The sequence below is a fragment of the Scyliorhinus canicula genome, chromosome 16, assembly GCF_902713615.1.
Source record: "Scyliorhinus canicula chromosome 16, sScyCan1.1, whole genome shotgun sequence".
NCBI classification, from domain to species: domain Eukaryota; kingdom Metazoa; phylum Chordata; class Chondrichthyes; order Carcharhiniformes; family Scyliorhinidae; genus Scyliorhinus; species Scyliorhinus canicula.
The window spans coordinates 135,024,347-135,601,062 of NC_052161.1; the positions used below are offsets into that span (position 1 = coordinate 135,024,347).

Genomic DNA, 576,716 nt, shown 5'->3' on the forward strand with positions numbered 1-576,716 from the left:
CTCCCCTCACCGTTCCGGGGGCCCACCCCTCCCCCTCCCGTGCCGCACCCCCTCCCCCTCCCGTGCCGCACCCCCTCCCCCTCCCGTTGCCGCACCCCCTCCCCTCCCGTGCCGCACCCCCATCCCCCCTCCCGTGCCCGCACCCCCTCCCCCTCCAGTGCCGCACCCCCCTCCCCCTCCCGTGCCGCACCCCCTCCCCTCCCGTGCCGCACCCCCTCCCCCTCCCGTGCCGCACCCCCTCCCCCTCCCGTGCCGCACCCCCTCCCCCTCCCGTGCCGCACCCCCTCCCCCTCCCGTGCCGCCCCCCCTCCCCCTCCCGTGCCGCACCCCCTCCCCCTCCCGTGCCGCACCCCCTCCCCTCCCGTGCCGCACCCCCCCCCCTCCCGTGCCGCACCCCCTCCCCCTCCCGTGCCGCACCCCCTCCCCCTCCCGTGCCGCACCCACCTCCCCCTCCCGTGCGCACCCCCTCTCCCCCTCACCGTGCCGCACCCCCTCCCCTCCCGTGCCGCACCCCATCCCCCTCCCGTGCCGCACCCCCTCCCCCTCCCGTGCCGCACCCCCTCCCTCCCCTCGCCGTGCCGCACCCCCTCCCCCTCCCGTGCCGCACCCCCTCCCGTGCCGCACACCCCTCCCGGGCCGCACCCCCTCCCCCTCGCCGTGCCGCACCCACTTCCCCCCCTCACCGTGCCGCACCCCCTCCCCGCCCGTGCCGCACCCCCTCCCCCTCGCCGTGCCGCACCCCCTCCCCCTCCCGTGCCATGCACCCCCTCCCCTCCCCGTGCCCGCACCCCCTCCCCTCGCCGGTGCCGCACCCCCTCCCCCTCCCGTGCCGAACCCCCTCCCCTCCGTGCCGCACCCCCTCCCCCTCCCGGGCCGCACGCCCCTCCCCCTCCCGTCCCCCTCCCCCTCCCCTCACCGTGCCGCACCCCCTCCCCCTCCCGCGCCGCACCCCCTCCCCCTACCCGCGCCGCACCCCCTCCCCCTCCCGCGCCGCACCCCCTCCCCCTCCCGCGCCGCACCCCCTCCCCCTCCCGCGCCGCACCCCCTCCCCCTCCCGCGCCGCACCCCCTCCCCCTCCCGCGCCGCACCCCCTCCCCCCCCCGCGCCGCACCCCCTCCCCCTCCCGCGCCGCACCCCCTCCCCCTCCCGCGCCGCACCCCCTCCCCCTCCCGCGCCGCACCCCCTCCCCCGCCCGCGCCGCACCCGCTCCCCCGCCCGCGCCGCACCCCCTCCCCCGCCCGCGCCGCACCCCCGCCAGTGTCAACCTTTTGATTATTGCATTCAAGGTGCTGAAGTGAGACATGAACCCACAACCTCCTGAGTAAAAGGTGAGAGTACTGCCCATATAGTCACAGCCTACGCCCAATGTGAGGGAACAAAGGGAATCGGAAAGATCAAGCCAACATATTTGGAATCGTTTTTTATTCGTTAACTGGAATGAACACTTTGAAGTAACTCTGTAGAGTTGAGCAGTTTTATTGCTATAACATCAACTTTGCTTCAGTTTCGAAGGACATGAACTGAAATCTTAAAGAATGGACAGTTAACCCGGGCCTGGCACTGCCCTGTGGCTGCTGCCAGCTTCGCTTTATGGTTCTTGCATAATTGATTTAAGACTCGACTGATGTGCAAGCAAATGTCTGGAAATCCAAGATGCTTGTGCACGAAATACTTTTAGTCCCATGTGAAACAGTTGAGCAAACGTCAAGTGTGATCTGAAATATTGATTAAATGAATCTTATCTGAAACAGGTCAAGTGCACAAAGAAGGGATTGGCTGGTTGATGCTCAAATTGACAGCCAAGTGCTTGAAAATTTAAAGTATTTGTTTCAAGTTGTTGTTTGTGTGTTCAGGAGCTCTTCAGAGGCCTGGGCCCACGAGCTAGGCCACCATTTCAGTGCAGTACTGAGGTTAAAATTGAGGCTTCGTCTGCCTTGCTAGGTTACAGTTTTAAAAGTGTTACGGGCCAGGGTTTAGAGAACCCCAAAGTGTATCGTGGAGTTCACCTGACCCACAACCTTTACTAGATTGTGGTGTGGGGCGCACACGGCCCACTCTACAGGTGTGGTACATCAGAAATGGAAAAGTATTTTTTAAAGCAAAACAATGTTTATTCTATGAACTCAAGTTAACCTTTTTAAAACATACAGTGAACATCTTAGCAACCATTAATTCAAATACAACCCCCAAAGAATACAACACTAAGTAATCCTTTAAGCTTTCCTTTTAACATCCATAAGACTTAAAACACCGTTTACCAGAAGCACATCAGGTTAAAGTCACTACTGTTATTAGTTTTAAATCACCAGGATCGATTTACAGTCTTTAGATTACAGAGAGAGATTCACACACCTTCTGGCTGTGACTGCAGCTTTCCAGCTCTGAAAACGAAACTAAAACACACCCTGCAGCAAACAGCCTAAAACGAAAGTAAAAAGCTGACAGTCCAGCTCCACCCACTCTCCGACATCACTGCAGTGGTAAACACCCATTTCTTAAAGGTACTTTCACTACAGATATTTATAATACATACCCATTTATAAACACCCATTTATTAAAGGCACTCTCACATGACAAAAATAAATCCCCTGGGTCTACTCGAGGAAGCATGGGCTAGGCCACCAATCGTCTATGATCCAATAGTTAGTAAATAGATTAAACAAGACGAAGGAAACATTGGGAAGACCAAATGCAGACTGGATGACCGCTTTGTGGAACACCTCCATTGCGTCCGCAAGCGTGGTCCGACCTTCCTGTCGCCCGTCATTTTGATTCTCCGCCTTCCTCGCACTCTGACCTTCCTGCCTGCTGTAGAGTTCCAGTGAAGCTCACACAAGCGCGGGAGACCGACAACTCCATCTTCCGATTCGACACATCGCAGCCTCCTGTGTAATGTTCTTTGATTATGCTGATGTTGAACCTTGACCTGGTAGTGTTAACAAAAGAACATTTGACTTTGTTTTACAACAAAACTATTTATTACTAACACTACTCTAAAGGATTACTATGATGTCTTAAGATTAATACAGTTGGAAATAATGGTCTAACACTAACTTACACTAAGGTACGATAGAGCTACTCCAATATGTGACTGCTATCAACTCCTTACTAACACCTCGTCCGGGAACACATGCGTCCCGGGCCATGTGCCTGCATACTTGCACCACCTGCTGGTCGGATGCTAGAGCTACAACAGTAAAACTTGTAATACACATACAGATGATGAAGATCTACTCATATTATACACAGATGATTGTCTACCTATCATCGCATCCTGAGCTCGCCATTGAGTGCAACAATTTTAGGTCAGAAGCCTCTGCCCCCATTTTTGTTTTGCTGACTTTCTTTCTCTCCCACCTTTCCTGTTTCCATTACTTTGGGATTGGATGGCATCTGTTCGGGATCCAGCCATTCGCACCTCCACGAGACACATCCTTTATTTATTTGCTCGCCGCATAACCTTTTTCACCATTTACTCTCTCCCTTGCTCTCCACCCTCCCCACAGACTTCTCCTTTTGGTCATTTTCTTCCCCCAACCCCATGGTTCACTTACAAAACCTGTCGCATTTCTAATGTTTCCCAGTTATGACGAAGGGCCGTCGACCTGAAACGTTAACTCTTGTTTCTCTCTCCGCAGATGCTGTCAGGTCTGCTGAGTATTTCCAGCATTTCCTATTTTCATTGTGGATTAAATGGTGGTTTAACGGCATCGCTGTCTGGGGCAGGCTGCTGTGTGTATTTGCTGCCCATCCTCACGACGTTCCGGCAGCGGCCAAACTTCAGGAATACTTTGCGGTCTCCTGAGATCCCGCAATGCTCGTTATTGATTTTTCTTTGAATGATAACACCACAGAACCATGAAACTTCTTTCCTACTTTCTCGAGTGGCTGGTGATGTTGTTAAGTTGCTTTGTTTAGAGTGCAAGGTAGTTGAGAATTCGCAAAACCTTCATGACAACCCAGTCGCCAGGTCTTTTATAACAAATTTCCTTGGTTTAGTCTTTGCCCTAATGAGCCTCTTTTGTTTGTGTGTGTCAGGCGTTGTGGGAGAAGGTGCTGAAGGAGGAAGGTACCCCTCTGCACAAGTACTACAGCAGCTGGAAGAAACTGAGGGAAAAGGAGCTGACGCTGGAGATCACTGGCAAGGAGAGGGTATGTTGAAGTTCTTTTTTTTTTATAAATGTTTTTATTCAGTTTTCATATTTTATATTGAACAAATTACAAATTGTTAGGAGAGAAAAAGAACAACAAAAAAAAAAAAAAAAAAAAACAAAAAAAGAAAAAAAACAACAAACAAACACGCAAAAATTAACATACATATTTACAGGTAAGCATCTTCGTAGTAGTAACTGCGCCCGCCCCCCCCCCCCCCCCCCCCCCCCCAACATGTTTATTTAGTTTGGTTTTGGGCCTTAGCTAGCCATCGAACCCCCGTACCGAACCTGTAGCCCCTCCCGCTACCTTCCCCCGACTATTCTTCCTCTTGTACATTGGCCACAAATAGGTCCCGGAACAGTTGCATGAATGGCTCCCACGTTCTGTGGAAGCCGTCGTCCGACCCTCGGATGGCAAATTTGATTTTCTCCATTTGGAGAGATTCCGAGAGGTCGGACAGCCAATCCGCAGCTCTGGGCGGTGCTGCTGACCGCCAGCCAAACAGGATTCTACGGCGGGCGATCAGGGAGGCAAAGGCAAGGGCGTCCGCCCTCCTCCCCAGGAATAGATCTGGCTGTTCTGAAACCCCGAAGACCGCCACTATCGGGCATGGCTCCACCCTCACTCCCACCACTTTGGACATAACCTCGAAGAAGGCTGTCCAGTACTCCACGAGTCTGGGGCAAGACCAGAACATGTGGGCGTGGTTGGCCGGGCCTCTTTGGCACCGTTCACATCTGTCTTCCACCTCCGGGAAGAACCTACTCATACGGGTTCTTGTTAAGTGGGCTCTATGTACCACTTTTAGTTGCGTCAGGCTGAGCCTTGCGCACGTGGAGGTGGAGTTGACCCTATGCAGTGCTTCGCTCCAGAGTCCCCACCCTATCTCCATCCCCAGGTCGTCCTCCCATTTCCTTCTTGTTGCGTCCAGTACGGTGTCGTCCCTATCTACCAGTCGGTCATACATGTCACTACAGTTCCCTTTCTCTAGGATACTTGCGTCCAGTAGGTCTTCCAGTAGTGTCTGTCGTGGCGGTTGTGGGTACGTCCTTGTCTCCTTTCGTAGGAAGTTTTTGAGCTGCAGGTACCGTAGCTCGTTCCCCCCAGCTAGCTGAAACTTCTCTGTCAGTTCGTCCAGTGTTGCGATCCTGTCGTCCGTGTATAGGTCCCTGACTGTCAGTGTCCCCCCGTCCTGCCTCCACCTTTTGAAGGTGGCGTCAGTCAGTGCTGGTGTGAACCTATGGTTGTTGCAGATGGGAGCCCTGTTCGACATTTTGGTCAGGCCAAGTTGCTGCCGCAGTTGGTTCCAGGATTGGAGGGTGGCTGTCACCACTGGGCTGCTGGAGTGTTTTTTGGGTGGGGATGGGAGTGCTGCCGTGGCGAGGGCCCGGAGGGAGGTTCCCATGCAGGAGGCCTCCTCCGCACGCACCCACTCAGCCTCTGGCTCCTGGATCCATCCCCTTACTCGCTCGGCTGTTGCTGCCCAGTGGTAGAATTGTAGATTCGGGAGGGCTAGCCCTCCCCTGGTTTTTGTTTTTTGTAAGACCTTCTTTGGGATCCTAGCATTTTTACCCCCCCATACGAACGCCATGATGAGTTTGTCCAGCGCTTTGAAAAAGGCCTTGGGGATGTAGATCGGAATGGATCTAAACAGGAAGAGGAACCTGGGCAGTACGTTCATTTTGATCGTCTGAACTCTCCCCGCGAGGGAGAGCGGGAGTGTGTTCCATCTTTGCAGGTCCTTTTTAACTTCCTCCGTCAGGCTGGTGAGGTTCCATTTGTGGATCCCTTTCCAGTCATGGGCTATTTGGATCCCCAGGTAGCGGAATTTATGTCGGGCTTGATTGAACGGCAGCCCCTTTAGTGCTGCCCCCCCCCCCCCTTGCGGGTGTACTGGGAAGATCTCACTTTTGCTCATGTTGAGTTTGTAGCCCGAGAAGGCTCCAAACTCTTTCAGGAGCGCGATGATTCCGTCCATGCTGCTTTGTGGGTCCGAGATATAGAGGAGCAGATCATCCGCATAGAGTGAGACTCTGTGCTCTCTACCTCCCCTTCGGATCCCCCTCCAATTTTTATGTTGAAGTTCTTGACAAGCTTGCATGTCATAGCCCTGTTGGAGAAACCATCAGAACTTTTAATTAATGATTTATATAAAGCATAGAACCATAGACTCCCTGCAGTGTGGTAGGAGGCCATTCAGCCCATCAGGTCTGCACCTCCAATGAAGTACAGGTCTGCACCACCCTCTGAAAGAGCACCCACCTAGGCCCGGTCCCCCACCCCGTCTCCGCAACCCCATAACCCCACCTTATCTGCACCTCTTTAGACAGTGGGAGGAACCGGAGCACCCGGAGGAAACCCACGCAGACACGGGGAGAACGTGCGGGCTCCGCACAGACAGTGAGCCAAGCCGGGAATCGAACCGTGCTGGCGCTGTGGGGGCAACAGTGCTAACCACTGTGCTACCGTACCACCCCATTAGCATTCGATAAAAAATAAAATCTGGAATTAAAAGTATCATGATGGCCATTGTCGATTGCTGTAAAAACCCATCTGGTTCATTAATCAGGGAAGGAAATCTGCCGTCCTTACCCGGTCTGGCCTACATGTGACTCCAGACCCACAGCAATGTGGTTGACTCTTAATTGCCCTCTGGGATGGGCAATAAATGTTGGCCCAGCCATGCCTACATCCCATGAACGAATAAAAAGAAAACATCCATGGCTTTCAGGAGAGTGCGAATGGAGAATAAAATATTTTTAACAAAGGCTGCATTAAATCTGAGCCGTGACAGCTTTGGCTTAACCAAATTAAAGATCCACAGTAAAGGATATTCAGTTTCTGCGCCGAATTGAATGAGAAGAGTTTAAGATACACAGCGGCCACCCATGGACCACTAGGTTTTATTGGTCAGAACATTGAATACAGGAGTTGGGACGTCTTGTTGAAGTTGTATAAGACATTGGTAAGGCCACACATGGAATACTGTGTTCAGTTCTGGTCACCCTATTATAGAAAGGATATTGTTAAACTGGAAAGAGTGCAGAGAAGATTTACTAGGATGTTACCAGGACTTGATGGTCTGAGTTCTAAGGAGAGGCTGGATAGACTGAAACCTTTTCCCCTGGAGCGTCGGAGGCTTAGGGGTGATCTTATAGAGGTCTATAAAATAATGCGGTGCATAGATAAGGCAACATCTTTTCCCAAAGGTAAAGTGTCTAAAACTAGAGGACATAGGTTTAAGGTGAGAGGGGAGAGATATAAAAGGGTCCAGAGGGGCAATATTTTCACACGCAGGGTGGTGATTGTCTGGAACGAGCTGCCAGAGGCAGTAGTAGAGGCGGGTACAATTTTGTCTTTTAAAAAGTATTTAGACAGTTATATGGGAAAGCTGGGTATAGCGAGATATGGGCCAAATGCAGGCAATTGGGACTAGTTTAGTGATAGAAACTGGGCAGCATGGACAAGCTGGGCCGAAGGGCCTGTTTGCGTGCTGTAAACATCTATCACTCTGACTCATGGGAGAAAATATTTGTGGTTGTACAACTGTCAGGTATTTACACAAATCCTACTGATCTTCAGGGAAGTTATTGTTCTTTTAAATAATTTTTATTCAAATTTTCACAAAATATCAATAACAAAATACATAAAGAAGAGAAGAAACAAACCCCCACCCCCATATATACAAAAAATAAATAAATTAATACCCATCATCAACATTGAACAAATATGCACGCCCCTTCAAAACAAAACGTCCGCCCACATCCCCTCCTCGATCTCCTCGCCCAGCTCCTCCTCCCACTTACCCTTCAGCTCCTCCACCGAGGCCTCGTCCTCCTCCTGCATCACCTGGTACGTTGCCGAGATCCTCCCCCCACCAACCCACACCCCTGAGAGCACCCTGTCCTGGACCCCACGCGGTGACAGCAGAGGGAACCCCGCCACCTGCCGCCTGACAAACGCCCTTACCTGCATATACCTGAAGGTGTTCCCCGGGGGGAGCCCGAACTTCTCCTCCAGCTCACCGAGGCTCGCGAACTTCCCATCCACAAACAGGTCCCCCATCCTCCTAACACCTGCCCTGTGCCAACTCAGGAACCCGCCGTCAATTCTCCCCTGGAACGAACCGGTGGTTCCCCCTTATCGGGGACCACATCTCCATTGTGCCGCCTCCATTGCCCCCAAATTTTGAGGGTAGCTGCCACCATCGGGCTCCTGGTATACCTCGTTGGCGGCAACGGCGCCGTCACCAGCGCCTCCAGGTTCATGCCCACACAGGACGCCATCTCCAGCCTCTTCCATGCTGCCCCCCCCCCCCCCCCCCCCTTCAGTGAAGTTATTGTTAAGCGCCCAAACAATCGAGTCGTAGATCTCAGCCACTTATAAATGTCAACTCTTGGACAATGGCTGTAATTGTGGGCCGTCCTACACCTGGCCCAGGGAGGACCCGGCATATTGAGATCAGTCTTATTTTTGTTAAATAGAACCATCGACGAGACTTTTAGAAAGCAAAATGGTAAAACGGTAGCGTCAAAGTTGGAAGTCGGTGTAGTTAGCCTCCTTACTTTGAAGACGTTTTTACGTCTCCAGTGTGCGAGCCGGTAATCCATCAAACATTAGTCTTTCCGGGGTTTGTTGGTTTCACTGTCTCATATAACTGAGCTGAGCCAATCTTTCCAAGCGTATTTAATTGACAGAATTCCGTGTTCCTTTTCATTATCTGGGCTAGATAGTTCGGAAAGGAGGTGACTGTTTTAAAGGGAGGAAAAATGTGTCCAGAAGCACCCCATATTGGGCTTCATTCCCCTCGCTAGAACGTAGCAAATTACTGATTTTGTTTTGTGTGTTCCATCTATTTTTATTTTGCATGTCTAAAGATGTGTGCAGGTTTGGTGGATCGGCTGTGCTAAATCTGCCCCTGGTGTCCAAAGAAGGTTAAGTGGGGTTACTGGATTACGGGGGTGGGGTGGAGGCGTAGGCTTGAATAGGGTGCTCTTTCCAAGTGCAGACTCGATGGGCTGAATGGCCTCCTACTTCTGCTCTGTAAATTCTATGTTTCGAGTTTGCCCCTGCCTGATTGGTGCCAGAGAGACAGAGTTTGGGATTGGTCAGGTTACTTCAGGGATCTACTCTCTTTCTCCTCTCTCTCTCTCTCTCTCTCTCTCTCTCTCTCTTTCCCCCCCCCCCCCCTCAAAAAAAGCAAATGAATCTTAAAGGAATGTCACATTGAAGAATGCCTTCGTTTATCTCCACTCACTTGTGTCTCTGCGCAGATAGGGAAAGGTGTTTGATGCGACCCTGCTCGTTCGGTGTTTTAAGTCGGTGCACGTAAAGCGGACTTTGTAGTAAATGCTTATTTCATATTTCTTACTCTCGCCTTTTCTCCTGACCAGCTGGAAGAGCTGAATTTCCCCGAGATCAAACGCAGGAAGGTGCAGGAGAGCAAAGAGAAAGACAAGAAAGAGTTCAGGGATCTCTTTGAGTCTGACAGTGGCTCTGATGATGAAAGCAGCGGGCTTAAATCTAAAGGTATGTTTTGAAAGCAGAACACAGGTGGGGGGAGGTGGGAGGGATGATGCAAGTTTTAATTTTTTAATCCCCCCCAACCCCCCAAAATCTTAACTCTAATCTCAGGGACTGAAATTGTTGGCACAGATGGTTTGTGTGTATGTGTAAATATAGACTGCCACTCTGGTGCCCCGCAGGGGTGAAGCACTCCTGGCTGGGCATCAATAGCTACCACTCTCGAGCGTATTAAAGCCCTGAGACATGAGCCGGTCCTTCGCTGGTTCAGTGACTTGGTGGCCCCCGAAACACACAACTTGGTCTAAACTTTCCAAATGCGCAAAGACCAATGACCAGGGAAGACCCATCAATGAACTGACTAGGGAAGAAGATAGAAGAAGGCTGTATTAATCAATTTAGAATAATAATGTTTATTATTGTCACACAAGTAGGCTTACTTTAACACCGCAATGAAGTTACTGTGAAAATCCCCTAGTCGCCGCACTCCGGCGCCTGTTCGGGTACACAGAGGGAGAATTCAGAATGTCCAATTCACCTAACAGCACGCTTTCAGGACTTGTGGGAGGAAACCGGAGCACCCGGAGGAAACCCACGCACACACGGGGAGAACGTGCAGATTCCGCACAGACAGTAACCCAAGCCGGGAATCGAACCCCGGACCCTGGCGCTGTGAAGCGACAGTGCTAACCACTGTGCTACCGTGCCGCCCATAGTCAAATTGTGTTTAGAGAGCGCAGCTGCTCAAGAGGATGTGCGGCTCTGACCAGGCTCAGAAACTGTGCAGCGTTCTGGTCTCCATATCATCAACAGTTTACAGAGGTGCTGAGGGAGATGCACGGAGACATTTATTAGGATGATATCAGAACTCCACTGTCCGTGTGGAGTTTGCACGTTCTCCCCGTGTCTGCATGGGCCTCACCCCCACAACCCAAAACGATGTGCAGGTTAGGTGGATTGGCCACGCTAAATTGCCCCTTAATTGGGAGAAAAAAATAATTGGGCACTCTAAATTTATTTTTTAAAGAAAGGATGATATCAGAATTCAGCAGTTATGTCTGACATGAAAGATTGGACGAGCTCGGGGCTCTTTTCTCTGGAAAAGGACAAGGTTTAGGGTGACCTGATAGAGGGGTCTTTATGATTAGGTAACGAGAGACATGGTTCCGCGTGAGGACAAGAGCAGAAATTGAGGTTTTTAAGAATTGGGTTCGGGCAGTGGCCCCGTTGGCGACTCTCTCAGCTCCTGAGCCAAGAAGTAATGGGTTCAAGTGCCCGCTGGTGAGCAGAAAAACCACAAAGCTGGAGAAGTGCAGGGCTGTATTCCCCGGTGTCCTGGCCAATATTGATCTCTCAATCAACATCACAAAGACACATTACCTGGTCGTTATCACATTGCTGTTTAGTGCAAATTGCTTGCCACGTTAGGATGGTGACTAGGCTGAAAAATATTCATTGGCTGCAAGTTCCAGTTGAGAAACTTGAGCACAAAAGTAAAGGTGGTCGCACCAGTGCCGCAGTGAAGGAGCAGTGGCGATTGTTGCCCGTTCTGGGTGAGTGTGCTTAACACTCAATTTGGCTCTGTTTCATTCCTTAGCTGTGGAGTCGCCAGGTATCGTTAAGATACCGCCACAAGTTTCAAGTTCAAATCAATAACTCCACACACCAGTTAGTAAGTTCAAACAAGACACGTTTATTATATTACAGTTATCTACTAATCATGCATATAAAACTATAAGACTAGGCTAATCCTACCACTAATAGGCCAAATACTTATCTGGATAAGGGGACTGCCGGATCAGGGAACAATGGCCTCTAGCTTTGTCCTGGGTCCGCAGGCTTCTAGTAGTTATGGGCTAAAGGGGGTCAGGAGTGTCTACTCTCGTAGCGTGCGTTGTATGACACTTACGTGATGGCGGCCACTGTCCAGACCTCTCCTCCTCACGGTTCTTCTGCTGCAACGGTGTTCTGCTGGGATGGCTGGCTGGTCAAGGAGAAGCTGGCAGAGAGAGAAAGTTGGGGTCGCAGTCTCTGTCTTATACCTCTCTCAGGGTCTCGCGCCCACCTGGGCGGACCCTCTATACACTCGCAATCGATTGATTTTAATTCCCCAATAACGGGGCAGTTCCTCGATCACTGGGCGGTTCTTGGGACTTATTGTTTTGGACTTCTTTTGGCGCCGAGAAGTCTGGCCTTCCATTCAATGTATCGATTTGAGTTAACTTGTTTCCATTGTACCTGGGAATCGCCCGGTATCGCCTCATTAGTATGCTAACTTGTTTTCTTTCACAGTGCTGTCTGGTTTCTGCAGCAGTCAGAATACGCAAGCGCTTTTGCAAGCTGCTTGTTTTTGCAACATGTCCATTTTGCAACATGTCCATTTGCCCTGCATTCCTTGTGATCTTCCATTTTGTGTTGGGCAGTGGCCACCCCAGGTGGCTACAACATGTCTTCATTTGGACATAAAAGATCCTGTGGCACTGTTTCGAAGAAGGGCCGAGGGCAATATCCCTGGTGCAATATCAACCAATATTATGAAACACAGTTTATCTAGTGGCCATCACATTGCTGTTTGTAGGAGCTTGCTGTGCACAAATTGTATACGTTACAACATTGACTACACTTCCAGAGTACCACCCTGGCCCTTCGTGACATCCTGTGGCTGTGAGCGGTGCAATATAAATGCAAACCGTGTCTCGATCGTCACTAATACATCCGATAGGGAATTCGGGAGAAACTTCTTGACCCAAAAGTAAAACCTACCACCGCAGGCAAGAGTTGAAGTGACTAGCATCGATGGAAGCTTTATAACAGGAGGGAGGGAGAAATAGAAGACAAAATGAAGTAGGATAAAAGGAGGCTCGGGTGGAGTATGAACACAGGCATGGGTGTGATGGGTTGAATGGCCTTTTTCAGCTCTTCAATACTTTTTGATAACGTTGCTAGTGGTTGACTGTCAGGAATGCCCAGAATCTGCAATACTTACATTAGCATTTTAAAAATGCTGGAAGGTTAACAATATTACATTTTTTCTGAACATTCAGTTCACATTAAATCTGTCAGGATGCAGCAGTATTTTCAATTTCTCACCTCATTAATATGAATTAAGCATGGAGGCCATTAATCCGACAGTGGGGGTATTCTGACCAACAACTTATTTTCAAACCCGTGGAAATTTATCTGCCCAGAGCATTTGAACCAACAGCGACAATAAATATCTCTGATGTTCTTCTCTTAACTCCCTGCTTGGTGTCACCGCTCCCCTTCTGGAAAGCCTTGGGTTGCTGCTAAGCAACTATTGATAACCGAGCACATCTACTGCATCTCTGCTGTTGGAGAGAATATAATCCTATTCACTCCTTCGTCAGTCTGCATGGAATAAAAAGATAACAACAAAATAGCTAGTGGCTTCGTGGAGCGACGGTGCGCTACAATGAGTGAGACAAACTGTTTCCGTCCGTGAGGATCGTGTAGAAATGAAGTTAGTTATTCTCAATCCAATTTCCTCTTGGGTGTGAACCACGGCGCAAAGCATCCCATAATTGGATGCTAAAATTGGAATGGTCGTTCACTGGAATGGTTGATGTGGGAGTTGGGATTTTTATTTTATTCATTCATGGGATGTGAGCGTCGCTGGCTGGGCCTGTATTAATGCACATCCCTAATTGCCCTTGAATTTAGTGGTTTGCATAGCATTTAAAAAGGCATTGAAAGTCAACCATATTGCTGTGCATCTGGAGTCGCTTGTAGGTCAGACCAGGTAAGGATGGCAGATTTCTTTCTCTTAAGGGACATTAGTAAAAATCGACAATGGTTTCGTGGTCATCGTGGTAGACGTTTAATCCCAGATTTTTATTGAATTCAAATTTCACCATCTGCAGTGGCGGGATTTGAACCCAGTCCCCGGACCATTACCCCAAGTCTCTGGATTACTCTTCTCGGACAAAGTCCGGTGACGATACCACTGCGCCACCCACCTCCCCACTTGAACAAGTCAGAATTTGAAAGGTTAGGATAATGCACATTGGAGCAAAGTGGAGGGAGCGTTTCTTTGCATCAAACTCGTGCCATCCTTGGATTGGGAATGTTTTATGCATCTCTCGTTCCAACATAAACCAGCATTGTAATTTAACCAGCTCCTGTGACCAAAATGGCAACACTTTGTTTCCGATTACTTTGTTGTGATTAACTTGCGGTGATGACCTTTAATTTTCATCCTTACCCGAATCTGCAACGATATTTGGGAGTAACCTTGAAGAGCGTTTTTGCTTACACGTGACCATTTAATCCCATTTAGATGCCCACAAGAACGCGCGCTTTGATTTCGAGTTATAGGCCGGGTGGGAGCTTTGCATCTCACTGCAGACACATCAAAAATAGTTGAGAAGATCATGGCAGGATTTAGTGGAGACTGGCAGGAGGTACACCGTCTCCCTCGTGTCTTGACTAGACTAGAAAATCAGATTGTTCAATCAGTGTCGTTCAGCTGCTGGATTTCCTTTTCCAAGATTGCCTGCCTGTCGTGTAGCTGTCTTACCCCCACTCTCTTCTGCAGATGGGCCTTTGCCCAAGAAGAGAATAAGTTCGTTCCTGACCCCGCTCGTCATTAATCATCTGGCTACTGTGGGTTCGGCCAGAGTTTAGCTTGAGGTTTTGAGCCTTGCTTGATTTTTAAAATGGTGAAATGTATAATGTGCGCTGGCTGAACCAAATTGTTGCAAAAGAGGACTGGGATTTCAGGAACCTTGTGTAGTGTCTAGTCTGCAAAAGGGTGAAGGAGGTTCTGCTACCAAGTACGTGCTGCACTCCAGTCAATTGCTCAAGTGCTCCACTGATTACAAGGTAGCGGAAAAAAGAGGCCTGCGCAGGTGAGCAAAGCACTCGTTGTTTGATAATGATCAGACAGGGCACTCAGCTCACTGCCTGTGCCTGCATTTACTGAATTACACACAGACACACACCATGAATTTACGTGGGCCGCAGTTGCTGCTTCTGCCTGTGGCCTCCGCAGAGATCAGTTCAGTAGCGCCAAGGGGACTGGTGAGCAGGAGTGTCTCGCCTCTTGTTGCCATGGTAAGCGAGGTGTCCTTAGCAACGGGGGTTGGAGGAGATTAAATAGCAGCACTTTGGCCTGGAGAATTTACTGGAAGTGCTTTTTATTCTTGCAGAGTCCAGATGTTTCAACCAGCGCTTGTTTATATTTTCACCAATCCATTTACTAATTCCAGTTTCTGTCCAGGGGATTAGGCCGATGGGGGGGGGGGGGATATTTATTTAGTTGTTATCAGTGCGCGATATGAGAAGTACTGCTAATCAAAGGTGGATTCTTGAGTGAATGGTTGATTCTGCGGCCAATTGAAGTCCACCCTTCCAATTAGGGTGGATGAAGGTCATATTATTTGACCCCACTCATTAGGTGTCCACCCTAACGTGACCTCCCCCGGTATCTACTTCAGATCTGTGCCATTTTAATAGTAATTGGAGTCTTTGCTGGTGGTGCTGCAGCTGAGGGAACCGTGTGATGCTTTGAGGGCTGGCCACAGTTAAAGAAGGCAGTTAAGGATTGTGACACTTTTCACTGCGGGCTCATCAAAAATTAATCTCCAATTGATTTCTGGGAATGGTGTCCTGTATAATTAATTGAAGGGGTGGGGGGGGGTCCGCTGACAGGGGGAGTTGGGGGAGGAGGGGGGGAGGGGGGGTCCACTGGTTGGGGGAGGAGGGGGGGGTGTCTGCTGGCAGGGGGGATTTTGGGGGGGGGGGGGGGGGGTGGCAGGGGGAGTTAAGTCGAGAAGGGTGCATTTTTTAAAATTTCACTAACTCTTCCTAAATGGCGAGCAGAAGGGACAATGTCAAAAATATATTATCTATGATATGGACGACAGTGTCGCAAGTAGCTGTCACTTTTTTTTAAAAAAGACTCTCCTCGTGTCGCACGAGAGTAGTTCACAGGGTCAGTCTTGGCAACAAAATTCTGGTTCACAATTTGCATGAAATCTTGTTAGAAATTTGGGAGTGGCCCCATTGCCCAGTGCTGCCAGCTGATAACGTGTGATCACCTCTGGCCACTGAATTTAATTTGAGCCTCGTGATAAATAGAGCTCAAATCATTGTGACGTTTTTATTTAGCAGGTAGAATCAATCTCGGAGCCGGATTTGGATTTTACAGCTTTATTTACACTGGGTTGAAGCATTGGGTGAGGCTGGCTTAGCTTCGAATCAGTGCTGTGCAAATCAAGTTATCATTCTGGTCCAGCAATTCCTCAGCCTTGTCGTGACCTGGCTCCCTGTCCTGATTGTTGCCATGGGAACAGAGGCAGAACTGGCTGTGCCTGCCGCAGTAGCCTGATGCCAGGCCGCCTTTGCACCATTGTGTCCCCCCCCCCTCCCTCCCCTCCAGGGACAGGAGCTCGTAGGTTCGAGTTTCCACCTGGAGAGACCCGAGCACCAAACGTGAGGCAGACGCTCCAGGGCAGTGCCGAGGGAGTGCCGCACGGCCGAAGTTGCGGCCTTGTGGATGAGGTGCGAAACTGAGGCCACCTTCTCTGGCGGCTCTGATCACGTGGCACTATTTCAAAGAAGGGCTCGGAGGGCATTCCCGGTGCCCTGGCCAATAATTAGCCCTCAACTAACATCACAAAACAAAATGTCTGGTGGGCATTCTATTGCTGTCTGTGGGAGCTTGCTGCGTATAAATTGGCTGCTGTGTTTCCAGTACAACCAAAGGCAAATAACTTCAAGAATAATTTATTGGTTGTAAAGTGCTTCAGGACAGTCATGGGCACAGTGGTTAGCACTACTGCCTCACGCCGCCAGGGACCCGGTTTCAATTCCGCCCTTGTGTGACTGTGTGGAGTCTGCACGGCTCCCCGTGTCTGCGTGGGTTTCGTCCGGGTGCTCCGGTTTCCTCCCACAGTCCAATAGGTGGTTTGGCCATGATAAACTGCCCCTTAGTGTCCAAGGATGTGTAGGTTAGGTGGGTGACAGGGGAAGTGGGTCTCGGTAGTGCTCCTTCGGAAGTCCAGTGCAGACCCGATGGACTGAATGGCCTCCTTCTGCCCTGTAGGGATTCTCTGAAGCCTTTCTAAGTGTGGCAAAGCAGCTGGGCATTATTGCTCCGCATTTAGTGTCAATACAGCCTAATTGACTTTGTACAGCAGATTGAAGGCTGCAGAAAGATGAAATAGGCAACGTACAGGGTAAAGAAAGATAAGAACGAGGCTTGTAACAATGGTAATGAGTTTTCAAAAGGAGGATTAAGAGGATTAAATCTATTTAATGGCTGTTTGCATAATAATTGATTCCTTAGGGCTAATCCTGGGTCTAGCGACAAAGGGGGAGGGCTCGGTTTGTGGGTGGAGTGGTTGCTACGCCCTTAAATCCTTTTTATCTGGTTTTCTTAAAAATAACATTGAATGGCTGTTCAGTGAAGTGAAACAGGTAACCAATTGGGTCATCAGATTTGCTAGTTAATGGGTTTGACTTTGGGACAAGCCCCCTGTTTGGTGCTGCCATCAGGGGTGAATGAGTGTTTTCTGGGAGCAGAATATTTATAAGCTTTTTCAGACTTGCGCACTTAATCGCCGGCCATATTATTGCGGTAGAGTGGGTAGCACTGCTGCCTCACAGCACCAAGGACCAGGTTCGATTCTGACCACGGCTTACTCTGTATAGAGTTTACACGTTCCCGCCGTGTCTGCATGGGTTTCCTCCAGGCGCTCCGGGTTTCTCCCACAGTCCAAAGATGCACAGGTTAGGTGGATTGGCCATGCTAAATTGCCCCTCAGTGTCCAAAAAGGTTAGATGGGGTTATGGGGCCTAGGTTGGGTCCTGACGGAGTCTCTGGTCGTGAGTGTATTCGCGGACATCTTCAACCTGTCCCTACTCCGTTCCGAGGTACCCACCTGCTTCAAGAAGACCACCATCATACCGGTGCCAAAGAAGAACCAGGCAACTTTCCCCAATGACTACCATCCGGTGGCCTTGGCATTGATTGTGATGAAGTGCTTCAAGAGATTGGTCATGAGACACATCAACGCCATACTTGCAGCCTGCCTTGATCCACTGCAATTCGCATACCACCACAGCCAGTCCACAGCAGACGCCATCTCCCTGGACCTACACTCATCCCTGGAGCATCTCAACAACAAGTGCTCCTACATCAGAATCCTATTCAACGACTACAGCTCCGTTTTCAACACCATGATCCCAGCCAAGCTCATGTCCAAACTCCAAAACCTAGGACTTGGCTCCTCCCTCCACAAATGGATCCTCGACTTCCTGACCCGTAGACCACATCAATAAGGATAAACAACAGCATCTCCTACACGATAGTCCTCAATACAAGGGCGCTGCAAGGCTGCGTACTTAGCCCCCTACGATACTCCCTATACACACACGACTGCGTGGCATAATTTGGCTCCAACTCCATCTACAAGTTTGCTGATGACATGACCGTAGTGCGGGGTGCTTTCAATCTCAGGGTCGTGGGTCGCGGGCAGGTTTCAGGGCGATCGCGGCCCTGGGTCAGCCATTCGCGATCACATCTTTGGGTTGTGGGGGTAAAACCCACACAAACACGGGGAGAATGTGCAAACTCCACACAGACAGTGACCCAGATCCGGAAGCAAACCTGGGAGGCAGCAGGGATAACCCACTGCGTCACCGTGCTGCCCCTTGCACTGTCAAATTAAAGGTTAAAACCCTGAAAGCTTCAAAGACATTTGAAGACTAAAAATGGTGAGTTTGAGGACAAACCTCTTTATTTTTAAAGGTGCAGTGAAACCGTAAATCATCAGCTGAAGTCGTTATCAGAAATGTAACTTTAAATAACAAACAAGCGTGAACCTGAGGACCAAGCAGGGCTCACCTTGCGCATTAAAGGTAGGTGAAAATGGTGGGTCGCGAAGGTCGGCCAGTTTGGATTCCGAAGGGTGGCCAGTTGGCAAAAATAGGTTCCTGGCAAGATGTTTGAAAAACACTGCTGTAGTGGGTCGGATCTCAAACGAGTCAGAGTACAGGAGGGAGATACTTAGTGGCATTGTACAGCAACAACAATTTTTACACATGCACCATAGAAAGCATCCTATCTGGCTGCATCGTAACCTGGTATATCAACTGCTCGGCCCAAGACCGTAAGAAACTTCAGAGTTGTGAACACCAGTCCATCACGCGAACCCACCTCCCATCCACTCACTCTGTCTACACCTCCCGCTGCCTGGGGAAAGTGGGCAGCATAATCAAAGACCCCTCCCACCCGGGTTATTCTCTCTTCCAACCTCTTCCATTAAGCAGCAGATACAAAAGTCTGAGTCCGTGCACTAACCGGTTCAAAAACAGCTTCTTCCCCGCTGTTACCAGACTCCTGAATGATCCTCTGATGGACAGAGCTGATCTCTCCACACATCTTCTCTACTGTTGTAGTATACGCTCCGTATGCTTCACCCGATGTCTGTGTCTAAGTATTTACATTGTGTATTTATCGTATGTCCTGTTTTTCACATATGGAGCGATCTGCCTGGACTGTACGTAGAACAATACTTTTCACTGTACCTCGGTACATTTGACAATAAATCTATTTCTAATAATCTCTCCGAGGGTTGGTGCAAACACGATGGGCCAACTGGCCTCCTCCTGCACTGTCGGGGTTCTATGATTCTATGTTATTTCTTCGTGCCAAGTTTTGAGGCCTTTGAAGTTTTACTGCGCCCATTTGTCGATTCAATCGAAAGGAAGGTAAGAAAAATCAATGCTTTGGTTTTTATACCTTCAGCAAGAGTGACAAACCAAATAGACATTGTGCTGTTATTTTCTCAGCTACGACGTACACTTTGCGGGTCTCCAACTTAGTAAAAACATTGGAAGATTTGCTCGTATTAACATTTTATGTCAGAAGATGCGGGGGGTGGGGGGAGAGAGAGAGATTGAAAGTGTAGCAGTTGTAAATTTGGTGCACAGCGGGCCATGTGGTGGTGTGGGGGGGGGGGGGGGGGTGGTATTGTGTCCTCAAAAGACTTCCGTCAGCCTTTTGGAAGCCTTTGTTGAAAGTAAGTAAAGTACGGACCACAGGCCTCGACCAGGATATGCGTCTCTCCCATCTATTATTGATTTTTGTTAAGAGCTCGCTAACACATAGATGCTCCCGTCGCCCATGCTTACTCTGCTTCAGAGATGGTTTCTACCTCATAGAAAGTCTTAGTCTTTGTAGACTGGGATCCCTGTGGACCTTATAATTTGAAGCAGTTGCCTTGGTATGATCCTCGTGCCCTGAACCCAGTTCCTGCTGCACTCTGTTTAATGAGCTTGTTTCCATGTGTCTGTGATACATAATGCTTTCAGACTCGGCATCCACTGAGCTCCTGCAGGTGGCTAGGTGATCAAATAGTTGTCATAGTTACCATAAAGAGAACTGTTTTTTCTCTCTCTCTCTCTCTCCCTCTGTTTGCCAATTACTCATCCGTCCTGTTTGAAGCTGTGTTTGGCCAGATGCAGCTAATCACCTCTGTCCAGACCCCTCGCTAATTGGGAGCAGCTCTACGCCTCTGAGCTGTTCCAGTGCAGCTCTGGAAACAATTAGATCTGCGCTCTTTAGATAGTCAGCACTGCTGTGTGTGTGTGTGTGTGTGCGTGTGTGGCGGGGCTAATAACAATGAAGAGAGCTCGGAAATTCATTAAAGTCGTGCCTGTCATTTTATTGATGTATAATTCAGGCTTTTCCAACCATAAATGGTTAAGTTCGACTCTCGCATGATTCAAGTAATCGCTTTCGTACTTTAAAGAAAAGCTCTTAATGCTCTGGCAGGAACTTTGAAAAACACTGTTAATGCCCCCCTCTCTTTTCCCTTTTTAAAAGAAAAGGGATATTGTCTCAAAGCAGTTGGTGTGTTGTTGGCCTTCAATACTAATTAGGTTGCCCAGGGTTCTGAAACACTTGTCTGTGGCTACAGGATTTTGAAGTGCTGCAGGGGCCCCGGTAGCAGACCCGATCGCCGGGGGTCAACCCACTTGGCATTTATGTTGCCGCATCTTCTGACCGTCCGGCAATTGATTAGTTGCAGTCGGGGGGGCTCCAGCCCTATGAAAGGACCAGGGGATGGTGGCCGGACTACGCCGGGTAGAGAGGGCAATATAGGAGCGTTCTGGTAAACAGAGTTTGGGGTGACCAAGGGCAGTCGGGCGAATCCCAGTGGTGGACCGAATGGCCTGCTATGCTGTAACCATTCTATGTTTACCATTTAGAATGGGAATGCCCCATGTAAACTTGTCATATTGAATTGCCCGTCCTCTTCTCGACTTTCACAGGAATGCTCAGATTTTCAGTCCTTCCTGTAATGGAGAAAGCTCCAACTAACTCCCATTCTCTGCATGTTGTACCTTTTAGCTTTCCAACGTGGAATAACAACTGCATAGCGACAGAACATGCGACTTTAAAATGAGGGCTGAATTCCATCGGACTCCTTGATCCTGTTATCACTCACATCTTTCATGGGTCTGGATCAGAACCCAATTTTGACTAAAGATCCCAGGCTTGAACCTAACTATTTGCATTTGGTAAAACTGAGACGAAATGTCACAGCCCCACAGGAGTGATAACACTGATCAGTTAGACAGCTTTTATATTAACAGACTTTAATTTGAACACAGAATTAAGCATTGGCAATAGAGAAATCACTTCACAGTTAACAGTTACAGCAACTTAACTTGCTTCCAGATACCTGCCTCTACATTCCAATTAAGCAAACCCATATATTTCAAATACCACAAACAACCAGGTTTTACTTGCATACCTTGGTGCAGAGTCCTTGGAGAGAAACCTTTTAGGACTACACTGAAAACCTTCTGCTCATCCTAAAGCCCTGTAAGCAATTCCTTGGCCCACACAGACCTGGCCCCTCCCATTAGCTACACCAGCTGCACTCCAAGCACATAGCATTCTTTTGCCTCCCATTACAAGATGTACCTTGATTTGTTTAGCCAGGCTCAAACTGTTGCACCATTTCATTAGCTCTCAATTTACAAACAGGTAAGTGGGCTTTTAATCACAGCACTAGTCGACATGCTGCCTGTAGGCATTCTAACCCAGGTTTTAATAATATTACTCCAAAAATACAAAGTATAAAATATGACCATTTATTAGATTCACCACACGCGAGTGTCTCCCGTGTCCATCGCAGACTCTGCCTCTTCAAATTTCCCTCATCCCCAAACGCTTGGCCTCTAAAACCCACTCCAGGATTTGCGCACGTGATCTGGGCTGCACGATACTGATGCAGTGCTTTTGGAGGTGCTTCACACACAACCTTGTGCCCTCTGTCTCGAAATGCTCCACAGCCAACTGTCCTGTTACTGTTCAAGTGGCAGAGATGGTCACCAGTTAGAGCAGAGCAAAGTTTTTTGAACAAGAGAATGACATGATTGAGCACCTAAACTGCCCTAGTGCTGGAGGGATGTGTGACATTGTACAAATGTACAGCATGTGAAGAGTTAATGTTATGTTAAGCCTAGCCACTAGAGGGAGCTAAGAAACAGTACTATAAATTGCACTGGCTCTTAAGCTTGGGGGAGGAGATTATTTAAAAAAAATAAATTTAGAGTACCCAATTAATTTTTTCCAATTAAGGGGCAATTTAGTCAATCCAAATACCCTGCACATCTTTGGGTTGTGGGGGCGAAACCCACGCAAACACGGGGAGAATGTGCAAACTCCACACGGACAGTGACCCAGAGCCGGGATCAAACCTCAGCGCCGTGAGGCAGCAATGCTAACCACTGCGCCTCCATGCTGCCCTGGGGAGGAGATTAGACTGGAGCTGCCAAAGATAAGATTCATAGTGTAATGCAGAGTTAGTTGAGATATAATAGTTATAATTAGTAGATAGTGGGGCAGCACGGTGGCACAGTGGTCAGCATTGTTGCCTACGGCGCTGAGGACCCGGGTTCGAATCGGTCACTGTCCGTGTGGAGTTTGCACATTCTCCCCGTGTTTGCGTGGGTTTCGCCCCCACAACCCAAAGATGTGCAGGGCAGGTGGATTGGCTAAATTGCCCCTTAATTGGAAAAATTAATTGGGTACTTTAAATCTATTTTTTTTTTAAAATAATAATTAGTAGATAGAGATAGTGTTCGTGAGTGCAGTTTAACTCTTTCATGCATGTTTGCTGTTCAGAATAAGTGTCAAACTCAAATTTAGGAGTGTTAATAAAATGAGTTCTTCAAAAGAGCTGTGTGCATCTTTGTGATCACTTCCATCCTGGAAAACCCCTCACATAGGCCAGCACAGGATGAACGTTGACCGGGATATTGGGCGATCTCGATGCTTTTCGGGAATCTTTCCCACTCATCTGAACAAGCAAAATTGACCTTTGGTTTAGGGTATGTTTAGGTGTTTGAAGATTACTAACAAAGACTATTAATAAGTGATTATAATTGGGTGACAGGTCAGCATTCCAGTTAGGCCTGTTTAAATGGGACGCGTCATTATTTTGGCAGATTTTTCAATCAATGCTGCATATAACTGAACAATGTTAGTGCAACATAGAACGTACAGCAACAAAATAACACAAACCATTCGCCCCACGTCGGCGAACGACTGGCAATATTGCCATCAAGGTAGGATTTTGGCATGGGTGCACCGGCCTGTTTTTCCTGTTTGCACAAAGAAATTCTAACATTTTGAGCTCAACCGCACAAAGGAAAAAAATATTGAGTTTGACTAAAACAACAAAGTCAGGTTATATGAAAGATGGAATCCATAACTTGATTTCTTCCCCCATTGGGAACTTAACGGATGCACCAGCAAGGGGGCCGGGGGGGGGGAGGGGGTGAATCGATGTGGATTTGAGTGAGTTTGGATGAGATTCACTAAATGGCTTTCACTTTCACTTTCTACTGTGACAGTGCTGCGCTTTTGAGAATTGTTAAACGTGGCACATGTTTTAAATGAGACGGGTCATTCTCTCCATCACCTCCCCATTACTACCTTAAACGTAATCCCAAAACATCTGGATATGACGTGCTACGGGGATAGGTTGTTCTCAAATTCTCCCTGACGATATAGGGAACCAGGAATCTGTGTAATGCGTCAATGTTCAATCCTATTAATCCCATCAATGCCACACCTTTTATGGTGAATTGAGTCACAGTTAACACTACCCAGAATCGAGGAGTTAAATACTCAGAAGGGGATTTGTAAAGTTCCTTGATGCAGCGAGGAGGGGGGGGGGGGGAAGAGAACCAGAAATCCGAGTAAGTATTCCAGCAATTTTTCAATTCTAACTGCATGTGACACCTCGATGCACTAATAAAAAAATAGAGGCTGTATTCTGCAATGGTTATTCACTGACAGAATTTGCTTCAATTTTATTCTTCCCCAATTTCATTATGAAAAATGAACTGGCGTCTCCAATATTTGATTTTACGGAGGATGATGAACGGAATCCAATTCCGATCTCTCAAGTGAACCTTTATGAACCAGAGAATCGAGGCATTTTCAATGGGAGTGACGTGGGAAAGACAATTTGAAAGCGGGCATCTTTTTCTCTCCCAATCAATGCAGAGTAGGAAAATGTATTGAGGCAATAGGACCAGCAGGTAATTAAATTGACAGAAACGGGATGGGGGGGGGGGGGGATTCTGGTGCTGGGCGGTCTGAGTGAATTAGATGCTGGTGGGTTTTTAGTTCATCAGTGTACCTTCTGCATGAGGCTTGGATTTTGAGCATCTTTTTAATCTTCTCATGGTCACGCGTCAATCTCTCCCAGGCCATCATCACAGCAAATGTTGACTCCTCAACCTTCGGAATCTGATTTACATCCCCCACATCAGCGAGGCATCTGCCCCCCCCCCCACACACACACACACAAAGACTGCAGCCGAGCCTCGGGAGCTCGGAATCTGCTTCCTGGTTCTGTGCACGAGTCCATCAATGCATTGGGTCTCCCTTCAGGGACAGCCTTTGGGAATTGGGACCATACAATTAAACATGCACAGCTTGCATCTAGCTTCTCACTGTTCTTCAATATAGTCACAATTTCCATTATGCTGTCGGGACTGCTCTGTGTCACCATGTTGCAGAGCAATCGCCCAATCCTCCCGGTGGAAGTGCTGTAGCCAGCAACATTGGTCAGGATTGGCATGACCGGCTCCTCCGGGATTGGGGCACCATTTTTAAAGGTTCCCCAGATCCCAAAATGAAGTTGAAGGTCCCCCACACACCCCTCCCAGGGACATTGCGACCCCCCCCCCCCCCCCCCCCCCCCCCCCCCCACAGACATGGGCAACACCCCGACCCCGGAAGTGCAATCTCTCCACTCCCACCACTAAAGGTCAGCATGGCCCCCCTCAGACCCTGCCCCTAGTGCAAACCTGACATGGGCACGACCCTGGCAGAGCCAACCTGACACCTGTGCAGTGCCAGGTTGGCACAGCCTTGCCCTGTCCCAGGTACCCACAGGGCTCCAATCCCCCAACCCGGTGTCGCCATCGTGTCTGGTCTCTGTTTATTGGAGACCAGTACTGATCTGTGCCAGCGTGAGGCCTGGCCTGTGCGGCCGGTGAATACCCGGAGCGAGGAAACTGGGGCCTGAAGCAGGTGACGCATATTTATATAAACCGAATGACTCATTTAAATATATGATCGCGCCGTGTGCTGCAGGTCGGGTGCATCATGCTTGGCTTGGCACCCAGCAGAAACCTGTTTTTGGCCTCTCCCACTATGCACGGGATTGGCGATGGGCACAACGCAGTGGGAAAATCTCTCCCCATATCTCCCTTTAATGCTGAAGCACATCTTGTTGCTTCAACATATTTGGTTGTGTTCAAAAGTGCAGATGAGGAAAATATTTCGTTTTCAGTGCAGAAAAATTGACCTTTTGAAGTGGGAAATTGATAATCTCTCATCTAAAAATGTACCCGGCTGGCAGTATCGGGGGTGCCGGGCTGGCAGTGTGGGGGGTGCACCCAGCTGGCATCGTGTGTGCCAGGGTACCGATCTCCCTGTCCAGAGCCCGATCTCCCTGTCCAGAGCCCGATCTCCTGGGAGACCCCTCCAGGTGCTATTACGCCTGGTCTACGTTACTTTGGACCAGTGCCATGGCGAGGTCCGAGGTGTGGGGATTCAATCCTGGGCCTTGGAGACTCCTGCACCGACATATTTAAGTGAGCACACTTAACTGCACACAAGTTTGCAAATCTAGATCCCATCCAGTGAGCGCAAGATCCAGATGTCGCGCGAGATTCACCAGCCTTGCACGTTATCAGGTCGGACGTGACGAGGCCGTACAATCGGGACCACAAAGTCTGCGAGACATAGACATTAACGAGGACTCCATCAGATGGAGAGGAAAGCTATCGTTTGTGATTTATGTCGCCTGCTGCCACTTTTAAGCTCCTGACCTCACCAACTCCACTTTGCACCTGAGAATCCAGGAGTTAAATTGCATCGTAATCTGATTTTCCCCTTGTAAGTTCAATCAAGCTCTTTGGATGATTTGAAACCTTAGTTTGCCCTGGGGATCGCAATTAGAAGCGGTTTAGTGCCTTTAGTTTAATTAAATTGCACTGAAGAAAATGTAGTGATGTGGGATCAGTTTGAGAGATGGTTACTGTAGCTTGTTCCTGAGTTTCGGCACTGGTTCTGCGGACAGGTTAACCTGGAGAATTTGATGTTTACCCAATGAAATACCCGGTGTCTTTATATTTCTCCATCCCAGGATTCCTGTATAAATGGAATTCGATCACATACCCGCTGTCTATCCAGTGTCATTATCACAGCATTACTGGTGCAATGAAAGCAATCTTATTTATCACCAAAGTGTAGGCTTTTACTTTGTGTCTCAGGAGTAGAGATGATGGATGAAAATTCTAATAACGTGAGTTGGCCGTGGCTATCGGCAGTACTTACAGTAAGTGTCAGCGGCGGATCACTTGGTAGCATTGTCAGCTCTGGATGAGAGGGTTGTGGGGCCCAGGGATTTGAGCATACAAATGGAGACGGGCGCTCCAGTGCAGTACTGAGGGAATGCTGTTTTGCTTGGATTTTGGATGCAGCATTAACCGGCTAGCCGGTTAGAGGTGGATGGAGCAGATGCAAAGGAAGTGCAGGGGGAGGTCCCTCTGTGGTCCTGGCCAATATTGACCCAGCGTCCGTAACCACAGCTGATCTGCTCATTGATCTTGTTTCTGGCTGTGAGACACCGTGCAACGGTTTGAACGTATTTCAGGGAGTGCCGGATGAACTCGGCAGGTCTGGCAGCATCTGTGGAGAGAGAGAAAACCAGGGTTAACGCTTCGAGTACGTATCAGAGTTCTGTAGAGAGGGTCAGATGGACTGGAAACGTCAACTCCGTTTTCTCTGTCCACCGATGCTGCCAGACCTGCTGCATGTTTTTCCAGCACGTCCTGTTTTCATTTCAGAGTTCTGGCATCTGCAGTATTTTGGTTTTGGTCGAAAGTATTTAAATGACTGTCCTGTGTCAATATTGGCCAGGACCACAGGGGGACCTCCCCCTGCACTTCCTTTGCATCCGCTCCATCCACCTCTAACCCCTAACCGGCTAGCCGGTTAATGCTGCATCCAAAATCCAAGCAAAACAGCATTCCCTCAGTACTGCACTGGAGCGCCCGTCTCCATTTGTATCCTCAAATCCCTGGGCCCCACAACCCTCTCACCCAGAGCTGACAATGCTACCAAGTACTGTATGTTTTGAAAAGGTTAATTTGAGTTCATAGAATAAACGTTGTTTTGCTTTTAAAAAATACTTTTCCATTTCTGCTGTACCACACCTGTAGAGTGGGCCGTGTGCTCCCCATACCACAATCTATTAAAAGTTGTGGGTCAGGTGAACTCCATGGTACACTTTGGGGTTCTCTAAACCCTGATAACACACCCTCTTCCCCTGAACCCAGTAACCCCAGCTAACTTTTCTTTTGGACACTAAGGACAATTTATCATGGCCAATCCACCTAACCTACACATCTTTGGACTGTGGGAGGAAACCGGAGCACCCGGAGGAAACCCATGCAGACACGGGGAGAACGTGCAGACTCCACACAGACAGTGACCCAAGCCAGGAATCGAACCTGGGACCCTGGAGCTGTGAAGCAACATTGTTAACTGTGCTACCGTGCTGCATTAATGTGTGAGATGCTAAAACCCAGAACCTGTCTACCCTCTCCAAGAAACATTAAAGACCCCTCAGAATTGTCAAAGATGATCGGCGGGGGGGGGGGGGGGGGGGGGGGGGGGCAGGCAGAGTTCTCTGATGCGTTGGCCAATATTTATCGTTTGACCATAACCACTAAGACAGTTATTTGCTCATTAATGCTGTTTGTGAATACACTAGGCGGCACAGTGGTTAGCGTTGCTGCCTCACAGGGCCAGGGACCCAGGTTCAATTCCGGGCTCGGGTGACGGTGCGGAGTATGTACGTTCTCCTCGTGTCTGTGCGGGTTTCCTTCGGGAGCTCCAGTTTCCTCCCACAGTTCGAAGATGTGCAGGTTAGGTGGTTTGGCCGCGCTAAATTGCCCCTTAGTGTCCAAACTTTAGGTGGGGATCACAGGGATAGGTCAGGGGAGCGGGACTGGGTAGGATTCTCTTCCAAAGAGTCGGTGCAGACTCGATGGGCCGAATGGCCTTCTGCCCTGTAGGTATTCTATGAATTCTTGTATTCTACTGCCATTTAATTGGCTGTAAAGCATTTTGGGATGTCCTGGCACTTGAAAGGCGCTACACAAAGGCAAGTGTTTCTATCTAAGCCATCCTGGTTTGTTGTCAGTGTACAGACGAAATCTGGGTGAGAAATTATACCGTAATTTCTAATACCTAACGAAGAACAGCAGGAACAGAGTGGCAGCAGTGACATCCTCTCTCCTTGCTGTTCGCGACCAGGGAATGCTCAACGTCCGCATTGGGAATCCGAAATGGGATCGAATTATGCCAACATTCCTCATGTTCAGAGTGCGAATAAAAAACAGGAAAAATGTAAATTTGGAGTTTTATTGCAGAGTATTTCAGTGAGAGCCACAGGTATGAGATAATTGGTCCAGCCAAAATGCTCTTAAATCATTAGCACCAGTTCCAAATTGATTGGAGATAATTCACTGGTTTCCTCCAAGGTGTTGGTCAAATTGATTTTCAGGATGAACGTAGAAACTGAGAATAGGACAAAAAGAAGGAATGCTGCATAGTCACCATGTGAAAATCTGCCGACTGTCTCGCTTCAGTTCCGTTATTTTTAATAGATACTGCGCTTTCTTGTGTAATAAGTTGATCACAGCGGGTGCAGGGTGTTTAACTTCAATAATCACCGTGTTGCTAATGCACAGCTCTGACCCATCACTCACCTGATGAAGGAGCTGCGCTCCGAAAGCTAGTGATTCCAAACAAACCTGTTGGACTTTAACCTGGTGCTGTAAGACTTATTACTGACATAACGGTCTGATGGGATCATAACTCTTCCCTCTCTGCCTTGAATTCCTTTGTCTCAAATTCTAGTGGAGATGTCAGAGCATTGACTTTAGATTCCAGTACAAATGTTCTCTGATGCAGATGGATGTCTCCCAGTTAGTTTCATTCTCAAAGTTGGGCCTTCAGTTGGGAACGTTATTTTCTTCAGTTTGTAATGATCTTCACTGGAGACTCATAGAGACAGCAGAGAGAGGGAGAAACACAGCTCCTCTTCCTCCAAGGGGTTAGAGGCTTCTGACAGGTTCTCTCCGGGGGAAAAAACACCTGACAGGAACCGATCGCTGACTGTTGTCGGGCAGAACACTATCCCTGGCCAACCCATTGGTTGTCAGTTAGCAAATCGAACCGACTTCCTCCAAAAAACGGTTCCTAAGATTCATTCACCGCCAGCGAGTCTGGTTTCTCCTCTCCAAAACAAAGCGGAGGAACACGCTGTCCTGTCAAGCACTCTTCTGCCTAAAGGCACATTCCGATTAAGGATCCACAGACCAAAAATAATAAAAGAAATGAAATGGGAACAAAGGAAATGAACAGGAAAGACTCTGACACGATGTATCTCCAACATGCTTTCCTGTAGGCGTCCTGCCGTTTTATCGTCACACGGGTTTGATGTCTTGATACTGCAACATGTGCACTGCCAGCCCTACTTCACGTAACTTATTTCGTAGAAGGAGAGTCTTATCACACGGAAACCCAAGTGTTCGCTGAATTGCCAGGAACGTTTGGTTGAAAATGCAGTTGATTTCAAGGATCGTCTTGTCTCTTGCGTTGGGGTTAATTCAACAATATTTGCTCCAGTTCCTAAAGCTACCAAACAATTTTCAGTTGGAGTCATAGTAGATTCTGCTTTATAGGAGCCCAGCATCGAGCATCCGTAGGTCAAGTAAAATGTAACGTTAAGCTTTCTATACTCTGCCTCAGCAAGGTGCGGCAGTCGCTACAGTAATGATCCTTTTTTTTATTTTCCATTCTCTCCAGCAGTTATCTGTCCCTCCTGCTAACTAAGGCATTTCTGTGCGGTAAAGCTTAACCTCTTTTCCAATCTTTTTATTCTCCACATCTTCATCATTTTCATCAAACAAAATAACAGTCCTAAAACACAGCTCCATCAATATGCAGTCTAATACATCCACCTGTATATTCCAAATATAAGTTCACATCAGGACAGTGAGAAAATAAACCTAATCCCCCCCCCCCCCCCCCAACCCCGCTCCCAAGTGTTCAATGGCAACAAGTTCCCGAAAGTGCATGATAAAAAATCCCTGTGAATTGTCCCTCCCCTCCCCTCCCCAGCTTGAATTTCACCTTCTCCAGGGCCAAGAATTCCAGTCGCCCCCCCCCCCCCCCCGGGCCACGACGAGGCACAGGGCAGAGAAGCTGGCCGCCGCCCCAACAAGACCCGCCTCTGTGCAATCAGCCAGGCAAAGGCTAAAACATCTGCCCTCGCACCCGCCTGCTGCTTGGGCCGGTCCAACACCCCGAAGATGGCCTCCAGAGGACCCGGTTCCAAGTCCACATGTAGTACCCCCGAGATGATGCTAAAGACCTCCCTCCAGTACCTCTCCAACTTTGGACAGGACCAAAACATACGTACATGGTTGCGGGGCGCCCCCCCGCACCGCTCAAAGAGACCCTGCACCCCCTCAAAGAGCCGGCTCATCCTCTCTTTTGTGAGGTACACCCTATTCAGCTGGATCAGCCACAACCTCGCGCATGAGGTTGAGGCATTCACTCTCGTTGCATCTCACACCACAGACCCTCTTCCATTACCTCCTCCGACTCTTCTTCCCAGTTGGTCTTAATCCCGTCCAGTTCCAGAATCTTCCCGTAAATCGTCAGCACCACCCCCTTCTCCAATCAGGCAGTACCTCTTCCAACCAGAGGGGGGGGGGCGGTGCTATTGGGAAGCTCAGAAATTCCTTCCTTGCAAAGTCTCGGAGCTGCAGGTACCTAAACTGTTCCCTTTGTGCCAGTCCGTACTTCTTCCCCCAACTCCTCCAACCTCGCAAACTTCCCCCCACCCCAGAAACAGGTATTTTATTACCTTCACGCCCCTCTCCTTCCACCTCCGAAATCTCCTGTCCAACCTCTCCGGCTCAAACCTATGATTCCCTCTAATCGACAGAGTTCTTGCCCGGCACCAACGGAAGCAGCGCCGTTGCCGGCACCCTCAACCCCGACCCCTTACACAGACCTTCCTCCAGCCTAACCCATAGAAAATCCACCCCTCCCCCCAATGATCCAACCCCTCACCTTCTCCTGTTCACGCCCAATAGTAATATAATAAGTTTGGGAGTACAGCTTAACCTACTAGGAACTGGACTGGCTCGTACTATGTTGAACCCATACAGCCTGCAGATATACAAGATGCTAATTCTGTTTATCTGGGCTGGAAGAGAAGCCAATTTCCAAAGTTGAAGGGTCCATATCGAGCCCCAGTGAAACACGGCTCCCTCGTTCTAACTTGAACAACCTTTTCTGATCCTTTTGCGCATTCCTTTTTAAAAAAATAAATAAATTTAGAGTACCTAATTCTTTTTTTCCAATTAAGGGGCAATTTGATGTGGCCAATCCACCTATCCTGCACATCTTTACGTCTTTGGGTTGCGGGGGCGAAACCCACGTAGACACGGGGAGAATGTGCAAACTCCACACGGACATAGCCGGGATCGAACTTGGGACCTTGGCAATGTGAGGCAGCAGAGCTAACCACTGCGCTGCCCTCTTTTACACGTTCCTGAGGGGAGGCAGTGGCGCAGTGGTATTGGCGCTGGACTGTTAATCCAGAGACCATGGGTAATGCTCTGGGACCCAGTTTCAAATCCCGTTAAGGCAGGTGGTGAAATTTGAATTCAACAAAACTTTGGAATTAAAAGTCTAATGATGACCATGGAACCATTGTTGTAAAAACCCATCTGGTTTGCCAATACCTTTTTAGGGAAAGAAATCTGCCGTCCTTACCTGGTCTGGCCGATATGTGACTCCAGACCCACAGCAATGTGGTTGAGTCTCAAATGTCCTCCGGGATGGACAATAAATGCCGGCCCGGCCAGCGATGCCCACATCCCAAGAATGATGTTTTGTTTTTTAATTCTCAGTCCAGGCCCTGTTCTTTGGAGGTAGGGAATATATTTTGGAATAACTGTTCCTGTTGAGTCACTTGATAAATTGACATGGTGACATCACAAGTCAATTTCAGATGTTTCCAGATATACAAAAGCCAGAATAGACTCTACCGGCAGATGTACAAAGACCAGCACTTGGATGAGTCAACCAGTCTGTGCTAGACAGTTCCCCACAACTCCTGGTTAACACTGATGATTGTAAAATGACTTTGTTTACTTGATTGAGTAGACACTACAAAGTACTTGGCTCTCTTAATTTTGACATTGACTGCAATCTCTGCTGTTACAGGAGGGTCCAAGAAGGATAATGACAATTTCCTGGACGACCTGTCTGACATGAGCGGTGCAGATGAAGAGGAGGATGACATGTTACCTTGTGAAGATGAATCAGACGGTGCGTATTCCTGGGGGTTGTGGTGTGTGTGGTGGGGAGGGGGAAGGGGTCCTTATTATGAGAGTGCAATTAGTCTTTGATGCAGTGCCTGTGTAAACAGGATAATGTATTTGTCCGAGGAATGCCATAACCTGTTCTCAAGGGCCAGCGATGTGAGGGAATGTGAACAGGTTATGGTATTTTTCAAACTTTGAGACTGTCTAATTAATCTGTAAGAACTGTATCCAACCCTGTGGACATAAGTTTGAAATGCAGCAAGATACTTTTATTGGGACAGCAGGGAGGGCAGAAGAAACATCAGCAAACTCCAAACGAGATATGAATTCTGTATTCGATTAATTTGGGGAAATGTGATTATTTAGAACCGTCGAAGTTTACACTATGGAAGGAGGCCATCCAGCACATCGTATCTGCACAGCCAGCAATTATCTACCAGCTTAATCCCACTTTCCAGCTCTTAATCCATTGCCTCGTAGGAGATGGCACTTCAAGTACCTATCCAAGTACTTCTCGAGTAATGAAGATTTCTGTCTCGATCACCCATTCAACAGCGAGTTCCAGATCCCCACCACCCTCCAAGTAAAAGAAATTCTTCTTGAATCCCCTCTAACCTTCCTACCTTATGAGTGTTGTGACGGGCAGCACGGTGGCCTAGTGGTTAGCACAACCGCCTCACGGCGCTGAGGTCCCAGGTTCGATCCCGGCTCTGGGTCACTGTCCGTGTGGAGTTTGCACATTCTCCCCGTGTTTGCGTGGGTTTCGCCCCCACAATCCAAAAATGTGCAGAGTAGGTGGATTGGCCACGCTAAATTGCCCCCTTAATTGGAAAAAATAATTGGGTAATCTAAATTTAAAAAAAAAAATGAGTGTTGTGACACCTGGTTATGGTCCCCTCAACCAAAGGAATAAGATCATTCTATGTGGATCTCTAATAATGCTATAGTCGTCAATTAGGCTTAGCCACCCCTATTCTAAAGGAAACAACCTCAACCTATCCAATCTTTACTCAGTTCTCCAGTTCAGGCAACCTCCTCATCTATACGCTCTTGAATGCAATCACATCTTCCTGATAGTGTGCGGACCAAAACTGCGCACGCTCCCCCAGCTGTGTCCTAACTGGTGTCTTGTACAGTTCCGGTGTAGCCTCCCTGCTCTTATATTCTATGCCTTGGCTAATAAATCTCATTTTATCCACGTGCCCACTCCTCTTCAGGGATCTGTGGACATGCACCCCAAGGTCCCTCTGTTCCTCTACAATCCTCACTATCCTACCATTTGCTGTGTATTTGCTCGCCGCCTTGGCCTTCCCCAAGTCCATTACCGCACACAATAGTACAGCAAAGGGAGGCAAGGGAGGAGATTGTAAGGAGGACAGCAAATGTGAATTCAAGAAGGGAAGTGGGGAAAACCAGGAAATTGCTGGCCAGTGAGTCTAACTTCAGTGGGAAACTGTTGGAAAAAATTCTGAGGGACAGAATTAATCTACCCTGGGGGAGGCAAGGATTAATCAAGGACAGTCCGCGTGGCTTCGTCAAAGGGCAGATGAGGGCAGTGCAGTTGATGTAGTCCACGTGGACTTTAGTAAGGCTTTTGACCAGAGTAATTTGGCAAATATTTTGGATCCAAATTTGGCTTAGTGGCAGGAGGCAGAGGGTGATAGTTAAAGGTTGTTTCTGTGACTGAAAGCCATGTTTAGTGGTGTACTACAGGGATCGGTGCTGGTTCCCTTGCCGTTTGTAGTCTACATTAATGATCTGGATGTGAATGTAGGAGGTATAATCAGTAAGTTTGCAGAAGATGCAAAAATGTGTGGTGTGATAAATAGTGAGGAGAAAAGCCATAGATTACAGGGCGATATAGACGGGCAGGTCAGCTGGGCAGAACAGGGGAAAATTAACCCTGAAAAGTGTGAAGTAATACTTTTTAGGTGGACGTACAAGGCAAGGGAATATTCAATGAATGGTAGAACCGTAGGAAGTACAGAGGATCAGGGGGAGCTTGGTGTGTATGTCAGTAGATCCCTGAAAACAGCAGGCCAGGTAAATAAGATGGTTAAGAAGGCATATGGGATACTTGCCTTTCTTAATCGAGGTATAGATTAAAAGATCAGGGAGGTTATGATGGAGCTAGGTAAAACACTCGTTCGGCCACAGCTGGAACATAAGAACTAGGAGCAGGAGTCGGCCATCTGGCCCCTCGCGCCTGCTCCGCCATTCAATGAGACCATGGTTGATCTTTTGTGGACTCAGTTCCACTTTCCGGCCCGAACACCATAACCCTTAATCCCTTTATTCTTCAACAAACTATCTATCTTTATTTTAAAAACTTTCAGTGAAGGAGCCTCAACTGCTTCACTGGGCAAGGAATTCCATTGATAGGGCAAGGAATTCCATAGATACTCCATGGAGTATTGTGTACAGTTCTGGCCACCACACTGTAGGAAGGGTATGATTGGACTCGAGAGGGTGCAGGGGAGATTCACCAGGATGTTGCCTGGGCTGGAGCGTTTCACCTATGAAGAAAGACTGGTTAAGCTGGGGTCATGTTTACTGGAGCAGAGAAGACTGAGGTGCGACATGATTGAGGTGTATAAAATCACGAGGGGCATAGGGTGGATAGGGAGGAACTTTTCCCCTTAGCGGAGGGGTCAATAACCAGGAGGCATAGATTTGAGGTAAGATGCAGGAGGTTTTGTAGGGGTTTCGAAGAAAAACCCTTCCACCCAGAGTATGGTGGCAAAATGGAACTCTCTGCCTGTAAGGGGGGGAGGGGGGGGGGGGGTAGATGCAGGAACCCTCACAGAAGTAATTAGATGAGAACTTGAAATGCCACAGCATACAAGGCTACGGGAAATGGGATTAAAATAACTAGGTGTTTGATGGCTGGCGCGAACACGCTGGGCCGAAGGGCCTCTTTCCATGCTATAAAACGGTGACTCTAGTAGTACCTAGTGAGCCCATGGGCAGTGTCAGCACCTCCCAAGAAAAATAATTTTGGACAGGTTCAGAAAGAAAAATGTTGTGGCAATTTGATGGGCGACGAGAGTTGAATACAGCTGCATCCTGCAGTTCTAGTGCAATTGCGCATGCGGACACATGAACAACAATCCGTCCTTTCCCGCCCCCCCACATTTCCCAAAAGATTCAGTATCGTAACGAGCGATCGTTTACACAGTGCAGTCTCTCTCTCTTCTCTTCTCCCCCCCCCCCCCCCCCCCCCCCAGCTCCCTCCCAGGAGAGACCAAAATAATAATTTCTGCCAACGTGTTAATTGCTTGATGCGTGACAGCTCGGCTCGATCCCCTGACGGCTTGGAGATTTTGTTTTTGAGTTGAAGAAGCGGTGTGAAGTTGGTCAGGTTCGCTGCTTCCTGTTTGGATGCAGCTTTGGGACTATATTTAGTAAGAGGTGTCGGTTAATCAGGTTCTGTTATCTGAGAGTTTTGAAGTCACTTGTGTATTCTTTGTACGGTGAGCGCTCATGGATGTTGCACAGATATATTTTAAAGCTTGAGATTTGACAAGTCCTCGAAGATCCAACAAGGGATGGGTGGGACGGACCTGATCACCAGTCATTGTCTTTCTCCTTTGACGCTGACCCAATCCTCCAGTCCCAGTGTGGCTTTTTGAAAATGCTTTGGTTCCTGCCAGTCACTACGCCGCACAACCCCAGTCTGGTCACGTTCAGCTCACATTCTCTGCACAGTCCCTCTGTTGCCTTTTTTATCTGCTATAAATATGGCAATCAATAAGGTTTCCCTTCTTTCTTTAGGTCTCGATATTATATTGCTCAGAGTCGCCAGGTATCAAATGATACCAGCACAAGGTTCAACCGGGTATCGATCAAAGCGCCAAACACCAGTTAGTTAGTTCAAGATCAATGGTACTTTATTTACACACAAGATTAACATGCAACATAAACATTACTAGTTAAACTACACCTAACAACTATGACAACCTGTACTTAACTTCAGGCACCCGGCTTAGGTCAGAGGAACAGTGGCCTTTGTTCGAATCTGGATCTATCAGGTCTGGAGAAGTAACTGCTGCTCAGCTGGGCTCCTCCGTCTGGTAGCGGGCGTTGAACTTGAACTTGCCTCTGGTGGTGCTGCACTTGGAGGTGGATGTTGCCGGAGCACCAAGTCCAAGAGAGATCGAACACATGGTCTCTCTCTTTATCCTTGGGGAGTTTTGTGCTCTTTTGGGCGGTTCTTCGGTTTGGACCCCATTAATTGGGTAATTTTTGACCACTGTATTCGATTTGAGCCAATAAAGGGGTGAGTGCCTTGATGGCTGGGCGTGTCCTAAGCGGTCATTGACCCTGTTGTTTAGGCTTCCTGAGTAAAGGGAGTGGCGCCGAAATGTCTGGGATTGTATCGGTCACTCAAGTCTTTTGTCTTACGGAGATGGGCCATCAAAATGCTAATCGGTTGGGGATTTTGATGCTATCTGGATTCTTCGCTCACAAATATACATTCAGGCTCTGAGTCTGCCTGAACCTTACATTGCCCATTTTGCCCGTTAGGCTTTGCGAACGTCCATGTTTCTTGTCGTAAGTGGCCGTCCCAGAGGGCTACACCTCTGAGCCAATCTCTCCCAGATCCCAACTCGCCAGGCTGTAACTTGCCTGGAACTGCTACTCCATTCTTCCTTTTGGCTAGTTACCCCGGTGCTCGCTGACCTACATTGATTCCCCCCTCCCCCCGGATGCAATGCCTGGATTTTATAATTCTCATCGCTTCGCGGTTTGGCCTCTCCCTCCTCTGTAATCTCCTCCAGCTCCACAACTTTCAAGCTATCTGCACTCATCTAATCCTGGTCCAGAAAATAATGAGGGGCATCGATGAGGTAGATAGCCAACATCGTTTCCCAAAGGTAGAGGAGTCGAGAACTAGAGGGCATAGGTTTATGGTGAGAGGGGAGAGATACAAAAGAGACCAGAGGGGAAATTTCTTCACACAGAGGGTGGTGAGCATCTGGAACGGGCTGGCAGAGACAGTGGTAGAGGTGGGCACAATTTTGTCTTTTAATATGCAGTTAGACAGTTACATGGGCAGTGTGGGTATAGAGGGACATGGGCCAAATGTGGGCAAGTGGGACTAGCTTAGTGATAGAAACTGGGCAGCATGGACAAGCTGGGCCGAAGGGCCTGTTTCTATGCTGTAAACATCTATGACTCTATGGTCTCTTCAGCACCCCGATTTTAAACACTCCATTTATGATTATGTCTTCAATCGCGAAGACCCAAAGCTCTACAATTCTCTCGCTAAACCTCACCACCTCTCTATCCCTCTTCCCTCCTTTCAGACATTTTTAACCAAGCCATCCGACCTAATATCTCCTCTTGTGGCTAATATTTTGCAATTTAATGCTCCTATAAAGTGCTTTGGGATGTTTTATTACAGTAAAGGTGCTATATAATTACAAGTTGCTGTTGTTTTTATTGCTCAGCCCTAACTCAGTGGTAGCACTATGACGACACCCTGGTCAGTTCCAGCCTCACAGACCCCGGAGACCCAACATCAATAATTGGTACATTTCCCTGAGATCTTTAAGCCTTGACTGTTCCAATGAGTTACAGGCACCAGGTTTATAAGTAAAACATTAACAAAGTGTTTGTTCATGACGAGAGTAAAAGATGACCATATAATGGAAATATTGGAACATTGGTCAAAGCCCCATCCTACCCTCCACCCAGACACACTCGAGACAAACACACGGTAGGGGGTAGGAAAAGGATAAAAAAATAACAGGGACTAAAAGGGTATGAGAAATTTGAGGATTCTCACTGCTGAGGTTGTGGTCCTTGTAGGTGGTGATCTCTTCTGAATGCGAGGTGTTACAAATACCGTTGAGTTTGGATCTTTTTATGGGCTGCCAACCATTAGAACTCCCAAACTGTGGGTCTTCTGGGATTCACCTTCACACAGGGGATTCGGGTTGGTGCAATTCTATCATGTGGCCACCAGATGGACTCTCGGTTTCCCTGAGATTTAAAAAAAAAATTAAAGAGTATCCAATTCTTTTTTTTCCAATTAAGTGGCCATTTATTGTGGCCAATCATCCTACCCTGAAGGTCGTTGGGTTTTGGGGGTGAGACCCACGCAGGCACGGGGAGAATGTGTAAATTCCGCAAGGACTGGGGCCGGGGTCGGAACCAGGTCCTCGGCGCCGTGAGGCAGCAGTGCTAACCACAGACCAGGATTTAGCAAGTTCCTTCCAGCACACACTCCTCTGAATCCAAAGGCTGTGTGTTCAAGGCCCACTCCAGGACACGAGTGCACACTCCAGTGGGGTACTGAGGGAGTCCTGCACTGTCAAGAGTTTTCATTTTCAAATGAGGGGTGAAATCACGCTCTCTCAGGTGGCCATAAAGATCCCGTGGCACTTTTGGAAAGAAGAGCAGGACTGTTATCCCTGGTGTCCTGGCTAATATTTACCCCTCAAATGACATCACAAAAGACAGACTATCTGGCTCATCATCGCTTTGCTGATTGTGGGAACGTGCTGCGTGAAAATTAGCTGTTGCGTTTCCGACATTACAGCAGTGACTCCATTTCGAAAGGGCATCACTGGCTGTAAAGCGCTTTGAGTCTTCATTTGGTCCTGAAAGACGCTCAATAAATGCAATTTTCCCCCCCTTATTTAGTGCCTCTCACTGGCTTCCCACCTGACTGCTCATTTCAAATTTAATTTGATAACATTTCTGGGGGACACTCTGGGGATGTTTTACGGCAAGAAAGGTGATATGTAAATGCAATTTGTTTTTGCTCTGGAGCCCGTTCCTGGATTGGCCGGAAGATGTGCCATGAGAGATGGACCAGGTCAAATAATCCTGGAAATTCTCCTTGTCCCATTTACTTTCTTTCCCATTCCTGGTATTTTCTATTAAAATCTAGCCAACGTTTTGATTTTTTGTTTCTTAAAATAAATACACGTCAATATCCATTTGGCCAATTTCCTCCACCTTAGCCCCACAGTTGCGAGTTGATACTAAATCCAAATGAGAGAAACTTTGGCTGAAAACTTGCCCCGACCAAAACTATAGCTCAGTTGGCTGGACGGCTGGTTAGTGATACGGAGCAAAGCCAGCAGCGAGGGTTCAATTACCGTACCGGCTGAGGTTACCCATGAAGGCCCCTCTTAACCTTGCCCCTCGCCTCGTGTGGTGAATCACCACCAGTGAGCTCTCCCGCAAGAGCAGCCTTAGGTCCTCGGGGACTATGGCGACTTTCAGTCTGCAGATGGGCTCATTGTCCTGATGTGCTGTCTGGCTCAATCGCAACGTGGACATCTGGGCTAATTCTCCATCCTTGAGAAGACTACAGAGCCTCAAGGGCGGTGCCAAATCCCAGGCACACCTGGTCTCCTGGGCAGAGCATGATCAGGAGGAGGCCATTCGGCCCTTCGAGCCTGCTCTACCATTCAATCTGATCATGGCTGATGGCTGTTCAATACCCTGATCCAGCCTCACCCACCCCATATCCCTTAACACCTTTAATCTCCAGAGCTAAATCTAACTCCTCTTTCAAATTACAAACGTGAAATGACATGGGAGAATGCCATTCTTGAAAAAAACCGATCAGTCCAATCAGCAACTTGGGAGTTCTCTGACAACTAGACGCAGCATTGCATTTTACTGTTATAGTGTCCCACTATCGAGAGAGGTGAGTGTGGATGCTCGCGAGTGTGAAACTGACAGTGGATTGGTGAGCCCACTGGAGCCATGAGATGGGGTAGGTTCCCCCAGTCACAATACCATATCTCAGGGGCTTGGGTTCACATCAACTGTGGGCGGTGTGGTGGGTTAGCCCTGCTTCCTCACGGCGCCGAAGTCCCAGGTTCGATCCCGGCTCTGGGTCACTGTCTGTATGGAATTTGCACATTCTCCCTGTGTCTGCGTGGGTTTCGCCCCCCACAACCCAAAGATGTGCAAGCTAGGTGGATTGGCCACGCTAAATTGCCCCTTAATTGGAAAAAATGAAATTTTGAAAAGAAAAACTGTGGTGGAACCGCAGCCTCAGACCGCCCAGAGCCGGGCTGGTCTCCGCACTGCCGCATCCGCAGTGCGTGGAGGGGCAGAGTTCGTTTGCAAGCACTGAGATAAGCAGCCCGGCCTGCTCGCTCGAGGCCAGGCCATGTACAAGACTGGTGCCTTCAGCCGGGAGGCCAATAAATGTGGCAAGCCACTTTAAAAGCGAAATCTAGTTTTAAGCTAAACATCAATAGAAATAATAGCTTGGGAGAAAAAATGATAGGGGAAAGTCATTAAGAGAGCTTTATCCTGAATTTATCCTTGAAACGATACAGCAGAATTGTCACTGAAGAAAGAGCACAATCATGGACCTAATAAATTATAGTTAATGCTTTGGACTTTTTTCCTCCACGTAAGCTCCGATTCCTTTAGCAGGTATGTAATTGATGGTGATAGCTTGCTCCCTAAACACCCTTATTGCCGCTATTGCAGTAGCAATGCTTTATTGATGGTATTGTCCTGGGAAAGGTGTCCTATAGCTGCTGCTTGACCGGCATGATGTACCTGGGTGTATCCTGATTAATTTAGTTCTGTGATTTACCTGCTCCTGTTTAATATTGTGGCTGATGAGCAATTAACCCGGCTGATTCATGAAGTGCTTCAGATTCAGCAATGATGCTGACGAATTATCAATTAAACGGTGTGACTCAGCTGGTCCATCAAATATATGCCAGCGCAGGTTCAATAGTTGAGACAATTACCAACGAAATGCTGTCGTGAAACTTTGCAGTTAAATGGGAGGTGGAATGTGTTTGCAGTGGCAGGGAATGCGCAAAGAAGTCATGTCGCTAGCTCCTCAATGGTCTGCTGGTAAGGGTATTAGTTCGGAGCATTGACCCATGCAGACCATCAAGTCTTGGGACTTGACTGGCCCACTATTTAGTTGGTGCGATCCGACTGGGCCAAATGGTGTAATCATCCCCATGTGCCTCGCTGTCCTCCGAGGGGGAGAGAAATCAGCCAATTTTCCAATTCCTGATCTATATCCAGTATTCCGCAGGCAGGGCAGTTCGGTGCACAGACCAAAAGCAGAATCTGGCTCGGATGTGATAGTAATCTGGGCTGACACACCTTGGGCAGAAATTGGAGCAGGTGTAAAGTGACTACATAGATACTAGCCTGCCATTTTATTCTGTAATCATCGAGGTTGGGGGGCGGCGTTGTGGCACAGTGGTTAGCACTGCTGGCTCACAGCTCCCGGGTTCAATTCCGGTGACCGTCTATGTGGAGTTTGGACTTTCTCCCCACGTGTGTGCGTGGGTTTCCTCCGGGTGCTCCGGTTTCCTTCCACAGTCCAAAGATGTGCAGGTTTGGTGGATTGGCCGTGCTAAGTTGCCCCGAATGTCCCAAAAACCGTTAGGTTGGGTTACTGGGTTACGGGGATAGGGTGGATGCCTGGGTTTAAGTAGGGTGCTCTTTCCAAGGGCCGGTGCAGACTCCATGTGCCAAATGGTCTCCTTCTGCACTGTAAATTCTATGATTCTGAGATGGATTACTATATTGAAGCTTGAGAAACTCGAAAATGTAATATTATTTTCAATGAAGCTTTTAACTGGGAAAGTGAAGGTCGTTTATAAAGTGCACATCAATATTTTAATCTTTTTAGTCTTAGTTTGTGTGATCTATGGAGCTTGTGTTCAGATCATATCGGTCTAAGTGATCTTATTACTTTTCTAATGACCTATTTTTACATTGAATCCCGAGCAGATGAAGATAGAGTCTCTCCAAAAGCCAGTCGAGCAGCTCCAAAGAAGATGTCGCAGGCTGACTTGAAGGTGCTTACAGAAGGAGATGAAGATGTAGTTGAAGATTTGGAGTTCTCTGATGAAGACTAATGGAATGGGAGTATATGAATCCTGGAGTTGATGAAAATTCTGTACTCGTTCGTATCCCAACGTGTTGTTGCTGACTGCTGTCTGGGTGACTCTGAACTGCCCAGTCCTCGAAGGGGAAAATCCCGGGAAAAATCGTTAACGGACAAAATGGTGAAACCATTAGTGGTCGCCTCCTGACATCCTCTTCGCCCATGAGTTTCCCAATTAGACACATACAGAACCAACAAACCAAAACCATTTGATGCTTTTCCATATCCACGGCAATAATAGCCCAGTGACAGAAATTAGCCAAATCTGTCGCAACAGGAATTGTGATGGAGAATTCCAGGTGGTTTCTATTGGATCAGGAATAGTTGATGCTGACCCGAACGAAGTTGTCCTTCAATGACGAGGCTGTGGCAAATCATCCAATCGGGTCAAACCTGGACAGCTCGTCCCGGTCTACAGATTTCAACCTTTCACCTGTGATTCTAATTCAGTATTGTTCTACATGACCTCTATGTTTCAGAAGTCTACACCTGCCCTGTTGTTTCCCAATAATTCTTAGTTATTTTATATCAAAATAAATAATTGGTGAGACAGTTTTGTACTGCTTTCACAGAACATGGAGTCATCATTGTGGCGTGGCTTATTGGGGCTCCTTATGAGTCTGTCGGCTGTATGTGTGTGAGACAGAGTGGGAGAGCAGTAGCTCACATGGTAAAGTTAAGGCCTGATTCGCAGAGCAGTTGTTGGTGCTACAGCTGGGATAGATGTCCCTTTGAGAGAGACAAAGGAACCAGGATTCCAGCACCTTGTTGCTATCCAGTATCCCCAGCTGGAAATTGCACGCTGCGGATTTTTGGAAAAACAGGTCTTCTCTCTGTGAGCAGGCCTTCAAAAGTCATCCAGTCTGCTGACCCTCACAGTCTAGGCTCAGGCGCAAGTATTGGCGTCATCGGGTGTGGTGGTGGGTGGGGTGCTATGACATTATCCCGACAGGGAGAGAAAGGAAATGACAAGGGTATTGGGGGGGGGGGGGGGGGGTCACCTTGTGTTTTTCTCCCAGGTGTGTTATTTGCTTTTCCCATCAGCTGGCAGTTTAGAGTCATAGATGTTTACAGCATGGAATCAGGCCCTTCGGCCCAGCTTGTCCATGCCGCCCAGTTTCTATCACTGAGCTAGTCCCACCTGCCTACATTGGCCCCGTCCCCCCCATACCCACCCTGCCCATGTAACTGTCTAACTGCTTTTGTACCCGCTTCTACCATTGCCTCTGGCAGCCCGTTCCAGATGCTCACCACCCTCTGTGTGAAGAAATTTCCTCTCTGGTATCTTTTGTACCTCTCCTCTCTCACCGCCCACTACTTCTAGACTCCTTTATCTTTGGGAAAAGATGTTGATTATCTACCTTATCTATGCCCCTCATTATTTTATAGACCTCAATAAGATCACCGCTTAGCCTCCTACACTCCAGGGAAAAAGGTCCCAGCCTATCCAGCCTCTCCTTATAACTCAGACCATCAAGTCCTGGTAGCATCCTCGTTAATCTCTTCTACACTCTTTCTAGTTTAACAATATCCTTCCTATAATAGGGTGACCAGAACTGAACACAGAATTCCATGTGTGATCTTACCAATGTCTTGTATAACTTCAACAAGACGTCCCAACTCCTGTATTTAATATTCTGACCAATGAAACCTTGCATGCTGAATGCCTTCTTCACCACCCTATCCACCTGCCGCTCCACCTTCAAGGAGCTTAACAAATAACATGTTGTGAAATCAGAAATCTGCCAATCCCAGAATGGTGGACAATATTATAAATAAAGAAAACCTGTTTCCTCTGATGTGGGAGTCTGATTGGGTGATGGTGGGGAGGCCGGGGGGGGGGGGGGGGGGGGGGCGACGAAGGTGATGTGCGCATAATCTTGAAATTAGAGGTCAGGGCATTTTATAGGTGGGGTACCGAGGCACGTGGACTAATGGCAGATAAATAACATTGAGGTACGAATCAAATCAACCTTGATCTAATTAAATAGTGGAACAGGCCCAAAGGACTGATTCACTCGCCCACTTCCCGTTGCTAGGAATCCAGAAACCATTATCAAGGCTCTGAAGATTGACTAATTATGATATTTTTAAGAAGCTGAATTAGATTTGATGCCATGTTTAGCAATGTGCGAATGTTAATTCATTCCTTCATCCTGTTGGGGCTTAGGAAGTGCTGAAAACTTTCAGTAATTTAATGAGGACTAACGGGGTAATCCCCTTGTTCCTAAGTGTGCAGAATCCTGGGAGTGGGACGCATAATCTCTAGTGGGAAACCCCAAATACCCACATTCAAAATGCAACCGGTGCACTAACCCATACTGAAATCCACTGGGAATTAATGTGTGTTTGATACTTTATTGGCTGAATTATGACTATTATACAGCCAACAGAACCAGTTAGAGATTAGAGAGGCTTAATCTTTACTATCCAGTGATAAGATAAAGGGATAATATCATATCTACAAGATGCATTGCAGGAACTCACCAAGGCTCCTCAGGCAGCACCTTTCAAACCCACGACCATAACCATCTAGAAGGACAAGAGCAGCAGATACCTGGAAACCCCACCACCTGGAGGTTCCCCTCCAAGTCACTCACCATCCTGATTTGGAAATATAACAGCACAGTGGGTGTACCTACACCTCTGGGATTGCAGCGGTTCAAGAAGGCAGCTCACCACCATCTTCTGAAGGGCAAATAGGGATGGGATATAAATGCTGGCATAGCCAGCGATGCCCACATCCTGTAAATTAATTTTTCTAAAGTATTTTTATTCAAATTGTAACATTTTACGTTTAACATATGATATTACAAAACAAAATAAACTCACCACCAACCCCTGAATCTGCTCCAACCGACCCCATCCCAGCAGTTGACAGTAAGCAGCTCCGTGAAATGTAGTGTGAACAAACCCCATCTTTTACAGAACCCCCCACTTACCCCTCTCAAAGCAAATTTTATGTTTTTCAAGTGTAAGAAGTCCATTAAATCCCCCAGCCACACTGACACACAGGGTGGAGGAGCTGACCTCCACCCCAACAGAACCTGCCTGCGTGCGATCAAAGAGGCAAAGGCTAACACATCTGCCCCCGCTCCCATCTGCAACTCTGGCACATCTGACACCCCGAATATGGCCCCTAGGGGACTGGGCTCTCAATCCACATGCAAGATGGCCGACATGGTGCTGAATAATGACCTCCAAAATGTCTTCACCTTCGGGCAGGATCAGAACATGTGTATGTGATTGGCCGGACACCTCTCACAAATATCCTCCATCCCCTCAAACAGCCAGCTCCTGCTCGACTTTGTCAGGGGCGCCCTAGGTACCACCTTTAGCTGTGTTAACCCCAGCCTCGCATGCAAAGTTGAGGCATTGATCCTCCGTAGCACCTCACACCACAATTCCTCTGCTAGTGCAATCCCCAGCTCCTCCCACTTAACTTTCACCCTCTCCAGAGACGCCTTACCTCATCTGAAATCCTCCCATAGATCGCTGAGAAGGCCCCGCCCTCCGACCCCATCACCAACAACAAGGAGGGCGTTGCCCCTGGAAAGGATGGAAAAACCTTTTTCGTAAAATTTTGTATCTGAAGCTCCCCAAGCGGAACCCCAAACTTCTCCCCCAACTCCTCCGGACTTGCAAAGCCCTTCATCTCAATTTCCTCTTATCCCCAAAACCCCCGCATCTATCCCCCACCACCCCACCCCCCCCCCCCCCCCCCCCGGCTCAAACCCATGGTTCCCTCGGATCAGCATCAACTTCGACCCCCAACCTGAAGTGCTGACGAAATTGCCTCCATGTTTTCAGCGTGGCCAGCACACAGGACTCCCTGAGAACTTCCCTGGGGCAAACTGGAGATGTGTCGTTGCCAGCACCCGCAACCCCTACCCCTTACAAGAGCCTGCTTCTATCTTCACCCACAAAGTCTTCGTTTCCCTACTCCAACCCCACGTCTTCTCCGCATTCACTGCCCAATAATAGCACAACAGGTTTGGGAGGGCCAAGCCCCCCCCCCCCCCCCCCGAGGGCTGCCCGCTCTGACGTACCGACCTCCTAATCCTTGCCACTTTACCTGCCCACACAAACGACTAAACCAACCTGCCCACCCCCATAAAAAAACGATTTTGGCAAAAAGACCAGGAAGCACTGAAATAACAATAAAAACCGCGGCGCAACGTTCATCTTAACCACCTGCGCCCGACCTGCCAATGATGGGTGAAGACAATCCCACCTCAATAGACCCACCTTGAAGCTGCCCACCGGACTCGTAAAGTTCAAGTTACGGAGACGGCCCAATCCCAAGCCGCCTGCACTCCCAAATACCTAAAGTGGGTTGTTGCCACCCGAAATGGCAATCTTCCCCCACCCACCCCAACTCCCACCCCTGGAGAAGACACCACAAAACACTCACTTTTTCCCAAATTTAACTTGTGGCCCGAAAAAGCCCCAAAGTAGTCCCATTATATCCCCCAGCAACAAATCATCAGCATACAGGGACACAGTATGCTCTACCCCGTCCCACCCTCACTATCCCTCTCCATTTACTGGAGGAACACCTCAGCGCTATGGCTAAGCGCTCTATAGCCAGCGCATTCACATTCAACAAAGATATCAGCCTATAGGACTCACACTCCACAGGGTAATTATCCTTCTTAAGCAACAATGACATTGATACATGTCCCATTGTCTCTGGCAGTGCCCCCCTTCGCCACTGCATCCTCAACTATTTCCCAACAGCAGTGCCAACTTATCCATAAACCTTTTATAAAACTTTACTGGGAAACCATCCAGCCCCAGTGCCTTATCTGTCAGCATTTTCCCTATCGTTATCTGTACGTCTTCCACCCCGACAGGCTCCTCCGACTCTGCCCTCTCCTCCTCTCCTACTTCGGGACACTCAGCTGCCCCAAAAACTCCCTCATGTCCGGAAGCTCTGACTTATACAAATTCTAATAGAACTCCTCAAATGCCTTGTTCACCTGCTCTCCAGCTGGCCCGCCAACAAGCGGCTGGCCTTCTCCCCGTACTCATACACAGCCCGCCTCAACATCGGAGCCGCCTTTCCTGTGGACACGAGGTCAAAGGTCACCTGTAGCTCCTTCACCTCATCAGAAGATCCGGAGTTGGATCCTCCGCAGACCTTCCATCCACCTTCAATATGTCCTCTACCAGCCGTTGCTGCTCCTTTCTTGCCTCTCTGTCCACTTGGGCCTTAAGCAAGATGACCTCGCCCCTCACTACTGCTTTCAACGCTTCCAATACCACTGATGGCAAAACCTCCCCATTCCTATTGAACCCTATGTAATCCTCAATCACCTTCCCCATTTTGGTACAGAAACTTGGGTTTGCCAACAACCCCTCGCAGGCCCATTCCCCAGGACGACATCCACCCAACGATGCGTGATAGAAATCGCAAAATATTCTGCCTTCCTCTCCCCGGCTAACAGCGCCTTTCCCATAACAAACAACGTCAATCCTTGAATGGCAAGTCAAATATTACATTGTTAGTGAAAAATATATTTAAAACCAATTCTTCTCCAAGAGGGCTAAATATTTGGGTCAGGCGAAGAAATAATTGTATTTGAACTAGGAGAACTCCCTTAGCCAATTTGCTTGGTTCCAAGGACTTTTCCATGGAAATATCTGGGCAGGAGAACCTGCCTTCGGTTTTAACATCTCTTTTGAAAGGTGTTATCTCCATCAGTGGCCTCAAGTCTCAAGGCGCAAGATGGTGCTGATTTCGAGACCGTGGATTCAGGATTGAGTAATAAGTTGTTCCAATTTCAATGAAGTACAGCACGATGGCGCAGTGTGTTGGCCCTGCTGCCTCACGGCGCAGGTTCGATCCCGGCTCTGGGTCGCTGTCCGTGTGGAGTTTGCACATTCTCCCCGTGATTCTGTGGGTTTCATTCCCACAACCCAAAAATGCGCAGGCTAGGTGGACTGGCCACGCTAAATTGCCCCTTAATTGGGAAAAATGAATTGGGTACTCTAAATTTAGTTTTTAAAAATGGTAATACAGTAATAATAAACTTGATTATTGTCACAAGTGGGCTTACATTACACTGCAATGAAGTTACTGTGAAAATCCCCTCGTCGCCACATTCTGGTACCCACGTTCGGGTACACAGGGAATATTCAGAATGTCCAATTCACCTACAAACACGTCCTTCGGGACTTTGTGGGAGGAATCAGAGCGCCCGGAGGAAGCCCAAGCAGCCACGGGATTACCACACAGATGGTAACCCAAGCATGAATCGAACCTGGGGCCCTGGTGCTGTGAAGCAACAGTGCTAACCACTGCACTACCGTGCCGCCCAGTCGCATTCCTCCCGGAGATGCTGCTTGACTGAAGAACGGGAGTAGTCCATGAGGAAAGGAAGACTTGAGACCCTTCAACGTCCATGGATTCTGTTGAAGTTTGCACCTTGACAAAAGGTGAATGTCGGTTTTTTTTTCCCTTTGTTGTTGGCTATTTTTAATTTGACATTATGTAAACTAGTTCGCGTGACGTTTGGTCGTTTTAATTGTGCGATATTGGGGATGAGGAGGCTTTGCTTGCTGCAATTTGACTCCACTGGTTAACTATCAGCTTTGTGGGTTTTTCCCAGCTGACAACAACGCTCCCTCGCTGCAGTCCCAATTTCAGGTGGCAGGGACGATCCACCATCAACCCTCTACCCCCATGTCAAGGCCTATCTGGGAACTCTGTCCATTACTCCTTCCCAGGGCCTCGGTGGAACGATACTCAGCTTGGTAAACCGCAAGAGGAACAAGGTATTTTGGGCCTTGCTGGTTCTGCCTGCCGACGTGCACTCGTAGGGGCAGCTGGCCTACCCTCCACCATGTCCTGGAATTCAGGACGCTGTCTGCGTTCTGCTGCTACGGGGTAGGCAGGGACATGAATTTCAAGCTCCATATGTTCGTGAGATGTCCCTGATCACTTCACATGAGTCTCTTGCTACCAGTTTGAGCATCCCTATAGTTCTGTGAAGCAAAATATCACTTCAAAGGCAACGGACTGCTCAGTTTATCCTAAAATCAATCAAACCGAAGTGAAAGTGATTGTTAGCACCAGCATTAGTGCTAAGGGTTCAGGTCTCAGTGGAGATCAGGGGGCCATCACGTTAATTTGATAAAGTTGGTTTGACGGTGGAAGACAGCATTTGTTATCCAGCCTCTGACTTCAGTGGGCACTCGGGAGGAGATTGCAGGGAACATGCTCCCAATTCATCAGTGTTTCTCATATCACTGCACTGCAGCCTGGAGGTGATAGAGGAAGCCTGTCCGTGATCGATGAAACGCCAGGAATAATCTTTCACACCGCGGGCAATTGCAGGAGGCGCGAGTCGGACATTCGGTGGAGTCCTATTTTGAGTTGGCTGGCAAGAGTTTGCGTGTTCCTGAAGGACTTCGCGCAGGGAAAGGAGGCACATCGCGGGAGTGAAACACTGAAACCAACTAAAGCTTTTTTATTAAAAAAAAGAACAGAGCTGGTGTAGTTCCATATTCCAATGAAACCACGCAACGAAACGCTAAGTCGCACTGTTGTTTTTTTTGGTGGGTTTTATTTCACTAAAAGTGAAAGACAAGAAGAAAAGCAAATTAACAAATAGGCTAAAATTATTTTACAAATCACCATATCCTCAATGTTTACAGTTGCAAAACATTAAATGATAGTTTGACGCAGTGTGGCCAAAACCAGCTAAAGGAACAACAATTGTTTTATTTTTTTTTTCATTATCCTTATGCCACCCTTTTAGGGCTGAATATTACCATATATATAGTGCTAAACATATCTGACCTACCAACAGAATTTCCATAAATAACGTAAATATTCATTATGTTGATTGCTTAAAAGCAGCAATTAAGGTTCGGATAGCAATGAAAAGGATGAGAGCGTTTCCCTAGCAGTTTTACATTTCTTTTCCCCCTCTTCCCACCCACCCCAAAATATTCAAAAACGTGCAACTACACAACAACAAAAAAACCCAAAATAAGTACCAAAAAGTCTTCGTAACTAGCTTTGCCCGTACAACTTTCTGTCCATGTATTGAATAGCTATTTTCTTGAACTGGTCGTTTTAAAACCGCCTTCTCAAATCCGGTACCTGTGCACCCGTGGTTCTGTCAGGCTTGTGTGTGTGTGTGTGTGTGTGTGTGTGTGCGTGAGCGAGTGCACGAGAGTAGTGATCAAACCTCTACAGTGAGGCACTTTCAAACTGTGTCCTTATAGGGGAAAAAAAATATTGTTGTACCATTTAGAAATGTATTGTAAACACAGACCAACAAGCCATCATCTTTGGTTTAGCACTGGATAATGCATAGACACTAGCATAACATATGAGTTCCTTGTCAAAACGAGTGCTTATGAAATCTGTATTTTTACATTAAATGTTTATTCCAGGTCTGTGATAGAAACCTTTTTGGTACAAGTGCACAGTACTGTTTTTTTCTCTCTCTCTCTCCTCTTTTTGCCTCAGTTCCTTGCAGCAGGAAAGGGGAGTTTGGGCTCAAATTTCTTTCAGCTTGAAGCAGAAACTGGGCCGTGTTTTTTTTTTTGTTGGCAAGTTGTGCCAACCTCGCCAACGTCCCACCAACATCCTGCCTCTTTGTATTTTATGTCTTCCGTCAACTTTTAGGTTCTGTTTTCAGCTGCTATTCAATTGCTTTCGAGGATAAACTGAAGTCTTGAAGATAAAGAAAAGGAATGGGTCATTTGTTGAAACGTATTTTGAAAGCCGGAGTGTGTGAGTTTTTTTTTAATAAGGAAATGCAGTCAACTAATGAAGTTGGCGTTCCTATAAATACTTTGGTTTCAAATAACAGCAACTTTACTCTCTCTCTCTCTCGAGCGAAATGTCTCGTTCAAGACTGTGGTTTGGCTAGGTCACCAATACCCATCGTCAAAGCGTTGCCATTTTCTTGTTTCGGCGAGATGCGGCTGATTTGGATGCTACCGTACGGCGAGGCAACACTGCCGGTGGAGGAGGGGCGGTTCTCGGTGGGAGGTAGGTCTCTCTCGGGTGGCCTCAGTGCGGCAGGCGGAAGCGGTAGTGCCAGTGGGAAACTGGCCATGTACAACACTCGGCCAATTCTCTTGGCAACCTGTAACAGAAATCCAAAGTGAAAAATGCGCAGTTTCGGTTTCCCAGCCATTATTACTCTCTAATTCAAAACGACCGTGACTAAAGAATCTCGCATTTCAAACTCATAAGAGCGGGAGATCGCCATTCAGCCCCTTGAGTTTGTTCCATTCACTAGATTGCGGCTGATCTAATAATAATAATAATCGCTTATTGTCACAAGTAGGCTTCAAATGAAGTTACTGTGAAAAGCCCCTAGTCGCCACATTCCGGCGCCTGTTCGGGGAGGCCGGTACGGGAATTGAACCCGCGTAGCTGGCCTTGTTCTGCATTACAAACCAGCTGTTTAGCCCACTGTGCTAAACCAGCCCCTAATCTCCATCCTAGCCCCTAATCTCCATCCCAGCTCCCTTTATCTGCCTTCGAGGTCTTAAAATTGGCTCATTGTCTTTGGATTGGGAGTGGGAAGGAGAATACAGGGGCGGGGGTAGGCCATTCGGCCCATCGAGCCTTCTCCACATTCAATTGGCTGATCATGTGGATAACCCTGGATGTCATTCGTCTCCAGAAATCAATCAATTTCGGTCATGAACATGCTGATGATTGAGCTTTCACAGGCCATCGCAAAGGTTCACCACCCTCTGAGAGAAGCAATTCCTCCTCATCTTAAATGGCCTGCCCCTTACTCTCAGACTATGTCCCCTGGTTAGACTCACCAGCCAGGAGGAACATCCTATCCGCATCAACCCGGTGTCATGTGAGAGTACCTTTAAGAAATGGGTGTTTATAAATGGGTGTGTATGTAAATATCTGTAGTGAGAGTACCTTTAAGAAATGGGTGTTTACTACTGCAGTGATGTCAGAGAGTGGGTGGAGCTGGGGTGTCTGACAGCTTTTTACTTTTGTTTTTGCGCAGGCTGCAGGGTGTGTTTTAGTTTCATTTTCAGTGTTGGAGCTGAAGCCAGACAGAGCAGGTGTACTGTTGATCTCTCTGCCATGAAAAGACTATCTTTTGATAATTTGGTGAATTCAGAATTATAACTGTTCTCAGTAGTGAATGTAAATCTAATGTCCTTCTGTTAAAAGGTGTTTCTTTTGTCTTCTGGATGTTGTTTGGGAAGTTATTAAGGATTACTTAGTGTTGTATTCTTTGGGGGTTGTATTTGAATTGATGCTTGCCAAGGTGTTCACTGTATGTTTTGAAAAGGTCAACTTGAGTTCATAGAATAAACATTGTTTTGCTTTAAAAATACTTTTCCATTTCTGCTGTACCACACCTGTAGAGTGGGCTGTGTGCTCCCCATACCACAATCTAGTAAACGTTGTGGGTCAGGTGAACTCCATGACACACTTTGGGGTTCTCTAAACCCTGGCCCATAACAAATGTCACGTGTTGCAGTTCCCCTTTGCCACCTGGTTCAGGTACTGCTGGAAAGTACAGACATGTACGCACACAGGATTGCTCTCAGGATAGTAGTTGGGGTAGAAGATCAGCATGATGGTATTGTACAGGGGAACAGTGTGGGAAGGCTGTATGGCCTACCCTGCTCTGGTTTCTTTGGTTTGACTTGTGCTTCTCCCATGGTCCGATAGCTCGGTAACACTCTCAAAGCCGGAGCTCAGGCAGGGTGAAAAACCTTCTCTGGTTATTATTTATATCTTAGCAGAATGAACATTTCCTTATTCAAGCAAAATCATAGATTTCACAGAATTTACAGTGCAGCAGGAGGCCATTCGGCCCATCGAGTCTGCACCGGCTCTTGGAAAGAGTACTCTACCTCCACCCTATCCCTAACCCAGTAACCCCACTCAACACTAAGGGCAATTTTGGATGCTAAGGGCAATTTATCATGGTCAATCCACCTAACCTGCACATCTTTAGACTGTGGGAAGAAACCGGAGCACCCGGAGGAAACCCAGGGAGACTCCACACAGACAGTGACCCAAGCTGGGAATCGAACCTGGGACCCTGGAGCTGTGAAGCAATTGTACTAGCCACTGTGCTACCGTGCTGCCCTGTATCAGAAAAGTATTCCGAAAGAACAGAAATATAATATCCCACAATGACCAGAGAAACCTTCCTCCCAAATAGAAAGCATAGGTCTTTGAATTTCCTTCCTTTATTGGAAGGGACATGGTGTACAAAAGTAGTCTTCAGGACGTTGGTAAGAACTCGAGTACTGTGTACAGATTTGGCGTGGGACACTGAATTGGAGGCAGTTTCGAGAGCGTTCACTGGGCTGATTTCTGGAATGAAGGGTTTGTCTGATGAGGAAAGGTTGAGCAGGTTGGGCTTGTATCCAGAACAATGAAAGGTGATCTTATTGGGATCTCAAAGGCACTGAGGGAGCCTGACGATGTTTCTTCTCATGGGAGAATCTAGAACTAGTCTCAAAACAAGGGGTCTCTCAAGGACAGAGTTGGGAAGGAATTCTGCTGTCCGAGAGTCATTAAACATTTGGAATTCTCTTCCTCAGAGAGCAGTGGGGGTAGGGTCATTGAATATCTTCAAGGCTGAGTCGGAATATTTCTCTACAAAGGGAGTTAAAGATTATGGGCTGGTGGGGGAGGGGGGGGGGGGGGGGGAGAGGAATGAATGTGGAATTAAGGCCACAATTAGATCAGCCGTGTCCTTATTGATCAGAGTAAGAAGTCTTACAACACCAGGTTAAAGTCCAACAGGCATCTCCACATCATGGCTTATTGATCAGAGGAGCGGGTTCACAGGATCGAATAACCTCCGCCTCCTCCTATATCTTGGGCTGGATTCTCCGTCCAGCCAGGCCAGATTTCTGGTTCAGCATGCCGGCGGGATGCTCCATTTCGCTGGCTGTTCAATGGGGTTTCCCATCGTGGGGCAGCCCCGTCGGGAAACCCCCGGGCTGCCGGAAAATCAAGAGCATCCCGATGGCGGAGAATCCAGCCCAGATGGGTGTGATTCACCCGAAAAATTTCCAAGTCGGTTTCAGGTGCGTTTGGCAAGATGTTTCTCGGCGGCTGCTGTGCCAAGGTGGGCACCACTATTTAACGGCACTTGGCCGTTTTATTTTAGCCTCGGGGAGTTTTCCCCGTCAAGGCCACACTTGGAGATTTCCTGCACTGGAGAGCTGAGCTTGCCGGAACTGCCGGTCTCTCACAGATCGGGGTTCAATTTTGAATGACTGCCCCGATGTCTACACCCCTTCCGCAATGTTTCTTTGGCCCTCTCAAGCCCCTCCTCACCCCACCCTTTCTTTTAAAAAAAAAATAAATTCAGAGTAACAAATTATTTTTTTCCAATTAAGAAGCAATTTATCACGGCCAGTCCAACTAACCTGCACAACTTTGGACTGTGGGAGGAAACCGGAGCACCTGGAGGAAACCCACGTAGACACGGGGGGGGAACATTCAGACCGGATCCGCACAGACAGTGACCCAAGCCGGGAATCAAACCCTGGAGCTGTGATGCAACTGTGCTAACCACTGTGCTACCGTGCTGCCCCAAAAATCAAAGTGGAGAATGTGGGTAACGATCCCACTACCTCTTACATGTTATGCGCTGTGGGGAGATGGCCTTTTGAAATTGGACATTGGCCAAACACATTTCAAAAATGATGCTTGCATCTACCAGAGAGTGGAGTCTTTAATTCAGAGTTGGATTGAAAAAGAGTGTAACTCACTGTCGGAAATGTCATGGGAAAACTGAAATTATTTCATGAAATATTGTCAGTGATAAAATTTAATAAAATGCTCTAACCGTGTTAACGAGCAACAGTCTATTCTTTGATTGATTACTTAAATATAAAAAGCAATAAAGCCTTGCATTCCAGGAGATTACACCTTGATTATTGTATTGGACGGAGGTGCCTTGAATGCCTTTACTGTCGGAGTTTTGAAGGTATTTAAAAATGCTAGTGTATAATTTCCTTATAGGGTTACCATCTAATAAGAATGTTTGCTCTGTTGTTATCGCTGGTTCAGCAAAATACTGTGAGACAATTCTATCAGTCACCGCAACTCCCGGGTGAATGTTGACATAAGAATTAACCTGAATGTTTTAATGGTAACAAAAATGGGAGAGAAGGATCTGTGTCAATGTAGTGACTGATGAAGGGCCATTAAGCAATAATAGTTCAAGGTGTTCAAGTAGTTGTACCAATTGCACAGGTGTAAAATCCTCACTTAAGATCCTCACACCCAGCACTCCCGAAAGGTCATACAATCCAACAAGAAGGTTGAATCCGCACCTCAATTTACGCAATTTTAGTCTGAATAAGTTGAGTTAATTTCGAATTGTCAAACAGTAAATGTCCTAATAAAAGTCAACTCAATAACATTTCTTTTTTTTAAAATAAATTTAGAGTACACAATTCAGTTTCTCCAATTAAGGGGCAATTTAGCGTGTTCAATCCACCTACCCTGCATATCTTTGGGTTGTGGGGGCGAAACCCACGCAAACACGGGGAGAATGTGCAAACTCCAAACGGACAGTGACCCAGAGCCGGGATCGAACCTGGGACCTCAGTCCCGTGAGGCAGCAGTGCTACTCACTGCGCCACCGCGCTGCCCCACTCAATAACATTTCTAACTGTGTTGTGCATCTACCCCATTGCAGAAAATAAACCAAGTGGGCGTGGTTCAGTTCTTGTGTCATAATTACCATGTGCAGTGTTGGTTGTTTTTTTTAAAAGTGTATCTTCACACAGGAATGGGATGGGGGAGAAATGGAGGGGGAGGAATGTGTGGGGACAAGTGGTGGAAAGATTCCTGAGCTGATTATCAGCCCGTTGAACCGCAGTGAACACTCCTCCTGTGGCCAACAAGTCGTGGCGTTGGAGAACGTCTGGTCCAGAGTAGGGGCTCTCCCATTGCTCCGCAAGACCTTTGCTTAATGTCAGTTGTGTGCGTCCATAACAGATAATAGAACAAAATGATTTTTTTCTTTCCCAACGTGAGTTGACATTGGATCAAACTGGCAACAGACAAGCTTTGGACAGACAGCATGATGATGTTTTCCATGCAAGGAGTTCTCACACATGGAATAGACATCTGGGATGGCCCACGGAAGTAAATACAACGGAATCATTTAAGGATTGCATCCGGTGATAACAGAACTGTACATCTTTTTGAATTGGACGGGCTGAATGGTCTCCTTTCCTTCCTAACCGTCTTGTAATCGGAGGATGGTGGGAGGGACTAGTTGTGGCACTCAATGTGAAGTGTTGTATGACTACACAAACCAATAGGAGGAACACAAGATTGGCTCCCTGAAGGTAGTAAGAATATCAAACCCGCTACCACAGGAAGTAGTTAAAGTGAGTATAGATGCATTTAGAGGGAAGTCCAGCGGGCATTTGAGAGAGGAGAGAATGGAGGGTTGTGAAGGTGGATTTAGGTGGGAAATAATGAGAGGAGGTTCAATTCCCGTACCAGCCTCCCCGAACATGCGCCGGAATGTGGCGACTAGGGGCTTTTCACAGTAACCTCATTGAAGCCTACTCGTGACAATAAGCGATTTTCATTTCATTTCATTTCAAGTGGAACAGAAAACCCAGCATGGCATGTTTGGCCGAATGGCCAAAGGTACAGTTTCTATGCTATACATCCAAAGTAATCCTATCTTAGATCAGTGTCTGTGCCATACTGGGGCCGGTGAACTCTCGAGGCTGGGACAGGCCAGGGCACCCAGCCCTACCCTTTTTAAAGAAACAAGCGACTCTGTTTTAATTGGTTGCATGTCATGTTCATTACATCATGTGAGCTAATAGAATGTGGGCTGCACATCATGTGCTCAGCTAGCTGGACCAATCCAGGCGAAATCTTACCTGTGCTCGTATTTTTAGTGCTGGTCCCAGCTTGAGGCCCATGGTGTTCAGTAAGTGCTCCTCCGTTAACAGGGGCAATGTCTCTCCATCAATAGCCTGCTCCCTGAAAACCTGCACATTGAACAGATAATAGTCATTGTCTGCTCACAGAGGACATGCACAGATAAAGGCTCCAGTCCTCAAACTGTTGGCACAGCAGCTACTGAATCAGGAAAGTGCAATACCGCAGCTACTTAACAACATGGTGAAAATGGTCAAAAGGCCTATGTGAACCATAAGTGGCCACTTGTTGTATAGAAACTCAATTAGACAAAGCTTTCTAAGCACACTTGTACATTGATAAAGTCCCAACTTCAGGTAGGAGCTGTTTCTTGCTAATGGCATTATTATTTTTATGATTATAATTGTATTATTCAATTAACACTTGAATTCTCAAAATCATGGGATTTTGGCTAATTGTTGATGTCAAAGTTTCATCAAATCAATGATTCTACCCATGTCACTGTCTTGATAGTTTAAATGTTCAGGTTTCTCTATCCCACCTTCAGGGCAGGGGTGGGTTTACAATAAATTTCATTTCAGCGGGTAATCTGTATGAGTACTGGACTCAATTAGCCAGAGGCCAGGACTATACTGGATGAGTTCAAATCCCTCCCATTGACAGTTTGTAATTTTGCATTCAGCTTGAAACAGAATTAATGAAATCAAATTGGATGTAAAGCTGGTATCGGGAAGTGACCTTGGAGCTGTGGAATTGTCGGAAATACTAACTGGATCGCCATCGCCCTACAGGGAAGGGGATGCACCGTTCTTACCATGCATTGTCCAATATGGAACTCCAATCCCACACCAACGTGGCCGACTCTTAGCTGCCCTCTGGAATGGGCCAGAGAGCCATTCAGCTGTCACCGCCACCTTGTCGAGGACAAATAGGGATGGACAATAAATGCATTTGGGGGTGTTCGGGGGTGGTGGGGGAGGGGGTGGGGGATCACCGCTCATCAATTAATGTGCTCTGAGCCATGCTTTGATAGGATGGTCTACTATCAGCTGCAGCCATTAAAGCCAACAGCTCCCACTGCGTGAGCTTCCCTGGGATGTTTGCCTCAGTAGGAGGAGGATGGACATGGCTGGATGGGCAGAGGCTAGCGGGTTAATGAGTGGAAGGGGGCAAAATGGTTCTTCGGCAGGGCTGCATGGTCGCACAGTGGTTAGCACCATTGCTTCGCAGCGGCAGCGACCCGGATTCGATTCCGGCTTCTTAGAATCACATGCCCACGATAAACGATGCCCTAATGCCCTTATCAAATAATTAAATATTTTTGAGGTGTAGTCCCTGTTGTGATACAACAGCCAATTTGAGCACAGCAATAAAATAGTGGTGTCGGGTTAAGTGAGGGATGTGATAGAATCATAGAGTTTACAGAGCAGAACGAGGCCATTCGGCCCATCGAGTCTGCACCAGCCCTTCAAAAGAGCATACTAATAAGCCTACGCCTCCACTCCATCCCTGGAACAGACAAGTCACCCGTGGCCGGAATTGAATCTGGGACCCTGGAGCTGTGAGGCCGCAGTGCTAACCACTGTGCCACCGTGCAGCCCTGTTAGTCAGGACACCTGCCCTAGTGGGTAACAAAAGGCTCATTGGCGAATTATCTTGTGTGTCTTGAGGCTGAATTGCAACATTGGACATTATAGAGAAGGTCTGGGGAGGCGGTGGTATTGTAGCAATCCAGGGACCCTAGGTAATGCCACGTGGACCCAGGTTCGAATCCCACCACGGCAGCTGATGGAATTTAAATTCAACAAAATAGCTGGAGTTAAAAGTCTAGTGATGCCCATTGAAGCCATTGTCGTAAAAATCCATCTGGTTCATTGATGAACTTTAGGGAAGGAAATCTGCCGCCCTTACCCGGTCTGGCCTACATGTGACTCCAGACCCAGAGCGATGAGGTTGACTCTTAACTGCCCTTTGAAACGGCCCAGCCAGACACTCCGATGTATCCAAGCGCTACAATGAAACTACCCCTCTTACCTGGGTATACTCCGCACAGCCAGAGAGACCGTTAATGAAGTTACAGACATCGTCAACCGTCCATTTGCTAATGTCCTCCACCGTCGCACCATCCTCTCCGTCCAGGAATAGGCTTCCAAAGCTGCCTGTTTGCGGAGAATGTAGATTGTCACTAACAGTGCTGCTAGCAATGTGTGTTAGGTTTTACATTCGTCCAAAATACTGAGCTTCAAATATCCTCACATCGTCACGGCAGCCAAGGTCAGTCCTTGAGCTGATTCCATTCAATCACTCGAGGGAAGCTAAACATTCGACCAGTGCACCTTGAGTACTCATTGCTTCAGAGGACTAATTATTCTGCAACAACAGAACCTGCAAGAGCTTTAAACGAGTTCTGGTCACCACACTTCAGGCAGGACGTGAGGGTCCTCGAGAGGGTGCAGAGCAGATTTACCACAATGGTTCCAGGGATGAGGAAATTTAGCTACAAGAGTAAGCAGCAGAGGTGCGAGGGCTGTTCTCCTTGAGGTGAAGGAAATTTGAGGGTAAATTTGACAAGAGGTATATGATTATAACAGGTTTAAACAAAGAAAAGCTGTTCCCATTAGCTGACGGTACAAGAACTGGGGGCGTGAGGGAATATGGGAAGAATGTTTTTATGCAGTGAGGGGTAATGACTTGGGTGGTTAGGGATGAAAGGAGGCCATTCAGCCCATCCATCCAGAAAGGAGGTACTTGCCGACGAGAGTGGTAGAAGCCGAGACAACGATTTTGAGAGGAAATTGTTAGGCACTTGCAGGGCTACAAGGATAGTGGGGGAATAGGACTGACGGGATTTCTCTACAGAGAACCAGAATGGACTGAATGGGTGAAATGGCCTTCTCCTGTACGGTATTGACTCATCATACATTAATAGCCAAGTTAGGATCACAATCCCTTTCACTTTTTGAATAGCTCAGCATACAATATTATCGAGCTGTAGAATAAAGTCACTTGATAGTACAGAACTTCAGTATTGATGAAAAGAAAGGCATGTTGTCGAAGCTTTTCATCCTGAACTTATCAGAACAAACACAAGAGTGCCAAAGAGGGCACCAATTCGTTGGCAAGTCAACTCTGATTGGCCGAATGTTGCCATGGAGAAAACAATGGGGTAATTACGCTCCCCAGATCCCAGGTAACTCTGTATCTCCTGTCACCACACTGGAACAGAAAGTCTGTACGGCTGACATCAACATTGGGCAACCATACTGCACTGGAACAGGAGGTTGGTGCTGCTGATATCATCATTTTGTGCCCACCTCATTCGCCACTGAGCTCATCATTTCACTCGGGGGGGGGGGGGGGGGGGGGGGGGGGGGGGGGGGCACAACATGAGGGTCAGTATTTGAGGGAGCAACGGCACAGGTTGGGAGTGGGACAGCGAGAGGATTAACAGGATCAGCGAGTAGGGCGGTGAGGGGTTGGGAGTGGGGCAGTGATCAACAGGCATCCAAAACATTGTTCTCTGATGCAGGCAGCCATCTGCAACGCACTGGTAGTGACGCCACAGGCACTGCGACTACACATGCAGCAAGTGTGCAGCCTGCAGTTAAGGTAGCAGCAAATGCAGCCAATTCAAAAAAGGTGCAAGGCTTAAACATACAGGCCAGATGTCCCAGAGGTTGGCTGCTTAATCCAAGCAGTATATTCCTTTGGTCATTTGTTACACGTGGGGTACAGACCATGCTTAAAAAACCCCAAAATAAAATGTTTTAGATGTGATTCTGCAATTGGGCAGCACTTGCTGAACAATCCCAAGTGCGCTAATAGCCACACTGACAATCAATTGAGTTTGCAATGTGACCAGTTTACGCTTGCTACAAGTGACATACACCGGATCCATTTGCTGCAAACAATATAAATGTTCTCTTGCAGACCCCTGGTGAGAGGTGGGTTGCCCTCATTTGAAGGCACTCAGTCCCTGAGCGACGGGCCCGACATTGGGAAGGGGAATTCCCTCCCCCCCAGCCAGCCCCTGCCCTTTCTGTCAATCCCCATAACCCCCTCTCCCAGCAGTCCAGCCCGCCCTCACTGAGATAGATCAAAGAACGATTCTCAATCCAACTTTTTTTTTTCAATTCGTTCTTGGGTCGTGGGCATCGCCAGCTGTGCCAGCATTTATTGCCCATCCCTAATTGCCCTGTGGGTCTAGAGTCACATGTAGGCCAGACCAGGTAAGGACGGCAGATTTCCTTCCCTGAAGGACATTAGTGAACCAGATGGGTTTTTACGACATTCGACTAGGGTTTCATGGTCATCGTTAGACTTTTAATTCCAGACTTTTATTGAATTCAAATTTCATCATCTGCCATGGCGGGATTTGAACCTGGGTCCCCAGAGCATTACTCTGTGTCTCTGGCTTATTAGTCCAGTGACAATACCACTATGTCACCGCCTCCACTCTTTTTTTTCCACAGATACAAGATACTTGCTAAGTTGTGGTTCCACGTGGCCAGCTACCCTCTAGTACCGTGCTATTTGTCTGCAGGCAAAGGTATTGAAAGTTGCCTAGCTGTTTGACCAAGCAGGGCATCACAGTCAAGCGCGGTGATATGGCTAATGAACGCCCACAGAGGCAGCAGTCACAGTACAATGATCAGCACCCAGGGTTACTGCTTCTAGTCATGATCTCACCAAATGACGGAGCAGACTTGATGGGCCAAATGGCCTCCCTCTGCTCCCAAGTGTTATGGAATACCGGGTCCAATCAAAATCACGTTCCTTCTCCAACACCAACCTCATTGATCAGCTGACAAGAAATGGGCACTCCATTTTTCTTGCCATATCAACATACCTTTCCCCTGTACGTCAGATAATAGGGATGGGCAGGTCAGGAAAACCCCTTCCCTATTTTTTTCGCCCAATCTTCGGTCGCTTTTTAGGTCAGCTTCAAACTGGAATATATTTCTCAGGACCGCCATTTGATGGGCAGCAGAACTGACCCCCATCGAGAGACTTGGCACACCTGTAAACTACACTACTCTCCAGCTAAGAGGCCCCTTTGTTCACAGCCCCCCCCCCCCCCCCCCCCCGCACTTGGCCAACAAAACCAGCCGACATACATTCAGGAGTGGATAACACAAAAAGCCCATCATCCACTTAGCCGATTTTATGCAGAGGTCATGTTTTGTTTTGTCCTTTTAAAACAAAAATGGATACCACTATCATCACCGGGGACTGGCCTGAAGGAGATAATGAAAGAATCAAAGCGCGGGAGGCAGGTCAACATGCATCATTAAAATGAATTGTTGCTGATGCTCCTTGCGCTAATGGCTCCATCACAAATTATAATAATTTCGCTTTAGCTTCCTCAAAAAAAGCTAGGCCGTGCAAACCCTTCAAGTGTGGCTGCCAATGTTGGGGGCAAAGGAAATCGGAGATGCACAAGAGCCGAGAACTGGAGGAACACAGAATTCTCGTAGGGCTGGAGGGGATGGAGAGTGGGGGGGAGCGATGGGGGCAAAGGGGTTCAAAGACGAAGCCTCTAAATGTGAAGTGTAACCAGAGCAAGATTCACCGTAAGCTAATCTAGCACGGGTTGATGGGTGCGCAGGGCCTGGTGCGAGCTAGAACGTGGGTAATAGTCACGCAGGAGGGTCAGTTTAAGGGAGATAGGAACTGGACCACGCAAGGATTGGACAGTCAGGCCTAGAGGTAACAAAAAAAACATGGATAAGGGTTCCGGCAGCTGATGGGCTGAGCCAGGGACAAAGACAGAAATGGAAGTAGAGGATTTATGGTCTGAAGCTGAGCTCATGGCCAGGGAGGGGGATAGAAACAGGGGCTAAGGAATAGAGTATGTCGCAACGGCCAAAAAGACAATGGATTTCTGTCTTGCCAATATTTAATTGAAGATTATTTCAGCTCATCCCATACACGAGCCCAGACCGGCAGTATGACTAATCAACAAGTGTTTGTAATCTTGCACAGCTGGATGTCAGGTGGAGCCTGATGTTGTTGCCAAGGGATAATGTGGAGATGGGAAACAGGAGGGTGGCCAAGGAAGATCCTTGGAGACTCCAGAGGTAACAATGCTTTAATACTCAGCTTTGCAAACAGAGACCGGTGCCTCGCTATGAGGGGAGGAAACCGAGAGGGAGTTCACTTTACAAACAATTTATAGTGTGAGGCTGATCAAGGCCTGGGATCAGGCCGGGCGACAACCTCTCAATCGCAACTGGTGTGTAGCCCAAGTTACTTTTACTACTATCCAAAAATGTAACAATGTCCACTACAAATGCCATTGTTGAGAGAGAGGGGACAGGTCAGGCATTGGGGTGGTGGTGCTGGGAGGCTGATATAATAATGATAATCTTCATTGGTGTCACTAGTGGGCTGACATTAACGCTGCAATGAAGTTACTGTGAAAAGCTCCTAGTAGTCACATTCCGGTGCCTGTTCGGGTACACTGAGGGAGGAGTCAGAATGTCCAATTCACCCAACACGCACGTCTTTCCAGCACTTGTGGGAGGAAACCGGAGCACCCGGAGGAAACCCATGCAGACATGGGGAGAACGTGCAGACTCCGCACAGTCAGTGACCCAAGCGGGAATTGAACCTGGGACCCTGGTGTTGTGAAACAACAGTGCTAACCACTGTGCTCCTGTGCCGCCCTCATCCAGAGTTCCTGCCCCTGATAACCATGAACTCACGAATCCCTGCTGGGAAGTGCATGTATGGGTGTCAGGTACAAATGGATCATGCTGCGCTGCGATTCCACTCACAGTCAAATATCTGGCCAAATCATACACCAAGAATGGCCACTGAGGGTGGTCCGGGAATATCCCCGGGCCCTGTGGAATTAATACTTCTGGTAGGAATTGGCACCTTCAAGATCCTCGGCAGGAGGGGGGGGTGAGCAAAGTTGGAGTTGAAAGCGGTGAATTCCATTCTTGGAGAAGTTCAATATCTAAATATCACCACCAAATACTAATAGGAGGATGACCCTTACTCCTCACAACCTATTAACTAGTCTGAGCTTCTCTCTGTGCACAAGCTTTACAGGAAGTCCTGCACATTGCCTCGGCTGCGGCAGCTCTAATATGGTTCAGTGAGCAGAGGAAGTAGAAGTGAAATCAATTGCTTCAGGCCAACTCGCCACACATACGAAGCTACTTAGCTGTCTGCTGCCAGCGTGTGCGATCCACAGGGATCTGACGAGGTCACCTTTGGCTTCAAAACCAGCCACTTCCTTATTCTCACTGCAGTCCAAGTATTTCCTTCCGGCTCGCTGTTTATCAGCGTTTTCAAGAAGTTTGTTCCTTGTGGTTTGGACTGATTCAGTGTCCTGATTTCAAAAAAAGGGAAAGCCACTTGGCTTCAGGATTTTTTATTTATTTTTTGGTACCAAAATGCAAACTGCAGTTTAACTCTCTGAAGGACTGACGAAGCCAGTTTAAACCCACTGGTGCCTGTTAATTAATTTATCAAGGGGCCTTTTAAAATAAACTCCTTTCCCAGTGACAAGTCGCTCCTTCAGACAGGACACCTGTGAATTAGAAAGCAAAATGTGCGTTTATGTCCTTGATAGAACACTTGATTCCAGGTATAATCTGTCTTTGGCAGACATACAAAGCTTGATTGTAGAAAAGGACACATTGGGTGGTTTCTCAATTACTATGTGAGTCGGAGACACGACACAATGTATTAGGGAAACACCCCACCAGTCAATGCGTCCAGGGCTGAGGGGAGGGGAGGGGAGGGGAGGGGGGGGAAATGGAAGGTTAGGGGGTTTACATGGAACATAGAATATACAGTGCAGAAGGAGGCCATTCGGCCCATTGGGTCTGCACCAACCCACTTAAGCCCTCACTTCCACCCTATCCCCGTTACCCAATAACCCCTCCTAACCTTTTCTTGGACACTAAGGGCAATTTATCATGGCCAATCCATCTAACCTGCACGCCTTTTGGACTGTGGGAGAAAACCGGAGCACCCGGAGGAAACCCACGCAGACATGTGCAGACTCCACACAGACAGTGACCCAAGCCGGGAATCGAACCTGGGACCCTGGTGCTGTGAGACCGCAGTGCCAACCATTGTGCTGCCGTGCTGCTCAACGTCTACAGCCAGGAAGGACAAGGGCAGCAGACATGTGGGGTCGGCCCTCCAAGCCAGGCATCATCCTGACCAGGAACCTTATTGCCGTTCCTTCAAAGTCGCTGGGTCAGAATCCTTGATCACCCGCCCTCCGATGGGTATATCGACTCTCAGATGGACTGCAGAGGTTAACGGCGGCGAGGGCAATCAGGGGTGAACAACAGACGCCGGCCTCGCCAAGCGACACTCGCGTCGCACGAGTTAATTTTTTTTTAAAAACAGATAGGAAACAGTTAACTCGCACACAGGAAAAAAAAGCTCCAGTCTCTGCAGTTTACTCCACGGCCGAGGAGGACCTCATAAAGGCGACAGCGGATTACGGTAAATCTCCTGACATTGCTTTTATTTTCTAACTTGTCCTGCTGTATGACCCGGGGCTGGTGGAAAAAGTTTTCCAGCTTGAAGCAGTGAATCACATCCTCCTCCTGAGACCGCAACACCATTCCTTCTCCATGACCTTAGCACATTTCCCATTAAGCTCCGCTCGCACTAACTTTGGTGCTGCTGCCTGCAGCGTCGCTTTCCCACTGGAAGAAATTAGCTGTGGATCCTGGAGGCAGCGGGCGCAGTTATTCTCTCCCTCCTGTCTGCCTCGACCATGGGGGGGGGGGGGGGGGACTAGATTTACACTTGTACATTCAGGGCTTCCAGCACCAACTTGATTAGGTTTTTGTTTTGTTTGCTGAACAACTGGTGCACAGCTTTTTCACAGACCTCATCTATATGTCGATGGGTTTATTCCTCTCAGCTGTTCAACGATGGCAATTGGGGGTGGGGGGGGGGGGGATGCGGTGATCAAATGGGCAACTGAACCACTCACGCCATCAATCTGTTGTCCCCACCGTAAAACGTTATTTTTTTTAAAAATTCTCCTCAGAAAAATAAATCAGACCATAAAATTAAAACATGATGGTTCAACGTGGGAGGCTGGGGTGGTATGAGTGAACGATGCTATTTAACCGTGAGGTTATTGGACTAATTTTTGGCAATCCCAAATTCAATGCATTCCAATGTGTTTGGGGGGGGGGGGGGGGGGGGGGGGGGGGGGGGGGGACAGAGTAGGTTGTTTCTGGCGAGTGTGGAGGACAATTAAAGTCGGACACCCGTTTGGAGTTATTTTTGTGTGTGTGGTGTCGTGCAGATCCAGAACAAATTCATGCATCATTTAGAAAGCAGTTACCCGAGCCCGCTGTTAAAGTAGAGGACAATTGATTTTTCGAAAGAATAGATGCCTGTACATTTGCAGCTCTCTGGCCTCTTTTGTTCTCTGCAGACGTGAGTGTAGTCTGTGAGGGAAATGTTGACAGGATGCTAATAGGCCCCCTTTACAAGGCGGCAGCTTTTCACAAGTTCAATTTTAAGGGATCCATCTCGTGATTTCAAAAATTGCCCACTCCGAGCAAAAGTTGAATATGGCGGCTGGTGGGGAAAGGGAAGGGGAAGGGGGGGGGGGGGTCAAAGGAGATTCAACAAAACAAAACGGGGGTAAAAATAGGATTGAAACCCTCTTGGTGTTTCATTGTGCCAGGGCGGGGGCAGTGTGGTATACCAGTGTATCGAAGTGATGGGTCCATCTAGCCTGCGACACACTCAATGCCAGGGGGCATTGTGGCATGACACTTTCAACTGCCCAGCTACCGAGCCTTCCCTCACCCTCATATCAGCAACACAGGCTTAATGCCTGGTTTAAGTTGAGTGTTCACAACTTGGACAATGTGTGGGCATCAGTGGCCATCAGTTCCTGATGGATGTCCAGTGACTCTAACATGGATTCCACTGTCAAGCCCCAGCTATGGGTGCGGCCGTTAGTTATCTGCGATGACTGTGAAATAAGGAGGAAATTCCCAAGTCCCAAGTGTATGGAAACAGATATGTTGGCCCGGATCTTCCAGTCCAACCGGAGGTGACAGACCCTCCCCCACCCCAGGTTGCCCGGCAACGTGGCAGGAGAGCAACACAAACGGCCACTGATTTTGGTGGGACTGGAACATCCTACCAGTGGCCAATGGCCAATTGCCTCCACCATCCAAAAGCGCGCCGCGGTGAAGGGGGTGGGGGGCACGTGGCATGAGGAAAATCCCAACCACTGGCTCGGCGCTCAATCCCATCGCATCCTTGCCAACAAAGCCCACGGAGCGAGCGACTGCAGGGGTTAACAATACTTTAATATACTGGAAACCTGAAAGCGCCCATCAAAAAGAATTGACACACTCGGGGCGCGATACGGGTCGATTTCATTGGTGAAAACTCAAATAACCTTTCATTTTCACTCCGAAGCAAAGTGCGAAACTTCCCACAAGGTGCCCTGGGAGACGCGGCGAGCCAAGCAGAAAGTCGGCCCAAAGAGAGTTTGCATTTCAAATGTTGCATTCATTCCACAAGCAGTCCCATTGATTTACATCCCCAAACAGCCAACCTAATTTTCTGAATGGAGCTGTGTTAACAGAATGGATTGACTATTGACATTTTGCTAACACTGCTACTCCTTATTTTCACCTGTCACATTGCTTTTACTGAGGAGAAATATGGTTGCATGTAGAACTTGTCAAACTAGAAACTGAATTTTTGTTATACATTTCTCGATAACACAATGTTTAGAACCTTTTACCAGTTCTAACAAAGTATTTACAAGGATTGAGTTTCGTTCTCAAACCCCAATGGTGACTGGCATTCATTTCTACTGACCAAATGCCACATCAAGTAGTTAACATTTTATTCATTATATTCCCCCCCCCCCCCCCCCCCCCCCCACAACCACACACTAATTTGGCCCCCTTCCCATCCTTGGGAATCTGAGGGGGAGGAGATTTCACAGGTGCTGACTACACCTCACTCCAGTAACTACCTTCAGAGGTACATTGAGTCAGTGCAGACAGGAATTCAGCTATCCCAGTTACACAGCAAGACTCCACTCTGCCTCCTCCCCCTCGTCTGTTTCAATCCCTCTGCTGCCTCTGTGTTGTCAAAGCTGCTAATCTGACATCAGCTCCTGAATGAGCTGCAATCTCCTTCAAAGCCACCATCGTTTGGCCCCGCCACACACGGCGTGCACTCGTCACTGTTTCCCTCTCCTCCCTGTCCACTCCCTTGGACACTGAGCGGGCCGTTCACAATACCAGAGCTCGTTTCAAACCAGAGTTCACTTTCCATCTTTAACATCTGCCGCCTACTCAGTACTTTGGCTGCTGAAACCCTTATGCTCTAACCTTTGCCACCTTCAGACGTAACTAACCCAATGCTGTCCTCACCAATAATCCACGCTCCGCACTCTCTAGACTCACCCAAAACTCTGCAGCCCCCATATCATACACTGAATCATAGAATTTACAGTGCAGAAGGAGGCCATTCAGCCCATCGAGTCTGCACCGGCTCTTGGAAAGAGCGCCCTACCCAAGGTCAACAACTCCACCCTATCCCCATAACCCAGTAACCCCACCCAACACTAAGGGCAATTTTGGACACTAAGGGCAATTTAGCATGGCCAATCCACCTAACCTGCACATCTTTGGACTGTGGGAGGAAACCGGAGCACCCGGAGGAAACCCACGCACACATGGGGAGGATGTGCAGACTCCGCGCAGACAGTGACCCAAGCCGGAATCGAACCTGGGACCCTGGAGCTGTGAAGCGATTGTGCTATCCACAATGCTACCGTGCTGCCCCACTGCACCAAGATCCACTCACCCATCGCCCCTGTCCTCTCTGATTTAGTGACTCGAGGCCTCGAAAGCTCAAACTTAAAATGCACTCTTCTTGTGTTTAAATATCGTCAAGGTTTTTGCCCCTGTACCTTTTGTACTAAGTCCTTCGATACATTTTTAAAAATAAATTTAGAGTACCCAATTTATTTTTTCCAATTAAGGGGCAATTTAGTGCGGCCAATCCACCTACCCTGCACACCTTTGCGTTGTGGGGGTGAAAGCCACCAAACAAGGGGTGAATGTGCAAACTCCACACGGACAGTGACCCAGAGTCGTGATCGAACCCGGGAACTCGACACCGTGAGACTGCAGTGCTAACCACTGAGCCACAGTGCTGCCCTATGTCCCTCTATCCATGAAGACCATTGAGACCTTTAGCATCTAACTAGCTGACACCAGCTAACTCAGGATGCAGCTTCTGTCTATCTACTGGCCGTTGTGCAGTGACAGGAGCTTTTACCCACAGATTGACCTTTTTTTAAAAATGGATTGCAAATGTATAATGTTGATATTGATGTCTAAGAAATGCATAAACCGCACAGGAAGATAATAAACAATATAAAGACAAGTGACTTCTGGGATACAATCTGTTGCTCCCATATTGAAATAGTGATAAATCTTCAGCATCTGCATGACTCATGCTACTGCATTCCCTTTGCGCCCCATTCATCACACTGTTTATTCTCACCTCAGCCATTTAATTTTGCTTCAACGTTCTTAGAAAATTAACCTTCAAAGGTGTGGACTCCTCCCTAGAACTACAGTGGCTTTTTCACGCCAAGCCCAGAGTGACCCACAAGGCAGATCCGAATGAGGAACACCCACCTCAGCCTATCCATGCAGAAACACCCTGCAGTTGCCCACTCAAACGGGGTAGGTGCACCTCTTGACTCTAACGTTTTTGTCTCCATTAATTCACCCAGGAGTCCAATCCAGAGATTGAGCACTCTTCATGCGAAGATGAATCTCCTGTCGTCAGTGTTCCCCTTACTGGTTGAATTGGGCCCATGGCCCAGTAGTTTTGTCATGTTCCAGATGTACCTCCTTTATCCTCATGTTTGACGGTCACTTCTTTCCAAAGTTGACCTCGTGAGGAAAGATTGAAGAGCCTTTGGTTTGTCAAGGTTCGTGATGTCAACGATCAACGTCATGGATCTTCTCTGATCCATGTCCAAGGTTTGAATGTTTGTCACATGTGACTGGAAGTGGGCACAGTACCCACGTACCAACAGCTTGGGAGTGGAAACTTCTAAACTTTGCTCACAGTATGAAAAATAGTAGCTGACATATTTGGAGTGATTTTTTCCCCTTGGTTTTCAGGAACAGCTATGTAGTAGGTCAAACCGCCAGTGGGAGGGTCTCAACAGAGCTATCCGCCCTCTTCCCCCCTTCCTGACCCCACACACACACACGCAGGTACTATTGACTAGCATTCGTTTGCCAATTGGGATTCCCTTTTAGCTATTCTAAATAGAAGAGGGGGAAAAGGAGAGTGCAGCAGCATTATAGAAGGATAAGAGCAATGTTATCCACCACAACGATTATCTCGGCTCCACCCATCGTATGGGGACTGAGTGAAGAACTTTGCCGTTAGCTACTCTGCTTCATGTCAGAAGCCTCAGTTGTGCTATGGTACCGTTTCCGTTGCTTCCAGCCCCAATCAAATTGGGCAAGATGGTCGAGGTAATGTCACTGGACTAGTGATGCAGAGGCTCAGACTAAAGCTCTGGGGACCCGGGTTCAAATCCCACCACGGCAGCTGGTGGAATCTGAGTTCAATTGATAAAATCGGGAACAATATAAAGCTAGACTCAGCAATGGTGACCATTTTTTTTTTTTTAAATTTAGATTACCCAATTATTTTTTCCAATTAAGGGGCAATTTAGCGTGGCCAATCCACCTACTCTGCACATTTTTGGGTTGTGGGGGCGAAACCCACGCAGACACGGGGAGAATGTGCAAACTCCACACAGACAGTGACCCAGAGCCGGGATCGAACCTGGGACCTCAGCGCCGTGAGGCGGTTATGCTAACCACTTGGCCACCGTGCTGCCCAACAATGGTGACCATGACGACTGGCGCTAATTGTTGTAACAAACCATCTGGTTCGGTAATGTCCTTTAGGGAAGGAAATCTGCCATCCTTTCTCCAGTCTGTCCTATGTGTGTGAAGCCAGGCCAATAGCCCTCTGAAGCAACTTTGCAGATCATTCTGATCAGGGGCAATTAGGGATGGGCAACAAACGCTGGCGTTGCCCACGGCACCCACATCCCAGGAAAGAATAAAGGAAAAAGAAAGAAACAGAAGTGTGTAGAGGTCGAATAGCTCAAAACTATTATCCCACATGCAGCTTTCCAGCTGATGGCTTAAGCAACACAGGCCAATCTACTCTGCAATCGTGGTCACCAACAGCATCTTGAGAAGAGGTCAGCGATTCAGTATTTTAGTGATGTACCCTCGGCAACAAGATGATAGATAGGGCTACTGAGTTCTGTCGTGATAAAAGCAAAATACAGCAGATGCTGGAGATCTGAAATAAAAAACAGAAAGTGCTGGAAAAACGATCCGGGAGCACCTGTGGAGAGAGAGAGGAAAAAAAACAGAGTTAACGTTTCGAAGCCAGTATGATTCTTCATCAGAACCTTCTTTCTCTTCAGAGTTCCAATGAAGAGTCCCACTGAGCTTGAAACTTTAACTGTTTCTCTCTCTACAGATGCTGCCAGGCCTGCAGAGTATTTCCAGAACTTTCTGCTTTACTTCTGCTTGACCATTGTGTTCATTTCTAAAGTTGAAGCACACAGGGCGGCGGGATTTTCTGCTGGAGCCGTTGAGGCAATGTTTCATTACTTTACAGGGCAGCGGTAACTGCTGCCAAATATTTTTCTTTATTCATTTATGGGATGTGGGCGTCGCTGGTTAGGCCAGCATCTATTGCCCATCCCTAATTGCCCTTGAGAAAGTGGTGGACTGCTGCCTTCTTGAACCGCTGCACTCCACGTGGCGTAGTTACATCCCCTGTGCTGTTAGGGAGGGAGTTCAAGGATTTTGACCCAGTGACAGAAGAGGAACGGTGATACATTTCCAAGGGGGCACGGTAGCACAGTGGTTAGCGCTGTTGCTTCACAGCGCCAGGGTCCCGGGTTCGATTCCCGGCTTGGGTCATTGTCTGTGCAGAGTCTGCACGTTCTCCCCGTGTCTGCGTGGGTTTCCTCCGGGTGCTCTGGTTTCCTCCCACAAGTCCTGAAAGACGTGGTGGTTAGGTGAATTGGACATTCTGAATTCTCCCTCCGTGTACCCGAACAGGCGCCGGAATGTGGCGACGAGGGGATTTTCACAGTGACGTCATTGCAGTGTTAATGAAAGCCTATTTTATTATTGTCACATAAGTAACGATTATTATTATTATTATGTTGTGTGGCTTGGAGGGTAACCTCCAGATGGTGGGAGTCTCATGTATCTGCTGCTCTTATAGAAAAGTACATATCATGGGTTTGGAAGGTGTTGTCTGAGGAACCTTGGTAAGTTCCAGCATCTTGCAGTGCATCTTGTAGATGGTACACACGGCCGCTACAAGCATTGGTGAATGTTTGGGTAGCAATGAAGTGGGTTTCTTTTTCCTGGGTGGTGTTGAGCTTCTTGAGTATTGTAGGAACTGCACTCACCCAGGCAAGTGGGAAGTATTCCATCACACTCCTGACTGGTGCCTTGAAGATGATGGCTGGCATTGGGAAGTCAGGAAGTGAATTATTCCGAATCTGATTGTTTTCCCTTCTCCTAGGGGAATCTTTAATCATACTTTCTGCCCAATGGAAGTGTTCCCTTTCCCCCTGTGCAGCAGTCCATTACAACATCTCCCAAAGTGTTGGACCGAGGTTCACGGTGATCATCAGATCTTTGCTCCTATTTTGGGTACTATGGAAATTAAGGAATATGGGGATAGCACAAGAAAGTGGAGTTGTGGTACAAAGTTCTTAATGGCTCTCGTTTAGCCTGAAGAGAGCGGAATATTAAGGCTAGATTACAGGAGACAATGATTGGAGTTCTGAGCTGTCTAAAGCCCCATTGCACCAGGAGAATCCCTATTGTTCATTGAGTAGCAGCAGGGGGACACCCCTGGCCACCTGGGGGAGGGGAGGGGAGGGGAGGGGGAGGGGAGGGGGGGTGGAGACAGGTCCTCAGCTTCATAACCCATCCAAAAGATGGCACAACCGGGAGCCTGGCATTTCCTCTTGCGCTAAAAGATAGTGTGCACACCTCCTGGGAGTGACACAGCTCGGTAGCATGGTGGTTAGCATAAATGCTTCACAGCTCCAGGGTCCCAGGTTCGATCCCCGGCTGGGTCACTGTCTGTGTGGAGTCTGCACGTCCTCCCCGTGTGTGCGTGGGTTTCCTCCAGGTGCTCCGGTTTCCTCCCACAGTCCAAAGATGTGTGGGTTAGGTGGATTGGCAATGCTAAATTGCCCGTAGTGTCCTAAAAGTAAGGTTAAGGGGGGGGTTGTTGGGTATAGGGTGGATGCGTGGGTTTGAGTAGGGTGATCATTGCTCAGCACAACATCGAGGGCCGAAGGGCCTGTTCTGTGCTGTACTGTTCTATGTTCTATGTTCCTTCTGCCACTTGCCCCATCACATGTTGATTGGCGCCAGAGGACTGAATGGCTCGAACCTTTGAAAACCTCCAAGTAACTGGAATATCCACAAGATTATATAAAATTGCGAAGTGAAACTAAATTGAAGTAAAGCACAGTCCACCCAACCCAAAAAATGGACCATCCGCAGCATTTACAATTCGTATCTTCCACCACAGTCCGCTCCCCAGAAAAAATAATTCACCAGATGTTTATTCTGACCTTTTGTCCTCACATTCAATTATACTAAATAGCGCACAGCTCCAGATCCATGCTTAACCTGGATATGCTGTATTATATCTGATAATCTATATCAGGATGCTTAGTATAACACTCCAGTTACAATGAGTACTCTGGAGTGTTAAGGAAAGATAGCTGATTAAAGCACGGGGTGTGTCCGAGTTTCCAGTACCAGCATAACATGCAATCTAATGGTCCTGACAGCTTTTAGTCATGGGGACAAAGTCATGTGGAAGTAAATGCTGCAATTTAAAGGAAAAAAGTTTACATTACTCGCCGGTGTACATTCCATCTACCCCCTTTACCAGCAATGCACAGCGGCAGAAGTGGGTACTACCTACAAGACGCACTGCGACAACTCACCAAGTCTTCATCGACGGTACCTTCAAAACCTGCCAGTCACAAGGATAACTGCAGCCAAGTCAAATTCCCATCCACATCACACATCATCGTAACTTCAACGTATATCACCATCCCTTCACCGCACTGGATCGACATGCTGGAATATCCACCCGAGAGCATTGTGGGAAGGCGGCACGGTGGCACAGTGGTTAGCACTACTGCCTCACGCGCTGAGGACCCGGGTTCAACCGTGGCCCCGGATCACTGGAGTTTGCACATTCTCCCCGGGTCTGCGTGGGTTTCACCCCCCGCAGCCCAAGAAGATGTGCAGAGTAGGTGGACTGGCCATGCTAAATTGCCCCTTAATTGGGAAAAAAAGAATTGGGTACACTAAATTTATTTAAAAAACAGTATTGTGGGAGCACAGGACTGCAGCAGCTCAAGACTGTGGCCCAGGAACAACGAAGGATCACCAATCCATGGAAGTCTTGACATTAATGGACACATCCGAAAATTGCTTTTATTTTAGTGAACAGATATATCTTTGTTAAGTTTACCCTTTCAAACAAGGTCAGATCACCTGCTCCAGGCGTGTCTACTATGTCACCAGCAATGTCATTAACATAGAACTCATTTGATCATTAATGTCAAATAGGCTTGGGATCTGATTCTCTGGTTAGAAATGACCAACCGAACAGATCTTTCCTCTCTGATCGAAACACACTGATGGGAGGAAAATGAAGAAAGTCACGCCCCATAGGTCAGACCACAATTATGAGTAGTGTGCAGCTTTAGTCACACATGACAAACATTCACATATTTGGGGATGGGTCAAAGAAGAACCTGATTGTTGGACTGGAGAACTTAAGGTAGGAACAACAATCAAAGAGCCAGTGGTTCCACAACTTTGAAAGGAAGTGAATGCCCTGGTATTGCACTGGACACAGTAATTTGGGGGGGGGGGTTAGGGTTATGGATCAGCTAGAGAGAAGATCCAATCTTGATTTGTCTGCTCCTCCTAACCCCCGTTCCCCCCTCCAATCCCCTGAGTGTGTCCACCCATCCAGTAACCCGCTTTCCCTGAGGATCGGCCAATAATTCCCAAATGGGGGTGTTCATTCAAAATGACTTACACCGCCCTCTCGGAACCCAGCTTTCTAACTGTCAACTAAATCCAACTAAACCCATAAATTAGCGTTGACTTGTTTCATGACTTTGGTGGCATTAGTAACCGGAGCCTTACAGCAAATTAACCGCACAGAAAACTGACCACTTGGATCAACAGAGATAGCAACCCACCCTTCTCATTACCTAATCATTACGTTCCAACGTCCTTTTTGTTCACTTTTCAAAGCTTGGCAATATCCTGTGCCTACACCTTTCACCCAGATCCCTCCATTAACTCAATCAGCTGGAATTGTTAGGTGGCAGCAGGTTTTCCTGGAGACAGTTTAGCGATGGAACAAGCAGCCAGCATAGGACCTGGAGATGAAGGAGCTGCCTAGGGAATTGTGTTGAGCAGTAATTGGAGGAAGCAGAGCGTCCAGCCGCCAAGCCCATTCAGCCATGTAATTGTCCCCGTCAGCCACTATGAAACGCCAGAATGATTCGACAGCCTGAAGAATCACCTGGTGCTTAGCAACATGCCATAGCAACGGTGCACACCTGACCAGTTCACGGGAGAAGTCAACTACTCCAAAGCACTCCTGACCGACCTCCCACTTGCATCCTCTGTAAACTGGAGTTCATCCAGAACTCTACTGCCTTATCTCTAACATGCACAAAGTCCTCCTCATCCATTACCCTTGTACTCACCGACCCGCAGCTGGCTCCCCAGTCCGGCAACAATTTCTTATCTCTCATTCGTGTTTCAAATCCCTCCATGACATTGCCCTTTCCTACCTCTAACTTCCTCCAGCCCTATAACCCTCGAGACATCTGCGCTTCTGAATCTCCGGCCTCTTCAGCTTCACAATTTTCATCGCCCTCCATTGGTGACTGTGTCTTACGGAGTCGAGGAACTCCCTCCTCTTTAAGACACTCATTAAAACCCAACTGTTTGTTCAAGCTTCTGGTAAATCGTTCTAACACCTCACTATGTGACTCAATGTCAAAGTTTATTTGATAACACTCCTGTGATGCATCTTGGGATATTTTATGTCATGGGCATTATACAAACTCAAGTTGTTGCAAAGATATCAGGTGCTTGGAGGTGGATTCCCAGTTGTACATATATGGAAGTTGGCCATTCAACCCCTTGAATTTGTTCTACTATTAAATTAGGTCATGACTTGTCTGTACCGCAATTCTATTACCCACGTATGATCCATATCTGAACCACTAATCAAATCAGTCAATCTCAGCATTAAGACGTTCAATATACAATTGCTCGTTACATTGATCAAGCAGACACTACTCAAAAATGGAACCTTCCACTCGGTTACTAATGGAAAGCTAATTTGTGATGCTACAAAGGAGCTGTCGTAATAATACACCAGTTAAATAAGTCACCTGTGTGAGTAGTGAGTCAGACCCATCCATCCACAGAGTATGATGAGCTAACTAATCCCAGCCAGGTTGACAGTAGAGATACTAGGATTGGTCTCAGGGTCAGCTAGTAGCCAGAGTATGAGCCGGGTGTAAAGTAAAGAAATTAGAGGAAGAGAAGTGTGGGTGATGCATTTTAGGGAGGGGACTAATAATGCAAGGGAATACACAATGAACGGTAGGAGCTCGGAAGCAGAGAAGACCAGAGGGACCTTGGGGTGCATGTCAATAGAGACCTGAAGGCAGAGGACAGGTAGTTAAGGTGGTTAAGAAGGCATATGGGATGCTTGCCTTTATTAACCGAGGATTAAATAAGAGCTGAGAGGTTAGACTGCAGCTTTATAAAACGCTTGTTAGGTCACAACTAGGGTATTGTGAGCAGTTCTGGTCATCACATTATAGGAGGGATGGAATTGCGCTAGAAAGGGTGCAGAGGAGATTCACCAGGATGTTGCCTGGGCTGCAGCGTTTCAGCTATAAAGAGAGACTGGATAGTGTTGTTTTCCTTAAAGCAGAGTAGGCTGAGGGGGGATCTGATTGAGGTGCACAAAATTATGAGGGATATAGATAGGGGAGAAAGCGCTTTTCCCCTTAGTAGATAGGTTAATAACCAGGGGACATAGATTTACGGTAATGGGCAAGAGATTTGAGGAATAACTTTTTCACCCAGTGTGTGGTTGGAATCTGGAACTCACTGCCTGAAAGGGAATCCTCAAACATGAGCACTTGACACACCACAGCATACAAGGCTACGGACCAAGTGCTGGGAAATGGGATTAGAATAGATGGGTGCTTGATGGCCGGCACAGACAGGATGGGCCAAAAGGCCTTTTACTGTGCTGTAAAACTCTCTGACTCGACAAAGCCAACGAGTGGCCGATCTGTTAAACTCTCCGTAGTTTGAAAGCTTGTTGACCCATCCTAGTTCACTGGTCAACTGAGAGGGGTACCCGAGGGCTTTATCTATATACCCCTGGAACTGTGCCCTGACACAGCACCTCCTGAGGAGAAGTGCAGCCACCAGGAAAGAAACACAGTAAACCTGTCAGGTTGCACGCTAACCCCAACGATTTATAGATGGGAGAATATTTCCAGTTTCCTTCAGCAGTTTGAAGTGCAGCCCACTGAGAACTTGGGAACCACAACATGTCTGGAATACATTGAGTTAATCAGGTGGTTCTATCCCCATGACAGCCTTACCTGTGTGGAAATAAGGATTTGCTGTGTATGGAAATCCAAACGGAAGTGGTTGAGGAAGTGGCGCTGGAGCAGGAGTGAGGTATTTCACTTTGCCTTCATTCATTCCAGAGCCCAGTAGATGGCTGGGAGAGTGAGATCCCATCGAAACACAAGGGGGGTTCTGAATGACAGCAGCCTCGTGTGTTTCCTTAATGCCCTCACAAGATTTTATTGACTCTTTGCATTCCTTGAGTTCGTGGACTGAACTGATCACCTCAGTCTTCAGGTTTTCTGGCTTATCGTCGCTCCCTTCGAGATCGCTCTCCGAGTCCTTCATCTCCTCGTCATTGCACTCAGCGTTCGCGTCCCGGGCCCGGATCTCGTGGTGGTCCTTGATCTCGCCGGCGCACTGCATTTCTGTCCTGTGGTGGGCCGCCTTCCTGGCGCCCTTCCGCCCCGGCTCCTTTGGCGGGACGCTGCCAGGCACAGCGTGGTTGAGAGAGAGCAGCGGCGCCGTGTTATGCCGTAGGACCAGCATGGCGTTCCGGCGGGAGATCTCCTCCCGCAGCGGGTGGCCTTCGGGAACGTCGTGGATGCTCCGCAGCGCAGGATGATCGGGGGGCAAACCGGAATGTAGAGACAAGGGGTCGGCTCCAAGAATCCGCTGCCTGTGCATATTCTCAAACTCTTTTTGCCGCAGGAGTTCAGCGGACATTTCGAGTCTAAAGGTGAAGAGAAAGAATAGAAACAAAAAGGGAGAGAAAAATTCTCAATACTTCTCACTATCAGAGATATGCCTTCAGAAAATGACTAGCATCTTAAAATAACTGCTGTAATTCAAATGGAAATGTTAATACCCATGGTGTTCCTTCGCAGCAGCCAATCTGATCACGGGGACATTTCTGTTGTGAAAAAATATGATTCTATTAATTAAAGACTGTCGGGGACATTGGAAATCCAGTGCCCAGAGCAGATATCATCAGGCAAATTCTCCCCGGGGTCAATTTTTGGTCCTAGGTTAGCCAACAAATTGCCCGACAAAAAGTCTCAGCACCAGAAGGAGCTGGAAAACTGTATCAACCAATCCACCTGGTTGAAGAAGGTCCTTCAGGCCACTTGATCTAATCTCTCCAGTCGACCAACCCAACCATCTCTCCACTGGAGAACCATTTTTTAAGTGAGCCCAGTGCCCTTCTGTTAATGACCCCGAGTGCCAGCCACATCTCGGTTGGGAACAATCCTGCTCCTGAGCTAAATAGCTGTGGGTTCAAGGTCCGCCCCAGGAATTTGAGCAGCTAATCTAGGCTGACACTCCAGTGTCGGCACTACAGAGAGGGCACTATAATGTCTTTCAGAAGAGATGCTAAACTGAGGCCTCATTGCCCAATTCGGATGGAAGTAAAGAAATCCCCCAGTGCTACTTAGAAGAAGAGCAGGAATGTTATGCCCAGTGTCCTGGGTGATCATTTACCCTTCAATCAGCCTCATTAAAAAAGGATTACACTTGGGCATTATCATAATGCCGCCGCCAGGAGTTTGCTGTGCGCAAATCGACTACCCAATTGCTAAACCACTCAAGTGACTACACTTTGGAAGTGTGTCAGTGTGGTGGCCGTAAAGCCTGAGGCCGTCAAAGGTTCTAGAAAAATGAAAATGTTTCTTTGTTCTTCCTGGAAGCCTTGTTCAGATGTTGCTTATCTTCTGTGGAAAGGTGGATTTGCTACGGTTATCTCTCGTTAGGCTGAGGCAGGGCAGATTCTGACTATCACATGGGTGACAGCCTCAGTGCTGTCATTTTATAATTAATTTTCTGCTCGCTTATTCACTGATACAGCTATTACAAATAACAGGCCTTCTCCAGTTACCTTAGAGAGACTGAGCTGCGTCTATTCATAATAATGGGGAGAGCACACGTGGGGTGCGGCCTTACCCAACCTCCCAACAATGTAAGAAAACGGATGGTTCTGGAACTATCGAGCCAACATCACCACCCACAACTATAAATTACAACGGTATATTCTCTTCTCTCAGACGTGCACATCCCCTGTGCTCCTACTACCCTTTATCGCTGGTGTTTGGAACTTACTCCCGGTAAAGCGACTCTCCTGGGCCCAACTTTAATCTGTGGCTTGCTGGTCTTTGCCAAGTAAACCTAGTCCTCAGCTTCTGCTGCTAAGTGTTGGTGGGTATCAGTGTGGACAGTCCCAGGCTTGGTTAGAAGGCCCAGCCTCTTCCACTACCCTGTCACCTAGGATCACACACACCAAGGGCCGGATTTCCCACCCTGCCGCCTGAGGTTTTGGCGGTGAACATATCCCCACACGTCGGCTGCCCCACATCCATTTAACACCATTTAACAGTCTTGCCTCAGGGAGCTGCCAGCCAGCCTGGCTGCATTGTCCCAGCGGTGGCCATTGCTGCGACTGCAAGCGTCCCACCAGATTCAGTGCTGAAGCCCAAAGGATAAGGCAGGTGCAGGGTCTCGTGGCGGGGGCGGGAGGGGAGAGGGGGTGGGTGGTGATGGTAAGGCCAGGGGGAAGGTGTGGTGATATGCCTATGGGCTACATCATAGATGGATGGTGTGCAACCTCCAACCAGCAGGTGGCAGTACAGACACACCATGCGATCTCTGGTCATGTGACCTGTGACTCAGCTATAAAGGGAGACAGATCCGGTCATCTACAGAAGAAGATTGAGAGGGTAATAAGACGTACATGTGAATGGTCAGTGTTAAGTGCAAGGTTCAGAGGAGTCGTTAGCAGCCTCCATGATTGCATGCTCTGTATCAGATTGCTATCTTACCCCACGAGACTCAAGAAATGATTCTGGTTTGGACAAGTCGAATTGTTTGGTGAGTTCCCTCGTGATGTACAAAGGGCCAAACACAACAGGAGGGAGCACCTGGGGGAGTGATGGGAGGCAAGAACTTGGGGGAGGGGTTGTAGGGACACCTGATCTGGAAAGTGGGCCAGTGATGGAGATGAATCCCCCTTCTTTCTCGGCTGAGATACCCTCCTGTCTTTGAACTCCTCCGGCTCACTGAAAGATTGCAGCCGGGGAGGAAGTGGCACTTCAGTGCCCAGCACACAATGGTGGCCTCAATGCGGGTTATGGTGGGCGGGCTTCCCTCAGCCTCACCGTACCCATGTGAAATTGCGAGCTGCATTGGGGGCAGACAGGAGGCTGGCGTGAAGGCTACCCAGGCAATTTTACAGGATTCTCTCTGTCTCCCGCCCTTTTTCGAAGAGGTGACCAGGTGTGTCGATGAGGACCATGCGTAGTCTGCTTGGACCTCAGCAAGGTTTTTGATGAGTTCCCACGTGGGAGACTGATAACGAAGGGAAAACCCCCTGGGATCCAAGGAAATTTGGCAAATAGAATCCAAAATTGGCTGAGTGGCAGGAAGCAGAGGGTGATGGCTGATTTTTCTGGCTGGAAGCCTGTGTCCGGTGGGGCCCCACAGGGATCAGTGTTGGGACCCTTGCTGTTTGTGGTTCATATCAATGAATTTGATATGAATGTAGGAGGGTTGATCAATAAGTTCGTAGATGATACAAAAAGTGGTGGGGTGTAAATAATGAGGAGGATAGTCTTAGATTACAAGAGGATATAGACGGGCTGGTCAGCAGGGCTGATCAGTGGCATTTGGATTTCAGTCCGGATAAGGTGTGAGCTGATGCACTTAGGCTGGACTAACAAGGCAAGGGAAATACAAGATAAACAGCAGGATCCTGGGAAGCACCTGATACTATGCTGCAAGTACAACGGGCGTAATCTACCAGCTGATTCTGGGAGATCCCTCTTCCGGGATCTCCCCGTCTCGTGGGATCGAACGGGATCTCGCAAGATGTCGCGATTGGAATGCCTCACTGCCAAGGTGGCACTGCCACCCAGCAGGGGTGGTGCCAGGCAGGCAGTGCCAAGGTGCCAGGCTGGAATTTTTTCCATCACTGGGGATTGGACCAGGCTTTGGGGGGCCTGGGGGTGGCATGGGGGGGGGGGGGGGGGGAGAGAGTATTCAGGACGCCATTTAAAAATAGTGCCCAGATCTCCTCCTGCACTGAGGAGTTGCTGCGAGCGAAGTTCCTCAGTGTAGGAAACGGGACTAAGTGCGGCCTTGGAGCGTGGTCTTTCTCGCCGCTGCGAGCACCGGGAAATACCCGGCTAAAGGCGCTCGACACGCGACCCTGTTTCAATTCGGTTAGATCGGGCCCGATGTCAACACAGACGAGGAATAGCTGGGAGTTTAGTGATTGACAGTAAATGTGTGACATCTGACAGACAACAGCCAGAAACCTTTCTGCGGAATTCCATCGGAAACCATGGTACCAGCTGTGCGCCAGTTATTCTTTCATGAGGTGTGGGCACCGCTGGCAAGCACCCCCGAACGGAGTGGCTGGCTCGGCCATTTCAGAGGGCGGTTAAGTGTCAACCACATTGCTGTGGGTCTGGAGTCACATGTAGGCCAGACCGGGTAAGGATGGCAGATTTCCTTCTCCAAAGGGGGAAGTTGAGTTTTTACAACAATCGCCGATAATTTCACAGTCACCAGCATTCAATTCCAGATTTTATTTTTTTAATTAATTGAATTTAAATTCCAGCAGTTGCCGCGGTGACCCCTATGTGCCCGCAGCGTTAGCCTGGGCCTCTGGAATGCTACATCAGAGACATGGTGCCACTGTGCCACCGTCTCCCCGTACACAGCCTGGGGGCATGCAGAGAACCAGGGATAACTACGCAATAGGTTCAGAAAGGTTAACATTGTTCACTTGACGACACCCGATTGTTACACCATAGAACATAGAACATGGAACATTACAGCGCAGTACAGGCCCTTCGGCCCTCGATGTTGCGCCATCCTGTGAAACCCCTCTATAGTTCCTCTACACTATTCCCTTTTCGTCCATACGCCTATCCAATGACCATTTGAATGCGTTTAGTGTTGGCGAGTCCACTACTGTTGCAGGCAGGGCATTCCACGCCCTTACTACTCTCTGAGTAAAGAACCTACCTCTGACATCTGTCCTATATCTATCTCCTCTCAATTTAAAGCTATGTCCCCTCGTGCTGGACATCACCATCCGAGGAAAAAGGCTCTCAATGTTCACCCTATCTAATCCTCTGATCATCTTGTATGCCTCAATTAAGTCACCTCTTAACCTTCTTCTCTCTAACGAAAACAGCCTCAAGTCCTTCAGCCTTTCCTCATATGATCTTCCCTCCATACCAGGCAACATCCTTGTAAATCTCCTCTGCACCCTTTCCAATGCTTCCACATCCTTCCTATAATGTGGTGACCAGAACTGCACACAATACTCCAAATGCGGCCGCACCAGAGTTTTGTACAGCTGCAACATGACCTCATGGCTCCGAAACTCAATTCCTCTATCAATAAAAGCTAACACACCGTACGCCTTCTTAACAACCCTCTCAACCTGGGTGGCAACTTTCAGGGACCTATGGACATGGACACAGAGATCTCTCTGCTCGTCCACACTACCAAGAATCTTACCATTAGCCCAGTACTCTGCCTTCCAGTTATTCCTTCCAAAATTAATCACCTCACACTTTTCTGCATTAAACTCCATTTGCCACCTGTCAGCCCAGCTCTGCAGCTTATCTATGTCCCTCTGTAACTTGAGTGAGGGTTGAGCGCAAGCTGGTGGAGCCAGGCTCCGGTGAGTTGTGCCGGCTGGAAAGGGCATCCAGCTATTCTTCGCGGGCGTATCTCAGCTCGTGACAAACAGGAAGCACCTGCCCGATAAACAGCTTGTATGAACACCGTGCTTACCTAGCCAGGTTCTGCTTCCGTAACATCTCTTGTTGCCGTGCAAATATTTCAGCCTGGGCAGGCTGCAAAAAGCCATAACCTGCAGGGGTGGTTCAAAGGTCAAGAATTAGCGAGAATCCTCCCGTTGGTCTGAAATACCCAGCCTGCCATCTACAAACACAAACCCGTTAAAACCACTGAACCTCTGGCGTGTTCTGGAAGTGAATGCATCGTTCGAGGAATAAGCTTTCAACACTTGCTCCGAGTCAAGTCTGCCTGTGCAGTGCGGAGGCAATGCCGCACTGTCAAAGCTACCGTCCTTCTCGTGATACTGGAGGCCTGCTCAGCGGTTAAGGTGGACTTCAGGCTTCACTGTTCGAAGGACGGAGGGGGGCTTTCTCAGGATCCTGGCTAATAGTCCCCCCTTTTCCACAAACACCATCAGAAACAGCGTCATAGGGTATTCACCTCCGAGCTGTCTTTGCGATCCTTCCTGACTGCATCGGCAGGTTTGCCAGATTAGATGTTTGGTATACGAAACATTTTATCAGGTGTTCCTGAGGGATGTTCGACATAAATAGAAGGCTTCAGCCTAATCCAGCTGAAGGTGCTGCACAGGGCTCATATGACTGGGGGCTAGGATGAGCCGGTTTTTCGGAGGGGAGGACACGTGTGGAAGGTGCTTGGGCGGTCCAGCAAACCACACCCATATGTTTTGGGCATGTCCGGCCCTGGAAGCGTTTTGGAAAGGGGTGGCGGGGATTTTGTCGGAAGTGGTCGGGTCTAGGGTCAGGCCGGGCTGGGGGCTCGCGATCTTTGGGGTAGCTTCGGAGCCGGGAGTGCAGGAGGCGAGAGAGGCCGGCATTCTGGCCTTTGCGTCTCTAGTAGCCCGGCACAGGATTCTGTTACAGTGGAGAGATGCGCGGCCCCCTAGTCCGGAGACCTGGGTCAACGACATGGCCGGGTTCATTAAGTTGGAGAAGATGAAATTTGCCCTGAGGGGGTCGGTACGGGGGTTCTTTTGGCGGTGGCAGCCCTTTCTCGAGTTCCTGGCGAAGGGGTAGAGAGAGATCAGTCTCTGCAGCAACCTGGGGGGGGGGGGGGGGGGGGGGGGATTTGGGGATGGTCGGGAGGTTCGATTTTGCAGCAGTGGGTTTGTTCTGATCTTTTCTTTTTCTGTTCTTTTTTGTATAATCATTTGCTATTTGTAACTATTTATTTGGGGGGGGGGTGAGTTCTGCTCTAGCTTCGGTGCGGAAGCACGATATGTATGTTTTCATTTGCAGGAAAAATTTGTTATTGTTATTAGAAAACTTGAATAAAAATTAATTAAAAAAATAAAAATAAAAAATAAATAAATAGAAGGCTTTCTTTTCCACAGCCTCGCAAAATAGTTGGCCAATTCATTTCTGGTTGGTGCAGAGAGAAGCGTGGGTGAATCCAAATGCTTCAGTGTAATTTTTAAAAACATTTTTTTTTAAAGAGTACCCAATTCATTTTTTCCAATTAAGGGGCAATTTAGCATGGCCAATCCACCTACTCTGCACATCTTTGGGTTGTGGGGGCGAAACCCACGCAAACACGGGGAGAATGTGAAAACTCCACACGGACAGTGACCCAGAGCCGGTATCGAACCTGGGACCCTGGCGCCGTGAGGCCGCAGTGCTAACCACTGTGCCACCGTGCAGCCCATTTGCTGTAATATTTACACAACCTCTCCCCTCTGTCATAGCCCTGACTCATTCCTGGGCAATGTTTGCGCAAGTGGCCTTCTATCTGGCCATTCCATGCACGGGCCTGGATTGGGAATGTTAATGAACTATTCAATCAAGGGCGGCATCACGATAGAGCCTGGCTCACCTGACCTGCTGACAACCATCGCGCACCAGGGAGATGAGAGTTTCCCCCCCCCCCTCACTTAAATATTAAAGACAGCTCCTTGGGCACTAGTTCCATGTTTTTTTGAACTCACCTGGAGTTTGGCAGAGCGTCGAATGCACTCCTAGGAACGGTGGCCTAAGATGTGGGCCTAAAGCAATATGTGGTGCATTCTGAGGTGAAAGCAAAGGGTTTGCATGCGACAATTCCCTGAAAAACAAAAAGATGGAGAAACGTGAGGGATTTTACAACATGTTTAAGCATCACCTCAGCACAATTCTGAAGAGGCTGTGATATTTGCACTGGTTAATTGCCCCTTCTTACTTTTCACCTTAAAATGACAGGACGAGGAGATCGACATGGGGGGGGAGCACCCAGTAATTGAAAATATGCACCCAGTATTGTTAGCAGTTTACAGTTTGACATAAACACTCAGATTCTAAAAGACCCTGATACTTTTTTGGAGGTTCTATGTCGCATGTTTAATTATTAACAACTTCTGTCTGAGCAGCAGCTGCACGCAAGGCAGTTTTCTAGCACAATCTCCGCAGGGATAAGACTCCTGCGTTATCAATATTTAAAATAGCCTGCAACCTTCTAACCAAAACCCTTAACAACTGTTAGCTCGACAACAACATGCATTGGTCAGGAGCAGAAAAATACAACCATTATTTAACGAAAGGTGCTGTTCAAACCATTTTTTTTTTTTGCAGATCCTCATATTTTCATGATTGAAAGAAATAGAAATCAGAGTACTTAAATAATGTCCTGGGCAACTTAACCATCAAGTTTAATGACTTGAAGGTCGTAACCAATGCTCCCATTTTCTGGGCTTGCAAATGTTGATAATGGAAGGATGGTTACAGAGAGTGGAGGTGGTGCGAGTTGATGGTACGACTGGATCTCCTATATATCCAGAGAGATCCTCCAAACATCCTCCGGGATTTGAGGTTTGAGTTATAAGGAGAGGCTGGATAGACTGGGACTATTTTCCCTGGAGCACAGGAAGCTTAGGGATGAACGTATAGACGTCTATAAATTAATGAGGTGCATAGATAAGATAGATAGTCAACATCTTTTCCCAAAGGTAGGGAAATCCAAAACTAGAGGGCATAGGTTTAAGGTGAGGGGGGAGAGATATAAAAGGGCCAGTTTTTTCACACAGAGGGTGGTGAGTGTCTGCAACAAGCTGCCAGAGGCAGTAGTAGAGGCGGGTACAATTTTGTCTTGCAAAACGTATTCAGGCAGATATACGGGTAAGATAGATATAGAGGGATAATGGGCCAAATGCGGGTAATTGGGACTAGTTTAGCGCTTAAAAATTGGCGGCATGGACAATTGGGACGAAGGGCCTGATTTCATGCTGTAAACCTCTATGACGCTAAATCTTTATGGTCTACCCACTTTCACACCAACCTTCCCACCTTTCCCAGGTTATAGAATTTACAGTGCAGAAGGAGGCCATTTGGCCCATCGATTCTGAACCGGCTCTTGGAAAGAGCACTCTACCCAAGCCCACACCTCCCTATCCCCGTAACCCAGTAACCCCACTCAAACAACACTAAGGGCAATTTATCATGGCCAATCCATCTAACCTGCACATCTTTGGACTGTGGGAGGAAACCGGAACACCCGGAGGAAAACCACGCAGACACGGGGAGAACGTGCAGACTCCACACAGACAGTGACCCAAGCCGGGAATCGAACCTGGGACCCTGTAGCTGTGAAGCAATTGTGCTAACCACCATGCTACCGTGCTGCCCGTGCTACCCCCCCCCCCTCCCCCCCACTGCTCCTCTGCTGAACTGTTTAGGCCACCTCCTATCCGGGCCCATCTTTTGTTTCTTTATTTGCCCCGCACTATCATCCCTTTTATCATTTGGTCACTCCCGCTCTCCATCCTCTACAGGGCCTTCCTCTGTATTGTTCCCTTCTTCACCCTATCCCGCTCCCCATTCCTTCCCACACACCCTCCCCTCCCCCAGCAAATTACTTGCTGAACAATGATTCATTTCCAACAGCTTCCAGCTCTTATGAAGGGCCATCGGCCCTAAAATGTCACCTTTGCCTCTCTCTCCCAAGTCGCCACCTAAGCTGCGGAGCTTTTTCCAGCATTTTGTTTAAATTTCCATTTTCTTCCTCCTGGAGTACTTTGCCGTTATATCTGGAAAGTGGAGAGTGAGCGGTGTGGGGTCTGGACCTGTCCCTTGAGCTCCTGCCTGCGTTGCTAGAGTCACACAGTTTTTGATCTGCCAGCTCCTTCCTATTCCTCAGTAGAGCTGCTAAAGGTTATCACTCTATATCGCCCCCAAATTCTCCCTCAGTGAGTACAGTTTTGTAGGTTATGTCCACCCCCCTGTTGAAGTACAAGGCAGCAATGGTTACTATGTCGGACACCCCGGCCCAGAAACAGGACTACTGTCTTCTTTAAAAGGATGTTCCAAAGCAAGAAGCTTTAAGGACGTGCAATAAAAGGGGGAAATGTCCAGATACCTTGATTGCTCAATGGTAAACTCTCTGCCTCGATGCCACACAAACTATTCCACAGGTCCAGCCTCCAGGATGCACCGGGCTAACTGATCCCAGCATGGGCGACTGCAAGTATTTTACGACTAACCAGAGTACCACTGGGTTAAACAATGGCCAATCAGCCACTGCTCCCATTCCCAATTCCTGTAGCAGCCTTCCATCTCGCTCGTTAATGGCTTGCGCTATGGTGGTCAACTCCGAGTTAAGTATCGCCTGGTCTGACTGGGGAGCCCGGCCCTGGCATGACCATCTCGGCCTCATTTGCGTAGGGGAAGCTGAGAAGGTGCGGGAATGTTTATAGAACGTGCAGACTCCGCACAGACAGTGACCCAGGCGCTGTGAGGTCACAGTGCTAGCCACTTGTGCTGCCCGAAGGTGGAAACTATTCCTCCCCAATAACATACCTTGTCCAGGTCTCACCAGAGGACTGCACCGAGTACGTAGGCTTGGTAAACTTGTAGCTTGGTGTTCTTGGCCAGACTGCTATTGTAAGAAAAGAGTGTGGAGCAGTAGCAATCTGGCCCTTCCTGACCATTACATAACCAAGCCCTAACGGGCGTGTGCGAGTGACAGTGGAGGACAGGATCGGATTCAGCCGTGATACCCACAGTTTACCCCTCCTCACTGTTTCAGGTCATACGCAAACAATGACCATTTGGCAAAAAGTGTCGGAGGGCGATAGCCTACCTCATGAAAAGTGCCTGGCTTCTGGAGAGGAGAATAACTATATTACCCTGAATGCAACACAGGGTTAAAACAGGAAGAGTGCAAAGCAGACATCCAGCCAGAAGAGGGAGACGTTGCACCCAGTGCTGGTAGTTGAAGATTGACTTTAGTTGCAACCAGTCAGTCATGTTAGATGAGGACCAGGGCAGCACGGTGGCCTAGTGGGTAGCACAACCGCCTCACGGCGCTGAGGTCCCAGGTTCGATCCCGGCTCTGGGTCACTGTCCGTGTGGAGTTTGCACATTCTCCCCGTGTCTGTGTGGGTTTCGCCCCCACAACCCAAAAATGTGCAGAATAGGTGGATTGGCCACGCTAAATTGCCCCTTAATTGGAAAAAATAATTGGCTAATCTAAATTTTAAAAAAAAGTTAGATGAGGACCTCATGTTGGAATGAACTATTGATATTTTTTAAAAATAAGATTCGAAGTTCAGAACAACGAAATTGACAATCAGAATTATCAGAAAAATCAGAATGAGATGATAATTTGGGATTTTAAAACGGCGATGATTGTAGGATTGAGGAAAGATTAGGGAGCGAAGCTATTTAGCGCCTCAGTGTCCATTTGAAGTGTGACTGTACATAAGGTAACTATGGAAACCACAGTGCAGAAGGAGGCCACCCGGCCCATCAAGTCTGCACTGGCCCTCTGAACACACCACCAACCTATCCCATAACCCTACCTATCCTTTTTGGATACTAACGGCAATTTATCATGGCCAATCCGCCAAACCTGCACATCTTTGGACTGTGGGAGGGAACCGGAGCACCTGGAGGAAACCCACGCAGACACTGGGAGAACGTGCAGACTCCACACTGACAGGGACCCAAGCCGGGAATCGAACCTGGTACCCGGGAGCTGTGAAGCAACTGTGCTAACCACTGTGCTACCATGCCGCCAGCTAGTGGGGGGCACATCATCAGCCCGGAACATGGACACTGCAACCAAGACCCATGGACATGGAAACGGGAAGCCACGATGAACATTTTAAAGAAAGGTGTCCCAAAGACCTTTGGAACAAGGCAACGAGCTCATTAATACGTTGGGCCACGGCGTAAAGGGGCCAAGTTTACAACGGCCATTTTACAGCTGGGAAGGCCTGGTCTGAGCCATGGGAAGATGCCAATGCAGCGAGCACAATAATCAGAGCGCTTACCCCCTTGAGAGCACAGACCCTCATCAAGAGGAGAGGACAGTTCATTAGAATCCGGCTCTGCTGTGCCCTCCCCAAAATATCAGATTCATCATTGCGACGAGGCCCCAGATATTGACTGAGACCTTTGCAACTGCCACCCAGCATTAGTCAGTGGCTCCCACCGTGGAGTGGGGAAAAATCTATAAATCCAAGAAGCGCAAACCACAGGTGGCCTGATCTCATCTCCAATTATCTGTTCGTCGAATAAAAAAAAAATTGTTACTTTGGTGCCCGTTAATAAATGGTTGAGCTGCACTGCTTTGAAAAGCAGTTCACGTGGATGCATTTCCCCCCACACCCCCCCCCCCACACCCAGCCTTTTGTGTTTGCAAGGCAGAGGAAAATCCATAATGTAAGTATTGTAACTCATTACGAATATACCAGACGTGGAAGTGAAAGCAGAATGATCAATTCGACCACTTTGCAATGCTTTCAGCTTCTATCAAACCACCTGGTGTAGCACTTCCAGTGACACGAGCCATTAGCCTTCAGATCATACAATCAGTGATATCTGTATTAGCATGGTCAACTGATGAATGGACCTGCCATTCTCACTTGCGAGATTTCTACCTTATCTCGCAGGATTGCAGGTTAAGGTGCACTTAAATTTCAAGCATGTTCTTCCCACCTTGGTCTGGTGGGCAGCACTCTCACCCGAACGTAGCCGACACTTCAGTGGGCACTGCGCTGGCAGAGGTACCATCTTTCCAAGATGGCTTGAAACCGAGGGGCCATCTCCTTCTTTTGATTGATGCATAAGGCCCCGTGGCATTTCGTTTTGCAGAACAGGGCATTTCTATCGTGATTTTCATGCACTCAGAAATTTCCAAAAGAGGGGGTCACGGTGGCGCAGCGGTTAGCACTGCTGCCTCACGCCGCCCAGGACCCGGGTTCGATCCCGACCCCGGGTCACTGTCTGTGTGGAGTTTGCACATTCTCCCTGTGTCTGTGTGGGTCTCATCCCTACAACCCAAAGGTGTGCAGGGAAGGTGAATTGGCCATGTTAAATTGCTCCTTAATTATGTATGCAAGGGCACCAGTTTGGGGGTGTTGGCAACCACGCCTCTGCTGTTCCCGCCAGCACGGTACTCCACCAATCCAGTGGTGGTGGCAGCCCTGAGAGGTTGGGCCCAATGGAGGAGACATGTGGGAGCAGAGGGAGCATCGGTCTGGGCCCCAATCTGTAATAATCACCGGTTTGCCCCGGGGAGTATGGACAGGGGGTTCCAGTTAGGGCAGAGAGCGGGGATTGAGAGGATGGGGGATATGTTCAAAGAGGGGAGCTTTCCGAGTATGAGGGTGTTGGAGGAAAAGTTTGGGTTGGCGAGGGGAAACAAATTCAGGTCTCTGCAGGTGCGAGACTTCCTACGTAAACAGGGGTCAACCTTCCCGCTTCTACCGCTAAGGGGGATTCAGGATAGGGTAGTTTCCAGAGGGTGGGTAGGAGAAAGAAGCGTCTCGGACATTTATAAAGAGCTTATGGGGTCGGAGGAGACACAGACCGAGGAGCTGAAGCGCAAGTGGGAGGAGGAGCTGGGAGGTGAGATAGAGGATGGTCTATGGGCGGACGCGTTGAGTAGATCAACACGTCTGCAACATGTGCTAGGCTCAGCCTGATACAATTTAAGGTTGTTCACCGGGCTCACATGACAGTGGCCCGGATGAGCAGATTCTTTGAGGTGGAGGACAGGTGCCCAAACTGTGTGGGAGGACCGGCGAACCATATCCAGGTTTTGGACATGTCCAAAGCTTAGGTGATTTTGGCAGGAGTTTGCAGACATCATTGCGGCAGCACAGTAGCATTGTGGTTAGCACAATTGCTTCACAGCTCCAGGGTCCCAGGTTCGATTCCGGCTTGGGTCACTGTCTGTGCGGATTCTGCACGTTCTCCCCGTTTGTGCGTGGGTTTCCTCCCACAGTCCAAAGATGTGCGGGTTAGGTGGATTGGCCATGATAAATTGCCCATAGTGTCCAAAATTGCCCTTAGTGTTGGGTGGGGTTACTGGGTTATGGGGATACAGTGGGGTTGTGGGCTTGGGTAGGGTGCTCTTTCCAAGAGCCGGTGCAGACTCGATGGGCCGAATGGCCTCCTTCTGCACTGTAAATTCTATGAAATGTCAATGGTGTTAAAAACAAGGGTGGCGCTGAGTCCAGAGGTAGCAATGTTCGGGGTCAGAAGACCTGGGAATCCAGGAGGAGAAAGAGGCAGACGTTCTGGCCTTTGCTTCCCTGGTAGCCCAGAGATGGATACTATTAGCTTGGAGGGACTCAAAGCCCTCGAAGTCGGAAACATGGCTAGCTTTCTCTGTTTGGAGAAAATCAAGTTCGCCTTGAGAGGGTCACTGTAAGGGTTCGCCCGGAGGTGGCAGCCGTTCGTCGACTTCTTTGCGGGAAATTAATCGTCAGCAGGGGCGGGGGGGGGGGGGGGGGGGGGGGGGGTGGGGAGGGAGTAGTTTAGATTAGAGTAGGGGGTTAATAAGGGTGGGACCAGTATGAAAGGTAAATGGCTTTTGCACTATGTTTATGGTTTCATGTATATTATTTATTTTGTTGTTACTATACCAAAAATACCTCAATAAAATGTTTATTAAAAAAAAAAATTGCCCCTTAATTGTATAAGAAAAATAAATTTCCAAAAGCATTTAAAAAGCTGACGAAGGAAGGCAATCACAGCAGCTAAATAATGCACAGCAAGCTCCCACAAGCAGCAATGAGATGCCTAATCAGTTATTCTGTTTTGACAGCGTTGTTTGAGAGATGAAATTTGGCCAAGGCACAGGAACGCTTCTGTTCTAAAAATAGCACCTTGGGAACTTCTGCATCCACTCGAGAGGGTCAGTGGGACCACAGTTTAATATGTCAGCTGGCAAAGCAGCATTCCCTCTGTACTGCAGTGAAGTGTCAGCCTGGATTATAATCTCAGGTCTATGGAGTGGGCGTACTATGTGACCCACTTTGATCTCCGGACTGAGACGTGCGAGTGCTACCGCTCAGCCAAGGCTAATAACTCTTTATACAAGTGTGCCACACACACTCTTCCTGGCTGCAACACAGGTTCCAAGAACAGCCATAGTAAAGGCCTGGAAAAGGACCATCTATAATCATAATAATCTTTATTACTGCCATAAGTAGGCTTAAAATAACACTGCAATGAAGTTACTGTGAGATGCCCATAGTCGCCACATTCCGGCGCCTGTTCGGGTACATAGACGGAGAATTCAGAGTGTCGAATTCACCTAACAGCACGTCTTTCGGGACTTGTGGGAGGAAACTGGAGCACCCGGAGGAAACCCACGCAGACACAGGGAGAACGTGCAGACTCCGCACAGTCAGTGATCCAAGCCGAAAATCAAACCTGGGACCCTGGCGCTGTGAAGCAACAGTGCTAACCACCGTGCTACCGTGCCGCCCATTCCCCTCGGGAGAATAGGTTTCACATCCTTGACTGACCTGAAAACGAAACGTCAAACAGTTGGGAGAACAGCCGGCTTGCTTGTGTGAATCAGATTATCTGAGAGGCAATGGGGACGGTGGTGGGGCAGGGAGAGAGAGAGAGAGAGTATGAGAGAGAAAGAGAGAGAGTGTGTGTGAGAGAGAGAGAGAGAGAGAGTGTGAGAGAGTGTGAGTGAGTGAGAGAGAGTGTGAGAGAGAGAGAGAGAAAGAGTGTGTGAGAGAGAGTGTGAGAGAGAGAGAGTGTGTGAGTGAGTGAGAGAGAGAGTGTGAGAGAGAAAGAGAGAGAGGGAGTGTGAGAGAGAAAGAGAGAGAGAGTGTGTGTGAGAGAGAGTGTGAGAAAGAGAGTGTGAGAAAGAGAGAGAGTGTGAGAGAGAGAGTAAGAGTGTGAGAGAGAGTGTGAGAAAGAGAGAGAGTGTGAGAGAGAGAATGTGAGTGAGTGAGAAAGAGAGTGTGAGAGAGAGAGAGAGAGAGAGAGAGAGGGAGAATGTGAGAGAGAGTGTGTGTGAGAGAGAGCAATGGGACTGGGAGGTGGGCCCGACCAGTTATACCTTATGAGCGAGTGCGTAGTTAGACTGGGTAACTCTCCCGATCAGGATTGGGCTCCATAAAAATTGCCCCTCATCATTCTATTCCCTGCAGGCTCATATTGTCTAACATTGTGCTTGAAGAACTAAATCCTGAAGATAAGGCTGCCGCTGGTTACGGAAACAGTAAAGTCCCGGTAAACATCATAATATTTTGGAGAGGTGGAGCAAAACGTTGTCCATGGGGGCGGGGGGGGTTAGTATGTGTGTATGTGTGGTGCGGTGAAGGTTGGAATAAAAAGATGTTCCTTAAGGCTCAAAGGAATGAGTGAGAGCCACTGACCGAGGGGGTTCAGTGACACTCAGTGTGAATGTGGAGATATATACTGAATAAAACATGCAGCCCTCCCGACACATAGACTTAGGGAGAGGTAATGAGGGAAAATATGTCAACCAAAAAAATTCTGCACTTAAAATGTGAGATCAAATGAACTGCAAGCCAATCTCAATAACTGTCATTAGCTAGGACCTTTCAACAAGCACAATGGGTTAGCTGGAACGCCAACTAACTAAGGCAGTATTCTCAACATGCACAGCTGCTGCCTTCTCATCACTTATACCTCACAATATGCCACAACTGGAGAGACAGTTATTCTGTGTGGTTAGTTAGCTATCGAGTGGAAAATGTGCTTGTCTGTGTCAACACGCAGCAAGGATCGACAGTCAAAGTGCAAAGAGACGACCTTTCGTACCATAGATTGGCAGATGACAATGTCCTGTGGAAATAGAGTCTCCGTGCGCTGAGGGCAGTGTGGAATGAATTTCTGATTCTCTTCCCTGTTAACGGAGATGGGGGAAAATGCTGGGAATTAGACTGGAGTAGATTCCTTCAGTCAAACAGCTAGCCAGGGTGAGTAGACAGATACCCAGATGCTGGTACAGAGGTTGAAAATCTTATTCAACCTGCGGTCCTCATTATGTGGGGTTTTGTCAGCCTGCGGGCCTCAATATTTAGAAAGATGGACGAGTATTTATCTAGCACACCCCCAGCAAATGAAGTATTTGTTAAAATAAATTTAGAGTACCCAATTGTTTTTTTTTCCAATTTAAGGGGCAATTTAGCGTGGCCAATCCACCTACTCTGCACATCTTTGGGTTGTGGGGGTGAAACCCACACAGACACGGGGAGAATGTGCAAATTCCACACGGACAGTGACCCAGGGCCGGGTCCACAGACCCCATGTGTCATCTATTGAAAATACATGGAAGTATTTTTTTGAGATGTAGCACTATTTACGCACAGCAAAATCCCACAAACAACACTGTGGTGCAACCATTGAATCCCTCCAGTGCAGAAGGAGGCCATTCGGCCCATCTAGTCTGCACTGACCCTCCGAAAGAGCACCCTACCTAGTGCCACTCCCCTACGCTCTCCCTGTAGCCCCACCTAACCTGCATATATTTTGACACTAAGGGGCAATATTCTATGGCAACTGCTCCGCCCAAGAAACTAGAGAGCCGTGAACACAGCGCAGTCCATCTCACAAACCCAACTCCCATCCATTGACTCTGTCTACACCTCCCGCTGCCTGGGGATAGCGGGCAGCAAAATCAAAGATCCCTCCCATCCGGGTTATTCTCTATTCCATCGGGCAGCTGATATAAAAGTCTGAGAACACGCACTAACAGATTCAAAAACAGCTTCTTCCCCGCTGTTACCAGACTCCTGAATGACCCTCTTATGGACCAAACTGATCTCTCCACACATCTTCTCTACCGAGCAGTACTACACTCCGTATGCTTCACCCGATGTCTATGGGCGGGATTCTCCCAAATCCCCCGATGGCAGCATTAAGAACGGCGCGAACCACTCCGGCGTTGAGTCAACCGGAAGTTGCGGAATTCTCCGCACTTCCGGGGGCTATGCCGGCGGCGGAGGGGTTGGCGCTGCGTCAACCGGCACCGAAGGGCCGGCGCGAGTTAACGCTTGCACAGAACCGCGCCGGCGTATTCTTGCGCATGTGAGGGGGGGGTGGGGTGTCTTCTCCGCGCCGGCCATGGCGGAGCCGTACAGAGGCCAGCGCGGAAGTAAGGAATGCCCCCACGGCACAGGCCAACCCGCAGCTGAGTGGGCCTGGATCGCGGGCCAGGCCACCGTGGGGGCCCCCCTGGGGCCGGATCGCCCTGCACCCCCCACCCCCCACGATGACCGACCGCACCAGCTGGCCTGCCAGCCAGGTCCCGCCGAGTGGGAACATGTCTATTTCACGCCGGCGGGACTGGCCAGAAACCGACGGCCGCTCAGCCCATCGGGGCCCGGAGAATTGCTGGGGGGGGGGGGGGGGGAGCACTGCCAACGGCCAGCGTGGTGGGATCTCCCCCCCCCCCCCCCCCCCCGCCTGAAAGCCGGCGCCAGAAAATACGGCAGCCGGCGTCAGAGCGGGATTCACGCCACCCCCCCCCCCCCCCCGGGGGGTTCCCCGACCTGGCCCGGGGTGGGGGGAGGGGGGGGGGGGGGGTCGGAGAATCCGGCTTTATGTATTTACAATGTGTATTTATCGTATGTCCTGTTTTTCAAGTATGGAACGATCTGCCAGGTCTGTACGCAGAACAATATTTTGAACTGTACCTCGGCATAGGTGACAGTAAACCCAAATCTGAATCCTAACTTGAACATCTTTGGACTGTGGGAGGAAACCGGAGCACCCGGGAGAAACCCACGCAGACACGGGCAGAAAGTGAAAACTCCACTCCAAGACCAACGACCAGATCATTTGATGCTGATTGAGGGATAAATATTGGCCAGTGTGTCAGGGAGAACTCCCTTGCTCTTCCTCACAATAATATTTTCCATCTTTTACAACTAACTGAGGGGGGGAAAATGGGGCCTTGCTTTGGATGCCTCATCCAAAAGACAACACGTCCGACGATGCAGCATCCCCTCAGTACTGCACTGGAATGGCAGCCTGGATTTTGGTGCTCAAGTCCTGATATTTTAAAAAAACTTTTTGTCTCGACCTCACAGTGACTGTCGAATTTGGCTAAGATGGTTTGGGACTTGGTCTTGTCTTCACCGTCGGCAAAAGTGAGCGAATTGAAGATTTGGATGGCCTGGTCCCCTGCGGTAGACAGCAGCAGCGCGATCTTTCGGGAATTGGAGGCACTTTCAAGGCCTGAGGCCTCAATGTATAGACTGAATTTCTGCTTGAAGACCCGCCAAGTTGGCGCCAAGGTTCCCGGAGCTGCGGAGGTGCCTGGATCTTTTCCATGCCTCTGGAAGGCAGTTGCTGGTCGTCAGTGAATTTTCAAAGGTAAATCACTGAGAAGCAGTAGCCACTTCTGGTATCATGTCGTGTTGTTCATCCTGGGGTAACATGGATTGCATACGATGCAGTTAACTGATCTGGTATGCACCAAACGTGGGCGTTGGTTCAATATAAGATTTATTGAACTTCAGTAACGAAGCGCACAGCTGCCTGTGGGTTGATTCTCTACTACTCGGAGTAAACTAGCATTAACTATCTAGGCCAGGCTAGCTCTGATCCACGTGTAGAAGGTGCTAACTGATATATACACCCTGACTGTCACTACAGTTGTCACCAGTGAAAAGAGGCGGAGTGCTGATGCCTCGTGTGTTTTATAGTAGGAAGCCCCCCCTCTGGTGTCCTGTCTTGTGATTGGTTGTGCTCTGTTCTGTATATTGATTGGCTCACCTGGGTGTCTGTCATGACTGGCTTTTACCTCAGGATGTGCATGGGTGCATATTATGACAAAACTAAAAATCAATATGCTCTAGAATTAGCCTCTTAGAATCATACCGCATAGAAGGAGGTCGTTTGGCATTGAAGGAGGTCATTTTGCCCATCGTGTATGTGCTAGCTCTTTGAGGGAGCCTTTCCCCCTCTTTCCCACTCGGCTGTAGATTCCAGTGCAATCTTCGCAGATAATTGCTTATTGGAAGAAAGAACGGGTGGAACCAGTTGCACAGTCATCTGCCCCAGACGATGCACTTTAAAGAATGGTCCAGGAAGGGAGTCATTGAGGTGCTGGAGCTCTCGTGTACAATGAGGAACTTCTTCACTTCTCAGCAGAAGTATCAGGTCAGTGGCATTTCAAAAAAAAAAACTGAGAGGGAGTTTCCAGTTGGCACAGATCAAGCAAAACTATTTCCTCCTGCGGCAGGGTCCAGGACAAGAGAGCTTAACCTCAAAACTACAGCTGAGCTGTCCATGGAGGGTGTCAGGAAGCAAACCTTCACCCAACAGGTAGCAGAAATGGGGAAGAACCCCCCCCCACCGCAAGGCTGGTTGAGGGGGTTAATTTAATGTTTCAAAGGGGCCTCCTCCTGTTCCTTCCGATGCTCCTATTTCAGTAGATGGCACATGGAGTAATAATTAGGAGGAAGTCAGTGGCACACTGGTAATGTCATTAGACTAGTAATCCAGAGGCCCAGGCTCATACCCTGGGGCAGGGGATCAAACCCCACTATGGCAGCTGGTGGAATTTGAAATGAATGAATAAATCTGGAACGTAATTCATTTCATTAAAAGTTAGTCTCAGTAACGGTGAGCAGGGAGCTTTCGTCAATTGTTGTAAAAATCCGTCTGGTTCAGTAATGTCCCTTTCGGGGGAAGGAAATCTGCCGTCTTTGCCGTCTGGCCGACATGTGACTCCAGACCCACGGCAATGTGGTTAAGTCTCAACATGCCCCTCTGAACTGGCGGAGCAAGCCACTCTGGTCCAAGGGTAGTTAGGGATGGGCAATGAGTGCGGGCCCAGCCAGCGGCGCCCATGTCCTGTCAAACAATTATTTTTTAAAAAGGATGAGGTTGACAGCAGTTTTGGCTCCAGATTGAAGGGAGGACAAAAAGTGAAGCACGTTCTTTCCAAGAGCATAAAGACTGTTAAACGTCAGGAACAGCTCGGGGGGAATTCTAGTTATTCTCAGCTTTAGTAACAACTCGGTGCAAAGAAAACACGGGAGGAGTGAAATGATAATAGTAATAATAATAATTTTTATTATTGTCATAAGTAGGCTTAAATTAACACTGCAATGCCTCACCTGTTCGGGTACATAGAGGGAGACTTCAGAATGTCCAATTCACCTAACAAGCACGTCTTTCGGGACTACTGGGAGGAAACCGGAGCACCCGGAGGAAACCCGCGCAGACACAGGGAGAACGTGCAGACTCCGCACAGACAGTGACCCAAGCCGGGAATCGAACCCGGGACCCTGGAGCTGTGAAGCAACTGTGCTACCCTACTGTGCGGACCGCATTTTGGACGATTCATCCTTATGGAGGGAGATCTGAGAGATTCATTGCTGCCCCATCTACTGATCTGATGGTGCAAACCTTGCTGCTTAATGATTGACTTTGTGTCCAAACTGTTTTGATGGAGAGAGATGGAACGAAGCAAAGAAAATCGACACCATTCAGCCATACCTCAGAAGCTGCCTGTTGTTCACGGATTTACACTTAAATGTTATTTACCCTAGTTGCTTGGGTTATGCTGAACTAGATCATTATTGCAGGCACCATGAATAATAAACAGTGCACTTCCAAAGCAAAGATTACATTCGCTGCTTTCTGTTGTCTCATTAAATCAGATAGAGAATGTGATGTTAAAGCATCCCCCATTTAAACTGCAGCGGGCGTTTCCAACAGGTTGCATATTGGGAAGGTGCTGCACAGAGCACAGTGTTCGACAAGTCAACTTTACCTGACATATTCTGCCCTCCAACTTGCACTTCAGTGATGTTGAGGGGCTGGAGACACCAGGGGCGAAATTCTCCCAAAGGGAGACAAAGTGCCTATGCCAGAGTGAAAACCGGAGTGTTTCACTCCGGCTTTGCCCCCCCCCCCCCCCCCCCCCCCCCCCCCCCGGGGTGGGGGGGTCTAGGAGCGGTGGCGCGTCAATCTCGCGCGCCGGGCCTTGACGCTTGCGGCAAAGCGGCGCTGCCTGAATGATGCGGCCTCCGGCGCCTGAATGACGTCACCCGCGCATGCGCAGTTGCCGTCTTCCCCTCCGCTGCCCCGTAAGACATGGAGGATTGATCTCGCGGGGCAGCGGAGGGAAAAGAGAGCGTCTTACAGAGACGCCGGCCCGACGATCGGTGGGCACCAATCGCGGGCCAGGCCCCTTCTGAGCACCCCCCTGGTGCTCGATTCTCCATCCGCCCCCCACAGGCCCCACACGAAGCGGCCGCGCGCTGTTCACGCTGGCAGCGACCAGGTGTGGTTGGCGCCGGCGTGAACCGGTCGGGTTCGGCAGGCCGCTCGGCCCATCCGGGCCGGAGAATCGCCGCTCCGCTCGAGCAGCGATTCTCCGAGCGGCCTGTCGCAAAACGCGTCACGCCGTTTTGGGGGTGGTGGGAGAATCGCGTGCGGGTGCCAGGGCGGCGTGGCGTGATTCGCCCGGCACTCCCGCGATTCTCCCACCCGGCATGGGGTCGGAGAATCGCACCCCAGGATTAATCTCTTTAGCACAGAGCAGGTTAATGGGTGATTGAAATAGAAGTGTTCAAAATTACAAGGGGTTTAATCAGGAGAAATCGGTTTCCACTGGAAGGAGGGTCCGTAGCCAGGGGAAACACAAATTTAAGGTAATTGGGAAAAGAAACAGGAGCAATTTCCCTTTTTTGTTTTACACATGGTGAGTTCTGACGACCAGGGGAATGCAATGCCTGGTGGAGGGAGTTCCAGTAATAACTCACAAAAAAATACAAGGAAATTGGATAAATACTTGGAAGGGGAAAATTTGCAAGAACGTGGGGAAAGAAGTTTGTTAGATTTATTTTTTTTTAATTTAGAGTAACCAATTCATTTTTTCCAATTAAGGGGCAATTTAGCGTGGCCAATCCACCTACCCTGCACATCTTTGGGTTGTGGGGGCGAAACCCACGCAAACATGGGGAGAATGTGCAAACTCCACACGGACAGTGACCCAGAGCCAGGATCGAACTGGGACCTCGGCGCCATGAGGCTGCAGTGCTAACCACTGCGCCACCGTGCTGGCCCTGAGGTTTGTTAGATAAGACCCGGCAGAAGCTCAATGGGCAGAATGGTCGCTTTCTGTGCTGTTTGATTCTATACATTAAGTGGCTGAGGGAGGACAGAAACCTCCCGTGAAGCAGAAGGGCAAAAGCTCGCTTGATCTTGATTTTAAGTGGAAAGAGACAGCAAAACACCCACAGACGGCCCTCAATCAAAACATAGACATGACAAACTAAATTCTTGAAAGTGGAATATATATATATTTTTTTTAAATCAGAAGATTTGTTTTTTTTCTGGAAAACGTAATGTAGCTCAAATTATAATATTACAACAATAGATATCTTCCGTTTCTGCACTCGCTCCCCCCCTCAGAGATCTGTCAATGCTAGTCAATTAAGAACATAAGAACTAGGAGCAGGTGTAGGCAAGTCAGCCCCTCCAGCCCATTCCGTCATTCATTACGATCACGGCTGATCTCACCCTGGTCCCAAACCCACTTTCCTGCCCGTTCTCCATAACCCGTTACTCATTAAAATTCTGTCCATTCCCTCCTTAAATTTACTCAACGTTGAAGACTGAGGCAGGTGAGATTTTTAGTTGGGTCAGAGATATGGAGCTGGAGGTAAATGGAGCTGAGGTACAGGGCAGTCACGGTGTAACTGAATGGAGTAGCAGGCTCGAACAGAGTTCTCCTGTTCCCAATACCTTCCCGTCATTCGGTCCCTAAAATTTATTTTGATTTTGATGCAGATTGCATTTTTATTGTAATTAAGCCAACATTTTCTGACATTCTCGGTAATTTTACAAATCCAGAATTAACCTGGCGCCTATAAAGCTAATCTGGATGAATCATGATAGAATCCCTACAGTGCAGAGGGAAGCCATTCGGCCCATCTAGTCTACACTGACCCTCTGAAAGAGCACTCCACCCATGGCCACTCCTCATCTGATCCCAATAATCCCTTAACCTAACCATAAGGGACAATTTAATGTGGCCACTCGACCTAACCTGCAGATAGAATCATAGAATCTACAGTGCAGAAGGAGGCCATTCAGCCCATCGAGTCTTCACCGGCTTTTGGAAAGAGCACCCTCCTTAAGGCCACAACTTTACCCTATGCCCGTAACCCAGTAATCCCACCTTTTTGGACTCCAAGGGGCAATTTAGCACAGCCTATCCCCCTACCTGCGCATCTTTGGACTGTGGAAGGAAACCGGAGCACCCGGAGGAAACCTACGCTGACACGGGAGAAAGTGCAAACTCCACACAGTCACCCAAGGCCGGAATTGAACCCGTGTCCCTGGTGCTGTGAGGCAGCAGTGCTAACCAATGTGCCACCATGCAGCTCCGGATGGGAATGTATATATAAAAAAAGATTGTTCAGAATGCAGGGATCACCGAGACGGGAAAGAGGTGCAATCTTCTTCGTATTGGAGTGAAACCCGCCCCCTTAACAAATGGGAAACATGTTTTTCATTTTGTTTTATTCAGAGAGTGGTTAGGATCTGGAATGTACTGCCCGGGAAGAGTGGGGTGGAGGTAGATTTAATGGTGGCTTCCAAAAGAGAGTTGGGTAATGATCCGAAGAGGAAATATTTGCAGGGTTACGCGGGAATGACAGGGGAGCTAGCGGAGTTGCTCCTGCGGACATCTGGCACAGGCTCAGGGGCCGAACGGTGGTCTTCTGTGCTGTAACCACTCTACAAATCCATCTTGCCAAAACTCCGATCACATATCGCTCGCGTTCCATCTAGATTTGGGAAAATGACGAGCCCTTCCAAAACATCAACACGTCTTCTCTGGAAAGGAGGAGCCAGCACAGAACTAAATCACCAGTCAGCAGGAACACCAGCTGATGATGTGAGGAGTGAAGAGTTCCACCTCATTTCCTTTCAATCCAGCAAAACAAATTGCCTCAACCCTGAGACACAAACTGGTCGCCGTACACAAGAACAGGAGGAGGCAGTTCAATCCCTCCAGCCTGTTCCTCATTCCATTAGATCATGACACCATTCTGTTTCTTAACTCCAACATTAGGGACCATGGAAGTGAACCAGGCTCTTTTCCCACGTCTGCTCGACAAACAATACACCCAGCGACCCCACAAAGTATAAAAAAGGTTGCAAATTTGTGCGGAAAAATAAATTCCGTGGTAGGTAGATCTCAACTCTTCCAGAAAATGTAATCATTCAAGAGTGTGCCAACACCTGTGCTAACAACCAACCTGAGAGATAGTCAGTGGAGCTCGTATCGTGAATCATTCACACATCTTAGGAGCGACATTCATATGCAGGGACACGGTGTCTGCAAACAAAAGGGACGCGTCCAAGACTTGCCCCTTTTTTCAAATTACCCGGACCTTGAGGAGCCTGTAGTACTCCACTATTTTCTCCATGACAACGGCGCAGCCAATCAGAGTCGACTTGCCAACCACTCAGCACCCTTTTCTCCTGCAGCATAAGTTGTGATGGTTTGAAATTTGGCATTCTCGCATTTGTCCTGACTCGAGTTGCGGGATCAGAAACCTCGTCAACATGTCTCCCATTTCAGCAATAAGAAAACTTAATGCTGGAATGAGACTATTGCAGCACTCGGTGTCTGCTATCTCCTGCTGTCTATCCCTTCCTAAAAATCTATTTTGATTTGAGGCTCCTGATTGTCAGTTGTTAATATTGAGGGTGTTAAAATCTGACAAGATGAAAATGATAGCACTGTAATAAAGATGCTCCTATTGCACCTCTAAACTAATTGTGCAGCACGGACTGTCTGAGAGAAGCTACTAATCGATTTGGTGCTACTGAATGTTAATGCTAATCACATAAGTGCTGTGCGAGTACCTTGCATTTGCTGGCAGCTGAGATTAATCTCAGGTAATACAGCTTGTGACCTTAGCCTTGGAGCTGGGGCAGCAGCCAACCATTGCTTATGTAATTACACTCTGAACTGTGTAATCACCTGCCCTAATCCCCAGAGGGCTCACAATTAGCCAGGTCCCCTGCACGGCCGCAGGGTCCAAGGAATCGCAGCCAGCCAATTGCTTCTGCCACAGTGGACAGCCTGCAGATGAGTAACACTCAATTAAACCGGCATGCTAACAGCAAGGAGGAGGCTTGCATTTGATAGCAATTAGCTGTTAACATAGGGAAAGGCCCCACCAGACAGGTTGTTAGTTTTACCGACTTAACCCTCGGCCCTTGCCCCACTCACCAAAGATGTGCAGGTTGGGTGGATTGGCCATGAAAAATTGCCCTTAGTGTCCAAAATTCTATGATTAACCTAGGACAAAAGTTCGGCACAACATCGTGGGCCGAAGGGCCTGTTCGGTGCTGTATTTCTCTATCTATCTATCTCTATCTCACCTTCCAGCATGGCCACTTTCCCAGTAGTCTCGAGCACAATGCCCTCATGGGGCGCCAATGTTTGGTGCAAAACAAAAATCACAGAACAAGCGGACCACAAGGTTATTCTGCCAAGGAGGCTCTCCCCACCCCCCCGTACCCAGATGTGGATTTACAATGTAACACCCCATGCCTATGCACAAGGCTCTGCCTCGACAGCGGCCTCAATGTGTTCCATTCCGCACGTACAGTAAACACAGTTGGCATATCATTAGCGGGCCTGACCCAGTATTCTCCGGGGCCTCCGCGATTCTCCGTCTCCACTGGGGCGGGTTCCCCATGCCGAGGTTCTTTCTTTTAAAATAAATTTAGAGTATCCAATTATTTTTTTCCAAGTGAGCGCCAATTTAGCGTGACCGATCCACCTAACCTGCACATCTTTGGGTTGCGGGGGTGAGACCCACGCAGAGATGGGGGAGAACGTGCAAACTCCACATGGGCAGTGACCCGGCGCCAGGATCGAACCCTGGTCCTCAGCGGTGGGAGGCAGCAGTGCTAACCACTGTGTGACCGTGCCACCCTCAATGGCAAGGTCCCCCCTGTGCTTTTAAAAATCGTGAAACAGGCCACGTGGCTGATGAGGGAGAGAAAGGGAGTACGGAAAGTGCCCAACATCACCATAGTTTGTGGCGATGGTTGGGGGGCTTAGCGGTTGGTGGCCAGGAGGTGACTGTGGAGTCAGAGTGGATGGGCATGGAACACCATTTCCACAGCCTGCAGGGCAGCCATGTACACCGCTGACTGCCCACTGTGACCTTTGGGCCAGGTCGTATAGGTGTCCCCCCAGATCACCCCCCTCGGTGCTCTCTGACCCCAGCCAACCAATCAGCTGTATGGGCGTGCTCCGCGCAACCAGTGCCATCTTGTTGGCTGGGATGAGTGTGTGTGGGGAGTGTAATGTGTGTGTGCGGCTGCGATGAGTGTGTGTGGGGAGTGTAATGTGTGTGTGCGGCTGCGATGAGTGTGTGTGGGGAGTGTAATGTGTGTGTGCGGCTGGGATGAGTGTGTGTGCGGAGTGTAATGTGTGTGTGCGGCTGGGATGAGTGTGTGTGGGGAGTGTAATGTGTGTGTGCGGCTGGGATGAGTGTGTGTGGGGAGTGTAATGTGTGTGTGCGGCTGCGATGAGTGTGTGTGGGGAGTGTAATGTGTGTGTGCGGCTGGGATGAGTGTGTGTGCGGAGTGTAATGTGTGTGTGCGGCTGGGATGAGTGTGTGTGGGGAGTGTAATGTGTGTGTGCGGCTGGGATGAGTGTGTGTGGGGAGTGTAATGTGTGTGCGTGGCTGGGATGTGTGTGTGGGGAGTGTAATGTGTGTGTGCGGCTGGGATGAGTGTGTGTGCGGAGTGTAATGTGTGTGTGCGGCTGCAATGAGTGTGTGTGGGGAGTGTAATGTGTGTGTGCGGCTGGGAGGAGTGTGTGTGGGGAGTGTAGTGTGTGTGTGGCTGGGATGAGTGTGTGTGGGGAGTGTGTGTGCGGCTGGGAGGAGTGTGTGTGGGGAGTGTAATGTGTGTGTGCGGCTGGGATGAGTGTGTGTGGGGAGTGTAATGTGTGTGTGCGGCTGCGATGAGTGTGTGTGGGGAGTGTAATATGTGTGTGGGGCTGGGATGAGTGGGTGTGGGTAGTGTAATGTGTGTGTGCGGCTGGGAGGAGTGTGTGTGGGGAGTGTAATGTGTGTGTGCGGCTGCGATGAGTGTGTGTGGGGAGTGTAATGTGTGTGTGCGGCTGGGATGAGTGTGTGTGGGGAGTGTAATGTGTGTGTGCGGCTGGGATGAGTGTGTGTGGGGAGTGTAATGTGTGTGTGCGGCTGCGATGAGTGTGTGTGGGGAGTGTAATGTGTGTGTGCGGCTGGGATGAGTGTGTGTGGGGAGTGTAATGTGTGTGTGCGGCTGGGATGAGTGTGTGTGGGGAGTGTAATGTGTGTGTGCGGCTGCAGCTTGTCAGCCTCCCGGGTGTCAATCACGGACCCGCCGAATCCCCCACCATTTCTCATTGGAATTGATTGTGTTCCACGTGGCGCTGGTGCTAGCCGCTAAACAGTCGCTGAATCGGTCCACGTGCCGCGCCAGTTTAGCTGCTGTGGAAGTCCATGAATCCTGCCCCGGCGTCAACACTTAGTCACAGGAACGGAGAATCCAGCCGCCTGTGTTTTACGTTTGTGAGAAAAGGCACAGTCGACAGGTTGCTCGAGCCAGGGCTGAGGACAGACCAGCCAGCCAGAGCGAGGCGCCGGGCAAAAGGCCACGAGGCGAGCCAGCCAGTGAGCAGCCGTCGAGCGGCGTGGGGAGCGGCCGAGGGGCAACTCGGCCCAGCCAGGGCTTAGGGGGGCAGGGCAGGCCGGTCAGCCACAGTGAAGTCAGGCTCTAGGCAAAAGCCACGAGGTGAGCTAGCCGGACGGAGTCAGCAGCCAGGGTGGTGGTGGGGGGGGGGGGGGGGGGGGGGCAGAAATGAAGGTGAGCGCAGGGCCCCACAAAGTGTGAATCTGCCTCTACTCGTACCCTCTCTTATTAGCATCATCCCTCGAATAGCCTCATTCTCCTATTAGTGCTTGTTCCTTTAGTATCCTCACTCTCTAGGTTTAGCACCTGACACTCATCTCAAATGACCCTAATGTTTTTTTCTCAGCTTTGTTTCACAGACCATTCGAAACATTGATCCCTCGGAGTAAAGTCCATCCAACCCATCTGCTTGTTTTTTAAAATAAATTTAGAGTACCCAATCCATTTTTTCCAATTAAGGGGCAATTTAGCATGTTCAATCCACCTACCCTGCACATCTTTAGGTTGTGGCACATCTTTGGGTTGTGGGGGCGAAACCCACGCAGACACGGGGAGAATGTGCAAACTCCACACGGACAGTGACCCAGAGCCGGGATCGAACCTGGGACCTCGGCGCCGTGAGGCTGCAGTGCTACCCACTGCGCCACCGTGCTGCCATACATCTGCTTTTACACTCAATGTTCACTGATGCAAATGTATGGTCACCATTCCTACCTTGTTTCGAAATGAGAATCTGTAACACCACTGTACGACCTCTCCTCAAAAAGTGACAAATTGAGAAACCATGCAATTATTTGTATCTGAGCACGGGGGGCAGGAAAGATGTCATATGAAACTACAGGGAGCGGCTGTAAGCCATCTTAAGGATTGCACAATAATGGATCATATTAACATTTTTAAACTTAACAATAAGAGTCCAGACTTTGTTGAAGATTATTTCAGACCAGTGTTCTACCTCTGAAGAGACCTGTTATGGCCATTCTGCTTCTCCCATACATAGTGATATAACATCGGTTCTATGGGTTAAAGTACTATTCACACAGCCCAAGATATTTCTCTCACACATCGCTACCTACTGCAGGTGAGAGCTACCTACTGCAGGTGAGTATGTGCGTGCGTGCATGAGTGGAGAGAAAACGAAGAGAGAGGGCAAGAAAAAAAAAGAAAGAGTCTTTATAAAGTGCTTTTTAGGACATCCTAAAATGCCTTCCAGCCAACAAAGTACTTTTTACAGTGCAGTCACTGTTGTAATGTAGGAAACAGGACAGTGAATGACAGGACAGGCCAGATCCCACACACAGTAATGTAACAATGATCTAATTTAGGAATATTGTGGGTAGGGCACTGGTGAGAACTCCCTTTCTCTTTTTTCCCCCCCGATAGTGTCCGGAATCTTTTGCTTGTACCCGAGTGGCAAAATAAAAGTAGGTCGCGGCTTTATTTAAAAAAAAAATTTAGAATACCCAATTAATTTTTCTTTTCCAATTGAGGGGCAGTTTAGCGTGGCCAATCCACCTACCCTGCATATCTTTGCGTTGTGGGGTGAGACCCACGCAGACACGGGGAGAATCGAATGTGCAAACTCCACATGGACAGTGACCCAGAGCCAGAATTGAACCTGGGACCTCGGCGCCGTGAGGCAGCAGTGCTAACCCGCTGCGCCACCGTGCTGCCCTCGGTCACGGCTTTATGTCTGAAGAGAAAAATGTCACCTCCGACTGTGCAGCATAATTCACCTGCTCAGGTCTCTGGAGTGGGACGTGACCTCACAACCTCTGGATTGACATGGTCAGAGTGCTATCAACTAAGCTACAGCCGAACCAAAACCAATGGAACGAGTGCTCCCGGCCTCTATAAAGGCTTCAAATGCATAACTGTGGTCCATTGTCTCAAACCCAATTCTTCATGGGCACACTCCCTCAGCACAAAGGTTGCTGCAGTTTGACAATCTCATTCAAAAGGTGGTAATGTTATATTGGTAAATTAGCTGGGGGAACATTTCTGAGGAGCCATAGTCATGTACAATAAAATAGGGTATAGAGATGGTTAATATTTGGTGGCAAATATGGGGCGGGATCGAAAGGAAAGGTTTACATGTGTCATTTGTGCTGGGTTTGAGCTGGGAGTTTCCCGCTCTCTCTGCGAGTCACCCCCCCCCCCCCCCCCCCCCCCCGGCTATCTAACCACTCTTAGTCACTTTTTGGGGCCCTGGCGAGTTTCACCCCGGTCAAGCTCACATTTATTTTCATCACTGAACTCGCTGGCCAGACCAAGTCCTCAGAAATAGGTCCACCATTTTGAAAGGGTACCCCGATCTCTAAGTGAGCATCAGGGTACCCCCACACCACCCACCCAAGGACAGCTACCCCCTCCCCCACACAAATGGGCATTACCCATACTCTCCCAAGTGAGGACGCCCCGCTCTGGGGTCGCAGAGGGATCCCCCCATTTCAGGCCACACGCCCTTCCAGGAGCCCCACCCATCACCCCCTCCCCAAACTTCCTGAGGCTCCTTCATACCTGCCCTTCATCCTGCTCCCCCACCCTTCATACCCCCCTCATCCCTCCTTTCATGGGCATGGCCCTTTCAAGTCCTGACATCTGGCAGTGCCACACTGGCACCACCAGCTGGCAGTGCTCCTACCAGCCTGGCAATGTCACATGGGCACCTTGGCAGTCCCCGGGTGGCAATGCCAAGGTGCTGTGGTCAGGAGGAGAGCCAGGGTGCCGTTGTGCCCTGCCCTTAACCACCCAGGCGCCTCGAATGGCCTAGGAGCCCCCCCCCCACCCTCCCCAGTACTTTTCCGCCTGATGCACATTTGTGTGGACCAATGCTAAACAGCGCCCAGCTGGGACCTCCCTGGGAAGGCCAATAGATGCCCAGAGCCGGTTAGATCCGGCGCTAACACGCTTAAGTCGGTTTAGAACCCACTTAAGCATGCACGACTGGGTCCTGTCTACTGTGGGGGAGATCCTGATCGCGATACCTCGCGAGATCCAAGTGTCACGAAGCCGGGGCGGGGGTGGGGGGGGGGCGTCTCTCGGCCGTGTCGCGCCCCGTTCGGGCAGGACGCGGCCGGTAGATCGAGCCCCTGTTCTCTTACTGACTGACTTTGCTTCCCTTACAAACAACAAAACACCGAAGAGACACAAATAATTGAGACATGAGGATAAAGGCAAGCAGTAAAAAAGCGGCAAGAGATCGAATCCATTCAAACCCGATACATTTCTGAAAGAGGACAACTGAGGTAGGGGAGGATAGAGCAACCTGCCATGTTATACGTATTACCCAGTCCTGTTCAATGGGCTAGACTGTCTTAAATAACAGAAAACAAATGTAAACATTGATGTTCAAGCCTTGACAACCGATTTAGGTCCAAGAATGGTTATAACTAGTTGAGGACCAGGCTTGACTGGGTCGATGGTGCTGATGTATTGCCCCTGTAATGCTGAGGGTTATTTTGCTGCTGTAACTAATACCAGAAATTCCTCTGTGGGCAATTATTTCTTTTTTTTTTCCAAACACAGAAACCAGGCCACCGTTCGCAACCCAGATTGCTCCCCATGGTGTACTCCCTGGGACACACAGCTGGAATTTTAAGGGAATGCCTGATTGCCCCACAGACACTCCCAATCTGGTGACTGGCGAATCAAACATTTCTCTTGAAAAATACAATCTAAAAGTGCGGGTTTATAATGCTGTCAGTATGAAAAGAAAAACACCTATTCAGGGCACTTGTTTGAAAGAACAATTTCCATTGATACACGAACGACACACTTTTTTTAAAAAAGAGACAAATTTCTTGGAATGCTTTTCTTAGTTAACCGCAGAATTACAACTGCAAACCTATCACAGCTTCCTACGTGTTTTTTGGCCTTTGTACACAGCCATCCCATAATATAATCCTGCATTTTGCATTCCTGCCCCCGGAGTTCAGGATAGAAACTGTTCCCGAGCCTCTCCGGGTTGCCAGGAATTCTGATCTTCAAACGCAGATCATGCCTTAATTTTTATTAATAAGTGTTTTGAAAAAAAACATTCAATATATGTGAAGAAATGGTCTCGAAAATACAATACAGGTAATAAATGAGGCTAAAACCAAAATAACTTAGTTTGGAATAAGCAGAAAATAAAATCAATAGCAAAAGCACCATATACATCCAAAGTATTTGATTTATTAAATCTGCATCATAGTTGTAAATCTTTAATCCGATTTCATTCTGTAATCTGATGGAAAGGTATTGCATTTAGTGGTTAATTTGATAGTCTCTGCTTTCACATTTGTTTAGTGGGAGCCATTCGTCTATTTTATTACATACCTATTCCTGACAGCTTTTAAACACCACAACACACAAGGAAAGCTCTATAATTCATCACACTTCAACTAATACCGCCCATAATGTGTGCAGTAAGCTGCTTCCTGAAGGCAGGCAGTCCTATGTTGGACTGAGTCAACATTTTTTTTGTGGGGGTGGGGGGGGGGGGGGGGGGGGGGGGGGAGCATGAGACTGGGGTGGTGCCACTCCCAGTCGACTCATTTCATGTTTTCGTTTTTTTAAAAATGTCGACTCCCTTCCCCGTCACTTCAAAAAGGGCGGGGGCTTTTTCTGACCTCACGTCACCCAGACGATGGAAAATTCCAGGTTTATCGATGAAATCTCTTTTGTCGCCTCAAGTCAAGAATGAAATTAGGCGCTTTTGCCAGCCCGCTTTTTAAAAACATTTCTTACACTTCCTCGGCAGCCTTGAAACTGTCTGCAGTTGCACTTGGCGGAGTCACGAGTGACCGGTAGAAAAGGCGGAAAATGTCACGCTGGGGCGGGAAGGGGTGGGTCTTTGGATTTGGGAGTCAGGATGCCCTGCGGGAGAGTTGTATTTTTTTTTTATAAATTTAGATTAGCCAATTATTTTTTCCAATTAAGGGGCAATTTAGCGTGGCCAATCCACCTACTCTGCACATTTTTGGGTTGTGGGGACGAAACCCACGCAGACACGGGGAGAATGTGCAAACTCCACACGGACAGTGACCCAGAGCCGGGATCGAACCTGGGACCTCAGCGCCATGAGGCGGTTGTGCTAACCACTAGGCCACCGTGCTGCCCGGGAGAGTTGTATTTTAAAAAAATAAATAAATTTAGAGTGCCCAATTTTTTCCAATTAAGGGGCAATTTAGCGTGGCCAATCCACCTATCCTGCACATCTTTTGGGTTGTGGGGGTGAAACCCACGCAAACACGGGGAGAATGTGCAAACTCCACACAGACAGTGACCCAGGGTCGGGATTCGAACCCGGGTCCTCAGCGCCGTAGGCAGCAATGCTAACCACTGTGCCACCGTGCTGCCCGCATGAGAGTTGTATTGTGTCATCAAAATCATTATAAATCCATCCTTTAAAAGTGGACGGATTATTTTGTTGCGTCAGTCAGGCAGGAAATTCCCCCCTCCCCACTTTGGAGGTCAGTGGAATGGGAATGTTTTGCCTAACTGAGCACTGGATGGCATTCCCAGCATTGATACCCTTCACCTTCGTACAAACGCTGGTGAAAACCTGGATCTCCCTCCTGGAAAACCACAACCCCAAGGATCAATTGAAAATTTGAAAACGGAGACTGACAGATTGTTGTTAGGTTTAGAGTATTGAGGGATACGGAGCTGTGATCATCCTCACGTGACCCACTGGGATGATCCGACTGATTTTCCCGTGGGACTCCTGGAATACGGGCTCCCTTGCTGAGGGGTGGAGGCCCATCAGCTGTGCTCATAGAATCAACCCTTAAAAGCCGGCCGGATTGGGACCGGCATAATCGGTTGGGATCTATGTGCTGTACGCTGCATTGTGGCCGTTTCTTTTAATTACAAATCATTCCGTTTGAACCACCTTCTTGGGTCCCCTGAGCTCTTATTGGAACCAAGCTGGGTAAACGAAGTTACAGATCTAACGGAATGGTCGAATAGGTTTGAGATCCTTTCCTCCTGTTCTTGTGATCACTGCAAAACTCAACCCAAAAAATAACTACTCATAACTATCAAGGGTAACACACCAATGCATTAATGAGGGCGGCACAGTGCACAGTGGTTAGCACTGCTGCCTCACACTCCAGGGACTCAGGTTCAATTCCAGCCTCAGGTGACCGTCTGTGTGGAGTCTGCAGTTTCTCCCCGTGTGTGCGTGGGTTTCCTCCGGGTGCTCCGGTTTCCTCCCGCAGTCCAAAGATGTGCAGGGTAGCTACATTGGACATGCTAAATTGCCCCTTAATGCCCAAAAGTTTAGGTAGGCTTACTGGGGGTAGGGTGAAGGCATGGGCTTAATGAGGGTGCTCTGCCCAAGGGAGGTTGCAGACTCGATGGGCCGAACGGCCTCCTTCTGCACTGTAGGGATTCTATTAATGGGACCGTTAGTGGTATAGGAGCCACCCTCAAGACCGTTGGCCCCATCTACCTGTTCCAGTGTGACAGGTGGATGTATAAGACCCCAAGACACTATTCAATGAACAGCAGTTTGTCTCAGACAACATTCCTCCCTCAAACAGCATCAAATCAGCATGATTGGGCATTCAGCTCAATGGCTGCGGAACATTGGTGTGGGCGGGCTGGCTGTTGTGCTTATTGCAAAACCACAGAGGACACCTTTCCAAACCGGTTCACTGGTTGTCAAGTGCCCCGGGACAGTCAGAGCACGTGAAGAGGCCTTAAACAGATGGTTCTGACGCATCAAAATGTTTGCCTGTGGAGGAACTGTTCCAACACGGCCAGTTAAAACCAGCCACGGGAAAGTAGCACAGTATTTAAAAAGCAGACCTCTTTGGGGGAAGGAAAACAAAACAGTTCTGTTTCGGACTGTCCCCCGTTAACCCGAGAACGTGCAGCTTCACCAACTCATCGTCCCAGCAACCTCACGCTACTTCCCATTTACAGATGAGTCAGAATACCACTGCCACAGCTACGCTGGCCTCCTGCACCTCTCCCCCACCCCCACCGGTATGTTGCGTTTCCCCCACCCCAGATGCGTCAAATCACTGATCGCCGGCAGGATTTTCTAGTCCGCCGTAGTCTACGGGCGTCCAGGTGGCTCGCCCCATTCTGTCACCCGTGAACTCCCCTGCCCACTGTGAGCATTGGCCATTGACGGGTGCATCTACCCCTGACCACAGTTCAAAGCGGGGAGAATAAAATAAATAGGCTAAATAAAAGAGAGAGTGGAAAGATGCTAAAGAAAACGTTCTGACTGGAATATGGTATTTTAAGAAGTTCCGAGCCCACATAGGCACACAGAGCAACCTTTGCTGTGCCAGATTGCAATAGGCTGCAATCTGCCTTTCATCTCAAGGTAGCAACTTAAAGTTCTGTTGTTGATTTGGGGAAATACAATACTGTTCCCTTTTGGTTCTTCTATTCACAGGTCATATCCTGCCGTCTGTCAGCTTTCAGCTGTCTAGGCCCTTAATCTCTGGAATTCCCTGGCTAAACCTCTGCATCTCTTTATCTCACTCCTTCTTTAAGACACCCTTAAAGCCCACCTCTTTGACCAAGCTTTTGATCACTGGTCCTAATGCCCGTCCTGTGACTTGGTGTCAAATTGTTTGTCCAATTACTCTCCTGTGTAGGGACTGTGGATATTTTACATGTTTTTTTAAATATAAATTTAGAGTACCCAATTCATTTTTTCCAATTAAGGGGCAATTTAGCGTGGTCAATCCACCTACCCTGCACATCTTTGGGACGTAGAGGCAAAACCCACGCAAACACGGGGAGAATGTGCAAACTCCACACGGACAGTGACCCAGAGCCAGGATCGAAACTGGGACTTCGGTGCCGTGAGGCTGCAGTGCTAACCCACTGAGCCACCGTGCTGCCCTATTTTACCATGTTAATGGTGATATATAAAAGTAGAGGTTATGCTGAATAACTCTTTTTCCGTCAGTCTTAGATGCCAGTTTATGCATGATCCACCTTACACCTCACTCCTAGCGCAAGGGCGCACGGTAGCACAGTGGTTAGCACTGTTGCTTCACAGCTCCAGGGACCCGGGTTCAATTCCCAGCTAGAGTCACTGTACGGAGTCTGCACGTTCTCCCAGAGTCTGCGTGGGTTTCCCCCGGGCGCTCCGGTTTCCTCCCACAAGTCCCGAAAGACATGTTGTTAGGTAATTTGGACATTCTGAATTCTCCCTCTGTGTACCCGAACAGGTGCCAGAGTGTGGCGACTAGGGGCTTTTCACAGTAACTTCATTGCAGTGTTAATGTAAGCCTACTTGTGACAATAAAAGATTATTATATTATATTGTTATTCAAATAGGCCCAGAATGGCTTTTGCCCCTTGAAAGGTTTCAGCGTATAAAACCCTGCCGGAGGTCTCACTGATATAATAATACAATAATCTTTATTAGTGTCACAAGTAGGCTTACATTAACACCACAATGAAGTTACTGTGAAAAGCCCCTAGTTGCCACACTCCGGTGCCTGCTCGGGTACACAGAGGGAGAATGCAGATTGTCCAATTCACCTAACAAGCACGTGGGTGGAAACCGGAGCACCCAGAGGAAACCCACGCAGACACGGGCGAACGGGCAGACTCCGCACAGACAGTGACCCAAGTCGGGAATCGAACCTGGGTCCCTGGCGCTGTGAAGCCACAGTGCTCACCACTGTGCTACCGTGTCGCCCATATCAAAATGTAGCACCAGTCATATGTGATAAAGATTTTCAGTGAGTGGCCTGTTAAACTCGTGCCAAAGCGGCAAAGAACAACCTGTCGCAGATGGAGGCTGGCGAAAAACTGAATTTTTAAAAAGCAATTGTGGGAATAAGGGCGTCACATGAATTCAGAATTGTAACAACAACAATTGTATAAGTAAGGCCGGGACTAAAGAAAAAAAATGTTTGCCGCATGCCCAAATACCAATGGTGGCCCTCACAGAGAGCAACGTGGATTTTCTTTTTCAAAGTCACCGCTTCAAATGATTAAGCCAAGGGACGGATACTTTTGCAGTCATGTTGCAGCAAGGCAATGACAGAGCTGACACTGACCTCTCGTTGAAGTGTGCGTCCCTGTGCTGGGGGAGTCCCTGCTTCCTCCTTTGACTTGATGAACTACTTGAAGATGGAATATGAGCCTCCATGGCACCGGAGTTCCGAACGGCCGTGACTGCCTCTTGCCGAGCCCTCAGGAGGTCTGCAAAGGGGCGAGAAAGAATTCATTTTCATTTGTTTTTTTATTTCCCTACCCTGGCAGCCATGGTACACAGATACTTCACGCCCTCCGCGAGCACCGTAGAGACGCAGTCCCGAAGCCGTCGCACACTGAAAGGTACATTTTCAGTCTGCCTTGCCTGTATCTAGTTGTGCGGATTATTCAGATCACAGATTTTCCTTGTGACATGAGCATTTTGAATTTGGGGAACACGAATTCCTGACTACAACCTCTCCCTTTATAGTCTGGTAGTTTACAGAGGTGCGCAGTTTATAATAATAATAATCTTAGGGCAGCACGGTGGTACAGTGGTTAGCACTGCTGCCTCACGGCATCGATGACCCGGGTTCGATCCCAGCCCTGGGGCACTGTCCGTGTGGAGTTTGCACATTCTCCCCGTGTACCCAAAGAGGTGCAGGCTAGGTGGATTGGCCATGCTAAATTGCCCCTTAATTGGAAAAAATGAATTGGGTACTCTAAATTTAAAAACATTTTTAAAAATAATAATAATAATAACCTTTATTAGTGTCACAAGTAGGCTTACATTAACACTGCAAAGAAGTTACTGTGAAAATCCCCTAGTCGCCACACTCCGGCGGCTGTTCGGGTATACAGAGGGAGAATTCAGAATGTCCAATTCACCTAACAAGCACGTCTTTCAGGACTTGTGGGAGGAAACCAGAGAGGCAGCCAGAGGTAACCCACGCAGACACGGGCAGAACGTGCAGACTCTGCACAGACAGTGACCCAAGCCGGGAATCAAACCTGGAACCCTGGCGCTGTGAAGCAACAATGCTAACCACTGTGCTACCCAAGGTGCCTGAACTAAATGTCCTTCTTTGGTGAATATGGAATGGCTGGTATCCCAGAGTGTATCTTCACAATGGATACAATGAACCCTCAGTAATCGATTCACCTCGGAGGGCCATGTTGCATGAGCATCCAAACAAAAGCAACGTTCAGGGAGCTGCAGAAACAACACTATCTTCCAATCTCACCTTTGGCAGTTCATCTCCATCTAACTGACGAGTTATAAACGTGGTGAGCTGATGTTGACTGTGTATTGCATCACACCCCTCCGCCCTCCCTCTGCCCCCGTAATTCTGGCTTGTGCGCAACTCCCGGTTTTAATCACCCTTCCCCCTCCCCCCAGCCACCACCACCATTGGGCTTAAGCCGTGATCTCGCCATAAACCTCTGCAACGTCACTGCTTTTAAAGACACTCCTTAAAACCTACTTTATTGACCAAGGTGTTGGTGATCTGGCCTTATAGCTCCTAATGTGGCTCAGTGTCAAATTTTGTTTGGCAACACACCTCAGGATGTTTTACTACATTAAAGGTGCTATGGGGCTTTTCACAGTAACTTAATTGAAGCCGACTTGTGACAATAAGCGATTATTATTATTATTGTATAAACACTAACTCTTGTTGTACTATCAATGCACTTGTTTTGGCGATTGTTAAGGGTTAGGATTGAAGCCATCAAATTGGCTCTCTGTGCCTGAAAGGGACAAAGTGGCCCTGGGTTATTCTGAACCAGAATCTGTTGCAAATTGTGGCATGTGTCGCAATATTTTGTCTTCAGTTAACACCTTTAATGTAATAAATCTACCTTTAATGTAATAAATAGTGCGAAGTTTCATCAGAGGACCATTATAATGCAAAATATGACACTAAAGCACGCAAGGAGATATTAGCTTGGTCAACAAAGTAGGTTTTGAGGAATGTCTTGAAGGAGGAATCTGAGGTAGAGAGGTTTAGGAACGGAATTCCAGAGCTTTGCGACCTAAGATACTGAAAACATGGGGGAGCGATTAAAATCAGCATCACTGAAGTGCCCAGAATCAGATAAGTGCAGATACCTCAGAAGGTCGTGGGGCTGGAGGAGGAGATCGGTGGTGACAGGGCCAAGGAGGAAATGTAAGCTTCATCAGGGGATCACTATTGTAATAATCGCTTATTGTCACAAGTAGGCTTCAATTAAGTTACTGTGAAAAGCCCCTAGTCGCCACATTCCGGCGCCTGTTCGAAGAAGCTGGTACGGGAATTGAACCCACGCTGCTGGCCTGGTTCTGCATTACAAGCCAGTTGTTTAGCCCACTGTGCTAAACCAGCCCTAGTTGTGTTCCTCTTGCTGGAAAGTAAATTCAGTTTTCCCATTGGGCTTCCAGCTTGAAGTCCCCAAAGGTTGTGACAGGCAATGTCCAATTTTGAGCAGCAGGCAGTATTTCCCATGCTGTGACAGTTAACACGCCTTGGTGAAACTCCTCTTTCTAAACGCATTTGGTAATGCTAACATCAGTATTCGCTGGAGAACTGAGGAAATTAAACCCCCACACCACTATCTCATCCCCCCCCCCCCCCCCCCCTCCCTCTTCCCCACCCCCTCCTCCTCAAATAATATTGGGAGAATCTTGCCCCAGCATGGAGTCACCACTACCCGGAACGATTTAGGCGGACAGGCTAAGGTGCAACGAGACGGCTTAAATAAACTGTGCCATCCCACAGTGTTCTCAGCTAAACCTGTGTTCAGCTGCCTAAGTAACCCTACCCTCTCACCTCCACCCCCAATAGCAGTGGGGTTTTCAGGTGAGGTGCTGGTGATTTGCTACTACAGAGTTCGTGCAAGTAATGGTTTCAAGCAGTTCTAACAGGTTGTCTTTGTTACTGATGCACAGACCCTAATGATGAGTATTTGACCAATTCCTGATGAAATTCAGCCTTCCACATCTATACATTTTCATTTTGAATTTGTATCAGTTGATACAAAACCAAAATGAGTTGTTTTGCAGCATTCTTTTTTGCAATTTGAACAAGACTCAATGTGATGCTCATAATAAAGCTCGCACAACCTGGGACTACAGAGCCAGTGAATCAACAATTGGCTGAGCGAAGGGGCTAGTGGTGAATAGCTAACTACCAGCGGGACATGTTGGTGTGAACAGATGTAGAGGTTTTTGAGTACATCACGCAGCAGGGGTCACGGCGTTTCCTGCTGGGTTTTTCATTTTCCAAAGCTTGGCGGGGAGATAGGAATTTCCAGGCAACTGCTTCCAATCTAGCAAAGGACAATTGTGCCCTGACTGACCTCAGGATGTATCTGTTTAAAACACTCAGACTGTGTGGCTTTAAAGGGAGACGTGGCCCTAGCTCAGTAGGAAAATGGGAACGTTGCACAGTACAAGATACACCCTGATAAAACATCTGCATCAGGGTGGCACAGTGGCGCAGCGGTTCGCATTGCTGCCTCATGGCGCCGAGGACCCGGGTTCGATCCGTGCGGAGTTTGCACATTCTCCCGGTGTCTGGCTGGGTCTCACCCCCACAACCCAAAGATTTGCAGGGTAGATGGATTGGCCACACTAAATTGCCCCTTAATTGAAAAAAAAACTAATCGGGTACTCTAAATAAAAAAAAATAATACATCTGCATAATTTCCTGCCTCATCGTGAGCAACGGCACAGGATTAGTTTTGCTACTTGCATTCACAAATTATCGACAGAAGCAGCACTCTCACTAAATCTATTGACAAGACCCTGTTGTCACAGTCTGCCTGTGCTTAAGGTTGGAAATGTACTGGGACATAACAGCAGAGACAATGTCATTCAATTGGAATATGAACCCACTAGTCACCCCCCCCCCCCCCCCCCCCCCAGCCAATATGGCCAGCAGCCTCACGACCGGGTCAAGCAAAGCAGCAACAGAGCCACAGAAAATGACCGCTCATCATCTCCCAAGTTAAGCTGTGCCCCTCCGGGAACATCCGCGCTGTTGTGAGTGATTCATATCTCCAGGCAAGTGGTTCAGCTGCCCACCTCGATCGTCTGACACGGTCGTGTGATTACCGCAGAGATAATGAGCTGGTCGACTCCGTCACGACTTTGGGTCAGAGAGAACATCCACCCAGTGCTGACCTTGCAGCGGCAGGATCCCATGGTTGCGAATTTCTGTAATTCTTTTAAACCAAATCGACTGAAGCCTGTTAATAGGAACATCTGGAGCATCACATTAAAAGGAGCTTGTTCTTTTGACTACAAGAGATCGATACAGCTTAAAAGCAGCAAAATGATTCCTCCAGCCCCCCCTCCCCCCGGGAGACTGGAAGCTCATGGAATATACAGCAGAGGGGCAGGCCTTTTGGCCCATCCGACCTGTGATGGCGTGTGGTTAAATGATACAGATACGGCACAGAGCTCCCGATAATCTGGAATGAATCAGGCAGTGTCCTGCTCCAGTGTTAGCACATACATCCTCCCCGCTACCTGAAAATGAAATGAAATGAAAATGAAAAATGAAAATCACTTATTGTCACGAGTAGGCTTCAAATGAAGTTACTGTGGAAAGCCCCCAGTCGCCACATTCCGGCGCCTGTTCGGGGAGGCTGTTACGGGAATTGAACCGTGCTGCTGGCCTGCCTTGGTCTGCGATTGGTCAAAGTCAGCGATTTAGCCCTGTGCTAAACAGCCCCTGTCTCTGAACACTGTGCAAAGGGCCAGTTACTGTCCACGGGGAGACTGGGACCTGTACAGTTGGCACGGATGCAGCGGTAAAGATCAGGGGAATAAAACTGTCCTCGGCTGCGAGGGGGCAGGAGGGACTCGTCAAGAGAAGCAGCTGCAAACCTTTCAGACACCGCAGAGGGGGGAAAAAAAACCTTGCATTTATAGATACTAAAGTTAAGAATTTAAAAGCCAAGATCCACACTGTTTGCATCTAGTTACTTTCCACACACCCCCACCCTCCCCCTCTGCTTCTGTGCTAACTTCTTTTACTGCCCCTGGCAACTTGCCAGCAGACTGCCAGTTAAATATATTCTCCGTTAATCCACAAGCGTCACCTGAATGAGTCATTTGGGCTGCCTAGAGCTACAACTCAGTTTGAACCCTGTGCTCACGCAACAAAAAGGCCAACCGCAGAGAGATTCCCCACCCCCACAATGTGCCTCTTCCCTTTTATCCCTCGGTTTTTGGATGCCGGCAGCCTTAAAAGGGCGATGCCTCTCTTAAAAGGGCAACGTGTCTGCTGCGATCCCAGCACCTCTCCCCACTTGCACCTCTCGCTATCCCCCACAAGGAATGGCACACCTTCCCGCTAGCCCCCCCCCCCCCCCCCCCCCCCCCCCCACCACCCTCAAGAACACCGGCACCTAGTATAAATCCAATTTGAACCTCATGGTTTATTTTTTTTTAAAAGAGAAAGCTGAACTCCTCCACATCATCTGGAGACTCCTGGGTTCAATATTACAGAGAGGGAGACAGACTTTGCAAAGAGACAGCAATTTCACCCAGTTCTATACTTCAACAATCTGAGACCAATCAGTGGCCCGGGGGGGGGGGGATGATATTTTAACATCGACAGGGTCAGGAAAGCGACCAATAATTGCCTGCTCCACTCACCACAAGTGACACCTCAACACTGCTAAGTGCAAATAAGCAACTATGAGCAGTCGTCAGTTCACGAGAGGGTTTCAGAGACCAGCTTACGTTACAGAGAAACCTGACACAACGCAGGCAGCATCTATTGATTTCAAAGATGTCCCCTGAACACCGTGCTACACAAGATGAGATAATCACCCCGTGTGTGTGTGCTTCCCATGGCCCCACAGGTCTTTCTATTTCTGTGTTACTTACCCTGTCTGCTGCCTAGGAAGAGGTGTACGAGTAAGTGCTGACATCACACACACATACATACATACATACAGCAGAAGAGAAACTATGTGTGGGCTGCTGATCACGTGTCTTTTAAAGAAAACCCTACCGGGTTTCAGGCCTAAAAAAGGAAAATAAATGTACTTTCCACTCAGTGACTAATAGGGAATATACAGCCAACAAGTTGAAGAAATCATTATTATCATAGAGCTAACGAATCACTGATCACCTTCGCTTTAAAGAGACAGGACTGCTCCAACTTGGCTAACGCAGGCTCAGTGAACAGACTGCAACAACATCACATCTGGTGAACATAAGTTATTAAAATGATCTCACTTCTCCCCTCTTGCCCCAGTTTAGCTCAAATGAGTTTTTTTTTCTTTGCAAGTTATCCGAGCTTGACATCGGCAGGGACAGAGCGAGCCCTGTGCTATTATACCGGCCGAGCGACTAACTGGCCAACGACTCAATCTTCCAGATGGTGCTGTGAAACCAAAGCACTTGGAGGGCATGACTAGAAATGCCGAGCAAAAATACGCTACAAGGGACACGATCCAGCTAATTGAACAGAGCCAGATGTTTGAGGGGAAAGTTCTCTTCTTTTTTTTTACAAGTACACAATGAAAGAAAAGGCTCTTGCATTTGCATAGCGTCTTTCGTAACCTCAGAACATTCCAAAGCCCTTCAAAGCCAATTAAGTACTTTCCAAAACACAGTCACTGCCTTAATGTGGGAAATGCCAATTTCCGCACAGCAAGCTCCCAACAAACAGCAATAAGACAACGGCCAGATAGCTATTTGTAGACGTTGGTTGAGGGCTAGATATCGGCCAGGACATCAGAGAGGACTCCCCCCTCTTCTTTATAAAAGGGCGGTGGGATTTCTTTTCTTCACCCACCAAAAGGGCAGACAAAAACTCAGTCTAACATTCCATCTGAACAACACCGCCTTTGACAGTGCAGCACCTCCTCAAGTATTGCCAGCCTGGGTTTTATGCTCAAGTCTCTAGAGTGGGACTTGAACCCATGATGCTCTGGCTCAGAAGCAAGAGCGCTACCCACCATGCCACAGTCAACACCATCAGATCAGCAAGGAGCTGAGTGAAGGTGGGCCCTTTCCCAAAGGCCACAAGAGAATACGCAACATGATACCTCCACTTCCTCTCGAATGATCTCTCAGTTGGTGGTGAACAAGAGTAGAGTTTTTTTATCATAAAGTAGCGAAGTAAACTAAGGGGTAACGGAGGGAAGGGAGTCATGATGGGAACTGTCTGATGGTACACATTCCATATAGGGGCTGCTTTAGCACACTGGGCTAAATCGCTGGCTTTTAAAGCAGACCCAGGCAGGCCAGCAGCACGGTTCAATTCCCGCCCCAGCCTTCCCGAACAGGTGCCGGAATGTGGCGACTAGGGGCTTTTCACAGTAACTTCATTGAAGCCTACTCGTGACAGGGAGTCCCACTCAGCTATTGACGCAAAGCCACACTTCTGCACAATTGGTTTTATAGCCTTGTTTACTGAATTATGGGCATGGTACAGTGTACAAGTGGGTGGTTCTTCTCAACTCTGCGTTGAGAAGATTGAGATATGCAAACAGTTCTTCAGAGTCTCACCCTCAATGTTCAACCAGCTTGGAAAACATCAGGGACATTATCCAGCCAGATTACCAAAAAAAACCCCACCAACAAACAGGCACGCTTGACATAAATATGATGTGAGCAGAGCTAAGCCTCGTGGGTTTCATTCTATGCTCCCAGGGAACACAGGTCAGAGAAGCAGAGTTAAAATGTCAATGCTCCCCATTGCTGATCTCCACTCTCTTCAGGCACCGCTTCTCCCCTGGGATTGTGGGATAATCCTCTCCACTTCTCCATAAATCCTCAATATTTTAGCTTGACGTTCAATAGGGAATCTAGAGCATTCATGGAATCATAGAATTTACAGTGCAGAAGGAGGCCATTCATCCCATCGAGTTTGCACTGGCCCATGGAAAGGGCACCCTACTCAAGCCTATTCCACTCTATCCCCGTAACCCAACTTAACCTTTTTGTACACTCAGGGCAATTTAGCATGACCAATCCATCTAACCTGCACATCTTTGGACTGTGGGAGGAAACCGTAGCACCCGGAGGAAACCCACGCACACATGGGGAGAATGTGCAAACTCCGCACAGACAGTGACCCAGAGTCGGGATCGAACCTGGGACCCTGGAGCTGTGAAGCAACTGTGGTAACGACTGTTGTACCGTGCAGCCCCTAATTCTCTCCATTTCTTAAAAAAAATAGAGTACCCAATTATTTTTCTCCCAATTAAGGGATAGTTTAGAGTGGCCAATCCACCTACCCTGCACATCTTTGGATTGTGGGGGTGAGACCCACACATCTCCCCATTTCTACCTAAGGAACGCCTATCAAAAATTTGTATTCCCCCACCAGCGCCCCCCCCCCTCCCCCCCCATAACCCATCAACACTCCCCATCAACTTCGCCAGCCACCCTCATCACCTCCAAGTTTTGATTTGATTATTTTAAATGCAAGGCTGTGGAGAAAAATCTCAGTTCCCGCAACAATTTCCAGAGGAAAAGTAAATCACCTCATGACAGGCCTTTGCATTAGAACAAAGAGTGAAATGTGTATCTAATTATATTCTTACGCCTCTGACTGAGATTATCAGTTTGGTGTTCACTTGCAGTCAGTTTGTGTTGGAGATCCATGCTCAATATGACGTACATGTTGATTGGGATTCATCTCAGTTTAATGACAGCACCAGATCTTTACCCCATCACTCGAGGCTTAATGCAAGCTGCTACCAACTCCCCTGACCCAAGCTTTCTTAACTAGATAGACACAGGCGGCTGAATTGTTAAAAGGCTGCTGATAATTCCTGTAATTGTGCGATGAGGAAGAACGAGCCTGAAGCGAGCTTCTAACTTAAATTAGTTTATTTCCAAGACAGTAAGTTACAGGGCATTCACCTCATCGCCCAATTCAAGATGCGACGAGACCGATAAATCCCGCGAGAGGCATCACGTGAGATTCACCGGCCTCGTCACGCGTAGCAAAATCTAACGCGATCTGGATCCTGTCCATTGAGGGTGGGATCTAACTTTGAATATTCAACTGAGCAGTTTGAGACGCCGAGCGGGCACCGTTTAGCATGGACCAGGGGTCCCAGCACTTGGGGAGGTCTCCCAGGCGATTGGGGTCTTGGTAGTCGGGCTTAGGGCAGGGTGGTGCCATGGCACCCCTGACACCACCTAGGTATTGCCAGCCTGGCACTCTGGCAGCAGCCCCCAGGTACCACCCTGGCAGGGGCACTGCCAGGATGCCACACTGGCAGTGTCAAGGTGCCCAGTTGGCATCTTGCCCGTGTCAGGGATCAGGCCTGGGGGTGCCCTGCCCAATTCTGCTCTGAAAGGCACCTTGACATGAAAACGACAAAGAGACAGAACACCTTTCAGGAGTAGCTGTGAGGTTTAATGCTCCTGCCACAGACCTATGGCCTGTACTGTTCTAACGCACCAACCAACGCGTTTAACAGCTTCTGCTTCCCTCCAAGGTCTTTCTGCACTTCCAAAGCTGCAATCCTATGTAAATCCACGTCTGGGCTCTCCTTTAATTGCAGCACTCTCATTGGAAGAATGTAGATGTAGAACCAGTCAGGAGAGACAACAGGAACGCACGGTAGGTAGAAATGGACAACTGGTTTGTTACGGTACACACAAATAACAAAACTACAACAGCTCTCCCCGAAAGGTCGTCCTCCCTGACCTACACCCAGGTCAGGCTTTTATACAGAGAGGGTCCATCTTGTTCAGGGGAAACCCCGCCCTCAATTACCAGGCGAGCCCATACTGAGCTGTGTAAGGGGGAATCATATAGAGCACAGTCCTTGGCCCCCGAAGGGGTCATAACATATATGTGCCCGAATTACCAGAGTCCCAGTACTTAGGAGAAAGCTCAGCCCACCGTGCTTGAGCTGCCCTATTCATCTCACTCTCTACTGCTTTCCTGGAGCAATTTTCTTCCCTTCAAATATATATCCAATTTCCCCCTTTGAAAATTACTATTCAATCTGCTTCCAAACACCCTTTCAGGAAGCCCATTCCAGACCCTAACAACACACCGTGCTCAAATGTTCGCATCTCACCTCGGAAACTTTGGGCAATGACTTTAAATCCACGTGCTCAAGTTATTGACCCTTCTGATTTGATTTGATTTATTGTCACAAGTGCCGAAGTACAGTGAAAAGTATTTTTCTGCAGCCAAGGGAACGTACACAGTATGTACATGGTAGGCAAAAAGAATAAGCGACAGAGAACATTGACAAATGGTACATCCAGAAACAGTGATTGGTTACAGTGCGGAACAAGGGGCCAAAGGAAGAAAATGCATGAGCAAGAACAGCAGAGGGAGTCATGAATAGTGTTCTTACAGGGAACAGATCAGTCCGAGGGGGAGCCGTTGAGGAGTCTAGTAGCTGTGGGGAAGAAGCTGTTCCTATGTCTGGATGTATGTCTGGTCCTCAGACTTCTGTACCTTCTGCCTGATGGAAGGGTCTGGAAGAAGGCAAAGCCTGGGTGGGAGGGGTCTCTGACAATGCTGACTGCCTTCCTGAGGCAGCGGGAGGTATAGACAGAATCAATGTGGGGGTGGCAAGCTTGTGTGATGCGTTGGGCTGAGTTCACTGCACACTTGCAATTTCTTGCGATCTTGGGCCAAGCAGTTGCCATACCAAGCTGCCAGTGGAAACAGATTTTTCTTATTTACTATGTCAAAAAGCCTCATCATTAGGACTCACAGACACGATGCACCAAAGCAGAAGGTTCATTTATTTTGGTCATTCTGGGTAACAGTTTGGATGCAGTTGCTGAACTCTGGGAGAAATATCAACCAACAGATATTTGTATTCATGTCAAAGCAATTTTTTTTTTACTGTGGATAAAAAAAATCAATGCAAACTTTCAAGGAAATAGGAGTGTTAGTAATGGGTTTACCACCAGAATTTGCCCTGTAATGATTTTCCATTAGCTGCTTTTATTTTATATTAGATTTACAAAATCCTTATGGTCCGACTCGCTAAAACGATAAAAGTAAATTAAACTTAACCGGCCAGTAAACTAAAACTTTTGGCTTACGACACGCGTACACTTTGCCCGAGGCAACAGGATGGATTTTTCTTTGAATGAAATTGATGTGATGAGCAGGGTCGTGAGTGGGCTGCAACAGTTTGGAATATTGAACCTTCACTTCTGGGGGGCAGTGTTTCGCAATCAGAGTCCCCTCCTTCCCTCAGCTGGGAGCACTGGTAATTTGCGGGAAAGCGCCAAACTCCTTAATTGATTGAAACATACAAGATCCTGAGGGGTCTTGAATGCCCCCCCCCCCCCCCCCTCCCCCGCTCCTTGTTTGTATGTTCCTCAGCTGCTTCTTCATTCACCCTCGAGAGGATTCTTCAGGCCTTCTTTGCGACTGCTCTTGTCTCTCACTTGTTTGCCCCCAACTCACAATTGTTCCCCCCACCCTCTCTGGGGTGCTCATTTACATTATTAAATATTCACTTTTTTTTTAACCTCTAGCTTCAACCTAACCTGGGCAGCCTCCCATCATGCACTCTCCAGAAACATGAGCTCATCCAAAACTCTGCTGCCCCGCCCTAATTCATGCCAATTCCCATTCGTCCATTCCCCCCATTCTGTGGCCTATAGTGGCTACTGTTCCGGACGATATATTGATTTTTGAACTCTTCCACGTCCTCATCCCTCTCTATCTTTCTAACCCTCTACAGCGCTCCAAGATCTCTTCACTCTTCCAAATCTTGACACTTCTTCCTTCCCATTGCTCTACCTTTGAAGGTTACGTCATCAGCCGCCTAGGTCCTGCAACTTCTCAAACCTTTCCATCTCTCATTCCGAATCTCTTCCTTTAAGATGTTCCTTCAACTCTACCTCTTTGACTAAGCCTTTGATCACCTATCCCAATGTGTCCTTCAGTCCTTGGTGTCAAATGTTGTTTGATAAAGCTCCTGTGAATTACCTTGGGCGCTACAGTGGCATGGTGGTAACATCGCTGGACTGTAATCCCAAGGCCCAAGCTAAGAGGGACATGGTTTAAATCTCACCATGATAGCTGGTAGAATTTAAATTCAATTCATTAATCTGGAATTCTAAAGCTAGTCTCAGTAATGGTGGAAAATATCATCGATCATTGTAAAAAAAAAACATCTGCTTCACTAATGTTCTTTAGGGATGGAAATCTGCCAGCCTAACTTGGTCTGGCCTACTTGTGGGTGTAGATCCCTAGCAATGTGGTTGACGCCCTCTGACAGTAGAGATTGGGATGGGCAAAAAATGTTGGCCTTGCCTACGACACACATCCCTTGAAAGAATAATGCAAGAAAGAATATATGCAGTTTGTTGTTTAACCTATATATTTATATCGGGTCAAAGCTGTGAAAAAACGTGCAATTTTTTTTAAAAACTCCCAAGTCAATCAAAACTTTCAAACTAATTCCTGTAAAAAATAAATTCTGATTTGCCGATTGCCTAATATACAATCTTTCCGGATTTCTCAATTGGACCCTGTCCGACAGTTCTCCCCCCCCCCCCCCCCCCCCCCCCCACCCCCCCCGGACTTTTTCAGAAGGCTAACCCGGTGAAAATGAAGAGCCTCTCACCGTTTATCTGCTGGTTCCCTTGAACAGATTATGCGCGCTCACAGGATTAATTCCACATGCGATGTATTTTTTTCCTATCTGTAAACACTGTGCATTTTAAGTTTATTCTGCAACTTGAGAGGCTCAGATTCGGTTTGGAAGTCAGGACCAGCAACTAAAGCAAGAGCAAAGTTCAGAGTTTGCCAGGGGGTATGGAGCTAGTTGCAGAAAAGAGTCATCGCCAGTAGAACAGCAAAAATGATTGGCTTTCTGGAATGAAGAACTTGTTGTATGAGGAACATTTGAGGACTCTGGGTCTGTACTCGTTGGAGTTTAGAAGGATGAGAGGGGACCTTATTGAAACTTACAGGATTCTGCGAGGCCTGGATAGAGTGGGCGTGGAGAAAATGTTTCCACTTGTAGGAAAAACTAGAAGCAGAGGACACCATCTCAGGCTAAAGGGACGATCCTTTAAAACAGAGATGAGGAGGAATTTCTTCAGCCAGAGGGTGGTGAATCTGTGGAACTCTTTGCCGCAGAAGGCTGTGGAGGCCAAATCATTGAGTGTCTTTAAGACAGAGATAGATAGGTTCCTGATTAATAAGGGGATCAGGGGTTATGGGAGAAGGCAGGAGAATGGGGATGAGAAAATTTCAGTCATGATTGAATGGCGCAGCAGACTCGATGGGCCGAGTGGCCTAATTCTGCTCCTATGTCCTATGGTCTTATGGTCTTTCTGTTAATAGAGGACGTCTATTTATCTTGCCCTGAGGTCCACTCACCTGAACACCGCTGACACTAAATTAACTTGTATAAAATTCATATTTCTCAGTTTCTCCAATTGTTTTGAGGTGCGCGCTGCATATATTTATGGAGGAAACAGGGACAAAATTTAAAATGTTTCATTATTTACTTCAGTCAATTAATTATCTAAGTAGTAGGGTTTTCTTTTTTTTCACGTTGCCATGGTATTTATAATTTAGTAGCCTGGCTGGCAGCCAATTATGAGCGGTTGCATCGATCTTAGCCTTGTGCAAACCCCTGATGCGTCTATCAGGGATACATAAAGAATAAACCCAGCTGCACGGTGACATGTGGAATCATGCTGATTGACACATTGACATCGCTGTCGACAGGTTCAGAAAAGAGAAGAGCTCGGCAACAAAATTGCAACAGATAAATGATGATAAATTCTATTTTGATTTGAAAATAATTGGTTTCCTGGTCACTTTTGCCCTTTTTAAAAAAAAAACCCACAAAGTTGCAACATTCAGCGCATCTTAAGTCAGCCGAGAGAGAGAAAGAGAGAGCAGTTCACCAAGCAAATCGGAGCTTGCGCCTCGCAGATAGAGGTATTGAGTGCAAAAGCGGGGAAAGTTATGCTGAACCCTCTTGAAAGCTCCGGTTAGGTCACACAACTGGAGTGTCACGTCCAGTTCTGGTCACCACATTTGGGAAGAATGCGAGGGGTCCTGGAGACGGAAGGGAAGGAGATTTACTGACACGATTCCACGTTTGGAGCGATTTAGCTACAAGATTGGACAACCCGAGTTTGTTCCCCTTGGAGTAGGGAAGGTGATGGGGAGATGTGGCACAGGTAGCAGAAGATTATGACATGTTTAGATAAGGTAGGCAAAAGCTGCTCTGATTAGTTGGCTGTACAAGGGTTAGGGGGCTTTGGGAAAGAGATTCAGGGGATGGGGGGGGAGGGGAGAAAAATGTGAGAACAGTGTTTTTGACTCAGCAAATAGCAACGAGCTGGAACTCTGCCTCCAAGCGTGGTGAAGAGGAGATGATCAGTGATTTTGAAAAGAAATTGGATGGGGCCTTAGGGAAATAGATTTTCTCAAGTTAGAACGGGGACATGGAACTGACTGGATTGCTCGACAGAGAGTCAGCATGGACTCAATGGGCCATTATGATGTTCCCTCAGCATGGCGCTGGAGATTATTCATTGGAAACCTGGAGTGTGCCACCGACCTTCCATCTCAGGGGCAAGGGTAGTGGCAGACGAACCAAGGCAACACTTGGAACGAATTCCAAATCAAAGCACTGAAAGCCCAAGAAAATCAAGAGCACCCCCCGTGTAACAGAACGACAGGCCCAGCATTTTAAATTGCGTTGAATTTTTGATTTTTCCTTGCACACGCACTTTCCTGAGTGCGGTGCTTTCGATTCACTAAAAGCAGAATTGTGAAATCAGAGCTATCTGTTGCTGAACTAGTCTGTCCCCCCCCCCCCCCCCCCCCCCCCCCATTTTTGGGTGGATGGGTTTTGATAGGAGACGCAGATCCCTCTTTTTGAGAAGCACAAATACCTGCAGCGTAGATCTGTCTGCGCACAGCCAGAAATGACAACTTACACAAATCAATTCATCACCCCTGTCAGATCGGGAGCTGCAGCTCTCGCAGAATTTGACTGACATTCTCCCAAATGCAATAAGCACAGTCTCGGCGGGAGCCAACCTTTTGAGATACCCTGTACACCATTAGTCAGGGTATACTGCACCTTATTAATGGCACTATTAATAAAAATGTTTTTTTTTAAATGAATGTCTGTGCAGTTTGACTTTATAGACAAAGTGTCATGTGGCGTCAGAGGAAAGACATCCGCTGGTTGTGTGCGTGTGTCCCCTCCTGGGCTGTCTCGGATTGGGTCTGCGGTTAAGCATGTACAAGTCACCTCGGCGAGCTCTCAACGTGGGGGCATCTTTGTGGCAAAAATAAATTGCCCATGTTTCATCATCACAGCTTGCCGTCAGCTGAACCCTTTAATTAGGTGGCTCCCTGGCTGTCACTCCAAGGATTCAGTTACTTCCAACAAGCTCCACTCCCCCCTCCTGGAAATGTTAATACAACATGCCGAACATTATCACAGCTGCCACCCGCTCAAGTGGCCACTCCGAGTGCAAGCAGGGGCAGGATGCCGGACTAGAGGGGACTCACACTTGCATCCAATTCTACTCTTCCATGACATTTATACACACACACACACACACAGCCAGGGTCACTGCACATTAATCAGGTGCAATTTCTTTTTTTGCATCCACAGCCCAGGGTCACCGAGTCTAATTGTCACTCTCCTACTGCCAGCCAGTTTGATATCAGCTAATTGCCGGCAGATTGGATATCAAAACCGGAGTTTGTCTGTAGGATTCAGTCGCAAATCACGTGGTGCATTTCCCACAGGAATATAGAGACACCACCTCTGTTGTGGTTACTTCTGTATTTTGTACACATTTATTACTGAAACTATCTGGGGATGAAATTGAAAGATTTCCCTTGCTACCCTGGTTCAGTACAAATGGTGTATAGGGTAAAGGACCTGGCTGTAAATTAGCAGCCACCACTGTAATGGAGACCGAGAGAGAGAGAGATACCAGAACGGGAGGCATTACTTTGTCCAATCTGAAGTTGCGAGGCAAGCTTCGGGACAGAGTGAAGTTTCCAAGCAGCTCCAACTCTGCCAGCGCAGATTGCGAGATACCCAATTTTCCCCTCCCCAACGCAAGGGTAATGAGGCCCTTTATAATGCACCCAGCGCGATGGCCTCAACCATTCCCTGTGGCATGTTGCAACAAAACTCTGGGGGTTAATGCTCTGGACACACACACAGGTTCAAATCCGACCAAAGCAGCTGGTGGAATTCTAATTCAATTAATACATCTGGGATTATAAAGCTAGTTTCAGTCATGGTGACCATGAAACCATTATTGATTGTCGTAGAAAACTATCTGGTTCACTAATGTCCTTCAGGGAAGGAAATCTGCCGTCCTTACCCGGCCTGGCCTACATGAGACTCCCGACCCACAGCAATGTGGTTGACTCCTAACTGCCCCCCTCTGAAACGGCCGGGCGAGCCATTCGGTTCAAGGGCAATTAGGGATGGGCAACAAATGCTGTCCCAGCCAGCGATGCCCACATCCCATCAAAGAATAAGGAAACTCTGCGCTTAGAAATTTCTTTCATCCCTTTCCTGACTCTCATTTCCCGATTTTAAATTCACGACTCGCTTCCCTGGCTCTCCAACTCGAAAATAGGCTACAACTTGTATTTATACAGGGCCTTTAGCAGAGTAAAACACTGCGGGCACTTCACAGAAGCGTCAGTGAACAAAATCTGACACAAAATCCAATTTGGCACCGGGTCACACAGGGCATCAACAACGAGAGACACACGTTACTAAACTCAATTTTGAAGAGCTGGTGGGGAACAATATTGGTGGGACTAGTGGAGGGGGCAGATAGGAACAGATATGGAAGGACAAGCCGACAAAGAGTATAGGAACAAGTAATCAGAATGGAAATAGAGAAAACGGATATCATCTATCAACTGCAAATTATGCAGCTGACCAATGTCATGGGCCTCCTTGTTATTGGATAAGGAGCAGTTCTGGTAGACACCAGAGAACAGGGTTGCTTGTTCTCCTCGCTGCAATCCAGTGAAAGCTTACCAAAAAAAAACCCCAGAAATATACAGAAGACATTCTATTGACTTATGAATCCTTCCTGAAGCGATGCAACATTTCAGAACCCCTCTGCTCGAGTAGGAATGTTGCCACCGGTGTAGCAGAAGCTGCTCTGGGGTTAGAGGTGACAGCTTCAGGGAACTAGCGGAACGTCGAAGGTGGGAAGCAATCACTGTCCTAAAGGAGGTCGCGGCCTGGGAGCTGCAGGTCAGATGGGGATCAGAATCAAAAAAAAAGAGCACTAAATCTGGGGCTGGGATCTCTCGTGGCAATAATTTGCGGTAAATTGGTTCTTCATACGCATCTTGAGATTTTGCTGTAAATTACAGGAGTAATTGTTTGGACAGTCCACCCCCTCCAAACCGCACACTCCCAACTTTCCTGCTATTGAGGCAAAGGTTTAATATAGCAAGCCTAAAGTTGAAAGTCCAGCCAATTATTGATCCTTCTATAGCCTGAAAGGAAACTTGTGTATAATGGAGTAATACCTACTGCACAAATCAATACAACAACAGGTATTTCAGAACTTCCCATAGAATCATAGAATTTACAGTGCAGAAGGAGGCCATTTGGCCCATCGAGTCTGCACCAACCCTTGGAAAGAGCACCCTACGCAAGCCCACACCTCCACCGTATCCCCATAACCCAGCAACCCCACCCAACCTTTTTGTTTTGGACACTAAGGGTAATTTAGCATGGCCAATGCACCTAATCTGCACATCTTTGGACTGTGGGAGGAAACCAGGCTACCCGGAGGAAACCCACGCACACACGGGGAGAACCCCACACAGGCAGTGACCCACGACCATTTGAGATCATTTCCTCATCTCGGCGGATTTAAGTCACAAGTTTACCTCTCGCTGTCCGTGGGAGAGGAGTGGGAAGGAATAGAGAATGAGGGATACAGAGAAACAGACAGAGATCAGAGAAAGAAAGAGCAAGACGCAGAGAAAGAAATGGAGAGGGATACATACAGGGAGGGGGAAGAGAGAGAGTTAGAGGGGGCAGAGAGAGAGGGAGAGAGAGACAAATAGAGAGAGAGAGGGGGAGAGTGAGAGTGAAAGAGAGAGAGAGAGGGAGAGGGAAGAGTGAGAGATTGAAAGGGAGAAAGGGGGAGAAGAGAGAGAGAGAGGGGGGAGAGAGAGAGGGAGAATCACAACGTATGAATATTGATTAGGCTGCAGGGGGATGAAATTCAACTTCAACAGGTGTGCAAAACAGGCACTAAATATTCGGCCACCCATTGCACAACCCCCAAGTGTATAAAGGATAGTCTATGTTTTCCATCTTTACCAAAGTTGACCCCCATAGAGAGACTGATGGAGTGACTGACCGAAAGAGATTGAGACAAAGAGTGTCAAAGACAAAAGAATGTCAAAGACAAGAAGAGAAGGCATTTTCCTGCTCCAATTAATACAAGCACAACAGTCAAAATAGCCTTTTCTGGGCTCTAATGTCGATGGCGAGATGCAAAGAGTAACGGAGAGTTAGGGTAAAGTAGGGGAGATGGGTAGGAAGAGGGTGGTAAAGAAAGAGAGAGAGGAAAGAAACTGAATAAGGGTAAACCACATAGGTGAGAGGGAAATAAAGGATTGACAGTATGAGACAAGCAGACAAAATCTATTTTTATTTGATCAGAGGCAACAACACAGGACATCAACTGGTGATGGCACAACTCTGTAATAGCTCAGTCTTTACCGTGCGAATCTCTTGCTAAAGAGGGCCGAGGGGGTGAGTATGAATCAAGTAGATATCGTTCTGTGTGTTTGTGCCTAATGGTGTTAAAAAACATCAAATCTTCTCTCTTTTCAGTCGCTCTGCCCTTCTCACTAGATGCTACTGTTCCCGCGTCTTACTGCAATCCTGTGTTTTGATGCCCTGACTACGGAGCGAAAAGTAAAGCTGATTCAGCGATAGACCTCCATCCAGGTAGAGCAATTAGCAATAAAAGGGGGCCAAAAATCCGCTCACAGCTCTTGCCTAATAACAAGGTTAAATTTGCAGTCTTGTTTCGCTGACCTACACGTCCTGTATTTCAGCAGACTTCAAAAAGAAAATCCTAAAATAAATCCAATGAACACAACTTTTCTTCAATATACTGCCACTGTCGCAGGTAGGGTTTTATAAATATAATTCTCAGCTCAGATGGTAGTACTGACAAACAACGCCCTGTCTTTGCCAGTACTAAGAAAAATTACTTTGTACCATTATAGACTTTAAATGGGGAGAGAGAAAAATATTCCCGCTCTAATAGCCAGCAGCAAGCAAAGGAGATCATCCCAGCACCAAAATAAAATAGTCATTCAGTCTCGCTGATCAAGAATTTGATAACGGAAAAGAGTCATGTGTCTCTATCATTGGTGCAAATCCCGGCTAAGGTCAACACCGACACACAGAATAATACATACCGTAAAAATATCCCTGTTGAATAAATCGAATGGACATTGGAAGATCAGTTTACAAAGGAAAACATGTACTAGAAGAGATAGTTTTACAGTTATTCATTTTTGATAAATTTAGAGTACCCAATTCTTTTTTTTTCCAATTAAGGGGCAATTTAGTGTGGCCAATCCACCTACCCTGCACATCTTTGGGTTGTGGGGGTGAAAACCATGCAAACACGGGGAGAATGTGCAAACTCCACACAGTGACCCAGGGCCGGGACTGAACCCGGGTCCACGGCGCCGTGAGGCAGCAGTGCTAACCATTGCATCACCGTGCCACCGGTTGTACAGTTAAACTTATGAAAAAAAACAGGAATGTGAAAAAAATACGTTTTTAAAAAATTCATTTTCAGGATTTCAGCTTTCACTGGCTGGGCCAACGTTTATTGTTCCTCCCTAATTGCCCTTGAGAAGGGGGGAGTGAGCTGCCTTATGGACGTGCTTCAGTCCCTGTGGTATCGGTACACCCACAGTGCTGATAAGAAGGGAGTTCCTATATATTTATAACCATCTACATTGTCCATTTTGTCCAAGTTAATGGCATTTTGCAAACTCATAAGCCACCACAAAACGTTCCTGGAGCTGTTCTAATAACCCGCCTGAGATGTACCAGCTGGCGAAACACAAGTCACATGTTCAGGCAAGATGCGGTCAGCCTATCTAAAGGGCACAAAGGGTATACGGGCCTCGTTGCTGAGGTTAGTCCAGCCCCTTTGTTAGATATAGAGAAATACAGCCTGAACTCTGCCTAACTTGATTGTTCTGTTCGACCCGACTGTCTAACTGGAGTTGTGAAAGCTCATCAATTTTGCTGATGATGCATACACCAGGAAAACTGTCTGGTTTATTCATGCCCAATAATAGGAGGCAGTGTCAGGACGTATAGCTAACAGTGTAGCAAAAGGCCATTTGGCCCATCTGATCAACACTGGTATTATGCTCCACATGAGCCTACTCCCACACCTCTTCATCGATCAGTATAATTTTCTATTCCTTTCCCCCTCATATCGGACTTCCCCTTCAAGGCATCTGTACCGCCCACCTCAACTGCTCCATCCGGTAGGAAGCTCCACATTCTAACCACTCTCTGGGCAAACAAATTTCTCCTGAATTCCGTATCAGTGACTATTTTATACTTATGGTCCCTAGTTTTTGATTCCCCCACAAATGGTAAGCATTATCTCTCCACCCACCTTGTCAAACCTTTTTTCAGAATGTCAATAACCTTTATTAGCTCACCTTTGAGTATTCTTGAGAAAAAAAGAGCCCCAACCTGTTCCGTCTTTCTTAGATCCTAGATCACTACAGTGCGGATGGAGGCCATTTGGCCCATCGAGTCTGTACCGCCGCTGTGAAAGAGCACCATACGTAGCCAACCTCCATCATCCCTAACCTGCGGATCTTTGGACACTTCGGGGCAATTTAGCACGGCCAATCCGGCTAATCTGCATATTTTTGGACTGTAGGAGGAAACCGGAGCACCCGGAGGAAACCCACGCAGGCACACGGAGAAAGTGCAACACAAGGTCAGAATCTAACCCGGGATGCTGTGAGGCAGCAGTGCTAACCACTGTGCGACCATGCCAGGAGGATTGTGACCTCCGGGTTGTGCTATAGGTTTTGTAAATCACTTTCAGACTTTCCTGGGTGCCTTTAAATCCTTCTTGTAACATGGAGACCATGGCACTCGTTTCAGGGACTTCTAACCAAGTTGCATAAACACCAAGCCAGACACAGATATCAGAATTTGCTATTGGCCAGAAATCAGACAACATCCAGCAGCAAGTTCTCTTTACCTCCATGGGTTGGGACTCCCATACTGTTGGCAAGTTGGTACAGTCGCTGCTGCTGCTCCTCATAGGTGCCATGTTCATTCAACGCGGACATCATTCGCCTGTAGTGTTCTTCAGGTGTCATCTGAATAACCTGATCCTCGATTAAGGGAGTGTGACACTTTTCTTGATGAAAGGGAAAACAGAAAAGGTAGAACATTTAAGTATTTTTGCAAAAAAAAACAATCATGCCTGAGGTGGGTAAATATTTGAAGAGGAGTTTCTTTTTAGCAGGCCCTTTGTTCCCATTTCACCTTGTTTTCATTGAGCTTCATTGGCTCTCGTTCAATAAACCTCTTGGTTATAACATTTTTTCAAATCCCTCCATGTCCTTATTCCCCCCCCCCCCCCCCCCCCCCCATCTCTGAAATCTCTTCCAATTCCACAACACTACAGGGGTCTGTGCTTCTCTACGTTTAGCCTCCTAAATGCCCCCATCATTAGTCCTTAGAATCATTGAAAAGTTACAGCACGTCAGGAGGCCATTTGGCAGCATCTTATCCATTCCAGCCCGAGAACACCCAGGTGCCCTTTCTCGTCCCACCTTCCTGCACCCAGTCCATAGCCCTGCAGTTTACAGCACTTAAGGTGCAGATCCAGGCTCCGCCACCAACTCGGACAGCGAATTCCAGACTCCCGCTATCCTCTGTTTAAAAAAAGGTCCTTCCTCATGTCCCTTCTACGTCTTCTGCAGTATCTTCAATCTATGCCCCCTGGCTTTCCACCAAGGGAAACTATTTTATCCTGTCCATTCTATCTCTTCCCCTCATAATTTTATACACCTCAATTAAGTCACCCCTTTGTTCCAAGAAAAAGCACCCCAACCTATCCAATCTAATACTAATAATATAATAATCACTTATTGTCACAAGTAGGCTTCAATGAAGTTACTGTGAAAAGACCCTAGTCGCGACATTCCGGTGCCTGTTTGGGGAGGCCGGTACGGGAATTGAACCTGCACTGCTGACATTGTTCTGCATTACAAGCCAGCTATCTAGCCCACTGTGCTAAACCAGCCCCTATATCGCTCCTCTTTGTTACACTTTTCTAGCCCTGGCAACATTCTTGTAAACCTGCTCTGCACTCTCTCCAGAGCAAATAACATCCTTCCTGTAATGTGGTGACCAGAACCACACACAATATTCCAGTTGCGGCCTCACCAGCGTTTCACACAATTCCAACATTATATCCTTACTTTTATATGCTAAACCTCTGCCAATGAAGGAGAGTATTCCATATGCTTAACAACCTTTTCTACTTGAACTGCTGCCTTTAAGCTGTGCACCTGTACGCCAAGATCCCTCACTTCATCTACCCCTCTTAGTATATTCTCATTTATTTTGTACTCCCTATAATTGTTTGACCTCGCTAAATGCATGACCTCACACTTCTCTGTCTTCAGTTAGCCAGGCCACCAGCTCTGTTATTCTCTCTCTACCTCAAGTTCTTCCTCTCAGACACTCTTTAAAACCTTCCTCATTGGCCCAACTTTTGGTGATCTGACCTAATGTCTCCTTATGTGACTCGGTGTGACACCTTGTTTTACAACACTCCAGGGAAGCACCTTGAGGTGTTCCTATACGTTAGAGGCACAATATAAATATACGTCGTTGTTGTATGGGGAGGTGGATTTTTTGCATGCAGTGAGATAATCTCGCCCATGATGTCCCCGGACACACTGCCTGAAGGGGTGGGTGAAGCAGATTCAGTGGAATTAGATCTATGCTTGAATAAGAAAGACTTGCTGGTGTATGAGGAAAAATCAGGGCAGTGGGACTAATTGGATTGCTCTCGTAGAGCGAGCACGGCAACATGGGGCCGAATGGCCTCTTCCTGTAGCATTCTAAGATTTTACATTTCTGTCAAGTATTTAAGATGCTGCCTGTCAGCTAGCAGCTGGTTAGGGCTGGCTTAGCACAGTGGGCTAGACAGCTGGTTTGTGATGCAGAAGAAGGCCAGCAGCGTAGGTTCAATTCCTGTACCAGCTTACCCGAACAAGCGCCGCAATGTGGCGACTAGGGGCTTTTCACAGTAACTTCATACTTGTAAAAAGAAACAAAAAAGGTTATTAGCTACCAACTGTTAGAAGGAGCCAGAGAAGAATGATTTTCTTTACACTGTTCGGCTAGGGTAATTGATTATTTAATTCAGGATGACACGCTCATACATTTGGTATTTGTTCCACATAGCAATCCTTACACATTCTTTCCTGCCCACCATCTTCACTGTAGACAAGACCCGGGCGAGATATGTGGACCAAAGTAGTGAGTAGTGAGCAAGGAACACTTAACCGGAGGTTGATAACGTTGTGTGAGCACTTGGTCTGACAGACCTGCCCAACGATGTTTTAATAAAACAATCACACTTTTACGCCTTTATACATAGAATTTACAGTGCAGAAGGAGGCCATTCGACCCATCGAGTCTGCACCAGCTCTTGGAAAGAGCACCCTACCCCCTACCCAAGGTCAACACCTCCACCCTATCCCCATAACTCAGTAACCCCACCCAACACTAAGGGCAATTTTGGACACTAAGGGCAATTTAGCATGGCCAATCCACCTAACCCGCACATCTTTGGACTGTGGGAGGAAACCGGAGCACCCGGAGGAAACCCACGCACACACGGGGAGGATGTGCAGACTCCGCACAGACAGTGACTCAAGCTGGAATCGAACCTGGGACCCTGGAGCTGTGAAGCGATTGTGCTATCCACAATGCTACCATGCTATCGAGAGCACAAGGATTTATTATTCTCATCTGGGCTAGTAAACCCGATAGTTTTTACCCAGTTCTCCATTGCCAGTGACGGAATGGACATGCCATGCCCAGGGATCTGACCTCAGCTCAAAAGCATACTGAGCGATAACTTTGCTCCATGAACCAGCAGGGCCAGCTGGGGGCCGAAACATTAATGCTGCTCCGAAAAAAACGCCTCACCTCAATATAATTCCCCCCCCCCCCCCCCCCCCCCCCCCCCCCCCCCCCAACCCCCAAGCGTGACGTTGGTTTTTTAAGCCTTTAACACTTTCAGCATTACGGACCGACATGTGACTTCTAATAAACAGTTGCCCCGAACTCTGTCTCTCAGTGAAGGAACACGGCCGTTATGCTCGAAGATGGAAACAGATATTTTACGGGGAATGTGAAAGACACGCAGCTGAATGTCACAGTAAGAATCATTAAATAAACAGAAGAGATGTAGAGCCTTGTGTTTTTCACAGGAACACTCGTTACCTACGCTCCAATTATTCAGCATCCCAATTAGCTGTCAAGAGTTTGCACAGCTTCCATTTCATCTGGTGACAAATCTAAAATCCGTCTTGCTTAATATCAGAAGAAGCTTTCTTTTTTAATGACCTGTGTGAGAGCTGGGCTGATTTCTCATGGTCTTGGATCACTGATTAGGGGGTGCAGACAATGTTTTCTGGTGTCGTCGGTCACCGCCCCCCTGCAAAACCTGACCGAGCTCAACTCACCAGTAGCTTCACATCCCCCCCACTTTTTAGTTCTCCACCTGAAACATGAGTTGATGCATGGTGGATGGAATAAACAACTGCATGTATTAAGATAGATTGGAGAGGTTGGGATTGTTTTCCTTGAAGAAAGAAGGCAGAGGGGAGATTTGACAAAAGTAATCAAGATCCTGAGGGGTATGGACAGGGTAAATAGTGAGAAACTGTTCCCACTCAAGACAGCGACAGGAACTAGAGGGCACAGATTCAAAATGATGAGTAAAAGGAGTAAAAGTGACATGAGGAAAAAAATAGTTTCACTCAGAGGGTGGTTGGAGTCTCGATCAAACTTCCTGAGAGGGTGGTGGAGGCAGGTTTGATCAAGGTACTCAAGAGGGGATTGGATTGATATCTGAAAAGGAAGAATGTGTAAGGTTATGGGGATAGGGTAGCAGAGTGGGATTAGGTAGAATGCTCTTTCAGAGAGCAAGTACAGACTCAGTAGACCGAATGGCCTTCTTCTCCACTGTGAGGATTCTGTGCGATTCCGTGAATTGAGGGGTGGGAAGAACATTGAAATATTGTGATTAGAATGGATAAATTGAACCCTGACAATATCTTCTAAATTGCCACACATTCCAAACAAAGACAGGAGACTCAAGGAGGTTTGTGGACTGACTACGCAGAGGAGGCTGATTGTGTGGAGTGGATGGTCTAAGGAGGACTACACAGAGCTAGAAATAGCATCTTGCTGTACTAAGTGTTAATATCTCGGCAAATTTCATTGTTAAGATTTGTTGTTAGGGTCAAGAGATTCCGATGATGGGTATTAATTGAGCATAGATAAGCAAGATATATCTGGGACACTGGTTAGAGAGGGAGGAGAGCGGTGAGACTGAATAAGTCACAAAACTCTCTCAATGAAGAAAAACTCTGTTGCGATTCCTGCTTGACTAGCTGGCTTGGATACAGTCCTGAGATTGGTTGCGACGGCACATTATTGGGAGATAACAAAGAGACTCACGGTCGTATTCTCTGCTGGGCAGTCAGGGTGGAAACGTTGACAGGAGAATTGAACTGGTTGTACAAGTGGGGTGCTCACACCTTCCCCCCCCCCCCCCCCTCCCCACACACACACACACCAGTAACAGGAGCGTGCTTGTGTCAGAGCACATTACAGTTGCACAGGTAGCAGGGTCTGACATTCAACAAAGCTACATTATCAGATATTGGTCACACTTCAGTTCAAAGGGAGCAAGGGTTCACTCACTGGAGTGGTCCTTGAGGCTGAACAGAAGGAGAAAAATCGGATACAGTCTGAAAATCATTCAGTGGCTCCCTTTCTGCATTTCACCTACTCTTGGTGACTAAAAGGACACCGGTTTTCATTGCGCTGTGTGTCTGAACTCCAATACCCAAGGCATTGTTGTAGTAGGATATGAAGGACCACCATTTAGGCATTCTTAATTATCTGCCAATTTCTACCGGGGAGGGAAGCTCCCTTCTATTTGAGAGGATAATAGAGATTCCATTAGTACAAGATCTTTATGCATAATCAGTTCTGCAAGTTCATTCTCCCCTCCTGGCTCTCCCTAAGCTTTGTCATTAGACTAAATTAAGTTAGAAAATTTGGATGAGTAATTCTCCCCATTAAAATGCTGGGATGAGCACAATGGTGAAGTAATCAGACCACAACCACCAGTCCACAGGTTGATACAGCACTGATACACTGGATAGCCACTGTAAAAATTCAAAGTGATCAATTCACGTGCTTATCAGCATTATTCCAAACTTTCTAATCACACCCAAACAAAATGTGGCATTAGTCAGGGGTGAGGTTCGCGTACGGTCCGTTCATTTCTTACAGCCGGTGTCTATATCGCACCAGACAAGATCATGCTCTCCTCTCTGACTGGTCTTACATGGCAAGTTTCATTGGAGCTGCTTTGACAAGTTTGGGTTAGTAACACAAAAAGGAATGTATCCATTAATTGCCAAACATCAGGACATAATTCGCTGCACAATTCAGAAAGGCCAGAAAGATAGAAATTTCAGACTTCTGTATTAAAGAAATGCTCTTCTAGGCCCCGATACGGGGGAACCATCGGCTTGTTCCAGGGAGCATTGATGGTGGATTTCTGGGCTGGCACAGGGTAGGGGTTAGGAGGTTGAGGGACCTGTTTGTGGAGGGGAGGTTCGCGAGCCTGAGGGAGTTAGAGGGGAGGTTTGGGCTCCCCCCGGGGAACATGTTTCGGTACATGCAGGTTAGGGCGTTTGCCAGGCGGCAGGTGGAGAGGTTCCCCTTGTTGCCCCCACGTGGGGTACGGGACAGGGTGCTCTCGGGGGTGTGGGTTGGAGGAGGGAGGATTTCGGACATATACCGGGTAATGCAGGAGGTAGACGAGGCCTCGGTGAAGGAACTGAAGGGTAAATGGTAAGAGGAGCTAGGTGAGGAGATTGAGGAGGGGACGTGGGCGGATGCCCTGGAGAGAGTGAATTCCTCCTCTTCCTGTGCGAGGCTTAGCCTCATACAGTTTAAGGTGCTGCATAGGGCCCACATGACTGGGACGAGGATGAGTAGGTTTTCCGGGGGCGAAGACAGGTGTGCTAGGTGCTCGGGGAGCCCAGCGAACCACGCCCATATGTTTTGGGCGTGCCCAGCGCTGGGGGAGTTTTGGAAGGGGGTAGCAAAGACGGTGTTGAGGGTGGTGGGATCCAGGGTCAAGCCAGGCCGGGGACTCGCAATTCTTGGGGTTGCAGTGGGGCCGGGAGTACAGGAGGCGAAAGAGGCCGGTGTCCTGGCCTTTGCGTCCCTAGTAGCCCGGCGGAGGATTCTTCTTCAGTGGAAGGATGCGAGGCCCCCAAGCGTGGAGGCCTGGATCAATGATCTGGCGGGGTTCATCAAATTGGAGAAGGTGAAATCTGCCCTGAGGGGATCAGTACAGGAGTTCTTTAGGCGGTGGCAGCCTTTCCTGGACTTCCTGGCGGAACAGTAAGGAAATAGGCCGGCAGCAGCAGCAACCCGGGGCGGGGGGGGGGGGGGGGGGGGGGGGGGGGTTGGTTCGGTGGGGAGAATTGTGCAGATGGGTTTGTTGGATGTGGCGGGTGTTATCTCTTTCCTTTTTGTTGTTTGCTTTTTTTTTGTTTTTGTAGCTGCTTTTGTAGTTGGGGTGGTTGTTGCTCTTGGGTTTTTACCATGGTTGTTTTGTTAATATTGTGTTGTTGTTTATATTTTGTGAAAATCTTAATAAAAATTATTTTTAAAAAAAGAAGTGCTCTTCTGACATTCGATACAGACACTTTACTGAAGAAAAGTTAGAGCGGGTTGTCCTGCTAGACAAGAGGTGGGCCAGAAATAGGGCTATAACACGACAGAGACAATTCTACATGTGCTCCCATCAAATGAAGCCCCAGACCAGAAGGCCTCACCTCACCAGTGCACCACAGGCCCGAATCTAACCCTGGATTGCCTGCTACTGTCCTGGAGCAGAACACCTCCAACTCTCACCTCTTTCGAGGGGTCTGGGAGTTGGATTGGTGGTGTCAAGCACCAGTTCCCATCATCAGAACGTACTTTGGCGCGCACGAAAATGCATTTCCGTCCCAAATGGATCAACAAACTGAAAGAAAATGCTGATGCGCAGAGACAGCATCCTTGCGAGATTGAAAGACGTTGCAAATTCTCACTGGAAACCTTCTTTAAATGTTGAAACAGCTGGTTTGGTTGAGGCGGCACAGAAGAGGACATTTAAACAACATTGGGAACATTTGGAGTGGGTTATATTTGTTAAACCAGTTCTAAATAGGGAGCCACAGAGATTGGTTGCAGCTTTCAAGGTGTGTACACAATGGCACCAGTGTCAAAATGAATGAGCAGATTCCACGGCAAAGGTTGGTAATTTGAAGTTCTCAGCCAGTGATACTTTCAGCTCAGGCTTCTGCCCTTCTCGTTACCGTGTAATAATGCCCCCGATCCACCCAGATCTAAGTCCACCCAAATGAGAAAGCTCTCAAAACCTACCCAGCTCAGATCAGTCCCATCTCCCCTCCCTCGGTAATTACAGACTCTGCCACACTCTCCATTTTCCACACCAATCCACATTTGAAGGGGGCGCTTTCCGAATATTGCACGTCAAAGACAGTCTTGGATAAGCGGCCCCTAACTCCAGCGTACAAAATTCCCAAACACAATTCCTGAGATAATAATCACTTATTGTCTTCAAAGTAGGTTTCAATGAAGTTACCGTGAAAAGCCCCCAGTCGCCACATTCTGGCACCTGTTCGGGGAGACCGGTACAGGAATTGAACCCGCGCTCCTGGTATTGTTCTGCATTGCAAACCAGCTATTTAGCCCACTGTGCTAGACCAGCCCCTCAGTTGTAACCCATCAGTGTACATAACAGCTTCATGATAACATTCTAGTATTTATAATTACAAGATAGATTAAATTGGAGCTAAACATTCAGCAGACCTAAAGGTTTGGACACTTACAGTTGGTACATTGTCTGCACAATTATAGGCCCTGATGGTGCAGCACTATGTTTAAAGAAAGATAGGATTTACATTTCTATTGAATCCTAAATCATCAGGGCTGGTTTAGCTCAGTGGGCTAGACAGCTGGTTTGTGATGCAGAACAAGGCCAACAGCACGGGTTCAATTCCCGTACCAGCTGAGAATTCTGAATTCTCCCTCCGTGTACCCGAACAGGCGCCGGATTGTGCCGACTAGGGGCTTTTCACAGGAACTTCATTGCAGTGTTAATGTAAGCCTACTTGTGACAATAAAGATTATTTATATTTACACTTTCCTCAGTGATTTACAACAAATTAAGTACTTTTGAAGTACAGCCGCTGTTGTATGTAGGAAATGTGGCAGCCAATCTGCACACAACCACCTCCCACAGACAGTAATGAGATGATGACCAGTTGATTTTTTTTATAGCAATGGTGCAGAGAAATGAATATTGGCCAAGAGGAAAATTCTTTGCTCTTCTTCGTATAGTGCCATGGGATCTTCACATTCCCCACCCCCCCACAACCCCTCCAAACCCCGCGCAGGGCATCCCCAGCCTGATCTCCAGCACACAGAAAAAAGCCAGCTTGGCACCGTCAACTGACATCCTGGCAGTGCCACCTGGGCACCTTGGCGGTGCCATGCTGACACCCAGGTGGCACGAGCAGTACCAGGGTACCACCCTGCTCAAAGGGCATGAGTCCGGGGGCATCCGATCTCCTGGGAGACATCCACGAGTGCCGTTCTGACTAGTCCCCATTGAGGAGACCAGAGCTGAACGGCACTCAGCCGAAGTCTCCAAAGCGAAGCGGATTGATCCCGACGCCTCGGGTACCCCCGGGAAACTGCATATTCGAGTGCGACTAGCTCCGGGTTCCATCCCGGCCCCGGGTCACTGTCCGTGTGGAGTTTGCACATTCCCCCCGTGTCTGCGTGGGTCTCATCCCTACAACCCAAAAGATGGGCAGGCTAGGTGGATTGGCCACGCTAAATTGCCCCTTAATTGGAAAAAATAATTGGGTACACTGAATTTATAAGTGAGACTAGCTGTTGCTCCCTAATATGCGTTCGATCCCACGAGGTTTTGCGAGCCGGGTAGATCCTGAGAGCCGGGTCTCCCGACTTCTATCAGCCACGCTGCGTAGAGGCGAGTTCCTTTTTGGGTGCAGTGTGAATGTTAGATCGCGCCCGTTGTTTTTTTTATTTGGTATTTATCGTGCATTTGTTGGTTAATATGACAGAATTCGACAGAATCACGTCACAAACCACCCAATAGTCACATGCCTCTTGTTTTCCAATCGCAAAGTAAGACTTGCCAGTGATTGGACAGACACCTGCAACCCACATCGTCCCACCTTCCTGACCAAAAGTGGGAGGTGTGACGTCAAAAAGCAGCAGCCCGTGACCTCAATGGAAAAAAAGCTATTGTGAAAATAAACTCCCCTTCACTTTACAACCATCCTTGATATTGGATTTAGCCGACTCTCACTGACCCCGGCCACACACAGATATTGACCTGGTTCTTCGCTCCAACCGAATATTGTAAATCTGTCTTCATTCTCCCATCGCAATGTTTGTCAAAGTGACATGAATCCCCTTCAAGTCTACTTTTAAAAACACACACGCACATTCCACATTCCTCGGTCTTACAGCTTCAACGTTGAAGAGTTAACGGGTTTTCCCAACATTGGAAGCTGGAAAGTCGCAGCCCGAGTGGATGTGAGATTATATCCTTAGATAGGAACATGAGAGAACTCAAAATAGGCCATTCAGCTCCTCGAGCTTGTTCCACCATTCAATTAAATAGTGGTCAATCTGAACTCCTTAACGTCATACAGCCACCTTTTCATCAGCCGTTTTCAATGCAAGTTATGATGTGGATTGCGATGCCTGAAAGGGCCAGGGACACATACACTCAGAACCCTGTCAATGCTATAGTTTGCGCTCCCTGCCACTGCAGCTGGGGGTGACCAGAAGATCCCTCCATCAACGGCCAGAAAACTCCGGCCAATACGTCTCAAGGGACCCAGCTACATATTTTAAAAATAAAGATTTGCAGATCTTTGAAAGAGGGGGTTGGGCGAGGGAATGCTCCAGAAAAGTGCCAACACCGCTGTGATGGTCCAAATGACTCCCTGCTGTGCCATTGGCTTCCAAAAGCCAAATACACGCCCCTCATAGAGTCATAGATGTTTGCAGCATGGAAACAGGCCCTTCGGCCCAGCTTGTCCATGCCGCCCAGTTTCTATCACTAAGCTAGTCCCACTTACCCGCATTTGGCCCACGTCCCTCTATACCCAGCCGGCCCATGTAACTATCTAACTGCTTTTTAAAGGAAAAGATTGTAGCCAGCTCTACCACTGCCTCTGGCAGCCCGTTCCAGATGCTCACCACCCGCTGTGAAAACAAATTCCCCTCTGGTCTCTTTTGTACTACTACTAGTTCTAGAGTCTTCTAACTTTGGGAAAATATGTCAACTATCTACCTTATCTATGCTCCTCATTATTTTATAGACCTCAATAATATCTCCCCTAAGCCTCCTACACTCCAGGGATAAAAGTCCCAGCCTATCCAGCCTCTCCTTATAACTCAGACCATCAAGTCCTGGTAGCATCCTCGTTAATCTCTTCTGCACTCTTTCTAGTTTAACAATATCCTTCCTATAACAGGGTGACCGGAACTGAACACAATATTCCATGTGTGGTCTGATCAATGTCTTGTACAACTTCAACAAGACGCCCCAACTCCTGTATTCAATATTCTGGCCAATAAAACCTAGCATGCTGAATGCCTTCTTCACCACCCTGTCCACCTGCCACTCCACCTTCAAGGTGTGGATAGTATAACAGCATCTGTGTAGTGCGAAGAAGTGTCACCCCTTGCATGGAATCAATGGTTGGCCGAACCCCCGAGGGTGTAATTAAAAGCCACATTAATCCTGGAGCAATTGATGGGAGTGCTGTCAACAAACAGGCACTGAACAATCAACTAATCACCTCAAAGTTTGTGGACACCAGGATGTAACCAGTACCCTTGAAGCCATTATCCAGAGTGATTCATTTCTTCAGAGAGATGGGGGAGGAGGTGAGGCAACAAGATACATGGTCGAAAAAGGACCTAAAACGCATTGCTACAACAAAATCTACACCACAACTGCACAAGCCTTACAACCGTTCTTTACTTCTCTTCCCCAGTCTTCTCCTATCCTTAGCTGAAGGCACAGCTTCCTTGCTAGGGGATAGGTAATGGATTCCAAACACCTCCCGGCATCTTGCCTTAGTTTCGAGAAACTATTCAATCACGAGACATTACAGCCAAGCACCAATCCTGTCTGTGCACCCGTTTGACCATCAGGGTCACTTGATCAAAATCAGCTGCATGACCTCTCTTCCCTACCGTAGGCACGCTGAACTCCCTGTCTGGCCTCTTTTACATTGCTAAGCACGAATGTTTGCATTGTTAACCAACCATGGACTGCAACAAACATAGCACGGTAGCATGGTGGTTAGCATCAATGCTTCACAGCTCCAGGGTCCCACGTTCGATTCCCGGCTGGGTCACTGTCTGTGTGGAGTCTGCACATCCTCCCCGCGTGTGCGTGGGTTTCCTCCGGGTGCTCCGGTTTCCTCCCACAGTCCAAAGATGTGCGGGTTAGGTGGATTGGCCATGCTAAATTGCCCGTAGTGTCCCAAAAAGTAAGGTTAAGGGGGGGTTGTTGGGTTACGGGTATAGGGTGGATACGTGGGTTTGAGTAGGGTGATCATTGCTCGGCACAACATCGAGGGCCGAAGGGCCTGTTCTGTGCTGTACTGTTCTATGTTCTATGTTCTAAACATGTTTGCCTTGAACTGGACAGCATGTTTAGGTATCACATGATGAGCAATGCCACAGAGCTCTGTATCTCCCCGATTTGTTGAATTTATCTGTCACACTCTAAACGCCATGCCTTGTACACATATCCAACAAATCAGGATTGAAACTCTTTCAGAACAAATATGCAGAAAGGTCCAGAGGTGCTCAAAGAATTTCCAGAGCTAACAGGTAAGAGAAGCCAAGCAGCAGCCACTCGCACAAAACCTCCACACAAAAAAACATCAATAATTGGCCTCTCGCTATCTCAGAATATATCTACTCCTTGTGTGGAAGGAGAAGCTTGAGCCAGAGCCAGAGCAGGTTAGGAAGTTTAACATTGTAGCCATGCTTCAGACCCCACTCCATCCATCAGCAATGCCACGGGAGGTCAACCCGTATGTAATTTAAGAGTCCTGTTTTCTTACGCATCACACATTAAATCTGAACGATGGCATATTATGCCAGGGTGGAAAAAGACGCACTTCTCTAATTAGCTCAAACAATAACACCATCTTGCCGATTTGGAAAACAGACACTGAAAATCCTTCGGAAAACCAATCAACTGAAATTAATTACGTCTCTACAATAATTTTTTCAGGGATTCCTGGGAACATTTTTATTTCCAACCCAGGTAACTAATTAGCCAATGTAACATGAATCAGATAACGCACTCATTAAAAAGTTTACCAAATAAATTCCATCCAACTTCGTGAAAAGCTAGCCATTAATTTTGCCTCTGTTCCTAGCATTTCATTCCATAGGCCAAGCTGTTCCAGTTCGCATGCGGCATTTTCTTCCTCTTACCTTTCTGACAGGCACCTTCCACACATCCACACTTTCATCAGTTTGAACAAAATCTTTTCTTCCCTTCCGACCGCCTTTTGCTTTTTTGGTGGGTGACCTTTCTCCTCCCCATAGACGTGGCTCATTTTTTATCCCGCTCTTTGAATTTGGCCTGACTTAAGGCAGAGTTCCATCTGATACCATTCCAGCAAGCTCCAACTCCTGTTCTTTCAAGCTCACTAAATGTCATGGGCTGCATATATTCCATACATCCCACAGGAGATTGACTATACGTTGACTATACATTGTGCACACTGAATAATCCCATAGAAAATAGACTATATGTATTACATACATGGCACTCAGTGAATTTATCAGCAGTAGTATATTTATTTATTCTGCCATGTAATCTCAGCGCATGCAAACAAATCATAGGACAGCTAATTATTCCCAAAGAAACTCCCAATACTTCAATTGCAACAATCACCGGCTGCAGTGGATAAATAGTTTTATGAACAAAATTCTTCAAACAGTTGTAATCTAATTGCAAAAATGTAGAGGAAAGTCGCCATAGTCACAGATGACCAGAGGCTTCTTTCCCCTTTGAGGGGGTAGAGCTGACTAGTGGTGATTTAACCTGAGGGTCACCACACCTCAGGCAAGGAGCAATGTTGAGAAGGCGGGATAAAAAAATGAGCCACGTCTTTGGGAAGGAGAAAGGTCACCCACAAAGGGGCCTTCATGAATAACCTCTACCAGTACGGGAATTGAACCCACGCAGCTGGCCTTGCTCCACATCACAAACCAGCTATCCAGCTAACCGAGCTAAACCAGGAAAAAAAAATGTACAATCTAGTGTGGGATGAATCAGGTCTAGAACACACTTCTAGTTTTGGAACTCATGAGTAAACCAAGCCTGAAGTGACCCTATCTCGAGCCCCGTCTCTCCCCCTCATCATGCATGCATGGGGAGGCGGTGGCGTAGTGGTATAGTCACTGGACTAGTTAACCACAGACCCAGAGTAATAATCTGGGGACCCAGGTTCAAATCCCGCCACTGCAGATGGTGAAATTGAATTCAATAAAAATCTGGAATCAAAAATCTAATGTTGACCATGAAACCATTGTCAATTGTCGCAAAAACCCACCTGGTTCACTAATGTCCATTGAGGAAGGAAAAAGGTCTGGCCTACATGTGACTCCAGACCCACAGCAATGTGGTGTGACTCTTAACTGCCCCCTCAAGGGCAATTAGTGATGGGCAATAAATGCTGGCCCAGCCTGCAATGCCCATGTCCCATGAACAAATTAAAAAAAAAATGTTAATACAAATATCCTGCGTTGGCTGTTTTCCCGCCCATTATTAATTCTACCAGCGAGAGCACAGCCTCTTCTTTCTGGCTGGGCTGGGCTGCTTGGGACACGGTGTTCCCGCTGTTGCTGCCAATGATGTTGGGGTGATTGGTCAATGGCTAACTTACCCACAGTGCCTGGCAAGGCCGTTTGCCCTCCCATGGAGTGGCGATGCTCCCAAAACATTTAATACTCAGCTCAGCAGTCTCCATTCATACTCCTGTTTCCTCTAAACTTGACCATTCCAACCGCTGGATCCCGGTCCAGCGAGTGCTGGAAAATGGGGTTAGAGTAGACAGGGTGTTTTCAAGAGCCTCTTGCCCAATCCTATAACCTCCTCCAGCCCTATAACTCTCAATGATATGTGTGTTCCTTCAATTTGGGCTTCCCATGCATCCTAAATTATATCTGCACATCAATGATGACTCTGCTTTTAATTGCTAAGGCCCCAAGCTCTGGAACTCCGCCTCCAAATCGTTCTGCCTCTGTACCTTGCATTCCTAATTTAAGGCCCTTTTTTTCATTGATTAGTTGATTGATATTTATTGTCACAATTACCGAAGTACAGTGATAAGTATTTTCCTGCGGCCAAGGGAACGTACACAGTGCGTACACAGTAGACAAAAGAATAATTGACAGAGTACATTGACAGTGGTGGATCAACAAATAGTGATTGATTACAGTGCGGAACAAGGGGCCAAACAAGAGCAGCATAGGGCAACATGAATAATGTTCCTACAGGGAACAGATCAGTCCAAGGGAGAGTCGTTGAGGAGTCTTGTAGCTGTGGGGAAGAAGCTGTTCCTATGTCTGGATGTGCGGGTCTTCAGACTTCTGTACCTTCTGCCTGATGGAGGGGTCTGGAAGACGGCAAAGCCTGAGTGGGAGGGGTATCTGACCTAGCTTTCTGGCCCAGCACCTGGTCACCCATCCTAATATCCTCTTAGGTGGCTCAGTCTCAAATTTTGTTTAACTTTGCTCCTGTAAAGCAGTTTGGGATGTTTAACTGTGGGGGCGATTCTCCGCCCGCATTGTGCCCGCCGCACATCCCTCTATGCCAGGAGAATAGCAGGAGGGCTCCGAAACAGGGTTCGCACTGGGTGCCTAAAAGGAGGGTGATGCTCCCAGGTCGTGGCACTGGACACACTCTGCTCACGCCCTCTCTGGGTGTGAACCAGGCTAGCATATCATATATGCTCAGACCTGTTGAAGCATTTCCTGGCCTTCATCTGCCATCACGGTGCCAGGGGGCGTAATCTGAAAGGGGACTTGGCCACAAGGGCGATACATTTGGTGACCTAAAAAGGGAGTGGCGGGGTCTGTGCCAACTATTTGACTACTGGGGGGAGGGGGGGGGGGGGGGCTGATGCCGGATCGAAGTGGGGGGGGGGGGGGAATTGAAATGGGAATCACGCCAGAACAGTCAACGGGGGGTTCTCACAGGTTTCCCGCCCAAAATTACATTTAGGGCGGGATTCTCCATCTGTTCAGAGCAGTGGGATTCTCCAGTCCCGCTGCCGTGAATGGGAGGTTTACCTGAGCCCCAAATTCCCTGTCCTCATTAACAGCAAAAGCGGGACGGACTCGCAACAGAGAATCCCCGGCCTAAATAACTTTTTGGGAGAATTCCACCCGATGTTAGAGGTGCCGTATAAATGCAGGTGGTTCGCGTCGCCGTTGTTGTAAAGGATCAGGGAGAAATTCCAACTGAGGAAAACGGGATGAAACGGCTACAATTCTGACCCTGGTGTTGGGAATTCAGGCAATGGAATTGTTGCAACGCTCACATTCTTTTCAGCATTTCACTGTTATACCAGCAGCTACCACACAGTCCGGAACTGGCTAATCTCTGATATTAATGCAATAAAATCGCCACGGCCACTACATGGTTACACAGAACAAACAGGCAAAGCTACCGCATTCAATCCCTGAAATCGTGGCGAAAATCCCACATCCGTCTGTAATAAAATTGGAATTTAACCTCTCCCCACTCCAGAGCTCAGTGGCTCTGAAAATCACTTTCGCTACTTTACTGCCACCTCTTCGTCTCCATCCTCGATGCACAAGAAATACATTCTTCAAGGATCAGTAAGGGGGTTATTGCACCTAAATGACCCCCCCCCCCCCCCAACCCACCCCACAAAGTGAGCTTAGGCCAAACACATTTTACTTACGTCCGGCCTAATTTTACACCCCACTGAAGTAAGCCCAAAGCGGGTGTAGGACAGGCATCTATAACTAGAACCTGCCCTATTCCTGAAACCGCATACACCTAATTATCTTCAGGAACGCATTGGATAGTTAAATGCTGCAAACTCAGTTTCCCTCCTAAAAGCTGTGAAGCAAACGGACCCATTTTGAGAATATGCCAATGGCTGGGTACGAAATAAAATTCATGCCTTTCAACATGGGTGGCCGCTAAAAGGTTGCCATGCCAGCAGGCTAAACCAGGCAGAAATAAGAGAACTTGTTATTTTTCTACCCCAGGCAGTGACTCACACTGTGGTACGGGTCTACAGGATATTGGTTTCTGTCCAGCATCTCATTCATGTGGCCAGTTTTTCTGTAGCAACATTGATCGCAAACGCCAGTGAGCTTTTCAACCTGGAGAAGCATCTCAACCAAGCCCGATCTTATGTTCACCCAAAATCCAAGCACGTACTTGTTATGACCTTCTGGGGAGTTAAGGGAGTGTGCACCATCCGATTCCCATTAACTCATAACGAGTATGAACCCTCCCAGTAAATGGGGGCAGAGCTTCCTCCTTAACAGGGAAGGCTCCACAGGATAAAATCCCCAGTCTGGGTGCAGGTTAGGGAGGTTGACACTTTGGGCCTGGGAGCTAGTAGTCCACCTTAACAAATCTCTTTCTTTGTATCCTACTGTGCGTCCTATGGGTATTTCTCACCCGTTGGATTCTACAGAACTCTTCAGCGATAGTTAGTGATAAAGGACTGGGAGCAGATCATAACAAATAAGAACCACCAGTATCATACGGATCTGTATCAGATATATTTACCCCTCAGGCCCACCCCACCATTCGATACAATCATGGCTGATCTGCCTGAATTCCACATTCCCACCGTACCCCATGTCCCTTGATCCCCAGAGAGATTAAAAAATCTGCCTATCTCCAGTTTTAAATGTACCCATCGATGGAGCCTCCACAACCCTGTGTGGTAGGAAGTTCCAACTGTCCGCAACGCTCAAGTGAAGAAAGTGACGACTTTAAACTGGTCCAACATCAGACCAGTACTACAAACTCAGGACTAGTTAGCGTCTTTAAATACAGCGTTGACTACTCATTTACAATGATAAAAACGTCTCGCTATAATGACCGACCGGAACAGCGGCTGGAACTCTCCGGCTATTGAGATCCCCCCACCCACTACCTCGCCTCACCCCTCATTGTCAAACCCTCCTGAGTTCTGGTGGATTTGGACCCAGTTCGGCCCCCACCCGGCTGAAAGGGCTCACCGTTGCCTTCAACTCCACCCTCATCCCTCCACAACAGACCTTCAAGGTAAACCAACCTAGAACCGTGCTGGCTGGCTGGCTACCTTTACCAAAGGAGCAGCCAGCATGGCAAGCGGATCAATATCCTCACAATAAACAACATCATATTACAATGTGGCAAGAGAATTAGAGATAATGAAGACCAGTTTGGTCTCACTTTATTTCTTCATATCCTCTACTTAACATTGAATGTTTATTTTCCTGTAAATCAATCCAGCATTTCGCCTCCAAGACTCCATTATCGTATATTTTATATGTACAATTAACTGGGAAGAGGCGAGGCCATTGGAGGACAGCGCTACTATTTATGTGACTTCTCACCATACCTCTCAATCCCCAGAAACACATCAACTTGCTTCTTGAATCCACTTGTACCGTTTACTTCGCCTGCCTTCCCTGGTCATTTATTCCACTTGTCTGATACCCTGTGGACTGAACTCTTCCAGTTGGCTTCCTTTCTTGCTCCAGTATTGCTTTCCTCTATTGTTTGCAGTCAGGCACTACACATTGGGAGTTTGGTGCCAGATCCTTTGAAAATGTTCCGAAGCAAGACAACAACTACACTTTCTGGCTGATGGTCACTGAGCAACATTCTGAAATTCAGTCAATGGCTCAGTATTTTGTTCTCAAGCGAGCTTGCACAAGTTTATTTTAAAAACGTGGGAATCCTCACTCATTTCTCTAATCCGCCCCCCTCTGTTCTAAGGTTCCTGCACACCAAAATCACCAAGATACCCATTCTTGCACCACCAATGGTGACCTTTGTTCTCGGCAGGTTCTAAGGCCATGGGTGAACAACACTGTTGTGATCAGGGTGTCAGAGAAAAAAACAAAGCGAAGAGACAAAGAAACCGGCAATGGTTTTTATTTGCTCCCCATATTTGAGGAAGGATATACTTGCGGTGGAGGTGGTACGGGGAAGGTTCACTTGACTGGTCCCTGGGATGAGAGGTTGTCTCAATTGGGCCTTTCCTCTCTGGGGTTTAGAGGAACGAGCGGTGTGTATCATTGAAACATACCAGATTCTGAAGCAGATTAACAAGGTCGGCACTGAGACGTCGTGTCCCCTGGCTGGGGAATCTGAGTCTCAGGACAACGGTCAATCATTTAGGACTGAGATGAGGAGACATTTCTTCACTCAGAGGCTTGTGAATCAGTGGAATTCTCTAACTTGGATGGCTGGGGATGCCCAATTTTTCAATATATTTACGGTTGAGATAGACGGAGGTTTGGTCTTTCGGCGAATCAAGAGATAAGGGATGTGAGAGGGAGTGGAGGTCAGATCAACCAAGATTGTACTGAATGACAGAGCAGGCTCACAGGGCCATTTGTTCTATGTTCCTCCATTTATGTAAAGTTCTGAGCACGGTACTACTCCGATGATCTGTTTGGTCACTGCTCCAGTTGTTCATAACAATCGACTCATTAATTTAACAAAGAAAAAGGGACCAAGTTTCCACCAGTTCAGAGCAGAAGCCCGTTACACAGACACAAATAAGTGACCAAAAAGGTTAGGAGGGGTTATTGGGTTATGGGGTTAGAGTGGAAGTGAGGGCTTAAGTGGGTCGGTGCAGACTCGATGGGCCAAATGGCCTTCTTCTGCACTGTATGTTCTGTGTTATGTTAAAAGTGTTCATTTCCATTCCTAACAATTACCACCAATGGAGAATTCCATGGCCAACAATCCAGCTAAGTTACAGCCAATCATTGTGGGGCAGAGAGATTTAAATATCAGGACAAGACTAATTTAAACTGGTCCAACATCAGACCAGTACTACAAAACTCAGGACTAGCTAGCGTCTTAAAATACAGCGTTGACTACTCATTTACAACGATAAAACCGTCTCGCCATAATGACCGACAGAAACAGCGGCCGGAACTCTCCGGCTATTGAGATTTTCCCGCTGGCAGCACGCCCCAGCTCCAGGGTTTCCTGCCGGTGTCAGAATGGCGCACGGGTCTATGTGCTCGAGTCCCCAATCACAGCTGTGGGCATTTTTCAGCATGGAGCTGGGGCCTAGGAGTGGACTCAACAATTAACCCTCGGCAGTGAAAAGGGTGGAATGAGAGGACCGAATGGAGGTGGGGGGGGGGGGGGTTTGTGGGGGGGGGCAATTATGCTACAATGTTACCCCAATAAAAGTACAGGACAACGATTCTGCTCCTCGATGACCCATTTTTTTCAAAATTACAAACCTACCCTTTGGTGACTCACTTCTTTGCCTCTTGATTTCCAGACAATCACTATTGTTGTTGGGTGAACATACTCTCCTCTTTCCTAAAATGTCATCTGTGGGGGAAAACAAAGAGAGACCAAAGAATGAACATTATACTTTCTCTTAGACCACGATTTAATTTGATACGGACTTTGCCGTTTTGCAATGTTTGTTCATCAATAGTTTAAAAATTCATCACAAAATCTACTTGCTTTTCAAAATTTTTTTCGCTCTTCCTGCATTATCATTTGTCCGCTGTTGCAAATTTGTTTTTTTTCTCCCCTTTCCTCGGCTAATGAATCCCTGCGCCCTCGCGCCAGAGGTCTCTAAATCACTGAGGCTGAGAGAAACCGAAGCTCGCACAAAAACTGACCTTGTTTGCTATTTGTCTGGATAAAATACTTCAACACAGGCTGAACAACACGCACGCAGAATGGGGGCACCAGTCAGTCTTCACAAATAGCCCACGCTGCCAATTTTACCCACGCGTTCTCAAGATTGTTTTCAGAAGCTTCCATACTTATTTCCTTCCTCTATTCTGCTTCCTTTCCCCCCCCCTCCCCCCTTTCTCATGTTGCTAAGATCTCCTCTCGTTGTTCTAAAGCCCTTTGTGAGTCCCCGTTACTTTAGTTCTACCTTCGAGCTCCCCCTTCGAACCCCCAAGGTCCTCACTTTCCTCCCTCTGGGTTTTGTGGCAATGGATAATCCTTGCATCTGTGGCTCTCTCTCCCTCTCTCTCAACCTCGACGCCACTTTCTAATATACAATTACAGCATACACTGAACAGATTTAAAATCAATATGTCCCTAATATCGCTGGTGAGACTGAAAGCATGATGCTGCATACGAACAGGAAGCAGCAGAGTGTGCGCATTTCAAACAACAAATTTTCAGCTGTCAGGTGCTTATTAGGCAAACTGAGGAGTCAGCCACATACAGCAGCGTTCATTCCTCCTGACTGATGAATTCAGAATGCTACAGATCACTTATTAAATCCACACCAGCCCTTCTTGCTCGCCTTCAAAGTTAAGTGTTACAATCACTGGGAGAAAGAAAAGACACAGCAGCTTCGATCCCTGGCTTGTGCTGACTTAGCACCGAGCAGCTCAGTAGGCGGCATTGTAATTGTCCTCGAGCGCTCTTAGACCGAGGCCAGTGATGGCAGTGGTGGTACAAGGGGAGAAATAAATCTGCCAGGATTCCCATTAACCTTTGTTGGGAAGTGCGTTCGCTTTGGGGGCTTGGGCAAAGGCAGCGGAGAACCAGCCACGATGCCACACGTGGCCCAATAGCCTGCCGATGCTCACTGCCTCTGCCGACAAGCGGCAACCAACCACTTGGTTGCCAAAGGACCAAACACACACAATTCTGATGACTGCGATAACCCAGGAAACTCCGTGTACACTTAGCAAACGAACAAGTTCTTATCTCAAAACCAGAGAGGAGGGCAAAAAACTTGGCAGGAAAACATGTGCATGCATGCACACACAAACAGGCATGCACAAACATGTAGACGCAGAAATATATTGTCAAGAACAATTGGTTAAATAATAAAAGCTATATTCCCTACCTCCGATATCTTTCGAATTAAAAAAACCCCAGCACTGAAAAACCTTCAAAAATGAGAGAGAAATAATTTCTGAACTAAAATATGATTAACATTTACGCAACAGGACTTCACGACTGTAAGACTCTGGTAACATGAAGCGGGGACAATGCACTTTAATACGATTTGAAATATAAGATTAGCAAAGTGGCAAGAAAATGGATGTAACATCATTAAAAGCCGCAGACACGGGGTCAATTTAGTTATGTTTTTCCGACAATTTAGGAAATCAAAAGATGACTTTCAGGAACGGGGCTAGCCTCTGAATAGGATTCTAAATTTGAGCAATTCTTCACACTCACGAACATTTAAGAAATCTGCAGAGAAAAAATTATTCTTCCTCTCGCAAAAATAAAATCGCTTTGCGAGAGCAAATACTGTGAGAGGTTTTAATACTTTTAAAACGCTGCCATGCAAACGACAGAAAGAAACGAGCAGGGTTTTATCCAAGCCTAAATTTTCTGGATCTTAATTTCTGAGGAAAGGCTTCTCTTCCAACTGTAATTTATAGGTACCAAAAGTATACAACGGCTACGGTGAATTGTCCATAAATCTGAAATTCATACCAGGCCACATTGGTTTGCTATTGAATTAGAATGTTCAGCAGGAATAAACCCACACTCATTTTGCATATTCTTGTAATCAATGATATGAACAGATCGTTACTAATTGTGTTAACGGTGGGTTTTGTTTTGCATTGCCTGCTCTTTGATACCCCCTATCGAGAAATTGCTTTTCCCAGAATGGGGCTGTGCTCTTACTCTTCCACCTAATGTTTTATGATTGACGGACTTTTTGACAATCTGGGCAGTAATAGTCTCTCATAATAATAATCTTTATTAGTGTCACAAGTAGGCTTACATTAAGACTGCAATGAAGTTACTGTGAAAAGCCCCTAGTCGCTGCATTCCGGCGCCTGTTCGGGTACACTGAGAGAGAATTCGGAATGTCGAATTCGCCAAACAGGCACGTCTTTCGGGACTTATGGGAGGAAACCGCAGCGGCCGGAGGAAATCCACGCAGACACGGGGAGAACTCCGCACAGACATTGGCCCAAGCCAGGAATCGAACCCGGCATCCTGGAGCTGTGAAGCGACAGTGCTGACCACTGAGCTACCACCCGGGCACCCACTCAGGTGGTTAAATGGGTCCTATGTGGAAATTTGTTTGGACAGTTTTCACCGCAGTTCCAAAGGGCATAGCGTAGGATTAGGCTGACGGTGCGAGCAGTGGGGGGAACTGACTCCTCATGTACGCAAGGCGAGTCGGTGACTGGCAAACGTTTCTGCTGCTTGTTGTCCTGTTGTACAACACAGAGCCATGTTCTGAGAAGGTGGACAGAGTAAAGGGGCGGGGAAAGAAAGCAAGGAATTTGAAGGTAGAATTATGACGCTGGGATTTATTTCCCACTATATTCCAAGAGAAAGAACAGCAAAGATTTTACAATTTATAGTGGAACCTCCATTATCCAATAGCCCAATTACTCACCAAAATTATGACAGGAAAGAGTTCTGTGAGACTAACTCAATACAAAAGGTATTTCTGTCATTTATGCCCATACCTTTCCTTTAGTGCATAAAACTACCTCACATTTCTTTTGTTATTTGTGCTGATTTTTGTTTCCATTCCCGCACTCAGGTATAACATCAGCAATCAAGCCCTTGCACTTCCTCGCCAGTTTTTTAAAAATACAATTGGGAGGGGCGGGGGAAAAGGGGCGTGGTAACGGAGGTCCCACTGTTTGTTTAAGTAAGTGCCTCGTCGTGCTACAAGGCCCCTTGCAGAACCCCCTAACTTTAAGTAACTGAAGTGGCAAGACACGCACAAAATTCCACTTCCAAAATTCAATGTTTTGGCCCCATTCCCCAATGAGCTATTCCACATCATGAGCTCAAGAAGCTGAACTAAATGTGTCAAAAGGATTTAGCGACAGCAAGCGTGTGGCTTCTGATGTCACAAATGGAGAGCTCCATTTGACAGCGGACGAGCCGTATAAATAACTCTGCAGTAAAAACTTAAAAGCACCGTCTATAGTTTGAACATTTTTGTAAATTATGTTTTTAATATGGGGCCCATTAGGTGTCAAGAGTTTAACAAGTAGGCTTTTAGTCACTGAGCTCAGGGAGCCATTTTAACAGGGGCTGCCGAAGGAGTGGTAGACCCACATTATTAGGTGCACTGCAGGGAATTAGGCTGATAGATCCTGTTATGATGATATACTACTGCCATTATATCACTCGGGTAGTTCAGCACGTTGCAAGCCACTTGGGCCTTGGTGTACAAGTGTGATACAACTTTTATTTTCGATGGATTCCGCAGCAAGCTAGTTTAGCAGAATAATAAATAGCCTCCTTTTTTTTTCTCCCCAGTCGATTCCCAAGAATTCTGTTTCTCCCTGAAGTCCATTGGGTGGCCAGCCGTCCGCCAGCGCCTCACACGTGACACTCGACAAGGAACATCAGTAGGCTAGCTGACCACAAAGCAGTATCGGCTGTCAACCCCCAATCCCTGGCGCCTGATGTCCAGAGCTTCCCCGACAAGGGACTCACCAGACAGCGATCAGGAGCAGAGAACACTGGTTGATTATTTTTTTTTGATGCTGATATGGGGGCCCAGGCATTGGCAAAGCGCCAACCCAACAGAAACCAACTAATTCAGTACAGAAGAAAACATTTGCGGGTGATGGAAATCTGAAATAAAAACAGAAAATGCTGGAAATACTTAGCAGCCCAGGCGGCATCTGTGAAGAGAGGCAGGTTTAACGTTTCAGATCAGGCGACCTTTCAATCAGAACGATCAGAGACCTGAAACGTTAACTCTAGTGTCGTTGAAGAAATAGGGTTGCTGTCGAAGCTTTTCGTCTCACATTCATCAGGACAGATGCAGGAATACCAAATTTCAAAGGGAGCAACAATTTATAATGCACGACAAACGGGTGCTAATTGGTTAGCAAGTCAACGCTGATTGGTTGAGGCTTTGCCATGGGGGAGACATTAGAAACTATGGTTCCCCCACGCTTTTGCTGACATCAAAAAATGGTGCAATGCCCGGACATGGTCCTTTTCCTTGCAGAGGGCAGATCCCTGCGCTTGAATATAGCACGCATGACCAATTATCTTAAATTGGTTGTTAGTGTCATTCTTGGCACACTGGTTAACTCTGACTCTCTCTCCACAGATGCTGTCTGACATGCCGAGTATTTCCGGCATGTTTCTATTTTTAATTCCGCACGAACCTGTAATCAAACCCAGCATCGCCCTGGCCAGGGACCGTGCAGTCACCTGCTTGAGCCACCCAGCTCAAGACATAGCCTTACTATAAAGTTTGGCTGAATGTCAGCTTTCGCCATCCTTGTTGCTAGGGGCTGAGGTTCCAAAGCTGGTGAGAAAGATTCACGGGATTTTTGAGATAAGACCGTGCCAAATTGATATTAAAATAAGAATAAGCACACGCAAAACTGACACTCTAACACTTACCAACCATAGCAACTTGGAACTGGCAGCAGCAATTTCTGGAATTGGACCCATTTCCCTTACTAATTACCCTGGGGTACTAATTAAATGATAATGAATGAGAACACATTCATTAATTAGTCATTAATGAATGCCAGTGTGAGTTCAGTCTAAAGACACAAAAAAAAGTTGTATAATGTGCCACTTACTGAATTCCTTTAAGTTTCTTCCAGAGAAACCAATGCATTTCTGATAAGTTTATTCAGCAGGAGAGTGGAGCCCGGACAAGGGGAAACCTGCTGCTTCTGTGTCTGTCCCGGACCCCACACAGATAAACACAAACTTAGTTGTGTTCAAAAATGTTAAAGCACACACCCGTGCACAATGCTTCCCACTTCTCTTTATTCAGATCCAACGGCATCAAGAGGTTATAATTCTTCCTCTAACAAGGCTCTCAGTTCCACTCAGCAATATTATGGTGGTGCCAACAGTACGGTGTTCGATCCCTGTCCTCACTGAGGTAGACCCGGGGCCTGTATCAGATTTGGCTGCCGTGTTGCCAACCTTTCAGGATTGCCCTGGAGTCTTCAAGGAATTGAGAATTCATCTTCAGGACACAGGCGCAGGCAAGGACACAACCCTGAACTCCTTAGAGTAGTGTCCTAGGCCCAACCATCTTCAGCAACTTCATCAGTGACCTCCCTTCCATCATAAGGTCAGAAGTGGGGATGTTAGTTGATGGTTGCACAATGTTCAGCACCATTTGCGACGCCTCAGGAAATGAAGCAGTCCGTGTCCAAATGCAGCAAGACCTGGACAATATCAAGGCTTGGGCTGACGAGTGGCAAGTTACACATTCGCGCCACACAAGTGCCAGGCAATGACCAACCCTACAAGAGAGAATCTAACCGGGCAGCATGGTGGCGCAGTGGTTAGCGCTGATGCCTCATGGCGCCAAGGTCCCATGCTCGATCCTGGCTCTGGGTCATTGTCCGTGTGGAGTTTGCACATTCTCCCCGTGTTTGCGTCAGTTTCATCCCCACAACCCAAAGATGTGCAGGGTAGGTGGATAGGCCACGCTAAATTGCCCCTTAATTGGGAAAAATGAATTAGGTACTCTAAATTTTAAAAAAAGAGATTCTAACCACCGCCCCTTGACATTCAATGGCATTACCATCGCTGAATCCCCCACAATCAACATCATACCATTGATCAGAAACTGAACTGGATTAGCCATATTAATATTGTGGCTACCAGGACAAGTCAAAGGCTAGGAATCCTAAGGCAAGTAACTCACCTCCTGACTGTCCACCATCTACAAGGCACAAGTCAGGAGTGTAATGGAATACTCTCCACTGCCTGGATGAGTGCAGCTCCAACAACACTCAAGAAGTTCAACACCATCCAGGACAAAGCAGCCCCGCTTGATTGCTCCTCCTTCCACAAACATTCAAACCCTCCACCACCGACGAACAGTGGCAGCCACGTGTGCCATCTACAAGATGCACTGCAGTGACTCATCAGTGTTCCTTAGACAGCACCTTCCAAACCCATGACCACCATGTAGAAGAACAAGAGCAGGAGACACCTGAGAACCCCACCACCTGGAGATTTCCCTTCAAGTCACTCACTGCCCTGACTTGGAAATATCGCCGTTCCTTCACTGTCGCTGGGGCAACATCCTGGAACTCCCTCCCTAACAGCACTATGGGTGTACCTACACCTCAAGGATTGCAGCGGTTCAAGAAGGCAACTCACACCACCTTCTGAAGGGCAACTAGGGATGGGCAATAAATGCTGGCCTAACCAGCGATGCCCACAGCCCGTAAATGAATTTCAAAAAACAGGTGAAGAAATATCACAGGGACATTAGGAAAAGGGGGGTGTTTTCTGAAAAATAAATTGCTTCAAGCTCTTCTATTCATTTGTTAACAAAAACATCAAGAGATGTTCTCAAGGGCAACAAATGCTGGTCTCGCCAACAACACTCACATCCCATCAATGAACTAAAGATGGTTTGACTGGATGGGGTGATTGGAGCCATCATATGAGGAGGCCTCCAGGGATGCGCCCAAACAGAGTTGGTATCCCTATCCAGTTGCTCAGTCAGACACCCGGAGAGATTGCCATGGCAACAGGAATCGGGAAGGCAGGGAATTGGTGATGAGGGCATTCCCCACAGTTTTCCGAGTGCTGCCGTGTCGCATCCACCAGTAGGACGACTTCGGAATACAGCCCCACATTTTTCTATGATTAAAACCACCATGTAATTAAATCACTAGGAGAAAGGGACTTCCGGTGGCGGCTATGAAGGAACAAGTCGCACATTTGGTGGCTCCCGCTCGGGTTGGACTTTTGGACCTTTTCCCCCGATTTCCTACCGGACGTGAACTGTAAAATTGATGACAGAGGCAATTGTGTACTGAATTCCCACATTGGTGCATGGGGAGAAGGACTAAAGTGCTCATAAAGGCAGAAACAGAAAGACAGAGAAGGATTGGGCTGAAGCTGCAGCGGGAGACAGCATGGCGGAGGACTGGACCTCTGGGTTTGTCGACCCAGCGGTCAACGGAGCAGCTGATGCAAGTTATTCAGGAAGGCGAATCAGAAACAGGACTGCTTGGACCCGATAAAATAGTTGATTGAATGGCTGGAGCTTAGATTGGACACCCAGGATCGGGCGATCCAGGAGGTGGAGAAGGTGCTGGCTGAGCAGGAGAAACATCAAACTGCGGTGGAGTTGGAGGTGGGGATGCTGAGAGACCAGCAGAAGAAGCTCCTGGAGAAGGTGGAGGACCTAGAGAATAGGTCCCGCCGGCAGAACTTGAGAATAGTTGGGCTCCCGGAGGGGTCCGAGCGGACGCAGGGGCATACATCGCAGATCTGTTTGAGAAGCTACTGGGGGAGGGGCATTCTCCCGACCCTTGGAGGTGGACAGGGCTCACAGAGCACTCGCGAGGAAGCCACGAATGGGAAACCCCCCCCCCCCCCCCGAGGGCAATGATGGTGAGATTCCACAGGTACTTGGATATGGAGCACATTCTACAGTGGGCCAAGCAGACACGGAGCTGTAAGTGGGACAACAGCATCCTGCGGGTCTACTAAGACCCGAGTGTGGAGGTGGCCAGGAGAAGAGCAGGCTTCAACCAGATTAGGTCGATCCTTTTTAAGAAAAAGGTGAAGTATGGATGGTTATATCTGGCCCGTCTCTGGGTCACGCACGAGGAACAGCAGTTTTATTTCGAGTCGCCTGAGGATGCGCTGGACTTCATGAAAAGGAAAGGGCTGGTGGTGGACTGAGAACTTTTGAACTTTGCTGCAACGTTCATGTTTTTTTTTTCCATTTTGTTTCTCTGTTCTTTAAAAAAAAAGTTTTTTGTTTTGTGGAAGCTGTGATGCCTTTTGCATTGATTTGCGACCAGCAGCAGAGCTGAGAGAGTTAAGGGTCTCATTTCCACTGTTGGGGGATGGAGGTGTGCTTGTTTAGATTTTGGTGTTTTTCTGTCAGGCAATTGTGTGGGGATTGTTTGATGTTGGAGTATGTTTGTATGAGCAGGGGGGAGGGTGGGGAGGGAACAATAGGTGGGAAACTATCCGGCACCAAGGATGGGGGCCACCAAGCTAGTTGGTTCGCTAGTTCACGGAAGCGCAGTGGGGGAGTGTGCATATATTCAGTTTATCAAAGGGGTTGGGTTACAGAGTGTGTGACTGGCGGGGGGGGGGGGTAAATGTTCTGCTGACGAGGGAGGGACTTGAGCTAAGGGACATAGGAGGTCGGGGGCTGCCTGGGGATGGACAGGTGGAGGTGCGGAGCATGGGCTGCAGGCGGGCCCAATAAAGGGGATGGCTGATCGGCGAAGGGAGGGGGGCAATGAGCCCCCCAACTAGGCTGATCACCTGGAATGTTCGAGGATTAAATGGGCCGGTCAAGAGGGCACGCGTGTTCACGCATCTTAGGGGGCTGAAGGCGGATGTGGTAATGTTGCAGGAGACGCACCTTAGAGTAACTGACCAGATTAGATTGAGGAAAGGCTGGGTCAGTCAGGTCTTTCACTCGGGACTGGATTCAAAGACTAGAGGGGTCGCGATCCTGATCAATAGCGGGTGGTGTTTGAGGCGGGTAGAATAGTTTTGGATGTGGGAGGTCGGTACATTATGGTCAGTGGGAAACTGGAGGGGGTGCAGGTGGTATTAGTAAATGTGCAGGCGCCAAATTGGGATGAGGTGGAGTTTATAAAGAGGATGCTGGGGGGGGGGGTTTGGGCAGCCGAGGGTGAAGGAGTTCTCATTCTACTCACAAGTGCATAAAGTCAACTCCCGGATCGATTTCTTCCATTTTGAGCAGGGCCTTACTGGCAGGGGTGGTGGACACGGGGTACTCGGCGATCACAATCACAGACCATGCTCCGCACTGGGTTGACCTGCGCCAGTAACCAGCGCCCGCACTGGAGGTTAGATGTGGGACTTTTGGCTGACGAAGGGGTGTGCAAGCGGCTGAGGAAATGTAATCAGAACTACCTGCAGGCCAACGACACAGGGGAAATTTCAGCAGCGGTGTCTGGGAAACACTGAAGGCGGTGGTCAGAGGGGAGCTGATTTCGATACGGGCCCATAGGGAGAAGGTGGGCAGGGCAGAGACGGACCGACTGATAAAGGAGATACTACAGATCGATAGGAGGTATGCGGAGACCCCAGAGGCAGGGCTTTTAAGGGAATGGCGGAGGCTACAGGCGGAGTTCAGCTTGTTAACCACAGGGAGGGCGGTGGAGCCGCTGAGAAAGGCAAGGGGGGCGATCTGTGAGCATGGAGAGAAGGCCAACAGAATGCTTGCACAGCGGCTCAGAAAGAGGGAGGCAGCCAGGGAGATAGGGACAGTAAATGACGGAGATGGTAACCTGGTTGGAGATTCAGTGGGGGTGAATAAGGCATTTAGGGATTTCTGCAGTAGGCTGTATCGGTCGGAACCTCCTACGGGCCTGGAGAGGATGAGGCACTTCTTGGGAAGGGCTGAATTTCCCAAAGGTGGACGGGCAGCTGCTAGAAGGGCTGGGGGCCCCGATCGGGTTGGAAGAGATAGTGGAGGGTCTGAAGGCCATGCAGTCGGGTAAAGCCCCGGGGCCGCAGTGGAGTTTTCCTTGCCCCCGTCAAAACAAACCTTCTACAGAAAGAGAAGTGTAAACACTAAATTGAGATTAGCCGGGGGAAGCGTTAACAAGCTGGCAGATGACCAGCACAAAATATTTTATCAACCTCCATTTGGCCACTTTTCAAAGCACAGCCGATAAATATTCGCTGACGTTTCCCCCAAAAATGCACAACGAATAATTTAATGGCTTGCAACCTGTGCCTGGATCCACCTTTGATCAAGCTGGGTTTTTATCCTGCAGAAAACAGGCATAAACACGGAGGGGAGCTCATTTCTGGCCCGGTGATAGCTAACCTTAGCACCATTTAAAGTCTGCCTGCATTCGTTCAGCTCGCCCCAGCTCGCGAGAGAGAGAGAGAGAGAAAAAAAATCAGCACTAATGTGCAGCCAGTGACAGCTTTGACAGCCAGACTCCTTAATTCCCTTTCCTGAGTTCCTTAATCTGTCATCTTTATCAGGCTGGGGATGTGCCAGGCAGAATGCACAAGCCCTCCTTGTGATCAATCTCAACATTACAGCTGACAGAATGGTGCTAATAACTTATTGATCTAATGTTTGCCCGGTCCTGCTGGTCTGAAAGGCTGCCATTGATTGGTTCGCGACTTCCTCCAGGAGATGGGAGAGCATTATAATGGTCTCCAGGTTTTTGAGTTTTGTTTTCCCAAAAGCATACGATTGGTTGGGGGGGGGGGGGGGGGGGGGGGGGGCGCGAAGGGCAGAAGACAGCACGCGACTCCTAAATGAGGCACAACAAAGCATTCATCAATAAAGCAGGTCAGGACAAAGCAGGTTTTTTTTTAAATTAAATAAATTTAGAGTACCCAATTATTTTTCTTGCAATTAGGGGGCAATTTAGCTCGGCCAATCCACCGAACCTGCACATCTTTTGGGTTCTGGGGGCGAAACCCACGCAGACACGGGAAGAATGTGCAAACTCCACACAGAACAGTGACCCGGGACCGGGATCGAACCCGTGTCCGCGACGCCTGAGGCAGCAGTGCTAACCACTGCGCCGCCGTCCTACCCTGAGCAAACAGTGGGGGTTATCGGAAAATGCGGCCCCTTTTTATTTAAACATGTTAAAACACACAAATGCTTCCCACTTGCATCTTTTCAGATTCAACGACGTCAAGTGATTATAATGCTTCCTCATTAAACGTGTATTGATCGGCACAGATGCACCAGTTGCTTCTGAGGGGATAAGGAACGGCTGAGCTTCATTTCAAACTCTTCCCCCCCCCCCCCCCCCCCCCCCCCCCCCCCCCACCACCCCCACCCGCCCCTGATTAAACACAGTCTGAGAGAGAACCACCCCATTGGAGGCGGGAAAGTCTCAAGATCCAGACCACAAAGCCGCAGTTAAATCTTCTGTCCAGACGGGCTAGCTGTCTGCTTGCAGGTGATCCAATCCCAAGGCTGTAAGCGAAGGCAGTTTTGCCCATTCCGCCGCTGCCCGAGTCATCTTCAAAGTCCTCCCTCTCAAACTTAATGATGCCCTTTCCCATCGAGGTGCCCCTTTCCCATCGAGGTGCCCCTTTCCCATCGAGGTGCCCCTTGTGGCCAGGAAACCACACTGGCATTATCACTGTCTATACTCGAGTGCCTGAATTGGCAGCTCCCTCTCACATCCGCTTCCCAGAAACTGTGCCTCCGGATTTGGGAAATCGAATGATTCATGTCATAACAAAGCCACAGACTACTCCACAAGCTGCAAAAAATTGATTTTTATTCCCCCAATTCATTTCATACTTTCTTTCCATCATCTAAACTAAATTAATAGAGTCAATAATGGAATATTGGTGTGACCTTTAAACCTATTGTAAAGTAGGCAAATCTTTATTGTCAGTCAAAACCCTACCAATTTGCATGAGTGTTCCAATAGCCATAATTATGAATATTAACAGTTTGGTGAAGTTTCTTCCAACAATTATAAATCAAATCCATGTTAATGAGCTTTTGTTCCATTTAAAAGCATCCATAATTCAGACAATTAGAAATACCAACAATCGATGGTGGTCACTGTTTTACAACAAGCACCATGTTCATACAACATCGCGTCATGTCAGAAGGCAAATGGGTCTCACTATACACTGATTCAAGAGAGGCACACTGAATGGATTGCACATTATAATAAAAACAAACAAGTTTGTGTTTTCTGTTATCAAAAATCACAAGTGAAGAAGGTCGCAAACCATAATGGGGGTTGCCACCCAAAGTGACTGACTTCCGATTAGCAACTTCACACTGAGGAAATCCGTACATGTTCACGGACATTCATCGAATTATCTTCCTGCTCAGATGTTGTCAAGTGACTGTGTGTGTGTGGAAGTTTGCACGTTCTCCCCGTGTCTGCGTGATTTTCCTCCGGGTGCTCCGGTTCCCTCCCACAGTCCAAAGATGTGCAGCTTTGGTGGACTGGCCATGATAAATTGCCCCTTAGTGCCAAAGGGTTGGGTGGGGTTACTGGGATGAGGTGGAGGCATGGGCTAAAGTAGGGTGCACTCTCCAAGGACTGGTGCAGTTTCAATGGGCCAAATGGCCTCCTTCAGCACTGTAAATTCTATCAATTACAAAGTTGATTGGCCAAGTCAGATTTGGCACCTTGGAAAATGAGCTTTCAACTTGACCTCTGAAAAACACAAGCATAATAGGTTTCAGGTTTTCCTGAAGGGGCTCTGAACTTCATGGGGCAGGCTTTTGTGATCCAGCGGAGTAGATTGCATGTTCTTTACAAAGCCAACCTGATCTTCGTTCCATTGAAATGAATGGACAGGACAGAGGACATCTGGTTGCCCGATGAAGGGGTGTTACACCTGACGATTGTTTTTACAAGTTCTTAATGCGCCGGTATATTCTCATTTACCGCCGTGAAAATTAATTTCAGATACGTCCAAGAATTTAAAGCATACAGGCCGGAAGATATTAAATGATAAAGGTACTCCTGTCAAGATGGCTACAAGTAAAATGGCGACCGGCTCGCCCTTCGCTTCTAACGACCAAAACTTTGAGCGAAATTCTGGTCACTGAGCTCGGCAAATGCCGATCAAGTTTGGCTCAGAAGCCGAAAATTCATTGGATGAATCGTTGGGTCGAATTCGGTCTTCCCTTGACACCATTTATCTGCAACTTCCACACCAGCCCCCTTGCCAACATCGTGACGGACCTTTTGGGCCACAGCGACATTGTCAGTAAGCTGGATTCCAGGCTGGCTGCGGCGATTAAGGAGAGCGTGCTGCTGCAGGGCAAAGACAATGACCTGGAAAACCAGTCAAGACAACAAAACCTACACATTTTTGGTCTACCAGAAGGGACCGAAGGCTGAGACCCAACACCGATTATGTCGGAATTATTCAAAAAGGCGGTGGGTTAAAGTACATTCCCGAAACCGTCCGTCCCCCCCCCCCCCCCCCCCCCCGGGAGCTAGACTGAGCCCAAGGTACACTTCAGCCACATCCTCGCCATTGTCCAGTGATCCAGTTCCATCACTACAAAGATAAGGAGCTCATTTCTCACTGAGTAAAGGAACGCCATGATATTACATACCAGGGCCACTCAATCAGGATCTACCGAGACATGAGTGCAAACTTGGCAAGGAGGCGTGCAGCATTCAACAACATCAAGACCACGCTGCACAAGGAAGGAATTAGCTTGGGGCTGATTCACCCTGCCGGCCTCCGCATCACATTTAACAGAGATCATCACTTCTCTGACATGCCAGAAGAAGCATTCTCTTTCCTTCGCAGCACATACTTAATCCTTGACAGGCTTACTAAGTTTGTGGTTTTGATTTTGGGATTCTCCAACCCGGAGCCAGCTTCCCCATTCTCCGGCACCGTTTTCCGGGCGGCAGCAGGATCGCTGCCACGCCCCCCCCCCCCCCCCGGCGATTCTCCAGGCCCCGATTGGGCCGAGTGGTCCAGTCCCGCCGGCCCGGGGGGCTGGCGCAGAGAAGGGAACCCCCGCACATGCGCGGAAATACACCAGCCGTTCTGCGCATGCGCGGCAATACACCAGCCGTTCTGCACATGCGCGGAAATACGCCAGCTGTTCCGTGCATGCACGGACTTACGCGGGCCGTTCCCGGCCGGCTGGAGCTGCGGGGACCACTCCGGCGGCAACCTAGCCCCCTAGAAAGGTGCGAATTCCTCACTTTCGGGGGCCGTTGATGTCGGAGTCGTTGGCACCGGTTTTCACGCCGGCGTGGGGACATAGCCCCATTTTATAGAGAATCCCACCCCCAATGTTTGAAAACCTGGACAGGCCATTTCATATGCTCAAAATAAAGGGCATATTTGACTGTTTGTTTGCACTGGAGCTCTTGCTGCGACGTTAGAACAAGCTAAGTTCCAATGGCGTATGATATAATGTAGCTCATATGTCGGGATATCCCCCAGTAACAAGGTTGGTTAGTCACCCGATGTCGTACAAGATAGAATACCTGCTGCCCATCTTGTTCAGAATGACAAACTTAGGATTTCATGCATGGTTTTATTTAGTTCAAAGTTTATCGCACAGTTTAGTTGTGTTCCATTGGTTTGGGATTGTGATGATTGTTCTGAGGATCATTTTAGAACATAGAACATAGAACATAGAACAGTACAGCACAGAACAGGCCCTTCGGCCCTCAATGTTGTGCCGAACAATGATCACCCTACTTTAAACCCACGTAACCCGTATACCCGTAACCCAACAATCCCCCCATTAACCTTACACTACGGGCAATTTAGCATGGCCAATCCACCTAACCCGCACATCTTTGGACTGTGGGAGGAAACCGGAGCACCCGGAGGAAACCCACGCACACACAGGGAGGACGTGCAGACTCCACACAGACAGTGACCCAGCCGGGAATCGAACCTGGGACCCTGGAGCTGTGAAGCATTGATGCTAACCACCATGCTACCGTGAGGTAACAAAACATAGTTCCCCCCCTTAAATGTAATCTCAGACTCTGGTGGACGTTGTACAATAGTTAGTGGCACACTTTTTCAAACCCCTGTAATTTAGCCGTACGTCTATGCCCCTAACTGGGATAATACAAAATTTATCACATTGCTTCTATCTTCCCTTCCTAATCTAGACACCCACCATTTTACTCTCGGGAGGGATCTGTGTTCTAGATCCAAAGCTGAATCACTCACGTCCAAAGACGTTCACCCTCTCCGGCATTTCCCAAGCTCCTTCCACCTGCACGGTGGCACAGTGGTTAGCACTGCTGCCTCATAGCACCAGGGACCCGGGTTCAATTCCGGCCTTGGGTGACTGGGTGGAATTTGCACATTCTCCCCGTGGGTTTCCTCCGGTTTCCTCCCACAGTCCAACGATGTGCAGATTAGCTGGGTTGGCCATGATCAATTGCCCTTTAGTGTCCAACAGCTTAAGTGTGGTTACAGGGTTACAGGGACAGGGTGGGAGCGTGGGCCTAGGTAGGGTGCTTTTTCAGAGGGTCGGTGCAGGCTCGATGAGCCAAATGCTCTCCTTATGCACTGCCGGGATTCTATGATTCTATGACTCAAATGGCTGTGTGGACCCTTGGCGCTTCCTCTACCTGGTCGCAAGGGAATTTTCCTACCTCTCTCATACCCACCATGCTTACTCATGCATCGCGATTTCTTACAATGCATACATTATCAAGCAAAGAAAATTAAAACAAGAAGAATTGGTGGATTCCATTTTAGAAATAGACCGTCACTATTCCATTATCCCCACTCCTGAGTTACATGCAGACATCCCAAAGCTCAATTTGACTTACTTTTCACAAATAAAGCTGTGCACATGGTACAATGTTCAAGGGGGACTTTATATGAATACGGGGACAAAGCTGGCCACCTATTAGCCCACCAGCTCCAGCGCTAGTCTGCTTTCGGGTTATCTCCCAGATCTGACTCCTCCTGCTGACCCGCTGATATTAATTTGACCTTCACTTCTTTTTATCGTAAACTCTATAAATCTGATCTCCCGTCAGATAGCCTGGTAATGGCTGACTTCCTAAATAATTTGGACATCCCATGTGGACAGGAACGGAGACGGCGATGACTCTTTGCGTCTGGCTGAGTTAACAAACTGCATTAAGTTGATGCAAAGTGGTAAGGCCTCAGGCCCTTACGGCTTCACGATTGACTTTTATAAAAGGTTCTCCTCTCAACTTGCACCCTTATTGCTTGATATCTTTAATGACTCATTATGTCACGGTTCTCTGCGCCTTACAATGATGTAAATTTCCATTTCGCTTACACTCAAAAAGACAGGGGCCCTGAAGAATGTGGCTCATATCGGCCTGTCTCCCTTTTAAAGACAGACATAAAGCTGTTAGCTAAGGAACCGCTTGGAGCCATGTCTCCCTGACAGAACATCTGATGACCAAACAGGCTTAGTAAAGGGACGCCAATTATCCTCAAATGTACGTCGTCTTCTTGACATTATACTTTCCCCACCTGCCTCGACAGCCCTTCTACTTGTCGACTCTCTGGATGCGTAGCACATTAACTCTCTACGCTCAGAATAGTTCCCCTTATTCAGGGGAACCCGTCAAGGGTGTCCTCTGTCCCCACTGCTTATTGTCCTAGTGATAGAACCCCAATCATCCACGCTGCTAGAGGGTATCCTTCACGTTGGTATGGAGCACATTGTGTCCTTACATGCTGATGACCTATTATATATCGCTAACCCTGTTGCCCGTGCTAATAAGGAATATTTTCAGCACCTCTGGCTCGTTCTCTGTGTATAAGTTGAATATTAGCAAAAGTGAGTGTTTCCCAATTAACTCTAGTGCCAAACAAGTCCCCCCCCCCCCCTCCTCCAAGACCTTTGCTGTTTTATAGACATGGTGCTGGTTGTCACCACTCGGGTGTGAACATGACTCAATCTCTTGCAACTCTTCATCGAGAAAATCGTACGAGTTTGCTCACCAAAATGAAAGTGGATTTTCAACGCTGAGAGAGTTTTGTCTCTTTCCTGAGCTGGCAGAGTTCAGTCCTTAAAAATGAACATTCTGCCCAGATTCCTGTTTCTTTACCAACGTATCTTTCCACCAAAATCAGTTCTGGTGGTTAACAAGCTGATATCAACATTTATCTGGGCAGGCTGGACTTTCAGAGTCTGTGGAACGATACTTCAAAGAGGGAGGTGGGTTGGTGGACTCGCCCTTCCTATTCGACTGCGCGGCCAATATTCAAAAGATTTTAACATGGTGCCATGATGCAAGTTTAAACTTATGGAAGCACACTCGCGCTGCTCATCCTCTCTTCCTGCCTAAATTTGTCCCCTGCTACCCTTTACCTCCTCTAAATACACGTCAAACCTCGTGGCGATTTTTACATAGAAATATGGAAACACTTCCGTCAGCATTTTAAACTTTCCACTCTTTCACTATTAGGTCCTACTTTGAATAACCACTTTGTGGTGAATGAGATTCACACAGTATTATAAGTTACCAATGTCACTCTGTTCCCATTGTATATATGTACCGATATTGTAAGTGCAGTTGCACTACCTGACCACCAGGGGGAGTAGCTCTGGGAGTACTCGAGAGTTTGTACTGGGCTCCCCCCTTGGCTCCGCCCAGAACTCCTCCCCCTGGAGCTGCTGTATGAAGATCCGTGCCACAGAGCCAGCCAACCAGTTCATCGAAAGTTCAACGGCGAAGGCTGGCTCTGTTGTAAGTATATTAAAACCGCTATTCTAATCCTACAAGCACGTGTCCGTAGAGTTGACGGTTCCACCACACTTACTCCTCCCCCAAGCTGCCCGATGCTTCATTCTGGTTGGAAGTCTTAAATGTCTTCTCCATATTTGGAGAAGATTAAGTCTGACATAAGAGGATGCGCTGAGAAATGTTTTTGTAAATGGCAATTATTTGTCTCTTTCTAGAAAGAGTTACTTACTGTTGATGGTTAACGTTACCGTTTTTTTGGTATAGTTGTTGTTTGTCTGTTTATTGGGGGTGGGGGGCAGGGGGGGGGTCGAGCTGCATTTTTATCTTCTTTTCTCTTTTGGAAATCAAGAATTTCAAGAACAAAAAAAGAAAGCTGCTTCTCTGAAGGGGTGAGCCATCCCACCGGATTACCGCCCAGATTGTGAAGGTGAATTTTGCCCAGGTAGGGCAGCACGGTGGCGCAGTGGTTAAAATGGCTGCCTCACGGCGCCGAGGTCCCAGGTTCGATTCCAGCTCTGGGTCACTGTCCATGTGGAGTTTGCACATTCTCCCCGTGTCTGCGTGGGTTGCGTCCCCACAACCCGAAGATGTGCAGGGTAGGTTGACTGGCCACACTAAATTGCCCCTTAAGTGGAAAAAAAATGAATCGGGTACTCTAAATTTATTTATTTTTAAAATGTTGCCATAGTCTTCTTTCAAAGACATCTAGGCCGGCAGGGCTCCAAGCGTTCAGTCTCGGGGTGTAGTGGGATGACCGTTTGAACCCCTCCCTCCCCTCCCTCCCAGCCTCAACTCTGAGAAGGCCTCCATGTCGAAGGCCGGCCATCTCCACGGGGGCATAAGGAAATCAGGATAGGAAGATCCCAGCGGTTCTGTCTCTTCCAGCAGACCTCCTGACCCAGTGAATGAGGGGTGTAACCTTTCGGAGAGGTGGGGGGGGGGGGGAATTAATGGAGAAAATGCAGAAACAAATTGATAACCCTGGGCCCCTCTATCACTTCAGTTCTAAAGAATAGAGGCAGACAGAATTAGACAAACTGGATCAGAGGATTGGGCTTGTTTATAGACACAGATCTAGCCGATTAGAGGAACGCTAAATCCTTGCTTAATGCACAAACCTTCGGATTTGCTGCCACACCATGTTAGGCAGCCCTGGCTGCTCATCCCTGCACACGTGTCTTTCTCAATTAGGATTAAAGGCATCGCCAGCAATCGCTTCAACTCAAGTTAAGACAGATGCGCTCGACACAAAAACACCTTGATCTATTCTGTGGCTCTTTAGATCTTTGGGGAGGGGGGATATATATATATATATATTTTGGTTCCGCAGCATGAGACGATTTAATGTGAAATTACAAGAATCTGTTTGAAACACCACCTTGTGCTACCCAATTGGTGCCCTCTCCTCTAACAGGTAACAACGCTACATTGGGAATCACAATCTACAACCCTGCAATTTGGTCAAAAGTCTAGACAAAATTTTTTGAACTATTATTTTTTTTTAATGTCTGCTGCCGAGGACTCTTTGACAGTCTCCGAATCTTGACAATCCAAGTAACAGATGCTGGTGAACGATCCATAAGCACACTCCCTTTTACAGTAACTTGACACGCAACCAAGATTTTTATTATACAAATTTTGACACGAGCAGACCCAACATCTCACTTTCCAATTGAAGCTAAGTTTGTTGCAAATACAATAGCCAGTTTCCTGTGAGCGGGAAACAAGAAGTGCTCAGTCTGTCAAACCGCAGCACCCCGATGGTCGCTATAAATTCCCCTGCTCATACTGAAGGAGTATTTACAGTTATCAGTGTTTCCAATTGACGTTCCCTGTTCCCTCCCCATGCGTTTACCCACCTGCAGCAGGTGGATTCCCAGTTTTCCACACTTGCTCCTGGAGCTGGATGATCAGGAAAACCAGGCCCAGAGGTCACTGTAGCATCAGTCGACAGGAATGTACCATTTCACACAGAGCCGCTGGGGCGATCAACCTTTCCTTCACCCTCCCCACTTCTCCAAAGGTAGATTTATCGTTTGCTGTTGGACAAGCCATCACGAGCACAAATCTCTCCCAGTGACAGTGAGTGACACTCAGTGTCGGTCATGAACATGGGGCGGGATTCTCCGTAGCCCGACGCCGAAATCGTGATCAGCGGTCAGGCAGAGAATGCATTCTGACGTCGGAATCGGGGCCGGTGACGGTTTGACGTCGGTCCACCATGCTCCGCCACTTCCAAACCCGCATCACCGTGACATGCGGCAAGTGCCACTTCAACGCAGTTGGCGTGTCATCGGCCGGCCCACCTGTGATGCTCCGCCCCTGATGGGCCGACTTCCCAACGGCGTGGGCCACGTGTGGTCCCGAGCGTGTGGGAACCCGGCGTGCCGGCTGTGGACAGTGTCCAGCACTGCCACACTCAGCCGGGATCCGTGCCACTGGCCGGGGGCGGAGGGGGGGCTGTGGGTTCACAGTTGGTCGATTGGGTTTGCGCACAGCCGCCGCCATATGTTACGGCGTGACCGGCACAGGTCGTCAGCCGTGTGCATGTGCGGCCCGGGACCCAGCCATTTTCGGCGCAGTCCGTGAGAGTTTCACTCGGTGCCGGTGCTAGCCCCTCACCGATTCTAGTACCGGTGAGGGTTTTGCGCCGATTTTTCAGTCGTGAAAGTCCACATATGCTCTGCTGGCGTCAACATTTTGTCTCATTGAAGCGTCCAAAAGTCTATCATTCAAGATATTAGACTTCACGAAACCTGCAATAATACAACAGCAGGTTGAAAGACAGAGAATCTCTGACCTAGAGTTGTAGATATGCTATTTAGTACACCTCTAATGAATCCCTTAGTGTTGTCCTTCCTGTCACTAAGACACATGTTCTCAGGCCTGGTAGTCAAGGGCGTGTTTGGCATTTCTCTCCCCCAGGGTTTCCCTACACCCTATGATATGCACATTGAGTGTAATCGCAGAGTTAAGCAGAGCCTCTGCTACTCACTAGCACAGTGTTCCTTGTTGACACTCCAATATGCTTTGTGGGCCATAGTGATCTGTTTGAAGCAGCAATGGAGAGACCGCTATGCTTGCTCCTCCCTGTGACTTACTCCCAGTGTGGTTGTGAGGGTTATTTTTAATTTTGAAGTTAGGTTTTCTTACATTATTGACAATGCATGTGAGAGAGTGAAAAAGAACAATCTACCGGTTTAATGGAACTTTTAGCAGTTGAGTCTTCATCTCTTGCCGAAGTATTCTCTTCTGCAAACTCAATGGATGCAGCACTCAACGATTCTGCTTCTTGGTTCCCTTGTGCTTGGAGCTTAGTCAGCAGCACAGGAAGATCCCAAGACTGATCCTCAGATTTGTTAAAGTCCCACCTCAGAGATTTGACCACAAATTGCAGGTTCACAATTCACTGCAGTACTGAGGGAGTGCTTCACTGCCGACGGTGCCATTTTTAGGATGTGACAGCCAATGGAGGCCCCACCTGCCCTCTTGGGTAAAGTATCCCACAACGTTATTCAAAGTAGATCAGCGGATTTCTCCAGTGTCCTTGGCCAATGTTTATCGCTGAAAGAAAGTCACTAAAAACGGACAGACACTCTGGCCATTGTGATATTTCGGACAGTGGGAGCTTGCTGTGCACCAATTTCCTGCCACATTTTCTACCTTACAACAGTGACCACACTTTGAACATACTTCATTTGCTGTGTAGCCCTTTGGGATGCCCGACGTCATGAGCGGCACTATGCAAATGCAAGTTCTTTACTTAACTAAAATGGAAACATTTCCTAATCTGGCCATGAAAGACAGGGCAAAAAACAAACAAAAACATGACGCTCCTCCCTCTGTGGACCAAATCCGATTTGAATATAAAATGTTCTGAGAGCATTTGGCTGAAATAACTGTGTGATCTGACATTGGGATATGTGGAGTTCCCCGACACTGCCTTCGGGCCATATGGAACTGGGAGGAGCTTAAAACTGCTCAGAGAGCTAACCGCACCAACAGAAATATCTCAATTACCAATGCTGCTATGACTGGCTCCAGCTTGGATCAATACAGCAATTAGATTTTATCAACACTGAGCCCTCGGCCCGTGCATCAAATTCTTTGAGCAGACGCCAAACTTTACCGCAAGACATGAAGCTCATGTATCTTGAAGAAGTATCGTCAGTGAATTTAAGAAACACTTAGCCCAATAATGATTGCGAGCATTCCGGGCAGGAACACAACACAAATAACTGGCAACATTAACCCCACTTCCTTTTCTTTTTCCCCCTTCAAGCTGAAACACGGGCAAAGCATCAAAATGTATTACGTAAATGTGACTCTTGATAAGTCAGGTTTAAAAATATTCCATGGACCCCACAGAATCATAGAATCTCAACGGTGCAGGAAGCCGCCATTCGGCCCATCGAGTCTGCACCGATCCTCTGAAAGAGCACCCTACTAGGCCCATTCCCCCACCCTATCCCTGTAACCCCACCTAACCTGCACATCTTTGGACACCAAGGGGCAATTTAGCAAGGCCAATCCACCTAACCTGCACATCTTTGGACTGTGGGAGGAAACCGGAGCACACGGAGGAAACCCACGCACACACGGAGGGAGAACATGCAGACTCCGCACAGACAGTGAACCCAAGGCCGGAATTGAACCCATGTCCTTGGAGCTGTGAGGCAGCAGTGCTAACCACTGTACCACCGTGTCTCAGGACAGAGATTGAGATGACCTAGTTGAGGTGCTTAAAATGTTAAAAAGGTTCCGTAGACTAGAGTAACTACGTACTCCAGCAGAGGAAATCAACAACAGAAAACAATCTTTAACTTGGAGCAAGGGAACGTTGGAGGGAATTGAAAAAATATCTTTCCCCCCCAGAAAGGATATTGAAAACCTGGAACTCTTCCCCCGCAGGCGTCTGTGGATGCATGGAATCGGTATTCAGGGGCCGGCCACGGCGGAATGGAGGCCCGGAGGGGGAAGCGGCTAGCCCGCCGATCGGTGAGCCCCAATCGCGGGTCAGACCCCTTCGGAGCCCCCCCTCCCCTCCCCTCACAAGCTGAACCCCGCCCCCCCCAAGCGTTCCCGCAGAGTTCCGGCCGGCAGCAACAAGGGGTGAACGGTGTTGGCGGGTCGGAGCGGCCACTTGGCCCATCCGGGCCGGAGAATCAGCGGCCCGTCCGTGGTGCGGTTGCTCCGATTCCCCGCCCAGGCGCGGGGCTCGGAGAATCGCCCCCAAAGTGTTATTATGGGCCATTTCAGCGGGCAATTAAGAGTTGTGGGCCTGGGGTCACATGTAGGCCAGACCAGGTAAGGACAGCAGATTTCCTTCCCAAAAGGACGCGAGTGAACCCGATGTTTTTTTTTAAAACGACAATCGACAATGGCTTCATGGTCTCCAGATATTTTATTGAATTCAAATGTCACCATCTGCCATGGTGGGATTCGAACCTGGGTCCCCAGAGCATTACCCTGGGCCTCTGGGTTACTAGTCCAGTGACAACACCACTCCCCTCCCCTGAATTCAATGAACGAAGTCTGAACACATAGGATGCGATTTAACAGCTGCACGCCGGTTAAATCACGGGAGCGGCCAAAATCAAGATCCACGCCAACCGGTTCACAATCTAACCGGCCTGATCCCGTTGGCGGGTTCCAGATCCCACCTAGCTGTGGCACGCCACCGACTGACAGCAATTAAGGGCAATTCCCCCCCTCCCCCCCTCGCTGGCCCGTTTCGCCTCCAAGCGTAGGACAGGTCTACACAGAGTGTGTTCGGCCAGAGCGTTTATGAGCAGCTCCCCCTTGTTAGCGGGGGTGGGGGGGGGGGGGGGGGGGGGAGGCTATTGGGCGCGGTCGAGGCGAGTCAGCCTTTTCCGCCGTGAAGCTTGTGGGGGACTATTTCTGGCACCACGTGCCAGTAAATACGGGCCGCGGTCTCGGCCGTCGGGAAGGATCTGGGAGGGCGGCCCAATACGGCTCTTAGACCCTTTTCTCGTTAAATCGCGCCCATACACTGAGGAGATTGGTCGGTTGAGTCAACAAGTACCAGAACAAAAGGAGGTGAGACTTGTATTTATATCGCACCATTCACAACCTTAGGATGTTTCAAAACTTTGCAACCAACAGAGGGCTTCTTAACTGTATGCGCTGTAAGGCAGGAAACATGGCGGCAATTAGCAGTGGAATAGGATTCCAGGTTAGTACGGTCTAGCTAATCTGTCTGTTTTAGTGATGATGGAGAGATAAATGTTCGTCAGGGCACGGGGGATAACTCCCCAACTATTATTCAGTGAATACAATCGAATCTTTGGTATTCACCTTGAAGGGCAGGTGAGGCCTCAGTTTAACATCTCACAGAAGGCACATCTGACAGCGCAGCACTGTCTCAATCCCCCACTGCAGTGCCAGCCGGGGAACCCCGATGTTCTAACCCAGGGGCAGGGGGATTACCGTAGCTGAGAAGAACAAAAGAACAAAGAACAAAGAAAAGTACAGCACAGGAACAGGCCCTTCGGCCTTCCAAGCCTGCGCCGACCATGCTGCCCGTCTGAACTAAAATCTTCTACACTTCCGAGGTCCGTATCCCTCTATTCCCATCCTATTCATGTATTTAAAGACCCGGATTTATACTTTGCTTCCTCATATCCTAAAGCACACCACGGCCAATGCGTTGCCACGGTGATGTATTTACTTTTGGCATGGAAGCAAATACAGCCACACAGCACTGGGTGAAACACAGTTCATTAATTTTCGGCGCAATTTTGATGAAAGAACGGTGCGGAACCCGCAGTTTTTCTTCCAATCATTCCATGGAATCTTTTCCATCCACCAGAGAGATGACAGATGGACTTAAGTTTAATTTCTTGTGTGAAAAAGCAGCACCACTGACAGTGCCGCACTCCCTCAATGCGGCACTGTCATAATCAGAGTCATTTCTGTGCCGGAGGCTCAAACCCACAACGTTCAGCCTCGGAGCAGACAGTTGAATGTGTCACGCCGGATGCGGACAGGATGAAAAGATGGCTTGAAGAGGGGGAAATCTCCGACTGTCTGGGCTAGATGACGGCCTATCCCTGGCGTCAACTGCAAATTAACCAGATTTGTTTTTCAAGGAGGTATCACTATCGCTGCAGTCCTAACACCAGGTCTAAGTGGGTACTATACCAACTAGTTTTCAACCAATGGACCGGTACAAGTTATAGCGCATAATTCAGACCGTACGCGAGTGACGTACATGAAGCGCGGAGTAAAATAGTGACAGTATTCGCCGTGATTCTTTAAACTCCCCACCAGGAACATAGCAACAGCACCTTCCAGAAAGACCATTTCGCAATTAGTTTTGCCTTTCAGAAGGCTGCATAATTATAGTCTAAAACGCTGGAACAAGCAAAATGCCTCGGAAAATACACAGGCTGCTCAGAATGAGGCCCATAGATTTTTTTTTTTTTTTTTTTATAAATTTAGATTAGCCAATTATTTTTTTTCCAATTAAGGGGCAATTTAGCGTGGCCAATCCACCTACTTTGCACATTTTTGGGTTGTGGGGGCGAAACCCACGCAGACACGGGGAGAACGTGCAAACTCCACACGGACAGTGACCCAGAGCCGGGATCGAACCTGGGACCTCAGCGCCGTGAGGCGGTTGTGCTAACCACTTGGCCACCGTGCTGCCCCAATGAGGCCCATAGATGGCCGGATTTTCAGGGCAGTTTGTTTGGAATATTTAAAAGGAAAATTATCATAGAATTTACGAGTAGGCCACTCAGCCCCTCGAGCCTGTTCCACCATTTAATACGATTGACCCATCGAGTCTGCACCGGCTCCTGGAAAGAGCACCCTACCCACGGTCAACACCTCCACCCTATCCCCATAACCCAGTAACCCCACCCAACACTAAGGGCAATTTTGGACACTAAGGGCAATTTAGCATGGCCAATCCACTTAACCTGCACATTGTTGGACTGTGGGAGGAAACCGGAGCACCCAGAGGAAACCCACGCACACACGGGGAGGATGTGCAGACTCCGCACAGACAGTGACCCAAGCCGGAATCGAACCTGGGACCCTGGAGCTGTGAAGCAATTGTGTTATCCACAATGCTACCGTGTTGTTGTATTTTTGTATTTTTATTTTTGTATTGTTGTATTTTTACTTGTTTAAAAGCCATTGAAAACGTGGCTTAAATAATTAACCCTTTAAGAAAGCAGACTGGCTGATTTCTAGCACTGTGCAAAATGTCACAATGCACTTTCCAGCCAATGAAGTACTTTTTGACGTGTAGTCACTGCTGGAATCTGCTCACAACAAACTTCCACAAACAGCAGCGTGATAATGACCAGATCGTCTGTTTGTGGTCACACGGATTTGAGGGATAACCATTGGTCAGGACATCGGGGATGAGTCCCCTTCTCTTCTGTGAGAGTCACAGGCTCTTTTACATCTACCCAAGGAGGCTGGTCTACTGTGCAAGGTTTATGTCTCATCGCAGAGACAGACCTCCGACAGTGCAGCACTCCCTCAGTACCCTCGGGTGGTAGGTGGGAGTCCAGAGTTGAGGCCACAAGCAGATCAGCCATGATCCTTGTGGTGAATGTGATTCACACTATATATAGTTGTCAATATCACTCCATGTATATATGTTCGTTATCTACCCATTGTAAGTGCAGTTGCACTATCCGACCACCAGGGGGAGTCGCTCTGGGAGTACGCGAGAGTTTGTACTGGGCTCCTCCCTTGGTTCCGCCCAGGACTCCTCCCCCTGGGACCGATGTATAAAGATCAGTGCCTTAGAGCGAGCCTGCCAGTTCACCTGAAGTTCAACGACAAATAGGCTGGCTCTATTGTAAGTGTATTAAAGCCTCTGTTCAGATCCAACTACACGTGTTCACTGAATTGATGGTTCCATCAATCCTATTAAATGGTGGAACAGGCTCGAGGGGCTGAGTGGCCTACTCGTGCTCCTAATTTGTATGTCCCTAATCTTGATTTTTGTGCTCGAGCCCTGGAGTGGATTTGAACCCAGAACCCTAGTGATTCAGAGGCGTGTATGCTACCACCAGTGCCCGCTGGCTGACACGGATTAGTGACTGCACATCTTTGCAGCCCTGGACATTTTTGGAATATATTGGTAACTAATTGCCAATCTATAAAACGTTCTATTTTGTGACAGAAACACATGCGTCCAAAGAGACCCTCGGTAGTTGCAATGTCCAGTCAGTCCCATGGAATTTTATAATGTTGCTGTATCAGAGTACAGTCAATTGGTTGAAATATGAAAGCTACCTCAGTAGCTGAATGTAACATCACATGGTGTGCGCATATGTGTGTTTGTCCATGCACACACACTTGTGTGTGCGCACATGTGTGCGTGTATGTGCACCTGCCCTCAGGAAAGGAGAAACGAAGCCCTCAAAGGGCTTGTTTTTGGAAACTCTGCAATCATTCATTTCATTCAGAACTGATTTTTTGCAGCGCTGCGTTTGTGACGTTTCACAACCTTACCAGCCTGTCCTGGGTGTAGGTCGATGCCGTTTTTCTTTATCTCATTCCGACTTTGACTCTCTGGCATAACGAGCTGCCTGCTCTGGTGCAAGTTGGAGATGATTGTTGACAGATCACTCTCACGACTGCAACAGAAGGAGAGAGAGCAGAGTTAGGAAATCCGCGACCGATTTCTAAACATTGTCCTGTATGAATGGTGAGGGGGGGGGGGGAAGGGGGAATTCTTATTCCTCTGACACACGAGCGGACTGTTTGGACCAAAATGGAAATCGTTCCTTTCAACACATTCCGTTTGTGCTGAACTCACAACTTGGATTATTTGCATATTGACAGAGACCCCAAGCATTTCAATGCAAAGTTCTGCTCACCCTCGTGCGTTCCTTTTAACAAAGCAGAATCTAAATATTAATAAGATGTCAAGTAGTTTAATTGCTAATTCTAAATTACCTATAATTTTGTGGTCCATTAAAAAGCTTTATTATGCAAAAATATTAATTTCCTACAATTGCATAATTACCAGAAACAGCAGCATCTTAAAGGGCTGTGTCTACTCACAGGACATAAACACTGTTCTCCAGCCTCGCAAGGTCAGGGCACATGGCCAAGCACTCGAACACTATGGTATAATTGACCTAACCTGCTACCCCGACACATCATTGGCAATGCACGATTGAGGAAATGCTCGAAAACGGTCAGCCACTTTAAATTCTCCACCTTCACACACTCCCACATTCCTCCCCCCCTCCCCCAACTGCTCCCTGCTCCAACAGGAGGAGAGCTTTAATCTACCGTCTATCTCTCCTAATCAGATAAGTTTGTGTCGGAAAGTCCCCAGACATTGGGCACGTTTAAGTATCGTCTGTCTGCGGATTTTCAGCACACGGAGACTGCCAGACAATGCAGCTTCACTCAAACACCCTCCGTCTGCCTTCCCAAACCCTGCAGTCTGCTCCTTCGATCAACCCACAAATCCCTCTCCCGGATAGGGTCTCTGCCCAGATCCATGCCCGTCAGCACCCATTAATTCCCCAAATGATCTTACGGTAGGAAAAGAGATTGAAAGAAACCCGCACAGGTTCACACATTGTGCAATTTTGCTTCTGATCACTCCTGAGCTGGCATGTTCCCTGTATTAATGCACACTCAGTACTTTAAGGAGTTTAAGAGATTATTTCAGAGGAATTATTAATCATCTCGAATTACGTTGATCAATAACTCGTCACCAGGGAGATAGTACACACCTAGAGACCTGCATCTTACCTCCTGTATCCAATGCGACACAGATGGTCTAATGCTCTAAATTATTTTGGATAATGTCATTGGCACCATTAGACAAAAGCAGTTCAATGATTAATGTTGGCTCTGGCTCAGTTGGTAGCACACGCTTCTCAAGTTAGAAGGTTGTGGATTCAAGTCCCACTCGAGTACTTTCACACTGCAATCTAGGCCGACAATCCACAGCAGCACTGGGGGAATGCAGCACAGTGGGAGATGCCACCTTTCAGCTGAAACTTTAAATCATGGCCCCGTCAGTCCTTGCGGATGAATGTAGAAGATCCCACAGCACTACTTTGATGAAGAGCCCAGTCCATCACACAAACCCACCTCCCATCCATTGACTGTCTACACCTCCCGCTGCCTTGGGAAAGCGGGCAGCAGAATCAAAGACCCCTCCCACCCAGATTATTCTCTCTTCCAACATCTTCCATCAGGCGGAGATACAAAAGTCCGAGAACACGCACGAACAGATTCAAAAACTGCTTCTTCCCCGCTGTTACCAGACTCCTTTTCTTTTTAAACATAAATTTAGAGCACCAACTCTTTTTTTTCCAATTAAGGGGCAATTTAGCGTGGCCAATCCACCTAATCTGCACATCTTTGGGTTGTGGGGAGTGAGACCCACGCAGACACGGGGAGAATGTGCAAACTCCACACGGACAGTGACCCGGGGTCGGGGTGCCGTGAGGCAGCAGTGCTAACCACTCCCCTATCGTGCTGAACAGAGTGTACTTGTTACCAGACTCCTGAATGACCCTCTTATGGACTGAACTAATCTTTTCACACATCTGGTACTACCCTCCATAAGTTCATCCGATGTCTATGTCTATGTATTTACATTGTGTATTTATGTATGTCCTGTGTTTTTTCATTAATTGAACGATCTGTCAGGATTGTACGCAGAACGATACTTTTTACTGTACCTCGATACACGTGACAATAATTCAAATTCAAAGGTCAAGGGTGTTAAATTCAATGTCCCCACCAACATTTGCCCCTCAATCAACAACACAAAAGCAGATGATCTGGTCTTTACCACATTGCTATTTGTGGGATCTTGCTGTGCATAAATTGCCTGCCTCATTTTCTGCATTACAGCAGTGACTACAATTCAAAAGTACTTCATTGGCTCTAAAATGCGTTGGGATGTCTTGCGGACATGACAGGCACCATATAGTTGAAATATGGGTGGCACAGTGGCTGGCACTGCTGCCTCATAGCTCCGGGGACCCGGGTTCAATTCCGGGCCTTGGGTGACTGTCTGCGGAGTCTGCACGTGCTCCCCATGTCTGCATGGGTTTCCTCCGGGTGCTCCAGTTTCCTCCCACAGTCTAAAAATGTGTGGGTTAGGTGGATTGGCCAAGCTAAATTGCCCCTAGGTGGGGTTACGGGGATAGGATTGGGGATTGGGCCTAGCTGGGGTGCTCTTTCAGAGGGTCGGTGCAGACCTGATGGGCTGAATGGCCTCTTCTGCACTTTAGGGATTCAATGATATTCTATGAAGTCTTACTTCATTTCTTAGCAACCATTGATGTAAGATAGTATAGGATTGGGAAAAAGAGCAAAGCAACAAAGTAATTAGGGGAGGGAATGCATCGGAGGAAGCTGGGATGAATGGTTGCTTTCTACGCCAAAATTCCTAAAATTCGAATGGGGGAGAAACTGAACATTGAAGTGCCCATTTATTTGGGTAAGATATTGTGATTTCTCACACCTAATCCTCGCCCAAGGTGGGAGTGCTGTCAGAACGGATGGTGGAGACACTTGCAATTGACCAACGGAAGCAGGCATGTATTGGCAAATTAGGGGTGCCATGCAATGGGTCACTGAGTGGAGTTTCAGGCATGCATGTAGCCCTGGGTGATTGTCTGTGCGGAGTTTGCACGTTCTCCCTGTGTCTGCGTGGGTTTCCTCCGAGTGCTCCGGTTTCCCCCACTGCCCAAAGATGTGCAGGTTAGGTGGATTGGCCAAGCTAAAATTGCCCTTGGTGTCCAAACAAAAGGTTAAGGGTGGTTACGGTGATAGGGTTGGGGCGTGGGCCTGTGGGGGTGCTCCTTTGGAGGGTCACTGTCGACCCATTGGGCCGAATGTCCTCCTTCTGCACTGTAGGGATTCTATGGTCCAGGCCTTTAGTGTCTCATTGTTGGCTCTTTTGGAAAAGGACTACCAAAGCTTGCCACCACAAAAAGGTGAGAATAATGTTTTAATGATATCATTTGTGTGGAGCTGGGAAGAGTTAAAAGGATTGCTGCTGGCCCCATTCTTGGTTGGGCCTGGTGTTCCCATCTTCAGAGCACAAAGCATGATTACACCACCTGTAATTTTCACCATCGAGCTGCTAGGGATGCCCAGGAAGCACCTGTGACTCAGGAAACATAATGAGGCCTAATATTGGCCGTGCCTCCTGTTATATTCCAGAAAGCATGGTGGGGAAGGACAGAACTTAATCTTTACACCCTTAATAAGCATTTATTTACCGAGATGCATGTTGCAAACTTATACCTCCTCACCCAATGACCACAGTTTCAGCCCACTACTGTTGGGAATGTGGGCACAAATTGATTCTTGATTAATTTTTAAATTTTTTTTAAATTAAAAATTTTTTTTTTAGAATATCCAATTAATTTTTTCCAATTAAGGGGCAATTTAACATGGCCAATCCACCTAACCTGTACATCTTTGGGTTGTGGGGATGAAACCCACGCAGAAACGGGGAGAATGTGCAAACTCCTCACAGACAGTGACCCAGGGCCGGGATTCAAACCCGGGTCCTCAGCGCCGTAGGCAGCAATGCTAACCACTGTGCCACCGTGCCGCCCCTTGATTCTTGATTAATGTCCGCAGCCTGCGTACAATTAAACACAACTAATAAACAATAAACACCTTGGACCTACCATACCATCCAGGGCAGGGGTTGCCCAGTGGGTCTGCTCTGCTGATTGCTCCCCCCCTCTCTCGGTTATTCCCTCCCTCCAGATTACTTTCCCCATACCTCCCCTCACAGCTCCACTAAACCCAGTTCATGAACAGATTTTAAATGAATGAAGGAGAGCCCTAGGGAACTGGAAAATCTACAATCCAAAATAATAATAATAATAATCTTTATTGTCACAAGTAGGCTTACATTAACATTGCAATGAAGTAATTGTTCATTGCGTCAAATTAAACTGTTGCTTACAGTTCTTCTGAAACATTTCAAACAATACTTAATATTGTTAAATAGAATCACAGATTCTCTACAGCGCAGAAAGAGGCCATTCGGCCCATCAAGCCTGCACCAACCCTCTGAAAGAGCACCCTACCCATGCTCGCTCCCTGTCACCATTCAGGCAAGTTTCAATGAACAATCTTCCCATCGTTTGAAAGTTTTTTTTTCCTCTTGGTTAGCCTGGTGTGCCAACAATTTAAAAAAGTCTGATATCAAGCAGTCTCCTCAGCTCAAATTACAATTCGGCTTCGTCTTCTGTACTGAATTCTCGCTTTATTTATTCTTGCTCAGTTTAAATAAATAGAAAATTTCATCTTTCCTGGAGCAAAAATGTGACTTTGGATTACCAGGAATTGACAGCAAAGATACCACGGCTCTCTTAGGTCAATCGGCCTATATTTTTGCGAGAGGACACTGTCACTATCTGACTCAGAAGCCACACATTTTAACATGCAGGCTTTATTTTCTTTTTTTTGCCAACAGCTTTATTCTTGTGCTCGATATCTGCACATTATCTCTCTCAGTCTCCAGCTCCAAACTGTCAAAGTCCATTTAATGAGCACGGTGACATTTTTAAAACAATCAGATTACATTCATCCTTCGAAATAGCCTAATAATTTCAAATACCAGATTAGTATGGGTTGGATTAAGTCGCATAACTTGCCAGGTCAATCGGGAGAAAATCCAGATTTCAACATGAAACTTACTACCTACTGCACACTGAGTTATATTAAAAGGCACTTTTAACACCTTCCAAAAAATCCTGGTCTCCATGGGGTTTACAACAAAACAAAATGACCTACGCAAGTGTACAGCCTCCTCCTAGCTTCACAAGAGGTCTGTCATAATAACCACAATTTAAAAAGACTCTAAAGTAGATACTATTGAAGTTAAAGCACAGAATCACAGAAAAAGATTCAACCGTTATTGGTGTAAACAAAGAAACAAAACTTCAAATTCGCGTGTCTTACCTCCCCCCCCCCCCCCCTGACAGAAAAGACTTCTGTCCTCGTCTCTTCTATAAATTCATCGCTGCCGGTGCACATTAATGTTGGCCTCAATCAGACCTGTCAGCGTCGGGTTGACGATGGTCTGCCTGCTTCGGACTGGCACTCGAGGAGTTAAGACAGCCTCTCAGAAGCAAAGTGGCTAACTGGCCCATCATTACTGGTAATCAGCAGAGAGATCGAAGCCACCATTTCAAGGTAATGCTCCGAAGCCTTTTCAAGCTGCACCTCGGGCTCACCTTAATTATCTAAAGGATCCTCTTTTATCAAGCAAAAGAAACCCACTGCCAATAACAAGATAGTAAAATCTCATTGGCAGCATCTGATCTTCAGCGTTGTAATCAACTCGCAGCACCTAAAATTAACCTCTTCAAGTGCTGGAGTGGCATTCTCCGCAGTGCCAAAGTGGGAAGCATTCATATTGTAGCGACAATCAGGGTTGGAGCTATGTGATCCACGTGGTTCTGTGTGTTAACCAGACCATTCACACACGTCCACTTCAGTTCCAACATTTCTTTTGCCATTTAAATAAAGCAACTTTACATTTTTGTTTCCTGCAGTTTAACGAACATGTACAATTTGGGGGAAACAGTTTAGATAGAAGATTTAGAATAGTACAGCACAGAACAGGCCCTTCGGCCCTCAATGTTGTGCCGAGCCACGATCACCCCACCCAAACCCACGCATCCACCCTATACCCGTAACCCAACAACCCTCCCCCTCTAACCTTACTTTTATTAGGACACTACGGGCAATTTAGCATGGCCAATCCACCTAACCCGCACATCTTTGGACTGTGGGAGGAAACCGGAGCACCCGGAGGAAACCCACGCACACAGGGGGAGGACGTGCAGACTCCACACAGACAGTGACCCAGCCGGGAATCGAACCTGGGACCCTGGAGCTGTGAAGCATTTATGCTAACCACCATGCTACCATGCTAATAAAAGAAAAAATTGTTCCTTCAGTAATTTGGGAAAAAAAACTTTGCCCAGCAATTGTTAAAGCACGGGGAAAATGAAAATGAAATGAAAATTCCTTATTGTCACGAGTAGGCTTCAAATGAAGTTACTGTGAAAAGCCCCTAGTCGCCACATTCCGGCGCCTGTTCGGGGAGGCTGTTACGGGAATCGAACCGTGCTGCTGGCCTGCGTGGTCTGCTTTCAAAGCCAGCGATTTAGCCCTGTGCTAAACAAGACGTGCTTTTTAAAAATTATTTTTCCAATTAAGGGATAATTTAGCGTGGCTGCACTTCTTTGGGTTGTGGGGGTGAGACCCACGCAGACACGGGGAGAATGTGCAAACTCCACAAGGGACAGTGACCCAGGGCCGGGATCGAACCCGGGTCCTATACGCCGTAAGGCAGCAGTGCTAACCACTGCACCACGTGTTTAACGTAATTTCAGTCACGTCACCCTTGGAAGTAAAAGAAAAAACATGAAGCACGATGATTTAAAAATCTGTCAACATCTTCCCCCATGAGTGCCTCGTTCATACCAGGCGAGTGCGTGACCTGAGCAGAGGAGATGTGGGCAGAGATGATCACACAACCACACAGGTGTATGAATCAACTCTGCGCAACAGCCATGATAGCAAGCAACACCACATTTAATAAAGTGAAAATTTACTGCTTTTTTATCGATTTGCAGGGGGGCGGGGGAGGGGGTGGGGGGGGAAGAAGCATAAACATTTCTCCAACTCTATAATGAAACTGTCTGCTGTCTTTATGGACACCAGAGATCCCCCATCCATAATATAACCAGCTGTATCCTGTCCAGTCACAGCACTGACCAGTTGGAAATTCATTAATCATACTTGCCTCTGGTGCCTGGCTCTGCCAAGTGCTGCACAAGGTCGGTCTAAAGAAGCCCCAGTCCAGGTCGGACTGTCCAGAATCCTGCAAAGCCAGAAACTATTTGTTGCTGATCAACTGGGCTACTTTCTATATGACAGATTGGAATTGACCACGGGACGAACTCCCTGTTAACCTCTGAGGGAACAAAAGGAATCTGCAGAATCTCTCTTCAGTGTAATGCAGTGCACCTTTCCACTGTCTATGGGAAGCAAATCGAGGTTTAATTTATCATCGACTGGGTGTACTGCTTCATCCTCTTGTCAGCCTTCTAATCTCTCATAACGTGATCCGCCCTCTGGTGCATATGAATCAGATGATAAAATGCAGCTATATAAGCCTCTAAGGATTGGGAATTTACAGGCTGGCGCTGATACTCAGGGTTAAAGTCGTTCACTGCACAGAACAAGCAGAAGCGTCCTCTTTGCAACGTTTAAAAATTTTAAACGGAGTTTGCGACAATCGGCCTAATCACAACATTATCGTTGCTAAATCCCCCAGGCGGGCGATTATGGTTGCCGTGAGCACGCTTATGCGTAAGGCTAAGTATTCAGGAAAACACCAGTAGTTTGAGAAGATTGTGGAGCTGCTGGGAATGCGAAACGCTCCAGGGAAACATTTCTCGTCAAATAGCATTTTCGATGCAAAAGAAAAGTTGAAAACGTGAAAGAAGCTTTCTAACATTCTGCACATTGCTATAATGCAACGGAAAATGTTAAAGTGGAGTACAATTGAAAAACATTAACATTAACATATGTTAAAAGGTGTTTTGCACAAACGACCAAGGGCTTGTTAGACCTCTGATCAAGAAGCTCTATTGGCAGTATAAATAACTGATAGGAATGTACACTGACCATATTATTTCCCAGTTATCAAATGCTAGCACTTAATAAGTTTGCCCTGGCTGTATCACAAGCATTAATGTCCCAGCAGGGATTTCGTTCACGCCAATGCGCGGCATGGTGACACAGTGGTTAGCTCTGTTGCTTCGCAGCTCCAGGGTCCCAGGTTCGATTCCCAGCTTGGGTCACTATCTGTGCGGAGTCTGCACGTTCTCCCCGTGTCTGCATGGGTTTCCTCCGGATGCTCCGGTTTCCTCTCATAGTCCAAAGATGTGAAGGTTAGGTGGATTGGCCATGCCCCTTTGTCCAAAAGGTTTATGTGGGGTTACTGGGATAGGGTGCTCTTTGCAAGGGCTGGTGCAGACCCGATGGGCCGAAAGGCCTCCCTCTTTCTGCACTGTAAATTCTATAATTCAATGATGGTTTTTGTTTTATAAATTTTTTATATAATTTTCTTTTGAAATTTAGAGTACCCAATTATTTTTTTTCCAATTAAGGGGCAATTTAGCGTGGCCAATCCACCTACCCTGCACATCTTTGGGCTGTGCAGGCGAAACCCACCCAGATACAGGGAAAATGTGCAAACTCCACACAGACAGTGATCCAGGGCCGGGATTCGAACCCGGGTCCTCAGTGCCGCAGTCCCAGTGCTAACCACTGCACCACGTGCCGCCCTACGATAGTCAGTATGTTGGCCATTGTTACCCACCTTGACAACAATAATACAGGCCCCTAAATGGATCGATTACTGTCAAAATATATCATAAAAACATATATTCAGTGGAATGATTTCAAGTTGATCATCTCCAGGGTTTGTAGATGATGGTTGTAACTGCTCATCGTTCATTCTTCTGGTTTATGACATCAGTTGAACAGCTCAGTGAGATTACAGCCTTGAAATCACTTCCAGGTAGCCATCATTCTCTATTTAATACCGCTTAGCAAATGATCCAGCAGCTTTTATGCCAGAATGAAGAACAAAGAGCTCTTGCCAATTGCTAATTACTTTATTTGAGGATGTCTCTTGCAAAATTATCCTCTTCTCGAGCAGCGCTTATATCTGAAATAGAATAAAGCTTGCTGTGCCACTCACTACATTAGAACACAGAGCAGCACCTAGTTTATGGAAAACATTCCTCTACTTTTTTGAGAAGGTGAGTAAAGTGCTTGAAGTTGAGTTATTTCACAATGGAGCCTCCCTTTCAACGAGAAGAATGGCTATTTATACATCAATAAATATTTCCGCTACGTGTCAGCTTGCCTGCCTAAATTGTGGGTTCAAGGGCCCAATCCAGAACTTGAGCATGTCATCTAGCCTGACACTTCAGTTAGTGTCGCACTGTCAGGTATGTCATCTCTCAGAGGAGGTGTCACATCAGGGCCCAGTCTGCCTGTTCAGGTGGCCCTAGAGAGATCCCATGCTGCTACCTGAAGAAGGGCAAGGCAAGGCAATTCCTCCATTGTCCAGGCCAACATTTATCCCCCCCCTCAGCCAACAATGCCAGGACAGAACAAGTGCCGATTATCTAACTGTTCTGCATGACTCCTTGCTGTGCAAAGGATTGGCTGCCACATTTGCCAACGTGGCAACAGTGACCACATTTCAAAAGTGATTCGTTAGCTGTGACATGCTTTTGGCCACCTGAGGAAGTGAAAGGTGCTACACAAATACAATTGTTATTGCGTTGGGGGAGGAATGGGCGGAGGACGCTAGACCGAGCAGAGCAGCACTAGCTGCAGCGGGTGAGCGAGTCAGAAGGTCAAGGCGGACAAAGTGGTCACCTTCGCCCTGTGCAGATGCAGGACATCCCTCCACCTCTGGACCTCCTACAAAAGAGCCTCTCGTTCTGTGTAACAAAACCAGAGCAATCCAGCAGTGTGCCACTGTCTGCCAGCCAGAGCGCTCAACATCTTCAACCAGAGTGGGTGCTTGGAGCCCGCATATAGAACAGAAACTATCTAATTAATTAATGCACCACAGGACGGACTTCCCGTTAACCTCTGAGGGAACAATTAATTCAATTGCTACATCGGAACAGGGGGTGGCCTTTTAACCCTTTCAGCTCCGCCCATTCCGCCATTCAATGATATCATGGCTCATCTGTGACCGAACTCCACATTCCTCCACATACTACACTATTGTTGGAAAATTGTAAAGATTTCATTGGAATATTTGTTTGTATTACTCTCTTCTATCAATGCCGAGGGAAGCTCTTTGTTAGTAATGCTTGACAAGATTCTTTTCCTGGGTTTGTTGAAAACTGTGCAAGATTAAAATGCGTCGTTGTGCCATAAAACCAGCAATGCGTCGGGCGGCACTGGTTAGCACTGCTGCCTCACGGCGCCGAGGACAGAGGTTCAATCCCGGCTCTGGGCCACTGTCTGTGTGGAGTTTCTCCCCGTGTCTGCGTGGGTGTCACCCCCCCACTAGCCAAAGATGTGCTGGGTAGGTGGTTTTGCCACGCTAAATTGCCCCTTAATTGGAAAAAATAATTGGGTACTCTAAATTTATTTTTTAAAAAGCAATGCGTCATCGTCACAAGAAAAATGATACGCAGCTGTTTAGAGCTGTCAGTGATCTGCTGTCTCTGAGAATCTGGAGTTTGTCTGTCAATCCCAATTGCCTTTACCAGGAAGTACTGCTGGTCTGCCCAATCAATAACTCCGTTTTTACTTGGCCGTTTGCTATTGCCTCTTCAGCGAACTCTGGTGGGGGTCATTTCAGGATAGATTATGAAAGACAAACCTCTTACCAACTTTCACCGCAGTCCTCCTCAGGTAACATATTACAGTTTCACTGGAAATTCTACATTGGTCACAGGTGAACTGCAAACATGGGCTTCCAGAAGGTAAAGCAAGGTCAAAACCTGCGTCACCCTCAGTAAAACCCCAGTGCCTGAGTCAGCTGAAGCTCAATTGAGGTCTGGATCAACGGGTTGACGAGCTTAGACTGGTAAGTCTCGCTTATCACCAGGCACAGAGTGGAAACACGGAGAAAATCTTCATTAATCACATCCTTAACCGTCAATACCTTCATCCCGATCAACACAAAATACAGTGACGTCAATAATAACAGGTTAGATCTATCCATCAGAACACTTGGTGATTAGCTAAGATCTAACAATGATAGGATTTTTGTGCCTGTTGTGTTAATGAGATATTCGGTGGGGAGGGGGAAGGGGGGGTTTCCCTGCAATCCCTCCAGAAATGAGCAGCGGATTTGGTGGAAACATAATGATCAGGCCTACAACTAATTACTCAAACTCAGAGGAACCCCCCCCCCCCCCCCCCCTTACAACCCCCACCAACCAGCCCTGCTCCCTCCTTCCCCACCCAAATGGTGGCAGGCAGTCAAGTTAGGAATCTGCAGATTTTCCATTTTTTAGTTCACGCTGGTGCTCATAGAACCCCTACAGTGCAGAAGGAGGCCATTGAGCCCATCGAGCAGGCACCAACCCTCCGATAAGAGCACCCTATCCAGGCCAATGCCCCAACCTAGACCTGTAATCTCACATAACCTTTTGGAGACCGAGGGGCAATTTAAAATTAGCACAGTCAATCCGCCTAACCTGCACATCTTTGGACTGTGGGAGGAAACCGGAGCACCCGGAGGAGACTCACGCAGACACGGGGATAACATGCAGACTCCACACAGTCACCAGAATTGAACCCGGGTCCCTAGCGCCGTGTGGAAACAGTGCTAACTACTGTGTCACCATGCCACTCATAATAGGGTCACCTTAGTGGGTGGATGGGAGAGGGGGGTGCACCTTCCCTTTTAAAGTCCCCGCTAGCCCATCCACTGTGTCACTGCAGAAACTCCCTCCCCTAATTCATGGGAGGAGCTTTGCCAAAAGGCAGGTAGTGGGAACGCTGCGCTGCAATGGAACGCAGAACGAGATGGGCTCAATGGCCTCCCTTAACATTAACTGAGATTTATATAGCATCGTTAACACAATGAAATATCACAAGGTGGTCCGCAGGAGCATGCCGAACTGCACCATAAAGACAGTATTAGAACAGATTGGCAACAGACTGGTAAAAGATGTAGATTTTGAGGAGTTTCCTAAAAGAAGAGAGAGGCAGAGAGATTCAGGGAAGGAATTCCACAGCTTGGTCCTAGGCAACTGAAAGCACGGCCACCCAATGCCGGAGGGATTAAAAACGTGGTGATCAAGGGGCTAGAATTAGGCAAGCGTAGCAGATATCTCGGAGGGTTGTGGGCCTGGAGGAGAGATGGGTGGGGGAAGCCATGGAGGGATTTGAAACCAAGGATGAGAATTTTCAATTCAAGGCATTGTTGGATCAGGAACCAAAATAGATCAGTGAGCAGCAGGGTGCGGGCGAGTGAGGTTTGGTGCAGGTCTGAGTGTGGGCACCAGAGTTTCAGATTGAAGATGGGCGGGCAGGGGGAATAGCCAAGTCTTAAGGTAGCAAAGGCATGGCAGAGGCTTTGTGCAAATGGGCAGCGGAAGGGCAGAGACTAGAGGTGTTAAGCAGGTGGAGGTTGGCAGTCCTGGAGATGAAGCAGATAAGTGGCTGGATGCTCATTCCAGTGTCAAATATGACAGAAAGGTTGCAAGTGATCTGGTGCAGCCGCAGACCGTCACTAGCGAGAGGAATGGAGTGGGTGGCGAGGGAATGGAGTTTGGGACAGGGATCAAAGGCAGTGGCTTCAGCTTTCCCAACATCATGTGCTCATTCCCTACTAGACGTTAGACAAGCAGTGGGAAGAGCCAGGGGTTGAGACAGTGGGTGGTGAGATAGAGCTGGGTGTTGTTAATCTTTTGTTTGACCTTAGTTTTGTTAACAGCTTTGCATTGACTCTAAATCTTCAGTAAACCATCGATTATCGCACCCAGATTCCTTTTCCTTCCAGCACTCTCTAACAGACAACTGCCCCACAATTAAAAACTGCCACATTCTATACTGACATTTCTAACCAATATTTATCTACCTACATCAAACTCCATCTGAATTCTAATACAATTTTTAACTGATGCAGATGCATTTCAACATTATTTATCCACACCTATCAGTCTCTAGTATTCTCAAGAAAATGTTGTTTTGTCCCAGTGGATCCATCGTGGCATTGCTCAAGGGATGTCACGGGATGGATTATCTGGTTTGACACATTGTCTACGGAATGGGTAAGTGGCAACGGTGAAAGTTATAGGTTTCTTGTGGTGGCAATGGGGGACAGGGGTGGGGGGAGTTGTTCTATATGTCCATCAGATTCTTTTTTTAAAAGTTTCCATTTTGGGTGGTTTTCACATTTTTCTGCAAAAATATATCTTTGCGTGTGGAGTTTGCACATTCTCCCCGTGTTTGCGTGGGTTTCGCCCCCACAACCCAAAGATGTGCAGGGTAGGCGGATTGGCCACGCTAAATTACCCCTTAATTGGAAAATATTAATTGGGTACTCTAAATTTATAAAACAAAATACATTTAAAAAAAATCTATCTCTGCGGCAGCACGGTGGCACAGTAGTTAGCACTGCTGCCTACGGTGCTGAGGACACGGGTTCAACCACAGCCCCAGGTCACTGTCCGTGCGGAGTTTGCACATTCTCCCTGTGTCTGCGTGGGTCTCACCCCCACAACCCAAAGATGTGCAGGTTAAGTGGATTGGCCACGCTAAATTGCCCTTAATTGGAAAAAAATAAGTGGGCACTCTTTTTTTTTAAAATAGATATTTTTGTGTGGGTGACCCTGCCACGTGTCATTATATGCAGGTTCCCTTCCTAGCCATTCACCACCCTGACTTAGAAATATCTCGCCATTTCTTCACTGACGCTGGGTCAAAATCCTGGAACTCCCACCCTAACAGCACTGTGGGTGTACCTACACCACAGAGACTGCAGCGGTTCAAGAAGGCAGCTCACCACCACCGTCTCAAGGGGCAATTAGGGATGGTCAGCAAAGGGCAGCACGGTGGCGCAGTGGTTAGCATTCGGCGCTGAGGTCCCCGGTTCGACCCCGGCTCTGGGTCACTTTTCGTGTGAAGTTTGCACATTCTTCCCGTGTTTGTGTGGGTTTCACCACCGCAACCTAAAAGATGTGCAGGGTAGGTGGATAGGCCACGCTGAATTACCCCTTAATTGGAAAAATGAATTGGGAACACTAAATGCTAGCCTAGCCAGCGATGCCCACATTCCCATGAAGGAATAAAATAAATATCATGCACCGTATTCCAGTGCGATACTTTGCTGATGTTATGGTCATGCATCTTTTTAACATGCTAGCTACCATTCAGAATATTGAGTCCTTCCTGCATATTGATGGATAATGTACGGACTGTCTATTTCAGAAACCAAGCTAAGATAAACGCACTCCCTCCTGCCGCGAGCGGGCTAAAGACGCCTGCTGTGTTCGCGGTAGAAAAAGCAATGACACATTTGATAAAAATCGGATGATTTAAGGGGGTTTAAGTCACTGACCTTTCACCTCTGGGATCTGGGTGCAATTCAAATGCAGTACAGATGGATGGGTTGAAAATCTGCTCTGTCGGCTGGCCATATGCGTCCAATCTGAAACGAGTTTTGTCATTCTCAATGTAGTTCCTGGTGCACATGGGCTAGACAATACAGTTACCCTGAATTTGACACTGATGTACATAAGGTTGGAAATAGCATTCAGATGACTATTGGCGCAATCGCAAAATGCCAAATTGAGGATGGAGCGGGGGTGGGGGAGTCATTGTTGGGTACAGAGTAGAGGGAGCTTTACTCTACATCCAAACAATACTTGACATGCACCAAGTCAATGTAGAGAAACAATTGATTCCCTAGAACCAACGTTCCACACCTTTAACCAGCACAAAAAAAATAAATGATCACCTGCTAGTGTTTTCAGCCGTTTTAGCGCAACAGCAGAGATATGGGGAAATGGCACAAATAAAGGTGATGCAATGCTCCACGTGGGTTGTAAAACATTTTGGACCCATGTGACAGATTCTGAGCTAATTTGTGTTTATTCTAAAAAAAAACCTGCTTTGCAAGTGTTCCTAAAGTATCTCCTAAAGGCTGCGCTTTTTAACATAAATTTAGAGGGCCCAATTATTTTTTTCCAATTAAGGGCCTTTCAGGAGGATGACTCTTCATCAAAACTAAGGAAAGGTTTGAGCAGAGTGGACTGGAGAGAGGGAGCAACAAAAGGGAGAAGTGAGAGGGTGGTGGGAGTGGGTGGGGGAAGGCAGGGGGGCGGGAGGGATTAAATGGCAGAAGGTTACTTGGTGCAAAAGCCAAAGAGAGTGCTAACAGATGTAGGAAATAACAAGAGGTCTGTCTCAATGAGGGGTGAACGGCTGACAGCCGTCCGAATACGACTTGGAGAAGAAACAAAAACAATCTTAAATCAGAATTTCTCCCTTTTTTTTAGTTTCTTTTCTCTTTGCTCTTCTAATTGTGTCTTGAATTTTCCCAATTAAGGGGCAATTTAGCGTGCCCAGTCCACCTACCCTGCACATCTTTGGGTTGTGGAGGCGAGACCCACGCAGACGCAGGGAGAATGTGCAAACTCCACACGGGCAGTGACCCAGGGCCGGGAGCAAACGCAGGTCCTCAGTGCCGTGAGCTGATTTTAGCTTTATTCCTTTACTTTGCATCCAGGCGACTGCTAACCAACACTTACACCTCCCGTTTCAAGACATCTTTATTGTTTTACTTGACCCATCACCATCACTCCTTTCGCATTTTGCACCATGAAACCTTTTTGCAATTTAATCTCTCCTTCCCACCACCCCATCGCAGACCTTTGCATCGCAGTCAAGATCTCATTGAGTGGTGGAGCAGTTCCAATGGGCCGAATGATTTACTTCTCCTACATCTTAAGGCTTCCCTTTTGCTCTTCCTCCCTCTTTCTCTTTACAAATGCTAAAAATCTTTCAACAGTTCGGATGTAGGGTTATCAACCTGAAGGGTTAACTCTGGTTTCTCTCCACAGCAGGTGCTACCTGACCTGTTGAGAATTCCCAGCATTTTCTATTTTTCAGAGGTGCTCATTCAACCCATCCAGTCTGCACCGATCCTCTGAAGGAGCACCCTACCTATGTAAACTCCCCCGCTCTAGCCCCGTAACCCCATCTAACCTTTGGACACTAAGGGGTAATTGACCATGGTCAACCCACCTAACCTGCATATCTTTGGACCGTGGGAGGAAACCGGAGCACCCGGAGGAAACCCACGCAGACACGGGGAGAACGTGCTGACTCCACACGGACATTTTTAATTCATCGTTTGCCTTTACACTGCATTTCATAAGCTACTGACAGTCGTCAAATGATTCGATCAACATGTCTTTGGCAGGTCTTCACTGGCAGAGCCAAGCAGGGTCTGTATATTTACCAGAGACTCTGAAACCCCAAAGATTGAATGACAGCAGGGTGGGGTTTGACGAAGGATCATCCTTCACATACTTTATCACACTGAGCCAATTCTCACTTTTGCGCCCATGCTCAAATCACTGAACCGCGATTTTCCTCTACAATCTCAACAGAGAACTCCTTGAAGGGACGTGGGGCAAACAGTTCAAGGAAATTCCTTAAAATACAGGCAGGGGTACAATGCAGCAACCCACTTTACTGAGAAAGGGTGAGGCTTTCTCTGCATCTGGGGAGTTCTCTGGAATTAGTCGGCAAGCCTAGTGGTCGACACACCCTCAGTCCCCCTCCCTCCTCATTAGCAAGTGGTTTGTTTCTTCGCGCAGTTAAAGCCACGCTCAGATCAGACATGACCTCATTGAATGGCGGAGCAGGTTCGATGGGCCAAATGGCCTACCTCCCTATTCCTAATTTGTATCTCCTGAGGATAAGTGTACAAAAATGACCAAACCATTTGATAAAATCAATACATGCGGAGCACCGAGGAAGCACAACACCACATTCCCGCACCCAACCCCGGCACTGATTCTCCCCCTCCCGCACCATTCCCTCCAGGACCGATCCCTGAAACAAGACATAATAATATAGACTTCAGAAGTTAGTCAACATTTTATAACTAACCTTTGCTTGAAGTCACCATAAATGGTGTCAGAAATTGCAAAGTTTTGAGCAGATGGCAAAAGTATATTTTGTTTAATTGCATTGAACGTAGTCGAGTAAAGTAACTCCTCCATACCTCAAAATTAGCAAACGATCTGTCTAACTTCGGACGTAAATATCTAGCAAAAAGTCTTCGATCTTCCTGCTCTTTTAATGTCAAAAAACAAAGCTATTTTTCACTTTTAACCAATATTTGTAATTAGCGTTCGTACAAGTGCCCAGGTCTTCTGAAAGCCTTTTAAATGGAAAAACAGCCTCTCCATATAGCTCACACACACACCCACACTCTCAGTTACACAAACACGTATCTACTTTGTCTCTCTCTCTCTCTCTCTCTCTCTCTCTCACACAAACATTCTCTCTTCCATACAAACATGCACAAAGACAAGGACTAAATAATCATGCACCGGAGTAAAACATCAAAAAGAAGTTGCAGAGCTACCTAGTTAATGACACGGAATAAAGTTTCAAGCCTTGTTCCATTCCCAGTTAAGGACATTACCACTTAACTAATAGAGGGTGAAAGGTTACCAGGGGTGGGTGGGGATGTGGAGTTAAAGTTATGATCATGTCAGCCGCGATCGTAAAAAATAGCTGAGGGGTAGAGTGGGCTAACTCCTGCTCCTGTTCCCTATCCTCATATATTTGTATGTTCACCGCTTTTTGATTCAAGCTTTGCATGTTTATTTTGTAAATGTTTTTTTTGTTATTGCCTTCTTTTCAGCTGCTGACTTTGAACACAATGAAAGAGCTAGGGGGTGCACTCCAGTTCAAACGTCAGCGTGAACCCTCCCACTGCAAAGACATTGGCATGAAACTCGGATGGAAACTCCCTGGCTGCCCCCGCAGTTTCAGGAAGCGGGGGGCGGGAGGGGGGGACCTTCCAAGCATAAACAGTGAGGCAACCTGAAACCGGGTTCCTCAGTGGAAAATAGAACACTGGTGTGATGAGTTGGCGTCAGTCGAATGTGGTGGCGCCCACGAAGCTTTTCTTGCTCATGAGTTTCACATAAGCACCATTCTCAATGAGAGTCACAGGGCAGCACGGTGGGTTAGCCCTGCTGCCTCCGGGCGTCGAGGTCCCAGGTTCGATCCCGGCTCTGGGTCACTCTCCGTGTGGAGTTTGCACATTCTCCCCATGTCTGCGTGGGTTTCGTCCCCACAACCCCAAGATGTGCAGGGTAGGTGCAGTGGCTGCGCTAAACTGCCCCTTAATTGAAAAAAATGAATTGGATACTCTAAATTTTAAAAAAAATCAATGAGATTCACTCTGCCGTGTTGACACGGCCAGTTCAGGAGTGAAGAGGCCGCTGATGTGTACGGGAGTGGATACTGGGGCCTCTCGACTGTAAAAGGAAACCTATCTGATGGTTAGTGTGCTGTGTGCCAGGGAACCCTGCATCATCGAGTTACTAATTGGGGACATTGCAGCTAGAGTGTGTGCATTTACTTAACTGATTTGGGCATAACTTAAAACAGTTTGAATGCATTAAATATAAATGAGAGGTACGATTGGTTCAACAAGTGGGACTTGTACCCTGCTTTTCACACTAAGAAATGTCCCAGGGTGTAAGGAAGCAAGTCACAGAGTATTTTGCAGATATCGGCAAAATCCATAAGCATTTTCCCACCTCCGTTGGGCTGGGTTACACACAGGTGGAAGTGTTTTTTTTCAAAACTGAACTCCAGCCAGAACATGCTGGTTATGTTTACAATCACTTTGTGAAATGAAACATACATTTTACTGCACAAATGTGCAGGCACGGAAAAGGAATTATGAGGATGTTTGCATGAGAGATTAAGTGGAATGCGCCAAACTCTCTGGAGTTTAGACGAATGAGAGGTGATCCTGGGGGATTTTTTAAGAGGGTGTTTGCGAAGAGGCTGTTTCCTCCAGCTGGAGGGTCTGAGACATGGGGGGTGGGGGGGGGAGGGGGGGGTTATCACACGCTTAGGATATGGGGTCAATCGTTTAGGACTGAGATAAGGAGAAATGTCTTGACTCAGAGGGCTGTGAATCTTTGGAATTCGCTACCCAAGACAGTTGGGGGCGCCCCATCACTAAGGTGGAGATGGATAGATCCACGGCCACTTGACAAAGGGGATGGGAATAAGCAGAAAAGTGGAATTGAGGACAAAGATCAACCATAGCTATATGGAATGGCAGAGCAGGCTCGAGGGGTTGCACGGCACATTCCTGCTACTACTTCTTATATTCTTCACCAAGGTTAAAGTTGGCTGAAGACCTCATATCATTGTGTGTCTCAAAGTGAAATCTCTTCTTTCTGGGGTAGCAAGAGGTCCAAGTCTGTTAGCGCAGCGACAAGACAAGCCTTGGGGCCGCTCAGTTGTGACAGTGAGGTATTGGAGTAAAACTAGGTACTTACTTGCGGGGCGTATTGGGAATGAATGAGCTCAGATAGCTCGGAGGGTGAAATGTACCACGCCGTGTATAATTGATCAGACACAGACTAGGAAACTATATCGCAGGCCCCAATCCAAAACTGGGCTACGTTACTTGGACCGGGGCAGTGTGTTGGAGGGACTAGCGTTCCAATCCCAGTTGATGTTATAACTGTCCCGGGGGTAGCACAGTGGTGCAGTGGTTAGCACTACTGCCTCACCGCGCCGAGGTCCCAGGTACGATCCCGGCCCCGGGTCACTGTCCATGTGGAGTTTGCACATTCCCCCTGTGTCTGCGTGGGTCTCACCCCCACAACCCAAAGATGTGCAGGGTAGGTGGATTTGCAACGCTAAATTGCCCCTTAATTGGAAAAATTGAATTGTGTACCCTAAATTTAAAAAAAAACAAACTAAATAATTGTCCCAGAATGGAACACAGGCCCAAAAGACCGTAATTGTTTTTTTAAACGTGGAGGAACAGGACGTTGGCGCGGTGGTTAGCACTGCTGCCTCACAGCACTTGGGACCCAGGTTCAATTCCAACCTTGGGTAACTGCCTGTGTGGAGTTTGCACATTCTCCCCGTGTCTGCGTGGGTTTCCTCCGGGTGCACCGGTTTCCTCCCACAGTCCAAAGGTGTGCAGGTTAGGTGGATTGGCCATTCTAAATTGTCCAAAGGTTACATGGATTTAAGGGGTTACAGGGATATGATGTCGGAGTGGGCCTAGTTGGAGTGCTCTTTCAGAGGGCTGGTGTAGACTCTATGGGCCGAATGGCCTCCTTCTGCACTGTAGGGGGTCTATGATAATCTATGATGTGCAGATGCCAGTGTTGGTCTGGGGTGAGCACAGTAAGAAGTCTTACAACATCAGGTTATGAGGTCTGTTTCAAATCACTAGCCTTCGGAGAACTGCTCCTTCCTCAGATGAATGAGCTGAGCTGAACATTCACCTGAGGAAGGAGCTGTGCTCCGAAAGCTAGTGATTCGAAACAAACCTGTTGGACTTTAACCTGGTGTTGTAAGATTTCTTACTATGATAATCTATGACAGGACCGCTAATTTGTTTTCACAAAAAAAAATTATTAAACATGAAAAAAACGGATTATGATACAATATGCCTTTACTCCCCCCTCAGCTTAACAATTACACACAGGTTTTAGGGTTAACATGGATGACAAAGTACATATGAATCTACAATGGCCTCATTAACACACAGTTCCTTTTAAGCACACAAGATGACTGCGGGAAAATACACTCTCCATTCTGATCCCCAAGGGAATGTTTATGAATATCTCCTCAGAATCCCTCCAGATGATTGTCATGTGATTTAAATTTGGTTCTCGTAAGTATACTTTCCCTTCGCGGTGTGCATTCCAAAATCCAGACCAAGTTTTCCAAGTGGCACTCTTAAACAAAGCTTCCACTGCATTTTTAATAGTGAATCCAATGCAGGATTTTACAGCAATTGCTTTTGGATTTTTTTGTCCTGACTGTTCTGCAAACTACTCACAATTACTTTGCCTCTCAATTCCCAGACTGTATTAAAATGTCATTTGATGTTTGATTTACCTTTGAAATCTGCTGTCCCACATTAAATCTGGTTACTGCAATTGTCTCTTTAATTCAGAACACTTTGTTTACTCTTCTTTGAATTCTCCTGAACAATACTTTGGTGTCTGTTCACTGAACTCCAGATTTCCTGGACACGTCTCTTCATTTCTCTAGTTTCTTTAAATAGCTGGACTTTAGATTTCTGTCATCTCTTTTCTTAACCATTACTCAATAGTCTGGCTTTTCTTCTAGCAAAGCCGAGCTAGATGTTCCCTCTCTAACCATCTAAACCAACTGCTTTTAGCAGAGCTATGAGAACTTCCTTCTCTCTCATTACCTATCTACAACTGCAATTAAACTTGCTAAATTAAAACGTAAAAGCTTCTCAACCTTACAGGGTCCCAGTTGCGAAGCGACCCCTCCTGGTTTATTTATTCTTCGCACCTTAGCCCTCTCTAAGCACAATAGAAACACAGTTGGAACTTAACCAATCCCCACTCATACAAACACCTTTGTCCAGCATGAATCTAACTACAGGTATTGGCCTTCCCGCCACAAAAACATTAAATTAGACACACCTAAAACTGTACTTTATTTCTAATACAAATATTTACCAATACAAATATAAATCCCTTAAAACTACCTTTATTTTCTAACATTTTCATTTTGGATTTCGGGAAAAGAAATGCATTGGAACAAGCAAACATATGAATTAGGAAGAGTAGGTAGATCAGCCATTCAAGACTCTGACATTCTATAAGGTCATGGCTGATCTTATTTTAACCCAGTTCTACATTCCTGCCCACCCCCGGTAGCCTTGCTCCCCCTCAACTTATCAAAAATTTATCCTGCCTTAAAATCTGCCCTCTGTCTTTAAAAAGTTAAAAAAGACTCTGCCCCCACCATCTCTTCAAGAAGCGAATTCCAAAGACCCACAACCCTCAGATAGAAATATATTCTGAATCTCAGCCTTGAATAGATGACCACGGGCGGGATTCTCCGACCCCCCCCCCCCAGCCGGGTTGGAGAATCGCCGGGGGTGGGGGCGTGAATCCCGCCCCCGCCGGCTACCGAATTCTCCGGCGCCGGAGATTTAGCGGGGGCGGGAATCTTGCCACGCCGACCGCTGGCAGCCGGCCCCCCCCCCCCCGGCGATTCTCCGGCCCGCGATGGGCCGAGTGGCAGCAGTTTTTGTCGGTCCCGCCGGCGTAAATTAGAGTAGGTCCTTACCGGCGGCACCTGGCGGCGCGGGCGGCCTTCGTGGTTCCCGGGGGGTGGCGGGGGGGATCTGGCCCCGGGAGTTACCCCCACGGTGGCCTGGCCCGCAATGGGGGCCCACCGATCCGCGGGCGGGCCTGTGCCGTGGGGGCACTCTATTCTTCCGCACCGGCGGCTGTAGCGGTCCGCCATTGCCGGTGCAGAGATGAAGCCCTCTGCTCATGCGCTGGGATGACGCCAGCACACGCTGGTGCTCCCCCTCATGCGCCAACTCACGCCGGCCGGTGTAGGCCCTTCAGTACGTGTTGGCGTGGCGCCAAGCCCCTTCCCCGCCGGCCGGCGCTGCGCAAACCACTCCGGGGCCAGCCTAGCCCCTGAAGGTACGGAATTCCTCCGCACCTTTGGGGCGGCCCGACGCCGGAGTGATTCACGCCACTCCTTCCCGCCGGAGTTGCCCGCCCTGCCGATTACGACAGACTCCCGCCCCCCCCCCTTATTTTTAACATGTAATCCCCCAGTGCTGTGCGAGAAGAAACATCCTCTCCACACCCACCCAGTCAAGTCCCCTCGGAATCTTACATGCTTCAATCAAATCGCCTCTTATACTCCTAAGCTCCAGCAGATACCAGTCTGGCCTGTCCAGCGTTTCCTCATAAGCCAACCCACCTATTCCAGGTATTAATCTGGTAAACCTTCTCTGAACTGTTTCTAATGCCTTTACATCCTTCCTTACATAAGGAGACCAATACTGTACACAGTACTCCCAAGGATTTCTCATTACTGCCCTGGATAACCTTCCCTGCTCGTGTAATCAATTCCCCTCACAATAAATGATAACATTCTATTAGCTTTCCTCATTACTTGCTGTACCTGCATACTAGCCTTTTGCGATTCATGCACTCGGGCACCCAGATCCCTCTGCACCATTTAGATAATAAGCCTCTTGTCTATTCTTCCTGCCAAAATGGGCAATTTCACATTTTTCCACATCCTACCCCATTTGCCAGATCTTTGCCCACTCACTTAACCAATCTGTGTCGCTTTGTTTCCCACTTATATCCTCTTCACAACTTACTTCCCTGCCTATGTTTGTGTCGTCAGCAATATTTAGCCAACATACCTTCAGTCCCTTCATCTAAATCATTTCCATAAACTGTAAGAGGCATTGTCATATTGATACCATCAAACCGCCCCCTGGTTTCTCTAAATGTGACTGGCTCTGAAGAAAATAAACATTTGCCCAAGACAATAGCGAAGTAAACCCAGAAGGTTTCTGAAGGAACCATTTCTGAAAGCTGTGATGTAGCAGTTAATTTGCGTCTCACAAAATAAAACTGTGGCTCTCAGAAAGAACACCCATCATAAAGATTGTAAGGGAGGAAGGAGAAAGGAAACACGGGAAAACCAGGAAACTTCCATTTACATTTCGACTTTTGTGATGATAGGGTGTCCCAATGTCCTTCACAGCAATCAAGCTACTTTTGAAATGGAATCGTTGGATATGTAGGCAAGTGCGGCGGACAGATTGGGCACAGCACAATACCACAGAAAGAAATGAGATGACTTTCCAGTTAATCTGCAATGTGGTGCTGCTGTTTGAGATACATTTGTTGTACATTCAATTGGTACCGTGGGATCTCAGTTTAACCTCTCCTCCAAAAGGCGGCGAGCTCGAACAGCGCCGAGTTCCCCCAATACTGCGCGGAAACACCAGACAATGTCCGCGCCCGAACTCTCAAGCAGTGCTTGAACTCATTTGTTGCCTTCTGCATCAGGGGTGGGAGTATCAGCCCTCAGCCAGGCTCTGCACCACACTCATGTACAGTCACAGGTGGGAGAATTGACGTCTGATAGGTTGGTTTTGGTAGGCTCTCAGTCCCAACCTCCGTAACATCCTGATGGGCTCATGTTAACCGCCTTTGTGCAAAGAGCTGACACGCTGTCAGGCAAACTGCCAACAGGCTAAAATACCGATGGCTAAGGCAGCACGGTGGCACAGTGAGTAGCACTGCAGCCTCACGGCGCCGAGGTCCCAGGTTCGATCCCGGCTCTGGGTCACTGTCCGTGTGGAGTTTGCACATTCTCCCCACGTTCGCGTGGGTTTCACCCCCACAACCCAAAGATGTGCAGGGGAGGTGGATTGACCACACTAAATTGCCCCTTAATTGGAAAAAAATTAATTGGGTACTCTAAATTGATTTTAAAAATATACCGATGGCTGGTGAGAATGAACACTCACCGATGATAAGACCATAGGATCATAGAACCCCCACAGTGAAGAAGGGGCCCATTCGGCCCATCGAGTCTGCACCGACCTTCTGAAAGCGCACCTTACCTATGCCCAATCTCCATAACCTGCACATCCCTGGACATTACGGGGCAATTTAGCATGGCCAATCCACATAACCTGCACATCTTTGGACTGTGGGCCCCTGGCGATGTGAGGCAGCAGTGCTAACCACCGTGCCTCGCCTTAAGAAAGAATCCAAACATATTTAAACTAGAAATAGGAGTTTCCTTAAATAAATTGTTAGTTGGTTGTTAGTTTTAACAGAAAATTAAAATTTACAGGAAGGAAAAGAAACTGAACTGGGCTTAAACCGGACTGGTGATAATCCATGTGAATTGAGACTGGGGTAACTGGCATTTAAGAGCAGAAAACACGCAGTTATATTCCCTGTCATCTCATATCCAACTTCCCACAAATATCCCGAGCTGGATGCCACACACCCAAAAGTCTTCAGAATGTAATTCACTAATAAAGTTGTCCTTGGGATGGATTTTCGAACTGTAAATGCCGGACAACCAAAATCTATGACTTGCCAACCTAATATTTGCTTGTGGCTGCTCAAGGATAACTACCTTTTAAATAATTTTTTCCACCTTGACAACTGTAGTCCATCATTTTTACAGGTTTTTCTTTAAGAATGATCTAGGTGCCTGGGAACGCTGCCTCGTCAAGTCAACCAGGGTTTTAACAAAGTACTCATTGTCAGTGACTCATTTCAAAATACGGCCATGGGAAGGGATGGTTTGTGCAGCTAAAATTTTGTATTATTCCTTGTCGATGGTTAAATTAATGGGAAAAATTGATGTAAAGTACAAACGTTAATATTAACCAACTAAAATAAAATACATTTTTTCCCCATTGTCTGTGACTACGGTGGCACAGTGGTTAGCACTGCTGCCTCACAGCGACTGGGACCCGGGTTCAATTCCGACCTCGAGTGACTGTCTGTGTGGAGTTTGCACATTCTCGCCGTGTCTGCGTGCGTTTCCTCCGGGTACTCCGGTTTCGTCCTGCAGTCTAAAGATGTGCATGTTAGCTGGATTGACCGTGCTGAATTGGCCCTAGCTGGAGTTATGGGGACAGTGTGGGGTTTGGGCCTAGGTATGGTGCATTTTGAGAGGGTCGGTGTAGACTCGAAGGGCCGAATGGAATCCTTCTGCGCTGTAGGGATGCTACGATTCTATGATCACTCACTGTCAATTACATATTCAGGTATTTTATTCAGAATAATTTTTCCAAAACCTGGTTCCCTGTTCCATTTTCTCCTAAATGTACAATGCAGACACAGGTTGTCCTCCTTTACTTTGTTAAGCACCTTGTGAACCCAGGTATGGATTGGGTGACTATTTGACTGTGGGAGGTGCATCACCCTGTTGTCATCCAACACGTCCATACATGCAAGAGAGAGCGATCACATAGGCAGATATGCACAGCCAGCAAGGGGAGACACATAGAGTGTCACAGAAAGACAAACCTGGTGAGCATAGAAATAGGAAATTGAGCGATTGATCAGGTGGCTGGAAAGCTGGTGTAGGAGGGAGGGCATCACATTGCTGAGGGAACGGGGCCAGTTCTGGGGAAAGGGGGACCTGTACAAGCCGGACGGCCCATACCGGAACAGAACTGGGATGAATATTCACGCAGGGAGATTTGTTAATGCTGTTGGGCAGGGTTGAAACTAAATCGGCAAGGGAATGGGAACCTGAGGGCAAATTCGGAGCAGGGGACGGGAGGTAGCAAATTAGTGGGCGGCTCTGAAAAACCCGGAGCACAGGTTAAAAAGTGTACAGTGCAGGAAGTGTTAAAAGGTATAACAAAAGGAGAATAGCAAAAACAGCCAGTGAGCTGAGGGCACAGATAGGCACATGGCAGCATGACATCATCGCGAGAACAGAAAGTTGCCTTCAAGACCAGCAAAGAATAGCAGCTCAACACCTCTGGATACAGAGGCAGGATAGAGAGGGGGATAAATAAAGGCGGGGGTGTAGCATTATTGGTTAAAGAATCAATTACAGCTGTAGTTTAGATGATATACTATGGGTTGAGCTCAGAAACGTTAAAAGTGGCAATCACATCACTAGGAATGTACTGTGGGCCCCGGAATAGTGGAAAGGAGTTAGAAGAGCAAATACTTCAGCAAACCTCTGTGTACAGAAACAACAGGTCAGTAATCGTTGGTTACTTCTACTACCCCTAATATCAATAGGGGGTATGATGAGTGTGGAAGGAACAGCGAATGAACTGCATTCAAGAGAAGTTTTTTCCGCCAACACATAAGAAGGCCAACGAGACGGGATGCACACAGGGGAGCCAGCGTTTCCCAACTAGTAGCCATCATGAGAGAGAATTGAACTTAACAACAAACCCCCGCATATTCCCTCGCCATTCGGCGATGACTGTAGTTTTTTGCCCAGCACTCAAAGTGTTAAAGAAGGTAAGTGCCTTCGGTTTGTACCCCTTCCTCAACATCTTTCACCAGTCACCTCCAGCCATTTCAACATAACAAGACCCCAATTATGGCACTGCTCAAGATACGCATTACAGGGCTCAGCTGTGACAGTCGGCAGCTGGCAAATGCCAACCAATTAAAATAAAGTGTCCGTCAAGGAAACTCAGCCTGCAAGTTAAAAGTGCAGGAAGGGGATCTGACATGGAGGTGAACTCATCAGTTTCTCATCTGGACTGCGTTGGACATGGATACTGGAATTCTCACCCTGGCCTACCCTGGGGGAAAGGTCACTTTCCCCGATCTCTCCCGGAAAGAATAGGCAAGGACAGTAAGGAAGTTCCTCCAAGGTGGGGGGGGGGGGGGGGGGGGGGGGGGGGGGAGGCGGAGGCACAATGGTAATGTAACCGGGCTAGTAATCCAGAGCCCAGACTTAATGCTTTGGGGAAATAGGTCAAATCCCAGCTTGTCAGCTGGCGGAATTTAAATTCAATTAATAAATCTGGAATTAAAATCTAGTCTCCGTAATCATGGTCATAAAATCCCATCTGCTTCACTCAGTGTCCCTTTAGGGGGCGTCCTTTCCTGTCCATGACTCCAGGCCAACAGCAATGTGGTTGACTCGCAAATACCCTCTGTAATGGCACAGCGAGTCACTTGGTTGAAGGGCAATTAGGGATGGGCAACAAATGCTGGCCCAGCCCAGCGATGGCCACACCCCATGAATGAATAATTTTTTTAAAAGTCTCACATGATAAGAGGAGGCTCTGAGGGGGGTCCCTGAAGACACGGATGACGCTTTCTAAACCCAGAGGAGACACGCCTGGAATCAAAATCAATACACAAAGGAAGGTAAAGATGAGCTATTCGGTAACAGATGTAAGGAAAATTGACGTGGAAAACGGCACAGCCAGTAGAACCAGCGGGTGCATTCCAATGAGCGGTCTTCACTCAGAATGCTGCCCGTCTTTACAAGTGACGAAGGCCTTTGCTCTGCATTCCCATTATTTTGTTAAACTTGAATTTTCAGCTTTTTGCAGTGTCCGATGTTTCTGTGCAGATGTTCTGTGACCCGGCCTACAGACAGGGGAATGCAGCCTGTCTCTCACCGCCTAGCCAATGGAAATTGCTGGATGGCCGGGCCCGGGCTCACGTGTTAAATCGGGGGCCGCCCCACACATCTGGGGCCCTGGCTTGGAAACCGGTCAGCGGGAGGGAAACAAAGAATCCAGAGGCTCCCCTGCGGAAGTACCACAGCAGCTGTTCCTTAAAGGACAATTGGGTTTGTGGAGGCAGTTGGGAGGGGGGTGATTTTTCTGGGGCATTAGGAAAAAGGAATTATTAAAAACATACCTCAGCGGCCTCCAGTGGCGCACTAAAGTTATTTAGAAGGGGCAATGTACTTGAAACGTTAACTCTGTTTTCTCGACACATGCTGTCGGACTTGCTGAGTTTATCCTGCATTTTCTGTTTTTATTTCAGATTCCCAGCATCTGCGGTATTTTGCTTTTATTAATGCCCTTTAAAGACTGCTGCTTTATGCAAAATCCCAGCTGGGGATGGGGGGAGTTTGCACTCTGCACACACACACACATATATGGCGTTGAAATGGCCAACAGCATCAGAGGAACTCGATTTGCCTCAATTAATGTGACTCTTGCCAAACTTGGAACAGGCTGAACATTCTCAGGAAGGGCTGACAAATGCTACGTGATGATGTTGGATTCGGTATTACCTCGTCCCAGTGAAAAACAGGGCAGGTAATGAAAGCTAAATAGGTCACCAAGTATCCAGAATCTACCCTAAGTGAACTGTTACTGTTGAATTTTGTTTCAACATATCATCTCGCTTCACAATAACAAATCAGTCACACAGAACATAAGGAGGCCAAAGAGAAAATGCTGGATAATCTCAGCAGGTCTGGCAGCATCTGGAAGGAGAGAAAAGAGCCAACGTTTCCAGATGACCCTTTGTCAAAGCTTTGATACCCTCACTGAGATCTAACCAAACGTGAATTCAAATCTAAATGAAGCCCCTCCTGTTAACCGAAGCAGACAAATGTGAATACATGGAAGCACATTGCCCACCTACCCCTCCCAATTTATGGGTGCTGTTCTGGAGTCGATGTTAAGGATCCCGAGGGCCAATCCCTCCTGGCAGGATACCACAGTGTCCACCTCTGCGGGAACTACTGGGGCACAGCATAAACCGAGTTTGGAGTTTTAACTTTTTTTTAAATAAATTTAGAGTACCCAATTATTTTTTCCAATTAAGGGGCAATTTAGTGTGGCCAATTCACCTAACCTGCACATCTTTTGGGTTGTGGGGGCGAAACCCACGCAGACACGGGGAGAATGTGAAAACTCCACACGAACAGTGACCCAGGGCCGGGATTCGAACCCGGGTCCTCAGCGCCGTAGGCAGCAATGCTAACCACTGTGCCACCGTGCTGCCCTTGGAGTTTTAACTTGACTAACTAATGTGATTCTGTGAGTATGACCATGTTTGGTCTGTAATTCAGCCTTCCCAACCTAACCATATTTCAATTTTCCGTTTATTCTAGTCAATCTATTCCATCATTGCTATATTTCCTAATCCATTCCATCCTAATGCTTCGCCTTCGAAGTTTGTTTTTTTAGCCGGATTATCTTTCTGAAAAAGAATATATTAATCATGGAACTGCTCATATGGAAAATATAGGCACAGTGAAATGAGAATGTCCATCCTGATCAAGAGGAAAATGGGCCCCAAGAGCAGATTAACTGAAGAAACTGCTTATCAAGCGGACAGGTCACTGGATTCACATTACCACCATACGTTATAGAATCAATACACTATTAAAAGCTGTGAAGTGTATTTACCGCTACCTGTGCACATGACATACTCTGGTGCAATAATGATACATTCGCCAGATTGCCCACGACACAGCTGTACGTTTACAGTGAAGATCCCTCACTTGGTCAACTGATTAGTTTGCAACGACAGGCACAGACATGCAGGGGCTAACATTTGGAATAAGCACCAGGAACTATTTGCACTTTAGATTCCTGGCAGTGCGGTGTCAGGTCCCAAATCTCTCTCAGCGTTGCTCCGCTCCCCACTTTGTTACGTGCTTTTATGACCAGCAGTGACCTCTGATTCCATTCATCTTATGTGTGAGATTTTACAGTGACCTCCCGCAAGCCTCTCTTACCAGCATGCAGGTGATCTGCATGGTAGTTGGAGGCAGGTGAAGCCTCTTGCTGCCTTGCATTTGAACTTATGAAAGGAGTTTGCGGGGTGGGGCATGGGGCAATGGGTATGGGTACTTGATTCTTCTCTGTTACATACCAGACATAAACAACAGGTAAGGCTTTTCTTTAACGTGCTATAGAATCATAGAATTTACAGTGCATTCTGAACCGGCCCTTGGAGCACCCTACTTAAGCCCACGCCTCCACCCTATCCCCGCGACCCAGTAACCCCACCTCACCTTTTTGACACAAAGGGGCAATTTAGCACGGCCAATCCACCTAACCTGGACAATACGGGACAATCTCAGCAGGTCTCAAAGCACCTGTGGAGAGAAAAGGGAGCCGATGTTTCCAGTCCGGATGACTCTGTCAAAGCGACCAATGCAATTCTTTTCCAGAAAATAAAACTCCTGAGGTGGAAGTGGCATTTGCTACTTCTACGTTGGCCGGCACAGTGGCACAGGGGTTAGCACCATTGCCTCCCAGCTCCAGGGTCCCAGGCTTAATTCCGGCCTCAGGTGTCTGTCTGTGTGCAATCTGCTTTTCCTCCGGGGGTTCCGGTTTCCTCCCACAGTCCAAAGATGTCCTACATCTCTCTGCCTCTCTACCTCTCTTTGCTCCTTAAGACACTTCTTAAAATCTACCTCTTTGACCAAGCTTATGGCTTGGTTTCAAATTTTGTTTTACAATGGTCCTTGCCTTGAGAGGTAAATACAAACTGTTTTCTGCTATTTTTCCTGTGCTTTCGCAGAATGCTAAAAATATGATGCTGAGGTTTTTTGCTCAATGGTTGTCTGGAAGAGAACAAATGCTGGACTTCAGCTTTTACCCTTTGCCCATTGACCCCTTTGGAACTCCCCCTTTGTGCATTTTCAACCAGCAAGCATCTCCAAGGGTCAGCTCTGGATCCTGAAGGGGTGACACTTTCCCATTTCCTGCAGTCTCTCTGGGTGAAGTACCCACTTTATTGGCAACTGGTGCTGAAGGCCTGTGCCCAGCATGAAAACCTGGGCAGCCACTGTTCAAAGCTCATTAATCATAATAAGAAGTCTTACAACACCAGGTTAAAGTCCAACAGGTTTGTTTCAAACACAAGCTTTCGGAGCACTGCTCATTCCTCAGGTGATTCACCTGAGGAAGGAGCAGTGCTCCGAAAGCTCGTGTTTGAAGCAAACCTGTTGGACTTGAACCTGGTGTTGTAAGACTTCTTACTGTGCCCACCCCAGTCCAACGCCGGCATCTCCACATCATTAATCATAAGACCACAATCACCAGAAGGATACATCAATCTGGGTACAATTTGGACCCAGTCACAACCCACTACACCATCCAGCCGTTCAAGAAGGCAGCTCATCACCACCTTCTCAAGGGCAATTAGGGATGGGCAACAAATGCTGGCCTCGCCAGCGACACCCCACATCCTGTGAATAAAACAAGTGCCACAGAGAAACAAAAAATAAACATTTGCTTCCAGAGGTCAAAGACGGTCTATCTCAAAGAGAAACAAAATTATTTGCACCAAACCAAAGTCGATTTAAAATAAAGTACATTGCAAAGTCCTTCCAAAACAATGAGGTATATATTTGCAATATTCATCAGCACCTCGACAAAACTCCAAATTTCCTCACAAGCTCACAAATCCTGTAGTAAATATTTTAGTTTCTCAAACTCTCCTAATACTGACTGAAGTACCTACAGTATTAAAAATAGTTTAAGTAATAGCAAAATGTCGAACCAGCTGTATAAAGTTGTGCCGCATTAAAAATGTTTGCTCCAAGTTTACGTTGTCATGTGGGGTGTTGGCAGGTCGCACTGCCCTGGACAAACGATATCTCTAAAACGGGATGGTCTGGCCACTATTGCACTGGTGTGTGCGGGAGATTAACTATGTGCAGGTTGACTGCCAGGTTTCCGACATTACAACAGAGAATGCACTGAGGTGCTTCATTGGGCTTTGGGATGTCCTGAGGTTGCGAATGGGGTTATAGGACAGCCAGGTCCTCATCCAACACAATCGCCACAACTGATATTAAATCTGCGCACTTAACGTAATGGAACATCCCAAGGTGCTTCACAGATGCATTATAAAGCGAAGCATGACACCGAGCAACAGAAGGTGATATTAGGTCAGATGACCGAATGTTTGGTCAAAGGGGGAGGGTTAAAGACGTGCCTTAAAGGGAGGAGAGTGAGGCGGACCGTCAGTGAAAACCCGTTGAAAATAGCTGCTATGGTTTCCTTCATGAAAACAGCTACCTACAAAGTAGCTCCTTGCACGTGGAGTGCTTTGGAACTATCCAGACAGATGTGGTAAGGCGCTTTATAAATGGAAGCCTATTTTGGCTTTCCAGAGATCTAAAGCAGTACATTAGGGGGGAAATGGCAATAAAGGGTTACAGGGGCAGGATGGGCAGGGGTGATTAAAGTGGGAAGAGATAGGCACAGATGGCATAAATGAGTTGGCTCAAATGGCCTGTGCTGTGGATTCAGTATAATTCAATATTCCGACTCAAAACGTAAGAAACATGCTATATTTGTACATCAGCACGCTTTCCATGCATAAACTACGGCATTAGGGTCGACCAATTCACCTTTTGAATTCTTTACATCTTTGGACACCACTCACGTTTCACTGGAATGACATTACAGCGCTACCGATAGCGGTTTTTACTTTGCCGAAGTGACCCAGGGCCTCAAAACCTTGGTTTTTCCTTCCGCAGATTGAATCTGGAAGCTGCTCAACTCCTTTTAAATTTTCACTTGCAGGTTTCCCCTTTGGTTTCAGGAATCAAATTATCCGTGCTTCACAGCTATTAGTTCGATAACCGCACCCCCCCCCCATCCCAAAAAAAAACCTATAATACTCTTAAGCCAACTGACTGCCGGAAAGGTACGCAAGACCTATCCGCCTGTTCAAATGTAAAATGATACATCTTCATCATGTAATGTGAAATAAATTTATTACCACCACCACTTACAGCAGCAAAGGCATTTGCCAGATTGACTGACAACGGTAGAAGGCAGTGTAACTGGATCATATTTCCTGCAGCATTCAATGCCCTTAATATAATGCCACTCACAATCTGCCCCCTTTCACACAGTTTAATTTTGTCTCCATGCGGAACAGGCTAGTAAAATGGGTTAAAAACTCTCTCCTAGGAGTCAAATTGCCAGCACAGAACTGTAAATTGCTTTCAGGCACACCATTAGGTTGCAAAAATATAGCCCAATCTACTTCTTCCATGTAGAAATCTGGCCATTTGAAATCCTGTCCTTTCATAGAATCAGGAATTAAAGCAATCTGCGGCGCGGAAAGAGGCCATTCACCCCATCAGGTCCATGCTGGTCGACAAATTTAATTTAATCCTCCAATTTAATTCCACCATTTAACAGACCACTTTATATCATCGAGTTCAGCCACCCGCAGACCAATTGCTGTCCTCATGCAAAACCCACATTCATCCAATTCGCAGTTTAGGGAGTCACCAGATTGTGGGCAGCAAGGTAGCACAGTGGTTAGCACAATTGTTTCACAGCTCCAGGGTCCCAGGTTCGATTCCTGGCTTGGGTCACTGTCTGTGCGGAGTCTGCACGTTCTCCCCGTGTGTGCGTGGGTTTCTTCCGGGTGCTCTGGTTTCCTTCCACAGTCCAAAGATGTGCAGGTTAGGTGGATTGGCCATGATAAATTGTCCTTAGTGTCTAAAATTGCCCTCAGTGTTGGGTGGGGTTACTAGGTTATGGGGATAGGGTGGGGGTGTGGGCTTGGGTAGGGTGCTCTTTCCAAGAGCCGGTGCAGACTCGATGGGCCGAATGGCCTCCTTTGCACTGTAAATTCTATGATTCTATAACATAACATAAGGAGGCTAGCCCCTCACCTGGTACCCCCCTCCCCAGCACAGAATTGTTGAGACCAGGCTACAGAGCCTATCACAGCTCCAGCTGAGGTAAACTCAGCCTCGGAATCAGACAACCTCTCTCTAGCCCACATGACTCAGTGGCCCACATGGCCCACTGAGCCACCATTACAGAAACCGAGGTCCACCTCGATGTCAAAATCTTTTGCAAGAACCTTGTAATCCTCGAGTGAACCTCTGAAATCGAAGAGGCGAGAATTGGTTTCAAACAGTGTGGTGTCTGAGGGACCTTGACTGCTCTACGTAGTCAGGAACACTGCTGGCATGTCATTAAATGAAATGCAGCGGGATCATGCACGTAAAGAAATGCGTAAAAACTGCAGCACGTCTTCCCGTGTCTGCATGGATCACACCCTCTGTGATGAATGATTACTGCACCTTTAATGTAATGATCCCTTTAAGACCGGGTTTGGAACTCTGGGGGACTCCGCCTCCAGCTCCACCCCCAGGGAGCCATATAATGTTCAGTGGGAAGTGTGCAGTGAGCACACTTCTCGGTAGCTGTCTGGTTCTCTGCTAATTAAAGCCTTTGTATTACCAATCATCTCTCGCGAGTTGTAATTGAGGGTATCGCACCCCCACAATCCTAAGACGTGCGGGGTGGGTGAATTGGCCACGCTCAATTGCCCCTCTCTTCCTGCCGTTTGTCAATGGGATTCCCCATTGTAACCACTACATGCAGCCGGGAAACCCGTGGGCGGGGCTGTGCTGCCAACGGGAAAAGTGAATCGCAGCATCCGGAGAATTCCGACCAGAATCACAGAATAGTACAATGCAAAAGGAGGCCATTCAGTCCTTCACGTTTGTGCCGGCTCTGGGGCAGCACGGTAGCGCAGTGGTTAGCACTGCTGCCTCATGGTGCCGAGGTCCCAGGTTCGATCCCGGCTCTGGGTCGTTGCCCGCGTGGTGTTTGCACATTCTCCCCGTGTTTGCGTGGGTTTCACCCCCACAACCCAAAGATGTACAGGGTCGGTGGATTGGCCACGCTAAATTCCCCCTTAATTGGCAAAATGAATTGGGTACTTTAAATTCTTTTAAAATGTTTGTGCTAGCTCTTTACTCCTGTCCAGTCCCGCTCACCGACTCGTTCCCCTACCCCTGTTATTTTTTGTCCTTTGACTAATTTTGCAATTCCCTTTGGAATATTACTGATTGCACTGCCCAATCAAGCTCTACATTGCAACACTCATCGCATTAAAATGTTTTTCCTCATGTGACCTCAACTTAAATCTGTACCGTCTGGTTATAAATCCTACAACCTTTGGAAACAGCTTCTCTTTCATTTACCCTAGCCATCCCCTTCATGATGGGAAACACTTTCAACAAATTTCCTCACAGCTTCAGCACAGGGTGTCCCTTTCCCTCATGCATCTATGTGGGTGTCTCTGGCAGGGCCGGCACTCATTACCCATCCCTAATTGCCCTTCGACTCAGTGGCTGGCTCAGGCATTTCCGAGGTCAGTTTAGAGTCAAACGCACTGCTGGGGGTCTGGAGTCACATGTAGGCCAGACCGGGTAAGGACGGCAGATTTCCTTCTCGAAAGGAACATTATTGAACCAGATTGGGTTTTTAATTTTAATACCCGATTTTTATTAATTGAATTAAAAATTTCACCAGCTGCTGTGGTGGGATTTGAACTCATGTCCTGACCTCGAGCATTAGCTGGGCTTATAGTGATATTACCACGAGGCCACCATCTCTCCAAAATGCTGCGGTGGTTGCTGCTTTAAGGAGCAATCCTGAAAGTGAATTCCACAGCTTCCCAACTCTACATCGAAAAATGTCTCCTGCGCTTTGTCCCAAGTCTTTTACGCCAATGTTACATCTCCGGACCTTGTTTTAAACCCCTCTAACGAGTGAGAACAGTCTCCTCCTAGCCCGTTCATTGCTTCATAATTTGCACAATTCTATCATATCCTTACCCCCCCCCCGGTAATCTGTACAGTTCAAACGAAACAAGATTCACTTTTTCTAGTCCTTCTCCACATTTGCACTCGTGCACTATTCTCGTGAATCTATGTTACACCTGCTCTCTGAAGCCTCAATATCCTTCCTAAAGTGTGACGCCCAATATTATAAGTACTTGAGCTGAGGTCTTATAATCTGCTCAGTTCCTCCTGGCTGATGTAAACTTCATAAAAACACATGTGTGGAACATCTACAAACACATTAAAATCAACAAAACATAGGTTGTTGGTTTTCTGAATTCTATAAGCGGCAACACAGAGTGCCAGACATAACAGAATCAGTTTCTAAAGATTAGTGGGTACCATCTTTTAAAAAAACTTTATTAGGCAGGTAAAAGTTTCATTTAGTCAATGTTTGGTCTTACCCAATGCTGCTGACTGTGGGAAGAGACTGAATAAAACAAGTAAGACAAGGAGTGGAATAATGTGAAGGAGCAACAATCTACCCAATGCATCTCCTCGATGAACCGTAGGCTGCATTCCCTGAGGATTGACAAACACGTAAAGATGAGCAAACGCACGTGTATGCTTACAATGTCTCTGATTGCCAAGCTTCGCTACAGACACGTTATGTTGACCTCCCTTTAACCGACACAGGATTTACCACTTGAGTTTCTGGCGATCGGGACACAGGGCGGGATTGCTTGAAAGTACTGCAACCTATTTGTTTCTTAACAAAAGAATGAACTGCTTGACAAATGACTGGGACTTCTGTCGGCAGAATTATCTTTAAACACAGGGAAATTAAGAAGTGAACTTTAAACCCTTAGGTATTCTCAAGCGATCAACAAATGCTAATTGTTTGACTGATTCGGAGAGAGGAAGCGGCTTTGAGTGAGAATTTGAGTTGTGACGACTGGGCTCAGTTAGAACAGTTTCCATTTTGTGCACCAGGCCACAGAAACAGCAATGAGATAGATGACTAGCCAACCTGATTACTATTCTGGTCATGGGAGAGTGTTAGCCAGAAGATGAGGAGAAGTCCTTCAAATACTGCCTGTAGGATCTTCAACGCTAACCTAATCAGACGTATATATTTTATAAAAATCCAACCAAAGGGCAGTGCATCTTGTACTGAAAAATGCTCTTGGCTTGGCACTGGAATAATCCTGGAAGTGGGCTCCAGTCCTGGCTGAGAAAGACTTAAGGCCATAACCTTTCTGGTTCAAAGGCAAAAACACTACAAACTGAGTCAAGTCAAGAGTGAAAGAAACAACCTTTCGTGTCAAATTTGATCTTCCCACATCTGTACTGGAGTGAAAGGTGGATATTCTGACAGGAAAGTGAAATAAGCCCCATCTCTCTTTGGAAGGATTGTCTAAGGTAGTAGAATTGGTAGTGCTGAGAGAGAGATGATAAGAAATTAAGCTGCATTTCTCTTCGCAACTCTGTTATCAAAGATAACAGTTGCTTCCTTAAAGAAAAAAAAAACCCCGAAAGATTAGCGGCTCAGTCATCAAACCTCCGCAATGACTTCAATCCAGTAGGTCCGAACCACTTCTTGAGCAAAGGGGGGGGGTTTATTTTAAGCGATCTGACATTGAGGCAGGGTGATAAAGAGTTTTCTGCCCCTGGAGAGTGTGAGTGCTTTTTTGTATGCAGCCAGAACCTTTTCCAATGGCCGGGGTGATGCTGAACAGGTCTCCAGGCTCAATCAGTCACCACATCGTAAGGATAATGACCAGATTCAGGTACCGGACCCCTCATCCGGCATCTCAGACTCCCGCAGGACCCGAAAACTGCCAAGTTGAAATTGGCGCACAAACAATTATATTCTTGGTTTGATTCTCCTCGTTCTGTGACATTTTGTTACCTTGGTGAGAGCACTAAGGAAGTAGACTGCTGGTTGTAACTTTTATTTTTCATACTTTAGAAGGATTTTACGTATTATAAGTACAGGACCCAAACCACATCCTCAAATCTGGCACACATCCCGTCGCGAGTTCCCCGGATACGGGGTCCAACACCTGCAGTTATCTTCTAGAGGGAGAGAAATAGGAATTCTCGTCCAACCTCTCCTCGTATAAATTGAGTGAAAGGGGTTGGTGAACTCTACCAGAACGGACTGAATAGATGCTCCTGTCAATGTATCAGCCAGCACACGCTTTGGCAATGACATTGTTCAGCTCATTGTTTTCTTAAAGGCAGGTGACGATCATTGGCGGAAGCTCCGAAAGAGTGAAAATGGACACATCCTGAAAATGCAGGAACGCGCACATCTGCTCTCAACCGATTCAGAAGTTTCATAGAATTATAGAATTTACAGTGCAGAAGGAGACCATTCGGCCCATCGAGTCTGCACCGAAAGAGCACCCTACTGAAACCCTCACCTCCACCCTATCCCCATAATCCAGTAACCCCACCTAACCTTTTTGGACACAAAAAAATTGATCATGGCCAATTCACCTAACCTGCACATCTTTTTTTAAAATATAGAGTACCCAATTCATTTTTTTTCCAATTAAGGGGCAATTTAGCGTGGCCAACCCACCTACCCTGCACATCTTTTTTGGGTTGTGGGGGCGAAACCCACGCAAACACGGGGAGAATGTGCAAACTCCACACGGACAGTGACCCAGAGCCGGGATCGAACCTGGGACCTCGGCGCCGTGAGACTAACCACTGCGCCACCGTGCTGCCCTAACCTGCACATCTTTGGATGGGGGAGGAAACCAGAGCACCCGGAGCAAACCCACGCAGACACGGGGAGGACGTGCAGACTCCGCACAGCCAGTCACCCAAGGCCGGAATTGAACTCGGGTCCCTCGCTTTGTGAGGCAGCAGTGCTAACCACTGTGCAGCCCCTATGGCCCGCCTAATTTACTAGAGACTCCCACATAGAATACTAGGGCATCAAAGCGTTGAAACAACTAAAAGTCAAGCAATATGACTCAAAAAATGGAGAGCCCATTTTGCTTAAAGTAGGTGGCAATGCTTATGCTGGTTGTGATGCTGCCTGAACCAGATTGAAAAGCTACTGTCCCTGTGGTGTCAAAATGGAGGCTTCAAAAACAAATAGGCCCTGCTCCTGCTCACACTGCTGCCCTGAGCTTGTTCTATCTCAATCTCTTCTCGGCAATTTTATGGCCCAGGAGCGAAGGGTTTGCCCAGGCAAACGAGCATGCAGCGAGCCAGTTAAATCCCCATTGACTTCGGCGAGACGGGAAGATCCCACCAATGGGAGGGGGCTGGAAAATCCCCCCCCCCCCCCCCCCCCCCCCCCACCTCCCTCCGCCCCGTGCTTTCTTTTGCTGTATCCATGTGGCACCTTTTTTGTTCTTCAGATATCGCTGGCACATTCTACTTTACCTGGAAGGATGTGAAATAGGCCGAGACCAGGTCAACTGCTGGATTTAGTCGACAGGCAACTGGATAATTATTTGAGGAGGAGGCCACAGGGAAAATGTGCGGGAGTGGGACGAGCTGAGTAAACCTGACAGAAAGCCTGCGCAAGCACGACCAGCCAAATGGCCTCCTTCTGCACCGTCCGACAATAACTGGACACCAATTGTCCCCAATGTTCCAGACTGTACCCAGAGCCACCTCCATCAATCTCCACGTTGTAACTGGCACAGGCGCTTTGACCACATTTGAGAGAGAAATATGGAATGTTGACAGGGCGAGGTAAAAATAACACCGCCGTACAGCAGGGAGTGTGAGCACAGCCTGTCATGACAAGGAAGCAGCCAAGGCACTCAGCTGTGGACTGTGGGAGGCATTCTGTTGATGTAATCAAAATCCTTCTCAACATCCTCCGATGCCTTCGGTGCTCCATGGTTTTAAATAGTCTTGGAAAGGGGGTGATAAAAATATCAGACATCCAATTTGAATCAGGCTGGTGACAAAATACGAATAGGTTATAAAATAACCAGCGGGTACAGACAGTGTCATTGTTTCACAGCATGAAAACTGGATTGTTAACTCCATGTTTTTTTCAAAAAAATGTATGTGTTAAATATGGGGAGGGAGGGGGGGGGGGGGGCATGGGGCATGGTACCATGGTGGTTAGCACTGCTGCCTCACAGCTCCAAGGTCCTGGGTTCAATTCCGGCCACGCTAAATTGGCCACGCTAAATTGCCCCTTGATGTCCAAAAGGTTAGGTGGGCCTATGGGGATAGGGGGAGGCGAGGGCTTAAGTTGGAACACTGTGACCAGAATCAGTCTTCAATTTGGGACATTTTATAATTGGTCACCAGACCTGCTTACTAAAACTCCGCTCAAACAACTAGCACTTGCCTACACTGGCCGTCGCGGAGGGAAAGAGTGCCCCCACGGCACAGGCCCGCCCGTGGATCGGTGGGCCCCGATCGCGGGCCAGGCCACCATGGGGGCACCCCCTGGACCCAGATCCCCCTGCGCCCCCCCCCCCCCCCCCCCCCCCCCCAGGTCCCGGTGGTACTGAGCTGGTGTAACATACACCGGCAGGACCCATCACGGGCCAGACAACCGGAGCGGCGTGATTCCTGCCCCCGCCAAAAAACCGACGGCTGAGAATCCGGCAGCCGGCAGGGTGGGATTCACACCTCCCCCCGGCGATTCTCTGGCCCGGCAGGGGGTCGAAGAATCCCACCCCGCTTCTGAAATGGTTCCTCATTTCCCCCCAAGCCACTTCCACTTTCAGTCTCTTTAATCTTAAGGTGAGAGGTAAATAATGATGAGTCTCACTCAATTCATGTTCTTAGTCAAATGAAAATTACCAGCATTCTCTTTGTCCCAAATGGTTATAAGACCATAAGACATGGAAGCGGAATTAGGTCATTCAGACCATCGAGTCTGCTCCGCCATTAAATAATGGCTGATATGTTTCTCATCCCCATTCTCCTGCCTTCTCCCCATAACCCCTGATCCCCTTATTAATCAAGAACCTGGGCGCGATTCTCCAACCCCCACGCCGGGTGGGAGAATCGCGGTAGTGCCGGGCGATTCCCGCCACGCCGCCCTGGCACCCGCACGCGATTCTCCCACCCACCCCCCAAAACGGCGTGCTGAGTTTTACGACAGGCCGCTCGGAGAATCGCCGCTCGCAGTTTCTAACGGTCGAGCGCCGATTCTCCGGCCCGGATGGGCCGAGCGGCCTGCCCAATCCGACCGGTTCACGCCGGCGCCAACCACACCTGGTCGCTGCCGGCGTGAACAGCGCGCGACCGCTTCGTGTGCGGCCTGTGGGGGAGGGGGAAGGGAGGATCGAGCACCGGGGAGGTGCTCAGGAGGGGTCTGGCCCGCGATCGGTGCCCACCGATCGGCGGGCCGGCGTCTCTAAAGGACGCACTCCGCCGCCCCGCAAGATCAATCCTCCATGTCCCGGGGAGGACGGCAACCACGCATGCGCGGGTGACGTCATTTAAGCGCCGCCGGCCGCGTCATTTATGCGACGCCGCTTTGACGCGGGCACCACGGCCCGGTGCCCCCTGGGGGTGGGAGAATAGGGGGCGAGGAGCGGCCTCTGACGCCGGAGTGAAACACTCCGGTTTTCACTCCGGCGTCGGCACTCAGTCTCCCGTTGGGAGAATCGCCCCCCTGTCTATCTCTGCCTTATACATACTCAGTGACTTGGCCTCATCAGCCTTCTGGGGCAATGAGTTTCACAAATTCACCACCTTCTGGCTGGAGAAATTCCTCCTTCACAGCAACCAAAAAAAAAACCCACTGGATTGCCAAACCCGCACCGAAGGTATTTCAGAGGGTGACAGTCAGTCAAAACAGGCCGTAGACTTTCTCCTAATGCTCTACAGTGGTGGAGACCAGCCAATGGATTTATTTTATTCTGATGGAGAAGTCTCACTGCTTAAATAAAGTAACGGTAAGAAGTCTTACAACAGCAGGTTAAAGTCCAACAGGTCCGTTTGGAATCACTAGCTTTCGGAGCGCAGCTCCTTCATCAGGTGAGTGATGAAGGAGCTACGCTCCGAAAGCTAGTGATTCCAAACAGACCTGTTGGACTTTAACCTGCTGTTGTAAGACTTCTTACTAGTGCCCGCCTCAGTCCAACGCCGACATCTCCACCTCACAAATAAAGGAAGCAAAACACCCTGGATCCTGGAATCTGAAACAAGAACAGATCCCGACAGATGCTGCCAGACCTGCTGAACCTTTCCAGCATTCTCTCTGTTCTAGCCTCAGTACTTGGTTGCCCCTATGAAGCCACTGGGAAGTTACGGTTTAGGCCATCTGGGATACAGTTTCAAATTATGTTATCAATACTCTTAGTTAAAAAAATTAACAAAAAATAAAATCTTTCACAGCAATTCCACAACTGTAAAGTTGCACATTAAATTTTCCACCTTCAATAATATATAATAAATCCGTTACATTATGGAGTGGAGAAGTACAGATCCATAGAATTTACAGTGCAGAAGGAGGCCATTTGGCCCGTCATGTCTGTACCGGCCCTTAGGGAAGAGCACCTCACCCGAGCCCACCCCTCCACCCCGGAACCCAGGAACCCCACCTAATCTTTTTGACACTAAGGGCAATTTATCATCGTCAATCCGCACATCTTTGGACTGTGGGAGGAAACCGGAGCACCCGGAGGAAACCCACGCACACACAGGGAGAACGTGCAGACTCCGCACAGGCAGTGACCCAAGCCGGGAATCGAACCTGGGACCCTGGAGCTGTGAAGCAACAGTGCTAACCACCGTGCTACCGTGCTGCCATCCGATTGCTAGACACAACATCAAGAGACCACCCTATTCATCTTCAGATAGTGAGCGACTGAATCTCTTCTAAAGTCCACTCGAACACCACAGGCTGCTGGGCCTGCAGCTCAGCTTCTCGTTCAACAGCTCCCCCCCCCCCCCCCCCCCCCCCCCCCCCCCCCCCCGCCCCTTGCCACGTTTCGAATCATATTCCTCCACCACATTTCTAAGAGCAAGTCACTAACCACTGAAACTCTCAGCAAAGAGCAGCAGTGGTTGCGATCAGAGACGCAGATAGATGAATCAAGTAGGGTAGACATGCAAGCACAGGAGGGGAGGTATCTAATCCGACATTACTCTCCTAAACCCAGTGAGACTGGGACACTCCTGTAGGAGACAGTTAACAAGCCATCCACACAACTCCAGCGGACAGGGGTAAGAGAGAGAAATTTAACCTGGCCGCGGAGTTAAAATGCGCCACAAGTTAAGTAGTACGAAAAAAGTAGCAGACATTTTCATTATTTCACCTGGTGTCAAGACACTCAGAATCCAAATACTTTTCTAAAAACCTGTATCGAAATACTAATCATACACAGAATCGGAAAAGACGATACACAGATTTCTGTCCATTTTAGGATAATGCAGCAATGAGTGAGCCTTCCCAACAGTCAGGTGACTTTCTATTTATTGACTTGTGAGTATCAAAGAAACATTGCAATATTCAAGCGTTTGCATGGACATTGTTCTTCCATAGCTAATGGAGCGATCTACACAGAGAGTGAGAGAGACCTTTACCAATTTTGCATTCCGAACCTCACCACATCATTTAATATTTTTCGGAATGTCGACACACTCCAGGGAATCCCAGTCATCAACTTTCAAAAGAGACTCAGTAGCTCAGCAGAAAACAGTTGCTACCGTTGCTGACGACGGTTCAATGTGGACGTGGATGTGGGCTTCGCTAACTAGGCCAGCATCTATTGCCCATCCCTAATTGCCCTAAAGTGGTGGGGAGCTGCCTTCTTAAACTGCAGTTGTGTCTGTGGCGCAGGTACACCCACAGCGCTGTTAGGGAGGGAGTTCCAGGATTTTGACCCAGCGACAGTGAAGGAATGGCCGATATATTTCCAAGTCAGGGTGGTGGGTGGCTTGGAAGGGAACCTCCAGGTGGTGGGGTTCCCAGGTATCTGCTGCTCTTGTCCTTCTAGATGGTAGAGGTTGTGGATTGGAAGGTGCTGTCCAAGGGGTTTTGGTGAGTACGTACACAGCAAAGAATTATCAATGTCCCAGTAAGTGGACAAATGCAGAACTCTGACAACATTTCTCTTGGGAGCCCCTCATTGGTCCCACTCAGACCGTGTTTGAAAACCGACAAACGAGGGAATATTGCTCTCTTCGCTTATCTTCCTAGTGGTGCACAAGGCAGACTTTCATTTTTGTCCCCATTGCGACATTTTTCCTGGAACAAGTTGCTAGCTTGTCGGCAGTGGCTTGTAGATTGTTGGGTGCCACTCCACATCAAACAAGGCTGACCAGGAGTCCCTCTCACTCTTACCGCCTGTCATTGGCGCGTCTGGAAGGATTTTTCAGATTGGCCCTTAACCTGTTGGCCACGTTAAGAACGCACCTTCCTTGGCCATCAAGTCCCAGGGGTGGGACTCAAACCCGGAGCTTTTGGCTCAGGGCCAGGGACACTACCCACTGCGCCACAAGACCCCTGACTGGGGGATACACCTGTCTGGAAACTGGTGAATCCATTACATGTGATTTACTGAAGCTTACCATAGGATGATCTCAATTATATCTGCCAAGTCCTTTAATTATTTAATGAATCTGCATAAGCAAATTAGACCTAATTAGCAAAATTCATATATCTTTCTAATGATTCTGCTCAAAATGTTTGTAAAGACAGGACTCGAGCTGTAGTAAGGCTATTTTCAAGGCACAATCTGTATCGGTAAATGGTCCACAACAATTGTCAAAATACTTGCCACAATTGCTGTAGGCTGCATTGCATTGAAACCCACTTCAGACACTGAAACAAATTTAAAACTATGACAAACTCGGGGGTTTAGCTTGCAGCCTTGATCCACATTCACTTTCACTCCTGCTTTGCTGACCTGTTAATGTGAAGGGCCTGCCAGTCTTTGACACTGATAGAAGGCAGTCCAGGGGACGGACGGTCACACCTTTTCGGGGGTTTGTTGGTCCCACTTTCCATGTTCGGGCTCCCTTCCAACTGGCTGGGCCTGCCGAGTAAAGCGGTAGCCTTCCTGCGGAGCCCGAGCACAAATGGTGCTCTGTGAGTAAGCTGGAGACAGCTGTGAATCCAAACTCCTTGCCCCACCCCATCCCCGAGGGCAGATGTTAATGAGACACACTCCTGTCGGTTCTTGCACAAGGGGAACGGTCCCAACCAGTATCCAGTTAAGGCTTGACTAAACCTATTAGTCATGGCTTACATGTTGGGCAGGTTAGGTTGTCTATCCCCACAAAAGATTGAATGCGGCGGTTATGGGGGAGTTCCTAACCACTTTGTACAAAACTCTCCGACCAGTAACATCGAATTACAACTTGAAATGTAACAAAATACATTTCTCATTTTCTGGCTCAAGACTTAGAGACATTTCGAAGTAGAAATTGGTGTGTGTTGTGCCCATTTTAGGTACATGATGGACTGACGGCATACCCAATCAGATAGTGGGACCCCCTTCGTCTAGCCCGTGTAGGGGGGGACCAGCTGGTGCCAGGTCCCTGAGGGAGTCTGTGTCTTGGCGGCCGTCGGGGTACACCACGTAGGCGTACTGTGGGTTTGCATGAAGTAGCTGTACCCTCTCGACTAACGGGTCCGCCTTGTGGAGCCACATGTGCTTGTGGAGGAGAACGGGTCCTGGAGCTGCCAGCCACATTGGGAGCGAAACCCCGGAGGTCGACTTCCTGGTGAAGGCAAGGAGACGTTCATGGGGGGTTGCATTAGTCGCAGTGCAAAGTAGCGATCGGATGGAGTGGAGGGCATCGGGGAGGACCTCCTGCCAGAGGGAGACCAGGAGATTTTTGGACCGTAGGGCCAGCAGGACGGCCTTCCAGACCGTCCCATTCTCCCGCTCCACCTGACCGTTTCCCCAGGGGGTTGTAGCTGGTCCTTCTGCTTGAGGCGATGCCCTTGCTGAGCAGGTAATGACGCAGCTCATCACTCATAAAGGAGGATCCCTGGTCGCTGTGAATGTTGGCAGGGAAACCGAACAGGGCGAAGATGGTGTTGAGTGCTTTGATGACTGTGGCAGACGTCATATCGGGGCATGGGACGGCAAAGGGGAATATGGAGTATTCGTCGACCACGTTAAGAAAGTACGCGTTTCGGTCGGTGGAGGGGAGGGGCCTATTGAAACCCACACTGAGGCGTTCAAAGGGGCGGGAGGCCTTCACTAAATGCACGCGGTCTGGCCGGTAGAAGTGCGGTTTGCACCACGCGCAGACCTGGCAGTCTCTGGTGATAGCCCTGACCTCCTCAATGGAGTAGGGCCGATTGCGGGCCTTTATGATGTGAAAGAACCAGGTGACCCCTGGGTGACAGAGAGCATCGTGTAGGGTCTGGAGTCGGTCCACTTGTGTGCTGGCACATGTACCTCAGGTAGGGCGTCGGGAGACTCGTTGAGCTGACTAGGGCGATACAAAATCTCGTAATTGTAGGTGGAGAGCTTGATCCTCCACCTCAAGATTTTATCATTTTTGATCTTGCCCCTCTGTGTGTTATTGAACATGAAGGCTACCGACCATTGGCCAGTAAGGAGAGTGATCTCCTGCCGGCCAGGTAATGCCTCCAATGCCACACAGCTTCTACGATGGCTTGGGCCTCCTTCTTGATGGAGGAGTGCTGAATTTCGGAAGCATGGAAGGTACGTGAAAAGAATGCTATGGGCCTGCCTGCCTGGTAGAGGGTGGCGGCCAGAGTAACGTCTGGTGCATCGCCCTCGACTTGGAAGGGGAGGGTCTCGTCGACCGCGTGCATCGCGGCCTTGGCGATGTCGGCCTTGATACCGTTGAAGGCCTGGTGAGCCTTGGCCGTCAGGGGGAAAGTGGTGGACTGAATGAATGGACGGGCCTTGTCCGCATAGTCAGGGACCCACTGGGCGTAGTATGAGAAGAACCCCAGGTATTGTTTGAGGGCCTTGGGGCAGTGGGGAAGGGGGAGTTCCATGAGGGGGCGCATGCGAAATGTGTCGGGCCCTAGAACTCCATTTTGCACCACGTAGCCAAGGATGGCTAAGAGGTTGGTGCTGAACATGCACATCTCCTTGTTGTCCGTAAGGTTGAGAAGTTTGGCGGTATGGAGGAATTTGGAACGGTTAACGTCGTGGTCCTGCTGGTCGTGGCCGCAGATGGTGATGTTATCCAGGTACGGGAAGGTGGCCCGCAGTCCGTACCAGTCAACCATTCGGTCCATCTCCCGTTGGAAGACCGAGATCCCATTAGTGACGCCGAAGGGAACCCTAAGGAAGTGATAAAGGCGGCCGTCCGCTTCAAACGCAGTGTACGGGCGGTCCGCCTTGCGAATGGGGAGCTGGTGGTAGGCAGATTTCGGGTCCACTGTCGAGAAGACCCGGTACTGTGCAATCTGATTGACCATATCAGGTATGCGTGGGAAGGGGTACGCGTCGACAACCATCCTGTTTTTCTCCCCAGTTTTCACAACTACCACTTGGGCTCTCCAGGGGCTGTTGCTGGCCTCGATGATGCCTTCCCGCAGCCACCGCTGGACCTCAGACCTGATGAAGGTCCTGTCCTGGGCACTGTACCCTCTGCTCCTGGTGGCGACAGGTTTGCAATCCGGGGTGAGGTTTGCAAACAGAGAAGGCGGGTTGACCTTAAGGGTCGTGAGACCGCATACAGTAAGGGGTGGTAGGGGCCCGCCAAATTTCAGAGTGAGACTTTGGAGGTTGCATTGGAAGTCCAGGCCGAGTAGCAAGGCAGTGCAGAGGTTGGGGAGGACATAGAGCCGGAAGTCGCTGAACTCTACGTCCTGGATGGTGAGGGTGGCGGTGCAGTACCCCCGGATCTCCACGGAGTGGGATCCGGAGGCCAGGGAGATTCGTTGTGTGATGGGGTGTACCGCGAGGGAGCAGCGCCTTACCGTATCGGGGTGGATGAAGCTCTCTGTGCTCCCGGAGTCAAAAAGGCATGATGTCTTGTGCCCATCAACCTTTAATGTCGTCAACACAGTTGCGAGGTTGTGCGGCCGGTACTGGTCGATCGTGATGGAGGCGAGCTGTAGCTGGTGTTGGAAGGGCCCTGGCTGGTCGGCGGCGGTTGCAGGCGATGAACGGCCCGATGAGGTGCCCCACGTGCAGAGGACCTGAGGCGGGGAAGATGGCGGAGCCCACATGGCTCACGTGGCGGGCGGCGTTAAAGAGGCGTCGCCCACGGACTGCACGTGGGTTGCGGGGGCAAAAATGGCGGCTCCCACGGGTCGCACAGGGGATGCAGGAACAATGGGCATGGTTACAGCGGCGATCGAGTGGGCCTGGCACACAGCAGCGAAATGTAATTTCTTCCCGCAGGATTTGCAGAGTGCGCTCCGCGCCGGGCAGTGCTGCCAGGGATGCTTTGTCTGTCTGCAGAAGTAGCACTTGGGTCCCCTGGGGTTGGCTGGGGGAAGTCGCTAGTGGGATGAACGATGGGGCGGTTGCTGATGGGGTCCACGATGGGGTGTTCGCTGGTGGGGTCCACGATGGGGTGTTCGCTGGTGGGGTCCACGATGTCCAGGATGGGGGCGCCGAGCGGTCGGGGGCGTACGCTTGTACATTACGGGAGGTGACCGTTAGGGAGATTGCGCGTTTCTTGGTCGCCGCGAGGTCAAGGGTAGCCCCTTCTAAGAGGTGCTGGCGGATATACGCCGACCCTATGCCCGTAATGAAAGCGTCCCTGATTCCGAGTTCGGGAATGTTCAACGGCCGAAATGGCCTGGCAATCGCAGTCCCTCGCCAGGGCGTGCAGGGCACGCCAGAAATCTTCCACAGACTCACCGGGGAGTTAATGCCACGTGGACAGGAGGTGCCTAGTGCAGAGTTTGTTGGTCTGCTGGGTGTAGTTCTCTTTCAGAGGCGCCATGGCCTCAGCGTAGGTGGGTGCGTCCCGGATGAGGGGAAGATATTGGAGCTTAGCCGTGTATACAGGATCTGGAGTTTCTGTGCCTCTATGGGTGGTTCTGTCGCAGATCTGCTGTAGGCTTCAAAGCAAGCTAGGCAGTGGGCGAAGGTCGACTTGGCGTTGTCTGTTTGAGGATGCAGCTGCAGGCGACCAGGCTTGATGCGGAGGTCCATTGTTGTAAAACCTCTGCTTAATAAATTGATGCACTATCAATTACGACGAGACGAGAGTAGAGTGTAATCGAGACTTTATTAAGCAGAGATGTGTAGCCTCCTGCAGCTGCTGCTAAAATGGCTGCAGCTCAGTGAGCCCACACATTTACACTCCGCCTACTGGGCGGAGCCAGCATGGCAGCGATCTACCCCCGTACCTGTAGTACAGGAGCCTTACCGAATTACATCTCGTATGTGATATATACAGCAGTGGTAACCACAATCACACCACCGCTCCATAAAGCAGAACAGAGTTTATAAAGTGCATAGTTTTGCCATGACAGTAAGTATAAATAGTGTTAATGAGAGAGAGAGAGAGAGAAAGAGAGAGCTATCAGTTATTGCTTCATAAATCTAGTCTGATTTTCAAATCCATGGTTCTGTTATAAACTGGACACAGACATTCAAACATGGGGTGGGATTAAAAAAAGAGGGAAATTGGGCGGGGAATGGAATTTAGTCAGCACTGCTGCCTGACCAGTGTTAAACCTGGAAGACTGATATAATCTGTGGTACCCAGCCTCATTTAAATATTTAAATAAGTAACCAGCACCCTGGAAGTGGATTGGTTGTTTCAAAACACGTCCCCACTCCTTCCCCCACACATTGTTCCACTCCTATTAAAACTGGAAGAGGGCAACACCAGGGTCAGTTAGGTTTGGATTTGAGTTTTTATTTCTAACCCCTCACCACCCAACACAAAACCACCTGTTTCTAGGTGATACAATGACCCCCATTGCACAAATATCCCCATTGCGCTTGAGTGTATTTCCATCCTGTTCCTGCTCTCCTGATGCTCTTGGCATGGCTCTCTCACTGGCAACTGCTGGAAACACCAGATTGTGTACCAGTTCTCTCAGGAAAACACGAAGGCATATATTGAGACATACATAATTCTCAGGGTAGATGCTGAGAGGTTGTTTCCCCTTGTGGGAGAATCTAGGACCAGAGGGTATAATCTCAGAGTAAAGGGGGTCACCCATTTCAGGCAGGGATGAGGAGGAATATCTTCTCTCAGAGGGCAGTGAATCTGTGCAATTCTTTACCGCAGAGAGCTGTACAAACTGGGCCGGTAAGTGTGTCCAAGACTGAGATAGACAGAGTTTTAATCAGTGAGGGAATCAAGGGTTATGGGGATACGGCAGGAATGTGGAGTTGAGGACCATATCGAGCCAGATTCTTCCGCCTCGCCCGCCGCTAGATCTCCACGGGCAGGACACGGACCATGTAAAGGTCCTTTGACCACGGGCAGGAATTTCCGGTTGCCGAGCGGGCGTGGCCAGAGAGTCCCGCCCATCAGAACACTCATAGAAACATAGAGAAACATAGAAAATAGTTGCAGGAGTAGGCCATTCGGCCCTTCCAGCCTGCACCACCATTAAATATGATCATGGCTGCTAATGCAAATTCAGTGTCCCACTCCCACTTTCTTTCCCTTTAGCCGCAAGGGCCACGCCCAGCTCCCTCTTGAATGTACCCAACAAACTGGCCCCACCAGCTTTCTGTAGCGGAGAATTCCACAAGTTCCCAACTCTCTGAGAGAAGAAGTTCTTCTTCATCTCAGTCCTGATTGGCTTACCCCTTATTCTTAGGTTGCGATCCCTAGTTCTGGACATCCCCAACATCGGGAACATTCTTCCCACATCTAGTCTGTCCAGTCCCATCAGGATTTTACATGTTTCTATGAGATCCCCTCTCATTCTTCTAAATTCCAGTGAGTACAAGCCCAGTTGTTCCAATCTTTCTTCATATGTCAGTCCTGCCATCCCAGGAATTACTCTGGTGATCCTTCGCTGGACACCCTCAATAGCAGGAATGTCCTTCCTCAAACTAGGAGACCAAAACTGAGCACAATACTCAAGGTGTGGTCTCACCGTGGCCCTGTATAACTGCAGCAAGACATCCCTACTCCTGGGCGCAAATCTTCTCGCTATGAAGGCCCGCATGCCATTAGCTTTCCTCACCGCCTGCTGTACCTGCAGTCATGATCTCATTGAATGGCGGAGCAGACTCGATAGGCCGAGTAGCCAACTTCTGCTCCTATGTCTTTCTGGTCTAACTGTGCACAGCACATTGCATGGGAAAATGGGGAAGGGAGGACAAAAGTTATAATATGTGGGAAGCTTAAGGGGAGGCTCAAAGTTATATTCAAGAGAGGCAATTCAAATCCAGTATGTCCTCAGGATTTCCTTGCCTTTCTGAACAGAATGTGAATTAGACTAATAAAGCCCTGAAGTCATTTTAAAAGAAAGCCCACCAGCTCAGCTCCCATGCACGTACGTGCACATGTGTGTGGGATTGTGATCTGTTGCAATCGTTGTGATCTTTGAAGTCGCGCAGCCTGGGAGAGGAAAACAAGCTGCAAGTGCCTCAAGAGGAGAGGCATGTTATGAAACTGAAAAGACGGTTTGTAAAACACACTCTCTTTCCCTATTTTGAACTCAGAGAAAGTTGCCCTCCCCGCCCCCTCATTTTGAAGGCATGCGCCAGTTTCGCATCACAAGCATTTCACAGAACGCAAAATTGGGCTGCGGAACAGCAGGCTACATTTTCTGATCGCATGTTCCACCCCCGATACAGACCCTCCACCAGCGGGTTCGCTATGAAGAATCTGTGATCAATTCGGGGATTGGGGAAGTTGGGGGGGGGGGGGAGTGGTATTGGGGACAGATGCACTTTAGCCCAGCGATTGGAAAATGTATCTTTATTTAAACGTTGCTTTTGCATCTATAATCATTGGCTGTAGATCATAGAGGTTTACAGCACAAAAAACAGTCTGTTTGGCCCACCCTGTCTGTGCCGGCCATCAAACACTTATCTATTCCCATCCCATTTTCCAGCCTTGTATGCTATGGCATTTCCCTTGCTCATCTAGATGATCCTTAAATGTTATGAGGGTTCCTGCCTCTACCATGGTCTCGGGCAGTGAGTTCCAAATTCTCACCACCGTCTAGGTGAAAAAGGATTTTCCTCAAATAACCTCTACATCGCCTGTCCCTGAACGTAAATCAATGCCCCCTGGTTATTGACCCCTCTACTAAGGGAAAATGTTTCTTCCCATCTAGCCTATCCATATTCCTCATACTTTTTAAAGATTCAATCAGTCCCCCCTCTCCCCCTCACCTTCTCTGCTCGAAGGAGAACAACCCCAGCCTAACCAGCCTCTCTTCCTAGCTGAAACGCTCCAGCCCATGCAGCATCCTGGCGAATCTCCCCTACGTGCTTTCCACTGTAATCACATCCTTCCCAAAGTGTGATGCCCAGAACTGTACACAGTGCTCTAGCTGTGGCCTAACGGGCGTTTTACACAGCTCCAACATACCTTCCCTGCTCTCATCTTCTGTGCTTCGGTTCATTAATGCATGAATCCCATATCCCTTCTTAACCACCTAATCTACCTGTCCCGCTGCCTTCAAGTATCTTTGGACATGCACACCAAGGTCCCCTGTACTTGTTACCATCTTACTGTTCATTGTGCATTTCCTTGTCTTGTCAATCCCTCCAAAATGCATCACCTACACGTTTCAGAATGAAATTCCATTTGCCCTTGTCCTGCCCATCTAGCCAGTCGCTCTATGTTGTCCTAGATCATAGAATTTACAGTGCAGAAGGAGGCCATTCGGCCCATCGAGTCTGCACCGGCTCTTGGAAAGAGCACCCTACCCGAGGTCAACACCTCCACCCTATCCCCATAACCCAGTAACCCCACTCAACACTGTGGGCAATTTTGGACACTAAGGGCAATTTAGCATGGCCAATCCACCTAACCTGCACATCTTTGGACTGTGGGAGGAAACCGGAGCACCCGGAGGAAACCCACGCACACACGGGGAGGATGTGCAGACTCCGCACAGACAATGACCCAAGCCGGAATCGAACCTGGGACCCTGGAACTGTGAAGCAATTGTGCTATCCACAATGCTACCGTGCTAAGGCTTTCCTCCCCGCTACTTACCAATCCCCCAATTTTCATGTCAGCTGCAAACTTACTGATCGTACCTCCTACATTCACATCTACATCATTAAATGTACACTACAAACAGCAAGGGACCCAGAACTGACCCCTGCGGTACACCACTGATCACAGGCACACTGTCAAAAAAACAACTTTTGACCATCACCCTCTGCGTCCTACCACAAAAAGTCTTACAATGCCAGGTTAAAGTCCAACAGGTTTGTTTCAAATCACTAACTTTCGGAGCGCTGCTCCTTCCTCTATTCCCCTGAGGAAGGAGCAGTGCTCCAAAAGCTAGGCAGCAGGGTAGCATGGTGGTTAGCATAAATGCTTCACAGCTCCAGGGTCCCAGGTTCGATTCCCGGCTGGGTCACTGTCTGTGTGGAGTCTGCACGTCCTCCCCGTGTGTGCGTGGGTTTCCTCCGGGTGCTCTGGTTTCCTCCCACAGTCCAAAGATGTGCGGGTTAGGTGGATTGGCCATGCTAAATTGCCCGTAGTGTCCTAATAAAAGTAAGGTTAAGGGGGGAATTGTTGGGTTACGGGTATAGGGTGAATACGTGGGTTTGAGTAGGGTGATCATGGCTCGGCACAACATTGAGGGCCGAAGGGCCTGTTCTGTGCTGTACTGTTCTATGTTCTATGTTCTAGTGTTTGAAACAAACCTGTTGGACTTTAACCTGGTGTTGTAAGATTTCTTACTGTGCTCACCCCAGTCCAACGCCGGCATCTCCACATCATCCCACCACAAAGCCAATTTCCGTTCCAATTTCCCAAATTGCCCTGGATCCCATGGGCTCTTATCTTCTTGACCAGTCTCCCATGTGGGACCTTGAAAAAGCCTTACTGAGGGCGATATTCTCCGGCCTCCCAGCTGCATTGTTCTCGGCAGCAGGAGGCGCCACGCTGTTCACAGGCAGCGGGATTCTCTGCTCCCACTGAAGCCAGCCCAAGGTGGGGAAGGCTGGGGTGGGTGGGGGGGTGGGGGTGGGGGGGGGGGGGGGGTACGCTGCCTGTCGGACCAGAGAACTCCGCCGGTCTGAAAGGTGGGAGAATTCTGGCCTCAATCTCCTCGAGACGCCAGCGTGACCATCATTACCGGAACTCGCTTTTTATTCCAGATTTATCTGTTTTCATTTAAATCTCCCTGTCACTGTGGTGGGATTCGAACTCGTTATTCCTGGCCTCTAGGTTACAATTCCAGGAACGTACGTACGAGCGACCACTACCCTACCCTACTCAGTATTGACGACTTGTAATGTTAAATTCCAAACTTTTCATCAGGAGAAAGTTAAAAAAACAGTTATAAAATGATTTAGCTCTATTTCTGGAACCCGTTCCGAAGATTAAGCGGACAGCACGCAGGCCAACAATTTAATTCAAAACCTTTTCCTCTGCAGCCACTTTTATTACTTATTCCCATCCGTTCTTTGTTAAGGAAGGTCTATTGTCTGCCCATTTGTCATTTTAATACTGCATTATTGCTGGGATATAACTAGCCACTTCCTTTTAGTATTGGCTGTTAATCCTCATGAGATCAATTGCAGCTTCCTGAAACCTTGGCCCAAATCCAACACATGCTTTGCAATACGACACATTTGAAGGATTTTTTTTTCCCCTGCCCCATGGGGTATTTGAACCCCTGCCGTGCAAAGGAAGCACCTCCAAACGCGATTTCTTTCGCTCAGACAGATGTGTCTTCATGCACGCGAGGTTACATTACACAATGGTTAAAACTTTCAGAGTCAATGGTTAAGTACATTTGGTATGCCAAGATAAAGGATAGTAAGAAGTCTTACTACACCAGGTTAAAGTCCAACATGTTTGTTTGAACATAGAACATAGAACATAGAACAGTACAGCACAGAACAGGCCCTTCGGCCCTCGATGTTGTGCCGAGCAATGATCACCCTACTCAAGCCCACATATCCACCCTATACCCGTAACCCAACAACCCCCATTAACCTTATTTTTTAGGACACTAAGGGCAATTTAGCCTGGCCAATCCACCTAACCCGCACATCTTTGGACTGTGGGAGGAAACCGGAGCACCCGGAGGAAACCCACGCACACACGGGGAGGACGTGCACACTCCGCACAGACAGTGACCCAGCCGGGAATCGAACCTGGGACCCTGGAGCTGTGAAGCATTTATGCTAACCGCCATGCTACCGTGCTGCCCTGAAACAAACATGTTGGACTTTAACCTGGTGCTGCAAGACTTCTTACTGTGCTCACCCCAGTCCAACGCCGGCATCTCCACATCAAAGATAAAGGATGAACGTGAAATACTTTCCACCTCAGACATGTCAGGTTAGATGCAGATCCATCTTTACCATCGTAACTGCAGCCCCTGACGAACAGTGTGGCACTTGTCTGCCTCTCATGCAAGCCTTTGTGGCCTTGTTGAGTGCGACTGCCAATGACTACCAACCTATGGCCAATTTTCACCGTGGCCCCGTGCCCACGAGGAGCCGAGGCCAGACGGTCCAAACTCATTTCCTGTTGTACCTTTCGCAGCCAGTGAACAGGAAGCTTTCAGTCCATTAGCCTGGGCTGGATTCAAAACAAAGTCTTGAGAGGAAAGGCGAATTGATCTTTCTATCCACGCGCTGATCGATCTCACTTCACACCAAACAATTCTGCGAGCCTTTAAGCACCAATACCAGGGCCGCAGCGTGAAGATGCTCGAGACGGCCACCTCATTCCTTCGTTCACTGAGTCATTAAATGCTGCTCACTGTTTGAGCCGCACAGGCTCATGCTGATGCTCTCTCATTTCCCACTTCACCTCTGACATCTCTCCCTCCAGCCACTTCGAGGTCTCCCTGCTACTTTCCCGGCGATCAACATTTGTCTAATTGTCATTTTGTTTCATTGAGTTATTGTCCAATAAATGATGGCAGCACCTAACCAAAGGAGACACCATTGGGAATGTTGGGCCAATTCATCAACTGGTAATAATGTAGACTCCGCTATGCCGCCAATTCTTTGCCCTTGAGTAGAGTTGACTCCTTGCTGGGGTGCAGTTCCGAAGCTGCCCTTCAGTCATTTTTAGTATAAGCCAGCTATTCAACTACAGAAGCTTCGCGATAGCCAAATCCAACGTTTGCCCATTCCAGCAGGGAAAAAGGGAGTTCTGATGAAAGGTGATTAACCTGGAATGGTGACTGTATCTCCGTCTACAGATGCTACCCGAGTTGCTGAGCATTAGCTGCTTATGTCTGTGTGTTACACGGTGATCAGGAGAGGCAGCGCTGGTTGGGTCCACTCCCTTCCTGGTGTAGTGCCTTTCCAGTCATTCCCATCATGATCAGATAGGTCGACAGAGATTCACCATCAAATGCAGGATATCCCTGATCTATTGCGCAACATTGAGGGAATTTTCTGCAAATTGCCAAACTCTGGTTCATGGATGAAGGATTAAATGATTTATGTGTTATCTTATTAATTTTGGCATTGAATACATTCCTATTATTATGATCCCCATGGAGAAACCGTAAAACAAAATAACTAATTTTACTGAATGGTCCCAGATGAAGGAATGACCAACATACACTATTCTAGGACTTGTAGCTTTGATTTTTAAAAAAAATTAATTTTGAAGTGCCCAATTCTTTTTTTTCCAATTAAGGGGTAATTTAACATCGCTAATCCACCTACCCTGCACATCTTTGGGTTGTAGGGGTGAGACCTATGGGGAGAATGTGCAAACTCCACAAGGACAGTGATCCGGAGCTTTGACTGTAACATGATCAGAACCAAGACAAATGACATATAAATTAACGGAGCAAATGGGATTTCCAATAAAAAGATAAACTTCACTTTAAATAGTCATTATAACATTGGCACATCTTACACAACCATAGGGGCAGCATGGTAGCACAGTGGTTAGCACAGTTGCTTCACAGTTCCAGGGACCTGGGTTCGATTCCCGGCTTGGGTCACTGTCTGTGCGGAGTCATCACGTTCTCCCCGTGCCTGCGTGGGTTTCCTCCGATTTCCTCTCACAGTCCAAAGATGTGCAGGTTAGGTGGATTAACCATGCTAAATTGCCCTTAGTGTGCAAAAAGGTTGGGTGGGGTTACTAGGTTATGAGGATAGAGTGATGGTTTGGGCTTTGGTAGGGTGCTCTTTCCAAGGGCCGGTGCAGACTCGATGAGCTGAATGGCCTCCTTCTGCACTGTAAATACTATGAGACTATTCTATAACCACAGGCATTGACATCACTCCCGTGCAGATGTGTTACTATGTACCTACTCTTTTCCACAACGTGCTCTTCTTTATTCCCTTGCAGTGTAGGACAGGAACACTCTCTGACCACAGCTTGTCACCTTTGCGTTTCACAGTACGAATATCATTACCGAGGCACACTTCTACAAACCCTCCCTCTTGGGTGACAACAGTCTTGATTGTGTCACTTTCCAGAGTTCCTTTTCAACCAACCAACCAATAACATCCCAGTTCACAGTTTGGCCACTTCTGGGAATAGCCTAGCTCTTTACCCCTCTTGACATATTCACTCAGCTTTCCAGGGTTTACACCTTTTCAGCCAGCTCGTACAGTACCTCCAAGAACTCCTGTCGCCTTTGCTGCCAAATATAAAATTTGACCTCTTCCCAAGAATAATTTACCTGTTCTTCTTGAAAGAATTTTCTGTGTTACTCTCTCTGTCTCTATCTGCTTTGTCTTGGTGTCTATGTCTGTGCACTGATTGCCTTTGCCCTCCAGCTCCTCCGCTTCTGGCTCTCCTTTGTGGCTGCCAGTAACGTGGCTTCTTTCTTATCTTCCCAATTCCTGTTGATATTGCTACCAGATCAAGAGGCAGCAAGTCAATTGGCGCATTATCCAAGAAAATTACAATTAATTCCTTTACAATTGACGCAAACGCTCTTTAAAAACAATTAGATTCCACAGACATTAAAATAAATTTAAAGTTTAAAATTATTGTTCTGCTTCCATGTCAAAAGTCATCACACTATCGTTTATTTTCTTCCATTATTGGAATGAAGATACATTTATATTATGTCATGCTCCATGTGTAACATGATTATATATACACAGCAACCTGCATTTATGTCTGACTTTTTAAGGTAGAAAAATGCTCCAAATGCTGCACACAGGTGTGGTCAGACACTGAGCCAATAGAGAACTCAGTAGGGCGTCCAAAATCTTAATCAAAGAGAAGAGTATCAAGGAATGGCTTGGAGAAGGGGTTGGGAACGCAACTCCAGACAGTGGCTCCATGGTAACTGAAGACATGGCAGCGAACGATAGGCGATATAAAGATACAAAAGAGGTCGGAGTCAGAAGAACAAACAGTTCAAGGGCCGATGGTAATTGCAATGCTGAAGCAGGGTAGTGAGTTGGCAAGGGGAGGGGCTGCCAGATAATGGTGGAAACTTTAAAGACAAGACGAGAATTTAACAATTTGTGGCTTTGGGGAATGGGGGTGCAGGAAGCTAAAGGTAGGTCAGAGTGCACAAGGGTGTTTGACAAGTGGGATTTTGATGGGACCCGAACAACATAGTCGTGGATTCTCCAAATGGAGAAAATCAAATTCGCCATCCGAGGGTCAGACGACGGCTTCCACAGAACGTGGGAGCCATTCATGCAATTGTTCCGGGACCTGTTTGTGGCCAACGAACAAGAGGAAGAATAGTCGGGTGGCCAAGAATCAGGGGAAAATGGTCGGGAGTTGGGGGAAGGTAGCCGGGGCATGGAAGGGAGAGATGGACTAGGAGGAAGGGGGGGTGGGGCTAAACCTGAGGAGGGAGGGGCGAACCATGGGGGGAGGGGAGAGGGGAAGACAGCTAAACCTGGGGAGAGGGAGGCTAACCATGGAGGGGGGGGAGGAAGAGGAGGGCCGGTGGGGGGCAGGGAGGCGGGAGCCGGAGGGAGGGCACGGGATGCCAAAACGTACATGATACCTCCAGGAGCGGGGAACGAGGAAACTGGAGATGGAGGACGGGAGGAGCGGCAGAAGCGGGGGCGAGCGTGGGATGGCAGTGAGACCCGTCCGGGAGGGGCGGGCGACAACAACACACAGCACAGCCAAATATCGCACACAGTGATTTTCTCCCCGGCGCCCAAATGTGTGTGTGCCCCCCCCCCCCCCCCCCCCCTCAGGCAATTGCCTGCTTATGTGGTGTGGGTAATTTTGCCAGATGTACAGAGCTGCCGCTGTCGAGCTGGTGCACAGTACCCCACCAGTTATTCCATTTCATATTTTATTATATTTTTTTAATGTTGGGGTGTACCCTTCTCCTCTAAATATGTGTATATATATATGTTTCTTATTCTGCGTACATAACGGTAATTATACCTTGTTCAAAAACCCAATTTTAAAAAAAAAACATAGTCGTGGATAGCTTGGGATTTATCAAAGTTTGAAATCAGGAAGAATGTTGGAGCAAGTCAAAGGATGATAAAGATACTCAGATGAGTTTCGCTGGAAGAGGGGCTGAGATTGGGGACAGATAGGTTGAGGTACGGGAGATTTGGCCGATGCTACAGAGTTGGAAGTAGGCAGACATATCTAATTTCAAGCACTCAGCATTGCGAGTATATGTCAACGGTCAGTCGTACACTGGACACCATTTTTTAACCGTTATTTGCTCTGGGTTTAAAATCACAAACCATGGGCAGGATTCCCTGTTTGGGATACTAGTGGGGGAAGTCGGCTGCACTGCACCTGACTCGGGATGCAATGCAGCCAGTAAATCTTGCAAGACGTGGCTCGCCACAGCACAGGAGATCTAACGGAATCTTGCTAGACGTCATGATCTGCATCCCATTAGTTGCTATTCCGTTGTATTCCGTTAGTCACGGACGGTGATTCCCGTAGTGCAGTTAGGAACTCTTGGCTATGCATTTGTTGGATCTAACCAGCGCTACGGGATTGAGTCCACTCGCCAAGGAGACCCCAGCCAGGTGCTGTTTAGCGCTGGCCTCCACCAATGGGGACTAGGCGGCACAATCGGAGGCTCCTAGTGAATGGCCTCTGGGCAGGATGGCACCCTGGCACTGTTTATGTCACCTGGGTGCCACTGCTAGGCTGGCAATGCCAAGGTGGCATTTTGCCCACGCTGGGGTTTGGGCCCGGGTGGGCTTGCCTTTATGGGGTGAGTATGGGAGGCTTGTGGACTCCCCAATAGGTACGCTGGCGTATTGGGTAGCCCGGGGGTGACGGGGGTTTGAGAGGTCGGGGTGCCACCAAGCTCTTCCTGCACTAGCTAGCCGAGCTCCTCAATACAGGAAATTAAGGTAATGAAGGCATTCCCGGCCAAGGCCTGAAAAAAGTAACCATCCCATTCAATAGTGGGGCCCTTCCCGGCGATATATATGTACCAGGAAACACCCCTCTAAACTCGCCCGCAAGGCAACTTTTTTCCCCGTTAAATCGCACCCTAAGTGTTCCCACCAGGATGGAATAGAATGGAATTATTATTCCCGTTGGGAGGGGTACTCATCCCGGGATTGAGAACATGCAAATGAGCCAGCACTCTGCCGGTGTGAAGTGAAAAAAATTCCCGGCCCCAATGGCCATTGTAATCGCTGAAGCCGGAGTTAGCGCTAAAGAGCCTGGCAGCTGGAGCTGTTTTAAGCGCTCCACTAACCAGACACTCACTGCAGCCACGATGCTCACAGAAGACCTATCCCCGAGTTCAGGAGTCCAAGGTGGACCCACTGCTCGATGCCAATGAGGAGCGGAAAGGCATCCCCTTCCCCAGGGTGGGCCGCAGACTCAAGCGCGCTCTCCTGAACAGCACCTGGGAGGAGGTGGCATCGGCAGTCAGTGCTGCCAGTCTCGGAGGAGACAGCTGGTGATCCTGAGGGGTGGGGGGGTCACTGAGGCCTCTATCCCGAGAAGGACAAAGAACCAGAGTTCCAAAGGCCACAGTGCAGGTGTTCTTTGTTTGAGTGTGGTCAACCTGACCCCAAGAGGGGGACACCGAGTGCACAGACTTGGCACCAAGTGGTTCACCGTTACTGCCCCCAGACCGGGAGGCCACCCCCCACAAGCCCAACAATTTTTGAGGGCTTTTGAGAGATTTTTACGCCTCCTGCATCTCTCAACAGCCATGGTGCCAAGTCCCCCAGGTGTAAATACTTACACTAATTTGCACCCGGGATCCCTCTGTTTAAGAGGGGTGGGGTATCCAGGAGGGGTGGAGCATGAAGTATCCAACTTGCTAATGAGATTTAAATCCATGCAAATGATGGATTTGCATGCGCCTGCCTGCGCACAGCGCGAGCTTCGATAACGCCGCCAGCATGGAGACGGAACCAGCGTCGGGCACAAATTGCGATTTTTCCATTGTGCACTGTTCTCCACCCGATCGTGATTCTCGCTGCCGGCGGCCAGAAGCGGAGAATTCAGCCCGGCGCAAGCCACAAATTCTCATAATCCGCGGCTGACTTGTCAAAGCAGCCAGAAAGGCGGTGGACTTGGAAAATAACCCCAGAAGCAGCTGGCGCCTCCCTTAACGAATTCCCTTAAGTTATGCTGATGGGGCGAGGTGACGTCGGATGGGAGGGGACCCAGGGTGTAGTGCGGTCCATTCCTGGGTGTTACTCGATGTCATGTAACCTGCAATGTGTTCAAGCACAATGGCTGCAAGAGACAAAATTAACTGTTTCAAAGCCATTGGTAAAAGGGAGCAAGGGAAACAGTTTGAGGTTGCACATTGACACAGTGCATTTGTGCTTCAATACTCTGCCACACAGCAAATAGTTCGTGAATGTCTGCCCCACAATTGTAAACATGGTGAGGTCTGACCTACTCCAGTTAACATGTTCACATAAGATTGCAGTATGATTTAGCCCAACAACACTGTCTAAATGGGTAAATGTGCTAAAATGGAGCCTGCGGAATGACTTATTGCCTTAATTCTTGGGTCTTGCTCAATTGCATATTTATAATATTCAAGCCCAAACTACATGCCCCCTGAGAAGAAAGTGGGCAGTTGCTTATTCGTGTTGTACTCCTTTTTCCTCCCCTCACACACACAATATTCCTCTCCACACTAACTGAGCTCTGCCTAAATGGGTTAACGTGCTAACACAGTGCCTGGAGAAAATTCATGAACCGACGAACTACCACAGGAAATTATCCAAGGCCCCCCACCCCCCTCCAAAACCCATGAGCTCGTCATCTCAACTGTGCCATCTGGAAGAAGCAGCAAGCAATGACAAGGAGATAAGGCAACTTGTCCCCGGGGAGGGAAGCGGAAACAACAGTGTGGAATCGACAGAAGACAAGCCACCACAGGCCACTGCTGAAAATCTGCCAGCAGCGAATCGCATTATAACGACGGCAGCAGCTTTGCGAACATATTTCTTTGCTTCCAGTTTCACCCAGGGGATGCATGGGGGGGGGGGGGAGAGAGGAGTGAGGGGCTGGTGATGGGGACCCCCTCGACACGAAGGGGAGACTTTTCCCCCAAAGGTCCCGTGAGGCAAGATGCTGAAGCAGCCCTGCACAGATTTATTCTCAGTTCTATTTCAAAGCCTGCCCAATGGGTTTTTTTTTTGCAATTAAACATGAGGTTAGGAGAATATTTCAAAAGAAAAAACCCGAGAGGCTTGTGGAAAGTCCTAACAGAAACAGAACGGTGCGAACAGAATCAACGGTGGCATTAAAACAAAAAGGGAAGTGGGTAAATATTTGAAAAGGAAAAAAAATATATTGAAGAGGTTTTACACGCGCGTTGTGTGGGAGTAGGTCAGAGGGAGGGTGAGGCCCTGGAAACGCTGCTGGTTCCACCAATCCTGGGGCACACCAGGAGCAAATTCGGCAAAGCATTTGGCAGCGCCAGTTAAGGTGAACATGCGGACACACAGTAGTGATTCTGCCCACTGTCGGAGGGCCAGGACGGTGCCCTCCTACTGTGTTGCAAAACTCCGGGCTTTCAATGATAAATGGAAAGTCTCACAGTGACCACTGGAGCAAGTAAAGTTTTTCTACCCGATATTCCTTCAGGGGCATTTTATTACCGAACAGGTTAAAGCAACTGAACAAATTAGATCATTTATCAGAGTGCAGCATTGCCGCTATAGTATGCCGATTACAACCTTTCGGACTATTGTCAAAGCATTTTCCACCACTGTGACAAAATTGGCATCAAAAATGTTTCTTTTAAAAATGCCAACCCCATGCCCTGATACAGTCGTGAAACTGAACACCATGGTTTCCTAATTATGGAGGCAACAATGCATTGGTGTGGTGAACCATACGTAGCCTGTGTAAAATAACCTCATAGATCTAACTTCCAACATAAATTAAACACTTTGTAAACTGTTACCTTCTTTTCATTGTGCTAGCCTGAATCTCCTCTTCCTGTTTTACCTCAGGAGGGCGGTCACCATTTGCTTTCTCGCTCTCTTCACTATCTTCACTATTTGTAAAAGCCGAGGTCAGTTCTTTCTTAGGTACTCTCGTTGGCGGCAAAGGAATTGTTCTCTTTTCAGCCAAGCGTCCCCGGTTCTATCACACACACACACATAGAACAAAAATCAAAGATCAAGAGTTATTCTTCGCAATGTTGCCAGAGGACAAAAGAATTACCAAAACCCCACCCCCCCTCCCGTCCTTTCCAGTTAGGTCTCGAATGGGCACTGCCCAACCCGGACAGGACAATTTTCCCACCCGCAGACAGTTCGCCCATCAGCGTGGATGGTACGCAACTAAAAGAAAAGTCCATGCAGTTTAGACCGCACAACAGCGGAATATCTTTAGATTCCCTAGACGTGCTTCATCGCTACGCGCAATTGAACTGACGCCAGACCAAAACAAAATTAATTTTAATTTAACAAAGTATATCAGTGAAACAAGAATTGTCAGACCATCGTGCTACATGTTCCCATCATAAACATTGTTCACATTCTGCACTACCTTCTATAACTGTATTCCAACAGTTTGATGTGATTAGTTATTCCCCGCCCCCGGCCCCCGCTCCCCGGCCATTTTAAAAGGACATTTTAAAAATGTATCCCCTGCTAAGTGTAATAAGTTGCATTGGATTCGACAATGCAAAGGTTCCCCTTCTTCAAACTGTTTGGTTGTTACGTGGGAAGAGCCCAAATACACGTCAACATCTAGAATAAGAATCGTAATCCAGTACTGCAATGATCATTATCCCGTGGGGGCGACAAAATAAGGCCAACTCAAAACCAAACACAACCGCGAATGATCTACGGGTGGAGATACAAGAGGTGCACCAGCATCCCCAAGCAGATTCCTCATTTGAGGTCAGTCAGGTTGCCCAAAGTGAAGGCCTAATATCCAGAAAGTGACCATACAAAAGGTGCGCAGATTTGACCGTATAATTCTTCATCGATCTTCAAGAGAAATGTTCTGATATTAATTAACTTGGGACCAGAGTCTGTGGGTTCGGTAGGTTTTCAACTGAGTTCGACTTCTCAGCAGAGTTATCAACAGACGGTTTTCAGCGCTGCAACTTCCTAATTCATGGTTACTTCCTCTTACACAAAAAAATACTTCTGCCAGACACCCCTCAGACCTTTGCCTTCCTTCCTTGACCACGGAATGGAACTTCCCTTTAATTCTACACTGACCTTTCAATTCAGAATCGTGGCCCCAAGCTCCTGATAAAAAGGCATTTCTAACCTATATAACATGGCCTTTTATACCCACTTAATATTTTTATTCAATAAATTTAGAGTATCCAATTCATTTTTTTCAATTAAGGGGCAAATTAACATGGCCAATCCACCTAGCCTGCACATTTTTGGGTAGTGGGGGCGAAACCTACGCAAACACGGGGAGAATGTGCAAACTCCACACGGACAGTGACCCAGAGCCGGGATCGAGCCTGGGACCTCGGCGCCATGAGGCAGCAGTGCTAACTCACTGCGCCACCGTGCTGCCCCCTTCTTAATATTTTTCACCATCAACAAGCATGCTTCAGATTCGGAGCTGGCAGCTGACGGAGAATCCCTCACCAATAGCAATCCTTATCTACCCTACAATTCACCTCCTACCATCTGGCAAATTACACCCGCCTTATAATTAATCCTTTATGTCCAAATAATGGTCTCAGCTCCAAGTCCTTTTTCGTCATGAACAACACTTTTAAAAAAGAAATCAATAGTGCTCCCTGTTAATGATGACATGAAGCAGTTTAAATTAACAAGTCTGCATGGTTAGATTGTTTAGCTCCAACTGCATGAATTATGCCGTGTCAAAAGAGCCACTTTTACCTGGAAGTTTACTCTGCACAGGCCAGTGGACTTGTTGGACTCGTTACTGAGCTAAAGGTGCGCAAGTGAAACCCGCATTATTTCCTTCAGAACAGTATAAATAAAGTGTCCTTCTTCATGGTTCCAAGATCTTGCTTCCTGTCAAATGCTTAGTTTCAATTTTAAAACAGATTACTTCCACGTTTGCCGTTCTCCATCTGCCTGCCTCTGAAACAGATTAAAGTCGGTGTCTTATCGCGTGCGACTTAAGTGCAGACTTCTTTCTCTCACTGTGACATACCCACTGCTGCTGGGCCTCAAATCATAGGAGGTAAATGATGTTGCGCTCATAGGCCCAATGCGCCCTGCGCCAAGCTGGCCCAAGGCTTGCCCACAGAATCATACCAACTACGAAGCTGCTACCTGTGTGGTGACCTGGCCCCTAGTGATACATCTCTGTCAAGGAGCACGAGGGCAGTACGCTTTCTCCAGTGATGATAGCCTGACCTCCCTCTGCAGACTTCTGGCTCCACAACAAAGAAGCCTCTTTATGCTTGAGCAAAAAAAAAAATCCAACAAAAACAGCAGCAATAAGGAAACAGATCAAAGGACCACAAACAAAGCGTGTTTGTGTGCACCAGGATATATCTATAACGGTAGGAGAGGGCACACTGGCAGAAAGATGTAATAGGAAGCAGGATTATTATTACAGGAAGCTACCCATTCCGCTCATTCTGATCTACCCCAAAGGGGAACAGGCTTTTTTTTACACACAATGTGAACAGGCCTTTGCTGCAAAGCGTCATCATCTTGGGTGAATGAATTTGAAGCGTTATTTTTTAAATTCCAATTTGCATTTTCTCGTAGCCATACCACAAACCATTTCCCTGCTCAGAACACACATAGGCAACTCACCCTCAGGTCTCTCCAATGCTGCTCAGCAGATAATGACACAGATAATGAGCCAGAGGGAAACACGCTCGCTGACTTCCCCACCTTTTGTGAAAGCACCTCACTTGCACTTTGTGCCTACACTGTGGGCACAGCTGTGATCGTGGAACGGTAGGTGAGGAGCACCGAGGAACCATTTTGCACATCAAGTGAAGTAGGTCAGCAACCAGCCAACCATATAGGCTGTTTGCTGGGACTAACTATCCAAACTGCCCGAGGTGAATTTTCACCCTCGCCCTGCCACCCAGCAATGGAAAAGAAGATCACAAGACAAAGGGGGCGAGTAGGAGAGGTTTGCTTTAGACAGATTATTAGGACATGCCAGAAACAATTTTTTTTTTTTTTTTTTTTATAAATTTAGATTACCCAATTATTTTTTCCAATTAAGGGGCAATTTAGAGTGGCCAATCCACCTACTCTGCACATTTTTGGGTTGTGGGGGCGAAACCCACGCAGACACGGGGAGAATGTGCAAACTCCACACGGACAGTGACCCAGAGCCGGGATCGAACCTGGGACCTCAGCGCCATGAGGCGGTTGTGCTAACCACTAGGCCACCGTGCTGCCCCATGCCAGAAACAATGGCAGAAACAGAATTTGTACTTGCCTTTAAAAGGTAAGTATCGGTTCTAAAAAAATGTTTGAAAGGCTTTTGGAGGGGAAAGGCAACAAGAGCAATGGGCTGAACGGCCTTCTTAACCTAGTGTGCTCGATGAGGAACAGACCAGACTGGGTTGGTCTCTTGCAGCCTGCCTGATTTTAACTCCTATTGAAGTCAATGCAAAGTGAAATCAGACAAGGTGTCAATTCGATCCAGTTAGAATTGCGGGGAGGTGTTATTTTAATGTCGTCTGCCTGGGGGCAAAGCTGATCAGGGTGCTACTGTTGTCAATATAACCAGTTAAATGCTTGACATGGTGATCTGACATTATTTGCAATTTCAGTGAAGACACTAATTCATTTAAAATGAAAGGGTTAACAACCATATTCGAACAGCAGATAGGGAAGCATCAGACAAGCAGGTTAGGAGTTTACATTGCCAACAGTGATTTCTAGATAGAGGATACTACCCATATATTTACTATACCTTCGTATTGTGATACTTTTTTAAAAATTTAGAGTACCCAATTACTTTTTCCAGTTAAGGGGCAATTTAGCGCGGCCAATCCACCTAACCTGCACATCTTACGGTTGTGGGGGTGAAACCCACGCAAACACGGAGAGAACGTGCAAACTCCACACAGACAGTGACCGAGAGCCGGGATTCGAACCCAGGTCCTCAGCGCTGTGAGGCAGCAATGCTAACCACTGTGCCCCGTGTTGTGATACTTAACATGATTGGTTCAAAGGCCATCAGAAAGGAGGGGGCAGATTTTATCATTACTCAGGGGAGACGGAATGTCACTGGGATAGTAATCTAGGCCCAGATGGTCTGGGCTGATGGGTTCAAATCCCACTGTGGTGGAATTTAAATTCAACTAATTAAAAAGAAAATCTGACCATGATCGTCGTCAATTATTGTGAAAACCCAATCTAGCGCCCTTTCGGGAAGGTAATCTGCCGTCCTTACCTGGTTTGGCTTAAGCATGTCTACAATCCACAGCAAAGTGGTTGACTCTTAACCGCCCGAGCATGCTAGTCAGTCCAAGGGTAATTAGGAATGGGTAATGAATGCTGGCCCTGCCACCAACGTCCACATCGAATGAAAGAGGAATTTTTAGAGTAGTCACAAAAGATATATCACACAGGAACAGTCCATTTGGCCCAGCCAGAGTTTATGTTCTACTCAAGCTTCTTCCTGTCTTTCCTCACCTAAATCTATTCAGAACTTTCTATCCCCTTCTCCCTCACATGCGTAGTGCAGCTTCCCCTTCATATTATTCACTTCAACCCCTCCCTGCAGTAGCGGGGTCCACCATTCTCACCGTCCCTTGGGATGGAGACGTTTCTTCTGAGTTCCCTGCTGGATTTCTTGATGACTACCTTATATTGCTGGTCTCTAGTTAGGATCCCCCCCAACACAGGTGGGAACATTCCCTCTGTATCAACGGGATCAACGCCTTTCATCAGTTGTTTTTTTTGTGCTATGAGGGAGTGACCTTTACCAATTTGTACTGAACCTACACCCAACCAGGAGCACAGGGGCTGGTTTAGCTCCCTGAGCTAAATCGCTGGCTTTTAAAGCAGACCAAGCAGGCCAGCAGCACGGTTCGATTCCCATACCAGCCTCCCCGGACAGGCGCCGGAATGTGGCGACTAGGGGCTTTTCACAGTAACTTCATTGAAGCCTACTCGTGCCAATAAAGCGATTTTCATTTTTTTTTCACCTGAAACTTGGGCGTTCAAATCCCGTGGATTTTCCACCCATTCAAAGCATGTGCCAAAATTGAGGATCCAAAGCGCCCACTGGGCGAAGCTCCTTGATAGGACCGCAAATTGATGAACTGATCCCTTTGGTGAACGAATCTTAGCAGGAAACAGACACAAAGACCGCAGCAGCGAATAGTACATCAGACAGGCTTGGCAAAGCATGCCAGCCAAATATTGACTTACGCCAGCTGTGTACCTTGCAAAACCTCATAGCCCGGGAGTCTCCATTCGTTGTTACGGGCAGGAAGAAAGCTAAAAACAAAAACCACAGGCTGGAATGGCACAGCTTTATAATATGTGCTTGCAGAAGAACGAAGGAGTTGCATGTCAGAATTTTACCCCTACATGATTTGAATTTGAAAATCAATTGCACTTTCTGCAGACGTTATTCCTGCTGTAAAACTATTTACTTGGAATTTACATCAAGTACCATGTTAAAAGTAAAAGCTTGTTGAAATAAGCTCACTTCTACAGCAGGAAAATCTTCACCGTGAATTCCTAACGAGCATTGTGGTCGGCGAATGCCTCGCCCACGTAATTGGTTGATACCAGACCATCAGTGCTCAGGCAACTGCTAGGTTCCTCTGCTAGGCTAGACTGAAGCTTGTAAATCTACGCTCACTTTTTACAATACCCTGATTCCCTCATCCGTCCCCACACCCCCTTCAAGGCCTCCAGTCTATGCGTGACCTTTATCAGATACATGGGTCAGACAGTCCAGGACCACAGACGTCTCCAAAAGCACCTTTGAAGTCTTTTTTTTAAAACGACCACCCAACAAGCAATACTCTGCTATCAAAGCAAGGCAGAAAATTACAAAGTAAAGGTTAGGGCAGAGCGCATTCTCTGTACATCTCGACGAGCAAAGGCAGAGCTTAAACAGCCCTTAAGTAAATAGTTTATCTTGGCAAATTTGTGGGGTTGGAGGGGGATTTGGCGGGAATTCATTACTTCAAATAGCCCAAGAATTGGAATTATGAACATTCAGTCATGGGGAAAAAAGGAGTACTTTCTATGAAAATAATACCAATAAATAGGCTTGAGCTTTTCAACTGCAACCTGACAGCTAGTTATCACTATAACATGTCCTTTGACATTAGCTGACAGGTAAATTAGACAACCACACATTGAGTACATTACTTACCTGTTACTCATCCTGTAGGTATATTCATTTGTGAGTGCATTTTATGGCTGGAATGAACGGCACTGTTCAGCACAGGAAGTGGCCACATCATGCAAGGCTGAACATGCTAAGTACTGTATTTACAAAACAGGTCCCACAGTTAAAGAAACACCAACTCTGTTCTACACCAGCAATGCAGTCCTTGCTAATTGAATACGTATCCAGTTGGTGTTAGCTTGCTTGACAGAACGGTGACTGACTATCGGAGTGCGACCTGTGGCTCAGTCTCCAGCCAAATTTCCACTTCAGCCAACAACAACAAAAAAACACAACTCACAAAAGGAACTTCGACTGAAAGAGCAAAACGCAGCAACCTCTCAATATTCAGGAAACGCATATCCTTCCATCTTACCTCAGCGGACAGCTCCACTGGAGCTTTTGCCAAGTCTGAAATTAAATTTCGCGATCTTTCTTTCATTCGCTGGGTTTCATCTCCACAATGTTAGCGCAGTTCTACCCAAGCCACTGAAATGTATTTGCATCAGGAAAACAGAAAGGAATTAATAAATAAATAAATATATATAGCACCAGCCTCCCCGAACAGGCGCCGGAATGTGGCGACTAGGGGTTTTTCACAGTAACTTCATTTGAAGCCTACTCGTGACAATAAGCGATTTTTCATTTCATTTCATATATATATATATATATATCAGCCTTCCATTTCGAATGCTGTAGAACCTGCATTATCCTCCATGATGGAGCGGATAGCCTAAACTGGCAAATCAACAAGAGCCCTGATGGACCTGCCTCAACCCCACGTGTCTAGCAGTCCAGTGTGGCCAAATGACACAATCTGACCCCTCTAATCTGATTTATGGATGACCAAAATAGACTGCGCAACCAACACTCTGCTCAATACCTAATTTTTTACCAGGTTATTCAAGTCAAGGATGGTCAAGTCTAAGGACAACTCTTATGACTATTTAAGTAGACATGGTGCTGCGGGCGAAGTAAGGAAAGAACTATTGACTCATTGTGATCCTTCTGTCCCAAGTTATTGACACTAGCTCAACATGCCATGATCAAGTACCTATTGTATTAAAGAACAGGAATGGGTCAAATACAGCTGGATCTTTCATTCCAGAACCTGTGAGGTTCAATCCCCAACAGTTTGTTCTGTGAACCTGAGATTCCATTCCATCCCATAACCAAGAGATTGATGATGACAACAGAATATGACTGATGCATCCAGGATTGGGAGCTTAGTGCAATCTTAGCTTCAACCACAGCCAAGGGTCTACAGCACAAAACAAAATGGGCTCTAATTCGGCAGACCTCACTCCCAGAGGATCAGGTGGAGTGTGAAGAGACTGGAAATGTGGTTTGATGTGAGAGGGCATCAGGAGTTCAAATGCCATGAGTGAGCCTTGGGCAGCGGCAAGGATTCTGTCTCCAAAGAACAGCCATTAATTCAAGTAGAGAGTCAACTCAAGAAAAGGCTCAGCATAGCCACAACCATGCTCACTTCCATATCTGAAATAAAATGTTACCAATAAGCAACCAAACTATTTTATCCCGCTTTGCCACATAGTCCTCTCCGAAAGTAACCCATGAAAGTCCTGTAGCTGCAATATTTCTCAATCAAATTATGATCAGTCCCATAAATGCTAATTGTTGCTCATCAACCACCTTTAACATTTAGATATATTTAAACTGATCCACATTTTTAATTGAGACTTTCCTCTCGCCAGAGGAAATTCAATGCCAACTAAGTCCTTCAATATAGTAAAGTGTTAAATTCACAAGTTTCACCAAATACAACCTCGACAATTGTCTTAGTGCCTCGGCCAGTGACAAATGTAAAAACAATGTGACGCGTGTTTTATATTAGCATTACTGGCCATGCGGAGGTAAAGAGATGCAATCTATTGATCCATTTATAATCGAGCCACAGTGCTAAAACATTGTGTGCTCAGCCACACGGGTGAAACAAGCTTCACTTGGAGCTGAGAAACGTTACAGATTCTCAGGCGTCCAACAATAGAGAAGGTGAGGTTGGAAGGAAAGTAGTCCCACCCCTGGAAGAAAAGTAGTACCGGTTGAATGATTATAATAGCCCTCATAAGTATGGAGGTAGTGGAAGATAAAATATTGCCACAGTTGTTACTCCAATTCCCAGATCAGACATGTCTTCTAAATTTCAATACTGTGCTCTCCATCCTTTTGCATTAGTTACTTAGTGGTTGATCACTGTCAAGTAGGCAGTGGGCAGCACGGTAGCATGGTGGTTAGCATAAATGCTTCACAGCTCCAGGGTCCCAGGTTCGATTCCCGGCTGGGTCACTGTCTGTGCGGAGTCTGCACGTCCTCCCCGTGTGTGCGTGGGTTTCCTCCGGGTGCTCCGGTTTCCTCCCACAGTCCAAAGATGTGCGGGTTAGGTGGATTGGCCATGCTAAATTGCCCGGAGTGTCCTAAAATTAAGGTTAAGGGGGGATTGTTGGGTTACGGGTATAGGGTGGATACGTGGGTTTGAGTAGGGTGATCATTGCTCGGCATAACATCGAGGGCTGAAGGGCCTGTACTGTTCTATGTTCTATGTTCTAAGTACAAATTCTGATCGCTTGAGGGCAACTCAAATGCGATGCCATTGTTCATTCACACAGCCCTACATCCCCGTGAGAAGGTGGTGGCCAGCTGCCTTCTTGAAGGTAGCTGAGTGACTTGCTCGGCCATTTCAGGGGTGCAGCTAAGAGTCAACCCCAATTCTGTGGGTCTGGAATGACATGTAGGCCAGACCGGGTAAGGATGGCAGATTTCCTTCCTTAATAGACACAAGTGGACCAGCTGGATCTTCACTCACAACAATCGGGTAGCTTCATGACCACCATTGCTGCGACTATCTTTTAATTCCAGATTTTGCTTAATTAATTTAACCTGAATGCCATGGTGGGATTTGTACTCATGTACATGGATCACTAGAGCAGGCCTCTGGATTACTAGTCCAGTAGCATAATCACTGTGTTACCACAGCTCTAAAGTTTAACGGTTAAGAACTCTAAAATAAAGCACGAGTTAAAGAACTTATTGAAAACTGCAACATATCTAATAATTTCATAAGCACACCATTTTGTTTTAGAGTGACAACTTTGCTGAACCATTAGGTTTAAGTAGCACCTTAAAATGTATAAAAATGGGGCAGCACGGTAGCATAGTGGTTGGACCCGTTGGTTCACAGCACCAGAGACCCGGGTTTGATTCCCGGCTTGGGTCACTGTCTGTGCGGAGTCTGCACTTTCTCCCCCGTGTCTGCGTAGGTTACCTCCGGGTGCTCCGGTTTCCTCCCATAAGTCTCGAAAGACACGCTTGTTAGGTGAATTGGACATCAGTGTACCCGAACAGGCACCGGAGTGTCTCTTAATAATATAGATTTTTTAAATGTAGCTTTCAAGATTGTGCATATCAAATTTGCAAGGCATTTCAATACCACGTGACAACTAAAACTTGGCTGCCCAATAAGGTTTCACATTAAAACCAATTGATCGGGTAGTCGGGCTTCATTTCCACAGGTAAGCCAATCTAGATTGCACGACCTGGCCAGGTAACAGCAGTCCTTCCACTGGTTTGATCAGGAACAATAGGGGGGCTGTGGGCTCATGATCTCAGCTCTGCCATCAGAATGAGAAGCAGAGTCAACATCGCTCCCCAACCACCCCCCTCCCTCTCCACCCCCCCCCCCCCCCTCACCCGCACCGCACCACTCACCCCCACAAGGGAGGTGGGCGAATTACTGTCAGACTCCTGTAGCAGCTTGCTTACAAGGAGATTATCATTGATTATTATAGAATTTACAGTGCAGAAGGAGGCCATTCGGCCCATCGGGTCCACACCGGCTCCTGGAAAGAGCCCCCTACCCAAGCCCACATCCCCACCCTATCCCCATAACCCAGTAACCCCACCCAACACTTAGGGCAATTTTGGACACTAAGGGCAATTTATCCTGGCCAATCCACCTAACCCGCACATCTTTGGACTGTGGGAGGAAACCGGAGCACCCGGAGGAAACCCACGCACACACGGGGAGGATGTGCAGACTCCGCACAGACAGTGACCCAAGCCGGGATTCGAACCCGGGACCCTGGAGCTGTGAAGCAATTGTGCTATCCACAATGCTACCGTGCTGAGATAAGGGAGTTCTGGGGAGAAGTCATCTTCTTGCCCTCTTTTTAAATCAGGGAACGATACAGTTCAGTGAATTCCCCAACCAAAGAGGAGGAACAAAATCCTTTAAAATGGTAAAATGTTCTAAGGTGCTCCACAGGTGCATTGCCAAACACATTTTGACACTGAGCCCCATAAGGTGAGAGAGTAGGAGAGGGGAGCACAAGCTTGATCAGAGAGGTAAACAAAAACAAAAACTAGCAATTAAAAATGAATGGTCATTAGAAAGAGCACATTGGTATTTATTTTGCTCTCTGGTGCGGTGTAGATTACATTTCATCCAGAATCGGCTGTGTGTGTGAGAGAATCGTACAACCAGGATAAGCAACTACACAGGTAAAATTTCCCCAATCAGGCTGCACTTCAGCAAGGTCATGCCCCAACACACCACTGGACAGCTACAATACTGGGGAGTTAGCACAAAACACTTTCTGGAGACGGTTTAATTGATCCCAGCGATTCCGAGGCCTCTTCCTCGACATACAGCCAAGAAAGAGCCGCTGCCACGGAGTCCGATCAATTAGGAGCCAGAAATCTGAAGAACGACAGCACAGAAATCAAGGCCACTCATCAAACAGGCGCAAGGCCTTGCGCATGTGTAAATTAAATGGCAGTCTCGAAAATCAATTCTCCGCGGACGTCTCAAACTCTCTCGGCGTTTGCACAGATTGCACGCACTAAATCAGCCACGGCTGACAAAGTGTCGAAGTATCTATCGCATGGGGATGTACTGGAGGGGAGTAACAGGACAGCTTGACTATGTGCTGCAAATACTGAAAGTTTCAGGATGCCAATTTTGATCCACAACAAAGGAAACGTTCGATTTTCGGCACCTTGTCTGTAGTTTCCAAGGATGGAACGCAGAGTTGCGAGTTCTTCCAAATTGGCCCAAAAGTACAAACGAGTTGCTCCGCTGGAGACAAACATTTAAAGAAAGTCTGCTGCCGTTTTAATTTCAAATATGCAATTCTCACTTTGCAACACTTACCTTTTAGAAAACTGTTGTAACAAATGTTCCTTCCCTCACCGTCCCGTCTCTTTTAATTACTCGGTGCGTGTAACATATATTGGGTTTTTTAAAAAAGCGCCAAAACGGTTTCAGCATTCAAAAATTTAAATTATCATACAATGTACAAAGGCTCAAGCCTATCAGGTTACACGCCTAATACACAATTTGTAATGATCAAATGCTTTCATGGAAGGTGAAATTATATTATATATCCATACAAAGCACACTTTACTGATTTTAAAAAAACCCAAAATGCATTTAAAAGGCACAAACAGTGCCTAACATACCATCCCGAGCTGGTGCAATTAAACTGAGCTTTATAGAAAATTGCAGGATACAACTATAATGCACTTACTCACTTATAGCTAACAACAATGCAAGATAGGAAACGGCTTTAATTTATAGTTTGGCTAACACCATCTGTGTTTACATTTCTTTGTTACCATCAATTTGAAACTCCACTGTTCCGTCCTTAAGAGTTCTGTTACTGTTCAAAGCAAAATAAACAAGAGGGTTTTTCTTGGCATTTCCAATAACTGGCACAATAAGTGTAACTGTCAGTTTAAACAAAATGGAACTCTGATTCCTAAAACCATCGCAAGCTGGACAACTAGAGTTTCGTACCAATAGCTATTACGACAGAAGTCCTCAATAGCAATGAAGCTCACTGGTTAAGGCATTTCTGGTCCACGGTTTATGCTAAATGTACCCTTAAAGCATAATTTTCTCTTCTAGATACCACTAATTTCACTACAGCTTTCTAACTATAATTTTTTTTTAACGCATTTTATTCAAACTTGTATGAAAGTAGGTTACAGCAAATATTATCCCGGGAAACATTCATCCCAACAATCAACTACAGTATACAGTTTGTCCAGATTTTCCTCCTTTTTCACCCCGCCTCTGCGTCAGCCACCACACCCCCCCCCCCTCCCCCCACACCCCTGCGATGAACAGATCCTCAAACACGGTCACAAACATCCCCCACCTTTTCTCAAACTCCCCTGCTAAGCCCCTTAACTCATACTTTATCTTCTCTAACTGCAGGAAGTCATACAGCTCACCCAACCATGATGCTACCCACGGTGGCAATGCCGACCGCCACTCCAGTAACATTCGCCACCGTGCAATCAGAGAGGCGAAGGCCACGACATCGGCCTTCCACCACTCCACGAGCTCCGGCTTCTCCGAAACCCCAAATATCGCCACCAAGGGGTCCAAGTCCACCTCCTCCTCCACTATCCTGGCTAAGACCGCAAACACTCCCACCCAGAATCTTCCCAATTTTTCGCAACCTCAAAACATGTGCGGGATTCGCTGGCCCCCGCCCACACCTCTCACACTCATCTGCTACCCCCTGAAATAACCCACTCATTCTCATCCGAGGCATATGCACCCTGTGCACCACCTTAAACTGTATCCGGCTCATCCTTGCACGAGAGGAGATCCCGTTTACCCTTCGCAGTGCCTCACTCCATACTTCCCAATTGATGTCCATTCCCAACTCCGCTTCCCATTTCTCCTTGATCTTCACCACCCGCTCGCCTCCCTGCTCCCCCAGCCACTTATATATATCCCCAATTCTTCCCTCCCCTTCCACAACCGGAAGCAGCAGTTGCTCCAGCAGGGTGTATCCCGGCAATCTAGGGAACCCCTTCCAGACCTTTCGTGCAAAGTCCCTAACCTGCAGATACCTGAACTCACTCCCCCTCGGCAGCTCGACCCTCTCCCTTAGCTCCTCCAGACTTACGAACCCTTCCTCCAAATACAAATCCCTCACCTTGACCAGCCCCACTTCCCTCCACCTCCTGTATCCTGTATACACTATCCATTCCCCCCCCCCCCCCCCCCCCCCCCCCCCCCCCCCCCGCCGGCTCAAACCCATGATTCTCGCACAGCGGTGTTAGCACTGACATCCCTTCCACCCTAAAATGCCTCCACAGCTGATTCCATATCTTCACCGTAGACTGCACCACTGGGCTCCCTGAATACCTACTCGGAGCCATTGGCAACACTGCCATCACCACAGCCCTCAAACTAGACCCTTTTACAGGATTCCTCCTCCATCCTAACCCACTCTACCCATTTTCCTTCCCACCGCCGCACCTTGTCCACATTCGCCGCCCAATAATAATGAAGGAAGTTTGGCAGAGTGCGATTTAACGGAAACATTTCCAAGTGTCATTTTGGGTGCGATTGGCGGGGTATTTTCCAATGGTCACATTGGCGAGATCGCGGCCCGTATTTAACGGCACTTAGTGCTGGAAATGAGTAACCCTACTTGCGACACTAATAAGGATGATGATTATTCTCACCTTTACTGGCAGTCTTGCCGTCTGATTTACCTGACTGGCACCTCAGCGTTCTGCCGCTAACAAGGGGAGCTGCTTTTAAACGCTCCCTCATCACTCACTCCCAATCAACACTCAAGCATGGCAGTGCGCGGACCTGCTCCTCGCTTTGGGGCTGTCGACTTGGACAGGCTTCCTGACACTGTGAATGAGAGACAGGGAGTCCTGTTCCCCCGAGGGGGCCAGCAACAAGGCCACAAATACGGCCTGCGGGGCAGCGCCGCGGCTGTCAGTGCGGGCAGCATGACCAGGAGCGCCAGCGTCCAATGTGGGAAGAAGGCCAACGACCTCCATCGGGCTGCAAGGGTAAGTTACCACCTCTCTCCTGGCATCAGTTCTACCTGCCACCTCTCAAATTCCCAAACCCACTCACACACACACACACACACACAAAACACCGGCTGACACATTGCATCCTCCCTACATCCGACCTTCATGCTTGTTCCTCAGCAACCACTGGCACCCACCAGCACAACCTCTTCATGTCCAGTTGCGGCGCCCGTACATGCAACCTGCGATAGATGGAGGCGACACGGTGGCACAGTGGTTAGCACTGCTGCCGAGGACCTGGGTTCGATCCCAGCCCCGGGTCACTGTCCACGAGGAGTTTGCACAATCTCCCCGTGTCTGCGTGGGTCTCACCCCCACAACCCCAAAGATGTGCAGGGTAGGTGGGTTGGCCACGCTAAATTGCCCCTTAATTGGAAAAAAGAATTGAGTTCTCTAAATTTGTTTAAAAAAACATGCTGTAGACCCTCCTGATCCATCAAACCAGTGGCTTACAAAGCCATCTCTTTGTCACCACAGGAGAAGATAGCACATAATAAGCAAGAAAGGGCCAAGTTTGGGAGGGGGGGGGGGGTGTGGAGTACTACAGATTCGAATCCTCACCCCCTATGAGGAACAGGCCCTGGGGATCATGGGTTTGACCGAGGAGAGAGCAGTCACCAACAGCGAGGTTGGCTGTGCCGCAGAGGTGAGGATCCACTGCCCCTTCACCCAGTAGACCTGTCTGTAGTGAGCTGTTCATGTCAGACAAAATGATCCTTCCCTCTCACTGACCACATGTCCATGGTCTCAAAGGATCTTCATCTGATGGGGCTGAGCTGTCTGGAGATGTCCCCCCTTCCCCCCTCCCCCCCTCCGCTGCCACCCAACAGACCACCTCGGAGGAGAGCTCCAAGGAGACCACCATCGAGATGTCACCCCCACCTTCCACCAGCACAGAGACATACACCTCAGTGGGCGACATTAATGGACAGGCTTGTGGGCACAATCTGGTGAGCACCACAGTTGCTGACGCACATCAGGTGGAGGCAGGAACATCCGAGGGAATCAGCAGTCGGAGGAATGCTGGATCCCAGGACTCAGCTGGGTCCCAGTCAGATGCCGAGCCTCTGGACGAGGTTCTCCCAGAGCTGGTGCCGATGCTAGAGCACGGCCGTGAGTTTCAGGAGGGGATGTCAGCGACCTAAGAGATCCCTGAGAGCCAGCCTGTCATCTTGTGGTGGCCCTCGAGGTCGCTGGGGATCTCCAGAGTTCCCCATGCACACTCCCTGGGAAGCATGCACGCACATGCATGATCCGGAGGCGATGGACGCACACGAGTTGAACATTCAGGGAGCGGAACTCCTTTCTGTTCGTGAAGATCACTCCCTGATGCCCCGATGTGCGCACGGTGACGTGTGCCATCGATCACCCCCTGGACCTGGGGCATCCTGGCATGGCAGAATCCTGCAGCCCGGACATCTTGGTGGCCTTGGTCCAGCTCCAATTTATTCCTGTCAGCTGCCCTGGCACTCAGGGCATCACTGATTGTGAAATGTGCACAAGTCCCCACTCGAGCCCTGGAATTAACCGGTGGCACAGAAATTCAGGGCTGCGGTGGCCTTCATGGCCACCAGGAGGGGGTGTCCCCCTCCTCCTCCATGAGATGTCAAGTCTGCGAGGACGTGGCACCGGTCGGTGCTGCACGCTCTCTTTGTTGAGACGGAGAGTCTCCTGCGGCACATGCTGTCCGTCATCTCTTCGAAACACCAATGATTCCACCTTGGGCAGTCGCTGGCGTCACCCTTTGGGTCCCTCCTCGGCCACATGGGGTGCCACCAGCATCGCGAGGGCAGCTTCTGCGGGACTAACACCGCCACCCATTTGGTACCTGTAAGGAATTGGAGAAGGAGAGAGAGAGAGAGAGAGAGAGAGACGCACCCTGCACGAGTCTCAAATTTGGCCTTTCCTGCTATTTAACCGGTGCGCCCAGATATGCGCCAGGCGCATGCGGTGGTTAAATCGAGCCCAGAGAGACGACAAAAGCATCCTTAGGACTCTTTACCTTGCAGGCTTGCGTGACCAAGTTGGCCATTGGTGCGTTGTGTGGCCAAATTCGCAGCTAGGCCTGTCTGGGTCTCAAACTTTGCCTCGTTCAACTGCCACCAGGGGGTGTGCAAGAGCAGCTCAGGAGCGATTCTCCTACCTTGCTGACCCTGAGGCCAACGTCAGAAACTCAGTTGCCATGTGGTGAATTTCAGCTGTAGACATCCATGAGGTTGCACATAGACAGAGGCACCAACTCCCCACGCAAGTTGACAGATCTGAACATGAAAGATTAAATTATACGACAGTGGCTTTAAGCTGCCGACTGCATCCCATATAAGCATGGCCTGTTATATCAGTAAACATGCGAGAAAGTATCTACTTCCCAACTAATGGACAACAGTGTGACTGCTCGTCAGTACAAATTTGTGGCTTCAATTCCCAGTTCCTACTGAGATTCCTGTTCTCAGGAGAGGTAGCAGCTAAGTTATAACCATCCCTAGTGCTCCCGGCCAGGAAGAGTAAACAATAATCAGCCGAGATTCCCAGGATTGCATTTGGCGATGAGGTTCTCCAGACCCCGCTAACCCCCCCCCACATGGAAAATACCCCATTAGTGTCACCAGAATTACACCCCGCCAGGAAATGGCGGAGAGAGAGGAGAGGTGAGGGAAAGCGGAGAGGTGGCAAGACAGGACAGGAAGGAGAGAAGAGAGGGAGTGAAGAGGAAAAGGGGGCAAAGAGGGGAGATCAGGGCAGGTATTCTCTGGCCGTTGGGATTCCATTTTCCCGCTGGCAGCGCCCCCCCCCCCCCCCCCCCACCCGCCGCCGGGTCTTCCCAGCAGCGTGGGGTGGGGTGACTTCAATGGGCTATCACATCGACAAGCGGCAGGAGGAGAGAATCCCGTTGACAGCGAATGACGCGCTGCCGGGAAACATCCGGCTGGTGAAAGGGCCAGTGGGTAAATCAGACAGGAAAAATCACCAGTGAAATCATTGAAAATACATCACGTTTTAGCAGACCACAGCCCCCGATTCATTAATAGCTAACAGACTTGGTATTTCAGACAGTTTTCCCCTCCTTCAGTTTAAATTGGAAATAGCATTGCGGTTTAAATGGGTAGCAGGCCACGCTGTACTGCAGTGGGCAGGTGAAAAACAGGGTGCTTGTTCAATCTGTTGCGGCAGAGCTAGTAGCAAAGCAGCTGCAATATGTTAGAGATGAGCTTTCTGACTTTAGTTGTCGTGATGGCATGTTCCTTTCATTAGCCTGACAGCCGTCCAGAAATTCAAGCGGACTGGGGATTTTTCTGAAAATTGCCATAAATTGTTGGCCTATTGAAATCCCCGGTGTCCAGAGGGCAAATTTAAGTCTCGCTCGACTGATCGGATGACATCTGACTGCAACTAACCGAGGTGGCTCAATCCAGGTTAGACAAGCCCTGACAATATTTGATGGAAATGCCACTGTTCAAACAAAAATGGCTTGTTCTTTCATTACCATTTGAATCTTTATTTTTGAGAGAAAAACATTCTTTTCACACAGCGAGTGGTTGGGGTCTGGAACCCTCAGCCTGGAAGTGTGGTGGGGGCAGGTTCAGTCGAGGCATTCAAGAGGGCGTTAGACGATTATTTGAATAGAAACAAAGCACAGGGGCACGGGGAAAAGACAGGGGAATAGCAACAAGTCATAGTGTTCATTTGGAGAGCCAGGGCAGACACGATGGGCCGAATGGACTCCTTCTGCGCCCTAACTATGCTGGGACATTGTGAATCTTTTCATAAAATGTCTTTGTATTTGCCATGTGCGGGGAGGCAAGGGAATGATAGCAGGAAGGAGCCCACGGGGAACCATAACAAACTTGGCAAACACAGGAACAGAGAGCAAGGAAAATACGGGCGAAAGACGGGACGAACGGCCGAAGCGGAGGTGAACGCGAGACGACAACGGCAGCGAAAACCATCCGGGAGAAGCAAGTAACAACACCAAAACCAGATCCATTCCCATATTGCCCTCTCTGTATTGGACACAACCAATGTAATTGTTTCTCCGGCACTCAAATGTATACGTACCTCCCAAGTTCCCCCCCCCCCCCCCCCCCCCCCCCCCCCCCACACACACACAAACAAACAGGTGCCTACTTATGTGGGGGCTGGTTTAGCTCACTCAGCTAAATCGCTGGCTTTTAAAGCAGACCAAGCAGGCCAGCAGCACGGTTCGATTCCCGTACCAGCCTCCCCGGACAGGCGCCGGAATGTGGCGACTAGGGGTTTTTCACAGTAACTTCATTGAAGCCTACTCGTGACAATAAGCGATTTTCATTCATTCATTTTCATGTGTTAAAAATAATATTGCTAACTGTATAGAGTTGCTGTTGTTGAGCTAGTGCACAATATCCTGCCAGTTTTTTTTCTTTAGTTTTCTTCTCTTCTATATATATATATTTTATTCTGTGTACATAACTGTTAATATACTTCATTCAAAACCCAATAAAAACATTTATTAAAAAAAAGTTTTTGTCATGTGCTTTGAGCCTGCTATCTACACAGTGACTACTATGTCTGTCAACCCTTCCCCTTCATCATGTGTTACATTTCTCCTCCCCTCTTTGCCTTTTCCTGCTGGGGCAGAATTCTACTCCCACTGGCAGCCCTGTGATATCCCGATCTGATTCCAGCAATGCACACATGGCCATTCCTTCATCGCTGCTGGGTCAAACGTCAGAAAGGGCCTACCTAACAACACAGAGCACCTTCTCGGCACGGACTGCAGCAACGCAGGAAGTCAGCTCCCCCGCTACATTCTCAAAGGAAGCTAGAGCTGGGCACTAAAACAAAGGAAGCTTTGACCAAACTTTTGATCTCCTTTCCCAACGTTTCCACGTCGACGTGTCAATTCATTTTCTTTACTCCTCTGTGAAGCGCCTGAGGGCACTCCCTCTACATCATTGCCGGCACTTTGCGAGTGGCACATTGTCAATCTCTTGAGGAAAGGAAGAGGGAGAAGCAGAGATAGACAGAGAGATAAAGAGAGCTGGGGTTAGAAGAGAAAGATGGTGGTTGGGGGGGGGGGGGGGGGGGGGGGGGGGTGCGCGAAAGAGAGACAAGACGTTATTGCAGAGGAAGTGGTGAATGGATCCTGTTGCTCGGTTGTGGGTACAGGAAAGAAAGAGACTGACTGAACCTGCTGAACAAGGCAGAGGGGCAACAGGACGAAAGGCAGGCCATTTGCAGGAACATTTCTGACTTTCTAGACACAGCCGCTAACTTGCTTGTCCAGGACCGAGCCAGCTGATTGTCATTTCTTACCAAGTATCGATCTTCTACTTACATGGCAGAACAGCATCCGATATTGGACCTTCTTCATCCTTAAAATACACCCTCAATTTGCCTCTATCAGACTCTCCCTACCTCCACTTGATTCCACCTTGGATATCACACTGGATTTTATTGACACAACCATGTCAGATTATGATGGAGTTAGCCGTACACCATTCAAGGTCCTTAATTAATGTGTCTTCCATAGATTGTTGTGCTTGAGGAGCCCATGTTGCCAAACAGCATATCCTTCAAATCACTGTGAGCACCAATGTTACAGGTACTCATTTTTTTAAAAAATGCATTTAAAATAATTTACTGGAAAAGGCAAGCAATAGATATCGATGTATTTCCCAGGGTAACATGAAACGAATCACTGGTCATGTTTACCCATCTTGTGATGTGGCACATCTAATGCAATCAAGGTAAATATTCTCCCAAGGCTTAAACTTATGACAAATGCAGGATTCTATATATATTGGATTATACACATGTGGCAATTTAAGGGTTAAAAGCCTGGGTTAGAGTGTGTTTAACTGCAGTAGTCATGTTTTAAAAGAACCGTCTTTTGCAAGACCAGAAAGATTTTTAGGAGCCAGAGGTGAAATTGTCCATTGGAAGAGCCTGGGTGAATGCACTGTTGTTTGATGAGGGGGAGTCAATTTGTTTTCAGCTTAAGGGAGATGACATCATTGCGAAGTGGAGCTATTTTGAGAAAGCTTTTGAGTTGAATTATGATCTGACTAACACTGATTCCCTTTAACCTGGTGTTGTAAGACCTCGTACTGTGCTCACCCCAGTCCAACGCCGGCATCTCCACATCACTGATTCCTCAAGTAAGCTCTTTTGCTCTCACAGTAGGATGGGTAAAAAAGGATTAATAGTATTTAAATCAATGCAGACTTGTCTGAGGACAAGGGAGATGTTGAAACAAATCAGTTGAAACAGCTTTTTGAAGACATCCAGCCAGAGTCTGCAGGGGTTCTAACAGGAACCAGATCAGTCATGGAATGCAAGCATTACTCTGTACCATAGGGATGTGGGATGGATTGAAGCTGTATGTTTTTTTTTCCTTTCTTGTTGTTGAATTGGGAATAGAGATAGTAATTGGGAATAGAGATAGTAATTAAGGGTATTGTATTTACTGTGTTTAAGGGGCAATTGTAAGCTATTTTTGGGTGTGATGTTAGAGAATTTTATTGTATTAATAGTAAAGTTTTGTTTTAAAATACCAAATACCTATTTCTTCATGCAATCACTCCTGGAGCGAAGTATTCTTCCCAAGCAGTCTTACAAATCAAAATCAAATATTGGGGTTTCGGTCCAGTATTCTAGACACTGTTGGGATCTTGTCTGGGATCGTAATAAACTACCTCTTGGATGTTGCCAGTGTCCATTCCCAGTGCTCTTCCAACAGCTAGATTCAACTGACTTGTCAAAACGTCACAAGGAGGAAATAGATAATCCTCAGTGAAACTATGTCATCAGCAATGCCCGATCATACACTTGAACATTATAACTAAGGACTTGTATTTGTTCTCAGGATGTGGATGAAGCTAGCAAACATGTAGTATTGCTCAACCCTAGCTGCCCCCAGAGGGTAGTGGTGCTACTTCTTAAAACGGAGTGGCTTGCTCAGCCACTTTAGCGAGAGTCACCCCGATAGCATAGGCTGGGCCAAAGAGGGCCGACAGCCCAAAGAGTTTTATAATGAGTTAGCGCAGCTTTTATGACATTCCTGCAGCTCCCAGGGCAATTTTCTTTGCTCTGGAAGCACACAATTTCCTGAATTCAATTGAACAACGTGCCATGGTGTGCTCCCTCGGCCGTTTGTCTACCGCCAAGCTATTTTTTACTGAGTATTCATCAAGTATTTTAAGGGTAGGATAGCATCTGAACTTGGATGTCACTCACCCTTAAAATATGATGTTGGGAAGCTTCCACCTGACTCTGACCCAACCCGCTCTGATTCCAACTGCAATTCCAAACCGGACTGGAAGAATCTCAGGAGGTGATGGGAATGAGTCACACAAGCGTCATCCAGCAAATAGTACCGGACCATCAATTTAATAGATTTAAAGCTCCCTTTGAGCGGGGCAGAAGTTGTTTCTTTGTCAGAGCACTGAATTGCAATGGATCTCTGCCAAAACTGGCTGGAAATAAATAGGTAATCCTTCGGATATATAACTTGCGAATTGGGTCCAAGGAAAACTCAGCTGAGAAAAAACAGAAGTCATGGGAAATGAACAGATCCAACAGGAACCCCTACAAAGCAACAGTGTGGGAGGAGAGTTGGCTGGGAACCCACCCAGTCAATACTTACAGCTCAGCATGGGGGATGTGGTTAGAAATATTTCACCAGTTTTAATACACATCCAGCAGACTTTGCAGGACTGAGCCACTATGCCATGCTGTGTGTGGGAGGGACACGAATAAGGACACATACTCTGGGTGTGATTTAATCAAATCCTTGGGCGGAGAATCCGAGGTGGGGGGGAGAGAGAAAAAACTGACTCATAAAGAAGCTTCAAAACATGACTCGTGTCAACTCAGAAAGCAAACTATCTGGAGAAAAATAAAATAAAATTTCAGTCTTGACCCATTGGTCTCTGCTGATTTCAATCATTTTCCTTGGACTGATAGTAGAAGTAGCCGTAGGTCCTGTACGCGTGGACATTAGTTGAGGTCAGCTATTTCAGCTCACTCATCCAGTTGCTGGCAAGAGAGAGCAAGTAAGAAGATAAACAGGGAAGACATATGCTCCCCTCAGGAATATGCCACGTCTCTCCATAGGCCCACTGGGGAATATGTATGTGTTCAATGATAGATCCAGAATTATCAAGGGAAAGGATGTATTCGGCTCCATTTAATTAAGAAGGAGCCCTCAGGAAGAATATTCCTTATCCACTATTAGCAGGACTACATAGGAACATAGAACTTAGGAGCAGGAGTAGGCCACTCGGTCCTTCAAGCCTGTTCCATCATTTGATAAGATCCTGGTTGATCTGGTCCTGGTCCCAACTCCACTTTATTGTCTGACCCCCCCTCACCCTCGACTCCCTTATCAATCAAAAATCTGTCCAACCCAGCCTTGACTAAATTCACTGACCCGGCCCCCACTGCTCTCGAGGGGAGAGGCGCAAGGCCCCCTGAAAGAAATACGTTCTCCTCATCTCTGATGTAAGAGGGAGGCCTCTGATTTTTAAACCATGTCCCGGGTTCGAGTCTCACCCACAAGAGGAAACATTGACCTGGCATCCACCCTATCAAGTTCCCTCAGGGTCATATATGATTCAATAGGATCATCTCTCATTCTTCTAAACCCCAGTGGGTACAGGCCCAACTTCTCTTCATGAGACACAGATCATCTCAGAAATGAGTCAAGTGCACCTTCTCCGAACTGCCACTAATGAAGCTACATCCTGTTTCAAATAAGGACACCAAGACTGTGCAGTTTTCATATTGATCTCACCAAGGCCCTGACCAGTTGCAGTAAAGCCTCCCTATTTTTATATTCCATTCCTTTGCTGTGCCTGCATACTAACATTTGCTGATTTGTGCGCCGGATACCCAGGCCCCTGTGTACCACAAGTGTGCAATCTCTCCTCATTTAAACAGACCACTGTTTCTCTATGCTTCCAAAGTGGACAAACTCATATCGTCACACATTATACTCTATCTGCCAAATTTTTGCCACAAACGTAACCTATCTATTTCCATCTGTAGACTTTTTAACCTCCTTTTGACAATTTACTTTCCTACCTCCGATAAGTTAATTTAGCTACCATACATTTGGCCCCTTCATCCAAGTCGTTGAAATAAATCATCACGAATGGAGGCCCAGGCACAGATCCCTGTGGTACCCTACCAGTTGCAGCTTGCCAACCCAAAAAGGATCCATTTATCCATACTTTCTGCATCTTGATCGCTAACTAGTCCTTTGTCTATGCTCATATTTTACCCGCTACACCATGAGCTCTGAGTTTGATTCATAGCCTCTGTTTTGACACTAATCAAATGCCTTTGGAAACCCAAGTGCACCACATCTACAGGTTCCCCTTTATCCACCCTGCTTGTTACTTCCTCAAGTGGCTCCAGTAAATGAATTAAACATGATTTCCCTTTCACAAAACCTTGTTAACTCTGCCTGATCCCATTATGAGTTTATATGTATCCTGCTATAACCTCCTTAATAATGAATTAATTCTAGCAATGTTCCCATGGTTACCTCTAGGCAACCTGTGATGGCCACATAATATTTACCCTACTAGACCAAGTTCCCGCCATGGGAAATAGCAAAATATTTTTAGGACATAACCTTTGTCGTTCAAGGTTCGATCTTCTGAGGCACTGCTGCTGAACTTGTACCAACCACGGGAGTAAAACATGCACACAATGGTCATTTGTGTGCCTGCATAGGCACAGTCACACCTCCCTCCTCAAACTTCTTCTACAAAAGGCTCCTGTGACTGGATTGGATTTGTTTATTGTCACGTGTACCAAGGTACAGTGAAAAGTATTTTTCTGCGAGCAGCTCAACAGATCATTAAGTGCATGAAAAGAAAAGGAAATAAAAGAAAATACATAATAGGGCAAAACAAGGTACACAATGTAACTACATAACACCGGCATTGGGTGAAGCATACAGGGGTGTAGTGTTAATGAGGTCAGTCCATAAGAGGGTCGTTAAGGAGTCTAGTGACAGCGGGGAAGAAGCTGTTTTTGAGTCTGCTCGTGCGTGTTCTCAGATTTTTGTATCTCCTGCCTGCTGGAAGAAGTTGGAACAGTGAGTAAGCCGGGTGGGGGGGATCTTTGATTATGCTGCCCACTTTCCCCAGGCAGCGGGAGATGTAGATGGAGTCATAGAATCATAGAATTTACAGTGCAGAAGGAGGCCATTTGGCCCATCGGGTCTGCACCGGCTCCTGGAAAGAGCACCCTACCCAAGGTTAACACCTCCACCCTATCCCCATAACCCAGTAACCCCACCCAACACTAAGGGCAATTTATCATGTCCAATCCACCTAACTTGCACATCTTTGGACTGTGGGAGGAAACCGGAGCACCCGGAGGAAACCCACGCACACACGGGGAGGATGTGCAAACTCCGCACAGACAGTGACCCAAGCCGGAATCAAGCCGGAGTCAATGGATGGGAGGCAGGTTTGTGTGATGGACTGCACAGATTGAGGAACATTAGCAACCCTTTGCCGCCACATCCACATAGTCCTCACAAGTGTGTCACCAGTGGGGGAAACAGCACCAGCAATGTCTGCCCTGCCTGCAGACCACAGATATTGAAAAGATCTGGAACCTCCTCCATTAATTTCTCCACCTCTTCTGTCCTTAAAACCTACCTGTCAAGGATTTGGTCATTTGTCCCGACTGTCTCCTTATTCGACTGGGTGTCAAATTCTGTTTGATAATATTAAAAGATGTGATATAAAAGTGAGATTTGTTTTTGAGGACCCTGGCTGATGTTTCCGTTCCCTAGCCCTTGGGAATTGAGGCTAATTGCAACGTGCCTAGGACCCCAGCTGTCAAAATCAGCACAGATTGGATCAGTTCGACACAGAAGGACGGAGAAATCCTGGTTTCTGACCCAGGACCATTACGGAACATTGCAAGCATCCTGTGGCCTGTCAGATGAATTTGATTTTTAATCCATTCGTACTGGCCTGCATTTGTAAATTAATTTCAAACATCCTCAATCATTTCATTGTAATCTGAATGCCCAGGAGAGTTTTCTTTTTAGACACAGCGAGTTATGATTTGGAATGCAACGCCTACGAGCATGTTGGAAGCAGCCTTAATAGCAAATTTCAAAGATAGATACTTCGAAGGTTCTTTTAAAAGGCTAGTACAAGTTTGAAGGGCTGAAGGACCTTCTTCTGTGCTGTGCGAATCTGTGACTTTGGAAGTCAGTATCTACAGGTTGCATGGGGCGGGGAAGAGGGGAGTGGCGAGAAAGGGTGACAGAGTCAGAAAACCACAATTTAAAATCAAAATTCAATCACAAAATTTGGGGTAAACTTAATTGCGTTCCTCCTTTAGAATAAAGGGTTCAGTGGAAAGGATTCAACAGTTTTTGAATCAGCTTGCGCATTGTGACATTTACCCTTCTGATTACCCCCTGAGGAAGACTGTTTTTTAAAAAAACCATCGACCTTCTGAAATGGGCAAATTCTTTCCCCTTTTATGAGCAGCTGGTGGTCTGTGAAAAAATGTCCCAGGTCACTGATGGATGGCGGGCTGTGACGGACTTCACCTACCACAGATGATTCCAAGGCACGTCCTTGAGTCACGGATCAGTCCCCAAGCTAAACTCCGCCACTTCAAACAAAAGCCCAGTGCCCGCAGCCCCCCCCCCCAGCAAGCAACCTCCAGCAGCCCATACAGTAAAAAAGACTCCACAGGAATCTGCACAGTCCCCCCCCCTCCACTGCCCTAGCCACACAGAAAGGACATGGACAAAAGCTGCCTGTTGCAACACTTGGATACTCCATTCATGCTGAAGATGTCAGCTTGTCAAGTACTGTGTCCCAAAGTCACCTCCTTCACGTTAGAGGAGGAAAATTAAGAATGGGGTTCTGCAAACGTGATAGAAAGTTAGCTTTTCTCTCTTTGTAAACTAAACTAAAGATTCTTGATGTAGCTGAGTTGCGTCAATCTTCCTCGTTTGTTACATTTAAGTCAGTTACACAGAGGCAGCACGGTGGCGCAGTGGGTTAGCCCTGCTGCCTCACGGCGCCGAGGTCCCAGGTTCGATCCCAGCTCTGGGTCACTGTCCGTGTGGCGTTGGCACATTCTCCCCATGTTTGCGTGGGTTTCGCCCCCACAACCCAAAATATGTGCAGGGTAGGTGGATTGGCCATGATAAATTGCCCCTTAATTGGAAAAAATGAATTGGGCGCGCTAAATTTATTTTTTAAAAGTCAGTAGCACATTGTAAGGTTCCAATGCCAACTTTCCCCCAAAAAGGATACAGTTAGAAATACTTTGCTCTTATATAATGGGTAGTCTGATGTAGAAATTCCACATCTGTGCACCCCCCAGGCCATAATATTTGAAGCCCCGTCGCTTCGAATGAGGGTAATGTGTGTGTGGTGAGCAGAAACTAATGTTGTTGTTATACTGTAATGCCAAGCAAAGGAATGATCCCCTGTGAACAACTGGAAAAGGGTACATAACTCATGCCTTAAAGGAGCGTACCTCATGTATAACGGACTTCTAACGCACTGTGGGTTGACTGCAAGCATTAAGACACATTCTCCAGATTACATTTTAAGTCACATGTGGCCCGCACGGCTTCAATACTTGAAGGGGCAGGCAAGGTCATCAAGCTCTCTGAAAAGCGGTGTTGTTTTTGCAATGCTATGTTTGAGATGTGCGTGGGAGAACCCAGTGACTCCCACCAAATTACTTGCAAATCCTGCTTGACACCACGCTGGAGGTAGACTGTGTGCAGCCTTGAAGCCAACCATTTTGAGATTACCACCCCCAAGCACATCTTGTGACATTGCCCTGCGGAGAGTGCAGGGTAGGTGGATTGGCCACGCTAAATTGCCCCTTGAGTGAAAAAAATGAATTGGGTACTCTAAATTTTTTTTTAAACTATGTTTGTTTCCCCCGAGATGCTGTGCAACTTGCTGTTCCAGCATTTTCACTTTCCTGTTCACGAGTTTGCACTGTCACTTCTGCAGTGTGATGGAGTGGAAACAAAAGATACGATGAAAGGATTTTTTAATCCTCATTTTTGTAAACAGTTTTACGTTTGTTTCCTGAATATTCTTACTTGGATCTGAATAATGTCAGGTGTAAGAGCCCATCCTGTGTATTTCCTTTGTTTCCATTTCTTTCATGTTATTTTGGTCCATGGACCCATAATCGGATTGTGCCTTGAAGCGGAAGACTCACGGTTGAAACAGCCCACCTCATGTATAACGGACCACGGTTGAAACAGCGTAACTCATGTATAACGGACCTCTGACACGCTTGTCAGGACACAATGTCCCCAGGTGTTGCTTTTGGACAGAAAAGGCCAGACTCCTTAGCACCGAGTGGATCTTAGGAGCTAGGTTTGGAGGGAGTCGGATCAATTGGTTAACTGGCAATCGGTGGGTTGGCCAGGGACAGTGTTTTGCCTGGCAACAGCCATGATTGATTCATGCACGGTGCCTTCTGAGAGAAGTGAGCAGAAGTGTTTAGACCTTGGAAGTGAAAGGAAATCCCCCTCTCTCTTCGCCTCTCCTGCTTGCTGAAGTGAAACAATTGCTGCACGGGGCAGCATGGTAGCATACTGGTTAGCACCGTTGCTTCACAGCTCCAGGGTCCCACGTTCAATTCCCGGCTTGGGTCACTATCCGTGCGGAATCTGCACGTTCTCCCCGTGACTGCGTGGGTTTCATCCGGGTGCTCCGGTTTCCTCCCACAGTCCAAAGATGTGCAGGTTAGGTGGATTGGCCATAATAAATTGTCCTTAGTGTCCAAAAAGGTTACGTGGGGTTACTGGGTTACGGGGATAGTGTGGAAGTGTGGGCTTGGGTCGGGTGTAGACTCGCTGGGCCGAATGGCCTCCTTCAGCACTGTAAATTCTATGATTCTATTGTTCTGAAAGCAGTGAGTGGTTGCCACATCCTTTGCTGTGCACCTGGAAGGATGCGGAGTCTGCCGAGAAAGTACTCAACCTTGCCAGACAAAACCATCTCAAGCCCAGAAGGAAGAAGTACCAAAACGAAAGCCTGAACTTCAGAAAGACATTAACTGGAAATCATCCCAGTGCATCAAAGATCTTTATCCTTTTATTTATATTAATATTTTCTTTCCCTTTCCACCACCCTCTCCCTTCTGTGTTTGTTTGTGTGTAGAGAGGAATGGAGTAGTTAGGAGGAGGGGAGGGGGAGATGGGAAAGGAGTATTTGATAGTCAGTCAGTTATATTTTCTGTCTGTTTAATCATAATGCTGGACATAACGGGTGGGATTCTCCTTTCCGGGGAATGTGTTCCCAACGCCGGCGGGAAAACCGGTGCCAACCACTCCGGTGTCAACAGCTCCGCACTTCCGGGGGCGAGGTGGACGCCAGAGAGGTTGGCGCCGCATCAGCTGACACAGAAGGACTGCGCGAGTTGAAAATGAAAATCACTTATTGTCACGAGTAGGCTTCAATGAAGTTAGTGTGAAAAGCCCCTAAATGAAGTTACTGTGAAAAGCGCATCCGCTAAAGTACCAGTGTGATCTTGGGCATGCGCAGACCATCCGGCGCATTCTGGCGCATGCGCGGGGGGGGGGGGGTTGTCTTCTCTGCGCCGGCCATGGTAGAGCCCTGCAGGGGCCGGCACGGAAGGAAGGAGTGCCCCCACGGCACAGGCCCGCTGGCAATGGCCCCCGACCGGTGTTGCGTGAACCCCTCCCCAGAAACCAGCACCGGAGAATACAGCAGCCGGCGTCAGGGCGGTGGGGCGGGATTCGCGCCCCCCAGGGATTCTCCGCCCTGGATTGGGGGGGGGGGGGGGGGGGGCGGTCGGAGAATCCCGCTGAACAACTTGCTTGCGTTAATGTGGTCAATCCACGAACCCTGCCCATGTTTTGGTTTTGTGGGGGTGAGACCCACGCTGACACGGGGAGAATGTGCAAACTCCACACGGACAGTGACCCGAGGCCAGGATCGAAACCGTCCTTGGCGCCGTAGAGTTACAAACATGGTGACTAGTTTATTCGGCTCAACCAAGGACTTCAGGTCTAATTTTACTGGTGGTGCCACTCCGGGTCAAGTGGGGCTGGAATTGACCATGTACTCGCCCAGGGTGTTGTGACGCAGGATGAAACAAAGCAAAGCCTGCATTTATATAGTGCCTTTCATGATGTCCCCAATAGCAAATGAAGTACTTTGAAGTGAGGGCACTGGTAAAGTAGCGAAACAAATAATGACACTATATTAAAGATCGGTGGACTCAAAATGGAAACTTTGTTCCTATCAAGTCGGTGCCTCTTTAAGAAAGAATAACAAACTTGGCCCAATTGTGCGAGTGAGTCGTAAGGACTGGAAGGCCCCGGCTCCAAGTCCTGGTGTGTGCCAAGCTGGTTGATCCAAGCCTGGGAGGAAGCAGACATGTTAAAGCTGGCCTTGGCACCGCCGCGATAGGGAGGGAATTGGCTGCGGCTGGAATCCCTGAGTGCTATCCACTGCTTCTCTGGCTGGAAAATCAACGTCAAGTGAGACACGCCTGGGGTGGGAGCCTTGATGGATCGCAAACCTGCTGACACTCACACCAGCTTGGCTGTCGCAGGGATGGGCGAAGAGCACTGCCATACATTTTGTGAGGGTTCAACCTCTCACTGAGAAAGTGGGGGTGGGAGGGGAGGGTGAAACGAACGTGATTGTCGTCCTCAAAGCCAAAATGTACAGTCTGAGAAATTGAAATTGTTAACATTGAACGATATGTTCCATCAGTTTTACTATATAGAGAGCGAGAGAGAAAACAGACACTGCGTTGGTGTGAGGTGCTTTTCTTGTGGCAGGCTGCTCTAGGCTTGGGAGGGGGCGAGGGGAGAGACTGCAGTAATTTCCACTGGCTTCAACACTCTGAAATCACCAGCCACCCCCTGAATGCCAAATGACGCAGGGCTGGAGGAGGAAGCCGGACATGGTTTCCGGCAACACTTAACCACATGAAACCCCACACAGGGAAAATGTACCACCTCACCATGAAACTGAGAACGAGAACTGCCTTTCTCTCTCTCTCTCTATATATTATTTACACACACACACACAATGCTGAGAGGCAAACAGGTTTGCACCGAAATTTCCCTCCTGAAAACTGATTTGATTTATATTTGCATGTTTGTGTGTTTCTTTTTAAATGAAAACCATACTTTCCACAGTGGAGCCCCCAGCTCTGGGGGAAGCCTGACATTTCACAGAGTGGAAGAAACTTTTTTTTTTAAATTTGCATCAATCTCAGTGACGTCTCCCTCTCTCCCAATCACAAAATTAAATTCTTTATTTACCCCTAAACAATGGCATTATTGAATTATAGAGCTGGTGCTCTGACAGAGAATTGCAATTATTCACCATGGGGGTTAATATTATTGAGGGGGGGGGGGGGGTATTATTTATGTCCAGCCTCCTGCAGAACACAAAGTACAAAGCAGACAGACACATGCAGACTAGGTGTTTTGCTGGAGAGAGTTTTCAGGCTGCTGCCCCCGCAGCTACTCCCCCCGGGGTCTCCGGCTCAGTCAATGATTCACCGGCTCAGCCGCTCTCTCAGCCCCGGGGGAGCTCCGGGTGGGCGGCAGGGCTGGGGGCTCAGAGAGAGAACCAGGGAGGTCAGACTGGGGACAGAGAGGGGAGGGAGAGAGAGAGAGAGAAAAGGCGAGAGAGAGAGAGAGTGGAGGGGGAGAGAGAGTAAAGGGAGAGAGAGTGGAGGGGGAGAGAGTGGAGGGGGAGAGAGAGAAGGGAGAAGAGAGAGAGAAGGGGGAAGAGAGTGGAGGGGGAGAGATAGAGAGAGTGGAGGGGGAGAGAGAGTAAAGGGGAAGAGGGAAGAGAGGGAGAGAGTGGAGGGGGAGAGAGAGAGAGAGAGTGGAGGGGGGGAGAGAGTAAAGGGAGAGAGAGAAGGGAGGGGAGAGAGAGAGTAGAGAGACGGGGAAGAGAGTGGGAGTGTCGAGGGGGGAGAGATAGAATGAGAACGTGGATGGGGGAGAGCGAGTAAAGCGGAGAGAGAGAGTGGAGGGGTGAGAGGGACAGAGGTAAAGGGAGAGAGAGGAAGGGAGAGAGAAGAGAGCGAGAAGGGGGAAAGAGAGTGAGGGGGAGAGAGATAGAGAGAGTGGAGGGGAGAGAGAGTAAAGGGAGCGCGAGAAGAGGGAAAGAGAGAGTAGATGAGGAGTGGGAGGGGAGAGGGCTAGGAAGAGATAGAGATAGAGAGAGTGGGGGCTAGGAGAGAGTAAAGGGATGAGAGAGGAAGAGGGAAGAGAGGAGAGAGTGGAGGGGAGGGAGAGAGGAGAAGAGAGTGGAGGGGGAGAGAGAGTAAAGGGAGAGAGAGAAGGGAGAAGAGAGAGAGAGTGGAGGGGGAGAGAGAGTAAAGGGAGAGAGAGAAGAGGGAAGAGAGAGAGAGCGAAGGGGGGGAGAGAGAGCGAAGGGGGGGGATAGAGAGACGGGGAGAGAGACAGAGAGAGCAAAGGGGAGAGAGTAAGGGAGTGAGGAAGATAGAGAAGGGAGTGAGGAGAGAGGAAAGGAGGGGGAGAGAGAGGAAGGGAATGAGGGAGCCGAAGGAGGGGGGAGCGAGAGGGGGAGAAAGGGAAGGAAAGAAGAGACAGTGTGGGGAGAGAAGGGAGGGGAGAGAAGGAAGGGGAGAGGGAGCGACGGATGGGGAGAGAGGTGGAGGGACGGAGGGGGAGAAAGGGAAGGAGAGGGGGGGGAAGAAAGGGAGAGAGGGAAGGAGGAGGACGGGAGAGAGGGTGGGAGGACGGGAGAGAGGGTGGGAGGGGAGAGAGGGTGGAGAGAGGGTGGAGGACGGGGAGAGGGTGGGGGGGGGAGAGGGGGGGAGGGGGGAGAGAGGGAGAGAGGGGTGGAGAGAGGGTGGGAGGGGGTGAGAGGGGGTGGGAGGGGGTGGGAGAGGGTGGGAGGGGGGAGAGAGGAGTGGAGGGGTCGAAGGGAAGGGAGGGATTGAGGGGGAAGGGAGGGGGTTGAAAGAGATCGGTGGGAGAGAAAGGGATGTGGGAGCGGGGTGACAAATGGGGAGAGGGAAGGAGAGAGAAGAGGAGACAGAGAGAAGGGGAGAGAGAAAAGGGGGCGAGGGAGAGAAGAAGGGGAGAGCTAGAGAAAGGGAGGGGGAAAGCAAGAGAAAGGGAGGAAGAAAACGAGAGAAAGGAAGTTGGAAAGCGAAAGAAAGGGAGGAAGAAGAGATAAAGGAAGGGGAGAGAAAGGGAGGGAACAGAGATAACAGGGGGAGGGTGAAAGGCGAGAAAGATAGAAGGAAAAGTGAGAAGTGGGGAGGAGAGAGAGAGAGAAGGAAGAAGAAAGGATGATATGTGAGAGAGACAGATAGAAGAAGAATTGAGAGAAAGGCTGGTGTGAGGGAGAGAGGGAAAAGGAGGGGAAGAGAGAGAAACAGGTGAGAAAGGGTGAGCAGAGAGGAGCAAGAGAAAAACGCAAGAAATGGGAACATTCTGGAAAAGAAAAAAAAGGTGGAAGTAAAGGAAGGGAATGAAAAAGAGATCAAATCAAACAAAAAAGCTGAGTGAGTGAGTGGGCGGGGGATTTCGCCTATCGCTGCCTGACCCAGCATTGAGCAGTGTAAACGAGCCCACACTAGTCAACCTCTGCGGAAAATACAATCAAACACCAACAAGGGAGAAGAGAAATAGGCGCGGTGTTATCAGCAACACATTAAACACACACCTCTGATGTCAATTATGCTGAGGGTAGAGATTGCTGTCAGTATCAGGGTCTATCTAATGTCATTATTGCACCATGTAATACCAGGGGTGAGGTGATCAAATGTTCGATTAATTAGTTTTAATTATTTTTGCCGCTAAGACGTAATGGCATCAATCTTGTCCACACACACAATTAACACTTAATGTCACGGTGGAGTTTTAACCCTGCAAACTGGGTATTTCTCAGTTTTCAGCGTAAACGTCGATTTGACAAATCCTCAACCATGACACGGGTCTGAAACAAACGCTTAGTTTAAGTTTAAGATACCAAGGACCCACCCCGGTATCAAATCCTGCATAAGGGCGGCACGGCAGCACAGTGGTTAGCACTGCTGCCTCACTGCGACATAGACCCGGGTTCAATTCCGGCCTCGGATGACTGTCTGAGTGGAGTTTGCATGTCCCCCCCCCCCCCCCCCCCCGTGGTTTGCATGCGTGTCCTCTGGGTGCTCCGGTTTCCTCCCACAGTCCAAAGATATGTGTGCGGGTTAGATGGATTGACCGCGTTAAATTGCCCTCAGTATCCAAAAAGGTGAGGCAGGGTTACGGGGATAGGGTGGAGGCTTGGGCTTTAGTAAGGTGCTCCTTCCAAGGGCCGGTGCAGACTTGATGGGCCGAATGGCCTCCACCTGCGCTGTAAATTCTATGATTAAACCTCTTTGCCTCTGGTTACCAGAATGCAACTTAACGTTTTGTTGAGCCAGTGGCAACGCTATCATTTTGCTACCCATTGACCAACCGGATCAGGGCAACAGGTGAAAGATGCGTCCATACGTTGTAACTTGCAATACAAACTCAATAGCTGCCTTCAAAATGAATACTATGTCCGGAGTTCACGGTTGAACGTACAGACAGACAGCACACTTGACAAAATATCTCAAATAGAAGCAAAATACTGCAGATGTGGTCGGTGTCAGTCAGGCAGCATTAGTTATTGCTGAATAAGTGCCCCTTCCATCACTTTGCTGATGACCGAGAGTAGACTGATAGGATATTGTCAGGGCCCATAGCGTTTGCAGTATCCAGTGCCTTCAGCTCTTTCTTGATATCATTTGGAGTGAATCAAGTTGACTGAAGACTGGCATCTGTGATGCTGGGAACCTCAGGAGAAGGCTGGCTTGAATCATCCACTTGGCACTTCCTGCAGAAGATATGCTTCAGCCTTGTCTTTTGCGCTGATGTGCTAGACTCCTCCATCTTTGAGAATGGAGATATCTGTGAAGACTCCTCCTCCGGTGAGTTGCTTAATTTTCCACCAGTATTCATGACTGGATGTGGCAGGACTGCAGAGCTTAGATCCGACCTGTTGGTTGTGAGGTCACTGAGCTCTGTCTATTGCATGTTGCTTTCCTTGTTTAACATGCAAGTAGTCCTGCATTGTAGCTTCGCCAAGTTTCCAACCCATTTTTCGGTATGCCTGGTGTTGCCCCTGGCATGCCCTCCTGCACACTTCATTGAACCATTGATCCTCTGGCTTGGTGGTAATGGTAGAGTGGGGGATATGCTGGGCCATGTGTTTACAGATTGTGGTTGTATACAAGTCCGCTGATAGCCCACAGCACATCATGGATCCTCAGTTCTGAGTTTCTGTACATGTTCAAAATCTATTTCAATGATCACAATAATAGTGCTACAGATCACAATGTGAAGGCAGGACTTTATCTTCATAAGGATCATGTTGCTATCGATAATGCCATGGATAGATGCATCTGTGACAGGTAGGCTGGTGAAAATGAGGTCAATTACTTTTTTCCCTCTTGTTGGTTCCCTCACCACCTCCCGCAGATCAGTCCAGCAGCCAATCCCATTAGGACTCGGCCAACTCTGTCAGTAGTGGTTCTATCAAACCAGTCTTGGTGGTGAACGTTTGAAGTCCCCACCCAGAGTACATTCTGCGGCCTTGCCATCCCCAGTGCTTCCTCCAAGTGGTGTTCAGCATGGAGGAGTACAGCTGAGGGGAGGGGGAGGGGGACAGAGAGTGATAATCAGCCATGGGTTTCCTTTGCCCATGTTTGACCTGATGCCCATGAGACTTCATGGGATCTGGGGTTTGATGTTGAGAACTCCCAGGGCAAGTCCCCCCTGACTGTATATCACCGTGCCACCACCTCGTGTGTCCCACAGACAGGACAGAACAGACCCTGAGATGTCGATGGTGCCTCACGGATTCATATCTGACAGACAATGTCAGGCTGTTGCTTGACTAGCCTGTGGGAGAATTCTCCCAATTTTGGAACAAGCCCCCAGATGTTCATCAGAACGATTTTGCATGGTCGACAGGACTGAGTTTGCCGTTGTCATTTCCAGTGCTCGGGTCAATGCCGGGTCATCCATCCTGTTTCATTCTCCTTTGCGGATTTTGGTAGCGGTTTGGTACAACTGAGCGGCTTGCAAGGTCACTGCAGGGTCAACCACGTTGTTGCCAGTCTGGAGTGACATGTAGGCCAGGCCAGGTAAGGATGGCCGATTTCCTTCCCTAAAGGGTATTAGCGAACCATTTTTATCACAATCGACGGTGGTTTCATCGTCGTTGAAACTAGCTTTTTTTAAAAATTCAACATGAACTAAATGTAAATTCTACCAGCTGGCGTGGTGAGATTCAGACCTGGGCCTCTGGATTACCAGGCCGGTGACATTCCGACTATGCCGCCACCTTCCCCTGTGTCCTGCAGCCTCCTTCCCACCCCGTATGTGGCTGATTCCCCTTTAAATAATCCTTAGCTCTGTTAGCTGTTAATGATTTTGTGGAGCAACGCATCCTGTTTATGCCCATGTCTGGAAAAAAAACCTGACTACAGTTAATTACTGCTTCCAGGAACGTTTCCAGCAACTGCGTCGTGGGAATTATGGAGGATTGTCACCTATGGTTCAGTGTAGAGTTCTCACCAAAAACCGGGCCCAGTTTCAATTCACTTCAAATCCATTCATTTAGTTAGCTAAAAACAGGCCTCAGTCAGATAGCTGAGGATTTAAATCTATGGGGCTGGGTACAATGTTTAGGTTCATACCCCAGTGTAGTACTGGGAGAGTGTTGCACTGCTGGAGGTCTTCTCTTTCAGGCGAGCTGTTAAATTAAGGTACCGTCTGCCTTCACAGGACAGGAAGATAGGATCAGGAGTTGGCCAGTTCGGCCCTCATGTCTGTACCAAGTCAGGGTGGTCTGCAGCTTGGGAGAGGAATTTGTAGGTAATGGTGTTCCCATGTGTCTGCTGCCCTTGTCCTTCTAGATGGTAGAGATTGAGGGTTTGGAAGGTGATATCGAAAGAGCCTTGGTGAGTTGCTGCAGTGCATCTTGTCGATGGTGCACTCGGCTACCACAGTGCGTCAGTGGAGGGAATGGACGTTGAAGGTGGTGGATAGGGTCCCAATCAAGTGGGCTGCTTTTTCCTGGATGGTGTTGAGCTTCTTGAGTGTTGCTGGAGCTGCACTCATCCAGGCAAGTGGAGACTATTCCATCACACGCCTGGCTTGTGGCTTGTAGATAGTGGGCAGGCTTTGGGAGTCAGGAAGTGAGTTACTCACTGCTCTTGTAACCACAGCATTTATATGGCTAGTCCAGTTCAGTTTCTGGTCCATGATAAACCCCAGGATGTTGATAGTGGTGGATTCAGCAATGGTAATGTCATTGAATGTCATGGGGGGATGGTTAAATTCTCTCTTGTTGGAGTTAATCACTGCCTGGTATTTGTGTGGTGCGAATGTTACCACTTATCAGCCCTAGCCTGAATGTTCTGCTACATTATGAAACTTTAAAGTAAAGTACTTTGGGGCATCCCGTAGTCAAAGGCCAAAATAAATGCATGTCTTTCTTTTTCAATGGGAAATTAATGAGAACCTGTGGAATTTATTTTTACTGGTGTTTCTTTTCTCTGTACTTTCTAAAGCCTCCACTCAGACCATCATTCGGTGGGCTCCCGCCCACAACCTGCCACATGTCATTCAATTCCCAGCCGATAGGCACTGCCCTTCGTCTCCACGTGAAATGCTTTCTCTCTACTTGGTAGCTCTCCAGGAATATGCAGGTGAAAAACCAGATACGGAATGACAGACATCGATGAGTCCATGTCCTGCCCAACACTGAGCCAGCACACTGCCCTCTCTGATATTCCCAAATTCTATTCCATTAGGAAACCACACAGCGTTAGCGCTGAAGGAAGCGGGTCTTCCTCAGATCATCAAGATCCACAAGTACTCATTATTCTCCTTATACATTGGCCGGGATTCTCCCCTGGCCAGCAGGGCGGGGGGTCCCGGCGTGTTGGAGTGGCGTGAACCACTCCGACGTCTGGACGCCCCATAGGTGCGGAGGTGGTCTCCACACCTTTAGGGGTCAAGCCCTCACATTGAGGGGCTAGGCCCACGTCGGAGTGGTTCCCACTCTGCCGGCTGGCATGAACCGCCTTTGGCGCCATGCCAGCCGGGGCCGAAAGGACTTCGCCGGCCGGTGTAAGTCCCGCATGCGCCGGAGCGTCAGCAGCTGCTGACATCATACCGGCACATGCGCAGGGGAGGGGTGTCTCTTCCGCCTCCGCCATGGTGAAGACGGAAGAAAAAGAGTGCCCCCATGGCACAGGCCCGCCCGCCGATCGGTGGGCCCCGATCGTGGCCCAGGCTACCGTGGGGGCACCCCCCAGGGTCAGATCACCCCGCGCCCCCCCCCCCCCCCCCCCCCCAGGACCCCGGCGCCCGCCCGCGCCGCCAATCCCTCCGGTAAGAGTGGTGGTGTAATCCACGTCGGCGGGAGAGGCTAGTCAGCAGCGGGACTTCGGCCCACCGCGGGCCGGAGAATCGCTGCGGGGGCCCGCTGACTGCCGCGGGGGGCCCGCCGACCGGCACGATTCCCGCCCCCGCCGAATCTCAGGGGGCGGAGAATTCGGGACACGGTGGGGGTGGGATTGACGAAGGCCCGGGCGATTCTCCGACCCAGCGGGGCGTCGGAGAATCCCGCCCATTAACTTTTTTATATACACATATATAGTCCCTCATTTTGTGCCTCTCCTGAAGATATTAACCTCTCACTTTCTCAAGTGGTTATTCTGCATATAGATCAATAGTTATGATATCAGCAATCCACTCGACTTTACGTTTCTGTGGCATACACTTGTCCAAAACGCTCTAGAGCTGAAGGTCAGAATCAAGGAAGATGAGAGAAGAGTAGAGGGATCTGACCAGAGGAACAGCTGAAGAGATAACGTTTAAGAAAGCTTTGGAAGGCTGAGTGAGACGTGTCAAGGCGAGGGGGGCTGTTTGAAAGTGATCTTGATTGCGTCCTCGCCTGATATCAGCAAAAATGAATCACTAAATGGTGATGATGAAGATCACAGCCTCTTAAGACCCACTCAATATACACTCACATCTCACCCGGAGCTTCACTAAGTAGGGTGCTCTTTCCCGGGCCGTTGTAGACTCGATAGGCTGAATAGCTCCTGCTGCACTGTAAATTCTACAATTCTATGATACCCTTATCCACTACATTTGTCACACCCACCTTTAACCACTGTCTTCAATGATATTCAGTGAGTCCTCATTGTTGAGCACACTTGCTGGTAACCCCTTCAAGCCCTCATCCCTCACTGACTATTTACATGCAACAGCCCTGTCCAGTTGACTACAATCTATTCTCCCTATGGTGGGCAGCACAGTAGCATTGTGGATAGCACAATTGCTTTACAGCTCCAGGGTCCCAGGTTCGATTCTCGGCTTGGGTCACTGTCTATGCGGAGTCTGCACATTCTCCCCGTGTGTGCGTGGGTTTCCTCCGGGTGCTCTGGTTTCCTCCCACAGTCCAAAGATGTGCAGGTTAGGTAGATTGGTCATGCTAAAATTACCCTTAGTGTCCAAAATTGCCCTTAGTGTTGGATGGGTTACTGGGTTATGGGGATAGGGTCGAGGTGTGGACCTTGGGTAGGGTGCTCTTTCCAAGAGCCGGTGCAGACTTGCTGGGCCGAATGGCCTCCTTCTGCACTGTAAATTCTACTCTACATCTGCCTGCACTCGGCTGCACCATTTGTGGCAGTGTCCCCAGCCATTTGAATTATTTCCTTGCTACATCTCACCATATCCTGCAAAATCCCCCCTCCAATATAAAGTTAAAGTAATAGTGAGTCTGGATTTTTTTGTGTGTGTGTGTTTGGGGAGAGATACCAATTGACGAACAGCATCTAGCTGAATCCTCAGAAGGCCGCTGGAGGAAAACTGTTTGAAACTGAGCCAGTCCATTGTTGAGATAGTGGTAAATCTTCACTGGGGTTTTTGTGTGTGTGCAAGTACTACTGGGATAAAAGGAACAGTGTGAGGAATCTTTTTGGGTGTTTGTATTGAAACTATTCCCATCTTGTGTCCAGTGTAATATAGGTCATTTGGCTTGTTAAATAATAGAAATTATGCTGTGCTAAAAGTACACGGGCAGATTTCTTGTGAATGTGTTCAGTAAATGGCCTCCATGGATTTAAAAAAAACGAATTTAGGATCTACCAAGCCAGATTTCATTCTGGGATCTTATTTGTTCAGTATTAACGTCAAGTGGGATCATAAGGCAGCAATTGGTGCTCGATCAATTGTTAATTTTAAAACTGAGAGATAGAGGGCGCGATTCTCCCAGACAGGGAGAAATCGTAAGGCTGGCGTCAAATCCGGGCGGGTTTGACGCCAGCCTCCCCCTCCCCGACCGGGAACCGATTCTGGTCCCCGGTCGGGGCTAGTATGCCGCGGCCGTGAACTCCGGCATCGCGGGCTTAACGAATTTTGTTAAGTCCGCTTGCCAGAGTTTGCGCCGGCTGACGCGTCACATGACGTCAGCCGCGCATGCACGGATTGGAAGATTCCAACCCGCGCATGCGCGGATGACGTCATCGCGCATTTGCGCGAAACCCGCGCATGCGGTGCCCACCGATCGCGGGCCCATGGCACCCTTGGCACGGGCGTGGTACTGCCGTGCCAATCGGTGCCATGGTTTTCAAAATCGGGACTTTACGGCCGTTTTTACGAACGGCCAGACCAGGTGTGTTTGCCGTTCGTAAAAACAGCCGTAAAGGGCTTGGACTTCGGCCCATCGGCCAGCTGAGAATCGCTGCTGGCCGTAAAAAAACGGCGGCAGCAATTCGTGTCGGGAGTCGGGCGTGGGGGGGGGGGGGGAGAATAGCGGGAGGGCGTCAGACTAGCGTGGCCGTAAAAATTTACGAACCCCGCTATTCTCCGCACCGTCGTGAGTGCGGAGAATTGCGCCCAGACTATTTTGTTAGTCAAAGCTATGAAGGGATATGGGGCCAAGGCAAGTATTTAGGGTTGGGGCACAGAACAACCATGATCTCATTGAATGGTGTAACAAGCACAAGGAGCTAACTAGTCTATTCTTGATATGATAATGAATGCTGGCCACTTGAGAACTTCGTACCAGCTGATTAGAGTCGAAGTGCCAAAAGATCTGCGCTAATATCACCTGTCTCGTTTCCTGCTCTGGGGATAATAGTAAAATGTGAACAAGATACACTATAAATTGGCGGGAGATGGTGGCATAGTGGTAAGAGCTGGTTATCTACAGGTCCAGCTAATGCTCTGGGACTCAGCTTCAAATTTCAACATGGCAGCCACCGCCATTTAAATTCTTAGTAATGGTGACCATGACAACCATCATCAATTGTGTAAAATACCCCATCTGGTTCACTAAAGCACTTTAGGGAAGGAAATCTGCTGGCCCACGCATGTCTCCAGACCCACAAAAATCTGGTTAACACTTAACTACCTCCTCCGTAATGGCCTAGCAAGCCACCGATTTGAAGAGAATTTAGGGATGGGCAACAAATGCCGGCCTTGCCCAGTGATGCCCACATTACATGAAAGAATAAAATAAGAAACATCAACAACAAAGAAAACCAACAGGAAATTGTAAAAAAAAAGTCAAAAAACAAAGCTGCAGCTGTGAAACATCAGAGAATCATAGAACTTATAGTGAAGAGGAGGCCATTCGGCCCATCGAGTCTGCTCCCTACTTAAACACCCTACTTAAGCCCACACCGCTATCCTATCCCCGTAACCCAGTAACCCCACCCAACATTTTTTTTGGACACGAAGGGCAATTTATCATGGCCATTCCACCTAGCCTGCACATCTTTGGACTGCGGGAGGAAACCGGAGCACCCGGAGGAAACCCACGCAGACACGGGGGAGAACGTGCAGACTCCGCACAGACAGTGACCCAAGCTGGGAATGGAACCTGGGACCCTGGAGCTGTGAAGCAACTGTGCTAACCACTGTGCTACCGTGCTGCCTTCAATTTCAGCACAGTTTTCTGCATTGCTGACCGGGAATAATATCAGTACAATGAAGAAACGGTGAAATATGATTTTATGAATTATGGACACCCACAAATAGAAATAAAAGAATTATATTTCTCTGCCACCTCGCATATTCTGTTTACAGTACTAGTGATCTTCTTTGAAGTTTGAGGGTTTTCCCATTTTGATTCAAAGAGCACTCAGGAAGCATAATGTTGCTTGGGCACCATTGGCTGATGTCCAAAAAAATCTCCTCCCTAGAAATGAAATATTAATGTCACAGAACCGTCTCAGCTTGAGTAAGGTGTGAGGAAGCAGCAAGTACAGGCGCCAGCAGGAACATTCAGCGCCGGTGATTCGAGAAATGTTTTTCAGGACATGCATTCTGTCTGGTCACTGGCGGCTCGGCAGAGGCCACAGCCAGTGTTCCTGCCTCCGGTCCAAGCGACAGGGAGACTCTGGTAAACTGACGAATTGAAGGTTCACAATCGTACTCAGTGATGTGGTACAGATCCAAGCAGACCAGAAGGTGCCAACTTTTGATCAGCCTGTGTGAAGTTAGCTAGTGGCAGTGTTTAGACCAAGAAGGGGATATAGCAGACACAGAGTCCCTGCTGTTTAATCATTATTCAGAGTCTCTAACCGAGAATATATGGACCTTGGGCGAGATCAACAATGGGAGCGGCTGAGAGGTCTTCCACAGTCGAATAGCCTGGGGGCACCAACGCACAGCAACGCACAGCACATTTGAGTGGGGCGAGGAGAAAGATTGAGAGTTTTCATTAAGCTTGGAAGGGATTTTGTGGATTTTAACTGCTGGAGAAATAGTGCAAACGAAACGGCCTGGGAAGTGTGACCATTGGCTTCTGCAATGACTAAACCGCAGGAGCATAACAACGGCTGGCTTCGAGAACTTAACACAGATTAAATAAATGGAAATTAAAATCGTATTCTTTCCATGTTAAATTCTGAACACCAATTACTGTGCTAACAGTATCCGATTGCAGATGAAGAATATAAGCACAAGAAAAAAATGTTTTTTATCATACATCGTGTTGTCATTGCTGGTATACATGCGCCTGATACCCGTTTAGTGGGAGGTTCACAGAGGCAACAAACATCAATTCCAGGGCAATTAATTTTGGTTTAAGACATGGCATCATATTCACATACTGTACTGAATATGTCAGGAGTCCTTTAGCAAAACCCCAGCAAATTGCAAACCCATCAATTCATAATCGACAATTGGGGCAGCATGGTGGCACAGTGGTTAGCACTGTTGCCTATGCCGCTGAGGACCAGGTTTCGATCCCGGCTCTGGGTCATTGTCAGTTTGGAGTTTGCACATTCTCCCCATGTCTGCGTGGATTTCACCCCCACAACCCAATGATGTGCAGGGTAGGTGGATTGGCCACGCTAAATTACCCCTTAATTGTAAAAAAAAATAATTGGGTAATCTAAATTTACGTATTTTTTAAAATTCATAATCGGCAATCAGCTGACTTCTTGTACTGGTGTTTCCATGTGTTATGATCGGCCCCCAGGCGAGATTTCCCAAATTTGCTATCCCAAGTGAGGAGGGATGAACTGGCTCCCTGGCCGGGATTCTCCCCTACCCGGCGGGGCGGGGGGTCCCGGCGTAGCGGGGTGGCGAGAACCACTCCGGCGTCGGGCCTCCCCAAAGGTGTGGAATTCTCTGCACCTTTAGGGGCTAGGCCCGCGCCGGAATGGCTGGCTCTCTGCCGACCGGCGCGAACAGCCTTTGGCGCCCCGCCAGCTGGCGCGAATGGCTGGCTGAAAGGCCTTCGCCGCCGGCGTGAGTCCGCGCATGCGCCGGAGCGGCCGCTGACGTCACCCCGGCGCATGCGCGGTGGAGGGAGTCTGTTCCGCCTCTGCCATGGTGAAGGCCGTGGCAGAAGAAAAAGAGTGCCCCCACGGCACAGGCCCGCCCGCCGATCGGTGGGCCCTGATCGCGGGCCAGGCCACCGTGGGGGCACCCCCCACGGATAGTTCCTGCTCCCTTTCTGTATTCGACCCCCTCGGTTGGTTGCAACAAGATTGCTCCAAAAAGGATCCCTTCCATTGCAGATCACTTTTCCCAGTCCCAATATATTTGGGCGCGATTCTCCGAGGCCGCGCCGTGTGGGAGAATCGCCGGTCCAACGCCAGCTCGCCATGCTCCCAATCAGCGAGAACGGCCCCATCAAGTTCTGCGCTGCGCCGGCCGGAGAATCGCCCAAGACACTCACAATGGTGATTCTCCGGAACCCCCGCCATTCTCCGACCCGGATGGGCCGAGTGGCCGCTCCGACCCAACAGGTTCCCGCCGGCGCTGTCCACACCTGGTCACTGCTGGTGGGAACTGTGCGGGAACGGTGGGGGGGGGGGGGGCTTGTGGGGGTGGGAGGGAAATTCCTTCACCGGGAGTGAGCCTCCGATGGGGTCTGGCCCGCGATCAGGGCCCACCGATTGGCGGGCCGACCTCTCTAAAGGAGGACCTCCTTTCCTCCGCCGCCCCGCATGATCCATCCGCCATCATCTTGCGGGCCGGCCTCGGGGAGGACGGCAGTGGCGCATGCGCGGGTGGCTTCATTTACGCGATGCTGGCCGCGTCATTTACGCAGCGCCACTTTTTACGCAGCGCCAAGGCCCAGCGGCGTAAAATACGCGACGCCGCTCCTAGCCCCCGGGGAGCGGGAGAATAGGGGGCTGGGAACGGGCTCCAACGCTGGAGTGAAACACTCCAGTTTTCACTCCGCCGTCGGGATTTTGTCTCCATTTTGGAGAATCGTGCCCTTTATGTTTAAAAGGAGCGTGTATTTTTAATTGAAGATTTTCCATTTCTAACAAATCTATAACAAACTGACACAAAAATACGGATATTACACAATACAGTATAGTAAAAATCCTGCTAACCATACATATTCCATCCAAAAGGAAACAAAACTCTCCCCACTAATAAACTAAAGCCCCCCTAACAGCTGACAGTGACGAACTCTTTGAAGAAGGAAATGAATGACTGCCATCTTGGGTAGAACGCCTCCACTGCCTCCTGACGGGGTACAAGTCCTTCACCAGATGCAATAATTCCATGAGGTCACCCAGATCGAGGCGCATAGGTAGAGCAGGAGATCTCCACCCCAGCAGAACTCTGCACCAGGCTATTAACAAGGCAAAGGCAAGGACATCCACCTTCACCCCCATCTGCAGTCCTGGCAAATCTGACACGCCAAAACTGGCTACCAAAGGACAAGGCTCCAGACCATAGAATAGAATCATAGAATCCCTACAGTGCAGAAGGAGGCCATTTGGCCCATCGAGTCTGCACTCACTCCGATAGAGCATCCTACCTAGGCTCAATCCCCCACTCATAGCCCCATAACCCCACTTAACGTTTTGGGCAATTTAGCATGGCCAATCCACCTAACCCGCGCGTCTTTGAACTGTGGGAGGAAACCGGAGCACCCGGAGGAAACCCATGCAGACACGGGGAGAACGTGCAGACTCCACACAGACAGTCACCCGAGGTCAGAATCGAACCTGGGTCCCTAGCGTTGTGAGGCAGCAGTGCTAGCCACTGTACTTCCGTGCCGCCCCAAACTTTAAGAATCGCTGACATGGTGTTAAAGAGGGAGACGCAAAAGCTTACCAGCTTGGGACAGGACCAGAACATATGGGTGTGATTGGGCGGCTTAAAAGGACCCAATTTAACCAAGTTAAGGATTGCATTTATCAGCTACTAAACATGAGGAACATACATGTACAAACATGCACATGGATTAGAAATTAGAATGGAGTCCAAAAATACATTTGAAAAAGATACATGAATCAGTCTTTGACTTCTCCATGAGGAGTAGATGGTGAAACTTTGCGGCCATTGGAATTTGTGATTCCGGTGTGCTGACTTCAGCAGTTAAATCGTTGGTTTCGAGATCCCAGCAGTTTAGCCGAGAAATTGTTCCGGCTTCCTTTTCAGCTGTATCATTGCTGACTTGCCATGCTTCAGCTATCAATCTGCAAGCATTTGCAGAGGTGTCTGCTGCTGCCTTTCCGCTTGTGTCCCACATGCTGACACACCCAACACTAGCCCACTGACCAAGATTTCTGTATGGCTTTAATCCCAGTCTTTACATATTCCTGGAAGGTGAAAATCCACCAACCGGTCTGCTCCTATTACCTCCACAGGAGATGGCAGTTAGATTCTGTAAAACCTTTTGTATCCTTATCTGGAGACAGGGTAATTCCATTGACTCTCTCTTGTATCACACACCAGCACTTCAGCCAGTTATGGAATTTACATCCTCAGCCATCTTTGTCATGTATGCCCATTTTTAAAAACACATCTCTTACTAAAAAGTTCAACATATCCGTATGTACTTCAGGGTTTTTTTTCCATCATCTTGACACATGGCACTATTCAAAGTCAAGTCAAGGGATTTATCTGTGTCATGAGCAACATCTATCCCTCAACCAATACAAAAAGTAGATTAGGGGCTCATTTATTGTACTGCTGTTAGCGAAAGTTTGGTTAGCTGGATTGGTCACGTTAAAAAATTGCCCTTAGGTTAGGTGGGGTTACTGGGTTACGGGACAGGGTGGAGGTGTGGGCTTGGGTGGGGCGCTCTTTCCAAGAGCCGGTGCAGACTCGATTGACCAAATGGCCTCCTTCTGCACTGTAAATTCTATGATTTTATGAACAACTGCTTCCTACAAAACAACAATGACTACACTTCGAAAGCAAACCACTGACTCTGGACATGAACAGCGAAGCATGAATGCAAGTTCTTCTTAACAGAGTATAGCTCAATAATTGCCGAAGAAAAGTAGAGATAAAACCTAAACACTACACTTCTTCCATCTACGGGGCAGCACGGTAGCATGGTGGTTAGCATAAATGCTTCACAGCTCCAGGGTCCCAGGTTCGGTTCCCGGCTGGGTCACTGTCTGTGCGGAGTCTGCACGCCCTCCCCGTGTGTGCGTGGGTTTCCTCCGGGTGCTCCGGTTTCCTCCCACAGTCCAAAGATGTGCGGATTAGGTGGATTGGCCATGCTAAATTGCCCGTAGTGTCCTAAAAAAGTAAGGTTGGGGGGGGGGGGGGGTTGTTGGGTTACGGGTATAGGGTGGATACGTGGGTTTGAGTAGGGTGATCATTGCTCGGCACAACATCGAGGGCCGAAGGGCCTGTTCTGTGCTGTACTGTTCTATGTACCCTGTCCTCTGCTCCCATTATTTTAAACGCTTCCATCATTTTGCCCCTTAATCTGCGATCCTCTCATGAAAAAGATTATAGAGTTTTCAAACCTTCATTTGTGTTTGTATTTCCTCTTACCAGACTACATTCCGCTGAATTTATATTGGTCCCTTCCTAAAGCTTCAATAACCTTTCTATAATATGGAGCCCAACTCTGCACATAGTGCTCTAACAAATTTTATTAAGGTTTTATATAGGCTCATCATTACCTCGCTTTTTATATTCCGTACCCCTTGCGATAAAACCTAGAATTCCATTTGCTTTTTACAATCTTATCAACTAAGATGCTGCCTTTAATGTTATTTCAACCTGTACTCAAGCCCCCTCTGTTCCTCCACAACACCTAGCTTACTTCCATGGAGTATAATTATGCTGTTTTTTTAAAAAACAAACAACTGCATTACCTCACATGCGCTGACATTAAATTCCATCCGCCATTTTGTAGCCCATTCTCCCATCGTATCATAACCCTTCACGATTTCCAATGAATGAACTATCCTGTTTATTGTGGCATTGTCTGCAAATTCTACCATTTAAATTCTCTAAACCTATATCCAAGTCATTCACATAGACCATGAACAGAGGTGACTCCAGCGTTGAACACTGACCCACTACTTTGAAAAACTGCTCGACACAGATTCTCAATCTTCTCCCTTCTAATCAATTTTTGAATTTGATTTTCTATTTCCCCTCCAATAATCTATGGCGTAATCTATAATAACCTCCCATGTGGTACCTTGTCACGTCCATGTGAGCTTCCAACTACTGTATTTACCCCAAATACCATGTCTTCAAAAAGAATTCTATAGCATTCTCAAGCACTATTGTCTCTTTTGAAATCAATGTTGGCGACGGCTAATTAGTTTCTCTTTATGTAGCTAGGTGACATCTCATCTTTAATTAAAGACTCTAAAGCAAGGACACAGGCTTGGTAGACGCGCAATTTGTTGTTTTCAGTCAGGTTGCTGGTGGTCTACGCGTCTGCTCTCGCCCCGTCACATTCATCAGGTGGACGGCGGCTGTATACTCAAAGACCTTGGGCGCGATTCTCCCAGACAGGGAGAAATCGTAAGGCTGGCGTCAAAACCGGGCGGGTTTGACGCCAGCCTCCCCCTCCCCGACCGGGAACCGATTCTGGTCCCCGGTCGGGGCTAGTATGCCACGGCCGTGAACTCCGGCATCACGGGCTTAACGATTTTCGTTAAGCCCGCTTGCCAGAGTTTGCGCCGGCTGATGCGTCACATGACGTCAGCCGCGCATGCGCGGATTGGAAGACTCCAACCCGCGCATGCGCGGATGACGTCATCGCGCATTTGCGCGAAACCCGCACATGCGCGGGCCGGGATGCCCCTCAGCCGCCCCGCGAAGTGATACAGCGGGGCGGCGGAAGGACAAAGAGTGCGCGGGAATCGGACCCGCTGCCCACGATCGGTGCCCACCGATCGCGGGCCCATGGCACCCTTGGCACGGCCGTGGTACTGCCGTGCCAATCGGTGCCATGGTTGCCAAGATCGGGACTTTACGGCCGTTTTTACGAACGGCCAGACCAGGTGTATTTGCCGTTCGTAAAAACGGCCGTAAAGGGCTTGGAATTCGCCCCATCGGCCAGCTGAGAATCGCTGCTGGCCGTAAAAAAACGGCGGCAGCGATTCGTGTCGGGAGTTGGGCGTGGGGGGGGAGAATAGCGGGAGGGCGTCGGACTAGCATGGCCGTAAAAATTTACGACCCCCGCTATTCTCCGCACCGTCGTGAGTGTGGAGAATTGCGCCCCTTTTGTAGGGTGAACTGGCTACCCGGGTCACGGCCTCCTAGGTGTCCATACCTCTCCTACACGGACACCTGCCAGCAAGGTATGAAGAAGATGACCGACATTGTCACCAATAGCTGGGAACCAGTCGCTAACGCCCATGACCTCTGGAGACTGACCGCTGGGCGGGGGGGGCATTAGAAGAGGCGAGCAGGAACAGAAAGCTCCGCCGGCCGAGAAAAGTGCCCAGAGAAATGAGAGGCCAGGGAATTGTGCGCCTTCTCGACCTGCCATCTTCCTCTCCAGCAATTGATGGTAGCCATGATGTGGAGATGCAGGAGCTGGGCTGGGGTGAGCACAGTAAGCAGTCTCACAACACCAGGTTAAAGATCAGCACCTGATGAAGGAGCAGTGCTCCGAAAGCTTGTGATTTGAAAGAAAGCTGTTGGACTTTAACCTGGTGTTGAGAGACATCTTACTGTGTCCAGCAATTGAGGCAGAGACTACAATGCCAGAGGATCCTGAGCCACACTAGGTGATGCATAACACAGAGCTGACCACCACAGCGCAAACCACCACCGTACAAAACAAAAGGCTGCCAATATGGAATGAAAAAGGACAAAAAAAAATTCCTCAGCACCAGATGTTAAGATAACTGGCTTGTCATGAACTCAATGACCTCTTTTTCATGCCTTGAGTACACATTCACACTGAATAGATACCGGCATGTAATCTTCAGAGCCTTAGCAATTCTGGCTTCACTGTCACTTTGCCTTCTTCAGCTGAACTAACTTTCCTAATATTTTTCAGAAGGTTCAGGACTCCAGTACATAATGTAGACTGGATTCCACTGGACACGGCTGATGGAATGCTGCAATAATGGAGCTGCTGTTACGAAAAGCTAAAGAGAGAGAGATCTCAGTGTGACCTGTTCACACATTAGAATGCTCTTTTGGATTGCAATGCTCTCGGAAGCAGCAGCACTTCAGAAGAAGTCCATCGTAATCGTGGTCGTGGAATACTTGGAGGAACATCTGAGAGACATGATGAATTGCAATATGAACAAATGTCTTTTGTTCAGTCCCTTCCTATAGTTGCTTAACTACTCCTTGGTTTAACAGAGCAATATATCCGTACATCCAGTATACCTAAACCTAATGTTTAAAGAATTTTATAGTTCTCATCCGGTTGCCAACTCATGAATTTAGGCTGGTTGTCACAGGATTTAAAGACCCAACTATTTATGGCTACCCAGTTACTCAATACAGCTGGGTTCCTCGGTATCTTTTACCACAGCCGACATTGTGTATAACACAAAGCAAACAGCACCACAAAACAAGGAGACTTCCCTTCAACACTTTTGAGGAACATTCATTCATAGCAATTCCAGCAACGTCACAAAACATATTACTGGATAATCTGAAGCCAGTCACATATTACAGCGTTTTTCTTTCCTGCACAGAACTAGCTACCATATTTTGTCCATGATTAATCAGGCATTGAGCACCAACATGGGACTGGAAAAGAAGGGAGGCAACTTTGCAAACAGTTGAAGCTTATTAGCATGCAATTTACCATGTGTTCCAAAAACAACTCTTCAGAAACGTCTTCCACATCAATAAGAATAATACATGGCCATTTTGATCTGTTAAATGAGAAGTGAGGCTTGTTGGCCTCTTGCCTGTTGTATTCCTTTGCTGAGCCTCATCGACGGTGATTTGCACAAATAAATATCAGATAAAAGATTGCAGCTATTTTACATTCAAAAAGTTGTGAGTTCATTTCATCAGATCTGTAATAGCTGACATCAACAAGGAACTCAGATTGGAACAATAAATATTTAATGCATCATCCATATCTCTTTTACCTTGAGTGTTGAATATTCCAACACACTCCCGGCCAACATCTCACATTCAACCCTCTCTAAACTTGAAGTTATCCAAAGCTCCGTGTCCTTACTCGCACCAAATCCCGTTCACCCATCAACCCTCAGCTCGTGGATGTACACCTGCCTGCATCACATCAATCAAACATGGGGAGACGGGGATGTGGTAACAATGTCAATGGCCTAGTAACCCAGAGGCTCAAGGCTCTGGGAGCATGGATTCAAATCCAATAACAGCAGCTCAACAATGGTCATAAAAACCCATCTGATGCACTAATATCCTTAAGGGAAGGGAATCTAACATTCCTGGCAGGTGGTGGAATTTGAATAAATTTCTTTTTAATCAGAGTCATGAAAGCCCCCATCTGGTTAACTTTAGGGAAGAAAATCTGCCACCCTGACTTGGTCTGGCCTACATGTGACCCCACAGTCAATGTGGTTGACTCTCAAGTGCCTAACAAGCCAGCCACTCAGTTCCAAGGGCAATTAGGCCTTGCCAATGAAGTCCCCATCCCACGAAAGAAAAAAAATGCCTCAATTTAAAAACTCTCATATTTGATTTCAAATCTCTCCATGGCCTCGCCCCTAACTATCTCTGTAATCTCCTCTCGCATCACATTCTCTGAGATATCTATGCTCATCCAATTCTGGCCCTTTGAGCACCCCCTTCACCCACCCCATTTTAATCGCTCCATTATTGGTAGTCGGGTCGGTGTAGGCGCGATGGGTCGAATGGCCTCCTTCCGCACTGTAGGGATTCTGTGATTCTATGAATGCAGCAGTCCTTCAGTATCCCACTATTGTACTGTCAGCCAAGTCCAAGGTGTTCAAGTCCTGGAGTGGGACTTGAAACTTCTGAAGAAGACAGCATGCTGCCAGTGATCCAAGCTGGCATATGGATAATAATCACTGCGCGCAATTAAACTGAACAAGTTATCGCTCCTCGGCCTTTTGGCTAAATGAGCGTGAGGCCAGGGGTAATGCCTGGATCTTGTATGCCTCTCTTATGGGGACCATGAATTGTGTTCAATTTGAATTACTGTTTGGAGCAGGCAAGGAGCTGGATTAGAGGTTTGCCCCTGTCCACACTCTGAGCTCTGGCTTTGTAACTCTGATAAAGTCATTAAAAAAATAATAAAATGAACGAGTGTAAAGTAGCTGTGGCATAACTCTAATTCACCGCAAGAAAATAGGAAAAGAAAAACACCAGCTTTTGTAATGTCGCAATTCCTCTTCGTAAACTTCCAATTAACACGTTGATGGTAATGGGATTTTGTCAACATGAGTCCAGGTACAATTATGGGGCTGAGGGGGGGGGGGGGGGGGGGGGGGGGGGGTGTTCTGGAGTGTCAAAGAGTCAGGAGCTACTGACCAGCCACTGAGGAGCTTATCTTTCAATCAATGTTAAAGTGGGACATCAATGGAATTCAGACAGATGTCACATAGGAACAGAGGGACATAGGAGCAAGAATAGGCCATTCAGCCCATCGAGCCTGCTCTGGCATTCAATATGATTGCGGCTGATTATCTGCTTCAATTATCCCCACATCCCTTTATGTCATTGATATTTAGAAATCTGTCAATCTCCTCTTCAAAACATACTCAATTACTAAGCTTCCACGGCCCTTTGGGATCGGAAATTCCCTAAGATTCACAATCCTCTGTGGTTAAAACAAATCTCCTCATTTCGGTCCCAGGTTGCTTTCCAAATATTTTGAAATAGTGTCCCCGGGCTCCAGGGGAAAGATCTTACCTGCATCTAGCCTGTCTATCCCTTTAAGTATTTTGTAGGTTTCAATCAGATCACCTTTGATCGTCCTTTGAAACTCTAGAGAATGCGGGCACAGTTTCCCAAATCTCTCTTCATACAACAGTCCTGCTTGCTGAGAACAAGCCTGGTGAACATAAGGGATGTGGACCAAAAAGCGTACTCTGTACTCCAGTCACATGATTGGATTGGATTGGATTGGATTTGTTTATTGTCACGTGTACCGAGGTACAGTGAAAAGTATTTTTCTGCAAGCAGCTCAACAGATTATTCAGTACATGGAAGAAAAGGGAATTAAACAAAATTCAAGAAAATACATGAGAATACATAATAGGGCAACACAAGGTATACAATGTAACTACATAAGCATTGGCATCGGTTGAAGCATACAGGGTGTAGTGTTAATGAGGTCAGTCAATAAGAGGGTCATTTAGGAGTCTGGTGACAGTGGGGAAGAAGCTGTTTTTGAGTCTGTTCGTGCGTGTTCTCAGACTTCTGAATCTCCTGCCCGATGGAAGAAGTTGGAAAAGTGAGTAAGCCGGGTGGGAGGGATCCTTGATTATGCTGCCCGCTTTCCCCAGGCAGCGGGAGGTGTAGATGGAATCAATGGATGGGAGGCAGGTTCGTGTGATGGACTGGGCGGTATTCACGACTCTCTGAAGTTCCTTGCGGTCCTGGGCCGAGCAGTTGCCATACCACGCTGTGATGCAGCCCGATAGGATGCTTTCTATAGTGCATCTGTAGAAGTTGGTAAGGATTACTGTGGACATGCCGAATTTCCTTAGTTTCCTGAGGAAGTATAGGTCATAGTCACTGCTGAGTAAATAGAGAGATCTGGGGGATTTCTAATGGGTGGCAATGAACTCGTGGTTGTCAGAGCCCCAACAGATTCAGGTTCACCTGCTGACTTTTAAAATTCTGCAGTTCAATTTTCCGTACGCAGGCGGGTGGGATATTCGGGAACTTCCAGTCCCTCCGAAGATGGGTTCCCCGGCACAGGGTCGGGCGAGCCACACAGAACGCTATAGACATCAGCGGCCCATGGCTGCCATTGGCGAGCCGCCTCTGTCACCAGAAAACACGGCATGAATTGGGATGGAGGGGGTGGGGGGTGGAATCCCACCCTGGAATTCTAATGGCTGAGAGAGAGAGTGTGTGTTGAGAGATAGTAGGAGGATGCAAGGTTTAAAGATATAAATGCTGACTTTTTCAAATTGATAGGGAGTGTGAGGCGCAGTTCCAGAAGCTTTTATGCTGCTGGTAATCTTGGCTAATCTCTGTCCATCATCAAGTTCAACATCATAGACACATCGGCTACTGATAATGGAAACCAGCATGAACTGGGCCAATTCCAATCACTGCTTGTTTTCATGGCCTTCCAGCTTAAAAGAGGCAAAGAGCAAAATAACATTTTCCTCAGAGCCAGGAGCTTAAAGTTACAAACTGCATGCTCATGCACGATCACTCCCTGGTTGTTGCTGGTACTCTAAAACAATTTTCCGTGCAAAGGGAATGAATTTCTGAGCATATTGCTGGCCTGATTCCAATTGCAGTTTAAGCATGAATTCTGCGTTGCAAGACTTTCTAATGGACAAGGTCCTAAATTCCCCACAGCCTCAAGTGAGAATAGTTCACGCACAAATCAATGCACAAGCTGCTCAACAGCCAAGGTGATTCCTCCCTCAAAAGATTCCCACAAAGTTAAGAATAATTTTCCATCAGTGGATTTATCGGTGTTCTGTTCAACCAAGATTGATATTTTGCCCTTACGCCTTTTGGCTACTTTGTATTTGCCTTGCAATGAAACTTGGAGCCGATTGCGAATGTACAATATAGGAGCATAGGGTGGACCATTCGGCCCCTCGAACCTGCTCAGCCATTTTGTACGATTATTATTGATCTGATTGTGCCCTCTCAACTCCACTTTCCCGTCTGTCTCCTGTGGCCTTAGATTCTTTTTTTTTTATAAATTTAGATTAGCCAATTATTTTTTCCAATTAAGGGGCAATTTAGCGTGGCAATCCACCTACTCTGCACATCTTTGGGTTGTGGGGGCGAAACCCACGCAGACACGGGGAGAATGTGCAAACTCCACACGGACAGTGACCCAGAGCCGGGATCGAACCTGGGACCTCAGCGCCGTGAGGCGGTTGTGCTAACCACTAGGCCACCGTGCTGCCCTTTTGTGGCCTTAGATTCTTGATTGACAAGGGAGTCCATCTCACTCAGCCGGAAAAACGTCCAATGGCCATGGGCGGGATTTAGCGACCAACCCGCCGCGTGTTTTTCAGCAGCGGAGGCCTCCTGGTCCCGTAGAACCCCTAGTCACTGTGACAGCCGGTAAATCCCACCCCCTGTCTCCACTGCTCTCTGGGGAGGAGAATTCCACAGATCATGACCCTCAGAGTAAAGCATTCTCCTGGGGCTGGATTCTCCGGCCTCCAACACGAAAATCCGTATTTAGCGATCGGCCGGAGAATCCACGTTGGCGTCAAAATCGGGGGGCGGCGCCACTTTTGCAATGCGCCACCCCCTCTAAAATGGCGTACGCTGCAGGCCATATGGACAGCCTCAGGACTCTACCCGAGGCCCTTCCCCCGATGCCGCGTTCCCGACTCCGTGGGTCACCCATGCTATTCTTTTTCCCGTGAACTTGGCATGGTGGCTGCAGAATGCGTCTGGCGCCGCCACAGTCGGGGGCGGTGCAGTAATGGCGAGCCCGGCCAAAGCGGGCACTATTTGGCAGGCCGGGTCTGCGTGCAGTCGGTGCCATGTTGCACCGGTTTCCTCCCACAGTCCAAAGATGTGCGGGTTAGGTGGATTGGCCACGCTAAATTGCCCTTAGTGTCCAAAAAGGTTAGGTGGGGTTACTGGGATACAGGGATAGGGTGGACGCGTGGGCTTAAGTGGGGTGTTCTTTCCAAGGGCTGGTGCAGACGCGATGGGCCGAATGGCCTCCTTCTGCACTGTCAATTCTATGATTCCGACTGTGATTTGTCTCCGACTCTAACTCTTTCGTCCCTAGATCCTCAAAGCTCTGGAATTCGCTACCATACTCAGTCCTTCCTGCTTCCTAATAAAATTTGGACTCCTAAAGTCAAGGCTTGGCATCTTCTGCTCACTGCTTCCTGACTTACTCCACTTCTTGAAATCTTTCCTATCTTGCCAGTTTCCTGCATGAGGGGGTCGTGATCCGTCACCTAGCTTTGTCTACCCTGATCATAACTGTATCATTGTAAAGCGGCAAGTAAATTGTTTAACAAGAAATAATAAATTATAAAGTTGTCACATAAAATTGTCACAATGAACTTCAACGTCTAAAAACTCAATTTTCCTTTAAAAGAACGACAGGGCCATAATATAAAAGAAAGCGATAAAGTGATAACATATTTATGAATTTCAGTTAAAAAAAATAACCTATACAGGTCTACAAAACATCCAGCAATTTATGCCAATCAAAATAAGTAATAATATTTGTTCAGTGATAAGATCGGATGCTCTGGGTGATATGTTTTGATTAACAATTGAAATAGTGCAGGACTCCAAGACCAGCAATATCATCTTGCATGGACTGGATATTACATTTAATTTTAAAACTCTGGATTTTGTTGGTCATCTGGAAATCACTGTGTTGCAGCATTTTGCTCAGACTCCTGGTCAAACTGATATATTTTAAAACCTTTTGGGGTGGGGAAGGGTGGGCTCAGGGCTTACAGGAAAGATCTTTGGCTGAGCTACATTGGAAAAACTGGAAAAAGAAAATCTTGCATTTTTTTTTAAAGTATCTCTCATGACTTCAGGAAGTCAAAGTAGTTTCTGAAGTGTTGGCAGTGTTGCACCGTGAGAGCCAACGTGTGCACAGCGCCAACGCAGTAATAATAATCTTCATTCGTGTCACAAGTAGGCTTACATTAACACTGCAATGAAGTTACTGTGAAAATGACTAGGTAATCTGTTTTATTTATTTATTTAAAAAAAAATAAACTTAAGAGTACCCAATTATTTTTTCCAATTAAAGGGCAATTTAGCATAGCTAATCCACCTATCATGCACATCTTTTGGGTTGTAGGGGTGAAACCCACGCAGACACGGGGTAATCTGTTTTATGACTGAGGGATAAATATTGTTCAGGATATGGCAGGTAATTCCCCTGCTTTCTTCAAAATAGTGCCGTGGGATGTTCTATATCCCTCTGAGAGGGCACCGTGGTTTAATGTCTCTACCAATACGAGTGAAAAGAAAAACCCCAAGGTCTACTTCCATTAGTGGCTGAGTGAGTGTTATTGAGGAAGCTGATGTGTTATGTCGAGAGGCGAATGGAATGATGCACAAAGTAAAAGTTAAAAGATTTCCCCACCTGGTTGTCCTTTCTTAACAAGGAGGCTGATAATATTGTCTCCCCTTTTGAATGGCATCTGCACTTAAAGCTGCACTCTTACATGTTCGCTTGTTAAATACTTGTTTGCAAAAGTAATAATGGATGCATCCTTTTTCTGTGTGATCAAACTTACTTTCTCCCTTCCTCTCCTGAAAAGACTGACAAAACAATGTCCCAATGGGAGGGTGGCTCCAGAGACACCAGGAGTTCGCCACTATTTTGTCTCTGTGCGGAGCTTGACAGCGTCAATGGATTGACTACAGGGAGGATCATCACAGCTGAGTCCAAATGTAACCTCTGTGAATGGCTTCTCCCAGCCACTGGGTGTCAATCAGGAGCAGAAACACTGGTCACGCTTGCTCTTGGTGACACTTCTCATTGTTGAAGAACAGGGTGACAATTTCGGCTTTTTTAATTCATTCTGGCAGGATTTGGTGCTCATCCCCAATTGTCTTTGAACTGAGTGGGTCTGGAGTCACATGTAGGCCTGTAGCCACCTGGGGTGGCCACTGCCCAACACAAAATGGAAGATTACAAAGAATGCAGGGAAAATGGACATGTTGAAAAAGCAAGCAGCTTGCAAAAGCGCTTGTGTATTCTGGCTGCTGCAGAAACCAGACAGCACTGTGAAAGAAAACAAGTTAGCATACTAATGAGGCGATACCCAGTGATTCCCAGGTACAATGGAAACAAGTTAACTCAAATCACTACAGTGAATAGAAGGCCAGACTTCTCGGCGCCAAGAGAAGTCCAAAACAATAAGCCCCAAGAACCGCCCAGTGATCGAGGGACTGTCCCGTTATTGGGGAAATTCAAATCAATCTATTGGGAAGAGACCAAATCGATTGCGAGTGTATAGAGGGTCCGCCCAGGTGGGCGCGAGACCCTGGGAGAGGTATAAGACAGAGACCCCGACCCCAGCTCGCTCTCTTGACCAGCTCCTCTCAGCCAGCACTCTCCTTGACCACTGTTGCAGCAGAAGACCTTGAGAAGAGGAGGCTTGGTCAGCAGCCACCACCAAGTAAGTGTCACACAACGCACGCTACAAGAGTAGACACTCCTGACCCCTTTAGTCCACACCGACTGGAAGCCTGCGGATCCAGGACAAAGCTAGAGGCCGATTGTTCCCTGATCCGGCAGTTCCCTTATTCCAGATAAGTATTGGCCTGTAAGGGCAGCACGGTGGCCTAGTGGTTAGCACAATCGCCTCACGGCGCTGAGGTCCCAGGTTCGATCCCGGCTCTGGGTCACTGTCCGTGTGGAGTTTGCACATTCTCCCCGTGTCTGCGTGGGTTTCGCCCCCACAACCCAAAGATGTGCAGAGGAGGTAGATTGGCCACACTAAATTGCCCCTTAATTGGAAAAAATAATTGGCTAATCTAAATTTTAAAATAAAAAAAAAGAAATTAAAAAAAAAAAAAAAAAGTATTGGCCTGTTAGTGGTAGGATTAGCCTTGTCTTGTAGTTTTATATGCATAATTAGTAGATAACTGTATTATAATAAATGTGTCTTGTTTGAACTTACTAACTGGTGTATGGAGTTATCGGTCTGAACTTGAACTTGAAACTTGTGGCGGTATCTTAACGATACCTGGCAACTCTAGAGCTAAGGAATGAGACAGAGCCAAATTGAGTGTAAAGCACACTCACCCAGAACGAGCAACAGGCCAGACCAGGTAAGAATGGCAGATTTCCTTCATTAAAGAACAGTAGTGAACCGGGTGGGTTTTTATGACAAACCACAATGGTTTCATGGTCACTTCTGATTCCATATTTTTATTGAACTCAGATTTCACCATCTGCTGGGGTGGGATTTGATCCCAGGTTCCCAGAGCATTACCCCTGGGTCTCTAGATTTCAAGTTCAGTTTTAATACCACTGTGCAACTTGCGCCATGCCAGGAGATACCTCTCCTATCTGAATCCTCCTTACTTGGCACATCACAGCTGAGTGGAGCAATATTCAATTTTATAATTATCCCCACTTCAGGCTACTAGATGGAAAGCAATGTTTAACAAAACACACTTTTGTATTTTATGGAATATGTTAAAATTGAAGCCTGACTAAATAAACGTGTCCCTTTTCTATGAATAAACAAGATATCAGATGAATTGTCCTCAGAAAGTGTAGCGAAGGTTCAGCAGACTGAATCTTGTGACGGCAGGATTGTTGTACGAGGAGAGATTGTGGCGACTGGGTCTGTATTCAATTTGGAAGAATGAGAGAGGGTTCAATTGAAACATGTACAATTGGGTCAGGGCTGGACAGACTGGGCTCAGGGATGTTGCACCTCTAGCTGGGGGGGGGGGGGGGGGCTGTCGAGAACGAGGGGTCACATTCTCAGAATACACAGTAAGCCATTCATGACTGAGACAAGGAGCAACTTCTTCACTCAAGAGGGTTCAGATACTTGCAGGTTCAGAATTTCGCTCGGAATATTTCACCGATTGTCCCGATGCTACGCCATGGTCGTTGGTGGAGAGGGTACTGTTGTTAGCAGGGACAGAAGAGGGGAGTACTTCCAGAATTTATGGGAGGATGTTGTCAGAGGATACAGCAATGTTGGAGGGGATTAAGGCCAAGTGGGAGGAGTAACCAGGGGGAGGAGCGGGGAGGGGTGGAAGAGGGGTGGTGTGAAGACCTGTGGAGGGTGAATGCCACTTTGCCGTGTGCAAGGCTCGGGCTCATACAACTAAAGGTGGTGAATCGGGCACTTTCACAAGTTGAGTGTTTGAGGGGGCAGAGGATAGGTGTGAGCAGTGTGGAAGGGGCCCAGTGAATCATGTTCATATGTTAAGGGCTTGTCCTAAGCTAGCAAACGTTTGGGGTTCCTTCTTCAGCACCATGTCGGTGATCTTACAAAGGGAATTGGAACCTGGTCCCCAAGCGGCCATGTTCAGGGTGTCGGACCTGTCAGAGGTACAGATGGGTGCAGGGGCCTTCGCCTCGCTGATTGCTCGCAGGCGGGTTCTGTTGGAGAGGGAGGTCAGCTTCCCCACCCAGTGCCTCGGTGTGGCAGAGGGGGGGGGGGGGGGGGGGGTTTGTTGAAAATCGACGGAAAATTTTAATAAATATTTTCTAAAAAATAAGATTTGATTGGGAGTTTTTACACAATATGGGAGCCGTTTGTCATGCATTTCAAGGAACTGGTCACCATCAAAAGCTGGGGGGGGGGTGGGGATGAGATTCAGTGGGGTGCGGGGAGATTGTTCATTTGATTTGTATTTTTACATTTATATATTCAAAAATATGTTCAATAAAAATATATTTTTAAAAAGGAGATGGAGGATCAGCATGATCATATTGAATGGTCGAGGGGGCCAAATGGCCTAATCCTGATCCTATGACATGTTAATGTCAAAATGTTAATGTCAAAAGCTTGTTTAACACCACATAGCACAATGCAAAGGGCTGCATTCATTGAATCTATTTAGTCCCTCCTTACCACTATTAATTCAGTCAATCTGATCAGAAAAATCACATGGCATGCTTCAGCACTCAAAAGATTTTCATCCTTTGCAATATGCCATTTTTCTATTGTGGCTTCAGAGAACACTGGAGGACACTTTGGAAAGACTGAAAGCTGCTACAAGGACAGGCTATAGAATCCAGCATGTGTAACTGCTACAATGAGAATTTCTGTGGGTCTCCTTCATGGCAAAGGGAATGTGAACATCATTCAGGTCTATAGCTCCAGTAATATACTTGCTAAAAGGTCACGGACGTTAGCATGCTCTTGAACTTCCTTCTGCTTGCGGACCCTCTTCAGTTTCCTGAGGCCCGCAATGCAGGGATGATAAAACAGCAGCAATCTGCCTCCTGGTATTACTAGGAGATATGCCCGTTAGTTCACCTCATTACGAAGCATTCACTTTTCCAAAAATGAATACTTCAGCGCAGTCCTTAGGGCGACCGTTCTAAATTTTCTGGAGAAAAATATATTCCCCTGGATATGTGCAAAAATGTATTTGGTAAGTGCTTTGGATAATGTCTTCAGGTTATTTTCAAGCTGAGAATGGAAGCATGATGGTTCAATCTCACCTATTCTTTCCAGAAGCTTCTACTGCCTGAGATTAATAAGAATGTGTCTTTATATAGCACATTTAACATAATAAAACATCCCTGTGAGGTTTGCGAGCCTGGGGGAGTTGGAGGAGAAATTTGGGCTCCCCCCGGGGAACATGTTCAGGTATCTGCAGGTAAAGGCATTTGCTAGGCGGCAGGTGGAGGGATTCCATTCGCTTCCCGCGAGGGGGGTGAGCGACAGGGTGCTTTCGGGGGTCTGGGTCGGAGAGGGGAAGATATCTGATATCTACAAGGTTATGCAGGAGGCGGAGGAGGCGTCAGTAGAGGAGCTGAAAGCTAAGTAGGGAGGGGGAACTGGGGGAACAGATCGAAGACGGGACATGGGCTGATGCCCTGGAGAGGGTTAATTCTTCCTCCTCGTGTGCGCGGCTTAGCCTCATCCAATTCAAGGTGCTGCACCGGGCCCACATGACTGGGACGAGGATGAGTAGGTTCTTTGGAGGTGAAGACAGGTGTGTCAGGTGCTCGGGGAGTCCAGCGAACCATGCCCATATGTTCTGGGCATGCCCGGCACTGGAGGAGTTCTGGAAGGGGGTGGCGAGGACGGTGTCGAGGGTGGTGGGATCCAGGGTCAAGCCAGGATGGGGACTCGTGATTTTTGGGGTTGGGGTGGGGCCAGGAGTGCAGGAGGCGAAAGAGGCCGGTGTGCTGGCCTTTGTGTCCCTAGTAGCCCGGCGAAGGATCTTGCTACAATGGAAGGATGCGAGGCCCCCAAGCGTGGAGACCTGGATCAATGACATGGCGGGTTTCATTAAGCTAGAGAAGGTCAAATTCGCCCTGAGAGGGTCGGTACAAGGGTTCTTTAGGCGGTGGCAACCTTTTCTCGACTTTCTGGCTCAACGATAGGGTACGGGGACAGTAGCAGCAGCAACCCGGGGGGGAGGGGGGGGGGAGGGGGAGGGAAAAGGTGGGGAGGGGAAAGGTGGGGAGGGAAAAGGTGGGGGGGGGGGGCGGACGATGACTATGTTTGTTTATTTAATTTAAATTTATTTTTAAGTTCTTTTGTTGTTCGTTGGGGTTGGGGGGGTGGGGGATGGGATACATGCGTCGATACGGTCTGGGGGTGTTACAGTTATTATGGGTTATTTTGTTGCATTTCATTGTTTGTCGTTATGTTTTATATTTTCTGTAAAAAATTCCAATAAAAGTTATATTTAAAAAAAAAATTGGAAAAAAATAAATAAATAAATAAAACATCCCTGTGTTTCAGAAGAGCGCCAGAAAGGCATGGTAGCACAGCGGTTAGCTCTGTTGTTTCCCAGCGCCAGGGTTCTAGGTTCTATTCCCGGCTTGGGTCACTGTCTGTGCAGAGTCTGCACATTCTCCCCGTGTCTGTGTGTGCTTCCTCCGGGTGCTTCCGGTTTCCTCCCACAAGTCCCGAAAAACGTGCTGTTAGGTGAACTGAGCATTCTGAATTCTCCCTCAGTGTACCCAAACAGGCGCCGGACTGTGGCAACTAGGGTCTTTTCACAGTAACTTCATTGCAGTGTTAATGTAAGCCTACTTGTTACACCAATAAAGATTATTATAGAAAGCAAAATTTGACGAGTGCATAAGGTGATATTTGGTCAGATGACCAAAAGCTTGTTCAAAGCGTTAATGGGGCATCTTAAAAGGAGAGAGGGAGAGCTGGAGAAGATTGGGAAGGGAATTGAAGAGATTCTGGCCCAGCCAGCTGAAGGCTCAGTGCAAACTTGTAACTTGTGCTGATGCGTGCCATGTTCCCAAATGCGGGATAATCGGCTGCAGAATTTGTGGTACTGGGAGACATTACAAATTGAATAATTGAATTAAAGAATTAACAAATTGAAGAATTGAATTTAACCATCCAAGTCAGCTTCTGTACTGCATAATCTTTCCCCGAATGTGCATTTGCTCAGCCACACCCTTTGCTACTGTCAAATCAGTAAAACCTGCTCGTTTGGTGTGTCCACAACCCGTCCGCCTTCCAATGCAAGGAGTTGTGCACAACCCAGTGTTTGGGGGCTGGTCCATTCCAAGGTCCAGGTCCATGTGCTGAGGGGTGTACTGAAGCAGAGGGGGACTGGTTCTGCAAAGGTACATTGGGGAGAGGTCACTGTCTAAGCCCATTGTGCCCAAGGGACTGGAAACTGCATAAAACCCCTCAGGCTGTAGGTTCTCCATTTAGTGAGTGTGGTAAATACGAACTGTAATTGTAAATGTAGTGAGTAACAAATTGTTGGAAGCAAATGTTTTGGTTTTGACCTTATACAATGTTAACTTTGGTGAGTCATGTAATGTACTCTTTACACATATGTTTGGAAGAAAAAATGGAATACTGCATAAACAAGACCCTGAAAGGTTGGAAATTGTGTTAAAGCCTTGGGTTTTATATCTGATGTGGAATGAATATTGTAAATATAAATATCAACCGCAGCTGGAGAACTATCAACTCAAAGAAAGATGTTTCTTGGTCTGCCCGTAACTTGTTGGTCATCCAGTGCAAGGAGCTGTTCTTGACCAAGTGTCGGCACCTTCAGGGCAGCACGGTGGCACAGTGGTTAGCACTGCGGACTCATAGCGCTGAGGACCCGGGTTCGAATCCCGGCTCTGGGTCACTGCCTGTGAGGAATTTGCACATTCTCCCCGTGTCTGCGTGGGTTTCACCCCCACAACCCAAAGATGTGCAGGATAGGTGGATTGGCCACGCTAAATTGCCCCTTAATTAGAAAAAAATAATTGGGTACTCTAAATTTATTTTTTTTAAAGTGTCGGCACATTCCAAGGTCCATGACTAGGTACTGAGGCAAGCGACAGAGCTTGATGCAGAGAGACATTGGAAGTTGCATTGCAGTCAACACAGGTTACCAATCACCGCCTTTGAGAGTGTCAACAGTTGAAGTTGCCCAGGGAATGGGTAGATGCTGAGAGGTCGTCTCCTCTTGTGGGAGAGTCTAGGAGCAGAGGGCATAACCTCAGAATAAGGGGGTGCACATTTAATTCAGAGATGAGGAGGAATTTATTTTCTCAGAGGGTAGTGAATCTGTGAAATTCTTTACCACAGGGGGCCATAGAGGGCGGGTCATTTTAGTATGTTCAAGGCCGAGATAGATTTTTAATCAATAAAGAATCCAAGGATTATAAGGATAAGGTGGGAAAGTAGTGTTTTTAAAAAATAAATTTAGAGTACCCAATTCCTTTTTTCCAATTATGGGGGTAATTTAGCGTGGTCAATCCACCTACCCTGCACATCTTTGGGTTGTGGGGGCGAAACCCACACAGACACGGGGAGAATGTGCAAACTCCACACGGACAGTGACCCAGAGCCGGGATCAAACCTGGGACCTCGGCGCCGTGAGGCAGCTGTGCTAACCACTGCGCTACTATGCTGCCCGGGAAAGTAGAGTTGAGGATTATATCAGATCAGCCATGATCTCATTGAACTGTGGAGCAGATTCAATGGGCCGAATGACCAACTTCTGCTCCTACAGGTTATGGTGACACCATTTGAAACAAAATGTGGTAACCAATGGGTTAATTTGTCCTCAGAATAAGGATATAATACAGCCTTTTCCTGGAATATTGTTTCACTGAAGGATCTTTCCATGACAAACAATGACATTATATAGGAATTTTGATGTTTTTTTTCCCCCTGTGGATTTCTTTTCCAAAATTCCTTCCATTTTTTAAATCAAAAAGCACAAATTAGTGACCATGAAAGCGGAGCTAAACGTTTGGAACAATATTCTTTCACAAATGATTGAAATGACTGATACACTTAAGATAGTGTGTCCAGGAGCCTTGTCAAATGTATCGGCCTACCCATTACCAGAGTAGCCACAGCCCCCAAAGATAACGGATCAGAAATTTCTGGCTCCGTATTACCATGTGGGTTAGAGTCGAGGGACCTAGGCCACTTCAAATCTGACAACTGGTAAGTCTCTGTCAGAAATGATGCTTTCAAGGAATAGCTAATACGTACAGTCTTCTAAACCCCATTGGTTTCAACTTTACATCAAACACAAATACAGTGCTGGTATCAAAGATTCGCCACTGCATCACTGGAGCTCCATTTGCTCTCCCGGATCTCGCCTCTGCCTCAACTGTGATTCTTCAGAGCTGATCTCCCCACCCAACCCAAAAAGCTTGCCAGAATTGAGGTCCATTCGCATGAATCCAAGCACGGTGGATCCTGATGTTTACATCTTGGTAGATAATGCAGTTTTCACCGTGTGCTCTCTAAGTGCATTGAGTCTGATCCCAATTTCTTGAGCTCTATGGAAAAATAGCTATTGACTGCAAAGGAAGTCATTAGTTCATCAAGATCTGTTCTGTTTTAACATTCCTTGAACATTTTGGCAGAACTGATTCTCTTTGAAGTTATGGTCAATTGAAAGACAATATAGGCATTAATTGTGGTAAGTGGTCAACCAGAAAGGTCATCATGCACTTGACATGGACCCTGAGGCCAAGAATCGATTTATCTAAAATTCTGAGAAGGCATCAAGTCACAACTTACTCATGTTAATAATTGGGCAGCCCCAGATGGAGAACGCACCCAAGATTTTAAAAAATGTTTCCATCCAAGGAAACATTGTGAACAAAACTGAGGACTGGAATAAAGATTTAGCAGGTCATATCGGGAGCTCTGAAACAACTGAGCAAAAGTCCTTTGGGAGCTCGATGAAGAACAGGAAAAAAGTCACACTGTGAATGAGAAAGCATCTTTTACAACTTGCCGCGTTAAGATTGCTTGATCTGGCCATTGTACCTGGAGAATAAGAAATGAAGGAGAAATCGCTTCTATGCAGAAAGTGATACCCAATGTGGAAAGTTAATCAAGTGGAATGGAACAATAAAATCCAGATCGACAAACCACCATTCAAAATTATAGATCGGTTGCCTTTAGGAATACTCCATCACAATCGCAATGGGCATTCCCCTTTATTTTAATAATGTTGGACAATCCGCACATTTTCACAGTTTTCCCGACCTCATGTTTAGCTTGAACCTTGAAAGTGATATTTCCAACAACAACTTTTTTTGTATAGCAGTTTTAACATGGCAAACGATCCTAAGGTGCTTCATAGGAGTGTTATCAAATAAAATCTGGCACAAGCCACATGAAGATGTTTGGGCAGGTGGCCAAAAGGCTAGTCTACAGGGCAGCATGGTGGCACAGTGGGTTAGCCCTGTTGCCTCAGGGCGCTGAGGTCCCAGGTTCAATCCCGGCTCTGGGTCACTGACCGTGTGGAGTTTGCACATTCTCCCCGTGTTTGCGTGGGTTTCGCCCCCACAACCCAAAGATGTGCAGGCTAGGTGGATTCGACACACTAAATTGCCCCTTAATTGGAAAAAATCAATTGGGTACTCTAAAAATTTTTTTAAAGCTAGCCTACAAAGGTTGGTGTTAATGTTCATCTTAAAGGAGACCAAATGGAAATGCTGAGTGATCCAGTGACATGCTCAACATCTTCACCGAGCCATAGACATTTTGACTGTAGAACATAGAACATTGAACAGTACAGCACAGAACAGGCCCTTCGGCCCTCAATGTTGTGCCGAGCCATGATCACCCTACTCAAACCCACGTATCCACCCTATACCCATAACCCAACAACCCCCCCCTTAACCTTACTTTTATTAGGACACTACGGGCAATTTAGCATGGCCAATCCACCTAACCCGCACATCTTTGGACTGTGGGAGGAAACCGGAGCACCCGGAGGAAACCCACGCACACAGGGGGAGGACGTGCAGACTCCACACAGACAGTGACCCAGCCGGGAATCGAACCTGGGACCCTGGGACCCTATTTTACTTTTACAAGCATGTACCCCTTCTCCTTAACAGTGGGTTCCCACTTATAGGATATTAAATAGGACATTTTTTCAGCACAATCATAAATGGAGGTCTTCTGAAAACCACTCAAAAAAAGAAATAAAATGCTTCTGAATAGCTCCTTGCATTCCTTAAGGTCTCCTGAAATCCTTCAAAACCAATTAAATATATTTTTGTATTATTTTGCTGCAATGTTTGAAAATCTGCAGCCAATTTGTTCACAGCAAGGTCCCACAACGGTCAAGGGATGTACAAATAGTCAGTCAGGGATTCCTTGAAGGGGATTGCAAAGAACTTGCAGTTCTGTGGCACTTTTCACCACTTCAGGATGTCCCAAAGGACTTCACAGCCAATGAATTAGCTCTGAACGGGAGTCACTATTGTAATGCAAAGCCAATTTGCCCACAACCAGGTCCCAGAAACAAAGTGCTTAGAGCCAGATAATGTTCTGGAGAAGGGTCATGTTGGACTTGAAACGTTAACTCTGCTTCTCTCTGCTGCCAAACCTGCTGAGGTTATCCAGCATTTTGTATTCATTTAATCTTTTTTGTAATGTTAATTAGAAGGATAAATATTGGCCAAATTCATAGAATCCCTAGAGTGCAGAAGGAGGCCATTCGGCCCATCAAGTCTGCATCAATCCTCCAAAAGAGCATCCTACCAAAGAACCACCCTATCCCGTAACTTGGCCTAACCTCTTTGGACATTAAAGGGCAATTCAGCATGGCCAATCCACCTAACCTGCACATGTTTGAACACTAGGGCAATTCAATTCCCGTACCAGCCTCCCGAACAAGCGCCGGAATGTGGCGACTAGGGGCTTTTCACATTAACTTCATTTGAAGCCTACTTGTGCCAATAATAAAGATTATTATTATTATTATACAGGGAGAGGGGAATGTTTGAGTTATAGACTTCTATCTTGCATGGTTTTTTTAAATCCAGTTTAACCTTGCAAAATATTACTCTTTTCAAATTGTCTGATGTTGTTTTCCTGGTGAAAGACTTATATTGGGAGCATACAAATTTTAGATTTTAGAACAGAATCCATCTATTGTTAACGGGTATTTATGGCAGGCTGCCGAATGTGTTTGCTTCAACCACAACTGGGTGAAAGGTGGATGAACCCATCAACAGGTAAATTTCAGGACAGAAAACGTCGGGGAGAAAATGATTAACTGCACGGTTGCATAAGTGTGGAGAAGGACAGGAGGTAGCACGGAGAAGGACTGCACTGAGCACAAACCCATCATTGTACCCAGACGCTGCTTTAATCAATGGGAAATGAACACATTATTCAGTAGCGAGACACATTTTAATTAGAAGCCACACGGCTACCAAACTGCTTTACAGTGGGTTAAAGATGGAGTATCAAATCTTTCTCCCTTGTCAGCTTTACGATTTAAATCTCGGCCAACTAAAGATCTGTCCCTACCACTTGGTTTAAAAGAAGGGACTATTGACAGAAAATCACTGGCTGGCTTTAAAAGGATAATGCAGCTTAAAACATTCAAGCTCGTAAAAGTAATATTGACTGCAATGCCAGATTATAAATGTATCTTCGTTTATCTTCTCCGAGTGCAAGTCAGCCCAAGGTTTCTGGAGAGAAATATCGTTTGAAGGTTGCGCGCTGCGAAGGGTTAAATAATCGACTCCCATTACACATTAAGCAGTCCCTCAATCGTTGGCTGGTATTGACCGTTCCTCCGCGATCGTTACGACAAACGTTGCAGGGACCTAGAATTTATTTGGCTGCGAGGTGAAACCTTGGGAACACACAAAGGGAGAGAACTAGCCAGCTAAAAGGTGAATGGGGAGCAGTCTCTTCAATGCAAGGGTTGTTGACAAAAGTGGCAATCAGGTGGAGAGATGAGGTTGGGGGGGGGGGGGGGTCGGAACTTTTATCCGGGGAAGCGGATAAAGCCGCAGTGGCCTCCTGACGCCCAGCATCGCTATTCATTAGCTTAGCTCACACAATGTGAACACTGCCCCGCTCTGATTTTGATTTGATTTATTATTGTCACATGTATTAGTATACAATGAAAAGTATTGTTTCTTGCATGCTCTGCAGACAACGCATACCGTATTTAGGGAAGGAGAGAAAATTTCTTCAGTCTTCCCCGACAGAGGCAAGGGGTTAATCCAAACACAGCATTGTTGACTCCTGCTGGGTCCTAGCGGCAGTCAAATCCTCCTGCAATTCCCCCCCCCCCCCCCCCCCCCCCCCCCCCACACACACACATCATCAATCTCATTATTGAAGAACACAACTGAAAGTTGGTTCATTCACTTAACAGCCCACCTCCTTCAAAGCACACACACACACCCATGCCATTAATACGCTCTTAATGAATTAATTAACGTAGCTGATTTTCAATAAGAATTTTAATTGGATTCTTTCAAAATAGATATACCCTGTGTTATTTTCTGCTCGGCTGCCATGGGTTGCTTTTCGACCTGAAATGCCAGAGACGCATCAACACCTGATTGGCAAGATTGCCATGCCCACCCATGGGCATCACTGTGGCACAGTGGTTAGCACTACTGCCTCACAGCGCCTGGGACCCGGGTTCCATTCCGGCCTCGGGTGACTGTGTGGAGTCTGCACATTCTCCCATGTCTGCATGGGTTTCTTCCCGGTGCTCCGGTTTCCTCCCACAAGTCCCGAAAGACGTGCTGTTTGGTGAATTGGACGTTCTGAAATCTGGCTCCGTGTACCCGAACAGGCGCCGGAGTGTGGCGAGTAGGGGCTTTTCACAGTAACTTAATTGCAGTGTTAATGTAAGCCTACGTGTGACAATAAAGGTTATTAAAATAAAAGGTAGGTGGATTGGCCATGCTAAATTGCCCCTTAGTATCCAAAGGTTAGGTGGGGTTACGGGGACAGGGTAGAGGTGTGGACTTAGGTAGGGTGCTCTTTCAAGGGTTGATGTAGACTTGATGGGCCGAATGGCCCCCTTCTGCACTGTAAATTCTATGATAGCTGGGACAAAATCAACAATTACTTAATAAACCATACTGCGTCTCAAGTTAGTTTTTCACAAGACTCTTTCTCTGGAGTAACTGTTCATAGGAATTTGTTTTAAAGTTTTGACCAGCTCAATTTTAAACCAGTTTAATAATGAAATAGAAACATTCACTGGTGAATGTAACACATTCTTGATACTGTGTGTCAATTTCAGCTGGTGATACTTTCACCTCTGAAGGTTACAGGTTCAAGCACCAGTCCAGAATTTGAACACAAATCTGCGTTGTTATTCCAGTCCAGTACTTGAGACACTGCTTCCGAACTGCAAGTTTATTTAAAATTGAAAACACATTTTGGCCACCAGCATTATTCCACCAACAGCATTCCCAAATTAGGAAGTCTTGTGGCACGGCGGCTCGTGTGCACCCCTGCCCCTGAAACCAGAAGCTCCGGGGGTCCGTTTCCCAAACCCTGGACTTGATGGCCAAGGAAGGTGAGCTTGTAACGCGTCCAAACAGGTTGAGTGCCAACTTGCAAAAACTTCTAACACTTGCCAATGGCAGGAGGCGAGAGCAGGGGTGGGGGGATTCCTGCTCGGCCATTGTTGACGTTGAGTGGCACCACCCTGGCGACAGGCTAGTGACCTGTTTCAGGTAAAAGCCTTGCTGTGGGAACAGACAAAAGTCTGCCTTGTGTACCACTCGGTCTGAGAAGAGAAACAAACGACAATTGCCAAATTAGAGTTGGCCTGGGTTTTGTCATTTGTTTGTGAACCCTTTAAAATTGTGTAAATTGAAAACTTTGGAACTTCCAGATTATCGAATCATAACTGACAGACTTTGAAAGTACAAGTACTGAAATTAAAATGCGGTTTTGTAAAGTGCTTTTCTTTTGATCAACTGTATCTATCACGGTGGCTTTCTAAATGAAATCCTTTTAACCAACTCTGAATACCAACTCGAATTGGTCTATTTATTCAGCCCCTTGCCCTCAGGAGGGAATGTCGGTACGTTGTTTTGTTGAGACCCCTTGCTTTCTGGTTCATCTATCCAGTGTTTGAGGCTTCAAGACATTTTTATCTATTGCCTATTATTTAGAAAGTTTTGTGAAAAACTTTTGGTCTCTATGGCAATGTACCTGCAAAACACTAAATTTGCCTGGTTCGATTCAAAATGTCTCCCATTTTTGACGGGTTGAGACTACTGCTTGAAGAAATATATGTCACGCAGGGGTGTTTGATCATTGCTAAATGAGTCCTCGCTCAACCAACAAAGGGTCATTGTACCCTTCATTTAATATTGATGCCATTTTTAGAATTGTTCTTTGCAAAAAAAAAAGTTCTCTTTGAAGTTTACAGAAAATAATCTTCCCTTCCAGTGTGTGATGTGTGACCCAAGCTTGTTCTGGAACAAGAGGAGAACCGTCTTTCATAGTCTAACCCTTTTGAGTTCCTGGGTTACCCCTCCTCCACTTCAAGCCAAATTGAGATCACACGGCTGAGTCTGAAGCACCATACCTTTAAATTACCTGACAGAAATACCCTGTCTATCACATGGTACAAGCCATTTTCTGGATAATGTCCTCGGGGCTCAAACATAGGCAACTGCTGAATATGTCCCAGTGTTTCATCAATTCTCCACAGACACTGGGCATATCAGCATTCTGCATGATTCCCACCACCACCACCACCCCACCCCCCCCCCCCCCCCCCTACCCACAACCCACCCCATGCTAAATTATCCAGTTCACTTTTCTAATCATTTCGAGATCAACTAATTCTTAATAAGCAGAGCTCATTAGTTCAGGAACATGCTGGAGCGAGGATTGACAGCTTTTCTCAGCTCCCAAGCTCTGTCTCACGTTGCCAAGCAACCCAGACTCCTGGAGACCAGAGTACCACTCTATCGCAGCATCCTTTTGTGATTACAGCACACCCAGCCTGATTGCTATAAATCACATTGGTAGCAGAACCTCTTAAGCTCGAAATCTATCTTAAAAGGAGCATTACATATTGCAGTGGAATTATTTTTAAAGAAAAAGTTTCTCAATCGGAACTCTCCAGCCATCAGGCAAGGGGACGGTGGTTGTGTAGTGTAGAAATAGTTGATGCCAACTTACTCGAGTTAAATAACCATGAAAAGTGACTTCTATATTGGATAAATATCTGATTAAATCTATCTTCTTTCTTTCTCTTTCCGCACCGAGCGGTGCTTTAAGGCGGGCTTCTGTCTGTTTCCACAGCTAGTAATTTCTGGGACAGGTCGCTACTCTGTCACCAGGGGCTCATAGCTTGAGGGGCGCCTCTCCACATCAAGCGTGGTTGACGAAGAGTCTCTCCTGTTCTTACTGCTTGCCGTTGACGTGTTGGATGGATTTTTGCAGGTTGATACTGAACCTGTCTGGCTGGGTTATGGTCGCACCTTTCCAGCCCATCAAGTCCTGTGGTGGGACTTGAACCCAAAGCTTCTGCCTCAGAGGCAGGGATGTGACCCACTGTGCCACAAGTGACTAAATCTATAACCAAGTACAATTTTGGACAAGATAATTTTAGAAATATGGACAAGTTTGGGCCGAATCTCCATGCCATAGATTCTATGATGTAGCTTACAGCAAGATTTTGATTTGTGCTAATAAACTGTGAATTTTCATACATACAGCAGTTCCATTGAACCTCCTGATAGGGCAAATCCCCCTTTCACAATTTCTCCTGAAATTTGACTCCAATTAACCAATGGAATGGGTCCAAAGTTTAGTTTATCATTAATATTCAAATCCATTCCCATCTCAAATTACAAAGAGTTCCCCTGCCCAATTACTGCTGACTGGATCTTCAACTATGAAACTGTACAGCAAGCTTGAGGGGGGAACTGCCTCTTTTGAATTTACGGTTGATTTCAATCACCGGGCTGGTGAGGGCGTTTCCCTCCCATCCTCTCCCTCTTACGTCTGTTCAAATGTATGAAGCGAAGTCCAACAGCTGGAACTCCAGGGAGCACATTATTTTAAACTCCCCAAAAGGCGAGTAATTTCCGATCCATTAGGGAGACTTTCTTTATAGCGTCCTCAGACAGTTCCCCTTGTGTGCAAACCCCCCCCCCCCCCCTTACACACACACATTTGCACAATTCAGAACCGGGCTGTTTATTGTGTTAACCACCCCAGCAGTTAATGTTGTGTTAATATCTATAGAAAGCTCCTTCAAATTAGTAGGGGGGAGCAAAGGACATTTGCAAGTCTCCACATCTTTTGCAAACAAAAGAAGTCTTTTTCTTTTCTGTGCACTCCGGGGTCTGGCCTGACTTATCTTCGTGTGTGTGTGTGTGTGTGTGTGGGAGAGAAGTTTACTGCCGATTTAACGATAAGGAATGCGCCGCACAGTTGACCAGCCGCCCCACTGCAGACGGCGGCGCCCTGGAAAGATCTGACCACTGGTTTCCTGTGCGGAGGAGCTGCAGCTGAAGAGCTGCAACAACAGAAATAAAAAACCTCCCCCTCCGTCTCGCCTCCCATCTCCCTGCAGTGCCAGTAACCCCGCAGCCACCAAGGAGCCTTAAAAGGGCCAAGCTTTCCAGCAGCCCGGTGATCCAACCCCCCCTTCCCACTGAATTCGAGGGGTTAAAATCCTCGCCCGGGGTGGGGGACACACAAGAGAACAAGTTCCCCCCCCTCCCCAAAAAAAAACCGGCCTCGGCGTTTAGAAACATTACAGAGCTCCAGGTGGGGCCCACCAGCACGTTTTACGGGTCTGCCCTTGACAACTCCCCTCCCTCCCTTTTGCAAACCTCAGCCACCAAGCAGGCCTAACGGCTCTCTGGCTGCAGCAGAGTTTCCATGCTGTGCCAAATAGAGAACATCTGTTGTTTCTTTCTCCAAAAAAAGACAGAACTTTAAAGAGACAGAGCAACTTTTAATTGAAAATGCGGCCTCCGATCCCGAACTTACAAAAATCTATTGCGGAGGTGCAATCGGGCATTCGGAAATTATTTCATAGAATTTACAGTGCAGAAGGAGGCCGTTCAGCCCATCGGGCCTGCACCGGCCCTTGGAAAGATCACACTAACCCCGTAACCCCACCTAACCTTTTTTCTTGGACACCCAGGGCAATTTAGAATGGTCAATCCATGGGCAGCACGGTGGCGCAGTGGGTTAGCCCTGCAGCCTCACGGCGCCAAGGTCCATAAGACCATAAGACATAGGAGTGGAAGTAAGGCCATTCGGCCCATCGAGTCCACTCCGCCATTCAATCATGGCTGATGGGCATTTCAACTCCACCTACCAGCATTCTCCCCGTAGCCCTTAATTCCTCGCGACATCAAGAATTTATCTATCTCTGCCTTGAAGCCATTTAGCGTCCCGGCCTCCACTGCACTCTGCGGCAATGAATTCCACAGGCCCACCACTCTCTGGCTGAAGAAATGTCTCCGCATTTCTGTTCTGAATTTACCCCCTCTAATTCTAAGGCTGTGCCCACGGGTCCTCGTCTCCTCGCCTAACGGAAACAGTTTCTTTGCATCCACCCTTTCTAAGCCATGTATTATCTTGTAAGTTTCTATTAGATCTCCCCTTAACCTTCTAAACTCCAATGAATACAATCCCAGGATCCTCAGCCGTTCATCATATGTTAGACCCGCCATTCCAGGGATCATCCATGTGAATCTCCGCTGGACACGCTCCAGTGCCAGTATGTCCTTCCTGAGATGTGGGGCCCAAAACTGGACACAGTACTCCAAATGGGGCCTAACCAGAGCCTTATAAAGGCTCAGTAGCACATCGCTGCTTTTATATTCCAACCCTCTTGAGATAAATGACAACATTGCATTCACTTTCTTAATCACAGATTCAACCTGCATGTTTACCTTTAGGGAATCCCAGGTCCCAGGTTTAATCCCGGCTCTGGGTCACTGTCCGTGTGGAGTTTGCACATTCTCCCCGTGTCTGCGTGGGTTTCACCCCCACAACCCAAAGATGTGCAGGGCAGGTGGATTGGACCCGTTAAATTGCCCCTTAATTGGAAAATAAGAATTGGGTACTCTAAATTTATTTTAAAAAAAGAATGGTCAATCCACCTAAACTGCACTTGGGCTGGTTTAGCACAGGGCTAAATAGCTGGCTTTTAAAGCAAACCAAGGCAGGCCAGCAGCGCCGGTTCAATTCCCGTACCAGCCTCCCCAAACAGGCGCTGGACTGTGGCGACTAGGGGCTTTTCACAGTAACTTCATTTGAAACCCACTTGTGACAATAAGCGATTTTCATTTCATTTCTTTGGTCAAGTTTATTAGAGCATTTTTTTTTAATGGTTAATAGATTTGAGTTTGCAGCTCTAATGGAAAATTGGAGAGAGAAAAAATGACTAACCCATGAAGTGAAAGGAGGAAGAGTTGGCCATTCAGCCCCTCAATCCTGCTGGCCAATTCACAGGTAATAGCGATCTCAACTCCATTGACTTGCCTCAGCTCCATTCCTCTGGATACCTTTGCCTAACTAGAAACGAATGCTTTGAGACGTGAAAGCTTCAATTTGCCAAGGACCTTTTTTTAGGGGGTTGAGAATTCTCGATTCCAATTTGTGAAGTTCTAGTTGTTAGTTGCAGACTGACCGTAGTGATCTCTCAGTGCTGTACTCACCCTGTTTCGGAGAAACTGGACACTGTTCTGAGCATTGCATTGCGGTCTCCTGTGTTTTATATCATAATTAATCTTTGATTGTCGTTCCTGTGGCATGTTATGCCATTCATGACCTGCACAGAAGGTGCAGGTTTTGATTCATAGGAAGCTCAGCTAACTTGCAGAGATTTATTTTAATTTGTATTTCCAGCAGTAAGCTTGAACCATAACAACTCGAGCAAATGCAATAAAAGTTTTTCCAGTTACCATGGCTAACGCTGTCCCTTGGCAGGAACATCTACTGTCAAGATTTTGATTTGACCATTGATCATAATGGTATTTGGTTCCATCTGACTGAACAGACTGAACAGTAACTGTACAAAAAAACCGGGATTTCTGACACCTGGTTGAATAGCAGTGGTCCTCTGTGTTTGGAATCGGCGGTAATCTTTTTGAATTGAACAAAAATGAGAGGGGTTGACAGCCCCTGGTGGGCACTGGAACTAAAACAAAACCTCAAAGGGAACCTAACTTCGCGAAACAAAATGTCATTACCAGGGGCGATGGATGATGCACCGCCAACCCCCACGACAGCCACCAGTCATAGAATGTATCCAGCTAAACGTCCAATGGGTGACTTACTGAAACAACAGGTTAAGGGCGGGACCATCAAAAAGGCCCATGGGGGGTGGGGGGCGGGGGGACCGGAAATAACTGCATAGAAGATAATAAGAAAAAAATCAAAGTCTTCTATTTCTGAAATATTGACTCCACACCAAAGCAAGACATGCGAATTATGGAAAAACGGGGGCCAATTTAGAAAGGCATCAAAGAGATACCCACGTTATGGAATAGAATGTACATTTATGAAATGAGCTCCTCCAACTTTTAAACTCCACAAAATTGTCCACTGTGGCTTAATTAGAGCTTCTGATGGCACCCCTACATGTTTAGGCATCTTTTTTGCTTTCGCTTTACTCTGAGGTAACGGTGTCTTCTCATGAACTTCGCTTATTGCTGCCATAAACCAGAATGATGTGACCCAGGATGACAGAATGGCCACTCCATTTGAGTTTGCACATTCACACAACTTGCCATGTCCACACCATAACATGTATGGCATTGTGAATATCCACATACGCACACAGATAACATTTCCATCTTTAACTTTATGTCCTATTTAAAACCTCATTAGGCTGTCTGGTGGGGCCCATCGTTCAGCCAGGAATATCAGAGGAACTCTGGTTTACATTTAACGGTGTCACCGTCAGGATCACCCCCTGACAAGTGCAAATGTAGCTCAAAATGTAATACAATCTGGGGCAGCACGGTGGCCTAGTGGTTAGCACAACCGCCTCACGGCGCTGAGGTCCCAGGTTCGATCCCGGCTCTGGGTCACTGTCCGTGTGGAGTTTGCACATTCTCCCCGTGTCTGCGTGGGTTTCGCCCCCACAACCCAAAAATGTGCACATTAGGTGGATTGGCCATGCTAAATTGCCCCTTAATTGGAAAAAAATAATTGGGTAATCTAAATTTATTTTAAAAATGTAATACAATCCCAGCCCGCTTCTTCTTTTCAAATCTACATTTAGGATATTTCATTGGTTCATTTTAAAAGTATAATTGTTCTCTAATTAGACTTAACACCACCTTTTATGGTGTTTGGGTTTATGAATATGATAATCCAATGATGGGAAGTAAAACTATAGTTTGTTTTAAACCTAAATTGATTACTCATTTCCAGACAATACACTGCTGGTAACTTGCTATAATTTCCTGGTGACATCTAACCTTGGCTAGCTGGGAAATTTTGGTCACTTCACCAAGTGAGATGTGATAAAGTATTGACCTACCACAATTAAATATTTTGGATTTGCCAAATGCATGCATGTGAATACCAGTAATGACCGGCTGAACATTGGTACTAAAGTGATGCTTTGTATTTGAGTGAGGAAAGATCGAGAGGGTTATTGCCTGCCCAAACCACCTAATGTCCAATTGCACATGCTGTTGGGGAGAGTGGGTCACATCACGTAGACCACTCAAATGGACTGTGTCGGTCATCACTTTTTAGAAACAAGATTTGGCAAGTAAAATTATAGGGCGCGATTCTCCGCTCCCCACGCCGTGTGGGAGAATCGCGGGAGGGCCCCCCGACTAATTTCACAACCCCCTGGTGCCCCCCGCGATTCTCCCACACTCCGCTGGGAAGAATCGCCGCCCGCCATTTTTCACGGCGACCGGATGGACCGAGCGGCCTGCCGTTCGCGACCGTTTCACGACGGCGGCAACCACACCTGGTCGCTGCCACCGTGAGATGCCCGTTTTGGGGATTGTAGGGGGCCTGGTGGGGACTGAGCACCACGACTGTGCCCACCGATCGTCAGGCCAGCGTCTCAGCGGGACGCACTATTTTCCCTCTGCCGCCCCGCAAGATCAAGCCGCCACGTCTTGCGGGGCGGCTGAGGGGAAGATGGCCACCGCGCATGCCCGGGTTGGAGCCGGCCAACCTGCGTATGCGCGGCTGATGTCACATAGGCGCCGCCGTCGCGTCACTCTCGGCGCGCCGCCCGGTGGCCGAGAGTTACAGAGCGCCGCTCCTAGCCCCGCCGCGAGGGGAGAATAGGGGGCGAGGAGCGGCCTCCGAGGCCGTCGTGAAACTTGGCCGAGTTCACGACGGCCCTCCCGATTTTTTCTGGGAGCGGAGAATCGCGCCCATAATTTATAAAGGTTAAGGGATGCGCCATTGAAGTTGAAATGTTATACCTCAGAATAATCTCCAATTAATAACAAAATTTTAAAAAATAAATTTAGATTACCCAATTATTTTTTCCAATTAAGGGGCAATTTAGCATGGCCAATCCACCTACTCTGCACATCTTTGGGCTGTGAAAGCGAAACCCACGCAGACACGGGAAGAATGTGCAAACTCCACTCGGACAGTGACCCAGAGCCGGGATCGAAACTGGGACCTCAGTGCCGTGAGACAGCTGTGCTAACCACTAGGCCACCGTGCTGCCCACCAATTAATAACAAAATTAAACAGATTTTGAAAATGCACAACTTGTGAGAAATAAAATGCCTTTGGTTACAATTGCCTTTTTCTCCTTCTGCTTCCCTACCTGCCACAGTTGTGATTGAACTTTGTGAAATTGCAAACTTTTGACAATTTTTGACAAACTTTTGACAAACTTCCCTCCATCATCCCTCCATCATAAGGTCAGAAGTGGGGATGTTCACCATAATTCACAACACCTCAGATACTGAAGCAGTCCATGTCCATATTCAGTTAGAGCTGGACAATATTCAGGCTTGGGCTGATAAGTGGCAAGTAAAAAGTGCCAGGCAATGACCATCTCCAACAAGAGAGAATCCAACCATTGCCCCTGGGCATTCAATGACATGGCATCGCTACAATCTCCCATTATTAACATCCTGGGGTTACCATTGACCAGAAACTGAACTGGACCAGCCATATAAATACTGTGTCCACAAGAGCAGGTCGGAGGCTGGGAATTCTGCACAGAGTAACTCCAGACTCCGCGAAGCCTGTCCACCAACTTGCAAGGCAAAAGTCAGAAGTGTAATGGATGGTCCCTATTTGCCTAGATGAGTGCAGCTCCAACAACACTCAAGAAGTTTGATACTATTCAGGACAAAGCAGCTGCTTGATTGGCACTCCATCCACCTATTTAAACATTCTCTCCATCCACCACCAACCCATAGTAGCAGCAGTGTTTGTATCATCTCCAAGATGCACTGCAGCAACTCATCAAGGCTCCTTCGACAGCACCTTCCAAACCTGTGATCTCTACCACCTAGAAGGCTGCCGATGCATGGGAACACCACCACCTGCAAGTTCCCCACCAAGCAAAGCACCATCCTGACCTGTGTTCCTTCCCAGTCACTGGGGCAAAATCCTGGAACTCTCTCCCTATCAACATAGGTGTTTCAAAAACAATGGACTGCAGCACTTCAAGAAGGCAGCTCACCACCACCTTCTCGAGGGCAACTACTGATGGCCAATAAATGCTGGCCTATCAGCGAGACTTACATCCCACAAAAAAAAAAGAAAAGTACAGCACAGGAACAGGCCCTTCGGCCCTCCAAGCCTGCGCCGACCATGCCACCCATCTAACCAAAAACCTTCTACACTTCCGGGGTCTGTATCCCTCCATTCCCATCCAATTCATGTATTTTTCAAGAACCCCCTTAAGACCATAAGACATTGGAGCAGAATTAGGCCACTCGGCCCATCGAGTCTCCTCCGCCATTCAATCATGGCTGATATTTTCTCATCCCCATTCTCCTGCCTTCTCCCCATAACCCCTGATCCCCTTATTAATCAAGAACCTATCTATCTCTGTCTTAAAGACACTCAGTGAATTGGCCTCCACAGCCTTCTGCGGCAAAGAATTCCACAGATTCACCACCCTCTGGCTGAAGAAATTCCTCCTCATCTCTGTTTTAAAGGATCGTCCCTTTAGTCTGAGATGGTGTCCTCTGGTTCTAGTTTTTCCTACAAGTGGAAACATCCTCTCCACGTCCACTCTACCCAGGCCTCGCAGTATTCTGTAAGTCTCAATAAGATCCCCCTACATCCTTCTAACTCCAACGAATACAGACCCAGAGTCCTCAACCGTTCCTCATACGACATGTTCTTCATTCCAGGGATCATTCTTGTGAACCTCCTCTGGACCCTTTCCAAGGCCAGCACATCCTTCCTTAGATACGGGGCCCAAAACTGCTCACAATACTCCAAATGGGGTCTGACCAGAGCCTTATACAGCCTCAGAAGTACATCCCTGGTCTTGTATTCTAGCCCTCTCGACATGAATGCTAACATTGCATTTGCCTTCTTAACTGCCAACTGAACCTGTACATTAACCTTAAGAGAATCGTGAACAAGGACTCAGAAGTCCCTTTGTGCTTCTGATTTCCTAAGCATTTTCCCATTTAGAAAATAGTCTGTGCCTAAATTTCTCCTTCCAAAGTGCATAACCTCACACTTTTCCACATTGTATTTCATTTGCCACTACATTGCCCACTCTCCTAGCTTCTCCAAATCCTTCTGCAGCCCCCTTGCTTCCTTAATACTACCTGTCCCTCTACAGATCTTTGTATCATCTGCAAACTTAGCAACAGTGCCTTCAGTTCCTTCTTCCAGATCATTCATGTCTTTTGTGAAAAGCTGTGGTCCCAGCACAGACCCCTGAGGCACACCACTAGTCACCAGCTGCCATCCTGAAAAGACCCCTTTATCCCCACTCTCTGCCTTCTGCCAGTCAGCCAATCCTCTATCCATGCCAGGATCTTGCCCTTAACACCATGAGCTCTTAACGTATTTAACAGTTTCCTATGCGGCACCTTAAACATCACTATCGTACCTGCTTTCACCACCTCCAGCAGCGAGTTCCAGACACTCACTACCCTCTGTGTAAAAAAAAGTCCTTCGCACAGCTCCTCTAAACTCTGCCCCTCCTACCTTAAACCTATAATAATCACTTATTGTCACAAGTAGGCTTCAATGAAGTTACTGTGAAAAGCCCCTAGTATCCCCTAGTAATTGACTAAGAGACTTTGTACGTCAACATTAAAAGGGTTGATAGAAATTGGACCTCAGAACTGCCCATCTATGGAAGACACTTGTAGCCCATTATATGTACACTAGAGATTGTCGTGCAAGATTAAGGTCCGTCACAAAAAACTGATATAACTTTTGATGGTCTTTTAGAACAATATATCTGGATGTAAAACAACAAAAGTACCTACTGCTTATTAAACTCAACAATACACACTGTAGACAGATCTTTTCTTTTTTTATATCAAGAGTTCAGCAATTCAGAATGGGAGAAGGAAAATTATAGCCATGTTGAGTCCTGAAAGGTTTCTGGTCAATGGAATAAACATGACTAGCTTACATGACCTTTTCCTACCCCTGCACTCCTATATTTTCATGCTCCATATGTTGATTTACACCAACATTCTTGGTGTTATTTTTGTTAGGTAAGAGTATCAAGGGATATAGAGTTAAGGTGGGTAATTGGAGTTGACTTCTCAGCCAAGACAAGGACTGCAGCGATTCAAGGAGAATGGGGGAGCAGGGTAACAGTGCTGAACGGTCTCCTGTTCCTATGTCATAACTGTGCTTCACAGTCGTAAAGAAAATGTTATTGGAATAATCACCAGTGATTGCAATTAACAACATTCACTTTGTACTTGAATGTTGACTGCAGGTACTGGGTTAAAAAAAAGCCAAGTGTTCTCACTACCAGAGCTTCCTCTTCATGCAATCAATCTGTGGCCACCATGCTCGGTAAATCTGTACCTTTTATTTATAGTTACAGTAAGACCTATTGACACCACTGACCGAAGAAAAGGAAGCTTGAACAGGTACCCATGGAAAAAGTGGAACATAGAAAAGGGGCTAAATCAGAGAGAGAAAAAGGTAAGAGAAAGAGGCCCTTAAGACAAAATGTTTACATAGTCATGACATTGCAGTGTCCCGCACCAGAGTACAAAGTTCAGCACTCTTACAAAACTACCAAGAGGAATGGACTTTTCAATTAGATACGGCCATGCCGAAGACTCCTGTGATGTAAAACTGATCTGCACAATATTAACCTGCACAATATTAACCCACATTCTTATCACTAGAAGTCACATGTAGTAGAATTATATTCAATGACAATGCCTGGTAACAAGATTTATCAGTGAGTGTCTCACCTCAGCTGCATGTTAAGGCTACCAAAAAACAAATCTTCACACTATCTCCACTAACTTCAAAATGCTTCTCGACTCAACTTTTAAAAATTCACCTTCTTCCAGTTGTGGAATTCTGATGGCCATTAATAAACAATTAACAATAGGCCTTTCATAAACAATAGCAAGATATCTCAATTTTATGGCTTTTTTGTTAGAACTGTGTACTTTCTTACCAAAGAAAGTCATGGGCTGTGTCAATATCGGATCTTTCATGTTGGTACCAAATGGCCTTGGGTGCATTTTGAAAATTACAGTGATGATAAAATTGGAAACTCCAGATGTCCAAAAGTTAAGTGGGTTAAGCCACCACCAACCACCACCCCCATTCGGAGACTGTCTTACTATCAATATTATCGAGAGTGCATAGCTGAGTGTCCTACACTGCCTGTCATGAAACATTGAACGGTACTGTCAGTACAATATTGTATGGTTTTAAATGTGTGCTCATGTGAGTTACATATCCAAAAAAGATCAAAGTTGTACAGATTAGGTGGATTGACCGTGATAAAATTACCCCTTAGTGTCCAAAAATGTGCAGGTTAGGTGAGATTATAGGGATAGGGCGGGGGACGGGGCCTAGGTGGGGTGCTGTTTCAGAGGGTTGGTTCAGACTCAATGTGCCGAATGGCCTCCTTCTGCACTGAAGGGATTCTATGGGCTATCCAAGCAACTAAATGACACCCTCATTTCCATAAGACTATTCTAATACCACATCTACACACTGTTGCTCGACACTGTCCAATAGTCTAATGAAAGAACATACCTTTAGTAATGCACTCATCCCAGTTTACAAAATGGAGAAGTTCTCAATGTCGTATTTTTTGGGAGCCCGGTTAGGAGGAATGCTCTGTGGTCAAATGTAATTTGGGGTGGCACGGTGGCGCAGTGGGTAGCACTGCTGCCTCACAGCGCTGAGGGGCCGGGGTCACTGTGTGTGTGGAGTTTGCACATTCTCCCCGTGTCTACCTGGGTCTCGCCCCCACAACCCAAAGATGTGCAGGCTAGGTGGACTGGCTACACTAAACTGGGGGGGGGGGGAGAAAAAAAGCAACAAAAAAAAAATGCAATTTGGCCAGGTGCTCCCAGCTTTCCAGGCTTGCTGTCAGGAAACAACTTCTTTAAACTTGACTGAATTTTATTTTAGCCGTGGGCGACACAGCAACATAGTGATTAACACTGGTGCCTCACAGCTCTAGGGACCAGGTTCGATTTTGACTTTGGGTTACTGCCTGTATGGAGTTTACACACTTGCCCCCTGTCTGTGTGGGCTTCCTCCGGGTGCTCTAGTTTCCTCCCACAATCCAAAAATGGGCAGGTTAGGTGGATTGGCCTACTTTACCCCCAGGTGTGGTAACGGGGATAGGGTGGGAAATTGGGCCTAGATAGGGAGCTCTTTCAGGGGGCTGGTGCAGACTCGATGGGCCAAATGGCCTCCTTCTTCTGCACTGTAGGGATTATTTTCTATGATTTTAAAAACATCCCAACCACCAACACTGGCTTCTGAAGTTCTACTTCTGCAGAGCAACCAATGTCTTTGTCCGGAATGTGCTCTCCTCCCACCCTCCCAGCAGAATCATTTATTCAGGAACAAAAAAATCTAAATAGTGTACTTGTCTTAGCAGAACCCACCTTGAGATCCTCGGGCATATATTACACAACATCATGCAGTTAAGGTGCAGATCAAAACCCAACAAATGTTAAAACTGCAGGAGGTAGGGGCAGCACAGTGGCGCAGTGGGGTAGCCCTGCTGCCTCACGGCGCCGAGGTCTCAGGTTCGATCCTGGCTCTGGGTGACTGTCTGTGTGGAGTTTGCACATTCTCCCCCTGTCTGCGTGGGTTTTGCCCCCACAACCCAAAAATGTGCAGGGTAGGTGGACTGGCCATACTAAATTGCCCCTTAATTGGAAAAAATGAATTGAGTACTGTACTTTTTTTTTAAACTGTAGGAGATGTGGGGGGCTGGGGGGGTGGGGGGGGGGGGTAATCATCACTGCAAAATTATTGAACCACTTTCAGCAATGTTATCAGGGCGATCGAATAAAGCGTTGAATTGAATTTCCCTTCCGCAACTAATGTGCCAAGTAGGTGTACAGCACACAAATAATTAGTTTGAAATAATGACTTAATCTCCCATTTTAGTTTACTGACATCAATACGTTGTTTGGTTATTTAAAATTTCCCCAACAGGAACTGAACCTCAAAAAGAAAAGATAGCTCTCTGGTCAGTTTAATTAACCCAAACCCAAGTCTGAACTGTAACAGAAGGCCAGGAAGGGAGGTTGTAAAAAAAAAATACTTGTTTTGCTGTGAATTTGCCAAACTTCTTTTCCTCCTCCTACCCAGGCTTGACCCTGGGACCTGGCCAACAAATTGACGAATGACCCCCCCCCCCCCCCCATGCCAAGTGAGAGTGGAGCAGTGTGACTGTCTCTCAAAGCTGACAGGCTTGGGAGTTATTCATTATCCACAATGGGAAAGTTAGTTAGTTCAGACGTCCCGGTAAGATTCCCGGGATCTCTTTAAAAGTTGACCTGCACATTGACATCTACCTGCTTCCCGAATTTAAAAAATCATCGCCGGTCCCTGAATTAAAAATTGTCTCGAGCTGCTAAACTGTGCGGGGGGGGGGGGTGGAATTCTGACCATCTCTTCCTGGGAACTTCACCCGGATCAGGCCTGGGTTAAAATGGCATTTCTTATTATCCACAACAAAGCCATAGAGAGACTTAAATTTTGGGGGCCTGGGTGTTAAAACAACAATCTTACCACTGGAGACGAAATTCGGCACCCAGGGCAGTCACAGATTGGAGGATGTACCTGCAAGACTCCTTTTGACATAAGCGTCTTCAAGCTTTTCCCTGCGTTAAAGACAAAATGAATTATTAACAAAACACACAAAAAGAATACCCTGAGACCATGCAGTTTGCGCAGAATAAAGTGTGTGTGTCTGTGTGTATTTGTGTGTGTGTGTATCTGTGAGTGTGTGTGTATCTGTGAGTGTGTGTATCTGTGAGTGTGTGTATCTGTGAGTGTGTGTCTGTGTGTATGTATGTGTGCATGTGCATATCTGTGTGTGTGAGTATCTTTGTGTGTGTATCTGTGTGTGTGATTATCTGTATGTGTGTGTATCTGTGTGAGTGAGTATCTGTGTGTGAGTATCTCTTTGTGTCTGTATATGTGTGTGTACCTGTGTGTGTGAATATGTGTGTGTGTATCTGTATGTGCATGTGTGTGTATCTATGTCTGTGTGTATCTGTGTCTATATGTGTTTGTATCTCTGTGCCTGTGTGTGTGTATCTGTGTGTGTGTTTGTTACAGTGTATGTGTGTGTATATGTGCGTGTCTGTATGTCTGTGTGTATGTATCTGGATGTGTGTGTGTCAGTGTGTATGTGTGTGTGTATGTATGTGTGGATGTTTGTGTGTGTATATGTGTGGATGCTTATGTGTGTGTGTTTGTGTGTTTATGTGTGTGTGTATATCTGTGTGTGCCTGTGTGTATCTCTGTGCCTGTGTGTATATCTGTGTGTGTATCTGTGCCTGTGTGTGTATCTGTGTGTGTTTCTGTGCCTGTGTGTGTATATGTGCCTGTGTGTGTATGTGTGTGTTTCTGTGCCTGTGTGTGTATGTATGTGTGTATATATCTGTGTGTGTATCTCTGTGCCTGTGTGTGTATCTGTGCCTGTGTGTGTGTATATCTGTGTGTGTATCTGTGCCTGTGTGTGTTTCTGTGCCTGTGTGTGTATATGTGCCTGTGTGTGTATCTGTGTGTGTTTCTGTGCCTGTGTGTGTATGTATGTGTGTATATATCTGTGTGTGTGTATCTCTGTGCCTGTGTGTGTATCTGTGCCTGTGTGTGTATATCTGTGTGTGTGTATCTCTGTGCCTGTGTGTGTATATGTGCCTGTGTGTGTATCTGTGTGTGTTTCTGTGCCTGTGTGTGTTTCTGTGCATGTGTGTGTTTCTGTGCCTGTGTGTGTGTATGTATGTGTGTATATATCTGTGTGTGTGTATCTCTGTGCCTGTGTGTGTTTCTGTGCCTGTGTGTGTATGTATGTGTGTATATATCTGTGTGTGTGTATCTCTGTGCCTGTGTGTGTATCTGTGCCTGTGTGTGTGTATATATCTGTGTGTATCTGTGTGTGTCTGTGTATCTGTGCCTGTGTGTATATCTGTGTGTGTCTGTGTGTGTGTGTATCTGTGCCTGTGTGTGTGTGTCTATCAGTGTGTGCGCGGTAAGGTCTAAATATATTTGTTTGTTCACCTCTCCAACGTTCACAGTCCTCCTTAAATAGACGTTTAATTAGTTACGAGCAAATCCCAGGAATCGCAGTAAAACTGGAAAGGACACTTTAAAAAACTGGCAAAATGCGTTTCCCTTCCGCTGCGTTCATTCTGCTCCCGCCATACCAACAGATAATTGCGGGTTTACATTAAAGCCACGTAACTGTGAGCAAGTGCGGCACTTTTCCGCATGGTAACAATGGCGATTGTATCAATGTTATTTGGACAGAGTGCAGACACACACACACTAAACTGCCCACAGCCAGGCATTCAGCACTGTCACAAACAGATCCTCCCACAGCCAGACTCTGCCAGGGAGACACTTCCAGAATCCCCCTCCCACACTGCCACAGCCACACAGTGCTCAACACCAACAGGAGCAGACAGTCCCGGAGCCAGACACTGCTGGAGAGGGACACACACGAGCAGAGGCACGGGCTGACAGAGAGAGCCAGACACAGTCAGAGCCAGACAGGCACCGACAGAGAAGCAGACACAGACAGAGAGAGAGGCAGACACAGTCAGAGCCAGACAGGCACTGACAGAGAGGCAGACACAGACAGAGAGAGAGGCAGACACAGACAAAGCCAGTCACAGACAGAGAGCCAGACACAGACAGAGAGGCAGACACAGACACAGAGAGAGAGCCAGACACATACAGTGCCAGTCACAGACAGAGAGAGAACCAGACACAGACAGAGAGGCAGACACAGTCACAGCCAGACACAGACAAAGCCAGTCACAGACAGAGAGAGAGCCAGACACAGACAGAGAGGCAGACACAGACAGAGAGAGAGCCAGACACAGACAGAGCCAGGCACAGACAGAGAAAGAGCCAGACACAGACAGAGAGCCAGACACAGACAGAGAGAGAGCCAGACACAGACAGGGAGGCACAAGCTAAGAGAGAGCCAGAGAGGCACGGGCTCAGAGAGCGAGCCAGACACAGACAGAGAGGCACAGGCTAAGAGAGAGCCAGACACAGACAGCGAGCCAGACACAGACAGAGCCAGAGAGGCACGGGCTCAGAGAGCGAGCCAGACACAGGTTGACAGAGACAGCCAGACACAGACTGAGAGGCAGACACAGACAGCGAGCCAGACACAGAGAGGGAGGCACAGGCTGACAGGGAGAGCCAGACACAGAGAGGCACAGGCTGATAGAGAGGGACAGACACAGAGAGGCACAGGCTGACAGAGAGGGACAGACACAGAGAGGGAGGCACAGGCTGACAGAGAGGGACAGACACAGAGAGGCACAGGCTGACAGAGAGAGCCAGACAAAGAGAGGCACAGGCTGACAGAGAGAGATAGAACAGAAGCACAGGGTGACAGAGAGAGACAGATACAGAAGCACAGGCTGATAGAGAGAGACAGACACAGAAGCACAGGCTGACAGAGAGGGACAGACACAGAGAGACACAGGCTGACAGAGAGAGACAGACACAGAGAGGCACAGGCTGACAGAGAGAGCCAGACACAGAGAGGCACAGGCTGACAGAGAGAGACAGACACAGAGAGGCACAGGCTGACAGAGAGAGAGACAGACACAGATAGGGACACACAGGGTGACAGAGGGTCTAACACTCGCAGAGCCAGACACAGACAGAGGGACACAGACACAGACACAGACAGGGACACACAGGGTGACAGAGGGTCTAACACTAGCAGAGCCAGACACAGACAGAGGGACACAGACCCAGACAGGGCCACAGAGGGTCTAACACTAGCAGAGCCAGACAGAGGGACACAGACCCAGACAGGGACACACAGGGTGACAGAGGGTCTAACACTAGCAGAGCCAGACAGACAGAGGGACACAGACCCAGACAGGGCCACAGAGGGTCTAACACTAGCAGAGCCAGACAGAGGGACACAGACCCAGACAGGGACACACAGGGTGACAGAGGGTCTAACACTAGCAGAGCCAGACAGAGGGACACAGACCCAGACAGGGACACACAGGGTGACAGAGGGTCTAACACTAGCAGAGCCAGACACCGTGGTCTCGGCGGCACGTGGACATCCCAGTCCAATCCCACCAGCATCAAAACACAAACCCCTTGAGCCGCGGTTGTGTGGCAGGCGAGGGGCGGACGGGCACCTTACCGAGATTCCAGGACGTGGCTGATCGTCTTTCTGGTTTAGAGGCAGTCAGAATACACGACCTTCTACCCCACCCCCACCCCCACCCCACCCCACTCACACAGAAGCAGCAAATACCAAACCCATATTTACCATGTTTGCAACTGATCGATCCTCAGTAACAGGCTGCTTATTATGGGATGGGCATATAAACTAACACTCTGTCCAATCTGATCGTATTCTGTGCCCGGGTTAATAACCACTTCCTGGCTCACTCAATCTTCAAATCATTCCTCAGACACAGCAAAGACACCCCCCCCCCCCCCCCCCTATCCCTCCCTCCACAACCCTCATCGTTTCCCCTCCTGATCAATAGGCATTGATCGATTCTCCGAGCAGAGCCACATCATTGCATTTCACCCACTCACCGACTTCCTTCAAACTTTCAAAATGATTGGCAAGCAGACAGAAACTGGGCAGGTCGCTCCGCTGAAAATTGATTCGAATAAATAAAATAAAAAATTCTGCCCAGCCGCCAGCATCCTGTCAGTTGAGAGTGGGATAGAGAGAGAGAGAAAGAGAGAGAATGGTGGGGGGGACTGACACTGTGGACAGCAATCTCACTTCCTGGTTTGGTTCTCTCTTCCACACTCTCTCTCTCTCTCACAGACCCCACTGGCAAACAAACTAAACAACAACAACAAATACTTGCAAGCACCTTGACTGACCCTTTAGGGGAAACAATCTGTCTTTATTGCAGCCACTTTCATTACACTTTCTGCTCGTTTGCTGGGTTGAATTAGTTCATTGCCACAGGACAGTAGTGGGGGGGGGGGGGGGGGGTACTATCCATTTGTGCAAACAGGGGGGGTCGAGCACATCCAACTTTTACGCATAAAACTTTCTCAAGCAAAGTGTAAATTGTGAGTTCCCCCCCCCCCCCTCCCCAAGTTCATGTTTAATCTGCATTGATAAATGCAATCATCCCCCCCTCTCTCTCTCATTCTGCACTCCTCACACACAGATAGAGATGCCATGGACTCACCTTTGTGCCTGATACTCCGCTTCCAGTCCTTGGCTGTCTCCCTGCCGCTGACGAACTGGAATTCATTGGGGGTGAGCCACTCGCCCCGGTAGCGGATGGAGGGTCCCTTGCTGCCCTGGCACAGCTTGTGGATGTAGAGCAGGGCTTTGTTTTCGCCGCACTCCACCTCGATGCAGGGCTCCCCGTTGTCAAAGACCGGCTGGAAGTCGGGCACGGAGGAGAAGCGCTCCAGCATCAGCTCCTCCGGGTGGCGCGCCTCGTGGAGCCCCAGGAAGGAGCGCTGGTGCTGGGCGAAGAGGTGCTGGTAGGGCGGCGGCTGGGGGGTCACCCCGGGCAGCGTGGCAGCGTCCAGAGGGGCCAGGTAGCCGGGCAGAGCCGGGATGACCATCTCCCCGTCGCCCCTCTCCTCCTTGATGGCTGGCATCCTCAGGAACAGCCCCCTGTCTTTGGAGAGCGCGTCGGTGAGAAGTTCCCTCTGTAGTTTGTCGCTGCCGAAGAAGCCGTTCAGATGCAGGAAAAGCTTGGACCTGTGATAGCCCCAGCCCTCCACCAGATACGGCCTGTCCCTTTGACCGGGATCCAGCACCCCGACCTCTCCCGCCTGCCTCATCTGCCTGTCCCTACCTGACATCTTGGCAAGGTATTCAGGGCCGTGCACATTATGTTGGTTAAAATGCTTATTGATCCGTTATCGACCCACCTTTGCGCTGAAAGCACTTGCCAATGATACCCTCTGCTGATTTCCGGCCGAACACCAGGCTGGCAGCGGTTAAAATTCGATTCAACCACACTGGGCGATAAACTTTTAACCCCCCTCCCTCCCTCCTCCTCCCCAAACCCCTTCCAAATCCCCCTCTATTCTTCCCAGTCAACCTTAACAAGACCTGCGGGGCCAACTCCAACTCTGTGGGCGACCACACTCGTGCATTTCAGCTTTCACTCTGATAAAACACACTTTTTCAAAAAAAAGTTGGACAATTTCCACCAAATGTGAAAGTTTTTCTCTCTTCCAACCCCCCCCCCCCCCTTCCACTCCCCCCCCCCCCCCAAAAAAAACTCCCTCCTTTAGATTTCTAAATAGACCCGCATTTCTTCCCCACACACAAAAAAAGGAAGTTATTACGACTGGACAGCTTCATACATTTTATTTGCAACCTACATTTTTTTTTTCTGGAGTCACGCTTTGGTTCAGACATAGACGAAACATGATTTGCCCTCTACGCTACTGCTAACTTGGCCCATTTAAACATCACAGTCTGTCAGCGAGGCGGCGAGAGAGAGAGAGAGGGGGGTGCGCGACGGACGGCGCAGTGACAGTTTTCTGTCCAATTAATCATGGCACATTCCCTCCTCCACATCATTCCAAACCTCCCTGCTACTGACAAGACATTTTCAAACCGCGTGAAAATAATGATCGCTTGGTTTTAATTTCAATAAACATTGCCTCCATATTTGGGAAGGTCAATTTTCAACCCCAAAGAAATTCGCAGGGTATTGCCCAGGATATTGTTGCAACGTTTGGCTAAGTATTTGAAGTAATGATCAAACATGTTTGGATCTATCTTTTTGTGATTGATGGCGCTGTCAGAGAATTGTAGAAGGATACAGCACAGACTGACACAGTGCGTCAATTCTTTGGTAGAGCTATCAAATTTGCCCCCTCCCCCCTCTTTTACCCCATAAACTTGCCCCTCTTTTATTGTCTTTATCCAATTTATCTAGGGGCTGGTTTAGCACAGGACTAAATCACTGGCTTTTAAAGCAGACTAAGGCAGGCCAGCAGCACGGTTCAATTCCCATACCAGCCTCCCCGAATAGGTGCCGGAATGTGGCAACTAGGGGCTTTTCACAGTAACTTCATTTGAAGCCTTTTGTGACAATAAGCGATTTTCATTTCATTTCATTTCAATTCTCCTTTTGAATGTTACGATTTAATCTGCCCTATGATCTGGTACAAACCTGGCTGTAATGACTTGCTGTTCTCGTATCATCACAGAAAAATACAGTGCAGAAAAGGCCCTTCGGCCCATCGAGCCTGCACCGCCGCATGAAAGACACCTAATCTGCCAATATTAATCCCATTTGCCAGCACTTGGCCCATAGCCTTGAATGTTAACACATGCCAAGTGCTCACCCAGGTACTTTTTAAAGGATGTGAGGTAACCCGCCTCTACCATTTCAGACTGTTACCACCCTCTGGGTAAAAAAGCTTTTCTGCAAATCGCGCCTGAACTTCCCACCCCCCATCCTGAACTTCTGTCCCTCGTAACCGACCCTTCGACTAAGAGGAACAGCTGCTCCCTATCTACCATGTCCACGCCCCTCATAACCTTGTTCACCTTGATCAGGTTGCCTCTCAATCTTCTCTGCTCCAGCGAAAACAGCCCAAGCCTATCTAACCTCTCTTCATAACTTAAATGTTCCATCCCAGGCAACATCTGGTGAATCGCCTCTGAACCCCCTCCAGTGCAATCACATCCTTCCTATAATGTGGCGACCAAAACTGCACACAGTGCTCTAGCTGTGGCCTCACAAATGTTCTGTACAACTCCAACATGACTTCCTTGCTTTAGTAATCTATGCCACGATTGATAAAGGCAAGTGTACCAGATACCTTCTTCACCAGCCTATTAGCCGGCCCTTTTGCCTTCAGAGATCTATTTGCAAACACACCAAGGTCTCTTTGTTCCCCAGGACCTCCCAGTGTGGTGCCATTCATTTGGCAAAAGTATTTTTTTTTTTTTTTTATAAATTTAGAGTACCCAATTATTTTTTCCAATTAAGGGGCAATTTAGCGTAGCCAATCCACCTATCCTGAACATCTTTGGGTTGTGGGGGTGAAACCCACGCAGACACGGGGAGAATGTGCAAACTCCTCACGGACAGTGACCCAGGGCCGGGATTCGAACCCGGGTCCTCAGCGCCGTAGGCAGCAATGCTAACCACTGTGCCACCGTGCCGCCCTGGCAAAAGTATTTTTGCCAAGCACCTTAAAACGGTGTCCTCTAGTTACTGTATCTCATTTCTGCCTTCACCACACTGCCACAGGAGTCACTCAGAATTATTTTTGCCCTCCCCTTCATGGGATTGTCCATTGGTACAAAGTGCAACGTCTCTCAGTCGGTCCCTAAAGACCTACCTGTAGCAGCCAGGTAGAGGTAACAATCAGCTGACATCCAAAGGTGAGTGACATACCATTCTATTCCCAAGCCAATGGGCATTGAGGGATCTGTTTCAATCCACTTCCAAACCCATTGTCAACACAATTCAAAACTGAGCATCGCCCGTGTGGTGTAAATGTAACAAGGTCCCTTTCATCACCCCCAACTCACCCCCATGGAAGAGACAGTTTATTCCCTAAACAGTTGAGTTCAATGGGCAAGGGAGAACCCATGCTCCGTTTCCAATTGTTGAATGAATCGGCTGCTCCTAGCCTGGTTTGGACCAGGAAAAATCAGACAGTGCATCCACTCCCATTGCCTCCTGCTGGAAGTGTGCCTATAGATTCATCTTGAAGTTTAGCTGTGATGCATTCTGCAGTTCACTAGCCCACTGACACTCGCATGTAAATAATGCTACTTGGGGAAGATGCTTGGGTACATACGGAACCAGCAGGGAGTTAGCGCTTCAGATGAGCTGTGTAAATCTGAAACAAACCAACAAAACTAAATCAGAATATTAAGTAACAGGTTATTGAACATGGAATTTATTACATTGTCTTAAGTGTCACATTATTCAGAGTCTCTCCCTCTGGTACCCATCTTGTGTTGAATGTCTTACTTTGAGTATTTGGTTTACACCAAACATGGTGCGATTATCTTCTCCCTTGCTATTATCTCTCTTCCCCCCGCTCATGTAATATCATACACATTACCTATCTAGGAAAGGAATAAACATACCAGGGCACCAAAGCGGTGTAGAAATGATTCACTCATATCCAAAGTGTGAAAGAAATCTACTATGGAATACAATTATTTCACATTTTTTGGTGAGTGCTTTGTTTACACCAAGTACTGAGCAAAGGAAGAGACTTTCCATGTTGACAATCCAACTTATCATGGAGCATTCTGAAGCCAGGTATTGAGATGAAGCCTTTTTGCATTGTCCCCTGCATGTAGCCCTTTGAAAAATCGTATTTTACAACTAGCCTTTTTCACAACCCATTAGCACTAATCAATGCAGCCATTCGGTGTTTGGTGCAGTGGATTTGCATCCACTCGAAATTGGATTGAGATACCTAAAACTCGTTTCACAAATTGAAGTTTAAAGTCAACATGTATAAGAAGATCCTTAGAGCGAGGTCACAGATATAGGTTGAGAGGCGGTAGATTTAGAACTGAGATGAGGAGGAACTACTTCTCGTAGAGGGTGGTGAATTTGTGGAACTCGCTGCCCCATAGTGCGGTGGAGTCTGTGTCATTAAATGGTTTCAAGGAGGAGATAGATATATTTCTAATTTTAAAAATGGATTAAAGGGAATTGGGGAACATGTCAGGAGGTGGCTTTGAGACCAGGAAGAAATGAGCCATGATCTGATTGAATGGTGGAGCTGGCTTGAAGGGCTGAATTGCCTATCTGCTCGTAATTCCTATGTTAATCTGCATTCCATCAATCTAGGTTGAATTCACTCGTAAATCCTGGGGGTGATATGAAGAGTAGTGTAGTAACCAACTGTGCTATTAATGATCCAGACTATTTTTCCTTCTGATTTCTTTCCCTCCTCCGATTTAAGTCAATATCTCAGGATGGGATGCAGTTAAAGGTGGTCTAGCTTCCCAATCGCTCACCTAAGTGATCATTTATCACGTGTGGGCTTTGTATGGTGATTTTGACAAGCTAGCGACCGGCTTGTTTCTATCATCACTTGGCATCCATGCAGGTATATTGTCCTGCCTGGATTATTAGGTGGTATTATGGAGCGAGAGTGCTGCCTGGTTTTCCCCATCGCCGATGCAAGAACTTTGAGACCGATTGCAGTTCCACACTGATGTTCTATCTGAAACCAGGCAACTCACGATAGACCAGGGGCTGAGCATTCCTGGTTTAAATGACTCAGTACAATGGACATTTTACTTATCCTCAAGATATGGGTATCACTGGCAAGGCCAGCATTTATTGTGAATCCCTTATTGCCCTTGACAGGGTGCTGGTGGGCCTCATTCTTGAACCATTGCAGCCCATATGGTGAATGTGCTCCTCCATTGGTATTCAAAACATAGGAACAGGAGTAAGCCATATAGCTCCTCAAAAATATTTGGTCAGAGATAATCAGTATTCTGCAAGCTAAGTCCATACTCTTCCTTTGCCCCATATTCTGTAACACCTTTGGCTCAGAAAAAGCTATTAATATCAATTTTCATGTTAACAATTGGCTGAGCATCAATTGCCACATGCGGAAGAGAATTCCAAACATCTACCACTCTTTGCATGCAGAGCTGTTTGCTAATTCCCCTCCGGCCAGGTTTGGCTCTCATTTTTTAGCTCTGTCCCCCCCATTCTAAAAGTAATATTCGTGGGGTACCCTTGACCAGAAACTGAACTGGAACAACCATTATAGATATTGAGGCTGCAAGAGCAGGTCAGAAGCAAGCAATTCGCAAGGAACTCAGCTCCTGACTCACCAAAAGCTGCCCAGCATCTACAAGGCACAAGTCAGGACTGTGATGGAATACGTTCCAGCGTGAGTGCAACTCCAGCAAAACTCAAGAAGCTCAACATCATCCAGAACAAAGCAGTCTCCTTCCTGATCTGGAAGAAGGAACTGAAGGCACTGTTGCTAAGTTTGCAGATGTCACAAAGATCTGTAGAGGGACAGGTAGTATTGAGGAAGCAAGGGGGCTGCAGAAAGACTTGGACAAGCTAGGAGAGTGGGCAATGTAGTGGCAAATGAAATACAATGGGGAAAAGTGTGAGGTTATGCACTTTGGAAGGAGGAATTTAGGCATAGACTATTTTCTAAATGGGAAAATGCTTGGGAAATCAGAAGCACAAAGGGTCTTGGGAGTCCTTGTTCATGAGTCTCTTAAGGTCACCGTGCAGGTTCAGTCGGCAGTTAAGAAGACAAATGCAATGTTAGCATTCATGTCAAGAGGGCTAGAATACAAGACCAGGGAGGTACTTCTGAGGCTGTATAAGGCTCTGGTCAGACCCCATTTGAAGTATTGTGAGCAGTTTTGGGCCCCGTATCTAAGGAAGGATGTGCTAGCCTTGGAAAGGGTCCAGAGGAGGTTCAAAAGAATGATCCCTGGAATTAAGAACTTGCCATATGAGGAACGGTTGAGGACTCTGGTCTGTACTCGTTGGAGTTTAGAAGGATGAGGGGGGATCTTATTGGAACTTGCAGGATACTGTGAGACTTCGATAGAGTGGATGTGGAGAGAATGTTTCCACTTTTAGGAGAAACTAGAACCAGAGGACACCATCTCAGGCTAAATGGAAGGGAAGGCAAAGGGAACTCACATGAATTGTCTTCCGTTATTTATCTTGTTTAACTTTGAATTAAAAACAACACCGAGAAGTTCCCTGATGGGTCACTGAGTAAATGCACCACTTGCATTTGCACTTGAACAAATACCGCCGTTCTTTGTTCAAGAACCTTTAAAACAGAGATGAGGAGGAATTTCTTCAGCCAGAGGGTGGTGAATCTGTGGAACTCTTTGCCGCAGAAGGCTGTGGAGGCTAAATCACTGAGTGTCTTTAAGACAGAGATAGATAGGTTCTTGATTAATAAGGGGATCAGGGGTTATGGGGAGAAGGCAGGAGAATGGAGTTGAAAGCATATCAGCCATGATTGAATGGTGGAACAGACTCGATGGGCCGAGTGGCCGAATTCTGCTCCTATGTCTTATGGTCTTATTAGCACCCCGCCCACCACTTTAAATATTCACTCCTTCCACCACCCACACACACAGTGGCAGCAGTGTCTACCATCTACAAGATGCACTGCAGCAGCTCACCAAGGTCCCTCTGAATGCTCCTTCGAAACCCACAACCTCCACGATCTGGAAGGACAGAGGCAGCAGATGCATGGGGACACCACCCACGCTCCTCTCCAAATAACTCACCGTCCAGACTTGGAACTGTGACGCCGTTCCTTCACTGTTGCTGGGTCAGAATCCTGGAGCTCTCGATCTAACAGCACTGTGGGTGTACCTACACCACATAGACTGCAGCGGTTCATGAAGGCAGCTCACTACCACCTTCTCATGGGGCAATTAGGAATGGTCAACAAATGCAGCCAGCGACGGCTGACCCACGTCAAATTTTCCCTTAACCTTTTAAATCCCAGGGTCTACAATCCTAGTTTATAAATTAACCATTGAACTCCACTATTAAGGGTTTTAACTCTGATAACGAAAGAACGGCGGTATTTGTTCAAGTGCAAATGCAAGTGGTGCATTTACTCAGTGACCCATCAGGGAACTTCTCGGTGTTGTTCTTAATTCAAAGTAAAACAAGATAAATAACGGAAGACAATTCATGTGAGTTCCCTTTGCCATCCCTCCCCTGATTATAAACAGGAATCGGCTGGAGGCAGAGGGCCCAAAATAAGACATCTCGACAGTTTGTGCCAGAGCTAGTTTAAATTCTGAGCTCCGTGTCTCATTGGCACCGCAGTTCTTTTAAATATTTATAAACTGAGTTGAGATTTCTCCACAGGGAGGGAGAGGAAAAAGCAGAGGGCAAATCAAGTCAGATCCTCTCACGCTTCAAGGCAGCTTGATACAGAGCACCGGAGTCCTGGGAATTAAACTGCCCACCTAGCCTCTTAATTGGGGAATGTGAGACCTACACCAAGGGAGAAGTAACTAAAAATGGTTCAAAATATAAAATAAATGATATAGAGCGTATACATAATATGGACATGGTATACTGTTCCTATGTAACAAGGGTGGAATAATACCGAATCCCATTCAGTTGAAATCATATCGTGGACAACCATACCAATTGTTTGATGGTGGGGATTTGTAATCTACAGCTTGACCGTGCCACCTATCTTCAACAAACTAATCTTGCCACAACTTGAATACAACATCTCACTATGGACGTTACCTGTACATATTGTCTAAAAATACCACCAGCGTGAAGTGTAATTAAAGAACAGAACATGTCAAGGTAAGTTATTCTGAGATCACTGGAGTGTCGTGTCATCGCAACCCTTCAAGGACATCCTGGACTCACTGTTACCTTGGATATCATTTTTACTGGCTGCCAATTTCTGGGGAAATTGGTAGCAGATTATCAAGCTGTACTTATTGAAGTATAATTGACAGCCCGCCATGAGGAAGGTATTTGTATCCATTGACCATTGATGTGCCTTCAAGAAACGATCTAAAAAGCAAAACCAAACTTTCCCTGACAATCTATATATATTATTTAGAAATAGATTTGAGAGTGATTTCCAGGCAGCAATGTAATTTCAGTTGTGTGTCAAGAAACCGTTATGGTTTTCTCTCTCTCTACGTAATTTCCTTGTCCGAGGATTGCTAACCAGACTAAATGCCATGATATCATTACGGGCAATGAGAGGAGGCAGGATCCAAGAACTACCTTAGCTGGTGTGGCATTGAACCCACACTGTTGGCAGTATTCTGTACCAAATCCTACCTATTTTAGCTAACCGACCCTTCCCTGGAGTACTATTGGCGCTTACGGGTCTGTCCTGAGTTAGCAAACCTCAGTTGAGGTGGCTATCACAGCTGTGCAATTGGCTTTGGTTACCATAGATGAGGGAGGGAATCCGGAAGGATTTTGCCTGATTGTTCATTGAATCTTTGCAGAAGAAGGCCATTCGGCCCATCGGGTTTCCGCCGACCCTCCAAAAGAGCATCCTTCCTATGCCCTTGCCCCCACCCTATCCCCGCAACCCATTAACTCCACCTAACCTTTTGGACCCTAAGGGGCAATTTTAGCATGGCCAATCCACCTAATTGGCACATTTTTGCACTTTGAGAGGAAACCGGAGCACCCGGAGGAAACCCACACAGACACAGGGAGAACGTGCAAACTTCACACAGTTACCCAAGGCTGGAGTTGGACTCAGGTCCCTGGCGCTGTGAGGAAGCAGTGCTAACCACTGTGCCACCTTGCCACCTCAAAATGAAGCTTTTCCCCATCGGTTACAGTCATGGGCACTAACCATTGTATTAATGAGGAATGTCCTAACCATTCAGAAATGCAATTGCAAATTACGTGAAACGTTGGCAGCCAAGGATTTTAAACATACGCCTCCTTAGGGACACAAACCTGAATTCAGCGCCTTATACTGCGAGCCACACGTCAGTGAGACTGCTGCCATGAACTCACCGTCTCCCACTCATCTTCATTTAACTAATTCCGCCATTTAACCTGATCACAAGAAATGAGCTTCACCCCCATTCCTTATCCAAATGTATACTGAGGTAATAATAAATTAAAGCATTAATAATAATCAGGAGGGCTGTTTTTTTATGTTTTTGAAGCATTTGCAATACATAGAGAATAATGGTGAGTAAAACAATTTTGAGAGTTCTTTTGCAAAAATCGCCAGTGAAAATCTTCAGTGACATTAAGGATAGCCCCTGGGCTACAATAACATTATGTAAATGAGAAACATTAGAGTTAAAACAATCAGTGGTCTGTATCCACAGATATTGAGCTCTCCAGTGACAGAAGGGACTCTCATCATGAGTCCCTTCTCATGATGGCTCTGAAATTGAACTTGCCATATTTCTCTGTGCACTGTTCTGGCCTCCCGTGTCATAAAACGAATATAGGAGCACTGTGCAAACTGTAAAAAGGATTTCTAAGGTTGATGGCAGAACTAAGAGAGAATAACGCACTAAGAGGGAATAACCGATGCAGATGCAATGGGACAAAGGGTCTTTCCTGTGCTGCGGATCTCTATGGCTCCAACTATCCCCAACCACCAGTTCATCCAAATCCTTTTCTTTTTTTAAAAAATTTAGTGTACCCAATCATTTTTCCAATTAAGGGGCAATTTAGAGTGGCCAATCCACCTAGCTTGCACATTTTTTTTGGGTTGTGGGGGCGAAACCCACGCAAACACGGGGAGAATGTGCCAACTCCACACGGACAGTGACCCAGAGCCAGGATCGAACCTGGGATCTCAGCGCCGTGAGGCCGCAGTGCTAACCCACTGCGCCACCGTGCTGCCCTTCCAAATCCTTTTCTGTACCAGCTCCCAATCACCTGCTAATCCGCATTGGCTCCCAGCCTGCACCATCGCCAATTTAAAATTCCCATCTTCGTGTTTAAATCCTTTCATGGTCCCGCCCTCCCTCATTCTGAAATACCCTACAACCTCCACCAAATTCTCTGTTCCTCTGACCTCTTGTGGACACCATTCATTTTGCTTTATTATTGGCAGCTTGAACGTCAGTTAACTTGGCCCACTCTCTGGATTTCCCCAGTTACGCCCTAAATTCCTTTGCCTCTCTCTCCTCCTCCTTTCAGAGCTTCCACAACAATCACCCTTTTTTTAAGCAAGCTTATGGCCATCTCTATCAATATACCCTTTAGTTCAGGTTGTATCTTTTTATTGTGCCTCTGGGAAGCACCTTTTACACAATGTAAATTCTGCTTGTTCTTTTCCCTCTTCTTTTTAAGTACCGCGGTGTGGAAATACCCACCTAAGCAGGCAGAATGGCCTTTGGTTTATTATCTCATCGACAATGTAACATTGCCTCAGTACTGCACTGGAGTATCAGTTCATTGCATGTGATTAAATCCTGAGGTTGGACTTGACCCACACCCTGTTTGACCCAGAGGGAAGTGTTGAAGATCAGATCACGCCATTTATTTAGAAACCAAGAGGCCACCAGCTTCAAACTGTATTTGGATCTTCTTAAATTACTGAGCAATAAATCCTAATGTTCACATTTATAATGGAAGCAGTCTTTGTAAGCTTGTCCCTCTCATTGTTCCAGCTTCCCAATGTACCCATTTGAGTGTCCACCACACACTCCATGCATTACAAACACAACTTATATTAGTACGGTGCCTTTATCTATGTAAAACTTCCCTGGGCGTTTCGCAAGAGCTTAATCAAAGTTTGACACTGAGCGACATTAAATTATATTGGGGCAGGTAACAAAAACTTTGGTTCAAGAGGTAGGTTTTAAGAGTGAATTAAGGCAGCACGGTGGCACAGTGGGTTAGCACTGCTGCCTCATGGCGCCGAGGTCCCAGGTTTGATCCCGGCTCTGGGTCACTGTCCGTGTGGAGTTTGCACATTCTCCCCGTGTCTGCGTGGGTTTCGCCCCCACGACCCAAAGATGTGCAGGGTAGGCGGATTGGCCATGTTAAATTGCCTCTTAATTGGAAAAAAATGAATTGGATACTCAAAATTTATTTTTTTGAAAGTGTGAATTAAAGGTGAGGGAGAGACAGAGAGGTTTAGAGAGGAAATTTCAGAGGTTGGGATCTAGCCAGCTGAAATAATGGCTGCCAGTGGTGGACTGAAGGAAATTGGGGAGTTTCAAGTGGCTAGAATTGGAAAAGCCCAGAGATTTTGAATGATTATGTAACGATTTTGCAGAGGCGGAAAGGGGCACCTGAACGCACTCGTGCACATCGGGCGCAAGATCACTTCTGAAATCTGAGTGTGAACGAATCCAATATGTTGGATTGCACACTCAGCTGTGAAATACACTTCCCAGTTGAACTGGACAACAGTAATAAAACCACCTCGCTGAAATGAGATGGGAAGTCCTTCATGAACTGCTTCAATTACACTGAGAAAGAGCAGGCCCTGTGGTCACTTAGTTCGCCCAATTGCTTGAAATTAGATGTTGGATGAAATTAAGTAAGAAGTTACAGCAATTAAAGATATTCATTTATTGAGCTGGAACTTAGGAATGTGACCAGCTGCCAATAGCTAATCACAGATAAAGCTCTTGGGTATAAAATATATTTGTCAATGAACAACTGTATCCTTGACTAGCTAGAGACATCACAGTTCAAATCTATTCTTGCTCTTTTGAGCCTGATGAAACTGTACCATATAAACCTGGATCTGTATTTATTAACAGGGGCGGCATCACCAAGTGTATTATACTCCTTGCTATGATGAAAGGTGTTTGAGCTTTTAATGGGGAAAATTCTCCAGTCGTTATATTTCACAGCAAATCTGACTGGCGTACAATTACCATAAAGATTTCTGGCAATATAGCTCAATGTGTTTCAGTAGCGTCTGTGCCTCTCCATTATAATTAAATATTTGCCGTTGCTTTCAATAATTGTCTGTGTAACAACTTAATACCATTTAATAAAGGCGGGTCTCTTTGGGTTAGATGCCTGAACACATGCAGAAACCCATCATCATGTTTGAGAACCGCCAAACCAGCTCCTATCCATTATTGCCCCCCAACACAACATTTTAATTCCCAACCATACTTGGATTGGATTTGTTTATTGTCACGTGCACCGAGGTACAGTGAAAAGTATTTTTCTGCGTGCAACTCAAACAGATCATTTAGTACATGAAAAGAAAATACATAACCGGGCAACGTAAGGTACACAATGTAAATACATTGACACCAGTATCGGGTGAAGCATACAGGAGTGTAGTGTTAATCAGATCAGTCCAACAGCGGGGAAGAAGCTGTTTTTGAGTCTGCTCATGTGTGTTCTCAGATTTATGTATCTACTGCCTGCTGAAAGAGGTTGGAAGGGTGAGTAAGCCGGGTGGGAGGGATCTTTGATTATGCTGCCCGCTTTCCCCAGGCAGTGGGAGGTGTAAATGGAGTCAATGGATGGGAGGCGTGTTTGTGTGATGGACTGGGCGGTGTTCACGACTCTCTGAAGTTTCTTGCGGTCCTGGGCCGAGCAGTTGCCAATCAGGCTGTAATGCAGCCCGATAGGATGCTTTCTCTGGTGCACCTGTAAAGGTTGATAAGAGTCAATGTGGACATTCCGAATTTCCTTAGTTTCCTGAGAAAGTACAGGCGCTGTTGAGGTCTGAGCCCAATAAAGAGATACACACTCCAAATGTAGGCCTTTTTTTTATTTTTATTGATAGTGACCATCCCGTTGTACCTTTCCAGCAATTCATGTTTTAAAACTTTCAGTCAGAGTATTTTTAAATTCAGGATGAAGTACACAAACTCCTTTGGTGTAGAGACACATCTTTCTGCGATAACTGAGGCGCACAGTTTTATTACAGCTTTCTGACAATGGAGATAGGTTCACCACCGTGTACAGTTGATTATTCCTTTAGCTATAAATGCCAATTTATATATAAATATATACAGGTTTTTTTTTTCGAATTTCAATCCAGATTTATTTTCAGATTTGAGTCGTTGAAATAATAATAATAATCTTAATTATTGTCACAAGTAGGCTTACATTAACACCGCAATGAAGTTACTGTGAAAATCCCCTTGTCGCCACATTCCGGCACCTGTTCGGGTACATGGAGGGAGAATTCAGAATGTCCAATTCACCTAACAAGCCCGTCTTTCGGGACCTGTGGGAGGAAACCGGAGCACCCGGAAGAAACCCACGCAGACACGGGAGAGAATGTGCAGACTCTGCACAGACAGTGACCCAAACCGGGAATCGAACCTGGGACCCTGGCGCTGTGAAGCAACAGCACTAGCCACTGTGCTACCAAGCCGCCCTGAATGAGATTTGAAAGGTTAATTGATGGACAGACAGCTGCCTCTCTCTGCTCATTTCTCCCACAATAACCGCAATGCCTTATTCACTACAACTGTTATGGGCCAGGGTTTAGAAACCCCAAAGTCTATCATGAAGTTCACCTGTCCTGCAACTGGTCATCGATTTAGATTATGATGGGCACAAGGGCTTGCCTTTCAGGTGTTATTCAACAGAGGCCTTAAGCACTTTTAATCAAAAACAAAATTTAATTATATGAATTTCGTTAACCTTTTATAAACACACACAGTAAGCATTTTTATCAACTACCAACATAAATACTCCACACGGCTGCAGTACTCTATGTATAACCCTAATGAATTCCCCCTTAAGCTGTTCCAATTTAATAACAAGATCCCATAAACCAGAAAATCCTTTTCCAAGGTGTGGTCCAGCACATAGCACTCAAGACATGGTTTGACAAAATGATACTCAAGAATAAATTATGGTGAATGATTAATAAAGGTCTTTGAACACTGATGCTATTTCAGTAATTCTGGCCTCTTGTCCATTGCTGATTTTGTTCTCCCATTGACAGATGTGCTTTCAGCTGGCCCAGGTACTAATCTCAGGACTTGCCTCCTTACACTGGTTTAGCACAGTGGGATAAATAGCTGGCTTGCAATGCAGAACAAGGCAGCAGTGCAGGTTCAATTCCCATACCAGGCACCGGAATGTGGTGACTAGGGGCTTTTCACAGTAACTTCATTGAAGCCTACTTGTGACAATAAGCAATTATTATAATATTATTATTATCTCTCCTCCTTTTTACAGCCCTCGCCCTCATTGGGACATTCGTTAAAGCCAAGCTTTGGTTACCTGTCCTCACGTGGTTCAATGTCAAACTTAGGTCTGATTACACTTGTGTAAAGCACCTTGGAATGATTTAGTATGCTAAAGGCGATATACAAATGCAAGCTCTTGTTGTATACAAGCACATCAGGAAACATTTGGAACAGCCAGTCATAGAACAGTACAGCACAGAACAGGCCCTTCAGCCCTCGATGTTGTGCCGAGCCATGATCACCCTACTCAAACCCACATTTCCACTCTATACCCGTAACCCCCCCCCTTAACCTTACTTTTTAGGACACTACGGGCAATTTAGCATGGCCAATCCACCTAACCCACACATATTTGGACTGTGGGAGGAAACCGGAGCACCCGGAGGAAACCCACGCACACACGGGGAGGACGTGCAGACTCCACACAGACAGTGACCCAGCCGGGGATCGAACCTGGGACCCTGGAGCTGTGAAGCATTTATGCTAACCACCATGCTACCGTGCTCATTCAAAGAATTTAAGGAGCATTTTAATGGGGGGAGAAAGAAGTCAAGAGGCAGAATAGTTTCAGGCTAGAGTTTCAGAGCTTAGAATAATTTTAAGATAACCTGCACATGTACCCAGTATTTAGCTCCACTCCCTCACTCAATCTCATCAATTCAGCGACAGAGTAAAGCAGGAGTTCAAGAAGATGTTTCCACGAGCTTATCTCGGAGAGATTATCAGCCACTTCTTATTGCAACGTGATGTCATGCCAGCTATGTGACAACTGAGAAACTAGCATTTCGTGCAGTGACGCCTTCTGTAATACCAGATAATGCCGATGATAAGTCGAGCTTCTGACTTACCACTGGATCCGCTCAGAATCCAACTCAACGGGAGAACTGAGCAGGTCAACAGTCCTCACGCCATGCCTGACGAATTGTCCTCCTTAAAGCAGAGAAGGTTAAGGAGAGATTTAAGAGGCGTACAAAAATATGAGAGGTGTTGATGGAGCAGATTAGAAGAAAACTGTCCACTGGCAAGAAGGTCATTAACCTGTGGTTGCAAATTGAAGATAATTGGAGTTGGAAGAGATCTGGAGTCCATTATGCATTCGAAATGGTAAATGGGGAGAGAGTGGGGGAACATGAGGGTTAATCAGGTAGCTCTTAATCAGGGCAGACAGGATGGGCTGAATGGCCTACTTCTGTGCTGTACTATTCCCTGATTTATTGTGAAGCTGATGGAAGTCCGTACAACTTTAAAACGAATTTCAGTTTACCGTCAGTTTTTCTGGAAGTGGCAATTGATGCTGGCGTTGGGGGGTGCCGGTACGCTACAGTTCTCTGCTACCTTCCCCTGGCAGGCAGTCTACATGGATAAGGTCAGACAGTGAGCTCCCACAGACTACTCCTACCTCCTCTCCAGATGGACAACAGTGAAGGAATGAACTGGAAATATATTTGCACAGTATCGAGACCTTCATCACCACTCCTGCCAAAGAAACGGAAGAAAGGTGGTCTCATTTTGAATGCGGCACAGCTGATATTGTTTCCATTGGTTACTCAGCAACAGAATGTGCAGCAAGTGACATGATGGTTATTCATTCCCTTTACTGTGAGTTTAGATTTGACCACTGGTCCCTTTAATTGTCCAGTGTCAGCATATTTTATTTACAACTGGGCAGAAATTGGATCATGGGTTCGAAAGTTGGACTCTCATCAGCGTCATATATTTGGAATGGACTAGGTAATGAATGTAATCCAATTTAGAAACCACATTGGTTCCTAATGCTGCATTTGTGTTCAATCTTTTTCCTCTTCCCTCCTTGGAAAGTGCCTAAGGTTGTGCAGCCTTTGAGCATTCCTCATAGAATCCTGACAATGCAGAAGAAGGCCGTTCTGCCCATCACTGACCCTCCGAAAGTGCACCCAGCCCAGGTCAACTCCCCCACCATATCCCCATAACCCCACCTAACCATCATATCTTTGGACACTAAGGAGCAATTTATCATGGCCAATCCACCTAACCTGCACATTTTTGGACTGTGGGAGGAAACCGGAGCACCTGGAGGAAACCCACGCAGACACGGGAAGAATGTGCAAACTCCACCAGACAGTCACCCCAGGTTGAAATTCAATCTGGGTCCCTGGCGTTGTAAGGCAGCAGTGCTAACCATTGTGCCACCGTGCCACCATTAATTTAAAACAAAAATAAATTTAGAGTATCCAATTCATTTTTCCAATTAAGGGTCAATTTAGTGTGTCCAATCCACCTACCCTGCACATCTTGGGTTGTGGGGGCGAAACCCACGCAAACATGGGGAGAATGTACAAAATATACAAACTCCACACGGACAGTGACCCAGAGCCGGGATCGAACCTGGGACCTTGGCGCCGTGAGACTGCAGTGCTAACCACTGCGGCGCTGTGCTGCCCCCCCCCCCCGCCCCGCCCCGCCCCGCCCGCCCCTGCCCCCCACCGCCCTTAATTTGTAAGCCTTAACAGTAAGCGATATGAGGTTCTTTGGCTGGGATAGAGAGCTTCATTTCCCAACTTCCTTTCCTTCAACTTTCCCACCTTTCCATCTCAAGCCATTCAACCCTCAAACAAACTGCACCAGCATTTAGTTAGATCCATAACCCTTAATAAATAACATTATCTAACTAAAATCTATCATTCTCAATTGCCAAACATTCAAATTACCCTCAGCCTCAGCACCTTTTTGTGGGAGAGAATTACAGATTTCCCCTGCCTTCTGCGAGAAGATAAGCTTTTTGACCTGAAATGAGTGGCCTACTTTTAATTCTGAGTTCACGTTGCCTGGTTCTGAACTCCCGAACCAGAAGAAAGAGTTTTTCTCTGTTAAATTATCTTAAATACCTCAACTGGACATCCCTTAATCTTCTATGTAAACTGAAATAAAAGCCTCGTCCATGCATCCTATCCTGATCGTTTTAACCCTTCTTGCTCCAGTATCGGACTGGTGAACATGTGCTGCACCCTGTCGAAGGCCAGTAGATCCTTTGTGGGGTGCCCAGAACTGAACACAGAGCTCATAACCAGAGCTGCAACATAACTCAAAGCTCAGGGCTGACTGGATAGCAATCAGCAGCAGGAACCTTGGCTGATTTTCCCCTTCCCTAGCCCAGGGACACAAAGGACAAAGGCAGCACTCTTAATTATCGACCTGGTAGAGATTAACTGACTCAGCAATGACCAGGGCTCAATCCTTCTGGTCTGGAGGTGCTTGAGTGTGCGTTCACCAGCCGGGGTGGGTGAGGGGGGGGAGCCACTGCGTAAATAAAATGTTAAGAAATTCAAAAGTATTGGGTAAAGCAACATTAAGAAGAAATGATTCCTCTCAGTGTTAGAAGCCATTAGTTGCGATTAGGCAGATTGATGAGTAATTCCAAAAGAACTTTCATTTTTCTTAACCAGCAGAATGTTCTTGCTAATTTGATTATGGGTTTTTTTTTGAAAACCGTACCTGCTCTAAGTCTTGAGCACAGAAGTAAATTGCAAGCAGGGATTGTTTCGACGCTATATGGCGCACAGGACAGCCCCATTCACACCATCAAGTTGATAAATGCGATGAAAAGAACACACTGCACCGGATAGTACAGTAAATGCGAGCGCAAAGATACCAACACGAAACCAGTACAAAAACTATGGGTTTCATAACAGAAGGAAGATATAAGCAGAGAGATGGCAAGAGTCTTTTTTTTAAATAAATTTAGAGTACCCAATTAATTTTTTCCAATTAAGAGGCAATTTAGCGTGGCCAATCCACTTACCCTGCACATCTTTGGGTTGTGGGGGTGAAACCCACGCAAACACAGGGAGAATGTGCACACTCCACATGGACAGTGACCCAGAGCTGGGATTGAACCTGGGACCTCAGCGCCGTAAGTCTGCAGAGCTAACCCACTGCACCACCACGCTGCCCACAAGAGTCTTTTATTTATTTCCAATGAGTCTTTCCCGCTTCCGGTTGTCTCACTAGCAAAGTTGCCTATCTTGGGCTTCTGTGCAGTTATATCATCGAAAAGAAATTTGCCAGTGTGTTGCTTGAGCAACAAAAACGGGGCATCCCACATAACACTGGCACAGTTTTATAAAAGAAATCTGTATTTTATTAAAGATTTTCCATTTTTACCATAGATTTTACAACAAAACCCATATTACCCATCGTAGAGGATACCCCAAAACCAACATAACCAAAATGCAGGCTAGGTGGATTGGCCACGCTAAATTGCCCCTTAATTGGAAAAAAAATAATTGGGTGCTCTGAATTTATATTTAAAAAAAGAATTCCATTAGGTCACCCAACCCTACCGAGGCAGAGTAGGGGACCTCCACCTCAGCAGAACCTGCCTCCGGGTAAATCAGCGAGGTAAAGGCACGGATACCTGCCTTCACTCCCGTCTGCAGCCCAGGTGGGTCCAACACCCCAACAATGGCCACCAGAGGACAAAGCTCGGCTCAATATTCAGAATCACCGGCATCGTGGTGAAGAAAGAGACCCAAAAGCTTACCGGTTTGGGACAGGACCAGAACATGTGTGTGTGTGTGTGTGTGTGTGATTCACTGGCCCGCCAGAATACCGTTCGCACCTGTCTCCTACTTCCGTAAAAAAAAAACCCACTCATCCTAATTTTGGTCATGTGCGTCCTGCTCACCACCTTAAACTGGATTAGATCAAGCCGCGCACACGAAGACGTGTAGTTATAACATTGCCACAGTTACGCAGGCGGGATTCTCTGATCCTGAGGCTAAGTGTTGACGCCGTCGTAAACCCCGTCGCGTTTCTTGACGGCGTCAACATGGCTTTTGGTGCAGAAATTCTGCCCCCTACAGGGGGCCAGCATGGCACTGCAGTGACCCACGCTGCTCCAGCTGCCCCCTACAGGGGGCCAGCATGGCACTGCAGTGACCCACGCTGCTCCAGCTGCCCCCTACAGGGGGCCAGCACGGCACTGCAGTGACCCACGCTGCTCCAGCTGACCCCTACAGGGGGCCAGCACGGCACTGCAGTGACCCACGCTGCTCCAGCTGACCCCTACAGGGGGCCAGCATGGCACTGCAGTGACCCACGCTGCTCCAGCTGCCCCCTACAGGGGGCCAGCACGGCACTGCAGTGACCCACGCTGCTCCAGCTGACCCCTACAGGGGGCCAGCACACACTGCAGTGACCCACGCTGCTCCAGCTGCCCCCTACAGGGGGCCAGCACGGCACTCGAGTGACCCACGCTGCTCCAGCTGACCCCTACAGGGGGCCAGCATGGCACTGCAGTGACCCACGCTGCTCCAGCTGACCCCTACAGGGGGCCAGCACACACTGCAGTGACCCACGCTGCTCCAGCTGCCCCCTACAGGGGGCCAGCACGGCACTCGAGTGACCCACGCTGCTCCAGCTGACCCCTACAGGAGGCCAGCATGGCACTGCAGTGACCCACGCTGCTCCAGCTGACCCCTACAGGGGGCCAGCACGGCACTGCAGTGACCCACGCTGCTCCAGCTGCCCCCTACAGGGGGCCAGCACGGCACTGCAGTGACCCACGCTGCTCCAGCTGCCGATCCTGGCGTCAGATGGGTTCCGCGGGCTTGTGCATGCGCAGTGGCACCGGCGCCAACGCGCGCATGCGCAGTGGGATCGGTGCGATTGCCATGCGCGCGCGATGGCTCCCTTCTCCGCGCCGGCCCCGATGAAACATGGCGTAGGGCTACAGGGGCCGGTGCGTAACAAAAGAGACCCCCAGCCTGAGAGGCCGTCCCGCTGATCGGTAGGCCCCGATTGTGGGCCAGGCCACAGCTGAGGTACCCCGCCCCCAGGGTCGGACCCCACTCCCCCCCCCCCTCCCCCCCCCCCCCCCCCCCCAACCAGGCCGCCCCCAGATGCATTCATGCCGAGGTCCCGCCGGGAAAGAGCAGGTGTGGACGGCGCCGGCGGGAACCGGCTTTTTCAGCGTGGCCGCTCGGTCCTTCCCGTGCCGAGAATCACCGGGGGGGGGGGGGGGGGGGGGGGGTAGAGCAGCTCCCGGCCTGCGCCGTGCCAATGGCGCCAATTCTCTGCGCTCCGGAGAATCGCCAGACGGCATCGGGGCGGCGTGGTACGTTTCGTGCCAGTCCCACCGACTCTCCGGCCGGGCCCCGGGGTGAGAGAATCCCGGCCACTGTATCATCTATAAAATAGGTTTAATTCCCTGAAGCACCAATATTTAACAGGACTGTGCAAAAGCCAATGTATAAAAACAGAGAGACATTGAAAGTGTCGGCAACATTTTATTGAAATGGTAAAAATCCCTCACCTTTTTTAATGTATCATCAGCATTAAGATATACTTTACATCCAACAACCATAATATGGCGAATTCCTGCTCTCATTTTCTATAAGACCAGAGGTTTTACATCAGCACTAGAGTTCCTCTACTATAGTTGGTCCTCATAATGTTAACACAGTCCCCAAACTATTGCCACTGAGAAACACAGGAACAACAACATAATGGAAACACCTTCACCTCCAGGTACCCCTTCAAGTCACACAGCACCCGGATACATGTCACATTCCTTCAGTGTTGCTCTGTCAACATGTTGGAATTCCCTCGTCAATAATATCATGGGGACACTACCATCACAAGCACAGCAATGGCTAAAGGAGAAAATCCATCATCACTTTCTCAAGGAAATGAGGGAACGACAATAAATATAACCTTAAGAGTGTCACCCACATCTAGAGAACGTAATTCAGTTATTATTACACGCATGACGTTGGGCAAAACACATTTTTACATCCATACATTAATCTTGGATGGATGTAAAAAGATCTCATGACACTATTTTGAAGAAAAGCCAAGAGATTCCCCTGGTGCTTTGACCAACATTTATCGCTCAATCAATATCACAATAACAAGTTATTTCATCATTCTTACATTGCTGTTTGTGGGAGCTTGCTGTGCACAATTTGGTTGCCACGTTTCCGACATTTCAAAATGGCTATACTTTACTTAATTGACTGACAAGCAATTTGAGACAACTTGAGACTGTTCCAGCGGGATATGAAGGCAAGCCTTTCTTCTTTTCCTTCACACTGCTCCATGTATATTATTCAGATCCTGCAGCACATCAGTTTGTGGAGAGTGAGGCATAATTCATGCAGAAATACCACGGTGTGTCCTTGGAATCTGAAGGATGACCTACATAGAAGCTCCCTTGATGTTTCAGTGGGTAAATGGACCATGTAGTGTTGTATGAACGAAACAGACCAGAAAGGTCACAAGTTTCATCTCTAGCCTGTAGCTGATTTCAGCAAAATTACAAATAGGGATGCTATAATTTTCCCTGGAATTGGGAAAAGCAGACAAGATTCCACTGTTGATCATCCTCCAAGAGCAACCCCATTCCCCCACCCTTAACCATTAGAGCATCTTTGCTACTTATTACAATAATCACATCCAACCAGAAGTGGGAATCCTACAATTCAGGGGCAGCAGGGTAGCATGGTGGTTAGCATAAATGCTTCACAGCTCCAGGGTCCCAGGTTCGATTCCCGGCTGGGTCACTGTCTGTGTGGAGTCTGCACGTCCTCCCCCTGTGTGCGTGGGTTTCCTCCGGGTGCTCCGGTTTCCTCCCACAGTCCAAAGATGTGCGGGTTAGGTGGATTGGCCATGCTAAATTGCCCGTAGTGTCCTAATAAAAGTAAGGTTAAGGGGGGGGGGGGTTGTTGGGTTACTGGTATAGGGTGGATACGTGGGTTTGAGTAGGGTGATCATGGCTCGGCACAACATTGAGGGCCGAAGGGCCTGTTCTGTGCTGTACTGTTCTATGTTCTAATTCTTTTTCCTCTCTTAACTTTGGGACGCAAAGTCCAATTGTGGTGTCCACACCCCTGCATTTGCTGAGATCGTCCTGATCTATAAGAACAGGAACTTGACCCCATAATGCATTAGTCCATTTGGTCATTATTAGAACACCAATTATTCCCCCCATTTTTAAATGTGTGCACGATTCATTAATTTTTTCTAAAATCTGAAATTCATTAAAAGGTTGGCACGATTGTTGTGTTAATTCTTGCATTTTTGTTGGGAATTTTGATACAAGACTCATTCACACACTGAAGACACTTTTGCCCGAGAATACGCAATTGACAGGTGACAGCCTCTTACTACATGAGGAGATTCAAATCCGCATTACAATAGAATGGAATTGCCTTGAAATATTTGTTATAAAACTGCAAAGCAAAGGGGAAACCATACCATCGGGAGAGTTCTAAGAATATTACCATTTTCAATAGATTCTCGATGAACGTTTGTGCTGAAACAGGCTTGATGCTGAAGTATAAAACATCGGGTTTCAGTGAGGGAACAATAAATAATCAAGGGCAAACACTTTTTTCCGACAACCTGACAAAGGCAGACTAATCATATAGCGTGTCAGTGCTCTATGCCAAAGGCATGGGTCGCCAGTCTGATTCCAAGCTTCAACTGAACTTCACACACAGGCTTTGCCCAGATGGTGATCATCAACCTTGGCAGGATCAGTAGGCACGCAACTGAGTGTGCATGACTGGCTGAAGGAGGGGTAAATTGGCACACTTTCCACTTTGGGTTACACTTTATTGGCTGGGCACAGGCAGTGACATTGGCAGAGGATGTGAAGGTATCCATGGATACCTGCCTTTGCTCTCAGCTGCAACCCAGGATGCATGGCCCCGGAGAGTTCAAAGGGGGTGAAAGTGGGGATTTAGAAATGTGTGATTTATGGGAATTACACAAAGAGGAAATTCTGCTTTACGAGGCAGAAACTCCTTCCCAACGTTCTTGCATGCAGACCTTAGGGCGCATCCGATTTAGTGTCATCAAAAATTGTGCCTCATGCATCACATCTGCCAAAATTTTTATCTTAAACATTATTCTTTCCCTGGTTGTGCTGAGTTAGCTAACCTCAACTGGGGTGGCATGCTAAGTTTGGCCTCAGTGAGCCTGGATTGGGGAGATGGAAACTGACCAGAAAATCATTGTCCAGCACTGAAAAGAATATATGTGAGATCCTCGGCTGAAGACTGTATTTAAGGTCAACTCCCATGGTCAAACAGCAGACTGGTATTCAGCATTTAGGCTGCCAGATGAGCAGATATCAGAGTAAATAATACTTCCTGTAATTGTATAGGGTCTTGGTGAGGCTACGCTTTGAATACTGAGTCCAGTTTTGATCTCCTTAACTAAGAAAGTATAATTTGCCTGGGAGAGGGCGTAACGCTAGCTCACGAGATCAATTCCTGAAATGAGGGGACTGATCTATGTGGACAGGTTGAGTACAGTAGGCCTGTATTTCCTAGGGTTTAAAAGTGAGGTGAACACATTGAAACATGGTGGGCGTGATTCTCCGCTGCCCACGACGGGTTGGAGAATAGCGGGAGGGCCTTCCCGACATTTTTCCCAACCTCCCGCTATTCTCCCCCCCCCCCCCACGGCCGCCCCACGACACTAATCGCTGCTCGCCGTTTTTTTTTTTACGGCGAACAGCGATTCTCCCCTGGCCGATGGGCCGAGTTCACAGGCCTTTATGGCCGTTTTCACGAACGCAAACACACCTGCTCTCACCGTTCGTGAAAACGGCCGCAAAGTGCCGTTCCGGACAACCATGGCACCGATTGGCACGGCCGCACCACGGCCATGCCAAGGGTGGCATGGGCCTGCGATCGGTGGGCACCGATCGCGGGCAGCAGGTCCGATACCCGCGCACTCTTTGTTCCTCCGCCGCCCCGCAGGATCGGTCCGCGGGGCAGCTGAGGGGCATGACGGCCCACGCATGTGCGGGTTTGACGCATATGCGTGATGACGTCATCCGTGCATGCGCGGGTTGGAGCCGTCCAACCCGTGCATGCACGGCTGACGTCATCGTGTGCGTCAGCCGCCGTGACGCTTGGCGCGCGGGCTTAGCGACAGTCGGGGGGGAGAATCGGGTCCCGGGAGGGGGCGCGGAGGCTGCCGTGAAACACGGCCAGTTTCACGGCAGCCTTTACGACTCTCCGCATTTGCGGAGAATCGCGCCCAATAAATTCTTAAAGGACTCGACAGGGTAAATGCTGGGAAATGTTTCCTGGCTGTGGAGTTCAGAAAGAGGGGTCGCAAGTCTTAGAATAAGCACTCGATCACAGCGCCGAGGTCCCAGGTTCGATCCCGGCTCTGGGTCACTGTCCGTGTGGAGTTTGCACATTCTCCCCGTGTTTGGGGGGCTTTTGCCCCCAAAACCCAAAGATGTTCAGGGTAGGTGGATTGGCCACTCTTTTGAGGTCCACCAACAAAATAGAAGAAAGGAAACAAACTGTGGGACAAAGCAAAAAAGGGCGGCTCCTGTTAGGGGCACAACAAAGATCAACGGAAACTTAAAAACATCAAAAACGAGCGCAGTTAAAAGGGTCAATAAAGCATCCCAACCCATGTGGTGCCCACTGGGCACGGAAAGCTAGGTGGATTGGCCATGCTAAATTGCCCCTTAATTGGAAAAAATTAATTGGGCACTCTAAATTTATATTAAAAAAAGAATAAGCATTCAGACATTTGCGATTGAGATGAGGAGAAACATTTTCACTCAAAAGGTTGAGAAGCTTTGGAATTTGCCACTCTGTGAATCTTCAGTATATTCAAGTTAGAAATTGATGTATTTTTGGATACCCAAGGAATCCAGGGATATGGGGATAGTGTGGGAAAGTGTAGCAAGGTAGAAGAAAAATCAGTATCTTATTAAATAGTGGAGTAGGCTTATTCTTGCTCCTATTTCTTCTGCTCTTATATAATTAGAACCCGACATTAGTTACTGACTTCCAAAGAAGTGCAGAGAACATTGGAAAGGGAAACAAACAAAGATGTTGCCAGCCTTGGGCTGCTCCTCAGGCACTAATGGAATAGAGTGATAGGGCACTGACACAGATCTCCCACCTTCGTCAAACCAGCAAGGGAAGGCTCTGGGCAAAGGTTGGAAAGAGGGAAATTAGGCTTCACTCACCTCGGGCAGCTGTCAGACATTTTATTGAGGACAGCAATCAACCTCTCAGCTAAGAAAATCACACTGATCAACTTAAACCACAGGAAAACAACAAATGTAAAGTTTGCATGTTTGTGTCTGTGTGTGTGCCTGTGTTTCTTTGTGCCTGGGTATGTCTTTGTGTGTGTATTTGTGCGTGTCCCTGTGTGTTCGTTTGTGTCTGTGTGTTTCTGTGTCTGTGTGTGTTTGCGCTTCAGTGTGTGTGCATCATTTTTGTATGTGCATTTTGTGTTTGTGTGTGTTGCGTTTGTGCACCAATGTGTGTTTGTTTGTTTGTGTGTGTTGTGTTTGTGCATCAGTCTGTGTTGTGCTTGTGTGTCAGTGTGTGTTTGTGAATTAGTGTGTGTGCATGGTATTTTTGTGCACCTGTGTGTTTTCTTTGTGTGTGTTATGTTTGTGCATCAGTGTGTGTGCATTGGGTTTCTGTGTGTCGGGATGTTGTTTGTGTATGTGTTGCATTGTGTGTCATTGTGTTGCGTTTGTTTGTGCGTTAGTGTGTTGTTTTTGCCTGTTGTGTTTGTGTGTCAGTGTGTTGTGTTTGTGCATCAGTGTGATGTGTTTTTGTGTGTTGTGTTTATGTATCAATGTGTTATGTTTTTTGTGTGTCAGTGTGTTGTGTCTGTGCATCAGTGTGTTGTGTTTTTGTGTCAGTGTGTGTGCATGGTGTTTTTGTGTCTTTACGTGTGTTGTGTTTGTATGTCAGTGTGTTGTGTTTCTGTGTCTGTGTTGTGTTTTGTGTGGTGTGTTTGTGTGTCAGTATGATGTGTTTGTGTGTCTGTATGTTGTGTTTTTGTGTCAGTGTTGTGTTTGTGTATCAGTATGATGTGTTTGTGTGTCTGTATGTTGTGTTTTTGTGTCAGTGTTGTGTTTGTGTATCAGTATGATGTGTTTGTGTGTCAGTGTGTTGTGTTTATGTCAGTATGATGTGTTTGTGTGTCAGTGTTGTGTTTGTGTGTCAGTGTGTTGTGTGTGTTGTGTTTTTGTGTGATGTGTTTATGTGTCAGTATGATGTGTTTATGTGTCAGTGTTGTGTTTGTGTGTCAGTGTGTTGTGTGTCTGTGTTGTGTTTTTGTGTGATGTGTTTGTGTGTCAGTGTGTTGTGTCTGTGTGTGATGTGTTGTGTTTGTGTGTCTGTGTTGTGTTTTTGTGTGATGTGTTTGTGTGTCAGTGTTGTGTTTTCGTGTTGTGTTTGTTTGTGTATCAGTGTGTGTGAAAGAGATGGGGCAGGGTGGGTGGTCGGAAGCAAATTACAAGTCCACGGCTTCTGCCAAAATTAACCCGGTGGGGCGGCACGGCGGTGCAGTGGTTAGCACTGCTGTCTCACAGTGCCGAGGTCCCAGGTTCGACCCTGGCCCTCTCACTGTCTGTGTGGAGTTTGCACATTCTCCCCATGTCTGAGTGGGTCTTGCCATCACAATTGGCCACGCTAAATTGCTCTTTAATTGGAACAAAAGAATTGGGTACTCTAAAAAAAAAATTTAAATTAACCCGCCGACTTACTCCCGTTCTGTTTGTGGCAGCATCCCATCCTGATGGTCCTGAAATTCTCTCCAGCTCCCCAAACCCCATCAATAATTGTAAAGAAGCCTATTCAGGGCTGGGGCTGGTTTAGCACACTGGGCTAAACCGCTGGCTTTTAAAGCAGACCAAGGCAGGCCAGCAGCACGGTTCAATTCCAGTACCAGCCTCCCCGAACAGGCGCCGGAATGTGGCGACTAGGGGCTTTTCACAGTAACTTCATTTGAAGCCTACTTGTGACAATAAGCGATTTTCATTTCATTTCGTTTTCATATTCTGCAAAGTTTCAAAAGGGGTCAAACATCACAGCAAAAGTTTAAAGTGGGTCTTTTTAAAAAAAAATTGAGATTGATTTGGCTTGCAAGTTGGAATTTGCAACAAAAAAAGTGGAACTTTTTTTAAAAAAAAGAAAGAAACGTGTTCACTCTAATGCTGAACTTCCGCTAAGGAAAGCAGCCAGTAAGTGGTTAATGGTGAGAGCTGTGTGTGAGATAGTGAGACGGCGAGGATGGCGATGGAGTCGGCAGTCTGGAACCCCCTTGGACCGCTCCCTCTCCCTCCTCGCTTGGCTCCGGCCCCGGAGCCGCAGCGCTGTAGCTCCAAGGTAATAAATTGTATACGGCGGCTCGCAATGACCTGCTCCAAACTGGAAAATCATTTCCCTCCCCGGGCAGCCCCCATTTGACGGCTTGGCTCTTCTTTCCCTGATATTGAGAGGCCCTTAAAGAGGCAATGTGCCGGTGGATGAACTGAGACAGCATGGGCTTTAAAAAATATATATAAATTAAAGTTAAACAGGAGGGAGGGTACTAACCACACACACACATGTGTTCCTTACACCAGTTGTTTTGCACATTTCACTCCATCTGCAACACATTGAATCAACAGAGAACCTTAATATTGAGGGGGGGGGGGGGGGGGGGGTGGGGATGAATTAAATCAAGCGAACAACACATCAGCGTGCGGTTCTGAACCAGTTAGTCGATGCCAATAGGATTTAAAACGGTGGCTGGAATATCCTCAAGTTGCACTGTTTACAATATGTTTTAACACGTTTGCGGGGAGTATTGCACACTTTTTCCCCGTGTCTGCGCGGGTTCCCTCCACTGTCCCAACATGTGCATAGTAAGGTGGATTGGCCCTTAGTGTCTTGGGGTTGGGCGGGGTTACAGGGGTAGGGTGGTGGGGAGGGGGGAGTGGGTCTGGGTGGGGAATCTCTCTCAGAGGGTTGGTGCAGGCTGGATGGCATGAATGGCCTTCTGCACTGTAGGTATTCTATGGATTCCACCGTTTAGACACAAGTGCTTGACCACCCTTTGCACATTCTCCCACCGCGTTAGCAGCCGACGAGGAGGTGCAAGGTTTGCCCTAATCCCCCATCCTTTCACAATCCTCCCCCCTCTCCAAATCCCTTCCGAATGACCTTACCCTTTATTTCCCCCACCACAGGGGGTGTCTGAACTTTGACTTTAGACTCCCCCCCCCCCCCCCCCAAAATACTTTGGAGTTTTGAGCAAAAACTATTGCAGAAATGAATGGAAAATCGCTTATTGTCAGAGTATGGCTTCAATGAAGTTACTGTGAAAGCCCCTAGTCGCCACATTCCGGCGCCTGTCCGGGGAGGCTGGTACGGGAATCGAACCGTGCTGCTGGCCTGCTTGGTCTGCATTAAAGCCAGCGTTTAGCCCGGTGAGCTAAACCAGCCCCTGTCACTGTCCCTGTCACCAATAACTCACTAGCCCACAGCAACCCCCCTCCCCCGCACGGTGGCCACAGCATTGTAAGGAATATCATTTTTTTTTGCAGAATAGATTTTTCCTCATTCAATTATATATGGAATATATATACTATATAATGAATATATTTCCCCCCTCAGCTAAAAAACGCGTGGAACGCACTCTCAGTTATGGATAGTGGAGTCGACACTTTAGGAACTTTCAAGCGGTTATTGGATTAGGCATATGAGTGCACTAGAATGATGGGAGTAGTTGCTTTGACCTTAGTTTCAGACTAGTTCAGGCACAACATCGTGGTCCGAAGGGCCTGTATGTGCGTACAGTTCTATGTTTTATGTCATGTAGAATCACGCCACCCACATTCAATTCTACATCCCAATGATCAAGCATTCATTCATACTGTACAGAGACCTTTCTGACGGATAGATTTAGGCTTTGCCGGTATCACCTTTTTGTTTTTTTATTTTTTATTGAGTGGGGGGTAGATTTAAGACCCCCTGCTGTGTGAAAGAGGGAGGTGAAATGATGCTGGGGGGGGGGGGGGGGGGGGGTGGTGGGGGGGGGGGGAGCTGCACCGAGGCAGCAATTAAAAGAGCTTTACTGTCTCTTAACAGGCTGGACAGCAGGTCGGGGCACCGGCAGAAACTCCCCATCAGAACGTCCAGGTGGGATTGATTCCGGAATTTAAACCAAATAAAAACCCCAGTCACGCCCGATGTAGGGGTATTCATCTCATTCAGAGTACCCCCCCCCTCCTCCATCTCATTCAGAGTCCATCCCCTCTCTCTCCCCATCTCATTCAGTCCATCCCCTCTCTCTCTACCCCATCTCATTCAGAGTACATCCTCTCCTCTCCCCCCATCTCATTCAGAGTCCATCCTCTCTCTCTCTCCCCCCATCTCATTCAGAGTCCATCCCTCTCTCTCTCTCCCCCATCTCATTCAGAGTCCATCCCCTTCTCTCTCTCCCCCCATCTCATTCAGAGTCCATCCCTCCTCTCTCTCCCCCCCATCTCATTGTCCATCCCCTCTCTCTCTACCCCATCTCATTCGTCCATCCCCTCTCTCTCCCCCCATCTCATTCAGAGTACATCCCCTCTCTACCCCCCATCTCATTCAGAGTGCATCCCCTCTTCTCTGCCCCCTTCCCCATCTCATTCAGAGTACATCCCCTCTCTCTCTGCCCCCCCATCTCATTCAGAGTACATCCCCTCTCTCTCTGCCCCCTCCCCATCTCATTCAGAGGTACACCCCCTCTCTCCCCATCTCATCAGAGACCATCCCCTCCCTCTCTCCATCTCATTCAAAGTCCATCCCTCCCTCTCTCCCCCGTCTCATTCAGAGTACATCCCCTCTCTCTCTGTCCCCTCCCCATCCCATTCAGAGTCCATCCCCTCTCTCTCTCCCCCCATCTCATTCAGAGTCCATCCCCTCTCTCTGCCCCCTCCCATCCCATTCAGAGTCCATCCCTCTCCTCTCCCCCCGTCTCATTCAGAGACCATCCCCTCCCTCTCTGTCCCCTCCCCATCCCATTCAGAGTCCCCCCTCTCTCTCCCCCATCTCATTCAGAGTCCATCCCCTTCTCTCTACCCCCCATCTCATTCAGAGTCCATCCCCTCTCTCTCTGTCCCCTCCCCATCCCATCAGAGTCCATCCCCTCTCTCTCTCCCCCATCTCATTCAGAGTCCATCTCTCTCTACCCCCATCTCATTCAGAGTCCATCCCCTCTCTCTCTACCCCGTCTCATTCAGAGTACATCCCCTCTCTCTCTGTCCCCTCCCATCCCATTCAGAGTCCATCCCCTCTCTCTCTCCCCGTCTCATTCAGAGTACATCCCCTCTCTCTCCCCCTCCCCATCTCATTCAGAGTCCATCCCCTCTCTCTCTGCCCCCCCATCCCCCCCCATTCAGAGTCCATCCCCTCTCTCTCTCCCCCATCTCATTCAGAGTACATCCCTCTCTCTCTGCCCCTCCCCATCCCATTCAGAGTCACCCTCTCTCTCTACCCCATCTCATTCAGAGAACATCCCCTCTCTCTCTACCCCCATCTCATTCAGAAAGCACCCCCTCTCTCTCTGCCCCTCCCCATCTCATTCAGAGTCACCCCTCTTTCTCTACTCCCACTCATTCAGAGTATACCCCCTCTCTCTCTGCCCCCTCCCCATCTCATCAGAGTCCATCCCTCTCTCTCCCCATCTCATTTAGAGTACATCCCCTCTCTCTCTGCCCCCTCCCCATCTCATTCAGAGTCCACCTCTCTCTCTCCCATCTAATTTAGAGTACACCCCTCTCTCTCTGCCTCCTCCCCATCTCATTCAGAGTATACCCCCTCTCTCTCTGCCCCCTCCCCATCTCATTCAGAGTCCATCCCCTCTCTCTCCCCATCTCATTTAGAGTACATCCCCTCTCTCTCTGCCCCCTCCCCATCTCATTCAGAGTCCATCCCCTCTCTCTCTCCCCACTAATTTAGAGTACACCCCCTCTCTCTCTGCCTCCTCCCCATCTCATTCAGAGACCATCCCCTCCCTCTCTGCCCCCCTCCCCATCTCATTCAGAGTACATTCCCTCTCTCTCTACCCCCCATCTCATTCAGAGTACATTCCCTCTCTCTCTGCCCCCTCCCCATCTCATCAGAGTTCATCCTCTCTCTCTCTCCCCACATCTCATTCAGAGTCCATTCCCTCTCTCTCTGGCCCCTCCCCATCTCATTCAGAGTCCATCCCCTCTCTTTCTGCGCCCTCCCCATCTCATTCAGAGTCCAATCCCCTCTCTTTCTGCCCCTCCCATCTCATTCAGAGGTCAGCCTCCCCTCTCTCTCTCCCCATCTCATTCAGTCCATCCCCTCTCTCTCTACCCCCATCTCCTTCAGAGTACACCCCCCTCTCTTTCTCCATCTCTCTCCCCCCCCCCCCTTCATCTTTAATTGGAGAAAAATACATCTCTGTCTCTCCTCACCTCCAATATACAACAAAACACAGCCTGGCCATTATCACCACTTTGCGTTTCTGTTTATCAAAATACACACAAATCCCCCTCTGGAAGGGAACGTGTTTTGTACCGACCGATTGCTGATCTGTGAAAATAGTTTCCAAACCAGCCCACCGCGTATTTTAAAGCACTGCAAATCGAAATCAGTGCTAAATCCTTCATTAACATTAGAACCGAGCCAGTTGTGTGTGAGGCTGGAGCAAGCAGCGTGGTTGCTGCACAGACACCCACCCACCCACCCACACACCCACCCATACATACACCCACTCACCCACACACACACACACCCACCCACACACACACACACCCACCCACACCCACCCATACATACACATACCCACCCACACACACACATACCCACCCATACATACACACACCCACCACACCACCCACCCATACATACACCCACTCACCCACACACACACACACCCACCCACCCACCCATCCACCCATACATACACCCACTCACCCACACACACACAGACACACCCACACACACACACACCCACCCACCCATACATACACATACCCACCCACACACACCCACCCACACATACATACACACACCCACCCACACACACACCCACACACCCATACATACACATACCCACCCACCCACCCATACACACACCCACCCACACCACACCCACCCACCCACACACACACACACACACCCACCGTACACACCCACCCACCCATACATACACATACCCACCCACACACCCATACACACACCCACCCACAGACCCACCCACACGCACACCCACCCACACATACACATACCCACCCACACACAACACACACACACACCCCCACACACACTCACATACCCACCCTCCCATACATACACCCACCCACACACACCCACACACACACACCCATCCACACACACACACCCACCCATACATACACACACCCCACCCACGCACACACCCACCCATACACACACCCACCCACCCACCATACACACACCCACCCACACACACCCACCCACCCACACACACACCCACCCGTACACACCCACCCACACATACATACACATACCCACCCACACACACACACACACACCCACCCCCACACACACTCACATACCCACCCTCCCATACATACACCCACCCACACACACACACACACACACCCACACACACACACACCCATCCACACACACACACACCCACCCATACATACACACACCCACCCACGCACACACCCACCCATACACACACCCACCCACCCACCCATACTCACACCCACCCACACACACCCACCCACACACACACACACCCACCCGTACACACCCACCCACCCATACATACACATACCACCCACACACACACCCACCCATACACACACCCACCCACACACACACACCCACCCACACGCACACCCACCCGTACACACCCACCCACACATACATACACATACCCACCCACACACACACACACCCCCACACACACACACATACCCACCCTCCCATATATACACCCACCCACACACACACACACACCCACACACCCATCCACACACACACACACCCACCCATACATACACACACACACCCGTACACACCCAACTACACACACCCACCCACACACCCACCCACACACACAACCCCCACCCACACCCTCCCCCACACCCACACACCCTCCCCACACCCACACACCCACCCACACACACACACCCACCCACACACACCCCCACACCCACCCTCCCCACACACCACACCCACCCACCACACACACCCACCTACACACCCACCCACCCATACATACACACACCCACCCCACACACACACACCCTCCCCACACCCCCACCCACCCCCACACACACACCCACCCACCCATACATACACATACCCACCCACACACACACACACCTACACACCCACCCACCCATACATACACACACCCCCACCCACACACCCACCCACCCATACATACACACACCCACCCACACACACACCCACTCTCCCCCACACACACCCCACCCCCCACATCCACCCACACACACACAGACCCACCCACATACACACCCACCCCCCACACACACACATACCCACCCTCCCATACATACACCCACCCACACACACCCATCCACACACACACACCCACACATACATACATACACACCCGTACACACCCACCTACACACACACACCCACACACATACCCACACACCCACCCCCCACCCACACCCTCCCCCACACCCCCACCCACACGCCCACCCACCCATACATACACATACCCACCCACACACACACCCACCCACACCCATACATACACATACCCACCCACACACACACACCCTCCCCCACACCCCCACCCACCCCCACACACACACCCACCCACCCATACATACACACACCCACACACACACCCACTCTCCTCCGCACACACACCCACCCCCACACCCACCCACACACACCCACCCCCACACCCACCCACACACACACAGACCCACCCACACACACACACCCACACATACACCCACCCACACACACACACCCACACATACACCCACCCACACACACACACACACCCGAACACACACCCACCCACCCAGGGAGTACTCCCCCCGTCAACTCTCTCAGCTGTGCCCTGCTACAATTACTGTCATCTTTTAAAAAGATTCACATTCACCAAACCGCTGGACAGCTTGAGCTGGCCGGCTCGCATCGATTTTTTTCTATGGATATATTTTTGGTGTGTGTGTGTTCTCCCGAGAGGGAGAGAAGGCAACAATCAGCTGCCCAGAGCCCTGAAATCCGAGAGCCTCCAGACGTCAAGTGAAGCCGCCGACACGTTTCAATTAGCGAGAAGCCTGGGCCCCTGCGGCAACTGGGGACAGGCTCGACTCCCGACAGCTCCCATCAACTGCAGCACACTGCTGGGAGGAGGGGGGGGGGGGGAGAGAATGTGTGAGAGACTGTGAGTGTGTGTGAGAGAGAGTCTGTGTGAATATGTGTGTGAGAGAGAGAGACTGTGAGTGTGTGTGTGAGAGAGTCTGTGTGAATATGTCTGTGAGAGAGAGACTGTGTGTGAGAGAGTCTGTGTGTGTGTGTGTGTGAGAGAGTCTGTGTGAATATGTCTGTGAGAGAGAGACTGTGTGTGAGAGAGTCTGTGTGTGTGTGAGTGAGTGAGAGAGTCTGTGTGAATATGTCTGTGAGAGAGAGAGAGACTGTGTGAGAGAGAGAGACTGTGTGTGAGAGAGAGAGACTGTGTGAGAGAGAGAGAGAGACTGTGTGTGAGAGAGAGAGACTGTGAGAGAGAGAGAGAGAGACTGTGTGTGAGAGAGTCTGTGTGTGTGTGAGTGAGTGAGAGAGTCTGTGTGAATATGTCTGTGAGAGAGAGACTGTGTGTGAGAGTCTGTGTGTGTGTGAGTGCGTGAGAGAGTCTGTGTGAATATGTCTGTGAGAGAGACTGTGTGTGAGAGAGAGAGACTGTGTGTGAGAGAGTCTGTGTGTGTGTGTGAGTGAGTGAGAGTCTGTGTGAATATGTCTGTGAGAGAGAGACTGTGTGTGAGAGAGTGTGTGTGAGAGAGTCTGTGTGTGAGAGAGACTGTGTGTAAGAGAGTCTGTGTGAGAGAGAGAGACTGTGAGAGAGTCTGTGTGAATATGTCTGTGAGACAGAGACTGTGTGAGAGAGAGAGAGACTGTGTGAGAGAGAGAGACTGTGTGTGAGAGAGTGTGTGTGTGTGAGTGAGTGAGAGAGTCTGTGTGAGAGAGAGAGAGTCTGTGTGAGAGAGTGTGTGTGTGTGTGAGTGAGTGAGAGAGTCTGTGTGAGAGAGAGAGACTGTGAGAGAGTCTGTGTGAATATGTCTGTGAGACAGAGACTGTGTGAGAGAGAGACTGTGTGAGAGAGAGAGAGAGACTGTGTGAGAGAGAGAGAGACTGTATGAGAGAGTCTGTGTGTGTGTGAGTGAGTGAGAGAGTCTGTGTGAATATGCCTGTGAGAGAGACTGTGTGTGAGAGAGACTGTGTGTGAGAGAGTCTGTGTGTGTGTGTGAGTGAGAGAGACCGTGTGTGTGAGAGAGTGAGAGAGACTGTGTGTGAGTGTGTGTGAGTGAGAGACTGTGTGTGTCAGTGAAAGAGACTGTGTGTGTGCGTGAGAGAGAGCGACTGAGAGAGTGTTTGTGTGTGAGTGAGAGAGACTGTGTGTGTGAGAGAGAGAGACTGTGAGTGTGAGAGACTGCAAGTGTATTTGTGTGTGAGAGACTGGGTGTTTGTGTATGTGAGAGAGAGACTGAGAGTGACAGTGTGTGCGAGTGTGTGTGAGTGTGTGAGAGAGAGACTGTGTGAAAGAGTGTGAGAGTGTGTCTGAGAGTGAGAATGAGTGCGTGAGAGTGAGTATGTGTGAGATTGTGTGTCTGAGATAGTGTGTGAGTGAGTCAGAGTGAGTCATAGAGGTTTACAGCATGGAAACAGTGTGAGAGATTCTGTGATAGAGTGTCTGAGAGGGTGTGAGAGTGAGATTGTGTGTCTGTGAGTGTGTGTGTGAAAGTGTGTGTGTGAGTGTGTGTGTATGAGAGAGAGTGTGTGTGTGAGAGAGAGAGAGACAGCCACCATTCTCTGAAAGCCTCCATCAATAATCACCAGACTGCACAGAGTGAGAGAGAGAGAGAGAGAGAGATAATCTATAATAATCTTTATTATTGTCACAAGTAGGTTTACTTAACACTGCAATGAAGTTACTGTGAAAAGCCCCTAGTCGCCACATTCCGGTGCCTGTTCGGGTACACGGAGGGAGAATTCAGAATGTCCAATTCACCGAACAAGCACATCTTTCGGGACTTGTGGGAGGAAACCGGAGCACCCGGAGGAAACCCACGCAGACACAGGGAGAACGTGCAGACTCCGCACAGACAGTGGCCCTAGCGAGGAATCGAACCCGGGACCCTTGGGCTGTGAAACAACAATGCTAACCACTGTGCTACCATGCCGAGAGTGTTTGTGTGTGTGTGAGAAAGAGAGTGTCTGTGAGACAGAGAGTGTGTGCGTGTGTGAGAGAGTATGTATGTGTGTGAGTGAGAGTGTGTCTGAGAATGTGTGTGTGAGTGTGTGTGACTGAGAGACTGTGTGTGAGTGTGTGTGAGTGGGAGAGTGTGAGCGTGTGTATGTGTGAGAGGGTGTGTGAGTGAGAGTGTGCGTGTGTGTGAGAGTGTGTGTGTGTGTGTGAGAGTGTGTGTGTGGGAGAGTATGTATGTAAGAGTGTGTGAGAGTGTGTGTGTGAGAGAGGTGCGTTGTGTGTGTGAGTGTGAGAGAGATGCCGGGTGGGAGAATCGTGGGAGGGCCCGCCGAAAAATTTCACGCCCCCCCCCCCATGACTGTGCTCGGGAGGGGACAGGCCTGCGATCGGTGCCCACCGATCGTCGGGCCGGCGTCCAAATCAGATGCACTATTTCCCCTCCGCCGCCCCGCAAGATCAAGCCGTCACGTCTTGCGGGGCGGCTGAGGGGAAAGATGGCCACCGCGCATGCGCAGGTTCGTGCCGTCAGCGTCATGACGTCAGCCGCGCATGCGCGGGTTGGAGCCGGCCAACCTGCGCATGTGCGGCTGATGTCATTAGGCGCGCCGGCCGCGTCATTCTTGGCGCGACGCCCCTGTGGCCGAGAGTTACGGAGCGCCGCTCCTAGCCCCGCCGCGAGGGGAGAATAGGGGACGAGGAGCGGCCTCCGAGGCCGTCGTGAAACGCGGCCGAGTTCACGACGGCCCTCCCGATTTTTCCCGGGAGCGGAGAGTTCCGCCCTGGAGTGTGTGAGAGATAGAGGGCGAAATTCTCCGACGCCCCGCAGGGTCGGCGAATCGCCCGGGGCCGGTGAAAATCCCGCCCCCGCCGTGGCAGAAATTCTCCACCACCCTGGAATTGGCGGGGGCAGGAATCACGCCCCGCCGATCGGTGTGCCCTCCGCGCCGATCGGCGAGGCCCCTGCGGCGATTCTCCGGCCTGCGATGGGCCGAAGTCCCGCTGCTGAGAGGCCAATCCCACCACCGTGGTTTGAACCACCTCTGGTGGCGGCGCAAACGGGCCCCCGGGGTCCTGGGGGGGGGGGGGGTCGCGGGGCAATCGGACCCCAGGGAGTGCCCCCACGGTGGCCAGGCCTGCGATTGGGGCCCACCGATCGGCGGGTGGTCCAGTGCCATGGGGGCACTCTTTTTCTTCCGCCGCCGCCATGGCCTCCACCACGGCAGAGGCGGAAGAGAATCCCCCAGCGCGCATGCGCCGGTGGTGATGTCAGCGGCTGCTGACGCACCGGCGCATGCGCGAACCGGCGAAGGCCTTTCAGCCAGCCCCGATGCCGGGCGGCGGGCGTCAAAGGCCGTTGTGCCGGTTTTGGCGCCAGTCGGCATGATGCCAACCGCTCCGGCACGGGCGTAGCCCCTCAATGTGAGGGCTTGGCCTCCAAAGGTGCGGAGAATTCCCCCGCCGGGGAGGGGAGAATCCCGCCCAGAGAACGTGTGTGAGTGAGAGAGTGTGTGTGAGAGAGAGATTGTGTGTGTGTGAGAGAGACTGCGTGTGATTGAGAGTGTGTGTGTGAGAGTGTGAGTGAGAGAATGTGTGTGAGAGAGAGAGTGTGTGTGTGAGAGAGATTGTGTGTGATTGAGAGTGTGTGTGTGAGAGATTGTGTGAGTGTGTGTGTGTGAGAGAGACTGTGTGTGAGAGAGAGATTGTGTGTGTGTGTGAGAGAGACTGTGTGTGATTGAGAGTGTGTGCGTGAGAGAGAGATTGTGAGAGTGTGAGTGAGAGTGTGTGTGTGAGAGTGAGTGAGAGAATGTGTGTGAGAGAGAGAGTGTGTGTGTGAGAGAGATTGTGTGTGATTGAGAGTGTGTGTGTGAGAGATTGTGTGAGTGTGTGTGTGTGAGAGAGACTGTGTGTGAGAGAGAGATTGTGTGTGTGTGTGAGAGAGACTGTGTGTGATTGAGAGTGTGTGTGTGAGAGTGTGAGTGAGAGAATGTGTGTGAGAGAGAGAGTGTGTGTGTGAGAGAGATTGTGTGTGTGTGAGAGAGACTGCGTGTGATTGAGAGTGTGTGTGTGAGAGTGTGAGTGAGAGAATGTGTGTGAGAGAGAGAGTGTGTGTGTGAGAGAGATTGTGTGTGATTGAGAGTGTGTGTGTGAGAGATTGTGTGAGTGTGTGTGTGTGAGAGAGACTGTGTGTGAGAGAGAGATTGTGTGTGTGTGTGAGAGAGACTGTGTGTGATTGAGAGTGTGTGCGTGAGAGAGAGATTGTGAGAGTGTGAGTGAGAGTGTGTGTGTGAGAGAGAGAGTGTGTGTGTGTGTGTGTGTGAGAGAGACTGTGTGTGATTGAGAGTGTGTGTGAGAGAGAGATTGTGAGAGTGTGTGAGTGAGAGAATGTGTGTGAGAGAGAGTGTGTGCGTGAGAGAGATTGTGAGTGATTGAGAGTGTGTGTGTGAGAGAGATTGTGTGAGTGTGTGTGTGTGTGAGAGAGACTGTGTGTGATTGAGAGTGTGTGTGTGAGAGAGATTGTGTGAGTGTGTGTGTGAGAGAGACTGTGTGTGATTGAGAGTGTGTGTGAAAGAGAGATTGTGTGAGTGTGTGTGTGTGAGACTGTGTGTGATTGAGAGTGTGTGCGTGAGAGAGAGATTGTGAGAGTGTGAGTGAGAGTGTGTGTGTGAGAGTGAGTGAGAGAATGTGTGTGAGAGAGAGAGTGTGTGTGTGAGAGATTGTGTGAGTGTGTGTGTGTGAGAGAGACTGTGTGTGAGAGAGAGATTGTGTGTGTGTGTGAGAGAGACTGTGTGTGATTGAGAGTGTGTGTGTGAGAGTGTGAGTGAGAGAATGTGTGTGAGAGAGAGAGTGTGTGTGTGAGAGAGATTGTGTGTGTGTGAGAGAGACTGCGTGTGATTGAGAGTGTGTGTGTGAGAGTGTGAGTGAGAGAATGTGTGTGAGAGAGAGAGTGTGTGTGTGAGAGAGATTGTGTGTGATTGAGAGTGTGTGTGTGAGAGATTGTGTGAGTGTGTGTGTGTGAGAGAGACTGTGTGTGAGAGAGAGATTGTGTGTGTGTGTGAGAGAGACTGTGTGTGATTGAGAGTGTGTGCGTGAGAGAGAGATTGTGAGAGTGTGAGTGAGAGTGTGTGTGTGAGAGAGAGAGTGTGTGTGTGTGTGTGTGTGAGAGAGACTGTGTGTGATTGAGAGTGTGTGTGAGAGAGAGATTGTGAGAGTGTGTGAGTGAGAGAATGTGTGTGAGAGAGAGTGTGTGCGTGAGAGAGATTGTGAGTGATTGAGAGTGTGTGTGTGAGAGAGATTGTGTGAGTGTGTGTGTGTGTGAGAGAGACTGTGTGTGATTGAGAGTGTGTGTGTGAGAGAGATTGTGTGAGTGTGTGTGTGAGAGAGACTGTGTGTGATTGAGAGTGTGTGTGAAAGAGAGATTGTGTGAGTGTGTGTGTGTGAGACTGTGTGTGATTGAGAGTGTGTGTGTGAGAGAGATTGTGTGAGAGTGTGTGAGTGAGAAAGTGTGTGTGTGAGAGAGATTGTGTGAGAGTGTGAGAGAGATTGTGTGTGTGAGAGAGAGTGTGTGTTTGAGAGAGATTGTGTGAGTGTGTGTGAGTGAGAGAGTATGTGTGAGAGAGAGAGATTGTGTGAGAATGTGAGTGAGAAAGTGTGTGTGTGAGAGAGAGAGTGTGTGTGTGAGAGAGAGATTGTGTGAGAATGTGAGTGAGAAAGTGTGTGTGTGAGAGAGAGATTGTGTGAGAGAGAGAGTGTGTGTGTGAGAGAGAGATTGTGTGAGAGTGTGATAGAGAGAGTGTGTGTGTGAGAGAGGTGTGTCGTGTCGTGCCCACGCCGGAGCGGTTGGCACCACGCCGACTGGCGCCAAAACCGGCACCAATGGCCTTTGACGCCCGCCGCCCGGTGCCGGGGCTGGCCGAAAGGCCTTTGCCGGTTCGCGCATGCGCCGGTGGTGACGGCGGAAGAGAAAGAGTGCCCCCACGGCACTGGCCCGCCCGCCGATCGGTGGGCCCCGATCGCACCACCGATCCCGCCACCACCAGAGTTGGTTCAAACCTCGGCGGCGGAAGAGGCCTCCCAGCGGCGAGACTGCGGCCCATCGCGGGCCGGAGAATCGCCGCAGGGGGCTCGCTGCTCGATGTGGCGCGATTCCCGTCCCCGCAAATTCCCGGGTGGCGGAGAATTTCTGCCACGGCGGGGGCGGGATTTCCGGCGGCCCCGGGCGATTCTCCGACCCTGCTGGGGGATGGAGAATTTCGCCCAGAGAGTGTGTGAGTGAGAGAGTGTGTGTGTGAGAGAGATTGTGTGAGAGTGTGTGAGTGAGAGAATGTGTGAGTGTGTGTGAGAGAGAGTGTGTGTGAGAGAGAGTGTGTATGTGAGAGAGAGATTGTGTGAGAGTGTGTGTGAGACTGTGTGAGTGAGAGAGTGTGTGTGAGAGAGATTGTGTGAGTGAGAGAGTGTGTGTGAGAGAGAGATTGTGTGAGTGTGTGTGAGAGAGAGTGTGTGTGAGAGAGAGATTGTGTGAGTGTGAGTGAGAGAGTGAGTGTGAGAGAGATTGTGTGAGAGTGAGTGTGAGAGAGAGATTGTGTGAGTGTGTGTGAGTGAGAGTGTGTGAGAGAGAGAATGTGTGAGTGTGTGTGAGAGAGAGTGTGTGTGAGAGAGAGTGTGTATGTGAGAGAGAGATTGTGTGAGAGTGTGTGAGTGAGAGAATGTGTGAGTGTGTGTGAGAGAGAGTGTGTGTGAGAGAGAGTGTGTGTGAGAGAGAGTGTGTATGTGAGAGAGAGATTGTGTGAGAGTGTGTGTGAGACTGTGTGTGAGTGAGAGAGTGTGTGTGAGAGAGATTGTGTGAGTGAGAGAGTGTGTGTGAGAGAGAGAATGTGTGAGTGTGTGTGAGAGAGAGTGTGTGTGAGAGAGAGATTGTGTGAGTGTGAGTGAGAGAGTGAGTGTGAGAGAGATTGTGTGAGAGTGAGTGTGAGAGAGAGATTGTGTGAGTGTGTGTGAGTGAGAGTGTGTGAGAGAGAGAATGTGTGAGTGTGTGTGAGAGAGAGTGTGTATGTGAGAGAGGTGCGTTGTGTGTGTGAGAGAGAGAGGATGTGTGAGAGATAGAGAGTGTGCCTCTCTGAGTGAGACACAGAGAGAGTGCCGTCCCTGCTCTGACAGCTCCCATCAAAACTCCTCCAGACTGCACAGAGCCGCCTCTTCACTTACAGCAAGCAGTAGAGACAGAGGCTATCCATCAGCTTTAGACTCTGCGGCCTGTACAAAACTACCTTCATTTCTTTGTTAATATAAAACACTTCCACCCAGACCTGCACTTGTTCAGCTGGTTTCAGTTTTTGTTTAAATTAATGTTTGGTTCTGTCTGTAGCAATCTCACCCCCACCCCCACACAACCCCTTTCAACCTTCCGACCTGACTGTGATTTGCAGCACATATCAGGGTCAGGGAAAGGGCACCAATCAAGAACTCAGGGAATCAGGGGCTGGAGATGGACCCCCTGATCTTGGAAACATAGATACATAGAAAATAGAAACAGGAGGAAGCCAATCAGCTCTTCGAGCCTGGTCCGCCATTCCATAGACGAATCACAGAATCCCTGCAATGCAGAAAGGAGGCCATTCGGCCCATCAAGTCTGCACCCACCCTCCGAAAGAGCACCCCTCCCAGGCCCACTCCTCTGTCCTATCCCCGTAATCCAACCTAACCTACAGGTCAATTTTAACATGGCCAGTCCACCCAACCTGCACGTCTTTGGACTGTGGGAGGACACCAGAGCACCCGGAGGAAACCCACGCAGACACGGGGAGAATGTGCAGACTCCGCACAGTCACCTGAGGCCGGAATTGAACCCGGGACCCTGGAGCTGTGTGGCAACAGTGCTAACCACTGTGCTGCCTATTCATTATGATCATGGCTGATCATCGAACTCAGTGGCCTGTTCCTGCTTTCCCCACATATCCTTGGATCCCCTTCGCCTCAAGTGCTATAACTAACTGCTGCTTGAAAACATAGACTGAGAGATTCTCCGCCTCTCCAGCCACGTGGTCCTGGGCGCCGCGCTGTCGCCGGCAGCAGCATCCCCCGTTCCCATTGCCGGCCATTGGGAGTTCCCATGGTGGGCATCCCATGCTGCCGGGGAAGCCGCCAGCAGGGTGCGCTGCTGGTGGAATGGAGAATCTCGCCGATGGAGCATTGACTCCACGGTGGTTTGGCCTCAGCTGCTTTCTGTGGTAGCAAATCCCACAGGTTGACCACTCTCTGGGTGAAGAAATTTCTCCTCATCTCTGTCCTAAGTGTTTCATAGCCAGTTAAATACCTCTGGAGGGTGGTCAATGTCCCAGTGCCTAGCAACGCAGGAGCCGATTTGTACGCAGAAAGCTCCCGCAGACAGCAATGAAATAATTGGCCAGACAATCTGCTTTCATGATACTGGTCAGAGGATAAATATTGACCAGGCCGCCAGGACATATCCTCTGCTCTTCTTCCAATCGTCACATGCCATCCTTTACGTTTACCCGGGAGAGCAGATGAAGCCGACTGCCTCTCCCAAAAGACCACACCTTCAACAGCACTGCACTCCCTAAGTGCTTCATTTAAGGACCAGTCTAGCTAGATCATGTTGTCAAATCGTTCGAGTGGGGCTTGAACCCCAAACCAGGCAAATTTAAATACTAAATGCACTGGAGATCCAACTTTCTCGCTGTTTGGAAATAACTCATTTTGCAGCAGTCACTGTGCTGTAGTTAAAAGGAAATTAAGAAAAAAAAATTTCAAAGATTCACGTACTCAAATGATCAAATATCAGTTTTCAAAAAAATATGAACTCTGTTTCTCCTTATATAGATGCTATCTGACCTACAGAGTATTTCTTCAATATCAGTACAGAGAAATAGGGAATTCCTGCCACTTTGGACAGCCAGGGTCAGTGTCAAACACTTCTAGGTCAGGCGTAACATAGTCCCGATGTAAAGTGAAATTCTTCTATTTTGCTCTGACAGTGCACCAGTGTAGCATCTTCTATTCTCTACTGCAACTTCCCCTCTGATCTTTCTGATTGAGATTTCAAATTTGTACCCTGTTACGGGTGCCTGGTCAGCTCTCAACAGTGGCTAAGAGACTGAACAAGGTCTACAACATTTTTAAGTTATAAGACGGTGTGCAAAGATCGATTTGTTCCAGGAGTGATAACATAGGAAATAAGGCTTGGTTATTTTATAAACAAACTTTATTAAAAGAAAAGAAAATGTTTAAACTTTTCAACTTCAACTCTAACGGTAACAGATTACATGTCATTTCTTAACCTTAACATACAAGTTCCCATTAAACAGCACTTTAACAGAACATGCAGCTCTCATGCAACTTTCACAGGCATAAAAACTGCAGTACTTGCATTTGCAAAGCAATTTTTCTTCTGGTAGGCACATTTGTTCTGAACCCTTTTTCCAAATCCTGCCTCGGTGGCAACTTTCATTACCTTGTTGGTCGATTTCCAAAGCCTACCCTCTGTAACTGTTCACAACAACACTCCTCCTCTCTCTCTCTCTAAGCTCTGCTCAGTCCCTCAAACAAAGGTTCTCTGGGTTTTCCACACTTGGCCCTATCATTGTTATCTTGGCTGAATGCCCACTCCCATTTATACAAAAGAACATAACCATACTATTGATATGCAACTAACCTCCCATTGATGGACAAAGAGGCCATCCAACTCTGTAAGAGACTAATAGCTGGTCAGACAGGAGTGTCCCAAAAGACAATGGATTGGGAGCATCCTATGTGTTCCCACTGATGAGTTTAAGTCTGACTGGGACAATGTAACGCGACCATGTGTGGGCGTGTTCCTCTGACTCTGTGCTCGCAGGTTTCTCCCCCCTTAGTCTGTTTCACCCTTAAATTGCCTGCTACATTGGGGTCTCATTTTTGGACCCAATTTCCTAATATCGCCTTTGCGTGACAACCCCAACATGGGAAGGTTACTGTTGGGCCTGGTGTCAGCTAAGAGTGGAAATAATGCTGCCCAACACATATTTCACTCTGGACCCTTACAGTTCATTATCGAAAAAGGGACCTTTTATCTGATCTGCCAGGCCTGGATTTAAACACAGGATTGTGGGATTGAAGGTCAATGTACTCACTCATTACCCTGAAAAATGTTTTATTGTGTGGAGATTTAAAAGACGTAATTTTATGTACACATGTTGCGACATAACGATATTAGGAATCAAAATCATCATTAACATCCTTGTACAAGTTTTATTTTGGAATGAAAAACCCATGTATTCTGCAGGGGAAAACTGAGGTTAGGCTGCAAGATGAGATTAGTCCCTTTGTCAAGCTCCCTCCTGTCACTTCGACACACAATGAAGTTATGTACTGCTATTCAAGCAGAGTTTCCTTGAAAACATTAGAGAGATGTGTTCTTATGCACAGCTCACAAATTAATTCCAATGACGGACATCATTACCAAAATAATTGCTTCATGTATAATGTATATAAAATGGCTTAATAAACAGAGACACGAACCACGAAAGCAAGCAAGTTATTATGAATCTTACGGTAGCACGGCGGTGCAGTGGTTAGCACAGCTGCATCACGACGCCGAGGACCCGGGTTCGAAATAGAGAGAAACCTTCCTCATCCCGTACCAGCCTCCCCGGACAGGCGCTGGAATGTGGCGACTAGGGTCTTTTCACAGTAACTTCATTGAAGCCTACTCGTGACAATAAGCGATTTTCATTTCATTTTCAAGGGTAGTGAACTGATTTAAGGTGATTGGCAAAAGCACTACCGGCAACATGAAGGTAAGCTTTGTTTACACAGCAAATAGTTAGGTAGCATGGCCCGAGAGCATGGCAGGACCAAACACATTCAGGGCTTTCGAAAGGGAATTGAATTAGCATCTAAAGACAAAGAATTTACAGGGCTATAGGGGAGCGGGACTAGATGAATTGCTCTTGCAAAAAGCCAGCACGGATATAACAGAGCAAATGGCCTCCTTCTGTGCTGTATCTATTCTATGATTCTTCGGCCCAGGCGACAGGGGTATTTTCAATCTTATTGGAAGGAACAAAGACAAAAGAACAAAGAACAATACAGCACAGGAACAGTCCCTTTGGCCCTCCAACCTGTACTGGTCATGATACCACTGTAGCCACCTGGGTTGGCCACTTCCCGACTTAAAATGGAGATTCGCTAAGAACGCAGGGAAAAATGGACAGGCTCAGAAAAGCAAGCAGAATGCAAAGTGTCCTGGATATTCGAGTTGCAGAAAGCAGACAGCACTGAAACTAACGACAATCTCCGTATTAATGAGCGATTCCCGGGCACAATAGAAACAGTTAAAGATGATCGAGGCAAAGCCAGACTCCTCGGCGCCAGCAGGAGCCAAAACAAAAGAAGCCAACGGGCACTTAGGAACCGCCCAGCGATCAGGGAACAGCCCCAGTATTGGGGAAATCAAACCAATCGATTGGAACATGGTCCAATCAATTGGAGCCAGGTACGGGGTCAGCCCAAAAGGGCGCGAAGTCCCTGGGGACTATAAAATAGAGTCCCCAAGTTCAATTCGGCCTTCTTGGCAGCTCTCAAAGAACTCTTGACCGTGACTCTCAACTCGGAGAGACTTGCCTAGCAGCTGCACCAACAAGTAAGTGTCCAGTCAACGCACGCTATGAGATAGGCGCTCCTGACCCTTAGTCCATACCAGCTGGAAGCTTACAGTCTCAGGATCGAACAAGAGGCCACTGTTCCCTGACCCAGTGGGTTCCTTTTCCAAAGCTAAGTATTGGCCTTTAGTGGTAGAAATAGTCTAGTTCTGTAGAATTGTATGCATGAGTAGCGATTGACTGTGTATATAATAAATGTGTTTTGATTTGAACCTTACTAATTGGTGTACTGAGTTATTGATCAGCACTTGAACTTGAACCTCGTGGTGGTATCATAAAGATACCTGGCGACTCTAGAGCAAGGTTATAAAACAGAGCCAATTAAGTGTAAAGCACACTCACCACAAATTAACAACACCCCCCTTGGCCAAAACCCTCAGCACTTCCTAGTGCCGTATCCCCATAAAGACCATAGGACAATACAGCACAGGAACAACGTTGCCGAGACACTAAGAATTTTATTCAAACCTAATTCATGTCAGATTCAGTATATCCATTTCCAAAACTGCTAGCATTGGCTAATAATAAAACAAAAGGAAAATACTGCAGATGCTGGAAATCTGAAATTAAAACAAAAAATGCTGGATAAACTCTGCCGATCTGGCAGCATCTGTGGAGCGAGAGAGAGTTAACGTTTGGAGTCCATATTCAGAGCCTTGAAGAAGAGTCATACTGGACTTGAAATGTTTCTCTTTCTACAGATGCTGCCAGACCTGCTGAGTATTTCCAGCATTCTCTGTTTCTATGTAAGACAATATTAACTCTGTAATTTTGACCTGGCACCAGTTGTTACCGTCGAGTGCATTGCAATGATTGAGTCAGTGCACCAAAGAATGTCTAGTTTGTGACTGGTTAAGATTTATTAACTGGGTAGAAAACAATACTAATTCTACTAACAAACTGTAAACTGTTAACAACTAGAATACGAGAGCTAATACAAAAACACGACTATCCACGGCGACTCCTCACCCAGACTCCCCGAGTTTGCAATGTCACGTGGTGTAGTTCTACTGCCACCTGCTGGCTGGAGGTCGAACATATTAACATACAGAATTGCTTATGCAGATCCTTACACCAGTTCCTCCCGTTCTCTTTCACCCATTTACTGATTAGGAGTTATTGGATGGGATTTTCCGGCCCCTCCCGTCACGGGATCTTCCAGTCCTGCCGAAGACGACACCCCCTCCAGGCTCAACCCCCCCCCCCCCACCCTCCCCTCCCCTCCAAACATGAGGTGGGATCCACACACAGCTGGCGGGGACACAAGTGGCCATTGACTTCGGCGGGATGAGGAGATCCACCAGCGGCCAATGGCCAGCTGGTCTCTGCTGCCGGAAAGCCCCACCATCCGGGGGGGGCTGCTGGTGTCGGAGAGGGCAGCACGGTAGCATAGTGGTGAGCACAGTTGCTTCACAGCTCCGGGGTCCCAGGTTCGATTCCCGGCTTGGGTCACTGTCTGTGCGGTTTGGTGGGGTTACTGGGACAGGGTGGAGGTGTGGGGATAGGGTGGAGGTAAGGGGTTAGATAGGGTGCTCTTTCCAAGGGCTGGTGCAGACTCGATGGGCCAAATGGCCTCCTTCTGCACTGTAAAATCTATGATTCTTTGATTCTATGAATTCTGGCCATGAATTAAAAGTAGCATTATGCAAGTCAATTCCAATACTTTAACTGTCTATTAGCTTGTATCGTTAGCTTTCACTCAATGTTCCCTTCTCCCAGTGTTTCAGAACATGTGGAAAATAAACACTAATACCTCCAAAACCCATGGCCAGTGCACAATTAGTTCCTTACTATTGGAATACAGACGTGCCTGACCTAAAAGTTCTTTGGAGGAGCGGGGCATATGGAAGTGAAAGGGACAGTATTCTCTAGCGTGCTTTTATCACAGAGTGAAGCATTGTTAGCATTACTCCATAAACCAGGTTCCACTCCAGAGATTGCTGGTGCATTGACTGCTGAGTAAGCTTTGACAATATAATTCATCTGGTTATGCAAGCCAAGACCAATAGCTGCTCCTTAGATTTGTCCATTTCCCCCCCCCCCCGAAGTATGAAACTACAACTTTCAAATGCCTCCCGCACCCTTGCCGTACTTTGCTTTTTACACAATTAAATGTGAAGTAGAGCAAAATAAAGATTCATCGCCTCATTGACCAGCCCCAGTGAAGCCATATTTTCACATCTGGCAACATAACCTAAAGTGCCAAGGTGATCGTTAACCCGAAAATATGCTTCATGAGGAATAAATCGATACTCAACACCGCTGTCGCAAGAAATTAATTTTTGAGAGTTTTTGGAAAATATTTTGCACAAGTTCTGGAGTGGGAATTAACGGAAAGCAACCTGCAACAAAGCTAAAAATAAAACCCACCACTGTTTCAGCATTTCAACAGATTAAATTGAGGAGGTTATAGATCTTTAAAAGCACAGAGGACATTGCCAGCTGCCCAAGACAGTACGAGGAGTTGAGTGAGCTGTCTTTGCCGCCACAATCAATAGTAGCTAACTGCCTTTCATGTGATCGCCACTTCCTGGAAAAGCCCAATATCGAATGAAACTATTTACTGGGCAAATCTTCTTGCAGACAGATTTGGAGGTGGAGAGTATTTTAAGGTGAAAGGAAAAATATTCCCTCTGTTAGGCTTTATTTATTGTCAAAATTCCCTGCCTACAAAATATTGTTTCCCTTTCCTGATCTCAGCAAACTCACAAATTTCAAAATAATCAGTGGAGGGGGTAACACGAGCAATTTAACTTTTGATGAATATAATAATGATCTTTATCATTGTCACAAGAAGGCACTGCAATGAAGTTGCTGTGAAAAGCCCCGAGTCGCCACATTCTGGTACACAGAGGGAGAATCCAGAATGTCCAAGTTAACTAACAAGCACGTCTTTCAGGACTTGTGGGAGGAAACCGGAGCACCCGGAGGAAACCCACGCAGACACGGGGGAGAACGTGCAGACGCCGAACAGACAGTGACCCAAGCCGGGAATCGAACCTCGGACCCAGGCACTGTGAAAAAACAGTGCTCACCACTCTGCCTATAGCAGATCCACACAAAAGAGGCAACTCTTACTTCCAACTGAACGTTCTTCTGCTTTGATCAGCGTGTCCTAACAGGATCAACTTCCTGGCAGGAATTATCAGCGACAAATTTGTCTGGATATAGTTCTGACAGCTTCCCTTGTGTGGACCTGAAGCGATTCATCAGGATCGCAAACAGCGTGTCTGCACAGGGCGAGGCTTTCTGAGCAGTGCTAATCCAAAAGGGGCGGTGTGAAATGTTAATGTAATCAAAGAGGTTAATGGAATGTTAGCCTTTATTTCAAGGGGGTGGAAATTCAAAAACGAGGACTCCAGTTGCACAAGAATCTTGGTCATGCCTCACTATATCCAGTTTTGAGTTCCAAACCTCAGGAAGGATATACTGACCTTGCGGAAGGAGTACAGCACAGATCCACCAGAATGATATCAGAGGACAGGCTGCATAAACCTGGCCTGTATTCCCTGGAATTTAGACTGATGAGGGGTCATCTGAGTAAGATGTCTATTTAGGTAGAGGGAGAGAAACTATTATCTCTGGTAGGGGTGCTTTCGGAACTAGCATGCACAATCTTAAAATTAGAATAAGACCATTGCGGAGCGAAGTCAAGAAACTTTCAAAACACAAAGGGTAGCTCAAATCTGAGACTCACACCTCCCAACACCCCCCCCCCCCCCCCCCCCACCCCTTCCCCAGCAGCACACCATCGCCCCCACCCTGCCTCCCAAAAGGTTGCGCATGCTGGGTAAATTCACATTTTCATTGGCTGAAGTTAGTAGATTTTTATTGGATAAAGCAATATGAACCAAAGATGGATAGATGGAGCTGAGGCATAGAACATAGAACATAGAACAGTACAGCACAGAACAGGCCCTTCGGCCCTCGATGTTGTGCCGAGCAATGATCACCCTACTTAAACCCACGTAACCCGTATACCCGTAACCCAACAATCCCCCCATTAACCTTACACTACGGGCAATTTAGCATGGCCAATCCACCTAACCCGCACATCTTTGGACTGTGGGAGGAAACCGGAGCACCCGGAGGAAACCCACGCACACACGGGGAGGACGTGCAGACTCCACACAGACAGTGACCCAGCCGGGAATCGAACCTGGGACCCTGGAGCTGTGAAACATTGATGCTAACCACCATGCTACCGTGAGGCCCCATGGATTAGCTATGGTCTAATTATCTGGCTGAAGTGGCTTGAGGGGCCGAATGGCCTTCAGCCACATCCATGTTTCTATTTTTAATGTTACTATTAAGGGAAGATACAATTTAGAGTTCTTGGCTCACACAGAGGAAGAAGTAACAAAACACTCATTAGCACAATCTCCCCTACTGTTCCAATAATTAATAGTTTCCTCTGCTTTGGGTGACAGATATTCAGAATTGTATATCTGAACTCCATTGCATATGAGAACCAAACTTCCAGTCATTAGCCAGTTTGTGCTGGATCAGGCCATTAACCATATCTTAAGATGCTGTGAGGTGAAATCTTTTGCGACAGTCAAGGATTATGCTGTAGTTGTATGAAGAGTGCTTACTATTACATGGAAAGCCCCACTCCAGAGGGTGGAGAGTTGGCCTGGGCTGGCCAACTTCACGGCAGTACCGACGGACTGCGTACCTCAGCGAGTGCTGCATCTTCGGGGGCGCCATCTTTTGGATGAGAAGTTTATTCAAGATCCACTCAGGCGGACCTAAGGGATCCCGTGGCCATTACACAAAGAAGAGCAAAAGAGCTCTCCCCAGTGTCTGCACTAATATTTATCCTTCAAACAATTGCCTTTTAAAGAACCTTCCAGTACACAAATTAACTGCTGTATTTCTTACATTGCAACAGCGACTGCATTTTAAAAGCAACAAAGGCTTTGCAGAATGGTCAATGGTTTTGAGGTACGAGTTTCTTTCGCATCATTTGATGAGTGTTCATCTTCTTCAACCTAAAGAATCAGACTAACATTTTCACAGGGTATTGGATTATGGCATATTTGGGAGGGATAAATACCTATCGCAATACTGATGGCAGGACAGGTGATGTGTCACGGCTGCAGCATATGTGAGTTCCTGGATGCCAGTGCAATCCATGCCAACACATCTGTAGCAAGTGCCTGTGGCTTGAGGAGCTTCGGTTTAGATTTACTTGAGATGGAGGCTGAACTGCAGACACTGCGACTCATCAGGGAGGGGGAAATGTCACCAGGGCACTTTGTTTTCAGAAGGCAGCCACAACACTGAGGTTAGTGTCCCCTGATTTGTTCAGTGGTCAGGGACAGGAGGGAGTGACTGTGAGGGAGGCCAGGTAAGGGGATCCAGAGGCTGGGAGTGGAGGAGCATCAGCCCTTGCAATTGAGCGACAAGTTTGAGGTTCTTGCATCCGATCTGGACAACAGTGAGGGCTGTAGTGTGGATGCACAGGCTGACCATGACACCATGATACAGGCATCCATTCAAGTGGGGAGAGTTGAAAAGTTGAAAGGAAAGTGGCGGTAGTTGCGGATGGTATAGACAGGCGAATAGACACTATTCTCTGCAGCAGTGAGCTAGGGTACGATGGCTACGTTGTCTGCCCAGCGACTGGAGAGTAATGGGCAATGGGTATGGCAGCTGTCATGATGCATGTGGGTATCAATGGCATAGGTAGAGCGATGGCAGCAGTTTAGCATAGAAAGTATGAGGAGTTAAGCACTAAATTGAAAAGCAGAACCTCAAAGGTATTAAGCAATTTAAAAGAGAAAAGAGTTAACAAAGCGAGCATTGACCTGAGAGAAAGTGAATCTGGGGAATTAATAATGGGAAATGAGGAGATGATAGATTAACTGAACAGGTATTCTGTATCAGTCTTCATAATAAGATGACACAAGTTACATCCCAGAAAAAGCTGTAAATCAGAAAATGGAAGGGAGCGAGGAACTGAAGAAAAATACAATCAACAGGGAACTGATATTGAGAAAACTATGGCTAGCAAATCCCCAGGTTCTGATGGACTTAATCCTATGGTCTTAAAAGAACTAGCTAGTGAGATAGTTGATGCGTTGATTTGAATTTTCCAAATTCCGTCGATTCAAGATTAGAAAATACCAAATGTAATTCCTTTATTCAAAAAGGGAAGTATTACGATTCCAGACTACACCCCAGCAATGGCTAGAATGTTGGACTGAACCCCAATATGTTAGTTTATTCGTAAGACTGTGCGAAAAAGAATGATTCACTCTGGGAGTGATTGCATGAAGAAATAGGGCTTTGGTATTTTTAAAACAAACTTTATTATGAATACAGTAATAAACGTTTTAATTTCAATAAAATAAACATACAGTTTTTATTCCATCTTAAAATTAGCATAGCCTAGAGCAATACTTGCTTTATATAACAGATTTGGCTCATGTTAGATCCTGTTCAGATTCTGGCTGAAGATCTTCAAAAAGCTGGTTCACCTGTCATGTTTCAGCTTCTTCCTTGTCCCCCAGAGAATACTGCTCTGATTTACAAATTATTACTCTTTTATACCTATCCTACTGTGATAGAATTGTGGACTCAGTTTCAGGCAGATCAGAATTCACTTCTCTCTCCCAAAGCTTCTCCAAAAAACTAACGGCCTCTCTGCATTTCTCTCTGCATGGGTAGGCAAGAATGTGGAGTTGAGCTTACAATCAAATCAGCCATGTTCCAGTTGAATGGCAGAGCAGGCTCGAGGGGCCGAGTGGCCTACTCCTGCTCCTAATTTGTATGTGACGTCTGTCCCATGTCATTTTCTGCAGTGAAATAGGGTCTGCTCCTTATCATTGTCCACAAAACCTCTATTTTCCAGTTTTGATACCGCTCTGTCTGTCTGGAGCTTATTCTTTGGAGGATGTTTCCATGCTGAGGCCATTTACCCTCTGCGTTTAACATCATAAGCTCTGATCAAAGTTCTGATTAAACATCATTAGAAAATCTACATTTTGGTCAGCTAATGGGTGCTTACGTTTAAATACCCACTGGCCTGTGGGTGTAGCCAAATCCTCAAGTATTTCAAAGACTGAGTTAAAAAAATTAAGAATACGTCTTCCCATTAAGGTGTAGATCTACATCAAATCATCACCCCCCCCCCCCCCCCCCGCCCCGAGAAATTGGCGCGTAGCCATTGGCTATTGTGGCAGATGCTTTGAAGCATTACCCACTTTGCTCCATAAAGTTCAGAGATTCAGGCTGTCAGACAGATATTGTTGTCTGAGTTTCGATGTGCAGCTCCTCCTCATTAATAACCGACCGGATGTATCAACAGTCACACTGCCACGGGATTGATTTTGAATAAAACATAGGAGCATTGCAGACAAATAACCTGAAACCAGCCTTATCCTTGCCCAGTTGTAATCAGTGCAGCAGGAGCACAGGGAACCTTTCGCCCTCCAGGGGCTGTCACCACGGTTTGCTTATGCACAGGATGAAGCCAACTGGAAATTTCAGTCAGAGAATCCAAATAGGTACTGCAGGTGAGAAACCACTGACAGCTACCGGGAGTCAATACAAAACTACAAGAAGGAGCAGCACAGGAAGTCACATATTAAAAATCGAGCTGCGTTGGGCAGAATTTTCCAGTCCGGAAAAATGTTTCCCGGCGATGGAGGCAGTCCGCCACCGGCCGACGGCGGGATCTTCCGGTCCAGCCAGCGCCCATGGTGTTTTGCGTGGCTCGCCCGTCGGCAGGATTTTCTGGAGTTTGGAGTGTAATTCAGCAGAGTCCACTCAATCTCCTTCTCAGGCTATTAAGTCTTTTGAGACGTCAATTGAAGAACCCCTCGCACAGCTAAAAATAACTTGAGTAGGGAAGGTGGAAATGCATAGAGCGCCATAGAATGTGCAGTCCATTCAGCCCAGCTGATCCATGCCAGTCTTTATGCTTCACATGACCTCCATCCCACTTCTCTTCATCCCATGCCATTTCAGTGTATCTTTCCATTCCTTTCTCCCTTGTGTTTATCTAACTTCCTGTTGAATGCATCCATTCTCTCCGTCCCAGCTACTCCTTGTGATAATGAGTTCCCCATCTGCGAAGTAGAGATTATCACAGAGTGCTTCCAGTTAGTCTCGTGATCTGAGTTTCCAACTGTTGATTCGCTTTGACTGCATTTCCACCTTTTTATTCAGACATCGGGAACGGCAGCCAGGGCTCAGCAGCCCACACAAGAGCAAGAACATAGACCCCCCCATGTTAGCTAATGGGGTCAGTTTTCAACAAGGGCTCAGAATTTGGGCTCTGATGGCTGGGCCGATATCAAATGCACCCACCCCTGAGCCGACCCCACTCTCTCCAGAGGAAACTGGGAAGGTCAACTCTACTGGAGTTGCATGGAATATAAATCAGGTGGGTTCTAAAAAGGGTGGGGGATCCAATCAGTCAGGTTAACTCCAAGGCGGCAATACTGAAATTAACCCCTTATGCATCCTTCTCAAATCAACACATGTATTACAATAATCTCATGTTGTAAAGGAATTTGAGATTGGCTAACCCTCAGGTGTTGTTTTGTCTTGTTATCTGGCAGGGAGATTGAGAGGAAATGGTAACAATGGAAGTGGGAATTGGGATACCGCTTCCTCTGGTTACCATATTGAGGACATATAACGTTCAATTTTTCTAATGCTGTGGATTGGAGTATTATTAATCATTAATCATCCATGAATAATTTGTGGCATCTCATCAGTGGAACTTGTACATAAAACATCTGCGCTTTACATGCGCTCCTCGTGGGTCCTCCCAACACACCGGTGGCAAATGTTATGACAACGGATCTTTTTTAAATATAAATTTAGAGTACCCAATTATTTTTTCCAATTAAGGGGCAATTTAACGTGGCCAGTCCACCTACCCTGCACATCTTTGCATTGTGGGGGTGAGACCCACGCAGACACGGGGAGAATGTGCAAACTCCACATGGACAGTGACCTGGGGAAGGGATTGAACCCAGGACCTCGGCACTGTAGGCAGCAGTGCTTACCACTGTGCCAACTTGCCGCCCCCATAAGAACGGATCACAGCGGAAAATTACGTCCAGACATATTGAAATTTTAAATAAAACATGCATTTTTTTGAAAAGGATGCATTGTCTGAGATTATAAAATAACCACTCGCTGGAATCCATTAGTATGGATTAGATTATACTCAGTCCCAAGAGAGGCAACATGTTGCACCCATTACTTCAGACAGAGACACTTCAAAGGAAGAGATGCAGTGCAAAAGCTGAACTGTAACCTCTTATAGAGATAAAGGAGGCTGGGAACCATCTCATCAGAAACCATCTCCTGTGAAATATATCGCAGATCCTTGGAGTCATGAGGCAGCAGTGCTAACCACTGCGCCGCCGTGCCACCTCAAAATCACCCAACCTAACGGCAGCAATGTTTCACCATCTACTCCTCACGGCTAAGCCAAAGACTGATTCGTTTATCTTTTTTTAACTTTTATTTTTGGACTCACTTTTCATTTCTAATCTGTGTGTTGCATTTTATTATTTCCTTCTTGCATTTTAGTAACTAATAAACTTACTGTCTCTAACTCAAGAAAGGCTGGTTAAATTGACTCCTTTTAAAACATAAATACATCTGGACTGGTAAAAGGCATCCACGAGGGAAGGGATCCTTTTTAACTTAATGTTGCTTTGACCAACAAAGGAGGTTGAATAAAGAAGTTCATCACTCTTCACCCTGGGGTATAACAATTTGGGGTATCTCATCTGGAATCATAACAAATTGGAGAGCTTCACCATAACACACATAATCTACCCTGTGGTAGATGAAGAAATTCTGAGACTCAGGCCAGCTGTTTGTGAGAAGATACATTTATCTCAAAGCTCCGATTCCTGTTGCATGTTTAAGTTGCAGATAACCAACCAACCAATAGAGGAAGGCACCATTCAATGGCGTGTAGTATGTATTTATGCTATGGCGAAGAGATTGATGCTAAGACAGTGTTTTCAAACTTTTTTTTCCCCCGGGATCCACTTTTCCCAACTGGCCGACCTTCGGGACCTACACCAGATGACCTTTGTAGTCCCAGCCGGCCGACCATCTCAACACACCATTTTCGCTTCCCTTTAATGTGACAGTTGAGTCTGCTTGGTCCTCATGTTCTCACTCCAATCAGGAGCATTGGAGGGGAGGACAATGCGCATATCAGGTGAAGAGTTCAGCCGGTTCCTTTGTGCTGTCTTCATCTTTGTGAGGACAGAAAATGCAACCTCACACCTGTAGGACTTTGTGAAGGCCAAGAGCAACAAAATGCTTGTTTTACTCAGCTCAAGATACTCCTTGGAGGCGCTACTTCAGAATGCCGACAGCCTCATGGACTTGTGGCGTGTTTTTAATGTGCTGTCACTGGTGAGGTACAGAAATTCAGTCTCTTCATTTGGAGTCAGCTGGAAGTTAATATTGACTCTGGGGTCTCAAACTCCAAAGAAGCTTTCACCCACTCCTTCTCTTTCAATATGTGAAACTTTCCCCTGGAAAGTAGTGACAAAAACTGTTGATCAGCGCAGCCATATGCGACTGAATAAGGTTTGTCAGTCTATTGACAGCTCCCTTACTAACGCTGTGTTCTTTCATGTGTCGTAGCAGTCTGGGGAACAAGTAATAGTTTTGGCTTTGTACTCGCACTTGCCAAACTTTCAATTACTTTTGGAAAGCATCTATCTCTTCACAGTGCCGAAAACAATGATCATCCTTCCCTTGCAATTTGAGGTTGGGAGTTTGTTCAGAATTGAAAAGATGTCTGCATGGTAAGACATAGTTAGCATCAAACTCTCATTCGCCAGTGCATCCCTGTATACAACACACATGGGCTTTGCATCCTGATTTGCATTGGCACAATTAACAAAGCTATACCTCAAAAAGTTATCTTTATACTGCTTTGTTTCTTCTTAGTAGGCTGTTCAGCAGAAGCCCTGGAGCTCAGTATATAGCTGACACTAGCACTGCTTTGTCCTGCTGTAGACTCTCCTGGGCGGCTCATAATAGCACTGCATTGTCCTTCCATAGACTCCCCTGATCAGCTGTCTCCAGCAGATTCAGTTGTGAGATCCTGGCCTGTTTGTGCATCTGGCACTCTCTTCCTGATAACAAAATGATCCATCTTCAGTTCTTCACAGTCCTGTTCCCTTGCTTGCTGGCAGCTACACAATTGAGGAAGCTCTCCTCGTTGATTTCACACCAAAAGCACAGGCAAACAGGGCACGTGACATCAGTATACGTGCCGGACAGGTGATTTGCTTTATGCCGTTGTTTCTGGCGGGAAGACCGCAGCATTCACATTTAAAGGCCGTTGGTAGCGGCATTCTCAACTTAGAAACTGGACATGGCCTGTGGGCGCTTCTCCCACAATCGGGAACGCCGCGATCGATCACTCTGCGACACTCCTGACAGACACCCGTGAGCCACCGGCAGGTCGCAAGCTGCAGTTTGAAAAACCCTGGGCGTGATTCTCCGAAACCTGGAGAAATCGTGAGGCTGGCGTCAAAAACGGGCGGGTTTGACGCCAGCCTCCGCCCCCCCGACCGGGAACCGATTCTGGTCCCCGGTCGGGGCTAGCATCCCGCGGCCGTGAACTCCGGCATCGCGGGCTTAACGAATTTCATTAAGCCCGCTTGCTAGAGTTTGCGATGGCTGACGCGTCACATGACGTCAGCCGCGCATGCGCGGATTGGAAGACTCCAACCCGCGCATGCGCGGATGACGGCATCACGCATTTGCGCGAAACCCGCGCATGCGCGGGCCGGGATGCCCCTCAGCCGCCCCGCGAATGGATACAGCGGGGCGGCGGAAGGATAAAGAGTGCGCGGGGTAAGTACCCGCTGCCCGCGATCGGTGCCCACCGATCGCGGGCCCATGGCACCCTTGGCACGGCCGTGGTACTGCCGTGCCAATCGGTGCCATGGTTCCCAAGATCGCAACTTTACGGCCGTTTTTACGAACGGTCAGACCAGGTGTGTTTGACGTTCCTAAAAACGGTTGTAAAGGGCTTGGACTTCGGCCCATCGGCCAGCTGAGAATCGCTGCTCGCCGTAAAAAAACGGCGGACAGCGATTCGTGTCGGGAGGCGGGCGTGGTGGGGGGGGGGGGAGAATAGCGGGAGGGCGTCAGACCAGCGTGGCCGTAAAAATTTACGTCCAATTACCGTCGTGAGTGCGGAGAATCGCCCCCCCTGTGCTTGGATCTTCACACAATGGATGGCGAGTTCAGATGTCGTTCATGGAGAGCTCTGGTACTTGAAACTCAGCAACAGTTCACATGGGCACTTGTTATTTATTTAATGGTTAACTATTGAATATTCTATTAGGAATGGTGGGAATTCTATGATTGAAAGATAAGGAAGGTATTTTGGGGGTCAACTTGTCAGATGATGGACGTCTGAAGACAAATCAACCCTTGTTCGAGACTCAGTAATCCAACACTTATCACACGCAGATCTGTAGTGCTCCAGAGCACAGCTGATGATTGACCAGCCAGTCAGCCAAGAGAAATATGGAGGATGTAGGCTTGTCAATGAGCGCTGCGGTTCTTCCCGTTTGGCTTCAGGTAATCCTGCACAAGCAGGGCAGGTCCCGCTCTACAGCATTGCCAATCTAGTTTTAGCTGGTTGAGCTACTGATCCACCCCCCTGGCTGAAAGCCTTAGCTTTGTCGACCTTGATCTCTACTGTCTGGCCATAAATAACTGACAGTGTGCACTCCAGAAAAGGCAAACAGTTCTATGTTCTAAACTCCACCAGTTTGGATTCCTCTGCCATTTGGTTTGGAGACTCTGAAACATGGTGATCCGTTTCTACATCCGACGGCAGTTGACGAGCCAAAGAAAAACCTGCTGCAGATGAGGGGGCACTTTCAATAGAAAATCATGTACCAAACATGCCTCACTCCTCACCAACTCGACTGTACTCCCGTTGGTAAATTCTGTCAGGAGTGCGACCATAAAAGCACGTTATTAGCACACAAAATCGGGTCACGCCTCAGCTACTTGGCCCTGAATTCGTAGGAACTGGAATTCTTCACCATACGCAGGCTGGGGGAATTCTCAGTTCCAGGAGTTAAAAAGATGTGGCCCCAACTGTGAGCCGATCCAACAGGCCCGTGACAAATTTGTAAACCAAACACTTGTGGAGGAGGATATCAGTTTGGGTGAGTAATGCTGAGGCCTCATCGGATGCTAAAGCAATAATAATAATCTTTATTCTTGTCACAAGTAGGCTTACATTAACACCGTGTTACTGTGAAAAGCCCCTGTCATAATATACAAACAAGTATATGATGGTGCACAGACAGACATTGATTGACACACAGGATGACCAATGAACACACAGAACACACCAGCCAATCACCAGCCAGGACACGGCCACTATAAAGCCAGAGGGCACTAGTTTTCCCGCTCTCTCGGGATGCAGCCTCTGAGACAGCCAGAGCCTGTGAGCAACAAGTAGAACATCCACCATGTGGCAGTAAGATAGTCTGGTCAGGTTAGCCTCAGGTCTCCAGTCAACTCAGCATAGTGTCAACCCACAGTTAAAGCATGTTTAATAGTTAAGAGTTTAATAAAATAGAGTTGCATTTCTTCAAGTGTTGGAAGCCAGTCTCTCTCATTGTTACAGTAAATGCAGTCCTCGCAGACCCAGCATACCCAACACATCGGCCCCTAGTCGCCACATTCCGACGCCTGTTCGGGTACACAGAGGGAGAATTCAGAACGTCCAATTCACCTGACAAGCACGTCTATCGGGAATTGTGGGAGGAAAACGGAGCACCCGGAGGGAACACACGCAGAAACGGGGAGAGCGTGCAGACTCCGCACAGACAGTGAACTAAGCGGGAATTGAACCTGGGACCCTGGCGCTGTGAAGTAACAGTGCTAACCACTGTTCTCAGTACAATCTTCCTGAGGAGCAACAACCTTAATTCTGTGGCTATATAAACCTCACAGCGCAGGTACCTGCTTTGTATCAGCAGCATTCAACGTAATTTACCTTGCTTTAACCAGATACGTAAACTCTCAGGCATTCAATTAAACAATTGTTTTAAAGAAAATTATAAGGTTTGATTTTTTTCTCTTCCTCACACCATCTGTGGTTAAAAGAAGAAGTTGGTGACCTTTACAAATAACTTCCTCTGGTTATTAAGTGCAGCAATATCAAAAACAATTGCAGGAATAGTTCCACTTGTCAGAACGTCTAGCGACATTGGAAACACTCTCACTCATTCATAACATCGCCGTACACAGTGAGAGGAGGAAATCATCAACGCTGGTCTCTCTCTTTCTGCTGTTTTAACACCTGCTCACTAGGGGGAACCATAGAGCAGTTCCCTGGTTGGCTTCTCTCCAGGAGGTCCCTCATTCCTTCAGGAATCTAATTGTCACCTCCCTACAATGTCACAGGTGAGGATTACCACATGAGCGCCCGACAGGAACCAAGCCCTGTAATTCCTTGACACAACGAGTGCAACTTCAACAGGATGTACCTCAAACCCGTCGTTTTTCAGCTACGTCTATTCAACTGGTTGAAAGTCAGTGGTTCGACAGATTCCGGTGAGATAATGAAGATAATGAATAGGTGTGGGCTCTGTGGGAGAACGCTCCTGTATATCTCTATTGACTCTGGCAATGATCTATCTCTTGATGTTTTCTTTAGGAAGGAAATTAATTAGAGATCCAGTAAAGTCTTCTGATAGTTTATACAGCTGCATGCAAAGGAACCCAGTTCCACAAATCTGATAATATGCTTCTCAAAAGTAAGGCTGCCCGGAATGTGCACTGATCTATTATGCACTGACCACAGCTAACAGGAACTAACATAATCCCTCAGATCCTTCTCCTATTTTGTTTTCATAAGAACATAAGGAACAGGAGCAGAAGTGGGCCATTCAGCCCTTCAAGTCTATTCCACCATTCAATGAGATCATGGTTGATCTTCTACTTCAGCCCTATTTTCCTGCACTATTCCTGTGTCCCTTGATATTTTTTTAAAAATAAATTTAGAGTACCCAATTATTTTTTCTAATTAAGGGGCAATTTAGCGTGGCCAATCCACCTACTCTGCACATTTTTGAGTTGTGGGGGCGAAACTCACGCAGACACGGGGAGAATGTGCAAACTCCACACGGACAGTGACCCAGAGCCGGGATCGAACCTGGGACCTCAGCGCCGTGAGGCAGCTGTGCTAACCACTAGGCCACTGTGCTGCCCTCCTTGATATTTTTAATGTGTAGAAATCTATCGACCTCGGTCTTGTACAAATGGAACCACTAGATTCGAGAATTCCAAAGATTCACCACATTCTGAGTGAAGAAATCTCTCCCCATCTCAGTCCTAAATGGCCGATCCCTTATCATGTGATCGTATCCTCTGGTTCCAGATCTCCCCAGCAAGGGGAAACATCGGGCAGGATTCTCCGAGCCTCCGCACCGAAAACGCGCTTGGCGTGGGGCGGAGAATGGGCGTCAAACCCGAGATCGGGTCTGATGCTGCTCCCGTGACTCTCCGGTCCCCGGAGAATCGCCACCAATCGGGCGCGCGCAGTCGACGCGGTGCCAATCGGGGGCCATTGAAAGAGGCCCCCGCGGCGATTCTTCAGGAAAGTCCGGAGTGATTCGCGTGCGTTTTTTCGCGGGCGTGGGGCTGCTACTTGATGCAGTCTTAACTAAACGATGCTCCAGACTCTGAAATGAGTTCAACGTGTTTATTGAACTATTAACACGGTTCTTAAATGAGTTCGACTCTCTGCTAATCTAACTGTAGTAACTCAGTCTTACTGCACCAGCTTGCTCTAAGCCACATGCTGGGGTGTGACCCTGTCTAACTCTCCAGATGTCTGTCTGTGGAAAGAGGCAGGGTGTGAGTGCCTCATCCCTTTTATAGTGTTTATGTCATGCCCCCTTGTGGTGATGCCACCTGAGTGTCCTGACTGCCCATTGGTTGTGTCCTATTCTGAGTGTTCATTGGTTGCATGTTTGCATATCATGACATCTCCCCTTTTTTTTTAGATGTATATACATGTGAATGTGTCTGTCTAATGTGACTGACTGAGGAATACAGAACAAAACCACCAAAACAAATGCTCATAAGTTCAGTCTTTGAGGCTTGCACCTGATCTTCGTTGACCGCCGGAGAGGTGGTGGAGGGGATGCCGGTGTCTTGACAGGTGAGTGGGAGGCACGACTGGTGGCCTCGTGGTTCGAGGTGTCTGGAGGTGGCAATTCGACATGTGGAAATGGAGGGGAAAGTGTTTTGGGCAAGCAACTTTTCGCAGTGCCCTTCGATTCCTTCGCACAATGGAGCCATCAGCCATACGTATGACATAGGATCTGGGAGCGGCCTGTCGAACAATGACATCCGGAACAGACCACCCACCGTCCGGTATCTTGATCCTGAACGTGTCTGCCAGGGATAGCACGTCCCAGATCGGTGGAATGTGCATCATAGCCCTGCTTCTGGCTGTCGCGAAGCTGCTGCATCTTCTGCAGCACTGGGAGGTGATCAAGGTTGGGCAGGTGTATGGCTGGAAGCGTCGTCCGCAGGTTTCTGTTCATCAGCAGTTGAGCTGGCAACATGCCAGTGGACAAGGGAGTCGCCCGGTACGCAAGTAGTGCAAGGTGTATGTCGGAAGCGGAGTCCGAGGCCTTGCGGATGAGCTGCTTAACGATGTGCACCCCTTTTTCGACTTTGCCATTGGACTGCGGATAGTGCGGACTGCAGATGACATGCCTGAAATTGTAGCTCTTGGCAAATGTGGACCATTCTCGACTGTGGAAGCGCGGGCCATTGTCGCTCATGAGGGTGTTCGGGATGCCATGCCATGCTGCTTTACACGCTTTGATGATTGTCCGTGAGGTGAGGTCTGGCAGCTTCAGCACCTCAGTATAGTTCGAAAAGTAATCGATGATTAAGATATATTCGCGACCATTCGCGTGGAATAGGTCAATGCCAACCTTGGACCACGGAGAGGTCTCTAGGTCATGTGGTTGGAGCGTCTCCTTGCTCTGCGCTGGTTGGAACCTCTGACAGGTTTCGCAGTTCAGGACCATGTCCGTGATGTCCTGGTTGATGCCAGGCCAGTAGACAGCTTGCCGGGCCCTGCGTCTGCACTTTTCTACGCCCAGGTGTCCCTCATGAATTTGCCACAGCACCATGCTCTGGAGACGTAGCGGGATGACTATTCAGTCCAGCTTGAGCAGGATACCGTCGATCAGCGTCAGGTCATCCTTGACGTTGTAGAATTGAGGGCATTGCCCTTTCTGTCAGCCATTGTTGAGGTTGTGGATCACTCGCTGCAACAGGGGGTCTTTGGCCGTCTCTTCTCGGATGTGAACAATCTTCTCATCTGTTGCCGGGAGAGTGCTTGCACACAGTTGTACCTGCAATTCAATGTGCTGGATGATCTCCAGTGGTTCACTGGGTGAGTTGACGGAGTGGGACAATGCATCGGCGATGATGAGCTCCATGCCAGGTGTGTAAATTGAAATCATACCTCCGGAGTTTGAGCTTCAAACGAGGCATCATGTCGTTCAGGTCCTTTTGGATGATGTGGACCAGAGGCCTATGATCCGTCTCAACGTGACCCGACTTTTCGTCCGACGTCACTTCGTCCAACGTCACTTCGTCCATGTCTTTTGGTCCTACGTCTTTTTGTCCGATGATTTTTTTTGTTCAAAGACTTTTTGTCCGATGATTTTTTTGTCCAAAGACTTTTTGTCCAATTGTAAATAAACTCCTTAGAAAACAAGGTATAATATCTTCAATAATGTATGCACAAAACTATAACGAGCCTCGTTAAAGGATTGTTATTACCGTTCTCTTTCCTTTAACGAGCCTCCTTTGACGATCCCAAAGGAAAATTTGGGATGAATTTGCCAAGGAAATTGGCCATTCCCAGGAAGCGCAGTACTGCCTTCTTGTCCTCGGGGACTTTGATTGCCTCGATGGTTTTAATTTTGTCTGTGTCCGGGCGCACACCGTGTTGCAAAATCTGATCGCCCAGGAACTTCAGCGCGGATGTCCCAAATCAGCACTTGGACCTGTTTAGCTTGAGGCCATGTTCATGTATGCGTCGGAATACTTTCTTGAGTCGCGACACATGTTCCTCTGGGGTTGTGGACCAGATTAAGATATCGTCAACGTAGACACGAACCCCTTCTATTCCCTCCATCATCTGTTCCATGATGCGATGGAAAATCTCTGATGCCGAGATGATGCCAAATGGCATTCGGTTGTAGCAGAATCTGCCAAAAGGCGTGTTGAAGGTGCAGAGCCTTCTGCTGGATTCTTCATCAAAGTGGATAACCTCACATTTCTTCACATTGTATTCCATCTGCCAATTTCTGTTGCTCACTGACGTAGCCTCTCCAAATCCCTTTGAAGCTTTTATGCATCCTCCTCACAACTCACACTTTCACCTAGTTTTGTGTCATATGCAAGTTTGGAAATACTTCACTTAATTCCCACATCCAAATCATTGATATAGGTGTGAATAGCTGGGGCCATTTATTCCTACTCTCTGTTTTTTATCCATTAACCAGTTCTCAATCCTTGCCAATATATTCCCCCCCACCCACCCACAATCTCACAAGCTCTAATTATGTTTACCAACCGCTTGTGAGGGACATAATCAAAAGCTTTCTAAAAATCTAAATATACCACATCCACCAGCTTCCCCCATATCTATCATGCTGGTTACACACTGGTTGGCACTGTCAATGTGTCAGTGGCAGTGCCTAGCTGCCAAGTTGGCTGTGTCAGGGTGTCAGGGAGGGGCCCGAGGGGGGCCATGCCCATAAAGGGGGGGGGTGAATGGGGAGTATGGAGGGTTGGGTTGGGAAGGGCGGGTATGAAAGGGTGTCATGAAGGTTGGGGGGGTGAAGGTGGGGGTCATGAATGGGTGAGCCCTGAAAGGGGAGTCCTAAATGTAGGGGGCCCTCAGCGACCCCATTGCAGTGTATACACACTTGCGAGGCGGGGAGGGAGGTGATGCCCCGATGCCCACGAGCTTGGATGGGTGTGGGGCAGGGTCACCCTCATGCCTGGGTGGTGGAGAAGGCGCATAGTAACTTTTATTGATGGTGGGGGTGGTTTCCCCTCAGGGGTTGAGGATTGGAGGTGTTGCCCAAGTTTGTGGGTGGTCGCATTATCCATCGGTGAGGGTGTGGAAGTCTCTTAACCTCACTTTGAGATTGGAGTACCCTTTTCAAAATGGCACCCTGATCTCTGAGAAGCTGGTCTGGCTAGCGAGTTTATTTCCTCGCTACAGAAACAAATTCTAAGGGCGGGATTGACCATTTTGGGCTTCTCCCATGATGCTCCCGGCACAACGGAATTGACGCCGGGCGCAATGGCGTGGAAAAAGCGTGTCCAATGTATTTGTTAATTTCTCTGCAATTTCCTTATTGTTGATTATACATTTTCTTGACTCCGCTTGTAATGGACCCACATTTGTCTTTGCTAACCTTTTCCTTTTTACATTCCTGTGGAAGATTTTACAGTCTGGTTTTATGTTTCTCACAAGTTCACTCCTGTATTCTATTTTCCCTTTCTTAATCTTTGTCTTGGTCCTCCTTTGCAGAATTCTAAAATTCTCACCATCCTCAGGCTTACTTTTTTTTTTCAACTTTATACATCTCTTCCTTTGGTCCAATAAAATCTTTGATTTATTTCATTAGCCACAGTTGGAGCACTTTCCTTGCTGGGTCTTTGTGGATTAAAGGAATGTATTTTTGATCTAATCTATGTATTAGTTCTTTATCAGCCTTTGTCTGACTATAGGCATGCATTTTAACATAGTTTCCCAATCCACCACAATTTTCCTCTAATATCGTCAGTTTCCTTTGTTTAGATTTAGGACCCTAATTTCTGAGTGGACTGTATCCCTTTCAAACTTAATGTAACATTCTAAAATATTATGGTCACTCTTTCTTAAGGACTCCTTTACAACAAGATTATTAATTATCCCTTTTCCATTGCACAATGCTAGATTTAAAATAGCCTGTTACCTGGTTACCTAGGCCAAAAGACTGGTCTAGAAAAATCATCTTGCATACATTCCAAAACTTGTCTTCCATAACATTCGTACTAATTAAGTTTTGTTAGTCTATATGTAGGTTGAAATTCCCCCTATTACTGTATCACTCTTGTTACACGTACTTCTAATTTCCCTTTTATACCGTGATTTACATTACCATTGCTGCTTTGTGGCTTATAAACAACCCCCACAAATGTTTTCTGCCGCTTGCTGTTTCTAATTTCTGCCCAAACTGATTCTACATCTTGATCTTTATAATTAAGGTCAGTTCTCACCAAAATACTAATACCCTCTTTAATTAACAGAATCACCCCACCACCTTTTCCCAGTTTCCCCACACACCCTTGGATGTTCAATATAATATTTAATCAATGGGCACGATTCTCCGACCCCCATGCTGGGTGGGAGAATTCCGGGAGTGCCGGGCGATTCCCGCCACGCCGCCCTGGCACCAGCACGCGATTCTCTCTCCCCCCCCCCCCCCCCCCCCCCCCCCACCCCCCCAAAAACGGCGTGCCGAGTTTTACGACAGGCCGCTCGGAGAATCGCCGCTCGCCGTTTCTAACGGTCGAACGGCGATTCTCCGGCCTGGATGGGCCGAGCGGCCTGCCCAATCTGACGGGTTCACGCCGGCGCCAACCACACCTGGTCGCTGCCGGCGTGAATAGTGTGCGAACGCTGCGTGTGGGGCCTGTGGGCCGGCGGGGGGGGGGGGGGGGGGGGGGGGGGGGGGGATCGCCCACCGATCGGCGAGCCAGCGCCTCTAAAAGCCGCACTCATTTTCCTCCGCTTTCTCTGCATTATCTGCCCGCGTAGAGGGCATCGCCACCCTGCCAGCGCGGTGCGCCAGGCCTGGCGTGAGGTTGCTGCTGCCGTCAGTGCTGTGGGGCAGACCCCTCGTTCAGCTGACCAGTGTCGGAAGAAGATGCACGACCTTACCAGGGCTGCCAGGGTAAGTGCCAAGAGGGTGCCCCCCAGGTCACAACCATCCCTTCCCCCCTTTACTTAATCACCCACCTCCCCCCCCGGCACGGGGGGTGGAGGGGGATTGTGGCAGAGTGAGTTGAGGGTGGTTCACAAAGTTGTCACAGACCCAGCGCTCTGGCCCCCGTGGAGAGATGCAATGGTCTTATTACAACTTGACCCCCAAACTGTACCAGTATCTGAACGGACTGCTGATACCTGCCGTATTGTAATAATCTACCTATGCCCCCTCCCCCAACAGGACAAGACCGCTCACAACACCCGTGAGCGGAACAAGACGGGAGGGGGTTCGCCCATCCTGCGGCCCCTCACCACTTTTGAGCAGAGGGCCCTGGACCTTATTGGCGGATCTGCTACTCGGGAGATCGCGCAATGCGAGGTTGGCGGAGCTGCAACAAGTGAGACAACCCTGCATGACAAACAACCCCCCCCCCCTCCCCCATCCTCTGTACCTTCACACCCTGCCCACTGGGTCACCTCCCCCATCCTCTGTCCCTTCACACACCCTGCCCACTGGGTCACCTCCCCCATCCTCTGTCCCTTCACACACCCTGCCCACTGGGTCACCTCCCCCATCCTCTGTCCCTTCACACACCCTGCCCACTGGGTCACCTCCCCCATCCTCTGTCCCTTCACACACCCTGCCCACTGGGATACCTCCCCCATCCTCTGTCCCTTCACACACCCTGCCCACTGGGACACCGCCCCCATCCTCTGTCCCTTCACACCCTGCCCACTGGGTCACCTCCCCCATCCTCTGTCCCATCACACACCCTGCCCACTGGGATACCTCCCCCATCCTCTGTCCCATCACACACCCTGCCCACTGGGATACCTCCCCCATCCTCTGTCCTTTCACACACCCTGCCCACTGGGATACCTCCCCCATCCTCTGTCCCTTCACACACCCTGCCCACTGGGATACCTCCCCCATCCTCTGTCCCATCACACACCCTACCCACTGGGATACCTCCCCCATCCTCTGTCCCTTCACACACCCTGCCCACTGGAACACCTCCCCCATCCTCTGTCCCATCACACACCCTACCCACTGGGATACCTCCCCCATCCTCTGTCCCTTCACACACCCTGCCCACTGGGACACCTCCCCCATCCTCTGTCCATCACACACCCTGCCCACTGGGATACCTCCCCCATCCTCTGTCCCTTCACACACCCTGCCCACTGGAACACCTCCCCCATCCTCTGTCCCATCACACACCCTGCCCACTGGGATACCTCCCCCATCCTCTGTCCCTTCACACACCCTGCCCACTGGAACACCTCCCCCATCCTCTATCCCATCACACACCCTGCCCACTGGGATACCTCCCCCATCCTCTGTCCCTTCACACCCTGCCCACTGGAACACCTCCCCCATCCTCTGTCCCATCACACACCCTGCCCACTGGGATACCTCCCCCATCCTCTGTCCCTTCACACACCCTGCCCACTGGAACACCTCCCCCATCCTCTGTCCCTTCACACTCTGCTCACTGGGATACCTCCCCCATCCTCTGTCCCTTCACACACCCTGCCCACTGGGATACCTCCCCCATCCTCTGTCCCTTCACACACCCTGCCCACTGGGATACCTCCCCCATCCTCTGTCCCTTCACACTCTGCTCACTGGGACCGTCCAGCGCCCGGCCGAGCGTCTCTAAATAACCCGTTTCATTCTCTTCCCCAGGACGTGATGCCAAATGACCAGGGCCGTCTGGCTCCAGACGGACACAGGCATCTGCCCCCACTTCACCCGGGGCCGCACGACAGAGGGTGCCCGATCAGCGGGGAGTCCCATCCTCCCCAACAGAATCTGTGGAGCAGGACGCCCAGAGGGCGGCGACACCGCTAGATAAAGAAATGGCCTGCGAACGCCCTGCGGCCTCTCAGCGGGCCGATGACATCGAGGAGGCGTCCACCCAAGTCGACCTCGAGATTGCGGCACAGCTTTCTCCCACACCATCCACCATCCCAGAGACACTCACCCTGGCTGGCCTATTTAGTGATGAGGCTCCTGGGTCACAGTCTGAGTCGCACATCACAGCTGAGCAGGTACAGCAGGTGGAGGTCGGAGCAGCCGAGGGCCCGGACTGGCGGAGGCCAGGCCAGGCCCAGCATCCAGCTGGCTCCCAGACGTTTTCCGAGTTCCTGGACTTTCTCAACCCACCCGCACAGCCGATGCATCAAGAAACCCAGGGAAACAATGACGGGATGAGGGCTGTCTTCCAGACTCTGCAGACGCTGTTAGAGGAGTCGAACCGCGTCCACGAGCAGGGAGTGGTGCCGCTCATGGCAGAGACCCAGTCCGACACCGCACGGGTGGCATCCGCGGTGGAGGCAATGGGTGAAACGGTTTCGGCCATGGGTCAGGTTATGCAAGACGTTGGGCTTCACGTGCAGGCGTCATCCTCGGCCCTGGACAGGGTTGCCCTCTCACAGGCAGCAATGCGCCAGAGCCAAAACGACATTGCCAGTGCGCTGCGGGCCTTGGCCGAGTCTCAGCAGGTCATGGCCCAGTCGCAGCAGTCAGTCGCGGAGAGCATCAACCGCCTGACACACGTGCTGGATGGCGTTGTGCACTCACAGGCTGAGGTCGCACAGTCCCTGGCGGGAATGTCTAACTCCCTGGACTCCGTCTCTGCAAACCTTCGGATCCTGGTGGATACCGTTGCAGGCCTCCAAGACTGGCACCACCAGGTGTCGGTGGCGTGACGGGGCACCTCCCCGCTCGCACCTCTGTCCCACAGTGAGGCCCGGAGGCCACCGGGCTACCCGAGGGAGGAGGAGGTTTCGGGGCCCATCCCATTAACTCCATCACGGGACGTCCCGGAATTCTCGGCCTCCCCCCGTCCCATCCCTGGTGCATCGGGTGGGCAGCAGGCAGAGCAGGGTGGCACAACGTCACCCGAGACGCCCGCAGAGCAGCCTGGCCCATCAAGGCCAGGTCGCCCCAGGAAACACTTGCCGAAGGAGAAACTAGTCGAAGGGGGCGATTCGCAGCAATCCTCCTCCACTCCTGCTGTATCATCTGGGGAGTCACTTAGACATAGTGGTAGGGCCCGTAAGGCAACTAAGATAGACACTGAGTAAGTTGGCACGGGTGAAGGGCACAGTTTAGTTGTAGGGGCTAGGGCACCTGTAAATGTTTGTTCACATTAAACGCACTGTTCCACCTTACTTGTAATACCGTGTGATTGTTCCACAGCCACAGGATTCGTGATGGTGACCGAGTGTCGCTGGGGTTGACGAGCGGTGAAACTTCGGTGCCGGGTGTGCAGTCCCTTCCCCCCCACCCCCTCCCACAGCTAGCCCACGCGGGCACGTGATAGAGTGTCCGTGATGATCTCAGCGGCCACCAAGGTGGATGGTTCAGCTATTGCCATGGGTCAGACTCTCTCTAACGATTCTGAGCTCACAGCTCTTCGCAGAGCAGGCTGTCATCATTCCACATGGCACTGACCACACCCGCTGACACAGCCATCGATGTTGTACCATACCGTCTGGACCCAGTGGTAAGGGTGATGTCTAAGTGGAGCAGTGTACACTGAGAGGGGGGGCTGTGGTGGTGGCAGTTGTCCCTGTCCCCTGCAGGCGGGCGCATGAGGACGTGAACACAATCGATTGCCCCCTGCACTATCGGTATCCCGGCCACGCTGGCAAATCCACGAGCTCGTGAGTCTTGACTTGCTCGGTCCTCGGGAAAGGTGATGTAGCGGCCTGCAATGGCATAGAGGGCGTCGGTCACATCCCGGATACACCTGTGGACCGATGACTGGGAGATCCTGGAGAGGTCCCCGCTCGGAGACTGGAAGGAGCCGGTCGCATAGAAGTTAAGAGCGACCGTCACCTTGATGGCAACCGGGATCGCGTGTCCTCCCCCCGTTCCACGTGGGGCGAGGTGCGCCACGAGGTGACAGATATGTATCACCGTCCGCCTACGCAGCCGGAGTCTCCTCCTGCAGGTGATGTCCGTCATTGTTAGGAAAGAGATCCGGGCACGGTACACCCTCGGCCTTGGTCGTCGCCTCTGGCACCGGGGCTGCACCCTCACTCTCTCCTCCTCCTCCCCCCCCCCCATGCTGCTCGATGACTGGCAACTCCTCGGTCCTTCCCTCTGCTGCTGCAGCTGGCCCTGCATCCACTGCGGGTTGTGGGTGTGGATGCTGCTCCATCGCCAAATGCAGTGCAGCGGCCCCAACCACTGCGCAGAACATAGCCGTTCTGTTCACAGACATTGTGCTAACCTACAGAAGGGTGGTGGGGGGGCAGAGAAACGGGACATGTTAGACGGAGGTTAGTCGACACCTCGGCAGCCGCCTGCCACGGGATACCTGTGTGTCCCGGTGGCCTGGTCGCGCTGCTGACACAGGGACAGTCTAACCCCAGGTCACTTTCTGCATCCAACGGCCAGTAAACTACGTCCTCTTCACCGGTGCGTCAGTGGCCTGTGGCCGTAAGTCACAGGGCAACCAGCAGCCGTGTACTTGTGACCGGCACGTCATGGCATGGTGGCAGACATTTTGTAACCGGGGTTGGACGGGTCACTCGCTCACTCTCTCCCTACCCCCCCCCCACTCCCACTCCCCCCCCTCTGTCTCCCCCACTCCCCCCTCCATCTCCCCCACTCCCCCCATCCGTCTCCCCTACCCCCCCCTCTGTCTCCCCCACTCCCCCCTTCGTCTCCCCCACTCCCCCCTCCGTCTCCCCCACTCCCCCCTCCATCTCCCCCACTCCCCCCTCCGTCTCCCCCACTCCTCCCTCCGTCCCCCCCACTCCCCCCTCCGTCTCCCACACTCCCCCCTCCATCTCCCACACTCCCCCCCTCGCTCTAGACCCCCTCCCGTTCTCGGGGATGCCTTCCCCGTTGTGGCCAGACTCCAGCAGTGCGCTGAGCGGTGCGCTCACCTCCTCGAAGCTCTCGTCAGCCAGCACAACTGGTTGACGAACTTGAAAAGCAGGTGTGTTGGCCGGCGTGAAAAGAGTGCGTGATGACGTCGGGACTTTGGCCCATCCGGGCCGGAGAATAGCGGGGGGCCAATAAGTAGCGATTCTGGTCGTGTTGGGGGCGCGTTCGAGGCCTTTGCCGGGAATGCCGACGTGTAGTTTGTGCGGGGTTCGGAGAATAGCGGGAGGGCGTCGGACCAGCGTCGCCGTGAAAATTTGCGCGGCCCGCTATTCTCCGAACCAGCGTGAGTACGGAGAATCGCGCCCCATTAGTTGTTTGATTTTCTTCCAACATAGCAAAACATTGCAAGTAGACTAAAGTGTACATTGCAGTGTACTGAACTAACAATGCAATAGGTGTGTTCCTACATCACAACGTGACCACATTTCAAATATATTTTATTGGCAATGAGGTAGTTTGGGGTCAGGAAAAATGCTATTCCTCCCTCCGATCCACTATTGCCTCTTCCTTTGGCATGCAGGACACATGTACACCACCCGTTGCTTCGCAATTTCAGCTAAGTCTTCTGTAGAAGGCGAACATAGATGTGGCAATCCCCCCGAGAAGGAAGGGCCCTCCAGCGCTAATGAACTTTCACATGGTTTTGTCCCTCGTGGCTAGAGCTGTGGGTAGATCCCTTTCATTGGGGAACTGTATGTGAACATGGGAACCCAAAGAGGAAGCAACAATGCAGGATAAAGTAAAAGACTACAATCCAATTAAAACGTATTGGGTGGAGGTAATTGTGGGAGAAATTTTATTAACAAGGGAGTTGCTTAATAATTTTGGCATTTTGCTGTTAAAGTCTTTGATATGAGTAGTGGAAGCAACTGAACCAGAAATAATAATGCTGTTATGATCCCAGCTGATATTATTAATGGGTAAGTCAGGCCCTAGAATGGAACCCGGCTTGATAATCATTCTTTTTCAGAAAAGCATGGAGTATATTTGCTGAACAGATTCACAGGAGTCTGCTTATGGACGGGACTTCCTGCGCAGCCTGCCGTGTGGTGGAGGTGACCCGCTATTGGCTGGCGGCGGGATCTCCTGGTCCTGGCGTTGTCAACGGGCTGAATTCCCGCTGAATACACTCCTCGCCGACGGTAAACTGCCGGAAAGTTTGGCCTGTTGACTTTTTAACAAAACGATAAAACATTTGTTCAACAAGAAACATTAACTATATTACATTAGACAACTAAAAGGTTGGAAAGACCGTGACACAGACGGTAAGAAAAAATTATTCAAACCTTTTATCCCAGGAATACCCTTACTGATCCAATACCCCTAGGAACAGGTACCACGACTGCCACACCAGAGGTAGATCTGGTCTACCTGCAAAGAAGTAAACTTCTGAACATTCTCGAGAGGTCCTTCCACAATTTTGATCTCCCGCGAGATCCAGAAAACTCACTCCAAATTCACTGTTACTTTAACTTTGGAGCAATACGTAGGAGTTCTTTAAACTAATTTCTTCAGCAGGCTGGCTTCATTCTCAGCTGGAGAGAAAGCCGTAGACCTTTCTATAATTATGGTGTGGCAGGCATTTTCAAATTCGGGGTCGCGGGCAGGTGTCGGGAGGGTCGCGGACCTATCCATCCCGATCACGGGAATTAATGCGCAACAGTCGGCTGAGAGTGGTTTTTAAAAATGACGGCCATGACCGGCTTTAGAAATGCAGGTGCGCTGCGCATGCGTGCCTGCTCATCAGTGCACATGCCCGGAGCCCAGTGAGAAACAGCGCCTCTTCCTGACGTCAGCACCATGAATCAGGAGAAGATTTTTTTTTAAAAATCAATCAGTCTTCCTGCCTGAAGCGAGGCACAGAGCAGGTCACGGCCCTCGAACATTGACATCACGTGCTCTGGGCGCGATTGCGATTCCTCCATTTTGTCAGCAGCAAACAAGCAACAGGGCTATAAATTTAAAATGGATCATGTTGGAATAAAGAAGAGAGGGCCAGAGACACAAACAGGCCAGGATCTCACAACTAAATCTGCTATAGAGAGCTGCTCAGGAGAGTCTACAGCAGGACAAAGCAGTGGTGGTGTGAACTCCAGGAACTCTGATGAATAACCCAATTACAGAAATGGAACATTGAATGACAATACAAGTGAGATCGTGAGGGCCAAGCAGACTCAACTGTCACATTAAAGGTAAGTGAATATGAAAAAGGTGAAGTTCGGACTGTTGTATCCGGCCCGTCTCTGGGTCACACACGAGGAACAGCACTTTTATTTCGAGTCGCCTGAGGACGCGCTGGACTTCGTGAAAAGGAAAGGACTGGTGGTGGAATGAGAACTTTTGAACTTTGCTGCAACGTTCATGTTTTTTTGTTTTTCTGTTCTTTTTTTAAAAAATGCTTCTTGTTTTTTGTATTGTGGAAGCTGTTTGTAATGCCTTTTGCATTGATTTGGGACCAGCGGCAGAGTTGAGTGAGTTAAGGTTTCCATTTGCACTGTTGGGGGATGGAGGTGTGCTTGTTTAGATTTTGGTGTTTTTCTGTCGGGCAATTGTGTGGGGATTGTTTGATGTTGGAGTATGTTTGTATGAGCGGGGGGGAGGGTGGGGAGGGAACAATAGGTGGGAGACTATCCAGCCCAGAGATGGCGGCCACCAAGGTAGCTGGGCGGGCTAGCTCACGGAAGCGCAGTGGGGTGGGTGTGTTTGGTTTATTAAAGGGGTTGGGTTACAGAGTGTTGTGACTGGGGTGGGGGTGAATGTTCTGCTGACGAGGGAGGGACTTGGGCCAAGGGATAGAGAGGAGGTCGGGGGCTGCCTGGGGATGAACAGGTGGAGGTGCGGAGCATGGGCTGTAGGCGGGCCCAAAAAAGGGGATGGCTGATCGGCGAAGGGAGGGGGGCAATGAGCCCCCCAACTAGGCTGATCACCTGGAATGTTCGAGGGTTAAATGGGCCGGTCAAAAGGGCACGCGTGTTCGTGCATCTTAGGGGGCTGAAGGCGGATGTGGTAATGTTGCAGGAGACGCACCTTAGAGTAACTGACCAGATTAGATTGAGGAAAGGCTGGGTCAGTCAGGTCTTTCACTCGGAACTAGACTCAAAACTAGAGGGGTCGCAAGATCGCAATCCTGATCAATAAGCGGGTGGTGTTTGAGGCGGATAGAATTGTTTCGGATATGGGAGGTCGGTACATTATGGTCAGTGGGAAACTGGAGGGGGTGCAGGTGGTATTAGTAAATGTGCATGCGCCAAATTGGGATGAGGTGGAGTTTATAAAGAGGATGCTTGGGGGGGGGGGGGGGATTTGGGCAGCCGAGGGTGAAGGAGTTCTCATTCTACTCACAAGTGCATAAAGTGTACTCCCGGATCGATTTCTTCATTTTGAGCAGGGCCTTACTGGCAGGGGTGGTGGACACGGGGTACTCGGCGATCACAATCTCAGACCATGCTCCGCACTGGGTTGATCTGCAGGTTAGTAAAGACAGTAACCAGCGGCCACACTGGAGGTTAGATGTGGGACTTTTGGCTGACGAAGGGGTGTGCGAGCGGCTGAGGAAATGTATTCAGAACTACCTGCAGGTCAACGACACAGGGGAAATTTCAGCAGTGATGGTCTAGGAAGCACTGAAGGCGGTGGTTAGAAGGGAGCTGATCTTGATATGGTCCCATAGGGAGAAGGTGGACAGGGCAGAGATGGACCGACTGGTAAAGGAGATACTACAGATCGATAGGAGGTATGCGGAGACCCCAGAGGCAGGGCTTTTAAGGGAACGGCAGAGGTTACAGGTTTGTTAACCACAGGGAGGGCGGTGGAGCAGCTGAGAAAGGCGAGGGGGGCGATCTATGAGTATGGAGAGAAGGCCAGCAGAATGCTTGCACAGCAGCTTAGAAAGGAGGGAGGCAGCCAGGGAGATAGGGACAGTAAATGACGGAGATGGTAACCTGGTTGGAGATTCAGTGGGGGTGAATAAGGTGTTTAGGGATTTCTACAGGAGACTGTACAGGTCGGAACCCCCTACGGGGCCGGAGGGGATGAGGCACTTCTTGGAGGGGCTGAATTTCCCAAAGGTGGACGGGGAGATGCTAGAAGGGCCGGGGGCCCCGATCGGGTTGGAAGAGATAGTGGAGGGTCTGAAGGCCATGCAGGCGGGTAAAGCCCGGGGCCGGACGGGTACCCAGTGACGTTTTATAAAAAGTTCTCTGGGGCAGCACGGTGGCACAGTGAGTTAGCACTGCGGCCTCACAGCGCTGAGGTCCCAGGTTCGATCCCGGCTCTGGGTCACTGTCCGTGTGGAGTTTGCACATTCTCCCCGTGTCTGCGTGGGTTTCACCCTCACAACCCAAAAACGTGCAAGCTAGGTGGATTGGCCACTCTAAATTGCCCCTTAATTGGAAAAATGATTGGGTCCACTAAATTTATTTTAAAAAAAAGTTCCCTGGGATATAGGGACTGGTGTTGATGAGGAAGTTCAGTGAGGCAAGGGAAAGAAGGGTGCTGCCCCCGACAATGTCACAGGCCACGATTTCACTGATTCTGAAGCGGGACAAGAACCCGGAGCTGTGTGGGTCCTACAGGCCGATATCCCTGTTGAATGTGGATGCCAAACTGTTGGCCAAAATTTTGTCCTCCAGGATTGAGGATTGTGTTCCGGACGTTATTGGGGAGGACCAGATGGGGTTTGTTAAGGGTAGGCAGTTGGTGGCCAATGTGAGAAGGCTGTTCAATGTGATCATGATGCCCCCGGAAGGTAGGGAGGTTGAGGTAGTGATCGCAATGGACGCAGAAAAGGCTTTTGATTGGGTAGAATGGGATTATCTGTGGGAGGTACTGGGACAGTTCGGATTTGGGGACAGGAGAGGCGATTGGGGTAGCTGCCGTTTAGATTAGTAGGGGGAAGCTTTAGGTACCTAGGCATTCAAGTGGCGCGGGAATGGGACCGGCTGCATAAATTAAATCTGGCCCGACTAGTAGACCAAATGAAGGAAGATTTTCGGAGATGAGACGCGCTTCCGTTGTCATTAGCTGGGAGGGTGCAGACGGCAAAGATGACGGTCCTCCCGAGATTCCTGTTTGTATTTCAGTGTCTCCCCATCTTTATTCCGCAGTCCTTTTTTAAACGGGTCAACAAAGTGTTCTCTGGCTTTGTTTGGGCGGGCAAGACCCCGCAAGTAAGGTAAAGGTAATGCTTGAGAGGAATCAGGGAGAGGGTGGGCTGGTGCTGCCAAATTTTAGTAACTATTACAGGGCGGCAAATATAGCCATGGTCAGGAAGTGGGTGGTGGGGGAGGGGGCGGCATGGGACCGTATGGAGGCGGCTTCATTCAAGGGCATCAGTTTGGGGCGTTGGTAACTGCACCTCTGCCGTTCCTGCCGGCATGGTACTCCGCCAGCCATGTGGTGGTGGCGGCCCTGAGAGTCTGGGGGCAATGGAGGAGACATGTGGGAGCAGAGGGAGCATTGGTCTGGTCCCCAATCTGTAATAATCACTGGTTTGCCCCGGGAAGTATGGATGGGGGGTTCCGAATATGGCGGAGAGCAGGGATTGAGAGGATGGAGGATATGTTTATAGAGGGGAGCTTTCAGAGTATGAGGGCACTGGAGGAGGAATTTGGGTTGGCGAGGAGAATCGAATTCAGGTATCTGCAGGTGCGGGACTTCCTACGGAAACAGGTGTCAACCTTCCCGCTCCTACCGCTGAGGGGGATTCAGGACAGGGTAGTTTCCAGAGGGTGGATAGGAGAAGGTAGCGTCTCTGACATTTACAAGGAACTTATGGGGTCAGAGGAGACACAGACCGAGGAGCTGAAGCGTAAGTGGGAGGAGGAGCTGGGAGGAGAGATAGAGGATGGTCTATGGGCGGACACGTTGAGTGGAGTTAACACGTCTGCAACATGTGCCAGGCTCAGCCTGATACAATTTAAGGTCGTCACCGGGCTCACAGACAGTGGTCCGGACGTGCAGATTCTTTGGGGTGGAAGACAGGTGTGCAGAGTGTGTGGGAGGAGCAGCGATCCATGTCCACATGTTCTGGGCGTGTCCGAAGCTGAGGGGATTTTGGGAGGGGTTTGTAGGTGTTGTGTCCACAGTGTTAAAAACAAGGGTGGTGCTGAGTCCAGAGGTGGCGATTTTCGGGGTGTCGGAAGACCCGGGAATCCAGGAGGAGAAAGAGGCAGACGTTCTGGCCTTTGCTTCCCTGGTAGCCCGGAGACGGATGCTATTAGCTTGGAGGGACTCAAAGCCCCCGAAGTCGGAGACCTGGCTATCGGACATGGCTAGCTTTCTCTGTTTGGAGAAAATTAAGGTTGCCTTGAGAGGGTCACTGTTAGGGTTCACCCGGAGGTGGCAACCGTTCATCGATTTCTACACGGAAAATTAATCATCAGCAGAAGCGGGGGGGGGGGGGGGGGGGGGGGGGTTAGTTTAGCTTAGAGTAGGGGGTTAATAAAGGTGGGACCTGTCAGGGAAGGAGACGGCTTTTGCACTATGTTTATAGTTTCATGTACATTGTTTATTGTGTTGTTGTTACAATAGCAAAAATACCTCAATAAAATCTTTATTAAAAAAAAGTTAAGTAATTATGGTAGGTCATGAAGTTTGGGTGGCGTGGGTCGCGAACGTATCTGGCGTGGATCCTGAAGATTGGCCGTTTGGTAAAAATGGGTCACTGGAAAACGAGTTTGAGAAACACTGAGCTATGGTATACCCATGCCAGCTGAAACTATAAACCGCTTCTCTGATCCCCTTGTCTCTTGTGTGGGTCTTTTCCCGGATCCCCTGGCAACAGCGTATATTTTGTATTTTTTGTGTTTGTTTTAACTTGCTTAAACTGCTAATCCATTGACAAGCCATCTCTTCTGTTCTTAAAACCTCATTAAAATGCATGTAGAATCATAGAATCCCTACAATGTAGAAAGAGGCCATTCAGCCCATCGACTCTGCACCCACCCTCCACATGACCACTCTACCCAGCTCCACTCTCCCACCCCTGCCACCCTAACCCCCGTAACCCCACCTAATCTACACATCATTGGACATTAAGGGGTAATCTGGCATGGCCAATCCACCTAACCTGCACATCTTTGGGCTGTGGGAGGAAACCGGACACCCGGAGGAAACCCACGCAGACACGGGGAGGATGTGCAGACTCTGCACAAACATGACCCAAGGCTGGAATTGAACCCGGGACCCTGGTGTTGTGAGGCAGCAGTGCTAACCGCCATGCCACCGTGTATACAAACAGAGCCCAGATAGGCGACAGACTAAGCAATTGCATACGACTCACTCTATATACCCATCGATGCCAGACCACCAGACATAGCTCCGAGCCAGCATCTTCAACTTGGAGGCTATCAGGTGATCACCGTGTAGATCCCCAGGAGGGACTCCTGACCCTGTGGTGGAATGACCACGTAGACGCCCCGCAGTATGATACCGTCCTCCACTGGGCGGGACACTCCGACCCCCCGCCGGGTCGGAGAATCGGCAGGGGGGTGGGGTGGCGTGAACCCGCCCTGCCGCCCCCCGCCGGCTGCCATATTCTGCGGCGCTGGTTTTCGGGTGGGGTTCACGCCGCGCCGGACGGGGGCCGTTGGCAGCGCCCCCCCCCCCGCGCCCGTTTTCGGCCAGTCCCGCCGGCGTGAAATGGACATGATTCCACACGGCGGGACCTGGCTGATTAGGCCGTCTACCGGAGTGTTCGGGCGGTGGCACGGGACGATCCGGTTTCCGGGGTGGGGGGTGGGGCCACGGTGGCCTGGTCTGCGATCGGGGCCCACCGATCTGTGGGCGGGCCTGTGCCGTAGGGGTCACTCTTTCCCTCCGTGCCGGCCTCTGTAGGGCTTCGCCATGGCCGGCGTGGAGAAGAAATATGCCATATGTGCATATGCCAGAACACGCCGACGGTTCTTGCCAACCCCTCCACCGCCGGACTAGCCCCCGGATGTGCGGCGGATTCCGCAGCTTCCGGGTGGCCCGACTCCGGAGTGGTTTGCACCGTTGTAGGCGTCAGCGCCGGGCCATCCCGCTCATTGCGGGAGAATCTGCATATCTGCAATCCGCCATTTAATTGCATATGACAGAGTTTCGCTAACTTAGGATCTTGTTAAGTCCATGTTCGAACCTGGAAACCCATCACCGGCAGAGTGCCCATAAAATTTAGGATCCTAAAATTTAGGATCGCCACTACTTCATCTGCCATTGGTGTGGATGGGAGATGACTCAGGGGGCGGGATTCTCTCATTCCGCGGCAGCGTGTCCACGTCATCGTAAACGCCCTCACAATCTTCGAGGGCGTGAACGGGCCACTGGCGGGACTAATTCTGGCTCCTACAGGGGCCAGCATGGCGCTGGAGTGGTTCACGCTGCTCCAGCTGCCGATCCCGGTGCGAACTGGGCGCTGTGGGATCCGCGTATGCGCAGTGGTGCTGGTGTCAACGCGCACATGCGCAATGGCCTCCTTCAACGCACTAGCCCCGACGCAATATGGCGCAGGACTACAGGGGCCGGCACATAGGGAAGGAGGCCCCCAGCCACAGAGGCCGACCCTCGATTGGTGGGCCCCGATCGTCGGCCAGGCCGCATCGGAGGCCGCCCCCCCCCCCCCCCCCCCCCCCCCCCCCCCCCCCCCCCCCCCCGGGGTCGGCGCCCCTCCTCACCCTCCCACAGGCTGCCACCCGACCCTTCCATGCTGAGTTCCCACTGGCTGAGAGCTGGTGTGAATGGCACCGGTGGGACTCAGCGTTTCCACGATGGCCGCTCAACCCATCCCAGGCTGAGAATTGGCGGGCCGGCCACGTAGAGCGGCCCGCGACCAGCGCCGCGCCAAACATGCCGTGTCAATGGCGCTGATTGACGCCCAGGATGTCAGTGTGAGCTATCTGTGTACCTGGACGGCGTTGGAATGAATGCTCGTATGCAGCGAGCAGAAGCACCCAATGCTGAATCCCGGCTGATGCAATGGGGAATCCCCATTATCTTTTTAAAGAGGCTAAGCAGAGGCTTCTGATTGGTCACAATGAGAACTGCCGCCCATAGACGTATTGATGGAATTTCTTGCCTCCAAATATCACGGCCAAGCCTGGCTTATCTATTTGGGCTTAGCGTGTTATTGTCCCATCTGTGGGTCAGCACCATCCCGATTCCATAGGGGGAGGCATCGCACGTCAGGACTATCAGTCAACCTGGGTCATAATGGGTGAGGGGTTGTGAGGATGATTGATGCTTCTTCACCCCGGCGAATGCTTCTTCCTGTAAAGCACCCCAAATCCACTTCCGGTTCTTCTTTAGCAGCATGTGGAGGGGCATCAACAGGGTGGCCACATTTGAGATGAATTTCCCATAATAATTCTCCAGGCCCCCAAATTACCAGAGTTCAGTGGCATTCCTCAGGGTTAGGGCCCCTTTTATGGCCTGAACTTTCACCTCCATAGGGTGTAGGTCATCCCTGTCTACCCTGTACACCAAGCATGCTACCGCCTTCACTCTGGACACGCATCTGCTCCTCTTCAGCCGGGTGCCAATGTGGGAGAACCGCCTGAACACTTCTCCCAGGTTGTCCTCGTCAGCGGAACCTGTGATGAGCGCATCATCTAAGTATACAGCTACCCTTCGGCAGGCCTTGAAGAATACCTTCCATCAGTCGCTGGAAGATTGTCGGAGGTGACGAGGCTCCAAACGGGAGGCGGGTGTACTAAAACAACCCTCCATGGGTGTTTATAGTTGTGTGTTTCATGGATGTGGAGTCCAGTTCCAGCTGTAAATAGGCATGGCTCATGTCGAGCTTTCTAACGGAACATCCAGCTAGTTTTACGCATAAGTCTTCCACCCTGGGCATCAAGTGCGAAGCCCTGTTTACCATGAGGTTTTAATCTCCACAGAGCCGCACAGGCATGTCCAGCTTCATAACTGGTACCACGGGTGCAGCCCACTCCACAAACTGTACTGGCTGTATGAGTCCCTGATCCTTTAGGTGCTGTAGTTCTGTGTCAACTTTCGCGGGTAAGGCGCAGGAAAGGTTTCACCCTAAAATATCTGGGTTGAGCCTCTGGGTCCAAGTAATATGAGTCCTGGCTCCCTTTATTCTGCCCAGACCATCCTGGAAAACGTCAGGGTATTTGCCCAGGACGTCTCATAGGTTTCCGGTGCCCACCTGGAAAATTTGTTGCCAGCCAACATGGACGACCCGTAACCAGTGATGCCCCGGTAGATTGGGTACCACAACCTGTACCACAACCAGGGGAAGCTTGACCGATTGCTGTCAGTGTGTCACCAGAGTCACGATGAATCCACAATGCTGAGTGGTTCACTGGTAGAGGTTGCTAACCTCGCCCTGGTGCCTCGCAATGGTGGCGGTAAGATCCCTGCACGAAGCCGGCGAAAGGTCTGTTGGTCCACAATGATGGAGGCGGCAGCTCCTGTGTCCAACTCCATCACCAAAAGATGCCTGTTCATTTGTAATGTGACCCAGATGGACGCCACCTTCGAGGCCATGATGCAGTTTATCTGCATCGTACAGTCTTCGTCTGGAGGGGCCAGGTGCAAGTCCCTGGCTCGTGGTGACCTTGACGGCTGCCCTGGGCGGCGTTCTCTTCGCCGGTTCTGGCGACTCTGACCACCATGTACTCTCCGTCCATATATCTGGCAAGGTGGTCGGCCCTCCTCTTAGTGCTCATGGGTGGTATACCGCAGGTCTGCAATGGCTCCTGAGTACTGGGCGAACTGCGGAATTGCACCTTGCATTGCCTCTTGGGAGGTGATCTGACAGGAATCCGATACGGAGGGTGGGTCAAACTATGGACTCCATTGTCCACGGACCCCTGAAGCCCTTTTCTCACCATTTGTCCCGGATAGTGACAATGTAATGGCCCGTTTCAAGTCTAACGTCGACTCCGCCAACAGCTTCCTTTGTATGGCCGTGTTATTTATTTCACAAACTAGCCTATCCCTCAACATCTTCGAGAGGGACGTTCCGAACTCGCTGTGCTCCGCCAGCCTCCTAAGCCGGGTCAAAAAGTCAGTTTATCATACCTTCTGTGTATTGGCTCCAATCGTCCAAGCCCGTATCTAAGGCCTCTAGCTTACCAAACAGCAACATTTCCAAACTTTATATCCTCACGTTCCTGCACAGAAGCCGTCCGGGGTGGCCAGGTGTTTTAAAAAGCGAGCCTGGGGTCTCCTTTTCCCATTTCGCCAGGTTAATGACCAAGGAAGTCAGCCACAGGAAGGAAAAGATGTATTTTACTTTCAACAGTAATCTGCCCACGGCAGTAACTATCTTCAATCACAGTCCTCGTTGGGATAACCAATGTGCCAGTCCCTACTTGGGCCGGCCCTCATGCTCGGTTCTATCAGGCCCCAGCTGGATGGGGCTCAAGCCCCCCTACCTGGGAAGCCTATACTCCCCGAACCCCTCAGGGAGATGGATAATGGTTTGCCCGTAGACCTCATGGGGGTTTCGACAATATTCTTCCTCAGCCAAGTGATGACATTTCCTCAGTAATCATCTCTGATTTGGAACATTGACGAGTCACTTGGGCATCTATGTTAACTTAAAATACATGCGTCTTATATTTTTACCGTCTTATATAAGTAGTATGATCGAATCAGCAATCTTAATTACCGATGTCCGTGCTACTGTCACCAATTCAAGAGCCATCAAAGGTCCTTGAGGCCACGTCAGAACAATGCTCTTTCATCTTTTCTTTCGCATTTCCCTATCTCTGCAACCACCTTCAGCCAACCAGCTTTCAGGCGGTCTGCACTCCTCCAATTCTTCTATCTGGTACAGCCCCAATTTTAATCACTTCACCATTACCGCTGTGTTTTTAGCCATCTTGGATTCCTCTCGGATTCTCTCTCTAAATCTCAGCCTCATTTTCCTTCTACCTGAAGGTTCCTAAAAATCTGCCTCTTTGATCCAATTTCTGCTCACCTGCCTATTTTTTCCCCCATAAATTTAGAATACCCAATTATTATAATTTTTTTCCCCAATTAAGGGGCAATTTAGCATGGCCAATCCACCTAACCTGCACATCTTTGGGTTGTGGGGGCGAAACCCACGCAGACACGGGGAGAATGTGCAAACTCCACTCGGACAGTGACCCAGAGCCGTGATCGAACCTGGGACCTCGGCGCCGTGAGGCAGCAATGCTAACCCACTGCGCCACCATGCTGTCCCCCACTTAATATTTTTCACCATCAACAAGCATGCTTCAGATTCGTCCCATTGCTAACTACTGCACCACATGCTGCCCCCCACCTGCCCATTTTAACTCCTCTTCTGGTTCTCTGCCAAGTCCTTCCTGTGCAAAGCGCCTCGGGGTAGTTTGCTACACTGGAGAGGCTATACGAATGAAAGTTGTTGTTGTTCCCCTCTGTGACTTCCAAGGGTGTAAGGCTTTGGCTTTGGCGAGAATGGTGGTTGAATGTTAACTCCTCCCTGGCAACCCTACGACAATCCAATTCCAATTCACTTCCCGCACCGAGTGATGCTCTAAGGCAGACTTTGGTCTGTTTCCATAGTTAGCAATTCCCGGAACAGGTCACTAGTGTGTTGCCAGAGGGTTTGACCTTGAGGGGCATCTCTCCGGCTCAGAGGCAGGGATGCTGCAAACTGTGGCACAAGATCCCTTTCAACCTTTTGACACGACTGTCCTGTATTCTGACATCCCCTGTCGAGTGCTTCTATTGCAAGAGATCACGTTCAACCCCTCAGCTACCTCTGCCCAGCTCCAGTGTTTAATAGATTTATGATGGCCCCAATGTGCACAGGTCTGCTTTCTCAGGACCTACTCTGTGACAAGTTCAACCACCTGCTCCATAAATCCTTTTGCGGCAATGCTTTATAATGACAGTATTACTTTATAATAAGTTGCAGGGTCAGGGACCCAATTTCTGGCTAGTTAAACTGTATAAAACAATTATTGTAAATGTGTTTTCATTTGATGACCTAACCTACCAAAGGCAGTAAATTACAAATTGAGAATATGAAAAATTGCATTTCAACAGTTGTTTGATAATTATGTATAATTACCTCATAGTAACAGCCTGTAGATATGATTCAGAAAAGTATAATTTATTTAAATGCTAGAAATGAGACATACTTACATTTTGAGAGTCATATCTCATTTCATTAAAGATATATTTATCTATTATCAAGTATCCATTAATATATATTAAATAATTCTAAACTAAATGCATAAATATCTTACGCTACCAAAAGGCAGCAATAGCTAGATTGGAAAACCTAGAGATTTATAATGGGTTTTGTTGCCATTGAAGTGCTTGGTGGACATTATAACAGGAATCATTGATATGGATCTCCGCAAGATGTTGATGGTCAGGAATTCAGCAATAGCCATTGACCATCAAGGGGGTTTGGTTTGATTCCCTTTTGTTAGAGATGGTCATTGCCTGGCACATGAGAACAGACCAGATAAGAATGGCTAGCGAACCAAGTAGGTTTTCATGAAAGTCTGGTAAGTTCTTGGGGTGAAATTCTCCAATCTAGTCCATGATGGGACCCATTGCAAGCGAGAGCGAAAGGTTTGGCCAAAATCTCCAGCCAAAACTCCATTCAGTGTCAGTGCCACCGGAAAATCTCAGCCGCGAACGAGGACAAAAGATTTCTGATTACTGATACTAGCTTTTCATAAATAAATTTAAAGCACTCAATTCATTTTTTTCCAATTAAGGGGCAATTTAGTGCGGCCGGTCCGCCTAGCTTGCACATCTTTGGGTTGTGGGGGTGAGGAGAATGTGCAAACTCCACACGGACAGTGATCCGGGGTCAGAATCGAACCTGGGTCCTCAGCGCCATGAGGCAGCAGTGCTAAGCACTGTGCCACCGTGCCGCCCGCTTTTCATTCCTGATTTACTTAATTAAGTAACAGAATTTCAATTCCCGCACGGTGGCCTAGTGGTTAGCACTGCTGCCTCACGGCGCTGAGGTCCCAGGTTCGATCCCGGCTCTGGGTCACTGTCCGTGTGGAGTTTGCACATTCTCCCCGTGTCTGCGTGGGTTTCACCCCCACAACCCAAAAATGTGCAGAGTAGGTGGATTGGCCATGCTAAATTGCCCCTTATTTGGAAAAAATTATTGGGTAATCTAAATCTTTTTTAAAAAAGAATTTGAATTCCCCCACTGTTCTGTGGTGGGATTTTAACAAAGAACAAGGAAAAGTACAGCACAGCAACAGGCCCTTCGGCCCTCCAAGCCTGTGCCAATCATGATGCCCTAATTCAAAGAAAAACCTTCTGCCCTTACTCGATCCATATCCCTCTATTTCCTCCCTATTCATGTACCCATCCAGATACCTCTTAAATGTTGCTAATGTGCTTCCACCACACCCTCTGGCAGCCCGTTCCAGGCACCCACCACCCTCTGCGTGAAAATGTTACCCAGCACATCTCCCTTAAACTTTCCCCCTCTCACCTTGAACCTGAGCCCCCCCTTATAATTGACACTTCCACCCTTGGAAAAAGCCTCTGACTATTCACCCTGTTTAAAGAAGATCATGGATGAGATTTTAACTCACTTCTAGAGTATTAAAATCGGGTCCATGTCTCTGGATTATTTGTCCAGGCCTCTGGGCTGGCTGGGCTATGAGTACTGCTGTGTCACGATGAAGTGCGACACCAGTATTTGAGATAGAATAGCCAACAAGACCACCAGTTAAATGGCCACGCACAAAACATGCTATTGATCAATCTATTGATCATGCTATTGATGAGGGTAACCCAAAAATTCAAGTTGATAGATGATTTGATATTTACCATTAGGATCCAACAGGTAAAGAAACATTTAATATTTTTTTTTAAATTCATTTAATATCTATTTAATATGAAATGCATTTATCCAAAATTAAAACTAAAATGAATATTGATGTTGAAAGTTGAATGTTGTTTAGAATTGTGTATGTGTCCACCGCTGATGCCCTTGTCACTGCTGATTGGTCCATGGGAGCTGATCATAATCAATAATCAATTCCAAGAACAGGCATTTAAAAAAATACTTTTACACCATATCCAGGGTGGGATTCTCTGATCCTGAGGCTAAGTGTTGACGCCGTCAGAAACGCCGTCGTGTTTCCCAACAGCGTCAACATCAGCATGGCCTCAGGATCACCAATTCTGGCCCCGACAGGGGGCCAGCACGGCACTGGAGTGACCCTCACCGCTCCAGTTTCTGATCCCGATGTCAACTGGGCGCCGCGGGGTCCGCGCATGCGCAGTGGCACCGGCGCCAACACACACTTGGACAGTGGCTCCCTTCTCCACGCTGGCCCCTGTAGCCCTGCACCATGTTGCGTTGGGGCCGGCGTGGAGAACATAAGAACATAAGAGAAGGGAGCCACTGCGCAAAAAGAAAGGAGGCCCCCAGACAGAGAGGCCGGCCCGCTGATTGGTGGGCCCCGCTCATGGGCCAGGCCACAACGGAGGCCCCCCCCGGAGTCGGACCCCCGCTTTCCACCCACCACCCCCACCTCCCAGAGGCCGCCCTTGGACCCTATCACGCTGAGGTCACGCCAGCTGAGAGCAGGTTAGAATGGCGGCGGTTGGACTTGGGATTTTTGCTACAGCTGCTCGGTCCATCCTGGGCCGAGAATCGGCGGACGGGGGTGGGGCTCTAGCGCCGCGCCGACCATGCTGGCGCCAATGGCGCCAATTCTCCACTCTGCGCGGTCGGTGCAGTGGAGTACTACGAAGCCACGGCCAGAATCGCATCCCGGCGTCGGGGAGGCGTGGCGCGATTCGCGCTGGTTCTCCGGCCTGGCGTCGGGCTGAGAGAACCCCGCCCCAATTCTCCCAATCCTTTTACACCGTATCCATTCTCCCAATCCCTTTCTCCACATTTCCCCATTATTATTTGTGGCATTTCACTATTTAGATACTGGGGCTAAACATCTGGCTTGTAATGCAGAACAATACCAGCAGCACGGGTTCAATTCCCGTACCGACCTTCCCGAACAGACGGCACAATGTGGTGACTAGGGGCTTTTCACAGTAACTTCATTGAAGCTTACTTGTGACAATAAGCTATTATTCTTATTAAAGAACTTGGCAGGGTTCTTTTGCCATTCTTATGGGATGAATTCACACTTTACGATGCCGGGAATGAGATTCACGATTGGTCGGAGAATCGCGCAGAGGGAAAAATCGCCTTTTGCGCTCGGTAGTGATTCCGTCGCCATGCTCCGGGCTATCGCTGGTGGCGTGATCGAAGTTTGCAACCCGCGTCGGCAGGTCTCTGCAAATCCAACATGCGCACGGGTTTAAATATCTTAGCGACTTGGACACCATGCTCTGCCCCTCCGCCATGCACCACCCCTCCACCATGCATCGCCCCTCCACCATGCTCCGCCCCTCCACTATGCTCCGCCCCTCCACCATGCTCCGCCCCTCCACCATGCTCCGCCCCTCCACCATGCTCTGCCCCTCCGCCATGCTCCGCCCCTCCACCATGCTCTGCCCCTCCGCCATGCTCCACCCCTCCGCCATGCTCTGCCCCTCCGCCATGCTCCGCCCCTCCACTATGCTCCGCCCCTCCACCATGCTCCGCCCCTCCACCATGCTCTGCCCCTCTGCATGCTCCGCCCCTCTGCATGCTCCGCCCCTCCGCCATGCTCCGCCCCTCCGCCATGCTCTGCCCCTCCACTATGCTCCGCCCCTCCACCATGCTCCGCCCCTCCACCATGCTCCGCCCCTCCGCCATGCTCCGCCCCTCCGCCATGCTCTGCCCCTCCACTATGCTCCGCCCCTCCACCATGCTCCGCCCCTCCACCATGCTCCGCCCCTCCACCATGCTCCGCCCCTCCACCATGCTCCGCCCCTCCGCCATGATCCGCCCCTCCACCATGCTCCACCCCTCCGCCATGCTCCACCCCTCCGCCATGCTCCAACCCTCCACCATGCTCCGCCCCTCCACCATGCTCCGCCCCTCCACCATGCTCCGCCCTTCCGCCATGCTCCGCCCCTCCACCATGCTCCACTCCTCCACCATGCTCTAACCCTCCACCATGCTCCACCCCTCCACCATGCTCCACCCCTCCACCATGTCCACCCCTCCACCATGCTCCAACCCTCCACCATGCTGCACCCCTCCACCATGCTCCGGCCCTCCACCATGTCCACCCCTCCGCCATGCTCCAACCCTCCACCATGCTCCGGCCCTCCACCATGCTCCAACCCTCCACCATGCTCCAACCCTCCACCATGCTCCGCCCCTCCGCCATGCTCCAACCCTCCACCATGCTCCGGCCCTCCACCATGCTCCAACCCTCCACCATGCTCCAACCCTCCACCATGCTCCGCCCCTCCGCCATGCTCCAACCCTCAACCATGCTCCGGCCCTCCACCATGCTCCAACCCTCCACCATGCTCCAACCCTCCACCATGCTCCGGCCCTCCACCATGCTCCAACCCTCCACCATGCACCGCCCCTCCACCATGTCCACCCCTCCACCATGCTCCAACCCTCCACCATGCTCCACCCCTCCACCATGCTCCAACCCTCCACCATGCTCCAACCCTCCACCATGCTCCACCCCTCCACCATGCTCCAACCCTCCACCATGCTCCAACCCTCCACCATGCTCCAACCCTCCACCATGCTCCAACCCTCCACCATGCTCCAACCCTCCACCATGCTCCGCCCCTCCACCATGTCCACCCCTCCACCATGCTCCAGCCCTCCGCCATTCTCCGGCGTTCGCCCTGCTCCTCCTCTCTGCCATGCTCTGCCCTCCATCAAGCTCCGCCCCTCTGCTATGCTCCACCCCTCAGCCATGCTCCTCCCCTCCGCCATTCTCCACCCCAGGGCTAAATCACTGGCTTTGAAAGCAGACCAAGCAGGCCAGCAGCACGGTTCGATTCCCGTACCAGCCTCCCCGGACAGGCGCCGGAATGTGGCGACTAGGGGCTTTTCACAGTAACTTCATTGAAGCCTACTCGTGACAATAAGCGATTTTCATTCATTTCATTTCATGCTGCGCCTCTTTTTGGTGGTGGTCTCGCGGATGCCAATTGGTGCAAGCATTTACAAGCAAGGACTTTGCGCCATGGCTGCTCCGGGGGGAGCAGGAGGCTTGCTGCAGAGTGGCTGCCCAGACCGGGAGACGTAGCGGGGAATGACTTTGTGCCACGTCCAGGGACTATGGGGGGGTATCAGGATCGGGATGGCCATTGACCACCATTGCTGTAGGATGTAGATTTAAACGCAGCCCTTCGGTGCAGTTACAGGTCCCTGGATGTTCACACTGCTGACTGCTCACTGTGTCCTCTAAATGTTCAGAGCACCTCTGGTCATCTGGGATCCACCCAGGCCGCCCCTCTGGAAACACTCATATCCCAGCAGTCATCAACAGGATTGGCGTGGCCAAGCTCAATCATTGACCCACCAGGTGTTGGCACTCCTCAGAAGCACAGCTCCACTGACGAGGAAGCAGGGAATTAGCAGCCCTCATCCCAACCAAGGGACACCTGAACAGTGGCCTTTGGAATTCTCCCTGGTTCTCTGCCCGTCTCAGGGACGAGGCCACGCTGGTGACACTCACACCTGGTGATGCTGGCAGTACTGCCTCTGGCACCGCCCCCCAGGCGCTTTTCAGGAGGACAGGCTTGAGTCTGTGGCCTGGGGAAGAAGGTCTCCCTTCTCATTGGCAGGGAGCAGTATGTCCACCTCAGACTCCTGAACTCGGCGGGGGAGGGGCTTCTGTAAGCTGCAGTGGCTGCAGTGAGTGCCTGCTTAGTGGAGGGCTTAAAAACAGCTCCAGCAGGGCGGCACGGTGGCACAGTGGTTGGCGCTGTTGCTTCGCGACATCGGGGACACGGGTTCAATTCCTGGCTTGGGTCGCTGGCTGTGCGGAGTCTGCGTGATCTACCCGTGTCTGCGTGTGATTCCTCAGGGCGCTCCGGTTTCCTCCCACGGGTCCCAAGGGTCGTGCTTGTTGGATGGGTTGGACAAGCGGCGGGAAGATAGAATCCCACCACCAGCGAACAGCGCGAGGCCGAGAAGCACATGACTAGAGGACTGGAGACTCTTACCCACTGAGTTTGCCTGTCCATTCAGCCTCTCTCCTCTGAACCTGACCCGAGACATCTTCCCTTATTTTCCAGGTGAACTTGTGGAGGTAAGCCTGGAGAATTAAGGGTAAAAGGCAAATTTAAACAACAAATTAATGTTCGCGTATTTGACGTGAAAATGGAGAAGGCAGGGCAAAGGAGGAAAAAAGTCAGCAAGAAAAAGAGAGAAGCAAAACAAATTTGAAACACTGGAGAAAATGCACAAGGTGAGAGAAAACAACGGAAGAGAAGAGAAAGACGTGAAGAGGGCGGAGAAAAGGAGAGGGAACAAGAGGGAACAAGAGAGAAGGAGAGAAGAGAGAAGGGGCTGGTTTAGCTCACTCGGCTAAATCACTGGCTTTTAAAGCAGACCAAGGCAGGCCAGCAGCACGGTTCGATTCCTGTACCAGCCTCCCCGGACAGGTGCCGGAATGTGGTGACTAGGGGCTTTTCACAGTAACTTTGTTGAAGTCTACGTGTGACAATAAGCCATTTTCATTTTCATTTCAAATAGACAAACGGCAACAAGTTGTGGCAGAAAGTAGGAGGTGTATACAGAAGAGGGGAGATGGGAAGGACAGACTTCGAGAAAGAATGGGGGTGGAGAGGGGAATGTGTCTCTGAATCAAGACAGAGGAGTAAGTGAAAAGGAAAGAGTGAAACACCAGGAAAGATAGAAAAATAGAGCTAGAACGAGCCGGCACAGATAATGCAAAAAGGACGACAAGAGGAAGGCAGTTCCATAAATATTATCTGCCAATTAATTTGACTGTAATCCCTCCAATAAATATTTTGAAAGGAAAACTACATTTGACTTTTTAAAAGCCTGCGTGCGCCATGGCTTACAGCAGAGTGTAGTGCTGTCGCTGAGGCACATAAAGTGGTTTGAAATTAATATGGAATGGATATTAATGTCAAATATGTCACCTGGTAAAATTTGGGAGGTTGTTATGGAAACAGCATAAAGAGATGATCATTTTGTTCTGCAAACTGTTGGCTGATTATGTAGGAGGCTATCGTCCCACCTTACCATAAATATTTAAATTCCTCATGCTCTATTTATTATTTCGCACTAAAATAAATAGCCATTTATCCTCGTTAATAAATTCCAAATTAAATCCCCGTCTAATGTTCCATTAAATCCTGCTGCTCTCCCACCTTGGTTTTGACATTCGTGGCTCAATTATCAGCTTGCACCTCTGGGCCGGGATTCTCCCCTACTCGGCGGGGCGGGAGGTCCCAGCGGGGTGGAGTGGCGTGAACCACTCCGGCGTCGGGTCTCCCCAAATGTGCGGAATTCTCTGCACCTTTAGAGGCCAAGCACACATTGAGGGGCTAGGCATGCGCTGGAGTGGCTCCCGCTCTGCCGGCCGGCGCAAACGGCCTTTGGCGCCCCCCCAGCCAGGGCCGAAAGACATTCGTGGCCGGTGGAAGTCCGCGCATGCGCTGGAGCGTCAGCGGCTGCTGACGTCATACCTGCGCATGCGCAGCGGAGGGGGTCTCTTCTGCCCCCGCCATGGTGAAGGCCATGGCGGGGCAGAAGGAAAAGAGTGCCCACATGGCACAGGCCCGCCGGCCGATCAGTGGGCCCCAATCGCGGGCCAGGCCACCGTGGGGGCCCGGGGTCAGATCGCCCCGCACATCCCCCCAGGACCCTGGAGCCCACCCGCGCTGCCAATCCCGCCGGTCAGGTAGGTGTTTTGATTCCCGCCGGCGGGAGAGGCTTGTCAGCGTCAGGGCTTCGGCCCATCGTGGGCCGGAGAATCGCCGCGGGGGACACGCCAACCGGCGCGGCGTGATTCCCACGCCTGCCGAATCTCGGGGGGGGGGAGAATTCGGGACACGGCGGGGGCGGGATTGACGCCGGATCTCTGGGTCCTGTGGTACACAAAGCTGAAAAGAGGGTCCACGCTGGCGGTGGGGGTTAAGTGATGCTAGCCCGACTTGGCTGTGTGGTGGTTATCAGGTGACACCATGCACCGGGGTTGTCCACCATGCAGTGGGGTGCGTCACAGCTGACAGCTTCGAGGAAGAGGCCCACAGGATTACATATGCATGCAGCTCAGGCAGAGGTCAGTACATGAGCAGCATTATGGATCTTGAGTTGCTGAAAAATCAATTGCAGGAGGATGTAGGATTGACGTAAGAGCACGTCAGATAGGAACAGAGGAAGAGAATTTGGCCATTCAGCCCTTCAAACCATTCTACCGCGATGGCTGATTGTTTTATAACTTTACTTTACAAAAAAAGCTATCCCCCTGCGTCGCCATTGAGTTTTTGTTTACTAATCACTCTAAATCAGTGTCCTCCGATTCTGAATCTTTCCACCAATTGGAATAGTTTCTCTCTATCTCTATCCGTTCTGTCCAGACCCCTCATTATTTTGATCCCCTCTGTTAAATCTCCAAAGAGAATAAACCAGCATTCCCCAATCTTATCCAAATAACCGAAGCCCCTCGCCCTTGGAACCAGTCTCTGCGTGTTGCCCCAGAAATTGAAAACCGTACTCTAGTTGAGGTCAAATCGGTGCACAATAAACGTTTACCACCCTCGCTCTTGAACTCTTCGCCTCCATTCGTAAAGGTCAGGGTCGGAATGTCTTATCAACCACTTCCTCGGTGTTCCCCGTCACCTTCAATGGTATGTTTTTTTATAGGCCCCCCACCCGGGTCTCCCTGTTCCTGCACCCACCTTTAGAATTACCCCCTTTATCTTTCTCTTGTCTTTAGTTTGTTCGTAGATTTTTGCAAATGAGCTATTTAAGTAATCGTGATGCCACAGAGCTGATGCACAATCAATGGACACGAAACGTAGGTGAAGTCCGAATGAAAGGCTTTAATTAGCAATAAATGAGCCCGGCAGCAGACGTACAGGAAAATGGCTGGCTGCCGGGGAACACGGGTCCTTATACACCGCCTCGTAGGCGGAGCTACCTTCCTCTTAGCCAATAGGGATAAGAGGCACATGACACCTGGGCCAATGGGCAGCGAGTCTTCTGCACCAATGGCAGCTCACACTCCCAGGTACCGTAATATCCCTAGTCATACTACCACACCGACGCAGTTAGCTGATTACAAAACTGTGGGCAAGAAGCTTAAAAATGGGCTTTGGGACGAGGTCTTCTTATTTGAAATGAACCAGCTGAAGAGGAAGTTCCGAACTTACCACCGGAAGTGATTGAGGGAATGAGACCAACAAGGGTGGAGCAGCTGGTAGCCTGGGCTACCGTGACAATGGAATGAAAATGTTATCTGGGCAGCACGGTGGTGCAGTGGTTAGCACTGCTGCCTCACAGCGCCGAGGTCCCAGGTTCGATCCCGGCTCTGGGTCACTGTCCGTGTGGAGTTTGCATATTCTCCCCGTGTCTGCGTGGGTTTCGCCCCCACAACCCAAAAGATGTGCAGGATAGGTGGACTGCCCCTTAATTGGAAAAAATGAATTGGGTACTCGACATTTTTTTTTTTTAAAGAAAGAAAGGTTATGTTTGGGGGAAAGGCAGGGTATGGGCTGTCAATTGAAATGCCACCATGGCAAGATATGAAGCTGAATCAAGTCCATCTACTGATCGGGCAACACGGTAGCACAGCGGTTAGCACAGTTGCTTCACAGCTCGAGGGTACAAGGTTCGATTCCCGGCTTGGGTCACTGTCTGTGCGGAGTCTGCACGTTCTCCCCGTGTCTGCGTGGGTTTCCTCCGGGTGCTCCGGTTTCCTCCCACAGTCCAAAGATGTGCAGGTTAGGTGGATTGGCCATGCTAAATTGCCCTTAGTGTGGGGTTAGGTGGGGTTTCCGGGATAGGGTGGGAATTGCTACGCGAGCACCAAACGATGATCATGAAATCTGCTGGTTTATGCTAAAATCCTGCGCTTGGAGGAGTTTAATCAAAAGTAGCATCTTTCTCCTTAATTCTAGTGAGATTTTGGTGCGTGACAGGTGAAATTGGGGTGGGGGTGGGGGACTGGTAGGTGGTGCAGTGTATCTTCCCCAGCCTAAGCACATTGCACCCAGTGACGTGTAACAAGGCCGACATTTCTGCCTCCAGCTCTATCTGCAAAGGTATCGTGACTTCACAAATTCCTCGCTCTGCACTTTCTTTTAATTTCGTTGATTGAAAAGTAACAGCATGCTATTTGGCAGTCGCAGCAGCGATGAAAGGTCTCTGATAAAATTACAGGGCATGAAGATTTAATGGAGGGCTTTCCCTCGTGCTGTGACTGCACGCCTCCATGGTATTCCCTCGTCTTGCTCTCCAGCAATGAAGACACAGTAACTCACAGCCAGGGAGTAGCCTGTGAAATGGGGGGGGGGGGGGGGAGGGAAAATGGGAAAGACAGGAAAAACATTTTTGTTTTAAATGCAGGATGGGAAAATATATGACTGTATACTGGACCACGCTTCAGGTTCTACTTGCACAACCACGCGATGATATGGAGATCCAGGCCCGTGTTCACCCACACTTGGGCTTGGGAAGCTTCCCACTGGGGAACAGAACCCGCTGGCCAGACCGGCTCCACGGAGATCGGGCCGCCATTTTGAAAGGGGGCCCCAACCTTTAAAGTGAGCTTGAGGGTCCCCACTCTCCCCCCCCCCCCCCACCCCTGGACAATGCCATCCTCCATAGACATGTGCATTACCCCCACCCCCCCCCCCATCCCCTATGGGGTAGCTGAGTGCCCTCCCTTTCAGGATCCCGCCCGCCCCCCCCTCACTTCACCACCCCCCTGCCCCCCCCCCCCCCCCCCCCCAGCTCATTGGGCAGGATTCTCCACTTTGACGCCGAAATCGGGGCCCGGCGCCGGTTCAGCGATTCTCCGGGTACCGAAAAGCGGCGTCGCCGGAGGAATGTGCCACGCCGCTGGGGGCCATTGCCAGAGGCCCGCTCCAACACCCTCCGCCCCCGACCTGCCGAGTTCCCAACGGCGTGGAACTAACCTGGTCCAGCCGGTTGGGATACTCACGTGGCGGGCGGATCGGAGGCCGGGGTGGGAGTGGGGGAGGGGGAGGGGGGCTTATAGGCGGCCGGGAATTGCTTGTGCGGGGCTTGAAGGTCGGGCATGCGGCCGATCGGGGGGGTGGGGGTGGGGGGTCTCTGCTGTGGGTCTGGCTCCGTGGGTTTGAGTCCGGCATGGAGCACGGCACAGCCGCTGAAGGCCGCCGCCGTGCGCCTGCGTGCCGCCTGACCCGGAATTGCGGGGACCCGTATCTGCAGCAAAAGCTGCGAGATTTACTCCGGATCCCTGCTAGCTCCCCCTGCCAGGGCTGGGAACTCGTGTCCCTTTTTTCCAGGATTTTCAGGAGTAAAACTCTACGGTTTTGACCCCGGCGTGGGGACATCGTCCCAATGATGGAAAATCCAGCCCATGGGCTATCTTTGTGTTACTGTCTACCACCATCCTTCCTGGTGTAAGGTAACCCCTTTCTGGTGATTTGTTGATCGGTGATTGGCTGAAAGCACTTCGATTCTCCCTTCCTGCTGCTGGCCAATGGGGTTTCCCATTGTAGCCACTCCACTCTGCCTGGAAACCCACGGAGATTCCGCCAGCGGAGAATTCACCCCCAAATCGTACTGTAGAAGTTAGTCACATTGTCGATGAAGGGAATGGGTGTTTCAGTGGCTCCAAATACTGGGGCTATTTAATAATTTGGTGGATAAAGTATCAAATCTTAGAAACTGCACAAATCATTCCATTACTATTCAATTAAACCTCCCAGCTTTTAGATGGAGAATGAATACAAGTAATGATCATTAAATGATCCTGCATATTACAGAACACCGCTAAATAATTAGGTTTTCATCTCTCGTCATCAAGCAAAAACAGCGCCCGCTAGTACAAGCAACAACAACAAAGATCGGAAGGTAGAAATGCATTTCTTCCAACTCAATTTTTATACAATATTGGGCAAAATTCTCTGATGTGGGACGCCAGAAATGTGAAAGCGCAATTGGAAGGGTAATTGGGTGCCCGGCCAAAATCGAGGTCCGTGCCTGGTGCTGATTTGGGCGCCATGCTCCGTATGCTCGCTGGTGGCGATAACGGGGCCAGCACGCAGATCCAGCATGTGCATGCATTTAAATGAAATTTGTGTGTTTGTCCACACTATGCTCCGAGTCGCTGCGATGTTCCGGCCCGCTGAGGCGGAGGTCATGTGACCGAGGTTTATTACAGGTATTTACAAATGGGGTCTGGGCGCCATGGCTACTGAGGGGGAGGGGGGGGAGAGAGAGAAGGTAAGCAAAGTTTCAGAAACTGTTGAAAATCCTTGGGCTTGCTAGGTGTGCCTGCGAGGGCTGTGTGTGTGTGTGTGTGGGGGGGGGGGGGGGGGGGGCGGGGGCGATGGGGAATGGGCGTAGCAGTGGGGAGCGACTTACTGACAGCTCCGTGGATTCGGGGTGTCACCCTCGGGATCGGGGTGGAATGGCTCAGACCATCGCCATTGCTGCAGTACGTTTTAAACGCACGCCTTTGGCACAGGTTACAGGCCCCCGGCTGCTCACTTTGCCAACTGCTCACTCCGTCCTGTAAATGTTCACAGAGCCTCTGGTCATTTGGGAGCCCACCAGGCCACCCCTCTGGAAACCCTCGGACCCCAGCTGACCCATCACCGGGTGTGGTGAATGTACATCATGTAATTCACACTGTATAGTATTGCGTTCACACTGTACAGCATTGTGTCCTTGTGGGCTCTGTCTGTGAGCCGTTGTGCGGCTCTGCCCACAGGGGGAGATGAGGAGCTTGTACAGGGCTCCACCCTCGGCTCCGCCATGGCTCCGCCCATGGCCCCTCCCACTACCAGAAGTATAAAGTGCTGCAGCCTTGTGAGTCTGCCCTCAGTTCTTCTGGTCGCAGGCAGGCTCAGTTGTAAGTCTATTAAAACCACTATTTACTTCCTATCGGGTCTCGAGTAAATTGATGGCCACATCACCGGGATGGGTGTGGCCAAGCTCAATCAGGGACACACCAGGTGCTGGCCACTCCCCAGTTCACTCATCAGAAGCTCAGCCCCACTACAGGGGAAGCAGGGGAATAGCAAAGCTCACCCCAAACACACGCACTGTGGCCTTTGGCACCCTCCCTGGCACATTGCCCCTCTCAGGGCAGAGGCCTCACCAGTCACACTATCAGCTAGCCCCCTCTGCAGGACCACCAGCTGTCTCCAAGCCCTGCCTGCCCACCGCGCCCCTGCTCCCGTCCATCCTGCCCCTGGACAGATTGTCACAACCTGTGTGTCACACCCAGGACCCACATCACACTGCAGCTAAGCTCCCAGCAGACACACACTTGCCTGCCTCACCCCGACCTGCAGGACCTGCCCACACACAAGCCTCTAAGCATGGAGGCCAATTGGCTGCATATGGTGACCCTCTCCCCCACACAAGCAGGTGCCATACTGCTGGTGGGATAACACACGGCCCACCCAGTGCGGACACCCCACTGGGAAAACAGGACAGGGGCCGCAGAGCCTAACGCTGACACGGGTTATGGCAGTCACTGGTACCCCGGCTGACAGGGATGGATGGTGAGGATGGGGGCTCCCCGTTGTCACTCACTGATGGGTACAGAGGTGCAGTGTGGAAGGCAACATATCAGGGGGAGCGGCTGAGGGGTGGGGTGGGTTTGGGGGGGTGAAACATGTGGAGGGTGGAGCTGAAGGGCAACCCAGGGTCACCATATAGTTTGTCAGATTTGGATGGGTAAGGGAATACCCACCTTGCTGACACGTCTTTTCTCTCCCTACAGAGAATGAATTTCAGAGCGCAGCCAGCAATGTTCCCTCTCTACTTGGCCACTGCTGCCATTGCGGATGCACAGAGGCTGGAGGCACAGGGCCTGCTCAGGAAGGACCCTGCACGAAGGAGGAGCCTGCCCCAGAGAAGCAGGGGTCAGCCGGTGAGGCTCCAGTGCCAGCTGTCCAGCAGGACGAGGAAGTGGTGAGAAGGAGGTGCCACGTCAGGGCACGTATATACCGTTGGCGCCTGGTCTTCGAGGAGATGCTGGGCTGCCTGTGCCACAAAATATTTCAACTAACCCGGGAGACCACACACCACCTGGGCCAGATGATGGTGCACCTTGGAGGGGGATTACCGCTCCAGTGGACGGACACCCTGAACCTTTATACCTCTGGGTCTTTCCAGGCTCTGAACGAGGCCCTTTCTGGGGTCTCTCAGACATGTGTACAAAGGGGTACCCAATACTGTGATGGTTCCCCTACGTACCTGGGCAGCAGACTATGTAATGTTCAATCTGGACCAGGCACACCCCAGGATGTCTGGGCAGCAGGGTTTGCTGCCATAGTTGTAAAGCCCCAGGTTCAGGGGGAGATTGATGGCACCCATGTCCCCCTACAAGCACCGGCTCATGAGAAGGTGCCAGACTCCAGCCATTAGTCGGCCAACACTCCATCCTTGGGACACGCACGGCCTTCCTCCACCAATTGGAAAGCAAGAAGTGTCATTATCCAATTGGGCGGTACTTGTCAAACAGCCTTTTTCCCTCCCCTATTTTCAATATTTTTATATCTGATAAAGAAAAATATTCAAAGCAAATGTCATTAAAAAAACATCCCTGATGACTTTTTTCCACGGTCGTACACAGCAGTGACCTGGAGATTGATCCACAATTTCTGGAGACTCCCAGGCCAATCCCGGAGGACTTGCGACCCTCTGTGCAGACAAAGTGGTCACAAGAGAACACGATGACGTGGCTACAAAAAGACGTCACCTGGCGGGAGTACAGGAGTTATCCCGGGGAACGCAGTCAGAGCGCAAGTGTTGAAATAGCTGCTGGGCCAGTGAATAAACTAGTCTTTGTTGAAAGTCCTTGCTGTCAGAGATTCGGGAACCCAACACGTTAGTACCACGCTCAGATTCCTGTCCTAGCAGCAGAAATGCCATTGACTTATAACATCTGGGGCCAGGATCCCCTGAGGGCCTAGCCAAAGAGAGTTCCACCTGCACCTGCATAAGGATTGGGCGAGTGTCAACGATAAGTGAATAAATGGAGAAGCGATGAAGTACTTTGAAAGTGAAGGATGGGGGTTGATAAGCAGTAAGTGGGTGTGAAGAGTGATGTAAGGGAAAACCCTTAGCAAGACATGGCAGAAGTTTGTAGGGGATGTAGCTTAAAACTCAGAATGCAGTTGAATAGCTTATATACTCACTCTTCCTGACCTGCAGGTTAGGGTATTAAAGTGCTTCCCGCGCTATATCCATGGACTGGGCACAACACTTCATCTGGTACACTCCTGAGCTATCTCTAACCACACCTTCTTGATGAGAGCAGCAGGTTCAATGGCTAGAGGGAAGTATCTCCCTCCTGCTGCCCCTGACTTCACGCAGCAGTGATCCTAATGAGGCAGCCCTGAATCTGGCTGCTGCTATTTCAATGTGTGCATCATCCACCTTAAGCAGTTCCACCTTCCATCTGCGGACTATCCCTTTAAATGCCATGTAAATTGTACCGCGTAGGTGGGCGTCATACCTGCTGCGCAGCATGGACATGGGCTTTGGTACCATTGAGTTGACGCCACACATTCCGAGCTGTTGAGTTGATTTCCAGGTTTCCCGCTTGAGCAATTTCACAACACCAGCCCCCCCTCTCTCCCCCACCCCGCCACCCGACCCCTGCCTGGAAGCTGTTTTCAGATTAAGATCACAATCTCAGGTTCTGATCCTTTTAAGATTTATCAGATTTAGATGTTTCTTGCTTCCAGATACATCTTTCGGGCACTTTCATGTTTACACCAACGCAAGAAAATCAATGGGGATTCTTACAGAGAAATTATTGCAAAGTTTAGGGAAAATCTGACCTTGATCTGGCAACATCATTGATAACGGAGATGTGCAACATCTAGTCAAATAAGTTATTTTCTAGAGGTTCTGTCAGATTCATTGAAACAGCATTAGTGTGCAGCAAGCCTGCACACTTGTTATGGCATGTAATGCCATGCTAAATCAGCAATATCAGATGGCTGCCACAATTACATTTTCCCCGACATGTGGGTAAGAATAAAGAAGACGATGTGACAACATAAATCTTTAAAATTCCAGTCACTGGGAAGATATTCGGAGTTTTGCAGCCAAAGATCAATTTCAACGCGGTGCACTTCACACAGTTAAACAGTCTAACCTTTGGCCTTCACTCCCGGGTCCCTGACACCAGAGCTAGAATTTAGGGGTTAAATGGCAGAGGTGAGTACAAATCGCGCAGTTCCCAAATTGATTTATCTTGCAGGAAAAAAAAACCCCTGAATATCTTCAGAACCAATGGATGCAGGGGGGCCCATTTGTTTTTAAGCAAGCAGGCCTTTTCTTTGAGCTCCCAGCTACGTGTCGGGAAGAAATAATTAAAGGGTGGCTGCGGGGCACCACAATTTTTAAAACTCTACAGATTTATTCACCGAATTACTAAGGGGCCCTGAGGTTTCCGAGACGTATAATGACCCAGGGAGCTCTTTGTAGGTGAGATGTGGCGTCGTCTTGACAGATGGCCAGCAGGCAGCGTTCTCCAAAGCAGCTAAATACAGGAAGGGCTGTAGCTCAAAAATATGACAGGGCGAAAGCACACGGCTGATTATCTGTTCACAGCCGTCACGCGCTACACCTCAAATGGTGGACATTTCCGACATCTGCTCTCTCAGGTTGGTCATTTCATGTCAGCCTGCGTGAGCTCATTTCAGCTTGCATCAATCAGCGCCTGCCAATGCTCAGCTTTAACCGCCCGGCACCGCTCTGGCGACGTTTTATTTTTCCCCTCCCCGCCACCGGTCGCAAAAATAAATAATTAAGAACAAATTGGCCATTTTCTTCGCCGTGGATGGCGGACCTGGACACTTTCCACGTAATCCTCCTCTTCCTTTGAAAATAACAGCAATTTTCCTTCAGCAACGCTGGTGAACAAGGGGATGCATCGCATGACATCCCTCTGAGCTATTGGAGGCAAGATCCCGTTTAGAATGGATAGGTTGTATCAGGAGAGCAGACAAAATAAAGCCATACGAGGTGATTAAGCAGGGTGTCCAAGGCATTGCGTGCTCGACTCGGCACCCTCTTTCAGACACCTTGGTCAGATCATAAACGCTTTACATATTTTTTTTTCTTGATTGAATGTTCTGTCAGTCGGGCAAAATATTTTGCCAGCAAGACATTAAAAATAATAATAATAGCTTGCTGTCACAAGTAGGCTTCAATGAAAAGCCCCTAGTCGCCACATTCCGGCACCTGTTCGGGGAGGCCGGTCGGGGAATTGAACCCGCGCTGCTGGCCTTGTTCTGCATCACAAGACAGCTGTTTAGCCCACTGCGCTAAAACAGCCCCATATAAGATATATATTTGTCATATGAGCATACAAACAAGGAGTAAGCCATTCCAGCCCGCTCCGCCATCTCATAAGGTCATGGCTGATGTGACAGTCACCTCCGAACTGCCTCCCGCCTACACTCCCCCCCACCCCCTCAATAACCTTTCACCCCCTTGCCTACCAAGAATCTATTGACCACTGCCTCAATAATATTCAATGATTCTGCTTCCACCACCTTTTCAGGAAGAGACCCATGACCTCATTGCCGCCCGAGAGAATTCTTTTGACCTCATCCCCATTTTAAATGGGCGACCCCTCATTTTCAAACGGTGATCCCTCAGGGCGGATTATACCAGATGTTCACGCCGGCTGGATATTCCCGACCCACCCACGGCGCCCCCCCCCCTCGGGTTTCCCGGCGACGAGGGGTGCACGCAACGGGAAATCCCCTTGACGACGGCGGGACCCGAAAATCCCGCTGGCGGGCCCACCTCCTACGCTGAAAAACAGGTGGCGGTTTGGTGGGTAAATGCCGCCCCTAATTCTAGATTCTCCCACAAGAGGAAACATTCCCCCCCAACCCCAACCCACATCAACCCTGTCAATACCCCTCGGGATCTTATACTTCCAATCCAGTCACCTCTTGCCCTTCTAAACTCCAGCAGATACAAACCTCGCCGTCCAATCTTTCTTCATAAAACCTTAGATATCCTTAGATTCCCCAGGCAGGGGTAACATTTTCTCAGCATCAACCGTGCAAGGGTCTTAAGAATCTTATATGTACTGGTACTTATGTATTTAATCAAAGCCACACGACAGCTACAGCCCAGTGTTAAAATCTGAATGAAATGGCACAATTCCAAATTGGGATTTGATAGTAAATCGATTGGTTGTAATGGGCAATTGAAGTAGGTGCATTAAGAATGTTAAAAGCAACTATTTTACTCAGGCTTCTATTGCCAGAATTTGGATTTATGATTTTGTCTGATGTCCTTATACCTGCATCGTAGCTCGCTGTACGGCAATAAGCTGGAAGGTACAGTTATAACCCTTAAGACATTGGAAGCGGCAATCAGCAGTCCGATAACAGCAAATTAGGTGGCCCACGGCTGCCGGATGTATTCTTAATATTTAGCCAGAAACCCAGACCTTATCAAGTAGGCAGGGAAGGCATTTGCTGGTAAGGTTTCAATTTCTCCAGCAACACTAAAGAACTGCCAAGCTCGAGGCAAAGAGGGAGACGTGATAAAAGATTACTCATCACCCTGTGACGCTGCTTGGCCGGGGGCGGGGGGGGGGGGGGGGGGGGGGGGGGACCTAATTGAATTTCTTTGACTCTCAGGAAGGTGAATTCTCAGCTGAAGGGGATGAAGGAAGGGTTTCACAATTCATGTTTATTATACCCTTCCAAGAATTGGTTGCCATTGATCATTAGGGAGGGGGGGATCGGACGGTTTTGCTGTTTTAGGTTACACCGTTTACGGATTGATTGTTAATTTGTGTTTTTTTAACCTGGAACGTACAGGTGGATGTTTTGACCTGTATATTGAGAGGGGGGTGGGAAGCGGTTTGTGTGTGGGGGATTGTTAATGTATTTTGTTTTTGTTAGTATTTTCTTTGGTTGTTTATTGACGACAATGTTGAAAATGAGGAGAATAAAAAGATTTTTTTTTAAATAAAAGATTACTCAGCGGTCAATCGCACACCAAAGGGACCAAAGAATGCAGCAGTTGATGCAAAATTGAAGCCAGGGGGGAATAATCTTCGACAGATCCATTAGGAGGGGAAGCAGGAAGCAACTGCAGATTCAAAATATATTCACACAAGGACATCCCCCTCCCCCAAAGCCCTGCATTGATAGAGTTTGAAATTCATACCGGGCAGCACGGTGGCACAGTGGTTAGCATTGTTGCCTACGGCGCTGAGGACCCGGGTTCGAAACCCGGCCCTGGGTCACTGTCTATGTGGAGTTTGCACGTTCTCCCCGTGTCTGTGTGGGTTTCACCCCCACAGCCCAAAAGATGTGCAGGATTGGTGGATTGGCCAGGCTAAAATTGCCCCTTAATTGGAAAAAATAATTGGGTACGCTAAATTTTTAGAAAAAAAAAGAGTTTGAAATTCATTTTTATTTGCTTATGAATAATAAAGTTGGATGAAGTGGTGCTTTGTCCAAACGTGTTTAGTGAAAACCATTACAATCGATGATTGTGTTTGCCCTCGAAAATTATGAAGGCAGGGCGATGCCTCTTTACTGGATATACAGAAGCCTTATTGGCACCAAATCAGAAATCACCAACAACATCGATAGTACCAGCGACACATCAACAAACAGCAGCAGCAGAGTTTGGAATACTAATTGTGAACTGCAAATTGGACAATCCTGGTGCACGTTGATGACGTCACAGACAACAGACACGAGAGCAGGCAAATGTGCTCTGACGGGCACATTTCCAGATGAAGCGTTTTATTTTTGCGTCAACAGGGCACTTGTCAGGCAGGACAGCGCCTTGACCACCCGTAAAGCAAAGGTTCACACAGCTTGAGGAATTGCTCTCTGACTGGAATGCCGTTTTAGATTCCAGAGAGGCCACAATGTCATCCACAATGGGGCCTAATTGAAGTATCATATTAGCTGTTCTGAGGGAAAGCTCCCTCGGCGTTGTCACGAGGATGGTTTCATTTAGCTCGATGGCTGTCTTGGACACAAGTATAAAGGAAGAAACCTTGGGACATCACGGGCAGCATAGGAAAGCGTCAAACATTTACCTTGGCTATGGAATGCTTCCACAGAAGCAAATGAGGCAGATGTCGGATTCTCTATCTACATGGTTCAAATTATGGCTTGGACTTTGCAGTGTGCACCATTATTACTCCTCTGAATCTAGCAGCAACTTCTGCCGCGGTATTTAATGGAGGCGAGAGGGGTGTCGCCCACCAGTTGGAGAATGGACAAGAGTTCCACGTTGCCTCTTCTCAGCGGATCACAATCAGGCATTCAATTGGCCAATGGCTGGCCTTCCTCAGCATCCAGGTTCCCAACGGGATTTACTTTTCCGGCATCCCGCGTGCAAGTCCCCCACCTGCTGTTGGGTGAATATCTGTGGAGTCAAGATCGGGCCTTTAAAGAGGGCACCAATTACCCACTTGTGGGCATGAATTGGCAGTGGGGCAGGAAGGCCGCCCATGAGATTTCCCGTCCTGGACTTAATGGGGGCATGAAGGTGGTGAGGTTCTTATCTGCCCCCACCATCAAACGCGCAACAGCCAAGGATGTTAAATTCAGCCCCTGAAAGACGGCACACTGGTGCAGTGGTGAGCACTGCTGCCTACGGCTCTGAGGACCCGGGTTCGATCCCGGCCCCGGGTCACTGTCCGTGTGGAGTTTGCACATTCTCCCCGTGTCTGCGTGGGTTTCGGCCCTACAACCCAAACGATGTGCGAGGTAGGTGGATTGGCCATGCTAAATTGCCCCTTAATTGGAAAAGGAAGAATTGGGTACTCTAAATTTATTTTTAAAAATTCAGCCCCTGGTGTCCACACGTGCAATTCAATGTGGAACTCCAGAAGTCAGTGGATCCATTCTTCTCTACAGAACGTGCATGTTGAAGTCATCCCCAGGCTGCAATCAATTAAAAATGACAAAAACTTCTCTTTAATGCTGTTACTATGTCTGAAAAACTGCTTGATAAAGTTGCACCTTGTTGGATTAACTTTTACTGGCGTGCAAAGCGCACACAATAATTCTCAGTCGCTGAAACTAAATTTATATTTGTGCGATGTCAAATTATGATTGAAAAAAGCATTCAGCACTTCCGGTTGCAGCCATGAGCTGAGAGATTGCACGGAAGACGGCTCTCTCCTGGAAACTTTTCATTGGAGTTTTTAACCTGTCGAACAGGCATTGAAAACACATAAAAGTGAACCTACCGAACCCCCAGCTCGAACCCACCCGATTGAGATGCTGGCAAATCAGCAGCCAGACCACAGGGCCAGTAAATGCAAAGAGATAAAGACCCCAACCCCATGGTGACGTCAATCTGAACACGGCAGACCCAGTAGATCGTGAATGGCGGCCCAGTTGTCGACAGAGAAACTGATGGAGTTTATCTCCACAAAATTCCAAAGGCACAGAGAGGCGGAAAAAGAGGGACTCATGGCGGCAATGAAGTCGGCAATAGAGACCGTGCTGGCCCCCATAAAGGGAGCGCTGGACAGGGTGGAGCAGAGATTGGAGGACCAAGAGGCAACGGTTCGAGAACTGGAGGAAGCGGCCATCGACCAGGACAAGCGGGTGGCTTTGCTCGAGGCTGAGGTTACAAGGTTGGTGGCAACCCAGAAGATGCTTGAGGAGAAGGTGGATGATTAAGGGAATAGGTCCCGATAACAGAACCTTCATTGGGCTACCAGAGGGCGCAGAGGGTAGAAGCCCAACTGAACATATCTCGAGATTGTTCTGAAAACTGGTTGGGGAAGAAGGCTTCACCAAATCCCCAGAAATAGACCGGGCCGACAGGTCATACTGCTAAAAAAACAAAGTCAGGGGAACTACCGCAAAAATCTTTGAGAATAATCACAAAGTTCCACGATTTTTGGAACTTTCCAAAAAGTTCCAAGACAAGGAACAGATCCTGAGACAGGCAAGGAACACAAAGTCATGTAAGTAGAAGGACACCCCATCCACATTGGAGCTGACATGGCCAAGTGCCGGGCAGAATTTAATGAGCCAAAGTTGCTCTCTTTAAAAACAAGGTGCAATTCTACATGTTATGATAATGATCTTTATTATTCTCACAAGTAGGCTGACATTAACACTGCAATGAAGTTACTGTGAAAAGCCCCTAGTCGCCACACTCCAGCGCCTGTTCGGGTACACTGAGGGAGAATTCAGAATGTCCAAATTGCCTAACAAGCACGTCTTTCAGGACTTGTGGGAGGAAACCGGAGCACCCGGAGGAAACCCACGCAGACACGGGGAGAAAGTGCAGACTCCGCACAGACAGTGACCCAAGCTGGGAATCGAACCCGGGACCCTGGCGCTGCGAAGCAACAGTGCTAACCACTGTGCTACCAGGTGATGACTATGGTGGGGGAAGGGTAGAATGCTGGTTATACCTGGCAAGACTATGGGTCACGCACAACACCAGAGAATGCTACTTTAATATGCCGGGGGCGGCGGTGCTTTCATGCAGAAGAACGGACTTGGGAGGAAATAATGGGGGAGGACTCAAAACTGACACAAACTAGGGGGGGATACGGTAACTGTACTTGGGGTGGAATGCCTGCCGGTTCATCTAGGGCTGGGCCTTGGGGCGGGAGATGGGAGGGGGGTTCGGACTCGTATAGGTTACACCAAAACGCTCCACTTTCCAGGGGGGAGCCACCATACTAGCAACAGGCAGGTGTCCGGGAGTAAGAAGAGGGGGGAGGCTGCAGCGGGTCTCCAGAGAGGGAGGGAGTACTTGGCAAGTGGAGGGGGTGGAGAGCAGCAAGATGAGATGGGGGGTAGTCAGGGCACAAGGGGCAAGGGATGAGGGGGGCAGGCAAGATGGGGGAGTGGAGGAGCGGTGAAAAGAAAGAGGAGAATACTCGGGGGGGGGGTGTTATTTTTGGTGTTCGATGTCTGGCAAGGAATCCACAGAACTGCTGGTGACTCGTCCAAACCAGGATTTTTATTAAAGCACACGTGGTACGGCACCGATCTGACACAGAGCAAGTTATAATGGAGTTTATTTATATTCTCCTGGAACTACCCCTAGGCTGTCCTCATGTACGTCCTATAACCTTCTGGGGATTCACCAGATCTGCCCTCACTTATATCTAAGTGCCTTGCCACATGACCACTGTCTCGAGCCTGCATGGTGTACTGCCATCTGCTGGTTGGAGGTCGCACCACCAACTATCTACAATATTGCTTACAGGCATAGCACCACAGAGGGGGGAAGGGTAGAATTCTGGTGACACCGGACACAAGTGGAGATGATTGGAAAGCGGAAGGTGGCGGCGGCCATCTTCGACTGACGAAGAAAAAAGGTGAGCCCGGGCATGCAGGGGCATGCCCACGAGGCTAAGTATTGCTGACCCCAGGGGATGGGGGGGGGAACAGAAACCCCCATCAGGATAGTCACCTGGAACGTGAGGGGATTGAACAGACCAGTGAAAAGGTCCAGAGTCTTCACCCATCTAAAATGCCTGAGGGCCAACTTAGTCTTTCATCAAGAGACCCACTTAAGAGAGGAGGACTGTGGTAAATCACTGTTACACCTTTATTAGGTGATGTATGGTAGGACCTCTACTACAGGTTTGCCAGTAGTCCCTGCCTGCTGGCTCCGCCCAGTAGGCGGAGTATAAATATGCGTGTCCTCCATGCAGCAGCCATTTCGCCAGTTGCTGTGGGAGGCCACACATCTTAGAGCAATAAAGCCTCAGTTGAATCCAACTCTAGTCTTTGTCCAATTGATCGTGCATCAAGGACCTACTGAGGGTTAGGGAAGGCTGGGTGGGGCAGGCATAACAGGCATGCTTCGACACATGGGTGAAGGGGTGGCCATACTATTTAACAAAAGGATTACCTTTACAACGACGAACACAGCGACTGACCCAGGGCAGATGTACATCGTGATCAGCTGGGTCCCAGAAGGGGCCCCGGTGATATTAGTCAACATGTACGCCCCGCTGAGTTAATTAAACGCACCATCACAGAGATCCCCGACCTCGACTCCCACTGACTGATCATGGGGATTGACTTTAACTGAATCCATCCCCACATCGGGGGCGAAATCAGGAATGGTGAGGGAACTAACCACCTTCATGAAGCAGATTGGGGATGGGGAGGGGTAACTCATGAAAGTTCAACCACCTGAGGGAGAAGGAGCTTTCCTTCCTCTCCCATGTCTACAAAGCCGACTCCCGAATAGTGGGAGAGTTGGTGCTTCCAGTGGCAGGCGAGGAGGAATGCTCCGCAATAATAATCAACTAACACTAGGTGGATGTGAGGTTGGAGACAGGGCGGACCCAATGCCCCCCCATGGAGGCTGGACACAGCCCTTCCCTCCGAGAAGAATTTCTGTGAAAGAATGACCCAAGCTATCAACAGGTATGTACCCTGCCAACAGAATGGGGCGGCCTCCCCTCCACATTCTGGGAAGCACTGAAGACAGTAATCGGAGGAAGATAATAGCACACAGCGCACTCCGGGACAGGAAGGATAGGAGCTGCCAAACAGCAGCTGATTGGCTCCATATCGGCAGTGGATCGGCTCCATGTCGGCAGTGGATCGGCTCCACAGTCCCAACTGTGGACATGTTGGCAGAACAGAAATTATAGATGGAATTTGACCTGCTCTCCATTGAGAAGGCAGTCAACCAGCTGCGCCAGACACAGGGCGCCTTTTATGAGCACGGGGACAAAGCCAGCTACCTGCTGAGGAGACTGGCGGACACAAAAGATAGAAGCAAATTACTGCGGATGCTGGAATCTGAAACCAAAGCGAAAATGCTGGAAAACCTCAGAATCTGTAGAGTGAGAAAAGAGCGAACGTTTTGAGTCCAGATGACCCTTTGTCAAAGCTGTCAGAGACCATAGGTTCATTCTGGCAAAAATAGACGCCACTTGCGAAACCTGGGGAAGAGATGAAGGGTGTTGAGAGTAAGGAGTTTCTGCGTTGACGGTAGAGTAGCAATCCTGGGGAGCTAACGGAGAAGTTCGAGCTCCCAAAATGGAATGAGCTGCAGTACCTGCAATAACGAGACTTCCTCTGCAACGAGGCCACAACGTTCTCCCATCTACCCAGACAGACTGTTAGTGCAGGACGAATTAGGGGACGGTAAATGCACAGACATATATGGACGATTGTTGGAGGAGGAACTGGGCATTGAGATAGGGGGAGGACTCTGGAGTGAAGCCCTGTACAGAGCGAACTCCACCTCTTCATGCGCAAGGCTGAGCCTAACGCAGCTAAAGGTGCTGCACAGGGCGCACCTGACCAGAACATGCATGAGTGGGTTCTTCCCGGAGTTGGGGGACAAGTGCAAACAGCGCCAGGGGGGTCTGGCCAACCACTCACACATGTTCTCGACCTGTCCCAAGCTGAGCACGTTCTGAATCATCTTTTTCGAGGACACGTCCAAAGTTGTGGGGGTGAGGGTAAAGCCATGATGGTCTTGGGGGTGACGAAGCGGCCAGAATACTTTGAGGTGAGAGGGGCCGACACCCTGGCCTTCATCTCCCGCCAGAGACTCCTGCTCGGATGGAGATTGGCAGCACCACCCAAGGCCAAAGACTGGCTGACCGATCTGGCGGAATTCCTGAGGGTCGAAAAAATAAAGTTTGTCATCAGGGGGTCAGATGAAGGGTTCCACTACATGGTGAAGCAGTTCGTCAACATCTTCCAAGGCCTGTTCGTGACCAGCAGTTAAAGGGGGAGGGAGGGAGTGGGAGAGAGGGATGGAAGGAGGGGGGAACAACCGGAGGAGAGTGACGGGGGTCGTGCGGGGGGGGGGGGGGGGGTTAGATAACACCCATAATGCAGGTAAAGTGGAATTTGTGCACTACACCAGGGGCCCGGGTTCTCACAAACAGCACGACAGAACACGGCCCTAAAAGAGGGCGAAGACTCCAGGTCAGGCTCTACCCCCTCCAGTTTGCTTCGTCCTGTGAGGCTGTACACTGGGACCACCCACTCCCCTCAGGTTACTGCGGGGTATTTTGTAGCCTAGAATGACCACATCTGCCATAACGCTGATCACATTGTCACTATGGCTACCATATGTATACATTCTAATCACATTTCTTGTATGTTCAGTTCAAGGATGTACTTTATTAATATATGAAAATGAAAATCACTTATTGTCACAAGTAGGCTTCAATGAAGTTACTGTGAAAAGCCCCTAGTCACCACATGTCTGGGGAGGCTGGAACGAGAATCGAACCGTGCTGCTGGCATGCTTGGTCTGCTTTAAAAGCCAGCGATTTAGTGCAGTGAGCTAAACCAGCCCCTGACATTGGTGTAGATGCAATTACGCCATGTGTTTGATATGTTTGTTTGTCATAAATGAAATAGCTCAGTAAAAATAATTTCTAAAGAAAAAGCATTTTTTTAAATTGGAAACAATTTTCAACAAGATTTTATGATATTTTGTGTTTCATATTATTTCCAATCATTTCCATCATAATGTGTCAAATTTAATTAAAAGTGAATCAAAGAAATATCTTCCACTTTCTGATGTGCTGACTATGCGAATACTTCAGTACGATTGGCTGCCTAAATTGTTGGGTGCCAGATTAAAAATAATGTTTGGAAGCATTGTAGAAGCATGTGTAAAAAGCGTTGCTAGATCCTTGTGGGTAGCAACCCTCGTGGTCAACAGGGAGCACCATCTGAGCCATTCTTGTTCTCCGATGGTATTTATTATTTAGAGCCACAATCCCCATTGATCAAGATCCCAAACTAAATATCTACGACTGTTACAGCCAGGTTTATAGACATGTAGGGATGTTCTAGACTAGAGCAAACAAGGGAAAAAACTACATAGCATAAAGACTAAATGCACATTAGACTTTTAAAATAGCACTGGCTCTTAATTTCCTGTATTAGCTTTAGTTATTTGCAAGGTCATAAATCTACACGTGTACTGTACATTCATTAAATTAGAAGCATGTTATCTGGATATTGTTAATTAATGTTAATTAATTAATTAATGGATTAATGTTATTATGATTGTAATACTGAGATGGATACTCCATTTGTGGAGACTCTATTCTCCCTCCAGAGATGAATCACTTCTGACTTGCACTAGTGCTGGGAGTGACCCCAAAAAGCGATTCACTCCTCCTAGCCATGCAAATTTATCCCTGGTGGGGATTGCAAGGAATTCTGTCGTCAGCCACGCTATTGGGCCATCATTTTGAGCGGGTGGCCCCATAACGAAGTCCAGCGGCTGGGACCACTTAGAATCATAGAATTTACAGTGCAGAAGGAGGCCATTCGGCCCATTGAGTCTGCACTGGCCCTTGGAAAGAGCACCCTACTTAAACCCACACCTCCAGCCCATCCCTGTAACCCAATAACCAGACCCAACCTTTTGGACACCACGGAGCAATTTAGCATGGCCAATCCACCTAACCTGCACATCTTTGGACTGTGGGGGGAAACCGGAGCAGCTGGAGGAAACCCACGCAGACACGGGGAGAAAGTACAAACTCCACATGGACAGTGATCCAAGGCTGAATTGAACCCGGGACCATGGAGCTGTAAGGCAGCGGTGCTAACCACTGTGCTGTTGTGCCGCCTCTGCCTTCCCCTTGCGCCCAGGCACAAGTCTTGCCCCCTCCCCCCAGAAGTCTAGCATGAGGGTAAACCTCCTCTTAACAGGGAGTCGTCCTTAACATAGACCCCCCTAGAGCAGAAACCACCCACTCAAATAACAGGGAACTCCTCAACCCCTCATACCAGAGAGCTCCCCTTTAACAGAGAACCCCCCCTTAACAGAGAACCCCCATAGCAGAGAACCCCCCCCCTTAACAGAGAACCCCCATAGCAGGGAACCCCGTATAACAGAGAACCCCACATTGCAGAGAACCCCCCTTAACAGATAAACCCCCATAGCAGAGAACCCCCCCCCCCCCCTCTTAACAGAGAACCCCCATAGCAGGGAGCCTCATATAACAGAAAACCCCCATATCAGAGAACACCATAGCGGAGACCCCCCCTTAACAGAGCCGCCACCCCCCCCCCCCCCCCGTAGAGAGAACCCCCATAGAAGAGAACCCCCCCTTCATAGCAGGGAACTCCTCCACCTCCCAGCAGAGAACTTCCCTCGACCTCATCATCTGCCACCCCCATCTGAAAGCTAAAGAGCAGTACAGGCAGAAACAGTGAACCAAATCACTGCTTCTTCACTCACCTGTGCCTTACACCTGCTGCCTCAGACAGATATCCAGAAAGCAGCAGCTGTAACTTAATAGAAAGCCAAAACAACATCACTTTAAACCCCCTCAGATCCTTTGATCTACAAGGCTTTTATTAACTTCCAAGAGAAATAGCTCTTAGTTGCCTGAAATTGACAGTTTCCAGTCAGCCAGATGTCTGAATTATTTATTTTTCATCTTCCTTCATGCTTGAATGCATCTCAAGGTGCCTGCTTTGAACATAACCACAATGTTTATTGTCATGTGAGAGTACCTTTAAGAAATGGGTGTTTATAAATGGGTGTGTATATAAATACCTGTAGTGAGAGTACCTTTAAGAAATGGTGTTTACCACTGCAGTGATGTCGGAGAGTGGGTGGAGCTGGGCAGTCTGTCAACTTTTTACTTTCGTTTTAGGCTGTTTGCTGCAGGGTGTGTTTTAGTTTCGTTTTCAGAGCTGGATAGCTGCAGTCACAGCCAAAAGGTGTATTGAAGCCTCTCTCTGTAACCTAAAGACTGTAAATTGATCCTGGTGATTTAAAACTAATAACAGTAGTGACTAATAACCTGATGTGCTTCTGGTAAAAGGTGTTTTAAGTCTTATGGATGTTAAAAGGAAAGCTTAAAGGATTACTTAGTGTTGTATTCTTTGGGGTTTGTATTTGAATGAATGGTTGCTAAGTTACTCACTGTATGTTTTAAAAAGGTTAACTTGAGTTCATAGAATAAACAGTGTTTTGCTTTAAAAAATGCTTTTCCATTTCTGCTGTACCACACCTGTAGCTGTGTGCTTCCCATACCACAATCTATTAAAAGTTGTGGTTCAGGTGAACTCCATGATACACTTTGGGGTTCTCTAAACCCTGGCCCATAACATTATAAACATCTATCTATGATTGACTGGTCATCACCACATCGAAATTAGCTTTCTGCGGAGACAAAGAGGAAGTGGAAGCACTTAACCTCTTGATGTATATTTTGACCCATTTGCGTTCACCCGCTGGCGTGGGGCGTGAACCTCGGTGCCACCGCCAGTGGGGGACTGGAGTATTTCAAACGGAGCAGTGCCGGGCACCAATCTCATTTTTCCCACCACAGGATTCTCATCAGGAACTCGGCTACTGGGCCGGCAGCGGAGAATCCAGTCCACTCTGTGTTTTACCCATGAGACTCAAGCTAAATGTGTTCTAAACTATCAAGCACCATGTTTAAATATGGCATACAAAGCAGTTATTTCACAAAATTTCCTACATTATTTCTATCGGTTTTTGGAAAATAATAATTTAGTGGAATGTGGGCATTGTCAACATTCCCATTGATACTTGATCCTGAATTGATTGGTTTAGAAACGTAGAATATAGGAGAAGGAGGAGGCCATTTGGCCCTTCGAGCCTGCTCCGCCAATCATTATGATCATGGCTGATTATCCAACTCAATAGCCTGATCCTGGTGTGTGTGTCGTCCCCCCACCATCATATACTTTGATCCCCTTCACCCAAGTGCCATATCTAACTGCTCCTTGAGAACATACATGGCGGGATTCACCGTCCCTTCATCCCCGTTTTTTCCAACGCGGCCCACCACGACCGGCAGCGGGATTCTCTGCTCCCACAGAGCCGGCCAATGGGGTTTCCCATTGTGGCCACCCCCACGCCGTCGGGAAACCCGAGGGCACGGGTTTGCTGCTGGCGAAGAGGAGGATCCCGCCGACGGAGAATCCCGCAGCCCATGGGCGGGATACTCCGTTAACGCCGGCTGGTCAATTGGGTTTCTCGTGGTGGGGCAGCCCCTTGCCAACGGGAAACCCCCGGGCTGCCGGCAAAACGGAGAATCCCGCCGGCGGTGAATCCAGCCCCGTGTTTTGGCCTCAACAACATCCTGTGGTGACAAATTCCACAGGCTGACCACTCTTCGAGTGAAGAAATTTCTCCTCATCTCTGTCCTAAATGGTCTGCTCTGTATCCTCAGACTGTGTCTCCGGGTTCTGGACACACCCGCCATCAGGAACATATTTGTTGAACTTACCCTGTCCAGTCCTGTTAGAATTTTATTGGGTTTCTATGAGATCCTATCTAATTCGTCTGAACTCCAGCGAATTCAATCTTAACCGACTCAATCTCTCCTCATAACGTCCCTGCTGCCACCCCAGGAATCAGTCTGGTAATCCTTCGCTGCACACCCTGGAGAGCAAGAACATCCTGGGGCTGGTTTAGCTCACTGGGCTAAATCGCTGGCTTTTGAAGCAGACCAAGCAGGCCAGCAGCACGGTTCGATTCCCGTACCAGCCTCCCCGGACAGGCGCTGGAATGTGGCGACTAGGGGCTTTTACACAGTAACTTCATTGAAGCCTACTCGTGACAATAAGCGATTTTCATTTCATTTCCTTCCTCAGGTAAAGTTTTCCTCTGGGTGTTCCAGTTTCCTCCCACAGTCCAAATGGATTGGCCATGCTAACTTGTCCCTAAGTGTCCAGGGATGTGTAGGTTAGTTGAAGGGGTCATAGGAATAGGACAGTGCGGAGTGCTCCTTCAGAGAAAGTCGGTGTAGACGCGATGGGTCAATGCACTGTAGGCATTCTGTGATGCTATGGTTCTATGATTAAGGTTTAGCAACTATTCCAAATTTTGGAGGGGGGGGGGTGGGTGCGATGGTGTCAAAAGGATGTGTGATGATTCCGTGGACCTCTCAAGCCTGGTGTATTTGCTCTTTCACTCCACACTTGCCAGAAATCTGCGGTCGCCCTGGAAAATCACACTCTGCCGAAAATTGATGAGTCACACACCCGAGCAACTCATTCATTGTGTCGCTTTTTCACGAACTGTGCAGCAGCCAGTTACTATCCAAATAAACACAGGGTGGAAAATCTGGGCTGGGAGAAAAATCAGCCAAAAAAAGACTGACTCCCACCTGGCAACAATTAATCAAAGGACTTACTGACACCTGGGAGAAAATAAGCCCCTCACTGTGTTTGACTTACTCAAAAATGTGAAGTTCCAGTGACAACTGCAGCAAGGGCCAGGATCTCATCAGGTAGACGGTGATGGTGCCAAGAGCCTGACAAATGGACCAGAAGAAATTGTGCTGGTGTGATTATAATCAGAGTACAGACTTCCCAGGTGATCCACCGACCAGGTCTTGGCAAGTGAAGATTAACTTTGTATCCATGACGATGACATTATAAAGCAGAGAGACGCATGGGTAGGAGAAGCAGTGGACAAAGGGGCGTTGAAGGTCCCCCAACTTAGGGCAGCACGGTAGCATTGTGGATAGCACAATCGCTTCACAGCTCCAGGGTCCCAGGTTCCATTCCCCGCTGGGTCACTGTCTGTGTGGAGTCTGCACGTTGTCTGCGTGGGTTTCCTCCGGGTGCTCCGTTTTCCTCCCACAGTCCAAAGATGTGCAGGTTAGGTGGATTGGCCATGCTAAATTGCCCTTAGTGTCCAATATTGCTCTTAGTGTTGGGTTGGGTTATGGGGATAGGGTGGAGGTGTTGACCTTGGGTAGGATGCTCTTTCCAAGAGCCGGTGCAGACTCGATGGGCCGAATGGCTTCCTTCTGCACTGTAAATTCTATGTAAAAAAAAAACTCCAGACCTCCACCCGTGCCTCTCTATCACTCTCTCCTTCTTTAAGATGCCTCTTAAAAGCTACCTCTTTGACCAAGGTTATGCTCAGCTAATGCCCCAGTGTCTCCTTTTTTTGTGCGGTGTTAAAGTTACACACCTGCTACATAAACGCAGGTTGTTGTTGTCACTGGTGCTTTGTATGGGAATCTTGGATTAACACAGACGATTGCAGTGCAGCAGCTGTGGTTGTTATCAGCATTGTGGAGCAACAAAGCAGCGAAGGAGGCTATTTGGCCCCTCATGCCTGTTCCAGCTTTTTGATAGAGCTACCCCAATTAGTCCCACTCTCCTGCTCTCTCCCATTGCCCTCGATGTGCTTTTCTTCTACAGTGTATATCCAATTCACTTCTTGAAAATAATTCTCGAGTTTGCTCCCTTCATTCTTTCAGGGAGCGTATTCTGGGTCACAGCAGTTCATTGCGTTCAAAATATTCTCATTCCCCTTCGTTTCCCTGCCTTGGGAACCACTGTCTTCATTAATTTGGGCAACTTTATTACTTTGCTGGTGAAAGCTGCTCTTCCAGTCCTCCTGCCACTTCCTCAAACCCACCCAATTAGAGACATGGGAAATGATGAGAATATTCCGTTTGCTAGTCCTTGTCATCCTGGTTTAAACAATCTGATGTGGCAGCTGTTTCGTTATGCGAATTTAGAACACATTCTACCATGGTGCACAGTGGTTTGCACTGCTGCCTCACAGCGCCAGGGACCCGGGTTCAATTCCAGCCTTGGGTGACAGTGTGGAGTCTGCACATTCTCCCCATATCTGCGTGGGTTTCCTCCGGGTGCTCCGGTTTCCTCCCACAGTCCAAAGATGTGCAGGTTAGGTGGATTGGCCTTGCGAAATTGCCCCTCAGTGTCCAAATGTTCAGTGGAGATACAGGGATAGGGTAGAGGATTGGGCCGAGGTAGGATGCTCTTTCAGAGGGGCGGTGCCAACTCCATGGGCCGAAAGGTCTCCTTCTGTACTGTAGGGATTCTATGATTCTCTGTTGACCAGTGCTTTTTGTCCCTGTGTTCTGCACACACAGTTTGAGCATGCAACTTTGCTGTAGAACTAGCAATATAATGTTAGTATGAAAATTGATTGTTTTTTCAACCATATAGAAGCTTACAGCTGTTAAATGTCATTTTCCGTTATCCATGTTAAACTCATCGATGCTTCTCATGAAATATTATACATTATATAACATAAGAAATAGTATAAGAATCATTTATACCCATCCATAAAGATTGAACAGGCTGGGCTCATTCCTCGAGAAAAGAGGTCTTGTGATAGGTGCTTTTTAAAGTTGTGAAGGAGTTTAAAGGGTGGATGTAAAGAAGGCATGTCCACTTGTAGGGGTAATCAAGCCAGGGGCCATAAATATAAGATACTCACAAATGGATCAATCAAATTCAAGACAAACCCAAAAAATAGCTAACGAGCAGACTCCTGTACCACAAAGAATAGTTAATATAGGACTTAGGAGGGCAGCATGCTGGCACAGTGGTTGGCACTGCTGTCTCATGGTGCCCAGGTCCAAGGTTCGATCCCGGCTCTGGGTCACGTCTGTGTGGAGTTTGCACATTCTCCCCGTGTTTGCGTGGGTTTCGCCCCCCACAACCCAAAGATGTGCAGGGTAGGTGGATTGGCCACGCTAAATTGCAACTTAATTGGAAAAAATGAATTGGGTACTTTAAATTAAAAAAAAATATAGGACATAGGGACAAAGGACTTAGGAGCAGGAGTAGGCCATTCGGCCCTTCGAGCCTGCTCTGCTATTCAATAGGATCATGGCCGATCTGGGCATGTCTCAACTACACTTTTCCGCCTGCCGCCCCACCCCACCCAAAACCCTTGACCTCCTTGTTTATCAAACTTAGGTAGAATGGTCGATTTTTATGTTGTAATTTTTGCCCGATATGGAATTCTAAACTGGACAGATGCATGCGCAGGCACTGTTTCCTAAACCCGAGCACACCAACAACAACCATCTCAACCCCGCCATCTTACTTTCCTCTTCACTGCCTGCACTGGAATGAAGGTCGGACACCCTGCGTAGCCTCTCTATTTAAGGTAGACCTACCTTCAAGCGATTGACAATTTAAAAAAATCATTCTACGGGAGACCAAGCCAGAAAAGCCCGGCATGGTTTTCATTGCAACGGCATCACAATCGATACAACGGTGAGGTTTGCGTCAACTTCACAGCTATTTGAAGCCACGCTAGAAAAGGTTTCCCCAGACACTTTTTTTTTAAACAAAGATCATGCTCGCTTAACAGTCTCCTGTGGGTTCCTGGAAGGTCAATAATGGTAATCATTCAATTACGTTTGAGTGAAGAGCTGAGAAATTGTCGGGCAGTCCAGTTGAATTCAGCATTACCACAGAATGGGAACAATGGACTTTGTGTAATGTTCCTTCAAACTGATGATAAGGTTGAAGACAGAGGGACTCGAACCTTACCCGACATCTTTCGATCTATTCTCGATTTAGCAAATGCACATGAATAATTCTCAATGGTCGTTTTCTGACGATGTCACTAACTCAGTCTAAACAACGGGTTACAACTGGTAACCTAATTCCTAAACAGCAGGAGTTGAGGTTAGCTGATCGGTACACATCTCTCAGCCAACACTCCGACATTCTATTCCACCGACAAGAAATTCAGGTCAGAAAATCATGCCTTGGATCTATTAAACAATATTGAAACAGGAACTGGGGGAGACAATTACTGCACATTCAGCTTTAGGTCCGTGTACCAGCAAACAGCTGGATAATGTCCTTGTAGGGCATCGGTCACCTTCAACATTCACTCCTTCCAACATCAACGCACAGTGGCCGCAGTGCGTCCCAGCTACAAGATGTACTGCAGCAACTCACCAAGGCTCCTTCAACAATACCTTGCAAAACCCATGACCTCTACCAAGTCAAAGGACAAGGGCAGCACCAGAACAGCATCACCTGTATGTTCCCCTCCAAATCACACACTAGCTAGATTTGGGACTGTATCGCTGTTCCTTCACTGCCGCGGGGTCAAAATCTTGGAACACTCTCCCTAACAGCACTGTGGGTGTACCTACACCACAGGGACTGTAATGGATTCAAGAAGGTAGCTCACTAACATCTTCTCAAGGGAAATTAGGGATGGGCAAAAAATGCTGGCCTAGCCAATGACACCCACACTCCATAAACACAGAAATCTGATGGATTATTCCAGTTTAATAGATTTGGAAGGACCAGGAGACATGAGTTTAAATTCTGCAAGAATAATAATAGGCCAAATAAAATCAAAGAATAGTTGCGGCACAGAAGTAGACCATTCAGCCCATTATGTACATGCCGGTTGTCTGCAAGAGCAAATCAGCTAGTCCCACTCCCTGCCTTTGTCCTGTAGCTCTGTGAATTTGGTGTGCTATCCAATGGCCACTCTACGCTGGAAAAGCAGCTCGCCTTGGCCATTGAAAGCTGAGAGATCTCGCTCCCTGCTTCTACCCAGCTGGCAACGCCTCGCGAGATTCAATGCAATCTCTCGAGACCATGCGATGTGAATCCCACCCACAATGACTTAATACGATTCTCCTGCCATTTCCCCGTACCCCTGCACATTGTTTCTGTTTGAGTAATCATCGCACGCCCTTTTGAATGCCTCAGTTGAACCTGCCTCCACCACATCTCCAGACCAAGCGTACCAGACCCCAATCATTCGCCGGGTGAAAATGTTTTTCTCACATTTGCTTTTGCAAATTACCTTAAATCTGTGCCCCTCTCGTTCTTGATCCTTTTTTGAGGAGGAACAGTTTCTCCCCGTCTACTCTGTCCAGCCCCCTCATGATTTTGATCATCTCTATCAAATCTTCTCTTAGCCTTCTTCTCTCCAAGGAGAACAGTCCCAACCTCTGCAATCTAACCTCATAACAGTCCAAAGATGTGCAGGTTGGGTGGATTGGCCATGATAAATTGCCCTTAGTGTCCAAAATTCTATGATTAACCTAGGACAAAAGTCCGGCACAACATCGTGGGCCGAAGGACCTGTTCTGTGCTGTATTTCTCTAAAAAAAGGAGAAAAAAACGGAAGTTTCTCACCCCTGGAATCATTCCCGTAAACCTCTTCTGCAATCTCTCCAATGTGTTTGCATCTTTCCAATAGTGTGGTGCCAAGAACTGTACACAATACTCCAGCTGAGGTCCAATTAGTGTCTTGTATAAGTTCAGCATTCCCTCCTTGTTCTTGTACTCTATGCCCCTATTAATAAAGCCCAGAATACTGTATGCTTTATTAATTGCTCTCTTCACCTGTCCTACCACCCTCAGTGATCTATGCACATGCGCACCCAGTTCCCTCTGCTCCTGCACACCTTTTAGAATTTCACTCTTTATTTTATATTGTCTTTCCATGTTCTTCCAGCCAAAATGCATCACTTCACACTTCTCCGCATTGAACTTCATCTGCCACCTCTCTGCCCATTCCACTATGTCCTTTTGAGGTACTACACTGTCCTCTTCACAGTTTACAATACTTCCAAGTTGTGTATCATTCGCAAATCTTTCAACTGTCCCCTGCACACCAAGATCTAGATCAGCAATATGTTAGGATCCTGGATGAGAAATACAATGAGCAATTTGTAAAACTGTGAGAAATGGAAACTTCGCCCCAGGAGTGATGACACTGACCAATAGATATATTTTCTGTCAAAATAAACATTAATTTAAACACATAATCAATCATATTAGCAATAAAGTATCAGATTTATAGTTAACAGTTCGAACAACTCTTAAATAAAAGGCAAGAAAATTTAACTTACTCCCTGTACCTGCAACTGTATATATATTCCAATTAAGCAAACCAATATAGTTCAAAACCACTTATAAATAAATAACAATCTGGTTTACTTGCTTTTCTCTGTGCAAAGGTCTTGCACAGAACTTTCCAGGAGCCAGCTGAAGCCCTGCCTGGTCAGACTGAAATCCTATGGCAAAGTACAAAACTTCAGACAGACCTGGCTCCACCCCTTAATTACATCATAAGGTATTCTTTGGTCTCCTCCACTAAGATGTCCATGACCTGTTTATCCAGGCTATGCACCATCCCTCATAAATTATCTACACCCTAGGGATCCTCCAAAATCAAAACAATGTTCCATTACCATTTGTCTGTAAACAGATAAATGGTTAAAACCAACGATGACCTCACACTTACAACCCCTTAATTACAGCTTTAGCAGACATACTGCCTGTATGTATCTAAAACCAGGGTTTTTAATAACATTACTGCAACAGATATAAAATATAATATATAACAATTTCCTACATTCATCACAAATATATATCAGGAAAGGCAGGAGTCTAAATACTGACCCTTGGAGAACACCACTACAAACTTCCCACCAGCCTGAAAAATATCCATTGACCAACGCTTTCTGCTTCCTATTATGCAGAAAATTTTGTATCCATGTCGCTGCTGTCCCATTCAATCCATGAGCTACAACATTTCTCACAAGTCTGTTTTGTGGCACTGTATTAGATACCTTCTGAAAGTCCAACTACACCACATCAACATCATTACCCTCATTGGCCCTTAACTGTTACCTCCTCAAAAAACTCCAGCAAGTTAGGTAAACACGATCTCCCCTTGCAAATTAGGGGGAGGCAGTGGTGCAGAGGTAGTGTCGCTAAACTAGTAATCCAGAGACCCAGAGTCCTGCTCTGGGGACCCGCGTTCGAATCCCACCGTGGCAGATGGCGAAATTTGAATTCAATTAAAAAAAGAACCATTGTCCAATGTTGTGAAAACCCCATCTGGTTCCCGAATGTCCTTTAGGGAAGGAAATCTGTTGTCCTTACCTGGTCTGGTCTACATGTGACTCCAGACCCACAGCAACGTGGTTGACTCTTAAATGACTCCAGGGATGGGCAATAAATGCTGGTCCAGCCACATCCCATGAAAGAATTTTCAATGTGGAGGTCCCATAAGTATTCAGCGTTGAAGAAAAATAGGTATCGCTGTTTAGTGTCCCACCTGGAAGAGGGGTGGGGGGTGACATAACTGAAATATAAGATGCAACCTGTGACCCTTAACCTCCACAGGGCACTGAAGATAATGGACGAATTATGTCGCTGGTCTCTGTCTCTGTTTCTTCAAAGTCTAGCAAAACAAAACATTGACTTTTTGACAAGTTCAAAAGCAATGAGTCCTTCCTTTCATGGTTAGTGAACAGATTATCCTGATGAAGCCCATCTGGACTTCATGCATAACATGCGGAGAGATTACCTTCGTACTTATTGGCAACATCCCAGACCGAATTTCACAATTGCCGGCTTGTTAGTACGATGGATCTAGAGCTGCTGTAAACTGAATCTTTCCCCTTTTTAACCAGTAAAATATGGCAAAGAGTCCTGGACAATTAGTAACCATTATACATATCAAAGCTGCTTAAATCTCCATGCCTCAGCAAAAACCCATGATTGGACTCAAACATTTAGTAAGCAAGCTCCAGGCCCTTATTTCATCCTGTCCAAATGGGCTTTGCAAATTCTACCAAGCTAATTTGTTGCTACATATTTCCTGTTTAGTTTTGTCTACTTGAAGATTATTGAACTCTTCAAGGAATGCTTCAGAATCGACTAACGGCAGTAAGAATTTGACTTATCTCGCTTTGCTGTACTGTAATTAATTTTCATTTGATTGAATTCCAACTAAACCACTGCTTCTCCTTCTTCCAATTACAATTTTGAGCAACATTTACTTCAAGTGAAAGACGAATGGCCTTTTTTGGCCTTCGTCAAGAAAGCACCAATAGGCAATCAACAAGGAAAATTGATTAGTTCGAACTGTATTGAACACTACTTAATGGTTCAATTAGATCTTTTACAGGACCCCAGGTCACAACTGTTTCTGGAGCTTCTGGATCTGCAGTCACTTTGAAAGTTCGTGAACAGGGACTCTCAAACTGAGTGGAGCCCCCAATGGTTCCAGGCCAGGCTGTCCTGTACAATTTGAGTTTTGTGTTGTTTCCAGCTGGTCCAAGTGAGTAAGTGAGTGTGTGTGTGAGAGAGATGAGAGTGGGTCAGTTTGTGTGAGCATGAGAGTTGAGAGTGAGTAAGTGAGTGTGAGTGCGTGTGTGTGAGAGAGAGAGAGAGAGAGATGAGAGTGGGTCAGTGCGTGTGTGTCAGTGAGAGTTGAGAGTGGGTCAGTGTGTGTGAGATGAGAGTGTGTCAGTGTTTGTGTGTCAGTGAGGGATGAGAGTGAGTCAGTGTGTGCGAGAGATGAAAGTGGGTCAGTGTGTGTGTGTGTGTGTGTGTCAGTGAGAGATGAGAGTGAGTCAGTGTGTGTGCGAGAGATGAAAGTGGGTCAGTGTGTACGTGTGTGTGTGTGCGAGAGTTGAGAGTGGGTCAGTGTGTGTGTGTGTCAGTGAGAGGTGAGACTGGGTCAGTGTGTGTTCGGGAGATGAGAGTGTGTCAGTGTATGTGCGAAAGATGAGAGTGGGTCAGTGTGTGTGCAAGAGATGAGAGTGGGTCAGTGTGTGTTCGGGAGATGAGAGTGCGTCAGTGTATGTGCGAGAGATGAGAGTGGGTCAGTGCGTGTGTGTCAGTGAGAGATGAGAGTGGGTCAGTGCGTGTGTGTCAGCGAGAGATGAGAGTGGGTCAGTGCGTGTGTGTCAGTGAGAGATGAGAGTGGGTCAGTGCGTGTGTGTCAGTGAGAGATGAAAGTGGGTCAGTGCGTGTGTGTCAGTGAGAGATGAGAGTGGGTCAGTGCGTGTGTGTCAGCGAGAGATGAGAGTGGGTCAGTGCGTGTGTGTCAGTGAGAGATGAGAGTGGGTCAGTGCGTGTGTGTCAGTGAGAGATGAGAGTGGGTCAGTGCGTGTGTGTCAGCGAGAGATGAGAGTGGGTCAGTGCGTGTGTGTCAGTGAGAGATGAGAGTGGGTCAGTGCGTGTGTGTCAGTGAGAGATGAAAGTGGGTCAGTGCGTGTGTGTCAGTGAGAGATGAGAGTGGGTCAGTGCGTGTGTGTCAGCGAGAGATGAGAGTGGGTCAGTGCGTGTGTGTCAGTGAGAGATGAGAGTGGGTCAGTGCATGTGTGTCAGTGAGAGATGAGAGTGGGTCAGTGTGTGTGTGTCAGTGAGAGATGAGAGTGGGTCAGTGTGTGTGTGTCAGTGAGAGATGAGAGTGGGTCAGTGTGTGTGAGATGAGAGTGTGTCAGTGTTTGTGTGTCAGTGAGAGATGAGAGTGTGTCAGTGCGTGTGTGTCAGTGAGAGTTGAGAGTGGGTCAGTGTGTGTGAGATGAGAGTGTGTCAGTGTTTGTGTGTCAGTGAGAGATGAGAGTGGGTCAGTGCGTGTGTGTCAGTGAGAGATGAGAGTGGGTCAGTGCGTGTGAGATGAGAGTGTGTCAGTGTTTGTGTGTCAGTGAGAGATGAGAGTGGGTCAGTGTGTGTGAGATGAGAGTGTGTCAGTGTTTGTGTGTCAGTGAGAGATGAGAGTGGGTCAGTGCGTGTGTGTCAGTGAGAGTTGAGAATGGGTCAGTGTGTGTGAGATGAGAGTGTCAGTGTTTGTATGTCAGTGAGAGATGAGAGTGAGTCCGCGGATGGCTGGCGCTATGTTGGACAACGCAACTGCTGCAGGTCGTCGGCGTGCACATGGCTGGCCACGGACCCAACCATTCTCCGGCCGTTTAAACCGCGGGAGCTGGCAGTTTTACCCGGTGCCGCTGCTGACCCCTCACAGGTCCAGGAATCGGTGAGGGTTCGACACAGATTTTGGTATGGTAAAATGCCACAGTTCCCATGCCGGCGTCGGCACTTAGCTGCAGAATCGGAGAATCCAGCCCTTGGTCTCCCAAATGGAGAATCCCGCCCATGATATTTACTTGGAGCTCATATCATTGCAGCAATGACAATTTTTTTAATAGGTTATTTTATTTTGCACATGATGTAATTTGATCAGTAGCCCCCACATTCTGTCATTAATAACCCTGGTAGCAAGGTCGCCTCAGTTTTCAGAAAGGTTAATTGATTTAGTTCATTCACTGATGTTTGAAAGTTCTGACAGAACATCAACACGCCTTGCGGGTTTGCATAACTGTACAATAATATACGAATGAATGCTGCTGCTAATTGCAGGGGATAATTTGCAATGGCACATTGTCACAGGTAAAGTGAGGAAATATATTCAGCACCAGGAAAGTCAACTGGCAGGGACACACCTGTGTTTCAAATATAACTAATGTCTTCAGTGAGGTGGGAAAAAGTCATTTGCAAAGAGACTTATAAAAACGTCGAAAATAGAAACATAGAGATATGAGCAGGAGGAGGCCATTCAGCCCTTTGAGCCCGCTCCGCCATTCATTATGGTCATGGCTGATCATTCAAATCCAAAGCCAATAACTCATAGAAAAATTCTGAATAATTATTCATTCAATTAGCTCTATCTTTAAATATGTCCAGTAAGAAGTCTTACAACACCAGGTTAAAGTCCAACAGGTTTGTTTCAAACACGAGCTTTCAGAGCACTGCTCCTTCCTCAGGTCATATGTCCCCTCCCTTCATTTTATAAACATATAGTTAATATGTCCCCTCCCTTCATTTTATAAATATATAGTTAATATGTCCCCTCCCTTCATTTTCATTCCCAGGTAACCTCTTGCAACCCTTTCCCCATTCAGACTGCGCACAGTCCAGGTAAGGGGTTTATCTGCGAACAGCAAAATGCAATAAACTACACTTTGGATGGACCATTAAGCTGGTTACCCCCTCAATGAGCTGTTGCATATTTGCAGTGCAGTTTTGCACGGTTTGTGAATGTATTTACACAGTTCCAGTCTTAATGCATCCTTGAGCATCTTGATGGTTTTTTTTTATTCGTTTATGGGACAAAGGGGATGTCGCAGGCTGGGCCAGCATTTATTGCCCATCCCTAATTGCCCTTGAGGGGGCAGTGAAGAGTCAACCACATTGCTGTGTGTCTGAAGTCACATATAGGCCAGACCAGGTAAGGATGGCAGATTTTCTTCCCTAAAGGACCTTAGTGAACCAGATGGGTTTTTATGACAATTGGCAAAGGTTTCGTGGTTATTTTTAGAATTTTAGTTCCAGATTTTTTATTGAATTCTAATTTCACCCTCTGCGATGGCAGGATTTGAACCAGATCATTGCCCTGGGTTTCTGATTTACTAGTCCAGTGACAATACCACTACGCCACCACCTCCCCACTGTTATCGTGTTGTGTTTCATTAGTTATAAAAACAATGCCTCACAGCGGCATTAACCCAAGTTCAATTCTGGCCTTGGGTGACTGTGTGGAGTTGGTACGTTCTCCTCGTGTCTGCGTGGGTTCCCTCCGGGTGCTCCGGTTTCTCCCACAGTCTAAAGATGCGCAGGTTAGGTGGATTGGGGATAAGATGGGATGGGTGGGGTAGTGGGCCTGGGTGGAGGATGGTCAATGCAGACTGAATGGTCTCCTTCTGCACTATAGGGCTCTATAAGTCTATGAGAAAATGGCAAATCAGGAAAGAAGCTCTCCCAAAAAATAAAATCGCATTTTATTTTAAAATGTAAGTACTCAATTAAATCTATTGATTCCTTGTCTGAAATGACAAAGTGACAGAACAATGTTGAGGAAATAGAATTGAAGTTTGTTATTCTTCAGTTTTCTAACCCAAATGGCCTTCCTTCCAAACCCAAACCCTACCCTCATGTGAGTGTAGAATATTCATGCTATTGGAAAGTGGGAAGATTAGCAAAACCCCTATGCCCTCTGTCTGCACACCTTTAGACCATAAGAAATAGGAACAGGAGGAGGCCATTTAGCCTTCCGAGCCTGCTCCACCATTTAATAAGGTCATGGCTGATCCAACACTTTCCTGTCTTCTTGCCATAACCCTTAACTCCCCTGCTGAATAAAAACCTATCGATCCCAGCCTTGAAAGCCCCTACAGCTTCCTGGGGTAAAGAATGGGGATTGTGGTCAAAAAGGCAAGCAAAGACATGATTCCCTGCCCAACATCAAGGGTCACAAGGTTTCGTCTACCACAGCAACTGGACATAAAAGAGGGTTTGATGTAGTTACCTTCCTGATCTGTATGCTGGGTTTTGCATTATCAACAGAACCATCGGATTGGATTGGATTTGTTTATTGTCACGTGTACCGAGGTACAGTGAAAAGTCTTTTTCTGCGAGCAGCTCAACAGATCATTAAGTACATGAAAAGAAAAGAAAATACATAATAGGGCAACACAAGGTACACAATGTAACTACATAGAACCAGCATCGGGTGAAGCATACAGGGGTGTAGTGTTAATGAGGTCACTCCATAAGAGGGTGGTTTAGGAGTCTGGTAACAGCGGGGAAGAAGCTGTTATTGAATCTGTTAGTGCGTGTTCTCAGATACTTGTATCTCCTGCCTGATGGAAGAAGTTGGAAGAGTGAGTAAGCTTGGTGGGAGGGATCCTTGATTATGCTGCCCACTTTCCCCATGCAGCGGGAGGTGTAGATAGAATCAATGGATGGGAGGCAGGTTCGTGTGATGGACTGGCCGGTGTTCACGACTTTCTGAAGTTTTTTACGGTCTTGGGCCAAGCAGTTGCCATACCAGGCTGTGATGCAGCCAGATAGGATGCTTTCTATGGTGCATCTGTAAAAGTTGGTAAGGGTTAATGTGGACTGCTGAATTTCCTTAGTTTCCTGAGGAAGTATAGGTGCTGTTTTGTTTTCTTGGTGGTAGCGTCGACGTGAGTGGATCAGGACAGATGTTTGGATATGTGCACCCCTAGGAATTTGAAACTGCTAACCATCTCCACCTCGGCCCCATTGATGCTGACAGGGGTGTGTACAGTACTTTGCTTCCTGAAGTCAATGACCAACTCTTTACTTTTGCTGACATTGAAGGAGAGATTGTTGTCGCTGCACCACTCCACTAGGTTCTCTATCTCCCTCCTGTATTCTGACTCGTTGTTATATTCGAGATCAATGAAGGAATGGCCATTTTTCTCATACCTACCGCTGCTCCTATCAAATGAGGCACAGCAGCACATTGTTCCTCGTATTAAAACTTTTCAGATGACGATTAATTTGGAGCTGTAATGAAGTCTTGATCCCTCAAGGGCTCACTCGTTCTTTCGGTTTCAAAGTTAAAGATTTTGCTTCAATGCTCCCTGTTCAAAGCTTCTGGTGTCACCAAGTCGCAGCTTACATTTTCAGTGCACCACCTTTGCTTCACTCCCTTCTGTCAATTATGTTTTTCGGAGCTCAAGTTAGCAGTTGTACTGCTCATCCAGATCAACATCCAACAGGCAGAGATGGACCTGGAACACTCTTGATAATTAAATCAGATGCAAGAATCCAGGGCCTTGGTTCTGATCAGTGTTCTTGTGTTTTAAACTCATTGGCTTTCTGCGCTTGGATTAGATTTAAGCCCTGGGACTTCCTGAATAAAGAGGGGAAGTACGATTAAAATGCCGCATCACCCCTGCAACCCCGACGCCCATCCTGAACAGAGTTTGGAACAAAACACTACTCCATTGACCAGCTGTAATATTCCCATACAACGTCATATTCGTGACATCACTAAAACAGCTTACTTCCACCTCTGTAATATCTTTCAACTTTGCCCCTGTCTCAGCTCGTCTAACTCTGAAACACCCATTCATGCCTGCATTACCTCTAGACTTGTCTATTCCAAAGCACCCGTGGTTGGTCTCCCGTATTCTACCCTCTGTAAACTTGGTGTCACCCAAATTTCAGTCCCTGTGTCTTAACTCATAGCAAGTTCCAGATCCTAACCCTCTTCTGGTTTAGCTGGGGCTGGTTTAGCTCTCTGGGCTAAATAGCTGGCTTTTAAAGCAGACCAAGCAGGCCAGCAGCACGGTTCGATTCCCGTACCAGCCTCCCCGGACAGGCGCCGGAATGTGGCGACTAGGGGCTTTTCACAGTAACTTCATTGAAGTCTACTCGTGACAATAAGCGATTTTCGTTTCATTTTCATTTCTTCACACATCATCTCTGCTGAATAGTACTACACTCTGAGGGCGGGATTCTGCCGCAATTGGAGGGACGGTCCGACGCTGGCGCCAAGGCGCGAACCACTCCGGCATCGGGTCAACCGGACGTTGCGGAATCCTCCGCACTTCCGGGGGCTAGGCTGGAGGCAGTGGGGATGGCACCACGCCAACAGGTGCCGAAGGGCGGGTGCGAGTTGGCGCATGCGCAGACCGGCCGTGTGTGTTCCTGCGCATGCGCAGACCGGCCGTGTGTGTTCCTGCGCATGCGCAGGGGGGCTCTTCTCCGCGCCGGCCTCTGTAGGGCTCCGCCACGGCCGTGCCCCCACGGTACAGGCCTGCCCGCAGATTGGTGAGCCCCGATCGCGGGCCAGGCCACCGTGCCCCCCCCCCCCTCCCCGGCCAGATCGCCCCATGTCACCCCGAGGACTCCACTAGACGGCCTACCAGCCAGGTCCCGCCATGTGGGACCATGACCATTTCATGCAGCAGGACTTGCCAGAAACCGCTCGGCCCATCGGGGCCCGGAGAATTTCCGGGGGGGGCCACTGCCAACGGCCCCCGACTGGGTGCCATAAACCCCGCCCCCACCCGAAAACCGGTGCCAGAGAATGCGGCAACCGGCGTCGGAGTGGCGGGGTGGGATTCATGCCGCCCCCCCCCCCCAGGGGGGGGGGGGGTTCTCCGACCCGGCGGGGGGGATCGGAGAATCCCGCCCTGTATGTTTCATCCGATGCCTGTGCCTATGTATTTATATTGTGTATTTTATGTTTGCCCTATTATGTATTTTCTTTTCATGTACGGAATGGTCTGTTTGAGCTGTACGCAGAACAATACTTTTCACTGCACCATGGTACTCGTGACAATAAACCAATCCAACCCAATCCTGTGCTCACTGACCTACATTGTGTCCGCGTCAAGCAACATCTTGACCTTAAGAGTCTCAACCTTCCTGGTCTCATCCCTCCCTATCTCCGTAACTCCTCCAGCTTCTGAACCCTCCCGGACGTTTGCGTTCCTCTAACTGAGGCGCAGGGAAGAAAGAAATGCCCCATTTTTACGGCACTAACTGCCATAAAGGAGGTGTTTAAAGGGACAATTAATGTGTAAGTGGTTCAGACAATCGGAGGGGGGATGGGGTCGGGTCAGTCAGAAAGGGGCGGAGTGGGGATTGGACTGGAGGGGGGGGGGTCAGTCCGGGAGGGTGGGGGTCAGACCGAAGGGGGGGTTATGGTTATGTGGGGGGGGCGGTTGGGTTGGGTTCAGGTCAGGGGCGATTGGGGATGGGGTCGGGGGGGGGATGTCGGGTTGGGGTGGGGGTGGTGTAGTTGGGCCTGTGTGTGTGTGGGGGTGGGGTGAGGTGGGGGGGGGTGTCCTGTGCGAGGCTGTGTCTGGGTTTTTTAAATAGTTATTCTGGAGTTAGAAGTGATTTTTTTTTCCCCCTGTAACTCTTTCAGAGTAATTATCGGGGTAAAATGGCAGAATCATCCAAAGTTAGCGGTTTGTCGATAGTGCCCAGCCCAACGCAATTGCTCAGAGGCAATTGCCAGGTAAACCCTTACATGGGAACTGGCCAGAGGGATTCCCCAGCGCATCATTGGAGTATGCGCTAAATATGCTGCTGGGGAACCTGGGAGTTATGAGTCAATATCTCCTTCCCTGGCTAGGTCTCATACTTTGTTTTATAATGCTCATGTGAAACACCTTGCAATATTTTAATACGTTAAATGTTCTCTATAAATAAAGTTGTTGATATGAAATGACTTTGGCCAGATTCAAAATGCGTCCGGGCAGAGGGATCTGGATGTCTTTGTTCATGAATCGCCGAAAGTCGGTATGCAGGTGGGGGGGTGGTGGCATAGTGGTATTGTCACTGGACTAGTAAACCCAAGACCCAGAATAATGCTCTGGAGACCAGGTTCAAATCCTGCCACTGCAGATAAGGACATTTGAATTAAACAGAAATCTGGAGTAAGAAGGCACGGTGGCGCAGTGGTTAGCACTGCTGCCTTATGGTGCTGAAAAACCGGGTTCGACCCCGGCTCTGGGTCACTGTCTGTGTGGAGTTTGCACATTCTCCCCATGTCTGCGTGGGTCTCACCCCCACAACTGAATGATGTGCAGGTTAGGTGGCTTGGCCACACTAAATTGCCCTTTAACTGGAAAAAAATAATTGGGGACTCTAAATTTATGAAAAAAATAAATCTGGAAAAATGATGATGACCAAGAAACCATTGATTGTTATAAAAACCCCATCTGGTTCACTAATGGCCTTTAGGGAATGAAATCTGCCGTCCTTACCTGGTCTGGCCTACATGTGACTCCAGACCCACAGCAACGTGGTTGACTCTTAACTGTCCCTCAAGGGTCATTAGGGATGGGCAATAAACACTGGCACAGCCTGTGATGCCCATGTTCCATGAATGAATTTTAAAAAAGATACAGCATGTAATTAAAATGCAAACGTAATGTTTGCGTTTATTGCAAAAGGACTAGAGTATAAAAGTAGAGAAGTGTTGTCGCAATTGTATAGGGTGTTGGTGAGACCACATCTGGAGTATTGTGTCCAGTTTTGGTCTCCTTATTTGAGGAAAGATTTGGAGGCAGTTCAGAGGAGGTTCACCAGATTGTTTCTGGGGATGAAAGGGTTGACATATGAGGAGAGATTAAACAGTTTGGATTTATACTTGATGGAGTTTAGAAGGATGAGAGGGGATCTAATCGAGGTACAAAACACTAAAAGAGATTGATAAAGTAAACGTAGACCAAATATTCCCTCTTGTGGGGCGATCGAGAATGAGAAGTCTCAGATATAGGGTTATAGGCGGTAGATTTAGAACTGAGTTGAGTAGGCACTAATTCTCGTAGAGGGTGGTGAATTTGTGGAACTCGCTTCCCCATAGTGCTGTGAAGATATATATATTTTAGATTTTTTTAAAAAAACAGATTAAAAGGATATGGGGAACAGGTTGGGACGTGGCTTTGAGACCAAGAAGAGATCAGCCATCATCTGATTGAATGGCGGAGCAGGCTCGAAGGACTGAATTGCCTACTTCTCCTAATTCCTATGTTCCTATGTTACCTATAGCAATTCTTAGGAATCATCTGCATGCCATAAGAGTCAAATACTAATTTTGTTTTGATAGTTAGGCTAGCCCTGTAAATACACATTCCTAAAACTTTATTTGTAGATGACACGTGGGTGTAGATTACAGGTGTAATAAAGCGGCTCCGTTGCTATGGGTTGCAAATCTTTTAAGCTCTGCGTGCCATTTTGAATTAAAATAGGAGCAAGTGGGTGGGGTGGAGGGGATTTTCAGAGTTTGGGACCAGGACATCACACAGGCAGACTGTAGCCATGACGTGGCTTTCAAATGAAATTTTAAGCTGCAAAATTTGAAAGAAGACTTCAGGCTTAACAATTTAATTACATATTTTGGATATCTTTAATGGGTTGCGCTGAGTCAAACTATGAGAACATATAAAAGCGAGATTTTTGTCTTTGAGTCGCCTGCGAGCATTTATGGAAATATTCCTTCCACCTAGATGAAGATAGTTTGGCATTTCCATTCTGGAAGACCCTTCTCGATAATAATTACCATGTTCTGTTAAAGTAGGCAGCAACACGAATACCTTTATACTCACCCATTGGTGTCAATAAGCTTCTTAAAAGAAATAAAGATCTTGCATTCATATAATGTCACTTATGACCTCAAGTGCTTTACAGCCAATTATGTATTTTATTTAGCCCCTGTTTTGATTGAGAAGTATCACCCTACATGTGCATTGTAAAATCCCCCAAACAAGAAATGTGATTAATATCAGATAATCCAATTTTTCTTTAGCAGGGTTGGTTGAAGAGGAAATTTTGGCCAGGCCACCAGAGAGGGAGTGCCGCTGAAAGCATTGACCCATGATATCTCAGAGTGTGCACTCTCCACTTAAAACCAGTCTGGTCAACCATCACTATCACAGCTTGAACCCAACTCTTCCTCCATTCTCTGAGCTCCACGAAGCCCAGTAACGCTGACTTCTAAGAGCTATCCATTTTACTCCATCCCTTCAACATCTCTCTTTAGAATGCATCCATTCTACAACTGTAATGATTGAGAAAGTGCGCCATTATTTCCAACCCACCCTATCTGATCCGTGGAACATGTTAACCGGATCCCCAATAAAAGGTGGACCTCAAATGACAGTCTTATTTTATTGAAGGTCTCTTGAAGAAATTCGCTTCTACGTCCAGCCATTTTCCGTCCTCCAATTTAAGGCCACTTTTAGCTTGAGAGAAGGTATTAGTTTGAAATTTAGCTTTTGATTATTCCAGCCTTTAATTTGGGGTTTTCTTACCATTTATATTTCAAAACAAAAATATTAATAATAAACCTTTCTCTTCTCACAAGACTACGAGGCATATTCAGAATGAATAAACTGGAGCTTGAATAACAATGAAGGATTTATTCTTCTCAATTTCCAACATTTGTTCGAAGAGCTGTTTTACCCCAAGTGTCACTTAATTGTTTTTTCTCTTCACTCTTAATTTAATAATCTTTATTGTCACAAGGAGGCTTACATTAACACTGCAATGTGGTTACCGTGACAAGCCCCTAGTTGCCACATTCCGGCGCCTGTTTGGGTACACTGAGGGAGAATTCAGAATGTCCAAATTTCATGACTTGTGGGAGGAAGCCGGAGCACCCGGAGGAAACCCACGCAGACACGGGGAGAACGTGCAGATTCCGCACAGACAGTGACCCAAGCCGGGAATCGAACCTGGGACCCTGGCGTGGTCATAGATCATAGAATTTACAGTGCAGAAGGAGGCCATTTGGCCCATCAAGTCTGCACTGGCTCTTGGAAAGAGCACCCTACCCAAGGTCAACACCTCCACCCTTTCCCAATAACCCAGTAACCCCACCCAACACTAAGGGCAATTTTGGACACTAAGGGCAATTTATCATGGCCAATCCACCTAACCTGCACATCTTTGGACTGTGGGAGGAAACCGGAGCACCCGGAGGAAACCCACGCACACACGGGGAGGATGTGCAGACCCTGCACAGACAGTGACCCAAGCCGGAATCGAACCTGGGACCCTGGAGCTGTGAAGCCATTGTGCTAACCACCATGCTACCGTGCTGCCCTCAACCTGGGACCCTGGAGCTGTGAAGCAACAGTGCTAACCACCGTGCTACCATGCTAATTACAATGCAAGCTTTGTCTTGTCTTCATAATAAATTTAATTTTAATTCAATTGAGGGAAATTGAATCCTGAACAATGCCCGATCTCCTCATTCTGGACAACCGAGACACACCTTACAACCTTATTCCATCTCATAAAAAGTTTATAACGGGGTAAGTATTCAGATGCAGCAAACAGTATACCCACTGAATATGGAACTGAAAACGCTTTAATGCTTAGGAGTACCATAGTTACATAGTTGAAGATCAAAGTTCTGCATGGTGTCACACTCAATTACAACGGGAAACATATTTTCATCACAGTACACATTGGAATAAAAATAACGACACAAGCACAGGATATTTCACTGGTGACTGAGGAATGGTGACAGGTTGCTCTTTCATGAATGGAAAAGACCCATAAATAAGTGCCAGGGCTTTAACTTATGAGCTTCTTTCACATCAGTGAAATGATGACTGCACCTCACCATCGCTGGTGAGATATTCTGCTCGTTTAATGGCAGTGTGGTCAGTGGTGTAACCGTAGTGTGGTAGTCACCACTGTTGTATTATATTGTATATACTGGTATTACGGTAAGGCCCCTGTACTACAGATACAGGGGTAGATCCATGCCTGCTGGCTCCGCCCAGTAGGCGGAGTATAAATGTGTGTGCTCACCGAGCTGCAGCCATTTCCTAACAGCTGTAGGAGGCCACACATCTCTGCTTAATAAAGCCTCGATTACACTCTACTCTTGTCTCGTCGTAATTGACAGTGCATCACGTAGGCACACATGCGAATGGATACTCCACACCAGCTGCTGTTATCAACATCACATAAAGTCTTGTACTGAGGGCAGGAGGGTGGAAAGTTGTGCCCAAGGTTTTTATTCTGGCTGGTTATATAAAAACGTGTACATTCAGGTTTGCAAGGCACAGAGTCTGAGCAGAGGAGGGCACTACCCGACCAATTGTACACCTCAGTTGGTGGGAAGTCGACAGTTTATATCAGAAACTCAGGCATGTATACTGACCATGATTGCCCAAGCAGGCAAATTCATTTTCAGGCGATTATAGGCAACATGTCGCCCTGTGCTACTGCCGATTGAGGCTTCACACAGGCGAATGTACCTTGGGCGGGATTCTCCGTTTCTGAGACTAATTGTTGACGTCAACGCAGAATTCGTGGATTTCATGACAGAACAATTGGCACCGCACCTGTACCGATTCCGCTACTATTGAGGGGCTCGCACCGGCCCCACGTGGAATACAATCGATTCTAATGAAAAACGGTGTGGGATTCGGCGGGTCCGTGATTGACACTCGGGAGGCTGACAAGCTGCAGGCCGCACACACACATTACACTCCCCACACACACTCAACCCAGCCAAAAGGATGGCACTGGTTGTGCCAGAGCGCGCCCATACAGCTGATGGGTTGGCTGGCGCCAGAGGGCACCCAGGGGGCTGCCCTGGGACACCTATACGACCCGTGGCACTAAGTTCACAGCGGGCTGTTAGCGGTGTGCGCAGCTGCATGGCTGCCTTGCCGGCTGCGGCAATGGTGCTCTGTGCCCGCCCTCCCCGACCCACAGCCCACCTCCTGGCCACTCCCCCGCAACTCCCCCCAGCCCTGGCAGAAGCCCCCTGGCCAACAGCACAACTGTCAGCGAACTATGGCGATGTTGGGCACTTTCCGTACATCCTCTCTCTCCCTCAGCAGCCGCCACGCCGGTTTCACAATTTTTAAAAGCACAGCTGAACCGCGCCGTCGGGAACTCAGCCCATTAGAGGCGGAGAATCGCGGAGGCCCCGGAAAATATCGGGTCATCCCCGCTAATGATATGCAAACGTATGACTGCTGTACGTGCGTTCCGGACCGCATTGATGCAGCTGTTGAGGTGCTAGAGCATTGCGATGAAATCTGTACCTGCCATGATTTTAGCGTTGGAACCGATTCTCCACCCAATCGCCCATCCCGATTTCGGCGTTGGTGAACGGTGAATGCCGTCCCTTATATTTGGGATTGTGCACTTTTCTTTCGCGTTTGCCACTTTTAAATCTTTTTTTTTGTGCTCAGAATTTTCTCTGAGGCAATATTTGGCATATTGTGTTCTATTTCAAATTTTCAATTTATTGTGAGTACAAAAAAGATTTGCATTTATATAGCGGCTTTAACATAGTAAATCATACCAAGGAGCTACACAGGAGAGTAATCAGGTAAAACCCTACACTGAACCAAAGTAGGAGGTATCAGGATAACTGACCAAACGTTCAAGGAAAGTGATTACGGACTCTCTTTAAAAGAGGGAGCGAGAAAGAGGGGTGGGAACGCAGAAAGGTCGAGGAAGTGTTCTGGAGGAGTTTTAATCCCATTATGGTAGAAGCTGGCCGGTCACCAGAGGAAGTCTTGAAGAAATGCAATGTCCTGGTGATAAAGGTGTGGATTATAGTTTGGATGAAGCAGGAGAGGGAATATCTCAGAGGTGGAAGTAAATGTTAATTAATTGGTAGTGGCTGAGAAACCTGAGCTTGAAATCAAGTCTCTTTCTTCTTCGCTTAGGCGGTCCCTCAGGGCCGAGGGTGACTTGCTTCCACTGGTTTGATGGGTTCTGGGATGGCCGATGCATCAATGTACCATCTGCAGACTCTGCCGCATGTGGGGCGGGTGGTGTCTGAAGGCTTGGGCAGGTGGCTTGTTTGGAGGTTTTTTGCGTTCCCTCTGACACATCGACCACCCCTGACACATTTTTGATGTGTTCAGTGCCTTCTTTATTTTGGTCAATCGCAAGCCAGGGTCTTCCACAAGTCAACGGGGATGTTTGACTTCTTCCCGCTTTGGGGACATCCCAAAAGTATTCCCACTGCCCACTTGGGAGTCTCCAGTGTGACCAAGTTGCGGGTCGAGCAATTTCTTTGGGAGTCTCCTGTCAGACATACAGACGACGTGTCCCACCCTGCAGAGGTGGTTTCAGAGGTTACTGCCTGGACTTGTTGGCTTGGAAGAGGACACTGCTATTGGACCACATTTCTTGCCAACAAATTTGGAGGATCTTGCAAAGGCATCATTGATGATATTGAGATGATTTGAGAAAACTGAGCTGGAAGTTAAGTAGCACATAATTTGCTATCATTGTTGTGGGTCTTAGATATGATGGTTGCAGATTTGGATTTACAGGCAATGCCGGAGGCTAGACTGGTGGCAAAATTGACCTTTTATTGAATGTTAGACTAACTGTGTAAAATAAAGAGTCAGCATCAGGCTCTACATAGAACTATCTCTCTCAATTCTCTATAATTATCATGTGATCTTACGTCATTGAGTATGTAGACTATATTTTTACATATTTAACATTAACCCTTTTACTATATCTCCTCCCATGTCTCTGACTCTAATGTATATTATTTACATTTATGGCCTATATCTTCATCCGAGTTCTCTGGCTTCACAGAGCTAAACCATGCGGTGGTTTCAACAATCTCCCCAACTTGTTCTCAACTCTCCCGGATTCAAGTTCTCCACATTCTGTCTGGTACTCTGTAACATAGCAGATGAATCTTCAGAGACTATCCCTGTTCACGTTGTCTTCCTGATCGTAGCCAATTCCATTGATGATCTTTTTCTGGTAGAGATCGATACGCTTCTATTCTTCCCGCTAAGTCCATATTCTGTGGTCTGCTTCCTATCAGACGTACCGACAGAGACAAACTGCAGTGGTGTGGGGTGGTGATTCAATGGGGATCATCTTCATTATTTTTCAACAAAGCATTTACCATTCCTAATGGTAAATGGGCAGCACGGTAGCATAGTGGTTAGCATAATTGCTTCACAGCTCCAGGATCCCAGGTTTGATTCCCGGCTTGGGTCACTGTCTGTGCGGAGTCTGCACGTTCTCCCCGTGTGTGCGTGAGTTTCCTCTGGGTGCTCCGGTTTCCTCCCACAGTCCAAAGATGTGCAGGTTAGGTGGATTGGCCATGCTAAATTGCCCTCATTGTCCAAAATTGCCCTCAGTGTTGGGTGGGGTTACTGGGTTATGGGGATAGGGTGGCGGTGTGGGCTTGGGTAGGGTGCTCTTTCCAAGAGCCGGTGCAGACCCGATGGGCCGAATGGCCTCCTTCTACACTGTAAATTCTATGGTAATTCTAATCCTCTCTTGGCTTTTCTGCTTGGTTGTGGGCACCTGGGTGAACTAGTTATTTGGACAAAACCATAGTCTTCTCTAACATTCACAAATTGTGAGTCACTGTCTGAAATGACATGGTCCGGAGTGCCATGTGTGGCAAAACATTTATTTTAGTAAATTAATAACTACTTCTGAACTTGTACCATGAAGATGTTTAACCTGGACCCAGCTAGAGTAATAATAACGAGGAATGCTTTCTGCTTGGACTTGAATATTTCCATTCCCTGTGTCTGGATGGAAATGGAGATACCATCAGCGGTTCTTCTTGCTCTTGACGATGGATTGCACAGCAGATTCTGCTCAAAACCAATTTCGCTTGAGCGGAACTGAATTTTTCACCCCAGTGTGACACTTTGTAATGTCTCGGTATTCCTGGTGTAATCTCCGAAGCATCTCAAGTCGGAGGAGTCTTGATGTGACCAATCTCGCATCGTAGGTTAGTAAGTCACCCACGACACTGAGATGCCTGCGTTGCTCAAAGTGTGTGGGGATGAAGCCGTTCAGAATATAGTCTGGCCACACATTTTTCCAGCATTCTGTTATTTTTTTTAAATTATATTTTATTACAAACATGTATCAAAACAGGTTTACAGCGGGAAACATACTTCCCAGTCAACTATGCAGTCTGTACAGATTCCCTCCCCCCCAGCGACGAACAGCCCCTCAAACACGATCACTAACATCTCCCACCTTTCCTCAAATCCCATTGAAGAGCCCCGTAGTTCATACTTTATCTTCTCTAACCGCAGGAAGGCGACAGGTTACCCAACCAAGCCGCTAACCCCAGGTGGTGATGCCGACCGCCACTCCAGTAAAATTCACCGTCAGGCACTCAGAGAGGTGAAGGCCATGACATCGGCCTTCCTCCCCTCCATGAACTCTGGCTTCTCTAAGACCCCAAATATCGGCACCAAAGGGTCTGGGTCCACCTCCTCCTCCACTATTCCGGCTAAGACCGCGAACACTCCCCTCCAGAGTCTTCCCAATTTTTCGCAACCCCAAAACATGCGCTCGTGATTCGCTGGCCCTGCCCACACCGCTCATCTGCTATTCCCTGAAATAACCCACTCATTCTTGCCCGAGTCATATGCATGCTGTGCACCACCTTAAACTGTATCGTCCTTGCACATGAGGAGGTCCCGTTTACCCTACGCAGTGCCTCACTCCATACTCCCCAATTGATCTCCCCTCCCAACTCCACTTCCCATTTCTCTTTGATCTCCACCACCCGCTCGCCTCCCTGCTCCCCCAGCCACTTGTATATATCCCCAATTCAGCATTCTGTTATTTTAGCACATTCTTCATCTGCTTCTGTGCTTGTTGTATTTAATCCAGCTTTTGTGTGGTTACTGGTAGGAATGTTGTAGTCAGTGAGCTGCACAATTCTACATCCCCTACAAGGAAAGGCATCGTGTTAATCCAGATACTTCATTAGCTGTAAGATACTTGCTCCCTGTCATCCAAAGTGCTACATCAATGCAAGTTTTTTTCTTTTACTTTCGCAGAAAGTCATTCAGTGTTGAGGGCCTCAGCCCTGGGGTTAATAGACACGGCGGAGAATTAGAGCTGGGTGTTGCCAAGGTACACAAGAAAGCTAACCCCAGGTATCCAGGGCGATATCAGTAACGGGAAGTGTATAAATAAAGAGGTGGAAAGCAGGGAGAAGCCTTTGGAGGTGGCATAACATGGACAGTGCCACAGGTAGGATTGAAACTGAGGGAGAGCTTTCAGTTTTTTTGGTTTCAGCTGCACATGGAGAAAGATTAGAAACTCAAGTTTTACAATTTAGTAAAGCAGGTTGGAGCCTGACCAATAAACTATCTGTATAATACAGATTTGTCCAACCTTTCTGCTTGAGGAGCCACAATTTGCATATTCTTCTTAATCAAGGAGCTGTCGAGCAGATTTTGGAACAATCAGGTTTGACACAGCAACAAACTGAATTTCAAATAAAGGCCGTGGGCCAAGATTTTCCGTTATGGAGCTTAGGTGCTCCCGCTAGCAGAAAATCAGGACTGGTTCTCCACTGACTCCAGGATCGGGCCTGGTATATAAGGCTCTTCCCTTTACCGTGCAAATTGATGCACGAGGGAGAGCTTGTCGGATTCTGTCACAATCCTGGGATTGGGCTGCCATTTTGAGCGGGAGGCCCAATACTGAACCCCCAACAGACACACCATTCAGAGACCCCTATCAGAGACTCCCATCAGAGACTCCCATCAGAGACCCCATCAGAGACCCCCCTCAGAGACACCCATCAGAGACCCCCATCAGAGACTCCCATCAGAGACCCCCCTCAGAGACACCCATCAGAGACCCGTATCAGAGACTCCCATCAGAGACCCGTATCAGAGACCCCCATCAGAGACCCCCATCAGAGACCCGTATCAGAGACCCCCATCAGAGACCCCCATCAGAGACCCGTATCAGAGACCCCCATCAGAGACCCCCATCAGAGACCCGTATCAGAGACTCCCATCAGAGACCCGTATCAGAGACCCCTATCAGAGACTCCCATCAGAGACCCGTATCAGAGACTCCTATCAGAGACTCCCATCAGAGACCCCCATCAGAGACCCGTATCAGAGACTCCCATCAGAGACCCGTATCAGAGACCCCTATCAGAGACTCCCATCAGAGACCCGTATCAGAGACTCCCATCAGAGACCCGTATCAGAGACTCCCATCAGAGACCCCCATCAGAGACCTGTATCAGAGACCCCTATCAGAGACCCCCTATCAGAGACTCCCATCAGAGACCCGTATCAGAGACCCCCAACAGAGACCCCCTATCAGAGACCCCCTATCAGAGACCCCCATCAGAGACACCCTATCAGAGACTCCCATCAGAGACCCCCATCAGAGACCCCCATCAGAGACCCCATCAGAGACCCCCATCAGAGACCCCTATCAGAGACCCACATCAGAGACCCCCATCAGAGACCCCCATCAAAGACTCCCATCAGAGACCCCTATCAGAGACCCCCATCAGAGACCCCCATCAGAGACCCCCTATCAGAAACCCCCATCAGAGACCCCCATCAGAGACCCCCATCAGAGACCCCCATCAGAGACCCCCTATCAGAAACCCCCTATCAGAGACCCCCATCAGAGACCCCCATCAATCACCCCTGACTGAGCTGGAAAGCAGTCCAGGCAGTAAAGTGACAAACCAATGCATTTTCACTTAACCTTCCCTAACATCTGCTGCCTCAGACAAAAGTGTTTAAAGTAGCATCTGTCGCAAGTGTCAGAGGCTTTCGCGAAGGTCAAGTATACTCCAAAGGGCTCCAAAGTCCTTGACAGCCTTTGAAATGCAAATCTTTCACTCAATTTCACACAGTGATGCATTTCACTAGCCAGTGATTGACCGTTTTATTGGTCCAGACACAGCTGCTTAGGGGTTCTGTTTACTTTTTACATCATGTCCATTACTGTCACAAGTAGGCTTACACTAACACTGCAATGAGGTTACTGTGAAAAGCCCCTAGTCGCCACATTCCGGAGATTGTTCGGGTGCACGGAGGGAGAATTCAGAATATCCAGCGAGCTGAACGTCCAGCTCAGCCAGCGAGCTAGGCCAATGGCCGTCGACGTCCTTTGGCCAATAGCGAGCCGCCTCTGCTGCCAGACCTCCTATCGTGGGGGGGGGGGGGGGGGATCCTGACCAACGTCTCACCTGATGTGGGGGCAGCAGGGTAGCAGGAGCAGCAGGGTAGCAGGGGCAGCAGGGTAGCAGGGGCAGCAGGGTAGCATGGTGGTTAGCATAAATGCTTCACCACTCCAGGGTCCCAGGTTCGATTCCCGGCTGGGTCACTGTCTGTGTGGAGTCTGCACATCCTCCCCCTGTGTGCGTGGGTTTCCTCCGGGTGCTCCGGTTTCCTCCCACAGTCCAAAGATGTGCGGGTTAGGTGGATTGGCCATGCTAAATTGCCCGTAGTGTCCTAGAAAAAGTAAGGTTAAGGGGGAGTTGTTGGGTTACGGGTATAGGGTGGATACGTGGGTTTGAGTAGGGTGATCATGGCTCGGCGCAACATTGAGGGCCGAAGGGCCTGTTCTGTGCTGTACTGTTCTATGTTCTATGTTCTATGATGTCCCACACCTCCAACAGTGTAGCTCACCCTCAGTCCTGCACTGGAGTGTCAGCCTGTTCAAGTCTCTGGAGAGGAATTTGGGCCTACAAAGTCAGGATACAATGCTGCCACGGAGCCAAGAGTGACACCTTGGGTAAAGGAATCTTTACAAAAACCCAGGGTTGGGCTTAGGTTGCCATAGCATTAAAATCCACGGGGAAATGTATTTTTTACTGAGCCTGGACCCTCGGCACTGAACGGGGAGTGCAATAAACTGTAGTAGGCAATGTGACCATCCTTTATAAATAAGGCCACACATTGTAACTTTAATACCTCATTTAAGAACACATTTTGAAGCGTGCTACAGATTAAAATTGAAAGCTTCAGTACCTTCATGTATTCTTTTATCTTGGTTTCACAAATGAAATTCAATACCCCAGACAAATACATTTTACTGAATTTTTAGAGAAAAAAGGGAGGTGTTATTGATTTATTCACGGTGCTGTATAGGGTATAGATAAGTCCCACCCTAACAACATGCTCGAGACAATCATACCCTCTGCACCGGGGCGGGGGTGGGAGGGGGGAGGGTGGTGGGGTGGGGGGGGGGGGGGGGGAGCAGCCCGTGGAAGAAATGAAATGATTAATTTTAGGCAAGGAATTTATCCGGCATATTAAACACAGAAACATAGAAAATAGGTGCATCAGTAGGCCATTCGGCCCTTCGAGCCTGCATCACCATTCAATAGGAGCGTGGCTAAGTGAGGGAGTAGGGCGGGGCAGGTGCGTTAGTGGAGTCAGCAAATCCTGGAGAGAATTAATGTGTGGAAGAGAATAAGGTGGCTGAGTGGACACAAGAGGTTGATCTTTCTCCAATTCGGGGCGGGACCAACTGGGCAGCAGTTCCAGGTAACAATTTTTTATTTATTTTGTTTATTTTATAAATTTAGAGTACCCAATCCAATTAAGGGGCAATTTAGTGTGGCCAATCCACCTACTCTGCACATCTTTGGGTTGTGGGGATGAGACCCACGCAGAACAGGGAGAGAATGTGCAAACTCCACACAATGTCCTGTGTAATAATACTTAGTGTCACAAGTAGGCTTACATTAATACTGCAATCAAGTTACTGTGAAAAGCCCCTGGGCGCAATTCTCCGCGCTCACGAAAATTCAGAGAATAGCGGGCGGCGTAAATTTTTACGGACATGCTGGTCCGACGCCCTCCCGCTATTCTCCCCCCCCCCCCCCCCCCCCACGCCCGCCTCCCGACACGAATCGCTGCCCGCCGTTTTTTTACGGCGAGCAGCTATTCACCCCTGGCCGATGGGCCGATTTCCAAGGCCTTTACGGCCGTTTTTATGAACGTAAAACACACCTGGTCTGACCGTTCGAAAAAAACGGCCGTAAAGTCCCGTTCTCGGGAACCATGGCACCGATTGGCACGGCCGTACCACGGCCGTGCCAATGGGTGCCATGGGCCCGCGATCAGTGCCCACCGATCGCGGGCAGCGGGTACTTACCCCGCGCACTCTTTCTCCATCCGCCGCAACAATGGATCCATCCGCAGGGCTTCTGCAGGGCATAACGGCCCGCGCATGCGCGGGTTTCACGCACAAGCGCGATGACGTCATCCGCGCATCCCCGGGTTGGAGTCGTCCAATCTGCGCATGCGCGGCTGACGTCATCTGACGCGTCAGCCGTCGCTAACTCTGGCTGGCGGGCTTAACGAAAATCGTTAAGCCCGCGATGCCGGAGTTCACGGCCGCGCGATGCTAGCCCCGACCGGGGAGCTGAATCGGTTCCCGGTCGGGGGGGGGGGGGGGGGGCGGAGGCTAGCATCAAACGCGCCCGTTTTTGACGCCAGCTTCCTGAGTTTTCGTGACTCGGGAGAATCGCGCCCCCTATATTTGGGTACACAGAGGGAGAATTCAGAATGTCCAATTCACCTAACACGCACGTCTATCGTTGGGACTTGTGGGAGGAAACCGGAGCATCCGGAGGAAACCCACGCAGGCACGGGGAGAACGTGCAGACTCCGCACAGACAGTGACTCAAGCCGGGAATCGAAACCAGGGCCGGAATTCTCTGAACCCCCGCAGGGTCGGGGAATCGCCCGGGGCCGGTGTAAATCCCGCCCCCGCCGTGGCCGGAATTCTCCGCCACCCGGGAATTGGCGGGGGCGGGAATCGCGCCGCGCCGATCAGCGTTCCCCCTGCGGCGATTCTACGGCCCGCGATCGGCCGAAGTCCCGCCACTGAGAGGCCAATCCCGCCGACGTGGTTTCAACCACCTCTGGTGGGGGCGGGATTGGCGGCGCGAGCGGGCCCTCGGGGTCCTGGGGGGGCGTGGGCTGATCGGACCCCGGGGGGTGCCCCCACGGTGGCCAGGCACGCGATCGGGGCCCACCGATCGGCCGGCGGGCCTGTGCCGTGGGGGCACTCTTTTTCTTCCACCATGGCGGAGGCGGAAGAGAACCCCCCACCGCGCATGCGCCGGTGGTGACGTCAGCGGCTGCTGACGCACCGGCGCCTGCGTGAACCGGCGAAGGTCTTTCGGCCAGCCCCGACGTCGGCTGGCGGGTGTCAAAGGCCGTTGGCGCCAGTTTTGGCGCCAGTCGGCATGGTGCCAACTACTCCGGCGCCGGCCTAGCCCCTAAAGTTGCGGAGAATTCCGCACCTTTGGGGAGGCCCGACGCCGGAGTGATTGGTGCCACTCCGCTACGCCGGGACCCCCCGCCAAGCCGGGTAGGGGAGAATCCCGGCCCAGGTCACTGCCGCTGTGAGGCAACAGTGCTAACCCAGCATGCCGACGTGCCGCCCCAGGCACTTCTGTTATTTATTTTGCATATGTTTCAATGATGTGGCATCACCAAGCCAAGGGAGGGAGAGGGGGAATAGGTGGAGCAGTTGGGAAACACAGAGGAGGATGTTCTCCCCCTCCCCTCTCTCTCTCTCTCTCTCTTGTTTTATTTGAATGAATTGGCAATGCCTGTGAGCACAAGGCAGAGATGATGAGGGGCTGGCTTCCCGTGTCAGTCTCAGTGTGGGGGCTTTCCGATCTGTTGCCACCAGAGACGCCACTCCAGCATGCCCGCCAGCAATCTGTCAGTCAACGTGGAGGCAACACGGGCCGCTCGAACCTGCTGCAGTCAAACAAACAAAACAAACAGGCGGCTTCTGCGAAACCAATTCTTTTGAAAAAGGTTCTATTTTATTTTTCCTCTGACGAGTGTATTCCCCCGTTTGCCATCTGATAACAATTAACACCATGACGCACTTCCCTCTGTGGTCTTTTTCTTTGCTCAGGGCTTTAGGGAGAACCTCCAGTGCGAGGAGCTCTCATTCTCTGCCTTTGAGTCACATACAAAAGCCCCTAAAGACTGGTGTAGGCGTTTGAACAGAATCTGCTCTTTGTGTGCATCCTGACGGTTAAAGAAAACACATTAACCTGGAAATTGCACTTGTAAAACCAGCATTAATTCTGCTCATCCCCGAATCTCCAGTCTTTTTTTAAACAAGAAGCCACATGAATGCAGATTGATAGATCCAGATGCGAAGCAAAACTGTGTGAACGGGCTGTGCTAATGAAGCACGAGAAATATCAGTGCAAGCACATTAACTTTTCCAAATTCTTCTATTCTTTTATAAATAGCATGCACTGGTTTGGAACAGCAGAAAACTTTATTAAGAGAACGATTCCACTTTTTAATATCACTGGAAGGCCAGTGTTGTTAAGCACACTGGGCATTTCGCACACTTGTGGCTGTCATTCTTTAGTCAAGCGTTGTTATTAGTTATGTTGCCCAGTTAAATGCAGAAATTCAAAGGCAGCACTTAGAAGTTGGCTTTATCAAAAATCCAATTGGGCTAATAGTGCCAGAGACTCAGAGGGTCTGACGGGTCGCTCCGCATTAATAATTCTCGCAGGCTGATGTGATGTTGCTGGGGTTTCTGCTTATCAAAGATGTTGTCTTGCAATTGGATTTGCCGCATGTAAAGTGTAAGAGTGACCCCAGCTGTGGAAACCTTGATGCTGCAGCCCAATACCTCTGAAATCTTTCAGAGTTGCAGCTGGTCCGGCCTTAAACAGACCCAGCTGTCCGAGACAGGGAGGGAATGAAGAAGGAATGTGCCCTCAACTGAATGGGATGGGGGTCTCCTACAGATGCTGTAAAGTGAACACGGTATGGCAACTAGATTATTCAGTGATAAAATAAAAAGTGCTGGAAATCCTCAGCAGGTTATATTATTGTCACAAGTAGGCTTATATTAACACTGCAATGAAGTTACTGTGAAAAGCCCCTAGTCGCCACACTCCGGCGCATGTTTGAGTACGCTGAGGGAGAATTCAGAATTCACCTAACAAGCACGTCTTTCGGGTCTTGTGGGAGGAAACCGGAGCACCCGGAGGAAACCCACGCAGACACGGGGAGAACGTGCAGACTCAGCACAGACAGTGACCCAAGCCGGGAATCGAACCTGGGACCCAGGCGCTGTGAAGCAAAAGTGCTACCCACTGTGCTACCGTGCAGCCCAGGCAGCATCTGTTCAGAGAGAAACGACGTGAACGTTTCTTGTTGATGATCTTTCATCAGATTACTTTGGACTACTGGGGCCGGTTTCGGTGAGTACGCTAGACAGCCGGTTTGTAATGCAGAGCAAGACCCAGCAGCGGGGGTTCAATCCCCGTACCGGCTGGGGTTATTCATGAAGGCCCCTCCTTCTCAAACTTGTCCCCTTTCCTGAGGTGTGGTGACCCTCAGGTTAAATTACTGCCAGTCAGCTCTACCCCCTCAAAGGGGAATGCAGCCTCTGGTCATCTGGGACTAAGGCGACTTTACTTAGCATTGGATATGGTGTACACCACAGAATCAGACCGCTCTATCTAACCATTCCATGTCAGTGTTTGGCCTTAATTCATCTGTCCTCTTCCAAATTTACCATCATAACCCTCTTTTCCCTTCTCCCTGGAATACTTGCCTAGTTTCTCCTTAATCCAGTATAATAATCTCCTTAATCCAATACAATAATCACCTCAACTACTCTCTCGGGGAAACTGTACCCACTTTCCTCCCCTTAAATAAACCACTTATATTTTTTTAAAGTGCTGATGAAAGATCATCGACCTGAAGCAGGAACAGAGTTTTTTTCTCCCCACAGATGCTGCCTGACCTGCTGAGTATTTCCAGCATTTTCTGTTCTTAGTTCAGATTTCCAGGGTCCGTAGAATTGTTTATTCCACTAGATATCTGCCATTCTAGCTGTTTCACTGTAGGATGGTGGTCCCATCCTGTTCCGTTGCTAGGTGAATCTCACGCTGTGCTCAAGTGCTCAACTGGAAAATAGGATCAAGTCTGTCGTGCTTGGGAAGTCAGAAACAGATCCAGCACACGACCGGCAGCCTCTGTGTAGTTATTAAGGCATCGCTCCGATACACACTCTGAGGGCTATTGCCATGATTATAAGGCTCTCAGCTAACACGTTCGGAGATTGAGCTCAAATCCCCCAGCAAGTTGGGAAATTGTGTTCAATAAACCCGAGCAATTTGTGTGATGGCAAAAAAAAGGACATGAAAGTTGCAAAATAACCCCCCCCCCCCCCACACACACACACCAAACTTCCAGTTTTGATCCAGATAGTGAAACACAGCAAGAATAAAATAACCCACTGCCGTCCAGGAGGACCAAGGATAAATAGGAAATGAAGGATTAGAGTAATACAAGGGTCCGACATAGAAAGGGTTAAAGTGGGACTGAGTACAGTACTGAGCTTAGGGTGGTGTAAAGGAACACATGACCAGAGGGAAGTCTTATACTGGACAGAGAAGTGTGTAGACGCAAGCACGGAGACAGCTCCGAGCTTAGACCATTTTTAAAAACAAATTTAGAGTACCCAATTCTTTTTCTTTTCTTAGTGAGGGGCAATGTAGCGTGGCCAGTCCACCTAACCTGGGTTGTGGGGGTGAGACCCACGCAGACATGGGGAGAATGTGCAAACTTAGTGACCCGGGGCTGAGATCGAATCCAGGTCCTCGGTGCCGTGAGGCAGAAGTGCTAACCACTGTGCTGTCCAGCTTAGACCTTATACTGTATCTGTGTACACAGTTACAAGTTGTTAATAAACACTCACTGTTAAACTATACAAGACTTAGAATCTCTGTGAAACCGACTAAACTACACACATTTTACAGCAATTAGCAGTGCTGTTAAAACACAGTCCATTGTCTGTGACAACAGTAACTGATATGATGTGTCTGGCAAATATATTTTTCATTACCCTGACAACTGAATACATTGTTAAATCCTGAAAATTTGAGTAAGAGTCAATAATTATCAAATAATCACAGCCTTGAAGGTAAAATATGTCCATGGCGACTTTTGTCCATGGTTGAGTAACTAGTTCGCTTTCCACCATTGTTTGCTTACACTGTGCCGATTGGTGCATTTGGCATACCCGACACTGTTGAAGGTAAAACTATATCCTTGTTGATTCCCGGCCAGTACACCGATTGCCGTGTTCTTCTTCTACATTTCTCAATGCCTTGATGTTCTTTGTGGATTTGTGTGAGAATGTCTTGTCTAAGGCATGATGAAATTACAATGCGGTCCCCTTTCAATAGAAAGTCATCTATTGTTGTCAGGTTTTCTCTGATGTTGCGAAGTCAGTATGTAGACATTGTATCACTTGCTGAAGCGTCGTATCTCGTAGAGTTTCTGCCTTGATTATTTGTAGTTTAGCATCTGTGACAGATAGCATTGCTGTGATGAAGTTGACTTATGCTTCAATACTGAGTACAACATCAACAACTTTGTTATCCTCGTGCATTGTGTTGTGTACAGTAGCATTGTGGATAGCACAAATGCTTCACAGCTCCAGGGTCCCAAGTTCGATTCTGGCTTGGGTCACTATCTGTGCGGAGTCTGCACATCCTTCCCGTGTGTGCGTGGGTTTCCTCCGGGTCCTCCGGTTTCCTCCCACAGTCCAAAGATGTGCAGGTTAGGTGGATTGGCCATGATACATTGCCCTTAGTGTCCAAAATTGCCCTTAGTGTTGGGTGGTGTTACTGGGTTATGGGGATAGGGAGGAGGTGCTGACCTCGGATAGGGTGCTCATTCCAAGAGCTGGTGCAGTCTCGATGGGCTGAATGGCCTCCTTCTGCACTGTAAATTCTATGATAATCTATGATTATGCACTCTGGGATAACACAAGCTGCAACTCGATGCAGCTTTGACCAAAAGATACTCCAGACTTTGAAGTAAGTTCAATGTGATTTATTGAACCATTAGCACAATTCTCTATGAGTTCGACTCTCCTGCTAATCTTGCTGTCGTAACTAAGTCTAACTAACCAGCCTGCTCTAAGCCACGTGGTGGGTGTGATGCTTCTGATCTGCCCCTGTCCTTCTCTCTAAGTGTCGCCTGTGGAAAGAGACAGAGCATGTGTGCCCTGTCCTTAAATGTGGGTTGTGTAATGCCCCCTTGTGGTAGTGTCACCTCTGGGTGTCTTGACTGCCCATTGGTCGTGTCCTATTCTATGTGTTCATTAGCTGTATGTCTGCATGGCATGACGTCTCTGGTGCTCCCTCTAGTGTTTACTTAGTCGTAGTGTATTTACATTAACCCCTTGTGTATATACAGTGATGCATATCACCACACATTGTGGCTCTGGATAACTCATCCGCAAGTACTAAATCTTTCGAATCAGGGCAAGAGTTGACAATGTGAATTCTCTGCATCAGGTTTAGCTGGATACATGGATCTACTCCAATAAGTGAGGATTTTGTGTCTTCCACAATTTCAAAATCAAGTAGAATTTTAATGTCACCACTCTGAACTATGAGGAAGCAAGAACCTTTTGTTGCCATTTCATTTCCATTGTAGTCTGATCATCTACAATGTGTCTTTTTATATTTTGGACAGTTGGCCAAATCTGATTCTGTTATCAGTTTAGCATCTGCAACAGTGTCCAATTTAAATTGTTCTGCTGATCCATTTATGATCAATGTTTCTATCCAATCTTTATTTCTATCGGATAGGTGCCTGATTGGTTTATGAGCAGTATCGTTTCCATTTGTTTTCGTGATTGCTTCTATTATAAAGATGTACAGTGAAGTAGGCATAGTGAGATCAATCTTTGAATTTAACATTTTTTCTTCTTCTTCCTTGTTTTGTATAGTGTTGATTCTTCTATGCTGTAGAAATGCCTTTTTAAATTGATTCTGGTTTGTTGTTGCGTTAAATCTGCATTGTGTAGCAAAATGATTGAGTTTGTTACACGTTGTACACCTGTACAGTGTGTACATGTCATCACGTTGGTGATGACATCCATAAACCTCTCGTGCGCATCCACAGGATCCCTCCTCCATAACATGTATGAACAACTTAAACCACAGGGGGATTCTGGGAAGAACTGGTGTACACAACAGACCCAGGAAGGGCTGCTGTCAGCGGATTAACACCAGGAGAGTTTACCACTCCAGTGTGAGCTGGGCAGCAATACTCAAACAAGGAGCCGTAACAGGATTTTAATTATGGAATCAACAAACACTCAGCCAGGGAATTCAAACCGGTGGGCCCCTCTCCCCTGCCAGTCTTCACTTTCTGCTAACTATTGGCTCAATTCTTAGTTTAGTACATTACGTTGTCCATCACTACTTACCTATATAATTTGCTTACTTTATTAACATTTCTAGGATAGTGTTTTTTGTGCGTTCTTATTGCGAAAAGGAATGTATATTTTGAATGTTCTTCCTCCAAACACAAAGTTGCCCTTGTGTCTGGGAGGCTGTTTTTAAATATCCAAAATCTTAAAATCCAAGTTTACAGCTCGGAGTCTCGAACATTATTCCCAATTTTCTGAGGCTGCCTATTCCCATCTTGTGTGGCTGGCAGAGGGGAATGGGGAGGGAAACTTGGCCACTGTTGGGATATCCAAGATGGAGGACTCATTTCGATAAAGTGCCTTTCACCTCCACAGGACCTCCTCGAGTGGCAGCCAATTAAAAGTTGATCTGAAGTGGAGTCACTGTTGCAATGTCGGAAATGTGGTAGCCACTCTCTGCAGAGCAAGCTCCCACAAACAACAGTGTGACGCTGACCAGATAATCTGTTTTGATGACGTTGATTGAGGGATGAATGTTGGCCAGGGCTGGGGGGGGGGGGGGGGGGGGGGGGGAGGGAGGGGGGGGACTCACCTTCTCTTTCTTTAAATAGCACCACGGACACCCAAGAGGCCTTTGGTTCAAAATCTCAGTTAAAAGATGGCGCCTCTTACAGTGGCGTGCTCTTTCAGTTCTGCGTTGGAGTGTCATGTTAAATTTTGTTGCCCAGCCACACTGGAGTGGTAAACTCTCTTGGTGTTAACCAGCTGACTGCAGACCTTTCTGGGTCTGTTGTGCTCAAGTCTCGAGCCTGGGCTTTAAACCCATGACCTTGAAACTCAGATACATCACATCCTATTCCGACACTGGTCAAGCATATTACAGCGGTGGAATTCTTGCTCTGAACCATTTTAAACACAACAAAACTCTTTGGAATAGTGTCGCTGAATAAAAACATGATCATTAGAAGGTTTTGTACAGGAAACATTCAGTATAAAAATATGTTTATGTTTGGGGCATATTGGTAGCACCTTTGGAGTTGTTGTTCATTTTGAAGTTTATTCTTGCTATCTCAAACATCAGTCTGGAGTTCACCCCTTGCTCTAATTCAAAAACCTGGGGCTGGATTCACCCATTTGGGGGGCGAAGTGCCGACGCCGGCGTGGGAACTGTGGCATTTTGCGATGCAGAAATCAGCGCCAAACCCTCACCGATCCTGCGACCAGTGAAGGGCTAGTAGCCGTGCCGGGTAAAACTCCCGGCTCTCACACCAAAAACATGCTGGAGAATGGCCGGGTCCATGGCCGCGCGTGCGCACGACAATGACCTACAGCGGTCGCACCGTAAAACACGGTGCTAGCCGCGTGCAGACCTGACTTGCCAAATACTGCCCCCCTGGTTACCCCCTGGTTACCCCCTGGCCACCCCCCACCAACCCCCCCAGCCCTCGCGGAAGCCACCCTGGCCAGCAGCATGGCTCCTGGCCGATAGTAGCGGTGTGCAGCCGCCACGCCGTGTTCCTGATCGCTGAGATCACACACGTCAACCGCGCGGTCGGGAACTCGCCCCATCGGGGTGGCATCAGGGAGAGCCGCCAGGTGACGTGGTAGCCCCATTCCATCGGCGTGCGGTGCGATGACGCCATTTCGGAGGGGGCGGAGGATAGAAAACCTGCTTCAAACCTGCGCTGCCCCCAATTTGGGCATCGGAAGGATCCCCCGCCCAATCGCCGATTGCGATATGGTGAATCCCGCCCACGGAACCTTCGTGCTTGGGAATGGGCGAAATGGCATCTTCTATGAAGCAGCTCTGATTTCGCAATGGAAGTGATGGCGTGGGGGAAGAGAATTACCATCTACAGACATATTGGCCACAACTCTCGGGGAAGAATTGCCTGCCGGGCTGCCTCGGGGTCACCTTTCTATCTGCAACCCCGTATATACGGTCAGTCTGCTGATGTCTGTGTCAAGCTTGCAACCGTAAATGATAAATTACAATGAATGGCCAATACTTGCAGCAAGAAAACTCAATCTCAGCAAGTTAAATTGGACGACTCGCTCAAAGGGCTGCCACAGTCACAATGGGCCAAATGGCCTCCCTCTTGCTGGAAGTTTCCATGATGCACACAGTTGGGACAATGCTTATAAAGCTGAATTCCACTTTTGGGCATTTTACAAATTGACATTGACGCCTGAGTAAAATAAAATAAACCCATGGGGCTGGTTTAGCAAAGGGCTAAATCGCTGGCTTTGAAAGCAGACCAAGGCAGGCCAGCAGCACGGTTCAATTCCCGTACCAGCCTCACCGAACAGGCGCCGGAATGTGGCGACGAGGGGCTTTTCACAGTAACTTCATTCGAAGCCTACTCGTGACAATAAGCGATTTTCATTTCATTTTTTCAATAATCCTTCCTTTAAACCTTAGAACACGGAAAGTTGTCTGTGGAAAAAAAAAATGTTCTTTTAACTTTATTCAAAGCGTCACAACTTTTTTTAAACTGCTGATTTTCTACATTTGTCCAACTGGACTTTCCAATTAGGACAGAGGATTTGAGTTTGGAGTGTCCTGCACTGAAGCTGTTAACTGAATGGGAGATGTTCATCGCACAGATGTTTCTCATCTAAAGACAGCATTTATCTGGACTTGGCCAGCGAGTTCTCATTCACTTCCCTCCTGACAACGGAGGTGGGTGTGGGTGAATGTGGTCATCCATCACTCCCGCTGCAGAATTGGATTCGAAACGAAGACACACAACATCCTGAGTCCATGGCGCATTACCCTCTTGTAATCTGACACAGCAATAAATCTGTGCAATAAATTGGGATAAGATTGGACGGGAATGCGAGGTGAGAGGAGGAAATTTCGCCTGGCAAACATTAAAGTGTCTCTCTCTTCTCTCTCCACGTCTGAGCCATAACAGCAGCTTCACTCACTCAAAGTTGCAAACAGCTTCAATGAATGGGTGCGGCCCTTAGAGAATGTGTTAGGGCCACAATGGTTTCTTAGTTTATTTTGGAATGGGGCCTGTCGATTTAATGTGTTAATGGTGCTTTTGAAACCTGACATCTCTTAGCCTCTTCAGTTTGAATACATTTCACAGCAGATAAATCAACAAGTTTGTGCATCCGAATCCATAGGTGTTGAATAGAAGGGAAGAACTTGTGTTTACACAGCACCGTTTGGAACCTCAGGAGGCCCCAAAGGACTTTATGGTCATTGAAGCACCTTTTAGGGCATAGCCGCCATTGTAAAGTAGGGAACGTGACAGCAGACATCTTGCACAGCATGATCCCACAAACAGCAATGAATTACCCCATAATCTGCCTATGGGGCGTTGATTGAAGAATAAATACCAGCCAGGACACCAAAGAAAACAGCCCGCACCTCATTCCCCCCCCCCCCCCCATCCCCTCCCACCAACCCCGCACCCCCCTCCCGCTCCACACGCACATTGCTCTTTCTCGAAATAATACCATGGGATTGTTTACATCTACGCGAGAGACCCAAAACAGGCCTCATGTTTATTACCTCATTCAAAAAACAGCGCACCTCTGACAGGGCAGCATTCCCTCCGTGCTGGAAACTGAGACGGGCGTTCAAGTCTGCGGAGTGGAGGATCTGAAGCCACAACATTCTGGCTCAGAAGCCAGCGTGGCACAGCTGACTGAATACTCTGGCAGTGATATTTGTAAATCGGGGCCCATTATATGATAGTAATTAAAGAGTTCTACATGAACTTTATATGAACCGGGGCTAGTTTAGCACACTGGGCTAAATCGCTGGCTTTGAAAGCAGGCCAGCAGCACGGTTCAATTCCCATACCAGCCTCCCCGAACAGGCGCCAGAACGTGGCGACTAGGGGATTTTCATAGTAACTTTATTGAAGCCTACTCGTGACAATAAGCAATTTTCTTTTCTTTTCATTGCATTTTTTCATGTAGCAAACTGCTGTTTACAATGTTTTCCGTATCACCAATGTTACAAAACCCCACCCCAGGCACTGGGTGGGTTAGTTAACGGGAGTTTGATCCAGCCCTGCACATCGCTGCTCAGGAGGAGAATGTGAAATGGTCCCTCTGAGTCTCGGAGTGACCTCTGATCCCAGCAGCTGTGATGGCCGCATTAACACGGCCTCCATTTCCAATTGTTTCACCCAGTCACCTCAGTAATAGTACAAGCTGTGTTATTCTCTCTCTCTCTCCTACTCTGTCTCTCTCTCTCTCTCCTACTCTGTCTCTCTCTTTCTCCTTTCACATTCCCTTTCTCTCCTTTCCCACTCTGTCTCCCTCTCTCTCTCCTTTCCCACTCTATATTTCTCTCTCTCGCTCTCTCTTTCCTTTCCAACACTGTCTCTCTCTTTCCCACTCTCTCACTCTCCTTTCACACTCCCACTCTCCCTCTCTCTCCTTTCCCACTCTCCTCTCTCTCTCTCTCCTCCTCCCTTCCTTTCCCACTCTCCTCTCTCTCTCTCCTCCTCCCTTCCTTTCCCACTCTGCCTCTCTCTCTCTCCCTTTCTCCTTTCCCAGTATGTCTCTCGCTCTTTCTCTCTAACTTTTCCCAGCATGCCTTTCTCTCCCTCTTCTTGACAGTCTTCATGGGCCAAGCCCCTGCCCTCGGCCACAGGTCAAGCTGGGGAGGGGGGGGGAGGGGGGGGGATTGGGAGGGGGAGGGGGGCAGGGGCTGCGGTGGTGGATTGCGCCAAAGGAAGAAGCCTGGAGCGTGAGGGGGGACCACGAAATGGAGCAGGTGCGCGGGGGAGGTGGAGGGGTTCCAAGTGGAGCCAAGGGCCCCACTCTTCCCTCTCCCGCCCCCCCATCTTTCCCACCTGCCCCCCACCTTCCAGTCCCCAATTGGTGGGAGTCAGATCCCCAACCCTGGCCTGAGCTCCGCCCTCTTCCCGCGGCCTCAGCCTCTGATGACAACAGCGGTGTCCTCCAGCATCAGAACATGGCAGCCATTTGTCCAGAGTGAAACATTGGAGGGGGGGGGGGGGTGCAGAGTACTGACAATGTTAAACTGAAACGGGCAATACAAATCGGGGAAAAGTTTCCCTAAAGAATCAACCAGGTTAAATCAAAACAACTTTGCGCGAGGCGACTTAAAGCAAGTGACGGAACCATCAATTCACTAGACACGTGCTTTAAGATATGAACAGTGGTTTTAATCTACTTACAACAGAGCCAGCCTGTTCTGCGTTGAACTCTCGATGAACTGAACGACTGGCTCTGAGCATTGGTATTTATACAGCAATCTAGGGGGAGGAGTCAGGGGCGGAGCCAAGGGTGGAGCCCTGTACAAACTCCTAAGCATTCCCAGCGCTACTCCCCCTAGCGGTCGGGCAACGAAACTGCACTTACAAATGCATGGTCTCATGTATATACAATACAGTGTGAATTACGGAGTTACATTCACCACAGCGAGGACTTGCTCACCTTTAACATAATAAAACGTCCCCAAATGCTTCACAGGACCACAATAAAATAATGTATGTTATTGACCCACGTTGGGAGATATTAGGAAGAAAATGATGTTTAGGGGCAGAGAGGTTTCGGGAAGAAATTCCAAAGCTTGGGGCCCAGTCAGCTGAAGGCACAGCCGCCAACGGGGAAATAATTAAAATCAGGGATGCTCCATAGAATCGCAGAGATCCTGGAGGACTGTGGAGCTGGAGGGGATTACAGAGATAGGGAGGGCATGGAGGGATTTGAAAACAAAGACCTTATTTAACCAGGAGTCGATGTATGTCGGCGAGCACAGGGAATGGGTAAATGAGACCTGGACTGAGTTAGGATGTGGGCAGCAGAGTTTTGGATGACCTAAAATTGAAGGGGGAGGGGGGCAGGGGGTAAGATGTGGGAGAGCAGCCAGGAGTGCATTGGGATAGTCAAGTCTAGAGGTAAGAATGAGGGTTTCAACAACAGAGGAGGCGAGAAAGGGGTGAACTCGGGTGACAGAGAGGTCACAAGTTCAGAAACTCAAGTCGGGAGTAAGTGTGACATTGAGGTTAAAAACAGACTGGCTTCATCTCAAACCTAGGGGTGGAGTCAGTTTCTAGGGATCAGAGTTGCAGTCTTCCCAACGTTTATTTTAAGAACATTCCTGCTCATCCAGAATCCAGATGTCGCATAGGCAGTCTGCCAGTTCAGCCACGACGGCGGAGTGGAGGGAGGTGAGGTAGAGCTGGGTGTAACCAGTAAACTTTTCCTCTTCCCTCTTCCCTTTCCCCCATGGGTAGACGTCTCCCACCTCTCCTAATTCCCTTCCTAAACCTTCCCACCTCTCGACCTCTTACGCTGACGAACAAAAAGCCATTTGCACCTTGGGAAGTTGGAATTCAAATCCAAATCCCCAACAACAGGATGAAAGTTGCCTTTCTTTCTTTACTGGGTGCAATTGGCTCCTACATGCATGAAATCTGAATTCACAAGTGGATGTGTACAGTCTAGGGAACAGAAATGAGGTGCAACCAATAATATAATTGTTGGCAATAGACAAATGGTCAGTTTCTTTGAAATCCGGCAAACATTTCATCCAGGTGAAGCACTGATATCATCTATGGGCTGAATTCTCTGTTTGGGAGACTCCCGCATCGCTCACGCCGGGAACGGGCAACCAGGGGGCGATGCACATTTATGCATGGCGGGGATTGTACGGGATTCTGTTGCAAATCCTGCTACCAGACCACCATTTCGAACAACAGCAAGATCGACAGCTGGCCCCCCTCCCCATTCGCAATGCAATTCTGCACTCCCCCCCCCAACAGTACAAGGATGATCCGAACCCTCCCACGACCCCCCCACCAGAGACCCCCATGAGAGAGCCCACCACCAGAGAACCCCTCCTCCAAAACAGAGCGCCCCCTACCTGGAGAACAGTTCAGACAGAGATAGTAAAAAATTTCCCGGCGCGCCATTCTCCCCGTATCTGCGTGGATTTTCCCCCCCCCCCCACAACCCAAAGATGTGCAGGCTAGGTGGACTGGCCAGGCTAAACTGTCCCTTAATTGGAAAAAATGAATTGGGTACTCTAAATTTATTTTTAAAAAAGAACTGGGAGGGTGTGGATGTGAAATGCCACTTTTTGTACATCTTAATATATTCAGTCGGCAGAAGCTTTACTTGTAATCAAAGGCCTGGTGCAAAACGCTGCAGCATAAAGAGAACGAAATGATACTCCTTAATTGCTTTAGTTAAGTAATCAGCCAGCCTGTCCTGTTTGACGTCACAATGGCTACACAGCAATCCATTGTTGTGATTAAATGCCGCCATCTGCAGGATTTATTAAGAAACTACAAGAAAATATAAAGATTTTCCAACATAGAATTATCGAATTCACCGTGCAGAAGGAGGCTATTCGGCCCATCGAGTCCGCACTGGCTCTTGGAAAGAACACCCTACTTAAGTCTATGCCTACACCCTCTGCCCGTAAACCTAACCTTTTGGGCACTAAGGGGCAATTTAGCACGGCCAATCCACCTAACCTGCACTGTGGGACTGCGGGACAAAACCGGAGCACCCGGAGGAAACCTACGCAGACACGAGGAGAAAGCACAAACGTCACACAGACAGTCACCCGAGGCCAGAATTGAACCCGGGTCCCTGGAGCTGTGAGGCAGCAGTGCTAAACACGGTGTCATCGTGCCGCCCCATGACACAGGTTGTGTGCTGTGGGTGACTGGGTCAGTGTCTTGCACATTGAAGATATGCCAATTTATGGAAAATATCTATTTGTTGAGGATAGTTTTTGCAGAAAGAATATTGGAACCAAAGGAGGCCATTCAGCCCTCCAATCCCCTTCTGTCATTCAGTGAGATCATAGCCCCTCAGCCAACAAAAATCAGAGATCCCAGATTTAAAGCTTTTCATTGGGTGAGCATCAAATGCTTTTTGGAGGAGGGGGATCCACACGTGTTCCACGCTTTACGTGAAGAAATGTTTTCTAACCTGTTGCCTGAATGGCCTATTTTGATTCTAAGGACTCAAAACGTTACCTCTGTTTCTCTTGCCACCGATGTGCAGCATTTTACATTCCTCTCCCAGATTTGCAGCATTCGCCACCGTATTTAGCTGGAATTTGATGTTAAGGACATGTTCCCCTCTCTGCTAGTCATCCCAGTACGAGGAAAAGGATTCTCTCTACCCTGTTTGCATTCCCGGCTTGGGTCACTGTCTGTGCAGAGTCTGCACGTTCTCCCCGTGGGTTTCCTCCGGGTGCTCCGGTTTCCTCCCACAGTCCAAAGACGTGCAGGTTAGGTAGACTGGTCTTGCTAAATTGCCCTCAGTGTCCAAAATTGCCCTTCGTGTTGGGTGGGGTTGGTGGGTTGTGGGGATGGGGTGGAGGTGTGTGCTTGGGTAGAGGTGCTCTTTCCAAGAGCTGGTGCAGCCTGGATGGGCCAAATGGCCTCTTTCTGCACTGTAAATTCTATGAAATCTATGACCCCCGATTCTTACCTTAATCAGCTGCTGGAGATCACAGAGCCACAGAATTGTTATAGTGCAGAAGGGACCGTTCGGCCCATCATATCTCCAAACGAGTATCCTGACTTAGTGCCAATCCCCTGCCTTTCCCCTTGTGCCCCTGCACATTGTTTCTGTTCAAATAGGTTTCTAATGAAGCCCGCTTGAATGCCTCGATTGAACCCTGCCTCCACCACACTTCCTGGCAGTGCATTCCAGACCCAAACCACCCCTTATGTGATCAGGAGTTTGGAGGTCAGGGACTCGAGCTCCCAGAAAGCCTTTGGCCTCCTGCAATTGCCTCGGCCGGGAAAGGGCCACACATGGACACTTTGCTGATTTGACCGTCTTTAGGCCGGGAACAGGCCCTGCTCACACGTCAGAAGAAACATGTGCACAAAACAATGTGAAACTGGAGGACAGGTGACCTGGAGCACAGCATCATTGCAGAGAAGATGCCTTAAGGAGCAGGGCAACGGGGAAGGAGACAGGGATTAGGTCCCAAAGAAAGAAGAAGGTCCCAAAGCAGTGAGGAGGCAGAAACAGACCGCAAAGAAGGTAGGTAAGGAACAAGGACCAAGATCAGAAACAGATTCTGTTAATTAAAGTTGAGAAAAAGCAATAAGCTCCAAATTTAAAAGAGAGAGAGCCACAATACGCAGACTTGAAGTAAAGTAAGCTCAAGGGAAGCCCTGAAGATCTGAGCAGGTAGCCAATGGTTGGTGACTCCGTGCCGGAGCCCATGAGGGCAACAGTATCTTTTGGAGCAATGGCGTTGCGCTTGACATGGCCAAGATCTGAAACTGTGCTTGGAAGCTGAAGCTTGAGTGTACTCGGAGACCCGGGGAAAGGAATTTCATGGCGAGATTGAAGCCCTGGAAGTGGATTCTTGTTGAAGCTTTCCAAGTGAGAGTGATGTTTGGAGAGAATTCCAAGCTAAGTTCTTCAAATGTGGAGACCCCTCATGTGAAAGACAGAGTTTCAGTGAGATCGGTTGGCTCACGGTGTGACAAGTGTCTGGTTAGGTTGTTGAGAAATCCATGGAATCTGCTTTGGCCGCATCTGTTATTTACTTTGGAATGTGGTGTGTCTGACCACCGTTCACCATTTTGTTCACATGTAGTGCATACGTACCCTGAATATTATAGTCTTAAGATAGATATAGGAAATTGTTTTATCTTTATGAATTTGTATGTGTCGGTAAAGAAAGAGCTGGGGTGAAGGAATAGCAAATATCTCAATCATTTTCTTGCGTTTTTATGGAGATCCTTCCGGCCATTTTGTCCAGTGTAATATAGTTAATTTTTCTTACTTCATAATGTTTTATTCTTTGTGTTAAAAGGCCATCAGTGGACTCCTGTGAATCTGTTCAGTAACTTTCCCCTTCACTCCTGCCTCAGGAAGACGACGACCCAGGTTTGATCCCGGCCCCGGGTCACTGAACACATGGAGGTTTGTACATTCTCTCCGTGTCTGCGTGGGTCTCACCCCCACCACCCAAAGATGTGCAGGGTAGGTGAATTGGCCAGGCTAAATTGCCCCTTGATTGGAAAAAAATATTGGGTACTCTAAACTGGGGGGGGGGGATATTAGATTTGAAACCCACCGTGGCAGATGGCGGAATTCAAACTGAATAAAATAGCTGGAATTAAAAGTGTAATGATGGCCATGAAACCGTTGTCAGTGAGATGGAACATGCCCAGGGATGGTGATGGTGCTGCTGCGACATTATCTGTCATGTATGATTCCATAAGTATGGCTATATCAGGCTGTTGCTTGACTAGTCTGTGAGACAGCTCTCCCAACTATGGCACAAGCCCCCAGAAGTTAGTAAAGAGGACTCTGCAGGGTTGACAGGGTTAGGTTTGCCGTTGTGGTCTCAGGTGCCTCGGTCAATGCCGGGTGGACTGTCTGGTTTTGTTCCGTTTTGCGTCCTTTGTAGCAGTTAAATAGAACTGCGGGCTTGCTTTCAGAGGTAATTTAAGAATCAATCACATTGCTGTGGGTCTGGAGTCACATGTAGGCCAGACCGGGTAAGGACGGCAGATTTCCTTCCCTAAAGCTGTTTCTTTTAGGACAATGGTTTACAGGGCCCAGCGCGGAAGGAGTGCCCCCGCGGTACAGGCCCTCCCGCAGATCGGTGGGCCCCGATTGCGGGCCAGGCCACCGTGGGGTCCCCCCCCACCCCGCCCGGGATCGGTTCCCCTCGCCCCCCCCCCGAGGACCGCCCCAGCTGACTTACCTGCCAGGTCCCGCCTTGTGGGACCATGTCTAATCCATGCCGGTGGGACTGGCCGCTCGGCCCATCGGGGCCTGGAGAATTGCCGGGGGGGGGGGGGGGGGGGGGTCACTGCCAACGGCCCCCGACTTCCAACGCAAAATATGACCTTGCCAGGAGATCTAGTTGAGATTCTGCTGAGGATAATTTTGGAGTTAAATCTGTCGGAAAATTGGGGCTGGGGGAAGACAGAGTGATGAGAAATGGAAATGGTTTGAGATCATCTCACAGATCGGTAGCATCGGCAACTCTTTTTCGTCCAGCTCCACAATTTTTAATAATAATCATGTTTGGAAATAACCAACCCACAATAATCCCAATCGACAGGCAGTTAACAATACCTTCTGTTGAATCATTAATCAGCAGGGTGTCACTTGAACTTCCTACACGACAGCTCAGAGTTACTTTAATCTTCGCTTTGCTCCTGCAAACAGTGAAAGGAATTGTTCCTCCTGTCACAGGCCCAGAGCTCCTGACTTAAGTCCAAACGTAGCTTGAATGGCTGACAGGATGAGTGCGCCTTCTGTCCATTGTTTTTAGAGACGTAAAATGACAAAAAAAAAGGGGAACGACAAAAGGAAGGGATGAAATAAAGAACCAACAATGCTTTTGCAGCCGGACATGTCACGAGATATTTTATAATGAGGCAAAGCATTTTTAATTTTCTCCATGTCTGGCCACAGAATTCAACTTGAAAAAATACCATCAGCAATATTAGCTTAGCGAGGCCGGAATGTTATATATCTTTGTATACCATTACTGTTGCTTCACAGCGCCAGGGTCCCGGGTTCGATTCCCGGCTTGGGTCACTGTCTGTGTGGAGTCTGCACGTTCTCCCCGTATCTGCGTGGGTTTCCCCCGGGCGCTCCGGTTTCCTCCCACAAAGTCCCAAAAGACGTGCTGTTAGGTAATTTGGACATTCTGAATTCTCCCTCAGTGTACCCAAATAGTCGCTGGAGTGTGGTGACTAGGGGCTTTTTACAGTAACTTAATTGCAGTGTTAATGTAAGCCTACTTGTGACAATAACGATGATTATTATTATACATTTAATTTTTTAAAATAGATTTAGAGTATCCAATTATTCTTTTTTCCAATTAAGGGACAATTTAGCGTGGCCAATCCACCTAACCTGCACATCTTTTGGGTTGTAGGGGTGAGACCCAAGCAGACACGGGGAGAATGTGCAAACTTCACACGGACAGTGACCCAGAGCCGGGATTGAACCTGAGACCTCAACGCCGTGAGGCAGCAGTGCTAACCACTATATCACCGTGCTGCCCAATTGGTCCACCATTTCTAATCTATTTAATCTACGTGGGTGCTAAAACAGGAATGAGAACATGTGGATAAACAGTCTTTCCAAGTCTTTGGGTTTCTGAAGACTTAATACTGCCCTGTAGCAGCCTGGATCAGCTGCCACATTCACCAAAAACTAGAAGCTATGGGGACACAGCGACAGCAGAAATATTCTGCAAGGCAGTAAGTTTTATTTATTACTACGGTGCTGAAAGTCAGAGTTATTCATCAATGGCAAGGGATACATTAACAGAAAGGTTCAGGCTTGCGAGATGGATTCAATCAGGATTCCTCCCCTGTTCACACAAAGACTTGTGAAAAGACATGGGGGGGAGGGGGGGGGAGGGGGGGGGGGCAGCATGGGAGCACAGATTTGGCAGGGCAACCCCAAAGGGCTTCATGTCTGAGCCTAAATCGAATCAATTCCACCAGGTGGTCAGAGCTCCCAGTAACCAGCTCACTGATGAGGAGGGTTTGGAACTTGGTAGTTTTGAGAGAGGTGGTAGGGGTCAAAGGTGGACCAATTTGAGAGCAGCTGGTGACGTCTTTTGACGCAGAGTCCGGGCATTCGGTTTCAAAACCTGGCATGACTTCAGCTGAAAAAGTAATGCTGGAAATCGCCGCTGCCACACTGATTTTAACCGTATGGTCCGTGGGGACTGACCCCTCCTGTCCCGCCCTCCCGCAGTGCGGCATTTCCACAGTTGTTGGGGAGCCAGTAATCTCTCTGTGAAAAGCAAAAAACAAACTCAAGCAAGCTACCAACAATACGCAAGGGGGCAAGGCTAAAATAGGGTGTTGGCAAATGGCTCTTTGCAGGCTTGAATCCAAAAGACCCTTCAAATGATGCAGAGACATTTTAATACCAGCACATTCAGGCACAGTAAATCAGAAATACTTCAGCAACAATTTAACAAAACAGTATTGACTGTATCATGTTGCTCCTTTACCAAATGGGATTTTAAAAAAATAACAATAAATTCTAGGGAGAGAATTTATTACTGTTTTTACATGTGAGGAGGTAGCGGACGAGAAAGCTATTGAATATCACTGTAACGTATTATGGGGCATGAAGATAAAGTTATGCTGGACAGGGGGAATATCGAGTGACAATATGCAAGGAAGCAAATAAATTAAAATGAAGGAACGTTGCAGCCGCATGTCAAGGAGTTCTAAAATAGAAAGGCAGGAAGTTTTAACTCATTAAGATTGGCAGCAGTAGGCAGCTGGCTGGAAGGGCTAGTGATTAATTGACGGAAAGGTACTGGAGGATCTGAACATCTAGCCAGTGAAGAAACCGTCTATTAACCTGTAACTGAGGGGGTCAAATCTGGGAGAGTGAAGGAATTTATGATCAGATGTGATGAATTGAATCAAGAGTTAAAGAGAGAGAGAGGGAGCGTTTGCCAATGTATTTCCTTGGATAGGAATAGTCACGCATGAAAGATTCACGATCTGCAGTGGTGGAGGGAAGAGAGAGCTCCTTCCAAACTGAGGGACTCGCAAAACAAAAAGGTGCACCTTCCTCTGTGCAACTCAGGAGATTCGGGTTTGTTTCAAGTCAGGGATCAGGATATCAGAAAGATCCCGGTAAATGAATCGTTGAACTCCAGGTGCACATGGCGCCAAGAGAAAAGACTGGAATTTATATAGCACCTCAGGAAGGGCCCAAAGCATTTCACTTTTGAAGTGTGAGTCATTTTTGCAATGTGGCGGCAGCTAGCTTGCGCAGAGCAAGACCCCAGCTCCAAGTGTTGCACCAACTTTGGCGCAGTTGGTAGCTCTCTACCTCAGAGTCACAAGGTTTGGTGTTCGAATCCCGCGCCACAGCTTTTTAAAATGTCTTTGTGGGACGTGGGCGACGCTGGCTAGGTCAGCATTTAGCGCACACCCCTAATTGCCCCTTGAGAAGGTGATGGTGAGCATCCTCCTTGAACCGCTGCACTCCCTGAGGTGTAGGTACACCCTCCGTGCTGTTAGGGAGGGAGATCCAGAATTTTGACGCAGCAACGTTGAAGGAACAGCGATATATTTCCAAGTCAAGGTGGTGAAATGAAAAATGAAAATGAAAATTGCTTATTGTCACGAGTAGGCTTCAATGAAGTTACTGTGAAAAGCCCCTAGTTGCCACATTCCGGCACCTGTTCGGGGAGGCTGGTACGGGAATTGAACCATGCAGCTGGCCTGCCTTGGTCTGCTTTAAAAGCCAGCGATTTAGCCCAGTGAGCTAAACCAGCCCCTTGAGTGACCTGGAGGGGACCTTCCAGGCGGTGGAGTCTGCTGCTCTTGTCCTTCTAGAGGTTGCGGGCTTGGAAGGTGCTGCCTAAGGATCCTTGGTGAGTTCCTGCAGTGCATCTTGTAGATGGTACACACGGCTGCCACTGTGCATCTGTGGTGGAGGGAGTGAATGTTTAAATTTCTGGATGGGGTGTCAATCAAACAGACTGCTTTGTCCTGGATGGTATGAACTTGTTGAGTGTTTTTGGAGCCACACTCATCCAGGCAAATGGAGACTATGGGTTGGATTCTTCTGTCCTGCCCACCGGGAGTGACACGGACCATGTAAAGGTCCATAGACCTCGGACGGGAATTTTTGGTCGCTGGGTGGGTGCAGCTGGGGAATTCTGCCTGTTGTGCCTTGTAGACGGTGGACAGGTTTTGTGGAGTCGCCAGAATCGCCAGCCTCTGACCTGCTGTTGTCGCTACAATATTTACGTGGCTGTTCCAGTTCAATTTCTGGTCAGTGGTATCTCCCAGGATATTGACAGGAGCGGATTCAGTGATGATCGCGCTATTGAATATCAAGTGGAGATGGTTTCTCATTGGAGAGATTTCAGTGCCTGTTACTTGTGCGGCACGAATGTGGGCGGCAGGGTAGCACAGAGGTTAACACAGTGCTTCACAACGCCAGGGTCCCAGGTTCGATTCCCGTATCTGTGCAGAACCTGCACGTTCTCCCCGTGCCTGCGCGGGTTTCCTCCGGGTGCTCCGGTTTCCTCCCACAAGTCCCGAAAGACGTGCTGTTAGGTAATTTGGACATTCTGAATTTTCCCTCTGTGTACCCGAACAGGCGCCAGAATGTGGTGACTAGGGGCTTTTCACAGTAAATTCACTGCAGTGTTAATGTAGGCCTACTGGTGACAATAGAGATTATTATTATTATTATGTTATTTGCCACTTGTCAGCCCAAGCCTGAATGATATTCAGGCACTGTCGCAGGAGGTGCTGTCTCTCAGAGGCAATGTTAAACTGAGGTCCCATTTACCCGCATGAGTGGATGCAACAGAATATAAGGCACCATTTCAAAGCAGAGCAGAGGGGTTATCCTGGTGTCCTGACCAATATCTATTGGCCTGGAGACCAGGGGGAAGCTTCACTGCTCTTGGATATAACGGTGCCATGGGATCTTCCGCATCCACCTGGATGGAGAGCTGGGGGCCTCCGTGTAATATCTCATCCGCAAGGCAGCACCTCCGACACTGCGGCCCTCCCTCAGAACTGCACTGGAGGGTCAGCCTAGATTTCTGCACTCGAGTCTCCAGAGTGAATGCTGGATCCACAATTTTCTGATTCAGAGTTGGGATTGCTCCCCGCCCAGATACAGCGAGTTGCAATGACCGAGTGAGACTCGGAACATATGCAAAAGAAGAGCGTTTATAGACCTTACAGAGCAGGGATAAGTGGCAACTTTCTCGTCAATTCTTTGTGGTAGTTATTGAATTTCTGGCTTTGAAGAACCATTCAATCTATGTTTCTGCCAACCAGCTCCATCTTTTCTAAAAATATATTTTATCCCAAACCGTATAGAAAGTTCCACATTCAAAAAAACAAAATCTAATTACCAAGTCTGTAATTTTTCATCTCTTTAACTAACTCAATTCCCCCAAAACCCTCCCCTCCCACCGCCCCCAACCCGGCTGGCGATAAACAGATCCTTGAAAACAGAGATGAACAGCCTCCATCACGTGCAAAACCCCTCCTCTCACCCCATACGGGCAAACTTAATTTTCTCCATTTGCTCAAATTCTGCCACATCCCCCAATCACGCCGAGCCCCTCGGTGACACCGCCGACCTCCAACCCAGTAGGATTCGTCGCCGGGCAGTCAGAGAGACGAAGGCCACGACATCGGCCCCCTTCCTCTCCAGTAGCTCTGATATACCAAAGATCGCCATCGAAGGGCACGGCTCTACCTTCACCCCCCCTTCACCCCCACACCCCCCACCCCACACACACACACACACACACATCCACACAATCTTTGACAATATCTCAAATGCCGACGCCCAAAACTCTGCCAATTTCAGGCAGGCCCAAAACGTATGCACGTGATTCGCCAGTCCCCTTGCCCACCTCTCACCCCTATTCTCCACCTCCGGGGAAACCCCGCCCATGTGTGCACGAGTCATATGAACCCTGTGAACCATTTTAAATTGTATCAGGCTCGTCCCGGCACAGGAAGAGGTCTCGTTCACCCGATACAATATTTCATCCAGACCCCTCCCCCCCCAGTGTCACTCCCTCTCAGCTCCTCCTCCCACTTCCCTTTTATCTCTTCTAATGATGCCTTCCCCGTCTCCAGCAACCCCCCATTTATGTCTGACATCCTCCCCTCCCCCAGCTCATCGCTCGATTACAGTCTGTCTAACGGTGGATGGCTCAGCAGCTGAGGGAACAAAGGAAACTATTTTCTGACAAAGTGTCTGATGAGACCATCAATTCACTAGACACGTGCTTTGCGATAGGAACAGTGGTTTTAATCTACTTACTACAGAGCCAGCCTGTAACACATTGAACTCTCGATGAACTGGTCGGCTGGCTCTGGGCATCGAAAATTTATACAGCCGTCCAGGGGGAGGAGCCGTGGGCGGGGCCAAGGGTGGAGCCCCGTACAAACTCCTAAGCATTCCCAGAGCTACTCCCCCTAGTGGTTGGGCAACGCAACTGCGCTTACAATCGTACGGTCTCAGATATATATCACAGTGTGAATTACAGAGTTACATTCACCACATTCACCCCCTACAAAAAAATCAAGTCCGGCGGGGGTGGTGGTTCATAAATTGAGTACTGGGGGTTTGAGTGAAGCAGGCGCATCTTCTCTACAAGGGGGTCAGTTTTGTGCGCCCTGACGTGCTTCCTCAGGAGTACAGGGCGGTGTCTTCAGCCATGCCGAGAGTGAGACCCCCGTGGTAGTGCCCCTGGAAAAGATAAAGAGCCTCTCGTGAGGGGTCTGGTTGGTCGTGGTGCATAAGAGTGACCTAATAGAGTGGAGCGCGTCTGGGAGGACATCCTGCCAATGGGAGACTGGGAGATTCCTGGACCGGAGGGTCAGTAGGACGGTCTTCCAGACCATCGCATTCTCCCTCTCCACCTGCCCATTCACCCTGGGGTTGTAGCTGGTAGTCCTGCTCGAGGCGATGCCCTTGTCGAGCAGGTACTGACGCAGCTCGTCACTCATGAAGGACGAACCCCTGTCGCTGTGTACGTAGCTGGGGAAACCAAACAGGGTGAAGATACTATGCAGGGCCCTAATGACTGTGTGGGAGGTCATATCGGGACATATCGGGATAGCAAAGGGGAAGCGGGAGAACTCATCTATGATGTTTAGGAAATAAACGTTCCTGTTACTTGAGGGGAGCGGCCCTTTGAAATCGATCGCGAGGCATTCAAAGGGCCTAGAAGCCTTGATCAGGTGGGCCCTGTCTGGTCTATAGAAGTGTGGTTTGCACTCCGCGCAGATCGGGCAGTCTCTGGTGACCGCTTTTACCTCCTCAGTAGAGAAAGGCAGATTTCGGGCTCTGATGTAGTGGGCGAACCGGGTGACCTCCGGGTGACAGAGGTCGTTGTGGATGACTTTCAGGCGGTCGTTCTGCGCACTGGCGCACATCCCGCGGGATAGGGCATCAGAGGGCTCGTTAAGCTTCCCCGGTCGATACTTAATATCATAGCTATAGGTAGAGAGTTCGATCCTCCACCGCAGAATTTTATCATTTTTAATTTTGCCCATTTGCGAGTTGTCAAACATGAAGGCAACCGATCGTTGGTCGGTGATGAGGGTGAACCTCCTACCTGCAAGGTAGTGCCTCCAGTGACGAACAGCCTCCACAATGGCTTGTGCTTCTTTTTCGACTGCCAAGTGTCGGAGTTCCGAAGCGGAGAGGGTTCGGGAGAAGAATGCGACTGGTCTCCCTGCCTGATTTAAAGTGGCTGCTAGAGCTACCTCTGAGGCGTCGCTCTCAACCTGAAAGGGGGTGGATTCATCCACCGCCCGCATGGCCGCTTTGGCGATGTCCTCCTTGATGCAGTTGAAGGCCTGGTGGACCTCTGCTGACAGGGGAAATAATGTGGCCTTAAATAGTGGGCGGGCTTTGTCTGCATATTGAGGGACCCATAGGGCGTAATACGAAAAGAATCCCAAGCAACGTTTGAGAGCTTTGGGACAATGGGGAGGGGGAGTTCTCAGAGACATCTAGGTGTACAGCATACGGTCCGGGTCTGGACCCAGGACTCCGTTTTCCACGACATAGCCGAGGATGGCTAGTCTGGTCGTGCAGAAAACGCATTTCTCCTTGTTAAAGGTGAGGTTTAGTTTCTGAGCCGTCTGGAGAAAACGGTGGAGGTTGGCGTTGTGGTCCTGCTGGTCATAGCCGCAGATGGTAATGTTATCCAAGTACGGGAACGTGGCCCGCAGCCCGTACTGGTCCACCATTTGGTCCATTGCTCGTTGGAACACCGAAACCCCATTAGTGACGCCGAAGGGAACCCGGAGGAAATGGAAGAGGCGGCCATTGGCCTCGAATGCCGTGTAGTGGCGGTCTGGAGCTGGTGGTATGTAGACTTCAGATCCACCGTGGAAAAGAGCCGATACTGGGCGATCTGATTCACCATGTCTGAAATCCTGGGGAGGGGGTACGCGTCGAGGAGCGTAAACCTATTAATGATCTGACTATAGTCTACGACCATGCAGAATTTTTCCCCGGTCTTGACGACCACCACCTGAGCTCTCCAGGGGCTGTTGCTGGCCTCTATGATCCCCTCACTGAGGAGCCTTCGGACCTCTGATCTGATGAACACCCTATCCTGCAGGCTGTACCGCCTGTTGCAAGTGGCTATGGGTTTACAGTCCTGGGTGAGATTGGCAAAGAGAGTGGGGGGGGGGGATTTGCAGCGTGGCTAGGCTGCAGGTAGTGAGTGGGGTTAGGGGCCCCCCAAAACTGAGGGTGAGACTCTTGAGGTTACACTGAAAATCTAGGCCCAATAAGAGTGGGGCGCAGAGTTGGGGCAGGACGTAGAGCTGGAATTTGGCATAGCTAGCGCCTTGGATTGTGAGCATCACGGCGGTGCGCCCTTGGATCTGGACAGAGTGGGAGCCCGAAGCGAGGGAGATAGTTTGCCGCGCGGGGAAAACGGGGAGCGAACAGCGTCTTACCAGATCTGGGTGTACGAAGCTCTCAGTGCTCCCGGAGTCGAAAAGGCACGGCGTGCTGTACCCATTAATTTGGACCGTCGCCATCGAGTTTCGCAGATGCTTCGGGCACAATTGGTCCAGAGTGACTGCGCTGAGTTGCGGGTAGTCAGCGGCTCGATCAGCTGTGCTGGAGTGGCCCCGTGATGACTGCCCTCTGAGTTCGTAGTTGTCGAGGTGAGTTTCAGAGTTTGAAGGGGATGGATCCCAAGATGGCCACCCCCATGAGTCGCACATGGCCAGCTGCATGGAAGAGGATTGCCAAGATGGCCGCCCCCATGAGTCACACATGGCCGGCCGCATGGAGGAGGATTGCCAAGATGGCCGCCCCCATGAGTCACACATGGCCGGCCGCATGGAGGAGGATTGCCAAGATGGCCGCCCCCATGAGTCGCACATGGCCGGCCGCATGGAGGAGGATTGCCAAGATGGCCACCCCCATGAGTCGCACATGGCCAGCTGCATGGAAGAGGATTGCCAAGATGGCCGCCCCATGAGTCGCACATGTCGGGTGGGGGCGGAGTCGGCATACAGGCTGCAGCATTTCGGGGCCTGCGGGCCTGTGAATTCAGGGAACGAGTGCTTTGAGCTGTGGGCGGGTTAGAGGCTGGGGCAGAACGAGTGCTTTGAGCTGTGGGAGGGTTAGAGGCTGGGGCTTTCTTCGCCAGACACATTCTGGCATAGTGTCCTTTTCGCCCGCAGCTGCTGCAGGTCGCGATGTGGGCCGGGCAGTGCTGCCGCGAGTGCTGATTCTGGCTGCAAAAGTGGCAGGCTGGGGCAGCATTGTGGCAGGCTGGGGCAGCATTGTGGCTGGCTGGGGCAGCATTGTGGCTGGGCGGCCGTGCGGCGCAGGCCTGGGGGAGTCGCTGGTCGAGGGCCCATGATGGGGTCGCGGGGTCAGCGGGGAACGAGGTGAGGCTGCGGAAGGAGACCTCCATAGTGGTAGCAAGTTCAACAGTCGCTTCAAGATTTAGGGTCCCCTTTTCCAGCAGTCGCTGGCGCACGTAATTTGACCTAAGGCCCGCAACAAAGGCATGGCGTACAGCAAGTTCTCTATGTTCTGCCGCGGTAACCGCCTGGTAATTACAGTCACTAGATAAAGTTTTAAGCTCTCAGGAATTCTGCGAGCGATTCCGTAGGCCGCTGGCGGCGAGTAGTGAACACGTGTCGTGCATAGACTTCATTAACAGGCCTCATATACATTTTGTCGAGTAGCGCTAGGGCTTCAGTATACGAACCGGCACAGTTTAATTGAGTAGAGATTCTGTGGCTCACCCTCGCGTGCAGTAGGCTCAGTTTCTGCTCCTCCGTTGTTTCGACTGTGCTTGCTTCTGCCAGGTAGGCTTTAAAACACCGGAGCCAATGAGAAAAAAATTATTTTGCCTCTGTATCCTGTGGGTCGAGTTCCAGTCGCTCAGGCTTGAGGGCTGATTCTATGATTGATCCTGACTGTTTCTTAAGTAGATTAAATTGATAAGACCATCAATTCACTAGACACGTGCTTTGAGATAGTGGTTTTAATCTACTTACTACAGAGCCAGCCTGTTACACGTTGAACTCTCGATGAACTGGTTGGCTGGCTCTGGGCATCGATATTTATACAGCAGTCCAGGGGGCGGAGCCAAGGGTGGAGCCCTGTACAAACTCCTAAGCATTCCCAGAGCTACTCCCCCTAGTGGTCGGGCAACGCAACTGCGCTTACAATCGTATGGTCTCATATATATATCACAGTGTGAATTACAGAGTTACATTCACCACAGTGCCGCCCCTGCATGTACCGGAATTCACTCCCCCTCGGGAGCTGACACTTCTCCCTCAGTTCCTCCAGCCCCGCAAATCTCCCTTCCACAAACAAATCCTGAATCCTCTCAATCTATATATAAATGATTTGGAGGAAAATATAACTGGTCCATATATATAAATGATTTGGAGTGAATGGTAGAACCCTCAAGAGTATTGACAGTGAGAGAGATCTAGGCGTACAGGTCCACAGGTCACTGAAAGGGGCAACACAGGTGGAGAAGGTAGTCAACAAAGCATACGGCATGCTTGTCTTCATTGGCCGGGGCATTAAGTATATAAATTGGCAAGTCATGTTGCAGCTGTATAGAACCTTAGTTAGGCCACACTTGGAGTATAGTGTTCAATTCTGGTCGCCACACTACCAGAAGGATGTGGAGGCTTTAGAGAGGGTGCAGAAGGGATTTACCAGGATGTTGCCTGGTATGGAGGGCAGTAGCTATGATGAGAGGTTGAATAAACTTGGTTTGTTCTCACTGGAACGAAGGAGGTTGAGGGGCGACCTGATAGAGGTCTACAAAATTATGAGGGGCATAGACAGAGTGGATAGTGAGAGACTTTTTCCCAGGGTAGAGGGGTCAATTACTAGGGGGCATAGGTTTATGGTGTGAGGGGCGACGTTTAGAGGAGATGTACGAGGGAAGTTTTTTACACCGAGGGTAATGGGTGCCTGGAACTCTCTGCCGGAGGAGGTGGTGGAAGCAGGGACGATAGTGACGTTTAAGGGGCATCTTGACAAATACGTGAATACAAAACAAAGAACAAACAAAGAAAAGTACAGCACAGGAACAGGCCCTTCGGCCCTCCAAGCCTGCGCCGACCATGCTGCCCGGCTAAACTAAACTCTTCTGCACTTCCAGGGCCCGTATCCCTCTATTCCCAACCTATTCATCTTTTGGGTTGTGGGGGCGAAACCCACGCAAACACGGGGAGAATGTGAAAACTTCACACGGACAATGACCCAGAGCCGGGATCGAACCTGGGACCTCGGCACCGTGAGGCAGCAATGCTAAGCACTGCCCCACTGTGCTGCCTCACTTTTAATAAAGTTGACTAGAGTCCTCCATTTTGAAGTGTTGTGGAGGAAAGGCGGGCACCAATATACCCTCAGGCTGGCAGGAGGCCCTCCAGAAAGCTAACCAATCCCGTCTGGGAAACAAAGGCAGCATTGGTCAGTGCCAACAGCCTGACCAAGAGGATGGATGATGATGAATGATCGACTACGATCAGCAAGGGTAAGCATGCATGGTCTCCTCTTGGCACTCCACCCTTCAATCAACCCAGGAATGTCACCTGGAACTTACAAGCCACCTCGCAGGTCCCCAACACCCATCCTCCCAATAGCATTGTCAACACCCCCAACCCACCCCCCCTCCCGGCACGCCTCAGAACCCCTTCCTGCTTCGGTGCAGTGCCCACAAATTAATGTTGTCATTGACTCTGACCCGTCAGGCGTCCTTTCCGTATTATCCCCTTTTGTGCACACAGATAGCCCACAACCAGAGAGAGGGAGAGTGAGAGCGAGAGAGAGCGAGAGAGAGAGAGAGGAGAGAGAGAGAGAGAGAGCGAGCGAGAGAGGAGAGAGAGGAGAGAGAGGAGAGAGAGAGAGAGAGGAGAGGAGAGAGAGAGGGGCGAGAGAGAGAGAGAGAGAGAGGAGAGAGAGCGAGAGCGAGAGAGGAGAGAGAGAGAGAGAAGAGAGAGAAAAAGAGGAGAGAGAGAGAGAGTGAAAACAGCGAGAGGAGAGAGAGAGAGAGAGGAGAGAGAGAGAGGAGAGAGAGTGTGAGAGAGAGAGAGAGAGGAGAGAGTGAGGAGAGAGAGAGAGATAGAAAGAGCGAGAGGAGAGAGGAGAGAGAGAGAGATAGAGAGAGCGAGAGGAGAGAGGAGAGAGAGAGAGGAGAGAGAGAGAGTGTGAGAGAGAGAGAGAGGAGAGAGTGAGGAGAGAGAAAGAGAGAGGATAGAGAGAGCAAGAGAGAGAGAGAGAAAATGGGTGCTGAATGCCCAAGCTAAGGATACTGACTCCATTTGAGGAGAGGGCATAGGTGAACTCATAGGTGAGGAGCAGGAGCGGGTCTGCGCTGAGAATGAGGTTGGCCTGTGAGAGAAGAGTGAGAAGCCATTGCACCTTCATCCAAATAACCAGTCTCAAGTGAGCTCTGTGTAGTCCGAACCTTTGACCAGGTCATTTACTAAAACCATGTTCATTGCCTTGTAGGAACAACAACCACCAGAGAGGCTAGCCTGTCCACCAGCAGCGTCCCACAGCCCACCCTTTACACCCCCTCGGTGGAGTATCGGAGAAAGCGTCACAGTTATCACCCACACCATCGCAAAGACACAATCTCGGTGGGCAATCTTGGCAGATGGGTGTCTGAGTCACTATCTGGTGAGCATCACACAGCTTCTGATGCGCATGAGGTAAAGGCAGGAGCGTCCCAGGGATTGGATAGTCGGAGGTCTGCTGGATCCCAGGACACAGCTGTACCGCAGTCGGGTGCCGTGCCTCTGGATATGTTTATCCCTCAGCTGCATCAGATGGAAAGGCAGAGCCGGGAATACCAGGAGGGGTTGTCAGCGACACCCCTGTGACAGTAAGGCCGAATGGAGGAGTCTCAAAACCTCCTGTCGCAGGAGATGTTGCCGATGATGCGTGGCCTCTAGGCCAACGCGCCAAGGGTGGTGGCGACAGTGGAAAACCCGGGGAAAGATGTCAGACTGGAGAACTCCGAAGCATGGCTCAGTCCATGAGGATAATGGCTGAGGGGCTCAGCACCATGGTCCACACAATGGTGGGCTTCCAGGATTGGCAGCACCAGATCATGTTGAGGTTTCTGAAGATCACTCACCACCCCGTGGAGTAACAGAGAGGCCCACGAGCACCCAGAGGGAGGAGAAACCACTGCAGAACCTTCCGCGGCTCATAAAACCACAAGCACATGTGGCAGTTCCAAAGATCGCTCACTCAGCCACGGGTCCATGGGATCTCAATCAATTCAGCTGGGTTCGCGGCAATCTTGGTAGCTCCGATTTGCCAGAGATTCCTTTATCCTTCCATCCCTTTACTAAAACCCATTCAAAAGTCTGGTTGACTCTGATAAAACTGAAGCAGCAGCAGTAAAATTGTTCAATTCACAATCTCTGTTCGAATCCTATTATTGGCTTTATACCCTTTTTTAAAAATATATTTTTATTCAAGGATTTTTACTTATATGCACAAAATATCAGAAGGCCAACACATCAACATGAACAATCACAAATCCCCAACCTCCCCCAGTACCAACATTCCGCCACATCCCGCATTTCCAATATTTCCCCCTCACACGCCGCCCACACTTTCTTCCATCCCTGCAATTGGCTTTCTACGGCAGCAGGGTAGCATGGTGGTTAGCATAAATGCTTCACAGCTCCAGGGTCCCAGGTTTGATTCCTGGCTGGGTCACTGTCTGTGTGGAGTCTGCACGTCCTCCCCCTGTGTGCGTGGGTTTCCTCCGGGTGCTCCGGTTTCCTCCCACAGTCCAAAGATGTGCGGGTTAGGTGGATTGGCCATGCTAAATTGCCCGTAGCGTCCTAATAAAAGTAAGGTTAAGGGGGGTGGGGGTTGTTGGGTATAGGGTGGATACGTGGGTTTGAGTAGGGTGATCATGGCTCGGCACAACATTGAGGGCCGAAGGGCCTGTTCTGTGCTGTACTGTTCTATGTTCTATCCTATTTAACTGTATTATGCACACACGCATGCACTCTTCCTTGTAAAAAGCTATCTCTGTTCTCCCCTCTGGTAAACCTCTCCCTTGTGTCCAGCTCTCCTTTATCGGACCATATTATTTTTGTATCTTATATTCCTTCCTGTTTGAATTGTTTCTAGGTCGCCAGGTCAGCAGTATTTCCCCTGATCCAAGAAAATTACAATTAATCCTAAAGCTCAAACGTTCTTTTCAAGTATTCTTTTTTAAAAATAAATTTAGAGTACCAAACTAATTTTTTCCAATTAAGGGGCAATTTAGCGTGGCCAATCCACCTACCCTGCACATCTTTGGGCTGTGGGGGCGAAACCCATGCAAACACGGGGAGAATGTGCAAACTCCACACGGACAGTGACCCAGAGCTGGGATTCAAACCCGGGTCCTCAGCGCCGTGAGGCAGCAGTGCTAACCACTGTGCCACCGTGCCGCCCCACCTTTTCAAATATTCTTAAAGACAATTACAGATTTCACAGGCATTTAAAAAATGTTACAAATTTTCCTTACTGTCCCACTTCTGGGTTACAGGTTGTCACATTGTGCTTCTCACTTATTTCACAGTGACACGGAATTTCTTTGGCGGACAATCATGCCCGTTAGCAGGTGATGATCGCTCAAGAAGAAGACAAAGGAGTCTGCTGGTTTTCATGATTGTTGTGGTATGACTAGGAGGTTTACGGTACCTCAGAATAGTGCTGCCATTGGTGCAGAGGACTCACTGCCCATTGGCCCAGGCAGGTCATGTGTCTCTCTGCCAATTGGCTGAGGTCAGTCATGTGACTGCTCGCCGATTGGCCGAGAGGCCAGTAGCCCCTCCTACGAGGCGGGGTATAAGAACTCGTAGCAGTCGGCAGTCGGCCTTTCTCTGTTAATTAACTAGTTAATTAAAGCCTGATATTTGGGACTTCTTCACGACTTGGGTCCAATTGATGGTGCATCAATGATGAAGGCTTTTATGTGAATGAGGTTGGTGGCATCTGTCCAACCTAACACCAATAAGGGAAAGGGCCTGGATTAACTCATATAATCCGTACGGTGAAGAAGGAAGCCATTCAGCCCATTGAGTCTGCTCCGACCCTTTGAAACAGAACCCTACCCAGGCCCAATCCCGCTGCCCTGTCCCCATAGCCCCACCTAACCGTTGGTCACTAAGGGGCAATTAGGCATGGCCAATCCACCTAACCTGCACATCTTTGGACTGTGGGAGGAAACCGGAGCACCCGGAGGAAACCCACTCTGGGTCAATGTCCAAAATCCATGCCGTCGCCCAAGGTCAGAATTGAACCCCGGTCCCAGGCCCTGTGAGGCAGCAGTGCTAACCACCGTGCCACCCCAGAGAATGTGAGTTCGAGGCCAGCCGAGCCCAGTTTGAGAATTTGTATTCACGTTTATAAGAAAGGCTTGCAAATTAACGAGTTGTTAATAGCTGTTGTCCTTTCAAGAAGGAAAGCGTCCACTCGGGACTGCATGTGACTCCAGTCCCACCATCAACATAGCAACTGGTGAAGTGCAATAAATGCCAGTCTCGCCAGTAACACCCACAACGGAAACACGAAGGGGGGAAAATAGTAAGATTGAGATTTGTTTCCAGTTATAAAACTGGAATTCAGTGGTGATGGTGGAACAACACAGGAAGAAGCCAGGCACTTTCTAACATGGAGCTCAGAGTCAACCCTGGGCCTCTGGTTGGCCGCTGAACAGCAGCATTGGCAGAAGTAGAGGGAATGAAAGCCCTCGCCCTCTGAGCAGTTGCTGGGGGGGGGGGGGGCTGAAGACAGCTGGGTGGAAAAAGCAGGGGAGAAAAATGAAGGAGTGTTTTTTTAAACAGATGACATACAGGCATGGTCATGCTGCCTGCAAGCTATAATGAAACAAAGCACCAAATGTAACTTTTAAATCATCCCGTGTGGACATTGTGCAACAAGAGATGATTACCGGATACATTCTCTCCCTGTTTCAGCCTCATGAAAATGCACGGTTCAGTAAGTTTCGGGCACGCTACCAAAGTATACTCCCCCATAAGCAAAACTCATTAATAGCAGGGCCATTGGCAACAGTGTGGGCCAGTATGTTTTAATGGCCGTGGCACTTTGCCCGGTGGAACTGTACATCCTAACATATTAAAATTAAAGCTTTTGCGCAAAATGTAACTTTGGAGCGAGAACAGATTCTTGACGAACACTCCTGTATGCTGTAGCTAGGATAATGGAGAGCAGTTTTGTTTAATCTGAAAGGTTGCATTGTGTTCCTCTGTTCAAAAAGCTGCTAAATGAATGCAGCTGTCTACGGTGCATTGCCGATGAAGTAGCTTCTTCCAGTGAGAAAACAGATTTATTTTTTTGAAACACCCCAGGTAGCTCACGCACACCCTGCCTAAAAGGACCCAGTGGTAATTCCTGCTTTGAATTGTATTTCATTTACCCCTAAAGGGAATGCATGAAAGCTGCTTATTCGAAACAAAACAGCAGCGGCCGACTGGAATTTTTCATTAGCTCCTCATTTTCCCATTTTTCACATTCCTGTATAAATCTCTTGCAGCTGGCAGTGGTGTTAAAGACGAGAGCCATCCAGGTTATTGCAATTCATGTAAAACTGGCAGAGGAGCTCAAAAATCCCTTCCTTCCCGGAATGAAATTGCGAAATATCTGGGCATTTATACAATTAGGTTTCGGCTTTGAAACCCCCACCGAGTTATTTCGGCCTGACATTGTGGCATCCAGAGTTGGTCAGGCCTCTCCTGTGACAGCAATCCACTTTGCAGCGCCGATCTCGGCAATGACCTTTCCGAGTGGGAAATGCGTCAGGTTTAGGTCGGATTTCCTAGTCTGGTTCCAGTCCAGATCAAACAGATGGAATTAAGATCTTCGCACTCTGGGGTTTACAAGGCTCGGCAATTAGACGGGTTAGGGCCGTTTTAAGCTAGTTCCCATCAGATATCCATCCATAAGAATACAGACTGGATCCTTGAGGATTGAACTGTATCTTTAATAACTTGTCAACAGTTCAATAGCTGTCAACATTTCTCTGGATTACAACACTAGGTTGCAATAAGCGTTTTAAATAATTTGCTACATAAATTGGCATTTCCGGCAGTCACACTGGCTCACCTGAGCTAACATAAGACTCACCCAGACCAAAGTTCTATTTGCCCTGGTCCAATATCAGACTGGCAAACATCCCACCCAGTCCAGCCCAACACCTGAACAATGAATGCCATGTCCAACTCAACCAGCTCAGGAATCGGCCACACTTCAAACTCCTTTTATATCTTTGATTCCACCACCTTAGCTCAAAACACTAAGTAAACGATACTTTAACGTTTATTTTCTATTGAAGAACAGCATAGCGAGCACTAGGCAGAGAGCTGTAATGTAAGGAAGCTACGCCAAGCCAGCATGGTCAGGCCATGTCTTAGAGCACTGTGTGCGGTTCTGGTCACCGTATTCTAAAAAGGATTTGGGAGCACTGGAGAGGATGTGGAGACGATTTACAAGGCTGGTACTAGAAATGTCTGGGTTTACACATCAGGAAAGGATCGCAAGGCTGCGCTTGAAAAAAATAAGGCTGAGGGGGTGACCTAATAAAGGTCTTTAAAATGACGAAAGGTTTCGATCGAGTGGATACAGAGAGAATGTTTCCTTTTATTGGGGGCTAAACGATGGCTAGAAGAGGACACAAATATAAGACAGTCACCGAGAAATACAATCGGGAATTCAGAAGAAACATCTTTACCTGGAGAGTGGGGAGAATGTGGAACTCGCTACCACAGGGAGTTGGTGAAGCAGATAGTGTGGATGCATGTAAGGGGAAAACTAGACAACCATCGGAGGGGTTCCGATGGTAGATTCAAAAACAAAGAACAAAGAAAATTACAGCACAGGAACAGGCCCTTCGGCCCTCCCAGCCTGCGCCGATCCAGATCCTTTATCTAAACCTGTCACCTATTTTCCAAGGATATACTTCCCTCTGTTCCCCGCCCGTTCATATACCGTATATACTCGCGTATCCTTCGATCTCGCGTATCATGCGACCCCTAAATTTTCATCCCCAAAACATGATTTTATGGTATACCTCATGTATCATGCGAGTGACTTTTTTGGAAATTAATTTTGGAAACTAAAACTTCCAAATGGTATCATTGTGTGTGGTTTCTGCAGAGTTGATTCTGCTGTGTAAGCTGTTCGAGATTCGAACAGCTTTCCAGCTGGCTTTACTCGCGTCGTTCAGCCACTTGCCGTTTCCATTCATAAAAACATGAATGGAAACGTCAAGTGGCTGAACATCTTCCCATCAGAATGCTGTGGTCAAAATCTGAAGAGTAGTATTCTGATGGGAAGATGTTCAGCCACTTGACGTTTCCATTCATGTTTTTATGAATGGAAACGGCAAGTGGCTGAACAATGCTAGTAAAGCCAGCTGGATGCTATGTGACTTATCTTGGCCAGCATTTCACACCCGCGACTTTTGTACCTCGCGTATCATGCAACCCCCGAAATTTAGGCTTCAAATTAGGTGCTCAAAAGTCGCATGTTACGCGAGTACAGTATATACGGTAAATACTTCAGATTCAGATGGGGAAATACTGGGAGGAGGTTTGACTCGGGCAGAAACATCAGCATGCTCTAGTTGGGCAGAATGGCCCGTTTCAGTGTTGTGTATCCTATGTAGTTTGAATTTGAAAAATGAAAATGAAATGAAAAATCACTTATTGTCACAAGTAGGCTTCAAATGAAGTTACTGTGAAAAGCCCCTAGTCGCCACATTCCGGCACCTGTTCGGGGAGGCTGTTACAGGAATTGAACCATGCTGCTGGCCTGCCTTGGTCTGCTTTAAAAGCCAACTATTTAGCCCTGTGCTAAACCAGCCCCTGTATTTCTGCCTTTACTAACCTTAAGTAATATTCTGTCTTCACTTTATACAACCATTGAATTCTTTATTTACCACAATGGAAGGTTCCCCATTCTTCTAACTCTTCAATATGCCCATCCTAAGTAGGTACATCCCTTTCTTTAATGTGGCGACCAGAATTCCATACAATATTCCAAATGAGTTGTATCCAGTACTTTATGAAACTTCAGCAAAATATATAAAGTATTCTAACATTTGACTGGTCTCTTCTATAATTGGTCCCCTGTATCAGCATTGGCTGTGAGAAGTTGACTCCCAAGTCTCTGGTAGAATCTCCTTGTAATAATTATAGTTTCATTATTGCTTATCCACATTGTTCTTACATATTTTCAGTATTTAAGGCTTTTGCATTCATTGGTCGCAGATTCCATCTTGTATTTTGCTACTCAGTTACCTAACAGGAACAAATCCTTTGTAAAAGCTTAACTTTGTGCCCTATACACTCATGTAACTTACAGTGCAAACATCTTCAAACTGGCTTCTGCATCAAGGTCATTTATACAAGGGATGGAGGCCCAAGTATCCTTAAAGGGGGTACACCTTCAAAACCTCCCCACTGACCTGTGGGATAAGCCCCTCATCACCTCCCCAGTTTATTACTGACCTGTGGGGTACTCCCCTCATCACCTCCCCAGTTTATTACTGACCTGTGGGGTACTCCCCTCATCACCTCCCCAGTTTATTACTGACCTGCGGGGGAGTCCCCTCAGTACATTGACCCAGTCTGACATTGCACCTCCCACCTGTATGGTTTGCTCCCTATTACTATCCAGGTTTTGAGCCAAATACCCTCAACGCACCTAGGAATTTTATGAATTTCAGTTTAATTATGTGGTTTTTCATGTTGGATCTTGTCAAAGGTGTTTTGGCCGGGGAAGGTGGGTTCATAACACGGCCAAACAGGTCCAGTATCAACCTGCAAAAATCCTTCTAACACTCGTCAATGGCTGGGCGCTAAGAGCGGGAGACACTCCTCCTGGTCAGCCTTGAGATGGAAAGACGAAGAGTCATTCAGACTTGAAACCGTCGCTCCGTTCTCTCTCCACAGATGCTGTCAGACCCGCTGAGATTTTCATGTATTTGTTGTGATGGGGAAAAGATTGTGCCTCTGCCATCGCCACTCACAGCTGCAGACTAAACATGCAACCCGGACTGCCTGTGCGAATGGTAACACAACATTTGTGCAATTGGCTTCCCGAGCATGTTTTCCAATATTCGACCCAGCAGTGTTCTGGGTTAGACTTCACTTGACCACTAGAGGGACGTAGAGAGCAGGATGACCAACTGAGCCAAGAAATAGGCATTTTTCTGAATGCAGCAACTTACACTGATCGAGACATTGATGTGCTCATCTCTTACAAATAATCCTTTAGCCTATTCAGGGCAGTGGACTTGAGATGGACGATGAGCATGGATTGTACTGAATGGCACAGCAGACTGATGGGAGCATATCACTTCCACCACTCTGGTGATATTCTTGTGTCTGTATATCACATTCAATTCAAATGTATCAAAACTAACATTCTGACTCAATTCTCTGCTTCAGAAATGAGCAGCCATTTTGAAGCAAATAGACCTCAAATTCAGTTTTGAGCCTGCCTGCAGGATAATTGAAGTTATGATTGTATAAAAATGCTTATTTCTAATGTTGCTCAGCGAGGCCTTAACTTGTGCATGCAAATGACTATTGGAACCTCGGCACGGAAACACTCTCCCTTCTTTCAATTTTGGCAGGAATGATACAAAGAACATACCTAAAAGAAACGTGCAGCAGCAAACATAAATGAGCAGGATCATATATCATTGGCAACTGGGGAAAGAAGAGGGAGATTCACTGTCGAGTTTCGAAACTGAAATCATTGTGGATAATAATCAACAGAGTTAATTTTATTTTCTTTCTGTGTTCCATTTTTAAAAAGGCCCCGTGATATAACCTCGTTCTTAACTCCAGGTTCTTCTCTTAGATTGATTGTTTGAAGAGATATCAAAAAAAAGTCAAGCATCGTGCCTTAATGATTATCATCCAGTGGCTCTGACATCCATCATCATGAAGTGCTTCGAAAGGTTAGTCATGGCACAAATCAACTCCAGCCTCCCGGATTGCCTTGATCCACTACAGTTCGCCTACCGCTGCAACAGGTCCACAGCAGACGCCATCTCCATGGCCCTGCACTCTACCCTGGAACACCTAGATAACAAAGACACATATGTCAGACTCCTATTTATCGACTACAGCTCAGCCTTCAACACCATCGTTCCTACGAAACCCATCTCCAAACTCTGTGGCCTTGGCCTCGGCTCCTCCCTCTGCGACTGGGTCCTGAACTTTCTAACCCATAGGCCACAATCACTAAAGATAGGCAACAACACCTCCTCCATGATCATCCTCAACACCAGTGCCCCACAAGACTGTGTCCTCAGCCCCCTACACCTCTTTGTACACCTATGACAGTTTGGCCAAATTCCCCATCAACTCGATTTTCAAATTTGCTGATGACACCACAGTAGTGGATCGGATTTCAAACAATGACAAGACAGAGTACAGGAACGAGATAGAGAATCTGGTGAACTGGTGCAACGACAATAATGTCTCCCTCAATGTTAACAAAACGAAGGAGATTGTCATTGACTTCAGGAAGCGTAGTGGAGAACATGCCCCTGTCTACATCAATGTGAACGAAGTAGAAAGGGTCGAGAGCTTCAAGATTTTAGGTGTCCAGATCACCAACAACCTGTCCTGGTCCCCCCATGCCGACACTATAGTTAAGAAAGCCCACCAACGACTCTACTTTCTCAGAAGGCTAAGGAAATTTGGCATGTCAGCTACGACTCTCACCAACTTCTACAGATGCACCATAGAAAGCATTCTTTCTGGTTGTATCACAGCTTGGTATGGATCCTTCTCTGCCCAAGACCGCAGGAAATGACAAAATGTTGTGAATGTAGCCCAGTCCATCACGCAAACCAGCCTCCCATCCATTGACTCTATCTATAATTCCTGCTGCCTCAGAAAGGCAGCCAGCATAATTAAGGACCCCACGCACCCCGGACATAGTCTCTTCCACCTTCTTCCGTCCGGAAAAAGATACCAGAGTTTAAGGTCACGTACCAACCGACTCAAGAACAGCTTCTTCCCTACTGCCATCAGACGTTTGAATGGACCTCCCTCGTATTAAGTTGATCTTTTCTCTACACCTTGCTATAACTGTAACATTATATTCTGCAGTCTCTCCTTCCTTCTCTATGTACGGTATGCATTGTTTGTACAGCATGCAAGAAACAATACTTTTCACTGTATACTAATACATGTGACAATAATTTTTATTTTATTTTTTTAAAATTTTGATTAGCCAATTATTTTTTCCAATTAAGGGTCAATTTAGCGTGGCCAATCCACCTACTCTGCACATTTTTGGGTTGTGGGGTGAAACCCACGCAGACACGGGGAGAACGTGCAAACTCCACACGGACAGTGACCCAGAGCTGGGATCGAACCTGGGACCTCAGCGCCGTGAGGCGGTTGTGCTAACCACTAGGCCACCGTGCTGCCCTATACATGTGACAATAATAAATCAAATCAAAATGTTCCACCAGGAGGGAATGAGCGACTGTGGTGTGACTGAAGATAGAACAGCCAAAACCTGTTGAGCATGATGGAAGGGCTGTGTGCGCGGCTGGGCAGTGCGCATGCAGACATCAAGTAAGGAGTTTGCCTCTAATGACCTCCAAGGCTAATTATCTGCTGCCACTGCTTTCACAAGTGAGGTGTGAGTGTTGCCTACGTTATGTACTGCAATTCAACAGAGAAAAGCAAAGAGCTGGAAAGGCTCCATACTGGGATCCATCATTAAATTGCATTTACTATTAGATATCCAGGATGAGATTAATAAGGCAGAATGAACAATCTCAGGTCTCTTTGCTACGTTAGCATCAGGGCGGCGTGATGGCACAGTGGTTAACACGACTGCCTCACAATGCCAGAGACTGGGGCTCGATTGCAACCTTGGGTGACTGTGTGTGGAGTTTGCACTTTCTCCCCCGTGTCTGGGTGGGTTTCCTCTCACAGTTCAAAGATATGCAGGTTAGGTGGATTGACCACGCCAAATTGCCCCGAGTGTCCAGGGAGGGTTCAGGTTAGATTATGGGGCTACAGGGATACGGGGGAGTGGGCATAGGTAGCGTGCTCATTCGGAGGATTGGTACAGACTTGATGGGCCAAATGACCTCCTTCTGCACTGGAGGGATCCTACGATTCTTATCCAGCTGTAAAGTTGGTCGCTACAATTGGCCTCAATGCCTCCAATCTATGGCAGCCTCAAATAATCTGCCAACATTTACCATTTAGGTTTTCAATGGACTCCGGAGAGGTCCTGGTGGACGTGGATCCATATTCTGATAGGCTTCTGATTGTATGAAAAAGAGGTGAGAAAAAGAAGGGAGAAAGGGAGTTTTGCTCCAAAGGGAGATATGTTGCACTCATCAGGAATTCTTTGTGTCTTTTTTAAATTACCCAGGAGCTTTCTTCATGCCAATGACTTGAACACTCAAAGTCAACTTACCAACCAATCAGCACCCTTTTATCCTAAAGCATATATAATGATTTTTTGAAATTTGGCATTCTTGCATTTGACCTGATGTGTGCAAGACAAAAATCTTTAGCATAATGTGGCACTTTTCAAAAATATTCATAGTTTTTTAAAATAAATTTAGATTACTCAATTATTGTTTCCAATTAAGGGGCAATTTAGTGCGGCCAATCCACCTACCCTGCACATTTTTGGGTTGTGGGGGCGAAACCCACGCAAACACGGGGAGAATGTGCAAACTCCACACGGACAGTGACCCAGAGCCGGGATCGAACCTGGGACCTCAGCGCCGTGAGGCAGCTGTGCTAACCACTGCGCCACCGTGCTGCCCTCAAAAATATTCATAGTTGAGTGATAAATGTAGAAATTGTTATATATTACATTTTACATATGTGGCCTTTATATTTATTAAAGGCCTGGGTTAAGATATATATTTGTTGCAGAGATATTATTTAAAGAACCTAGGTTAAGGTTTTCTGACTGTGTGTCCGCTAAAGCTGCAATTAAGGAGTCATAAAAGGTGAGGCCATGACTGTTTTCAACCATTTACTTGTTTTTATATAATGGAACATTGTTATGATTGCTGATGATTCCCCGGAGAGTAGAACATTTATGGGGGAGTGGTGTTTTGTCTTCGCTAAGCAGGTCATGGACCTTGGTGGGATGCAGATGATGTAATTAATAGGGGCAGCCAGGTGTGTCTGTAGTCCTGCAGTTTGCCATAGGATTTATGTCTGACAAGATGGAATGATTTTAGGTTGAAGAACAGTTTTGCCAAATGTTGATGGGTTGAGCAGAAGTGTATCGGTTTTGCTCCTGAAAGGCTCGCTCTCTCTAATAAGTGACAATAAGAGATTTTCATTTTCATTTCATTTCAAGATGCACTTCCAATATCAGAGGAGTACAGGCCATGAAACACCAATCGAGCGACAAAGCATCATGTCTTTCTTAATTGTCACCAACTTTAAATATGGTTTCAAAGAATGGACGATGATTTTGAATTCAGGTCCGCCATTGGTACCTTTTCCGGTTCAATGGCACCAGTCATTCCCACAGCAGCTATGAGCATCTTATTGTGATGAGTATTGATTCATAGTCTCTAATTATGTGACAACATAACCTGGGGATGTAACAAGAGCATCTTTTCCTTGTGATCAGGGCCAGATGGTGGTGGTGTTCACTCATGGAGTCTGAGTTGTTGTGGTAACGTGTAGTTTTACCTGCATGTTGTAGTTTGGAGCTATAGAGAGTGATGGGATGTTCTTTCCATCACGTACAGACCAGGAATCTCTCCCACTCTTACTGGCATGTGTTGGAAGGATTTACAGGTGGATACTCAACCTGTTTGGCCACATTATGAATGCACCATCAAGTCCGGGGTGGGACTTTAAGTGGGAGCTTCTGGCTCAGAGCAGGGATGCTATCAACTGCTGCACGAGACCTCAACCTGGACCAGATATGCATGTCTTTTAGATGTGCATTTCTTTAACTTCTTGGAAGGTGGACCAAGCAAACATTTGATATGAATTTTTAAACTGTTTTATTTCCCATCAGATATAGAATAACTGGTGTGGTTGGATTCACTTAGTTTAAATAATACAAGTTGCCATCGTGTGATTATATGAAAATGATAAACCTGCTACACTATCCCACTTCAATGGGCCATCTTATTTCACTCAAAGCTAATTTTCTAAGGCCTTTCTTCTGTATTTCTTTCTTCTTGTAACCTTTGTAGTCCATCTGCCTGCACAACACCCTCTGCTCCAAAAGCTAGACTCTCCCTTTTTATCTCTCCTCGCAGACCAAGATCAAAGGGTTTTCCGGTACAATATAGTGACTTTGGGACATTTCCTTTGATCACCTTGATTGCTAATGAAATACAACCATTTCTAGTATATAAGGAAACAACATCAAAGCTAACTTATTAGCATTTAACTACTTACCATCTCAAATCCATTATTTTATACGTCCAGAAATATATACCTTAAAAGATATTTGAAGTAACCGTTTCGCCATGTCCTTTTTGTGGGAAAACTTACTTTTATGGTCCCCAAACCAGTAACAGTGAGCCTCAGGTTGATGAAGAACCAAATGATGAATGCATTTCCACAGCAGACATTTATGATCCAGTTTATGAAAAATCCCCAGGATCCAGTTGGATCTTTCCTCCAAAATTCCACTTGGAAGTTGCCAGGAATGCCATCTCTCCACCCATTCAGCTTCAGTCCTACATGCACCCCCAGTGGCTCAATGGCCGTGCTTGTTAAGCCTTCAACGTCCAGTGAATAGGGTCATGAAACATAGCTACAAGACTGAACCAGGCAGCGCCTGCAGCTTGTTTAGCCATTGACTGAGATCTTGGCTGATCCCAACCTAACTTCATATTCCCGCTTTTGACTCATATCCCTCAAAACATGGGTTAACAAAAATATGAAAAGACTTCAAGTAATCTCCCGGTTAAACCGGTTTGGAAATGCACACACTACCTTCCTTGGCACGCAATCTTCTACACACTCACTGATGAAGTCTGTCAGTTTGGTGGCATACTCGTTTAGGTTGGCCGCTGAGTTCCTGAATATGGCTCAATCCACCGACTCCAAGCAGTCACGTAGGAGCTCTTCCGTTGCCTCGGACCAGCAGTGCATGACCTTCTTAACCAGACTTTTCCTGCTTACGTTTCTGCTTGTATGCAGAGTTGGGGGGGGGCAGAGAGAGAGTGTTGGGGGGGTGGGGGGAGTGCGTTGGAGGTGGCAGAGAGAATCAGAGGGATGCGGTGGAGGTGGCAGAGAGAGACAGTGAGTTGAGGAGGGGGTAGCGTGTTGGGGGGGGGGGGGGGGTGGAGATGTGCTGCTTTAGAAATTTACATTCAGCAAGTTCTGCTTTTGCTCAAGACGAGAACGAGGTTTAAATTCAGCAGAACTGACAGGGTAACAAAGTGTTTGCCAAGACAATGTCATGATATGCAAACATGCAGCTAATGAACTACATAGAACAGGACACGACCAATGAGCAGTCAGGACACTCAGGGGTGGTATCTCACTATAAAAGGGATGAGACACTCACACCCCACCTCTTTCCACAGACCAACATCTACAGAGTGTGACAGGGCGTATCCTCAGCATCACACCCCACCACGTGGCTTAGAGCAAGGCTGGTTCAGGTAGACTGAGTTACTACATTTGGATTAGCAGAGAGTTGAACTCATTGAGAACTGTGCTAATAGTTCAATAAAACACATTGAACTCACTTCAAAGTCTGGAGCATCTTTTACTCAAAACTGCATCAAGTGGCAGCTTGTGTTATTCCAAATTACATAACACAACAGACAAGGCTGCATTAATATATGATAAATGAGTGTAGGATAATAATAAGGGAAATGTTTGTTATGAGGAACATGACCAATACATATTAAGTGCATTTACCCAAAATAAACCCAGGTAGGTAGTGTAAGTTTTAATGCCTCCACTGTAAGTTTTAAAATAAATGTTTAGATGCAGCACTAAGCTGCCCCTTTAAATTCAATGGCTGGAAAAAGTCTTTGCCTATAATAATATTTCCTGCTGAAATCACGCCTTTTTTTGTCCTCAGGGTGGATCAAGGCACTTCACAACCACTTTTTGGAAGTGTGGAGGAATGCAACAGCTCATTGGCCCACGGCCAGCTCCCATAATCAGTGAGCAGGTAAATAACCAGAGAATCATGTTTTAGTGATGCTGGTTAAAAGTTAAACGTTGGTTGGGTCATCGGGAGAACTCGCCTGTTCTTCTTCAAATAATGCTGCAGAATCTGTTACATCCAGCCAATACTGGAGTCTGAGTTTAAGGTCACATCTGGAAAAATAGCACTTTTCACTCTAGATTAATGCTAGAATTGCATTTACTCTTGGATGGCTGTAATACAGGAATATATATCTCTTATTTTTTAGCACACATTAGGTTAAATTGGCGAGATGACTGATACAGGAATGGTGCAAGATAGAGACAGACCTGAGTATGACGATTCAACCAATAAATGCTCAGAGTGCCCTAGAGCATGGTTGAAATTGTGATGAATAAATCCATACCATAGCGATCAGCAGAAGCCGAGCCGTAATGTTCACATCTACCATCAGCTCATCAACCACAGTTTCAGATCCTGGCAGTGACCCTGAGGAACAGACTCCGCAGGCGACAGTTAAACACGGAGCCAGTTTCAGATCTATACCACCTGCTACACGAGCGCCTGCAGCCAAGGTGTAACCATAGGAACGCCACTGTGGGTGAAAGCATCCCTTGCCTCAAGTTTTTCCCCACACCTCCTAAATAGCAGCACACAATGCTGCCCCCGGGGGGTGTGGCCCCTGGAGTACTGAACAGGACACTTTGTACTATCCCAGAGCAATACCACCTCCAATCACCAACCAGGGTGGACAGGTCCGGCCCAGCTCCTTTCCTAATCACAGATTCCCTTCTACTGCAGCAGGTTTATTTTGGCAACTGTAGTTTGTGCTGAAAACATTTTTGGGAGGGGTGAATAATGTAAGGGAAACAGTTACAGCCTTTTAAACAAATGCATTTTTCTTTGTTGCATCCATTACCTTGAATATTCCCATATAATTTCCAATCCACCTACCCTGCACATCGTTGGGTTGTGGGGGCGAGACCCACGCAGACACGGGGAGAATGTGCAAACTCCACACGGACAGTGACCCAGAGCCGGGATTGAACCTGGGACCTCGGCGCCGTGAGGCAGCAGTGCTAACCCACTGCGCCACCGTGCTGCCCCTGGCTCTCCTGAAAGCAGTGCACATCATGTTTGTGCTGCAGCTGTGTCACTAGTTGTTGCGGAAAACCTTTCCCTGAATATTGATTTATTTTTTTTGTTTGCACATTATGGCATTGACATTATAGTTAGGTGCAGGAGTAGGCCACAGAGCTCTCGCAGCCTTCTCTGCCATTCCAATGATGGCGGATGATCTTACGTCCACTTGCTTGCCCACCCTCCATGATTTCCCGAGACCCCAAACATTTGCCCATCTCGGCTTTACAGACTGAAGGCACATCCAAACTGGGAATTCAGATGATTCACATTCCTTTAAAGGAAGGAATTTCTCCTCATCCACTCCTAAATGATCAGTCCTTTATCCTGAGACTGTGCCACGCCCCCCCCCCCCCCCCCCCCCCCGTGTTTTAGCCAGCAGAAGCAATCTTTCAGCGTCTACCTCTTCAGTATTTTTTCGGTTCCAATGAGATTGCTTCACATTCTTCTAAGGTCTAGAGCAGTGTTTTTCAAACATATTTTCCGGGGACCCATTTTTACCAACCGGCCGACCTTCGCGGCCCACGCCGGCCGACCTTCGCGACCCACGCCGGCCGACCTTCGCGGCCCACGCCGGCTGACCTGCGCGACCCACCATTTTCTCTTACCTTGTTTGCTGCTGATTAAAATGGTGGAAATGGTTTTGGGTCCCTTTGGCCCTCGTACTCGCTCCTCCAATGGAACCTGTTGGATGAAGGTGAAGCATCCGGTGTCGGGAAGTATGGAGTCTCCATCTGTCCAAACTTCTGCATTTTCTTCTTGTAAAATATTATCAAATAAAACCCCCCCGAACTTGTAATAAATAAATAAATAAAATGAATAAAATAAATGAATAAAATAAAATGAATAAATCCCCCCGAACTTGCAAAAAAAAAAGTTGCAACCATATAAAAAAATGCGGCCGCACTGCGCATGCGTGGCCGTTCATCAGTGCACATGCGCATATTTAAAGGCCGGCTGCTGCGGCTGTTGCGCGTGGATTTGCGCGATCGGGAGTGCTGCGACGGACGGCTCCGCAACCCTCCTGACACCCGCCCGCCCCTGACTTTGGCAACGCCTGATCTAGAGAGTATAGGCCCAAATTAGTCAGACCTGCATCTTGGGACAGTCTATTGAACGTTTGCTGTACTGCCTCCCACGCAAGTATATCATTCCTTAAATAGGAGATCAAAACTGCATATAGGACTCCAGCTGTGGTCTCACCAAAGCCCTTTACAATTGTAACAAAACTTCCTTATTCTAGAATCACTCTGAACATCAGCATTTGAGTTTCATGTCTTCCAAAGAAACTCTTGCTTTTCTATTCGTACAACAGAAGTGAATAACCTCACTTTCCCACATTATACTCCATCCACCATCTTTCTGTCCATTCACTTAACCTGCCTGTATCTTTGCACGCTGTATCCTCCTCACATTTCCACCTAGCTTTGTATCGTTAGCAAACTCTGTGTCTTTAATAGATTGTAAATAGCTGAGGCCCTGGCACTAATCTTGCAGCACTCCAATAGTCACCGCCTGCCATATTTCAGAATGCCCCATTTGCACCTACTCTTTGCTTCCTGTCCATTAAAAAAGTCCTCCATTCACATTATCCCCAAATCCAAAATCTTCCCTTTTAATCTTGTGTTTGGCACCTCATCAAATGCCTTTTGGACATCCAGGTATAGTACTTATACGTCTATGTAATTGGCTTTAAATTTACAATTCTTGTTTGTTATTAGAGTATGCCACTTTCAGATTCAACATGGAGTTCAGTTATTATGATCACTATTCCCCAGTGGGTGTTTTACTGTGACGTCATGAATTAACCCTGTCTCATTGCCCAATACTAGATCTAAAGTAGCTTTATTCCCAATTGGTTTCACAATTTATTGCTCCAGGAAGCTGTCACAGAAACATTCTACAAACTCATCTTCTAGATCACCCTCACCAATTAGGTTGGTCCAATAATTTGTTTAACTGCTTTTAGGGGGCTGATAAACTGCACCCATCAGCATTTTCTGACTCTTGCTATTCCTAATCTCCACCCGTACTGATTCTACGACATGATTTTCTAAGCCAAGATTCTTTCTGCCCTTATGTCATCATTTACTATCATTACTCTCCTCCTTTACCATTCTGCCCACCTTCAAATGATTGTGTTAACTGGAATATTTATTTCCCACCCTTGGTGTAACGAACTATGGGCAGAATTTTACGTGCCACCGGTTTTTGCTAAAATCTATTGATGATCTCCCCTCTCCGCAATTTTATTGCATAGCAGGAGAGGCCTGGGCCAGACGGCCCTTGCCCCAATGGAGGTCCTTAAATGACCAATTAACACCCACTTAAGGGCCATTTCCTACTCCGCCTCAAATTGCAGGCTGGCGGGTGGAGTTCAGGGGCAGTGGGGAAGCTCAAGAGGTGACCCTGATCAGGCTTTGCCGGTGGGGTGGGGTGGGGGTGGGGGTGGGGGTGGGGGTGGGGTGGGGTAGGGTGGGGGTGGGGGGCCTCTACCAACAGCTTCCTCTCAACATCAGGTGACCTCCAAAAGGTCAGGTCCCCCCAGGCACTCTCCCCACTCTGGGTCTCACCTTCCCTCCCAACCCTGACCCTGGACTCCCAGGGCTCAGATTCTAGGGACTGTTTACAGTCCCAGTCCTGTCCGGAACTGCAGTTTCTGATATTGTTGGGACCAGAGAGCTGCCAGTCAGTGAGACTGGCCGGCAATTGAGGCAGGACCTCCTCACAAGTCCCATCGCCAGTCAATTAACGCTCATTGTAGCATTAATTAGCTGCAAGGCAGCTTGCACCTTGTTGATGTGTTTGCCGCCAACTCCAGACGATGAGAGGATATCCCACCATCCTAAAATTCCTGGTCCCTGTCTCTGCACTAGAGATTAGATCAAAACAATTTGCCTCTATTTGTGCTCATGTGTTGCTAAAGAAAGTAGAAAAGTTTGAAAGGTTTATGCCGCAAACATGGATCATTGTAAATGCCCCCGAGGGCCACTTCTCTCTGGCACAGAAGAACCTCCAACCTCCAATTTAGTTATGCGCTTACATTGACTCAGGAGTGTGGAGCCCTCGTCCTCCCTAAAACCTTTAGCTGTAAGAATTGGTCCATATTTGGGCAGCACGGTGGCTCAGTGGGTTAGCACTGCAGCCTCACGGCGCTGAGGTCCCAGGTTCGATCCCGGCTCCGGGTCACTGTCCGTGTGGAGTTTGCACATTCTCCCCATGTCTGCGTGGGTTTCTCCTCCACAACCCAAAGATGTGCAGGGTAGGTGGATTGAACATGCTAAATTGCCCCTTAATTGGAAAAAAATAATTGGGTACTCTAAATTTTAAAAAAAAAATTGGTCCATATAAACACAATCTAATCCCTTTATCATCATGCACAGCAACCTTCGGCAACATGGGTCTAAACTTGATAGGGACTATCCCACCCACTGATTCCAAGGGACGCAGAAATGCTTGAACTTTCCTGCACTAAATCCAATTTTAAAATATTTTGCTGAGAAAACCTCCCTTGTATTAACCAAACTATATTTTGTGTGTCTATTTCCAAGAGGTTCCAATTAGAGTGAAAAATGTCAGCACTCAGCCACATTGCAGATAGTACTGTTAAAACACCTCTGCAATTTTCTACTGGCAAGTATTCATGAATTCAATATCAGAAAAAATAATGGTGCGCTTTCTTGTTTCCATTTTTCCCAATTAAAATTCCTCTCCCTCATCATTTTCCTTGACATAGATTTTGTTCAATGTTTCTCATCTGCCAAAACCCAGTGGCGACTCGGCACTGATGCAGTTGCAGAACATGAAGATGGATAACTGTGACTAGAAGGAATCTTGCTTAAAAGTAATGTGTTTACCAAGTTTTACATCAATGTCTGCTTTAAGGATATGACTCATTATACTTTATAACAGCAACTGACATTTTTATGAAAAGATCATTGGTAGATGCTTAATACATCTTTTCAATTTTTTTACTTAGTTTATTGAAAGGGAAAATGTGGAAAACATGATCACTTTTTTGAAATTGTCTCCTTGCAACTTCATTCCCCTCTCAGCTCAGCCCTGAACATGGTTATTACTGGGAAAATACGCAATACAGTATAATGCTTTGCACCAAACACACACCAACCTTGGATTGCCCGCTGCCCGCCATCTATCAACAGGCACTTCACAGGAGCATAATCGGACAGCAAAATGGCAAGCTTCGATGCAGCATTAGGATAGGTGTCCATAGGCTTGTTCGAAGGATTAGCTTTCAAGAAGTGTCTTAAAGGAGAGAGATTGAGAATGTAAAGGGGTTTTTAGGGAGGGAATATCGGAACCTGGGCCTATTTGGGTGAGGGTACAGTCACCAATGATGGCGCAAAGGATGTAGCGAATGCGCAGGAAGCCCGAATTGCAGAAATGGAGAGAGCTCGGAGGGTTGCAGGCTGGGGGAAGAGTGAGGCCATGGAGGTATTTGAAAAAAAGGACAAGAATTTTAAATCCGAGGACTGGGAGATGTAGGTCAGTGAGTACATGAATGAGACTTGGTGAGAGCCCCACGACTTGCTCCAGATGGTTCATCTTTTTAAAATAAATTTAGAGTACCCAATTATTTTTTCCAATTAAGGGGCAATTTAGCGTGGCCAGTCCACCCACCTGCACATCTTTGGGTTGTGGGGGCAAAACCCACGCAAACACGGGGAGAATGTGCAAACTCCACACGGCCAGTGACCCAGGGCCGGGATTTGAACCCGGGTCCTCAACGGCGTAGGCAGCAATGCTAACCACTGTGCTGCTTAGATGGCTCATCTTTAACCCTCTTGGAAAGTATGCATCTAGCTGTACAGACACAACAGGAGGCTGTGCTAAGCTGTTATACTTTTAGACTCACCATCAAGTCAAACATTGAAAATGGCTAGGTGGCTAATTGCGTAATGTCGATCACTGTCGAATTGCATCCGCCTGGCTCAAGGCCTTCATAAGAGATCAGACACAGAATAGAATCATCTGGCTGGATTTTATGCTCTTGGTTTACCCACCCCTTCATGAACATAAGACATAGGAACAGAATTAGGCCATTCGGCCCATTGAGTCTGCTCCGCCATTCAATCATGGCTGATATTTCTCTCATCCCCATTCTCCTGCCTTCTCCCCATAACCCCTGATCCCCTTATTAATCAAGAACCTATCTATCTCGGTCTTAAAGACACTCAGTGATTTGGCCTCCACAGCCTTCTGCGGCAAAGAGTTCCACAGATTCATCATCCACTGGCTGAACAAATTCCTCCTCATCTCTGTTTTAAAGGATTGTCCCTTCCGTCTGAGGCTGTGCCCTCAGGTTCCAGTTTCTCCTGCTAGTGGAAACATCCTCTCCACATTCACTCTATCCAGGCCTCTCAGTGTTCTGTAAGTTTCAATGAGATTATAAAATATGGCGTGATGGCGTCAGATCAGCAGTACGATGTTTTCATACCAGTCTCCAAAATATAGGTGTGGAAATTAATGAATGAGCTTCAAGCTCGTTAACGACCCAATTGTGTGCAATCTTTCTTTGCCTGCAGCATTTCTGGGTGCTAGCCGTGATAAAGTTTGTGAGTGTTTTACAGCAGCTATAATGAGGTGACACAAGGGCAAAATGAAGGCCCCTGCCACTGGGACCATGCCGAAATGAAGCAGCAGCTTCTGCTGGTGAGTGGCAGCTTCTGCCTGTTTCTGAAACTAATTTCTGCACTTTTTTGATCCTTCAATAAAGTCATTGGGAAAGTGGGTGGTGGGGGGGCCTTTAAACATGTAGCTGTGACTGACCTTCTGCTTGAGGCACTACCTCTCTGTCACATGGTGTTCCTGCCTATCCTTTGTGCATCACTTATTGACCATTTGATGCTTGATTGGATGAGCTGAGATGGTGGGGGAGGGAGTGAGTGGACCGTTTAAAGTTTCCATTCCACCCCCACCCCACCCCCGCCAATACATGTTAAATGGATCCCATAGAATAATTCAGCTGGGAACGAGGGCATTTGAAGCATCGTGCCTGTGTCAATTCTCCGAAACAACTACTCACTCCCCTACTCTTTCCCCATAACCGCGCAAATTTTCCTTCTCAAGCATTTAGTCAGTTCCCCTTTGGAAAATTCCCATTGAAGTGTTTGTACCATCCTTTCATGCAATGCAATCAAGATCGAAACAACCAGCTGATAAACAAAAATCTTCTGTCATTTCCTCCACTGGCAGTTTTGCCAATTATTTTAAATCAGAATCTTCTGATTACTGGCTCCAGTCAGTGCAAACTTGTTTCTCCCGATTCGCTTGTTTTAAAATCCTCATCATTTAGAGCACCTGTATTAAATCTCCCCTTAGCCATTTCTGCTTCTGGGAGAACATCGTCATTTGCTTAATTGAGAAATGGGGACATGGACTGCGTACAAATACAGGAACAAATGCACGACAAAGCATTCATTCCCTGCAACACTTGCCTTCAAACGAGTAAGTTTCATTTGAATTTAAAAAGCGTGTAAAATCTAACTGTGTGTGTGTAAATTCTATTTATTCAACAATGTAATTAGTAGACATTTTAAGCCTGGAAATGATTTGGTACGAATTAAATTTACTTGTGCCAATAATGAGAATGTTGTATTTGCTCAGAATTTAACATTTTATAATTTTGAGCTCTCGACATTATTTCTAAGAAAAAGTCTGAATGGTTTAGCAACTGATGGGCGGCCCAGTGAGAGATTTTCAATAACAGCACAGAATTATCACTGGCAAAGAAAATTGATGCCTTGCGAGAAACTTTAAAATAGAATCTCTTTTGTATATCATTCACACTGGAGTTTAACGGTTGTGGTCCTGCCAGTGTTAAGAATCTCCTGCCAGCAGTGCTTTAAGGCATAATAGACCAATTTGTTATTGTAGGGCTGTGTTAATTCTCCAAAGGCATGTGTTAAAACCTAGCAAACAGGCCACTCCCGCTAAAAAAAGTACTAGAATCTGTACGAAGTCAAATTTGTGTAAAATTATTACTTCAATGTAACTAACCTGATTTCAAACACATTAAAATGAGAACAAGTAGTACAATGGGTTTGAATGAATGAGTTCTTTAAAATATTTAGTTTGTGTACATCCATAAGGTGCAAGTTCCTCCACAATGTGCAATTGTTTATGCTCGTGTTTTGTCACTCATAATTTCCACTATTGAATCAAGCACAGGTTGTTTAAATCATCTATATTGCAGTTGCCTTCTGATCCTTTATCTTTCTGCCAATTTGAATTCCTAGATTTTTTTGATCAACTATTTTGAAGCACTACATGGGGCACACAAAATGGATGTAGCAAAGCATGAAATGACTGGATGCATCCTAGGAAAGGGCTTCTTAAATCACTGTCAGCTTGGCTCACTGGGTAGCATACTTATCTCTTATTGAGAGAATTGAGAAATCCTTCACTGTGACACTTCAGTGCAGCGTGGAGGGAAGCTCTACATCATTGGATCCGGCCGGCTGTCCTTCTCAGGTGAATGTTGAAGGGTCTATGACATTATTCAAAGGGCAGGGGAATTCTCCTCGTACACTGGTCAACCACTATCCTTCAACCCTGTTTCATGGATTCTGCTTAACAATGGGTGCCATAGCTACCAACCTTGTGACTGCCCTTCAAAGTAATGGGTCACTTGAAGATGTTCTGAGTGAGGTGGTAAGGCACTGTACAATTACTACTTTGTTGCTTCACCAATCACATTACTCTATTTAAAACTTTTCTAGTTGCCATTTAAAAAAAAAAAAATCACTTTCAAGAATTCCAGATGGATTGTGTAAACTCAGTAACACCATTCCCAACTGGAATACGTGTCTTCTGGTCAAGAATGATACATTCAAAATTAAAGCACTGCATTGGACTATTTCAAACTTCACCAATCCATAATATTACAGCAATATAAAGCCACCGCTTTTCCTACTACTAGCCTCTAGTTTTTCCTGCCTTACATGCATCCTCATTAACGCAAAGCAGTGATGCTCCTGTCTGCAATTTCTCTGATGTGAAATTATATGCTGAGCTTTTAGTTTTAAAAAAAATTACACTTTCATTTAGTTTTAGGATCACGTCAGTTTGCCGTCCATCTCTGTGATGTATTGTCAGTCATAATTCAGAGTTACTGGTTTCAGAGAAGGCAACTGTGGAAAGAATAGGCTGTGCCCATCTTTTACAATTGCTTTCAAGTTTTTAATTGTAACATTAAAAGTGATTTCTGGTTCACTTTTAATTTTTTTCCCGTAACGCCATAACAGGTGGATTTTTAATATAAAAACTTATTGGGAAAAATGAATGACATTTTGGTTCATTGACATCCCATCTGACATGTCACTTATCCCAATGGTACCTCCAGTAGTCACTTGTCTTCGTACAGGGCCACTCCCCTCCTTCTACCTTTATTCCAGTCCTTTACAGTGTCCCAGGCCAAGTAAAACCAACTGAATATATGTTATATACCTTGATCGGTCTATTCTGACTTGATCTTAATATACAGAGCATGAAGAATAAGTGTTGTCATCTCGGAATCAGACATTCTGGCTTCAAACCTCACTCTAGCAATGGAGGACATAAACCACGCTGCTTTGTGCTGTATTTTCAGTGAGATATTAAACTCAGCACGTTATTTCATTTGGTTGGGTGGATGTAAAAGATTCCATGAGATAATAAGTGGAGGGACTTTGATCTAACATTCTGCCCTCAACTACAGTGTGAAAAACATCTGCTGTGTTTGCATCCGTAAGAGCTTTCATCGCATTTCAAAAGTGCACGTTTTGTTCATTTGTAGGGCGGCACGGTGGCCCAGTGATTAGCACTGTTGCCTCATGGCGCCGAGGTCCCAGGTTCGATCCCGGCCCCGGGTCGCTAGCTGTGTGGAGTTTGCACATTCTCCCTGTGTCTGTGTGGGTTTCACCCCCACAGCCCAAAGAGGTACAGGTCACGTGGATTGGCCATGCTAAATTGCCCCTTAATTGGGGGGGGGGGAATTGGGTACTCCTAAATTATTTTTTCAAGGTATTGTTCATTTGTAACCCTGCTGAGAACCAAGATAAGGCATTACTCCAGGAAGTGACAAATGATAAGTGTTACTAAGTGTCAAATAATTAATATGGGAGCAAGGCATTAAAAGTTTGCATTCAATTGTACAGTCACATTGCATGCTGATCAGGAAAGATTGTTGTGGATGTTGTTAGCCTGGTGCTCAACTATAATTAAAAATAAAATGCTGCTAAGGTACTGATTAACAGAGATAATTTGCAAATCAGAAATCTTTTGTTGCTTTACAAGTTGTCGGCCAAATCCGGTCTGAAGCAGTTCTGGCTCTCTAATCATTGCCCTTCAGAAGGTACAGAACTGAACAAAGCTAATTCCAGGCTTTGAAAATCATCAAGGAAAATAAGAAATTTGGACCTGTTGTCTTCGGAAAAAGGATTTCAAATTTATTGAACTGTGATATTCAAGATTAGGGAGCGTACTGACTGAGAAAATTCTTTGTTACGATGAAGAGTTTGAAAAGCCAGAAGGGGGAAAAAATAAGTTAGGGGTATTACAGTTGGAGCTTTCCTATTCCCGTAAATGTTTTTCTTTGTTCCCAGATAGAATACAAGTTTCGGTAAGCAAAGGGGAGCCTCTTGTAAACTCGGACAGATTTGAGTGTTTGTATCGCTTAATAAACTTCAATAAGATTGAGCCGAGCCTCGAAAAGGTTCACTGTTTTAATATTAAGGCAGGCCGGGTGCCCAGAAACCTTACCAAGGCCAGCAGGCAACAATCTATCTGGTCTGCAATAATTCTTTTTGTTTCTGATCTTCAGACTGGTTTGGAATGTTATGAAAACCATGTTGCAGAGTCGTAAGCAACATGCCTCCTGTGCACAATTCACTTTGAATCAGATGCTGCCGGAGAAACAAATGAGCAAACAAGCCCAAGACAGGTTTTTATTTCTTTATTCGCATTCAACTTTAGTCAAGTCAAAGACAAAATATGACGTAGTTCAACGAGGAAGGATGGGTGGAGCCTCATGTGGAGCGTAAACACCAGCACTGACTTTGTTGGACCAATTGGCCTGCTTCGGGCGTTGCAAACACTCTGAAATAGAATGCCATTTAAGCCACTGGGGAAAGTGAACAGTAATGAACTGGGACAACATGTTGAGCATTTTAAGGTTTGCATGATATACAGGCTGGAGAGGGCAAGTTGGTTTTAACCTGGTTGACCACAACAATCTCCCTCAATGCCTCTCAAACTTTGCAAATGTAAAATACTGTGGGTGCTGGAAATCCCAAATAAAACCAAAAAATGCTACAAATAGTCGGGCGGGTGGACAGCATCTGCGGAGAGAAACAGGGTTAACGATTCAGGTCCAGATTGACCTTTCATCAGCGCTTTGTCCAGCCACGATGAACTGCCCTCGCCTCCATCCAGTCACAGCTAGAAAACCTCCTACAATGAATTTGTTTCTCACACTACACCATTACCTTTAGAGGGCCTTAAAGATCTATCCTTGATCCCCTCTGAGTTTACCACGACCTGCTGCCTCTCAGCATCATCAACTGAAGACACAATGTCAGGTTCCACATGCACACTGATGTCACTCAGATCTACCCCATAGTCATCTCTGACATCCCTGCGTTCTGCTCGTCTGACACCCAGTCCTGAATTTCCTCCAATTAAACATTGGGAACACCATAACCTAATGTCTATGATATTCTCCAGAGACTCCATTTCCTAGTCACGGACTCCATTCCCATCTCTTTTTTAAAAATAAATTTAGAGTGCCCAATTATTTTTTCCAATTAAGGGGCAATTTAGCGTGGCCAATCCGCATACCCTGCACATCTTTGGGTTGTGGGGGTGAAACCCACGCAGACACGGGGAGAATGTGCAAACTCCACACGGACAGTGACCCAGGGCCGGGATTCGAACCCGGGTCCTCAGTGCCGTAGGCAGCAATGCTAACCCCTGTGCCATTGTGCTGCCCTTCCATTCCCATCTCTGACCACTCTGGTTGAATTAATTGTTGGTATCCTCACCAAACCTCGAGTGGTGCTTCCAGACTCGAGATCTGGAATTCCCTCTCAAACGCCACCCTTCTCCTTTAAGATCCCTTTGGTAAAACAAACTCTCTGATCAGGCTTTAAGTCAGCCATCCCAATGTCTCCATTCTTACTTGTGTTGGTCAACTTAACCTAGTGTCTTTCACATGTAGAAATGAAATTAATTGGTGGGCCTACTGGAAAACAGTGAGAAGTGAGCTGGCATTTTGAATCTAGTAGAGTTTGGTAGTCAAATGAAACGTGAACACTGTTGCGCCGTTTGGTTTATTTAAGTCACAAATATCTCAAAAATTACAAAATACTCAAATGGAGAAAAGACAGGACTCACAATCTTTGCTTCTACTTTTTGTTTACATTGTGTTATCCCATGGCAAACTACTATTATATACATTAAGCTTCAAGATATATATAAATTTAGCATCAGAATGTACATTCTGCTAATGCTGCAGTGAAATAAGAAGCTGGACCATTGACAACATTAAACATTATACTTCGGAAAACACAAAAAAGCAAAATAAAAACTTGAACCTTTGTGTCACTATCCAGGGTGTGAGCACACCATATAGCTCTTTCTTTTAATTAAACACAGTCCTATGACAGTGAACACCACATAACAGTCTACAATGGCAAATATACAGTCCTTGACAAAATCAAGGGGAAAGACAGATACGCACCATCAGGAAACCAGTTACCCAGTGCAGACATCAGCCAGACTCTCTGCATTCAGCCTCTGAAAACATGTGATAGTTTCAATGATAAAATGTAATGCTCAAACTTACAAAAATTTTTTAAAGAGTGATACTTTCAGTTGTTTAAAGATATAGAAACGTGATTGACAAAGAGTAAAGCCCTGATCTTAAATGAACGTTTTTTTACTGACAGGTTTCCAGCTCTGTTTTCTGGTATCTCAGCTACCCAAACTGTGGGCACCAGACATTGGTGCATCATGGTTAAGCTTGACTACTTGTTGCTACTTTTAAGTAAAAATTAATATAAATTTCCACAACGTAATTACGAGCCCAAAACTAAAATGGATGCTATGATACACACTATAAAAGGGACTTCAAAACTGAATGTTTTTGATCGGCTATCATTATTCTTTAGTTCGACAGCTTTTCAGAACATTTAGCCCAGGAGTAGAAGGATTTTCCCATCAGTGAGCACCAGCCCTTGTTCCAACTCATGCTCACCTCTTGGAAGCTTTGCCACCAAGGGAGAAGTGTACACACATGTGTACAACTTACCTCTACAGTGAGGACGACTGAGCTGCTCACATGCTCATCAACGACCTTCACTTAACTGACGTGGTACTGATAGGTGTGGGGTTACAACCAAGAATAATGACAGAAGTTCAGTTTATATTTTTGGTCCGGTTATCGGTTCCCCTCAAACTTTATAACTCCTGTTTGTGAAAATGACTTGTGACACTTTAATGCCCTTGATTCTGTTGCCTAATTATGGGTCGTCGGCCCCCGTATAACAAAATAAGTTGACAAGCAAAAAAATTAGCATGATGCCACAGATATGTGCAATATTTTAATGCATATTTAGTGAAAGCAAAAATCCTGGATGTTATGTTAAATGCAAGTATAAAAGTAGCTTATTTGTTCTTAATGAGTTTTTAAAAAATAATATTAAATCAAAGAATTATCACTATAAAATTGAGATAAAAGATTCAATCATTGCTTAAATATTTTGGATACTGAAAATGTTTTTAATGATTGGAAACGAAAGTCTAAATTTCTTTCATGCTGTTGGCAAGAGATCAGTCTAGTAATAGTCTGCATTGTTGACCAACATGGTATGGGATGCCCAAACCCAGTGATGGTAAAATACTATTTATGTAGCCTTTTATTATGTTAATTAAAATCTATGTTGACGTTTGTCTGGACCACAGTCCCTGCAACCTTTTGATGCATGCCATTGCTACTAGACACATTAAAAAAAACCACTCCATTTCAGAGGAAACATGACCATACAGCTAACGTCTCCTTTAATTAAAGGAGGTGAAGCTGCTTAAAACACTTACTTTGCAATCTGTTATCCAATTTGAAATCCACAACTAATCCTTTACGTATAAGGTTAATTTTCTTTATTTACAAACTCAAAAGCCATGCCATAGTTTTGACTTTTCTTTAAAATTATGAGGGTATCCTACATATTATTTAAGGAATCATATAATGTACTGTAGTACTCATACTCTGAATTTAAAATCTGTTCACTTTATTTTGTCGTTTTAATTGGGTTGCATTGTGCAGTGACCGTTTGAAACCCGGTCTAGTACCGATACAAGAACATCTGGAAACCACAGCTCAATGTGCATTTCCGACTGCCATACTATCAAATGCAATGTCGTGCTGAGATCTAGAGCCAGCCTCAAATGATCCCCTCCAAAGATGAATATTATAAAATAAAATCATTCAATCCTTTTTTTTGGGGGGTGGGGGGTGGGGAGGGGAGGGCTGGGAATCTTTTCAGGAAGATCTCCTTTTATCATTCTTGCAGGACGTCAGAGCTCCTTCCAAAGTACTTGGCCGAGCGACCCTCGCCGCTGTGAGTGAGCCGTCCATATGGTTCAGGAGTTAAAGTGGCTTGTCACTCTCTTTTTTCAGCCGGCTGCAAGAGAAACAAAAGGGCACTTGTGAAAATAAACACTTTTGGATTTAAAAAAAAAACCTTCAGATGTGTTCGGCTTAAAATGAGAGGGTATGTTTTACTCGCTTACCTTTACTTAAAAAACAAACAAGCTGGAAAACACCATCAAATTCAATACAAGTTGGACAAGAATGGCTTTTGTTTTATTGTTCTGACATGCTGGGTTCATTTGGCCCAGACAAGCTCTATACCTATAGGCCAAATTGGACACTACATACATTTCAACAACAAAAAAATTGATAACCCACGGTTTCACAAAGACACACCCATTGAACGGAATAATGCAGCTTTCCCACTCTGACAAGGCCAGAACACATCGTGTGCATTAGCAGGCTCCATCCATTGCTGCCTGACTCAGAGGAAGCTGCGTGGCTAGGTTCATGCAGATACATTCCATGACCTCTTCTTCCTGAATTTTCTGATAAAGCACTGCTGGGAATTTGTTGGCTTTTACAAGTTGTAGTGGGAACAGGTGCAAGCTAGTCTGTCCTTCAAGCCTGGCTGATCTACACCTCAAGCCCATTTATCTGCCGTTGTTCAATACCCTTCATACCCTCACCTAGAAAAAAACCTCAGTTAATTGTATGTCAATTCATCCAGGTTCCACAGCCTTTTGTGGTGTGGGGGGAGGGGTGAGAAGGAGGAGGGGGGGAAAGTTTCATTGCTCCTTTGAGTGGATAAGTGCTTCCTCATTTTACATCTAAATGGCTAAACGATGCTTCCTTGTTCTGAATTTCCTCACGAAAGGAAATAGTTTAGTGGTATTTACTCCATTAAATCCCTTTATCATTTTGAACACCTTGATTAGATTATCCCTCAATTTTCTAAACGACATTTTGTATGCAACTAAACCTATAAGCCCTGGTATAAGTGTGACAAATCTCTTCTGCAATCTCTCCAAAACGAATGGACCATTATGCCCCAAACTGAAAATCGCTTATTGTCACGAGTAGGCTTCAATGAAGTTACTGTGAAAAGCCCCTAGTCGCCCACATTCCGGCGCCTGTTTCGGGGAGGCTGGTACGGGAATTGAACCCACACTGCTGGCCTGCCTCGGTCTGCTTTAAAAGCCAGCTATTTAGCCCTGTGCTAAACCCGCCCCTGTAACTGAATGTATTACTCCAACTGCAGCCTGAACAAAGCTGTGTACGACTGAAGCATGACTCCTTCACTTTTGTCATCCATTTCCGTGAGATAAAAGCCGTCATCTTTCAAACGCACAACCTCTACCACCTAGAAGGACAAGGGCAGCAGATACATGGGAACCCCACCGCCTGCAGGTTCCCCTCCAAACCACACACCACCCTGACTTGGAAATATATCGCTGTTCCTTCACTGTCGCTGGATCAGATTTCGGGAACTTTCCCCGCCAACACCGTGGATGTATCAACACCGCATGGACTGCGACGGTTCCAGAAGGCAGAAGGTGGGGAATAAATGCTGGCCTCGCCAGTGATGCTCACATCTCAAGAACAGATAAAATTCTATTAGTCCTCTTGATTATTTTCTGGACATGTGCACGAGCTTTCAGCAATTTGTGCAGATGGACACCAAGATTTCTCGACTCCTCAATGCTTTTTCAAGAAAATACCCTGATTTGTCTTGCGCTGATTCAAAGTGGATTGCCGTACAGTTCCACCCAGTAAGCTCCATTTTCTATCTTTTATCCAACTCGCGGACGGGTGGCATCCGTTTCTAGCTTTGTACAGTTAAGGAGACAATTTTCTCACCTACACCCCTCACCAATTCATTTCGCCAAAGCACAACACTCCTGCTGCTGAAACCATCCTAAATTAGCAGCTACTACACCAGTGACTGGAGAGTGAGCAGAGTTCGCAACAACGCCCTTAAGAAAATGTTTGAGAGAGAATGTAATGGAAATCATTCAAAAATGGCATGAGAAGAAAGTAAACACAGACATGCAAATGTCATTGCCGTAGATTAAAAAGGTCCTTAGTTTCAAAAATTTAACGCAGCACAAGGGTGTTTTAGCACAAATACGTCTGCGCTGTTTTCGTGCTAGGCACTGTTTTAAGATTTGCATTATCTAATGGTTCGAGGCACTTGAGGCACTTTTTTTTGGCATGCTGCATATTTAGCAGAATTTTTAGGGGCTACTTTCAAAATCAAAAACACAAATGGCAAGTTTTCACCATGCTAATTTTTTGAAACAAGTCCAATATCTGATGAGAGTAAGTCACTTACAAGTTTTGTTGCAATCTAATGAGAAGTCTTTACCTCACAGAGTTCACAAGTCAGTGTTTATGGGTACATAAACGGATGCAGCTAGGGTTTCCACCTTGCCTAATATTGAAAGGAATGAAGAGTTGGATGAGAAAATGTCTGCATCAAGCTTTTCTTTAGTCGTTTCTGATTTTCTCCCCTTTCAATCCTCAAGGTGCTGGCCACGAAGACCATTATCACCCTGGCCAGACCAGCACACTTTAGGGACTGACGCTTCCTGATTTCTGTGGGCTAGTATCTCGCCACTTGGCGCAATTGTCCAATATATGTTAAATTCTCTCTGATGGCGCTCCTGTGAAGAATTTTGAGATGCTCAAAGCATTATATAAATGCAAGCTGTTCTTGAATCACTGCTGGGGGGGGGGGGGGGGGGGGGGGGGGGTGGCATTCTTTAACGAGGCGGTGTCAGGATGATGGACCAATCATCTTGTACTGAGATGAGAGGAATTTCTTTACTCAAAGGGTGTGAATCTTTCGAACACTACCTCAGGTTGTGGATTCTCCATTATCGAATATATTTAAGGCCGAGATGGTCAGATTTCTGGTCTCTCAGGGAATGGGTAGCCGACAGGAAAGTGGAATTGATGCCAGAAATCAGCTATGGTCGTATTGAATGGCAGAGGAGGCTCAAGACCTGTAAGGTCTACACCTGGTCTTATTTCCTATGTTAAGGGAACATTTAATAATATGACATCTGTAAATGCCATATTTTGCTTTATAACGTCTCTGTGAAGTGTATTGGGATGTTTTATGTTACGGGCACTATATAAATACAGGTTACCGTTGTAAATTACTGGGCTAACAGAATGGTGCCCAAATATAGAATGTTTAGATCTGCTTAGTCTGATTCATGACATTTCCTAACCAGTGTATTTTTCTTTTGGCAAGGACCAGGTTTGTCTGACATAAATAGGATGACTTTCTGAATGATTAAAGTGAAACATGACTTCTTCTAAACCCGTGAATGGGCACGTGAATGGTATTGTTAAGAAGAAACCAAAGAAATGGCACTAAGGAGCCCTAGGTTATTACCCGGCAAAGCATTGAGGTGACTTTGCTGTTTTAATAGAGAGCTTAAAAACTCGGATAATTTTGAGTTTCATCATTATCTTCACAAACCCTTAGGAAACCATATATCGTTACGAAGACTGGCGGCCACTGGCTAAACTTTGGTGAATTATCTAACAGTTTTTGGTGACAGTTTTGTTGTGTGTTTCTGGAAAGCAGAGGGGAGAATTAATCATCGTAGCAGAAAAATAAAGGTTACACATTAACAAAACTATTACAATTTTCATGGGCTGCTAAACTCAGTATTTTTAGTACACAAGAATTTTAAATGAACTGTTATTTGCTGTATCTATGCACAGTGAGGTACAGTTGAGTAACACTTCCAATTTACAGGGCTTATATTTTCAAACGCTCATTATTTCATGTTGGTTTAGATCGTGACCTCTGTAGAGCGACAGTGTTCTGTCATATTACTCTGTACAGTAGCACTACCAGTGAATGTTGCAAAATGCAAGGAATTTCATCCTCCACTACTGGCATTCTCACTGAAGGTTGGTGAACAATGAAATTAGTATTTTTGATAAATGCTCAGCAAATTATGAGAAGGAGGAGGGGGTGGGGGAGATTTCCTGCCCTGATTTGTGTTTACTTGCCTCTCATCTTGAAACAGGAGTTAAATTTTCAATCTGTTCATTTTTTTTTTAATTTAAAAAAGGTTTTAAAATACTGCATAATAAAATAAAATTCACGCTGGATCTGCCATAATCCGGGAAAAGTCAGTGCCAAAACACAGTGCCAAAAATGACAGTGCTAAAAACACCAAATGCACCAACACCTTTCGACCTGATCCAAAACAGTAAATAAAAAAAGATTTGCATGTCTATTCATTTGGAATAAGAACATATGAATTCCTTAAGGCCGGTATCACCATCAACGTGTAAGTTCACGGTTTTAGGGGAACAGTAATCCAGAGACCCGGATTATTGCTCTGGAGACATGAGTTCAAATTCCACCAAGACAACTGGGGGAATTTAAATTCAAATAACTAGCAAATCTGCAAAAAATAAAATTAATAGTCTCATTAAATATGATCATGAAACTACTGGATTGTCATAAAACCCATCTGGTGTAGAATCACAGAACAGTTACAATACAGAAGGATGCCATTTGGCCAGTCGTTTCTGTGCTAGTTTTCCGAATGAGCAATGGACCGACCGAGTGCCATGCACTCCGCACTCTCCCTGCAACATCGGACATTCTTCTTCTTCTTCATCAGGTAGTAATCCAAATCCCTCTCGACTGCCTTGATTGAACCTACCTCTATTAGACACTTCTGTTCACTGCCATACTTCAAGGGTGGAAATCAGGCACCCTTACCTGGTCTGGCCTAGATGTGACTCCAGATGTACAGAAATGTGGTCGACTCTTATTGGCCTTTGAAGTGGCCTAGCAAGCCTCCAGTTGTATAAAACCGCTACAGATAGCACTGTGGGTGTACCCACAGCCTGTAGCAACTCAAGAAGGTAGCTCATGCACAATTAGGGACAGGCATAAAAGCTGGGCTCGCTAGTAATGCTCACATCCCAAGAACAAATTTTTTAAAAAGTGTGCCAGAATGAAAAAAACCCAAACGTTCATATACATTTGAAGGTAGCCATGAGGTGGAGATGCCGGCGTTGGACTGGGGTGAGCACAGGAAGAAGTCTTACAACACCAGGTTAAAAGTCCAACATGTTCGTTTCAAACACTAGCTTTCGGAGCACTGCTCCTTCATCATTCACCTGAGGAAGGAGCAGTGCTCCGAAAGCTAGTGTTTGAAACAAACATGTTGGACTTTAACCTGGTGTTGTAAGACTTCTTACTATAAATTTGAAGGCAGTGAATTCTTGCTGGCCCACATTCATACACTATTCATACAATAGGATATTCTTCTGGAAGAAATGCTGAGGGCAACTGCTCCAACTGAGAAATTATAGACACAAATGAGCATCCCCATGGCACAAGTTCACCTGTTCCATTGGGCTGCTGAGGTCAGATTTTGCTTTTTTAACATGCACCAACAATCAGGATTCAGATTCAAAAACTGAAGTAAAGCTGCGGAAGGCCAGATCATCTCGAGTTGGCTGACTTTGAATGAGTGAAACTTAAGGATATCTACTTCAAAGTGAAATACTGCAACCGGAGCAAGATCCCATTATTCCTACCTGTAATAGTCTTCTTGCCCAGGAAGGGGACCTCCGTGCATATGGTGATGACCGTGTAGCCACTGCTGTTCCATTGCTAGTCTCTGTAGTTCTGCTGACTGAGCGTGCATTGCCTGTAGTTGGTGTGCTGCTGACATTGGGGCTGGAATAGCACCAGGCAGGTCTCTGTATGGCCCACCTGAAAGCAAGATGTCATGATAATTGCATAGAATAAATAGAAAAATAAATTAAAATGTACCACCTATTTGAATCATATGTACATGTGCGCTCATTAATAAGGTTCCATCACAGTTTAAAGAATTTGTCTATAATAAAAATATATGCACAACCTCACAACATATTAACACGGAATGACCAGGGGGAATTAATTTACTTGAACGCCTGCATTTTCTTACCAAAGACGGGATGATGCCTGAGCATTTCGTGTTCATGTGGAGCCTGGGTCAACAGGGGGTTAGGTATTGCACCCGGTGGGTAGGGAAAACGAGCCAAATGTGGCCCAGCTGCTAGAGGATCCACCAATGGATGCACACCTCCTGAACCTAGTTATAAAGCAAACAGAAAAACATTTTGAAACTACAGCAGAATAAACTCAGGCAACAGGATAATGAACTGTACTATCTTTATCTTCTAAATCAGTGCAACAGATCATAGAGCTGAAAATGAGGTTTTGAATGTTCAAACTTAGATCATCTTCTTCCCCGGCTACTGACTCAGGCTGAAACAGGCCATATGCAAGCATGACTTGATTCTTTAAAAAAAAAATGACAATTACATTTTATTTACAAAAATGGAGCATCACAAAAGTTTGCTTCTTCCAGGGGGAGGTCAGAATTGTTTGACAAATGCTCAATTTCCATTTTGCACTCTTGCTCCTTTTGTAATTTAGTCCAGCTTGACGAAGCCGATGTCTTTAGCGTATTGTCTGAAGCACTGGCGGCACATGTTGAGGCCGTATTTCCAGATCAGGCCGCGTCGGTTCGCACAGACTCGGCATGAACGGCAGCCCTGACCGAATTTCCTGGGGTGAGACCAGTAAAGCTGCTGATGACCCATAGCGGCCAGACACAGAAAGCGCGTGACTTGATTCTATCAGTCACCAAGATAACCGACTTCCACCTGGTTTCTGCCTATTCCTCTGCTAAAACCCTTGTACACGATATTGTCTTTCATCTTAGGCAGTCCCTCGGGGTCAAGAATAACTTGCATCCACACTGAAAATGGAACGACTCGGGGGAATTACAATGATATTGTACCGGTAAGATGTGTAACAATCTTTGTTGGCCTCCCATCCTGCGTGACTCATAAACTCAACCTCATCTAGTTTAGATATTCTAAACCCCATTTACTGAAGACAGCTATTTTTACTCATCATCATAAGCTCCCTAACCCCCAGTGCATCAAATTCAATATCCTTGAGGTATTGGTCTCGGCCCTTGGTACAAGATTCAATTTTATGGCCAAAGTCCTGCGTCCGATGACCTGAACGTGGGCTGGGTCGTTTTTAGGGTATTCCTAAACAGACCATTATGATCCATAGAAGTGAGGGACCCCATGCCTACCTGAGGCTTTTCCCCAAGTCTAATTTTTTTCATTCATGGAATTAGGCCAGCATTTATTGCCCATCCTGTACTGCCCTTGAGATGCTGCTACATCGACTGCTGAAACCGCGGCATCCTGTGTGGAGAAGGATTTTGACCCAGCAATGATGAAGGAATGGTGACTTGTTTCTGAATCAGGGTGGGGTGTGACTGACACAGGAACCTGGAGGTGGTGGTGTTCCCATGTGCCTCTTGCCCTTGTACATCTACGTGCTAGAGGTCACAGATTCGGAAGGTGGCGTCGAAGCAGCTTTGGTCAGTTGTTGCCGTGCATCGTGTAGATGATACACACTGCAGTTGTGGTTCACCAGTGGAGGAGGGATTGAATGATTCAGGTGATGGATAGGGTCCTCACCGAGTGGGCATTATCACACTGCTGCATGCCCTATGTTACAACATTGATTATACTTCACAAATATATCACAGGCTGTAAAGCATGTTGGGACAAAAGCACAATATAAATGCAAGTTTTTTCTTTGCTCAAGTTAACCCTAGTGGAGCTATTAATGAGTGCTCAGCAAAAACAAATGTTGCAAATAAGGTGTTGGAAAATTCTAATGCAAGGCTAAAAGATTTTTTTAAATGTCTTAGTATCCCAAAATAAATGTTTTCCATCTGACGTTATAAATTGGGAGTATCTTCCTCTAAAGTAGCAAACCAGCTGTTGAATATCTCAAGTGGAACTGTATTGGACATAAATGTTAGAATTGTGAATCTGGTATACGAAAGAGAGCTGAAGGTCAACAGTGTTTCAATTTTAACAAATCCACAAATTATGTCTGCATAAGTAGTCAATCAATATTCCTTTATATCTCCACAGTTACCTAATGATTTAAAAATCCAAACCTATAGAATTAATATTCACGATGTTTTATTGACTGATGGTCACATTGTAAAAGAACTGGATTCATACTTTCCAGGTCACTTTGGGCTGCAGCTGAAATGATTCTCCAGGTGAGAAATGTTCACCAATGCTACCTATCAAGAAACTGTGGCTTTAAAATCACACCGACCTCCTAAGTACCCTCACTTTCAGAAATAACACACAATTCAAACTTCCAACTGGAATCATGAATTTGGGAAGCCTCAGGCCTCAATGTCCCCCACGTGCCAGGCAAACGTTTCCCAAGGTTGGAAAATTGATGTTTCTTTTTGGGATTTGGACCCGACATTTGGACCAGAGACTGGTGAAAGGAGGTGGTACTGGGGAATGTTATTGTGCTCGAGAAAAGATAGATCCAGAATGGGCCACGTAAAACCCAAGTGATGTGCCAGTGCACTTTTAACTTGAAGAAAATGCAACAGGATGGTCCAATCAGGAGACAGATGATTACGAAGTTCTCAATTACTGAAAGCGAAATACTGATGAAAAAACAGACATTGAAGTGCAAAGTAATAATCCTATTTAAAAATAGCATCAGAGGGGGCAGCACGGTGGTGCAGTGGGTTAGCCCTGCTGCCTCATGGCGCCGAGGTCCCAGGTTCGATCCCGGCTCTAGGTCACTGTCCATGTGGAGTTTGCACATTCTCCCTGTGTCTGTGTGGGTTTCGCCCCCACAACCCAAAGATGTGCAGGGTAGGTGGATTGGCCACACTAAATTCCCCCTTAGGTGGAAAAACTGAATTGGGTACTCTAAATTTGATTTAAAAAAATAAATAGCATCAGAGACACTTTACACTACATTGGTGTGGTTAGAGTTCTTGCATAATGATGCTATTGTTCCATGGTGCCAAGGATCCTGGCCCTGGGACCTTGTCGGTGTGGAGTTTCCACATTCTCCCCATGTCTGCATGGATCTCACCCCAACCCAAAGATGTGCAGGGCTGGTTAATTGGCCACAATAAATTGCACCTTAATTGTCTATGGTTCCATGAGTATGTCCTCTGTATTTTTGGTACTATTTATAAAATATAGATCTCTGGCAAGTGCTGTAATAGGTTAGCAAGCTATCCTGTCATCTGACCATGCACTTCTAAAATTAGCTATTTTTTGGCCTTCCACCACACGTTCTCCTGTTTCCTCTCAAATTATTCTGTGCTGTGAATGATAGGCCATCGTTCCTCGTTAACTTGTCATTCCTCCAACTCTGTTGCTAGTTGATATCAATGATAGTCTACCTCACCATCTAAGCCTAGATACCCCTTTTCTTATGATCAACTTCTTTCAATTGCATGCCCCCTCCCACAACGCACAATCTTCCTAGTATATTGGATGAATCATTACATCTTGATTACAAACACGAAAATTGATAGCACTTTGAAATTCTGTTCTATTTCAATTCTTCTGCAAGGTTCTTCATGTCTTTTGAAAATGTAACCAACACCTCACTTTTTATATTTGCTGTTCTACCCACTCATATTATCTGCTAAAATTCTTGGCTTCTCCAACCACTTTGATCTCAAATTGAACTCTCATACCCAAATACGTTATCAAATCGGCTTTTAAAAATCTCAGCTTCTGTTCTTGTATTAATTTTGTACAAAAGACCTGTTTATTCCTCCTGTATGTTGAAAAGCTCTAATGTCTCTCACGTTCCTTGACAGGTTATATTAGGTTAACGTGAAAAGCAATCCCTTTTTTCAATCTCTCTCTTCTCCCATTTCATATGTCCCAATTTCTTCTTATTTTATGTTATGACCAGTGCTCCTTTGAGATTTCCTGCTTCAATTCTTTAAATTTTAAAATACTACAAGCCCTTCCTATAGTTATGACTTACTCAAATCAAGTAATCACACTGTTACATACAAATTAGGAGCAGTAGTAGGCCACTTGGCCCTTTGAGACTGCTCCGCTATTCAGTCAGATTGTAACCTCAACTCCACATTCCCGGCTATCCCTGACAACCTAGCATCTTCATAACATTCCCGCCTACCCCCGACAACCTACCATCGCCTTGCTTATCAAGAAACTATCTACCTCAGTCTTCAAAGGCTCTTGCTTCATTACTTTTCAGGAAGAGTTCCAAAGACTCTCAACACCCTGCGAGAAAAGATTCCTCCACATCCCTATCCTAAATGGGCAACCCCTTATTTTTAAACAGCGGCCCCTAGTATTATTTTCCCAGAAGAGGAGACATCGCTTCCATATTCACTTTGACAAGGCCCCTCAGGATCTTGATGTTTCAATCAAGTTGCCTTTTACTCTCGAAACTCCAGCTGATACAAGAGTAACCTGTCCCCACAACATTTTGCCCATTCCAGGTATTAGTTTAGTAAATCTGCTCTGAACTATCCCAACATATTTACATCCTTCCTCAAACACAGTACTCAAAATGTGGTCTCCCCAGTACCCTGTATAACTCAAGCTTAACCTCCCAACCGTTGTACTGAAATCCCTTTGGAATAAATGATAACATTCCTTTAACTTTCCTAATTACCTGCTATACCTGCATACTAGCCTTTGGTGATTCATGCACTAGGACACCCAGATCCTTCTGCATCTCAGAGATCTGCAACCTCTCACCATTTAGATAATATGCTAATTTTTTATTCTTCCTGCCAAAATGGGACAATTTTCCACTTCCCCACATTATACTCAATTTGCCAAGTCTTTGCCTCTATCTCTTACTCTATCTATATCCCTTTGTAGCCAGCCATTATCTTTTATACATCTTATGATCCTACCTTTCTTTGTGTCACCTGCAAATTTAGCAATCTTACTTTCACTTTCCGTGGATTTCTGGCTTTCTGTCTTCGCTTTCAATAAAGAATACGTTTGCTATTTTTCAATCTAATGGAACCTTCCCCAAATCTAGGGAATTTTGATAAATTAACACCAATGCACCAATGTCCCACTAGCCACTTTTTCTGAGATCCTAGGACGAAGTCCATCAGGACCTGGGCACTTCAGTTCACACCTCCATCAATTTTCTCACTACTTCTTCCCTGGTGATTGTAATTTTCCCCAAGTTCCTCTCTCCCTTCTGCCTCCTGATTTACAGCTGTTTCTGAAATGTTAGTTGTATTCTCCACAGTGAAAACTGATGTAATATACCGGTTCAATTCATCTGCAACCTCCTTAGTTCCAATTATTAATTCCCCAGACTCATTTTTTAGAACTATTGCTCACTCCTTTCTATCGAAAATATCTATAGAAACTCTTTCTCCTATCATAAGTGAAATCCGTGGTCTTACTTCAGGAGGGGCAGTTTTGTACTGCAGTTAAATCAACCTCAAGGGCATCTCATCAGTCACATGGATCCCTGGCAGGTGGGAAATCTAAAACAGCTCAGTTAATTGCAAAGCAATGAAAAGGCTAACAAAGCATCGGGCCATTCTGCAGATTAAATTTATTTAGTTGTCTTTTATTTTAAGTGCTAATATGTTCACCAAAATATATTAAACGCCATGATTGGCAAAGGGAGAATATCTGTTATAATTGCAAGTTTCCCCAGTGTTGGCTGCAACATCTCACTCACAATTAAAATGCTTCCTCTTGTGCCCTTTGTGTGTTTCATCATTCTTTGTTTTTAAAAAAAGGAGGTAGTCATTTAATCAAATTTATTTACTCGTCCCCTTTTGTTACATTTAATATATCGTGTTTACAAAGAGCAAGGAACCACAATAAGTTTTCCAGATTTCTTTCTCCCCATAATCATTGGAAAGGGTAGATCCAAATTAAAATTAAGAAAATGGTTGATCTAAATTCACAGTTGCTCAGCTGAAATGCACTTTCCTCCCACTCGTCCCGAAAGACAAGCTGTTAGGTAATTTGGACATATTGAATTTCCCCTCTATGTACCCGAACAGGTGCCGGAATGTGGCGACTAGGAGCTTTTCACAGTAACTTGATTACAGTGTAAGCCTACTCTGACAATAAGGGTTATTATTATTATAACAAAAGTGGCTACTTATGTGGAAGTACTCGCTGAAAAGTGCAAAGGGGAAAGAAAAAGGCTTGCATTAATATTGTGCTTTTCCCAACCATTAATGTGTGGTCAACGTTGCAATGTAAAAAAATGTGCCAGCCAATCTGCGCACAGCAAGCTCCCAAAGACAGCCCTGTGATAATCTATTTAGAGATAGCGGATATATGATCGTCACCGATCATTCGGGACTTGAGAAGTTTCTTCATCTAAAAATTTGTGAATCTTCAGAATTCTCTCAACCAGACGGTTGTGGATGCTCCAGTGTTGAATACACTGAGATGGACAGAGTTTTGGTCTCTCAGGGAATTATTTTTATTTATTTTTTAAAAACGCATTGTATTCAAACTTGTATGAAAGTAGGTTACAGCAAATAAACACCCCGGGAAACATCACTCTTCCCAACAATCAACTGTACAGATTTTTTTCCTTTTTCACGGCCCCACCCCGGCGACGAACAGATCCTCAAACGGTCACAAACATCCCCCACCTTTTCTCAAACTCCCCTGCTGAGCCCCTTAACTCATACTTTATCTTTTCTAACCGCAGGAATTCATACAGGTCACCCAACCAAGCTGCTACGCCCGGTGGCGATGCCGACCGCCACTCCAGCAAAATTCGCCGCCGTACAATCAGAGAGGCAAAGGCCACGACATCGGCCTTCCTCCTCTCCATGAGCTCCAGCTTCTCTGAAACCCCAAATATCGCCACCAAAGGGTCCGAGTGCACCTCCTCCTCCACTATCCTGGCTAAGACCGCAAACACTCCCGCCCAGAAACTTCTCAATTTTTCACAACCCCAAAACACGTGCGCATGATTCGCTGGCCCCCGCCCACACCTCTCACACTCATCTGTTACCCCCTGAAAGAACCCACTCATTCTCGCCCGAGGCATATGCACCACCTTAAACTGCATCAGGCTCATCCTTGCACAAGAGGAGGTCCCGTTTACCCTTCGCAGTGCCTCACTCCATACTCCCCAATTGATCTCCATTCCCAACCCCGCTTCCCATTTCTCCCTGATCTTCACCACCCGCTCGCCTCCCTGCCCCCCCAGCCATTTATATATATCCCCAATTCTTCCCTCCCCTTCCACATCCGGAAGCAGCAGTCGCTCAGCAGGGTGTATCCCGGCAATCTAGGGAACCCCTTCCAGACCTTTGGGGCAAAGTCCCTAACCGGTAGATACCAGAACTCACTACCCCTCGGCAGCTCGACCCTCTCCCTTAGCTCCTCCAGACTGGCAAACCCTTCCTCCAAATACAAATCCCTCACCTCCTGTATACACTATCGACCCCCCCCCCCCCGGCTCAAACCCATGATTCTCGCACAGCGGCATTAGCACCAACATCCGTAATACCCTAAAATGCCTCCACAGCTGATTCCATATCTTCACCGTAGACTGCACCACTGGGCTCCCTGAATACCTACTCAGAGCCACTGGCAACGCTGCCATCACCACAGCCCTCAAACTAGACCCCTTACAGGATTCCTCCTCCATCCTAACCCACTCTACCCATTCTCCTTCCCACCACCGCCGCACCTTGTCCACATTCACCGCCCAATAATAATGAAGCAAGTTTGGCAATGCCAACCCCTCCTGCTGCCTCTGCAGCAGGGTCCTCCCCACCCGTGGCACCTTCCCCGCCCATACAAAGTCAGAGATGATTGTGTCCACTTTCCGAAAAAAGGCCTTTGGTATGAAGATCGGGAGAGCCTGAAAGATAAACAAGAACCTCGACAGAATATTCATTTTCACCACTTGGACCCTCCCCGCCAACGTTAAGTGCAGTGTATCCCGCCTCTTAAGATCCTCCCTGGCCTCCTCCACCAGCTTCGTTAAGTTCTACTTATGGAGCCCCGTCCATTCCCTCGCTAACTAAATCCCCAAGTACCTAAACCTATCCCTCGCTACCGTAAGTGGCATCCCCCCTAAATTAGCCCGCTGCGTCAGCTCATTCACCGGGAATACCTCACTTTTCCCTACATTCAGCTTGTATCCCAAGAACCCTCCAAACCTCCCCAGCAGGCCCATAATCCTTCCCGTACTCTCCAACGGATCCGAAACATACAGCAAGAGGTCATCGGCAATGAGCGACACCCGTTGCTCCCTCTGTCCGCTCATTATCCCCTGCCACTCTGCCGACCCCCTGAGAGCCATCGCCAATGGCTCTATGGCCAGCGCAAAGCCCTCCTTTCCTTATTCGCACAAACCGTAAATGAGACAATTTCTCCACGGACCGCTGCATTCAGTGCTTCTCAAAAAATGCCCGCCGACACCTTCCCATTCTGATTGAACTCCACATAATCCCTAATCGTCCACCGCACCTGATCACAAAACCTCCATCCGCCAACAACCCCGACTCAAACCTTCACCCCGGCCTCTGCTCTCATCCCGTACTGAACTGAATATCCAGCCAGTGGGGTGCATGGTCCAAGACAACTATCCCCGCAAACTCTGCCCCCTCCACCCCAATCAAAATCTCCCGACTCACTACAAAATAATCAATCCTCGAATACACCTTATAGTCGTGTGAAAAGAAAGAATACTCCCTTCCCCCTGGGTTCTGAAAGCGCCATGGATCCACCATAACCAACCTCTCCATAAACCCCCCCCCCCCCAGCTCCCTTGCCATTCGTACCCTACCTATCAACCTGGGGCTTGATCTATCCACCCTCGGCTCCAGGACACAGATAAAATCTCCTCCCGTGAACATCTGGTACGTGGCCAAATCCGGGATTGCTGCCAGCAACCCCTTCATAAAACCCACATCATTCCAATTTGGGGCATACACATTTACCAAACTACCGGTGCCCCTTCCAATACCCCACTCGCAATCACATATCTCCCCCACCTGGATCCCTCACCTCCTTCGCACTCACGAATCCCATTTTTTTGCTCATTAAAATCGCCACACCCCTTGATTTCAAATCAAACCCCGAGTGAAAAACCTGCCCGACCCACCTCTTCCTTAACCTAACCTGGTCCTTCACACGGAGGTGTGTCTCCTGCAAAAAGACAACCCCGGCTTTCAAGCTCCTGAGGTGCGCGAACACTCGCGACCTTTTAACCGGCCCATTCAGTCCCTGGACGTTCCACGTTACCAACCTTACCGGAGGCTTGCGCCTCCAATCCCCTCTACCGTCCGTCATCTTCCCCACTTAACTCCTGCCCCTTTAATTCCACTCTGTACCTAGCCCATCCCAGATGGCTCCTTTCTTCGCCCTTGACTATGTCATCTCTCACCCCCTGCCACGTTGCAGAACCCCCCCCCCCCCAGCTTTTCCCCTTCCCCCCCCATCCCCACTTCTCCTTTCCCCCCCTCCCGCCGGCCACCCCTCTTGGTCTTCTCCCCCACCACCTCACTTCCGTTCACCAGCATAACCTGATAACGTGGCTGCCCCTGCCCAAAGGCATATCCTAATAACCTCCCCCTCCCTCTCTTCCACACCCCCCCACAGCTCAAAGAAGGTCTCCTGCTGGCCTTACCCTCCCCTCCCCCCCCCCACCCAAACAAGGACTTCTCCTGAACTCCAGGTTGACTTCTCCAAAAGCAAACAAACAGATGTTAAACGCAAACAGTCCCACAAAACAGATGGGGGGATGGGAACATCCATTCCCACATAAACGGTTCACCCCTACAACTCCTTACAATCCCAACATTGAACAGAACCCCCCCCCACAAAAAAAGGTGAAAATCCCCCAATCCCTACACCCACTTCAAACATGCCCCCGGCCATTACATAGTGCCAGCACCCCAGTTCCCAAGCTTTGTCCGTTCAATTCTCCCCCAGTTTATGCTCCTTAATGAAGTCTTTGGCCGCTTCTGGGGTCTTGAAATAATGCTTCCGGCCTCCAAACGTCACCCATAATTTCGCCGGGTAGAGCACCCCAAACCTGATCTGCTGCCGGTACAGCACCGCCTTGGCCTTGTTGAAACCTGACCGCCGTTTTGCCAACTCGGCTCCGATGTCCTGATAAATCCGGACGTTATTCCCTCCCAGTCGCAGCTACGCTTCTCCCTGGCCCACCGTAGAATTCTCTCTTTCTCCACAAATTTATGGAGTCTCACGATCACCGCCTGCGGCGGCTCTCCAGCTCTAGGCTTTTGCCTCAGAGACCTATGCGGTCAGTCCACTTCAGGTGCCTTATCTAACACCCCTTCTGCTACCAGTCCTGCCAGCATCCTCGAGACATACCTCGTGGCACTCACACCTTCCACTCCTTCAGACAGGCCCACTATTCGCAGGTTCTGCCTTCTCGAGGCATTCTCCTGCTCCTCCAACATTCACCTACGGCTTTTCATCAAAATTCCATCGGATCTGGGTAAAAACTGTGACTGTGAACAGGAACAGCCCTTTATGTGACCAATCACTCCATGGTCACAAACGGAAGTCTCGTCTCTCAGGGAATTAAGGGATTATGGGAACAGGCAGGAAAGTCAAAGGTCAGTCATGATTACACTGAATGGCGGAGCAGGCTCAACAAGTTGTATGGTCTAGTCCTGCTCCTATGTCTTATTCATGATAAATGGGTACATTTATTTCTTTCTTATTTATACACATAAATCGACGCAGAGACAGACTGACAAACAAGTATGTAATACACCTATGAATCAGTAATTCAATTGAACAGATTGCCTTGGGGTACTGGAAAGGTTTGAAGAATCGACTGGTAGGATTCCTGGTTCATTTAGGACTATGGTAAAGATAACAGACTAGTACGACTGTGGAATGCCACCAAAGCCACCCACCGATTTTCAATTTAGCAGGAACCTAGTCAAAAGCCCTGGCAGACAGATAGTAATTAAGAAATAAGAGGAATCAGTACCGAATATTAGATTCCAGATGAGACTACAAGTGCTGGATCTACTTGGTTCAAGATTCAAAGCAGCAAAAGGTGCGATAAATCTACCCAATGTTTCTCTGTTCACTTTCTCCAAGACTGAATAAGGTCCAATCGTGACGCTCGTGTGTGACGCTTGCCTTGATGAGTTTGAATTTTCTGGTCAGCAAATGACCCATCTTGTTCATGCTTGTAGCTAAATCAGCAAGATTCAAATTTCTGCATTGAACCCGTGACGCAAGTTCACATTTCATTTTAAGTCTGTGCAGCGTGGCAATTTTCACTGATTAATGAGACTGTGAAATAACACACTGGTTTTTTAATGGTGTACTGAGACACTTACCCAAGTGTTGAATGTGCCTTATTGAGATTTCCTCCCACACTCTGCAACTGTGCAGCCTAAGCTCAGAGAAGTGGGAGTCGAGAAGGTGTGCTCTCAACACAAAGGCAAATGCCTACTTCTGCAGTTATATAAAATCAATAATCATCCCAATTTTATCAAAAAAAACACCCTTTTTAAAGAACAAATGTTGCAACTGAGGCTTTAAAAAAAAAAATTGGCATCTAAGGACGAGCATTCACTGATAAATAGTGGTCAACATTTAAAAATAATTTAGAGCACCCAATCTTTTTTTCTCAATTAAGGGTCAATCCATTTACCCTGCAGAACTTTTTTTGTGTTGAGGGGGTGAGAGCCACGCAGACATGAGGAGAATATGCTAACTCCACACGGACAGTGAACCGGGGCCGAGATCGAACCCGGGTCCTCGGCGCCCAGAGGTAGCAGTCCAACCACTGCGTCATTGTGCTGCCCTCCTAAACAGTGGTCAACATGGGTTGCCAAGCAAACTAAACACTGAGTTTTAAAGCCAGGCAGTTCACCCCCAAGTACTGGAAGCATCTTCTGAAATCAGGAAATTTATTCATTATTGATATATTTGAATGTGAAGATTCACCGCTCTCATGCACCTACACCTTTTTGAAAGGTATAACTACAAACCACAATCGTTTCAGAATTTCTCTTCAAGTGACATCTTCAACACTGGATACCTATAGTGATGCTTAATGCCCATTGACTTTCACCTGCAGAGTGCCCTCATCACTGTGCATTTTCAGTCAAGAGAATCAAAGGTGAAAGTGAACAGGTTCAGGTCAATAATACTAAGTTACAGAGGTGCTAAGAAGTTCCTCTACTTGTTTTGAACGTGTACAACCTTGAGTACGGTTGATTCAGAACTCCTTGCATAATTCTAATTCATCCGAGTCACTCGTGATTTGATAACACATAGAAGTAATTTACCATTTAAGCCATGCATCACCCCATCAGCGATGGGATGCTTTTCAACCTTATTCCAATGGCTAGTATACAACACATGATATCACAACAACAATATTTCTTTTAACAATGTTTTCGTTGATCGAGAAGATCACATTCATAACTCCTTGCATTTGTATGGTTATGTTTTGATATTTTAACACCAGAGTAAAGATTCTGCTCCGTTACACCAGTATTATCAGTATAATCTGGTCAGAATTGGTCGAACCAATGCAAAAGGTCAGGGAATATGATTCACAGGTGAGTTACTGTCACGTTTTTCAGGTCCTCCACGCCTGGATCAGGCCCTGCCCACTAAACCAGCCATGTTCCCAGGTCAATATTGCAAGATTCAGATGATTGAGCTGGTTAAGGAATGATCACAAATTTTTTTTAGGGGTGCAGGCACTGATTGGCAGGCTTTGAAACAGTTTCATATCAAAAAATACTTACTAAGAACCCAACACATGAAAGAAGTAACTGGTCCAATATAGTCTCATCAAATACCTTTCAGTGATTTGAAATCGGGTCACTCACAGTTGGGGAACTGGATTAAAATGCTTGTTTTTGTGATAAACCCATTTTCAGCTGAATTAATAAAAGTGAATCAGGTTGCCACTCTTAAATATATCAGTGAACATGTTTAGAAGGGAAAAATAACAATGGCGTTCTATTATACCGCATGATCACAAGGGTTCAAAGATGATTTTACATTTGTGATTGTGCAGACTAATTTAAGCGTAATCCTGAACTATAACCAAGTCAGTGCAATTTCAAGCCCAATTTGGGCATGATTTCCAAATTGTATCAAAAGCTGAAACTTTACCTCCCTGTATTTAATATTCACACCATTACAAAGCTAGCACACTACGTGTAATCTTCATTAGCAAGGTAGCTATAATATTGTTGCACTGAGGTTGTGCTATCAGAAGCATCATTGTGTCAGACTTCTCCATTTTTTAGCACTCAGATAAATACACGAGCAAGGTGACAATTTGCTAACAACCTTTTTGTTTGTTAATGATCAAAATCCGGCCGACTCACCTTGGTGTAATGGATCTTGCTGATGTAGGTGTAAGTGTGAATGTATGTGTGAATGCTGGTGGTGATGTGGCGTCACATTGAACATCTGTAGTCTTGTAAGTGGGTCATTTGCAAGTGATGCCATGCGTTCAGCATGTATTCGTTCCGCTGCCAGTCTATCAGCGTAAGACATTTCAGGCCGCAGCTGAGGGCCTGCAAGTGCAAGTCTTTCCCTTTCGAGTGGATTCAATCCATGGTGGAAAGGAGGGAAGGGATGGGCTCCAGCTGCTGGTTGGATTGTTAATGCACCGTGCCGAGCAAATGGATCCATAGGATTAGCAGCAGGGTGCAGACCGTCCAGTTCGGGAGGCTTAACCTCAAAGCCTGGCTTCATCCTTTCGCGGAATTCCCTTTCACGTATCTCTCTTTCCCTAATCTCTCTTTCACGTAGTTCTCGCTCTCTCATTGCGGGGTCAGCACTGTAGAGGCTTGGCATATGGTAAGCTAAGATTGGATCAGAGGCATTTAGTGGAACAAAGAATGGATGGTTACGGTTGGTTGGAGACATGACATGCGGTCTTGCATATTCACTGAGAGTCCGTAGTGCTGGAGTATCTGGTCCAATGTACGGAGGAACAGCTGCAATGGTAGTTGGTGGTGGCTCAAATGAAGGCCGTAAATGAGCTACAAGCTGAGCTTCTGCCATGCGTCCCTCATGAGAAGAGCTGGATGCTTTCTGTTAAAGGAAATGGAACAAGTTATAATGCAGAGAAGAAAAAAGAAATCCCTTTTTACAGCAACAGCTGCCATAATTAGTTAAGCTGTCATTCACGGACATAGTGAAAGGCTTTGGGTCAGTTAAATAATTTTTCACTGCGTTAGTGAATCAGTGTGACTGAGGCAAGTGGGTCTAGTGGCAGGGTGCCAGAATACATCGAGTAGGGATGCATGCTGGTGAACCTGAGTCGAGGGAGGGTCTGGCAGCGGAGCGCCGGGGTTACTGGCGGCGGCTCGTCGCACCGGGGTGGGGGGTGGTGGCGTTAGGAGGGGGGCTGGCCGTGGCGGGCTAGTGACGGAGCGTCGGGGGGGGGGGTTGGGGTGCTGCCGTCGGGAGGGGGTGCTAGCGGCGGTGGGGTAGTGGCAGAGTGTCGGGGGGGGGGGGGGGGGGGGGTTTGCCGACGGCGGTGGGCTAGTGGCGGAGTGACAGGAGGTTGGTGCCAGAGCATCGGAGGTGTTTGCTGCAGAGTGTTGGCCGAAGTTGGAGACTCGATGGCGGGGGATTAGCAGTGTGGAGTTAGGGGGAGTGGGGGCGGTCAGCTGTACAGTTTCTCAGGAGTTAGACCTGTTTTTTCTGGTCTCACATTTCCTGACTAAGCAACCAAGAAACCGAGACGGAAGCCCCTGAAGTCTCCAACTTTTACTCCATCAGAGGATTTCATGGAGGGTCCTGGGGATTGTCGGAATTGCCCACTGGAGGTTGAACCTTCCCAGGCAATTCCCACAGAAACTCGTTATTGGAAATTCTACAGAGTCCTCGTGCACATATCCTGGGTTATAACCATCTAGGAAAAGATCTGGGATGATCAGTCTCCTGCTAATTTATCCTATTAACTCGCTTTCTTGCCCCTTTTTAGATATTTTTCTTTTATTCATGCAGAGCTTTAACATGCATGGTTTTACAACATGGAGCACTTTTGATTAGTTGCCAACATTTGACTCATTATTTTGAACGATATAGAGCCAGAGAGCCATAGATTATATTATTCAATATTCCTACATGACTAGATACTTCCTGAACACCAACTAGCCATATAATCTGACTGTTGTCACCTCAATTTAGAATTTTGTGTAAAATCAGGGATCAGGTATGTTTTACATTTAAAAACAAAAATTGAGCAGAACTGAACTGGAACAGGTTTATTGCATCTAATCTTTTCCACGCCGTTACTAAGTGCGTCAAGCTCATATAATGCAACGACATGTCACATTCTGGTTTGCATGCTGGTAAAATAGGTCAGTGCAACATAAATCAGATGTCCAGGTAGCTAGTGGGAGAAGTTAGCCACTTAAGTTTCTGCCTCTCTCCTTTTTAGAAATTATTTTTCCATTCGATTCATCCGCAATCATTTCCCAGGTAAATGAGCAATGTGTTGCTTGGCCTTTGCCAGGGCAGTTTTGATAGAAAATGCATGATCAATGCCCAGGGTGAATCACTGCCCACGTCCCTTCCTCTTCTGAGTACTACTTGCAGCTTCGGAAAATCTATTGAACATCTAACAGTAGCACAACAATGGAGTTTAATTTGGATAAATGTGAGGTAGATCAAATCAGGGCAGGACCTACTCAGTTAATGGTAGGGAGTTGGGGACAGTTACAGAACAAAGAGATCTAGGGGAACAGGTTCATAGCTCTTTGAAGGTGGAGTTGCAGGTGGATAGGGTGGTGAAGAAGGCATTCAGCATGCGAGGTTTTATTGGTCAGAATATTAAATACAGGAGTTGGGACGTCTTGTTGAAGTTATACAAGACATTAGTCAGATCACACATGGAATACTGTGTTCAGTTCTGGTCACCCTATTATAGGAAGGAAATTGTTAAACTCGAAAGAGTGCAGAAGAGGTTTACGAGGATGCTACCAGGACCTAATGGTCTGAGCTATAAGGAGAGGCTGGATAGGCTGGGACTTTTTCCCCTGCAGCGTAGGAGGCTTAGGGGTGATCTTACAGAGGTCTATAAAATAATGAGAGGCATAGATAAGGTAGATAGTCAACATCTTTTCCCAAGGGTAGAGGATTCTAGAACTAGAGGGCATAGGTTTAAGGTGAGAGGGGAGAGATACAAAAGAGACCAGAGTGGAAATTCCTTCACACAGAGGGTGGTGAGCATCTGGAACGGGGTGCCAGAGGCAGTGGTAGAGGTAGGTATGATTTTTTCCTTTAAAAATAATTAAACAGTTGCATGGGCAGGGTGGGTATAGAGGGATATGGGCCAAATGTGGGCAAGTGGGACTAGCTTAGTGATAGAAACTGGGCAGCATGGACAAGCTGGGCCAAAGGGTCTGTTGCCACGCTGTAAACATCTATGACTCTATGATAACTGTAATAGTGCCGCACAATAATACTGTACACCATCAGTTATGGTGCAGGGAATTACATAGAATGCGTATCACAGAAGACAGCCACTTGGCCCAACAGGTCTATGTGAATGTTCATGTCCAACATGGACATAACCGTCGATTCTTCTCTCCTTCATGCATTTTTCTAGCTTCTCCTTAAGCGTATTAATGCTATTCACCCCAATGACTCCCCGTGGTAATGAGTTTATATTCTATCCACTCTCTAGGTAAAGCTGCCCCTGCTGAATTTCCAAAGGGGTTTATTAGTGGCTTTTTTATATTTACAGTCCCCTAGTCAGGCACAATTAAGCTGCTCTGATGGAGGAACACCTACCGCTGTCCTCTCCGCTTCCCTCTCTCGCTCCCTTTCTCGCTCTCTCTCCTTTTCCTTTTCCTTCTCCTTCTCTTTCTCTTCTCTGGCCTTCTGCTCAGCTTCGCGCCTGGCCTTTTCTATTACTTCTTCCCTCTTCTTGGCCAGTTTTGACCCTTGCAGCGGTACAAAGTACAGATCTGCCCGGGAACAGGAATTGTAGCCACGATCCAAATGTTTGATGAACCTAAAATGAAACACAAATGATTAACAGGGAAATGGAAACATTGCTGAAACAAAACGGAAACATCGCTGAAACAAAACCTGAGTTTTTCCAACATGTTTATTCCATTCTGCAGAATGCAGAAAGTAGCATTCAAGCAGAGAAATCTTTTTGCAACAGTAATTATACACAATAAAAAAAAGATACATTTTAAAAAATGTAGTTTGCATTAAGTGCAGTTTTCATTATATGCAGTTTGCAATAATCTTCTACAGCTATCAGAGAATACAAAACAATACCTGGCTGACTGACTGGCATGGCTTGGTGCACTAACAATCGTCGGTTCTGGAGATGGACTCCTGTTTGGAGATGGTGGTGGACTATCTGGTTCCTCTGGCTCATCCTGGACTTCCTCTTTAATCTGAATGCTAGTCATTGCGGCAGGAGCACTGGTTGTACTGCTCCCGGCGGAGCACATAGATGGAACAATGGAACCTGTAGGCTGAATAGTAGAGATGGGTGCAACACTGGACGTGGCAGATGCTGATGAAGATGCAACGGCAGGAGCCCCTGATGGGATGAACGAATGTTGGGCATATGGCGGCTGTGAAGGAACTTGGTGAGATACTGCTTGAGGATGAGCTGCTGTCGCCGGGAGGCTCTGAGCTTGGGTTAATACTGGCGGCTGAGCAGGAGGAGGCTGAATTTGTTGAGTTTGAGGCATTAGTTGCAACGGAGGTGGATGAACAGAGGGAGTATGATGGGTGGACAAGGAACTCAACGGTTTTAAAGCTGGAGGAGGCGGTAGATTTGAAGGCATTTGTGGGAATGGAGGAGGCCCTGCAAGGTGGGTAGGTGGTTTGTGTGACTGTGGGTTAGATACGGGATTAATTGGTGTAGTGGGTGGTGGCTTAATATGAGGCATAGTCACTGGAGCAGGTGGCAAAGGCTGCTCTCTTGGAGGCTGCGACTGTGGCTGCGTTTGAGGCGGTGGTAGAGGCTGTGCTTGCACTTGTGTGGGATTGTGTTGCTGTGGGTGTGTTGCATTTGGAGCCTGGACAGAAGCCTGCTGTATCTGAGGCTGCGGAGGATTGATGGAGAATGGTGGACCTTGCAGCTGATGCTGTATGTGGGGCTGTGTTTGCAGAGAGTGAGGCAATGGTTGTACCTGAGCGTGAAGCTGAGGCTGCGTCTGGGGAAGAGGTTGTGATTGAGGTTGTAACTGTTGTTGGATAGGAGGGTGGGGCGACGTTAGCCGCTGGGGATGCAGCTGTGGTGCAGGCTGGATCAGTGAATGAGGTGGTGTCTGACTTTGTGGCTGTGAAATGGGGGACAATTGTTGAGAAACTGATACAGCACAGGAAGATGCTGGAGGGGGCATTTGTGGCGGCTCCAGTGGAACTAGTGGCAAAGAGGCACATGGGCTCTGATGTACTGGAGGCTGAGACTGTAATACTTGTTGCTGTGCGGAGGAATCAGAATCACTCTCATTGTCCCTTGGGCTTGGTATACTTGGTGAGGTGCTGCGATTGTCCTGGTCAATATCCTTTGGATCGCTACTTCCTTCATCATTAACACTGCGGCTGTCTGAACTCTCGCCTTCGGATGGTGAATTTGGCCGACTGATGTCCTGTTTATGAATAAAATACAGACAATAAATTATTGAATACTATTTACTGAACCTAACTAATGATCATAAAGCTTAAGCATAATTTTGGCTTTTATCAGATGTACAGAGCTTGAAAACAATCACTGTACAATTAACATACTATTTTCAAATTCTATCTAAGAAGGGATTACATCACAGCAAAGCTATTTAATTAGCTAACACAAGTGAATTTCCCCACCAGTATATTCCACAATGAAGACAAAGCTGACACTGTCCAGTTCATAGAAGCAAATGTTCTGCCAGGTTTTGCATAAGAAGCACACAGCTCCCATTTTCTTGACCGCAGATCCACAGATGAAGCAGCAAATAGAAAGTTCAACAATTGGAGTCAACTGCAAATCAATCCAGCCACATAACGTTAACTCTTTTCTTTCCCTACCGATGCTGCCAGACCTGCTGAGATTTTCCAGCATTTTCTTTTTGAATCCAGCCACATTCGAGTCTTCTTAAAAACAAACACTTATGACTCAGCTTCTCTCCGCAGATGCTGCCTGACCTGCTGAGTATTTCCAGCATATTTTGCTCAGATTTTCAGAACCTGCCTTCATGTTTATGGTCCAGTATTGCTCTGATGGCCATGGAGTTAATTCCATTGTCCTGAGGATTCTCATTTCATCAAAAGATAAATGAAAACATACAATGTCATCATGAGCTTATCATTCCTTTCCTGGATAGAGACGGAAACACTGCTTTTTGAAGTTTGCCATAAAATACAGTTGTCCAAGAATGCAAAATAAGAAAATCACAGAAACCTGCAATAGATTCAGTAATTTTAAAAGTAAACTATTGGGGCCAGATATGCTGAAACTTTAAATAAGACAAGTGGCATTAAAGACAGAGGTCCTAGCTGTTTGGTACCTTCTGGACCAGGATACCTCCAAGGAAACAATTTTGAAATGGTGTTTCAGATTGAACATCTCAATATTCACCATCAATTACTTACAAGTATTTTATTCTGCGTAAAATACATCACCTAGATTATCAGCAAACAACAAACAGATTTGCAAGCAGGAAGCTGATTATATTTACATACAAATATTAATACTTAAATTTTTAATGCAGGTTAAAATTTCAATCTGTGAGTTTACATTCAAAAGATGGAACTGCCTTTTCATCAACATAATTTAATAGCCACACTTTAATCAACTTGTCACTGTAACTAAAACAATCTAATTAACCTAGATTTAGTTTACAAAACCCATGTTTCAATGCAAATATGAAGCAGATGGCGGACTTTATCTTTCCATCGAAACATTGCCATTTACCACATATCGACAGTGCCGAATCATGCTTTCTGTTCGCCTGCAATAGGGGACGCAGTGGCGTATTGCTATTGTCACTGGACTAGTAATCCAGAGACCCAGGGGGACCCGGGTTCAAATCCCACTACCACAGATGGTGAAATCTAAATTCAATGGAAATTTGGAATTAAAAGACTAATGATGATCATGAAATCATTATCGATTGTTTTAAAAACCCATCAGGGTCACCAATGTCCTTTAAGGAAGGAAATCTCTCTCCTTACCTGGTCTGGTCTACATGTGACTCCAGACCCACAGCAATGTGGTTAACTCTTAAATGCCCTCTGAAATACACACAGTTCAAGGGCATTGAGGAATGGGCAATAAATGATGGCCGAACCAGTGACGCCCATGTCCCCCCCAAATATAAATTTTTAAAAAATCTATGATTTAACTTTCCCTGACGCAAATTTCTAATTTGAAATTGTAAATATATAAACCAGCAAGCTAGCCTGGGGAAATTTTTTTTTTTTAATTTTTAGATTACCCAATTATTTTTTTCCAATTAAGGGGCAATTTAGAGTGGCCAATCCACCTAGAACATAGAACAATACAGCGCAGTACAGGCCCTTCGGCCCTCGATGTTGCACCGACATGGAAAAAAACTAAAGGCCATCTAACCTACACTATGCCCTTATCATCCATATGCTTATCCAATAAATTTTTAAATGCCCTCAATGTTGGCGAGTTCACTACTGTTGCAGGTAGGGCATTCCACGGCCTCACCACTCTTTGCGTAAAAAACCCACCTCTGACCTCTGTCCTATATCTATTACCCCTCAATTTAAGGCTATGTCCCCTCTACACATACCTACTCTGCACATTTTTGGGTTGTGGGGGCGAAACCCACGCAGACATGGGGAGAATGTGCAAGCTCCACACGGAGAGTGACCCAGAGCCGGGATCGAACCTGGGACCTCAGCGCCGTGAGGAAGCTGTGCTAACCACTAGGCCACCGTGCTGCCCCAGCTTAGGGAAATTTAAAGTTTCATTTATAATCATGTTCAGGCTGAACATGACAAATAAAAGGGGGGGGGGGGGGGGTTGCAGGGAAACGACAGCTCAATTTTAGGAGGTGAATTTTTTAGAACACTATCTCTGGGGCTTCAGTTATATATACTTTTAACACCATGTCTGCTTGAGATGGTCAAGGTTTTCCTGATCACATTCAACATTTCAAATATCTATACAGCTTCTTGTTGCCAGCTGGGAACAGAAGTATAGGTCTTGCTTGAAGTGGCATTACAGAATCCACGATGAGATAAACCTACAATATCTGCTAGCCCTAATGGCAGACTCCAGTCTAACTTCACTGCTGATGTGTTTTCTGTCTATTCTCTCGAATAAATTCATTAGAAAATGCACACGTTATTGCATATTTGCCCCTCACTTCGTAGATCCTTTATCAAACCACCGGACATTAATTCTGGAATTTAAAACCAAGTGTATCACCAGCATTTTGAGCCAACTACATGTACTGACTGCCCTGCAGTCAATTCAATAGTGACAATACCACATTGTTGAGCAATTATAGCACAAATTACATCTTACAGCAAACAAATGCTAATTATTACAACAAAGTGCACATATTGCTGAACATTTACAACATTATTACTGCCTATTGTGAATGTCAGAACCCTGTCATTTCCCCAAGTCTGACGAATCTAATAAATTAATTAAATTTTTATATATATAAGCGCCTATTCAGGGCCCAACAGCCAAGAAGAGCAGGAATCGGATTAAACGGCTTGCCCTATGCAATTTGTCCAAAATGTTATACTCCCTTCAAGTATACACTTGAGAGTTTAAAAAACAGCAAATATCATCATTCTTGAGTTCTGTCAGCTGGGAGTAGTCCTGGGTTCAAATTAATAACGTAATAATTGCTGGCCCTTGTAAAAACATATGGCCACAGAGGAGCCAAGAGGAAGACATCAGGGTTTTCAGCAGAAATGACAATGTGCCGTTTGTAAATGTGGTAAATGTTATTAGTAATTGGACTGTACATTTTGTCCAGATGACTTGCGCCCTGCAGCAGCTCCATCCCGAGTCCCAAGGACCATTTTGTCTTTGGCTGTGCCATTGGCAATGATTCAAAAAGCGGCATTTTAGTGAATTTAGCTTCCAGCAGCCAAGATTCAGAAAAACTATATCCATACATCTCTCAATTGTAATATTATTTAGAATGAGTTACCAATTCTGGAGTCATGGCTTTATCAAATAAAATAGCGTAGTGTGGGACTACCTCGGTACAATTAGTGTAAATGTATTATTTATTCCCACTCTTTTCGTCCAATCTGAGCTATTTTTTCACCTCTTACCTTCATGGTTTAGCTGATTTTGGTTTTAAAGTTATAAATTTGGAGCTGTGCAGATCAGAAGGATCATTGGTCTGTGCACAGTTAGCTGATCTGATTAAGGGTGGTAGTAGTGTTGCTGCAATAAGCCTCAACATGTCTGGATCAGGGGAGGAAACATCAGTTAGCACTCGTGTTTTTAATTGTTTTTTAATAACCCCTGCTGATGTGAGGGAGAAAATGCGGGGAGGACAGGATGGAAAACAGCTGTGACAAGCTCCATCCACAGAGCTGCAATCTAATACGGAGGCCCCTGTAGTAAATGAAGGTTTCCCTCCCAATGGACCAACAGGTAAATGCACTAGCCGGAGTGGCAATGAGTCCCACAGAGCAGTTGGGTGCCACTGCTTGACCCGAGTTAATTGCCCTCAACCAGGGGAACGTTATACACAATTGACCAGTGTCCCTGGCAATTTGCTTTTGTCTATAATATAATAGTAGGGCTGGATTCTGACCACAATGACAAAATTAAAATGACAAAACTATTTTCAATTTGACAGGTTCTGATTTTGACGGGTTCGAGAGGACCAGGGACCAACTGCACAAAGGAAGAAATGGGTTAAATCTTAAGCGGTCCTTCTTTTCCCAGAGAAAAATAAATCTGTGAAACAGGATGCCAGATTGTGCAGGAGGTGCTAATTCATTCTGTAACTTCAAGAGAGAGAGCGTGACCAATTTTGCATTGTACAAAGGGGTGGTTGAGCCATAGTCAATGTGGTCTCCCAGATTAGCTGATATCGCCTTAGCAAACAAAGAAAAAAATTGCAGGTTTTTACCAAGGAGGAATTTTGATCTGGTTTCCACCTCTCCCTGGCGACCACATGGCACCCAGCTCGGAGGGATCTTGACCTGATGCATGAGATATCGTAACCTGTGGACCAGGTTACATGTCCAATGTTTGTAATTAAAAGGCTACTAATGGCTTTTGATGATGTATGGAAACAGGTTTGGAAATGGGGCACAGTACTACCTTTAGTACACATTAATTATGTAATGATAATCGAGTATCAGTTGATCTTGTGGCCAAGTGCATACCTGTGTTTTGGATTTCTTTGCATTTAATCTTTCCGATTCTTCTGTATCAGAAGCAGCCTTTTCTCTTTGGCGTTTGGCATTCTTTGATGGTGATGAAACATCATCCTTTGATCTCTGTGGTTCAAAAACATGGAGGACAGCATTAGCACAAGTTGAACAAAACCATTCCTGAGTTAATAACAGATGTAAAATCAATGAAAAAAAGCTACAGCATCGCCATAGTTTATTTTAACAAGAACCTTTAAGCCGGAGCCATTTTAAACTGCAAGTCCTTCACAAATCTGACAAGAGTCACTATCTTGGTGATGGACGAAAGTAGGATTTCTAATAGCAGGAGGTTACCATGGAGAACCCAAAGAAGATATTCTCTGACATCCAAGTCAGTTGGATTGGAAGGCAATTATGGGTGGGAGAAGCCTGTGGAAGGGAAGCCTGAGGTCTTCTTGTGACTCCTGGAGGAATATCTTTCGGTCCACAATGCAATCATTACAGTTTTCAAAGAAATTACTCTGCTGGGTTCATAGAATCGCTACAGTGCAGAAGGAGGCCATTTGGCCCATCGAGTCTGCTCCGACCCTCTGAAGGAGCACCCTACCTAGATCCCCACCCTATCTCTGTAACCCAGTAACCCTACCTAACCAACGGCCAATCCACCTAACCTGCACATCTTTGGACTGTGGGAGGAAACTGGAACCTCCGAAGGAAACATACACAGACACGGGGAGAATGTACGAACTCCACACAGACAGTGACCCAAGGCTGAATTTTAACCAGGGTCACTGGCGTGGAGAAGCAGCAGTGCTAACCACTGTGCCGCCCTCAATACAAAAAAAAGAACTGCAGCATCTCCATAGTTTATTTCAACAAGAACTTTCTAAATGAGGAACTTTTAAGGAATAATAATTGATTCTTCTGGGTTCTTCTGGCCTGGGATCCAACTGTTGCCAGTTTTCTCTTGTCACAGGAGTGTCCCTTTATGAAATGATTTTGTCTTATCACATAGCTTCAGTTATGTCGTTGTGTGGGTGGAGCTGAGCTGTGGCTCTGGGATTTGCTTTACTTTCGCTTTGGGTTTGGAGCTGAGTTTTTATTTTTGTTTTCACGTTTGGCTGCTGTAGACTCAGACAGAGAAGAATTTTGGCCTGTCTCTCTATTTTCAATTTTAAAGCGTTATTCTAAAGAAGAAACCCAATTATTATACTTACCTACTGTTTTGGTAAAAATGGTTTTTTTGGTTTATGGGATCTTGTTATTGAATTGGAACAGTTAAGGGGGAATTTATTAAACGTTATACATTGATTACTGTAGCTGTGTAGGGTCTTTATGTTTGTAGTTGAGGGCCGGTCTAGCTCAGTGGGCTAGACAGCTGGTTTGTAATGCAGAACAAGGCCAGCAGTGTGGGTTCAATTCCCGTACCGGCTCACCTGAATAGGCGCCGGAATGTGGCGACTAGGGGCTTTTCATAGTAAACTCATACTTGTGACAATAAATAACTTTTTAAAAAAAATTCTTACTGTGTGTTTATACAAATGTTAACTAAATTCGTAGAATAAAGTTTATTTTTTTGATTAAAAGTTTCCAAGAACTCTGTTGAATAATATCTGAAAGCCAAGATCTTGTGCTCATCGTAATCAAAATCAATACAGTTGTAGGTCAGGTGAACTCCAAGATATACTTTGGAGTTTTCTAAACCCTGGCCCATAACACTCTGCTGGGTCCAACACTGAGGGAAGGTTGACTGAGTGTGCATCAAGATGGTATCAGCATCTTATTTGCATCACAGGACCACAACTTTGCAAGCTGACGAGACCTCGGGGTTAAAGTGGTGGCTAGTGGGAGCAAGGTGAGTAACAGGCCGTGTTGAATCCCCACACGCTGTATTCTACTCAGGTGCAGAGGTTAAATGCAGGACTACTAATATTTTTCAGCAATGTTCTGATCCCCAAATGCTTTATTCAACCTGGCTTTCCAGTACCCACAGACGCAGGTCCAAGTTCTTGCCCTACCCCAGAGGAATTAACAAGAAAATGCTCCACTCATTATCCCAAAGAAACATTGTAAAAAGATTGTTTTTTAAAGGAGGGGGTCGAAAAGGAATTTGCATTTTCACCAAAAAACATGCTAGACAGTACACCACCAGCATATACGACTGATACAATTCCAAAATGTTTGACCTTGCACAATTCATCAACATAAATGGCAATGTACGTTTGATGCTTCATTAGTTGATAAATCTTTGTAGCTTAGTGTCTTCTTTTCCACAAAAATATTAAATAGCAATTCATTTTGTGGCATTCAGACCTTTAAAGGAGACCAACTAATATATTTTTTTCAGACAGGAAACACAATTACTGCCACACGACAGTGAATGCTTGATTGTGATACCATTAGTCAGAATCGCAAGTTGTTATACAAAACCTGAACAAATATATTCCAGTCTCATTTTGAATTTTAGTAGGTTTCAAAAAAAAAAGTGGCCTGCAGAATAATTGAGGATGGAGATGTGTTTTCTGCCGTTTCTTAGAATATGGATGGCGCCAGTTCTAAAGCCTGTCTGTCTCTCTCTCTCTAGCCTCAAATCATGTCCCTTTTCAGTAGCTACGACAATGTAGTACGTAATTGCTTTCACTACGACAATTGTCAGAACATTACCTTGCTGGACTTTTTCATAGAGTCTGCTTTGCTATCATTACTGGATGTGCTGGCAGCACTGGGAGAATTACGCCTGCTGGACCTGATGTCTTCATTGATAGGTGAGGCTCTACCGTCAGGGCTGGCTGTCTGCTTTTTACGACCACTGCGCAGTGAAGACATCTAATTGACAATAAAATTATTATTAGACCCTCATGGATTGGGGTGATTAATAATTCATAAGCGCTTTTATAACAGTGCTAGCTTCCAATTAATATTTTCTAGTTAATTACTGGTAAATGTTGGCGACTGAGATTCCATTTGTAATCCTTCTCCTTTTAATAAGAAAAACTGTCAGCTAATTTTGAAGGTGCAGGCTTCCTTTCTGCCTACACAGAGGAATTACATAATTATTTTGATAAGACCAGCTCTTATAATCTGAACACTTTTGCCTAATCCTACTGTAACTGCCATTATCACTCATCCTTCTTTTTTTAAATGAGCAAAAGAAACCGATTGTCCAGGCACTTTTAACTTGTGTCGATTAGAATCAAAGTGTTTATAAAGTGCAGCATATGGCGGTATGTTCTTCGAGTATCCACCTTTTTTTTACCACCTGGGACGAAGACAAAATGTTTCTGGCTGGAAAATAGAACTTGACTTTTATTATTTTATTCGCCTTCCATCGATGTTCATATTGAATGACAATGGTTGCCTATAAATTTTAAATATAGAAGACTCAGAGAACATTTCATTTATGCCACATGGATAAAATAACAACACGACTTCATAACTGCTTGGGTGTCAGCCAGGCTGCATGATCTAAACATTTTTAACGTGAGGTGATGCATGTTGCTGCACGCTATACTACATCACAGGGCTAAGTTTGAGAAGGCAATAAATCAGGACACATGTTGGTGTTGAAGTGCATTGAGGATTTCAGAGGATATGAGGAAAAAAAAGTAAAAATCGCTTATTGTCACAAGTAAGCTTCAAATGAAGTTACTGTGAAAAGCCCCTCGTCGCCACATTCCGGCGCCTGTTCGGGGAGGCTGGTATGGGAATTGAACTGTGTTGCTGGCCTGCCTTGATCTGCTTTAAAACGCAGCTCTTTAGCCTTGTGCTAAACCAGCCCCTGATGTGGATATTGGCAAACCACTCACCGCATCTGCATCTCATTGATTCTGCATAAATTTAGTCTTTTATACAAGTAAAACTGAAAGAAAGGATAAAGACACGTACCGAGCCCCGACTCCGTCTGGTTCTCATGCTGTGCTTCCCACTGAGCCCATCTTCTTCTTCTTTTACTGGTTTAAACATAAATGGCGGTGGATCCACTGGTTTGTCGATAGGTGGTAACTCTGCGTATTTCTTGAAGTGAATCCGACACTCAGTGCACAGTAATATGTTGTCTCTTCCTCCGTGGTGCCAGTCCTTGGATGCTGGATTTTTAAAAAAAAAATACAACATTTTTCTTTTACTACCTATCTAAAGAATGCAGTTCACCTTTCTGAACATCCCCCGTTGCAATGATCCAATCTGGTTAAGCATTGCTAAATATTTACATGAAGAATGGTGAAAAAGCTGTACAAATCAGATTAATTGAATTGAAAATCGCTTACTGTCACAAGTAGGCTTCAAATGACGTCACTGTGAAAAGCCCCTAGTCGCCACATTCCGCGCCTGTTCGGGTAGCTTGATACGCGAAATGAACCCGCGCTGCTGGCTTGCCTGGGTCTGCTTTAAAAGCCAGCTATTTAGCCCAGTGTGCTAAATCAGTCCCTCTTCTGATTGTAGCTCAGTAATGGAGCGTACTGAAGGCAATGTGCGGAACCATGAAATGATGAGACACTGAATTTTGAGCCGGGAATCTCCCCTACCCGGCGGGGCGGGGGGGCTCCAGCGGAATGCAGTGGCATGAAACACTCCGGCATCGGGCCGCCCCAAAGGTGCAGATTTCTCCGCACCTTTAGGGGCCAAGCCCTAACCTTGAGGGGCTAGGCCCGGCGCAAAATGGTTGGCGTCCAGCCGGCCGGTGGGAAAGGCCTTTGGCGCCACGCCAGCCGGGGCCGAAGGGACTTCGCCGGAAGTCCGCGCATGCTCCGGAGCGTCAGAGGCTGCTGACGTCATCCCCGCGCATGCGCAGGGGAGGGAGTCACTTCCGCGTCCGCCATCGCGAAGGCTATGGCGAACGCGGAAGGAAAAGAGTACCCCCGCGGCACAGGCCCGCCCGCCGATCGGTGGGCCCTGATCGCAGGCCAGGCCACCGTGGGGGCACCCCCCGTGAGCCCGCTCGCACCGCCTAGTCCCGACGGTAAGGTAAGTGGTTTGATACCCGCCGGCGGGACCGGCATGACAGCAGCGGGACTTCGGCCCATCGCGGGCCGCCGACAGGCACGGCGCGATTCCCGCCCCCGCTGAATCCCTGGTGCCGGAGACTTTGGGAGACGGCGGGGGTGGGTTTCACACTGGCCCCCAGTGATTCTCCGACCCGGCGCCTCACCCATCGCCCGTCCCCCCCATCATTCCCACCATCCCCTAAATGTGTTGCTCCTTATCTCAGCAGTGTTGGCCTGGGGTAGCATGGAGTTGAGGCCAAACTGAGAGGGAGGAAAATTGAGGGGAGTGTTTTTCTCCTAGTAATAATAATCTTTATTAGTGTCACAAGTAGGCTTACATTCACAGTGCAATTAAGTTACTGTGAATATCCCCTAGTCTCCACATTCCTGTTCAGGTACACGGAGGGAGAATTCAGAATGTCCAATTCACCTAACAGCACGTGTTTTGGGACTTGTGGGAGGAAACCGGAGCACCCGGAGGAAACCCACGCAGACATGGGGAGAACATGCAGACTCTGCACAGACAGTGACCCAAGCCGGGAATCGAACCTGGAACCCTGGCGCTGTGAAGCTTCAGTGCTAACCACTGTGTTACCGTACGGCCCACAGTGCACAGTATCATATACTTTATATTACTTGAACGGAATAGAAGTGTATAATAGTCCACATCATCTATACACCATCTCAATGCAGAGGGAGTAA

General features: G+C 47.9%; 4 protein-coding genes across 17 annotated transcripts in view; 1 reads left to right on the forward strand and 3 right to left on the reverse strand.

Annotated features, from left to right (window-relative positions):
* Nucleotides 1-43,140, forward strand: part of noc2l (NOC2-like nucleolar associated transcriptional repressor) — a 185,613-nt gene extending 142,473 nt beyond the window's left edge. Inside the window, exons 16-19 of one of the 2 annotated variants that reach the window (XM_038821980.1) lie at nucleotides 4,039-4,152; nucleotides 9,549-9,684; nucleotides 32,558-32,662; nucleotides 42,403-43,140. In XM_038821980.1, the coding sequence (XP_038677908.1) occupies nucleotides 4,039-4,152; nucleotides 9,549-9,684; nucleotides 32,558-32,662; nucleotides 42,403-42,530 (483 nt within the window). In that variant the 3' untranslated portion in view covers nucleotides 42,531-43,140. The remainder of the gene's footprint in view (nucleotides 1-4,038; nucleotides 4,153-9,548; nucleotides 9,685-32,557; nucleotides 32,663-42,402) is intronic. The other variant, XM_038821981.1, reaches the window with a different exon arrangement.
* Nucleotides 43,141-50,110: 6,970 nt separating this feature from the next.
* Nucleotides 50,111-337,488, reverse strand: samd11 (sterile alpha motif domain containing 11). Of its 5 annotated transcripts, none has more exons than XM_038773648.1 (14): nucleotides 336,699-337,488; nucleotides 332,053-332,144; nucleotides 247,772-247,953; nucleotides 198,893-198,982; nucleotides 184,267-184,391; nucleotides 156,893-156,982; nucleotides 137,186-137,347; nucleotides 116,010-116,154; nucleotides 85,983-86,098; nucleotides 84,032-84,110; nucleotides 78,262-78,962; nucleotides 59,487-59,611; nucleotides 57,452-57,562; nucleotides 50,111-51,669 (listed from the first exon to the last, which is right to left on the reverse strand). In XM_038773648.1, the coding sequence occupies exons 1-14, from the start codon at nucleotides 337,327-337,329 to the stop codon at nucleotides 51,430-51,432; spliced, it is 2,889 nt and encodes a 962-aa protein (XP_038629576.1). In that variant the 5' UTR covers nucleotides 337,330-337,488; the 3' UTR covers nucleotides 50,111-51,429. The 5 variants fall into 5 exon arrangements, with proteins under 5 accessions (XP_038629576.1, XP_038629578.1, XP_038629579.1 ...); XM_038773650.1 differs by having other exon boundaries at nucleotides 156,908-156,982; nucleotides 336,699-337,483; XM_038773651.1 differs by having other exon boundaries at nucleotides 332,104-332,144; nucleotides 336,699-337,481.
* Nucleotides 337,489-539,520: 202,032 nt separating this feature from the next.
* Nucleotides 539,521-576,716, reverse strand: part of rerea (arginine-glutamic acid dipeptide (RE) repeats a) — a 626,626-nt gene continuing 589,430 nt past the window's right edge. For 5 of the 9 annotated variants that reach the window (XM_038773781.1, XM_038773777.1, XM_038773778.1 and 2 more), the window contains 10 exons: nucleotides 574,918-575,117; nucleotides 573,697-573,858; nucleotides 571,045-571,158; nucleotides 564,982-566,312; nucleotides 564,484-564,706; nucleotides 561,057-561,771; nucleotides 547,782-547,928; nucleotides 547,387-547,564; nucleotides 544,169-544,234; nucleotides 539,521-541,891 (listed from right to left, as the gene is read on the reverse strand). In XM_038773781.1, the coding sequence (XP_038629709.1) occupies nucleotides 544,186-544,234; nucleotides 547,387-547,564; nucleotides 547,782-547,928; nucleotides 561,057-561,771; nucleotides 564,484-564,706; nucleotides 564,982-566,312; nucleotides 571,045-571,158; nucleotides 573,697-573,858; nucleotides 574,918-575,117 (3,119 nt within the window). In that variant the 3' untranslated portion in view covers nucleotides 539,521-541,891; nucleotides 544,169-544,185. Of the gene's footprint in view, nucleotides 541,892-544,135; nucleotides 544,235-547,386; nucleotides 547,565-547,781; nucleotides 547,929-561,056; nucleotides 561,772-564,483; nucleotides 564,707-564,981; nucleotides 566,313-571,044; nucleotides 571,159-573,696; nucleotides 573,859-574,917; nucleotides 575,118-576,716 lie in introns of all 9 variants that reach the window. The other 4 variants (XR_005457454.1, XM_038773783.1, XM_038773780.1 and 1 more) reach the window with 4 other exon arrangements.
* On the reverse strand, nucleotides 548,255-549,417 carry LOC119950888 (40S ribosomal protein S29-like). The gene has a single exon (XM_038773785.1). It carries the CDS (start codon nucleotides 548,440-548,442, stop codon nucleotides 548,272-548,274), a length of 171 nt encoding a protein of 56 aa, XP_038629713.1. The 5' UTR covers nucleotides 548,443-549,417; the 3' UTR covers nucleotides 548,255-548,271.

Coding starts and splice junctions, on each gene's coding strand:
- samd11 (XM_038773648.1), bottom strand. CDS start 337,329: ATGTCAGGTAGGGACAGGCAGATGAGGCAGGCGGGAGAGGTCGGGGTG. Junction 332,145..336,698: donor GCGGAGTATCAGGCACAAAG/GTGAGTCCATGG, acceptor TCTTTAACGCAG/GGAAAAGCTTGAAGACGCTT. Junction 116,155..137,185: donor GGGAGTCCCAACCCATGGAG/GTAAAGAGAACT, acceptor GCCCCTTTGCAG/ACCTCCTGAGGGCTCGGCAA.
- LOC119950888 (XM_038773785.1), bottom strand. CDS start 548,442: ATGGGTCATCAGCAGCTTTACTGGTCTCACCCCAGGAAATTCGGTCAG.